This window comes from Phyllostomus hastatus, unplaced genomic scaffold (assembly GCF_019186645.2).
Source record: "Phyllostomus hastatus isolate PE091 unplaced genomic scaffold, TTU_PhHast_1.1 phas_scaffold_11, whole genome shotgun sequence".
Classification (NCBI taxonomy): domain Eukaryota; kingdom Metazoa; phylum Chordata; class Mammalia; order Chiroptera; family Phyllostomidae; genus Phyllostomus; species Phyllostomus hastatus.
In genome coordinates, this window is record NW_025334005.1 from 142235 (window position 1) to 663067 (window position 520833).

Below are 520833 nucleotides of genomic sequence, written 5' to 3' on the forward strand. Positions count from 1 at the left end.
GGCTAGAGGGTGTGGCAGAAATATTGAAAGTGATCAAATGAAGAGCTACCACCAAGACTGCCCTGCTCAGCAAAGCCACCATTTAAAGAGCAGATAATGAGCTTCTCAGAAAAGAAACAGCTAAAGGAGTTCACCACTACCCACCAATGTTACCTGAAATGTTAAAGGGTCCTCTTTAAGAAGAAGATCAAAACTAAGACCAATAAAATGGCAATAAAACCATATCAACAATTGGATGTAAAAAACAAAGTAAACAAGTTTCCCTTCTTACAGAGCAAGAGTAGAAAGTGCAGTGGAGAGGGTGGAACTGTGTCCCTCAGGAACATGGGGTCACATCCAACCCCCTGTGTCTGTGACTGTGGCCTCATGTGAAGTCAGTGCAGTTACTTATGTGAGGTCACATTGGACAGGGGAGCCCCCAGTCAGAGGCTGGTGTCCTCACAAGAAGGTGACAGACAGGGAAACCCCAGGAGCACAACTAGGGTTCAGACTGGATAATGTCCCACAAACCCAGAAACACCTGGAGCCCCCAGAAGCTGAAGGAGGCAGGGGGACGCTCCCCAGAGCCTCCAGAGGGAACACGGCCCTCACATCCCCTGGATTTCTGACTTCTGGGCTCCAGACAGGAGAAAATCGATTCTGCTGTTTAAGTGGCCAGTCTGTGGTTTTGATCATGGCCGGCACAGGAAACCAACAAAGCCACAGTGTCGTCAGAGAGCTCAGGGGAGGTAACCCAGGCCAAGGGCCAGAGGCAAAGACCAGTCCATGCTCCTGACTGATACTCTGAGTAAAGCAATGAAGACCCCACAGGAGCAGGTGTGGGAACACGCTGGTGCTCTTGGCCTTGGGGCTACAGATGCCCGGGGCCACAGCAGAGTGCTCACTTCTTACATGCAGGTGTGTGGGGGCCACAGAGGAGTCACGGAAACCTGCGGTTTCCACACAGGGTCCCCAGTGCCTCGTTCCCTTTCTCCTTGTACTGTTCAACCCAGAAAGGGGACTCGGTTCACTGGGCTCTATCCCACGTACGACACCTGACACACGAGTGCTGGGATCACGTGTGTGTGACAGAAGAGGGCCCAGAAACAGGCGCTGGGGTCAGTCCCAGCACGATCCATAACCAGGTGCAGATCCCAGTCCTGGAGGTGACACAGGTGCCTAGACAGCTGGGACCCCAGCCTGGGTGCCCCAGGTCCTCTTGTTTGGCCTCCAGTGGGGTGATGGGGGGCCCTGCGACACAGACGTGTTGAACTCACCTGGTTTTGCGTGCACACGGGTTAGAACAGCACTGAGATGCAGGGAACACGGGATAGACCAGTGCCTGCCATTGCACCTGCTGAGGTCACCACCACTGGGTCAGAGGCTTAGGACTGTGGGCTCTCTGGTGCCCCCATCGGGGCAGCCAGCAATTTTCCAGGGGAACAGGCTGGGAGTCTAAATGAGCCTCAGGCAGAAGGGAAGAGTGCTGGGTGCCCCCACCCTCAGCCCTCATTCCTCATGGGGTGGCCACCTGAGCAGTGACTCTCAGGACGTGGCCATGAGACCCTGTCCCAAGTTTGGGAGGTCAGGGACCCCACCTTATGACGCTCACACGCGACTCCAATGGACTAATCAGTGAACAAGGTACCAGGTGCTGAGCTGAGGTTCCCACCATGGTAACTATGGACGGGTGCCACGCACACCCCGGACATCCCTTGGGTGGATCCATCATTCTTCAGGCTGAGAGCAGCCCGGCTATGTGAGGCCGAGGTTCCCCGCTGCCTTCAGACCTGCCTCCCAGGGGAGAGGGGACGGACATGGGGAGAGTGGGGCAGGGCCCTCTTCACTGTGGGTAGTGACTGCCCCCCCGCAACCCACTTACCTAATTTACAAACCATCCCCAACTTCCGGCCAAGATGGAGGCAGAGGCAGACACACTGTGCCCCCTCACACAATTAAAAGAAGGACAACAACAAATTTAAAAAGAAAAACAATGAGGACAACAGAAAATCAAACTGTGTGGAATCCAACAACCAAGGCGTGAAAGGAGAAACATTCATTTGGACCTGTAGGAGGGGCAGAGACAGACAGAGGAGGGGAGAAGACTGGGGGCAAGGCAGCAGCTGGCAGAGCAGGTGATCCACCATTTGTGGGTGTAGATAAACTGGGAGGAACAACTGGGGAGCGAGACAGACCACACAACCCAGGTTCCCAGTGGGGAAATAAAGCCTCGAACCCCTGACTGAAACACCTGAGGGGGTATGTGGCAGCAGGATAAATTCCCAGCATCACAGGAGAGTTCACTGGAGACACCCAGAGGGTCCTAGAACATACACAAACCCACCCACTCGGGAATCAGCAGCAGAAGGGCCCAGTTTACTTGTGGGGAGTGAGGGAAGTGACTGAAAGCCACCGAGAGCCAAGGAAGCAGCACTGTTCCCTCTCACACCCTCCCCCACTACACAGCATCACATCACAGTGACATGGTTGCCCCCACTGGCGAACACCTGAGATCCCACTCCTTGCTACTAACAGGTGCACTGAGACCAAAAAATGGCCCAAATGAAAGTACAGATCAAAGCTCCAGGAAAAACACAACTAAGGGATGAAGAGATAGCTAGCCTATCAGATGCAAGAGTTCAAAACCCTGGTGATCAGGATGCTCTCGGAATTGGTTGCATTTGGTCAGAAAATAGAGGAGAGATTGAAGGTTATGAAAAGTGAAATAAAGGAAAATGCACAGGGAACCAACAATGACAGGAAGGAAACTGGGACTCAGATCAACAGTTTGGACTGGAAGGGGAAATAAACGTTCAACCAGAACAGAATGAAGAAACAAGAATTAAAAAAAAATGAGGAGCGGTTTAGGAGCCTTTAGGACAACTTTAAATGTTCCAACATCGAAATCATAGGGGTGTCAGAAAAAGAGAGGGAGAAGAAGAAATTGAAAACTTACTAGAAAAAATAATGAAGGAGAACTTCCCCAATCTGGCAAAGGAAATAGACTTTTAGGAAGCTCAGAGAGTCCCAAAGAAGCTGGACCCAAGGAAGCACACACCAAGGCACATCGTAATTACATTAGCCAAGATTAACGATAAGGAGACAATCTTTAAAGCAGCAGGAGAAAAGGGGACAGTTACCTACAAAGGAGTGCCCATAAGACTGTCAGCTGATTTCTCAAAAGAAACCCTGCAGGCAAGAAGGGGCTGGAAAGAAGTATTCCAAGTCATGAAAGGCAAGGACCTCCATCCCAGATGACTCTACCCAGCAAAGCGCTCATTTAGAATGGGAGGGCAGATGAAGTGCCTCCCAGATAAGGTCAAGTTAAAGGAGTTCATCATCACCAAGTCCTCATCATATGAAAAGCTGAAGAGACTTATCTAAGAAAAGGATGATAAAAAATATGAATGGTAAAATGACAACAAACTCACAACTATCAACAACCAACTTAAAAAACAAAAACAAAAACAAACAAAGCAAACAGCAAGAACAGGAACAGAATCACCAGAAATGGAGATCACATGGAGGGTTATCAGTGGGGAAGGGGAGGGAAGGAATGGGGGAACAGGTAAGGGAATAAGAAGCACAGATGGTAGGCAGAAGACAGACAGGGGAGGGTAAGAACAGTGGAGGAAATGGAGAAGCTGAAGAACTTGTATGTACGACCCGTGCACATGGACTAAGGGGGGGATGTGCAGGGCAGACGGAAATAAGGGATGGAGGAATGGGACAATGGTCATAGCATAATCAATGAAATACATTTTAAAAAATAGAAATAAATAAAAACCGTCCCCAAACAGGGAACTGAGACTCACCGAGAATGACGTACATAAGAGATAAACAAATATAGAAATTAAGCCATTAACTGGGAAAAAACAAGAAGCCAGCCCCAGAAGGTCAAGGTCAAACCTTGGGCACACAGGGAGCTCCAATACTACCTGTGACAAAATGATACAAGAGTTCCCAGCCGTGGGCACAGTCACAGGGTCCCCCACGGAGCCCCCAGGGGGAAGGTTGAGACCAGAAGCCCATTCCTGTGCTATCCAATCCAGGGACCCCCCGGTACACGGCGTGAGGGTTTCAATCCCAGGCACGCACATCCCTGGGTGAGACGGGGTGGAGGTGGGGAGGCAGGAAGACCTTTGCTCACACCCGGGAGGGCTTCTCGGACTGACCAGTCCTCCAGGCCAGTGCCCTGAGGAAGGTGACCCTCTCTGGAGTCGGGGAGTGCTCTAGCTGTTTCCGCTCTGAGCTGGGCGTCCTCATAAGGACTAATCCAGGTCCCCGTGTCCCTTGGGCCTTCCCAAGGTCAGGTCGGGGCGTGACCTCTTTAAGACATTATCTCCATTTCCCATCACTCCTAGAACCACCCCTCAGGGTGTGACCCACCCTGTGTGCCCACCCCTTGGCCTCTGCTCTCTTCCTTCGGCCACAGACAGTCCGTGGACACACTGGTCACCGGGAACAAGGACTCCTGGTGCAGGCTGCCTGTCAGCTGTTGACCCTGATGACATGAAGTGACTCCACACCCGGGGCCAGCGAAAGCCCCGGGACAGAGGACCTTTCACCAGGGGCGGTAATATGGACTAATGGGGCTCATGCAACATTAACCACCCGGAGCCGCCCCGTCACGCAGAAGCAGCTCTCTGAGTCCAAGTGCATCTGCCCTGCGTTCCCGAGTGGCCTTCAGGGCAGACACCACGCGGTTCTCCCCACGTGGCCTCCTGGGAGCCGCCTCCCCCAGCACCCAGTGCCATTAGGTGTCTCTGCCAAGGTGCAGCCTGTATAAAAGGGGGGCCGCACCCTGCGGGCTCCCGGGTCCCTCCTCAGCCCTACTCGGGGCCGTGGTCAGGATTTAGTCCCCGCCAGCCGGGGTGACTGCCACACGTTGTAGGGCCTGCACCCTTGTCCCCAGGTTGCTGCAGGGTCCCCGAGGCGACACGGGCTTCCCAGGAGGCGAGAAGGTGGGAAGGTAAGGAATGGGCATCACCCTGTCCGTGCTTTGCTGTCCCCTGCCTGTCCTGCACGCCCTCCCTTCCTGCCCAGGGGACCCTCTCTCCCTAGCTGCTCCCTAGCCTGGGCCTCACGTTCTGAGGACAGACGGCCATGACCATGGACATGAAGGCTCTGGGGCAGGGGGCTGCCCAGGCCCCGGGGTGACGGCTGAGGGGTGAGTGCTCCGGGCCTTCCTGGGTCAGAGACCTGGTCTCGTTGGTTTCAGAATGAAGACCCGGGGGGTCCTGCCAGTGACACCTGGGAGGGTGACTGAGTAACCTTAGCTCCGCCCCCTAGGTCTGCTTAATTCAAGAGGGTTCTTCATGCTCCCCCAAGGGCATGTTTCATATTTCTTTTTAGAGGGAGGGGGACAGACGGAGGAACGTCGATGTGAGAGAGAAACACTGACTGGCTGCCTCCTGTCTCACCCGGACCCGGGACCCGGAATCTCACACACCCGGACCGGGATCCAACCCGCAGCCCAGGTAGGTGCCCCGACCGGGGATCCCACGTGCAACCTGTTGGGTTGGGGACCACACCCCAGCAGCTGAGCTGCACCAGCCAGGCCACGCCCTCCTCACTGATGGGGTCTGACGCTGCCCCTCCCGCTCCTGCGGGACCTGCCCCGCTGGGAGTCGGTGCTGTTCTCGCCCTGCTGCCTGCCTGCCCGCTGTCCACGCACCCGGCTCTGTGACTCTGACTGTCACCCTGTGAGTGCCGGCTGTCTCTCGTCCTTACAGACGTGAGGCTTCGGGATGTTGAAATATAATCGCTGGGGGACGTAGAAACGATGTGGTGTATTTCTGATGCACATTCTCCATGGGTGGTGTCACACCCAAAGGGGCAAAACCTGGTTTTGGAGGTGGGGCAAAAAAGACTCTTTTCTCTACGTGGAACACAAAATACACATGAAATGCAAACACAGCCCATGTCTGGTGTTCACGTGTCCAATGAGAACAGTTGAAAGAGCATCTAGAAAGGTTTCCTGGGTGGGCCGCCACCACCTCCACCTCCACCATCATCATCATCACCACTATCATCCTCATCACCACCACCATCATCATCACCACTAACATCACCACCTCCTCCATCATCATCTTCATCAGCAGCATCACCACCACCATCATTGCAACTAAAAAGGGGAAGTAACATGCCTCAGACTTAATTCCCAAGAGATCATCACCACAGGGTGACGCTCTGCATCTATGACCACCCCCCCCCAGGGTCCCTCAGGGTCCACTGGGTTGTATCTGTTGGCTACCCCCAGGGACTTGTGCTGAGACAGCCTGCCGAAGAAGGTTCCAGAGGTCCCAGGGCCATCTCTGTCTCTGTTGGAGCCGTAAAACTGCCATCCCCGCCAGGTGAGTCGGGTGCCTCCCGTCCTCCCATGTCTGTGTGTCACTGGGAGCCACCATGCACCCACAGGGAAAAGGACCCTTCAGTGATGAAAGCAGGAGCTGCGTCACTCGGCTCCGTCAGTGAGCAGACTTGTGCAGCGGCTGCTGCAACCTGAGTCCCTCCTGGGCTCACTGCCCATGTCACCCGCCTCGAGGCCCCTCAGTCCCCCGAGGGGCCACCTGGGGGCTACGTGCTGACCGATCACCTCCCCAGCGCGGGGGACGCTTCCACTGCGTGTACTTTCTCGTCACTGAGAGTGAGGATGGGCTCCCCGCCCAGTGTGTCCATCTCATGGCCCCGATGGTCCCAGGTCCACCCAGGGGCGTGTGTGCCCCAACCCGGTCCTGGCCCCAGGGAGGGGCTGGGACGGGGGCCGCCTCTCTGCTCAGCCCCGATGGGACGTCACTGTCATCGCCTCATTGTGCGAATCCCTGCACCTTGGGAATCGCTTTCTTTCTCCTGGTCTTGTATCCAGAGACAGAGCCCTGTTCTTCCTGTTTCCAGGTCAATCCCTCACAGCTGTGTGCGGCCCCACCCAATGGCATCCCTGTCCCTGTCACGTGCCTGTGGAGGCCGCCCAGGAGGTTGTGATCAGGGGTCGTTAAAGCCCCTGCACTCACCAGGGCCTCCTCCCCTGCCCCCTTGCGTGTCCCCCTGTTCGCCCGTTCCATCGCCTGGGACCCGGGAAACTGTGGTCTGTGACCGTGTGGGGTGTCAGCTTGTCTGCTCTGGGCCCCGTCGTGGGCTCCACGCCTGTCACGTAAAGGTCCTCACGACTCAGTTTCAGAGTGAGCACACAGCGCATGGAGGGAGGGCGGCAGGACGAGCCGGGGCCACGCTCCCGTCTTCTCACAGTCCTGTGTGTGTGAATCGTTTCTTCACAGGAGGTCCTCGCTCTGCGCTGGTCCTCGGGGCGCAGCCGTGGGCGCCATGGGCAACTCTTCCACACATGACCAGGCCTCCAACAGCACTTTCAATCCTGAGACACCCCAGCCTCTGGAGGTCGTCACTGCCCTCAGCATCGTCATCTGCTTCGGGGGGCTGGTGAGCAACGGCCTCGTTCTCAGCGTCCTTGGGTTCTCGGTCAAGTGGGGGGACTTCACCGTCTTGGTCTTCCATTTGTCGTTGGCTGACTTCCTCTACCTTTCCAGTCAGACGGTGTGGTTCTTACAGGATTTTCTAGACATCCGGTTTTATATGAACTACACACTTCTGCTCACGATCGTCTCCTACTGGGTGGGGCTGTGTGTGCTGACGGCCATCAGCGTCTGGCGCTGTCTGTCCGTCCTGCGCCCCATCTGGTGCAGGCTGCACGCGCCCCGGCACGCGCCCGCCGTGGTGTGCTCCCTGATCTGGGTCCTCTCCGTCTCGGTGAACGTGCACCTTTTCCTCGTCTGTCTGACGGAGAAGTTCTTTAACAAGAATTCTTGTGATCTGTACATATTAACATGGTCTGTGTTTTTCTGTGTTCTTTTTTCCGTCACGCTGACGTGCACTCTGATTATGCTGTTCAAGGTCAGGTGCGGCACCCGGCGCCGACCTCCCCTCACGTTTTACATCACCGTGCTGGTGACGGTCCTGTTTCTGCTGTTCACCTCCCCCCTCGGCATGCATGTGGTCCTCCTGCTCGATTCGTCTGAGTTCAGTTTGCCCAACATCCTGCTGCTGCTCTCCTGTGTGAACAGCAGCGCCAACCCTCTCGTCTACTACTTTGTAGGCAGGATCGGGGGGCGCAGGCGTGGGGAAAACTTACAGGAGGTTTTCCAGAAGGCTCTCGGGGAGGAGTCAGGTCTGACAAGGGACAGTTCCAGCGGGGCCGTCAACCGTTCGGGGTGAGGAAGGAGGAGGGACGAGGTCAGGGTCTGCGCTGTGACCGACTCTGCTCACAGGGGCCCCCTCGTCCCCATCCCAGCACGGGAACCGCCTTCACTCACCTGCGACCCGCGCTGGGGCTCTCTGTCCCCGGTGAGCCTGTCCCATCTGGTGGCCTTGCACTCTGCCCCTCCATCCTTGGGTGCTGTCTGGTCTGTACAATGAGGGCCACCTAACCCCTGACAAGGAGACAGCATCCCCATCCACGGGTGGAAAGAACGTGGGCACTGAACCCAGATGCTCGCATGCTGCTTTGCTAAATCACCCCAGGCCCTCGCATAACAACCCCCCCCCCCACGCCCACGGAGCTGAGGCTCTGCCCGGCACATAAAGACTCTCACAGGAGTCCTCGTCCCCTCTGTTGGGCGTCACATCTGAGGGGACCGGGAGGGAGAGGAGCAGATTAAAATGAGCAAGTGCTGACCATCGGGGGCGGATCCCGGCGCCCCTCCCCACTCAGTCCTTCTGCTGGGAGTCACGGACGCGTCTCCCACGTCGCCGTGGAGCCGTGGAACCGCAGTGACGGCCCCAGGGGCAGAGGACGTGGGAGGTGCCGGCTGTGCGCGGAACTGGGGACAACGCAAACTTGTCTTTGTGCGTGTGAAACGAGGTCGGACCGTCGGGTAACTCCCTCCCCTCTGATGCATCGGGCACGGCTGTGGGTCCGCGCGGGTCGTCCAGAGGAGGTGGGGGAGGGGGAGGGTGTTTGCCATGTGACAACTGTAAACGTTTGAATGTAGAGTCCCTCTGTCTAAGGTGACAGAGTCCCCTGATGTGTCTGCTCCCTGGAACCCTTTCTGAAATAAAGTCTGGAAATGATCAACCTTCTAACATGCTGTCTGCCCTTCCTGGTCCGTGTGCTTTGCCCGAGCCCCCACATTCATGAGTGTGGGGCGGGGCTGGGGGAGGGGCCGGAGCCAGAGGGGTCTGCTCTCAGGGAGGCCTGGTGAATGAAGGGCCCATAAAGGACGGTCGTCATGTAAAGCCCTTGGGGACCTGCACACTTGTCATGTGGGCCCATCTCAGGGGCTGGTGTCCTCTCCATGAGCTCAGTGTAGCGCCCCTGTGGGAGTCTGCTGGAAACACCACAGCAGGGGCCTCAGTGACAGACCCTCACTGTCCCCATCCTGGGGCTGGAGTGGGAGGTCAGGAGTCACAGGGCTGGTGCCCCCGAGGCCCCTCTCCTGGGTGTGCAGATGGCCGTCCCCTCCCTGTGTTTCCACGCAGCTGTCCCTGTGAGTGTCTGTGTCCTGATCTCTTCCTACTAGGACCAGCCAGTCTGGACTGGGCCCCACCCTGGTGACCTCATGTCCACTGGTCACCCGCAGAGGCCCTGGGCCCTGACCAGGCTGTGCTCACAGGCACTGAGCACTCGGGACCAGTCTCAGGCAGGTTCCCCCTGTGAGAACGTCAGACTCTGTGATCGGCGGTGGAGTGAGGGTCGTGTATCCAGAAACCTTCCAGGGATGGACTAAAGTCCCCAGAGTGCCTGCTTGTGACAAAAGCAGTCAGCTGGCAACACATGGCTCACATCCCTGAGTCCCCTTTGGAGCCCACCTGAAGGAACTGGACACCTAACAGCCGACCCGACCTTGAACCTCATGGCTGTGTCCAACCACTTTAGAGGACCACGTCCCTCAGGCAGGAAGTGGAGGAGGATGTCTCAGCGCCAGGAGTCCCAGGATGCACTGTGTGCACCACATTTCCAGTAAATGCCCCCCCACCCGGGAAGACTCCCAGCCCTCCCTGCAGTGAGTCCGTGTCTGCCCATCTCCAGCCGGAGGGAAGTGAGGGTGCGGCTGTCCCGATGGGCCCAGTAATGGGTTGGTGAGAACAGGGGCCTCGACCGTGAGGGAGAAGGACAGGCTGACCATGCCCTGTGCCTCATGGTCACTCCCCCAGGACGCAAGCTGCAGGGGAGGGTGAAGACCGCTTCTCCTCCTCATTGTGCCCGTCCCCCTGGGCGGTCACAGCCCTGGGCTGTCGCAGCTGCTCCAGTGGCCTGTCCTTCCTCAACCGGTGTTAATAAAGAATATTTGAGTCCCACGATGCAGTGGGAGCCCTCATGGAGGTCATGGGTCCCCGATCACGAAGCCTGTCTGTGCCCATTGGGACACGTCTGTCCCTAGAGGGAGCCCTCTGCCCCCCCGGCCCTGCACCGCAGCCCCACGCTTGTCCCACGAGCTCAGGGACGGGGACCCCAGACTGGCGTGTGTCGGCACGCACTCCCCGGAGCCTGCTGCTCCCTGGTGACTTCTGAAGACACGGCAGCTTCATGGCACGTGTCAGTGATAGGAAACCTTCCACTCATGTGCGCTCAGCGGTGACTGTGATTCCGGCTGGCCTGTCTGTCCCGTGGCAGCGGGAGGCGGAGGCGGTGCTGACGTGGGCACGGCACACAGGGGTCCCTGTGGCTGCAAACAGAGCCCGCCCGCGGCGTCCAGCCATGACGAAACTGCTCGTACCCGACAGCGGGTGACCACGGAGGTGGCCGCGTCCTGTGGTTCGACCTGGCAGCCGGCACGGCGCTGGCACCTGGTGGCGTCTGGAGTGACGAAGAGGGCATCTGCCATCGCAACAGCCCTTGGTGGCCCACTTCACGATCACTGTCCTCACGCAGGCCGGGAGCGTGGCACCACCACAGCGGGGGGGGGCCTCCCCCCGGGGATGGGAAAGCCGCCCCTCCCTCGGCACACCCTCCGGGGCCACAGGGAGACCAGCAGAACCGACGGGGTGGGCGGGGGCAGGGTGCGGCCCGGGCGGAGAGAGGCTCCCACAGGCTCCCGGGCAGTGGAGGCGGGGGCTGCTCGTCTGCTGCAGGCCGGCCTCCGGTCGGGGGCAGGATGAGGGTGGGGGGCATCAGGTGCGTCGGTGTCAGACCAGCGTGGATGTGCCGGGTCCTGAGGAGGGCCGTGCCGTGCAGGCAGCCCAGGGCCCTGGCCGGCAGGCAGGCGTCCCCGGAGCCCCAGGAACCGTGAAGGACCAGTCTGTGCTGCGCCCCGATCCACACGCCTGTGCCCACAGAGACCCTGGGGGACCCCACTGCCGCCGCGTCCCGGGCCACCTGAGGGCACTCCCCTGGCCTCGGCCCCGTGCCCGTCCTCACTCTCACTTGAGAACGTATTTGCCCGTCGAACACCCCTACTTTTCCCATCCAGCAGTTTCGCCTCCCCTGTGTCATCGTCGTGGGGTTTTCGGGGTGCTTTTTGTGTCATGTTCGTGGACCACCCGCCTACCCCTCGAGCTGCTGTGCGAGTCCCGACGGGCAGGCTGAACAGGCATTTTCATTCACGGCGGGCCGACCGGAGGCGGGTGCACTGGCTCCGGGCACGCCGTGGCTGGACGTCCGCCCTGGTGGCATGGGACGGAGGGAAACCAAGGTCCCTGCAGGGTTAGGTCCTCAGGTGGACGACGACAGGGACGGGGAAACAAGGCGGGGGGAGGAGCCAGTGTGGGGAGGGGGACAGTGACGGGAGCCCTAAACAAGGGCGGAGGAAGGACAGGGGGAAGGCCACGTTGCAGACTGTCCACGACAGGCCCCGCCCTGTCCCCTCCCGGTCCTGGGCCGCATGGGCCTCGGGGACCCTCGGGAGCACGTGGGCGGAGGGGCCGGGGAAAGCACTCGCTTCAACAGTGAGTTAAAAAAAAATCACATTCTCTTGATTTCAACTTTTTTCTTTTTTGAAGAACCAGCTTCAGAGGTCCCTCCCCTTTGACACGTGCGTGAAACAGGACTTGCTGAGGCCCTGCCTGCTCATGGCAGGGGTGGCTGAGCTGTGCCCGAGGTCCCCGGCGGGGCCCACGTCGCCCACGGGATCCCGGCGGGCGGGGAGCCCTCCGCACGGCCGACGTCAGTCCGCGCCGTCCAGGTGCTGCCGCTCCCTCCTCTCCAGCTGGAGCACCTGGCGGGAGAAGCCCCGTGAGGACGCAGCGACCCCTGGCCGACCCCAGCGTCACGCCGTCGAAGTGCGTGCACGAGTCCCCCCAGGAGAGCGTGGCAGCCACGGACCGGACCGGGAAACCAGGCGATCGGACGGCATCGCCCAGGCACCCAGGGTGGTCCCTGTGCAGGGACCAGTCTGCATGGACGGCCACCACCCTCCCGCGGTGACTGCGGATGACAGGCCTGCAGGGGACTCTACCGTTCCCTGGTGTGGCTTCTGGGGCGTCCGCACCTGTCCATCTCTGGGCGCACAGCCTCCAAACCCCTTTCCTGCTCTGGGGGGACCCTTGCTGACACACCCTGGTGGGGACCCAGCCGCATCTCTTGCTGACTCCTTGTTGCGGGCGGGGCCACGGGGCATGGTGTTACCTGGCTCCCGCCTCAGTTCTCACCTCAGTCCCTCAGAGACGCCTCCCGTCACCAGGTATGACACGGGCTCCTCCAGCGCCCGAGTCCCTAGCTCAGCCGTGCGCCCCACGGGGCTCATCACGTCCAAGGCATCCTGGGCTCACCCTCAGCCGCCCTCCCCCTCCCGTCAGATTATCACGAGCGGGGGGCGGGGTCTAACTCACTGACCCTCGTGGAAAAGGGAAGGAGGCAAGGGCCTATACCTGCTTCTTGCCTTGATTCATCAAATCAGCGCCCCCTTGACTCACTCGGAATTAGTCAGAGAACAAAGGACACGGGGTGCCCTGGGAGCTGAGAGGCCGTCTGCCTGAGCCCGCGGCCCAGGCGTGGCTGTGGCGGACACTGCACTCACAGTGTGATGTACAGCTTCTCGTTTCGGGGTACAGAACCCCCACAACCACAGCGCGGCCCAAAGCAGCCCACACCGAACTCTGACCGCACGCCACGGGTCCCCGTGCAGAGCGAGGGGCGACCAAACAGGACCCCCCATCTGCAGACAAAGCCCACCCGCCCGTGCCGCGAGGCTGCCTCGGCGGTGGGTGCCGAGCACCGCGCAGCCGCCCGCCCTGGGCCCGCTCACCTGGCCTTCGATGCACCGGAACTGCCAGGGCCAGCCGGCGCGGTAGAGAAAGGGCCGCAGGTCGAACCTGTTGTCGTCGGGGCTGTAGCTCTCGGCGTGGTAGGCGGGCGTGAGCGTGGTCATTTTGTGTCTGTTCGTGGCATACTTGGAGAAAAACCGCTCCACTTTGTCAGCCACCTGGTGGGGGCGGGGAGGATGCCAGGGGCGTCACGGTCTGATGGGAGGCCGTGGTTCTTGCCCGTGTCTCACAGGGCGGCGCCAGCGGGCAGGTTCCCCGCAGCACCGGAACGTCCCGGAGGCGGCAGGGACAGAGCTGGAGCTCGGGCCAGGGGGCAGGCTGAGCTGCAGCCACGTGGGCCCCACACCCGCGCCCCGGAGAGGACCTGCGCCAGTCCCGGGGGGATCTCTGCCGCCAGGCCTCCTGGCGGTTCTCTGGCTGCAGCCCTCGCGGGTGTGATGACCAGCAGACAAGCAGCGATGCGCTGACCTCCGCGTCACGCTCTGCCCCCCCAAGGAAGGGCGCAGTGTGCTCCCGGAGGCGTGGCCGAGACCCGCTCCCCCGGACTTGGCCGGCCCTCGGGAAGGCCCGAGCCGGTGAAAGCTCGGAACTGCGCCGACGTGTCGTGAGACGGCGCGCAGGGGCCTCGGGCTGTGCCTCCTGGGCCCGCGAGTCCAGCCCACTCCGCCAGGGCGCCCCCCACTGCAGCCATCCCCGTGGCACGTCCGGCGCGGCGCACCTGTCTCGGGGTGAAGGTGTCCCTCCACATGTGCAGGAGCTTGCAGAACATGCTATAGGGTCCGGCCTTGGCCATCTTCCGGAGCCTCCCGAAGACGGACAGCTCCGCGTAGGTCATGCCCATGTCTTCCTGCGGCGCGGAGGGGGCGGCCGGTCAGGGCGGGAAGGACGCACGCGTACAGCTCCGGCGTGGGCGGGAACCGGGGCCCGGGGGCGGGGCTTCCCAAAGGGCCGGGGGCGGGGCTTCCCAAAGGGCCGGGGGCTGACGCTGAGGCCTCATCCGCCCCCAACACGGACTGGCCAGTAAGAAAGAGGCTTTCGGAGAACATGATGACCACACATCCGGTTTTGAGGACTGCGGTAGGCTGAACTGTGGCCCCTCAAAAGATATATCCCCAGCCTAAGCCCTGGAAACCACACACTGGCCTCATTGGGGAAAAGGGTCTTCGCAGACGTAATTAAGGATCTCAAGGTAAGGTGACCCTGGATTTGAGGCGGGCCCGAAGCCAACGGCAGGTGTCCCCAGCGGGGACAGAGGGGAGAAGATGGAGCAGAGGCTGTGTGAAGACGGGGACAGTGGTTTCAGCGATATGGCCACCAGCCTGGGGACGCCCAGAGCCCCAGGAGCTGGAGGAGGCAGGAGGGGCCTGCCCCCCAAATCTTCAGGGGGAGCTCGGCCCCGCTGACACCTTGATCTCGGACTCTGGGCCTCCAAATCTGGGAGAAGGCAGGTGCGTTGTTGACACTGGCCAGCATAGAGTTCTGTTACAGCCACCCAGGGCACCCACACGAGGGCCCACGTCAGGCCCGGGCCCACCCCAGGGAGCCCGCCTTCCTCAGGGACAGCTGACTCAGAGAAGGGGAGGGGGGCTCACGGAAATCGGGGCCACACTCGGGGCCATGGGGGCCTGAAGCCCTGGCGTGCGCCTGACCCTTTTGCAATGTTGGCTCCGATTCTCCCTCAATTCCTGCTCCCCCCAGAATGTACAGTCAGAGGGAGACGGTGGCACTGGTGCTTTGTGACACAGCAGGGCAGCCCTCACCTCTGCCCGGGGTCTGTGGGGCCCCCGGTGACGGGCTCTGACTCCTGCTCCCGCCACCCACCCTGCCTTCCCTCAGGCCTCAGCGCCGCCGTCACCTCCTTGGGAGGCCTGGCCTGACCCCCATCCGAGGGACACTGCCACCCTCAGGTCACCAAGGTTGATTTGGGGGGCAGACTCAGAGCCATGGGGGTCATCACGGTCACTTCCTGCTGGTCTGTCCCCTCCAGGGTCCTGACAGCATTTTGGGGAAAGTGACCGTGTCTGCCTCGTTCCCCTCGGGTCCCCAAGCACCAGTGGGCTCTGGCGAGGACCGCCCTCATCGCTGCCCCCGTGAAGGAGTCCTGTCCCGTGTGACATCTCGGTCCCTGAAGTCCAACAACAGGCGGAGGCCTCAAGCCCCCACTTCCAACAAATGGTAGAACCAGACGAGAAAGTCGCCGAGGCGATGGGAGACCTGGACGCCGGAAACCAGCCGGACCTCACGGGCGCCCTGGACGCCGGAAACCAGCCGGACCTCACGGGTGCCCGCAGAGCCTCGGCCGACGGCTGCCGCACTCTCCCCAGGGTGGCCCCGGGACGGACCCTGCACAGCGCCCCCCGGCGGGGCCGCGGAACTGGCCTCGGCCAGTGGGAGGACCTCGAAGCCCCACAGACCACGACAGAACAGAATCCCAAGGTCAGCAACAGAAAGGAAGCTGGGGAACTGGCGAGGGCAAAAGATATGAAAAATAAAATTCACTCCCAAATAGCCGACGGGTCAAAGGAGAAAGCCGAGGAAAACTGGAGCACGTTCTGAGACGAACGAGGAGGAGGACCCAGGACGCCGAAACGGAGAGGCCACCGTGAGGCCGGTCTGAGAGAGGCCACGGCTGCACACGCCTGTGTGTACAAAGACGACACCCCAGTCCACGACCTGACCTCCCACCTCCGGCACCAGTACCCCGATCCCGACACCAACCCCCGCACCGGCACCGGCACCGGCACCGGCACCGGGGGAGAGCAGAGCAAACCTGAAGCGCGAGAGAAAGGACATCCCTCCGGCCGGAGGGGGAATCTGAGAAGCCGAGAACCGAAATGCAGCCGACACAGCCCAGCGACGAGACACCGGCTCAGTGAGCCCCCAGAGGAGCTCGGAAAACAATTCCACTTACAGCAGCACCAAAAGTCAGTCACCTAACCCGCAAATTTAACAGAACGAGTGCACTCTTGCACTCTGGAAAGCGCAGCCGGCGCCGGAAGATGTTAGCAGAGGTCAGGGCACCTGGAAAGACACCCGAGTTCGGGGCTCGGAAGACTCACGGTTCCCGGGGTGGCCACGCCCACCCGAGGCAGCCCCGGAGCCAGCGCAGCCGCCGCTGCCGCCAGCACTCAGCTGGGTTTCCTTTCTTCGGGCGGAAACTGACAGGCGGATCTCAGGATCCGTGGGGAAATTCGAGGGACCCGGAATTTCCAAAATCGCCTTCAAAACCAGGGACCAAGGGGCAGGGCCCGCACGTCCAGGTCTACGAACTCGCCACACCGCTCCGCGGGAACACGGGTGGTCCTGGCGCGAACACAGCCCGCGGACCCGTGGAGCAGAAGCCAGAATTAAAACACGCGTCTACGCAGTCAGCTGATTTTCCACCACAGTGCGGAGGCAATTCAGCAGGAGAAACAACAGTCCCGGCAACAACCCAGGCTGGGACAGCCGGACGTCCCCGTGCGGAGGGACGGCCCCGCCTCCCTTCCTCCCGCGGCTCACACGGAAACTGACTAGACGAGGTCGCAGCCCACACAGCTCCTAGGGGAAGATCCAGGAGCGGATCTTTGTGACCGAAGGGGCCGGAAGCAGGAAGGCCAGTTGTCACGGATCTTACGGCAGTCCACGGTCCCTCCCACGAGTGTCCACTGCAGCCGCGAGCCACAGCCTGTGACCCCAACCGGCCAGAATCGGTAAAGGCCAGCCCGAGGCACATGCATCTGTGGGGTCGCCCACAGCACATGCTGACACCCCTCGCCCACGCTCTCCCTCCCCCCGGCCCAGCCTCCAGATGGCCGAGTCAAAATGTCAACGGCCAGTAGCGGACCGACCCCGAGCCCGGGCTCCAGGCCAGACACCCAGCGCTGGTGCGCGGTTCCCTGGGACAGAAAGGAGGCCGTGAGGGAGCCCAGCCCAGACACGCCGGGAGCAGGGAGGCAGGGCAGAAGCGTGGTGACAGAGCCACCGCTGTTACCTCGTCCGTCTGGGACACCTGTCCCTCGGCCAAGGGCTCCAGCTCTGCGGTGGCTGGCGCATCCAGGATGCTGCGGACAAGACACGCAGGTAAGTCACGGCCGCTGGATGCTCATTAGCTCAACAGACACCGTGAAAGCACCAGGCTCTGCCCTCCACGCGGCCACGGGAGCTGCATCAGAACCCCCAGGCTCATGGTGGCAGGGGGAGGGGGACCCGGGGACGAGGGAGGTGGCGGCCGCCTGCCCTGGCCTGAGCCAAGGGGACTGGGGCACAGGAAGGAAGGGAGAGGGTGTCCCGGTCGGGGGCTCCCGAGAGCCAGTGGCAGGCAAGGCTGTGTCATCAGGCAGTGGGGACTGAGGAGCACGGGTGGAGCAGGTGAGGGTGGTGGCCCGTGCTGCGCAGGGACTGGACAGGCACCGGCTTAGGGCCATGGCCACAGCCGCGGCCCCAGCCTCCGGGGCGGGCGGGCGGCCCTCACCGCTGCAGGGCGGGAAGCTGGAAGCGCTCGAGGCAGAACTGGACGAAGGTCCGCAGGTCGGTCTTGCTGATCCCGCCGATGGGGTTGATGTCCGCGCTGGAACAGTCGTACTTGGTCAGGTAGCCCAGGAGGCTGCAGCGAGGGAGGACACGGGGTTCCATGCAGCTGACCTTGGGATCTGCAGATGCCGGGAATGGGGGGCCTGGGACCCCGAGGCTGGCTTCCCCCAGGGGCCCGTGGAGCCTGAGCTTGGCACTTGGGATGGGAGTCTGCTCGGGCTGGGGCAGACTGTGTGTGGGGGGAGGAGCTCGGGGCCTCGGCGCACAGGGGGGCTGAGCCGGGGGCAGCAGGGCCACCTGCTGTGGTGGACAAAGAGTGGCCCCGAAGAGGCCCACGTCCCAATCCCTGGGGCCCGTGGATGCCGGACGCCACAGAGCAAAGGGGCCCTGCAGCAGTGACGAAGGTGGGGACCAGAGAGGAGGCTTTGATCCTGGATTCCTGGGCGGCCCCAGTGCGACCACAGCATCCGAGAGGCGGAACAGGGAGGCGGGGTCAGCGCCGGAGGGAGCTGTGACCGCGGAGGAAAGTGCTGGCCCGGCAGGGCAGGCAGGGCAGGCAGGGCAGGCAGGGCGCACGGGCCAAGGGGCGAGGGCGCCTGCAGAGGCTGGAGGCACAGCCCGAAAAGCCCGGAGCCAGGTCGGGGGGTGGGCTGAGGAGGAGCAGTGTCCTCACCTGCCATATCTTGAGATGCTGGAGCACTGATGCCACCAAAGGAGCCACACGTGCCCTGAGTGACACCGGATGACGTGACACCCCCACTGTGCCTCGGGGAGCACTCCCCCTGGGAGATGCGGCGTGCTCGGGACCCCCCACCGCACCCACGGGACCTACACACCTCTCGTCCACGTTGGCAGACCCGAGCACCAGGAGCCCGCCCCGCGCGTCCCGGGACCAGAGGCTCAGCTGAGCGAACAGGTAGGCGATGACCATCCTCAGCCGAGCCTGGACGACAGGAGGGGGAACGTGACCCTGTGCGGGGCACATGCATGGGGGCGCGGGGCGAACACCACGGCCCGTCCCAGCTCGAGAGAGAGGCTGTCCCCGAGCACCCTCTGGAAAACAGGAGAGGCAGAGGCATCCGGCTTTCCAGCGCGCAGAGAGGTCGGCCAGCAGCCCCACGCGGGCGTCCGGGGTGGGCGCGTCTCCACGCGCCCCTGTGCTCCGCGGCGGCCCGGGCAAAGACGGGAGAGCCCGGGCCTGGGGCCGGGTGCTGGGGGCGGGACTGGGCTGCCGAGGCAGCCAGGGGGCATCTCGGCCCCTCGGCCCACTCCCACCACCCCTGGCGCTTCTGGAGGAGAGGAAGGACACCGATGTCCAGCAGGAAGGGGACCGAGAGGACAGCACCAAGCAGCTGGAGCCCAGGACCCCCCTCTGCCTCCAGCAGCCCCCAGCATCCAGCCCAGCGCCCCGAGGCAGGCCAGTGGGGGGCAGCGGCTGAGCCGCTCAGCAAAGGTGCAGACCCCACACACACGCATGCATTCTTGTGCACACTCACACTCCTTCCCACCAACGCACAGATTCTCACCCACTCATCCATGCACACACATTCTTACACACTCATGCACTCACCAATGCTCACAACCCACACGCACAATCACAATGACAGCCGCATCTCACTCTGAAACTTTCAGTCCTGCTCACACGTACTTTCACACACGCCACACACATGCTCAGACACCTCACACCCTCACACACACCCTTGTGCACAGGCGTGTACTCCTGCTCCCACCACACTCACCGCCACACAGCCCCTCACAGACACCCTACTCTTGCACACTTACACACGCTCATGCTGCCTCGCACGCTCACACGCACACACGCAGACACATAGACCCGGGCCCCCACGGGGACCGAGGCCGGCGGGCCCACCTGCACGTTCTGCAGGGCCAGGTCCTCCCTGCCGCTTCCCCCGTGGGCCGCGAAGCGCGGCCTCCTCCCCGTCACCAGGCTGAAGATGCCCAGGACGGCCTTCACGGCGGGGTCGATGCCGAGGCCGATGTGGTGGCTGGGAGGCGAGAGGGCGGGCGGGGCGGGCGTGAGCACACCGCAGCACGCGCGTGCCCCGGAACTCGTCGTGGTGGCCATCCCCGAGCGCAGGACTCAGCGGCACCTGGTGCGCCCACACGGCTGTGCACCCACCGCCTCTGTCTCACTGCGGAACGCTCTGTCACCCCGGGAGGAGACCCGCGGGCTGCCACCACCCGCTCTCCTCGTCCAGCCCCCGACGACGAGGAGCCCGCTCCCTCTCTCTGTGGCCTTGCCTGTGCCGGGCGGGCACAGAGATGACCCACACTGCGTCCACCCTTTGGGTCTGGCCCGTTCTCGCAGCCCAGTGTCCTCGAGGGACCTCCGCGCCGCCGCGGGGGTCAGGCCTGCGCACGTCAGCCCAGGCCGCCCACGCCTGGGACGCTGGGATGGGAAGGAGGGGGAGAGCAGACAGCTTGGGTTCGGGGTGAAACGGGTACACGGGCTCCCTAGAACCTGGCTCGAGCCCAGAGGCAGCGAAACCACAAACGTGGTCGCAGGCGCGGCTTCCCGCGGTCACAGCCACCGGCCTGTGCCGCCGCTGGCGGCGACACCTGTACCTTCCGATCTGCTGGGCCAGGTCTCTGGCCCTGTCGCTGGTCTCCCGGGAGGAGTTCTCGCTGGCCATGTAGCAGGTCGTGAGGACGCGCCCGCAGAGCTCGCGGGGGTCCTCGGGGGTGTAGCTGGCCTGGTTCACGACGGCCCGGACGTCCGCCAGCACCTCCTGGTCTGCAAACGGCCACGCGGAAGGTCAGCGGCCCCTCGCTGTGCACGAGTGTCCCTCTGCATCGCCCCAGGAGCCTCGTCACATGAGTAGAGTCACCCCACTTTTTGGATGTGTCACTAGGGGACGTCCAATGCCAAGACACATGGCGGTGGATTTGAACTTGGCCTGATGCTCAAAGCTCACATTCTTTGCACCAGGCCATGCCGGCGAGAGCAGCAGCAGACACCGGCCCAAAGCCCTGGGAAGGGACATGGAAGGCCTCGCTGTGCCCGGGCCCCAGGCCCCGGGCGCGATGGGGACATCTCGGCAGGGCCCACAGAGCCTCCCCTGCCCGAGCCGCCCACACCCCGGGTCCGTCCCCTGCTCCCCCCACGGGCAGTCCGAGCCCCCGACACCACCTACTTCCGTTCTTCACGGCCTCGCAGACCTGGCAGCACATGGAGTACACGAGGCAGGCGGTGGCCGCGCTGTCCACCCCGCCACTCAGGGGCAGGAAAAACCCTCCCTGGAGCGGGCCAACCAAACGCAAGGGTGAGCACAGCCTCGGCCAGAGCTCAGCCCCCGCTACGCCCACAAAACTGGTGAGCGCCCACAGAAAGGCTCGCTGGCGTCCGAGCTCCCGCTGGGGGAGGGAGGAGGAGCCTGGGGCACCCCACTGTGCATTTCTAGAGGGCAGAGGCCTCCCATCGAGACAGCGCATGCTCCATGGTGAGTACAGATGGGCAGGAGCCGCCAGGCCACACACAGAGCCAGACCTCGGGGCCCTTCGGCCCCCAGCTGGGGTAGACCAGGCCCCCGAGGAAGTCAGAGGAAGACATGCTTTGGGTTGCTTACATTTTAAAACAAAACCACTATAAAACCCGCCATAGAACCAACGCAAACCCACCGGCAAAGGAGCGGTCGGCTGGTGAGACCCTGCGTTCTTACCTGTTGGCTGCGTCTTAAAAAGTCCCAGAGCCAGCAGGCGGGTCCGAGGCTGGGGAGAAATGGTGGGGGGCGGGGGGCGTTGGGTGCGGGAAGTGCCGCTCTGGCCGCAGCTCCCGTGGGGCAGGCGCCTGGGGACTGGGCCGCTGAGAGCCGCCGGCAGCACCGGGCTCTCGGCACGCCGGCCCCTTTAAGCACCGAACCGAATGAACGGATGCATTTTAAGTCTCAAAACAGCCCTGACAGGCGGGTCCTGCCTTTGGTCCCGTTTTGAAACAGAGAAACTGAGTGAGACGCAGAAAGGACCGGACAGAGCGTTTGTCTCGAGGTCTCAGTGTGAGGAAGCGTCCGAGCTGGGGGCGGCACAGGGTGGTGTGGCCGCAGCGCCCACGCCCTCGGCCCCGGGAGGCACGGCAGCCTCCTAACCACGCGGCTCCCCAGGCGGGTTCTGAAAACCAGCCACGGCGTTTGCTCCGTGCGGCCCCTGGCGCAGAGCAGGGTGGAGGGGGCAGCCCACGGGGCCCCGTCCTGCGTGGGAAGGCCGCCCACCTGATCTCCTCGCCGACGCTGTGGTACTTCCACTCCACGGGCTCGGACAGCGGCTCCAGCAGGTCCTCGTGGCACGAGAGGGCAAAGTCCACCTTCACGCGGGGGTAGGGGCTCACCCTGCTGGCCTGTCGATGGGGAGTCGCGACCAATGACGTCCCCTCGGCACCGAGACCGTCACAGGGCCCAGACAGGGACTGAGAGCCGGCCTCTGTCAGCCAGTGGGATGTGCCCAGCACAGCCGCAGCGGGAGACCCTCCACCCGCCGGGACGGCTGCGGTCAGAAAGACAGACGGTCACAGTGTGGGTGGGGACGTGGGGGGGTCGGAGCCCTCGAATTAATGTCGCTGGTCAGAACGCAGGACGGGGCAGAAAGTGATCAAAGCATAGAAGGAGCACGTGGCCCAGCAATCCCACCCCCGGGTATGTGCTCCGGAGCAGTGGGAGCTGAGCCCGCACCCAAATGTGGGCGCGTCTTCCCAGCAGCATATCCACCGTGCGTGAGGGTGGCAAACCCCCGTGGCTGTCCACGGGTGAGGGGACACGCACAGCGTGGCCTGCCCCTCGGTGGAATGTTACCCGGCCACCAAAAGCAATGACGCCCCGACTCTGGCCACGGCAGGGGCGGGCCCCCCTGGGCACACTCTGCTCAGTGGGAAGCCAGCCGCAGCAGACCGCGCGTGGTGTGAGTCCCTGTACAGAGCGGCCAGATGCACAGAGACAGGCAGCAGAGCGGTGGCTGCCGGGGCCGGCGGGGGCGAGCGGACAGGGTTCCTTTCTGGGGTGCTGGAGTGTGCTGACACTGACGGTGGTGACGGCTGCCTGGGGTGCGTGTGAACGCACTAACCCCCCCCCCCGCCCCCCGAGTCAAGGGCTTAACCCAGCGACTCTGTGGCACAGACATGGTACCTCGAAGACGCTGTCATTTAAAAAATAAAAAGGTTTCCGGGTCTGCGGCCGGCATCCTACCGGGGCGTCTGTCCACGTACCGCCAGGTTTCGAGAGGAAATCTCCGCCCTGTAGCTTCTGACGTCCTCCAAGTCCAACGTGGCGGTGAGGACTTCCTGGGGGAGGGGTTTCAAAGAGAAAGCGTGATTTCCTGGCTTTTCCACTCACACGTGTGATTGGACCACTTCAGTGGGTGTGCCAGAGTGCACAGGGATGGGTCACGGCTTCCGTGGCTGGGGCAGGGGCCTCGTGGAGTCTAGGGGCCCAGGGAGAGGGGAGGACTGGTGCCGTTGCCTCCCCAAAGCTGTGCCCTCTTGTTGCCACTAGAACCTCCGTACAGGACATGATTCTGTCGATAAATGTCTGCTGCGGGCTTGTGAGACAGCTTAAAAGGGCACACGGGAGCAAGGGCCCCTTTTGTGCCTTTGAACTCAGCTGTGTGGAGATGCAATGGCTGGAGCTGCTGCAGCTATTTTGTGACCAGGAGGAGAGGAACTCCGAGAATAAAGTTCACACAGAGGATGGCTGAGCTGGGGAGTGGCAGACAGGTGGAGCCAGAGTCCTGTGACCCATGCCAGGGTCCTGGCCCCCAATGAGCCACCTGTGTTACAAGAGGTGATGCTTCCGTGCTTTTGACCTCAGATAAACTTGGGAGGGCGGGGTAGGGAATCTCTCACTTGCAATATATGGCAGAAAAAAACAAAGGTTTTAACTTGCAAATGTATTCCTTCCTTTACAAAAAAAAAAAGCCTAATCAAATTACTTTACTACAATGCTGTCTCATTACACATAAGGGTGGGACACCTATGGGTGACACTGGATGGCTGTGGCCACCCCGCTCCTGCCACTAGGCCTGTGGACAGCTGCCTCTGTCAACCCTGGGCCCGACTCAAGCTGCAGACACCCACTAAGAGAAAGAGAATAAGGCGCTCACGCATTCTTCGCTTCTCCTGTCATTTCCCAAGAGGTGGGTCACCGAAGCCACCGTGCTTCTGACATGACAAAGCCCAAGAAAGCGTGAAGCCACTCGAAAACAAAGAGACCCTGGAGGGTGTGACCGTCCTCACGAGAAGAAGGCCCCATCCCACTTCTCCCCACAACGAGGTTGGTTTGCAGATGGACGTGAGATGCGTGTGTCCTGGCACAGCTTCGCGCTCGGCGCAGGGTAGCCGGTGGGACAGCCGCGCCGACCCCACACGCCGGTTTCCCTGGTCACCTTAGGCAGAGCATGGAGGAGGTGGCACGATGGCACTGCCTTTGGCCTGAGGACAGGGACGCCACCTCCATCCCTGAACACTGGGGCAGAGTCAGGGAAGTCCAGCTCGCAAGGCCCCCGGGGAACGTGAGGCAAAGGTCCCCCGATGCTGGCGTGCGTAAGAAGCACGTGGGTTGTTGCTGTGAGTCAGGACCCCTGGGCGCCGATGTGGAGGCCTGGGTGCGACCTGCACACCTGCGTACCCTGGCACGGGGGACCCCGCCCCACCTGCCAGTCAAGTCCATGCCAAGGCGCCTGCAGCTTTGACATGAGGCCGAGTGGCCGGTCCAAACCGACCTGGACGGAAAGAAACGCAGCCACGCGCGAGGACTTGACCCATCCGTTCAAACCCCTTCCTCTTTGTTGCGGTTAATCCTGAACACCGGGGTCCTCTGAGGGTGCTGTCACTCGGACAGCAGAGCCCAGGGGACAGCTAGGAGGCCTTCCTCGGGGGACCAGTGTGCCTGCTGCTGGAACCCAGGTCCAACACTGCTCCCCAAAGTACGAGTGCCGAAGGTAGCTGGGTCCAGAGACCGGGAGGGGACTCTGTCACCCGGACGGATGGCCCCAGCCCAGGCCCAGCCCCCCCACCGGGGCCCAGGGACCCCCTGTCGTGTGTGCACAATCGGAACCCACGTCCGTTTGGGGCGATGGCCACTGTTTTCCTTTGTTCTGGCTCCACAAAAGCAGAGGTGAGAGCGACCCAGTGTCTACAAGGACCTTCTCGTCTGTCTGCTCAGCCCGTGTCGTGGCTTCCAGTGGCCACCAGCCGTGGAATGATCCAACATGCCCCTCACGGGTTCGGGGGCGGGGGGGGGACCAGGGTTGCCCACCCTCGTGCTCCTATGACGCCTCCCCCGCCCACCCTGCAGGGAGACCGTGCGTGGGGCGGGGTCCCGCTCCCTGGGTGGCGCGCAGGTGCGGCTGATAAACTGCCGTGGACTTCATCTGCCCCGTGTTGGGGGCGTGTGCAGCGTGGGGACTGTCCCTGTAAACACGGGTGGGGGCTCCTCTCCCACTGAGCAGGTACAAGGAAGCAAGCAGGAAGGACACCCCCGGGGGCCCGCACCAGACCCCCCGGCTGTTGGTGGGGGGATGAGAAGACAGGCTCTGGACCAGCCCCGGCTGGGAGGGGACCGCCCCCCGCCCCCCAACGTGTGCGCAGGTGCCTCACCACGTCGTCCAGGGAGAACTGGGAGCCCTGAGCGAACACGCTGCCGTTCATGGCGATCATGGCGCAGCCGTCGTAGTACAGCCGGTCCCCATCACAGCCCTTCTGGTTGGCCAGCAGGTAGATCCCTCCGTTCTGGAAAACGCGGAGCCGCCGGCGCGCGTCACCTGGGCCTCCGCCGGCCCCTGCGGCCCGCAGACCCCTTCCCACCAGCTCACGAGCAGTGTCCCCAGCAGGAAAGACACGCACACGCTCGGGGAGGCACACAGCCGTGCGGCGACCGTGCCCTTGGCCTTCTGGGGCCCCAGGCGTGACGAGCACGTCTACGTCCCCCCCGAACAGCCCCCCAAGGCAGGCGCTGGCACCTCCGTCAGACAGGAGGGGTGAGTGGGTGCAGAGAGGACGGATCTACACCCGAGAGTGACTGCTGAGGCAAACCTGTTCCGTGAGTGACCGCACAACATGGTTCTCACGGCGTCACCAACAAGAGTGGTGGGCACGAGGGGGGGCGCTCCCTGAGCTCCCCCAAGATGCCAACGGGCAGGCGGCACGGCCCAGCTCCCGGTCACCGTGTCACTCGCTTGTCCCGGACACAGTGTGGTGGTCGAAGACCCGGGAGCCTGGAGGCCACCTGTCCGCTATGTGCCTGCAGCCTGCTCTGGGGGGAAATGACCACAGCGCCTCCCTTGGGGGTGGGGGAGTGGCTGCGAGGGCTGGACGGGGTCGGGCAGGCGCACTCCAGGAGAGGAGAGCATGCCTGTGGGGCCCGGGCCACAGCCACAGCACCGAGTGGCCGTCACACACAGGCCACACCCTGTGCTACGTGCAGGGACTCTCACTCATGTGAGACGCAAAGCGCCAGCCTAGGTACCCGAAGGCTCCCGTGCCCTAGCCCGTGCCCACCTTGGTGGTAGCCATGGTCACCAGGTCCACCCTGGCGTGGGCTTTGCGCAGCACGTGGTGGCTGCCGGAGGCGTTGGTGAAGATCTCCACGCCGTCCAGGCCCATGTCGATGTGCGGACTGCGGGCAGAGGGGGCAAAGAATCAGACGGGCAGCATCCCCAGGCTGCCCCCCGAGCCTCAGCAGCTCCCGGGCGTCTCCAGAGCCCCAGGCCGGGACCCCGGGACATCTGCCAGTCCCCAGCGCTCCTGGCTGGCCTCGCGAGGGCGGGGGGAGGGCGGGGTAGGGGGGCCTACCTGTGGGGCATCCAGAGCTCCTCGCAGATCTCACTGCCGATGCAGGTGTCCCGGGTGGCCAGCACTGCGTCCCCGAAGGGCACGGTCTCCTGCAGGCAGGGGGCAAGTCCACACGGCACTCCTCAGCCATCGCCGTCTGGGCTGCCTACCAGCCCAGGACCCTGGGCGTCTCTCAGACTTTCATGAAGGTCGGTGATTTGCTCTGTGCTCCGATGTGTCCTGTACCTGCAGTGCGCCCCGCCCAGGTGGCCCGGCGGCAGCTGGCACCGCCCTGCTGACCCCAAGGGCCTGGGGCCACACATTCACAAGCCAGGAGCCGGACTCGGAGGTGCCACGGAGCTTACGTGGCTGAGGGGCCCTGGCTCAGCTCCGGACGTGTCCACGAGCACGCATGGCCACCATGATTGTGGCTGTTCACGACGGCTGCCCCCACTACCAGGGGCCCCTCCCGGCTCGGCGTGGCACTGAGCACTTTCTCGGCGTTGTCTGCACACCTGACGGTGTCGCTAGGACATAGCCCTGTCCCCGTGTCACAAATGACCCAGCTGAGGCCTGCGAAGTCCCAGAAACCTGACAAAGGCCGCCCAGCTCCTGCGCGGCAGGCCCGGACGCAGCATGCAGGCGCGTCCGTCCTCAAGAGCCACCTCCATGAACCACGAGGGGCGGCCACGTCCAGTGCAGGGTGGCACCTCGAACCCACGGCTGCCGGGGCCAGTTCCTGCAACCCGTCCTCAGCCAGGGGCCACACATACACACACACACACAGACATGCACAACACCCACATACTGCGCTCTGGGTCCCGATGACTTTACAACATGCCCAAGGCGTTCCAATTCCCTTGGGAGGTGACGGGTCCTGGCTGAGAACACCCCCCCCAGCCTGAGCCACGCCATCCCCGACTGCTAGTTCAGAAGGGCCTGGGTGGGAGCAGCAGGCGTGACGTAGGAGAGAGGGGACCCACCACTGTCTGGGGTCCTGGGACTCCTCCCCACTGAGAGGGGATGCCCTGCTCTGTTGGCTACCCACACACGCCGTGGGGGTCCTGTGACGTTGACCCGAAGGCTCCCGCCCCACACGGTCTGCCGTCGGCCCCGAACAGCGACGTTGGAGTGAAAAGTGCATTTCAGTCCCCGAGACCCACCTGCTTTGTCAGGTCCTGGAGCATCCGGGGCAGGAAGTACTCCTCCGTTTGCCTGCGGGGGGAGGGCGCGGGCTGAGGGCCATGTTGGGCCCGGGGGCCTCAGCCGCGAATCCGCGCCGCCCCCTCTGTCTCGGCCTCCCCACCTGGGACCCACGGGGAGGTCACAGTTCCCCATCAGGGAATCCAGGGGAAACCCAGAAAGATCACCCTGCATTCATCCGACACACGTTACAAGCCTGTATCATCCCTGAAATAACAACAATGGTCCAAGGTCTACGAGACCGACAGGAGGCCGCGCACACACAGAGGCGCAGGCACCTGAGGGCCCCCGCCCCTACCCCAAAAGGCAGCACCGCCAAAACATAGGGCTCAGGGACATGACCTCACACAGGCTGTTGTTACAGGTGCATCACGGAGACACCGCGTTCACGCTGCTGCTTTCTGAGAACCCGCAGGAGCTTCCGGATGACTTCCGCGCCCGCTCTGACTTAAGTCATCTTAAAAAGAGGGGCTGGCTTCTGTCCCTCACTAAGGAAGGGAGCGGGACACCCAGACCCCGCTGGCTCGGTGCCACCCTGTCGCCCAACGCAGAGCGTCCGTAGGTTTGCTGATGGTGACAGTCGCTTCTTTCATTCTGACATCATCTTCTGGAGGTTTCCCCGGGTTCACGCAGGGTGCTGGCTTTCGCCTGCCCTGGGTGATGCCGGCCCACGTCCCCGGGTCCCAGCCGGCCGTGGATGGCGGTGGCAGGGGGGCACCTGCCCCTCCTCAGTTTTCTGAAGAGTTTCTCCCAGCGAGGTGGGGGAGGGCTCCTTTGCCGGCAGCCTTGCGTGTTCTACCACTTCACCTCATTAGCCCCGCGGGCCACACGGGTACCTCACTGCGATCCCAGTGCACCTGGTCCCACGGCCACGGTGCCGTCTCTCCGCGTAGTCACGGGTTTTCCCCTCTGCGACCTGTGTACTGGTCTGTTTCTTTCTTTCTTCTTCTTGTGCTTCATTGATTGGATTTCTTTCCTTTGGCTTTTTCTTACTGATTCACGGATCCTTGTCCATCCCGGACAGTGATCTTCACGAACACACGCTCATGCGGCATGTACTGCAGGCTGCGGTCCTCAGAACGGAGGAACATGACTACAGACTCCTTTCCGGCCCCAAGGTCACAAAAACACGACCTGGTATCGTCTCAAAGATCGACACTCGGATCTTTCACTGTAGTGTTTGACCCTTCTGGAGGTGTTCTGGGCCAATGATTTAATAACCAACCGTGCCTGTGGCGTGAAGCCTCCACAAAACGCACAGCACGGCGTTTGGGGGGCTTCCGGGTCGGGAACACGCAAAGGTGTGGGGACAGTGGCCCCTGGAGACGGCGTGGAGGCTCCGCCCTGCACCCCACACCTTGCCCCAGCGTCCCTTCCACCCGGCTGTTCCCGAGTCACGCCCTTTCAGAACAAACCGGTGACCTAGCGAGTAAATGTTTCCCTGAGTCCTGTGCGCTGCTCTAGCGAATTAATCGAACCCAAGGCGGGGGTCGTGGGAAACTCCACTCTACAGCCAGCTGACCAGAAGCCCAGGTGACCCCTGGACTAGCAACTGGTGTCAGAAGCTGGGGCGGGGGCAAGCTCGTGGGACCGGGCCCTGCAGCTGGGGGGGGTGGGCGCGGGGTCTGACGCTCTCGCAGAACTGAGTGCACTGCCCGGTGGCGCCACCCTCACAGATCAGGGGAAGCCGGGCTCCCACGAGCGAGCGGCCGACAAGGGAAGGACCAGACACGGGAGCTGATCACGCGCAGGGAGAAGCAGGCCCCGGAACGGTGACAGGAAGGGGGTGACCACTGTGCAGCAGGCCCGGAGCCCTGGAAGGCTGGGGTTGGAGGGCACAGTGGGCCCCGACAGCCGAGATGGAAGGTGACAGGGACGGGACAGCTGGCAGGAGGAGCGGGCATGCCAGGCACACTCAGAGCACAGCCTGCAGCTCAGCCGTGAACTTGCACAGAAGCGAGTCCACAAACACCCAGCTGCGACTCCACCTGAAAACTCTGAGGGTCCACGTCAGGAAGACGGGGCGCAGAGACTAAAGGGGGGCTCTCTGGGCCAAGCCCTGTTCTTCCGGAGCTGGAAGGCCCCAGGGGGCAGCGTGTGCGCATCCTCCAAATACGAGGTGAGACCCCGAGGGTCCGGGAGAAGGGAGCAGATGAAATCGGGTGGGAGCAGGGCTGGGGACCAGGCGGAGCGAGTGGCTGTCTGGTTCGCTATCAAGTTCATGGAACTATTTACAAGGTTCAAAACCGAATTTTACATTCAAAAAAGCAGAATATCTGCACTATACAAAGGAACAGACCACTGGGGGAATCTCAAAGCATCAGGTTAGCACGAGGAACCAGCTGGGACAGAACACACCACACGCGTGACTCCGCCTGATGCCCAAACCAGGAGGCGCTCCTGTTGGGGGGGGGGGGTTGGCTGCAGGGGGCGGAGGTGGGGCAGGGCCAGGGGCGGGGCAGGGTCGCCACAACTCACGCAGCTGCCAGACACAAAGCACTGAAAACCCGTACTTGATGATACGCTATTTGTACCTTGATAAAAATAATTTACAGTGGCCTTGCTGGCATAGCTCAGTGGATTGAGCTCAGTGGGCTGCGAACCAAAGTGTCGCAGGTTCGATTCCCAGTCAGGGTACATGCCCAGTCAGGGCCATGACCCCCAGCAACTGCACATGGATGTTTCTCTCTCTCTCTCTATCTCCCTCCCTTCCCTCTCTAAAAATAAATAAATAAAATCTTTAAAAAATAATTTACAGTGGACAGTTTTGATATAATATTCCTGAATTTGGACTTCTAAAGAGAATTTTAGTCACCTTATTCCCTGATATGCCATAATTTGTAATAATTTCCCATAATTTGTAAAGTGTTCAGAGCACGGAAAACAATTAAAAAAATTTTTTTAACCTAGCACAATGCTGGCACCCAGAGCTAGCAAAAGAGGAAGATCCGGAGTAGACATTAGCAACCCGAAACAGAGTTTAACCTGCCACATCCATCGGGAGTTTTTCCCAGAACCGCAGAGAGTTACTTCATAGCCGTCCCAGCAGATGCTGGGATGACAGGTGACACACCCAACGTCCTCGCCCGGTCCTTAAACCCCAAAGTGAGGAGAGCCAGAGGTGGGTGCAAATCTGGAACCCAAGCAGAAACGGGGCGGACTTTCCAAGTCAAGTCGGCAGAAAAACACAAACACCCACCACCATCAAAGACGGCTGCTCTGGAAAGTTTCTAGATACTCGTTCCAGAAATGCCAGCCAGCAAGCGCTGTGACGGAAATGGGCCGAGAGGCGTCCGTATGGGAAAGGAGAAGCAAAATCAGTTGTTCGGAGCCAGCGGAGTGACTACCAGACACGGTAAGGGAACGCACAACGGTGGCCAGTTAGTTACAAAAGCAACACAGAGGATCCCAGCTTCCTCTCTAAAAATACAGACCGCTGAACGGCGTCGCGCAAAGCTTCTGTTTACGGCAGGGGTAACAATATATACATAAACAGGACTGGCGGTACGGAGAACACAGGGCCCAGCTTCTCCACCAGGGGTGACTGGGCGCCCGGGGACACGTGACAATGTCTGGAGGCATTCTGGGTTGTCACAAATGGACAGAAGTCAGGTGGAGGCCAGGGCCACGGTGGGACAGCCGGCAGGAGAAGGACCGCCCCACGGACGAGGGGCTGGAGCGGAGAAACACCGACAGACAAGCGAAGTGAGCGGCCATCCCCATGGATGCTCGAGTTTTATGCCGGTGACGAATTGTCTACAGTCTAATCAGCAGCGGCACAACGGCCACACCTAAATGACAGGTAGGGGGCTTTGCCATGCCCCTCCCCCACGACCTGGATCACACCGCCACCCACGGCGCAGATGCGTCGCACACTCCCGAGGAGCGGTCACCAGGCCGCTCCCGTGCCCCAGGAACCCGCACTCACCGGCTCCGGGACCACGGGGTGAACCAGCGCAGCTCGCGGTAGTTCCCTTCGTTGGCCAAGGCCATCTTGGGTCTGATGAGCAGGATCTTCCTACAGGCAGGGGACGAGAGTGTCCCTGAGACGGACACTCCGGGTAACGGGGAACAGCCCACGGACTAACGCAGCCCTGACTTGGACCCCGAGCCCCGGCAGGTATCACTCCGCGGGTCTGCGAGGGGCCGGGTAGAAACCGACGCTCCCACGACGGACCCGGCAACAGGGTCGTGTGTCGCCAAACCCCACCCTGTGGTCTCTCTCTTTCTAGCACCTTAAAGGTGCCCACGTGGTCGTGGCAGGGACCGGGGGAAATAATGTCACTTCTGCCTGGCGCCCCGAAGACACCTCCCAGGGACCACGTCTCAGCCCCCAGAGCACTCGGAGAGCACTCGGGTCCCCGCAGTCCTGGCGACCGCCTACCTGTTGAGAAATATCACCCTGCAGTTGTAGCGCACGTTCCGGTGCATCACGGGCCTGCGGAGAGAGGGGGCGCATGCGTGCGTCAGCAAACGCATGGATCTTTCTCTGCTTCCATCAGAGGCGCTCTGGGCCCCTTGCAGAGAATCCGAGGCTGCGGGGCGGCTTCCTCAAACCCAAGTTAAAAATGGGCGGCAGGTTCTGCCAAGGCGCAGACTCCAAGATGGGACACAGCCTCCTAAGCCCACAGAGACTCCGTCCCCTCAGGGGTCCTTCCAGGGGCTACCTCCCTGAGGCCAGGGCAGCCTTGGATATATCGCACCCTTGAACTTCCCTCTTTTCTGAGCTTTCTTGTCATCCCTCGGGTGGGCACTTACATTCCCACGTCACAGATGATGTCTTGGGTGACTGGAGACTCCAAGAGGGCAGCCAGGACTTGCAGCGAATGCAAGAGGGTGTCCGACTCGTAGTAGTGATCCCAGCATCCATAGCCGCTGCGGAGGGAGGGAGGGAGGGAGGGGACAGACGGTGAGCCCCAGGGACACACGGTCACATGGCAACTAATTGGTTATTTCTGAATAAGGGCGGGGAAAGGGCCCAGGGGCCAATCGGTGAGATGCGCCAGGTGCGACCCAGCAAGGGACCTTCTGGAAGCCCCCCGGGTGACTCTAGCCTGCAGCCCAAGTCGGAATCGCTGCTACAGAAAATGGTGCGTGTTATTGGGTATTAAGACTCGGGGGGGCCTCCCCTACAACCCTGGAAGGAAGGTCTTTGAGAGAACAAACCTGTCTGTTTTAGAACACCCAGCTTGTGGGCCTTTGCTTGGCAACCCAAAACTAATACAAGGCCCCAGGGTACCAGCAAGCCCGGGGCAAGGAGGAGCGAAGGCTCCACGGCCGGGCCGGACCCCGGAGACCAACGGGAACCTGGGGAAGCCCAGGGGGCAGCGGACACCCACATTAGGGAAGAAACCTGGGGTTGTAGGAGCCTTAGTGTGGCAACTCCTCTGTTATTTCTGAAGAAGGGGCTAGGAGGAAACCAAGGAGCCGCCAACTGCGCACAAAGGCAGCACACAGCGGTCACTACACTCACTTACGGAAAGGGGCCGAGACCACCGACCGCAAACTGTCTGTGGCCAAACAGGGAACGGACGCCCTGGGACGGGTGTTGGTTCTGAGAAGCAGCCCTGCCTTTACCGGCCAGGCAGGGAGAATCAGCTCCCTGAGCTGTGGGTGGGCACAGGCCCCTCACCAGTTTCTGAGGGTCTCCTCCGGGCCGCCCCTCCTTCCGCACCCCGAGGGCTGAGGGCAGCTGATGCAGAGACCTCCCTGCCCAGCCTGGGGCGCCCCAGAGTTCTGCTCTCACCATATTTCCAGTTCTGGTCCAAGCCTGTATTTTGCTCCCTTCTGTTTGGCAATTTCGATGCCTATGTGGAGAGAGAGAGAGAGAGAGAGAGAGGCCCGTTCAGCACCCACTGTACGTTCAAAAGCAGATAAACGCTCTGCTGCAGAAGGGGCGATAAAAAGGGAACAAACACACAGAAGCACTCGGGACCTCCCTGCCCTGATGCCACCGAGGATGGCGTCTCCCAGGGGACCGCTGACCCCTGCAAGGAGCGAGAACCTGGCTGACCACCGCACCATGGAGGGAGGAGGAAGTCACTCCCTGGTAGTTCATTAACAAGCAAACGCGGAAGGTGCAACACAGGGAGAAGGCAGGGCTTGGAGGCACCAGCCAGGGGCAGGCACAGTGACCCTCTGGGTTGGGCCAGCAGCCCCCCAGGGCAGCGTGGGAGAGGCCGGCTGAGCGGCCACCGGAGTACACCTCTCTTCCCCCAACCAGATCTGCTCTGAGTTCTGACGGGATGACAGCCCATTGATATTGACAAAACAAAACAAAAAACGGATGCAGGTTCCAGGCACCTGGCTGATAAGACGTCGCCGCCAGAATCTTTCCACTTTTGCTGTTCTTGGCAAGCCTCCTTGCAGTAAGCAGCTGAGGACCCGACTCCCTGGGCGGCCACCCCTGCAGGGCCGCCCGGGGGTAGGCAGAAGCGGTGAAAGCGTTTACTCGCAATGGTGAGCCAGCTCCCTCGACAACTCTCTGTCGATCCCACTACATGAAGACCACACCTGGCCTCTCGGCTTGCCGGCTCACCTTCATTCCACCCCACTCTTGGGGCTGCTTCTCCCATGGCCCCCCAGGCAGGAAGGTCCTCAGGCACCAGAGACCACCCACTGTCGGACATTTCACAACATCCTCTCCAGTGATTGGACACCGTCTCCCCTTACCCACCTCCGAGGACGGGCAGCTTAACTCAGATACGGCACATGCGACCCCGGAGATACCAGAGGACAGGTATGCACCAACCCTCTCATCTGCACTCCACGACCAGGCTTTTCTTACCAGGTACACGCACCACGTGTCCCCAGGCACTGTAAACGTCTCCTCCACCCTTCGAGGAGGGCCTGGGCACTCACACGAGCGTGGTCATTATCCATGATCTGTCCCCACGCCCACTCCGAGAGCTTCTCCAGGTCAAGGCAATGAGCGCCAAAAGCAAGCCAGTCGGGCCCTTTGCTCCGCCCACTGTCCCAGACTCACTCTTTAATATCCTTTGCAAATTGCCCTCGAAGTCCAGGGCCCACTGGTTGAGCGCGCAGGTAGCCACGGTCACCTTCCGGCCCATCCTGGCCACAGTCGCCTGGGTACTGTGGGTCCTTCTGTCCCACAAAGACCGGCTGCGCCCGCGCAAGCCCTTCCCGGCGGCCCCGCCCCGCAGGGCGGACCTGGCGGAGATTGGACCGCAGAGCCAGGACGTCAGGCTCCACCCCTTGGCCGCCCCGCCCCTCCCATGCTAGCCCCGCCCCACGCCTTGAGCGCTCCTCCCGCGTCTCGCCCCGCCTCCAGACCGCCGCGCTCCGCCCCGCCCCTTTGGTGCTCGCCCGGTCCCCTGCTTAGATCTCTCCGTCCACGCTCGTGCGTAGCCCAGCCCCGCCCCGCCCGTCGCCTAGCAGGGCTTCCCAGACCGTCCAGCCCCGCCCGCGGAACCAGGCCGCGCCTGCGCAATGTGGGAGACCCGTCAGTGTCCGGTTGCTAGGGGGTGGGCTGCACCGGAACCCTCTGCACCCGCGCCCTGCACCCCAACAGGCGGAGGGGTTGGTCGCCAGGTCCCGGAGCGCTGGTGTAGGGGCAGGCCTGGCCCCTGTCCCCACCCCTCTATTGTATTCCACACTTCCCCATAAATTGCACCTTAATGTGCTTCCGCAACTCGATGTTTTTTCCTGTAGTGTTGTTACCCTCGGGGCCTGCCTGGGGCTGGGCTGGTAGTGTGTGCGTTCTTGACTTCCGCAGGGAAGGTGTCACAGCACCAGTCCGGGTGATTTGGGGTGTGTTTATTAAGGGCGGGCACAGTGAAACAAGGACGGGTTTAGGGTAGAAGAAGCAAGAGGACAGAGCATAGGCTGGGCTGCTTTTGTTGCAGAGCGATTTGATCTGATCACCGGGGAGGAGTAGGGAGGGGCCGTAGGAGGAGCTCGCGAGGCCAAGGTGTAAGGTAAGTGGAGGCAGTCTGGCTTCCTCGCCCGGGTGTCTGGGTAATTAAGAGGGGCAGCGTTCCCGTAACCTTGGAGGAGCCTGATAACCAGTGTTCTCATAGCCTTGAGACTGGGTCGGATAAACTAACTGTTCCCATAACATGAAGTGAGCTCGCATCCGCAGAGCTACGGTAGTCTGTTATGTAAGGGTCTGGCTGTTTTCCTGCTTTGTTCCCCTCTAGCACTTAAACAGGTAGGGGCTTTTCACTAGGGAGGCGCGCAGCTTGTGGCTTGCGCGGTCGCCCACTCGCCGATTAAAGAAACGTCAGGGATCCCTACGCATTTTCCTCCTCTCCCGGAGGCAAGAGTGGGGCTGCCAGGCCTTGATGGGTTGCAACACACGAAGGAAGCAGCCTGGGGCGCGATCTGCTGAGATAAAGAGAGGGCTGGCTCACCGCTCTCTGGCTCCTGGGCGGGCTCTCTCCCGCTCTTGGGCTCTTCCTCAAGGATGCCTGCGCTTCCCAACCAGCAGTATGGGAAGGAGCTCTGGGCACAGCCTAGGGGCGGGCTGGCCTGGCAGGAGGAGGTGGCAGGTTTATTCTTCAGGTGTCCTAGAGGGAACAGGCTCTGAGGCAGATGCCTGCCATTCCTCCAAAGTTGGGTAGCTTTTGTATCTTATGCTGCTTTAGTTTGTAAACTAACCCTACAGAAATAAGATCATTAAAACAGGGACAAGCTAAGAGAACCCAGGTGTTAGAGCTTAGCCTTAATTGACAGGTTTCAGTGTTTAAAGCGGTGACTTTATAGGCTTAAGTGACTGCTTTTGAATAAAGATGCCTTTCCTTTATCACCAAACCTTTGCCTCTGGAATTTTGCCCAGAGGGTGGCAGCGGGACCCCAGCTGCTGCTCGGTAACCCTCGGGCTCTCTCAAAGTGTTACAGGGAAGAAACGAGCCTAGGTGGGCTGCTTTGGCTCACTGAGAAGTCAGGGAGAAGGGGGCCTTGGAGACGGGTTCAGGGGATGAGCCCAGGATGAGCTGCTCCTGCCCACTGCTCCCCCAGCTGCAAGTCTCGTGGGGACCCTTAGAGTTTACAAGAAAGAAAAGAACAAGTTCATGCTGGAGAAAAAGCGAGGGCGTGCTACAGGGAGAGCCCAGTCTGGGTCCTTCGTCTTGAGGCTTTTATCCCTCTTCTGAGGGTGGGCAGCCTAGGGGAGGAGGTCCCAGGGGAGGGTCTTAACTGTATATTCATTCGTTTTCCAGGTGTGTCCTTTGGCATGTTGATTCCTCACAATGGGTGTCTAGAGGGGTCAGGGTTATTCTCTGGTCAGCGCGATCCGTCTTTAAAGAGTGTCATTGAAAGGAAACTGGACCAGCACGGTCTGCCCAGCACAGTCTGGAATGTGTAAATCCTTTGCTCCTGGGTGTCCTTGGTTCAGGAAGATGAGACCGGTGATCCACTAGCTGATTGCAAACTGCGCAAATTGCTTGGCCTTGTGTAGTTATTTTGTCTGCTTCCCTCATTCCTTTTGCCAAGGAATTTCCCTAGCTTCTTACTATCCTGCCTCAGTATCAGCTACATTCTTTACATCATTTTTCTGCAGCTCTCCATTTATCGGGTCAATAAGAGGCAGGCATTTAAATGACTGGCAGCGTTGTGCCAACACGCAGGGGCTTGCACACACGCGTGCTGCTGCTGTTTTCATTCCCACAGGTGTCCCCTCGGGGGGCCTCCGATGTTTCCTCTACACCTGTAGCCAGCAGGGTCTCCAGGGTCTGTGCCCACCTGAGCAGCACTGTGCACGCGTTTAATATGCTAACGTCGCCTGGTGCCCCTCCGAACGTCTGCGCCTGTTCACCACCTGCAGTTTCCCTTTTCCTGTTTCACTCTTTAGTCCAGTAAGAATCTCTCCTTTCTTGTATGCGTTAGAACCGCAGCACCGCTGCTGACGGAATAGTCCACCCTTTCCTCCTGATTGGCAAAGCTATACCTCTGCTGTGCAAATATGTGCTTTCGAGTTTTAAACACCGTATTTTGCCGTGTACCGTGCGCGCGCACTGTTTTTTGCGCATTATACACGGGGTCATTATATCTGTGGCGCGTAATCATTATCCCCATGTATAGAGCACACCCTTAGTGTCCCCCCCAAAAGGCGGGCAAAAACCATGCGCATTATCCGTGGCAAAATATGGTAGCTGTTTCCTCTGTTTACAAAGTAGTGCTTGCTCATGACAAGCTGCAACCCCCAGAAAAGCACAAAAATGTGTATCTGATAATTGACTGAATCCTTATGTCAAACCTGTGGGGTTAGTTTTCATTCCCAGAAACCTCTCGATTCTTCTGGTCAACAATGGCTGATTCTAGGCCTGGGGCTAGGAAGAGGAGGACCCTCTGACGGCTGGCTGTAGCAGAAAATAAGCAAATTCTCAAAGAATGAGGGGGGCGTGGTACCTGAAAAAGAGAAGTGGCTTGAAGGGACTCCCACTGGCCAAATATAGGACAATTTGGGTATGCAAAAGATAACTTTTTTTTTCAAAAAATGAATGAGCGTACAGGATCATAAGTCAGTGAGTAGAAAACCTATTAATCAATACTGACCAAAAAATTAAATAGGAGAGGAAAATTCTTCACAGAGAAAGTGCCAACGAATACATTTTGAAGGAATGATGAAATGAGAAAAGCACCCGTTTGCACCGAGAGGTCAGCGATGCAGGCCGAAGTCTTCGTTGAATGAATGCCAGGTGCCTGGATGAAAGGTCGTTGGAGAACAGCGTACGTAGGGACACAGTCTCAAAGTGTCACTCCACGGGTTACTTATTAACCAGGTGAGGAAAAGTGGAGACATCTGGCGGAAACCACCTGACCGCACGGTCAGACTTCCCTCCGACCGTGGGACAGAGTGACATCGCGCTGCCTCCTGATATGATCACTGAAACCACGACATCATCTAGGTCGCGTGTCATCCTGCCCCTAAGCGCCCAGGCTGAATGTGAGGGCGAGGAAACCAGCCAACCCAAACAGTGGGATGGCAGAAAGGTAGCCTGGGTTCTTCAAAACTGTCATGTTATGGGAAACCAAAAAGATACACTGTAACACGTCACAAAGGCTGGCCCCTGCTCCAGACTCAGGAAGGATAAGGGGGCTGTGGCAGCTAAATGCACGGCGTGGTTTCCTGATTCGATCCTGGGTTTTCCAAAAGAGCTCTGAAGGGCATTTCTGGGACACTGGGCACACAGATCAGGTAAGAGCAATGCACTGATGCCAAATTTCCAGAGCATGGCCATTTTATTTTAGTAACATGAAAGAAGATCCTTGTTTTTAGGAGGTGGATACTGATGTACTTAGGAGGGAGGTCTGGAGGTCTCATCTGTAGCGAATGAATGGTCCGGGCTGGGGGAACGGAGGGGGATGACACACGCACAGAGAGAGAGAGAGGAAAGTTATCTGGGGAATCTAGGCATATGGGTGTCACTTCACTATATACCCAACTGGTTTGTTTGACATCTTTGAAAATAAAAAAAAAAACTGCAAGGAAAATAAATGTCTCCGTGAGCCACACAGACATGTGCCAAGCAGATCCTCCGGCCAGGAAGCCTGACGCCCCATGAGCAGAAAGTGGGGTCCACGGACGCCTTCAGCTGCCCTCCTCCCCAGGGGCTGCCTGACTGTTCAGCTGCCCCGCCCAAGGTCATGCCCTTGCTAGGGTGGCTCCTGATGGCGGCAGGAGTATGTGGTTGGACCCTTCCTGTCCAGTGGGACAACTCTGGGCGGCTGTCTAATCACCGCAGCTTGCCCGTGTCTTTTGCCAAGGCCGAGAGCGTGCTTTGTGACTCAGCTTCTCCCTCTGCCCAGCGCTGCCGCTCCCTCCCTTCCCGCCTCTGCGCGGGTGTGATCCCTAGTAAGCATTCCACCCTGAGCCCCATGTCCCCGCCGCTTTCTGGGGAACTGGGCTGTGATGGCCTCCTAGCAGAGCGCCCTGTCTGCCACCCCTAAATAACACTGCTCCTCACACACTCAATCTGTTACCCTGCTTTAACCTCACCATCTGACGCCCTATATACCTACTTGATTGTTTCGTGTTACGGCCTCCCGTCCTAAAAGCAGGGATTTGGTCTGTTTTGCGGATCCCGCACCTGGCCCCCAGGTGCTCTGTATTTGCTGCGCGCCTTGGAAGCCCCGCTAGCAGTAGAGGAAACTGAGGCACGGAGTAAGAAGCTTGCCCACGACCACGCGGTTGACGAGCAGCCGAGCCTCGCGCGTGCCTTGCTCCAGGGTGCCCGGCTTCCCGCCCCGCGCCGGGGAGGGCATCCTCCGAGCAGGTTCCCGGGAGTCAATCTCGCGCCCCGCCGCCGCAGAGTGGCGCGCCCCGTGGTCCGACTCAGCTCAGGGGGCGGGGCTGGCCGCTGCGGCCAATCGCAGGACGCAAAGGGGCTCGGAGCGCAAGGGCCGTCTCCGGTTGGTCGACCACCGCAACACGTTAGTGTGGGGGCGGGGCCACGGCTGGTTGGATCGCGCGGGTCTCGGGGGGCGCCGAACAGAGGGCGCGGGTCGGTGTGCGCAGGTGAGGCGGCCGCGTGTGCGGGGTGGGGCGCGCTCAGGTGTGGCTGGGGTCGCGCGCAGGTGAGGTAGGGGGGCAGGTGCGCGGGCGAGGAGGGGCTGCGTGCGCACAGGTGAGAATGGGCGGGGTGTTCTGGAGCCGCGCGCAGGTGGGGAGGGGGTCGTGCGTGTTGTGAGGGGCGGCCACTTGGCCCAGGCCGAGACGGCCCTTCGGGGGGACGCTGTGTGCCCGGGTGTTCGGGAGCTCTCCCCGGGGAGTCGGGGCGGAGCCTGGTGCCCAATGCTACCCCGGGTGCCCCACGGGAGCGGATGCACCTTCCTTTTTGAGCAAATAACGGAGCAGAGCAAGCAGGACGGAGACGCCCAGCCGCTCCACCGGGGCGGGGGTTGACCGGGGCGGGGGGGGGGGTGTCAGTGGAGCCCCGGAAACTGCGCACACCGGCCGCTCTCCTTTTCCAGCCATCCCTGCTTCCCTCCCTTAGTGACTTATCGCCTCTTTCCTGGGCACTGGGTAGTTTTACTGAAAAGGCTTATACTGGTAGGAACTGCTCGGGGAGATTACTGACACAAGCGAAAACAGGGGAGGCGAAAGCTGGAAGGGAGGAACGATACTGTCCAAAGCACCGTGTGCCTGGCCGCCTGTCACTTCCTGTGCGTTTCCTGTGAGCAAGGCACGGTTCTTACTCAGTGCACCCTACGTATCTAGCGTCACCCCGCTTTCCCGAATCGGGAAGTGACCTGGAGAGTCACACACTTAGAGGGCGGCAGGGCGGAGGCTCAGACCCACACCCCGGCGACATTGCTCTGGTTTGGGGGAACAGCTCCCCCATGCCGGGCCTGCCTTTGGGGCCTGGGAGTGGGGGCAGAACACGGTCCCTGGCACCCTCAGCCCCGTCCCCCACGTTGACGGCCGGTGTTGACCGCAGAGCAAGGACTCCTTCTGCGCCGACTGTCTGGCTTGTGTTGCCTGAAAGTCTGTGTTTTCAGCTGCGACTTTCTGCCCAGAGCGGAGGAAGGAGCTGGGTGGTCTGTGGCCTCAGGTGCACCTGGTCTTAGAGCAAGGCGCCCTTCTCGTGCCCACGGGAGCTCTTCCTACAGCCTCGAGGTCAAGGAGCAGGAGCCGGGCCCCACAGCACACCACGTCGGGTACCCCGATTTAAGACAGGGGACCCAGGGGCTGCACGGTGGAGAGAAAGGGACGTGCTTGTTGTGAGCACGTTTGGGCGAATCCCTTTTTAATAGGGTTCTGAAGGGTCCTGTTCATCCTGTCAAACGTGTGGGAGGCTGGGCAGAGGGAGCTGAGAAGCTTGGGGGGCCGCAGAAGCCAGGGCAGGTCTGGGGCGGGGTGGAGCCTCCCACCTGTGGGACACTGGTCCACCAGCATGGTGTGCGAGTGGCACTCGGAAACATCCGAGCGCAATCGGACTGCTTCTAACACGGTGCCCCTCCGTGTTAGACAAACTAGGACAAATTTAAAAAGTGGCCGGCTTGATCGTGGGTGTGCACCGTGGGACACTGCATCCCCAGACAGGACAAAGCGAAGGTGCCAAAGACTTTGGAAGACAGGAAGGACCTGTGGGTGTGTGCGCTGTGTAGTAACTCCGGCAGTCACCTGGGTGAGGACACGCCCAAGTCAGTGACTCCTGGGCATGGGCTGGAGGCAGGACTAGGCGAGGGATTTGGACATTCGACTTTTGAACTTGGGTTATCAGATTTTTGAGCTTCCCCAAAGCAGAGTCCTGTAGCTGCTGTCAAAGCCAGGGCACACGCCTGTCCCCGGAGGCCTCCCGCAGGGCCCCATCCGGAACATCGGCCCGGCAAGGTGAGCCAGGTGGAGCTCCCAGGTGCCAGGAGCTTGAGGAGCTGCCCACCTGTGGGTGGCCCCGAGTCTGGCACCAGAGGCTTGTGCCTCAGTGACGTGAGTAGAGGCTGGGACTGCAGGGTGGGGCGGGGGCAGGTGGGGGTGCAGGGAAGCGTCAGGTAAACCCCAAGGATCACCTCCACAGTCACTGTCCGCTGGGGACAGATGACCTCCCCGATCCCAGTTAGAGCCACAGGTGTTCCCGGAACTGGGTGTCTCACGGCTCCCAGAGCTGGTCAGGAACTCCTTTTGTTGTTAAATTGTTTTATTAGACAAGTACATTTCTACCAGAAAAATTAGGAGAAGAGGGAAAAAAATCCCAGTTTTTCCAGTTTAAGCTGTCGGTGCTTAGCTTTTGAAACAGTCTTTTTGATTGACTGTCTCGCAACGCGTCCTGTGCCGTGACACGCCGGGGACTGTACCTGCCTGTCCAGCTCATTCTCTCGGGAAGTCAGTGACTGTCCCCGTGGAGGGCGTGCCGGCGCTCCACGGTCCCGCTGCCGGTGTCTGTGAGTCAGGACAGCCGCCTCCAGTGGGGGTTCCCACGTCTGTGCGCTTACTCAGCCGCCTGCACGTGGCTCCGGAGAGCATGCTGCAGGGAGATGCTGGTCCGCTTGGCCTCCCGGAGCGCAGCTGCCCGCCCCCTCGCTGACCCTGAGTGTTGTCATTTGTGCCCGTCTGAAGGCCAGTTCGGGGCATGTCTGCGTTTTTCAGTCTCTACCCGCCTTCACCGAAGGTTCCGGAACAGGCCCCTGCCGCTCTGGCGTTATTCCGACACAGTGTGGTTCTCCGTGTGTGTCGGGGTAGTGCCCGGCGCTCAGAGCCACCTCGGGGGTCTCCACACTCGTGTTCTGAAGTTCACCCATGGCCTCCCACATGTGGCGGAGCGAGGGGACGTCCCGAGGGCCCGGCCCTGGCCCTCTGGGTCTGTCAGCAGGGACAAGAGCGGAGCAAGGGGACGTCCCGAGGGCCCGGCCCTGTCCCCCCAGGTCTGCCAGCAGGGACAACTCGCTCCGCCGTCCTGCCGCACCCCGTCCGTCCGCGACGTGGGCCTGATCGTGCCGGCTCCCCAAGGCCCCTGTGGGAGCTCGGCGAGGCAACTGGTGGCCAGACCTCGCAGGTGCTCAGAACTGAGGTCTAGCAAGTGCAAAGAGCTACCCGAGGTCACACAACTTGAACTCTCAGTGGGGACATGGTGGCACTAGGAGCTGGTCCTGCTGAGAACTGGCGACCTTGATGGTGACCATTGGGCCGCTTGGGCATTCACAGTGCCAGCCCCCGGCGCTTCCCTGCCATGGCCCTGGCTCCAGCGTGTCCCTGAATTACAAAGTCCTTGAGATGCCAGAAAGCTGCCACAGTGCCTAAGCCATCGGTCTCCGCTGTCCCAGCTTCTCGGTGGTGACAGGGGCACATGGCGTGCTGGGACCGCACAGCAAGGTCACAGGGGTGGGGTTTGGGGAGAGACAGTGACCCGGGGTTCCGCCTACATTAGGGCTGAGCTCGGGAAGTCTGGGGCTTCCCGGGCTCTCTGGTGGCTAACTGACAGCCTGAGGGTGGTGATCAGGCCCCGGAAGGGGGAGGCTGGGTCAGGGAAGCGGCCGTTATCCCATTATCCCGGCTGCCCGGCTTCGATCCAGGGCTCTCCCTGGTAGCTGCAGCCCCAGGTCGGTCAGGATGGGTGTGTCTGAAATGGATGCTTCTCATCAGGCACAGTCACGACACCCAAAAACCTAACCCCAGCCACTTCCGCTGTGTCATCCCCAAGCCCTCAGGGACTGCGTCCCTCTGGCTGTTGCCATGGAACCCAGGTACCTGTTTGGGGAGCTGGTCGGGTACCAGGCAGCTTACTGGTTCCCTGTTTCCCAGGGGCGGGACGCTAACCCTCCTCCACCCAGCTTTCATAGCAACCACAGATCCTCGTGTGCATGGGTGTGCATGTCCCCCACACCCACGAGGGTCACCGGTTCACGAGTGTGCAGAGAGCCAGGCTCCGAGCCCACGTGGCGCCCTGCCGCTCTGTGCTGTGGCACCTCCCCGGCCCCTCGCACGTGCCGGGGGGAGCGAGCACACTCTGGGGGCCTGATGCGGGCCCACGGCACAGCGAGCTTCTGGAGCGTTTCAGGTGTGCGTGCATGCGCGCTCGCAGCTGCCAGGGTAGATGTACAAAGAGAACGCCTTTCGGTCTAGAGCTGCTCTCCGGGGCCGCACCACGCTGTGTCGAGGCCTCACGTCCGTGGACCTCCACCCAGGCCCTCCTCGTTACAAAGTGGCCACTATTGTCTGGACACCGCGTGGGCCCAGCAGAGAGGCTGGGTGATCAGATCGCCTCCCGCGGGTGACGCCCCTCCGGGGGCCTCTTGCATCTTCCAGCTCCTGAGCCCCTCACTTGGCTCCGGCAGTGCGCCGTGAATAAGTCTCACCCGGGCTCTTACCTGCCTTGGGTCCTGCAGCGCCAGGTCCCTGAGTGTCCTCGCATCTTTGTGTCCCTGCAGGACTCCATTCGGTGGGTCACGAAGAACAAAGCAGGCTTTTTGGAGTTCTGAGAGTCTAGCGATTTGGGGGGACCCTCCATTCTGCTGTGGGCCTGCCTGACCAGACGCTGGAGGCGGGCCCTGGTTCGTGGGCCCGGAGCGACCTTCCGGCTGTGAGGACGTCAGGACAGCAGGTACCTCCCCCTCCGCGTCCGTCCTGTGTGTGAGCCTCAGGGGCCTCCCTGTCCCTCCGTGGTGGCCATGCGTAGGCAGGGATGTTACACGTCGTAACGTCGTGTGATGCTGTTCCGCGCTGTGCCAGAGAGGCGACTCCAGCTGATGAGCTCTGCACCAGGTTCCGGGAGACCCGGCACGATGCTCTCTTCCCCGCCGGACTCTGCTGTCCAGGACGAGGTCGGGTGGGGACCGGCCCCACGGGGCCCGCGATCCTGGTGTCTGTCCCCCACGGGACAGTCTGAGCCCAGCGTCTGTCTCTCCTTCCTGCAGGGCCTCATGGCTGCAAAACTCCAGCCCAGCGCTCCCAAATCCAGGAATCTGGGCGGCACCGCCCTCGATGGGGACGGCCCCCGGGGACAGTGGGGCCGCGCCTGGTAAGGCTCCCGCCCGTCTCCTGGCTGGGGGACGAGGCGGGTCTTAGTGACAGGGCGCTGGCCTTTGGGGGTGGGGGGGTGGTTTATGGCCCTGGGACAGACACTTTGTCCGGAGTCGCAGAAGGTAAGCGGCTTCCCATTGTATACAATAAGGCATTAGAGAAGAAACAGAAAACCCATTCTCAGGCCCGCTGGTGTCCCCGCTCTGACGCTGCTGTCGTGGTTGTTTTGGGGGACAGGAACGGGGGTGGGTGCGCGTCCCCCACGGCCCGTTCAGACGCTGGGCCGGGGGCTGTCACCGGGTGCCCTGGGGGGTGGCGGGAGGGCCCCCAGGGTGAGGGCAGAGCGGTGAGGGGGAGCCGGGGGGCCCGCCGCCCACCGTGCCTGTCCGCGCCCCGCAGGGAGGTGGACTGGTTCTCCCTGGCGAGCGTGCTGTTCCTGCTGCTGTTCGCCCCTTTCATCGTGTACTTCTTCGTCATGGCGTGCGACCAGTATGGCTGCTCGCTCACGGCCCCGCTGTGGGACCTCGCCGCCGGCCGCGTGCGGCTGTCCGACATCTGGGCCAGGACGCCGTCCCTGACGAAGGAGGCGGCCCAGATCTACGCCCTGTGGGTCTCGTTCCAGGTGAGCCCCCCTCCCCCCTGCTGTGAGGTCAGGGTGCACAGGGTGCCGGGTGGCCCCTCTGCCGGGACGGTCGAGGCCACTTCTCCTGGTGCAGATTGGCCTTCTCGTTCCGGGGACCCGGCAGGACACCCCCTGCGGGCAGGAGTGCACGGTCCCCCGGTCAGACAGCAGGTGTCCGGCACACCGCGGTGTGAGCCCCCTGTGGTGCAGCAGCAGCCAGCTGTGCACTGGGGAGCCAGACCCCGCGGGCTCACAGGAGGGCCCGGGAGACCCCGTATGTGACAGGGATCTGACCTTACGGTGGCCGGTGAGAAGGGGCAGCCACCCCCAGAGGGACACTTGGCTGCAAAGCCACGGCCCGTGTTCCCACTGGGGTCGGCCCTGGCCAAGGACGTCCTCAGCCGTGCCGGGACCCCCCGGCCTCCCAGGCCAGCAGGTGGTCCCCAGGAAGACGCCGTTTGCCCAGTGCATCTAGGTGGGCGTTGTTTCTCTCCGGGACCCGGATGTTTCCAGGGAGCCACTGAGAGCGAGTGGCCTTGGGGCTGTCCTGCCCGGGAGGACAGCAAAAGCCGGCGGGAGCAGCTGCCTCTCCCCAAGGTCCCCCCTGTGGGTTTACGTCCCCACGCACGCCAGTCCCTGTGGGCAGCACGAAGCGATGCGGGCAGCCTGAGTCAGTGGCCTGGACGTCGGACAACCTAGTGTCCGTCCGGGGCCGAGCAGACAAACACGTGTGGCCTGTCCACGCGGTAGGGTGTCACTTAGCCACACGCATACGGCAAGTCCAGGGCCGGCGAATCCGTGAGACGGAAAGCAGAGTCCAGCTCGTCGGGCGCTGGGAGGAGGGGCGGGGAGCGCTGAGGGGTGGTGAGGGGTGGTTCTGGAATCGGAGAGGGCTGATGGCCGCACAGCCCTGTGGGTGCGCTGGCACCGCTGACCTGTGCTCCTCGAAAAGGCGCCTTTCATGGCCTGGGGCCGCTATCTTGATTTTCTCTGGTGTCTCCCAACGTGAGAGGGACAGACACTGGCTGTTCTGCTGAGGGGGCCGAGCGAGCCCACGGGGGCAGGGCATGGGGGCTGCTAAGGCAGTAACGACCTCTGCTGCTGGGACACGCGGCCAGAGCTCCCAGAGCTGTAGACCCTTCTGGAACGAATGACTGCCCTGAGTCTGGCTTCTCGCATGTGCACGGCACCTTCCCGTCCGCCCCCGGGCCGGGCCCCTCCCGGGGACCTCAGCCTGAAACCTCCGTTCCAGGTGCTCCTGTACGTGGCGCTCCCTGACGTCTGCCACAAGTTTGTGCCTGGCTACGTGGGAGGCGTCCAGGAGGGCGCCGTGACTCCTGCAGGTAACCGCCGGGCGCAGCCCACGCGTGTCCCTGCCCCTGTCCTCGTGTGGGGCCCCCTCCCCGGCGAAGTCTTCTCCCTGACAAAGCGAACGTGCCGGGGGTGCCCTCCACACCTGGACTCGGGACAGCTGAGGGCAGCCGGGACTGACGTGAGGTGAAGGTCACGGTCTTCAGTGCCCCACGGCCGGCTGCTGTCGGGACGGAGCCCCTCCTGCCAAGAACACCGTGTGCCCGCCCGCCCGCCTGCCTGCGGCGCCGCAGGGCTGGCGCTGAGCCCTGACTGCCGCGGTGGGGAGTTCGGGCGGCTTACTGGCAGGGCGCCAGGCCGGCGCTGTATCAGCGGCCTTATCTTCAAAGCAGAGCCCAGAAACGGCTCCTCCTCTGACCCTTGTTACCTGTGAGCCGTCAGAGCTCCGCGCTTCCCTAGCCGTGTTTTTCTGTCGTGTTGGGCAAAGCGCCCTTCTCAACACCTGCTGGAGCTGGCTTCGCACGCAGACGGGCCTCCGGGCCATGCGCACGTGCCGCACAAGCCCTGGCCGTCGGCCCACAACCGCCAGAGCACCTGCGCGCTTAGTCGAGCCTGCCCCTGCTCCCCTGTGCTCTCACCTGCCGCCCACCCTGACTGCTGTCAGCTGCCGGCCTCGCGGCCACACAGCCACGCAGGGCGCTCGGAGCCAGAGGCCTCCCCGGGGCCCTGCCCTCTCCCCAGACCCGCAGGCAGGAGCAGTCGGCCCCGAGCGGCAGCGTGAGGGGCGCCCCGGCAGCGACCTGGGCCCGGAGGGGCCGCAGCAGCAGGGGGCAGCCTGGGCACCCTAGACCGTCGCGGGCAGGAACAGGCTCTCATTCCACGCTTCGGTCTTCCCCGCACAGGGGTCATCAACAAGTACCAGGTCAACGGCCTGCAGGCGTGGCTCATCACGCACCTGCTCTGGTTCGCCAACTCCCACCTCCTCGGCTGGTTCTCTCCCACCGTCATCTTCGACAACTGGATCCCGCTGCTGTGGTGCGCCAACATCCTGGGCTACGCCGTGTCCACCTTCGCCATGGTCAAGGGCTACCTCTTCCCCACCAGCGCCCGAGACCGGTACGCCTTGCGCAGCCAGTCACGCCGGAGGGAGTGTCTGTGACCTCGGGCGGGAGCTGGTGCAGCCCTGCGGGAAGGGGGAGCTTCGTGCAGCTCGTTGCAGCCTTTCCGCATGTCCGGTGGCTTCTCCTGCCTGCGGAAGGCCGTGGTGACGGTGGCCAGGTCTGCCTTCGGTGGCTGCGTCATGGGGGCGGGGAGGTGCGAAAGGTGACTTCTGTCCAAGGGGCAAAGAGAGCATATTGCCTCTGTCTCTGGGGTGTCCGCGTGGCCCACGACAGTTTTAGTGAGGGGACCTGTTATTTCTGTGGCTTTAACGTAGCAGCTTCCCAGGAGAGTGCTTCTGTCCTCGGGGAAGCCTTGGGTTAGACGGTTGTCATCCACCAATCCATCTATCTCTTCATCCACCCACCATCCATTCATCCATCCATCCATTTCTCCATCTACTCATCCACCCCCCTACCCATCCACCATCCATCCTCTATCCATCTGTTCGTCCCTTTATCCACCACCCATCCGCCCCCCCTTCACCCTTCCCCCCTCCCCCACTCACCACCAACAGGTGTTGCCGGCTCCTCCTGCAGACAGGTGTAGGCAGTGGGGCTTTAGGCATGAATTAGACTCTCGTTCTTGGGGTGCTGTCATTTTGCCCAGGGGCCCAAATAAACCAAAGTGTGTTTCCTTTCCCTGGGACACCCAGGCTCCCGGGAAGTGTCCCAGCGCCAGCACCGAGCACCGTCCGCGGCCGTCAGACTTGGGGCTGGGCGGCGAGGGCTTTGTCGTCGCGCCACCCGTTGTAGAGGTTGCGGGTTTTGCAGCTTTCTGCTTGTCTTGAGGGACACGGATGAGGTTGTTTTTCTAACCGACACAAATCTCTGTGCATCCGCAGTGGGGTCTGCCTCATAGGGGCCTTCACCGGGGTGGCCCGGGCTGGTCTCCGGTCAGCCCGGGAGAGGGCTGTGGGGTCAGGGGACCAGGGCAGCCCATGGTGAACAGGCTCGTCCCGCGAGAGACGCAGGCCTGGAGCCAGGCGCCCGGCTCTGAGCGTGGCACCGTCTTTCCTCCCCGTCTTCGCATAACCCATGCCGCTCGCTCCTGGGAGGCCTGAGTGTGCCCGTGAGCGCACTGCCGACCCGCGAGTGGCTGAGTGGCTGAGTGGCTGCAGAAGCTTGCCCCGGTCCATCTGAGCCAGGCGTGCCCTGCCCTGCGCCGTGCCTCACGGGGGCCGGTGGGAGGGGGCGAGTGGCCTGGGTGCCGGGCCTGGAAGCACTAAGCCCAGGGACCACACCCCCCCTCTTCCCCGGACCCCGGTGTGCAGCCCTGAGGCCTCCTTCCAGGGGCGGCCGTGCTGAGCGGCGCTGGACGCAGGAGGTGGGCAGGGCGCTGGGTGGTGGTGCGTGCTTTCCACAGCCCCCGCCAGCCCCTGCCCGGGTCACCTGGCGCCTTCGGCCCTGTGGGTGGGCTTCTTGACAAATCACGTCTTTTCTTTGTTGTTGTTGTTTTTTCCAGCAAATTCACAGGCAACTTCTTTTACAACTACATGATGGGCATCGAGTTTAACCCCCGAATTGGGAAGTGGTTTGACTTCAAGCTTTTCTTCAACGGACGCCCCGGGATCGTCGCCTGGACCCTCATCAACCTGTCCTTTGCCGCCAAGCAGCGGGAGCTCTACGGCCACGTGACCAACTCCATGATCCTGGTCAACGTGCTGCAGGTGGGCTGCGCGTGGCCGTGGGCGGGGCCGGGGGCTCTGACGCCCGCTGCGCGCTGGGGAAACGGGAGAGCCTGGGGTGGGGGGTTGCAAGGCCTTAATCCGCCACTTTTAGAAGGGGGACAGCCCCTTCCCGTGTTGTCTCCGGGGCGCAGGCTGGTGAGCCCGTAGTGGGAGAATTCTGTCACCGCATGCCGGGTGCCACACAGGCCGTGGGGACTCTCCCAGCCTGTCACTGGCTCCGGCATGTCAGTGACGCTGGCATCGGAGTTCTGACTTCTCAGGACGCGAGTGGTCCAGGCCACGGGTCACACTCTGTGGCCTCCGGAGTGGTTTCCCACGAGGTGCCCCCACGTGGTCCCCGTGGGTCTCCGGTGTCCCCTTCAAGGTGGGGAATGGAGGAGGGTGGCCTACCTTTGTCCCATCTGTAATGGACATCATTCTCCTTGCCTTGGTGCCACCTCCCAGGACATGGTGGGGTACCGTCTGCCGTCACCATTTTTGGGGCCTGCTTGTCCTCAGACCACAGACTCCAGGACGAGGACTCCCTGCCCACCCCTCACCCCCAAGTCCCGGCCAGGGTGGGAAGTGCAGGATCAGCCCTGAGCAGGCCCAGTGCCAGCCCCGCCCCCACGGAGGCCCTGCCCCCACAGAGGCCCCGCCCCCACAGAGGCCCCGCCCCATGGGTGGTCCATAGCTGCCCTTGCTTTGCAGGCCATATACGTGCTGGACTTTTTCTGGAACGAGACCTGGTACCTGAAAACCATCGACATCTGCCACGACCACTTCGGGTGGTACCTGGGCTGGGGCGACTGCGTGTGGCTGCCGTACCTGTACACGCTGCAGGTGAGGAGCGGGGTGCGGCCGCCCAGGGCCCCCCAGAAGGCAGACACGCCGAGCACTGGCGGAGCTTTGCTGCGGCGTGTGTCCGTGGTTGGGGGGGGGCCCCCTGTTCCCAGGAAGAGGGGAGGTGAGTGTGGGACTCGGCTCGGGCCGCCGTGGCAAAGCCCCACACACACTCCTGTCCCCGCCCCGGAGGCGGGAGTCCGAGACCAGGTGTCACAGGGCCGGTGCCTCCTGAGGCCTCTCTCCGGGGTGTGCAGACGGCCGTCCCCTCCCTGCGTCCCATGCGGCCATTCTTCTGTGCGTGTCTGCGTCCTGGTCTCCTGATCTGATGGGGACACAGGTCCTGTGGGACAAGGACCCACTGCAGTGACTTCCTTCTGCCCTGGTCACCTGTGCAACAGCCCTTTCTCTGCGTCTGGTCACCTTCTGAGGTGCGGGGCGTCAGGACGCCCACACTTGGATTTGGGGGCACAGCTTGGCCACGCGTGAAGAAGGAGGTGCTCAGTAGCCTTTGGGTGAAAGGAGTGGCTTGGGCGAACCGAGTGGGCGGAGGGGCGTTTTATGTTCTCATTCACTCAAATCTTAACGCCTAACAGCCCAGAGGGCACCTTTCCTACGCTTTTTGTTCCGTGACTAGTTCCTCAGGGTCTGGGAGGCCCCGGGCCCGTGCTGGGCGCAGGAGTGCAGGGGGCAGCCCCTGTGTCTCCCCGCTGCTGGGAAAGGCAGCCTGGTGCGGGAGGGGTGCTGCCCGGCAGGGGGAGCTCCCCATTAGCATGGGGGTCGGCCTGTGCATCCAGAGGCAGCTGCTGAAAAGCAGAGTGAAGGAGGCTCAGCTGAGAACATTCCAGAAGAGGGAGGGGCATGTGCAGAGTCCTAATGGCACAAGCTCAGATCAGGGAGGGGGCCATGGAGGCCCCCAGCGGTTCCGTGCGGCCGGGACGGCGGACGTGAGGGCGGCGGGAAGAACTGCCAGGCTGCAGAGGCGAGTGGGGCTGGCACCGGCGAGCAGGAGTTGATGCAGGGGGCGGAGGAGGGGTGTGCGGCGGTTGAGAGGGTGCTGGCCCAGCCGTGGGAACAGAGCAGGCACGGTCCCCAGGAGACGGCAGGAGTGTCATGTGGGCCGTGGGAACGCTGGCCTGGGGAACCAGAGGCCACCTGGGATGGCACCTCAGCAGGGCCACCAGCCAGGGGACGGGCTGAGCCTGCACCCGGCTGGACATTGAGGGTGGACGCCGCCTCGGTGGGGGTTGGGGCTGGGAAGCTGTGCGGTGCGGTGACCTGCAGGTGGACCCCGGCTCCTCCTCTCTGCCCCTGCCCCTGCCCTGCCCTGCGCACAGCTGCCCTGAGGCTCGTGAGGCCATCGGGGGACACGGGAGCAGCTCGGCGTCGGCCTCCCACACCCCTCCCGGCTCTCAGCCGTGTGGGGATTGGCTCCTGGGTAAGGGGGCAGCTCGGAAGGCCTGGCCGCCTGCCGCCTGCTGGTGTCCTCAGTGAGTAAGTGAGGAGGCCCAGGGACAGGCAACATACTTGTTCTCACGCAGCTGTTTGGTTAGAGCAAGGGGGCGGGATGGGGGGCCTGCCTTCGCAGGCTGGGCAAGCCCGGAGAGAGCCCGTGGGGGGGCCTGGGAGGCGGTGCAAACACGGGCCGGGCCAGCGTCCGGCGTCCACGGCCCAGCCTGCGGTGCTGACCGAGGCTGACGTCAGCCACTGACCGCTGTCAGCCTCCCGGGGCAGCAAGGGGGCGGGGGGCCGGGCGTCCTGGATTCTGGTCCCTGTGCTGTGCCCCCCAGGTGGGTCCTGTGTGCTCGTTTCCCAGCCCGGCTGCTGGCAGGCTCACTGGCCCCCGATCCCGTGGACTGCGTTTTCCAGGCGTGCGAACCGTCAGAATAGAGTTGCTGTGTATTCACATGCACAGGAGAGGGTGTACAGCGTGTGTGTGTGTGTGTGTGTGTGCAGCTGTGATCCTGGCACGTCCAGGATCTCCCAGCAGCCAGCGTCCAGGGCGGAGGGGGGGAGGCGGCGGTCCGGGGAAGAGCTGATGCCGCAGCTGGTCCCAAGGCCAAGGCCGTCTGCTGGGAACCCTTCCCGGGTGGCCGGTCTGTTCCTCTGAAGCCTGCAGCTGCGGGGGTGAGGCCCCCGCACAGCGGAGGGCGACCTGCTTCGGTCCAGGTCCCCTGACTGCAAACGTCAGCGACGTGGGCCAGCACCTTCGTGACGCGACTGGTGTTCGACCGAGTCCCTGGGCACCTCGGCCTAGCCGAGGACACGTGAAACTCACCATCACAGGATTGTGTTCAAGTGGTATTTCTGTACCACCTGTCGTGTATTTCCAGTGTACATAGCATGTGTGTGTGGTACACATGTATGCACTGGCACGTGCACAGGTGGGGAGCCAGGGCCAGCCCGGGCCCAGGCCGCGCTGATGCCCCCCTGTCGCCGGCAGGGCCTGTACCTGGTGTACCACCCCGTGCAGCTGTCCGGGCCCCACGCCGCGGGCATCCTGCTGCTGGGCCTGCTGGGCTACTACGTCTTCCGGATGGCCAACCACCAGAAGGACCTGTTCCGGCGCACGGACGGCCGCTGCCTCATCTGGGGCGCGAAGCCCAAGGTCATCGAGTGCATGTACACGTCGGCCGACGGGCGGAGGCACCACAGCAAGCTGCTGGTGTCGGGCTTCTGGGGCCTGGCCCGCCACCTCAACTACACGGGCGACCTCCTGGGCAGCCTGGCCTACTGCCTGGCCTGCGGCGGCGGCCACCTGCTGCCCTACTTCTACGTCATCTACATGACCATCCTGCTGACCCACCGCTGCCTGCGGGACGAGCACCGCTGCGCCAGCAAGTACGGCGGCGACTGGGCGCGCTACACCGCCGCCGTGCCGTACCGCCTGCTGCCTGGAATCTTCTAGACGGCCGCCGCCCAGGGAGAGCCCTGCCCCCGCGCCCGGGGCTGTAGGAGCGTTCGGAGCCGGTCTGTGGGGGCTGACGTCCCGGCTCCCCCCTCCGGAAGCCCTCGTCTCCTCCTCTGCAAACTGGAAAGCGCCCGGCACTGGGCGGGCGTCTTGTGACTGTCCGTGCGTGTCCCTTCCCCGAGTCCCGAGGGGACCGCAGGGGTCACCGCAGCGGCCTCCTCACCAGCAGACGTGACCCGTGTTCTCTGTTCGGTGTTCCGAGCGCAGGAGGACGACTGTGCCCCTCCCGCCGGCCCGTCGAGGGCAGTGTCTCTCCCTTCGGGGACGCCAGGCGGGATGGCTTCCAGCCCCTGGGTCAGGAGAAGCGGGACAGGAGGCATGTGCCGGGTCCCGGCCTCCAGCCCACAGCCGCCCGCCCTTACCACCTGCTCTTGACCATGGGCTGCTCCGTCGGCGTCTGTCCGCACCGCACACACACGACGCTGAACTTGTCGGCAGAGAGGGCTGCTTCTCCTTCTGGGCCCGGGACGCCCTTTTGTTTCCTGTGGCTCATGGGTGCCGGGGCTGGGGTGACGCCAGCCAGGACACTGCACCGGGCCGGCCAAACTCCCCACGCCGGCCGAGGTCCCTGAGCCGACCCCCTCTGGCATCCGGCCACCCGGCCGCCCGTCTTAGAGGGCGTTTTCTGCCCGGCCCAGTCACTGCGCACAAACCAGCCCACCATTCGGGGGCCCCCCAGTGCCTTCTCCAATGAGGCCTGTGCCCCGGCCTTGGGAAGGGGCCCCCTTTCCAGTGCTCCCTTAACCTTGGCCGCTCCCTCCGTTCTCGGGGATTCTTGAAACTCTGTTGACATCACTGCCCTAGCAGACAACAGTTCTTTATATTAAACTTCCCAGTCCAGACTCCTGCGTGGTTTCTGTCTCTGCCTGGGCTCCATTCCCGGTACGTAGAGGTGATGCCCAGGAACGCCGGCCCTGGCGCTGGGACGCTGCGTCAGAGCGCCGGGTGTCCGAGGGAGGGGCCTGGGGAGCGGCGTGCGTGCCCTCCCCCCAGGGCGGCGGCCCTCTGTTGCAGCCACTCCTGTGCGGGGTGTGGGAGTCCATCTGTCCGTCCGCCCCTGGAAGAAATCCCGGCTCGGCCTCCTGTCCCCCCCAGCAAGTGCAAGAAGATGCCAGAAGGTGGGTGCAGACCTGCGTCACACCTGGAGAGACGGGAGCCCGCGCCCGGGACAGGGAGGGGACGGGCAGGGGACAGGCAGGGTGGTGCCCCCATTCTTCAAGTCACAACAGGCCAAGCAAAGACAGGTGGCCTCCTGAACAGCCCGCAGGGGTCAGGGCCGGGGTCCCACCTGCCTGACTGGACGCGTTTCCCAGTGCCACTGCCCCGCCCTGCCCTCTCCGGCTCAGGGATGATGGGTCCCAGGCGTTTGTCCCAGGCGTTTGTCACAAGCCACCCGAGTGATGCAGATACCAGCGGGGGCGGGCAGCATGGCCCTGGGTGGCCGTGAGCAATGTGGATGGCGCCTCTTCCTTCTCCGGACGCTGAGCGAGTTCGTTGGAAGGAGGCTGGAGTGGGGTGGTTGTGAGCTCGGAGATTGGATTTCCCCGACCTGCAGCGCTGTGACCCTGGGCCGGTGGCCTGGCTGCACAGGGCGTCTCCGCCTGCTTTGAGGGAGGGGTCTAGGACCCGCCTGTCTCAGCTAGCTAGGTCTGTGTGCACTGGCACCTCTCTCTCTGCTCTGTCTCCGGCGCAGCTCGCCCGGCAAACGCCTGGCCGGCCGTGCCACCTCCCTTGCTCGCTCCCCTGTGTACGCGCTGCGTGGACGAGGCCCGCCCCTTCTCAGTCAAGGGCAGGGCGACCCAGGCCCCCCCACCTGTGTGCTCGGTGAGACGAGACCAGGCTGGCCCACGCCCTTACAAAGCACATCCTGTTCTCAGTGCAGCCACAGCCCCTGGGCCTCTGGGAGGACGGCCTGGCCTCCTGCGTCCTCCTCAGGGAAGGGCTGTGGGACTGTGCCCTGGGGCCAGTACCCCAGGGGCCGGTACCAGAGAGGGTACCAGAGAGCCGGGCCAAGGTGGGTGGAGGTGGTGCCCCCCAGGAAGAGGGCTCTGCCCTCTGGGCCGCACGAGGTGTGGACGCCCCCCAGAACAGGGCAGGTGCTGGAACCCCAGCAGGCACATTCAGAGCGGCCGCTGCCTGGAAGGTTAGAGCCTCCCGCCTCCTGCATGTGAGTCAGGGCCCCGCGTTCCGGCTCCCAGGCCCCTCCCTGCGGGAGGTTCCCGGGCACCGAGTCTGGGTCTCCGCCATGGAAGACTGGCTTTTCCAGTGTGCAACCAGCCAGGTGAACTGGGACCAGCTCCCACGGCCCCGCCAGTCCTGGCCCCAGCCTTGAGCGAGCTGCCTCGCACCCCCAGCTCCCCGTGGGCAGGAGGCACGCGCTCCCCGTGAGTTTCAGCCTGGGCAGCTTGCTCTGTGGGCAGCGGGTGTTAGTTAGGGTCAGCCTCCACTATCCATGCGGCGGGAACCAGAAGTGGGCGGGGACTGGGGCAGAGCAGGAGAGACCCCGCCCTTCCTGCTCCAGTCATTTCACTGCTACCTGGCAGCTGCTGCCTGGCGGGATGTTGTATCAAAGGAGACATGTCACCATCCCCCACCATCTAGCTCCCCGCCCGGCAGGCGCACAGCTCACACACCAGTCCCGCCGCCCTCTCCTCTCCGGGAAGCTCTGCAGGGAGGTGGGGCCGGCAGCCGTGGGCGTGGGACCCTGAGCGGCGGCTCCGCCTCTCCTGGAGCGCTCGGGAGGCGGAGGGACACAGAGGAGAGACGAGCGCTGATTGAGTAAAGCAGCTAAACCCCGGGCAGTGTGTCTGAGACGCGGTGTCCACACCCCGAGCAGGAGCAGACGTCGGGGTTCCAGAGACCAGGGGACCAGGGGAGCTGTCGCGGGGTGTGGGGGGGGGGGCAGTCCCAGCCCCCTGCCAGTCCTTCTGGTGACTCGGATGGAATGAGAACCAACCCTCATTTGAGAAACGGACTTTGCCAACATGGACTGAAGAAGAAACCGAAATCTCGAATAGCTCTCTATCAGTTAAAGAAATTGGATTCTTTGTTTTAAAACATTCCAAATCAGACACCACCGGACCCAGGTGCCCTGGCCTGTGGATTCCATCAGCGTTTCCAAGGAAATGACGCCCACAAAGTGGCACACCTCGGGGCACGACAGGGCGTCCCACGGCCCACGTCAGGAGGCCAGCACAGCCCTCGGCAGAGAACTTGGCAAGGGCATCATGAAAAAACAAAGCTACCCTCCGATGCCTGGTCCCAAATCCCCCCAGGCATCCTATCAGCACGCTGAACCCGCCGCATTCCCCAAGTCCAACGCGCCACCAGGAACCCCGGGCTGCCCTGGGGTCGCCACCTCGCTTCAACGTCGCCGAGAGACCCGTCATCGTGCTTCACCGCGTGAACAGAACGGAGAAGCCACAGGGCCCTGGCCCGGTGGCTCGATGGGAGGGGCATCCTGGGCACCAAGAGGTCGCAGGTTCGATTCCCAGGCAGGGCGCGGACTTTGGGTTGCGGGTTCGACCCCGGGTCGAGGCGGGTGCAGGGGGCAGCGGATCGGTGTCTGTCCCTCTCCCTCGGACAACAGTGGGTGCTGGGTGAGGGTTCAAAACAGTTTCCCAGGAAAACCGTTTGCTCACAGAAAGAGAAACATGTTGCGCAAACGGAGACGCTGGCTCAGGAGGGAAACTCGGCAAACCGGGACCGAAGCAGAATGTTCTGTGCCTGGCACAGGTTCTTTATCACCAAACAACCTGCAGCTGGCGTCGTAGCTCCTGGGGAGGCGCCAACTTCCGAGTCTCCCCGTGAGACAAGGGGCAACACAAGGGAGGCCTCCCTCACGTCCTGTTTACTTGGACTGGCGACCTTAGGGAGGACGAGGGGGCGAGGACATCAGCAGAAAGGCGTAGTAGACTGGAAAAACCAATTAAGTAAATTAGCTCACAAGACTGGTGTGCCGAGAGAGCTAACTCAGCAGTCCGGCCTCTCCAGAAGAGCCCGTCTGAGGGGAGGACCCCGAGTGGGCTCTGGGGGCGGGACTCAGCAGGGTGCCCAGCCGCTGTGACAGCTGTGCCTGAACGGTGGCACTGTAGGAACGACATGGTCTCGGCCGGACACCTGCCTTCCTTCTGCGTCTGGGCCCTGACGATGGGTAACAGGGCTGCGTAGTGACCGGGCTGCGTATGGGACCAGCCTTCAGAAAAGCCCTGGGCGCCAAGTCTCTGCTGAGCTGCCCCAGGCGCCTCCTGCACCGCGTGGTCCGGGGACCACGGCCTCCTCTCTGGCCTGCACCTCTGGGGGCCACCCACACGCCCGCTCCTTCAGCCGACTTTGATTCGTTCCTTATGCTGCAACATGCTGGTCCCCTAAGTCCTCCCATATGTCACCGAGCCTGAGGGTGGCCTCGGGGACCCTCTGGCACAACAGTGGGTGTAGGAAATCCAAAGGTGTCTGTGAATCATGATGAGGGAATTTATCCAGTTTGCAGGATCCAAGGTCAATGTTTCATTCCTACCCTAGCACAGAAATAAGTGGGGACATAAAGATTTTGGGGGAAAGCTCTTACTAGAGCATCCCAAACCAAGAAACTCTGAGAACGAAATTCAGTGTTGGAAACTAGAGACCCAGGATGCCCTGAGGTCTAAGAAGTGTTTGGGAGAGGACGTGAGGGGACCCTTGCAGGGAAGGGACGTCCCGTGCTTGCGCACTGCAGACAGGGCCAAGTGCCAAGGAGCCTCGCAAGTCTCGGGGGAAAGAGGGCTTTGAAATAGCAAATTTAAAAAAAATTTATTTTTAGAGAGGGAAGGGAGGGAGAAAGAGAGAGAGAAACATCAATGTGCGGTTGCTGGGGGTCATGGCCTGCAACCCAGGCATGTGCCCTGACTGGGAATCGAACCTGCGACACTTTGGTTCGCAGCCCGCACTCAATCCACTGAGCTATGCCAGCCAGGGCTGAAATAGCAAATTTTTAATGAAAAAATAATAAATACAGGCTTTTTGGTCCCATGGATACCCACAGGAGAAAAATAAAGTCACATCATAAAAAAATATTGAGATCGATCACTGACCTACACGTAAAAGGGAAACCAAGAAAATCTTAAGAAGTGAGAGACTGATCTTGGTTAGGCCAAGACTCATCAGCAGGACGATGGGAGCACTAGCCACTCAAGAAAAAGAACCTGGATTTGGGCAAAGCTAAGAACAAGGTCTCATCAGAAGACACCGGTGAGGGAGTGCAAAGGCGGTTCCGGAGGCATTCGCAATGACGCTTGTGGCCACCAGAGGGAGCTCGCGTGCAGCGTCGGTGAGGGCTTAGGAAGAAAATGCCGCACAAATGACTTTTCTTTTTTGTAATTTTTCAGCTGATTTTTAGAGAGAGAGGAAGGGAGAGGAAACGTCGGTTCACCGTCACACTGACTTATGCCCTCATGGGTTGATTCGTGTATGCGCCCTGGCTGCAGATCAAGCCCACAACGGTGGCATATTGAGACAATGCTCTAACCCACTGAGCTAGGGGGCCCGGGCCAGGCAAGTGACTTTTTCCCAATGAGAAAGTGACTTGGACAAAGTGACTGATGAACGTGAAGACACACCCAGTGCCATCTGCCACCGGGAAAATGCAAATGAGACATGCAGAGAAGGCAGAGGATGGTCCGGGGCGGGGTGGGGAGGGGGGCGGCGCTGGGCAGTGGAAGGGGACAGACCCACCTCCTGGGGACCAGACACAGTTCATGTCTTGATGCTCTTACACGGGGCAGGCAGGTGAGGCAAGTGCCCCACAGTCACCTTAAATGCACGCGCTGTGTCTCCTGCCCCAGTCTATCTCTGTGCAAGGAAGGCGCCAGGCCGGCCGGCATGCACACAGAGGAGCAGAAGCCCTGGCTCTCTCCGGCTCCACCCCCCACCCCAGAAGGCCCCGGGGAGGTGGTGCTGGGGCTGGCGTCCCTGCGGTCCTGGGCGGGACTCATCCCTGGAGGGCCGCACGCTCGAAGCCACGGAAAGCACGCACAGAAACAGTGGGAAGCAAACGTAACTCCTGACGGGAGGCAGGTGGGGCCCTGTCAGGCAGGCATTGCCCCCTGAGGTCACCGCTGTTACAGCACAGTGTGATTGTTGTGCGGGCTGCTGGCCCCCGCCCCCAGGAGGGGCTCCCCGCACCCAGGCCCGGCTTTAAGGAGGCAGAGAGGCCGTGGCTTCTGGAGAGGTGCGTGTGTGTGGACAGACGGGCACTCTGCGGGGCTCAGATCCCCGGACACTCGGTCGCAGGGAGCAGTCCGCCCCCCGGGGGCAGGGAGGGGCTGGCAGGCACCCGGCGGCTGCCCGCACACAACCGCTCTCCTGCGGCTCCTCGTTCCCGCAGCTCTGCTTTGGCCTGGGTGTTTCCACAGTTGCATCAAACTCTTTCGGAATCTTCTTCTTCTTCGTTTTACTAGGAAGAGGAAATGTCACTGAGCAAGACCAACAACTGCTGAATAACCAGAAACCCCCTTGAGAGTCAGACCCACAGGGGCCGTGCCCCGTGGTGGGCGCTCACGGTGAGAGGGAGGGGCAGCGGCGGGGACCTGGGCCTGGAGCGGGGGGCACCTCGGGGCTGCTGGGTGTGTTAGCGGGGGGCACCTCGGGGCTGCTGGGTGTGTTAGCGAGGTAGTGTTTTCTCTTGACACTTCTTCTATGCTGGCCAGCGCGGCTCAGCAGGCTGGAGCATCGTCCCATAACTGAACAGTTGTGGGTTCGATCCCTGGTCAGGGCACCTACAGGGGGCAGCTGATCGATGTTTCTCTCTCACATCAAAGTTTCTCTCTCCCTTTCTCTCTGTCATCAATAAACACATGCTCGGGTGGGGACTGAAAAAGAAAAAAGTGCTAGGGGAGCTCCCCACGGCCCTTCTCCTCCGGGGCCACCCCGTGTCAGGGGCACCGAAAGCCCGCCCTTCCCGAGGAGCGGCCACAGCATGCAGACAGGGGCTTGCCCCCCAGGAGGGCCCGCCCTGGGTGTGGGAAGCCTCCTGCAAGGCCACGCGGGGCGCCCCGTGCATCCCGTGGGCTCCGAGCCCGAGGCCACGCCTGGCAGAGCCTGGCCCGGGCGGGGCGAGCACCTTGCAAACCGCAGGAATCACCGTCCCGTCCCCGCAGCCCCGCCCTGGTCACAGCCAGCACCATGAAGGTGCCCCTTGTCGGCGACTTCGGCTCCGGCTTCAGCAAGGTGGGCTTCTCGGGGATGGGGACGCCCCTCGCCGTGTTCCCGACCATCCTCGGGAAACTTAAGCACGACGTGAGTGATCGGGGGTCCTCCCCAGGGTGGCGCTCGGCCCGGGGGTGGCCGCCGGGATGGTAGCCCCGACCCCTCCCATGGGCTGGCGCAGTCAAACACTCAGAGCAGGCAGGGGCCTGGGGCAGCGGCAGCAGAGGTATGCTGGGTGCTCGGCCGGCGAACCCAGAGGACCGGCGGTGCGCCCCACTCCCACCCCCGGCTCTGCCTCAGCAGGCTGGGGGCCAAGGGCTCGTGTCTCCAAGCTGAGTGCCAGGCTGGTCTGCGAGGACCACAGACTTGGACGGGGCCGGCCGGTGACGCAAGTTGGAAAAGCAGACAGTTGCGCAGAAGGAACCACAGTGCCCGTCTGGGTGCTTTTTGCCTTTCTCCCTTTAAAAAAAAAAAAGATTTTATTTAATTTTAGAGAGAGGGGAAAGGAGAGAGGAAGAGGGAGAGAAACATCAATCTGTGGTTGCCTCTCATACGCCCCCTACTGGGGACCTGGCCCACAACCCAGGTACATTCCCATATTGGGAATTGAACCAGTGACCCTTTGGTTTGCAGGCTGGCGCTCAATCCACTGAGCCACACCAGCCAGGGCTGCCTTTCTCCCTTATAAGAGCGGTGTGGGCACTGAGAAGCAGCTGTACCTTTAAGACACACAGGGGCCCACTACTGCCCAGGGGCAGCAGACACGGTGGGGACTGCGGGGGACTGGGCAGGGCCATGTCTGTCGGGCATTCTGTCCTGCCTTTTCACTGACACGTGAGAGTGGGTGGGGTGGGCGACTCCACCTAATCCTGATCCCCCGAACGGCACTGCCCGAGGAGCCGTCTGGATGTCGTTGTCCCGCGTGACCGGCACCAGGGTAGGGGCTCCCAGAGGGCCCGCAGCTTCCGGGGCTTGCCGCCGGGGGATCTCGCCCCACGCCCACAGCGCTCCACCTAAACGACGGCCCCTGAGATGCGAAGCTCCGTGCCGACCTGCTGTGGCGGCCTCCACAGCGGGCCTGTCCCTGGAACCCCCGGCACCGTCATGGCGTGTCACTGCCGCTGCCCCGCACCCTGCAGCCCAGGCCCTGGGGCCCAGGACACTGCAGCGGCATTGTGCCGTGACACCAAGGCCACCGACCGAGCAGGGCAGGGACACCCAGGCAGACCCCTGGGAGACACGGGGCTGCCCTGATAGTGACTTTGGCTCCGGAACTCCCGACGGCCGGGCCCAGCCTTCCCTCAACGGCAGAGCGCCCCGGGCCCCCTGCCCAGCCCTCTCTGCGGCGCCTGGGCCCAGACCGGGACAGCGGCCAGAGGTCTCTCCTGGGTGGCCGGCACCCTCTGTGGGTTCTCTCACGCCCGCATCCTGTCTTGGTGTCTGCTTGAAGGTGGGCCCAGGTCAGCCCAGGGCCAGCCACAGGGCCCCTCTGAGTGACAGAACACACGGTCCAGTCCGAGAGGAGCTAGGTCCCTCTTCCTAAAAGTGGCAGAAATGAAGTCAAACTGCAGACCCTCTCCCCGCCGACGTCCCGGAGTGAATGTGGAAGCTGGTGCCTCCCTGCCCACGGCCCCTCCATCCCCCGCCTGCTCCGTGGTCACCCCCGGGTCCTCGCGTCACTGTGGGCCCCACGGGCATCCCAGCAGGGGTCCCTTGGGAGCGCCTGACCCTCGCAGGGCCTTTGCGGAGACCTCCCTGGGCGTTTGTCCGGCCGGAGAGGGACACGGAGGCCGGCACAGGGACCGGAGCTGCCCGACAGCAGGCCGCAGCCCGTGGGGCCGCACACACAGGCTGAGTGCAGGCGGCCGGCCCCCGAGACCTGTCCCGCCCGCGTTTTCCAGGGCCTGCTGGTGGGCCTGGACGAGAAGGACTGGTTCCTGGGGGACGAGGTGCAGAGCCGACTGGCGGAGCTCAACCTGCTGCGCCCCATCTGCCGGGCCAGAGTCACCAACTGGGACCACATGGAGAAGGTGGGCTGCCGCTCTGCTGGGGGGAAGGGGGTGCCGGTCACGGGGCCCCTGCTGCCTCGGCACCTGCCCAGGGACGGCCCGCGGCACCCAGGGCTCCCGCAGTGGCCCGGCTCCCCGTCCCTGCCGCCGCCTTAGTCTTGGGCTTCCAGCCTCCAGAGTGGGGGACGTGAGCGTCCGTGGTTTCAGCTACCGTCTGGGGGGCTTGGCCCCGTGGCCCCAGGGGACGCGCCCTCTGGGCTTTCCAGCAAGGTCCTCTTCCCCGTCCTCCTCAGCTGTGAGGCAGGGACGCCATCCGCTTTCCAGCAGAGGGACTGGGCCCTGGAAGGTTTAGCCGCTTGCCCGGCACCTGGCAGGCCGGGCGGGGCGGGGCGGGTCGGGACCTTGGCCCGGTCTGCGCCCCATGCCCTCTCAGGGCGCCCACGCCCCTCCCTGAGGCACAGGCTTGCCGGTCATCTTGGGGCTGAGGTCTGTCCCCCGGGAGACCACGAGGCCCTTTCCACCCCTGTCCTGTGGAGGCCACACACACACACACACACACAGGGATGGGGGCCGTGACCTCTGCAAAGCCATCCTGTCTTCCCTGCTGAGCCGAGTTGCGTACGCCGCCGAAGAAGCTACTGCCGTGTAGACGGTCTGCCCGCTCGCCGGTACACCGAGCGCTTGGGCGTACCTCACGGCGTCCCCCGCCCGCCCCCAGATCTGGCACTACTCCTTCTACCGGGTGCTGTGCGCCGCGCCGGAGCAGCACCCTCTGCTGCTCACCGAACCGCCCTCCTCCACCCCGTCCGCCAAAGAGAAAGTGTCGCAGGTAAGCGGCCAGGGGGCAGGGGGCAGGGTGGAGCCGGGGCTGGCCTGCCTTGGGTGTCCTCTTCGCTTTGCTCGACGAGATCGCCCCCTAGGAGTGCCCAGGAGGCCCGTCTTGACCCTGCCGCGCTGGGACCAGGCGTCTGGCCTGCAGTTGACACTCGGCCACCAGCTCTTGTGGGCTCTTTGTTGCCGTGAAACAAGCAGTTGCCCCGGGCCCTGGTGCCCCATGGAGCTGACGTGTCCAGCTCCCTGGCCCCGTCGCTGCACCCCTCTAGGGGTGGGGGGCAGGTGCCTCCTGCCCGCCGGCCTGGCTGCCAGCCTCCCCAATGCTGCCCCGCAGATCCTGTTCGAGACCTTCAGCGTGCCTGCCCTGTATCTAGCCAACCAAGGAGTCCTTTCTCTCTACGCCTCCGGCCTCACCTCTGGTGAGTGACCTGACCTGGGGCGGAAGCCCCGCCCCCTCACTTCGGCTGCCCATTCCCTGCTCCCTCCCCGCACCTGTGAAAGGAAACAACACTCCACCGAATGCACCCCTGCCAGCCCTGTCCCAGCCTCCTCCCCTCCTCCCCCTCCTGGGCTGACAGCTCGCTCCCACTTCACTCGCGTGTCCCCCCTCCCTGTGGCAGCAGCATCGAGGTGTGACGGACGCACAGTCTCGTGCCCACGGTTAGCATGCACCCTTGGCTCAGCTGTGACACAGGGACACACTCATGACACCATCAGTGCAGCCAAGAGGAGGAACGCACCCGTCACCTCTGCACGTCTCTCTGCCACCCCCACGCTGCCCCCTGTCCAGCCTGCCCCCAACCCCCAGTCTGTCCCAACAGATGAGTCTGCGTTTCCTGGAATCCTGTATAAATGCAATCAGTCAGTATGTGTGCATTTTATATGGCTAACCCCCCGCAGCATACTTGTTTGCAGACTGTCGTTTGTATCAATAGTTCGTTTCTTCCTGTTGCCGAGTTGTATTTCACTGCTCGACTCACCACACTTTGCTTCTCTACCGAGCTCTGAGTGGACATTCATTGGGTTGTCCCTAGCTCCGGGCTGTTGTAAATCAAGCCGGGCAAACATTTGTGTGGAGGGCTTTATGTGGACACCTTCATTTCCTGCGGGTAAATGTCTAGACATGAGGCAGCTGGGTTGTGGGGCAGGCGGATGCTCAACTTTTCAAAAAACCACCAAGTTTGTTGCCAAAGCCCGGCATTCCTCCGGCCCTGTGTGAGCGCTCCAGTTCCTCCATGTCCTCGTCAGCACTTGGAATGGTCGGTCTTTGAATTTTAGCCACTCTGATAGGTGTGCAGTGGCAACATAACATGATTTGCTTTGCATTTCCCTAGCAACCAGTGACGTGGAGTGCGTCTTCGTGAGTTTATTTACCGCCCGCCCATCTCCCGCAGCCAAGTGCGTTGAAACGCTTCGCCCGGTCTCTCACTAGGCTGTGCAGGTGGAGGAGTCTTGCGGCTGCGGCCTCGGGTCCTGGCTGCGTCCACCGGCAGGCGTGTTTGCGGCTGTCGGCTCCCAGTCTGTGGCCCGACTTCCCGCCTCCTGCCGTGTCTCTGGCCAGCAGCGGGAGTTTCCCACTCTAATGCATTGTCCAGCTCATCAGTTCGGTTTTCTGTGGGCCCTTGTTCTGGTGTCATGTCTCAGAAATCCGTGCCGAACCCGCAGGCCTCCTGCCGTGTTTTATTCTGACAGTTTCACGGTCTGTGGTTTCGCCTCCTGCGCTGGGCCCGTTTCTAATACACTTTCACTCCGTATGAGGTGCGAGCGAAGCATTTTTATGCAAATGGCCCATTGTTCCCCCGTTATTGGTTGGAAAGACGCCACCGTCTTCCTTGAATTCCCTCTGCACGGTGGTCGGAAAGTCACTTGTCAGCGTGTGTGACCTGCTGGCATATTTCTGTCCTTCTTCTCCTGTCCTACCGGTCTGCTTGTGGGCTAATGATGCACCTTCTCTTGACTGACCACTGCGGCTTTCTAAGTCTCCAAACAAGACAATGTTAGCGTGTAATGCACAGCCTCAGTCTCTTCTCTTTGGGGATGTGTCGGCCATGCCGAGTTCCTTACATTCCCACTTTAGAGCTAGTCTGTCGACCTCAAACCCGAAGGCTTCTTTGGGGTTCGGTCGGGATTGCACTGCATCTACAGACTAATTTGGGGAGAGCTCATGTCTTAGCAACACCGATTCTTCCAACCGATGACTACGGCGGGTGAGTCCTAGTGCAAGCGGCGTCTGCATTTCAGCTTCGGGTTGTTTCTGATTTTTGTGCATTGATACTGTGTCTGGTCCCCTAATTAGACTCCTGTATGGTCCTGGTAGCTCTTTTTGTAGATTTCACAGAATTTTCTACGTAGGTAATCCCGGTGTCTACAGGGAGTTTTAATTCTTCATTTCCAAACGGGATGCTTCTCACGGCTTTTTCTCGCCTGGCTGCTCTGGCGAGAACCTCCAGCATGAAATGTGTCTCGTTCCTGATTTTAGAGGGAGATCGTTGTCTCACCGGGGGGTTCAGTGTCAGCTGGAGGCTTCCCGTAGGCAGGCTTTATCGAGGTGAGGGAGTTCTTCAGGATGAGAGTGAGGCTTTTTTAATGAATGGAGGGACGTTGAATGTCATCAGATGCATCTCCTGCACCTGCTGATACGACGCTACGGATTTCCCCTTAGTTCTCTCACGTGGTGAATTACCTGGGCTGACCTTGGATACACTGTCGGATTCAGTTTGCTGAGCTTGTGCTCAGGAGTCTAGTGTCTGCGAGTGTCAGGGCTGACGGTCTCTCCTTGTCCGTCAGGTGGTGTGCGGCCTCTCAGGGACCACTGTCCTCCGTCACCCGACATCTAGTATCTTGGAACTGGTTCTCTGTACTGTGCCCTCTTTTTCACGTGTTTCTGGCAGAAAGCGGGGTTCACCCCTTTTCCCCATTGTGGCCAGTGGTGCTCATCTTGACTCATTTTGCTGCCTTTAAACTTGAAGTTTTTAAATATTTGTGTTTTTTTTGTTTTTATTTTTTAATTTTTAAAAAAATTTAAATTTATTTTTAGAGAGGGAAGGGAGGAAGGTAGAGAGAGAGAAAGAAACATCAATGTGTGGTTGCTGGGGGCCATGGCCTGCAACCCAGGCATATGCCCTGACTGGGAATCGAACCTGCGACACTTTGGTTCACAGCCCGCACTCAATCCACTGAGCTACGCCAGCTGGGGCTTAAACTTGAAGTTTTTGGTTACTAGGCTTAGCAGGTGAAAGCAGCCAACCCCCCAGGCCCTGGTCAGCTGTGGGCAGCCCCAGAAGGAGCTGCCTCACACAACATGAGGCCACGTGTCCTCGTCACCATGTCACACCCTCTCTGACCAGCACAGAGCGCGCTGAAACCCACGCCTCCTCCAGGCATCCGGACACCCGACACTCCAGTGCCTGCCGAGGGGTGCCGGTCCGTTCGGTGCTCGGGCTGTCCTCCTCTTCAGCAGCTGCTGCTGCTGCGCGTGCGTGTCTGGGTCAGTAGGCGCGTCTGCGAACTTCTGTCCAGAGCGGTCAGCCCCAAGTCTGACCAGAGGCCCTCCGACCAGCGCACTGGCTGCGGGGAAGATGGCGCGGTCCCAGGCCCGAGGCATCCCCGCCAGACTGCGCCACCCCCGCCGGCTCGCCAGTGGGTGAGGGCGGCCGCGCCCTGCGTGCTCGCTGCCAGGTGCTCTCTCGTGCAGGAACAGCCATCGAGTCCGGAGAAGGGATGACGCACTTCGTGCCCGTCAGTGAAGGCTGCCCCCTGCACCAGTCCACCATGAAGATGGAGGTGGCCGGTCAAGACATAACCCTGTACCTGATGCAGCTCCTGTCGGCCCAGGGGAACTCCTTGATAAGCACAGGTGGGACGTTGCTGTGTTGGCGGGAGACACCAGTCCCTGGGGGCATAGTTTTTTGGCTTCTTCACCCTACAGCCCTCAGTGTAAAGCTAAGGCTGCTTGACCAGCATCCAAGTTCTAATGATGACCCATCTGTGTCTGCGGACACTTAGTTGTTGATGATGACAGTGAGGATGACGATGGTAGTGGTGATGGTGGTGATGGTAGTGATAATGGTGATGCTGGTGATGGTGATGATGGTGATAGTGGTGGTTGTGATGGTGATGGTGGTGATGGCGATGATGGTGATAATGATGATGATGGTGGTGGTGATGGTGGTGATGACAGTGATGGTGGTGATGGTGCTAATGGTGATAATGATGGTGGTTGACGATGGTGGTGGTAGTGATAATGATGGTGATGGTGGTGATGCTGATGGTGATGATGGTGATGACAGTGGTAATGGTGATAATGATGGTGATGGCAGTGATAACGGTGATGGTGACGGTGGTGGCGGCAATGCTGGTGACGGTGTGAAATGACGACACTGACGATCAGCCACACAGGACGTGTCCTGTACCAGGCACTGAGCTCGGTAAACACTCCCCACACATTCCTTCGCTGCTTCCTGCCATGATGACGACCAAGGATCTCCACTGCAGGAGGAAGAGGCTGAGGAAGTTTAGGTGACTCCCACCTCCCTTGACTAGTAGTAGGTACAGCTGCCGCAATGTGAACCAAGGACTTCAGGTGCAGAAGTGCCTGTCCCCCTGCTCACCCCGTCCCTGGACTGGACGCCACCCCCCACACAAGCCTACAGCCCAGTGTCGCACCACGTGGGCTTCTCGGTCACGAGGCCTGCGTCCACGCCAAGTGAGGGGTGGGGCCCTTGGCACAGCAGGGGTCAGAGCAGAAGCACGGGAGAGCGGGGGGCTCGGCTGGGGCGGAGCCGGGTGTCCAACGGGGTCTGTACGGCATTGCCCCCTCTCGTCCCCTCAACAGTTCTGTGGGTGGCGGTGAGTCCTGTCCTCGCGGGTGAGGAAAAGGGAGGTTTTTTAAGTGGAGGATGAACTTGCATAACACCGGGCGCTTGGTAAACGGCAGAGGCGGGATTCGAATGTAGATTCGTCTCACCGAAACCCGAAGTAGGCGAGGAAGGGGCAATGCAGGGGGTGTGCAGCGTCCCAGAGGCGAAGAGCAGAGGCGGGCGTGGCTGAGCCTGGGTTGTGGGAGGGAAAGAGTCGAGAAGGAGCCGACGAGTGTGGCAGGTGGGAGCTAGAAGACCAGGGCAAGGCCAGGTTAGGGTGGGGGGCGGCGAGGGGGAAGCCAGATGTCCGTGGGCCGAAGCATCGGTGTGATTCCCAGGAGAGCTGGTGCAGGGGTGCCCGCTGACCCACACCCAAAAGCAGCGGTAAGAGAAATCTAAAACTGTGGCACCAGAAGGCGTAGCTGGGCCCCAAACCTGCCGTGTGTCGCCCAGAGGGGTCGGAGTGTGCCCTTCCAGACACTGCCGGGGGAGGGGCTCGGCACGGCCTGGGCGGAGGAGGGGTCGCTGTGAGCGGCTCGTGGTGGGGTTGGGACACCCACCTACTTCAGTGGGTGATCGCAGTGACTTGGAGGTTCTGACCCCCCAGACGCACATAGGGAGTGGGTTCACCCACGACCTTCAAATGAGGACGTTGTCAAACGCTCGCACCTCCTTGCCCACGCCGCGGTTCTCCCTCCTCCCCCACACACCCGGGCCCCAGGGCAGCCTGCAGGTCAAGAGGCGGAAGTAGAAACGGCAGCATCGGTGCCGCCCGTCCCCGCTGCGAGCAGCTGTGTCTCCGGGGAGACGCTCCCTCCCTGGGGGGCAACGCGTGTGTGAGCCCTGTCTCACGCCGCTTCCCACTTCCACCTGGCCCTCTTCCTCGTCCCCAGGGGACCGGGAGTGCGTCCGGCACCTGAAGGAGAAGCACTGCTATGTGGCTGTGGACTTTGACAAGGCGAGAACGGAAGCCCCCACGCCTCCCCCCACAGAGAAGTGCCTCCTGCCCGACGGCCGCGAGGTGACGCTCGGCCAGGAGAGGTTCTTCGGCCCGGAAGTGCTTTTCCAGACCGACCTCATAGGTGAGCCCCAGGGGAGGCGGCGCAGGGGCGGGCACAGACATGGGCGGGGGGCGGGGGGTGGCACGGTGTCGGAGAAAAGGAGGTGGGTGGGCGGGAGCGGACGCTCCTTTGAGGAGCAAATAGTAGCAAGTCAGTGCCCCACTGCAGAAGTTCCTCTGATGTCCACGGTCACTTATGAAGCACCTACTGTGTGCCTGTCCCTTAGCTGGTGGTCGTTCGGAGGTCGTAGCCTGTCACCCTCCCCCTACTCTCCTATTATGCCCTTTCACAGCCCAGGAGTCCCAGAGGGAGTGTGAGCTATCTGTCCAGTGGGGCCAGGCTGGGCGGCACGCCTCTCCTGGTGCATTATTTATACGCCAGCCACTTACAAAATGTCCTGAATTTAAGACAATTAAAGCAGAAATGCGGAACCACAGGCTGGGAGGGAGCTTGAAAAGTGTGGCTGGTGCAGAGATTTCAGACGAGTGTTGGGTCGGCCCAGCGCTGGGCAGGGCAGACAGAAACGGTGGGGCCCGCCACTCCCACTCAGGCCCCGCCCCCTCCTGCCCGCCCCGCCCCCGCGCAGGGAGGCACACCCTGGGCGCCCACATGATCGCCTTCCGCTGCGTCAGTTCCTGCGACCCCGCCCTCTGGAAGATTCTCTTCGACAACATCGTGCTGTCTGGCGGCACCGGCTCCTGCTTGGGCCTGAGGTCCCGGATGCAGAGGGAGCTGTGCGCGCTGGTGTCGCCTACGATCGCCGTGGAGGTGCGTCCCCCCAGGCACCCAGGGCAGACAGCGGATGGCTCGCTTCCCTGTCCTGCCTGTGCGGCACCGTGGGCCATCCCCAGTCGGTGTCGGCCCCCCTTCCCACCCCTTCCCCTCCTCGCGCACTTGTCCCGTGTGCTGGGGCCCGTGGGCAAGTCCGCGAACCTGGAGCGAGTGCCCTGAACCTTCCAGAGCCTCTGGCGTCCTGTGGGCCAGGGCAGGTGGAGACGGCCCCACCGCAGCACTGCGCCCTGAGTGCGGGGTGGGGAGGACCGGCATCGGTCAGTGTGGGAGCGCGGGGACGCGAGAGCCGGGCCCGAGGGGCTAGACAGCAGTGCTGGGCGTAGGGGGAGATCACTCCGCCTTGCAGTGCTTGGGAATTTTTTTCTTACCTGCATTTTAAAATGTTTTCTCAAAATACACAAGGCTTACACGTAGACGTTATATACGTATAAACGTGCCATGCGTTTGAGCGTGAACCCGAGGAGGCCACGGGAGGTGGGAGGTGGACTCAACACCTTTAAAGGTGGAAGGGGCTGCGTTTTCCGGGGGAAGAGGTTGGTGCAGGGCTTGGACTGTGTGGCCGCAGTTTAGAGGAGTATTTTGACTCCCGTTTCTCCTGCTCTATCTCCCTCCCCTCCCCTCCCCTCCCCTCCCCTCCCCCATCCCCCCCTTTCTGCTCTTCCTCGACCCCATCCAGGTATCCACCTGCCCCTTTTCCAAATACGGTGCCTGGGTGGGCGGCTCCATGCTGTGCTCCCTCTCCACCTTCAAGGACATGTGGGTCACCAGCAAGGAGTACCAGGACATGGGGTCCTCCATGGTCTGCAGGCGGTCCTTCTGACTGGCAGCTCCTGGAACCCTGTTGCCCGTCCCAGCAGCGCCACCCCTGGCCAAGCCTCACGGTGGCTGGGAACAGAACAAGCAGATGTCCCAGAAATAAAATTCCCGCAAAATCATAAGTCCAAGAGATATTTCACTCCCCCGGGGGTGGGGGGCAGCCAGCAGGAACACAGGCCACGGATCTTTTCGCCCCGTGGGTGCATGCGGCTCCGGACCCCACCGCGCGGAGGAAATCGGGTCTAGAGCGGGCGAGAGCTTCACGTCACGATTCACACGCCCGAGCCAGCTGTCATGTCTGACCCAGTGAGTGACAGCACCACCCCGGCACTGCTCAGCCAGGGTCCTCAAAACGGTTCCCGGCTTTTCTCTTTGATAGCCACGTAGAGCACCAGTCAATTCACTGATTCCTCCCGCAGACTCTGTAGAACCCGCCCCTTCTCCGCACTCCACCAGTCTCCCGAGCGGCCCGGCCCCTCTGTTGCCTGTCTCTGGGGTTCTGCCACTGCCCCCTCCCGCCCAGAGGTCCCCACGTCCTGGCACCCAGCAGCCAGGGCGATCTGAGACACACAGGTGTGACCACAGCTGTCCTTGGAGCCACAGGGAGACGGCACCGCACCCCCACGGGAAGGGTGGCCGTCAGAACACAGGAAACAAGCGCTGGCGACCAGGTGGAGCAGGGGGAAGCCGGTGCCCTGCCCGTGGGACATAAAGCCGGGCGGCCACCGCGGGAAGCCGTGTGGAGGCTCCGTGCGGAGTCACCATGTGACCCAGCAGTCCTGCCTCTGGGGACAGACCCCAGAGCCGGAAGCAGGGGCTGGAACGATGGCGCACCTGAGTTCCCAACAGCGCTGCTCACAGCAGCCGGAGGTGGGAGCCGCCCAGGCCGACTGGACAAGGAAAGCGTGGCCCGCTCACCCCAAGGGCGTCATTCGGCCTCCAAACAAGGCCGTTCTGATGCCCGCTCCGGCCTGGATGGACCTCGGGGACCATCTCGTGCTGGATGAGACCGGCCAGACCCAGAAGGACGGAACTGTGTGCCCCACTCACGGGAGGTCCCCGGGGTGGGGGTCAGATCGCGGAGACGGAGAAGGAGCCGGTGGCGCCAGGGGCTGGGGGAGGGGCGGGGGCCGGGGGTAATGGGGACAGGTGCCCGTTTGGGCAGGTGAGGAGGTCCTGGTGGGACACAGCGTGAACGTGCCCGATGCCACGGTGTGCACGCCCGAGGGGGTTCGAGCGTTGGCCGTGTGGCTCTGGCGGGTTTCACGTTGAGTGTGTTTCAGCACAGTAACGAGCGTTAGCGCCCTCGGCGGCCTGTCTCCCCTGGAGGGAGCGGCAAGGCTTCACCTGGGTCTCCGGCTGCGTCACCTGCATGCTGCCGCCTTTGGAATGCCACCTCCCCCACCTGCCCTGGCTCGTCCCACCCGATCCCGCTGCCCACGCTGCATCCTGCTCATAGCTGAAACACCTTCGCCGGGAGGCCTTTCCTGACCACGATGCCCGGCCCCTCCTTGTTGAACGAACAAGTGAGCGAGCGAATGAATGAAAGAAGGACACGAACAAGAACATACGAAAGGCTGAACAGAAAGTGGGCAAAGGGTGGGACCCAGCAACCCCCGCAGAGAGAACCCAAGCAGCCGACAAACCTGTGAACTGGTTGGTGCTCACCCCCCAGGACGGGTTCCCTGGACCGTGCTCGGTGGAACGGAGGCTCTCACAGGCCAGCAAGAACGCACCCTGAGACAGGAGCGGGGTTCTCCTTGACACCTGCGCAGGCAGGCGCCAGGACGGCAGAGGACCCCAAGTTCACAGGCAGCTTGTAGGGAGGCGGGAGCCCCCACTCGCTGTCACAGGTGCTCTGGACAGTGCAGGCCGGGCCCTGAGCTTTGCCTCAGCGGCTCTCACCCACCCACGGGACACATTCCCCTGACACCCACCGCAGTGTCTGCACAGACACGGGGACAGACCGGGACAGAGCGTGGTGGATGCACACCCTCTGTCCTGCGTTGTAGTTAGCAGTGGTGACATCGATCCACACAGACGGGGTGAAGCATCGTAAAGGTCTGTGTTGGGTTTTCCTTTTAATCTTCACCTGAGGATGTTTTTATTGATCTGAGAGAGACAGGGGGAGAGAGAGAAATCAATGTGGGAGAGCAACATCGATCAGTTGCCTCTCGTGCACGCCCCGACTGGGGATTGAACCTGCAACCTCAGCGTGTGCCCTGGCCAGAACTCGGACCCAGCACCGTGTGGTGCCTGGAGCGACGCTCCAAGCCACTGAACTCCCGGCCAGGGCCGGGCTGAGTTTTCAGCGGGAACAGAAGAAAGTCTGCAGCCCAGCGCCGCTCTTCCATTTCCCATTCACGTCGCCGTCCTTGGTGCGCAGAACCGAACAGTCAGACACGCCCAACCTGGGTCAGGACGCTTTCTGAGCAGCGCCCGGCAGGGCCACTGTCGGCTCGGTGGCCACATGGCTGCCCGCAGAGAGATGGCCCGGGGACAGCGCCTGAGTCACTATCGACGTCAGGGACGACGGTGGACACAGTCTGACGCATTTCCAACTTCCTGCCCCGGTGCCCTTCTGTCTGCACTGCCCTCCGGGGCTGCTTCCCCTCTCATCTGCCCTCGGTGGGGTCAGCTCCGTTCTCTTCGCTCTGCGGGTCTCTCTGCTCCGGACGTTGCCTGTAAGTGGGACCACAGGGCCTGGTCTTCTGTGCCTGGCTTACTTCCCACGCTGGAGTGTTTTCAGGGGGCTCCCATGTTGCAGCGGGCATCAGTCACTCCTTTGTATTGCTGAGTAGTGTTCCATTGTATGGGTGGACCACCCACCCATCCGTCTGTCCATCCCTGTACCCACCCACCCATCCATCCGTCTGTCCATCCCTGCACCCACCCATCCATCTGTCCATCCCTGCACCCACCCACCCATCCATCCGTCTGTCCACCTACCCACCCACCCACCCATCCATCCCTGCACCCACCCACCCACCCATCTGTGCCCCCTACTTGGTGGAAGGCAAGGCTGGGACAGTCGGGGGCACTGCAGGCGAAAGGCCTCGCATCAGACATGACGCTAACATTTTAAAACAAACAGGACCAAGTCGCAGAAAAGCTGGCACTGGCTCGGCCCTGAGGACGGCCTGGCTCGCCCTCTGTGAGCCTGCCCCAAGCGCGGCCACGCGTGACGCCCCTCGGCGGCGATGTCACGGGGGAAGAAGCAGGTGCCGGGGTCACCCCCACTTCGGGGAACAGGAACAGAAGCACCAAGTCACACCGCTGAGGCCCCCACCCTGGGGGGGTCGGCCGGCCCTGCGCTCCTCTGCACGACGACCAGACGCACCTGAACCCGTGGAGTGGGGCGTGTGGCCCCTCGGGGAACGTGCCGCTCTGGGGACAGGGCAGGAGTGAGCGGGCCTGACAGCGCGGCCGGAAGCAGGTGCGAGGAGAACAACCTGTATTTACACCCCGAGAGTTAGGCGTCCCCCACGACGTGTCCCGCACGCCCGTGCCCAGAAGGCTGGCTTGCCCCCTCTCTGAAGCAGCGGGATCCCTGCATCCGGCAGGTGATGTGCGTTAGCTGCTGGAGAGCGAGTTCCTCCCGTGAAGTGCATGCCAATTAGCGGTCCTGATAGCCCGTTACAGCTTAATTAGATGCCGGGAATTGCTTTGTTAGAAGCCAACTGAGAGACTGAGGTAAATAACTGAGAACTCAGCCCCCAGATGACTCTCCCGTTCCTGGAGAGTCGGTCCCCCGCCCCCGCTCCCCCACTGGGCTGGGTTCCCGATCCGCCGGGGCTGTCCCGTGCACGTGCACCGCCAGCTCAAACCCCGCCGTCGTCTGCCTCAGGTCAAGTCAGGTCAGGTCTGCAGGTCGGACTGCAGGTCTCGGGTTAAGGCGCCCTTGCGCTCCAGCCTGGGCGACAGCAGCGAGGGAGGGCGGTGGGAAGGCTCAGCGGGGCCGCCCGTCACTCCGGGGCGTCCTGACCATCTGCTGTGTTACCTGCAGCGCCCCTCCCCCACTCGAGCAGGGGTGGCCGAGGCTCTGGGTGCCGTCCCTGGTCCCTGCCCAGCCTGCACCTGCGCACTTCACTGCTGGCTGCTCGGGAGTGCAGAGGCCAGGCTAGCGAGGACCGCAGGGCACTGCCGCCTGTTCATTCTCATCCGTTTATCTGCCCATCCACCTACCCATCCATCCCTCCTCCATCCTCCACCCACTCATCCATGCATCCACCCACCCACCCACCCATGTATCCACCCACCCATTCGTTTATCCATGATCCATCCACCCACCCACCCACCCATGTATCCACCCACCCATTCGTTTATCCATGATCCATCCATCCGCCCATCACCCATCCATCCACCCATTCTTCCCTCCCTCCCTCCCTCCCTCCCTCGCTCGCTCACTCAACACTGAGGTCACGCCACGGAAGTGCCCAGGTTTGCCGTCGAGCCGCCCGCATCGGAAGTCCGGTTCAAACGGGCTGTGTGGCCCCAGGCAAGCTGCCCGGTTTGCTGTGCGGCACCGTCCCCTCATCTGTAAGTGGGGAGAGTAACGGAACGGCCGCGGGGTCAGCGGGTCAGTCCACATACGGGGCTTCGAGAGGTGCCTGACGGGCGGTGTGCCCTGTGGTTGGCGTCACCGTTGTTGTTAAATATTTACTGAGTCGTTCTGAGCCAGGCGCTGTGGTTCTAAAGAGATCCAGAGAAAGTTCTGGAGTTCAGGGAGGGCCTTGGGGAGGGCTCTGTGGAGCTGGTAGCATGATGGGAGGTCACCTACTACTCGGGTCTGTTCACACTTCGGGAGAAAAGGAGCTTTTCTTAGGGACCCGGTAACCAAACACCCCAGAGCGGCCTTTCCCGCTGCTTTGAAGTGAGGGCAGCACTGTAACTGCATTCCAGTGCCGCTGTTCTGTTGCGGCCATCGCTGAGACGGGGTGACGACTTCACATGGAGCGAGACCCCATGTTCAGCTGCCGAGGGCCTGGGCACGCAGACGGGCTCGTGCTCAGAGGAGGTAGTTCGGTGCCGCAGCAGCCGGTTCCCTGCGTGTCGGCAAATGCAGGGACCCCGGTGTCTGTCCCGCAAACAGCCAGACCCCGGTGGCCACGGGGGGCCCCCCACCTCTGGCCTAAGTCAGTGTGCACGTGGGATCTCCAGCACAAGGCGACTTGTTCACACAGGACACAGAACCCACGCCTCGCGCCTGTGGGGAGAGGGGCGGGACTAGGCGGAAAACGTACGACTCAGAACAGAAAATCCGGGCCCACGGCCGTGGTGGGTGTGACTGGAGCTGGCTTGGTGGTCAGGGGGTGGGAGCAGGAGGCGGGCACGGCCACCACAGTCACCGTGGTCATCAGGCTCACGGGGCTCCTGTCGCCGCCCTGGAGGTGGGTGGAAACCTGCGCTTTAGGAAAAGTCTACACAACACAGAGCCGCCATTGGCCCCTCCCCTCTGCAGGGGACCCCGCCATGTGACCTGTGACCTCTCGGCGCCTGGTGGGCTCCTCAGCCAGTCCCTGGGACTATCTGCTCCGTCCCCGTCTCTCTCCGCCATCTCCGTCTCTCCTCTTAGCTCCATCCTCTTCCTCCTCTGGGCCTCTGTTTCTCCACCTCCCCGTTGTCTCTCTCCGTCCCTGTCCCCGCCTTCCCCTGCCGGCAGCCTTGCCATCGGGATGAGTGTGACACAGGTGTGAGGCCCTGGTCCCCGGCAGGGCTCTCCGCAGCCCGGGGAGCGGCACGGGCGGGCAGCTCTCACACTGAACCTGCCCCGGAACCACCTGGAGGGGGGGGCTTCTTACACCCCGGCGGCCCCGCCCAGTGCTGCTGGGTCGGCAGGAATTCTGCAAGGTTCCCGAGGCCCCGTGGACGCCGCTGGTCCCAGGCCCGCACTCCGGGAGCCTTTGCCCTTAGAGGGGCGACACTTCCTGCCTGTCTCCCCGGCGAGGTGGGGGATATTTTGCCAAGACTTAGAGTGTTTTTTTTTTAAGTGTGTCTCCGGATCATCCTCATGCTGCGAACAAAGAGGAGTCTCATTAGCTGTACTTAGCAGGTGGGCATAAGTTGACTTAGAAGTACTCTTAAGGTACTCAGAGAGAGTGCAAAGTTCTAGAGTTGGAGTTCAAAGCCTGACCCTTCCCAAGAACCGGCCCAGGTGAGGTCCCTCAGTGGGGGGGGGTGTGCCCCATCCCTGTTCGGACCCCAGCAGAGGACCCTCGTCCCTGGCTGGCCGGCCGCCAGCCTCAGCAGCTCCCTGCCCGCAAAGGCCCGTGTCTGCACCCTGGTTCCCACTGGCCACTGTCTGCAGTCGGGCCCCGGGCCCCTCTTCCCACCTCCCCTTCCCAGCCCGGGTAAACTGAGGCAGGTGCACACACCTGCTTGGACCGCCCCTGGGTGCCGCCTTCTTCCAGAAGGCTGTGAGCGGGAGGCTGGGCAGCAAGGAGGGGGTTCTCCGTGGGAAGACGAGTATAAACATAATTTGTCTCTCACCCCCATATTTACAACACTGTCTCTTTAATGCACGCAGATTCGGAAACCCACACCCACCGTACTGCCTGCCTTACCCTCGGGAGCGACTCCACTCTGGCCTCTGACCCGAAGGCCTGCCGCCTGCTGCAGTGGTGGGCGTGAGCGGGGCCTGTCTGCTGCGGCAGAGCCGTGAGGACCCCCGCTGTTCGGGGAAACCGTGAGAGAGGGGACATCGGGCCGTCCCAGGTTCCAGCCTTGTGACCTCCTGGCCCGCACTTCCCAGAGCCCCTCGGGGCGAGCGAGCCGAGCGGTTTGACTCAGGTGCCCGCAAGGAGCGCGCCGCGTCCCACCGCAGCAGGCGCGCGGAAGGCGGAGGCGCGGCCCCGCCGCTTGGCGTTCTGGGAGGCAGCGCCCCAGCCGCGGGGTCTGCCTTCCCGGCGGGAGTTTCCCTGTCCCAGGGGCTTCTGGAAAGGGCTGTCTCCCGGTGTTCTGATGGGGCGGCGGCGGCGTGGTGACCGGGGCTGGAGAGAGAGGCAGCAGCCTCCCCGCGGAGCAGGCGGCCCCGCTGAGCACAGCGCCCTTCGTTGGCTCCGAGTCGCTCCTGCAAGTGCCGATCGGCACCTGGCTCTTCAGCCCCTGGAAGCTCCCACTTGCCCGTCATGTCCACGATGAACTCCTGTCTCTGCGCACTGGCCGGACCCGGGTCTGTGCTGGGGGGCCTCGCCCCGCCCCCGCGTGCGGCTGCGCGTTTTCCGGGTGAGGAGGGCCCAGGGTTTCCACTGCCTTCCCGGCGGGGCGAGGACTCGGGAGAGGCCGGGCCTCGCCCTCGTGATTTAGGGGAAGCTCAGCTGGGTCACGGCAGGTGCTCCGGACACCTGAGGGGAACCGAACCGCCGCGGGCTGGCGGTTTCAGGAAACGCTTTCAAGAAGCGTGCTCGTTGGTTCTCGGCCCGCCTGCAGTCTCAGGCCCTCCGTCTCCTGACTGCGTTGCCCGCCCACAGCCGTGTTCGCCTGCGTTCAATTCAGTAGATGCAGTGGCTCGTGGATACACGGTCACGGAGTGTGCAGCCCCCAGACCCTCTGCAGGGGGCTGGGGAATCAGACACCCATCATCATCCCTGCCCCGGGGGAGCTCAGCCATCACCCAGGACGAGGCACCCCCTGGGGACAGCACAGAGGACGAGGGGACAGCACAGGACGAGGGGACAGCACAGAAGACAAGACAACAACCACCCGTGTGTTGGGAGCACCTGCTGGGGCTGACGGCTGAAGTGGCCACGAATCCTCCCCCCCACACCCGTCAAGGGCGGAGTCTGCGGCTCCATCCCTGGAATGGGGTTGGTCGTGTGACTAGCGTGGGACGTGGGACCGTGGTGAGCCTGAGAAGCAGGGGCTTGAAAAGGGCTGTGCGTTGGGCTTGCCCTTGCAGATGCTGCAGCCACCGCCGTGCGGAGCGGTGGATGCCCCTGGGATGATGGGAGACACAGGTCCCGGTGACCAGCCCCGTTGACTCCAGCGGACCAGCAGCCAGTCAGCAGCCAGCTGGCAGCGTGGGCGCGAACCAGCAGACCACACACAGCCAGTGAACCCACGGAGACCAGCGCAAGGACTGCCCAGCCCAAGTCCCCGGGGACCTTAACCCCGAGCCAATCCGTGGGTGTCACCTTGGGCCCCCGGCTGCGCGGCCACGGCGCCTACCCTGGGCCTGGGTTCCCGCCGGGCCTCCAGCGCAGTGACGGAAGAAGCGGGGGGAGTGTCCCCGGCCTTGGGGGAACGAAGTCCTCACGCCCGAAGCATTGTCTGGAATGAGGGCCTGACCACCCGCGTGGCGTGAGCCTCCAGGAACCTTCTGAGTCCGAGAGAGGCCAGCAGCTGCTGCCGTGGGCCCCCGTGCCGGGCAGCTCTGGTCCTTTGGTGTGAGAAGCCCCACCGCCAGGCTGAGTGGCAGCCTTGTCTGACACGTGCCCATCGCGGCCCAGGACGGGGTGGGGGCAGGGGCACGGGCGAGGCCAGCGGCAGGGGTCCCCCACTGGCCAGTGCGGCCCAGAGGCTGTGGGTCTGAAAGGGTGCCGGCACTTCACCAGGGGAGTCTGGGTTGGAGTTGCAGGCCCACTGCTGGGTGTGGACATGACCCTGGGCAAGCCACGTCCCCTGTCCGTGCCCCCGCTTCCTCGCTGGCCCCCTGGGTACGCAGCAGTGTCCTCTGCTTTCTCTCGCTGGCTCTGGATGGACGCACAGAGGGTGACCCAGAGTCTGTAAGGGTCGTGGCCATTCGTGCCCAACAGCCTGGGGGACCACCAGATGGACTCAGAGGTCTCTGTGCTCAGTGCACTAAAGCCGGACACAGAAGGACAAAGGCGCAACCTCACTGTGCGTGGAATCTAAAAAGAGTGGACTTTGTCGGAGCAGGGACCAGACCGCGGTGGGGGGAGGGGCAGTGGGGAGATGCCAGTCAGAGCACCACACCCCAGTGCAGGCTGTGGTCCTGCAGTTCAGAGCCCGCCAGTAGGGGTCGCCCTGACACAAGGCTGGCAGCTGCTGCCCTCCAGCAGGACTTGGTGGCTGTGGGCCCTGACATTTTCTGCTGGGAGGGTCGGCTGTGTGCTGGGCGTGGCTGCCCTGGGAGTCAGCCTGACCCCCCCGGGAGCAGGCTGTGCGTGTGACTTTGTGTCCGTGTGTCCGTGCATTGCAGAGGGAGTGGGCTTCACAAACACGTCCCACCAACACCCCAAGGTCCGAGCTCCGGGGCGCTCGGGCCTGCCCTGCACCCACCCCTCCCCTCGGGTGGCACAGCTGTGCTGGGACTCAGCTTCCCCGGGCTTTGCAGGGCGCAGGGCAGGCCTCCAGAGTGTGGGGGAGCCAGCTGCAGTCACCCCTGGTGGCCTTGCAGCTCTTTCATGAGGGGGGACTGTTGGAGAGCCCGCCCAGGTGCTGTACCCTGCCCTCTGCCTGCTGGGGGAGCCTCCTGGAGGACCCTAGGCCTCCCCTGCCCCACGGTGGACGAAGGTGGGGCGCTGAGTGAGGGCAGCATGATTAATGGGCGAGCCCAGCCTGTCCCAGAACTGGAGAGGAAGTGGGTCACTCTCCGAGGAGGACCTGGGAGAGATTGAGAGCAGGCCCATGTTTCTGGCCAATGGGAGAAACTTCTGGAAGGTGTCAGGAGGGATGGTGGCCAGTGGTGGAAGAAACCAGCAGGTGTCAGAGCCGAAGATGGGGTGCTCTCCTTTGTTTACTGTGTCCGCGGGCACCCACCCCCTGAGCGAGGTTTGGGCTCGTCTAAATGTGTGCGTAGATTCAGATTATACACAGAGAGGTTCAACCCAGACTGCACAAAGGTTCTGGGGACCCTGAGGCTGCCAGGCTGACAGGGGGGACGGGGGGAGGGGGAAGGGCCCCGGCTGTGGGCTTGTTCCTTGAAAGGAGCCTAAGCCCGCCCAAACCAGGATGAGGCTGCGGTTCTGAAGAGAGTCCCGGAGCTGCCCGTCCCTGGTTTGACTGGGTCACATCCTCACCTCCGAACAGACTGGGTGTCGGAGGGCCGTGCTGCTCTGGAGGCCTCCCGCAGCGACCGGGGGAGACCCTGCTCCCCCCACTGCGTGCACAGAGGAAGGCAGTGCGGTGTCCCCCAAGAAAACCAGGGGCCGACACCCCCCCTCCCCAGGGAATCGAAGCAAACCTCCCCAGGGGGGCCAGCGGAGAGAGCCGGCGTTCGGGGTGGGGTCCGCCTTCAGCGCGGGAGGAAAGCTCGCTCTGGCTTCCTGCGTGTGCCCATATGTATTTCTGCATTCTGCATCCTCCACGTCATTCAAGGGGCCGCTCAGGGGAGCCCACCAGTCTCTTCCTTCTGAGATCCTGGATGCACTCGCCTCGCCCGGCCCCTGGGGTTTGTGTCTGCTGGCGGCGTCCCGCCCCTCGCCCGGGTCTGAGCAAAGCCCGGGAGCGTGTGCCTCAGACCCCAGGCCCGGTGGGCGATCTGGGCCGGCGAGCCTGCTTGCACACTACCTATTTTGAGAAACGGGGACATCAGAAAATAGAAAGGCCCTAATTCCATAGCCTGGAACGCTCATCTAGCGAGCTGGTAATGAGCTAAGACAATACCCGCGCATCCTGTGACATTTTCACAATGGGACCTTTTTTAAGTACTTCAAAATCTTGCAGGAAAAAAAAATGGCTAAATTGTCTTCAAAGACAGAGCAGGAGTTGCCAGCAGCTTTGGGGGCGGAGGGCTCTGGTGGGGCCACAGAGGACGGTTCTGTCTGCACCACGTCCAGCACGTGGCCGGCCTTCATCGGCCCCCGGCGGCCTCGGCCCCGACTGGACGCGGCGGCCTGTGAACTTGTTAGCAGGAGAAAGGGCCGTTTGGGGAAATTCTGGTAGACACAAGCGAGACGAAGTCGGCTCCTACTAGCGCTTGGTCGATAATGCCTCACACCCGATGAGCCTCAAACCCAGACGAGTCTCTTGCTTGAGACAAGCAATAAATATCCCCAGACAGAAGCCCACCAGTCCCAGCACTCACGGCGTGTTAGTGCTGGTGTTTCCTCCCCCCAGCCACTCCCGGGGGTGGGGGAGGCCTGGTCTTGGCCGGGATCCATGCGCCCAGACATCACACCGGCAGAACGTCCGCCCCGGCCCGCCAGGTGAGGGGCCTCCCTGCTGCTTCCTCCCGGTTTCCCCAGGGCGCTGCCTGCTGCAGGGTGGCTCCGAGCATCCCTCCCCAGGACACGCAGAGATGTCAGAGTCATTGCTCGTGACGTGTGTACGGAGCACGGGCTTTGGGCGAAGAAGTGTGGTGGGTGCTGCCCGGTGAGCGGCAGCCCAAGTTCGGGAGGGGAAAGATGACACCCGAGGGTGGCTGGAGCAGGGGTGCAGGGCTGGGGGGACAGAGTCCGCAGGCCGGGAGGGGGCCAGTCCTCCAGGAGGGAGGAGGCAGAGCCGCCTCCGCGCGAGGCACTGCGGTGTCAGTGGCAGAGATGGGAGGAGGGCAGTCCCGTAGCAGTGAGGGGTGGGGGTCAGGGTGACAAGTGTGTGTGGGTGTGGCCAGGCACAAGGGGGCGTCAGGAGCAGCGTCCCGGGAAGCACGCAGGGATACTTACATCAGCCCGAGTTGCACGTGGCCTGTGGGTACATTGTGGCCAAAGGAAAGGCGTGGTGGGGTGAGGAGGGCTCTGAGTGCCGTGTCTGCAGGGACCGAGCACTGAATGGGGACTGTCCCCGGACCTCTGTCCGTGTGGCTAGTCCTCAGGCCCACAGAGCAAAGTCCAGACTAAAGCAAGAGGGTGGAGGGACCCCAGAGGAAAGGCTGCAAGGGGAATGGAGCTGGAGGTGACCAGATGAACTTGACCCCAGGGAAACCTGCCTGACGAGGCTGCTGGAGGGGTTGGGAGACAGCCCCGTAGGTCTGATACAGAACGACGTGAGGATTAATCCCAGGAAAGACGAAACGTTGTAGAAGCAATGAAAAAGAGGCTTCATCCGCCTTGAGGCCGAGGCCGAGGATGTTTACCCCGGGCGGTCACGCAAATGGCAGTCTGACCGCACTGGGGTGTGGCTGCTCTGAGAGGGCAGGAGGGCAGAGCAGCGGCTGCCTGGGGCTGGCCGGGCAGCAGGGGCGGCGGGAGACGGCAGTGAGAGCAGCGAGTGTCTGAAGTGCCAGGACGTGAAGGGACGTGCGTCCTCAGGGACTTAACTAACAGCTGAAAGCGAAGGGCTTTCAGGAGGTGGCCTGGGGCCGGGACAGTGCTTTGTTTGACCACATGTACACACCTGTGCATGTGTCCTGCCTTGGTTTACGGAAAGACAACAGAGAGAGGGGACGAAGGTCACAGAGGGTGACAAGGAGACCAGACACTCTCAGGACTGGCTCGTCCTGGGGACATGCCGCGGTGGCCTCCACCTCTCCTGTAGGCTTTCCAGCCCGGGAGGGAACCCAGGCCCCGGACGGGCGCCGGGAGCCCCAAGAGCTGCTGGGTGTTGGGGGTCCCCTGACTGTCTACCACGTGTTGCCTGCTTAGCTGGGAAGCAGGGTCAGCACCTTTGACCCCTGACACTTCACTGCCACCGCGTGCCACCAGGGTGGGTCCCACAGGCGAAGGGGGTGCACTGGACCATTTGGGCTGTGTCAGCATCCCTGGGTGCCCACCGCACCCTGACACCCATCGCCGACTGGGGAGTCAGCTGCCCCGCCTCCCCTGCCGTCTGGTTGGAGTGTCCTCAGCCTCAGCCCTCTTCCCCGGCCGCCGTGAGCTGTGGTAACCTACAGCCACCGCACCCGTCACAGGAGGCGACTCTGGGTCCTTGTTTCGGAGAAAGGGTGTGCTCTGGGCATCCACCTCCTTCCCATTCTGGATTCCCTGACCCCTCAGCCCCCTGGGGCCTGGGCCCCTCATCCTGACAGCGCGCTGTCTGGCTGTCATAGGAATGCGTCTGGGTGACTGGCCTTGCTTCGGTCTCCTGGTCACAGCTGGGGCGCAGCTGCTGTGTCCTTGGGTGGTGGAGCTCTGCTGGGACTTGTAAGTCCAGGAATGGGGACCAAAGGCCCCCAGAGTGGACGGGGGGCCGGACAAGGGTGACCACGGCCTCCGTCACAGCTACACCCGGTACATTGTCCTTGCTCCAGCACAGGCGACCAGGGTCCCCACTGCCGGACAGCACGGGGGGCCCCCGTCCCTCTCCCCCGATGCTGTGCATTTTCTGAAAACAAAACAACGCTCATTTCCCCAAATGAGCCTCTCTCTGGTCTCTCTTTCCCCAAAATCCGGCTCTGCTCCAGGTTCAAAGGCAGCCCCACCAGGCTCAGGACTGGGAGCGGGGATTCTGTCATTAGCCAGACCGGTCCGTTCCTGACCCTGACCCTGACCCCACTCAGCACCTGGCCTGACGCCAGGGCCTCGCTTCCTCCGTGTGCTAGGAAGAACCTTGAACTCCCCGTGGCCTGTGGGGAGAGGCTTGGAAGGGGAGACGCTCAGAGCTCTGGAACTGATACTCGGGCTCCGGAAGCAGCCCCCCTCCGCAACCTCCCCGCACCCCCAGATACCTTCCCACACCTCCCGCTGCCTGCCCACACCACCCCTGCCACCTCCCGCACCCCAGCCACGGCTCTCCGTTCCCAGGGCGGCCTCCACTCTCGCTTCCTCTCGCAGGTTCTCTCGGCCTCCCCTCTCCCCCTCGGAGGCACCCCTCCATGTGACAGTGCACTCTCCTCCGAGGTGAATGAACAGACAAAGCCGCACGGTGACCAAACACCACGTTCCCCCGGGCCGGCACCGCGGCGTTTTCTAGCACGCCTTCCTCCTGGCACAGCGCAGGCGGCGCCGCGAGGCTGAAGAGCGAAGGCCTGGGGCCCAGGTGGCGGAGCGCCGCTCCCGCTGAGCCCCTAATAGCTGCGAGTCCTGGTGACTGTTCCAAGCCAGCGGAGCGGGACCGGCCAGCTCTGGGAGGAGGGAGCGGGTGGGCGGGGGCGAGAGATCTGGAAGGCAGAGGCGGTGGGCGGTGGTGGTGAGGGGGCAGTGAGCTACGGTGATGACTAACCGAACTCTGGCTCGGAGACCCCCTCACGCTGGCCACACCCCCTGGACACGTGGCTGTGGTCCCTTCCGGGCAGCAGGAAGCGCATGAGCTGCTCCCCCAGGAGCCCCAGGAAGGGGACACGGATTCCCTGAAGCTCCGATAGGTGCTCCATGCACGTCTAACGTCACTGTTAGGAATCCTCGAGTCAACAGCCCGGTGGCCTCAGGAGGAAGCGCCCAGGCGGGGGCCGTGTCCCACTCTCAGACGGCGCAGCCCTCGTTTTCCACTTGGGTACAGTTGCCTGGGTGACAGCCACCGTCTCTCTTCCCGGGCGGCGTCCGACCCTCTCGGCAGGACGCCTTGGAACTAAGAAGCAGCCCTGGCTGGTGTGGCTCCGCGGACTGAGCGCCGGCCTGCGAACCAAAGGGTCACCAGTTCAATTCCCTGCCAGGGCACATGCCTGGGTTGCGGGCCAGGTCCTCCTGGGGCGCTCAAGAGGCAACTGATCCATGTTTCTCTCTGTCTCTTTCTCCCTCCCTTCGCTTCTCTAAATAAATGAAATCTTTAAAAAAGGAGAGAAAGAAAGAAAGAAACAGCTCCCGCGTCCAGGGAGACCAGGCTGTGAAGCCTCAGCAAGCCCTTGCGCCCCCTCTTCACAACGTGCCCCTCCTGGCGGCAACCTGCGCGGACCAGGAGGAGCACGCAGGGGCCGGCGCTGGGCGGGGATGCGAACGCCGGGAGGGGAGGGCCAGACGCGCCGAGAGACAGGCTTTTCGGCAGCTGAAAATGAGCCATAATGACCCAGAAAGGAGTTGATGTCTGGCTCCTAGCGGGGACAAGCGTGAGAACGCATGCAATTTTGTTATCAAGAGCCCGCAGACGCCGGAACACGGCGGCGTGCACGCCCCCCACCGCTGTGAGCGCGCCCGGGCTTAGGAAGCTCCGAGCGAAGGCAGCGGGCGTGCGGGGACAGGCTGCGCGAGAGCCATTGGGTTGCCACAGAGCCCCGCCCACCCCCCATTCCCGCCAAAGCAAACGCAGGCTAAGGGGTTCAGGAGAGGGAGCTGCAGCGGAGGGCGAGGTGCAGGGTGGCGAACAGATCACGGGGCACCCAGGTACCCCGGACTCTCAGGTGAAAGGCCGCCCCTTTGTAGTATAAGCATGTCTTGAACCCTGCGTGAGACAAGCTTTAAAAAATGATTGTTTAATGGAAATTCCAATGTATTTTACCTGCAACCCTACCGGGGGCAAAGCTCTTCGTCGGGGATCTTACGTGGGTTTGACATGTTGCCTCTGAAGGCTGACTTTTTGTTTCTGAAAATTGTAACCTCCTGACAGGAAGGAGGAGGTGAGTGTAACAAGCAGCCTCACACGCCGCCGTTTAGCCAACAGTCTTCCGCTCCGTGCGCCTGCCCACGCTGCACGCACGCACAGCTCCTCCGGGCCGCGCGGGGGCGCGCCGGGCCGCGCGTAAAGCCCAGTCCTAACCAGACGCCGCAGTTTCGGATTCTCGTCCCATCCCGCATAGGCTCAGAGACGGCCAGGGGTTACCGGGCTCACAGCACATCGGCCGGGCTTTAGTTGTGAGCGGGAGAAACATGGATTCTGACTAGCATAAGCAGGATAGAAACTGTTTAGGAAAATGAAGGGCAGCCCCCCACCCCCATTGCCAAGAGGAAGGGGAAACGCTGCTCCAAAGTGTACGGGGGTGCAGGGCGGGACCCCGAGTGCCAGATGTCTCAGCCAGGTTACCTGCAGGCTGGCCCTTTATCAAGACAGTCACACCTGATTGGTAAAGTAATTCAGGGCAACGAATCTGATTGGCTGAGAAGTTTAAGAGAAGACTATCAGATTGACTAAAAAGTTCAGGACAGTCACACCCAATTGGCCAAGTAATTTGGGGCAAGGGCATCTGATTGGTTGAGAGGACAGGATGGGCTCATCTGATTGGCTAGGTCAGGCCACGCCCTGCTCCCCCAAAGGCGGGGCAGACAAGGTCTGGTGCTCTCAGCTTCCACAGCGCAAGGGCGGGGTCTTCCCACCAAGACTCAGAGGGCAGGAGGAGAAAAATTCGTATCACCAGCAAATGTCTTCTGTGCTCAGTAGGGAGCCGCGGGGCGGGGAACGGAAGTGAACCCCGGCTGTCCTAGATCGAAGCCCCAGTCTCTCCAAGTCAGCCGCTAGCAGCCCCTGCTCGGACCTGGCTCCCGGTGGGCCTGCCCCTCTCCCTGTGACCCCACCCCCAGCCCAGTGCTGGAGCTCACGTTGCACAGCGTGTCCCCAGAGGCCGCTGCCCGCGGGATGAGGTGGTGTCAACCCCTCTCCCGCCCCTTGGCAACCTCGTACATCTTGCTGGGCGGAGCTACTCCAAGTGACAACACCTCGTCCAATGTGGTGTCACCCCTGCAAGTCGGTGGATGGCACAGGTGCCGCGGCAGCCACGCGCCCCCATGCGCCTCCACATCCTTCCGACACCTGTCACCCCATCATCATTAGCAACACTCCCTCCTTCCCCAAACCGTCCGTTGTGGTCGGCCAATGGCCACCTCTCGGGTGAAACCCTGCGTACCTGCAGGCGTACCTTGCCCGTGATTGTTTTTCCCGTCGTATACCCCGTGTGGTTTTTGCTGTTTTTCCCGGAAACATAGGTCGAGGTGAACGAGAAAGACGTTTTGGCCCTGGCTCCCCTTACCCCACCTTCTCAGCCCGCTGTCGTGATTCAGCGCGTCCCGATTTCCCTGCGGGTTCGCGCACACACTCCTTCCCGTTCCCTGCACGGCGGGGGAAAGGCCCGGACGCTGCTGAATCTGCGCAATAGCAAGACTGCATTTTCCTCGGAGCCGCCCTTAGGCGGCCTGCAGTGGCCTAGAGAAGAAGCTTCCGGGCCTGTCCTCCGGCTTCTGGGTGCGGCTTCGGGTGTGGAACAGCAGACTTTGCAATGTCCACCCTTAAAGCCAACAGCCTCCCCCTCCCAAGGCCTGGGTCTCCGGCTCCCAGAGGGCGCTGTAGTGCCAGGTGCATTCCTCACCCCACCCCGTCCCCCCTCCCACTCCCTGCCTCTGCTTCTGTGGACCCTGGCCAGAAGCCCCTGCTCAGCTCAGGCCAAGCCACTCGAGAGAGCCAGCTGACCTGGGTGGGGGCTCGGCCAGCCAGAGGCCCTCAGCTCTGACCAGGCTGTCACAGACCTGGCTGAGTGGTTGCTTCTCTTGCACGGTGATGGCAAGCTCTGGGCCATCAACCACGGCCCGAGGCTGCCCCAAACCTGGGTCTCATTAATAGATGTCTTATGTCTGGGACAAAGGAGGTGAGAGCCCAGCTGGGCCGCAATCCCCAACTCTGGGGTGGTACACAGTTTGCTCCTCAGCCCTAAACTGTGGAAGGGAGGCAGCATGGTGGGAAGGGGCCAGGAAGAGGGGTCCCCAGAGCCACAAAAGGCAGGACCCTGGAGCCCAGAGAAGGGTCACCTCAGGGGGCTGTGGATGCTGCCTTCTCCTTTGCTAAGGGGTGCTCGGTCACTGTGAGGGGACAGGCCTGTCCAGTACACCCCACAGGCTGGAACAGCCCCTCCTGTAGACCAAGCACGTCCAGAGCCTGGCTCCGAGGGGACCGTGGCGCACCCCTCGTCTTTTGAAGGCTGGCGACCTTCCTGGCGCAGTGCGTCGTCCAGCTTGGGCGCTGCCTCTCCATGGGACTCACCGGGGGGCTGACGGGGCTGTGCTGCTCACCTACCACGTGTGCACAGGTGTGGTCCCAGCTGGCCGAGGAGATGGCCAGGGGGACCCGCCTGTCCTTGCTTCATGGAGCTTCCGGGTTGGCCACAGAATGAAGGGTCTGGGGAAGCAAGGAGTCCCCGCTGGGCCGATGTTCCAGCCCCACAAGTGATGGTGGCCGGACACGGGGATCTGTGACCCCTGCTGGACTTTGGCGTGGGTGGCTTCTCAGAGCCACGTCCATGTGGAGCTTCCAAAGAACTGTGGATGGCTCCTGACCTTCTCTGAGACCTGCCCGCACTCTCCTCCAGGACTGGGCAGGGAGGAGGAGAGGGGGCCAGGACCTGGGTGAGGACTAGCTAATGGGCACGGCACAGAGACGGGTGGCTGCAGGGGACATCCAGGGCCACTGCCCAGCCTGCAGGCAGGAGATAATTCGTGCTGGGCCCAGCTAGAGCCACTCAGAACGGCCCTGCTGAGATGCATGGGGCGCTCCAGGACTGGCTTGGGCTCCCAGTCCTCAGGCTGCCTTGCTGGGAAGGCTTTTAGCCGCCAGGCCCCAGCGGGCAGCGGGAAAGCAGGGAAGAAGTTTCTTCCAGGAGGAAGCTTAAAGGCCAAGCCCCAGGCCTTCTGATTCTGGACCAGCCCTTGGTCCAGCAGCACGCTGACCCCTCCCAGCTCCCCTCTCCCTCTGCCCACCGTGGTCAGCATTCACGGAGCACTTACTGCGTGCCCCGCACTGGGCGAGGTCTGCAAGCCCTCTGTGTACCCCAGACTCTACCCCACCCCCTGCATCCCGGGGAGGACACCGAGGCTTGGAGGGTTCTGAGTCTTGCTCCAGGCAGCAGAGCCAGGCAAAGTGGGGTCCCCACTCGAGCCCCGGTCTGACTGCAGAGCTGGGCTCCCTGTCGCCCTGTGTGAGGTCGCTCCCCTGTCCAAGAACGGTCACAATGCAAAGAAATGCCGTGTCACCGCATGAGCTCAGCAGTGCATTGGCCTGGTGGTTCCAGCCGCCTTCTGGGGGGCCTTCCTGAGTTGCAGAGGCTGGGAAGATAGAAAGTGCGTCCCAGGCGCCCTTGCTGCTGGGCCTGAGTGCAAACTGGGTGTCGTGTGTGAACCAGGTTGTGTGAGCTGCGGACGCCCGTGTTTCTGCTGATGGGCTCAGCCATGGGGGTGCCGGTCCCTGCCGACTGGCCACCAGCTTCATTGCTGTCCAGCAGTGGCTGTGCAGGTGGTAACAGGCGACCATTGAGGAATGTTCTAGAACTCAGCACTTCCAAGGGCAGCCTCCTGATTGGGCAGCTCCTGTGGGCTCTCCCCGAAGCCTTTCCCGGAGACCCAGCCCAGGCTTTGCCACCGTGGCTGGTCCCAGATCCCTCCTCTGAAAACCTAGATCCAGAGTGGCGGTAGTCTCCTGCAGCTGAAACTTGACCGACGGCCCTGGTAATTCCCGCAGCCCACCGAGACGCAGGGAGGAAGCAGACGTGGAAACTGTCCATTTCACAGATGCGGTCGTTGAGGGCCTGAGAGGACAGTCAAGCCAGAGTCCCTCAAGGCAGTGAGACCGCTCACCCCGCCCTCACCTCCGGGCGAGAAAGGGGTGCGGAGCAGAGTAAAATGCACTGTAACAGGGCTTGGACCCCAGCCCGCCTGGCACCCCAAACTCTCTCCTCCCCGAAGGACCTCTGGCTCCCAGTCTGGTCCCCGGCGTAACCTCACGGAGCTGCCAGGTGGTGGGATCTGTGCCATTTGGAGGAAACGAATAAGAGGAAGCAGCGAGGCAAGCACGGGACTGCTGTGAGTTGAATACGCGATTTACGATCAGTTGTAATAGATGCATATGATATGCAAATTTATGCACACACTGTCCATGCGCCGCCGCCTACTCTCCAGCCTTGCCCTTCTGAACCTCTCTGGCAAAATGCCGGGCTTGCGCCGGAGTGTGCAGACACCAAATTGAGCTTGAATAAGAAGATTAGAGGCAAGGGAGCCGCCGGCCCATCTTTCCCATCTCATTTTGGCTGCAATTTCGCGGCTCTCTCTTCAGGATCAAGCCTCGGTGCTTTTAATGCCCTTAATGTGGGAGGAGAGGCGACAGGCACTCTGACTGCTGCTGTCTGCTGCTGTGGCCGCAGTGGGGGCCCAACGACCGGCGACCAGGGTGCCCATCAGGCCCGGCCCCCGTGCAGGGCCCAGTGGGGCAGGGAAGCCGGGAAAGAGGGGAGCCTCTTCTGTGCCAGTGCTTCAGCGGGCCTCCTGTTGGGGGGCAAGGAGCAGGCGTTCCGGTTGGAGGGGAGCCCACTGAATCCGGTGCCTGCTGGGACCCCAGGGTGCAGCGGGGGAGGGGCAGCTCTCTGCTCTCTGGCCCCAGAGGCAGGAGTGACTAGTGCCCCGTGAGCTAGGGACAGTCACTTGGCACCTTACACTTGGTACACTGAGATGCTCAGAACCGTGGTCCAAGTGCCCCCCCGAGAGGTGGGGTCTGTGCCCTCAGTGGGGCCGGGGCCTGGTCATAGGGTGTCCAGGCCCAGACGGCAAAGGGTCCCAGGCTGAGAGCAGGGACAGGGACAGGGACAGGGTCCCAGGCAGTTGCACCGTTCACAGTGGGTGAGATGGACATCCAGGTCCCAGCAGGGCCCCACCCTCCCAGTCAGGAGTCGGAGCTCACGGGCCGATCCCACTAATGCTTCCCGGGCACGGGATTCTTGATGCCTGGCCGGGACCCTTGGGCCGGAGACACGGGGGCAGGGTGTGCCCAGCCTGCTCTGTTAAGTGGGGTGTGGAAACAGCCCTGGGGTGGGGAGCCAGCGCCTCTGTGAAGTTCTGTGAGGCGTCCTCTGCCCCGGGTGGAAAGGTGGGGGTCTTTGAGGCCGCTTGAAGCTTCCCGCGGGCACCCGCTCTGCCTGGGAGCTGAGGCCAACCCAGCTGTCCAAAGGCGGGGGGCAAAGGACCCAAAGGGCCGGGCTTGGCAGCCAGAGGCCCCACTGACACTGCAAACCCACTTTGCAGAGGGAAGCGCGGCTGCTCCGTGTGGTTCCCTGTGTCGTTCCCTGTGTGACAGGGCAGCAGCCGAGATACGGGGTCGGGACGGCAGCACATCCGGGCCCCCGTCCCAGAAGTGGGCGTCCCACCCGCCCCCAAGCGCCAGCGCTGGGGCGAGGAGAGCAGCATGCCGTCCTCCTGTGGCACATGCGTGTCCACGTGCCCACGCCCACATCCACCCCAGGGACTCCCAGACTTGTGTCGTGAGATCCGAGAGGTCACCACACCTGCAACCCTGAGTTTTCTGAGCCCCCCCGTGCATGCCTCCCGTGCTGGGAAGCTCACTGCTTGGGGGCATCCTTGATGTCACCAGCTGTAAGCATAAAGAGCTCCAGCAAAGTCTCCACGGGGGGGGTGTCACGCAGCCCCCAAACCCCCCTCCCCGTCATTGCCTCCTGCATGCCAAGCACCTGCCACCCACAGACACGGGGAAAGGCCAGACAAAAGAGCGGCTGTGTTGCCGGGCACCCCGGGAGGAGGACACACGTGGCCTTGAGTGTCCCGACAAACTGGTCTGCAGGAAGTCACAGCCCACTTTCTCAGGGGCACGGCGGTTCACGGGGGAGTGGGCTGTGCTCTGACTGGTCCTCGGGCGGGCTGTCGCCTCTGACGTGTCACTGAATGGCGCTGAACCGGACTGCACTGAAGGTACGGGACCTCGTGTGAGGGGCGCTCTCTGACCACGGCGGGGTGCACCCAGCTCCCCACAGCCGCAGGGGTGGCGAGGCTGGGGAGCAGCCGGAGCTGTGGGCGCTGCCGGCGGGAAGGTGAATGGCACGGCTGCTGTGGGAGGTGGTCTGGAGGCTCCTCCATCTCGCCCAGCAGTCCACCTTTGGGTGTTCTTCCAAAAGAATGACATTTGGGACCTCGAAGAGACAGCTGTCCCTGCATAATGCTGCCTGCTCATAACAGCACTATTCCCCGTGGCCAGGATGTGGACACAGACTGTGGGGCCAGCTGCGAATGAATGGACAGAGAAAATGCGGTCCGTGCCTGCGGCAGAATGTCACTCAGCCGCGTGGGACAACGCGGACGGACCGCGAGAACATTCCGGCGAGAAGAGAGATCTCGTGCTCTCTGTTCAGGATTTAAAGCGAAGGAACAAATACGGGCCGTCTGCCACCCCGGTGGGTTTTTTTTTAAGGAGCCCTGAAGTGCTCTGCAGTTTTCTCTCCTCGCTCGACTCAGCCACTGAGAGGCTGGCTGGAGACCCGGTCCCACGGGGGTCCCCCAGCTCTTGGAGGGGCCTGGGGACATTGAAGATGGGGATGGCTGGAGTCCAGCATCGCCCCGAACGGCCTGGGCTTCTGTCCATCTGGGCGCTGCTGGGTGGAGGCCAGTTCCCAGGACAACGCGGGCGATTTGTGCAGAAGAGAGTGGCTCCCGGCCAGCTCTGCATTCCAGAAGCATCTTCTCATAATGCAAACTGGAGGGAAGTTTAGGGCGCTCCCTTCCCCCAGCCGCCCTGCCAGCCTGAGGACAGACAGATCCCCGGGCAGGGGGACAGGACACCACACAGCCCAATGGCTGGAGCTGAGCGAGGGACCAGCCTGCGGAGGGCTGGGGCCGGGGAGTCCCGGTCACCTCTCCACACGAGCGTCGCAGGCACTGGGCGCCGTGTCCCAGGGACCCCTTCCATGTGCCTGGCGAGGTGCAAGTGCGGGACGCACACCTGACTTCGGAAAAGCACACACAGCCACGTGTGACGCCATCGGTCGGGTGTCCCTTGTCTTCGTGACGACCTTTTCACACACAGTGACCGTGACGATCGCAGTAAAGCCACCGAGTGTCTGTATCCCCATTAGCAAAACACAAGGCTCAGAACATTCTGGAACATTGCCGCGGAGGTCTGGGATGCCAGGCGGTTCCTGCCATTCCTCAGGCAGCAGCGGTTCTCACCTGGGGGGGGTGGGAATCTGCCCCCCACCACCCCGGGGCGTTCGGCCATGTGTGCCGACACTTTAAATGGTCACGGTTGGGGGTGCTCCGGGCGTCTAGTGGGCCAAGACCGGGGGTGCTGCTGAGCCCCCTCCAGTGGGGGGTGACCCCATGTGCCAGGAGGGCCGAGTTGGGGAGCCAGTGTGTGGACTCGCCTCTGCACAGCGGCCACCCCCCAGAGCCCGGGTGGGGAGCAGCGTGGACAAAGGAAGGAGGAAAGAAGCCTTGCTGAGCGGGGCGGCAGCCCTCAGAAAGCACAGGACCCCCAACCCCCACGTCTGATTGGACAGACTGTGCATGGCCGTTCCTGCCATCCCCCAGAAGCCTTGCATCCTGGCGATGAAGGCCCAGCTCGTCCCGGCCTGGCGACAAACCCGCCAGCTGCCGGGCCACAGTGGGTTTGGGGCGTGGGGCTGAGTCCCCCTCACTGGGTTTCTGCGAGTGTCCGTCGGCGAGAACTGCCCCGAGGGCCTGCTTGCGCCCGGGGCCCCCTCCAGGAAGTGAGCTGAATGGCCCGGTGGAAAGTCGTCCCCCCAAAAGATATGTCCACGCCCCATCCCGTTGTCCGGGGAGGGTCTTTGGAGACCAGATTCAGTGAAGGCTCTGGAGATGAGGTTGTCGGCCTCACCCGGTGGACCAGTGTCCTGGTACCGGCCAGCGAGGACAGCAGACACAGACATGGAGAAGCTGTGCGAAGGGAAGGCGCAGACAGAGCCTGGAGGGGCAGGGCCACAGCCCGGGGACGCCTGGAGGCCCCGGAGGGATCGCAGCCCTCGCCAGAGGGATCTCGGACTTCCGGTCCAGACGGTGAGGGGATGCGGGCCTGTTGCCTAAGGGCCCGGGGTTGTGGGGGGTCACGACAGCCCCAGAAACCCGATAGCACCATGGTCTTTGCCTTCCGGTTTCATGTCCTTGGAAGGCTGCGGAGGGGGGCATGAGGTCAGAGATGTTATCCGGATTCCAGTCCCAGCCCTGGGGCCAGACCCCGGGGCTCCCTGCAGAGCCCCAGCCGGCCGGCGCTGCGGGGGCAAGTAGGATGATCCCCGGTGGGGCTGGGACGGGTGATCCCTGGGTGCGAGGGGTTGTTTGGGTGCCCGTCTCCGCTCATTTCTAACACGGTCGCAGCGGTGCCAGGAGGCGGCAGATGAGCCCGGGGACCAGCTCAGTCCTCCGGACGCACCGCCCTGTCAGGGGCAGGAGACGGAACTCCGCGAGCTGCCGAGGAAGGGGCTCTCGTGGCTGGAAGCTCAGAGCCAGGGCGCGCCGCCACGGACCCGTGGCAGCGTGGTGCCTGACGTGGGCTCCATTCCCACCCCTGCTCCTCCTCTGGGCGACTCTGCCAGCCGGCTTCCTCCGCATGGCAAACAAGCGTGCCAGCCCCCCCACACTGCGGGCCTCGGCTTCTGCCGCCTGGCCTGGCGGGAGGCCCAGGCCCAGGGCGGCAGGCGCTCGGAGGCCAACGGACGCCGAGCCATGGCTGAAAGTGGCCCCGGAGCTGTGGCAGCCTAACCGGCGGATGCGTCGGATGCGCACGAGATCATTGAGTCCTTGGACAACGCCGCTCCAGAAATCAGGCGGTAATCGTCAAAAATGACTCAGATGGAGGCTGCCGGGCCGGCGCCTGGCGGGGAGGGGCTGGCGGCCGGCACACTGCTCACTTTTCCTCGTTTGTCTTAGAGACAGAGGAAGGGAGAGGAACGTCGGGGTGAGAGAGGAACACTGATGGTGGCCTCCCGCAGGCACCCGGACCAGGGATTGAACCTGCAACCTAGGCACGTGCCCTGACCGGGAATCGGACCTGAAACATTCCGGTTACAGGACGACGCTCCAACTGGCTGAGCCACCCGGCCAGGGCAGCACGCTGAGTGTCGTCACCGGGTCACAAGCCACAGACGAGGGGCGGGGGAGGGGCTGTGGAAGAAGGATTCCGCCCATTAGGCTTCCCAGAGGAGGGGGCTCAGGGCACGTGGGGCAGGGGGGCTGTTGGAGGTGGCCATCATCCCGCCACCCCAAACACACAGGTCGTCCCTCAGAGCCGGCCCCTCCCTGTGGAGGCTGTTCTGGAAATTTCCGCCCCAGGCTCACCGTGGGCTGTGTCCTGGAGCCGCTGGGGAAACTCAGGATGGCCCGGGACCCAGGTCACACCAGCTCAAACCCGGTGCCTGGGGCGTGGAGGCCTTGGTCACCCCGGTGCAGAGCGGAGCCCTGGGGACCCTCGGGTGCTGCCAGGGCAGGGGGCCGAGGAACGGACCTTCTGACAGGCCGAGACGTGTTCCTCACGGCCCTTAGGAACAGGCGGCTCCCAAGAAGGCTTTTCCGCAGCAAAGGCCACCGAGGCCGGTAAATTCTAAATCTGGCGTGGGCCTCCCGCCGGCGTTTCCTCCAGAACTTTCCACGAACTGGCCCATCAGGACCTGTGTGTGTGTGTGTGTGTGTGTGTGTGTGTGTGTGTTGCGTGTTCCCGGTGGCAGCCGAGCCCGCCACCCCCACTGCCCGCCCTGGGTTAGGAGCCGTCGGGCACCGGTGGGGTTTCGCTGCTGCCCTCTGGGATGTGGGGGCCGCTGGCTGCACTGACTGGGGAGGGTGGAGACGCTGTTTCTCTGTTTGTCTGGGCTCCCCGGACACCTGAGCTCATGCGACATGTTCTTTCCCCACGCGTCACGGAGTCTGGGTGGCAGAGCAGACGAAACCGGGCAATGACAGCATCGTCCCCGCCCCCAGCTGTGCCGGGGCCCGCTCCCGCCAGCTCCGGAGCCTTCCTGCCGCGGTGGACGGCACAGCACCAGCCTTCCAGGGACGGTCCGGGGCCCGCTGCGTCGGGGCCCGCGGCACCCGCACGATCCCTGCCTATTCCTGTATCTGCCTCACAGCCTGTGCCGCCGTCGCCGATGACCCTGCCGGTCACGGGGAGGCCACAGTGTGAGGTGAAGGTGTGGACCGGGGTCCGGGGGAGGGGCTCGGGGGACTCTGCCTGCCTCTCCCCTAGACTCTGGGCACGGCCAGCGACCCTCGGCGTCCTTGGCTTGTGGCTGCACCCGTCCAGTCTCCGCCTTCGTCCTCTTGTCCCCTTCTCCTCTCTGTCACCTCGACATTCCTCATAAGGACACAGGTCACTGGATTCGGGGCCCAGCCTAACCCGGGTGGGGACATGCCATTACGTATTTGTCCACGTCCCCAGAAAGAACAACACTCAGAGGGCACCTGTGGGCTCCGGTGACAATGACGTGTCTGCGGAGGTTCAGGGATTGTGACAGATGTCCCGCTCGGTGGGGGGTGGGCGTCGAGGGGGAAACTGGGGCGGGAGGGGGGAGAACAGAGGGGACGTGGGATGTGGGGGCGCCTGGTACTGTGTGTTGTTTTTTGTGTGGCCCCAAAGCTGCCTTCCAGGAAGACAGACTTAGAGACGGAATTCCAGAAAGACAGGGTGCGCAGTTGAATCTGCGCCTCGGAGAGGCCACACCTCGTGCGTCAGGGAACTTCCTGGGGGACCCACTTCCACGGCCAGCTGGGGGACAGAGGGACGAGAGTCAGCTGCTCAGAGGGCTGGCGTGGTGGTTTCCTGTTGGACGAGAGGCCGAGGGGGGTCCGATGGCTCCCTGGCCCCCGGGGGGGGGCGCTGCCACCCACCTTGCCTTCTGCTTCCTGTCCCCGACAGAAGCCACAGGTGTCTGTCCGCACGAGCGCGAGGCGGGAGCCCTGGGCCTCGGTGTCACGCAGTCTCGGGGACCGACAGGCCTGCTGTGTGACCCACTGCGGGGGCCCCGTCACGCCCGCAGTGGATGGGGACATTCCCACCCAAGTGGGCGGGGGCGGGGGGATGGGACTAGGGGGCTAGGGTTCAATGGGGACAGAGTGTCCGTTTGGGAGGTGGGCAAGTCTCAGCCGGCCCGACGAGGCCCCCCCCACTGTGGGCGACAGTCCCTCCTCGGCTCCGTCCCTCCGTTCACCTGGACGCACCCTCACCCCCACACCCTGCACAACGCGGACCCCAATCCGGGCCTGCACTGGCCGGGCCACGCTGGCGTGAGACTGACCACGGCCCCGGTCACGTCACTGACCACGGAGCGGGGACCACGCCCTCACCGGTGCCCCCACCCCGGTTCCGGTCTCCGCCTCCCAGGCTCCCCGCATTCCAGAGCAGGCCTAGCGCTCCGGTGGGGTCTGTCTCACGGCGCCCCGGGCCTCTGCGGACAATGCCGCCCTGTTTCACTGTTTGTTGGGTAAACAAGCGGATGATGAAGACCGCCCTCCTCCCGGAGCCTGGCCCCGCACAACCCACCCAACCAGCCCGGCCTGTTCTGCACCGGGGCGCTGGCGCCCGGTCAGCTTCCACGGCACCTCTGGTCCAGAAAGGGCCTCGGACCCTGACCGTGAGGGGAGCCCCGGGAATCGGGCGTGTCCCTTCCCCACAAGCACTGACCCCCTGATGCTCCCCCCCACTTCTGCTGGACACGCTCCCTCCAGCCCTCACGGAGCACCTGTGTGCCACGGAGCAGCTGTGGGGACGCTGTGTGGGGGGCCCGCACCCGGCCCGGGGGTCCAGAAAGGACCGATCTCCGGCCCCTTTCTGTCCAGCTGGGGAGAGGGACCGGCTGGGTAGGGCGGCCCCTGCGGTCAGGGCTGCGCTGAGAGGAGTCGGGCGCATGTGCTGCCCTCGGACGTCACCCGGCCCGTCGTCCTGGAGGGGACACTCTCCCAGGAGAGCCCCGAGGACTCCGCAGGGTGGGCATCGCCCAGGAGACATAGGAGCGGCCAGCTCAGCCAAGACGGGGGCCTGCTGGGTGTGCCCGGCTCCCGGAGCCTCGGGTGAGGGTGGGGGGCCGTGCACCCCAGCGGCGGGCCAGCTGGCGGCCTTCTCCCCACGCCGGGCACCTGAGGGTTCCTTACTCTGCAGACGGGCACGGGCGTGGTCAGTGGTGAGAGCCTCCCTCCCCGCCCTGCAGGACTGGAGCGAGCGGCCTCTGTGAGCCAGCCGTGGGGGGTGTCCCGGAGCTCTCCCGGGGGCCTCTGGGTCCACTCCCGTCCCTGCTGCCCCCTCTGGGTCACACCCAGGGGCTCCCGCAGGGATGCGGGGAAGGTGAGAGCATCGTGGAGACCGGCTGCCCGTGCTCCCACTCCCCAGGACAGGCAGCCATTCCTCAGAGCGCTGGAGCCCCGGGGGCCCGGAGACACCCGGCGGTCACTGCGGGGAGGCAGCCCTGGCCTCCCCGGCCAGCCGCCAGATTCCGGAAGGTCCCGGCGCGGCGCGAAGACAAAGGTGTTGTGTCCTGCTGCCAAGCCACCTCGCTCCCTCCCCGGCTTCCTCCCCAGTGAACAAAGGGCCATTGAGGCTCCCCAAGGGGGCTCCCTCCCCCCTATTGTCTCCCCCAAGGTTGTGGGGGGGGCAGTGCCGGGATTAGGGCTCTCGGGCTAAACCGCGAAGGTGAGCACGCTCACCCCCTCCGCCTCTCCGGCACAGGGCGCAGGGCCGGAGCCGCGGGTGGCCCCGGGGGCGTGGGCTGCACCTCGAGACCCTCGAACCCCTTCAATCTTCTTGAGTGTTTTGGTGGCCGACACCCAGCGAATACCTTTGGCCAAAAACGAAATTTTTGTATCTTTACATAAATCCCATCAAAGTCATCGTTGCTGCTGGGGTCAGCCTGAAAGCCAGGCCCCCCCCCACCCCCCACCCACCCGTCCTCCCCAGGCCTTACCACCTGCTAGGGCGGGACTTCAGTCACTGTGGGACGTTCGTCCCCAGCCCAGCCCCTGCGTCCCCCGTCCCACCGGCCTGGAGCCCTTACCCCAAAACTCAGAGGTCGTTTGCCTGGGTCCCCTGGTTGTGTAGGGACGTGTGAGTCCAGCTGAAGTGTCTTCTCCGTGGACGGTGGGCCACATTCCCTGCCTGGGAGCTGTGGCCAGTTCCACGGGGCCTGAGACGAGCAACGGTTCACACCCCCGGTCCCGTCTCTTGCTCAACAGTGCCGGGGTGCGAACGCGACCATCCCCATAGTCTCAGAGCGGGAACAGGTGGCAACGTGAAATGACCACTGCCGTGCAGCCGGCCAGCGGCCGGGCCGGGGTCGCACCGCTCCACAGCTTTATGAGTGTCTGCAGCCCACGCGTGAAGCACGCACAAGCTGGTAACCTTCGCCCTGGCGACGCACCACGCTTCCAGCCTCGGCCCCGGGACAGCGGCGGCCTGCAGACTTCGCTGTCACCGGGCGGAGGGAGGTTGTCCTGGGCATCACAGGACAGATGTGATCCGGGCTGGGTCCGGGTGGGGGTGGACGAGCTGCAGGTCAGGCCCCCTGCACGTGGGTCCCGTTCTGGGACTGAGGCTGCGGGGCAGGTCTCTGGGGCCTGCTCTCCCTCCCGGTGGACAGATGGCAGCAGCGGAGGTGGCGGGCCCCGGCCCAGCTCTGAATGCTTGGGCCCCCCCAGGCCCAGTGGACACAGCGAGCCAGGCCAGCGGGGCGGACACGGGCGCTGCACCCAAGGGTGGGCGGTGGCCTGGGGGATAGGGAGAGGAACCCCTTGCTGAACCATAATGCCCTCTGCTGCCCTGGGTGCGAAGAGAGAGAACATCAGAGTCGGGTTCTGCTGCATATGTGACTCAGGAGTGTTAGACAGCCAGGAATTGGGGGGCGGGGTATTATTATTATCATTTTTTTCATTGCTTTTTAGAGAGAGACAGAAACACTGACTGGTTGCCTTCCCGTACACGCCCCGACCGGGGATCGAACCTGCAACCTGGGTGTGTGCCCCGACTGGGAATCTACGGAGACGATCGGAACACCCCCCACCCCACCAGCCAGGGCTGGGCAGGCGCTGTGGTGCTGGCGCGCGATTGGTCAGGGCTCGCTCCCGGCTGACTTCCCGGTGAACCGCGCTTGCGCAGGAGCGGCGTGTAGCCGGTACCGCCGGTCACAGCGGCCGCAGCAGCCAAGAACGGCTCGCCTCTCCAGCACTTCCAGGGGCCACTCAACGTGAGTCATCCGACTGAACTCTCCCACGGCGGGGTGAGACGGGTATCGCCGCCGTTCCCATTGGGCAGATGAGAAAACCGAGGCTCAGGTTAATGGCCTTGTCCAGACTCACCCGGCGGGGGCGGGTGGGAACAGACAGGAATCCTGTCCGGGCCTGTCGGACTCCCGGACCCAGCTGTTCAACGCCGCAGACGCAGACGCCACGTGTCGGGAGAGTGCATGCGTGCGCACCTGTGATTCCCACACCCCCCTCCTTGTTGACTCAGGAGGGGTGGACCGAGTGCTCGGAGGGAGAGGAGGAGTTCGGCCGGCGGGCGAGGGCTCAGTCCCTATAACGTGGCCCTTGGGTTTCTGTGTGAGTCACGGCCTCGCCGCCAACGCACTGGTGCGGGCCACTCCTATCCCGCCGTCCTGCCCTCCCTAAACACAGAGGGATTTCCCGTCCCGTCCTGTCCACTCTCGGTCAGGCAAGCCCACCCAGGGTTCCTCGGTCACTGCGGCAGGAGCGGACGGGGCATGGAGGCGCCAGGGGCTGGGTGGAGGGGGGCGTGCTCCTCGCTCTGACTTCCTGCAGCGGCAATTTGGGGGGCCCGTGGAGGACAGCCGAACGGAGTCACCGAGACGCACTGCGGTGGGTGGCAGGAAGCAGTGATGGGCTCCCTGGGGGACGTTTGTCACGGCCGTGTGACGTGGCCCCGCCGCTGGTGGGCCCAGCCCCCTTCAGCCGCCTCCAGTGCCCACCCTGTCTCCCCGTTCCCAGGTCCGCCCCCGAGGCTCACGGCTGCCCTGCAGGCCGTCCGGCCCAGCTGGCGGGTGCCTTGCTCGGCCGCGGTGCCCTGGGCTCACGTGTCCCGTCCTGCGTTAGACCGGTGTGAGGCGTCCCGGCTCTGAGGGGCCGCCGCCAGCCTGTCCATCAGGGCGCAGCATCCGCCACCTCCCCGCTGCCCGTGCCGACCTGTGGCCCAGCTCCAGCCACACGGCACCCACCTCGCTCTTCCGATGGCGTGGCGCGGAGACCCTCGGCCGGACAGAGAGCCCGCTGCACCCAGCTGCCTTGGATTTTAATTGTGCTGCCTTCTGCTTAATTTGGTATTTTTAAGAACCCGTGTGGCAACAAGACACTCCTTCCTGCACGAGCCTAGAGAGCTATCCGAGCTCTCAGTGCACAATCTGTATTTGGTTGTTATTAAAACAATGGGCTGCATCTCCCCCAGTAGCTTTGGGTCTTTCCTGCGTCTGTGTGAAGGTGCTGCTTGCCTTTCCCTTTGTGCCTTTTGCAGCGGCCAGCTGTGGGCACCTCTGGGCTCTCCCCCCTCAATCTTCACCCAAGGACATGTGTATTGATTTTAGAGGGAGAGGAAGGGAGGAGGCAGAGAGAGAGAAAGAGAGCAACATCGATATGAGAGAGCAACATCGATCGTTTGCCTCCTATGCACGCCCTGGCCAAGGATCGAACTTGCAACCCAGGCGTGTGCCCTGACCGGGGTGGGGGGGGGGATTAAACCAGCGACCTCCTGGTCCAGGGACGACGCTGCAACCCACGGAGCAACCCGGCCAGGGCTCTTGGCTCTGAGTGTGAGCTCTCTGCGGCTTGGGCTTTAAAGGCACTCGGGGAAGGGGGCTGAGGAGGAGCCATCGCAGGAGAGACGCTGGTTGTAATTCTTCGTAACGAGCCTTCTGTAATTACGTTATTACTGGGCCAATTACCCGTCGTCCCCGCCGAGGTGTAGGACACAAAGGCTGGCTCAGTAAGAGCTCGATCGTTGCTGATGAAGGAGGGGAGACAACCTCTCGGTGGGCCGCGCGTTGAGCTGAAACCCCCTTTTCTGTTCTCAGGCAGCCACCCTGTATGGGTGGGAAGACCCCTGGCTGCCCCCTGCGCAGGCTGCAGCCAGCACAGGTTCCCCGCCGTGGTCCCCACACCGTCCCTTTTCACCTCCGCCTAACACGTCCTGCAGCCGGGCACGGTCCCCGTGAGACAGCCCAGTGATTCAGGGTGTGCCAGACTCGGGGTCGCCAGGGGTGTGCCCAGCTGGTGCGGACCGTGAGCGTGGGGGTGCAGCCCCCTGAGTGACCAGGGCGTCTGGTCCGGGCAGAGACAGCAGCCAGAGGCGTAGAGGAGTCTTTTGCTATCGTTGAAAGAAATCCACGTTATTTGAAAATTTAATTTAAAAATCAAGTCATTTTGCTACTATAAAAACCGTCTGTATTCTCAGAATCCTGGAACTTGCTTCGAAATCCGTCCTCAGGGTATGCACAGGTGCCGCCCGCGTTCCTGAGTCCGGAGGTGGGCTCCGGACGTCTCCGCCAGTTCTCCGTGCTGGGCCCAGGTCGCCGCCCGGCAGCCCCCTGCCCCCCAGGGCTGCACGGGGTCGGGGTCTGACTCAGCTCCCACGCGCTGCCTCCTTGGCAGCTGGGCGCAGCCCGAGTGCCATCTCAGGTCTCCTGTTTCGAGGTTAAACGGCTTTCATCGTCTCCACGGTGACAAGAGCTGACATCACGGAGCACTCGTTATTCGGCCGGCTCTGTGCTGAGCCCCGTCCGCACTCTGCACATGGTTTTATCTGCTCTCATGACCCCCCTGAAATGCACACTGTCATCGCCCCTGGTTCACAGACAAGGACTCTGGGGCGCGGTGCGCCCAGGGCAGCATCGTCCGGCTGGTGCGGGGGGAACAGGGCCCCGGGGGCCCGGATCCCACAGCGGTGCTGGCCCCGGGCCCAGCCCACCCACCTGGCTGCCTGCCCGCCTGACTGGCTGGCGGTGGGGGGTCCCGATCTCTGTGTTCCGGCTCCTGATGTGTGTTCCTCCGTCGGCTGTCTGACTGGACACAGGACAGCCATTCAGTGTTATTTGTTGGCGGGGGGTGGGGGGGGCAGTGTGGAGGCAGTGTTGAGGTCCAGAGAGTTTCGGGGGCCCGGCAGGCACGGGCTGACACTGTCCCTAACTCAGCGGGGCACAGTCTGGGGTCAGGAAGCTGCTCAGCCGTCTCCCTCTCCCCAAACCCAGGCCCCCCCCGGCCCCACACCTCGGAGGTGTGCCGGCGATAAACGGGGATTTGGGGGTGGGAAGGACATGCCGACAGCGGGACGCAGGTCTTCCCCGGGGGCTGGGGCTTTTCACCTTCAGCGCCGGCCCCGACGGTGCACACAGACAATGCCGGAACGATGCGTTCATGCGTGTCAGTGAGAGTCAGCCGGACACTGGGCATCACCCGCGCAGCCCTGTTCCGTGTCCGATGGTCCCTGCGGCAGGCGGGGCAGATGCGGGGCCTTTGTCACCTGCTGCCGTGGGTGGCGAAGGGGCGCTCGGTGATGGGGAGTGTGCCCTCTCCTGTCCCCTCCTGTCTGCCGGCTTCCGCCACCATCAGAATCACCGACGGCCCACCCCCTCTCGTCGCTCCACTTGTTGGAGGCGTTTCGCAGAGAGGAAGCCGCGGTGGTCCTGGAGCAGCGTCCCACCCTGGACCCCCGGACACAGCAGGGCGGGGACGGGCCACCATGTGACGGCAGCAGCCGGGAGGAGGGGCAGACTGGACAGTGGTGGGAGACTGCCTCCTGTCTGCCGGCCACTGGTAGATCTACGTGTCCGCCCTGGAGTCCCCCGCTTTATCCACTACAGCCGGGCCTCCAGGCCCCGGCGTGTCCTGAGTGTGTGGTGGGGGGTTCCAGTCACCTGGGACGGGGCCCAGACCCCTCGGCCAGGACCCCAGGGCTCCCCGGGGAACAGCCCACGCAGCCCCTGGACCGGCCTCCTGTCTTAGGGCCCCGCACCCAGCCCCAGCCCGAGGGGCGAGCTCAGGGCAGACGCCCGTGTGGCATTTAAACTCTCGAACCCTCTACTCCTGGCTGTCAGCCGAGAGGGAGAGAAGGCGTTCAGGGTCCTGTCGGAGAAAGTCCGATAATTGACGTTTGACATTTTCCTTTGACTTTTCGATGACCTCTTGGCTCTGGAATTCATTTCCTCGACTCCGGCCCAGGCAGAGGCCTCTTCAGACGTGGGCAGCCGACCGAAGGGGCCCATCCCTGTCCCGGACAGCGGCGACAGGCCGGACGCGTTGCTGTCGCTCGTCGTCAACTTCTTTCAGATGCGAAAACCCCACCGTCTTCAAGTCCATTGCCGCAGAGCAGTGGACGGCCGGAGGTCGGCTCTTCTCACGGAAACCACTCTGCGTGCTTGCGAGGGGGCTGTGACCCGTCGTCACGGCCCCTCGTGGCCCACGTGCCTGCCAGCACCCGTGGCCCCTGCTCTGCTGCACTCCCACATGTAACCCGTCCCCTTTGTCCGGCAAGTCGGCCTTTTCCAGCCTTCGGCCCTGAGCTCCTCGAGCCGGAGCGTGTGTCTGACCCCCGGCGGTGCGCCCGGCACACTGGGGTCCCCGCAGCAGCGAGGCCACGTGCCTGCGTGGAGTTAATTCAGAGACCTGGTGCCGGAAGAGGTCACCCCGGGACCTCAACATCCTTGACCTTCAAGCCAGCGGAGAGCCGCCCCGGGCCATTGGAGGCTCCTCCCCGCTCCCTGTCCTTGGACGTGGGAGCTGGTCCAAGGTCACGGACGTGGGGAAGTGGGCGGCGTTGAGGACGTCGGGATGGGGTTTGTGACTGAATGCCACTTGGGCCTCTGGGCACATTTTAGGGTACGGGAGGGTGGGGCGGAGACCTCCTCTTGCCTCGGAAGTTCCTGGGCTTCATAAACCTGCACCTCCGCCCCCCTCCACCCCCCAGGACCAGCCTGCCTCTTTCCTCTGCCTGCTCCTGCCCTCTGAGCTTGGGGGCCGGTATGTGGACCCACATTTGGAGCAGGCCCAACCCTCGCTGACCGCACGGCAACACGAGGGGGCAGGGGCCACAGGGAAGACCACCTGTCCCAGAGGGCCTGGCCCCATGTCGGGGTTTGGGGGGGCAGGCTCTCCAGGGACCCGAGGGTCATTCAGCCTGGTGGGTGAGAGCGCAGGCAGAAGCCCCACAGTCAGGTACCCTGAAGGGGGGCCCATGGGAGCCGCTCTTGTGAGGGGCTGAGGACCGAGGTTGGGGGAGAAGGCCGGGACTCTGAGGACCTTGGGAGGCCCTTGGATCTGACCCAGGAGGGTGGGCACCCGGTGACTCCAGATGGAAGGACAGGGTTCAGGCACCAGCTGGGAATGGGCGGGGGGTGGGGTCACACGGGCCACGGGACTTGGGAAGGAAGAAGACCTGAAGCATTTGGAGAAGTGAGGGGCTCGGGGGCTGGGGGGGCAGGCATCTGGCCGCTTCCAGGTCCCTGGCTGAGGGCGCTGAAGCTGCTACAAGCATTCATAACAGGTTTTACTGTGAGCACAGCTTTTTGTTTCTCTTGGATAAATGCCGGGTCAAATATCTTCCGAGATGCATGCTTGACTTCATGAGCAATTGCCACGCTGTTTTTCCAAAGGACACGGTCACCTGCGTCCTTTCACGCTGCCACCGAGACGTGGCAGAGTTCCCGTGGCTCCCCAGCCCGCCCAGCACCGTTTCCAAGGGGCGTGCGGTTCACTCGGCGGCCCTCCGGTGACGCCCGGCGTGGAGCCGCCTGGCCTGCGCTCCTCGACCGTCTCCACCATGGCTTTGGCGTGCAGGCTCCACGCCTTTCCCCCGCGTGGTCCCCAGGCTGCTTGTCTTATTCTTGCCGAGTTCGGAGACCTCTCGGTGACTCCGGGTCCGACTGCTTTGTCAGGCGGGGGATCCGCGAGCACCTTCTCCCAGCGCCTGTCCTTCCCCTCTCTCTAGAGCGAGTTCTTAGAAGAGCCAGCGTGTCCGACCTCGAGCGAGTCCAGCTCATCCGCTTCCACTTCTTCCTCGGACCATGCTTTCTCGTCGTGGCTCAAGACCGGAAAGCTTTCCTGCGACGTGTTTCTCTAGAAGGTGTCTAGTGTTTGTCTTGTAAACGCACCCCCGGCCCACGGGGAGGTCGTTTCTGTACCCCACACAGGTGCTCGCTGAATCCAGCGGCGCCTTTCCTTGAAGTGACTCACCACGCTTTAATTCCTTAAAGTAATGTTCCCGTCGTTTACTCCTGTTTCTGTTCGGGTTTTTGATGATGTTCACTACGTCCTAAATAGCGGTGTACTTGGTGGAGGTCCTCTGTACATTTACAGCACGCACGAACTCTTTGATACGAGGGTTTGAACATGTCCTCTGACCCCTCGCCCCTCCCTTTCTGGCCACGCCCCCCCCACCGACAGGCCCCGCCCCAGCCGGGGCCCGATGCCAGCCACTCTACAACATCCAGCACCTCCAGAAAGTCCCCGCAACAGCCCTCTGCACCCCGAGGCCCCGAGGATAGTCATGGGTGGCTCTTCTCTACTCTTTTTTATTTTGCATTTAATGGCTAAGTCCTTCCTCCACCTGAAACTTATTCTGTGATGAGGCGTGGGTGAGGGTTTAGCTATAGTTTCCCACGTTTGCTGAGGCCTGTGCTACAGAGCATTCATGGACAGTCCTCTCTCTGTTTTTTTTAATACATTTTTTAAAAGCACATTTATGATAGACGAAATCCCCCCTAGACCCTCTCCCTCCCTGCCCCTCCGTCTCTCCTTCCTTTCCTCCTTCATCCACTGGAAGCAGCTGAGGTCCTACTGTGCACCAGACGCCAGGGAAGAGCTGCGGGCCGGCCAGGCGAGCCCGGCAGAGTGAGCACTCGGTCATTGCAGAGAGCCCCGGGCCGTCTGGGGTCCACAGCACGAGATCACACTGTAGCTGAGAGGTGACGGTGAAAGACAGGTAGTCGATGTGAGGTGTCCCAACGCGCAGGCGACAGGGAGGGAGGGAGAGTCGGGCGCGCTGAGTGCTCCGGGGAAGGTGGGGCCCCTTGTTATGTGGTCTCTCTGGGCCCATCTCCCACCTGGTGACTAACGCAGCTTTTCCGTACGACTGATCTGCGGTCCCTTTCGCCTGTCCCGTCTCTGTAGTCTGCCTGTGCTCTTGGGAAGCCCGTGTTTACTGCCCACGAGTCTGTCTACAGGAAACAAGGGAATCACAAGAGCGGCGCGCAGCCAGTTTCCCTGCAGGGGCAGCACCCACGTAAACAGCTCCCCGAGGAGAAGCAGAAGGTCCCCAGCGTCCAGAGGTCTCCTTGTGGCCCCTCCAGGGCCCGGCGCCCAGCACGGCCAGTGCCGCCCGGCACGCTTGCCGGGTTCCCTCCCGGCCGCAGTGGAATCAGTGTGTATACCTGTCACCCCGATTGGCAACGGGGAACTTCATCTGTGCTTCCGCCCGCGGCGCCGAGCATCCACTTTTGTTTCCGACGGGTTTTCCCCCCCGCACGGGCGTGGCCTGAGTCCTCCATTCCCCTCGCCGTGGACCGGCCTCCGGGAGGGGGCGGGGGTACCAGTGTCGTGAGGACCTCTCGAGCCCTGGGGGGCACAGAGGCGCTCGCTCCCCCGGAGCAGCGTGGCCGGGACGCGGAGGATCCTGCCGGACGGACGGTTCTCCCAGGCGGGCGTATCCATCCGCCGTCCCACCGGCTGCGCACAGACAGGTGCGGCTGGCTCCAGTGTCGGGCGGTTTGCTTTTCCGTTTCAGGCACTGGGTGCGGCTGCACGGTTGCTTTCGCACGTCCCTGTTGACCAATAAAACCGAGCACTTTCTCGCAGGCCCGCAGGCCGCTCTGGCTGCCCTTTCTGTGAGGTCCGTCCGAGTGTGTGGCCCGTTCTTTGTACTGGTTTGTCTTTTTTACCGAGTCTCTTCTGTGGTCTAGATACAAGTCTCTGTACTGTTTACTTATTTATTTTTTTTTGCACGCTTACTCCTTCGGATGCATGCCAGGTTTAAGAAAACCCTGTCCTGGTCTGGTTCGGGATTGCATGCAGTGGAATGAACGGGGTTCGTTCAAGGGTCCTGGGGGTGGCCAACGGGGACGCGCTGGGCGAACCCCAGAAGGGTTCCAGCGAAGAAAGGACAGTGAAAAGGTCGTGCAGTAAACGGCACCTTCTTGAGAAGGACGGGTCCTGCGTTCTGAGCCCTGGGATCGGCCCAGGACGGCCGTTCGCGGGTGTCAGGCGGTCCGGGTGAGGGCTGCCAGGCGCTCTGGTCATATCCCAGTCGCAGCTGGACAATGGGTGTCCGGCGGGTGTCTGAGCAGGTCCCTCAGAGGGTTACCTGAAGGTCCCCGTGCGTAACCAGGCACTGATTGAGCCCGGAATGTTCACAGAAGTTTAATTCCCAGGCCGGTTAGAACACGAGTGGAGTCTCGGCTCCTGCCCCCGCCCCCCTGCAGTGACTGGTGTGAGCAGCCTGGTTCCAACGGCTCCGTCTGGAGTTTTGCCCTCCCCCACTCCGTCCTCTGTTAGAACGGGCCCTTCCGATGTGTGTAACGTTCTGACTATGGCGTCCAACTGCTGGGTTGTTTCGCATCAGCGGAGCCCTCCTGGCCCTGAGCGTGGCTGCACTGTGGCCCAAGTTCATGTCCTCCCTGGGGCGGGTGCCACGGTCCGATCGTGGCTGCCTCTTCGTGGCAGGCTCACCAGACACGCACTTACTTCAGTCTGGGTTTCCCCGGAGAGCTCTGCCTGCAACGGGACTTGGAGGTGGGGCATTGTATGTGAGAGCTGACTCCCGGAGGCAGGTGTGAGGGACCTGAAAAGGGAGATGCAGAGGAGGAAGTCCTCCTCCCCCATGCAGGAGCTCCCCAAGGTCCCTGCTGTGAGCCAGGGAGGGACAATGGCACTTCTTAGAAGCCAGGGACTGGTCACCTCCCAACCTGCAGGCTCTGCTGCACAGGGACCGAGTGCCACCCCGAACACTGATGCCTCCGACCCCTGGCTGCACGGGCACCACGGGAGGCCTGGGAGGGAGACGCTTCCTGGGTGGGCCTGGGGAAGAGCCTGCAGCCCCGGGCCTCTCTGCAGCCCCGGGCCTCTCTGCAGCCCCGGGCCCCTCTGCAGCCCCTGTGCCCCCGCGCCCCCAGCCCCTCCGGTCCTGCAGGACCAGCTCCTGTCCCCCGATCACGGTCACGGTGGCTTCCAGTGGGAGCAAGCGCACCCTCGGCACTCCCAGCCCTCAGGCTCAGACACCGTTCCCAGGAGCCTTTGCAAAACCAATCCATGCAAAATAAATCTGTGGACAATGAATGGAGGGTCGTACAATGCTCTGTCGGCCTGCAGGCTGGCGACAGGGGAGGCACTTCGTGGAGGAGCGGAGGGGTTGCTGAGAGCCTCAGGCATTCCCACCACGGGCTCGTGGGACCCCGCTAGAAGCTGTCCTGACATCATGGGGAGATGAGTGACTTGCCCAGGATTCAGTGTGTTGGGGGTGGGGTGGGGGGCGGGGCTTGAGGGCAGTAGAGCCCTGGCTGTGGTGGGAAATCTGTAGGAAAGAATTGCAAAAGCAGGAGGGTCTGGCAGGGGCGGCACATGGGGCAGACTGTTGGCTGGAGCACCTACCTTTACCCGCACTTGCCTGTGCACGCCTCTGCACCCCTGCCTTCCCCGGTTGCCCCTGTGCCCCCCTGCCTCCCCCAGCTGCCCCTGTGCCCCCCTGCCTCCCCCAGCTCCCCCTGTGCCCCCTGCCTTCCCCAGCTCCCCCTGGGCACCCCTGCTCTTCCTGGCTCCCCCTGTGCACCCCTGCCCTTCCTGGCCCCCCCTGTGCACCCTTGCCCTTCCTGGCTCCCCTAGGCACTCCTGCCTTCTCTGGCTCTGGCCTCATGGCCTTGGCTAGGTCCTATCCCCTTTAGCACCTCAGTCTCCCCGCTGTGAGCTGAAGGGATGGGTCAGGTCATCCCACCCGGGCAGCCTAAGAAGCCTTTTCCCAAACAGTGTGGCCTGCGAGGTCCCAGACCCGGGCCTGCTCCTGGGAGAGACAGACAGGGACCACACTGCACGCAGCGAGCGTCTGGGTTAATCTAAGCCACAAAATATTTATTCCGTCTTTCCCGGGACAGGGGAGACGGTTCTTTTTCGCATCCCTTAATGGTAGGATGTCCCAGTTTCTAGTTCTCTGTAGAGCAGTTCCTCCCAGGGCAGTCCCAGGGTGCCCCGTGCTCAGCGGGCACCCCATCCGCATCGTGACGGACGGTGGACTGCCTCCGGCTTCGCAGGAGAGAGAGAGCAGCTCTTCGGCTGGAGGCCGGTCTGTCCGTCCGCAGGCTCACTCATCCTCCGCGGGCACGCCGGGAGTGGAAGGCAGTCTGCAGGGCCACAGCAGGCAGCCCTGGGATCCCGGGGCCACAAGCAGAAGCTCCCTTTTCCTAAGTGGAAACTAACCTGGGGTGCTCCGGGCCTCGGGCCGCCCTGGGCCCCTAGAAATTAGGCTGCTGAGGGAAGTCCGCTGATGATAGAGGCTCAGTGCTGGTCCAGGGCCGGTGCCCCAGCAGGGACAGGATGGGGAGGGTGGAGACTCCCGGAACCGGAACGAACAGCATTTCTCTGGGCAGCTGGACCTAGCAAAGGCACGGTGGCCCCCCTCCCCAGCCCCTGCCCCCGGAGGTGTTTAAAGACCAACTGGGAGGATGCTACTTCACCAGCGCACGCGGCTGAACTGGACACCTCTAAACGGGTGCAGGGAAACTGGGACAGAAGCAGGACACCTGCTGTCCTTGAAATGCAGAAAGATGGGGCTCTCCCGGGTTGCTGCTGTTGGGCCTCCAACAGATGGGAGGGACCGTGGGGTGGTCTCGAAGGGGGCGGCCACTGGGTGGACAGGCGGGCGGAGGCCTGGGTCCCCAGGGGAGTACTGCTGGGAGTACTGGCTGGCAGCGTGGCTCTGACCTTTGAGCCCTCTGCGGGGCAGCCAGAATGTGCTCTGAGCTGAGCTCTGGGCCGCCGCCTCCTTGACTATCTGTGAGGATGTTTCTAGAAATCTGGGAAGGGGTGTTCGGGGGAGGGGAGTGGGAATCTGGGAGAAGGCAAGTGATACCTTGGGGCCTTGCCTTTGAAGTTGGGGTCGAGGGCCCCAACACCCTGAACACACCGCTTTAGTTGAGACGACGTTTTATGTGGGGTTACGGGGAGGGGCTGACGGCAGCCAAGGAATGGGAAGCTCCCCGCCCCCCGCACCCCCCTCCCCATCGTATCTGGGATCAGGATCTGGATCTGCCCCTGATGAACCCCGAATCTCCGGGTCCCTGCCAAAGGGGTTATGCCTGCAGGATCCTGCCAGGGCATCCTTCCTCGTCCCAGGGATTATTAGGACTTGATTAATTGCCTCCTTTATTCGTTCAATAAATATTTTATTACGTCTCCTGCGTAAGGGCGCAGAGGGGAGAAAGTTCGCTCCTGGAAGCTGCCCCTGGGAGCCGGGGTGCTCCCACTCCATGCGCGCGAGCTGAAACACTCAGGCCCCAAACACAACTTTCTTTTTTTTTTTTTAACCTAAGTGCTTTTAAATGTGGGACAATTATGCAAGTAGGGAAAAAAAGTATCTAGAGCAAATATTTAACTTTGCCTTTGGTATGTCGAAGTCCTAGGCCCTTGCAACTCTCTCAGGCGTGCCCCATAAAATTGACTTAAAATATCTGTGAAGTATATATTAAAATTATGTATATAATACATAAAATAGTATACACCATGTATTATCTATACAGTTTCTTTTCAGGGGGAGCCGCGTGGGGGGTGTGTCGGGGAGGCTCCCCGACCTGGGTGCTGCTGGCGCCCCTCCCCCACTACAGAGGGCAGATCCTGGAGGCAGGAGAAACTCCCCATCCAGAGTATTGGCACACTCGGGACCAGAGCCCTCCGTGGCTGACTCGGAGACACTCAGCACGCGCAGGCTGCAGCCCCCAGGGCATTGTTGCTGGGGCCTGCAGGGAAGTTCTCGGCCGGCTGCTCCCGCGCGGGGCTGGGAGGAGTGAGTCCGCCGGCCTCCGCTCAGGACAGGCTCCTTTCGGTTCCGGCAAACTCAGCGATCCCCGAGTCCTGGATGTTACCGGGTTCCGGGCGTCTCTGGAGAGCGCTTTTGGCCTCTTGGGTTCACCTGAGTGGCTGGCGTTTATTCCCCGGGCCCCATCCCCCACCTTTCTTGGAAGGAGGCGCCCAGGCGGAAGGCGGCCTGAGAACCGCCGGCGGCGCAGTAACCCGGCACAAAGTTTTCTGGGCTCTGCGCACCTCGCGATGTGCCGGGGCCTCAGTATTCCCAAACCCTGTGAACGTGAAATACTCCAGGGCCGGCGGCGGCCGCGTCCTCTAATCGCACAGACGAGGCAGGCTTTACAAAATAGGGGACTTTCTGGCCCGCCCGGTTTCTTCGCGGGGGGGGGGGCGGCCGCCGCGCAGCGAGGGCGGGGCGGGGCGGGGCAGCCTTGGGCGCCCGGCCCGCCGGCGTTGCTACAACAGACCGGCGCGCGGCTCCTGGGCCGGCGACGACCGCCCGAGCAGGTGGGGCAGGTGGGACGGGCCCACGGTCTCGCTGGGGCAGACGTCCGCGCAGGTCGCCCGCGCGGATCCGGGCCGCGCGCGCCCTTGTTGGCAATAGGACCCCTCCCCCATCCTCCTCAGTCACCACCGCCCGCGCAGGGCAGAGGGGAGGGACAGCCGAGTCGCCCGGGAGAGGAGCTCCCGGCCTCCTGCAGCAGCGTGGGGCGGGGCCGCAGCGTCCCCTCCCCCACCCCGGACACCTGAGCGGCGGAGCGGCTAGGGCTCCCGCGCTACAGCCGGGCTGGGCGCGGCGCCGCGCGGGTCCCCGCGGCCGAGCCAGGTGCGAGCGGACGCCGGCCCTCCCCAGGGGGCTCCGACCTGCCCGGACTCCCTGAGACCTGGCTGAGGCCCGGCTCCAGGTAAGGCGGTGGCCCGGGACGCGGGGCGGGGGTGGCAGGGGCAGCCAGCGCGGGCTGGGAACGACTGTAGGTGGCCCCCGGGCGCCGGACCGGGCACGCCGGCTGCATTTTGGGTGCCTTTGGACTCCGGGAGCACCAACTATCGGGTAAGCGCCGTTCTGGACTCCTGGAGTCTGGGGATAGGGCGTCGCGTCTCTGTGGAGAACGCCCCCCCTCCCACGCAACCCCCGCCCCTCCCCGCCCGCGCTTTCTTCTGGTTTAGGGCTGGTTCAAAATAATTTGGAAGTGGCTTGGGCTCAGAGCTCGGACCACCCCCTTTGTCCTTCTCGCTGGTGAACACCCTCACCCCTAGCACTCCCGCCGTTCCCCCCTGGGGCAACGCAGGTGGATCTATCTTCATCCCCTCCCCCCCACCCGGGGGTCTCTTTGCTCTAGGTCGCCCCTCGCCGACCAGCGTGCGGGGCCGAGGACCCGGCGCGGGGCCGCCAGGGGGCGCGCGGGGGGCGGGGACTCGCGCTGCGGCCGCAAGGTCCCTGGAGACCCTGCTACGGTCATCTTGTCCTGTACTAGCGCCCAGACCCACTATCCAGGTTCCCGCGACTGGTGCATCGGGCCCTGGAAGGTCAGGGTCGACGGTACCTGCTGCAGGCCCTGGGGTCACAGGTCGGGCACCCGGGTCCCCGGGGTCACGCAGAGTCCCCGCCAACTGCTCGACTTTGCCCGCCCCGCGCCCCTCCGGGGTGGGAGTGCAGGCCGGTGCAGGTAGCGGCCCCCGCGTCCCGCCGCCGCCGCCCGTGAATTATGCAGGAGGCTGGCACCGGCGCGCCGGAGTTGCTCAAGTTTCCCTTGGCAACTTTGGCCCGGGCATCCCTTCTCCCGGCGGCCCGGCAGCTCCGCCCGCGCAGCCTGCGGGCTCAGGAGCTTCCGCAGGGTGGCCGCGGCGCGGGGCGCGTGCCGGGAGACGCCCACCACTCACTTGCACCCGAGCTGGGCGCCGCTGGGTCGCGCGAGCAGGTGCGACCCAGCGGAGGGCCTCGCCGCGGGGTTCGGAGGGTGCGGAGCTGCCCTGCCGATGGGCCTGCGCGCCGGCTGTCTGCGCGGGATGGGAGGGCGGGCGGGCGGGCGGCCGGCGCGAGGTTTGCGTTTCCGTGGGGCTAGGGGCATCCGAAGCGGGTTTGGGAGCGAGGCCAGTGCTCCTGACCCTGGCTTTCTCGGCTGCGCTCTGAAAGCGACCCTGGGCAGCGAGATCTGAGAATACGCAGCCCGGCTCTCAGCTGGGAGCTCAGGCCCCAGGACCTGGGGGGCTCCAGGCGGCTGCCGCGGGCCCCCTGGAAATCAGAGGTAGTAAATTGAATAGTTCCGTGACCTCTTTTTGTTGGAAACTCAAGTTGGAATTAATGAGGTCAATCGCTAATTAAAGTAAGCGCCAAGAAGCAGAGAGGTAATTTCGGAAGTCCTCCGTAGGGGCAGGGGGCTGGGGCTCTCTGCCTGGGACGACTTTGCTGACCCCCAGGGCGAGCCCCTGCGTCCTCAGAAAGCAGTAGTGGGGGAGGCCTGCTACCGCCAGCCTCGCCCTGGCCCTTCCTGCGGGGTGGGGGTGGGGGGAGTGGGGACAGACCCTGGGGCACCTGTCCCAGGGACCCGAGTTTCCACGCTGCTGTCGGTGACAGCCTGGCTGCCTTTGGTAAGAGGGTCACAGCCTGGCTGCCTTTGGTAAGAGGGTCGGGCCTTGTCTGCCTGGGGCCTTGAGCCCACGGGGGTGCTGCTGTGATTAAGGAGGGGTAGCCCATGTGGCCACTGTGGGAGGCGTTCGCTGGTGGAGCCCGGAAGTCAGCATCCTTCAGGGGTCCTGCAGAGGACCCCAACTTCATATAGTAGGTGTCTCCCTGGTGGCCGGGTGGGGAACCGGCTGGGGATCGGCGTTCTGAAGGCCCCTGGCCCCGCTACCGTGCTGCAGTTTTGCCGGTTTTCCTAGAAGGAAGAGTTGGGTGGGAAGGTGGCATTTTAGGGGTCCCTTGGAAGGAGGCTGTAACTCCTCAACGACGGAACGGCCCCAAAAGGCGGGCCCCAGGGGGCACCAGGCCGCTCTGAGCACAGTGGACCCCATTTGGGTGGGGGTAGGGTGGGGCACCCTGGCGTCCTCCGGCCCCACGCACCGTTCGCTTCAGAAAGCCCAGCTCAGGCTCCAGTGAGTTCCCGAGAGCTGTTCTTTCCCTCGTTCATTTGACAGGTGCTCGGGCTGCGTTCAAGGGCCCCCCCCCACTGGTGTCGAGGGGTCACCCTGTGAAGGTGACTTGGTCCAGGCCTGGTGGGGACCCTCCCTGCCCAGGAGGAGCCGGGCCCCGGAGGCCGGGGTCCGGTGAGAGGAGGACCGCCACGGGGAAGAGGAGGGCGCTCGGACCCGGCCTTGCACTTTCTGTTGCGTCGGCGGTGGGAACCTGTGGCGGTGGAGCTGGGAACGGGGAGAAGGAGGCCAGGAGCTGGCCGGCCGGTGCGCAGGGAAGCACCAGCAAACCTGCTTTTCTAGAGAAATCTTCCTTTATCTCACACGCTTTGTTTCCAAATACGTAACCGAGGCCTAAGGGACACAGTCCCGGGAGGCCCTTCACCTGTCGGTGAGCAAGGGGGACTTCTCCAAAGTGGGGTTCGGTGTGGGGGCTGCCGAGGGGGCCTCCTGCTTCAGAGGACCCTAGGGGAGGCTCCTGTCTGAGCCCCGAACTCTCTCCCCCCTCCACCCCAAACTCCAGCCTCCTGCCTGCTCACCGCAAGGCCCGGCGTCCCCTGAGGCTGTGGGTCTGGAGCCGGCAGCCCCCAGCCCTCAAAGCCTGCAGAAACGGGCCTGTACCTTGCCCCACGCCCCAGGGAGGGGACCAGTGGCCTCGGGCCAGTCTACTCAGTCCTCTTCTTTGACGAAGGGGAGCTGGCACGGGGTGGGGAGGAAAGCACCCCAAACAAATGCCGGTTGTTTCCCTCTTCGGAGCCCAGCCCCCCACCGTGAGAGACCGTGGAGCGCGTGGGTGCAGGGCTCGGAGCCTGGGGACCCCAGGCTGGGACCCCCTTGTGACCACGCCCCGGACCCACCATCCGTCCCAAGTGAGGGGCCTGCCCTTCTCTGCCGGTCAGAGGTCAGAGGTCATCTAGGGAATGTGGGGTTTTCCTGCACCTTGAAGAAAATGATCTCAACAGGAGGAGCTGGCGGGAGAGGGGGGCGGTGCTGCAGGTGCCCCAGAACTTCCAGGCCAGTGGGGAGGGGAGACGGGATTGGCCAGTCAGCATGTAGTGGGACAGGGCTGTGACAGAGGTGACCCCTGGGTGCTGTGGGGCACAGCGAGGGTCCCCACCCCAGTCTGGGCAGGAGGGGGTTTGGGGACACAAAACCCCGGGAAGAGGCGGGGCCGCCTGAGCGAACTGGCAGGAGTGGTCTGCGTCCTCTCCCGAGGCGGGGTCCTCGGTCGCAGTCACGAGTGACCGCAGCTGCCCCCGGGCCCCCGCCCCGCCCCACCCCACGGGCGCCAAGAGTCGCTGGTTAGAAAGTGCTGGTCTCGCTCCTGAGGCGTGAAAAAGAGCTACCTGCAGTCAGGGGAGGAGAACCAACGTTTCCCATTGGCCTTCTTGATGGGAAATACCCATTTTTTTTTTCTCTGAAAGCAATTTTGAGACACATTTTGGGGCAGCTCATGAATGCTAATGTCCCGGGCTGCAGTGGCATCGAGGTCCGTCTTTGGGGACAGAGACGTGTATGGTGTGAGCCTCCCGCCACCCCAGAGGCCTCCGGTCCTGGCAGGGCCGAGTACCTGCCCAGACCCGGGGACAGCCACAGGGTCACTCTTGCTGGGTGGGTGGGGCCGGGCCAGCTGGGTCCCAAGTCACCTCCTAGGAGAGCAAGACCCTGGAAGCCCTGGGCTGCAGGGTGGGGGGGTGGGAAATTGAGGTGACAGCAGGCTCCCTGGGATTGGCTGCTGTGGGAGGGGGCGGGACCAGTGTTGGTGACAGACCAGGACAGTTGTCCTGGGGGGTTTCCCAGGGGCCTCAGCGGTGGCTCATTGAGTGAGCCCACGCACTCCTGACGGCAAAGCTGCGTGTTTCAACCGCTGGGCCTCGGGTGAGGGGCTCCTGACCACCCTCCCCCCAAGTTCTGACTGAGGCTGGACTGGAGCCTCCTGGAGGGACCTGCCCCCCAGAGGTCTAGGGGCGCCCTTCGAGACGTGCTCAGGGTTTCAGGGGGAAGGCCGGCTGGCCCGCATCCTGGGAGGCCCACAGGAGGCACCCAGTAGGTGGGTGGTCCTTGCATGCCTGCAGGGGGCCCACAGGAGGCATCCAGTAGGTGGGTAATACTTGCACGACTGCAGGGGCCGCGCCTGGCTGGGGCAGCCTTTACCAAAGTTTCTTTTGGCCCCTCAGCTCCCTAAAAGGGTGGTTTTTCAAAAATCCTATGTCCTCCTGGAGGCTTCTTGCCCCATGTCATACGAAGAATCCAAATGCCCACCCCCCTCCTGGCCGTCACTGTCATATTCGAGCTCCCATGCAGGCTTTGGCCAACGGCTAAAGTTGTCCCTCACCGGTTTAAATATTTGCACAGGATGTCGAGCCCCGTTTGCGAGGTCAATATTGACATTTAAAGTAACTGTTGCCTAAAAAAGAAAAGGCCTCGTGGACACGCACCCCAGTATGGGGGCTGGCGGTGGGGGGGTGGGGGTGGAAGGGGGCGGGCGTAAGGGGGATAAACAGTGATGGGAAAAACACAATAAAAACAAACTACTCACAAAATAAAGTAAGTGTTGCCTCGCCTCAGTGTATCCGCTGGCCTGCAGACGGGGTGGGACCTGCCACCCGCGGTCCCCGACAGACACCGCGGGGCGAGGGGCCGGGAGGGCTGCCCGCTGCTCCTCCCGCCCGCCCTCAGATTTATAGGTGGGCCCTCCCGTTAGTGCTCTCGTATTAATCTTCTTTTATTCATCAGCCTAACGCTGTTCTGCAAGGAAGATGCACACGTATGAACGTTTACAAACGTTTCCCGTGACCTCAGGTCGCGTGGCGTTTAAACACGGTGCCGTGCCTCCAGAAAGCAGGGAGCTCGGGCCCGGAGAGACCGAGGGGGTTTCAGAGACTCAGAGATGGGAAAGGAAGAGTTGCTGGGTGTTAGCGTTACAGCCGGCGGTGAACGAGCCCCCTCCAATGGGTACGATCTGGGAGCCCGTCCTGGGGGCTCACTTCGGTGTGTGACGTGCGGGAGGGGCTGCTGGGGAAGGGGTGCCCGGGGCTTTTCCAGCTGAGCTGTTGTGAAGGGCCAGGCCCCCAGCGCAGCACCTGGCGGGGGGAGAGGGAGAAACGGGCGGGGGCGGGGTTCTGCTGCGCCCCGGGGTCCCCCCCCAGGCCTGCAGCCCTGGAGGCGGGGCGTCCCACGCCAGCTGTCCTCGATCGGTTCCGGCCCGTGAGTCCTCCCCAAGCTTCAAGCAGGACAAGTGGGAACCAGGTGGATTCCTGAGCTGGGCGGGGAGTGGCCGGCAGCCAGGACACCGGGGCTGGCACGGTGCTTTCCGGGGGCTCTGATGGCCCCGTGGTCCCTCTGTCTGAGGGCAGGACGGGGCAGCGGGGACCGACCGCGGAGACCCGGGGTCCAGGGTGAGGGTCATGCCTCCTGAGCTGAGCTGAAGGCCGGCCTGGGATTGGGGAGTGAGTCTTTGAACCTTCCTGAAAATTCAGCTTGGGACCCCTTCCCGGGGGAGCAGGAACTGGTGTGGGGCGGGGGGGGGCCCCTTCTGGTGTCAGAGGGCACAGCCACTCCTGCCTGGGGCTTTCCCTGCCCCTCCCCCTCTCCCCACCACGCCCACACAAACCATCTTCCTGATTTCCACGAATTGTTCAGCATTCCCGTCGTCCTGTGCCAGGGCCTGGCCGACCCGGCCCCCTGCAGGCATGGGCTCTGCTGCCCACGGGGTCCAGGGTGCCCCATCCCTCCAGCAGCAGATGGGTCCCCAAGAAAAGAGTGGGTCCTGCTCCTCCCCCTATCTCAGGGTCCTGGTGGGCACCCGGTGCCCAGTGGGCCCCGGGGATGTTTGTGGGGTGCAGCGTGTGGCGGGAGAGCGTCCCTGGGGCAGTTGCAGCACGAGCCGGCCTCTGCCAGTAACTCCCCCTCCCGCAAGCACTGGGCGCCACCAGTGAGTCACAGAACCAGTCGGGCCACCAGCCTGCTGGTTCTCAGCAGCTCAGTGTCACAGGCCTCAGGTGGCCCGGGGACTTCCGCCCACCGAGCCTGCCCTGGGCGTGTTTGCCGAAGCTGCACGCTTGGGCACTGGCCGGGAGAACCAACAGCCATGGGTGGACGGCGGTTTTCCTGTGGACACGATGGAGTCCAGGCAGAGCTCGGGCCGGAGTTCCTGAGGACGGCCCTGAAGCTGGGCCCGGGCCGTCCTAGATGTGACCCGGCCCACGGTGGACAGAAATGCCTGTTACCCAAACACACGGTGCACAGATGCTTCTGGTGACCCCACATCTGATGAAGGGGTGTCCCCGGTCCCCCACCTGCGGTGGGGGAGGCCACGACCTCGGTGTCCAGCCTGCTGTCCTAGGGCAGCGCTGCGGCCCCAAGTCCCCGCAGTTAGGGGACCCCGCCGGCCTTAGGCCGGAGGCAGCGGTCGGCAACCTTTGCCCTCGTCTCTCGGCCCGGGAACTGAAGTTCTGCGGCACACCAAAAATAGATATTTTTCGCCGTCCTGAAAAAAATAGGTAAACATTGTATTTGTTCCCACTGGGTGGCTGTTGTCGTTTTTTATCTGACAGCCTAAGGAGGGGAGGTCGGGGCCCCCCGAGTGAGGGGTGGGGGTTGCATGCTGGACTCGTCCTTACGGTTGGAAATCGCCGGCTGAAAGGATCGGAAGACTCTGTCCGTGGCCACCTGGTTTTCGTGTGTTCTGACCCTTTGGGCTCCCTTCCAGGGCTGTCCCCAGCCAGGTGAGGGGCTCACTCAGGCCTGGGGACTGGGGTGCCTGCGTGGCCTTGGGCAGTGTCCCCCCCATGCCCACCCCCGCCCCTCCCCGACTCTGTCCTGTCTCTTTGCCTTGCGGCCGGGTGACAGTTTCCAACAACTCTTGTCCCTTGTCTTGTCACTGAGGGTGCGTCGTCTGTGAGGTTTAGTTGCGGGTTTCCGAGGGCCCCTGGGCGGTCCCCGCTCTGCGGGACGGAGGGACGGGCTGGCTGGCGGCAGAGTCTAGGGCGGCAGGGTGTGGGCTCAGGGGCAGCGGCTGGGGTTTGACGGAGCTGGGACGCTTCCCTGCTGAAGGTGCAGCTTGGGTGTCTGATGTCACCCAGGGCGCATCTCTGCGGCGATGACAGTCGGGACCCGGACCGTCCCTCTGTGGCACTGGAAGGGCAAGAAGGCCTTTTCACGTGCCGGGGGTGGGGGTGTGCACAGGTGGGGCTCAGCCGCCGAGGAGGGGGCACAGCCACGTCACGGAAGACAGGCCTGTCCGCGGCCCCCGACGCAGCCATGGTGTGGGTGTCCTCGCAGAGACGGGGCTGTGGGTGGTGGGAAGAGGGGCCGATGACAGACGGGTGGCCTCCAGCCCTGCCAGTCGTTTAGCCATTGTTCCCCCGCCGCCGGCTGGCTTGCATCTCAGCGCGCCGGGCGCTGTGCTGGGTCGGCTGGCACCGGCCCCGACTGCCGACTGTCGTTGGGGGGAAGATTGCTTCCGGGAGCTGGAGGAGAGGACCGTGGGGAAAGGGCCGGACGCCCCAAAAACCCCAGGCCGGTCCGTCCCCCAGCCGCCTGCGTCGCCCCCGCAGGGGGAGGAGCTTCCGTACTGGCCTGGCCTCTCCCTGCCCCATGCTGCGGGGGCAGGGAGCAGGGGACCTCGGTCGAGGGGCAGCTGGAGTGCTCAGCAGAGGGCCCCCGGAAGTTCCGAAGTGACCCGTGGGGCCACCTGACTGTTGGGGATCAAGGACACAGAAGTCAGCTTCGTCCGAACGCTCGGATTTGCAGGGGACGCAGGCAGAGGAGCCGGCACGCTCTGGGCGGGGCCGTGTCCAGCGTCTGCCCGGGGCCCAGGAGAGGGCCCGGTACTTGGCTCAGCGGCCAGGCCCTGCGACATCCCCGATGCCTCGGCAGGTGGGGTGGGGACGGCCAAGGCGGCGACTTTTTACAGTGAGAGCGAACACACTCTGGCCGGGTGGCCCAGTTGGTGGGAGCGTCGTCCTGTGCACCGGAAGGCTGTGGGTTCAGTTCCCGGTTGGGGTGTGTACGGGATGCAACCAACGTCTCTCTTTCTCTGTCTCTCTCTCTCTCTAAAAAAACATCAACAAGCGTATCCTCGGGTGAGGATTAAATGCATAAAACCAGACTGCACGCTTCACAGACCCTGCGGTTACCTGCCCCACCCCCACCCCCCATCCCCCTGCAGCTGGGATCCGCCTTTGTTGACCGAGTCTGTCCCTGGAGTGGGCGGCCGTCACCAAGTGCGTAACCGCGCTGCCTCCTGGGTGTGTGTTGTCCTTCGGCCACACCGACCGCTGTGCCGGGAGCGGGGCCCGGCCGTCCAAGTGCCCCACGGGGGTCCTGACTTACGCCCGAGTCCGAGGGAGGAGGCAGGGCGCAGCAGCTCTGCGGTTGTTGTTTGCGTGTCGGGGTTCAGCGTGGCTCGACTTCCGTTTGCGATTGTGGTTTGTTCTGGGTCGGACCCTTAGTGACCGAGCAGCCCGGGGCCACGCCAGGGTTCCAGGGGCCTCGTCCCCGCTGTCCCAAAGTCAGTGACGTCTCGTCTCCCCTCTCGATGACGGGGAGACCTTTCCAGGGGAGCGTGGGACGGCGCTGGGGGGACGCCTCGACCGTTCAGGGAGGCGCTGAACCCGCTTCTACTGCCTGGGCCCCCTGGGGTGCTTTCTGCTGCCCTCCCCCGCCCACGCCGTGCAGGTTGGAGGGAAGGGCACCCCGTGGACACCGTCCCCTGGGTTGCTTATTCGTCATTTGGGGCAGTGGTGCTGCGTGAGTAACACGCGTGTGTGGGGCCCTCCAGTGGGGGACCACGTCTGGACGTGCCCACGGCCCCTCGTTCTGCCCCCGGGCACCCGCCCCTTTGCTTCCCGTCTCTGTGAACTTGACTCTGGATTTAGAGTCTTTTTGTGAGTGGTGTCTCTCACTTTTCCCGGCATCCTCGGGGTCCAGCCACGTGGCGGCAGGCGGCAGAACGTCCTGGCTTCCCAAGGCCGAGTGACGCCGCATCCCGTGGGTGCACCGTGGCCTGCGTGGCCATCCTCTGTCCGAGCGCACGGGCCCCTCCCGCCGTCCGGCTGCTGCCAGCGGGACTCCCGCCCGCCCACGTGGGTGCGCACGTATCTCCCCGAGCCCCTGCTCTCCGGAAGCACGTGGGAAGCAGTGAGCTTCCCACACCCGGCCTTGGGGGTCTGAAGCAGAGGTTCCCGCCCTTGCTGGCCGACCCACGGAGAGAGGCCCGCCTGCCTCTGGGATCCTGGGACAGAACAGGGTGGCCCCTGTTTGTCGGGAGTCTGTGGAGTAGGACTCCCTCGCCATGTCCAGAGTCCCCCCCGCCCCAGGAGGACACGCACTCCTTCCTGGGGGCCCCCAGGGGTGTTCCGTGCCGGTGGGCTTCGCCAGGGCTGGGGCAGGACTGAGGCGGGCGCCGGGCGGGAGAGACGAGCAGGGGAGGGAGTGCTTCTGGCAGAGCGTAGCTCCTGAAGCGCCTGGGCTGTCTGATGGCCTCGCAGCCTGAAACCTGGGCTGGCTGTGCGGCGTGCTGGCCCCGTGGGGCCCCGGGTCCCCCTGTGAGGTGTGGGGACGGGCGTCAGGACACCCCCTGCTTCCTGAAGGCTTTGCCCTGGGGGCACCCTGATGAAGAACTACGTAAGAAATCGGTGTTGGTCCTGTTGCTCGCCTGGTGCGTTGGCACCGTCCTGTAGTGTTTCAGGGAAGGGCTTCCGTCCTCCCCACCCCGGGCTTTCGGGCTGGTGTCCGCGTTTCTCTCTCCGTCTGTGCCGTGGGGCCGTCCTTGGGCGGGGCAGCCCTTCCCAGGGTGTCGTTAGACACCGCTGGGTCTGCCATTTGGGGGGCAGAGGTCCGACTTTCACGAGTTTCTCCGATGACTGTCCCCAAGCGGGTGGCGCTGCACTGTGATCCCCCAGCCTGGCGCGAGAGCTCCCCGCGCCCCCATCCTGGTGCGTCTGGTTCACGCCAACCCGGCGGGCGGGCGGGCGGGCGGGCGGGGTCTCTCCCCTGAACCGCAGTTTCTCCTCCGGTTCCGAGACCACCCTTCAGCGCATCAGCCCCCCTTGGCTTTCCGTTTCCCGAAACTTTCGGGTTTCCATGTTTGTTCTTCACCACGGGTCGCCGGTCGGCTCCGAATGTTTAATGCTCGGATGTGGTCAAGTTCATCGCTGTATTCCCCAAACGATGTTGGCTTCTCAGATTACCCCAGTTGTCACAGGTCATTCCTCCGGCCTCTTCTGTCATTCAATATTTTTTTTCATTGGTTTTTTTTTTTTAACTCCAGGTCTAGTGTGAGGTAGGGGTCTGTCTCTTTCCGCACAGAAGGACCTGCCCCGGCCCGTTTTTTGGCACCGCCCCGCCCTCTGCGGTCAGTCCTGGGCCCAGCTCCCAGGTTCGCCCCGGGGGTTGGTTGTGGGCCGGGCTGCCCCTTGACCCCGGCGCGAAGTCCACGCTGCGTGTTTGCTGTCCCCCGGAAACAAGGTTTGATCCTGGCTGTGTCACCTGCGTTAGACCCCCCGCAGCCACGTTGCAAATCACCCCACTTTGTGGTCGAGCGCAGGAACCGGTTCAGAGGGGCTGGTGTGCCCGAGGCACCCGGGCGGGGGGCAGCCCGTGGGTCTGACTCAGACCCGGGGACCCCGCTGCTGGGGCCCAGCGACACCGCGGTGCTGACTGGGGCATCTCGGGTTCGGCGTCGGGGGCGGCTGCTGCCCCTGACGAGGGCCCCCCGCCAGCGCCGGCGGCTCTGTCTGTGGTTGTGGCCTGCGGTGCGGCGGCCGCCAGCCACACACACGTGGCTACTGGGCCTGGAAACGGAGCAAGCGCCCCAGGTCGAAATGATGGCGTTTTGCATATAAAATGGCGAGCTAAATAAAATATGAGTATTCATTTCAACGGCTTCTTTCTCTTTTCTTTTTAAAAGCGTGGCTCCTGGGAAATTCAAAATTGCCTCTGTGCCAGAATCCCGCCACTGTCAGAGGTCACCGGTTTGCCGCATGGCTCCCTGAGTGCCGGCCTCTGCCTCCCAGCTTCTTGTCCCCCGGCCCCCCGCTTCTCCCTTGTCACCCCCTCTGCCATCTTCCCCGACAGGCCCCTTCCTGCAGACGCCCCCGTCACTCATCTCCAAGACCCTTCTTTGTAGGAGCGGGAGGGAGGGGTCATAACCTCCCTGTCACGGCTGATGACGCCCCACAGTGGGGCGCAGTCCTCATGGCAGAGAGACCCGAGGCCGGCGGGGACATCGGGGCTCGTGTGGGTACTGGTGGGGGGGCCGGGTCCAGCTCTTGGAGAGGACGTGGAGCCTCAGGAAGGCACGAGGCCCTGGCCAGGGCCCCCCACCCCCCGCCCTGGGCTAGGCCATCTCTCTCATCCCCCGGGGCCACATGGTGAGTGTAGCCGTCCAAGCCCAGGGCAGCGGCTCCTGGGCTTAGCCCGAGGGAGGGCTCCGTCTCCGAGGGAGTGTCCGGGGGCGGGGGGTGTTGTCACTGTCAGCCAGCACCCCCCGGGCCCTGGGCGGGCAGGCGGGTCCTAGGGCCGCTGGGCGTCTGGGCCTGGAACACCTGGTGGGCTCCCGGTGAAATGGAACACCTGGTGGGAGCCGGGTCAGTGGCCTGGGGTGGAGCCTCTGCTCTCCCCAGGGAAAGGAAATACCTCTGAGGTGACGGAGCGCCCTGCCGACCCCACCCCGCCCCCCCTGTCGGGGCCAAAGGGACTTCCCGGGAAGGGTCACCTGTTGACGCCACAATGAGTAAACGCTGGTTACATGCTCCCTGTGGACAGTGCTGTCGCGGGAAGCGGAGATCCTGTGTGTCTCTGCAGCTGGCTGGCTCACTCGCTCCTGCTGCTTCTGTGTGCGTGTTCTCTCCGGGTTTGTTGGGGCGCGCTCATCCCCCCGCCCCGGGGACCTGCGCCCCCTCTCTGGGAGGAAGCACTTGACGCCCACTTCCCGGGACGGGGCCCGAGGCCTGGGGCGCCCCTGGTGCGCCGTGTGTTTTAACCGGGCCCTAGAATCGGGGGGGGACGGGAGCGCCCAGCCCGCTCCCCTCGCGGTGTGCGGGTGGCTCCCAGCATGCCTGGCGGCCTCCGAGGGTCCCCCATGGACGGTCGTCTCCGAAGGACCTGAGGTGTGACCTCCAGCTGGCGCATCCCCAACTCACAAGATCTGCGCCCTGTAAGCGTGTGACTGGATCGCCCCCGTCCCGGGGCGTCTGGCGGGGAGGAGGGTGCGGGCGGGGGCGGGGTTCAGGACGGGACCTGAACGGGGCGTCTGTCTGTCCGTCTGTCTGTCTATCCAGGCAGAAATGGCTTGTGGTTTGGCGCCCTGCTCTCCAAGGCTGCGGTGCTGGTCCTGCCAGGACGGGTGGGTGGGGGGGTCTTGCCCCCGAATCTTGGGGGCTTTGGGGCGTGTCTGCACTGCCCCCAGGCGCCCACCTGCGAGTCCCCTTGGTCAGTGGTGCCTTGTGGTGCTGGGGCACGCTGCCCTGGGCCAGCTCTGCCCGGTGACTGCTGTGTGACCTCAGGCGAGCCAGTCGACCTCTCTGAGCCTTAGCCTGCCCACCCGTACCAGGCAGCAACGACACAGCCGAGGCGGCTGAGAGCATCAGACGAGACGAAGGACTCAGAGTCGAGACCCACACGTGTCCGTGCACTGTGCTCTGCTCTCGTCGCTGCGCATGCCGGCTGCGCCTGCCTCGTCTGTCTGGACATTACTCGTGCCTCACGCAGGTGTTTGAGTTTGTCCCCTCCCTCCCCTCCTCTGTCCTGCCGGGGTCTCGGGGTCAGGCACGGGCCCCGAGTGACTTCCTGCCCCTGCCTGTCCTCCGCAGCGCCTCTGGCTTGGGCTGCGGGAACGCCCCGAGTTCACGCAGGGGCTCAGGGTGGGGGCGCCCGGCAGCCCCCCACCCCAGGTCACCTGCCGCCGTGGTGGGGACGTCGGCCGCCTTGGGGGCCGCCAGGGCTGCTTCCTCACCCCGTGAGCGCCGGGAGTGGGGAGGGAGGGTGCGTGTCCCATGGCCGGGCTCCGGCGGGCCGACCGCCCCCCTCCCCGGGGCTCCAGGTGGCCGCCGGGGGCAGTGGAGCGTGCGGCTCCGTGGGGCCTTCTTGGCCCTCGGTGGATTCTCTGACATGGATGTGCTTTTGTTCGTTTGAAAGTGTATCCTGCCATCTTTTATTGAAGAGGGAGAAGGGGAGGTGGAGTATTCGTTCGTAGTCCAGCCAGGGGCCCTCTCTGGAAAGCTAGAGCTGCGGCGGGGTGGGGACTTGGGGGCGGGACCCAGCAGGGTAAAATCCGATGCACCTGTGCGTGCCGCCCGCACGCGCCCCCCGCCCCCAGCCGTGGCTGCACCCTTCCCCGCTCTGACCCCCGGTGTCGGGAGCTGGGGAGTAGAGATAACGACACCCACCTCCCAAGGACCTATTAAATCCAGGGTGCACCACGTCACCTGTTCTGCGTGACAAACCGCTCCAACACAGGGCTCATTCAGGGTCAATCACTGAGTGTTTTGTGCCTGCCTGCCATGAAGTCCGTCTTCAGCTCGGTCTCAGCATTGCGAACGCAACCACGTTCCAATAAAACTTTATTTACAAAAACAAGCTGTGGGCCGGATTTGGCCTTTGGACAACATTTGACAGTTCTTGGGGGCTGCTGAGCTCACCTGTGGTCAGCTTTGGGGCAGGTCTCACGCAGGTGTCTGGGGTGGCGACGGCGGCGGCGGAGGGGGGCTGTACCATCTGTGTCTCGTCGCCTGACAGGCCAGCCCAGCCCGGCCCCATGGTGGTTGCAGGGTTCCCAGGAACAGCAAGGGAGAGCAAGCTCCCGTGTTCTGGCTGGTCTTAGGGCTCCCTAACGCGGCCAAGTCCAGGGTCGCTGGGAGAGGACTTGCCCGGATGGGAGACCCAGGGAGGCACGGACTGAGTGGGCCGTTGCCGGGACACCCACCGTGGCCGAGCCCGAGAGAGGACACCCGTCTCTCCCCTCCCAGGGTCTCCCTTGGCACTCACGGCCACCACGGAGACGCCGGGGTGGGCCTCCGTCTTCCATCTGCCCCAGGGCCCTGTGGCTCGGCCCGTGGGCATCGTTCATGGTTTGACTTTGTCGCCAAATGGTTTTACACGGGAACTGGGACACGGTCGTGGAGCTGCGGACCGAGGAGCCCCACTGTCCGGGAGACGATGGGCCCTCAGCCCCCTGCCCGGCCTGCTTTGTGGACAAGCGACTTCCCATGGGGGCGGGGAGGGGCAGAGGCGGGGTCTGGGCCCCCTGTGGTTCTGGCTGTGCTGCCCAGCACCCACGGGGGAGTCAGACGGAGTCCCACTGCTGCCGGCACAGACCGCGGCAGACCGCACGATGGGCAAGCGGCGTCCACCCACCGGCCACCCTGCAGGCAGCGTGCACTTGGCTGGGGGACATGGCCTGTGCCCAAAGCTGGCCGTGAGCGATGATGTCCTTCCCTCCCGTCCTCCTCCCTGAAGAGGTGAATGTCTCGCCCTGTGTTCAGTAACCACCGCCCCCCTCCCCGCAGGAAGTGGATTCCAGACCTCCGTGAGCTGGTCAGAGGTCAGAGGTCAGAGGGTCCTTTTGTTGTTGTTGAGCTGAGACGCACACCACCTCACCCGGCTAGAGGGTGGGCTTCGCCGGCATCTTGTCCGTCCACGCTGCGGGGCGGCCCCACCTCTGTCTGGGTCCCACAGTTCTGGTTTCCCGCACCCGCGAGGAAACCGCACACCCGTTGGCAGCCACGCCCCACGTCCCCTCCCTGCAGCCCCCCGCACCCCCCAGTCCACTCTCCAGATTCACAAACGGGGACGTTTCACGTGAGCTGACCGCATGGCCCGCGGCCTGTGTGTCCGGCTGCTCTCGTCCGGCGGGACGTCTTCCAGGTGCCTCCACAGACGGCGTGTCCGGCCCCGGTCCTTTCTCGCGGCTGAGTCACATTCCGCAGCGCCCGTCCCCTGTCCGAGGACCTTGGTTGTCACCACCGTGTGACCATCGGGACGAGGCTGCCGTGGACATCCAGGCACTGACTTTGGTTTGAACGCCTGTTCCCTCTTGGGCAGGAGCGGGCTCCTAGCTCTCGGAAGGCCCTTCTGTGGGCGGGAGGAGGGTGTTGGCATTCCTTCCTCCGTGTGGGGCGCCTGTGTCCCCCCTGTGCCCCTCGGCGAGTCCCCAGGGTGCCTCCTCCTTCCTTCCAGTTCCATAGAATCAGCTGGAACGCAGGCAGCCGGAGGGCAGTGGGCAGCGGGGGCCAGGCAGCGACCCCCACGTCCCCCCGGGAGCCCAGCTGCTACCTCGGGGCGCCGCCCAGGAGAGCCCCCCGCACCCCCTCACCCCCGGCTGGGGCAGGCTGGCCCTGCACAGGCACAGCCTCGGGGGCCCTGGCTGCCAGCCCGGGGCCGGGGCCGCTCTGTGCCTGGGGCGTTTCCTGAGGGGGACGAAGCCGGTTCAGAGCCCTTCACAAACCTGAGTTCAGCCTCCGGGGGAGGAGGCGCCGTTCCAAAAATAGAGGCAGGCCGCGGGGAGGGCCGGCCTTTTCAGAAGCTCGGTGATTTACTTGTTCTCTGTGGGGGCAACGAAGATCCCTCGAACAGGGAGGCCGTTCGCATTTCCTAGAAGCCAGTCACTGCCTTTTTTTTCTTTTTAAACTGTTGAGATGTGTTTCACCTGCCATAGGTCTTACCCATCAACCGGGCGCCACCCGGGGTGTTTCTGTTCTGGCGTGTCCGCAGGGTCAGGCAGCCAGCTTGGGGGGGACGAGTGCGTCTCAGAACCCCAGCCCCCAGCCCCTGCCGCTCAGCGGGGCTGTCCGGGTGGTGGGGGCGGACGCCCTCGCTTTGCTCCCCATCCCAGCGCAGAAGCACCCGGACCTCGCCTCTTTGGGACGGTGTCGGCGGACACTTCTTTGTTAACACACTTTGTCCGGTTGGGGAAGTCCCCCCTTCCTGTTTTTGCAAGATTTTTGTCCTGGGCCGGGGGGGCGGGGAGGGGGGGTGATGAATTCTGGGAAATGCTGTTTCGGCACGGAGCAGTAGGATGCGTGGATGCCCCTTGGGCCTGGCGCTGTTGCCGTCGTGTGTTGCTAAACACGGACTGCCTTTCGATGTTAAATACTGAACCTGCTCGCGTCCCTGGAATAGCTCCCACCGGTCGTGGGGCATCGTTGTGTCCGTGTGTGGTGCCACTCGACGCGCTACCCCTTCGTACACCCCTTGTCCGGGCCGTCCTCGCTGCACACCGTGGGGCGGGCAGCGTCCCCTCCCGTTCTGCCTGTGGCAGGCGGCGTGTGGAATTGGTGTTCGTTCTTCGTTCCGCGTTTCCCGGAATCTCCAGTGAAAGCATTTGGGTCTGGAGCTCCCTTTCTTGTCAAACTGGGAGTTTTAAAACGATGCCATCTCCTTCTTAGTTTTAGGGCTGTTCCAGCGACCCCTGTTGTGTGGGAGGGGCTGGGACGGTCGGGGTCTCCGGAGGAGTCGGTTTGCTTCGTCCCTCCTGTCCCGCTGTCCTCGGTGCTCCGTCATTCCCCGCCCGGCGGTGGCAGGGGCGTGAGGACGTCCCCACGTCACTCCTGGCGCTGTTCGCGTAATCTCCTCTCGCTGGTCTGTGTCGGTTTGCTAGAATTCTGTCGATTTTGTTTGACACAGAAGCAGCTATCGTCTCATTGATTTTTCTCTGTGGTTTTGGTCGTCTTCCTGTGTTCAGTGTCTTCTTTCCTCTCCGTGACCCTCCCTCCCTCTCTTCCTTCCTCCCTCCCTCCCTCCCTTCCTCCTTCCCTCCCTCCCTTCCTCCCTCCCTTCCTCCTTCCCTCCCTCCCTCCCTCCCTCCCTCTCTTCCTTCCTCCCTCCCTCCCTCCCTTCCTCCTTCCCTCCCTCCCTTCCTTCCTCCCTTCCTTCCTTCCTTCCTTGATCTCAGCCTTGTAAGGGGTGCATGCACATGTGCGCATCCATGTGTATGTGTGCATGTGGGCTCACACTGCACCCGTGTGTACACGCCTGTGTGAGTGTACATGTGTGTATCCACGGGCACACATCTGTGTGAGCACGGGTGTGTCTCTGTGTGCTCATGTGTGCACACGTGTGCGTGCACCTTGGCCTCTGGTCACTTGATGTTTTCGAGTTTACTGCCACGGACGCCCTCACTGGCACCGACGTCGGGCTCCTGCCGAGGGTCTTACCAGACCCTCTGTCTCCTGAACCCCCTCAGCCTTCCCAGGAGGCATGGCATGAAGCCCCTTTGAAGGTGAGGAGGCCGAGGTTCCAGAACAGCCGTCTCCCTGGTCCCCAGGCGGGGAGGGGCAGTGCCAGCCATGCTGGTCCCGTGATGCCTGTGGCCCCGTTGCTGTCCCCAGCTCGCTGTCCCACGACTCCTCTCTCAAAGCAGGCAGCTGGTACCCGCCCGGGAAGTCCCTGGCACCCGGCCCAGGGAGGGTGGGGGCGGCCCGCACGGCCGGCCCACACGGGCGGCCACTTGTGCTGGAGCTACTGGAATTTGCCAGGCAGCCTGGGGCGGGGCTACGGGCGGGATTCCGTTCCTGCCCTCAGAGCCCCGCCTCGCCCAGCCCACCTCTGCGCCCTCTGCCGCTCGCCCACCCCTGCTGGGGCCCCTGCTTCCTCCAGGGGCCGCTTGCTGCTCAGCTGGAGCACCCCCGCTCCCACCTGGACCTGTCCGAGTGGCGCCGTGTTTGCTTTCTGTCCCGTCCACCCGGCGGTATCGGACAGCTGCGCCCACAGGCAGCTTCCTCACGTCTGGACTTTGGGCTCGTTAAGCACCGCCCCCCCCAGTGTTTCTGGGGACCCTTCAGGCTGCCCAGCCCGGCCTGTCTCCAGGCCTCCATCTCTCTCTCTCGCTCGCTCTGTAACGGAAGTCACCGAGGTTCAGGGAAAGGGGCCTCCAGGCCACCCAGGATGGACGCGGAGGAGTCTCTTCCTGGCCCCTCAGCCCTGGAGGTGGACATGCGCCTCCCAGGCCTCCCTGGGGCTGGTGCCCTCGGGGCTGGCTTCGGGGGACACCGGGCTGCGGACCGGCGAGGAGCGCTCAGATTCGGAGACAAGGGCACGTGCAAGGCGAGTCAGCCGAGGGAGCGGGACGGGGCCACCTGGGCCGCTGGTTCTGGCCTCTGTCACCCTCCCGTTCTGTGCGGCCCGTTTTGGCTCCGGAATAAAACCGCCACCTGCATTTCTGCAGAGCACTGCAAGTCCGTCTGCCACGCACTCGCTCACCTCTGCTCGCAGGGAGCGGGGAGAGATGGGAGGACACACACGGCCGTGACCTTCTGACAGAGGGCGCCGTGCGTGTCTCGGACTGGTGGGAGAGAACTCAGGGCCTTTGGTCTGAATTGTTCTTTGCTCCCCCCTCCTCCTTTCCCTCCCTTCCTTTCTTGTGACGTTTTTCCTCTGTGACAGCGCCTTACCTGTCCGCCCAGGTAGCCACCGCTCCTCAAGGGCGTCGGGAGAAAGGCGCTGTGATTTTGCTCTGGTGCTGTCACCGCGGAGACGAAACTTCTGTCGCTTTCCTGCGTGTCAGGGTGCAGGCCGGGCGGCCGGTCCCCGCTCCCCGCTCCCCTAAACACTCCCGCCGGCGTTTCCTTGTCGAGGTTCCTCTGTCCACTCGGCCGCATCCCCGAAGCCCTTTGTCAATCGGGAAACGGGCTCCGTGTCCCACTGCATTAAAGGCACACAGAGCCTCCCGTCACTACAAGTGAAGTGTCTTATGAAGCGAGTGCCCCTCTCTGGGCTTTTCTGTCTCCTTCTGTCTTCAGGGCCTGTGACACTGTCCCCAATGATGTCAGCGTAGGCAGCCCGTGGCCCCGGGGTCTGCCTGTCCCGGGTGGGTCGCCACTGTCCCTGCAGCAGCAGCAGTTGGTTAGGGTCCCCCAGCGGAAGGGGTGGCGTCCACACGTGTGGGCTGCCTTTCCTGCCTGGTCCCTGGCCACCCGCCTGCAGGGCCCGCCCTGGGGACATCGCCAGCAGCCCGTCTGTCCTCGCCGTCCCCCGGCCACGGCAGGAGTGCATCTCCCAGAAAAGGCCGGGGGAGCCTGTGACCCCCTTCTTCCACGAGGGGCTCCCTCATCTGCCGCCCCCCACCCCGGGGTCCTGGCCTGGCCTTTCTTCTTCGTCCTTGTGTGCAGGTGCATTAGAAATAAAATCTCCTGGCTGCTTTTCCTGTGGGGCCGTGGGGGGGCGGGGCAGGGGACAGGGACGTGGTCAGTCCTCCCGGTGGAAACGGCCGGTCGTTTTGTAGCGAAATACCAGGCATCCAGCATGGGACTGTGCCCGGGTTGGGGGGTGTCCCCTAGAGGGGGGCGGCCAGGTGATGTTCTGTCTTCATCCCATGCTTTTCTGCGCACGCCGCAGTGGTCTGCCTCAGGGTTCCGGGGCGGCCGGAGATGGCGCCCGCCCTGTCGGATCGGGGGCCCAGCACATCTACCTCCCTGCTCCTCTGCGCCTGGCGCTGCAGGGCCGAGATGAGGCGGGCCCACCTGGGCACGTGGGCTGGTGCAGTGGTGTGTCCCTGCGATTGGCAAGCTTCTCCAGACGTGCCATCTGTGGGTGTTTTCCAGAAGCCTGCGTCTGTTTTAATTAGGGGCCGAACGCCGCTTCTGTCTGTCTGTCGTGCGCCCTGGACCCGCGCCCTGGGCTCCGTGTCCGCAGCGTGGTTTGGTGGGCTTCCGTGGACCCGTGCCGTGGGCTCCGTGTCCGCAGCGTCGTTTGGTGGGCTTCCGTGAGGAGCTCGGGGCTCCCTCTCGTTTCTTGGCTCCGACCCTGGTAGGAAAAGCTGTCCTGACGGCCCAGACCCTGAAGCACAAACCTCGTCGCTGCCCCCGCCCCTTTCCTGCGTGGAAACCGCCCCCCGGCTCTCCTCCCTCCCACCTGCACCCGCTGGCCCCCGAGCGCAGCGTCTGGGTTCCTGGTCGGTGAAGGGCAGCCCGAATTCTGTGCTCGGGGCTCCTGCTGGCAGACGCCAGGGTGCGGAGGGGCGTGGCGGGGGGCTGGTCACGGACTCCCGGAGCTCTCTGCTTCTGGGTGACTTCCTTCTTCAAGTGAGGAACGGAAACATGACCCTTGTCCCCAGGAAAGTCGGCAGAACGCCGGGTCCCTCCTGGGAAGTGGGAAGCCCACGCCGCCATCGGCTCTGGCGGAGCTCTCGCCTCCTCCGGGCTGCTAGCCGGCCAGCGGGGGTTTTCGAGGACTCGGACCTCGGGGGGGCTGCCTTCCAGAGGTGGTCTCTCCGTCGTCGAGATCCGTCCTCTGTCCCGGCTCCGTGTTGTCCTTGCCCGCGGACAGGTCTCTCCCGCACTCTGTCGGGTGATGCCTAGACGTGTCCTGGTTTTGTGACTGTGGCGCCTGCGCTGTTTTAAGTTCGTTTCCCATCGTTCGCGGCAACTGCGGAGAAAGCTCGGGGAATTGTTTCTGGGTTCATCTTGCGGCTCTAACCTCGCTTGTGTCGCTTGTTGTTTCTGGTCGTGGCGGAGTCACGGGTGCGGAGTCACGCGGGTTCTGATACTGTCCAAGGCCTCTCGGACGCCGCATGCGCCCTGAGAGCTTCCAGAACGGGGGCCTGGAAAGTCGGGTGTGCAGCGCAGCCCCTGGACACCAAGGGGTGTGGCGTTGTGGTCGGGGACTCTCTGCGTTCGCGCCGCCTGGACCGAGGGTCCCCGTGGGCCCGTCTCGCACAGGCACGTCCCTGCTCACATTCTCTCCACGCCCAGGCGTCTGTCTGTCCGTTTGTCCAGCGTCCGCGCAGCCTTGGGGGAGCTGGAGGAGTGATCTTTCCGCTGACGTCGGCAGAGGCGGGTGCTCACGGGAGATGCTCCGTGGACGTGGCCTGGGCTGGACCTGGAGAACTGGGCGGGGCTGGACGGCTGGGTCAGCCAGGGGAAGGCCTTCTGGGGGGGCTGCTCCCCAGACAGCGCTGGGGGACGGTGACACATCACCGGCTCCCAGCCCTGGGCAAGCGTCTGCGCCCCTGGATCCCGGAGCGGCCCTGGCATCCTGATCTCCGGTGGGCCAGGACCCCCCGACAGACAGACTGATGTGGGTGTTCGAGGAGGGGGTCCTCGGGCCCGTGTGACCTCGTTGGGGTCTGTCCGGCCCACTCGGCAGGGCGGCAGACCGACGTCCAGGCTCAGAGTGTGGGTGCGTGGTTCTCGGAGCTGCGAGCCGGCCGTGGGGCGGCCTGGTGTGGCCCAGGGTCGTCCCCGACGCAGCCTGCCAGTGTCTCACTGGAGGCGGCGGCTCGGTCACTCTAACCTCCCCAGAGGGGAGGGTGTTTCCTCCAGAGCCTTAGGGACACAGGAGGTGGAAAGGGAAGTCATGGGGTGGGGTGGGCAGGTTTCCACAGCTGTCTGAATAATAGGAATTAAGGAAAACCCACCCTCAGCTTAAACACCATCATTAAGGATGATGGCAGGGCTGGGGCCACTGCAGTCCCACCCAAGGTGGGGTCCAAGCTGTCGCCTGTGAGTGGCCGCACAGGCTCCTGCAGAGGTGGGGACATGGCCCCAGACGGAGCCACCGCCTCCTCCCGCAGGGCCCGGCGCCCGGGAGCCACAGGAAGCTGCCTGGAGCCCCAGCGCCCGGCGGGATGTGTTTGAAGCCTCCGGGGACCCGCGTGTGTTAGTTCTCACGTGTGGGTGACACTGCGTCTCCCCGGCAGTCTCCCGGGGCTGTGTAATTAATTGTGTGTGATGCGGCCGGTTCCCAGACCCCGCTGCTGGTGAGCCCCGGTTGAGGAGCTGCGTCAGCCCCGGAGGCAGCTGCTGTCTGAGCCGGAGGCGCCGAGGCAGGTGACCTTCCCGCTGGCCCTCGGCGCGGGCACTGGGCCCGTGGCGCTTCCGTGGCTTGTGGGGCGCTGGCGTGTGCGGGGAGCGGGAGGCCAGGTCTCCGCCTCTTCCTCCTCCTCCCTCTCCTCCTCCACAGCGGGCCAGGGCACGGAGTCTGTTTACCACCAACCCCGCCACCCAGCCAGACGCCGCTCGCATCGGCAGCGTGTGGTGCTTCATGTTGAGAGGACCCACCCAGCGCCCTGCACCTCCGTGTGCAGATTCTGAGGGTGGGCGTGCTGTTGGGGTCCCTTCTCTGGGCAGATGTCACCTCCTCTGGCACCCATGGTTGTCTGGCGGCGGGGGTGGGGGAGGGTGGTGGCGACCTGGGCCTGGACTCCACACCCCCTCTTCAGTCACTGCCCAGGGCCAGCACTCACCGGAGGGACCCGAACTCCCCGAGCATGGCCAGCCAGCACACCCCAGTATTCAGGGGGTGCTGAGCATGGGGCTGCACAGCCCTGGTTTCAGAACACACTTTAATTTGGAGCCTCGTCGGCGTGGGCGCACCGAGAGCCGGGTGGATGCGGGCTCCGGTTCTGGCATCTTCCGCCCGCTGCGTCCTGTGCCGATTGGCTCCTCTCCCTGGGACGCAGGGCCGGTGCCGGGCGTCTCTGCGGCATCCGCTGGTCCCCGGCCTGTCTCCGTGTCAGGGTCACACGGTCTGCCCGTTGTGTCTGTCTAGGCAGCCGTGGCACCGGGCGGTTCCCGGCGCTGCCCCGGTGCTGCGGGCTCCGTCCCCTCAGCCGTGAGCCTCAAGGTCAGAGCGTGAAGTTTCGTGAACATTCCTACCAAGGTGTTTCGTTGGCAGTTGCGTCAAATTTGTATTTGGCGGTGATGTTCTGTCTTTAAGATATTAACTCCTGAAGGGGGGTGGGGAGAGAGACATCAGTGTGAGAGAGAAATGTCAGTCGGATGCCGCCTGTCCCCACCCCCGACTGGGGGTGGAACCCACAGCCCAGGCATGTGCCCTGACCGGGAATCGAACCTGTGACCGTTTGGTGCACAGGACCACGCTCCAACCCGCGGAGCCACCCGGCCAGGGCTGAGTGTTGTCCATCTGAATGCCCAGGATGAATGGGCAGTCACAAAAGCTTGCTTCTAAGCACATCGGGTGTCCGTCTGAGATTCCACTTGCATTTTAAAAAAAAAGTATTTGTGAATATTTTAAACTAGAGCTGACGGAGCCTCCGCGTTTTCAGGAGCCGCCTTCTCGGGCCGTGTGCTCCAGCCTCCATTGAGTTGGCTCTGCCGGGAGGTTCTCTGTGGGCGCCGCGGCACAGGCGGCCCCGAGCCGAGCGTGGGCCTGGCCCTCCGCCAGACAGCCGACGTCCGAGGGCCTCTCGGCCCCCGTGAGACTCCGGTTCCCTCTTCCCTCGAACGCTTCGGCCGCCAGTCAGGAGTCTTTGTGAAGATCGCTTTCCCTGCCATCCTCCTCTCCCCCACCCCCCACCGTGTTAACAGGTACCTTGGCAGGGCCGCTGAGACCGAAACACGTTCTCAGAGTCATCGAACTTGATCGACCGGTGTTTTTATAGCTCGAGATCCTCCCCACCCGGCCCCATGTGTGCGCGCCCGCGGGCAGCATTCACCTTCCCGAGCCGAGCTGTGCAGCTCGCTGGGGGTTCGCACTTTCCTGCCCTCCCTTCTCCGCCCCCATCCCGCTGGGTCCCAGGGTCGGAGAGCCCGTCGGTGGAGCCCCTCCGTTCCCCCACGGCGCTGCCTGATGGGACGCGGCGCCCAGTTCCCGAGAATTTCAGAGGAGTCGCTGTCGCGTGCCTTCCTCGGGCAGCCAGCTGCTGGGAATCGGGGAGAGGAGGAGGGATCCGTCGTTGATCCGACCTGCAGAGGGCGCCCTGTGCGCCCCCGCGGTCCGGCCCCGAGTTAATCATTAGGTGTTTCCCCAGGTGTTTGCTTTTCCCAGGGACCTGCTGATGCAGGCACTCGGCCCCTGGCTAAGGTCAGGACCCTCCCGCTCGCTGGGGTCTCTGGCCTCGTGTGTCCAGGAGGGTGCTGGGAAGAACTGGTGTGTGGGTGGCTGCCTTCTCTGTGCCCGGAGACACCCTGGCACCTCGGGCCCGTCCGGCAGGGCCTGCTGCACCCGTGGGACTGGGTACCAGCTGTGTCCACGTGTGACTGTCACCCCTGAGCCAGTGGGAGCAGCAAGGGCAGGTGTCCCTGTGGTGGGGCCACCTGCCGGTCGGTTGAGAAGGTCCGAGGGCAGCAGGACGCAGGGGACACAGGGCCCCTATTCTGGGTTGTCAGTTTTGTTTCTGGAGTTGAGTTTGAAGGCCCCCCATGACCACCCGCCCCCCACCCCCACTGGTTTTCTGCAAAGAAGACTCCACGGCTGTGCTGGCCCCGCTACTCGGGCCATGGCTCACGGCCGCAGCTGTGCTGCGCGGGGCCTGCGAGTGCCCCGTGAACACGCCCAGTCCCCACGTTTGCCCGCTCCAAGTGCTTGCCGGTCACACGGGGCCGTGCCCACGCTGGGCCGGTCGCCCCCAGGACATGGCCCTCACCCCCAGGACGGGACCTCTCATCTGCAGTTCAGGCCCAGTTCACGACCCCTGCCCCCCTTTCCCCGCCACTCCCCGGGGGCAGTGGGTGGACGGCCGGCTGCATCTCCGTGCCTCTGCTGCCCCCGGAGTTCTTCCAGGTTACAGCCACAGACTCAGCTCCGAGGAACCGCTGCTGAGGTTGTCGTGATAGTTACAGTCACCGGGGGCTTTTAAAGACAATGTTGGTGCTGGGGCCCCGTCCAGACCCCCGGTCGGACTTTGTGACACTGGACTTTGAGGAAGCCCCCAGCACCTCGCCGGGGCCGCCCGGGGGGGAGAGCCGGTGTCCCTGCTTCCGTGGGGCATCGTGGGGAGTACTCGCCTGCGTGTAATGGCGTGATATGCGTGTGCAATTCATGTTCACATCACGTGTTGTGCCACGTTGCCACGACTCACACAGAAGTGCGTGTACTACCTCACAACACCGTCATACCACGTGGTCACATGTGTGTGTTGTAATCACCGCCGTGTCACCCCACGTGTGCGTGGCACACCGCCACCTCCAGCTGTGTTACCGCGTCGGGCATGGGCATCTTCCTGCCTGCCTGGTGGGTGAGCGGGCTCATGGCACAAGTGTTACCGGACGGTGTGGCCAGCGGGTGGGTCCGAGGTCCGACGGAACCGGACTCGGAGCCCGGCCTCGGACTCCACCGCTCTCTGCCCTCCCCCGGCCTCGCGCGTCCACGGCTGGGGGGCACAGGGGGCTGGGAGGACAGAGGCCTTTGGCCGGTGCAGACGGGATTTCCCGTTTGCTCTGACATTTTAAGTCAGAACCAGGCCAGGGTGAACTTTGGAGTTTTTATTTTAAAGAAGAAAGGTGTCCTGGGTGGTTGGGGTGATCCACTGTGTGAGAGGGTTGCCTGGCCGGTGGCCCCCATGGCTGGCCTGAAGGACAGTCTGGGGACCGAGAAGGGAGCAGCTGGAGGGCAGCGACGGGTCTGTCTCCTGGCAAAGGGGCGGCAGGGTCACACCAGTGCACCCGGGTGGGGGGTGCTGAGTCTGGGAGGTTCCGGGAACACTGCTAAGGAAGGGCGTGCCGGGCCGGAGGTCCCTGCGGGGCTCTCACGCCCCCAGCGGCCATGCGGCAGTCCCCGGCATTGCCGCATCCTCCCGACTGCCGGGATGATCCAGAAACCCGTGTTTGCGCGGGGAGCCTGCAGACTGCCACACGCTGCAGACCCGGGCGGGCCCAGCAGAGCAGTGTCCGTGGGCCACGGTCCCAGCCGCTTCTCCCGGCCCAGCCCGGGACCACTCAGCCGTAGGGGGGCCCCTCCCCTCCCCCCGCTCCGCCCCTGTCCTGGTCTCTGGACGCCCTCAGCAGGGCACACCTCTGGACGGGCTCCTTTGTGGTCCCGTGGCTGAGTGTTGCTTGTGCCCGTGTGTCTGGGGAGTCCCCATGAAAGTTGGGGGGACAGTGGACGCACACCTGGTCCCAGGACCCACTGGGCAGGCTACACAGGGGACACTGTCCGGGATGTCTGCTGGCCTTCAGTGAGCTCTGGAAACAGACAGTGGGCGGTGGTCTCCCCAGACTGGGGCACGGCCAGCTGCGTCCGGCCCAGGCGGGTCCGAGCCTCCCTGACAGGCAGGGCCAGCGGCAGGCAGAGCGTCTTCCCGCCCCCGCGCCCTCCTACTGAGACGTTTCCAGCGCAGAGGGAAGAAGCATGGAGGTGATGTGGCTGCAGCCTTATCAGAGTCCCACCTCCTGTCACAGCTGCTGGCACCGCGCGAAGGAGATAGAACGTTGCAAGTGGTTAGTTAGCAGCCCTCCCGAGAGACGGCCGTCCCCGAGTGGGGCACCTGTCTCTGCCACAGATGTCCACCCCGTTGGTGGTCCAAGCTGCGTCTTCCTGCTGGCCCGCCTGCACACGTGCCCGGCGCTGGCCTCCTCCTGGGAGACACTTTCCTTGAGCTCGGGCATGTGATGTGTGGGGTCCCCCCCTCCCACGCGGAGCTGGGCCCGGTCCCTGCCACGGCTGGGCGGTCGTGGGACCAGAGCGCACGCCTTACCCAGCCAGGCCCTGGACGCTCGGGCGGCCGGCATCTGCCCCTAACCAAGGGCGGGATCCTGTGTGTCTTTCCTCCGTGTGTGGCCTGGACCTCTCTTGCAGCGCCCTCGGAGAGAGGCGTTCTTGCTGGTGTGGCCCGTCCCCCACCCACTCCGGGCACCCCCCCCAGTTCTCATTGGCTGTTACCCTCCCCTGACCCCTGCCTGGCGTGGGGGCCTCACGGTGTCCTTCTGCGTGTTCGCTGCCAGCCCGGCCCAGCGGAGCCAGCACCCTGACCTGACTCATTGCTGGGGAGCGTTCACCGCTCTGGACCGGGGCGGGGGCTGCCCCCCAGCTCCCACGGACTGTCAGGGGGCTCCGAGGCCCTGGCTTCAGCTGGCTCACGACCTTGGGCTCTGCTCACCGCCGGGCCTGGAGACGAGGTCACTTCTGAGCCCGGCCCCGCCTCTTGGTTCGTTTTTCGCACGTTTTCCTGTCGCTGCTCGGTGTGTGTGAGGCCGGGCGGGTCACTGCGGCGCGAACGTGGGCCCTCGGGGACCTGACGCTGCCCTTCGTCCCTGCCTGCGGCTCCCTCCTCAAAGACAGACAAAAAGGAGCTGTTGTCCTTATCTCGGAAAGTTTCTAGCTGCCCCAGCGGCCCTTGGGTTAGTCCCTGTGAACTGTGGTCAGGGCTGCGCTAGTGCGGCTCCTTCCGAGGCCGCTTTCCCAGCGCCGGGCGGAGCCTCAGGCCCCGCCCAGTGGAGCCTCAGGGCCCCGCCCAGGGGAGCCTCAGGGCCCCGCCCAGTGGAGCCTCAGGCCCCGCCCAGGGGAGCCTCAGGCCCCGCCCAGTGGAGCCTCAGGGCCCCGCCCAGTGCTCGCTGTGCCTGGCGCCGGCTCACGCTCGGGCCCAGATTTGGTTTCAGATTCAGGCTCGGACTCTGGCTCGGATTCGGGCTTGGACTCGGGCTCGGACTCAGGCTCGGACTCTGGCCCAGGCTCAGGCTCATGCTCGGGCTTGGGCTCCGCTGGTGGAGGGGTGCCGTGTTCCCACTGCCTGTAAGATCTGTGCGCTGCACGGGCAGGTGGCTCGGCCGGCGGTCACAGCGACAAATGCAGGCCGAGACACTGAGCGCACACCCATTCCAGTGTTAGTCGCCCCCTCCCCTCTGCCCCCTCCCCCCTCCCTGCTCGCTCTCTCACGTTCACGCCCCCCCTTCCCACAGGCGCTGGGCAGCCATGCCGCGCAGCCCCACGTCCAGCGAGGACGAGATGGCCCAGAGCTTCTCCGACGACTCCGTGGGCTCCGAGTCGGACAGCTCCAAGGAGGAGACCATCTACGACACCATCCGGGCCACGGCGCAGAAGCCCGGCAGCGCCAGGACGGGGGAGAGCCAGGGCAACACGCTGGTCATCCGCATCCTCATCCAGGACCTGCAGCAGACGGTGGGCCCCGCCCTCCTCCCGGGTCGGTCGCCGGGGCGACCCTCAGACGCTCCTGTGGGGGGCGGTGCTGCTCCGGGGTGCCAGGTGGTTCTCGGGGGTGTGTCTGTGATGCTGCCCGGCTGTCCTCTGGACTTCCATCTGCTCAGCGCTTGAGCAGGGGGTGAGCAGGTTCTGTTCCAGGTGCGGGGTGGACCGCCCCGATGGTGACGAGGGAGGTTTCCGTATGGTCTAGGGCGGGTGTGAAGGGGGTGATCTGGGTGAGGGGCGATGGGGTAGTGGGTGGGGTGTGAGTGACGGGGTGATGGGTGTTGGGTGGGGTGTGAGTGACGGGGTGATGGGTGTTGGGTGGGGTGTGAGTGACGGGGTGATGGGTGTTGGGTGGGGTGTGAGTGACGGGGTGATGGGTGTTAGGTGGGGTGTGAGTGATGGGGTGATGGGTGTTGGGTGTTGGGTGTGAGTGACGGGGTGATGGGTGTTGGGTGTTGGGTGGGGTGTGAGTGATGGGGTGATGGGTGTTGGTGGGGTATGAGTGATGGGGTGATGATGTACAGGTGGAAATCCAGACACAAACCACACATGCCGCCCTCACACCCACAGTGAGACCCGCTGTTTGATTGTGCGAGGAGAAGCAGACGGGGAAGGAAAGGCCGATTTGCTACTAGGCAGATGGCTTCTTAATGAATCTGTGAGTTAAAGGAAACAATCCCGGAACCCGGAGGGCGAAGGCTCAGTTCGTGTTTGTTCCCCTCCCCCCACCTCCCGGCGATGGGCACTTGGTGCTCTCCCTGAGCCTTCTGCAGTGCGTGGAGCTGTCGGCTGTAACAGACGGACCTCCGACCTCTGACCTCCAACCCTTCACACACAGGTGTTCCATCCATCCTCTCGGCCCTGGGGACCGGCCGGGAAGAAGTGGGGGAGGCTCTGCTATACGTGGACCTGGGGACCCACGGAATTCCAGGCAGGAGCCGGGCCCTCCCCTGGCACCCTGGGGTGCTCCTCAGGGTCCCTTGTGTGTCCAGCGGGTGAGGGGCGGAGGGAAACCCTGGGGACCAGTCCCTGCCCCCTCCACCCTGGCTTCCCTCGGGGCTGCACCTGCTACACGGCGGCCCCTAAATGCCGAAGTCACCAACGAGAAGCATGGGCAGGGACAGAGGGGCCTGAGGTAGACAGCAGCAAGGGCGCCGTTCTGTTTTTGCTTTGCAGAGGCATGCATCTTCAGCTGTTATATTTTTTTAATCTTCACCCAAGGATACACTTTTTTATTGCTTTAGAGAGGTGGAAGGGGGAGAGAGACAGCGGAAAGGAGAGAGAGAGAGAGAGAGAGAGAGAGAGAGAGATTGATTGGCAGCCTCCTGTATGTGCCCCAATGGGGAATTGAACCTGTGACCTCGCGGTGCAGGAGACCACGCTCCAACCTGCTGAGCTCACCGGCCAGGGCAGGACGCAGAGGTAGCCTCGGGCAGCGTGCGTGTCGGTGATGCACGCCTGGTGCTGCTCTGCATCTCTCAGTGAGGTCAGCGGCGTCACGTGGGTTGATTTGGCGTCACACGTGCATTGTAGCAAGCAGGCCAGTCCCCCAGCACGGCGTCCACGAAGGAGGAGAGCTGGGTGCCTCGCCGTGTACTCTCGTCCCCCGGGCTCGCGAGTCCTTTCCGTCTGCAGGGCGAGTTCGAGGGATCGTCCCCAAGCCCTCCTCCCTCAGTCCTCAGGGTGCTGCTCCTGGTATTCTTACTCCTTTGGGTGCATTTATCGGTGCCTTGATTCATTATTATTTTTTTACTGTATTCCTGAAGAATTGGCCTTCTTTTTTTTAAATAGGTTTTATTTATTTATTTTTAGACAGAGGGGAAGGGAGGAAGAAAGAGAAGGAGAGAAACATCAACGTGTGGCTGCCTCTTGTGTGTCCTCCAACTGAGGACCCAGCCCTCAACCCAGGCATGTGCCCTGACTGGGAATCGAACCGGCGACCCTTTGGTTTGTAGGCCGACACTCAGTCCCCTGGGCCACACCAGCCAGGGCCGGCTTCAGCTTCTGCAGCAGGATGTGTTCGGTGCCGGCCGTTCCGACCTCCTGATCTGTAGGTTCTGCGGGTCTCTTGTTTCAGGGGGTCCCTTCTGATCCTCAGCTCCGGGTCTGGCTGCCGGCTGGGCTCACGACTCAGGGACGGACAGCCGTTCCTCCGCGGCGTCTCCTTCTCTCACCCGCTGGCCTTTCCCCGATGGCTTTCCCCTCCCGGCAGTGCCCCCCCAGGGCGGCCCCCCCACCCCAGTTCTCCCGGACTGCGTTCTCCGGCGGGCCCACCGCACGCTGCCGCTCCTCATCACTCCTGCCTCGTTGTGGCGGCGTTATTTCCGCTTCCCATTTGCTGCCGCAGCCCCGTGCTCATTCTTTTGGAAAATTATTCTTTTGAATTGTTTGTGGAGGAGGCTTTGTGTCTTCCTGTTTTCCATCACCGTCACTCTCGGAGATCTCTCTCCCTGTAATTGGGGCGAATCTCCACCCGGAACGGAGGAGGCAGACGTCTGGGTGCTACGTGCCTCGCCGCCACCGCGTCCTCTCTCCCCCACCAGCGTCTCCGTGGTGGCCTCCGCGCCGCCTCTCCCCGCCGCGCCCCAGCCGTGTGTCCGCAGCTGGGCGTCTTTCCGTGACTCTGACCGTGTGGGGGGACTTTCCCCGTGTCCCGCGCCAAGTCGGCCTTGGCGGTCCGTCAGCCTTTCAGACGCGAGGGCCCAGGGGCGGGAGTGCTGGGTCCTCTAGGGGGCCCGGGCTCCCCGCTCTCTGCGGAGATGGTCTTGAATGCCGTGGGCTGGGGCCTGGTGCAGGGGGCCTGTCCCATTCTCCATTCTCGGGTGGGACCCCCGCCGCAGCCTGTGGAGCAGCCCCCTGCCCCCCGCAAGCAGGGGGGCCTCTGCGCACGGTGAGCCCCGTGTCTCCTAAAAGGCCCTTGTGGGCGGAGTCCTGTAGCTGGGCAGGGAGCCGGGTGCTGGAGTCCTGTGCCAAGGGGGTCCTCACCCCGGTGCCCCTTCACCTGCGGGAGGACAGGGTCTGGAGAACCTCCCTTCTGCCCCAGGTGTGGCCCCTCGAGTCAGCCTCGCTGAGTGACTTCTCTTTCCCAGGCTCCATGTCCGGTGGGGTGAAGCTGGAAACCTTGCAGCGAGAGCAGTGGTGTAGGGCTGGCTGCTGGTGCGGGGAGGGGCGGGCGGGGCGGCCCCGGGGACGTGGCGACCGCCTTCCTTCTGCCCTCTGGGTCATCGCCGAAGCACAAAGGGCTTCCTGGGCAGCGAGTGCTGACACCGGTCCATGCTCTTGGCCTTTTGAGCAAGTGGCATGTGCCAAAATGAATGGAAACTGGTTCTTGTGTTGTTTGTCTTTCTGGGGACTGTGAGTGAGGAAGTGGGGGCGAGGCTGGCCCCGGGACACAGCAGTCCGGTCCCTGACCCACGGCAGTGCTGCGTCCCAAGTAGAGCCCGGAAGAGGACGTGGTGGGACAGCCACATGCTTGCAGGGGTCTTCCCTGGGCGTGTCCAGCGCTGGCCTGTGCGCACCCACGTCCACCCGCACCCACGTCCACCCATGGGGGGCTCCAAGCTGGCTCCGCTGAAGCTGGCAGCCACGTGCGTGTCCCTGCTGTGCGTCCTGACCGGTTAGCGGAGGTCCAGGGCCCTGGCCCGCCTCCTAGCAGGAGCTCCAGGAAAGTGAGTTTCCCTGTGCTTGATTTACTACATGCTTGCATTTATTAAGTAAACGCACCTCAAGTTTGATATCGCATTTAGGAAAAGCAGTTCAGCCGCTGGCCTGACCTTTCAAGGTCAACTTATTGCCATTCACACACCCTCCCCCCACACTCAAACTCTCCCGCAAAGCAGCAGGCTCCCCGGTCCCTGCTGGCCCTGCAGTCCCCATGGCCCCGCCCCCTGGTGTCAGCTGACCCAGACGCTCCCTCATCCATCACTCGCTTCCACGTGGACTGTCAGATGTGCTTTGTTTGCAGGTGACCTTGGCGTCCCGCGTATCAGAATAGAACTCCTGGGGCAGGCGGTTCGCTCTCCTCCTTCAGGTCGTTGACCCCGTCTTGCTCTTGGCGCAGACACACCTCCGAGCTCGCGATCGGACCCGAGGCTTCCTGGGTCTTTGCCGTTGGAGGGTCTCGCCCGTCGGGCCCTGCAGGAGCCCGTGTCCCCGCGCGGTAGCGAGAGCCAAGTCCTACGGCTGTTCTCTTCTCTTGCACAGACCGGGGGGCCCTCCGCTGGGGGAGAAGGTTCCAGAAGGCCCGGGCAGGAGGTGCTCATTCCCTTGGAGCGCTCCACCTGGGCGCCTTGCTGGGGACACATCTAACATGCTGCTCTCGGCCGCTGGAGCTGAGAGCTGCGCGTGCTCCCCCGGGCGAGAGCAGAGTCGGGGTGAGCGGCCTCAGTGCGGCCTCTTCGTTGTACTCCTGGGGCTGTGCTTGGTCCCCTCGGGGGCCTCTTTCCAGAGGGGAGGCCGTGGGTCAGGGGACCCTCTCCCTCTACCTTGCCCCCGTGACATCCCAGCTCTGGGTGAGTGGAATATCGTTCACATGCCGTGCGTTTTCCCGTTGAAAGTTTACCAACCAGTGGGGTTCGGCAAATTCACGGCTGAGAGAACCGTCACCCAGTCTTAGGGCATTTTCACCGCCCGGCGGGGAGCCCATGGCCCCCGGCAGCCAGTCCTCGGTCCCCGCTCAGCCCCCAGGCCGTCTACCCACCCATCCACCCATCCGTCCACCTATCCATCCATCCACCCATCCATCCTCCTTACATCCATCCACCCATCCACCCATCTGTCCGCCCATCCTCCAATCCTTCTATCCGTCCATTATTCATCCATCTACGCATCCATCTATCCATCCTCCAATCCTTCCATCCTTCCATCCATCCTTTTGTGTTACAGAGACACATGGTTTGGATCTGTGACTCTGCTCTGTCCTTCACAGCATGCGCCTGGGTCACCGTTTTGGGCGGCGGGGGGAAGGCAGGGACCTGGTTTCTCTGTGGCTTTACTGACTGGATGCCCAGGCCAGAGGGAGCCTCCTTCCCCCAGCGCCCAGCTCCCCCTGCCTCTGTCCCCCTTGGCGACGTGGTGAGGATGATCAGCCGCCCTGCCCTGAAACGGGGGTCACACTCGACAGTGTTGGTCAGGACATCAGCGAGTCACAGATTTCGTAGAGCCGGGGCGGGGGAGGGGGACACTGGAGCCAGTCGGGGCTCGACCACGTGGGTCCTCCTTCCTCCCGTCCGCCAGCTCGTTAAACGGGCGAGAGGCTTTATTTTCATGTGAATAATTAGAAACAGTGCGACCGGCATCAGTGTTGTGTGCTGGGAGGGTTCTGTGCGGCCCCCCCGTTAGATGTTACTCGGGGTAACGCGTCACGTGTGGGGGAGGTGGACCCCGCTCACCGGGGTCCCTTCAGCCCACGGGACGGAGGTCTGACTGACTCCGTGACTCCGTGTTCCCTTCCGCTCACACCGAGAGCTAATACCCACGTAAACCTCTGTGAGAAAACGGTGTCTGGGGACAGGGCTAGAGCCCTGGCACACTCTGTGGAAGGCTTTGGCGCTGCCCCGGTGTGGCCAGCCGGCTGTGGCCCAGAGGCCACGCCGGCGCGAGCAGACGGCCCCTCCTGCACCTCTGCCCCAGGCTGGTGAGGGTCACCCAGAACGCGGCAGTGTCGCCGGGGCCCCGATTCAGCAGTGTTTAGTTTTCTGCCTGAAACCACCCAGGAGCGAGGCTCCTGGCCAGCGCCGTGGCCCGGCGGTGGGTTTCTGCGACTCCTCACGCGGGCTCCGGCTCCGGCTCTCCTTCCCTGCGGCTCTGCCCCCCCATGGACCAACCCCTGCTGGGTGGGCGGGGCTCTGTTCCGCAGCGCCTGAAGCAGTCGTGGTCTCCCCCTCCCACCTCGGATCCACTCTGCGACCCCTTGCCCTGTCCGCCTTCCTGATTCCTGGCTTCGCCCGTGATGGTGGGATGGGCCGAAGCTCGTTGGCTCGGCCTTGAGGACCCCGTGATCCCAGCTCTGCGACTCGGTGCGGCCCTGAGACTGGTCCCTGAGCCGCGCCCCCCGTGAGGCTGGGGACACCGCCGTTGCCTGGAACGCTGCGTCTCAGCGGGTACAGAGACGCCTTCTGTCTGTGCTCAGGACTAATGTCCCCCCAGCCGTCCCCCCCAACCCAACGCCTGCCGGGTTCTCCTGCCCCTCCTGCTCCAGGCAGTCGGCTCCGGCAGCAGCCGGTCCTCCGCTTGCTGAGGGCCTGCCGGCACCGTGGGACCCAGGGAGGGGAATGAACTCTGCCCCAGGGGGCCCTGCCTCTCATTTCACCGTCACCTTGGCGACCACAGGGGAGCGTTAGTTAGCGATTACAAACCTCGGGGACCCACGGTCTGCCCGCCGCGTTGCCGTGGCGCTGGGCGGCTGCAGTGTGGCTCTGACTGTCGGGAAGTTGGTGTGCCGACCGCAGGGCCCTGTGCTGGTGCTGCAGCTCGGAGGGCCCGGCTCGCTCCCGGATGGCGGGGCCCCCGGTCGGGCTGCCTTCCGGTCAAGGTCACGGCGTTTCTGTTCTACACCGACCTCTGGTTTCAAGCTTCGTGTGTCATCGTTGACAGAGTTTCAGGGTTCACCGCTGGGTCCCAGCCCGGGGGGTCTCTGTCCGCCGCAGAACGCGTCCCTTCATGTGGACAGTGGCCCCCGGGACCGCCCAGCTGTGGTCCGGGCTGCCCTCCGTGTGGCCGGTTCCACAGTGGGCAGCGAGGGAGGGCCTGCTCCAGGCCCCCTCCCAGGGTCCCTCCCCGTCCCTGGCTGGTGGAGCCCCACCCACTCCCACCTTCACGACATCCTGTGTTGCCTGTCCCATCTTCCCCTCGCAAGGACACAGTGACATTGAGTTCGGGCCTCCTCTAGTGCCCTCACCTTAACTGATCACACCCACGAAGCTCTGTTTCCACGGAAGTCACATGCCCAGGTTCAAGGACGTGGGGCTCACCCCCCCTGGGGACACAGTGCTGCCCACCCAGCATGGCTCCCCTCTGCCCCCTGGGTCCTCACACCCACCCTGCAGGCCCAGGGGAGGCCCCGATGCCCCTCGAGGAGACCGCGCCTGTGGGCGGGTCGACCTGCTTAGAACCATGAGGCTGGCAATGTGATTGGGAGGCAAACCTGAGCCCACTGGCCTGGGAGCTCCTGGTCCTTCTAGAAGTTTCTCAAGGCAGCCCCCTGAGTGTTTTTGGAGCAGGACGTGTCTCCATTGTGCAGGGTGGCCCGTGAGCCACCCAGACTCCGTCCCCAGTCCGGCCACTACGGGGCAGCGGCACCGGTGTCTGGGACCCCTACAGTGAGTGCCACATGTGCGCCCCGCTCCCCATCCCCCTCCCCCCGCTCACGGGGCCCTGCCTGCCGCTGCCGGCCACCAGCGGGGAGCCTCGGGCCTCGCTCAGGCCTGGTTTCCAGGGGGACCTGACCCGGGTGTCCGTGTGGTTGGACACAGAGGCCGACGGGGACGGGCGTGTCACCACTGGCCCCAGGTGGTCCCAGCACACAGGGCTCCCGTGTGGCACGTCCCGTGTTCTTACTCAGCCGGGGACGGCAGTCGCCCGCGTGTGACCCTGGACTCAGGCCTTGACATCGGAGAGGGGCAGCGGGAGTGTTCACAGGAAAGGGGTCGAGTTTCCCCGTTGGGGGGGGTGGTAGGGCCTGGCCGCCCGCTGAACCCAGCTCCTTCGAGGGCATCGGGAAGTCGTACCCAGCAGGGCGGAGCCCACCTGGGCTGGGAGGACAGTGGGGGGCCCTTTGCCCCGCCCCCCCACCCTGGGGGCTGCAGAAACCCCCGTGGACAATGGGTCCTGGCCTCGTAGTCAGCCCATCTCCGTGCAGTTCTGAGGGCTCTCGCGGGGACAGAGCGAGTCCTGAGCCCCTGCTGGTTTCGGGAGAGCGTCCCAGCCTGCGGCGGATGGGCCCTGGCGTGTGCGGTCCCGGCCTACGGGGGCGTCCTGCAGAAGGGACCTGGGCACGGGAGTCACCCCAGCTGGGTGGCGCTGCTCCAGTTTGGGAGTGTTCCCGGTTGGCCTGTGTCAGAAACCAGCTCTGGCGGTGAGATCTGCGCTTCCCACAATCCCTTCCTCTGTGGTTTGGGGGCGCTGGCGTGCGGCCAGCAGTGTGCCCTGGACTTCCCCACCCGCGAGGTGACCCGTCGGGACCTCCACCTGCACCTGAAATTGATGTAAAGACGGTCACGCTCTCATTTGCTCGAGTCTCGGTTCTCCAAGCGGGTTCCCGGGCCAGTGGCAGCGGCAGCGGCAGCGCCGCCGGGAGACTCGTGAGGCGTGCGGCTCTGGGCGCCAGCTGGACCCGCTGGCCCCCATGCTCTGCCGGGCAGGCGGCGGGGGTCAGCCGTCGGAGCTGTAACAGGCACTGGGGTGTGAGATGCTCCCTGCAGGTGGGAGGGGTGCCCAGGGTGGACTGGACAGGGGTATAACTAATGCCTGGAGACGTGAGTCCATGGCAAGGTCAGGGCCGCACAAACCTGTGGCAGGTTTTACATCTGCCAGAGGCAAGAGGGCCTCCTTCTCCACCCTGAAAGGCCTCAGGGTCCAGGACGGAAAGGCCTTGGCCGTCTCTGGCCACGTGCCCCGCCCGCAGGGCTGCTCAGGGGGCGCCCGGGCCGCTCATCGGGTGTCTGTGTCCTTCCCTGCAGAAGTGCATCCGGTTTAACCCCGACGCCACGGTGTGGGTGGCCAAGCAGCGGATCCTGTGCTCGCTGAACCAGAGCCTGAAGGACGTGCTGAACTACGGGCTGTTCCAGCCGGCCAGCAACGGGCGGGACGGCAAGTTCCTGGACGAGGAGCGGCTGCTGCGGGAGTACCCGCAGCCCGCGGGCCAGGGCGTGCCCTCGCTGGAGGTACTGCGCCCGGGGCCCCGTGGGAACCTTCGTCTGGGGTCTGGGGTCTGGGGGTCGTGCCCCTGTGGGCTGGGCATTGCCGGCCGTTGTGCGTCGCTTAGGCGTCTGTTAGCTGGCTCCAGATGGGACGGGTTGGCGGGGCCGGCGTCTCGCTGTGAGCCCGTCACGGGTCCCACTCAGGTGCACGTTGTCAGGACCTGTGAGTCCCGGGGATGCAAGTGGGTCTCGCCACTGCCGCCCGAGTCCGTCTTCCTGCCCTCAGGCCCGGGGTGGCCGGTGGCAGCCAGTGGCCTTCCCGTGGTTAGCAGAAGCCTGACCTCCCTTCTGGTTCCTGCCCCTGGAACGGCCAGCGGGCTCTCTGAGCGGCCCTCGGGCCTCCGTGGCGGCCGGCCTGGCGCGGACACGCGAGTTGGCAGCCTCATCCGTGTCCCCGTGAGGTGTGACCCCAGCCCCCACCTTTCTGACCCCTGGGTGCTGCACCCCAAGGTGACATGTCGCCTTTCCACATGATGTGATGGGACAGTCACACGAGTAGCCAGCAGTGGTCATGTCTCCTCTCGCAGAACACGTCACTGGTGTTAGTGACCGTGTTTGTTTTTGCCTAAGTGGGGACGGCGGCAGGCATGGGAGCCCCCTCCGTGGGGTCTGCGGCCTCCGCGATGGGAGGTGACTCTGTAGTCAGAGATGTCGTGGGCACAAAAGCAAAGCCAAGGTCAACCTCCCGGCGAGAGCCATGGGCCCTGGCATACCCTTTTGTCACTGGAGGAAGAGCCCACCCACTGGAATTCCCTCCGACCGTCTAGGCGTAGGCCCATGGCAGCGACCTCTGTGACATCTCCTGACGTCACTCGCAGGGACCAGAGGCACGCAGCCGCAGGATGTGGGGCGCAGCACCCCTGTCCCGGCTGAGTCTGGGGTCAGGAGGCGGGCGGAGGGACCCTGCAGAGGTCCCGCCCCCCGCCAGGCCGGGTCCGGGAGGTGGGCGCCTGCCTCCAGGAACCCACCGGCCGTCCACAGAACTTCCTCGTCTCGCCGCTGGTTTACTTTGGCACGCACAAATCAAGTTTCGGTCCGTGCGGCAAAGGAATTTTTCCTGTGGTTGAATTGCTGTGTTGTTTGGAGCAGAGGAGAATGCGGTTGTCCCTCTGGAAACTTTATACGGGATTAGACTTTCGGTTTCAGGATTAGCTCACCGGCTGCCAACACCTCGGCCTCAGGCGGGGGGCTGTCGCCTCCCCTGTTCTTGTTGAAGCTCCTCGGACTGTGACGGGGTCCGGGGACTGGAGGGGTGAGGGGGGTGGAGGGGTAAAACAGCATTTGCCCAGTGCCAGTTCTGTTCCTGGAAACTCACGCCCAGTTCTTGGGCCTGAACGGAATGGACTATCTCCACGTGGCGGATGAGGGGACTGCACCTGAGCCGGGGGAGGTGTCCAGCCGGAGGCATTCCACCGGCAGGCCCGTGGTGGGGCTGGCATCGGAACACGGGTCTCAGCTCAGAACCTCGGGGACTCCCACACCGTCGTGAGCGTCCTTCCGGAGCCTTCCGCAGCGTGCCCGGCACCTCCCCCTCCAGAAGGGGTCAGGGTGCCTGGGAGAGGCCACAGGGGAAGGTGCCGGGGCATCAGGAGGTGGCCGCGAGGCCATGCCTTCTTCTGGGGCACAGTCACTCGATCTGAGCAAACGGGACCCCCGGTTCCTGGGACTCGCAGTTCACAGGAGAGGCTGCTGGTCAAGGGTGTGAACCGTGGCCCCCCAGTCCCCGGCAGAGGCCGCAGTGCGGCAGGAGGTGGTTTCACCAGGCCGGGGCTTTCTCACGCCGCCTTAACTCAGGCTGACAATGCAGAAGAAGCCTGGGTGTGTGTGGTGGTGCCAAGGCCACCCCAAGGGCAGGCAGACGGCCATGGAGGCTCGGTGAGCCCCGGTGATGCCGCGGGCGGCCAGCAGGCGGGCGGGCCAGCTCCTCAGCGGAGGACACGGAAGCCTTCGTTTCTTTTCACGGCTTCCTGGCCCAGGGGCCGCAGGATCTCCGCAGAGGTTGCCCCTCGCGTGTCCCGGGCCCCGTGGGCCGACACAGCTCACAGTTCCTGTCACCCCAGCGGGTCTGTGGTGGAGCCTGGCCCCGGGGACGGGCCCGGGGAGGGCTGCGTGTCCTCTGAGGGGCTGGGTGGCATTCTCACGTGTCCTTTCCGCCTGTCCCCGTGCCAGTTCCGATACAAGAAGCGGGTGTACAAACAGGCCCATCTGGACGAGAAGCAGCTGGCCAAGCTCCACAGCAAGGTACGCGGGCGTCGCCCACACGGCTGGCGCTCTGTCTGTCCGTCCGTCCGTCCATCTGTCCATCCTCCCCTGAGATCGGGGCAGCTCTCCGGGCAGAGGGTTCTTCTTCCCGCCCGACGTGACCACACAGATGGCCCCACGGGGTGTCCGTCAGAGCCCCCCCTTAAACACCGCCGTCCTCTCCTGTGTCACGAGGGGCTGCCAGAGGACAACGTGGGAGGGGGATACTGTCACTCCGTAGAGGGGGACCCACTTCATGCTCGTCCCCTCCGGATGCCCCCCTACTTCTGGGAGGAGGGGTGTCCCTTGCTGGCCAACTAGGCGCCGGCCCCAAAGCAGGTCTCAGCGGCCGTCCTTTGTGCAATGACTGCGCCACCTGCGTGAGCTGCCGAGGGAAGACACGCACAGGGACAGCTGGGGACGTGTCCCTGCCCCTCAGGGACCTACGGTCATTTCGAGCCCATGAGGTGGTAATGCCTCCCGTCACCTTGAATCGCTTGGTGACCAGGCCCCCCTGTTCCTGGCCACGTGGTCACGGGGTTCACCCGAAGGTGGATCGGCCTGAGGGAGCAGCTGCCCCGCGGGTCCTCCGTCGAGGCTGCTGCCAGGCAAGGGATGAGACAGCGCAGACTCAGGTCCAGGGGCCTCATTCGTCAGGGGCGGAGTCAGAGGGTCTGGGCGGCCCCTGGACACCGTCCCCTTTCACAGTGTCCACGGGACTCACCCCTGAGAGAGCAGAGGACCGTCCCGGGGCTCTCGGCAGGGACGGGGAACGGTGAGGCTTCTCCCAGGACAGGCCGGCCGTGCTTGCCACGGGCCGGGCTCCGTGCTCCCCCTGGGGACCCCGGGGCAGGGCCCCGCTGCTCCGCCAGCCCCGGGGTCGGCGGTGCACCCGCCAGGGGCGGCTCCCCTCCGCGGAGGAGGCCTGGGGGCACCCTGCAAGGAACCTCCCCGTGGCCTCCGAAAGGCATCTCTCGTGGGGACAGCCTTGTTTCTTATTTTCCTCCTTAGACCAACCTGAAGAAATGCATGGACTACATTCAGCACCGCTCGGTGGAGAAGATCGTGAAGATGCTGGACCGAGGCCTGGACCCGAATTTCCACGACCTGGACACTGGAGGTGAGAGCGGATGTGGGGCCTCCCCTGGACTGGGCCGGGCGAGGCCGGGCGGTTCTGTGTTCCGATCACCCGCGTGTGTGTGTGTGTGTGTGTGGGCGGCACCCACGCTCCTGGGTTCTTAAAGGGCCTTCTCGCTGCTCCGTGAGCTCTGGAGGAGGCCGTGTTTGCTCCCGCGGCGTCCCCAGCGGCCTGCCCGTGCCCGGCAGGTGCTCTGTACTTACCTCTGGACTAAGTGAGTGAATGAGTGAACGAATGAATGAATGAAGGAGTGAATGGTAGCATGCGTGGAGCTGTTGCCAGCCAGCCTGGGGAGACAGGCATCCACACGCAAAGGTCTTGCGCCCCCTGCTGGAAGCCAAGTCCCTCTGTTCGTGCGGGAGGCAGCGGCGAGAGACTCAGAGTCCCACTGCTGAAGTTCCCGACTGGACCTCCCTCCCTCCCTCCCTCCCTTTCTTCTCTTTCCCTCCCTCCCTTCCTTCTCTCTCCCTCCCTCCCTCTCTTTCTTCTCCCTTTCTAACAATTCCAAGTGAGCACTACCTTTCCTCGAATCTCGTGTTTTCTCTCTCCCCGGGTGTCACTGCGGCAGGGTTGACTGACAGGTGACGTGGTGTGAGTGTCAGGCACACGACGTCATGAGTCGCCATCCGTGTGTACTGCGGAGTGGCCGACCCCCCGTGAGTCGGCTTGTCATCCCTCCCCTCGCAGGGTCACGGTTCACTTTCTCAGGAGGCGACCTTTGTTTGGGATCTGCTCGCCTAGCCACTTTCACAGGCGCAGGGCAGCGCTAGCTGGTACACCCCCGGACTCCTCCGTCCTAGAGCCGAAGTCTGTGCTTTTTGACCTCTTCACCTGTCCCCCACCCCCGCCCCGCCTGTGGCAACCCGCTGCCAGTCCTGTCTGTGTGTGTGTGTGTGTGTGTGTGTGTGTGAGTTCCGTGCATTCAGATTCCATCCACCAGCGGGATCGCACAGGGTTCGTCTCGGTGTGTCTGACTCACCTCACAGAGCACGGTGCCCTCGAGGTCCATCCCCGTTGTCACCGACGGCAGGGTTCCCTTTCCTGTGTCTGGGTAAGACCCCTCTGGGGGGCTGGGCCGTTCTATATGCTGGGTGCTGTCCGCTGCACCGTAGAACATTCCCAGTCCCCACCCACAGATGCCAGTAGCCCCGCCCCTCTGCTGTGACAGTCACAAATCTCACATCACCAGCAGCGTCCCCTGAGGCTGGAGGCACAGTCCTGAGAGCCCTGTGCGGGAGGGCCAGGCTGGGGCTGTCGTGCAGAGCCCCGACAGCCTGTGACTCTCAGACACCCTCGCTGGGCCGCGCCTCTGTCGCCCTGTCGGTGTTCTCTGTGCAGGAAACGTCCCCACCCCTGTCCCCACAGTCCCTTTCTCATCCCGGAAGATCCCCACTTTTCTCTAAACCCCCGGCCCGAGGTGGCTGCTCCCCTAGGAATCCGACAGACCCGTGCTCAGCGGCAGTGGCGAGCAGCGGTGTCACTGGGGACGTGGGGCGTGTGTGGTCCCCGTCAGAGACGAGGCATGAACTGCGTGTCGCACACGAGGGCCGGGCCGGGCTCCACACCACAGGCCAGCGGCAGGGAGTGGGCTGAGTCCCCACTTCTCCCCACGCACACCCGAGAGGCAGGGAGGCTTCCACGGCGCATTTGAACGCCCTGGGTTAATAAAGCCCAGTACAGGGAGACCAGGGAATGCGGGGACTAAGAACAGAGGGGGGTCTCCGTCTAAACTCAGGGCGGGGGCGCCTCTCCTGAGGATGTGGCCGCGGCGGGTGGTCGGAGGGGGGTCCGGCTGCTGTCGGGGGGCCCAGCCTGCTCTGAGAACGCGCTCGACGACAGAGGGACTCCTCTCTGACGGTCCCCGTTTCTGGTCCCGGGGCCTCGCACGCTGTCCGGTTGGCCAGGAGCCTGTCTGTGACGGCACTCCTCTCCGGCCGACCACGTCACAGGATCGCGCCTGCCTTGGCAGTGACGGTGGGGGGCCCGTGACGGAGACCGAGCGGGAGGAAGGATACATTGTAACGGATGTTGGCATCCTCCGTGGCAGCCAGTGGCACGCTGGTCCGGGGTCACCTGCCCAGGGGGCGGGCCCTTCTTACCCCGCTCCCCTCAAAGGCGGCTTCCGTCCCACCGGGTGTGTGGGTCCTTCATCTCACCCTGTCACCAGGGCGGTTCGGGCCTCTGCCCGGCCAGACCGAGAGCTCCCGGGGCACGACTCCGTGTCTCTCTGGGTCCCGGCCGCCGCAGGCCCGCATCTTCCGAGATGCCCGGGGACATCCGGCAGTCAGCTCTCTGGCTCCTGCTGGGTGGGGCGCTGGGATGACCCATGGGGTGACAATATGGAAACCCAGCCTCCGCCCCCGTTTCCATCTGCACGTGACCCCGGGCATGGCTGCCAGCACCACAGCGAGGCCTGAGCCCCGCTGGCTGACTGCGTGGACTGTGGGGGTCACGGGCGGGTGGGGGCGGTGGCACTCCAGGGCCCCTTTTCAAGTGAGTCCTGTGACCTGGCTGCTGTCCCCCGAGTGCCGGTCCCCAAGGGTGTGTGTGTGTTTGCATCCGTCAGAGACGCCCCTGACCTTGGCGGCCCAGCTGGACGACCCCGCGGAGGTGATCAAGGCCCTGAGGAACGGCGGGGCGCACCTGGACTTCCGTGCCAAAGACGGGATGACGGCCCTGCACCGAGCCGCCCGAGCCAGGAACCAGGTGGCCCTGAAGGTACCGTCTCAGCCCGTCTGCGCGGTCACACCCCCTCCGTCCCGTCCTCCGGGCCTCACTGCAGTCACCCCCAGCGACCCCGGATTATTCCACCTGGAGCTCGGGAGTGCGGCCTGGATCCCCTCCCCTGTCTGCGGGGTGCTCTTGCTTTTAGCACCGGCTGGTCACGGGGTCAGTCTTCCAGTGTCATTCACGGGCTGACGACAGCCAGCTAGGCCAGTGCTGACCCCTCCCTGGTGGGAGGCTGCAGGCCCAGCCCGTGGGCATCGAGCCCACCTTGCTCCCCCACAGCCCTCGGGTCTTGGGGAGCCAAGGCTGGGGTGCGGATTTCCCACTCCGCTTCCTGCCCACCCTCCTGCGTGCCCTCGACCTGGCCTGGCGCCCTGTCTGTGGATAAAAGTTTGATGTCCCAACCCCCTCCCATCAGAGCCCCAGGATGGGGGAGGGGGCCCCCAGCTGAGGGCCCACCCCGAGGTGGTGCTTCTCACCAAGGTCACGGGTTTCTCTGCTTCCGTCAGCCGTACCTTGCCAGGGTCATCTTCAGAAGTCATGTGTTCAGAACGACCCTGCTTGTCCCCCTCCCCCAGGACGCACACGGAGACACAGGGCACCGTGTTTGCAGGTCCAATAGCTCCTTTCCTTCTTTGCCTACCAATGACGTCTTTGTCGTGCGGCTCTCCGCGGGTGCACAGGGGTCAGAGGGCACAGGCAGGTGACCCTGGTTCATGTCAGTGAGGTCTCCTTATCTCCCAGACGTAGGAGCTCGCCCTGTGTGCCTGGCGCCATGTGCTTGCGGGGCTGGAAACCTTGTTGTTAGAGCTGGGACATCGCTCTCGCTGGACAGCCCAGGGAAAGCCCCAGGACCAAGGCGCTGGGTGGCCTGGGGGGCGTGGCCCGTGAGCCTCATCCTGGATGGCTTCCCTGCCTGCCCGAGGGGCTGTGAGAGCCGTGACCGCACTTCCGGTGTGTTTCTCCAGACTCTCTTGGAGCTGGGCGCCTCCCCGGACTACAAGGACAGCTACGGCCTCACGCCGCTGTACCACACGGCCATCGTCGGGGGCGACCCCTACTGCTGCGAGCTGCTGCTGCACGAGCGCGCGGCCGTCTGCTGCGAGGACGAGAACGGCTGGCACGAGATCCACCAGGTAGCGGCCGGCCCGGCGCCCCGTGGGCCTGGCGCCCGGTCCCCGAGACACTCGGGTCTGTTGCCGGCGTTTCCATAGCTGGGGATATTTACCCAGAAGTACACGTTTCTGACTCCTCTGGGGGAAATGGGAGGTCAGGCAGGACTGTCGCATTTCTGCACGGCAAGGTGACTGGCGTCGTGAGCCCTGCAGGTGCGCACTGCCCTGGGCGCCCCTGAGAGCGAGGTGCCAGGCATGTTCGGGGTGCAGGTGACCCAGGGCCAGGCCCCACTTCTACGCACTCAGGAGGCCTGTTTCCCAGGCCCCTCCTGGCCACAGTGGGGTTGAGGGGTGTCAGCTGCCGTCCTGGCAAGAAGCGAAATCCACCCGATGCCTCAGGTGGACCGACTTTCAGGGACCGAGGTCACGGAGTGGAAATTGTGTCCCCAGGTTCCGGGGAGCCGGGCGGAGGAGGAGGGAGGTGTGTGCTGGAGGGACCCCGGGAAATACCCCAGCCTTGCCCTTCTCCCGCCCTCCTATTGGCTGAGGCCTGCCAGAGCCAGCCAGCTGGGGAGCCCAGGGGTGCAGGCCCCAAGGTCAAGGTCTCTGGGTGGAGGAGGGTGGACAGTAGGTCTGGGGGAGCACACTGGAAACACCCAGCTGGGGGCCGAGGGGACAGGCTGGGACAGGAAGGGGGCTGACCACTCTCTGTGTTTCTCTGTTGGCAATGACAGTCATTGATCCCCAGTCTGTTTCCCTCCACCACCATCACCTTATGGTCCTGCCCCCCCGGGAGGGTCACGCACCCCCCCACACACACACAGTGGTCAGAGGGCCGAGGGGTGCCGAGGTGCAGCAGGTGGGCTGTGGGGTGCAGAGGTCCACGCTGCCTGGCCTTTCTCATGCTTGGCCAGTCCTGGTTCATCAGCACCCCGAGGCCTGTGGGGCAAGTGGGGTTTCTGCTGGAGGTGGTGCCCAGGGGCATGGGCCGTGACGCCTGCCCCCTGGGTCTCAGGGTGCTCATCTGTGAGGTGGGCGCCAGCAGGGCCTCCCATACTCTCTGGCCACAGACCTGGGTGCTCAGCCCCTGCGTGCTCAACGGCAGAGCCCGTAGTTTCTGCCACCCAGGTGGGCACCCAGTTCCTGCTCTGGGGCGATTGGGGCAGGGACGGTGGTCCCCAATGTCAGCATCCGATACGGGGCGAGGTGGTCGTGGCCCGTGCTCTGGGTGGTTGGTTTGTACCTGGGAAGCGTCCTGGGGGGCAAGGTCCTCACTATCCCCAGGACTGACTCACCACAGGAGGGGTCGTCCCTGCAGGAGAGCGAGCTCCCCCCCTCCCGCCCCCAGCGTCAGAGCACCAGGGACACAGGAAAGGGGGCCGACAAACGCAGCCCAGGCCCAGCCGCATCGCCCCCAGGCTCCTGCGTCCCAACCTCGGAGAGTTCCCGGAGCTCTGGCCTCAGCTCCCGGCCTCGGCCAGCCGAGCCCCGCCTCTCTGCCCACGGAGGCCTCGCTCTCGAAAATCTCACTTTCCTCGTCTAATGCACGGGACAGTGGCGGCCACCGCCCTGGTCTTTAGGGGCGGCCACCCGCTGGCTGTCCTTCTCTGAGGTGCTGGCTCCTGCGCGGGGTTCTGCTCCTGGGCCGGTGGCGTGGATCACGGCGCCCAATACCGAGGCCGCCCAGCCTCTTGGCCCCAGGCTGCCCTTCCCCGCCTTCCCCCCCTTCTCCCCAGCTCTGCATTTGGGGTCCTTGACTTCCCGTTTCGCTTCCTGTTGGCGCCTCCCCCTCGGAGATGGCCCACTGCCCTCTAGTGGTGGGTCTCTTTCCCCAGTCTGGGAAAGCCCGTTGTCCTGTGCAAGCACCTGGCGATCCAAGGGAGGCGACCACAGGGACCGCAGGCAAGTCGCTGCCTCCCGAGCCTGGCTGTCCTCACCTGCGGTGACTGTCAGTGACGTGAGGGACGCCAGGTGCCCACAGAGACCGGAGGCTGGTCGGCCGTGCTGCTCCTCCTAGATTTTCGCCCTCCCCCCTCCCCGCTAGGGCCCCAGACACTGCGTGTGCACCGCCCTTCACACCTGGGAGCCACCCTAGCAGAGGTGTGTGCCGTTCCCCTTCTCAGATGTTAACAGGCCGGGCGGGGGCCGTGAGTGGCTTGCCCAAGGCCACAGGGCCAGTGGGGGGTGGGGGGGCTGAGCCTGCTCCCTCCCCCTCCCGCTCCGCCAACACCCGGGGGGTTCTTTATCCGGCCTGCAGGCTTTCAGCCAGAAGCCGCCCCTAACTCGGCAGCGCCCGAGGGGCAGCCGGGCTTTGCTTGCAGACAGAGGGCTGGTTCTGGCTCCGCCCTTTCAGGCAGAGCACCTCGGAGTCCTGGGGTGTCCAGGTTCTGCTTTTCAAGTCTGTCCCTCTGTCTGTCCAGCACCCTGGGGTGTGGATAGCTCCTCCCAGCTGTCTGGCTCCTCTTCCTGTGCAGGCATCCCAGGCGCCCACAGCCAGGCCTGCCCGCAGGTGTTACAGGCAGCTGGTCTACTCTCCCCGTCTGCTGGGCCCAGGCCCAGCGTTTCCCTGCATCACGGCTGGGGTGCTGCGCCCCCTGCAGGCTGACTTGGGAAGAGCGCTTTCTTGAGCTCACATCTGCAAAAGATCTTACCCGTCGTTACTCCCATCAATCACCCTGGTATTTTTCCTGATTACAAGAGAAACACCTGTTCGACACGGAAACCTTTCAGCAACAAAGGAGTATAAAGAAGGGAGTGGAAAATACCCAAATGCTTCCTCACAACTTGAGAACTTTGAGGATTCACTTTGTAGTTTTGCTAAGTAGCTTCAGGTCCACCAACACACCTTCCCTGCCCCCAGCTCCCACCGGAATGAGTGCGTGAAGAATGAGTGAAGGAATGAGTGATGAGTGAGTGAGTGAGTGAATGAATGAGTGATGAGTGAGTGAGTGATGAGTGAGTGAGTGATGAGTGAATGAATGAGTGAACAAGTGATCAGTGAATGAATGAACAAGTGATGAGTGAATGAGTGATGAATGAGTAAATGAGTGGATGAATGAGTGAACAAGTGAGTGAATGAATGAGTGAACAAATGATGAGTGAACAAGCGATGAGTGAACAAGTGATGAGTGAACAAGTGATGAGTGAGTGAGTGAATGAGGGAACAAGCGACGAATGAGTGAATGAGTGGCGAATGAGTGAATGAGTGAATGAGTGGCGAATGGGTGAATGAGTGGCGAATGGGTGAATGAGTGGCGAATGGGTGAATGAGTGGCGAATGGGTGAATGAGTGGCGAATGGGTGAATGAGTGGCGAATGGGTGAATGAGTGAGTGGTGAATGAGTGGTGAATGAGTGGCGAATGAGTGGTGAATGAGTGGCGAATGAGTGGCGAATGAGAGGCGAATGGGTGAATGAGAGGCGAATGGGTGAATGAGTGGTGAATGAGTGGCGAATGGGTGAATGAGTGAATGAGTGAGTGGTGAATGAGTGAATGGATGAGTGATGGATGAGTGATGGATGAGTGAGTGAATGACAAGTGAGTGAATGACAAGTGAGTGAATGAGTGACGAGTGAGTGAATGAGTGAATGAGATGAATGAGTGAATGAGATGAATGAGTGAATGAGATGAATGAGTGAATGAGATGAATGAGGGAGTGATGAATGGGTGAATGATGAGTGAATGAATGGACTGATAACTGCATGAATGAATTAATGAGTGAATGGATGAGTGAGTGAGTGATTGGATGAGTGAGTGAGTGATTGGATGAGTGAGTGGGTGATTGGGTGAGTGAGTGAGTGAGTGAATGGATGAGTGAGTGAGTGATTGGATGAGTGAGTGAACGGGTGAATTGCTCACTGGGCATTTTGCCTGCGGCCTTTTCTTCTTCACCGGCTAGCCGGCTTCCCATTCTCAGGAAGAGCTTTCTCTTCCTGGCGACTCACTTATCAGCAACAGTTTACTCAGCAGGTCATGCTCTGTCACGGTGGTCTGCGTCGGCCAAGGGGAGCCCCTCGGGATGGCTGCTTTGTCCTTGGGACATGTCCCCACTGGGTTTCGAGCACTGTCCTTGTGGCTCTCCTTCTTTTCCAGCCCGAAACCGGCCGCTTGTCCAGGGAGCCTGGCTCTCTCAAGCAGAGAGTGGTGCTTAGAGCCCAAAGCTGGGCCTCAGGTGTGCTCACTGCCCCCGGGCTGGTGCTGGGCCCAGGCGTGCTCAGGAGCGGGAGTTCCGGACGTGTGCCCCCGTGTACACGTGTGTCCACAGACTTTCATTGTTACGCCTCTGTGTGTTGAAAGCCCTGTGTCTGCCCTGGTTGTCTCCTGCGTCGTATTGGTCACGAGAAGCTGGCTTCGTGGTCCTTCATTTACTTACTCAGCAGCCAGTCTACTGGCCCCTCTGGTCACCACCCCTGGGTGCCCCCCACCCCTCCCGCCGCGGCTGCTCCCCCTGAGAGCACCGCCTCCATCAGGTGACAGTGGCCGTGCACAGAATCAGCATGGGGGCGGATGTGCTTTGAGCAAGTGGGCGGGGTTTAGGTTGCGGATGGTGGGAGAGTGTTGTGTTCTAGAACCTGTGTGAACCTCCTGCTGGAGAGAGTGTGGAAGGGGAAGGAAGCCCCCCAGCCCGCCGGTCCTCGGACCCTCCGCTCGGAGTGAGGGGCTCTGCTTCCCCCCTGGGCACCAATCCCACTGTGACCCTGGGTGAGGAGGGAGGGGCGCCGTGCACCGACCCCATGTGAAACCTCACACAGCTGGTTTGGGGGGTGACGGGGAGCAGTGAGTCTGCACCCAGCGCTCCTTGTTTTTACGCTGATGCAGTGCCCTTCCTCCTGGCGGCGGGACAATCAGATTACGCTGTAGCCAGGGCTTGCCCCCGAGCAGCCGCTGGGACCGTGCGACAGCTGAGGCTCCTTGACTTAAGGAACAAGGATCCCAATTCAAACTGCTGAAGGAACAATAAAAATGATGCTCAGTCTCCATGTCCGGAAAAGTCCCAGCATTGTTGTAGCCGAGAGGGGCTCGGACAGTGTCCCCTTGGCTGCCTCAATCTCTCTCTCTCTCTCTCTCCCCCCCTTCCTTTGCTCCCATGTGGTCCCCCTTCTGCAGTGACAGCCCCCAGCAGCTCTGGGGTTCTCAATTTTCCTTCTGGCCATTCTGGAAGAGAGGACTTTGCTTTCTTAATTCTTCTGACAAACGTTCTAGCCTCTGGCCCTCCCGGTCCTCCTGGGGTGGTGCGTGCTCACTGCCCCAGCTGTGGGTCCCCGAGCAGCAGCGGGGTGGGGGGTGCCCCCCGGCTTCTGAGAGAGGCTCAGGGGGCCCCGAAGGAAAATGCAGACACTGCTGCCCCAGGAGGGGCCCGTGGGGACTGGGCAGGTACAAACCATGTTATCCGCAGCAACCATCTGCTCCATAAATTAATGAGATCATTTTTCTGGAGACATAACGATTATAAGTGGATGTTTCTCAGGTTGTTTTTCTTTAAGTAATCCAATTAATAGTTCCAATATCTCCCATGTCATCTGTCCTCACTATTAATTGGCGAGATGTAGCTCTTTCCCGGAGGCCAGGCAAAGGGGAACCCCCCTCCATCTGTCTCAGCGATCGGAGCACGTGGCCACTGGGCCTCCCGCCACCCACCGCCTGCCCCTGCACGGCGGTCTCCCTCCCACCGGGGCCTTCGTCCCTGTCCACCTGGGAAACGTTGGGTCAGGACCCCCTTTCCTGGCCTTTCCTGTCTCCCCATCCAGGTTGTCACCCCGATGACAAGCTGGTGGGACCGTGGGGGTCACGCCTGTGGTGCAGCCCATCGCTGGCTGGCCTTACCTGAGGTGCCCGGGACGTGCGGGGGGATGGGGCCAGGGGTCCGTTGGTGGCGGACCCTGCTGCCCAGGGCCACGCATCGTCCTGCGCCCTCTGCCGGAGCTGGACAGCGGCCTGCCACCTCCCGGGCCTCCCTGCTCCCTGTGAACCGGGTGGGGGTGCTGGCCTGGCGCTGAGCTTCACTCGAGCCCCGTGGGGCCCGTTGCCCCCCCACCATGATTCTCATGAGAATGAGGAGTAGGGCCTCCACTTACACGTGAGGACACAGGCTCAGAAGGAAAGTTCTGGAAAAGGGTCCAGATCACACTCTCCCCTGTGGAAGGGCTCCGGGAGGGGTGGGCCGCACTGTGGGGCTGCCCCTCCCGCCTGCGGTGGGTGGGTTGCATTTTAAAGCACTGGGGGCTGCCGCTTGCCCAGAGGCAGGCAGGTGGGGGTCTCTTTCCTGGACACAGCAGCCGTGCATGCCCACCCTAACTGTTCCATACCTGCCCCCCGCCCCCAGGATGGGGATGGGGGAGCTTGGATAAGCCCGGCCAGGGCTGGCTGCCGAGGCTGTGGGAGAGACAGGTCGTACCTCTGAGTGGTGGGACGATGGAAAGAACGGTGGGGGCCCCTTCCCAGACCCCCGTAGAATCGCCAAGCACGACCCATCAGTGCACAGCCCGGGCTCCCGCTGCCCCCCTGAGGCTCTGGGTGTGGTGGGGGCCGGCGTGTTTTTGGGGCCCTGGTCCAGAATGGCAGGGGGGGAGGGGACGGGAGGGCTGGTCGGCCACCCCGTTGGGGGGCCCTGAGGGAGGGGCCGAGCGCCAGGTCGAGCCGGGCGCCGGGTGCGTGCCGCGCGGTTCCGGGTTCACAGCGCGCGCTGTCGTTGCAGGCCTGCAGGTACGGCCACGTGCAGCACCTGGAGCACCTGCTCTTCTACGGCGCGGACATGGGGGCCCAGAACGCCTCGGGGAACACCGCCCTGCACATCTGCGCGCTCTACAACCAGGTCAGTGCTGTGCGGCGCTGGTCAGGCCCCGCCCCCACGTCCGCACAGATGCCCCGCCCCACGTCCGCACAGATGCCCCGCCCCACGTCCACACAGATGCCCCGCCCCACGTCCGCACAGATGCCCCGCCCCACGACAGCGCGGGCCGAGGGGGGCGGGTCACGGCTTCGCGGGTGCTCGGGGTCCCGTTGAGGCCTGGTCGTGGCCGTGGACGTTCCCCTCTGCCCCTTCTCCCTTCCAGTCTCCTTCCCTGATTTCACGGACCTCGAGTCTGGACCGAAGTTGGTGCGGACGCTGCACTGGGCAGACCGGGGTCGGGGCTCTACCACCTGGAGGGGGCGGGTTAAGGGGCAGATCACTGGTCAGGGTGGCTGCTGGGGGCCCCCGAGGTTCACTCACGCCGCTCATCCCCTCCGCTGTCCCAGTTCCAAGCAAGAAGTCCGTCTTCCTGGGCGATGTCCCCGGCCTTTGCCTAAACCCAAGTCCGTCCCTGCCCCCTCCACGGCCGCACCCGGCCCGGGCCCCTCTGGCCACTCTGAAACCCCACTGTGCTTCTAGCTATTACACCCCGGAAAACTCCCACACACCCTTCAAGACCCAACTCAGACAGCCCGCCCTGAGTTGAGCCTCCCTTGACGAGCCCGTCCTGGAGTTGGTGGGGTCTTCGCTGTGCTGAGCCGAGCTTTGCAAGACCGCCAGGGCCGCCCCCCGCCGGAGCAGGCCGCTGTATGACCAGCCTGTTAACTCCTGCCGGCGCCCCCTCCGCCCTGGGCCACCCCCCCTCGCGGCCATGAGCCACCGCTGCTCGTGGTCCCCACACTCTGCCGGCCTCGAGTGCGGCTCGGCCCGGTGGGGCTGGGGTGGCGCTGGCCCGGCTGCTGGCTTCCTGCTTGTGGAGCCGAGCCCGTGGGCGTGGCAGGCAGGCAGCCGGGCGGCCGCTCGTGCAGACTCGGCACGTGCACCGGAGAGCTTTGGCGGAGGGGAGGTACCCAGCTGCAGTAAAACACACGTCACAGAGCTCGGCGGTGGCGGGCGAGACGTCTGGGCCCACGTGCGCTGCTTAACTGCGCTGCCTCGGAGAAGGGGAGAAGGGGAGAAGGGGGACGTTCCTTCCCTCTCCCCAGTGGGTTTCAAGCCTATTTTGTCGTGAAGGAAAAACACCCAGAACAGACATGTTTTCTGCCACTTGAAATGACATGGGCAAGGTGGCCTTCGAACGCGCAGGTGGTGATTCGAGGTGACGCCGGGGTGGCGGTCCGTATACTGTGTTATCGATGGGGCTGGGCTGGACGGCGGTCACTCGGCTGATGGCTCCACAGGGACCCCGCACTGGCCAGGCTCTCGGGACAACCCCTGGCCCGGCGAGAAGAGGGGTCAGCAGACTCCTGCTGGAGAGGGGCACTCGGCTCTGCCGTTTGGGGTGAACACGGCCGCGGACGTCACTGGGGGAGCGTGAGGCTGTGCGCCCACAACACTTGATCTGCACACGGGCTGCCGGCCGCTGGAGCCTGTGGGCCACAGTTCGCTCAGCCTGGGCTGAGCTTCGGGCCCCCTCGCAGCCCCGGGGCTGAGCCGCTTCCTGTCAACACGCCAGGGACCCTCTGCAGGTGCACGTGCACTGTCCCCTCTCCGGGGGCCCTGGGGCCCTGGGGCAGCCTGCCTATGTTACCCTTCTCTGCAGCACAGGCAGGGATGCCTTGGGCGGCCTCGCCCGTGTTGGACCCCTGCCTTGCCTAGCCTCCCAGGGGCCACCGTGGAGAGTCACAGGCTCAGGGTGTGGTGGCTCTGTGGGCCCCAGATACCCCGGCCAGTTGGGAACTCAGCGAGTGTTCTGAGATCCAGCCTCACGGTCCCTCGTGCCGTCCCTGGGATGTTGGTGTGGTTGCCATTCTCTGTCCTCGGGGGGGCCCCCCGCCCTGACCGTTGGGGTGTCTCACTGATGCAGTGCGAGAAGGCAGCCCGGGGCATCATGGTGTGACTTGGAGAGGCGCCCGTGACGGCTGTCCTAGACGGAGGGAGGTCCCCAGCCTCTGCCCGGTGGGACCTGCCCCCGTGCCCAAGCCGGGCCCTGTCCTACCCGCGTCACCACTGCACGGAGGCCCCATTCCCTCTTCCCCACGCACGGGGGATGCACGCGGCCACCTCAGGCCTGGTGCCGGCGGGAGAGACCACCCGACTTGAAGTGCAAAGGGGCACCACCCAGAGCCCGCTGGGGAGGGGAGTGATGCTGAGCGGTAGGTGGGCCCAGGGCGGGGCCCAGGGGCGCTTCTCTTGGGCCCTGAACTCCGTCCTCTCTGATGTGGGCGTGTTGACACCGAACTCACCCTGAAGCTGAAAACAGAAGACAAGCACGGGTGTGCCCGGCACGCAGCAGCCGCTCGGTGAACGGTGGCTGTAACGGTGGTGGTGGCGGTGGTGACGATGGTGCTGCTGCTGCTGCTGCTGCTGCTGCTGTGCGTGATCAGGCCTCTCTCCTTGTCAAATCGAAAAGCATCCAGGTCTGCGGGTGGGTGGGGGCGGCCTCCTCTGCACGCCCCCCGACCAGGGTGTTTCTCCTCTTCTCCCGTGCAGTCGGCCCATCGGGGCTCCGCGTGTGAGCAGCACGCAGTGCCTGGTCTGCCACCACCCCCACAGCCCCCGGCTGGCTTTCCCGGAGCCCTCGGGGGGCGGGGGGGGGCCTGGAGTTTGGTCCCACCCCCGCCCCGGATAATGAAGGCAGGGAGTGCGCCCTAAACACCACAGGTTCCCAGGCTGGGCCAGATCGTCCGGAAGGTAAAACATCAGCCCTGCCTTCCTGCAGCCCCGAGCAGAGCCGGGCTGCGTTCTGTCCGTGTCTCTGTGCCCACGGAGCACCGGCCAGCTCAGTGGCTGCCTCCCCGGGGCCACCACCGGGGACCGTCTCTGGAACATCAAAGGCACACATCTCACTGGACAGGAGGGGTCCCCCCTGCCTTTCCCCCGGGACCCCCTGCCGGGCCTTTGGGCGCCCATTGTTGGCGGTCCCACGTCACTCGGGCCCGAAGGCCAGGGTGTGTCCTGGGGGGCTCAGCCAGTGAGTGGGGGGCTGGGCTTCCAGCCTCGCCCCCTGTGTCTTCTCCCCGAGACTGTGGGTCACACTCCGGAACCCTCGATCGGGGTGGGGACGGCCTCCTCGGGCACGGGTCAGGCAAAGTCGTCGTCGGCCCCGGCGTGGGCAGGCCGTGGTCTGCGGGTGCAGCTCCTCAGACGGAGCGCCGGTCCTGGGGCCGGGAGCCGGCCCCACGCCGGTGACAGCGGTTCTGCGAGTGACTGTCGTTTCTAACGTCGTCCGTCTTAGCTCTTCTTAGATTCCCATCTACCTGACAGGCTTGTCTGAGAGGGCGGCTCAGCTGGAAATGGATCGCTGACTTAGAGGAGTTTGGAGGGCGGAGCCTTCGCGTCGGTGACATTTAAGCAGAGACCGAGTGGGTGCAGTGGGAGTAAGGAAGCTGGAGAGTTCGTTAAAACCCGGGCTGCAGTGCGTGCACTGGTGGTTTGGGGCTCACCAGCAGCCGGCGTCTGTCCCCTCCCGCTCCCCAGCGGCGTCATCACTGGGTGTCTCTGGGCCACGCTCCTGTTGTCCAGACAGTGACCTCGGGCAGGCCTGTGCCCCGTGGCACCTTCTAGAAAACGTGGGTGGAGCGAACTCCCCCTGAGCTGGGGCGGTGACATCGGAGCCCGGCCCTTCCCCACGGTGCAGACCGACCAGCTGTCTGCCGCTCCGGCCCGCACCCTGGGCCGCCCTCCTGTTCCTCACGATCCCCCTCACCCCAGGTCTTGTCACGTCCCTTCTGTCCCCTCCACCCGGGGGGGACGGGGCTGCCCGTCCCTGCCCAGCCCCGGCATTGTCCCTGGACAGCTGTATTCAGTGCCCAGCAGTCCCCTTCCTTCCGCACTGTGTCCCCTCCAAGCCACTTCCCACTGCACATGCCAGACTGTGCCCCTGACGGAGAGCCCTTCACATGTCCCCGACCGCCCTTGCCCCCCAGCCGGCGTGTCTGCTGCTGCCCTGCACCTCAGCTTCCTGCAGCCTGGCCCCAGGGCCTTGGCACGTGCCACCTTCAGCCGGGAAGCCTCCCTGGACGGACACAGGGCTCTTTTCTGGTTGCTGAGGGCACCTCCTCCGAGAGGGCTTCCCTGACCACCTCCCCCACTCTCTCCAACGCCCGACCCTCTTCTGTTGTCTGCGGGGGCCCCCTGGGGCTCGGACGGCGCCTGGTGTGGCCCGCACCCAAGACTGACTCCTCGCGTGCACGAAGGAACAGGCTTTCTGGCCTGAGTGTTGGTGTGTAAGAGGGAAATGGCGGTGGCGGCCCCGCAGGGCTGGTGCCCGGAGGGAGGGAGCGCGGAGGTGGGGAGGGCGGTGCTTTTGCTAAGGGAGGTGTCTCTGAAGTCACGCCCAGAGGGGCGCCGGCACTGAACTGATGTCCTGCCCGGGGTTTGGTCCTCACAGAATCACAGGGCATGTCACCTCAGTGTCTCTGCTCAGCTGGCCTTTGTAAAAGAGCACAGTTACCTCTGGTGTCCTCAGCAAGGGCTGTAGGAAGGACTCGGCAGCCAGCAGCAGCTGCCTCAGAGTCATTCAGCCCCATCGGGAACCACCCCCCCGGGTCACAGTGTCTCCCCGTCACCCCGCTCCCCTCTGGAAGCCTCGGTTCATCGCTCAGCATTCCTGGGCGCAGCCTCCCGCTCTGGGAAGTAGCCCCCGTGGGCCCCGGCAGGGGGCCCGAGGCTGCATCAGAGTGACAGGCAGGTCTGTTTGCTGAGCTGCAGAGCACACATGGGCGTGCACACACGAGAGCACAGACACGCACATGCCTGCATGCACTGACATGTGTGCATATATGCAAACACGTGCACACAGACACATGGGAGCACACAGCTCCAGACACACACACACGCACGAGTACACACATGTGCAAACACATGGGCACATGCATGCACACAACTCAGACATGCATGTGCCCATGCACTGGATACACATGTGCACAGTGCACAAACATATATACCCATGCACACCCCTGTACACATCCCCACACCCCCGAAGCGTAATGGTCACTGAGCCATGTGAAGCACTTGTCTCTTCTTTTTGACTCAGAGTAAAGCCTTTAAGGTGTGTGATGGTTTTTCTGGGGTCCTGGCTGGGTCCCCCCTGGGAGGGTGTGAACGGCTGGCTGCGCCTGGCGCCTGGCGAGGACCCATTCTCGCGTTCGCAGGAAGTGCGTGTCCTTTGGGGTGGGGTGTGCGTGGAGTCTGAGCGAAGCGCTCCTGGGCAGGAGGGGGCATTTGCAAGGGTTTGAGTCAGGGTCCCAGGCACCTCCCCTCCCCCTCAGGGCTCTTGTGTTCTGGGTTCTGATTGGCTGGTGGCCCCCACCCGCCACCCCTCACTGGCCCCCCAGGTTGCCCACTGCCCCCTGAGCCTGGCGGGCACACGGAGGCCCCCCCTTCCCTGGGTGCAAACTCAGTTCAAGGTGAGGCCCGGGGGCAGCCTCCACGGCCCCTGAGTCCCCCTGCTTGCCTCCCCAGGTGGGTGGCGCTCCCTTCTCTCTTGCCTGTCCCCCCACATGGTGACCTGCCGAGACCCCCCCACCCCCGTGCCCTGCGCCCCCACCCGCCTGCACCTCTCCACTTTCTCTCCTTTCCCCTCTCTTCTCGCCACTGTCTGTGCACTGAGCGTGATGAGGGCTTTTTAATTAGCTCGGTTAATTTACGTTGGGTGGTGAGAAACAGGTCCCAAGGAGGAGTAACCTGAGGGGAGAGGGGGGATCTGGGGCGGGCTCTGGGGGCTGGGGCAGAGTCGGGGGGCCAGAGTCCTCCTAAGACTTTATTTTCAAAGCCAGCTGGGCGGGCGGGGTCTGGCCCCAGGCTGCAGTCTCCACCTGGGTCCCAGGTGTGTGGCCTCAGGCAGGGTTTCCCGCTTGTCACCGCTTGAACTGATGCTTGGACTAACGCCAGGGCTCTTAAAACACCGAACGCACGAACCCCCGGGTTCATTGTCCCCCAAATCCCCGGATGAGGAGAGCCGTGTTTGCCCAGCAGTTTTGTCCTCTTCACTGTTCTCGTTCCTCAAAGCATCACATGAACGCAGCTCGCGGGAACAATGCGGGCGGTGTAGGTGGGGGTCTCAGGCGGCCCTGCTCGCAAGCCCCGGGGGGTGCTGTGGTCCTGTCCCGGCTGCGGGGCACTGGGGCGATGGGGGCGCCATCTGCCTGCTCTTTCGCACCCAGCCTGGGTGCCTGCGAGATCCTCATGCCTTCTTGCTGCTGGGGTCCCACCAGTCCTCATTCCTCTGCCCTCCTGACGGGTGGGCCCCCACGTCGTGGTCCCAGACCCCCTCTTCCCCCACGGCCACCCCGGTCTCAGACCGGCCTGAAGCCGTGCGCACCCTGGGTGCACGGGTGACTTTTCACAGACGGCGACCTCAGTCCACCGCCTGGTGCAGCTGAGTCCCGGGCCGGCAGCCCGAGGACACAGAGGCAGGTGGACCTAGGTCTGCGGAGCTCAGAAGCACTCCGCCCGTGGCCATGGGGCGTGCAAGCAGCCACCCCTCTCAGGCTCCGAGCCGCAGCTCAGAGGACAGGGGCCCTGGGCCTCCATGTCCCTCTGCTCCCTCTAGGAGGGGTTCCCTCCTTCATCTCCTCTCCAGGCGCAGACCCCTATCCCAGGGTGCAGGGACGGAGCGGCCTCTGCTGGCTGCTGCGAACTTGCTTGCCCACCCTTGGTTTGGGGTCCCAGGGAAGGGCACCCTCGGTGTGGCTCCGCCGCTGTCTCTCGCTCCTTCTTCTCTCATCTCGGACACCGTCCTGAGCAGGGGCCTCGCACGCCGTGTGGTGAGCCCGGCTGACACGCACCGAGCGGTTCGGTCCGTCCCCATGGCCCCGCGACCCTCAGCGCAGTCGGCCTTGCTGCGTCGTCATCCCCCCCCAGACAGGAACCCACGGGTCACCCCATGCCCCCCCGCCCTCCCGGCCCTAGGCAGCCTCTCGTCCACCGTCTGTCTCTCTGTCCAGCTTTCGTCCTAGCCCCGCCGTTCTTCCGGGCCCTGTGGCCCCTGCGGTGTGGGCTGGCCTTGCCCCCTGCCTTTCCTCAGGATGGCAGGTCCCCTCTGGCCTGCGGAGGGGACACGGGCCTCCCATCCTCCGCAGCCCCCCCGGGTGTGGTAGGTTCTCCATGCAGCAGCTCCTTCCCAGGCGCGGGGCTGGGTGCCGTGCCCGCTGCCCCTGCCCCGCACCCTGTTGGCGAAGGCGGGAAAGCCCAGATGGCCCAGTGCAGGGGTGGGGCGGTGACTCCCACAGGCAGGCGGTGGCCAGGGTGGGGGGGGTGTCCTCTGTGCCGCTGCCCTGCCTCCCCACCCTGGACGCGGGGACACCAGCAGGCACGCAGTCTTTTAAAGGCTCTTTGAAAAGCGGCCAGGTGTTCTTAGCGCGTGATTCTGCCTCCGCGTGCCCCGGACTGTCTCCTCACTGTCTCGTCCCGCCCTCCCCGTGGTGGTGAGTTTCAGTGGGGTGGGCGGGGGGCGGCCGTTCTGTGCTGGCCGCCCTGGGCACAGAGTAGGTGCTCAGTTAAAGGGACAGGACTAGAGTTCTTCTCGCTGTAAAACCACACACGAAACGAGTACCATCAGCCTTTAAAGAACACGGAGGCACTCAGTGCAGAACGTGGTCCAATGAGAAGGTCGCTCTGATTGCCCCCTGACCCCTCCTGCTTCCCGCGGAGGGAGGCCCCGCCCACGGGCCACGTGGTGCACACTGTGTTTCTCCGCAGGAAAACTGCGGGGGCCGAGAAGCTGAGTCACCGTTCTGAGACCTGCGTTTCCCGCCCAGACGTGCTTGGAAACATTTCTCGTGGGTTGTTAGCAACCCACCTGTTTTGTCCCACTGCTGCCTTGGGGAGGAATGTTCTAGAAGGCACTCCCAGTTTCCCCGATTCTCGAACACCGAGGCCGCGGCCCGGTTGTCTGTTCCTGTTTTTGTTTTCGGGTTTCGCGCACGGCCTTTCGCTGGCGGTGCGTTCTCCCACGTGCGCCGGGCTGCGGGGTGCGGACTTAAGAAGCGCCACGGTTTGGCACGCGGAGCACGTTTCACGTTGTTATGGACTCTGCCACGTTGTCCAAAGTGTTTGCAGCAGTTAAACGTTATCACCTGACGCCAGGTGCGGGCGGGGGTCGCCCGATCCTGGCGGGGGGAGGGGAGTGAACTTTGCCCTCCCTCTGAAGTCTGCACTCGCGTCCTGGAGTCCGCATGCGCGAGAGCCCACCCCCCGCCCCCGCCCGGCCCCGCCGGCTCGGGCAACGCTCTGCCGCCCTCTCACCCGCGGTTTCTTGTGTCCCGTGCAGGACAGCTGTGCGCGGGTGCTGCTGTTCCGGGGCGGCGACAAGGAGCTGAAGAACTTCAACAGCCAGACTCCGTTTCAGGTGAGGAGGGCTCTGGGAGACACAGAGACGCTGACCGCCCGCCCGGGCGTGGCGGAGGAGGGGCGGCTGCTGGCTTCCGCGCGCCCGACCGCGTGTTAGTCCCGAGGTGGGCCCGTGCGGCGGCGGACGTTGTCTGTGTTTGGGGGCCGCGCCCCTGGGCCTCTGTGTCCCAGTGCCGGGGCAGCTGACATGTGTCTGGCCTGTCACCCGACGTCCTCCCGTCAGAGCCCACGGTGCGTGTGGGGGACACTTGGATGCCTCCAGGGCGCCTCACGGACCGGCTGCCTTCGCCCCCCGCGCCCCCCCCCCCCCGTGCACTTGCTGTGATGTGCTGGCTCTGCTGCCCGGCCTTCCCTCGGGGGCTGATTTGTGACAGTCTCGTGGGAGGTGGCTGGTCGTCCATCTGGCCCCCCCCCCGCTGGGGCTGCCCCCCCCACCCCCCGGAGCCGAGGGCGAACCCGGGCGCTCCGCAGCAGAGCGCCCCAGCCCGGGTTCCGGTGGATTTTACTTGCGGTGAAATGTGTGTGACATAAATGAACCATTTCAACCGCGTGGGAGCGGCCACTTCCGCGGCCATGAGCACATTCACGGCGCGGTGGTAGCTGCAGGGCTGTGCGGTTAAGTCTCGTGCGTCGCTCCCCACGAGCCCCAGATCCGCGCCCCCCCGCCCCGCCTCTCTGCGTCCCGCCCCGCCCCCTGCGCCCCGCCCCCTCCGGGCCCCGCCCCTCCGCGCCCCGCCCCCTCTGGGCCCGCCCCGCCCCCTCCGGGCCCCGCCCCCTCTGGGCCCCCACCCTGCCCCTCTGCGTCCCGCCCCCTCCAGGCCGCGCCCCACCCCCTCTCTGGGCCCCGCCCCCAGACAGCTGCTAACCCGCTTCCTGTCTCTGCGGACTGGCTGTTCTGCACGTTCAGTCCGGGCGGAAACACGCCCTGCGCGGCCGCCCGTGTCTGGCCGGAAACACGCCCTGCGCGGCCGCCCGTGTCTGGCCACCAACGTCACGCAGCGGGATGTCTTCAAGGCCATCCGTGTCGCAGCGTGTGTCAGTGGGCACTGCCCCGTGTAACGGCGTGGGGCCCCTCTCGTGGCAATGCAGCTGACCAGGTGAACATGGAAGCTTCAGCTCTGGGCTCCATGTCGCAGACACGCGTGTGGGTCCCGGCGAACACGGGCAGGCACCGACTTCACGTGGGACGGCCCCGGCCCCTTGGGGCGGAGCGCCCGGTGGCGGTCCCAGCTTCAAGACCGTGAAACAGTGTATTCGATGAGCCCTTTCTTCTGAAAGTCGGGGTGCTGCTTTGGTTGCTTGGAGACCGCCGCAGCGCCCTTTGCTCCGAGGGCAGCGAGCTGGGCTAACAGGAGGGCGCTGTTTCTAATTCGCTGTCACGAGTTCTGGGCAGTGGCTCGTGACCGCCACGTGGCGCCCCCGGGAGTGAGTGCATGTGGCAGTCAGCAGGAAAGGTCACGTGGGAGGCCACCCTGTCAGTCCCCATTCCTGTCTCCCGCCACGGGGACGGGGTCCGGGACCCCCCTCTTTATGGGCCTTCTGGCAACAGGCTCGCACCCCCGCCGCCACCCAGGGCCATCTGTCCCCGCTTCTCTAGTGAGGGTCAGTCAGTCACGTGCCACCGCTGGCTCTGGAAGGCAGTCGCGTAAAACACACTTGAGTAAGGAGACCGAGCGCCCTGCCGACAGGGAGAGTGTGGCGACCAGCGGGGTTGAAAGCCGGGCTGCGAGCTCTCTGGGGAGGCCCGGGAAGGACGGGTCCGGCTGTGTGTCCGGCTGGTGTCCCTCCTCGGGCCTCCTGCCTTGTCGGGTCTGAGTGACCTGAAGGGGCTTCGTCCAGTCTGCGGTGTCTCCCGCCTCGGGTGCAGACACCCCAGCTCTGGTTTCTGGCTCACGGTTCCTCTCTCTGACGACGACAAGGGAATCCCGGCTGTGTCTGTGGGGAAGACGGCTCGCCGCGTCCTTGACCGGGATCAGCCGCGTTCGCCCGGCGACGCCATGCTGCTCAGCAGCCACGGCGAGTGTGGGCCTCTGAGAAACCTCCGGGTGTCCGGCGGAGTTTGTCCGGCTGAGCTTTTGCCTCAGGATGGATGTGAGGCCGAGGCTGAGCCGGCAGCATCGGCGGGAGTGAGGAGCCTGGGACACGGCCCGCCCTCAGGTCCCCCACCCCTGGCTCCCCCGGCTCGGGTGTGAGACGGGGTGAGTTTTTTAAGGAGGAGAGCGTTGCCACACGACTTGGGTGCACCGTCACAACGAGGGTGGTGGGCCCAGACGGCCCTTGCCAAGTGCCCCCTGTGGGGCGGGTTCGACCACAGACGTCTGTTTCTCGCAGCTCTGGCTGGAGGCCGGGAGTCAGGTCACGGTGCCGGCAGAGCTAGTCCAGGGGTCGGCTTGTCGGCAGCCGCTCACTCGAGGCCTTTCTTCTGCGCGCACACGTGGGGGGAGGGGGTGGGGGAGAGACTGGGCAGAGCTTCCTCCTCCTCTCGTAGGAACCACAGTCTCACCTCCTCAGGGCCCCACCCCATGACCGCTTTTAACTTCATGAGCTTCCTGAAGGTCCCTCCCCAGACGGACACCGTCACAGCGGGAGTTAGGGCTCCCCCGTGTGGGTTTGGAGAGGGCGCTCTTAGCGATGCGGATGGAGGTGGTGATGATGGTGGTGATGGTGTCAGTGATGATGATGCTGGTGATGGTGATGGTGATGATGGTGGTGATGGTGATGATGGTGGTGATGATGGTGATGGTGATGAAGGTGGTGGTGATGGTGATGATGGTGGTGATAGTGATGATGGTGGTGATGAAGGTGGTGGTGATGAAGGTGGTGGTGATGGTGATGAAGGTGGTGGTGGTAATGGTGATGAAGGTGGTGGTGGTAATGGTGATGAAGGTGGTGGTGGTGATGATGATGGTGGTGGTGGTGGTGGTGATGTTGGCAGTGGTGATATCATGGTGGTGACCGTGTTGGTGTGGTGATGATGTTGGATTTGGTGGTGTTGATGGTGGTGGTGATGGCAATGTTGGTGGTGATGATGATGGTGATGGTGGTGGTGATGTTGGTGATGTTGGTGGTGATGGTGGTGATGGTGGTGGTGGTGATGGTGGTGGTGGTGATGGCAATGTTGGTGGTGATGATGATGGTGATGGTGGTGGCAATGTTGGTGGTGATGGTGGTGGTGGTGATGGTGGTGGTGGTGATGATGGTGGTGGTGATGGTGGTGGCAATGTTGGTGGTGGTGGTGATGGTGGTGGTGGTGGTGATGATGTTGACAGTGGTGATATCACGGTGGTGATGGTGTTGGTGTGGTGATGATGTTGGATTTGGTGGTGATGAGAACAATGATGATGAATCCGCTTGCACAGAAGATGAAAGCTCACAAACTCTCTTCCTGTATGTTTATTTAATGAATAACAACCAGATGAGGTTGGCGTTTTCATCCCAGTTGACAGGAGGCGTGGACTTAGGGAGATGGGCGCCAGGATTTCAGAAGCACTCAGTGGCCGAGACTGGGGTCCGGGCCCCTCACTTGCAGGCTGGCGCCCCAGGGTGTGGGGCGCGGGTGGAGGCAGGGGGCAGTCCCGTCTTGCTTCCTGGTGTGGAGTGAACCTCGGGGTCCTTTACTTCTCGAATGGCTCAGCCCACGGGCGCAAACACACCCTGATTCTGAAGATGAAGAGACACAGAAGCCCGTGGAAGAATCCCGAAGCCATGGAAGCCCTAGGCGAAGGGGAGGGCGGTGAGGGAGAGAGGCAGGAGCGGCTGCTGGAACTCGTCATCCCACCAGCACCTACCGAGTCCCAGCCAGAGCCTCCCTGTCTCCCGGGCGCTGGGGAAACGCCAGTGACCACGGCGCCCCTGCTCTCGTGGACTGAACGCCAGTCAGACTGATCACGAGCAGGGACACAGACAGACGTCTGAGGTGTCGGGGCTGGTAGGCGACGGGAAGGGAAATACGGTGGGCTGAGAAGAGTGGACCGGAATCGGGGGGGGGGTGGTGCTGTGGCAGGAGGATCTTCCGACATGTGAGCGGAGACCAGGGAGTGGGCCGTGCAGGTGCCTGGGGGAAAGCATTCTGGGAAAGGGACTGGCATGTGCCAAGGGCCTGGGGTCAGGGTGCGCCTGGTGTGTGTGAGGAGCGGTGAGGGGGGCAGCTGGCCGGGGGAGCAGGGTGGGGGCGGCCAGGGGCCGTGTGATAAGGCACGGCCTTAGGGTTCAGTCTGCGTGAGACGGGAAGAATCCACAGGGCAGAAGAAAACTCTGAAACGGAAGTGAACCCGTCCCTGCAGCCGACCCCGGTCACGATCCCGCGTGAGAGCAGCTGGTGCTGTTGGCGGGTGAGGAATGCGACGGAAACCGGTGGAGATCACGACCGGGGCCTCTGGAGCCAGCACAGTGTCCGCGGCTGCGCTCTGCAGCCCGGAGGCCACAGGACTCACCGGGTCCCCAAGTGAAATGATCACTGAGTGAAACTTCAAGTTCAGTCCCTCGGTCACATGACCTGTATTTCAGGTGATGGGTGCCCCCCCACCCTCCCGCATTGGCCCTCGCTGCCCTGGAAGCCCCCGGGGTTCTCCCGTCCCTTGCACCGCAGTTCCGGTGGCGAGGCCCTTCAACGAGTTTCAACTACTCAGTGTGTCCCCCTGAGCAAACAGCGTCCAGCCACCCCTGAAACTGTCCTCCCGCCAGGGCACGTGGGCGAGGCCGGGGCTGGTGCCCGAGGGGCCCCCCTGCAGGCGCCACCGTCCGAGCGCACGCTCCCTGCCGGGCTGTGCGGAGGTCGCGGGCGGGGGCGGGTGGGGGCATGGGGAACCGGCCCGTCGTGCGCAAGGAAGGAGAGTCAGGGAACCGGAGGCAGCGTGTCAAGAACTAAGACTTAACGGAATGAAATCAAGACGGAGCCCCAGGATCGTGCTACTTAGAAACAGGAGATGCAGCCCCGAGAAGCCGCTGAGTGTGGGCCGTGGTTGGGGTGTGGACGGGGCTGGGCAGAGCGGCAGCTGCAATCCAGATGTACGGCGTTCGGAAGAGCAGAACTGACCTCATCCTTTTAACGAAAACCGTCCGTGGTACCCCTCCCCCTTCTCACGATCTCACCTTTGCCCGGTGAACTCCTATGCATCCTTCAAAACCCATGGTCTTTCTCCGCAGGAGGCGTGCCTGCAGCCTTGTGGTGCCCGTGTACTTTAATCTGTATCTTTTACATATTGTCTTAGGGTGGATGGTTTCTGCCTCAGTTTCCCCAGATACACGGGACAGTTGTTGGAGGAGAGGCAGTAGCGTCTCACGGGTCTTTGTGGTCCAGTCCTGGGCCACTGCTGACCGCTGCAAAGGTGGGGCTGGGCGGAGGCCATGGCCCCAAGTTCCCTGTAATTCCTCACTACGACCACTAGGTGGCAGTGTTCACGCGGGGTGGGCGTGCTGAAGGTGGGGAGTCCAGGGCGCCGACCACGCTGGACATTGGATGTTTGCAGATCAGCTGTGTTTCCGTCCCCAGGAAATGCTTGTCCTTGAACGCAAGCCCTCGAATGGTTCCTCCATCAGAGGTGAAGGGGGAAGGCCCCTGCGTTCATTGACGGGGTGTCCAAACGGGGCCCCGCAGACCCAGGGCTTAACCCGCAGACCTTCGCTGACCACGGTTCTGGGGCGGGCGGCCTGAGGTCAGGGGCCGGCCAGGTCCGAGTCTGCCGAGGACCGTCCTCACCAGGCGGCTGGTCCGGGCCGTCTGCTGCGCGGCCCGGGGCCTCACACGGGCATTTCACCGGCGCGTGCGCAGGGAGGCCGAGAGAGGTGGTGGGGGTGGGGAGGGCGGGAGAGACCACGCGGGCGTCTCCTTCCCGGCGTCTCGGAGGTGGAGCTGCCGTGGCAGGATTGGGAGTTCAGGCGTAATACGGGCGATCTGTGCGTTTGTGCGTTTTGCAGAACGGCTGGCTGCACGGCGAGGTCGCCGAAGCCCGGCCGCACCCCTTGCACACTTACCGTGTGTGTGTGTGTGTGTGTGTGTGTGTGTGTGTGGTGAGAACTCGCGAGTCCCACTCTCAGCAGCTTCCAAGTGCGCGGTGCAGCGTTGCTCACCGCCGCTACCGACTTGTGCGCAGATCCTGGGACTTACTGACCGGGGACCTGGAAGTGGGGACATGGACCAGCGCCGCCCACTTCCCCGGCCCCGCCCCCAGCCGCCCCCTTCCCCCGCTGTTCCTGCAAGTTGGTCCTTTTCAGGTGTCACGTGTGAGTGAGGTCCCACAGTCACTGCAGGCGCGGGGGCTGCCCTGCCCCTGGCCGGTGCGGCCCTGTGGTCGCTGCTGGGCTGGGCTTCTCTGCCGGGCTCCAGACTCCCGTCCACAGTCTGAGTCACTGTGACCCTGTCTCACCGACGGAGCTGAGCCGGGAGCAGGCGTGTGCGTGCGCACACCTGTGTCTGGCTCTGTGCCTGGGCCGTGCGTGCGGGTGGATGTCTATCTCGTTTATCACGAAATGCTCCGGAGCTTTCTAGAAAGATGGAGGAGAGAACTGATGCTTACTGAGGGCCCACTATGGCCCCCGGGGGCGGGCCACCAGATGATCTGAGGTGGAGGTGAGGAAGGCTTTATGTTTTTAAGATTATTTATTTATTTATTTATTTATTTTTAGAGAGAGGGGAAGGGAAGGAGAAAGAGGGAGAGAAACATCAATGTGTGGTTGCCTCTCACACGCCCCCTACTGGGGACCCTGCGCGCAACCCAGGCATGGGCCCTGACTGGGAATCGAACCAGTGACCCTTTGGTTCGCAGGCCCGTGCTTAATCCACTGAGCTACACCCGCCAAGGCAGGGGTGAGGGAGAATTTGTAATTCTCGTCTGCAGAGGCCCTTTTTGTGCTGTGTAAGTTCACCTGTTCATAAGTGTCAGAGACCATTTGGGGTCATTGTTTTGTCCACCCCAAGGGGAACACAGTAACCAGTCAGAGTAATGGGCACAAGGGCTGGGGACCCACACCTTACGGACGCCTTCCCAGACTGGGGCAGGGCAAGGACCCCGAGGCTGGGTGCTGTGTAGGGCCCAGGAGACCAGGCAGCTGGGTCAGCAAAACCCAAAGGCCTGGAGCACGGAGACCCGAGGGCAGGGTGTGGCCCTCAGTGGCAGGTGACCTGGACACGCCTGGGTCCTGAGAGTCTCCAGCAAACCCCACAGCCAGGCGTGGGGAGTGAAGAGGAGCGGCCGGGCCCCGTCCCCTTACTTAGGATCTAGGAGATTGCCCCCGGGTTCCGTGGGTGTCTGCCCTTCACCTTCGGAGCCTGTCCTGTCCCTGCCTCCCTCTGTCCTTGCTGCCCCCCTGCCCCCACGCAGCCCGGCCCTGAGCGTCTCTCCCGGACCAGCCCCCAGCCCTCCCTGCTCCTGGCCCCGGTCCTCCGCCGTGTGGCCGGTGCCTGTCCACAGGGCCCCTTGCGTGGCTGTCCTCAGGTCTTCCCCGTGTCTCCTGTCCCTCTCCTGCGTCCTGTGCTGCCACCATGCGGAACGGTGTCCACCGGCCCGACTGGACCTCCAGAGCCTTGGGCCAGCGTCACCCATGACACGCAAAGCTGACCCTGCTCCTGGGCCCCAAGGAGGTTGTGAGCCTGGGAGACACCAAGGGACTGACGATGACCTGGCCCCCGTCTGCAGCTCCTCTGGGAGAGGGTCTCACTCAGGGGCCGGTGCACCGGGCAGGGCCCCTCAGCAGAGCCAAGACCTCAGGGAGCGGCTTTGGGTCCGTTGTCCTGGTGGCCACACGACTTTGGACTTTCATGGGATTTTTGCTCTTCGTCACGGGTTCCGTTCAAGGGACCGTGTCTTCCTCCTCCTCCTCTCGGTTCCAAAAGCCTCGGGGCACATGCTGGCTGGTGACCCTCTAATGTCCCTCCCAGACGGAGTGTTGCTGACCAAGGATTTCGTTCAGAGCCCAGGGTCCTGCCACCTGCTGTCCTGGCGGGTCCCGGGCGGGCAGGCGTCCAGTGAGGAGGCCCAGGGTCTGGGTGGGGCGGGAGAGCCGGTGCGACAGACCTCGGGCTGCCCCGTGGACAGCTGCAGCTGAACGCGACATTCCCAAAAAGGTCACACGGATCAGCGTCCCTGGGAAGGAGAGGGACAGCGAGAAGTTGGGGCCAGTGAGTGAAGAGTGACGACCCTAGAGGAGGTTCAGGGCTGGCCCCATGGTATCAGGGACCGACGTGGGTGACCGTGTACCCCACCCACCGTGTGGGGTGTTCGGTCCGTTTCCTCCGGCCCGCAGCCCCAGCCCACTCTTCGCTGGGTCCATGCCCTCCCCCGGCCCCCCTGGCGGTCCCCCTCCCCATCCCCCACGCCGGCAGACCCCTGGGTGGCCTCGGGGTGCTGGGGTGCTGATGTGGTCATCGGAAACCAGAAGCGCCGCCCACACACAGGGAAGTAAATCAACAGGCAGGCGGCGGCCCTCCTGGCGCTGTCGTCGGCAGGTATTTATAAACTCTCAGGTGGGTTGCAGTTCACAACTCTCCCTCGTTTGTTTTTTTTAACGTGTGGAGAGCCGGCTCCGGAGAGCTGGCATTTAAGGGATGATCCTTATTCGAGACAGAGAGCTCGCAGCCAGCTGGGGTGTGCGTTCAGCCAAACCGATCTGTTCTGCGGAGGGGGGAGGGAGCTGCCGGCTCGGGTGCGGGCGTGGGTCGGTCCCTTTCAGAAGTGACCCCCAAGCTGTCTGTCATGGACCCCTCCAGACCCAGGAACCGCCCACTGTACGGGTCGCAGGGTGGTGGGGGGAGGCCCGGCGTCAGGGGCTGGAAGCGTTGGCTGCGGCGGACGACGTGGCTGTGAACCTGTGGGGGTGCAGACACGTCTTCCGGACCCAGTGTCCGTTCCTTCGGGTCCGCGGTGCTCTGTTTTTCGGAAGAACCTCCGCGCCGCCCCCACAGCGGCTGCCCCTCGTTGCACTCCCGCCAGCAGTGCCCAAGGCTCCAGCGGCTGCCGTTCCCGTTTCTGTTCTGGTTATACAGGAGCCGTCCTCGTGGGTGCGCTGTGCTGTTACATAGCGTCGTTTCTGTGGCCGCCGCTGGGCGGCGCTGTGCGGAGGGCCCTGGGCGGGGGCGTGGTCGGGAGATGCCACGCCCCTCAGGGGGCGGGCTCACTCCATCCCGCCGCTGTGGACCTTGGCGGCAGTGAACCGACAGGAGACTGACCGTTCGGAGAGGATGCGGCTCCCACCCTGGAGGCCCCGGGCAGGCGTGGCCGCCAGCCTGACTTTGAAAAGCAGCCGAAACCCGTGGGACCCACAGCTGGTTTCCTGGGAGTCTGCCCAAAGCCAGAGACATGGGTCCTGCCTGTGACGTGGCCTGGTCCTCTGTCCCCACTGCCTCCAAGGCTGGGGACAGCAGACAGGGGACCCAGCGGGTTGTTGCTTCTGCTGCCAGTGGGGTTTGAAGAGCCCTACCCAGCCCATGCCCGGAGGGGCTACGGAAGGGCCGCACTGGTACAGGCTGGGGCTGGAGACCCAGACGGTTGTGTGGGTGGCTCCTGGGCCGGAGCGCCGTCCTGTTCTGCACAGGAAGGTTACAGGGTTGATCCCCGGTCAGGTGCGCACAGGAGGCCACCGATCGGTGTCTCTCTCTCTCCCAGCATTGTGTGTCTCTCTCGCCTGCTCTCTTTCTCTCAGAATCAGTAAAAACATATCCTTGGGTGAGGGTTAAAAAAAAAAAACAACACAAACAAAGCTGGTGCATCTGGCATTCAGGGTCTCCCGGGGCCCCTGTTGGAGACCGCGGCCTTGTTTCCGCTGGGAGCGTTTGTGCAGCCAAGGCAGAGCCAGCTGTCCTCGGGACGTCCCCTGGTTTTCCAAGAACATCGGTGTTTTGGCTTGAGAAAGACGTTTCCGTGGGAGGCACGGTGTCTCAGACATCCAGGTCGGTGTAGGGAGTCTCAAGGGGGCTTATGGAAATAGGTCGTAAATATTGCATACGGAGACTCTTCCAGAGCTCTCTAAAGAGACAATATTTGTGATGCTAATTTTGAATCTGCAGCCAGCGTGTCCGCGGGCTTGACAAGGGGTGGTGTTCTCATTCTTTCTCTGAAATGCCGGGAGGAGGAGGGCAGTCACCTCGGCAAAACGATCAGGGTAGTGCAGACGGTGGCTTTCTCGACAGGCCGTGGCCACGGAGGCCGACTGCGGGGCCCCTTTCCTCTCTGTCCCAACCAACCCAGCCCCACCGGCTGTCGCCTTGTGTTTGTAAATAAAGTTTTATGGGAATGCAGTGGCCCCTGTGTGTTTACACACCGTCTGCGCAGAGAGGAGCAGCCGCGGAGGTCATGTGGCCGGAGCCGGAGACAGAGGGACTGGTGCGCCGCGGCGGGAAGCGAGGGCTGACGTCAGACGGGTCAGCAGGCCCCTCTGTGCTGTCCGCCTGCCCCCTGATTCGCGGAGTCTGCCTTTGCAAATTCGCCTGCTCCCCCAAAATTCACATGCAACCCAAATAAAAACGTGTAGCGTTTCCCACCTCCGAGTGCTTTCTCCGGGCGTGCGTGGTTCTTCCGAACCTCCCTGACCCTGTGCATCTGTGCGGGCTGCGCTCAGGGGCCTCGGCGCTCAGTCAGCCACGCCACTCCCCGGCTCGTCCCACCGCGCGCACCCGAAACCCCCACTGGTGCCGGTGCCGGTGCCGCCCCCAGAAGCGTGAGGCTCCGAGGGCTGACGGGTTCCGCCTGCAGGTGTGCTTTGCCGGTGAGCAGGTCCCCTCACGGGCGTGTGGGCACTGCGTCCGAGGGCCACTTCGAGGGACTTTCTTACGTGTCTCCGCCACCAGCCACGTGTCCCTGGAGGTCCACTGGTTTACTCCTATTTCTGATTTGCAATGGTGGTTTTCACGTTTCTGATTTTATTTATAAGGATTTAGAACATCTGCCTCATTCTCAAAGTCAGACCTGTCAAGCGAGGTAGATACTGGGAAGCCCAGGGCTCCTCCTTCTCCCTCCGAGTCTCGTCTGCTTCCTCCCCTCACGTGGCAGCTCCTCGGCCTCTCGCTGTTTGCACAGACGCCCCCCGGCGGCCTCGCCGAGACACACGCTCTGCCGTGCAGGCGGCGGGGAGACGCGGGCGGTGTGCCAGCCGCGTGGAGGGCAGGGGCACTTCCGCCGTTTGAGGGACGCAGGCGGAGAATTCCGTCACCGCCCCTTCCCGTGAATCGTGCCCCGCCAGAGCTCCGGAGAGGAGTCCTGTGCGGCCTCGTGAACGCTGGCGGGCGGGGCGGCGTGTTGTGGTGTGTGCGAACACGTGTGTGCGGGATTTAGCCCTTCTGCTCTCTGCTGCGTTCGCATTCGGGATTCTCATAATCGCCGAGGGATTTCCGTGCCCCCATCCGCCCTGCAGCCACGGGACAGCGCGGCGAGGCGGACATGGAGGGTGTCCCCTATTCCAGCGCCCACCCTGTCCTTTCCAGGTTGTTCCCATGTCCTCTGACCTTCCCCACGCAGCCCCTGTGCGTGCCACACCCAGCGGGGGCCCAGTTCGGGCCTGCCCCCCTTCCCCGGAGTGTGCTGGGTGGCCGAGGGGGTCATCTGTCCCGCAGGATTAAGGCTCCTGATCCAGCTTACAGTGGCTTTGGGCCAGCCACGGGCAGAGGGGATTACTGTCCTTCTTTCTTCTTTAACCCTTCCTGCAGAGAATGGGGGGGCCTCCCTGGGTGCGCCTGGCTCCAGAAAGGAGGGACGCTTCCGCCTGGCGGAGAGCGTGGTGGAGAGCGTGGCGGATAGTGTGGTGGTGGGTGTGGCGGTGAGCGTGGCGGCGAGTGTGGCGGTGAGGAAGGACCTGGTGAACACACGGAAACACACAGAGGCGTCGGCAGGTTCAGGGGTGGTTCAGAAAGAGAGGCGGTACAAGAAAACACACTGGACTTTCTTTTTAAAAGGTGGCGATTTGCTTCAGTGTAATTAGGTCAATAGTCCAGAAGACTCTGGTGGGACCGGGATGTGGCATCTCTCTGGCTGCCCCTAGGTGGCGCCCTTCTCGTGGCTCCTCCACACACACACACACACTCACACACGCATACCCTGCGGGCCCATGTGGCAGACCTGTGCGGGGCGAGCGCCTCCTGTGTGTCCTTGCTTCTTCCCGAGACCCGGGGCCCCGCTCCAGGTGTGCTCCGGGGAGCAGCGATGTCACAGGTGGGGGCCTCCCGGGGCTGTTATCGGGCCAGGGCCTGCTGCCCGACGCCCATAGGAGGCAAAAGTGCAGGCCTGGCTCTGAGATATGACAGAAGCGTCCACGTGCAGGTCGGCCAGCAAGGAGACGGGAGGCCCGGGGGCTGGACTCTGTCCCCTGGTCCAGGGTTGGGGGCAGGGTTTATGGGGTTTCCACACCGGCTCTTCCTGGACCGTCTCTTCCTCTGGTTCCCCGGGGGGGGTGGGGGGGAGTGGTGAAGAGGTCACAGGGTCGCTGGTGGGTGTCGGTCCCGGGTCTTGTGAGAAGCCGGCTGGCACCAGCCTGAGCTGCCCCTGCAGCCGCGGCACCCCGGCGTGGCGCCCGGTCCCTCCCGGCGGGGACTCTGCCCTCTGGTGCCCGACGGCTGGGTTTGTGGGTCGCTGTCTCAGTATGTGTCTGCAGACGGCACCACGCGTCGCAGCTGGAGGAGCAACAACGCTGGGCGCCGGGGTGCCGTGGCTAGGGGACTGTGGCGGCGGTGACAGCCGGCCAGCACGTGCCGGCAGCTCTGGGGACAGAGCCAGGCACGTCTGCGATTTCAGGGGATTGACGGGTCTGGAAGGGACCGAGGTCTGCGTTCAGAGGAGGAAGGGCATCGGCCTGTCGACGGGCAACCTCAAGACCAAGGGCGGGCTTGTCACGCCAGCAGGAAACCCCAGACGCCGCCGAAGTCAGCTGCAGAGCGGCCAGCCGCCCCACACGGTGGGAGACCGAGGTGCGGCCTGCGGGCACCGCCGTGCTGGTGCCCGGGACCTTCCAGCCGGCGAGGTTAAACGCCCCTAACAAGCGGGTTTCCGCCTCTTCACACCCAGCCTCTCCGATGTGCCCGCGGGATCCTCGGGGGTTTTTGTGGGGCTTTTCTGTGCTGGCCCGAGCTTCTCGTCTTCCCCTGGGTTCTCTCCTGGGCCCGGGGCGGGTGGCTTCCCTCTCCCAGTGGTCTGGGGGCCGCCTGGCCGTCAGAAGCCTGGAGTCGCTCGTTGTCCTGGTGACAGGCGGGTGGTGTCGAAAGGGACGCAGAGGCAGGCAGAATGGGTGTCACGGCGGAAGGCGTCAGAGCCGAGTCCATGCGGCCGCATGCCGGGCCCCACATCTGAGGTCAGACACGGCTGTTGAGTGCCTTCTCAGGGTCCTGGGCAGTCGGCGTGGCCCCGGGGGGCTCTGTCACCGCTCGGAGGCCCTGGCAGCCCCCAGGTGAGTCCTGGGCAGCCCGCGGTTCCTCGGCCGGCTGCTCCAGCGTGATCCGAGGCTCCCCACGTGCGTGCACGTAAACGCAGCAAACGCTTGCGTGGCTGCTCTGGTGACGAGGTCCCCGTGCCAGCTGCGCCCCTAACTCGGAATTGAACCAGCAACCTTCTGGTGCACCGGACGATGGGCCAACAAAACAGGGCGGGAAACTGCCCCTTGTTCTTTGCTGTCTTCCCCACCCCCCTTCCCCTCCACCCCCGTTTTCTTCTTTCTCCCCAACTTTACCCGCTGGGCCCAAGGGACTGAATTCATTCCCGGGTTTTTCCTCACAAAGGAAGTGCCTCCTGATCTGTTTTTAAAAATCCCCGAAGGCATTAAAATGCAATTTCACGTTGTTGAATCGTGTCGGATGTGATTCACGTCCACCGCACACCCTCGAGCGGTCGGGCCCGCCAGGTGCTGGCGCTCCCGGAGTGGCCGGGGCGGTGGGCACGGCTGTGCCCCGGCAGCGGGTGGGCGGGCACCGAGGGGTTCCTGTGGTGTGATGACCTCCTTTGTACAACGAGTCCCTCCCGTGGGGTGCGGAGCAGTGCACAGTGGACGTCTCTGTCTCCTGGAGGACGCAGCCTGGCCTGTGTTGGCTCACACACCCTCGTGGGGGTGGGGGGCGGGGAGGACTGGAGTCTGCCCTCCCTCCCCTCGCTGCGGAGGGGCAGACGGATGACCCCTCATGTGTTGGGCAGGAGGCCCCCCCCCTTTGCTCTGTTGAGACCCCTCCTCGGTCATTGTATTCAGGTCTCCGACTGATCGGGCAAGTCCCCACCCCCCCCGCCCCCACACGAGAGGCAGCCTGCTTTGCCCGGGGTCCAGAGTCCAGTGTCGGCGGCATCCGGAAACACGCGTGCAGACTCGCCGGAGTGCCACTGGGCCGGACGTCCGTCCAGGGGACACGCCGGGTCAGCCGTCCTGCGCGCCCTCTGCCCCGCTGGGGCTCTGTCCAGGGTTGGGCTTGTCGGGTGAAATGGCCGCTCTGCGTTCAGCTTGTGGGGGAAGCTCCGCCCGGTTTTCCCCAGCGGCTGCGGCGCCCACACACGCCCGTCTCCCCACGGCCTCGCCGGCGCTGGGGGTCCCCTGGTTTTCTGTTCCGTCGTCCTCACCCTGCTGAGCGGGAGGGAGCCGTTCGGCCGAGAACACAAGGCGTGAGTCTCGTGTTCCAGGGGCCCGTGGGTGTGCGTGTCGGCGGCCCGGTGCCCGACCGCCTGGCTCGTCCGAGGGGGCAGGCGGCTGCCCCTGAGCCCCCGTCTCCCCGTCCGGGGCTCTGTGAGCCCTCCGACCCCTGCCCACGGGGCTGTGGCTCAGGCCTCTTGGGGGGGCGGGGAGAGCCACCGGCTTCCCCCGCCTGGCTGCCCCGCCTGTCCACAGTCACACGGCGTGTCCACTGGCGTCAGCGGGTCTGCGGAGCTGGAGCCGGAGCCCTCGGCTGCAGGTGTCAGCCCCAAGGCCACCCCCACTGGGCCGTGCACACGTGTGGGGGTGCCATTGTCCCCCAACCTAAACTCTGACGACGGGCTTCGAACCCACACTTCAGGTCTCCCCGTCTGCAGTTCCGGGGACTGGCTCCCGTGGAATGGAGATGTGCACTCTGGGGCGTCAGTGTCGGGACCAGCGGGCCTGGTGGGACCGCGGGACAGTCCACGGGGCCCCGGGCCCCGGCGTCGAGGGGCTCCCGCCGCGGTCCGCTGGGTGCCGGCGCCACTCGCACCGATCCTGGCGGAACCGCAGCCTCGCCGCCCATCAGATGGCCGGGGGCCCTGAGGGGGCGCGCCATGGCGTTTGGCGAAGTGGCTCTGAGGGCGCAGGGTGTCGTGGCGGCCATTTGAAGGGTTCTGAGTGGCCCTGCCGCCGGCGACGACGTGGAGGGGCCTGGGGGACGCCGTGCCGACAAGGACAGACTTTGTGTGAGCTCAGTTGCACGTGGGACCTAAAAACACAGACTCACAGAAAAAGAAACCGGATTTGTGGCGACGAGGGCGGGTCGTCGGCGGGTGGGCCTGGGGAGGGGTCAGAGGCCCGAGCCTCCAGTTAGAAGGTGGGGGGATGGGTCCCGGGGTGCGGCGCGCTGGGGCCGGCGCTGCGGCTGGCGCACCTGAAAGGGGCTGAGAGAGCAGGTGCCGAGGGTCTCGTCACGAGGGAACGTGGACCCCCCCACCTGTCTGAGGTGGTGAATGTTAACCGGACTCGGGGTGACCGCTGCGCGGTGCCCGTGAGTCAGGCCCCCGTGCGCTCTCACACCGTGAGCGGCGTGGTGGCTTCCCGCCATCTGAAACATCCATCGTTCTTGCCGACAGGAGCCGCGGCGGGGCTCGGGGGGCTGCGGCGGCACGCAGAGCCGTGGGCCGTGCGCCGGTAACCCGTGTCCTGTCTTGCAGGTGGCCATCATAGCGGGCAACTTCGAGCTGGCGGAGTACATCAAGAACCACAAGGAAACGGACATCGGTACGTAGGCGTGTGTGCGCGGACCCCGGTGGGCGCGGTGGGCACCGCGCCAGATGTTCCCTACGCTCTGTCACCCTCATCAGATGGGTTCAGGGTCTGCGTTTAGTGAGACTGGGCAGGAAGCAGAGGAGTAACGTCTTTTCTGTCCCTGTTCCTGGGTCTTTTACACTCGTCCCGGGGCCGGAGCTCAGGAAACCCTTAGCAGCTAGGGCGGGGGACGGGCGAAGTGGCCGCATGGGTGTGGGGCGTGGCTGTGCCGCCACCGGTGAGCCCGTTCCTCTGAGACCAACCTGAACGGGTTTTCCGGGAGATTCCGTCACACACCCCACCTCCCCTGAAACACGGAGACTAAACGAGGTGCGAGCACGGGGAGGGGGGGTGGGGGGGGCACCACCCTCTCCGTCCTCCTCCCCGCCCCCGCCCCACGGCGCCCCACGAGGGTGCTGACCACCATTCCCCTTTCCAGTGCCCCTCGCGCCAGCCAGGAGGGCTGTCCCCGGGGCTCCTCCTCTCTCCCACCGCCCCGCCGGCGGCTGGGCCCAGTCTTGCATCTTGGAAGAGCCTGCCGGCCTGTGTCCCCCGGCCCCGGGCTGGCACCGGAGCTGCAGCGGGGAGCAGCCCCACTGGACCGGCAGCGGTGAGCTTGCGCCGACGGTGCCATCCCGTCGAGCGGCTGCACGGCGCCCGAGAGGTAGCCGATGGCGCCCGTGTCTCCCTGCCTGCGCCCCTCGCCCCGTGTCCGGTGTTGGGGGTGAGCCGGACCCCGCCGGTCTGGCTGTCGAGTCTGTACCTTGTGGCGCGTGTGGCTGGCACCCGCCCTGCCCCTGGGAACCCGCCAGGCTGCAGAGCCAGAGGCTGCGCTTGCATCGCGGGGCGCCCCGTGCTGAGCGCCGGGCCTGCCCCAGGCTGCGCGATGCTGACGGGGACCCCCCCCCCACCCCCAGCCCAAGAGCCGGGGCAAATCGCTTAATTGCTCCGAGATGCGGCCTGTGCCTGGGCCGCATCAGCACCCCCCCCTCCCCGCCCGTGAGCGCGTTATAGAGATGGATGAGCGAGTGTCTGCACAGCGATTTAGAAAATGAAGTGTGCTCTCGGGGTCCCCCCTGCCCCGCTAATCCGAGGGCAGTGCAATCAGATACGGCCGCCTGGAGGCCGAACACGCCGCTGCTGGGAAGGGAACTGGGGTCCTATTAAGCAGGTGCGCAGCACACGGGAGAGAGGCGAGGGGAGGGAGGGGGAGGGAGGGGGAGGGAGGGGGAGGGAGGGGACCCCTCACGACGGGGAGACTGTTCACGGGCCCCACGGGCTCCGTGGATCTCAGTTGTCTGAGATGCCGACAAGCTCGGGGCTCCCCTCATTACCCTCGTTAGGCATTCACCTTGATGGGGCGCCTGTGGCAGAGGGAGGCAGGAAGGGGCAAACACCGGGGACTGTGACCCCCCCCCCCCCCGCCTCCAGCCCTGCCCTGCAGCTCCGCAGCCCTGCCGGCCCACCACACACGGCCCACCGCGAATCTGCCGACCTGCCCTCCTCAAAAACTGCCTCAGAACCCGCCAAGCCCTGGACGCACAGGGCTGATTTCGCAACCCGGGTTGGGGAGGTTCCTGGCTCCTCCCCCCCCATCCTGCGATATAATTAGCTTCCTTGTCTGAGAGGCAAACGCCTCTTTAGAAACAGCAGGGATCTTTTTTATTGCCGAAGCGATGCTGTTTGTTGGGTGAATACGTTTTAGTTACTGGTAATACATTTACAATGTCGGGTGAATACATTTTAGTTACTAGTAATGCACTTGTAGTGTTGGGTGAATACATTTTAGTTACTTAGTAACATGTTTACAATGTCGGGTGAATACATTTAGTTACTAGTAATGCACTTGTAGTGTTGGGTGAATACATTTTAGTTACTTAGTAATATGTTTACAATGTGGGTGAATACATTTTACGAGGGTGGGTGAATACATTTTAGTTACCGGTAATACATTTACAATGTTGGGTGAATACATTTTGGTTACTTGACACATTTACGGAGGTGGGTGAATACATTTTAGTTACTGCTCACCCGTTCCGACCAATGACTTAGTGAGAGGGCAAAGGGCACGCTCTCTGGAGGTTTGGGGGCTCCCCCACCGGCTCCTGTGACTTCTGTGTGTCCCGGTCCTGGGCCGGAGGTGGGAGGCACCTCCATAAACCGCCTGGGCCCCGTGGAGATGCGGGGCCGGCTTTCCCAAGGACCCGAGGCAGGGAGTCCGAGCGCCCGGGGCCCTGTGGTCTGGGTGGGCTCGCCCAGAGGGTACCCCAATGGGAAGGACAGCGCAGAAGTGCCACGCTGTCCACCGGCCCCTCAGGTCTCGGAGGAGGAGCAGAGAGGCCTCCTCTGTCCCCCGAGTCGTCTGGTGAGGGTCTGCGATGGTGACCCAGGAGCCTGGCACCGTGCAAACTGCTCCATCTCAGTCCACTCTGCGGACCACGCCCCACAGGGGACGAGGGACGAGAGTCTGTGGGCTCCTCGTGGTTCGGACGTCACTCAGTGCGCTGGCCCATCGACGCACCGCGAACCTGTTGTAAAGTCCCGACTCGAGGCCATGCTGGCCGGACCCCGAGGCTTGAGCCCAGGCGTGTGCCCCTAGCACCCCCAGCACCCCCGGCTCCGCGTCCCCTGCGTCACTGGTGGGATGTGTGTGTGGTGGGCGAACCCCCTGCTGGCCCTGCCCTTGGCCCATGTGGGTCACTTGTCACTCTTGTCACTCCTGCGTGCGGGTCCAAGGGAGCTGCCCTGCCCGCGGGTGACGGAGTCGCCGCAGCGAAACCGCGACCGGCTGCTGGCGGCTGCGTGCCCAGCGTTTCACGGCAGCTCACACTCCTTTTCCGCCCCCACGTGGCGACGCAGCGGTGTTCCGGGCGCCGCCGAGGCAGGAACTGGCGTAGGACACGGCCTGGGGGTTGAGTCCCCCGAGTCAGACCGGGGCAAGGACTGGACTGCAGGTGGTTGAGTGGGGGCGCGGGGGTGACACCTGGAGGCTCAGTGGGAGCGCGGGGGAGTGAGTCGGGAAAGGACGGCCGCTCAGGTGTGCCGACGGGCGGGGGACAGCGCAGGCGCCCAAGGCTGAGTCCCACGGGGGACCCAGGGGGCTGTGAGAGTGAGCCTGGGCGCCGTCCCACCCGAGGGGGGCTGGAGCCCACTGGGCTGGGGTCCGCGGAGGGCGGGGGCCTACAGGGGGCCCGGGCAGCAGGACCCTCCCCCCTCCCACGGCAGCCACCGTGCTGGGCGTCCCCCCTCTCCCGGCGCCGTCTCTACGTGGCACCCCCCCCCCCCCGTGTCCTCGTCTCCAGTCCCTCTCCCTTCTGTGACGAGGACACCAGCCCGCCGTGTGCTTGGGGCCCGCCCTAAACCCAGGATGCCCTCGCCTTGAGATCCTTCCATGAATTGTGTCGGTGAGACAGGTTTCCAAGTGACGTCACGATGCCAAGATCCAGGGATTGGGATGTGGGCGTGGCTTCCGGGCCCGTCAGCCCGCACGCCAAAGGGCACCCGTTGCTGGGGGGTTGTGTCTCTGCGCTGGTACCCCTGTAACAGGGCGGTGTCTGCCTTCCCCACAGGGCCTGGCACGTAGCAGGGCCTCAGTGCAATAGTCGCTGAATGAGTGGCTCCTCCCCCTGCCAGTGTCCCCTTCCAAGGTCGGTTCTGCCTCTTCCCGCCCTTCTTGACACGAACGCCCAGCTACCCCCCTCCCCCTCCCAGTCGAGGGTGTCAGGGGTGGGGCCCGGTGCGCTGGCCAGGGTGTGATGTCGTCTCTCTGCCCAGCAGGGTCTGTCCGGGGACAAAGCTCACGGGGGCTCTGGAGTGTGGAGGCAGGGGGCCGGGGTTGGGGGGGGCGGGTTCTCCGTCTTCGCACCAGGTGGCTCCGGGGCCGTGTTCGATGGGGGGCTCCAGGCGGCAGAGCGTGAGGCTCCGTGGCCTTCCAGCCTCAGTGGCTTGGCTCCGCCGACCCTGCACCATCGGGGGCCGGTGAGGGGGCTGCCCCCGCCTGTCTCGGTCAAGGCTGGTTCATCTTCTGTCTGCTCCCGGCCTCCTGGGCGGCAGGAGGTAGTCGGGCACGGTCGCTGGAGAACTTTGACGTGTCCGCCCCGGGCTGTTCACGGTGGAAAGGGCTGCAGGCTGTGTCTCTAGGTCACGGTCGTCTGCAGACCTTGACCCGTGAGCTGCACCCCGGCAGGGAAGGACCGCGGAGCACCGGGCCTCGTGTCCTCAGCCGGAGGCCGTGGGCCTTGCCCGTGTCAGGACGAGCCCGTGACGAGTTCCACGTGTCGGACACGCAGCGAGGCCGGAGTGCCCGTGGGGCAGCCGGCCTCCCGGGCCCGGGTTCTGAGCTCGGAGGGGGTGGAGGTCAGGGCCCCCTCTGCCTACGTCGTGTGGGGTCGGGTTTCTGAGCACAGCCACGGTGCTGGGCTCCCCAGGTAGGGGCGCACGGGGGCCCCTCGGATGCTTCCGCGTGAGTGAATTAAACGCCCGACGTGTGGCAGGTCCCCACGTGCCGCCCGCTCCCCGGGTGCCCGCCTGCAGGAGTCCCTTCCAGAGCCCCAGCAGCCTCTGCCGGGCGGGACGGGCCCCTTGCTCTGCAGTGCGCGGCGGGACATCGGGGCAATTCAGGGCCTGTGATGGGGCTTCAGGGGGCACAGTGAACCCACCGGCGCCAGGCAAGGGGACTAGCAGGCACCCCCAGGGCCTCAGGATCCGGCAGAGGGGGCTGGAGCACCCCGTGGACGCGCCTCTGTCCTTTTAAAGGGAGAGCACGTCCTGGCACGCCCCGGGCGGCTCGCGGTTCGTCCGGCGTGTGTGTGTGTGTGTGTGTGTGTGTGTGTGTGTGTGTGTCTGCCCCCGATGCCGTGGGTCCGCCGTGCATTTTCCACTCTCTACCTCTTTAAAAAAAAAAAAAAAAGCCGGACGCGACCTGCACTCGGTTGTTTATTCGCCAGCCGGGAGAAAGTGGTGGCTTAAAAGCCACGGTGAAACCCAAGTTAATCCTTGCGTGTCGTCGCCCAGCGCCCAGCGGCGGCGGCGGAGGCCATGAGCCCGGCGGGGGGTGAGCGCTCTGCCGCGGGGGCTTCGCCACGGCCCCCGGAGGACGGGGGTCCCCCCGAGCCAGGCTGCCGGGGGCCCGGGGAGCGCGCGGCCGCGAGGGCCGTGCGAACGCCGAGCAGGCGGCCCGCTGAGGAGCGTTGTGCCGGGACCACCTATCCCTGGCGGGCTCCGTTGCTTCTGTTTCTGCCCGGCTTTCCGGGGAGGCGTGCGGGCAGCCGGCGTGGATGACATGGGTTGTTCGTCTTCCGCCGAACAAGGTGCGTCCTCCCGCGTGTGGTCCTCCCGCCGCCCCGGCGGCGAGGGCGCGGGCGGTCCGGGCTTCTGGAAGCGAAAGGCGCTCTGGGCTGCTGCGCGAGCCGGGCCGGCTGCCGCGCGGACTGAGGGTACTTGGTTACTGTTGCTAGGTTGAGGGGCCGGGAGCCTGGATAAGGACGCTGGGGAGATGCAGAGGTGGTGGTGGGTGCAGGGAGGGTGGCGTTGCCACGCGGATTTCTCCTCCACGCGGTGTTCGGGGAGGGGGCGTGGACGCGTGCGGGGGGTGTGTTTGCGTGTGAGGGTGTGACGTGCACGCCGCACCGAGGAGTGTTGCTTCTGAACACCTGTTTGGCGGGCAGCCCCCCCCCCCCACCGTGAAACGAAATGGATCCGACTGGACGGCGCGCTGGGTGCCCCTGGCACCCCCCTGCCTCGCGCTCCTCGCCGCGGGACCTGGGCGAGGGTGTTTGGCCAACACGGCACCCTCCGAGTTTGCAGGTGCGGCCCGCAGCCGGTCCCGGGGAAGCCCCGAGCCCTGAGCTCTTTCCTCTGGTCGGCTCCGGCCCATCTGGGTCAGCCCTGCCCAGCCTCCCGCCACGGGCGTTGGGAGTGCGCCTGCCCGGGGACGGCGGGCTGGCGTGTGATGTCGTCCGCCTTCCCAGAGATGATTGTCGAAGCGCGTGGCAGGGGAAGGAGATGCCGTCGTGCCCGGGAGACGCGGAAGCCTGCGCGGGTGCGAGGGACCTGTCACAGCCGACGCTGCTGGGTCTTGCCTCCTGCCTCGCACCATCTCGCACCTCGGCCGGAGGCAGTGGGCGGTGCGTGGCCCTTCCTGCCGGGGCCCGTCCTGCCAGCACCGACCCTCCGTCCACGGGGCCGCTTGCCACCCGGGTGCTGCCAGCCCCGCTCCAGGGTCTCGGTGGTCCTCCGTGGCGTGTCTGCTGAGGGGCTGGCCACGTGCCGGCTGCTGCCGCCCCGTCCGCTCCACATCCGCCCGGAGGTTCTCTGCCCCGAGGCCCAGTCTGCAGCCGAGTGGCTGCGTCGAGAGCTAAGGTCGCGCCGTTTGTGACGGCCACGAGGTGCACGCCTGTTCTGTCGGGGGGCGTTTTTCCCCAGGGTGGACTTTCCTCACCGGGGCCGGGACTGTTGACGTGCACGTCTGCCGTGGTCCTCAGTGTGTCCCAGGTGCCGTGCTGACTGTCGTCCGGGGCTCGGCGGCGACCACGAGGCCGCGAGGCCTTCTGTCAAGTATGTTTGCACGTGCCTGGTCCTCACCGCCTGCCTTCCGTCTCTGGGGCCCCCGCCCGTCTGTGCCCGCACCCCACGCAGCCCCCTCGCGGCTCACCCGTGGCCTCAGCACCCTGCCCAGGGCGGGGGAGGAGGCCCAGGCAGGGCACAGGCCCTGCTGTGCCCGCTTCTCACGGAGCCCCGGCCGCCTGACCACGTCTTGTGGACCCAGGTGGCTGCTGCCGCCGCGGCGCACACCCCACGGGAGACCCTGGGGAGCCCGCCCACCTCCCCACACACATCCACGCCCCCCGCCCTCCGGGTGGAGCCAGTCCCCGCGCCTGAGCCTTTCTGGTGGCTGGCTTCCTGGTCCCGGGCAGGGCCGGCCCTTCGGGGAGACCCCGCCCCGGCCCTGGGACCCGCCGTCACCCCAGGCCCCCCTCCCCGTGAGTCCTCCACAGGCTGCCCTTGTCCACTGGCTCCGTGTTCCCCTTCATCATCCTCGGGTGACATCCACGGATGACACCACAAAGGCATGTAGTTTGTTAGGCCGACGTCACGTCCGAACGGAGCCACAGAGGAACGGGGCGCAGAGAGGCGGGGACCGTGCAGCGAGAGCGGCCTCCGTGGGGCCAGCCGAGGGCAGGGGCCCGCTGCCCACCTGCACGCGCACCACCGGTGTCCTGGGCACCTCGGCTGCTGGGCTCCGGGGCTCGGCGGTCGGCGCCCCGGTCCTCCGCCCGCCGTGGGGAGCGCCTCTCGGTCAGGCTCCGACCCCACGTGACACACATGTTCTGTGGTTACGTGGCGTCGCTCGCCCGGGAGCTTCCGTGAGTGCCCGGCCGTGCCAGAGTGCGCGTGTCTGGGAGGCGGGCGGGGGAGGTCGTGCGCTCAGATGAGCGGGCTCTGCCTCCCCGGGAGTGTCCTCGGGCCGTCCCCAGCTCCCTCGGACTGCCCCCGCACTGCTGGACATTCAGTGTGTCTGGGGGAGAAGGTACGCCCCCACCCACCATATCCACGTGACCCCCGAAGCCCCCTCGGGCAGGTGCACACCCGCCCAGGTGAGCAGGCTGCTTCCGGTAGAAATTGGGGTCGGTGCTCCCAGGCGGGAGGCAGGCCGGACGCTGCCCCTGGGCTCAGGCCGCCCCCCGTGGCCAGGCCGACCCTTGCCCATCCCCCATGGTCCGGCCCACCCCGCCCTCCATCTCCAGCTCATTTACAGGACCCCCCTTTCCCATTCAGAGCAGCAGCTAATTTCCTAGACATGGGAGTGCATGTCTCATATGCTGGGCTGGATGGGGAGCTCCCAACACCAGCCTGTGGGGTGTCGCCGCCCCCAGCGCTCCCAGCCCCTGGCACACCCAGTGCCCGGACCCCCTTTGTGCGGGAATGCCGCCCAGCAGTCACGTGCTGAACGAGCAACGGAGCAGGTGGGAGGCGGGCCTTGAGACTTGGAGGGGCCACTTCGCTGTCACCCGGCTGCCCGCGGAGGCCAGGGGTTCCTCAGGGTCCCAGGGAGGTGCTGGGACCCGCAAACATCCCTGCCGTGTGTGTCCCCGACTTGTCAGGCGGGGGAGCCACTGCAGGCCCCCGGTTGGGCCTGGGTCAGCCAGTGCCCTGGCGCTGGCAGGGGGTCCCGCCCCGGTGTCCTGGGAGGACTGTGGTCCCCCAGCGAGTCCGGCGGAGCCCCGTGTGGCCCTCAGGAAGCGTGCACACCCCAGGGTGTCTGGGCTTTGCTGTGCGCTGCCCCGAGCCTTGTGTGCGTGATGGGAGGCGGGTCTTGCAGAAACCCCCATTTCCGCGGACGGGTGAAGGCTGCTGGGGTGGGGAGCCGGACAAAAGCACGGGCCGAGTGCAGGAAGGAGGTGGGTTCTCTCTGGAATCTTCCACGGGCTCTGGGCGGCCCAGCGTCTCAAGATATCTCGGCCACTACAGGTGAGCACAGGCTCCGCCCACCTGCCATGGCGGCACTCGGGCCCGTGCTGGTCAGGGCAGAGCCCAACTCCAGCAGAGACCTGAGCATCTTTCCCAGTGGCTCCCCGTGGGTCTGCGGGGGACTGGGGCCGGCCGGGGCGGGAAGAGTGCAGTGCAGAAGGCCGCCCAGGGCAGGGCCGTGGCCCGGGCGGTCTGAGGAGCAGGACGCGAGGAGTCCCACACGGTTGCAGAGACAGAGGCGCCGTCCTCCCGTGCACGTGCGGGGCGCCGACCGGTTTGGGCGGAGGCGGGAGGGACACGCCGAGAAGCACGCGAGTGGTGGTCAGACACGAGGCTGCGAGGAGGAACCCCCCTCCCCCGAGCTGGCTGCGGGGTGCACGTGTCTCGGGGCCGTGATCAGCCGGGTCCAGGCAGAAAACACGTGTGTCACCGGCACCCGTGCCCCCCAGGCCATCGGCCTCCTGCGACCCCTGGCCACCCGGGGGTGGGGGGGGCGTCTCCAGGAAACGGGCCACGTAGCCCCCAGAAAATGTTCTCCTTTCCCTGGTCCGACCCTGGAAGGTCCGTCCGCGTCTTATCCTGAGGGCCGTCTGGGGTGGGGGCCTGGGGGCCGAGGCTGAGGGCGGGAACCAGGACCCTCCCCCTTGTCCGCCTAAGAACCCTTCAGACCCGCGGAGGATTGTTGGCGGGTTTATTTGGGCCAAAACGACGACGGTTGCCGGAAGCAGCATCTCAACGGACTGGGAAAGGCTCCGGAGACGGGCCGTCTGGGGCCTCGTCTTTCGCATCCGAATCCGAGGAGGAGCCATCGGGGACTCTGTGGAGTCCACGGGTGCTGGGTCCTGGGTCGGGGGAAGCCAGGCGGGATGGGGGGAGCCTCTGGGGTGGGGCGAAAGGGACGACAATAGACACGTGCTTCTTACACAGGCGGGCGAGGGTTCGTTAACAGCCAGCAATGAACTCTCCCTGGAATCCTCCATGGGCTCTGGTGAGGGGATTGTGGTCTCAGCGTGTGCCCAAAGGGTTTGGGGAAAAAAGGGAAGTTTCTCGGACCTTCCCGAGGTCTGTCACCCGAGCCGCAAGGAGACAGCAGAGGGGCTCAGTTAGGACTGGCCTTTGTCGGGGGGAAGCGCTGGCCGGGGACAGGGCCGCCCGCCGGGACCGGCTTTTAGTCCACAAGGTGTCGTTTCAGGCCACCCGGGGCTGTCCCCCCCGGGGTCTCTGAGTGCGCCAGGCCGCCCCGCAGGCCTCCCTCCAGGTGCGTCCGGTTGGTGTGTGGCCCTTCTCCTCCCCCACCTTAAATCAGGCCGCGGCCAGCGGTCTGCCCGGGCAGGTTCCAGGTCACGTGGTCACCCAGCGGGACCGGGGCAGGGTGCTGCCCCAGGAGGGACGGATGCAGGGGACACAGTGGACAGTTACTGTGGGGTCTCGGCTCGGGAACCTTGGTGACATCCAGGATCCCACACGGGTCATCGGTGAGACGTCGGGGGTCGCCCCCGGGGCCTCTGGGCTCTGCCTCTTTTCCCCCTGGTCCCCCACGTCCTTGGGGAGCTGTCCAGCCCGTCCGTGGAAGGTGAAGTCCGTCCATGGGGGTGGGCTCCCGGAGGGGAAGAGAGGACTCCATTTCTGCTCCTTCTGTTACAAAGTGCCGATATCCTGCGTTGGCGCCCAGAACAGAAATAAAGTATCCATGAGGGAGAGACGGGACTGCTGTGGCTTGAAGGGGGGGGCAGGCTGTGGAACTGGTCCCCTCTTCCCTGGGCCACGCGGCGTCCCACCTATGAGAATCTCACCGAGCCTCTGCCCCGGGGCGGCCCGTAGACACGGCCCCCCTGCCGGCCCCACAGCTGCTGTGGCCCCTCCGGAACTCTCCGGGGCCCGGGGGCAGCCCTCTGTCAGTGTCCAGATGGACCCGGCGGAGCGGCCGTCAGGGCATGGGGGCGGCCATGCCTGTGGCGCGCCCTGCCTCAAGGGGCCCGCTCAGCTGGCTGGTCTCAGCTCCAAGTCCACGCTGCCCTCCCGAGCTGGAGATGCTGGGGCTGGGGACAAGGTCACGGCTGGGGAGCGTCCAGCGGTCCCCGGCCTAGAGTGGGCGTCCAGTCGGGGTGGGCCTGTTCTTCACTCCGTGGAAAATGTGCCTGTGTGGGACCCTGTCATCTGTGGTCACCATGCACCGTCGTCAGGCTTCTGCCCGGTGTCACGGAAGGTCGTTTGCCTGCGTGCTGGCGACAGGGGCTGGGGGCAAACCCGATTCGGTCTCCTCGTGGGTGTTCAGCCGCCGCTGCCTGTGCAACAGCCACAGACGACACAAGGCTTCTGTGAGCCGGGACGCAGCTGGGGAACCGCGAGAGCGGCGGTGGCAGCGGGCACGCCGTGCGTCTGGTCTCCTCCTTCACGAGGAGCGAGGGGGTGGCCGTGGGAGGTGTCGTGGGCGCAGCCCTCTGGCGGGATCTCTGCAGAGACTCTGAGGGAGAGAAACGTCCCGGGCGGCTCTGCCCGGGGTCGCTCTCGTGAAACAGACCCGGAGGGTGGTGGCTGTGTCTCTGGCCCCCCGTGCCGGTGGCGGAAGGGTCACAGATCCTGTCCCGACCTGGCCACTTCCGTTTCCTGGTTGTGCCCACGAGAGACGTCCCGGCTGTGGCATCCGTGGTCCTAGGAGCAGGTGGCCCTGGGAGCCCTGGGTCAGCCGTGGCGGCATGCCCCTCCTCCGGTGCGCACCGGTTTCGTCAGAGAACGTTCACGTTTCCAGAGCCAGCCGCCTCGAATTCATTGAAAAGTGAAGGTCAGACTAGTCCCTGAGTCCCGTGGTTGTCATGGCAACACGGCACTGGTTCTTTGTTTGGGGGACGCAGGGGCGTTCATCCTGTGAAGAACCTCAGTCCGGAAGGCAGGCGTCCCTCCCGGGGGCCCCGTGCAGCCAGGCAGAGGTGCCCAGGGGACTTGGGGCCTGTCCCCGGCCCTCCCGCTTCCGCAGGCGCCTGCGGTGGTCCTCACCCTCCTGTCAGGCTTTGGGCCGAGTGGGGGCTGTAGTGGGACTTCACGGGCATGCGGAGGGGGTGAAGGGTAGACAGGCGCCTGTCCTGTCCCGAGCAGCTGGCTCCTGTGGGCCGTCCCCTCCGCCGTTTTAGTGACTCAGGGCATCCCAGACGCTTTGCCGGGTTCCCGTGTGACCTCGGCGTCCGGCGCCAGGCACGGGCGCCTGTGACTGAATGCAAGTCGTTTTCAAGTGTCCAAACTGGGAATCCCAAGGGACCAGTGGGGCCCTGGGCGGTGTGACTCGGTTGGGGTGCTGTCCCGTACACTGAAAGGTCGTGGGTTCGATTCCCGGTCAGGGCACATGCCTGGGTTGCGGGTTCGGTCCCCGGTCAGGGTGCGTGAAAGAGGCAACCGATCAATGTGTCCTTCTCTCTCTCTCTTTCTGTCTCCCTCTCCCTCCCTCTCCCCTCTCTCTAAAATTCACGAGCACGTCCTTGGGTGAGGATTAAAAAAGGAAAGAAAAAGGGTGCGTGGGTGTTGGCGTGGAGGAGACACCCCACAAGCTGGTGTGACTGTGGTCCAGGCTCAGACCAGCCGTCCACGCGGCCCCTGAGGGCTGTGGCCGTGGTCTGCGGGGGCACCTGCCCTGCTGTGGGCTCACGGCCTGCCCCGCCCTTCCAGAAGGATCCTCGTCCTTCCCCAGTCCCCGCCCCTCCGAGCCCCCGCCTCACAGCCTCTCCTGCTTGTCCTCGCTCCTCAAGAACCTGTTTCTGTTCCCTTTCCGCTGGGCCCCCCACCCCCCACCCCGCCCCGCCCCCACGGGCCGAGCACGGCAGCCGACCCGAGAGCCCCCAGACGCTCATGGGACGGACCCACACCCTTCTTGCGGGGAGAACGGATCTCAGAGCCCGAACTGTTTCGTGCCTGGTTGTCCACCAGACTCCCCCGGACTGGTTCCAGGCTGTTCGTCGTCTCTGTTCACCCTCTGTGGAGGGGTCGCTCGCCCATCCTCTGCGGGGGTCCTGTGGCCGATGGTGGGGGTCTGCCCCCCACCCCACCGGTGCCGTGCGGGAGCCGGGCGCCTCCAGCACAGCAGCGCTGGTCTGGGGGGCCGGGAGCAGGGGGCCCGGGTGGGGAGTGCCGGCGCCTCTTGCCCGCGGTTCCTCAGTTAGTTCGTGAGGGCAGCTGTGGCCAAGAGCTCTGGAGGCTGGAAGTCCAAGGTCAAGGGGTCGGCAGGGCTGGTTGCTCCTGGAGCCGGGAGGGGGCATCTCGGCGTGCAGACCCGGTCTCCGTGCGGCCTTCTCTGTGTGCGTCCATCCGTGCATCTGCGTCCGAATCAGCGAGTCTTGTCAGGACCTGGGTCCCACACCCTCACGGCCACCTTTCACCTCTGTTTCCCAATGACGTCTCCCCCCCGAGCCCCTGGGGGTCAGTTTTGTGTGGATTTGGGCAGCAGGGGGCATGGTTTAGCCCCCAACACTCCTGCTCGTTGGTGTCACAGGTCACAGAGGGTGCCCGGTGCCTCCTCCCCGTGCCTCCGGCCCGGGGTCCCAGAGGAAAACGTCCAGCTGTGTGAAGGGAGTCGCCAGGGCGGGCCACGGCATGCCTCCAGCCACGCCACCGGAGACCCACAGCCGCACCCCGCTGGGCTCTGGAACAGACGTGCTGGTGTCGGCCAGGTGGACACACCTGCTCTGAAGAAAGGACCCTGCCCCCTCCCCCCAGCTCCTGTCCCCACAGCACGTGCCTGGGGTTCACCGGCGTCTAGGGGGCCCAAGCAGGGGACCCTCAGGGTGCGTCCAGGACCTCCGGGTGCTCCGTGGCCCAGGCTGAGGCCCGGCTGTGTGCCTGGGCACCTGGGCAGGTACTGTCTGCGCCAGGCAGCGGGGACACATCAGCGGGGACAGTGACAGGGCAGAGGTCGCCAACGGAGCATCCCCTCGGGCAGCTGACCGATTCCACCCCCCCTATCCAAGGCCGCCCTCACCTCGTGTCGGGCCCCTCAGATCTCCGTGCTTTTCATCTCCACTTCGCGTGCCCCAGAGTGGGGTGCGTTCGGGGTTCCCCCGGGGTTGCCCCGTGCTGCCCCCCCCCCCCGCCTCCTCTAACTAGATGTCCCCTCCTTCGGGGACTCCTGAGGGGCAGCCTCGCCCTGCTCACCAGGTGTGGGGGGGGGGCTCGTCCACCTGTGTCTTGGTCCCAGGCTGGTGGTGGCTTGTCACCTGCTGAGACCAGCACCTGAGAGTCAGCTCTGTGTCCCTGTTTCTCCGCTGGGCAGCTCACCCGGAACTGGCCCCGGCCCTGTTGTCCTTGGTCCGTAAAGACTAGTGTCCAGCTGCCGTTTCAGCCACTCCCGTGGGGTCCTAGGGACCTGCCCTGCTGCGGCGTAGCACCAGGCTTCCCGCCCCAACACCCCCAATCACGTGGCTTTGTCCCCGTGACTGGCCCGGTGTCCAGGCTGGAAACCTGAGTCTCATATGGGGCGTTCCTGTTCTATCTTGCGGGTACCGCCGTCGGCCCGGGCTGTTCTAACCCCAGCCTCCAGAACCCCCGACACACTCCCCCACTGCTCTCGTTTCCACCGGCCCCCCCTCAGGCCCAGGGGCCGGCACCCCTGTGCACGCCCCTGCAGCGGCCCCCAGCTGGGGGCTCCGCTCCCACCCCTCCCCCCAGCGCTCGGCCTCCACCCCACAGCCGCGGGAGAGACCTTCCGGAAAACACCGAGTCAGATTGTGTCACCCCTAATCCCAACTCCGTCACCCTCACCGTGGGTGTGACACCCACTCCAGACTCCTTCGGGCCCCGGAGGCCCTGTGCGACCCGCCCTCTGGCCCCTCTGAGCTTCCACGGCGCCCGGGTCCCTTCTGCTGCTCGGCCGCCTCACCGAGACCCGGCTCTGCCCTGTGCATCGTGGCCACCGAGGCCTGCGGATCTCACCGTTCCCGTCCCAGTTAGGCCGCGCCTCTTCCTGCGCCATTTGTCATCTGGTGAATGACAGGGGCCGGGTCTGGTTCATTCCCGGCCGTGACCCCGGGCCTGGCGCACAGTGGGCCCGCCGCCGAGCTTCTGAGCTGCCACTCGCGGACGCCTTTGGCCTTGGGTTTGCACCGGCCAGGTCGTCGCGGCCCCGGCCCCTGCAGCTGTGACCGTGGGCTCTGTGCTTGTACACGGCCGGGAGGCCCGGAGCCCCGCCCCCTCGCTCCGAGCTCCGGAGAGGGGCCTGGTGCGCAAGAGGCTGACTCAGTGTAGTCACGTCTGCGATGGGGGTCGCGTGGGTCTTTTTTTTTTTTTTTTAAGACTAATTTTAATCTGAAAAAGCTGCTTTCCACCAACTGAGATTTTGGGTAAGAATTTGATTGAAACCGTCCTGACACGGGTTCGGGCTCGGGCTGGGCTGGGAGCTTTCTCTCCGTCGGGAGGCGCGACGACACGGCCTCCCCACTCAGAGCCTGCTCGGTCTCACGCTCCCCGTGTGGGAACCCCCACCCCGACAGGCGTGGGATAGAGCCACGACCGTCCAGACGCTGTCTTGCGCAGTTTGAAGCGTCAGTCTTCCGTGACCCGTTCTGAAGGAGAGCTGAGCAGTGGACCCAGCGGTAGAGGTTGGACCTACTTATTCTAAGTGCGAGGAAAGGCACAGCTGGCGCCTTGTTCTCAGCGTGAGGCTTCCGCGGCAGGGCGAGCCCGGGGCTGGCGGCACCCGCCGCCTCGGGCCCGCAGGGTTTGTGTTCTGAGTGTGTCCGCGCTCTCCATGTGCACGGCGGGACCTGGTGGGGCCGCCCGGCCCGCGGCATGGCCAGCAGCAGCTTGGGGGGCGGCTCGCAGGTCTCCCCCTGAGTTCTGGGGGGACAGCCGCCCCTGAGCTGCCCTGGGGACTCCTGGGGAAACGGAAGGCCTCAACGGAGAGGAATTGTGGAGTGAGCCCCACGCCCCTTTTCTGTGTTAGCTCCCCCTCCCCCACTAGAGTACATAAACCCGCGCCTCGAAGGCTGTTTCTCATTCGTGACTTTATCCCGAGTGGCCGGGCTGCACGTCTGTACGTGGTGGCGGGACGCAGGCGGTGGGCAGTTCCGCTCCGAGAGGCGCTGCGCACGGGGCGTCAGAAAAAGGACAGAGAGACAGAGGCGGGCGGAGCCCGTGGTCCGGCCCGGGCGCCTTTACGTGACGCCACGCTTCCCGGTGGTGGGCTGAGTCGGGGCGACCGCAACACCGGGGAGGCGGGCGTGGGGTTTCTGAAAGAAACGGCGCCGGGGTGTCGGGGTGCATGGGGGAGGGGCCAGTTCCTTGCTTGCCTGGGCTGGAGCCGCAGAGTTCCGGGACGCTGGCGGGGATCGTGGGTCGGGGGAAGGGCTGGGCTGTTCCTGGGGACAGGAGGGTCCCGCTGACCACCGGCGCTACGGCTGCCGCCCGATGTCTACTGTGCGTGGTGGGAGAGTTTTCCGGCAGCCGCGGGCCATCAGGGGCCTCGGGACGACTGAGTCACGGGCAGTCCAGTGGGCTGGGAGCTGGCCTGACCCCTTCGCCCGGCAGGGTGCAGCGCAGGGCTGGAGTCCCCGCCTCCCAGGCGCCCAGAGGCCTCGGACGCCCAGTTGTCAGCACACGCGCCCGGTGCACCGCGGTGCTCCGTGGGAGGCGCTGGTGTCGTTGCCGTCCCCGGGCGTGCGGGTCTGGAGCTGGAGACGGGGGAGGGTGGGCGCGCGCACAGGGGCACTGGTGGCAGCAGGTGGCGATCTCGGTGTGGGGGCCGGTGTAGGAGGGACGGCACCGGGGCCAGGCTCGGTGGGGCCCCGAGTCCCCGCAGCCAGCAGTGCCGTGGCCGTCGGGCCAGGGAAGGAGGGGCCGGCTGGAGGGAGAGCCGTCCGGACGCTGGGGGTTTGTCGGGGGCAGGACCTGCGTGAGGGGTCTCGGGGGCACAGAGTGGAGGGGCCCGCAGCCCTCTGTCGCCGACGAGGCCGGAGCTGTGAGGCGTTGCCCCAGCCCCGGCACCAGCACCGGCAGCCTCCGGATCCAGAGGCCCCGAGTCCCTGGTTTGTTTCCTCCCAGCTCTCGCTTCCTGCCACCAGACTGGGTTAGGGAGGAGGGGACCTCGCAATGCAGTCAGTGACAAGCCGTGGAACCTTCTGTGCCAACAGCCAGGGCCGCAGGGGCACCGTCAGCATCTGGCCAGGCGGCCGTCCTTTCTCTGTAGTGGGTCAGCCAAGGTGTGCGGGTCCCTGGGCCGGCGGGGCCAGCCCCAGACCGCCTGGCCGGGTGCGCTGGGCAGGAAGGTCCTGGCCGGGGCGTCTGAGAGCCGTGGGTGAAATGTGTGTCCGCGCTTTCGTGAGAATGGAACCCGGCGAGGCCTCTGCGGTCCCCGGGCCATTGGGGCGGGGAGGCGACCATATGCAGGAAGACGAGAGTCTGGTCCCTCCGTGTGGCGACCAGGCGGGGGGTGGGATGCTGCCGCTGCCCCCGAGGCTCTGCTGCCCCTGACTCCTCCCCCGGCCGAGGGCTAGTCTCTCTCGCCTGTCCACGTGCGGAGGACGGGGCTTTCCAGCCTGACCCTTCCCAGGTGACCGCAGGCGGCGGACCTGCCGGCGGGTGAGTCTTTGTCCCCGGGTTCCCGCGAGAGGCAGGGTCTGGGCCCCTGGGAGCTGACCCCTGGCTGCTGGCCAGTCCAGCCCGCTCCCTCGGGCTGTCCGCTGGCTCTGTGTGTGCCAGGGTCTCCTCTGGGTGGCGCCGGCGACCCCATGACGAGGTGCCAAGCTTTCCTGAACTGGACGCAGTTGCCTCCTTCTGGGTAGGGCCCCCCACCCCGGGATTTTCATCAGTGTTCTTGGGGGTGGTGACTTCCCTGCTCCCGAGAGTCAGTCGCTTTCCGTAACGGAGAGGTGATAAGGGCTCTTGCTAGAAACCGCACCAGGCGGTTGGGCTGCCGCAGGAGCCTCGCCCCCACCCCTCCCGCCGCCCATGGGTGCTCACTGTTCACGTGACGTCTCCTTCCCAGGGGACCCCACTGGGCTGAGCGGTATCCCCACCCCCCACAAAGTCATATGCACCCAGACCCGAGCGTGGCCTTATTTGGGATGGAGCTGGTGGCAGATCTAATTAATTAGCTCAGGTGGAAACTAGGCCATCCCAGGTGAGGACGGCCCCGAACCCGGGGAGAGGGGAGCAAGCCTCCCACACCGAGACCCCCAGGTCCGCACAGGGAGGGAGGCCGGGCGGGACCAAGGCGGCGGTGGGGACAGCAGAGCGCCCCTGACGCTGGAGGAGGCCGGGTGGGTCCTGCCCCGGGGCCCCCAGGGCGAGCGTGGCCTTGACTTTGCTCCTCTGGCCCACCACCGTGAGCAGGTCATTCCTGCCACTCGAGGCCACCAGGGCGTGGACCTTTGTCCGGCAGCCCCAGGACGCCCCTTTGGAGGTCACGCCCATATTTAGGGTGACCTCCCTCTGGTAGCTGGAGAGGGCGCTGCTGCCTGGAAGTCACGCCCTCGAGGCACGCTTCGGGGCGACGGGCCCTCCGGAGGGGATGTCTGCCTTTGCCCCGCTGCTGAGAGGCAGCCGCGGGGAGCCCTGTGGCCCACAGGGAGACCGGGGAGACGCCGGAGGGCGCCGCCTGGGGGTCCCATCCGGAGGTGACGGAAGGCCCTGCGCTGGGCTGTGACTGCCCCGCCCCGCCGTACTCCGTCTCCCCCGGGAAGCGACGCTCCCAACACCAGGCCAGTGGGAGGTGCTGGTGCCCCAGCAGCCCCCTCCCCAGAAAGTCCGGCTCCTCCGTTTCTGGAGGCCTGTGGGTCTTGCTCTGAAAAGCAAGGGGATGGGTAGGAACTGGGACTGGCTGCTGGCAGGTGCCTGTGGGTTGGTGGTTCTTATTAGTCTCCCCCGTTTTATTGTCAATTATCTGTTTTTGCGTCTGTCTCTCCACCAGACTGGGGGCCGGGGGCTCCGACCCTCGCGCCCACTCAGTACGGTGTGGGAGGGCTGGACCTTGCCCTCTGTCTGGCTGACCCCAGAGCTCTGCTGTCCCTCTCCTGGGTCCTGGAGAACTGGTGCCGCCAACCTCAGTGGTCATGGTGAGGTTTGGGCCAGGAGGAACCAGTCACTCCGAATCTTCAAAAGGTTTGTCTTTCCAAAACAGTCCGCCGTGGCGTCCCAGCACTGAGCCAGTATCCCGTGGTGTCCGAGCTCCAGGTCCTTCTCTCTCATGGCCCCACCAGGTGTGACTTCATTCCCAGTTCCCCTCATAGTCCAAGGTGGCTGCTTCAGCTCCACCCATCACATCACCGTCCTCATCAGCGGGAAGGAAAAAGGAACGGGAGACAGGCAGACCCCCCCACCTTGTGGAGACACTTTTCTTAGGGGAAACATTGCTTTTATTTGCATCCCATTGGCTAAGACCTTATCACATGGCTCCCTTCTAGAAGGGAGATGCCATCTTCTTCCCAGGCAGCCAGGGGCCCCGCTGGAGGGCCAGGCTCTGTTACAGAGAAGGACAGGAGCACAGAAAGTGGGGGACAGACAGAAGCCAGGTCACACCAGCCCATCCTTTTGCCTTTGATGGGGAGGAGGCCTTTTGCAGAGGAAAATCTCTCCTTTTCAAACCCTGCAGCTCTGGGCTTGGGTCTGCCGGTTGGAGCTAAGTGAGCCAGAGAGAGTCCGGCGTTTCTGTGCCACAGCCGACAGTCCCCGGGCGGCGCGGCCCCGCCTTCCTCCCAGAGCCCCCTGGAGAACCTCAGCCACACCTCACCTCTCTTGGTCCCTGCCGCAGGCGGAGCCAGCGGCCGTGTGCCGTTTTACAGACGGAGGATGCCCTGGGGCTCAGGGACCCCTACCCGGAGCCCGGTTGGGGGGCTGGCCTTGCAGTCCTTTTTCTCCCCCTCTCCCCACTCACGGGCAGCCCCCTCAGGTCCCTCTGGGCGGCGCCTGGAGCCCTGTGTTCCTGTCCCTGGGAACGGACAGAGCCGCAGACGGTTGTCCCAGGCGCTGGCGGGGACCCTGAGCATGCAGTTCAGGCCGCGGCTCGGGCCCCTCGGGACTCATTTGCTCCTTTAGGGAGAAGGGTTTAGGCGAACCTGAACCCTCCGCGTGGGTCACCGGGTCAGAGGCCAGAGTGGCCCCGTGGCACCAGCCCCCCCCACCCCCACCCCCACCCCCAGCGCTGGACTGCCCGCTCGGAGTCACGTCCCACTTTGCCACCCTGGCGGTGTCCGCGGTCAGGCTCCCCGGGGCCCGGATCCTGAACAGGTTGTGCCCTGGGGTGTACCCGTGTCCCGGTGCATGGCACCTCCCTCAGCCCCGCGGTGCTGTGTCCGGGGCTGCACGTGCCTCTCACGGGCCCCGTGGCCAACTCTGCTGGACACCCGCCCGCTCTGTTCCCTTCTCCCGCCGTCCGGGTGCTCTGGACTTCCGGCCCAGTGAGGCCTGTGCTGGGGGAGCCCCCCAGTCCCTTTGGCCTGGACCGAGGAACCTGTTTTGTGCAGTTGTCTCCAGGTCCCAAGTGCTGTGGCACTCGCTCTGGGAGAAAGGCCGCATCAATGCCGGGGCCGCCGTAGGACCGCACGGCCTGGCGGGGGGCCCGGGGCCGGCCGGGGACGTTGCTCGCCCCTGTAGGCGCGCTCGGAGAGGGTGCCGGCTGTCGTTCAAACCCGCAGCCCCCAAATCCCTGGCAGCTCACAGGCAGATTCGTCAAGCCAAAGTGTAAGACACATTTTCATAAAAGAGTAACTAGACACCGGCATTTAAAGTCAGATTCCATGTCGACGCCTGGGGTTCCGGCTGCTTTCGCAGGAAGGAGCGGTCATACTGCCGAAGAGGCTGGGGGGAAAGGTGTCCGGGACGCCCCCTCCTCCTGCTTCGTGGGCCGGAAGGTGAGGAGCGGGGACCCCAGGCTCTCCAGCCGCTGCAGGCGATAAGTAGCCATCCATACCCCAGGCCGTGCCGGGCCTCCCCGCGCTGTAAGGAAGCCGTACCTCCCACTGGCCGGCTCCCTGAGCCCATCACCCCATCCCACGGCCCTTGAGGCACCCACGGGGCCCATCGCCGGGTCCTGTCCACACCATCCTGGGCCGGCTGACCCCTGAGCCCACGATGAGGGTTCAGGGGTTTCGGTGGGTAGGGGTGCCCCCAGGCTAAGCCGAGTAGGTTCAAGCGTCTGCAGACTGTGGACGCAGTTGAGTGGCAAGTTCATCCGGCATAGGGACCTGGAGCCCAGAGCCGAATTAACTGGGAACCCCAGGAGGGAGCCGGACCTTGGGGGCCGAGACCGGCCACCTGGGGGCGCTGTTGCTAAGTGCGGAGAAAGCCCAGGCAGGCTCCCGGGTCCAGTCCCCTTCCCAGAGCGACTTAAAAGTGAGTTAAAGTGCCTCAGTCAGGGTGGGGTGGGCGATCTAGAAGCCAGGCGCGTCCCCCTGGGTTTGACACGGACACCAGCTTCTGGGCTGGACAGCTGCGCTTCTGGCTGGCGGAGGCGTGGACCGGGCCACGCCGCGCCATGCTGGCCGTCCTTCTGGGCAGCACCGCCCAGCTGGGGCCTGACGCAGAGGCCTGGGCCGCCTCGGTCTCCCCAGGGTTCCCACAGCGCCCTGCACCGGGGCCCGGGCCCTCCTCCTGGGTGGGCCTGCCTCCCGCCGTCTCGTGTGTGGGTCCCACAGACCTCGCCGAGGTCACACCCCCTCCTCAGAGCAGAGGACGGGGAGCTGGCCCCTTGGGGGGTGGTCATTTGGGAGCACAGAAGATTCCTAAATAACACGTGCGTCGGCCACCCCTCTGTGCCAGGGCCACCCCCAAGGCCCCACATGTGGGCTCGCAGCGGCCCCTGGGGCGGGGCCCCCAGCAGGGGGCGCTGTGCTGGTTCAAAGGAGAGCACAGGCTCCCGGGCCTGGGCCTGCGTCCTGCTGTGTGGCCTGGGGCGGGTCGCTGCACCTCTCTGTGCCTAAGCCGTTCCTTCGCGTCACCGGACGGTAGCACCGCTCCCTGTAGCGCCGAGACACGCGGGCACCTCGTGAATGCCGCTCCCATCAGCCGGCGTGGTCGCCGCCACCTGCTGTATTCCCCTCCTCCCTTTGAGGATGTACAGCCTGAGGCAGTGCCTCAGGGAGCCCGCAGGGGGTGGGGCTCAGTCTGCTGCCCAGCCAACCAGACATGCCCCCGCTCCCTTCCCTGACTTCCCGGTGGCAGCGGGCGGCGGTAGTCTTCCTGACCCTCCGCTGCTCCCCTGCCTCTCTTCCCAAAGGACGGGACACCCAGGCCTGGCCTGAGGGGGCCTCCATGCCCTGGAGTGTCCCGAGGTGCCCAGGGGTGCCGGGACCTCGGGCGCTTCCCCTGCATGGGCCCCCTCTGCCCCACTGCGCGCTGCCCTGCCGGCCCACCGCAGGGCGCTGGAGCCTGCGCCGTGAGTGGCACCCAGCCCCACCCGCGGGGTCTATTTTCGGCCTGTGCTGCAAACCGGTTGGCAGGGTGCTGCCTCTCCCCTTTGTTTGCTCCCTCCCCTGTCTCTCTGTAATTACAGGGAGAGTCGGCTCATTCACGGGGCCCTCCGTCGGCTTCCGCGTCGCTCTGGGCCCCTCCTCTCTCTTCCTCGCCGAGACCCTGTCCCTCTGCGGCGCTGCATCCCCCACAGTGGGCCCCAGATCTCTGGGAGCCTTCTTGGTGGGTGATGCGGGGGCACCCCCGTGTCCTCGGTGTCTGGGCGCCCCTCCGGCTCACGGCCGGCGTTGTCGGCTTCCGGGGACTCTGCCTCCCGCGGCGCTGGCCTGGTGGCTGACCCGCACCTCTCCTGGAGCGCACACAGCCGCGTGGGCGCAGTGTCTCAGCCACCTCGGCAACCTGGAAGGGGCCGATGTATCCCTGTCCGTCCCCCGGTGGGGGGGCCAGCCTGTGGCTTCGGCAGCGCCCCCCCTCCCACCCCTGTGTGCACTCAGAACTCGGGGGCTCCCACCTTTCCGAACCTGTGGCTCCCTGGCCGAAACGCCCTTCCTCTATTTCTCCAGAAGAGAGCCATTTGCATTTCAGACAAAGTGCCGTTGCGATTGCCTGGTCACAGAAAGTGGACTAGCTCTCTGGGCGGGAGGCAAGGGGCCAGGGTGTCTCCAGAGCCACAGACACGGCCTGAGGGCTCGCCCGGCCGTCCCACCCCGGCACGTGGTCCGGGGAGCGGAGTCAAAAAGGGCAGGCGCCCCGTGTGGGGAGGCGCTCACGGCGGTGGTCTTCATCAGATGTGAGAAGCCGAGAACCACCTCAGCCCGGCCCAAGGAGGTCGTCCCGTGAAATCGTGGCACGTGGACGCTAAGAGTTCTGGCACAGGGAGCAGAGACGCCGAGAACGCGGTGGCCTTGGGGGCAGACCCTTCGGAAGGGCAGCGTGCGGACCCAGAGCTGCGCTGCCTCCGGGTGCTGCCGCCGTCTGAGTGACGGTCAAACGAGCGCTCCCCGCCCCCCCCCGGTGTTTTGCCGGGCCCCTCGTGGACAGCCGTGGCCGTGGGGGTCGGGCTAGGAGGTCAGGGGAGGAGTCCTCGTGCCCCTGACACGGAAAACGCAGCGCAGTGTCAGATGCAGAAACTCAGCAGCCCGAGCGGCTTGCGTCTCACTCAAGGGGGTGCCCCGCTGACCCCATTAGGAAAGTGGGGCATCGCGTGGACTTTTTTAGGCAGAATATTAATGAGCTGGAGGAGTGCCGTGGGGGGCACCTGCGGCCGGGACGAGGGTGCTGGGAGATGCTTTCCGTCCAGAGCCAGGGGCACTGGCCGGCCGCGTGCGGGGCATGCGGCGGGGGCCGAGCGCCTCGGGCCTTTCCCTTCCGCAGTGCCGATGGCGGCGGGCGGCCAGGGCATGAGGCCCCTCCCCCGGGGGCTTGTCCGAGCCGAGGAGGGAGAGGGCAGTGGTGCTGCCATTCATTGCGGTCCTGCTGCTTCGGGGCAGGTTGGTGTCCCGGACCTCGGAGTCATCTGGCCCTCCTCTGCGCGACCTGTCATGCCACAGGAGACATGTGACAGCACGGCCGGGCCTGGGGGCCTCTGAGCACGTCCCACGGGGTGTCCCGGTGTGCTGTCCCCCCCCCTCGCCTGGGGGGCTGGGTTCTTCCTGGATCAGGGTTTTCCTGAGGGGGCCGGCTAATAAAAACGCCCCGGGCAGCCGGGCCCTCCCTGGGAGGAATCCGTGTGAAGGTTACATCGGTCACCAAGGCTTAATTAGTTCCCGAATACGGGTCTGCGCGAGGACCTGCTAACGAGGCGCGGCGCCCGTGCCGCGTCCTGGGCTGGCTGTCCCGTGTCCTGGGGCACCTGCGCAGGGTTCGTGGGCTGGCACCTTGACCTGAGAGGCGGGGGCATCCCTGGTACCCACCCTGGCTCCCAGCCTCCTTGGGGCGCCGGACATGTGTGAGGGTGGGATTCTTGTGTGGAAATGAACCCCCTCCGTGCCTGGGACCCTTCCCAGCCCGGCTGCAGAGAGGCCCGCGGGGCTCGGAGTGGTCGTCTGCCCCGGGCTCACCTCGGGCACCCCCAGGCCGCCTCGCCCTGCCACGCTCGGCTCCGACAGACCCGTGGTCTCCACGCCAGGCACACTGCTGCCTCTGGGCCTGGTGGCCGGGAGGAAGCTCGCTGCTAGCTGCTGTGTGTGCGGGTGTGCGACCAGGGGCGGGGCGCTGTTTGCTCCCTGTGTGTGTGTGTGTGTGTGTGTGCACCCGTGACTTGAGCCTGTGGGTGACGGCTGCCTTGCCCACGTTGGGTGGACCCAGCCCTCCTCCTGCTGGTGACGGGCTCTGCACAAAATACACAGAAAGAGCAGCAGTAACTGCCAGAAGGCACTGGCAGGCAGCCGAAGGTGGACCGCACCGGCTGGCGGGGGCCCCGACAGGAGGGGAGCCCACCAGGAGTGACCCTCGTTCATGAGGGGGTCCCCTGGCCGGAAGCAAGCTCCACGGGGCTGCAGGTTCAGTGACTGGGGGGCAGGGAAGCCTGAGGGGTTGGGAATAGATTCGGGAAGTCCTGCAGAGGCAGGACCCCCAGATCTGCACGTGAACCCCTTCCAGGCCCTTGACAGACTCCTGAGCTGGCGTGGGCAGGGGGAGAGTCCGGGGGTCCTGGTGGAACGCAGCAGCTCAGAGAGCCGAGGGGAGGGGAGAGGCCCGCAGCGCCCTCATGGGGGAACAGCCCGTCAAGTACCACGATATTTGAGGAGCTTGGCAAACACTGGTTTTTTATTTTTGCCCTGGGATCCAGGGGGGCCCCAGGAAGGCAGGACCCCGCCCCAGGACCAGACCAACAGCGACCCCCACCCCCGACCCTAAAACCCTAAAACCTCCCCTTCCCAGGAGAGGGTGTTTTATTGCTGTTTCCTTCCCTGCTAGAAAAGCTCAGCGCTCCTCAGAGGAGGACAACAGAATCCAGGGTTGCTACAATGTATCAAAGACAGTGGCTGATACAGAATCAGAAATTACTAGACATGCACAGAAGCAAGGAAAGGTGGCATCTAATCCCAGGACACCGGATCCCGGGAGCTGGCCCGCGGAACACCCCAAGGTGGCCTCGGGCACACAGGGAGGGACGTGCGGTAACTAGGACTCACGTTGATAAGCAGCCGGCGTGTGCCAGGTGTTGTGTTGCACAACAGACAGGTGTGCGAGCCCCCCTGAGACCGGTGTGTTCCGTGGGGGTGCAGGCCGCGTCGTCAGGTGGGCTCGTGCCGTTGAGGGGTCACCCACGGCTGCAGGTGCATGGGCGCCCTCTCTGTGGTGGGAGCCCAAGCAGAGCCCCTGCCTAACTCTGGGGGGCGCCTCCTCCACCTTGCTGGGCCCCCCCTGTGTAGGAGGGAACTTGACGGGCAGCCCGTAGCTGCGGGCTCAAGGCCACCCGGGAGCCCCGGGGGTCAGGAAGAGGCGCTGGACTGTGCAGGTGGGGTGTGTGTGGGGTCCCCCTCCCCAGATTCTGGTAAGGTCACTCAGTGCACCTCTGGGTCGTAGAGCCGACCCCAGGTGTCCTTGCCCTCGGGACCCTCCCTGACAGGGCCTCGCAGTCCAGGGGCGGGGGCTGGCCTGCTGATGGAGGGGCGAGGACTCTGAGTGGGAGGCTTGCCCGGCGCCCGTCTCCCATGGCACCCGTTTGGAACGTGCTAGAAAAGGCCCCGTCGGGGCGGGCTCGGCAGAAGGGGCGGGCAGCCCGCATCCGGCCCCTGAGGCTGGAGGGACCTTGGGTTCTCATCGGGGTTGTCGGGGACTCGAGAGTCTGTGTGGAGCCTCCGGGGGGCCCGCCCCTCCTTGGGGGTCCTGGCAGTCCATCTCAGGGGTCGGGCTGGATCTGAGGGATGGGGACGTGGCAGCAAACGCTCGGGGGGCCGCTTGTCAGAGACACAGGGCCGGGTACCCCATTCGGGCTGTCCGGCAGCTGCCCAGCCTGCTGAGCCCCGGGGCCGGGGCCCCGACTCAGTCCTGAGACGGTGGCCTGGGGAGCCCCAGTTCAGGGGGCGTGCCCCCAGAGAGCCAGGGGCGGGGTGTCCCGTGGCTGGCCCTGTGGGCTGAGAGGGAGTCCGTGGGGCAGTCGGGGTGGGCGCTCCGAGCCTCAGTTTCCCCTGTGGGAGGTCCAGGGTCCCCAGCGTCCTGGCTCTCAGATGGGCCGGCCACCCCAGGGGTGGCTCGTGCTGTCCTTAAGCCACACCTCCTGACCAGGACAGCGTGCCGGACCCCCAGCGACTCTGGAGTGGGGAGCAGCTGGCAGAGGCTGAGGCCGCTCGGAGGGGGCGGCGAGAAGGGCGGTGCTCGGGGTCTGTGATCCTCCTAGAGTGCGCCCCGGGGCCCCCACCCTACCTGTGGTCAGCCCCAGTTCCACCCCCAAAGCACCCCCTACCCTCCCCGCCCTGACCTTGGCCTCGGAGCTGGAGTCCAGTGACTGTGTCAGGACCCCGGTGACAAACGCCGGCGTGTTCCGAAGCTCCCGCCGCGGGGCCCCGGCCCCCATCCTCCCTGGGGCTGCCCAGGTCCCCCAGGAGCTGTACTACCCCCCGGCGGGGGCCCCCGCGACGGAACACTCCACACGCCGCAGACGCCCACGGCTCTGCTCACAGATAACCCCGCATTGTTGCCGCGACGCCTTTTTATATCCCGTGTTATTTATAAAGCGTGATTCATTGAGCAGTTACCGGGAGATGGAGGGGCAGCGCCTGCTAATATCGAAATGGACGCAGCCCGAAGCCACGCGGGAGGGCGGCGGGTGGGCTGTGGGCAGGCAGGGCCCGGGCCCGGGTACCCCCGCCCCAGGCTGCCTGCCGCCTCCCCGCTCCCCACGGGGCCAGCGGGCCGGGCTCCGGCCCTCTCACTTTCTCCCCGGGTGTCTGGTTTTCAGCTCGGTGAGAGGAGGAGCGGGGTGTGGCTGGTGGGACCATGGAGACCCACAGGAGCTTTGCTGCTGCCGGTCAGGTCCCCGCGGACCCCTGTCTGGCAGAAGCTAGAGCCTCCCCGGGAGTCTGTGCTCAGCCCTGCCCGGCTCACCCTCCGGCCCGCGCTGCCCCTCACCCTTGCCTGTGGGCCCCTTCTCCACCCACGCTGGGAGCTGGGGCCCGAGTCGACCCCCAGGACCCTGGGAAAGGGAAGGAAAACGCTGCCCATCAGGGACTCCAGGGTCCCCGAGACACTCCTGCCCGACCCCAGCCCCGTCGCGCCTTCGGCCGGGGTCTCAGCGGCAGCAAGAGCTCGCTGTCTCGCCGACGCAGGAAGGAAGGGCCTGAAGGACTGGGGGGGTTCACGGCACACAAGGGCCCAGAGAGCCCGGCCTGGGGCGGCCAGCCTGGTGCCCTGCCACCTGCGGCTGCTCCACGCAGCTGGCACCGCGCTGCCAGGAGGACCCGCCGGGCCTCTTGGGCTTCTGCGGGGCAGGCGGGTCCCTGGGTGGAAGTGGAGGGAGGTGGCAGTAATGGGGCAGGGAAGTGAGGTGGCTTCAGGCCCCAGGCGGCAGTGCTGTGGCTTAAGGACGGCACGAGCCACCCCTGGGGTGGCCGGCCCATCTGAGAGCCAGGACGCTGGGGACCCTGGACCTCCCACAGGGGAAACTGAGGCTCGGAGTGCCCACCCCGACTGCCCCACGGACTCCCTCTCAGCCCACAGGGCCAGCCACGGGACCCCCCTCCCCTGGCTCGGTGGCATGTCCCATATGAACTGGGGTTCTCCAGGCCACCATCTCAGGACGGAGTCGGGGCCGCCTGCTCTGGGGCTCCAGGAGGGCCCAGGCACATGCACCAGAGCCTCAGGGAGCACCTCAAGTTTACAGGGTGATGGAGGGGGGATTGAACCCGCCTTTGAGGAGCTGGAAGGCTCCTGGAACGAGGCAACGCCACAAGGGCCCTGGGAAGAGGCCTCTCCAATGACTGGGTCAGTCAGGGGGACTGGAGGAGGCGGCCCTGGAAAACACAATGTAAATGCATTTGCAGGACTGGGAGGGTTTATTGTAGGCGTGGGGTCAGGGCAGGACGGGGAGATGGCCTTGTCACCACTCACTGATTTTTTTGAGTTACGTGTGTGTGTTCAGTGGTTGCTAACAGCTCTGAAGGCCAGGGATCTTTCCAGACTGAAGGACTTCGTGCCCGAGACCCTCCCAGCAGGCAGCACCCTTCAGTCCCCCCCGGACCGACGAGGAATCTGAGGCTGGAGAGATGGCGGGACTTCCCCGGGGCCACGGGGCTGGCAGGGCCGGGGCCAGACCCGGAAGGTCAGCGCGCCACCCCCGTGCGCCTCGAACATGGGCTCAGGTGCCCCCACCTCACGGACGGGGAGGGGACCGAGGGCTGGGGCGCCTGACCGCCGCCGGGGGCCACGGCCAGGGCAGCTGGGTGTGTGGCGGCCACGTGCCCGGCGACGTCCCGAGACCCCACGCGCGGCGGCACCTGGACCCTCCTGAGGCCTGTTTCTGACACCTGACGCTTCCCCCCCTCCAGGACTCGGAGAGTCTTGAAATTATTCCGATGTGCGAAGAGCCTTTTTTTGTGCGAGAGATGAAATTATTTTCAGCCTGTTGTCAGGCAGTTGTCAAAAGATGTAGCAAATAAGGGGCGGGGAGAGTCGGGGTGTGGGGGAGGGTGGAGCCGGGTGCCAGAGGTTCTGTGGGCCGCAGAGGGGACCCCGGGCGGGGCCGGGGCCCGGGGCTGGGGAGGCAGGGTGCTGCAGACGTGTTTTATTCTTACTGTTCATTCATGTCTTTGCTCTCCGGTATTTGTTCCCCAGGGGCTGGCACTGGGGCTGGGCGCCGGCCAGGGGGCTGAGAAGTGGGGGTTTGGTCTGGGGCTGCCCCTCCTCCCCTGCAAACGTCTCATGTGGGGGCCTCCACCAAATCTTTCCCCTTGCTTCTCGGCCTTCCGCCCAACCCCCAGCACAGCAGGTGCTGGCGTGTCCTTTGGGGCGGGGGTGGGGGATGTAGGTGAGCGAGCAGGTGGGTGGGTGTCCCGCTTGGCGTCTGATTCCCTCTCCCTGCACCCGCCCCCCCCCGCCCCCGTCTCGGCCGGAATGAAATCCAAGCTCATCCACACTCGGTCCGCGGGACTGTGGCTGGCACCGCACCTGGAGGTCACGTCCACCCTCCGTGAAGGGCCCTGTGGGCCAACAGGGCATGTCTGCAAGCCCCTGGGAGGCCGAGCTGTTCCGGGCACCTGGGCCTCGGGCACCTGCAAACCCATGGTCGGGGGCCCGGCACACCCCCACGGCCTTGCGGACGGACGGTCCTGGGAGCTCACGGGACGCAGGGAAGGGGTGTCTGGGAGCTGGGGGGACAAGGGTCTTCAGTGTCATCTTCCCTGTCTCAGTTCTCACTGTGGGGTCTCACCTCTGTCGTGCTGATACCCTCGTCTTGGGGGTGGAGCTGGTGTTAGCTGCTTCCCGGGGCACTGCTGCTGGACGGTGGGGGAAGGGAGAGAGCAAGGCCGGCCTGCGTCGGCATTCCTGGGTGTCCGTGGCTTGATAGTTGGAGGGCTCGGAGCCCGTCTGGGCCTTTGACACCACGCTTTTCCTTCCGACGGGCCTGGGGCAGGTGCAGGCACTGCGTCCGTCTGTGCGCAGGGAAGCGGCCTGGCCCACCCCGGCCCAGAGCGCCTTCTCGGCCCTTGTCTGGCAGCGGGGACTGCCGCACACAGGGGGTGAGCTCCCCGTCGCTGGACGTGTTGGAGGAGAGCGTGCCTGCGTGGGGCGAGGAAGCCTTCGGTGGGCACGGCGGGCGGGGCCGGGAGTGGCCCGCCTCCCATGACCGGGCTTCTGCGGGCGCACAGTAGGTCCTGGCACAGTGAGTCCGCCAGGGCTACCACCCCTAATTGCTGAAGTTTTCGCCCAGACTCCTGGAGGCGTGGACCGGGAAGGTTGTCCCTTGTGGAAAGGGGCGAAGGGGTCTGGGAGAGGAGGTCGGGCGTTTCCTGGGTCCCTCCAATCCCACTGTGCCCACAGCCGGGCCTCACTCCCGGCCCCGCGCCATCCACGTGGGGAACCAGGGGTCCCTTCTGTCCTGCTCGCTGCTGGGTCCCCAGGGCCCACACAGCACCCGCTCTCCACGAACGCAGTGGGGTGTGGGGGTGGGAGTGGGGGACCAAGCCTTCCCCTCTGCCCCGCCCGGTTCCTGGCTGCTGGGCCTCCTCTCAGAACGGCCCCTGTGTTTCCGACTCTGCTCCGGCCTGGGTGCCGTTTGGGGACCTGGTCCCGTTCCCTGGGGATTCTCAGTGACGTCGGCGACGCTGCTTCCCCCCGCACCTCCCACCCACCGGCAGCAGCAGGGCCGCCTGTGATGGGGGGGGGACCCGGTGGCCTTTGGCGAGGTCCCCACCCCAGTCTACCCTGCACCACACTCACCCCCCACCCCCCCCCCCGCCCCCCACGGCCAAGGCCCGGCGGCGAGGGAGCTCGGCCAGGCGGGAGGCGCCGCGGTTTGGGAGCGCGTCCATCGCAGACAGATGGAGGCAGGGTTGAGCATCGCGAGCCTCCCACGCCCCCAGAGGGTTCCCTGAGCTTTGGCGTGTTCTTGGGGCTCACGTGGCCGAGCCCCCGCCTCTGGAGGTGCTCCCTGGGCCCGCCCGCTCCGTGGCACCGGGTCCCAGCCAGGCGGGCACCGGGCCCGGGACCGGCACGGCGCCGATGAGCCAGACGCGGCCAGGGCACCGTCACATGAACCTGCCGAGTCCGCCCAGGGAAGGAAAGCAGCTACGGTGCCCCCAGTGCAGCACCTCAGTCCTTGCGGGTGACACTCCCCGCCTGTGAGGGAGATGCTTCCGGAAGCTACTCGGCCGGGTCCCAAACACGCAGGGACGCCGGCCTCTGCCAGCGCCACCCCTGTCCCCGAGAAGGCAGTGGGTGCGGGACAGGTCGTGGGGCCCAGGATCACAAATGCACCAGCGGCGGCATCGGTGTCCAGGGCACATCTTAGAGCTGCCCGGGGCTCCGGTCTGGGGTGTGCTTGTTGGGTAAGGGAGTCACCGGGGCCCGCTGGGGACGGCCCTGTCATTCGGGGAGGGCGGGAGCGAAATGGCTGGCATTTCAACGTGCAGCTCCTGCCAGGCGCCTGCTGGATGCACCCCTGGTGGGCTTCCTCCTCCTCCTCCCTGACCTGAGGGGCTCCGGGACGTGTCGTGCCAGCCCAGGCCTCCGGTCCCGCCTCAAGCCGCCATTCTTGTCACCACAAGTGTGTCACCCATACGGACCTGGGCTCACATGTCCCCATTGCTTCCCCCCCTCATCTTGCTTCCTCTCTCTTTTTCTCTCTCTCTCTCTTTAATTTGGGAAGCAGCTCTCTTAGCAACGGGAAAACTGCACACTTAATTACAGCCCAGCGGCAGACACGGCAGGTGGCGGCAGAGCCGGGGCCCAGGCGCCCCCGTTTCGTGTTGGGGAGGTGACCCTCCCACCTGGCGGGAGCAGTGCCGGTGTCCCGCCCTCCCGTGTGTGTCCTGCACAAAGAACTTTTCCACTGTCCCCTCTCCTCTCACCCCTGCAGTCTGTCAGGCGGACACGCTGAGGAGCTCCGTGGCTCAAAGCCGCCCTTTGTGCCGGCCGCCCGGAATCAGGGCCAGCCGCGCTGCTAATTGTTCCACCGCCCTTCGAGCAGTGGGGGGGGCGGGGGGTCTGATTCCTCCGGGGTAACCACTGCGGCGGCGGGTGGGGCGGCGGAGGCATGGGTGCCGCCGCCTGATGCCTTTCCACGGAAATCTGGGTCACGGGCAGAGATTCCGGAACGCTGGCGAGGGCTGCCCAGGGAGCGCGGGTCCGGGCTGAGGCTTCTGGAACCGGCGGGGTGGGGGGGGGACGCGCTAGCCTCCCGACCTGCCCGCCGCGTCTGTGAGCTGCCGCCGGGCCCGGCAGCATTCAAGGAAACTTGGCTTTTTCTTCCCCAAGAACACCAGGGAAGCACCGTGCGTCCTATTTAGCCCTGGGCGCCTCGCGGCAGGAGTGGCCCGAGCTCCCGGGTTTCCGGGGGGCTCCAGCCCCGGCGGGCAGATGCCTCCGGGGCTCCCCGGAGCCCAGCCCGGCCGGAGGACGCTGGGCGCCCGCCCTCCCGCCCCTCCCCGTGCCTGCCGCTCCGATCACAAAAGCAGAGGAGCGCTCGCTGCTGCCGCCGCCGCTGCTGCTCACATGACGGGCGCGGGGAGAGGCCGCGGGGCTTGAGCGCGGCCCCAGTCTGCGCGCGGTCGGCTCCCAGCTGACGGGCGGACTATGGGGTGGGCTCCGTCACCGGCACGCCGGGTCTGGCACGCCCGGCGGCGCTCGGAGGCACGCCGTGCCCAGAGGCCCGCCGCCGCCGCCGCGCCCCGGGTCCACGCCGCTCCCGCTCCCGCGCCGAGGGGCTGGGCAGCCCGGCGCTCGCTTCCCCCATCGGAGAAGGTTATATAACGAGCGGCGGACGGCTGCCGAAGTCGGGGGGCAAAAATGAAGTCTTTGCTGAACGCCTTCACCAAGAAGGAAGGTAAGGCAGAGCCGCGGGGAGCGCGGTGCGTGGGGACCGCGGGCTCTCCGGGGCGGGAGCAGGGAGGGGGGGCCGGTTCCTCCGAAAATTGCCGGCGGCGGCTCTCAGCGTGCAGACGAGGGGATAATCGCCCCGGCAACACCCGGGCTTTGTTGGAGTTGCCAGGCATTGTCACCACTTGAAGGTGCCGCTGGGTTTTATTTTTGTCCCCGAGTCTCCAGTCCCTCTCGGAGCTGCATTCCAGGACGTGCCTCCGTGGAGACCCTGCCCGCCCGAGGGCACGTTCGGAACTAAGTGGAGGTGGGGGGGGGCAGCAGAGGAAGTTTTGGCTCCGTCTGTCCAGCAGCTGCAGGTGGCGGGCTCGGGCTAAGGGAGGTCAGGGAGGGTCGCCGGCCGTGGCGGCCGGGCGAGCAGTGTCCTCCGGACGCTGCCCCGGGTCCCGGCGGTATGGGGCGGGTGGGAAAGGCCTCGTGGCGGACTTGCATGGCGCGCACACGCCGTGTGCCAGACCCCGAGCCGCCGTCCCCGTGGACAGAATGCACACACGAGCGCCTGTAGCGCGGGGAAGGAAACACCCGCCCACTTGGAGTTAGTTTGCAGATTGCCTGAAAGGAGGAAGCAGTTGGGTGGAATATTAATCACTCCCAGGCAGGAAAAAGAGTTATTTTTAACCCTTTGCACACAGGCACGTAGAAATCCTGGGGAGGTTCCCGGCGGCCTGGCGGACGGAGAGAGTGCTCCGTGTCGCGGAGGGTCCAGGAGATGCGTAACTTCAGGGGGACGGGGCGGGTGCCTCCCGGCGCGAGTCACAAAATAAAGTGAGGAAAAAAAGTCCCCGTTCCATGGCACAGGGAACCCGTTTGAGGCGAGTGTTGGTGGTTGCGCGGGGTGGCTTTGATTAGGACGCTCACCAAACGAACGTCACCTGTGGGATTCCACCTGAAGTGACCCGCCCGGTGCCCAGGGCGCAGGGGCGGGGGGGGGGCGAGGCGTGTCTCCGCAGCTTCGCCCCCCACCTCCAGCGGCCGCCCCCCACACGCGTGCACCCGCCGTTCCGTGAGCCCCACGCGGGGAAGGCCCCGTCGGGGATCTGCACACGGACAGCCTCCGTCTGTGCCGGCTCCCCGCGCTGTTGGCGCATTTTCCCACTCTGGGGCTCCAGGCTCTGGCACCCACGGGTGGCAGGGATCTTGGCCGGGGTGTGCAGTGTTGGGCTCTCTCTCTGTGTCTGTCCTGCTGTCCCGTGGACGCACCTGCCCTTCCGGGTCCGTCTTAGCCGTGGGCAGGACGCCCCCCTGCCCCCCAGACCAGCCCGTCCTGCGTAGGGCATTAAAACCCTTCCCCGCCGAGCCGGTCGGACAGGACACCCGCGTTGCCCGGGAAGCTGGGCGGCGTGGCGCTGTGGGGCGCAGGCGTCTCCCCGTGTGGGAGGGTCCCCTGGAGCGGGGTGCCCCCTCCCCACAGTGAGCGTGAGCCCTGGCCTCTCCCGGGCCGAGGACGGTGAAGACGATTCTGGAAGCCGGGGGCTCCGGGGCCGCGTTCTGCTCGATGTGTCTGCTGGAGTCGTCAGCGCCCGCCGTGACCTCATTTGCAGCCAGCGATCTCTGAGTGACAGACGCTCACTCGTGTGCTTGCTGAGGTGGCGCGGTCAGCAGCCCCCAGCCCTGTGTCAGGCGGGTCTCAGGCCCGCAGAAACCACCCCCCCGGTGCACTCTGCAGCCCAGACAGTGAACACTGGGTCGTGCCAAGCCCTCCTGGCCTCCGTCTGCCCCGAGAGAGGGACACCCCCCTGGTCCTGCCACGTGACGAGCGAAACAAACTTTTCCCCAACATGAGATGTCCTCGTAGGCGGGCCGGGCCCTGGCCGACTGCCCTCTCCGGGGGAACCACCAGCCTGTCCCTCGTCCCTGCCCTTCGCGGCCCTGCTGGCGTCTGCGTCCTCCTGCTCTGGGGAGTCGGGAGTGGGCACAGGCCCTGGTGGGGAGCCCTGGTGGGGAGCCCCCTGGCAGGAGGAAGAAAGCACTGCTGCCTGATGGGAAGGGTGTGACCCCCCCCCCCCCACCACGCGTCACTGCCCAAGTCTCGGCGGCCGCGCCGACCCAGAAAGTGGGTTCCAAGAGTGCGTCCTCAGGGAGCCCGTGCCGACCCTGTGCGGCTTCCCCGGGCGGCCCTGTCTCTGCGTCCCCAGGACCGCCGCCCCGTGTCCCGGGCAGGTGGCCGGGGCTGCTCTGGGTCACAGCTGTCTCCCTGCCGCTCTGCCAGGCCACTCCGTCCCCTGTGACAGCTGCCAGCACCGCTCTGTCTCCCGCGAGCTCTGGCGTCCGGCACGGGTGTGGGCTGGGGGCAGGGCTGAGGTCACTCAGGGGCTCTGGGAAGGGTGCCACGGTCCTCAGTGCCCGTGGCGTGTCCTCGGCATCCTGGGACCTGGGCGGCCAGGCAGTGGTGGCCCGGGACTCCGTGTGGTCCTCCTGGGAGAGGCCGAGATTCCCGCGTCCAGCCCCGGGGAGGGCAGCCCAGGCCGCGGAGTGCAGGTGGTGTGGCGCAGGTGGGAACGCCGCTCGGGTCACGGAGCACTCCAGGAGCTGTGCCCTCAGCAGCCCGGGTCACGGGCGTCTCACACGCCCCTCAGCCTGGACAGCTGCTTTCCTTTAGACGGGAGGGACCCTTTCCGTTTCCGCTCCTGCCCTGGGGGGCAGCCCCAGAGGGCTCAGGGCCCACCCTCCCCCGCCCTCTGGTCCCCCGGGGGCTGCAGCAGGGAGACAGCTTTGAGTCCCTGAGCAGGGAAGGCCTGGCCTCTGGTCTGGAACTTGGTGAGAAGCCAGGCGAGGCTTGCCCCCTGCCCGTCTCCCCCGCTGGGCCGCAGGCTGATGCTGGGGGAAGGAGGGAGCTTGGGGGGAAGCCGGCTGATCCCACCCAACAGCTCTGAGGGCCTTCTCAGGGACCTGGGGCCACCGACGGCAGCTTAAACCACAGACATTCACTTCTTGCTATCCTGGGGGCTGGCATCCAAGACCAGGTGTCTGTCCCAGGGCTGGGTCCCCCGAGGCCTCTCTCCTTCCTGGGTGTGCGGATGGCCGTCCCCTCCCTGTGTCCCCCCATGGCGGTCCCTCCGTGCGTGTCTGCGTCTGAATTTCACGGTGGCCCCGGGCCCGCCCCGGTGACCTCTGATGTCAGCGCCCTGTCTGAAGACCCCGTCTCCACACACGGTCACACCCTGAGGTCCCCACAGTCGGGGCTCCAACACGGACGGATGGGGGTGGGTGCCCGGGCCGCACTTGGCGAGGGGGGGCAGCAGCTGCCTGGGCGTGCACACCGCGCTGTGAGAGGGGCGCCGGCCCGGATGGAAGTCGGACTCCCCGCGTCCCTTCCATCTCCAGCGTTCGCTTGAGCCTCGGTCTCCGCCCGCCTGCGCTGCTGTGCGGGGTGGGTGCTGCGCCCAGCGGGGGCCTGCGGGGGCCTCGGCACAGAACCCACGGTGCCTTCGCCCTTGCCCTCGGCTCTGCTCGGCTCCGCTGGCCCCTGTCCCGCCGACACCGGCATCGCCCCGAGTGTGCACTCACCGCCTCTCCCGTTCTCTCCGCCGCAGTGCCCTTCCGCGAGGCCCCGGCGTACTCCAACCGCAGGCGGCGGGCCCCCAACACGCTGGCCGCGCCCCGGGTCCTGCTGCGTTCCAACAGCGACAACAACCTCAACTCCGGCGCGCCCAGCTGGGCCGTCTGCAACGCCGCCGCCGCCGCCGCCGCCCACCGCAGCCTCTCGCCCCAGCTGCTGCAGCAGACGACCGGCCCCGCCGACGGGGCCCTGCGGACCATCGGCAGCTACATCCCCGGGCCCCGCAGCCGGTCCCCGTCGCTCAACAGGCTCGGCGGTGCCGGCGAGGATGGCAAGAGGCCCCAGCAGGCCTGGCACGTGGGGTAAGGAGCGGCCGGGCAGGGGGGGACCGGCGTGGAGCCGGGGCAGCTGCCGAGGGGACCAGCAGGGGGAAGACCCTCGTGCACCGCGCTGCTGGTTCGGGAACCGGGGGTTTGCCCCGGGGGCTGAGCGCAGGGCCTGCCTCGCTCCGCCGTCCCGCGTGGGAGAGCCCCGTAAACCCAGAGTCCTGCCAACCGCCGGGCGCAGGCTGTCTCGGGAGACCGGAGAGGGCCCAGGAGCACTTGAGCCCGCCAGGGCCGCTGGGGGCAGGTGCAGGCCTGGTGGGGCGGGGAGGGGGGCTCCAGGCCACGTTTCCTGTCCTTTGACATTGGCTGCTGAGTCCTCGAGGTGACTTGCGAGCCCAGAGACAGCTGAGAGTTCTGCGGCTGCCCTGTTCGCGCACCTGCACACGTTTGCACTGCAGGTGCGCCGCACCTGGCGCACACAGGTGAGCAGTCTCGGGCTCTGCGGGGCCCGGGCAGGCCCGGGACACCCCAGTGACAGCTGTGTTGGCCCCGCTGCGCCCATCTCCGGAGCGGCCCTGGGTGGCCGGGGCCCGGCGTTGTCCCTTTTGTAGGCGAGGCCAGCACGGAGCCAGGGCCGGACAGTGGCCGGGTCCCTGAGTGGGGTGGGCGGTGGCGGCGGCCCTGGAGGGTTTCTCCCCCGGAACGCTGTCCTCCCCCTCGGTGCCCGGCAGGGGGGGTTTCCCGGCTGGCACGGCGTTTCTGGCGCTGCCCGCTCTGGCCTGGCACTCGGCGCCTGCCCCCGATTCCACACCCGCCTTTCATGTTCTCTCCCTGGTCTCTGCAAGGCACTGGGCTCTCCAGCTCTGCCGGTGGCAACCCCTGCAGCTGAGAAGGGGGATGTGGGGAGGGCTGTGGGCTGGTGGGGAGCCCGGGGGTAGGGGGAGGGGAGAGGGCTCAGTGCTTCCCACGTGGGGGGTGGGGCTGACCACCGTGACCCTGAATGTGCGTGGAAGCCGTCTCTTGCCCCTCCGCGAGCCGCGGGCCCACCCTCTCAATGCCGCGCCGCCCCCAGCCCACCTCAGGGCTGGAGCCACCCCTCCTGCCTGGGGCCCACTCTCTGACCGGAGAGACCCAGTTAGTTCCGGGCTCTGGTCTAGATTCTCACTCGGAGCCGCCCCGAGGGAGAAGTCCCAGGTGCTGAGAGCAGTTTAAAGCGAAATTACAGGGTTCCCCCAGGGCAGAAAACTCCACTTCCCGCCGCGCGCCAGAGTTATTATGACTGTAATTTCAAGAAGAGTGTGTCCCCTTCCTCCAGCGTGAAATCTATTAAGATGCGGATGGCGGGGTGGCCGGGGACTCGCAAAGGCTGCGGGGCGATACTGGGAGGAGAGAACGACTCCGGGGCACCTGCCGGGGCCGGTCCGATGCTCCCCGGCTCCCAGTGCGTGTGTGTGTGTGTGTGTGTGTGTGTGCAGTCGCGTGTGTGTGTGTATTTGTGTCTGTGAGTGCATTTCTCTGTGTGTGTGTGTGTGCACGCCCTGTGTGCACCTTTCCGAGTACTGCATGCACTCATGTGTGTGCGCGTTTGTGTTGTGTGTGGGTGCGTGTTCATATGTTGTGTGCACACGTGTGCATGCATTGCGTGTGTGCCGCCTGACCATTCTGTGCCTCAGTTTCCTCATATGTAAGATGGAGCCGACGGCTTGGTGGTGAGGACTCTGTTTACCTGGTTGCCCGTCCCGGGCAGGGAGCCCGTGTCCAGCTCACAGGAAGACCCGCAGCCGTGTTTGGTGTCCCTGGTGGTCGTGACCGCCAGGGACCCTGTAGGAGGGCCCTCTGGCCGCCGAGGGGCCAGCACAAGAGGGTGTCGGGGCCGCTGTCCAGGCGACGACTCCCAGCTCGGCTCAGGGACAGGGCGAGAAAGTCAGGGCCGCGGGGTCTTGGGCAGCACCCTGTGGCTCCCCACCCCCACCTCGTCCGCTCCTTTCTCCGCTGCTGCCCGTGGGGAAGGCTGGCCCCCAGCGCCCTCTCCCGGGCAGACCCCTTTGCCCTGGCACTGGCCTGAGGCCCCCGGATCCTCGGCCAGGAATGTGACCGCACATCAGTGTAGCTGGAACCAAGCCTTCGGGGGCAGACTTGGAGGGGAGGAGCCCAAGCTGGCCAAGCCCTGCCCACTGACCGCCGCCCTCCCCACCGGGGCTCTGTGGGTACTCAGGGCCACGGAGCCCAATCCGGGTCAGAGGGGCAGCTGACCAGAGTGCAGGGCACAAGGGAGAAGCCCGCCCAGAGCCTTTGGGGACCACGGTACCTGTTGAACCTTCTTTGCACCCCGGTCCTCCCCTCCACCCCAGAGGCTCCGCACACACCTACCTGGACACGCCCTCTAGTGGCGCCAACCGGCACGGCTGGCCCGTGTCCCTGACAACCGGCTGGGACTGGGTGTGGCTGCACCCACCTGCCCCATCACTCACCACCGAGTGTGGAGAGGAGTGGGGTCCTCCCAAGGCCCCTCCCAGCCCCCCAGGGGATGCCTGGCTCTCGCCGGGTTCGGAACAGCTCTTGATGTACTTCTGCAAAATCGGGGCAGCTGGCCCCTGGCATCGAGCGAGCCTGTCCTGGGTGCCCACGGGCAGGGGCCGGGCTGGAAATCTCCTGTTCCCGGGCGGCGCCGGGCAGAGGCTCGGGAAGGTCTGTCTTTTACCCAAGCCGCTTGCGAGTCCTTGAACTCAGGGCAGTGGGAAGCTGAGGCCAGGCGGGCAGCTGGGCGTGGGATGGAGAATGCTGGCAGAGGGGCCAGCCCCGTGCGGGGGTCAAGGCCAGGTGTGGGGGGGCACGGGGCCAGCCTCGGGCTGGTGCCCCCAGCCCCTCTGGGAGAAGGTGCCGTGGCTACAGCCAGTATTTCCCCCCCACCCCTCCCCGAGTAGGGGCCGTGTATCCGGGGCGCTGGGGGGGCGGGGAACACCAGCCTGAGACAGCGCCTCACATTCAGGGGCCGGCCTGCGCGGAGAGCAGGGCCTTCCACGTGGAGCCTGGGGCCCCAGAAATCACTGCCCCTCTTCCTGCGCAAGTGGCATCAGGAGTTCTGGAAGGTTCTGGGGTCGTGGGACCCCTTCTGCAAGCCCGCTCCTGCCTCTCATGGACATGGGGACCAGGGGCCTGGTTTCCTTGGTGACAGTGGTATCTGCTGCTCCCTCCCCTGTGTCCCCTCTGACCCAGAAAGGGGGGTGGGCCTTGCTGGCAGGACAGGGCGGGGACAGGGCAGGAGCCTGGCCGGCTGTGGAGTTAGACTGCCCTACCGCCCTGCCTGCCCCCCGGAGGCCAGGGCTAGGGATCCACGAGGAGCTGGGCTCCTGGGCTCCTGTTGGCCACCTGGACGGGGAGGTGCGGCCCGGTGAAGGGGACCCGCCCCGGGGGAGCAGGTGCATCTTGGTTGCTGAGGAATCGGGGTCCTGGCACCCCATGGGCCGCCCCTCACCTGTCACTTTCTCTCCTTCCGAGTTTGGGGATGTTCCGTGTTTGCTCTCCCAGTTGGTTTCCATGGGGGCGTCCCCATGCAGAGGGGAATTCCACGTCCCCACCCCGGACACAAGGGCTGGGACGGATCGGCCCCGGGGCTGCTGTGGTTGAAGATGCAGAGCCACAGACACCCCCCCGCCCTGAGCTCCCCGGACTCAGTGCCTACGAGTCCGGCTCCACCCTCTGTGGGGACGGGAGGCTCTCAGGGGGAGGGCGACCCCCAGACGGATGGAGAAAGGGGCTGGCTGGGCGTTAGGGAGGGTCCGAGGGTCCTGCGTGGCTGGGGCAGACAGCGGGCAGGCACCAGGCAGGAGGCCCGCTCAGAACTGCCCCCATCTCAGGGGCTCGTGACGCCCTCCCCGTTTCCCCGGAAGGGGTGTGCAGGGCAAGGGAGATTCCCACCACCCCGGAACCCTCTAGAACCCCTGTTTCTGCCTCTAAGCCAGAGTGGCCTTGGGCTTGCAGATGCGCAGAGCGAAACCCCAGTGGCCCGGGCTCGCCATGCAGAGTGTGGGGACCGCAGGACCAAGGGGTACTCGGCGGTGTGTGCACCGCGGTCCTCGGATCCCAATGCGCCCACTGCGCCCCGAGAAAGCCCCCGAACCCCGTGCACACTGGGTGCCCTGGCCAGCACCCCCCTGCAGCCAGCGAGTGGGACATCCTGGTGACTGTGTGTCCCCATTGTGGGTCCTCGGGACCTAAAGGGGAGGGTGGGGAGTGTGGGGTGCTGCCACCGGGACAGCAGAGGTGCAGCGACTCCCGGGAGCCCAGGGCGGTGTGCCCGCTGAGGGTGCTTACACTCCTCCCCAGCCCCAGGGCACAGGAAGGTGACGCTGACAGCAGTGGTGACCCGGGGCTGGGCTCCTAATGCTGAAGACACAGCTGTCAGCGGATGGTCAGGACTTGGGACACTCGTGTTGGGTGTGCCATGCTTTGCCAGAGCCCAAGCTGGCATCTCTCAGCATCCCTCCCGCCCCTGGGAGACACCCGATTTCGAGTAGGTCCCCAGTCCCGGCGCATCTGCTCCTTGAGCGTTCTCCTGTCGCTCGCTGCACCCCAGCCCTGCCCACAGGGGCTCCCCGCCCCCAGCCTTCCTCTCTCTAGTCCAGCCGTCCCACCGAGATGGGGCCCCTCCAGTCACGCCCCTGGTCTCTGGGGTGTCCGTTCCACCCCAAACACCCCTGCAGAGACATCCCTGCAGCCCACAGCCTTTCCCCGGTGCGCCCCGTCCTCTGTGCCGGCCCATCAGACATCAAGGAGAGGGTCTTCCTCACTCGTCCTTCGGCCCGTGAGGTCCAGGTTGTCTCATGTCCACCGGTGTCTGCAGACCCGCAAACACTTGCCCAGTGAATGGATGGATGGATGGATGGATGTGTAAGTGACTGGTGAATGAATGAATGGAGAAAGTCAACCCAATGAATGAATGAATGAATGAGTAGATGGATGTGTAAGTGACTGGGAGTGAATGAACAGAGAAAGTCAACCCAATGAATGGATGGTGGATGAATGGATGGATGGATGAATGGATGGATGGGTGGGTGGATGGATGGGTGTATGGGTGGGTGGGTGGATGTGTAGTGACCGGGAATGAAAGACGGAGGAAGTCCACGTCCAGGCAGGGCCCTGTCCCCCGGGATGGCTGCGAAATGGCTCAGTCCACTCATCCACGGTGGCCCCTGGCTCTGCTCCTGAGAATTTGGTGACCTAACCCTCACACCCAAACGCCGAGGTCGGGATCCCATCCAGCTGTGTGTGGCCACCTCGCCCACGCCTAGGTGCACCGCTCAGCGGCATTAAGTACACTCGCAGGGTCACCACCATCGTCTCCAGAACTTTCTCATCTTCCCGAACCGAAGCTCTGTCCCCATTAAACACCAACTCTCCTGCCCCTCCCCCGGCCCCGGCCCGCTTCCTGCTACGAATCCCCCTGTGCGTGGGGTCACACAGCATCTGCCCTTCTGCGTCTGGCTCACCCGCTCAGCACGGCGCCCTCCAGGCCCAGCCACGCTGCAGCGGGGGTCAGCACGCCCCTCCCCTTTAAGGCCGAGTCGCCGACCACTGTGTGGACGGGCCGTGTATCTTGTGTCCATCATCCGCCCACGGGCACTCGGTGTCTCCGCGTCTCGGCCGTTGTGACCGACGCCGCTGCCAACGTGGGTGTGCGTGCAGACACCTGTCGGAGCCGCTGCCCTCGCTTCTTTGGGGACACGCCCAGGATGAAATCGCCCAGTCTACCTGGCGCCGGGGCCCTGTCTCGTCTTCGGCCCCATCCGGATTCGGGAGCTCCGACGTGACCGCTCTCAACGCGGCGCAGTCGGGAGCCAACTGGCCGCAGGTCCGCCGCGGGGCCTCCCCTGTCTCAGCCGTGACCCCTTCTGTCCCCCCCCCACCCCGCCCCCCGCAGGCCGACCTTCCCGCCCGTGGCCAGCAAGGAGGCCTTCTCCGCCGTCGAGTACCCGGGGCCCAAGCGGAAGCTGTACAGCGCGGTGCCTGGGAGACTCTTCGTCGTCGTCAAGCCATACCAACCCCAGGTCGACGGCGAGATCCCCCTGCACCGGGGCGACAGGGTCAAAGGTCAGTTCCACGCACGCCCTCCGCTTCTGGGGCAAGGTCGGACCCGGGCCCCCGCGGAAAACGTGGGACCCCGGGAGCAGGTGGCAGACAGAGGAAACTTGCCAGACACTTCCCCGGGGACGCAGCCTCAGTGTCCCGGCTGCCTGTTCGGGAGGGTTCGGGAGGGCGGCGCAGGTGTGGGGCGGGGTCCCGTTGCAGAGGAGAGTGCGGGGAGGGACGGGCCAGGGCCTCGTCACCAGCTCTCCTCCCACCAGGAAACCCCGAGGGCCGCCCGAGGAAGCGGCGCTGGCCCTGGTCCTAGCAGGGTCGGGTCTGGGTGCATCTCGTCAGGAGTCCGCGTTCCGGGGGCAGTGGGGGGCCAGCGGCGGTTTCCGAGCAGGAAGATCCGGAACCTCAGGCCCTCGTGAGGGGCGGGTCCCGGGGGAGGCCGGCAAGTGGCTGCGGCCAAAGCCTGTGGCACCGAAGGCCGTGGGAGGGGCATGGAGATGGGGCTGGCTTCACGCCCCGACGTCCAGGGTCGAGGGTCGGCATCAGGAGGTGGCTGGCTCGGGTGGGACTCGGGCCCCTGGAGGTGGGAAGGCCAGGCTCACATCCTGCCGGCCCTTCGGTCTCTGTCTGGGCCCGAGCCCCTCAAGAACCCAGCTCTCCCCGCCCCTCCGGGCCCCTCACGCTAACCGGGCCAGCCTCCTCCGCGGGCCAACGAGTGTCCGGAGGCAGGTGGGGCCCACCCTCTCCTGGCCCCTTCTGCTCCTGAGGCCGCGCACCGCCCAGCCCTCTGGTCGCCTCAGCGTGCCCCCGGGGGCCGCGTCTCCTTCTCTACCTGTATCCTCTTGGTCGACCCGAGTTCAGGCTCATGTGCCCGCCCGCCCCCCCACCCCCCAGAAGGTCCCTTTAGCCGTCAAGCCCCCCCCGGTGAATTTCTTAATTGCAAAAACAACACGTCCAAGCCCCAGCGTTTCCGAGTGTGTTTTTAATCGTTTCTTTTTATTTCCCGAGCCTCTTCATTGCCCCGTTGAGGGTCTTCGAGCCCCGGCAGCGCGTGCTGTTTTACGGCAGCGCGGGTGGGACGATCGTCCCTTTACAGTCCCTGTCCTTCTGTCCCGCCTCCCGGGCCGTCCCCCCCCGGGGCCGGCTCGCCTGGGGGCGGGCCCCCTGCTCCCAGGGCTCGGGGTCCGGGCCGGTGACCCCCTTTGGGGGCCGAGCACCGCGGTCGTGCGGAGTCCGGCTTCGCTTGGGGGGCGCTCGGGCAGGCTCAGGTCTCGGACTCGAGCCGCTCTGTGCCTGTCCCGCACCTGCACACGCGTTTCCTGGGGTCGGTGGGAGACGTCGGGGGCTGCGGTTCCCGGCCCTCTCTGGCTCTTTCCCTGGGGCGGGGGGATGCCCGCCCTCGTCTCTCCGTTCCTGACTCGTCTGTCTGGTTCTCCAGGCCACGGAGGCTGCCGGCCTCGCCCCTGGGTCCCTCGGCAGGCCTGCTGTGCGTGGACTCCAGTTAGTCCAGGCCCGAGCCGAGGACGGGGCGCGGGCAGAATACGGCAGGTGTGTGCCCGGGACCGAGCCTGCCGTGGCCCTCAGGTCCACTGGGAAGTCGTGGGGCACGGCCCGGTCGGCTGGGCGGCGCGGAACGTCCGGGGCCAGCGTGGAGTTTTGGAGCAAATGCTCCGCGTGGGCGTGGCTGTCCCCACCCGCCGGGAGGGTGCTTGTCTGTTTCCTTCAGGTCGTTTCCTTGCGTGTCAGGCAAAGACGCACAAAGCCAGGTTTCTCCGTTTGGCTGACCTTCCAAAGTCAAGGTTCTAGCTGCTCTTTGTCTGGCCTCTGAGATGCCCGTGAGGGGCGGAGGGGAGCACTGGCAGCCCCGGTGCTGGTCCGGACGGTGCCTGGGGTGCGCCTGCGGGTTCCTGACGCCGGCCCCCGCCCCATGCGCCCTGGTCTCCAAGCAGGTGTGGGCCCACTCTCGGCGGTGCTGGGCCGGGTGACAAACACTTCGCTCTCTGGCGGGGGGTTACTGAGGCCCTTCCGTGCGCCCAGTGTGGAAGGCCAGCCGGGAAGGCCAGCTCTGTGGGCGGGCGCTGTGTCGGTGGCGTCCGCACGGGGCAGAGCCACCCCACCCCGCCACCCCTTCCCCACGGGGACGGCAAACCCCTGCTCCTCGCCGGGACCCACCTGGTCAGCAGGGGCTCTTCCTGGCTACACTCCAGCACGCCACAGGGCCGGCACTCCGTGGCGCGAGCATGGGCCAAGTGCGTCTTTCACTCCCGCCCTTTCCTCCCGTCCGGCCGGCCCGGGCTCGCCGCACAGCCGCCATGGCTTCCCCGTCTCCTGCCGCGACCGTTCTTTCCTCAAACTAAAAGGTCCTGGGGACCCCGACCCTTGGGGCCCTCCCTGGCTTGGGGGGGGCAGAAACCACCTCAGCCTCCTGCTCCCCTTGGGGGCGGCCTGCCTGCCCCCCCGCCCGCTTCCCACTGTCCCGTGTCGGTGGGACAGAGTGGCCATGGGATGTGGTGTGGGCTGTGAAGAGGCTCTCAGTCTGTCCTGAGGCCTGCCAGGCAGAGGGGACACTGGGGCTGCAGTGCTAACACCCTCGGCACTGTCCTCCCCCGGGACGCTGCCTGGTCCCCTCGTCCACGGCCAAAGGAAGAGTGGTCGGTGGCAAAGGGACCGGAGCCTGGCCAATGACATTTTGGCCTCACTGCTGTGGCCAGCGCCCTCCTCCCGCTCACCCCCAGGCCCTCCTGCCCTGCCCCCCTCCCCCCGCACTAACTCCACCCTGTCCCCTTGTCTCTAGTTCTGAGCATCGGCGAAGGGGGCTTCTGGGAAGGCAGTGCCCGCGGCCACATCGGGTGGTTCCCGGCCGAGTGCGTGGAGGAGGTGCAGTACCGGCCCCAGGACAGCCAGGCAGGTGAGGCGGCCTCGGCGAGGCCCGGGCGGCGGTGGCGGGCCCGGGGTGCGTGCGGGGCGGGGGTGGTGGTGATGGGGGGTCGGCTGGTGCCTCGGTCCGGGATCCGGCCGGGTTTCGGAGCAACCGAAACCAGTGCAGGGCGGCGCGGAAGCTTCCGGGGAAGGGGCTGCTCCGCACAGGTCTGGGAACACCTGGGTCGCACGGTCCAGCCGTCAGAGAAAAGGCTCTTGGGCTGACGAAGTGCCCGAGGCCTCCTCGCCGGTCTCGTAGACAGGCGGCTCCGAGCCACGGCGGGCCTTGCCCAGGCCCTCCCCGGGAACTGCGCCCTGCCGCATCCCCGTGAAAACCGCTCAGGGCGGTCGGTGTTCACGCGGCAAAACCGACCTGGGCCCTGGGAGTCACGGTGTAGCCTTGTGGAAGACCGTTTTAACACTGGTTGCCGAGAGACTGAGTCTAAATCTCTTGAGAATCGTGGAAGGCAGATCCTGGTCTGCGTGTCCCTCTGCTGGCTTTGGGTGGCACCCCAGCTCAGGCCACGCGTGGGGAGTGGCCACGCTCGCCGTGGCTGGTGGCGCTGCTGCATGCACCTGTGCGGGCGCCGGCCGGCAGGTGCAGGGCCGGTGTGAGCAGGGACCCTGCCCCCTGGGAGGGCGCTGGCTCCCCACTCACGTCGTCCAGGCCCAGTCGCGTCACCTGGGTGCCACAGGTGGGCACCGAGAGGCGGGCGTCCGGGGGCGACTTCTCGTGGTCAGGCTCCTCACTCCGTGACCCATGACCGGCCTCTGCCTTCGCTGCCTCCGCTTCCCGTCTGCTGCGTGGATGGGACAGTTCAGTGCGGCGCTCGTGAGAGTGTTGTGTTCTTGTTTGTTTGCGCAAAGCACCACGAACACACAGAAACATTCCCGCCCCATCCATGTGTCCCTCAGTGAGTGGTTGTGAAACAGCCCCCCGCTCTGTGTAACCGGCACCCCAAGTCCCCGTGTGCCCCTTCTCCCATCGCCAAACTGTGTCGGGCTCTGTCCTGGCCTCTCCCAACACCCACGAGTGCATCTGGGCTGTGGGTGGGGCTCCGGGTCATCCTTTTGGGGGTGAGGCCCTCTGTCCCTCCGGTCCTCTTGGCCTGGGGCTGTCGCAGCAGGGTTCCAGGGTCCTCACTTGTCCCCTAGTGGGAACGTGGGCACCCCACTGTTGTCCAGCCCCCAGGAGAGACCTGTGGTCATGGCAGGAGTGTCCTCTGCTTTTCTGGAGGTGCAGGCCCGGGGTGGGAATCTGAGTCACCTGACCCCAGGGACCTCTGGATCCGTAGCCCTCGGGCAGGGACCCAGTGCAGACACTGCCCAGAGAAGGGGAGCACGGGGGGGAGAGGGTGACAACCCTTAGTTCATAGAAACCTGCCCTGGACCCCTGGCCCAGGGCCTCTGTGTGCTTCCCCCCTGCCCACAGCTCAGGGGCTGTCCCGGTCTTGGTCATTCCTTTCATTGGAGATGACAAAACCTCCAGGCTCCCTACAGCACTCCTGGCCCCCAAAAGGGAATTGATCAGCTTGCATAATTAAAGAGGCCAGAATACTGGCTTCAGGTATAGCTGGATCCAGGTGTGTCGTGTCTCCAGGGAGCTTTCTCTCCGTCTCCAGGCGCTGGTCCCCCCGTGACAGCTTTGTTCCCTGGCCAGCTCCGCTCTCGGGGTGGTCGTGCAGCAGCTGGGCTTCTAGTGTCCGAGGTCCAAGCGCACCAGAGAGAGAGCGGCTCCTTCCTGCCCGCTTAGCAAACGCCCAGGGTGGGCCCCGGCCCAGTGGCCTCGAGTCACGCCCAGACCCACCCAGAACCAGTCGCTGCGGCTAAGGAATGCGTGTGCCTAGGAAGTGTGGCTGGCCGGGTCCGGGTGCCGGGGGGGGACGGCCTGCCTAGGACAGTGGGGTGCCACGGCCAGCAGAGGAAAGGGGACAGCGGCTGCGGGTGTCCCTCCAGCAGGGAGGCCAGCAGCCTGCTTTCGCCCAGCCCGGAGCCCTCCCCTGGGAGTCAGGGAAGTCGGGGGTGGGGTGGGCCCATCAGCCTCGTTTCTGGGCGTCTCTGGGCGGCCCCTTCGGGGCAGGGGCTCGCCGAGCCCCGCTCCTGAACCCAAGTCCCATTAGTCACGGTGGGCACAAACCTCTGCCAGACGTCACCACAGGCGTGGCTGGTTCCAAAATAGCCTGTTTTCCTGTTATCTTTAGGACATTTGAAAATACAGGCCAGCGCTGCTGTGAGCACGGTTGCAATCTGAAATATTAATCAGCCGCCAAAGGGCTGGCCTCGGAGGGAGTGACTGGCTGTCCCCGAACAAAGGAGGCCTCGTCCCGGCTGCGAGGGACGGCGCTTTTGTCCACCGCCCCGGGCAGAGCCCCACCCGCCCCCCTCCCTCCTTCTACGCCATTTTATTAAAAGGCGCTCGCAGCCTCGCCTCCTGGGTGCCCCCACCCCGGGCCTCCAAGCAGCTGCTGTGCGTTTTAGGTGCCGCTTTCCACGCTCGGGCCCACCCCCAGACTAGAGTTCCGTGGGGGCCCTCAGGAGGGTCCAGTCCTTGGTGGTGACGCTCTGGGAGCCAGGCCCTCCCCTCCCGCCCCTCCCAGCTGGGGGCCTAGGGGATGGTCAGCCCTGGTTACCACAGCAACCTGGGATGCTGGGGCCGGCCCTGCCCTGCTTCCCCACGGACCCTCCTGCCGCTACAGCACGTGGGGCTCTGTCTGTCGGGAAGTCGCCCTGCGCAGCCCACGCTCCGGCCCTGCATTCTGCGCCGACGGGGGTGCCGGGGCTCAGACTCAGGGGCGTGGGGGAGGCCTCACTCCTGCACCGGGCGGTGGCTGTGGACAGGAGAGAGTGTCTCAGTGGCCTGGCAGGGCCCCCAGGGTAAATGTGACAGCCCGGAGGGCAAGCAACAGTCCAGGAGGCTGCGGGTCCCAGGTCCGGGGTGGGCAGCGGACAGCTGTCCTCTCCCTGCGTCCTCCTGTGGCCTGTCCCTTTCTATAAGGACGCCAACCCTACAGGAAAGGCCCCACCCTATGACCTCGCTGAACCCTCATCACCCCCCTCAAGGCCCCTCTCCAAGCAGCCACAGTGGGGGCTGCAGCGTCAGCCTATGGATCTGGGGCACACGGTTCAGTCCCTAACTGGGGTGAAGAGGTGGGGCCGCAACCTGACATGCTCCTGCGGACACCTTCCCTTCTGTCCTTCCTGCGCAGTCCCCTCCCGGGGTGGGGGGGCATTCTGTCATCTGAGTCCAGGGCAGTGACTGTCCTGCAGCCTGAGCAGGCTGCACGCTGACCCTCCAGCATTCGGGGGGCCCGTGGGTCAGCTGCAGGGCCCGGCCGCTGCTCAGGAGAGCAGGCCCGCAGCCCCAGGCCAAGGGACACGCTGACACTGGACTCCTTGCGAGGTCACCGGCCTGGAGCGGGGCTTCGAGGACGCCTTGCTCTGTGGCCGTGGACGCGCTGCTCCACCGGCGTGAGCCACGGGCTCCTGCCCTGGGGGCCGGCAGTGTCAAGGGGGGTGGGTCCACGGCAGGGCCGCTGGGGGCTGGGGGCATCCGTCGTGGAAGGCTGCCGGAACGGAGCAGGCTGGCTGTCAGACCCGCTCACGGGAGGGACGCTGGCTGTCGGCCCTTGCCATCCGAGGTGCCACCTCTGAGCCTACGAGCTTTTGTTCGAACGCCCCTGTTCAGTTTGGGGGCAGACACCCTCGGGGGGGGGGGGCGCTCGGGGAGATGCTGAGTCCCGTGGCCGCTCGCTGTTCAGCCCGTGGAGGACCCGCCCGCCTGTTCCCCCGGCCGCTGCACCGTCGGACGCCCCGCCGGCAGCACAGAAAGTTCCGCCTTCCCCACATCCTCCCGTCCCGGCGGGCGGGGGTGGTGCGAGCTCCCCGCGGCACGGTCTGCGTTTCCCCGGGAACCTTTCCTGTACTCGCCGGCTCCTCGCGCGTCTTCTTTGGGGCGGCGCTGGCTCTGTGCTTTGTGAACCGCCGCGTGGCTGTGCACGTCGAGTCCGGCCCCATAGGGAACCGGGCCGGTGCAGGGAGGTAGAAAGAGGACAGTATAAACCAGTCCGGAGGGGTCTCCTCGGCCACCGGGGCCTGCCTCGACCTTTAAGCTGGACACCAACCTGCAGGCGCCCAACCCTGACCGATGGGCTCAGAGGGGACCCGCCGGGCAGGTCAGCAGGGACGCCCGGTGGCCGTCCTGAGCCTGGGTGCGCACTGCGGGCTTTCTGTCGGCGGGGACAGGGCTGGGCTGGCTCCGTTTCCCAGGAGGGCTCCCCGGGAGAGGAGGGGCGGTAGCCTGGCTCTAAGTCGCACAACTGGTGTCCCGGAGCGGAGACTGGAACCTGCCCTCGGCCCGCGATGGGGGCTTGGTCTGACCCCGGTACCTGGCTGAGGAGGGTCCATCTCCACCCACCCACCCCCGGCCCCCGCCACACACCAGCCCGGCGGGGGAGGCCCAGGTCGTGCCGCCCAGCTGCCATCGCCCCACAGCCAGAGCCGGCGTGGAGACGGAGGCGGAGGAAGGGGAGGAGGAGGAGGAGCCCACTCCAGCTGCAGGCACCCGGCCTGCTGCGCCTGCAGGGCCCCAAGGTGCTGGCGCATCTCCCCCTGGCACTCGGAGCGCTTGTGCGGTCACGAGCCGCACCGCAGCAGCACGGGAGTTGCACACACGTGCACGTGTGCTTTGCACGCACCGGTATGCTTGTGTGTGGACATGCATGCAGGCACACGTGGGCACACGTGTCATTCCACGGGTCCTCGAGGGGGCTGGAGGGGCCCCGCGTGTGCCCGGGTGTGCAGTGCATGTGCCGTGCGTGCGCCCAGTGCCAGCCCCGGGGAGTGTGCGGCCCCCACGCGGCACGGGGCCATGCTCTGCCCCGTGCGCTGGAGCAGGCACAGTTCCCGGTGACGACCTGACCTAGTTCTTGTCCCCGGGGTGCCAGCTTCGCTCTCGGACAGTCCTCGGAGGAGTCTCACTGCCGGGACACTCGCGTGTGTCGTTCATCATCCCAACGGGGACACGTCTGAGCAGCGCCGGGTGGGCGGGTGGCGGTGGCACCAGCGGGGCTGCGAGGGAATCGGGGCCACCCTCCTCCCGCCAGGAGCGGAGGCCTGGGGTTCTGTCACCCGGAGCTGCTGCGTTCTCCAGCCTCGGGGCCGGGGTGCGCTGTGCGTCTCATGTGTCCTCCTCCCCCCGCCCCCCACCCGTGAGCCGGCAAACCCCGAGGGGCCGGCCCTGGATGGCAGGGGGCAGAGCCACCCTTGCGTCACAGCTGGGGAAGGAGAAGGGACGCCTCGGCCTGACCCTTGCCCCGTGAGGCGAGCCCCGGGTGTCCGAGGCACTCGGCTGCCTGCCGTGACGGGGTTTGGGGGAGGTCAGAGGCGGCAGCTCTGTGTCTGGTGCGGGCACCCTGGCCGCACCTTGATCTGCTGGGTGCTCAGCCTGGTGCCCTGAGGTCCGACGCTGACGGAGGAAGGGTAGCCCCTCGGAGACCCGCCTGTGTCTGCGGCCCAGCCGGGCTCCCGGCCCTGCACTGCCCTGGCAGGTCTGGAGTCTGGGGCGGGGCGGGGCTGAGCAGGCCCGTCCCCGCCTTGTGTCCCCCTCCCCTGACCGGGCTCCCCATGACCTGACCCGGCACGCAGTAGGCCCGCCGCAAACGCCTGCCGGGCTGGAGTCAGTGGGATGGACTCGGACTTAAGATGGCTCATTACTCCCTAATGAGTGTTAACCGTCGAGAAACAGATTTAGAATTCCGCATGGTTAAAAATCATCCGTCTTCTGCTGTTTAAAAATTGCTTGTCACTCTGCGTGCCAAGCCGCTCTTTCAGCAGTCTGGCTTTCCAAAATGATCGCTGATTGGAACAAAAACATTTGCCGCTAAAATTAGAGCGACAAAACGCAGTTGTTATGGAACAACAAGAAAACCGCAGGTCCCCTTCACCGGGGAGGAGCGGTCCCCGCGAGCGAGGGCGGCATGCCCGGGGCTCCCGAGCACCACGCAGAAGGCTGCCCCGCCGTCAATCCAGCCGTCGGTGGGAACCCAGCTCGGAGAGAGAGAGAGGCTGCTCCGGGGCGGAAACTAGCGTCTTCGAAAAGCCTTGCTGCAAAGCCCTAATAGACAGACTGCTCTCAAGTGTGCATGAGCACGCAGACCTCCACTCCTCTCCTGAAGGAGGAAGATACCGGCCTCCCCTTTGCCATCACTCACCCTCGGCTGGAGCGTCCTAGATGCATTGCTTTTTTTCTCCACAACGCCTGCGTCAGCTGAGATTCGGTTCAGCAGCATATGACAGGGAAAATACAAAAGAGCCATGGCTTACATGGGATAGAGGTTTGTTTCTGTGTCGTATTAAAGAAAACAGAGGGAGGAAGTCCGGAGCTGGGGTGGGGGCTTCCGGCTCATGGGGACCTAGACACTGCCATTCTTCCTGTTCCGCCATTCTTCACAGGCTGCCTCATGACTCAAGGTGGCTGCTTCGATTCCACCCATCACATCTGCATTCCAGTTCAGGAAAAAGCAAGCCACACTCATTGTAAGGACACGCAGTGTCCACGGTGTTTCCAACTATGGATTATTGGCCATAACATAGTCTCTAGGGAGGCTGAGAGCCTTTATTCCGGAAACCTGCTGTTTTAAGTCGACAGCAGATGTGGGGGTAGGCAGCTGGCCGCGTCCTCACAGTGTGTCCTAAGGAACAGCCTCCTTCGTGTTTCCATAGTGCCCACCCATCTGAACAACACCGCCCCCCCCCCCCCGGCGCCTCCATGGCTCAGCCGGAGCAGCTCAGCATGTAAACTATAAGCCATCATCTGAGTGAAGGTTTGGGATGTTTGGAGGAAGAACCAAAATTTATGACGACTTTGGAGTGGACAGGATTTGCCCAAGGCCACTGATTCTCAACGCACAATTAGGCGTAACTGTGCAGTATATACCGGCCACCCTGGGGTCCCTGGCCGGGGTTCCAGCCTGCCCTCAGAGCACTCTTCCCCTTCTGAGCTCCCAGAACTCGTACCAGGTCCAAGCTGAGTCAGCGAGGAATGTTACCTCTTGTACCCGTGAGGCCTCTTGGTTACAAAGGACAAAAATCAAGCTCAACTTGGCTGAGGCCTGAGGAATGGCACCAGGCTGTGGGTGCCTGTCCCTTGCACCGTGCTGACCCGAAAGCCTACACCGCCACCGCCCCCTTGTGGCTGACTGACCTCTGGGGTGCAGGGCCGAGGGCGGGACGGACGTCCTTTTACTGCGTGAGCCGGGCCAGGCCTGCGTGGCCCCCGGGCGCTGGGAGGGGCGCGGAGTCTGGAACGCCCGACTTCCGCCACCTGTGCCAGGACCTGGGTGGGCACGTAACCAGCATCCCCTCACCCGGCCACTGGGCTCTTTTCCAGCCCTTTCACTCTCTCCCGACCTTCCGTGCCTCGGTTTCCCCTCCTGTGCCGTGTGGGCAACCGCAGTCTGCTGGCACAACCCTGCCTGGGGGAGGAGTAGACGACTCGGCGATTGCAAGGCTCCTGCGGCCGCCGCACGGAGTAGGTGCTGGCCAGACGGTGCATGACTGACTGTAGCTTGGACCCGCCCTCGAAGGTCTCCGGTTGTCTCCTTGTTGGCGTGAAGAGAGGTGGCTCAGAGAGGCTGAGGGACTGGCTCCGGGTCACAGAGCCAGCGAGCAGCGGGGGCGGGGCTTGGTCCAGGGCTCTGGCTCCCTGCTGAGCAGTGCAGGGGGGCTGGGGGGCTGGGGTGGGATGTGCCCAGGGCCTCGCATCTGACCCCGGAGCGGTCTCTCGTTCCCCGGGGGCACGCAGCCTGGCCGGGCCTCCTGGTGGTTCCAGGTGGCCGTCACGGGGCCTGGCCTCTGGCCGTGACTTCAGAAAGATGCTCCATTTCTCCCAGCTCCTCCTGCGCTCCTCAAACAAGGCCACCATCTGCCCGTCCGACCTTTCTTCCTCCTTCCGGGCAAAATGAGGGCTCTCGTTTCCAGCAGCCGCTGCGGAGGGCCCGGGTCATCTCCGTTGCCCTTGCCTGGGGCATGAGTGGCTGACCGGCAGGACCCAGGGCATCTGCCCTCCATGGAGACAGAGCCCCAGGCCACCCAGACGAGAGGCGCCCAGGAAAATCTTCACTCTGCACTGCTTGTTTGGCCCACGGACCAGCGCCAGGGGCTCTGTGGTGGACCCCCGGCCTGACCGTACAGGGACTGAGCCTGGACAGATGCAGGGCGCCCCGGGGGTGGTCCCCGTGCACCCCCTCACCCAGACACTTGGCTCACCCCCAAAGCCCAGCACAGACCCCTCGGTGGCCCTCAGCTCAGCGGCCGTGACCTCTGTCACACAGATGCAGCAAACCGTCCTCCGACGTGACTGCCTGGACTTCCGGCGCTCGGCTCGCCCGGGGCCCCGATGGCGAGGACGCCCGCGGCACCGCTGGCTCCCACTGGGGACCACACCCGGCGAGGCAGTGCCGCTCCTGGCCACGTTCTTGGGGCTGCAGAGGGCGCGTGGCTGGCCCGGCGGCTCAGGTCTGCTGCGTTGGGGTTCTGCCCTGTTCTGTCTGCTGAGACGGTGGAAACACCGTGAGACCCGCGTGGGCAGACCGGGAGGAGGAGGCAGGGGGGCAGTCGGGGGTCTCAGAATGACCCGGGGGCCGGGGCTCTACGACACCCGCCCTGGATTCCGAGTGAGCCGGCCTGAGTGGGGGCAGGGGTCCCCCAGACGTGCTGCCCCAGCCAGCAGCGGCGTCACCTGGGAACTCGTCAGGAATGCAGGTGCTCGGGCCCCGCCCGGGAGCCAGGAGCTCTGTGTTCTCTGGAGCCTTCTCTGGGGGTGCGGGGATGTGGCTGCAGCTGGAGCTCGAGAACTTGACCCCCAGGAAGGGCATGCTGCCCAGAGTGTGGCCCACGGAGCAGCTGCATCGGAGTGGCCCCCTGGCACTTGTTAGGAATGCAGAGTCCCAGGTGCCCAGGAGCACCTGCGTGTCGGTGGTCCCGCTGACCCCTGGGCGTGGGGAGATGGGAGGCCCCACGTTGAGCAGGTTTGACCCTCTCCTCTGCGTGCGAGGGGCACGCCCGTGGGCCCAGGAGGCCCAGGGAGGCCCAGGGGGGCCTCGGCCTGGCCAGCTTGTCTTTCCTGGCTGGCTGCCAGCCCTTCGGGCTGGTCCTCAGCTACTCTCCCCCCACTCCTGTCCCATCCAGGCGAATCCCCCCTGTGCTCCAACAACCTCCCCCCCCGCCCCCACTGCTCAAGGGGACAGGGCCGGGCAGGCTCTGGTTCCGACGATCTCAGCCCCCCTCCCTGAGGTAGTGCCTGGCAGGCCTGAGCTCAGAGGGGCTGGGCCACTTTCCCCCGGTCACACAGGCCCGCGGCCCCAGCCAAGTCAGTTGGGGCCAGAAGGACACCCCCAGCGGACTAGACCAGCACTTCCGTGCAGCAGCCGTCCCATTACAACCCCCTCCAGCGTCTGCCTGGGCCCCGTCAGGGAGCCCTGATGTCAGAGGACCCCTGTCCTTGCAGGAGGGTCCCGGCCTGCGATGCCCGCCTCAGCCACTAGGTGGCAGCCACTGGGCACAGGAGCCTGGGAGGGGGCACCTGGGCAGGATGCAAATCCCCACCCAGTCCTGCTCCAGGGACGGGAGACCACTTCCTCTGACGAGGCGGTGGGGGGAGCCAGGGACGAGTTTGCCATGTCCACAGTCCGAGCAGGGCCAGGTCGGGGCTGGGACCCACCGGGAGAGCCGCCTGCTCCGCCCGGGGCCTCCCAGTGCGCCCAGGGGGCCCACGGGTGCACAGAGAGCCACCGAGTTCAGGGAGGTGGGGCTCAGGGCAGCCCCCCTACACACACTCATCCTCACGGGCGCCCGTGGGGGGCTGGGCGACCCCGCGCGGGAGGCCACAGGCGGGCTTTTCTCCGGGGCAGTGGGCACGGGAGGGTCTCGCCCCTCGGGCGTAACTGACCGTGAGTTTTCACCTCCGACGGTCGGCGTGGGCGAGGGGCCGGCGGAGGCCCAGGGCTTGCGCCCAAACCCCAGCCTCACCAGGATGTACGTGGGCCGGTTACGTGGCCCTGTTACGTGGCCCCGCTGCGCCTCGGTTTCCTCACTTGTTAAACAGGGGGCGGGGTCGTAGTGCACGCCCCAGCCAGGGGTCACGATTGGCTGGTTTTCCAAGCGTGAAGTGGTCGGCGCGGTGGTGCCTGGCACAGGCAGGCGGGGACCGGCGGGGACTGGCGTTACTGCTGCCGTCATCCGTGGCATGGCGAGCTTCTGACTGTGCGCTGTGTGCGCACAGTGTGCGCCGTGCCCTTGTCCACCGGGGTGTTGGGAACGCCGGGTCGTTTGGGGCCTGCCCTCTGACGCAACGGCGTGTTCCGGGCTAGTGGCACCGATGACCGAGAGCAGATGCGACGGCTTGTTCACCGTCTCTGGGGCCAGCTGCCCACTCACTCGCTCGGGGCCGTGGATGGACCCCTGCGTCACTCACCAGTGTCCCTGTTTACCCCTGGCCGTCCCCGTTGGCGGCCGGATCTTTTCCCGCCCTCCTTTTGACCTGCCCGCCACTGGGCGGCTGTGGGAAAATCTGTTCTGACGGTCCCTTTCATGTGACGTGGACACTATTTAGATTTAATGTGACGATTAGTACGTTTGTTTCTTGTTTTCTGGGGGTTGTCGCTGCACTCTGTCATCTTCTGGTGGTTTGATTGTTAGAATATTTTACATTCCCGTTGAAACGGACTGGTGTGGAGGCCCTGGGTTGGCGACGTGCTGGGATCGGCACAGCGCCCCTAACAGCAACGTTTACCGCCGCGGGCGGACGGTCAGGCTCTGCCCACATGTGTGTCACATGTATGATGTCTGCATGTGCTGGGAACCGGTCGTGCAGCATGACCACCCTTCCTTCCAGCCGTCGTGGGTCTTCTGAACGTTGTCCCCCTGAGAATGGGACACCCCTGGGCTGGGTTTTCGTCCGGACCCGTCTCCGGTCTTTCTCCACGTCCGTGCCGACCGCTGGGGGCTGGGGAGGGAGCCGCCTGCCTCTCCTGCGTGCGGGCGGCACGTCTGCGGCGCCCCCATGTGCCGCCGAAGCAGGCTGCCGTGTAACGCAGAGACAATGCAGCACCTACGCGGGCAGAAGCGCTTCACGCTGACACGCAGACACCGTGAATCGCCCCCTCCGTCCGACCTGCCGGCATCTCGCCGTCGGAAGGCGGCAGGCTGGGGCCGGGTGTCCGGGAAGGCTGGCCGGTTTCTCTGTGGGAACCGCGCTGGCAGCCCAGGGCACTGTCTCCCCACAGGTCTCCGTGGGGTCTGTGAGGAGGGACAGATGGGCCAGGTGCCCCCGCACCCCCTCTGGGCACCAGCCCCCCGGGCACCAGCCCCTCAGACCCCAGGCCATGTCTCCCGCCTGCCCCCGGCAGCCCCACGGGCAGCCCCAGGGAGCAGCAGGCCACCTGTGGCTGGGGGGCGGGGCCGGGGCAGCCGTCCTCTGCCGGACAGGTGCCTGCCCTTGCTCAGCTCCCGCTCGCCCGGAGGACCTGGTGTTTCAAGGGTCGCGTCGGTGGGGACCTGCTTCAGCAGCAGCTGGAGGACCTGCAGGGCCTCGGGGGGTGTCCCCTTGCTTCTCTGAGCAGGGCTGTGTCAGCCGGCGGGAGGCGTCCAGGAGCGGCTTGGCATGCCTGAGGTCGGAGTCTCCAGGTGTGTCAGGGGCAGGCTCAGAGCCTTCTCTCCGCCACGTGACCTCGGAAAACCTGGCGTTTTCCTGACCGTAACGTGGGCGTCTGGGCAAGGCGGCCTCCGGGTCATGTTCACCGCCGGGGTCTGCCTAGGGCTCTCCGCCTCCCCTCTTCCTCACCGGCGGTTGCCGTGTGCACCTGTGTGTTGCCGGCTCCTGTGCTGTCCACCTGGGTGCCCGTGTTCTGTGTGTGTGTGTGTGCACACATGTGTGTGTCCCTGAGCGTGTGGGTGCCGCCCACAGCACCTTCCACCCGCATGCTGCAGGCCCGGGTCCCCGAGCTTGCTCCCCTGGCCGGTGCTGTCATCTGTCACTCTGAGACGCGCCCCCACCTGCTCGCTGCCTGAGGGGCACCCCGGTCCTCGGCCTCCTCCGCCCTTCCCCAGGTTCCAGCTCCCTTTCCACCTTGACCGGCTCCTCGGCCACGCGTGCGCATCCGGGCAAAACGGACATGAAGCCCCTGGGGCATCTCGGGCGCCCGGCGTCCCGGGACCCGGAGCGTGGAGCTCACACAGCACACGCACACGCACACGCCACACGAGCTCACTTCCCGCCGCAGCCCGTGCCGGCCTTTCCCTGTGCTCGCGCCTGTGCGGGGGCCTCCACGCGCCCCGTCCGCCCTCTCCTGGCGCAGAGCGGTCACAAGCCAGCGTCCTTCCTCCCCTCGCTCCTCCTCGCCGGCGGCCGTGGCTGGACCGCTCCGAGTCTGCGTCCTTTCGAGCCAAAGCGGGTCGGCGCTGCCAAGAGTCTCCGGTGCAGGCCTGCCCGTCTGTCGCGCAGGGGCCTCTGGGACACGGGAGGATGAAGCCAGTGGGTGGCCGGCCGGGCAGGGCGATTCCTGGGCTCGGGGTCCCCGGCCCCCCTCCCCTCCTCTCTCTCGGCACCTTCAGTGGGGACCACGGGCACCCGGCGGTGCGCTGGCCCCCCCACCTCGCTCCCCTTGCGCTGAAGGTCGGCGGTCTCTCATGCACTCCCCCCTAACCCTAACCCTAACCCCCCGCACGCCCCGCCCCAGGACCCGGCCACGGCGTGTCGTCTGCTTTGCTTCTGTGGGTGCGGCTTTACGTTCGGGCTCCACGCGTGTGAGTGACGACACCCGGTGCTCCTTGCTCTGCCCTGTTTCCCCCGGCGTCCTGCTGGCCACGCGCACTGAGTTCTCGCAGGTGGCGGGACTCCCTGAGGCCGAGTCACCTCCCCGCGGGTGGGCACACACCCCTTCCTCACCTGTCCCCGCACTCACCTGTCCCCAGCGCTCACCTGTCTGCAGAGGTGAACAGGGGCTGCAGCTGTCTCTTCAAGACCCCGGTCCCAGCTCCCAGAGTGCACCCCCGCGGCGGGGTGGTGGGCCGTAAGCTGGTCTTCGTTGCGGTTTCTCCAGGAGCCTCCGTGCCTGTCCCCACGGTGTCTGTGCCGCTTGGCATCCCCACCAGCGGGGCCCGGGGTGGAACGGTGGGCTCTGTGTGGACGCTGGGGACCAGCGGCGGGGCGGGAACACCAGAGCCTCTGATGTCACAGGCCTGGCTTTGCAGAGCCGGCGCCCCGCGTCCAGGTTCCCGTCCACACGGGTTGGGGGGGGGTGATCGTGCTGCTTTGGAAGGCGGTCAGAAAGCGTGAAGGGTGCTCGCACGGTGACTGCTACCTGGGGTGTGCAGATAAGCCGTCATGCTGATAGCTTAGAATAAAGCTGAACAAATGGGCTCCCGGCACGAGTGGCTTTATCAGAATCACCGGCTGGAGGTGAGTGGGGCCCCGTGTCAGCCCTGGCTGCTGTAGCTAAATGCCACCGACCCTCACTGTCCCTGTCCTGGAAGCTGAGAGTCCGGGACCCAGGTGAGGGCAGGGCTGGCTGCCCCGGGGCCCCGCTCTCTGGTGTGCGGACGGCCGTCTTCTGCCCGTGTCCCCACACGGTTGTCCCTCGGTGCACCTCCCTCCCTGCTGTGCCTCTCTGTGTGTCCGAACTTCCCCTTCTCGTGACACGGGTCGCACGGGAGTAGGGCCCCTCTGCTGGCCTCGTGGAACCTGAATCCCCTCTTTAAAGATCCAGTCTCCAGATACTGTCACCTCCTGAGGTGCTGGGGTTGGGGCTTCGGCATGTGACCTTGGGGACAGCTCAGCTCGGGCCAGCCTCCTTGGGACCCCTGTGACAGCAGTTTCTCCCGGGGGGACGAGCCAATGGAGAGAGAAGTCCTTGCTGTGGACAGACACCCGCTTTCTCTGGAATGCGGCCAGAAGGGAGGGAGAGCGCCCAGGGGCCGGCCTGGGGTTTGCCTGCACCCCGAGTGCACACGTCCTGAGGCCCAGCCACGGCTCAAAACCGAGGCGGCAGAGAAGCCAGGGCCTCGGCTGGAGAAGCCCAACAGCCTGGCTCACGGGAACCTCGTGGGGAGGGGGGGCGGTCTGGGCACTGTGGGGCGTCCTCCTGGCCCTGGACGCCCCCCGTCAGTCCACAGGGCCCTTCCCCACCTCGGAAAGTGCAGCCCAGGAACCTCCTTCCGCGTCTCCTGGGTCCTGGATCACCACCAGGGGGCAGCAGAGTCCCAGGGGGAGGGGGGCTGGGCCAGCGGGTGGGCCGTTCACAGACTGTGGAGCCCCCTGCAGCGGTGCGACCTTGGGGGGTAGTGGTCACCTTACTGCTTTCCCTGTAACCTTCCGCGTCCCTCCAGAGAACAGCGAGCAAGTGGCCCCTGGCCGGTCTGTCATCCCCACTGTCCCCGACACAGTCTGGAGGTGGTGTGTGCGGCCAGGGCCGGCGGGGCCACGAGCAGCCCCCTGCGGCGGACGGGAGGGCGAGGCCCTGCAGCTGTCCCTCGCGGCCCCTGGTCTGTTGAAACAGGAGAGCGGGCTTGGGCCTGAACGGACCGGCATCGCGGGGGGCGGGCGGTTTTCAGCCTCCGGGGGCTCCCGGGGTGAGCCTGGATGAAAGTCCGCAGTTACCCCCTCCAGACGCCCCAGAGGGTTCCCTTCCCCTAGGCTCCCACTCTCCGCGAGCGCTGGGAATTGGGGTGCAGGGGACCCCAGTCTCCCCGGTGGCTTCCAGAATCCTAGAATTGAGTTCCGACACGCACTGCTCTTGGCCTTTATTCCTTATTCCAGGGAATCTCAGGCAGATCATTTGCCCCGTAGGAGTTTGTGGCTTTATTCTGCAGGAAGATCCGGCTCTTCTGGGTGGGGGGTGGAGGGGGAGACCGGCCCGCCCGCCCCCCCGTGGGAAGTCCGGAACAAGAACTCCCCGCTCAGACGCAGCTGCTCCTCCCGCCGGGGACCCGGGCCGGCTGGCTCCCGAGGGTCCCCCGCCCCCGTCTGGCCGTTCCATGCGGAAGGGAGCCCGGCCGCGGCTCTGGGTGGGGTGTCAGCCCAGCACCAGCAGGGGCTTCCTCGCTGGGCGGCTGCGTGACCTTGGGCAGGTCAGTCCCCTCTCTGGACCTCAGCGTCCTGTCCCAGCAGGTGGCGCTGTGCCGTCCTCACAGGGCTTGGCCCTGGCGCGTGGCCGGGACTGGCCTGAGCCCACCCCCTCCGTGCCCTGGAGGAGGGCCGGGCACTCAGCTCGCCGTGGGGCCCCCGCACACACTGTGCGGTGCCCGTCCACCGTGGGGCCCCACCCACAAGTGCATTTTGTTTCTCCATGACGTGCAGCTTCTGTCACTGCGGAGGCTCAATCGCCACCTGCGTGCGGGAAAACCAGCCCCGTGGAGCCCGTGTTCTAGAACCGTCAGCGCCCCGAACATGTTTGCGGTGTCAGAGGGCGCGGGTGCGCGTGGCCACGCCTTCCTGGACTGGGCGCCGCAGCACCAGCGGGGGGGGCGGGGGGCCCGCCCCGCACAGGCCCCGAGGCGAGACCTGTTGGCACAAAGCGGCGTCTGCCGGGGGTCCCCGGGGAATCCCCGCGGCCCTGTGTGTTGGCCGCGCCGGCCCGAGCTGGCCCGCCCTTGTCAGGGGTGTGGGGGCCACGCGGAGCTCCTCTCCCTGCCAGTCCCGGCGCGTGCCCCCACCCAGAGCAGCCGTGCCCCGGGGGTGTGGTCTGGGAAGGAAGGCTCCGCCCCTCGGACGTCACTCTGTCCCCGAGACGCCTGTCGACCAGCGTGGGGGTGTGAGTCCTCCAGCGCAGGGTCCGGTGTGAGTCCCGGCGCCAAGCTCACGCCTCGCCCGTGGGCACGGCTCGGAGTCACACTCCTGGTCTCCTTCTTCGAGGGGCGTGTCCTTGGCCCTGGACCCCCAAGGCCCCGGGTCTTCGTCTGCACCACGGGCTCAGTGCCGGGCGTGCCCCTGGGCATGGCGGCCGTCCAGGGCTCCGCCTGCCTGGGAAGTGCTCTGAGTGGACCTTCTGAACAGACCGGCTCGCGGTGTCAAGCTGGGGCGTGCTGGGGCTGCGTGACCAGGGATGCCCCACGGGGCGGCTTAAAGCCCAGACACGTTTGCCCTCCCCGTTCTGAAGGGCAAACATCCCGGCCTCGGCAGCTGCGGAGGGTCCTTCCTGCCTCCTCCGGCTCCCGGGGCTCCAGGGGTCCCCGGGCTGGTGGCCGCGTCCCTCCACACCTTCTCCCCTGCCGTCTCCACCGGCCCTGTCGTCACACGGCCTCCTCACTGTGCGTGTGTCCCTGTCCTGTCCTCTGTCTCCGATGAGGATGGCTGCCGCAGATCAGGGCCCACCCGGGTCACCCGGGACGTTCTCCACTCAAGACCCTGAATTTAGTCACATCCACAAAGTCTCCTTTTCAGATGCGCCCCCGTTCACAGGCTCCCGGGTCGGGGTGGGGTGACATCTTTGCGAGGCCACCGTGCGGCCCGGTTACCGGTGTCCTCGCCGTGGGGGTCACTCAGTCACTATCCCGGGACGGGTGAGCAGATTTCCTGCCCGCCGCGGCCACCACCTGGCACACTCGGCCTGAACGTGAGCGCCGGCGGGAGGCTCAGGGGCCCCCCGTCCCGGGCACGGGCCTCATCCGCTCCTCTGCCAGCGAGGTCCTGACCCCTGAGCCTCAGACCGGGCCAGGCCTGGGCCCGGCTCGGCCATCCCTCCGGTGCCCTGCCGAGGTGGCGGCTACCATGTGACGGAGGTGAAGGCCACCCCGGTGACTGAGGCAGGGGAATGGCCAGGGCCAGACAAACTGGAGGGCTGCAGAGCCTGAGGCCACATCACAAGGAGCATGTGTCCAGGGCAAGGGAGGTGAGGAGGCGGCATTGCACCCCGCCCTCTGCACAGCCTCCTGTCACCTCTGGCAAGGGCTGGCACAAGGACCCCTCGAGGCCGTGAGTGCCCTCATGGGGCAGGACAGGGGCTCATAAAGCCGCCCACCCCAGGGGCAGCCCCGGCCACTTCCATCTTTGCACTCGGACCCCCGCCGCAGCGAGGTCCCCTTCGCCCCCGTGCAGGCCCCTTGCTGAGCACAGATGTGCCTCGGCCACCCATGCCTGCAGCCGCCCCGTCTCCAGGGCAACGCCGAATTCCCCCATGTGCTGCTTAAAATATCCTGCCGTTCCCAGCCCCACGGCTGTGCGTGCGGTTCTCCGCGGGCCCCCTCCCTCCCGAGCCGGGGGTGGGGGTGAGTGGCAGGAGAAAGGCCGTCCCCAAGGACCCGCCTCTCCCGGGCCCTCCCGAGGCCGGCAGCTCCCTCCTTGGCTGTCTGACCCGCGCTGGCCACTGGAAGGGGAGGGGGCAGCGGCCGCCTTGGCCTCCGGGACGCGGGCCACGGCCTCTGGCTGGTGGGAGGCTGGCTGGACGTCGGCCCCCCTCCCTCACCCAGGAGCACCCTGCCAGCCTGCCCCTCGGCCCCGGTCTCCGGATCCTCAGCCAAGATTCCGCGGCCCTTTTTGCTCCCTGTCCCCTCTCACCGGTCCCCAGGTGGGTTCTGGGCACATCTTCTACGTGTGACCTTCACACTCATTCCTTTCACACCTCCCGGGCGTTCCTCGCTCTGATTCCGCGAGGCCTGCCTAGACGCCCCCTCCAAGTGCCCCCGGGAAGTCAGCTCCTGTGCCGCCGCCGCGGCGGTGCCCTGGGCGGGGCGGGCCTCCGGGCCTGTGCCCGCGGGGCTCGGCTGCCGCAGCCTCCTCCGCTGCTCAGGGCCCGCCCCACCCGCCCCTCTCCCGGCGCTGCCCTGGGAACTGTTCTTCCCACCTCTCGCCTCTCACCTCTCGCCTCGCTCCTTCCGCTTTCCCCCGTGAACCTGTCCACGGCGGGGACACTGCCCTGCTCTGCTTCCCAGCCCCCCCTCTGGCCGGGCGCCAGCTGGACCCCGCAAAGTGTAACAAGCATTGGGGGGTCACCCTCCCTGCCTGCGAGCACTGGTGTCCCCCTCTGACCTCTGCCCTCCCTGCTCCAGCCCCGGGGGAGCACCACTGACCACCCCCCCGCCCCCTCCCCCACCTGTCCGGCCTCATCTCCGCCCCCAGGCCGGGGACCGCAGCATGATGCACGGGGAAGCCGAGAGGAAGCACTCGGTCTGGGCCAGGCCACACGCTGCCCGGCGCGGCTGCCCCCCTGAGCTGCAACTCGGCACGCACAGCCCCCGAGCGTGTCCAGGTGAGAGGGGCCAGCTGCACCCAGCACTGGTAGCAGCCCCAGTTTGCAGACCCATCCGGGCCCCCACACACCCGCCGCTCCCCAGGAGCCCGGGGTGGCCGAGGTCAGACCCCAGGTTCCCGCCGTAGCTCGGCCTCACGTGTTTGTGACGCTTCTGGAAAGGGACGGATGCTCTCAAATCACCTTAAAATGAAGATGGCCATCACCCCCTCCTCCCAGCACCTGAGTGAGCACCCAGTGAGACTTCTCCAAGGCGAGCGTTCCCGGTTCCTAGGAGCTGTCGGCAACACCAGCCCTCAGCTCACAGCCTCTCGCCCCCACCCCCACCCCAGGGCCTCTGCTGGTGCTGTCCCCCCGCCCGCGACGCCCGTCTCCCCACCCCCCATCTGCCCAACTCCTACTCAGCCCGCAAGGCCCGGCCGAGAGAGCCCCTGCTCCGCGCCCCCACCCTGCGCTCTCCAGTGCCTGGCACATCTCCCTGCCGCCCCGATCCCGCTCTGCGACCGTGTGCTCCGCCCTGCGCCCTCCTCGGCCATCTCTCCGTCCGCAGCGTCTGACACGCACGAACCGCTCAGGTTCACTCGTGTTCGGCACGGACACGCCGTGTGTCTGTCGGACACTGTCCCGGGAGCCGGGTCACGGCGGCACAGGGGGCGTCCCCGCCCGCGCCCGGGGCACCGGCAGTGCCGGGAGGGTGGGCTGTGTGTCGAGGAGGGGCGCTGGGGGAGCGGGGCGCGCTGCGGATGCTGGGGGCAGGCAGCGCCCTGCAGCGGGGCAGCTCGCTCAGAGGAAGGGGGGGCGGCGCGCGGACACGGGGCAGGGCGACGGGGACGGGCTTGCGTTCCAGGACCCGCACGGAGAGCGTCGTGGCTGCAGCGTGGTGGGGCGGGGAGCTCGGGGGGGGGGGTCAGGGGTCAGGGAGGCCGGTGGCCCCGGGAGGACTCCGGGCTTCGTTCCGAGGGTTTGAGCAGAGAAGCGAGGTGAGGCATCACATCAGGCCGCCTGGGGGCAGCTCTGGGGTGCCCAGGGCAGTAGGTGCCAGGGCGCCCCGGGCAAGCGCCGGTGGGTGTGTCCAGGAGGGAGTGGGACGGGGTCAGCAGAGGCGGCACAGGGACCCCATCGCCCCTGCAGCGTGGTCACCGCAGGGTGCGTTGTCGAGAGCTGCAGGACGTCTCGAGTTGAAGGTCCGGGAGAGAAGAGGCCCCAGGAAAATGCGAAGCAGGTGTTCAGACAGGTGCGGGCACACCCGTCTCCGTGGCAGCCACAGGCAGGACCGTGACATGGTGGATGCGTGGAGCGTGTGGTCTCTGTGGCCAGCGGGTGCTGTTACTCGGCCGTGAACAGGCACGAAGCCCCGACGTGCGCCCCGGAGTGGACGAGCCTTCGAAACGTCAGGCTGAGCGGCAGGAGCCGGGACCGGGAGGCGGCAGCCTGTTGGACTGGTTGTGCAACACACTCAGAGTAGGGGCGTGTCCAGAGGCAGGAGGCAGGGGAACCGCTGCTGGTGCTGAGGGCGACCCGGACGGCCTTGGCAAAGCCAGCTGGTGGGGCGGCCGTAAGGAACCACCACACGCCGGGGCTTCGACAGCCGCTCCGGGCTCTCGAGGTGCCGGAGGCTGAAAGCCAAGGTCTGGGTGTCAGCAAATTCACTCCCTGGTGGGGTCTGGCCTCCCGGGGACTGGTCAGCCGCCTCCTCCCTGTCACCCCAAGGCCACCTCTGTGCTGCAGGGGGACAGAGCCAGCTCTGGTGTCCGTTTCCGGTCACTTGGGGGGGCGGGGCTTCCACGTGTGAACAGGGGTCCCGGGTCTCCTTCGGGAGAGACAGAAACGTTCTGGAACGCGACAGGCGGTGGTTGCGTGGCCGCTGCGAAGGCACCAAGTAGCCCTAAGCGGCGCTCGTTAAAACGTCGAGTCTGTACGTGAGCTTCACCCCAGTGAGCGCCCAGAGGAGCGAGGGTCCAGGGCAGAGGTGGGGCGGGGAGCAGGGGCCGCCCTCCGAAGGCGGGGGGGCGGGGGGGGCACTGCTGAAATGGGGCGTGTGAGTCTAGTCGTGGGGATGAGGTCGTGTGTCTTGAGCCAGGGGAGCGGCTGGCCCCGCCGCTGCAGCCGCGGCCCGGAGGTGAGCAGGCAGGAAGCCGTCTGCAGGGATGGAGGGTGTGGCGGGCTGTCCTGACCGTGAGGCCCATGGCTTCAGGGGGTCGGGGGGTGGGGAGGGTCTGGACAGGGAAGGGACCACTGTGCAGCAGAGGGTCTGTCGACGCAGGCGTGCACTGTGCCCACGGCGCCCACGGCCTCGGAGCGGCCTCCCTGCCTGTGGCCCAGGTCCGGGGCCTCGTGCCACACGGAGCGTTCACAGGACCACTCCACGTCGTGGTGGCGCCGCGAGCAGTCACGCCTGCTCGCCAGTGCGGCCCCCACGTCTGCACGGGGTGGTGCCGTGACAGACCAGAAGTCACGCCACGGGGTGGCAGGCCCGGCGGCCCAGAGTGGCAGGCCCGTGCACGGCAGGCGGGGCTGGCAGCGGGTCCCCTGGCCCACGTGCCACGTGCCTTGTTTCACAGTCCCTCCTGAGTGGAACCCGAGAGCGCACAGCCCGGGCATCTAGGGCGTTCCCAGTCTTCTCGCCGTCCCCAAAGGAAGCCCCGCCCCCACCAGCAGGCACTCCCTGTGCCCCGCCCTCCGTCCCCGCAACCGCCCACCTGCTGCCTGCCCCGGCGTGTCTGGGCTTCTCAGGCACTTGGGCCCACACGCCACCGGGAGGTCATCGGTGAGGTCACCTCTCCCGCGGTGTCCCAGGGGGGCTCATCCTCGCGGCCCCGGGTAGCAGCCCTTGACCCCTCTTTACGGTCCAGCACGCTGACCCTCTCCCACCCCCGGGGTCAGCTTCCCAAGGCCCCGGTGGACCCTCACGTGACCAGCGGTGGTGGGGGGCCGTGCGAGCGTGTACTTAACGGTGTCGGCCACTCTTGTTCAGAGGGAGCCTGAGCAGCGTGCTGCCCCCCGCCCCCCTCACCCGCCCTGCGTGTTTCCGGGCAGATGTGCGGGCTCAGTAGCGTCTACTCTCTCCGCCCTTCAGGGTGGAGGCCCCGCCCCCTCGCCCCCAGACGGCCGAAGCCTCGGTTCTCAGGTCGGGCTCCTCGGAGCCCCGGAATCCGCCCTCCTTTCGCCGACCGCGTGTCCCAGGTCTGAGTGGAGGAAGGGCAAGGGGACGGAGGGCACTCCGTCTGGAGTGAAAGGAGACGCCAGGGAGGGCCGCCTTCCACCCGAGGGACCCGGCGCGGTTGGTTGCTCGCCCCTGGAGCAGGAGGGGCGTCCCCTCCCCCCAGGGCCAGGCCAGGCCAGGCTGTGTGAGGCGTCTGCGGGTGCGGCCAGGCCCCCTCTGCGCCCCTGCAGCTGCGCGCCCCGCTCCCCGGCCCCGGCGAGCAGGCGGAGCGCCCCAGGCGTCCGCTGGGTGCCAGACCAGGGGCATCTTCCCGTGTCCATCACCAGTCGGTTCGGTGGACGCCCAGTCTCCATGGTGATGGTCAATGGGGAGCAGGCCGGAAGTGCCACTCCACGCACACCTGTGGGTGCTCACCTCGGTGCCGGGTGCCCGCGTCTCATTTGTTCTCCCGACGCAGCGGCCTCCGGCGCGAACAGCCCGCCCACCCGCCCCTGCCTTTGTCCGGCCCTTCAGTGACTTCGGGAACGTGCCAACCAACCGGTGACACTGTCAGAAGGCCTCTCCGCCGCCCCTCCACGGGCACCCCGGTCCTCTGTGGGCGTCCTTTGTTCATGCGAGCGAACAAAAGCGCACATGCCCAGAAATGCAGAACTGCCCACGGCCCCCCCTGGCAGGCCCGGGGTGGGGGGGTGGTTCGGTGGGGGGGTCCCTGGCCTGGGCCGTCTCATTGCCACCTCCCGCCTGCCCCTTTGGGCTGCTGAGCTGGCGGGGCGGCGTCTAGCGTACAGGGGAGGAACCAGGTCGTCAAGAGGGTGGGCCTGGCCCCAGGGTGCAACCAGGAGGTGACGGTGAACCTGCCCCGAGAGGCAGCAGCCCCCGCCCTCGTCTCCGCCTCCAGCCCTTAGGAGGAGGCTTGCTCCCCTTCCCGGCTGCTTCCTGTGTCCCGAAGCAGGTGACCCGGCGCCTTGGCAACGAGAACGCCTTGGAGACGAGGCAGAAGTCAGCGGGCCCTCAGCGCCCCCCCCGCGGCAGGCCCAGCAGGGGCTCTGCCGCTCTGGGAAAAGATGCCGAATGGAGCAGCTCATCCGTGAAGCCTCGGCCAGCCCCCCGCCCCCGCCCCCGTTGCCAGACTTCTCTCGCTCCTGTTTCTGCCCAGGAGCCTCGCACTTTGCCTTCTCGATACATTTTTACAGGGCCACCCACTGTGGCTCTCCCAAGTGCTCCGTGACGGGCTGACACTTACCCTCTCCATTGTACGGATATTTTACAGATGGTGAAACAGTTGCGCCGAGTCACGAGTCACGCTAACAGTTGCAGCAGAACCGCCAGGAAATGTGGCGACTTGAAACAGTAGCCATTTATCTCAGGGTAGCGTAAACCAGCAGCTCGGGCTGGGCTCTGCGGGGAGGTTCTGCCGTCCTCGGCTGGGGTCCGCCTGGCGTCTCTAGTGGCAGCTGAGTTACGGGTCCTCAGTGGACTCCACACCGCCCTGGCTGGTGTGGCTGAGTGGACTCAGTGGGCTGAGCGCCAGCCTGCGAACCAGAGGGTCGCCGGTTCCCTTCTCAGCCAGCGAGGCGGGCGGGGCGTCTGGGCCATCCAGCAGCCGGGCCTCTGCTGGCACTGCCTCTGAGACACCGAGGCAGTCCAGGCCCCTCCGGGGTGCTGACGGGAGGTGAGTGGTGAGCGCCTGCTGCAGGCTGCTTTCTGAGTCAGGGTCTGGGCACCCTGCGCACAGGGGTGGGGTGGAGAAAGAGGCTTAAAAGCCCTCCAGATGCTGCCCTGGCTGGTGTGGCTCAGTGGACTCAGTGGACTCAGTGGACTGAGCGCCAGCCTGCGAACCAAAGGGTTGCCGGTTCAATTCCCAGTCAGGGCACAGGCCTGGGTTTCGGGCCAGGTCCCCAGTTGGGGGTATACGAAAGGCAGCCACACGCTGATGTTTTTCTCCCTCTCTTTCTACCTCCCTTCCCCTCTCTTTAAAGATAAATAAGTAAAATCTTTTAACAAATAAAAAAGGGGAGCCCTCCATATGCTGGAACCATGTACAGCACAGCACAGCCCTGGAGGCCGGACTGACCGGGCCGAGCAACTTGAGGGGCTGAGACCAGTGCCCCGAGAGGGACGCCCAGCCCGGCCACGGCCGTGGGACCTCCCAGGCCCACGAGGGCACTCGGCCCCGGAGACGCCGCTTGGACCGTCTGAGGGGCCCGCCTGGGAGCCTGTGTGGATGGGGGCAGACGTAGCAGCGGGGGGCGGGGGCCCCCCCATTCTTCCCCTCGAGTCGCAGGGGTCATTCCCTTCACGGCGCGTCTCCTCCCGGCTGCCTGCAGGAGGCACTGGTGACCTCGGCGACGGGACAGGAACACACAGAGCGCCCGCCCCGCGCTGGCGGAAAGCGGGCCCAGACCACCCGGACCCAGGGACGGCTCTCAGGTCACCGGGATGTGACGTGTCTCTGCCGCCGTAGTCACACCTCTCCTCCCCACACGCCCCCCTGGACGGTGGCCCTCGTCCGGCCAGGCTGTGTGCACGCTGCCCCCGGTCAGAGGAGCCCCTTCGGGCATCAGGCCCTCGCTCCGACCCGTTAGCGGGGCGGCGGCGGCGGCGGCGGGGGGCGAGCCCCAGGAGGACGGCGGTCCAGGCCCCCGCGCGCCCACAAGCCCCTGCCCTCTGCCTCCCTGCCCCGCTATCTGTGAGATTCCTCCCGCCACACACAGCTTTTAATAGTCCCCCAAATGTTGCAAAGTGATTCACTTTAAATATGACACAGAACCAGCTGCAAATAAGTTAAATGCGGCGGGCTTGGGGTGTTAGTGGCATTTACGGATATTGTAGGGAAACATTTACTCACTGAAATTCCACACAGTGGAAAGAATCACCCCCTTCCGTACGCGCCTGGGCACTTATCTCTGCCTGTGTGCTTCGGGCTAATGGCAGACTCACGACGGTCTCGGGCGAGGGACTTTTCCCCCAAAGCATCGAGCTTGGGAGCGCCGTTTGCCGAAGACGTGAACGTTTTTTTTGCGTTTTTCTCATCTGAGACAGCCCGTGACGCGCGGGTGCGTTCAGCTCCCTGCGGTTCCTTTCCCCCTCGGACCGGGGTTTGGGGTTTTGCTGTCGTCAAGGCTGTTCCTCGAACCCGCGCCCGCCCCGCGGGGTCCGTGGGCACAGACGCACAGGCCGCCTCCCCCAACGGACGTTCGCCGCCGCCTCAGCCCGTGTGTCCCCTGGAGAGAGGCGTGTGTCTCTGGGTCGCTCTGGGCCGGGTGGCCTCGACCTCTCGGAGGGAGCCCGCACCTCTCCCCTCCTCTGACCCTGTGACAGTTCCGAGAGGATGACAGGTGAGAGGTGGGAGAGGGGGACAGCCCAGGGAAGACCCTGACGGGGTCGGGGTGCCCGGTCTCGGGGTTCTCTGGCAGCCGGAGGCAGTTCTTGGAAAATTCGTACTGTCATGAACACGCGTGCGTACCCCCCGCCCCCCAAAACCTCCCCGACGGACGTGGCTCTTCCTTCACCGGGCAGGTGCGTCGAGGGGGCTCAGGACACGCCCCCTGACGCGCCGTCCAGGGTTTGACGTGAATCTGGGTTTTTCCCCCGTTTGCGCAGTGATGGGGCTGAGGCCTGAGCCGTGAGACGGCCCCGCGTCCTGTGTCTGTCCCCGGGGTGCTCAGGGCCCACCGTCACGGAGCAGGAGGTCCCTGTCTCGGGAGTCTAAAGAGAACAAGTGACAGTCTTACCTCGGACTTGGTGGCTCTGGCGTGCGCTCTGACCGCAGTTTCCATGGGTTCCGCGTGGTCCAGGGGTGGGAGGGGACCTGCCTCGCTCCGCTCCCTCCCCCTCTGCCAGGGCCCTGATCCACACCCCGCCCCTCAACCTCGTCTGACCCCTCCTCCCAGAGGCCCCGCCTCCAAACGCTTCCACAGAAGAATCTGGGGGTGGGGGGGTGAGAGGTCGGAGAGGAAGACAGGCCCAGGGAAGACCCTAGCGGGGTCTGAGAGGGGCGCAATCCACAGACGGGTCCGCAGTGCAGCACCGAGGAGTTTCGGAGACGGTCCCCTGTCCCGCCACCGTCAGGGAGGGCGCACACCTGACCCTGGGACAGGGCGCCAGCTCTTTGCTGTCTCTGGAAGTGACGACAGAGAGACAGAAAGATGAGTGTCCGTGTGTGTGACACCAGGGGACACGCCCACTTTCGGACCGACCGTCCGACAGGCGGTGGCCCCACTCTGCGTGTGGTGCTTGCACAGAGGTTTCTGCGTGGCGCAGCGAGTGTCCGTGCGTTCGGCGGGTGTGGGGCTCCTGCCAAGGGCAGGCCCGGGGTCCCCCTGGTCCCCTGCCTGCAGGGAGCCGCCTGCCACCTTCTCCGGGCCTCAGGCAGCCAGCTGCCCCCGCCCCCCCGCCCCCCCGCTGAGAGGGTGTGTTCTGGAGTGCCCGTTTCCCTGATGAAGGCGAAGCTGAACCCCAGGAATGGCGAGGAGCCCGCCGAGGTCACAGGTCAGGAGGGCCAGGTTTCACCTTGGCATTCACCCGCGACCGGCTTCCCTAGCCTGCGGTGTGGGTGCGGCGACTCGGAGGACGGTGGAAATGCCGCCGTCGTGCGCAGCCCGGAGCCCCGCGCCCCCCGGGAGACGCAGGTGCTCCGGGGACACCCGGCTCCGCAGCGCCCCGGGCAGTGTGGGGCTGGGGGCTGGGCGCAGCTGGGGCGCTGTGCCGTGCGCTATTTTTGCCTCCTGTCTCTCTGCTCTGCCTCCCACGGAAACCTCTCCCCAGAGCCGTGGCAGTGGCCCCCGGGCCTCTGGCGTGCCAGGCCCGGCTGTTTTGGTGACCCCTGACTTGCTCAGGGGTTGGCCAGGCCGCAGGCGGGAGGAAGGGGCTCTGAGACTTAGGAACCCACTGAGGCCCCAGGGCCTGCCCCCGCCGCTGCTGTGCTGGCGGGCAGGATCGGGGACGGTCCGGGATCTGCCAGGATGCCCACCGGAGACCCCCGAGGGCACCCGCCGAGTGCCATGCCTGCGGCCCCGGGGTTGGAGGCGGCCGGCAGACGGGCCTGGGTTCACGTTTACTTGGCTGTGTGGCCCTGGGTGAGTCGTTGAACGTCTCTGGGCCCAGTTTTCTCATCTTCAGACCTTCACGGGGCATTTGTGCCGAGGTGGGCGGGTCAACAGGGACGGAAGGCCGAGTTACAGCCCGAGCCACGCCCGTCCCCCCCGGGCTGACATTGCTGGAGCCCCGGAGGAAGCTCGAGCTCACAGGCAGCAACCGTGGGGACAACGGGGCTTCCTCCTCCTTCTGAGGGCACCGCGCGCCGGGCACCCGCCTCCCATCCCACTTCTCCGGCGATTCACCGCTGCCCCGTCTGACGGAAGGGACCCGGGGTGCGGGCAGCACTCACGGAGCACCTCCAGCTTCCTGCCCCGGCTCCAGCCACAAGCCCCGAGGGGCGAGGGGTCTGGTCTGAGGCCACAGGCCGAGCTCACGGCAGCCACTTAGGAAAGTGAGGAGAAGGGCAAAAAGGGGGGAGAGCCCCTGCCCTGCCAGTAGGTTTCTTCTGCGGTGGGGACTGAGTGTGTGGGGGGGCGCTTCGAAAGCAGAGGAGCGAGGACCCTGTTTGGAAGGAGGCCGGCTCGGCCCCCCCGCCCCAGACCGAGCCCTGGCCCCACTCCGGCTGCAGACGCCCGTTGCCGGCGTCCCACCGAGGGGACGGAGGGGCCCTGGCTTTCCCACCACATCCCTCCGTGCCCCCTGAAGTCCCAAGCCTCCTGGCCCTCTGCCAGGGACACACGGCCCGGCAGAAGGCACCTGCGTCCAGGACTGGTGGGCTTGAGGCGCAGCCCCTTCCTGTGGTGCTGGCTCGGGGGGCGGGGCGGGGCGGGGCGGGGCGGCCGGAATGGACTTGGCTGTCCGGGCCACGGCGCGGGGCTCTGAATCGGCCTCGACCGAGGAGCACCGAGGGTCCCCCGACGAGAAAGCCCCTCGCGGGACGGGACGAGGGTGCCCGCAGCCCCCCAGCGCTGCCTGGGGCCCGTGCTCGCAGCCGGGTTGAATCATTCTCCACTCCCCGCGAGTGCATAATTGCGCTGGTTTTTCAGGCGTCCTTCACCCGTACTTATTTAGACTAGTGACTGATGCATCGCCATGGAAACGGCGCTAGGAAAGAAAAAAAAACGGTCCCTGGTACAGTGGGAAGGATACGGGCTCCAATCTGGAGCTTACAACTTGAGTCGAAACCCCGAATTTTCCGCCGATCCCGGCGTGCGGTCTCCACAAGTCGCCTCTGGGAGCTGCCCGTGGACGGCCCTCCGGAACCACCTGGTCTTCCTCGCCTGCTCCTCCCCCTCCCCCTTGGCCTCTGCGATCCCGGCCGGCCCCGGAGGGCTGCAACTTTGTTGCGCCTGCACCGGCAGACAGACAATACTAGATGAGGCGTTCGCCCGGCCACGGCCTCCGCATGGACCTGGACGCGCGGCGGGCTCAGCCCGACTGAGATGGTCACGCCCAGGCTGCAGACGATGGCTGAGCAGTCGCGGTTCAAGAAGAAAGTTCATTTCGGAGGTACGCGGCCCCCTCCCGAGCCTGCACCTGCGGCGGGCGGGCGGGCGGGCGGGCGGGCGGGCTGAGCCTTTGTTCGTAGGAGCGCGCGGGGACTGGCGGCGGCGCGGGGCACCGGCGGTGCTGTCGGTGCAGGGCGAGGCGGCGGCTGGCCGGGTAGGCAATCGCCCAGTGCCCCCCGGTGCGCTCGGGAGCCGCTGCAGCGCTGGCTGCGTGCCCCAGCGTGGAAGGCTGTCGTCTGCCTGCCGGGCCCGGCGTCTCAGTTCCCCTGGGGCCCCGGGGGCCTCTCTGTAGCGTGGAGAGTCCCCTTTGAGCGGCCGGTGGGTCTCTAAGACCACCTCGAGCATCTGTTCCTAGTAAGCACTGCTGTTGCCCTCGAAGGGGCCGACGGGGGGTGGGGTGGGCCGGGGTGGGGGGCCCGTGCGTTCTGAGTTGCTGTGACTTGAGGATGTGCCTTCTCCGGTCTGTCCTGCCTGGCAAACCGGACAGTCTCCCAAGCTGGAGCAGGGCAGGCTGTTCCCTACCCGGTCCGGCCCACCACCCTCCTGCAAAGGAAGCATGGCCGGTCTGGTCTCCGGCTCAGAGCTCTTTTACATCTGAGGGGCCGTGCGCCCCCGGGCATCGCAGCAGTGGAGCCGGGGAAGCACCACGTGTGTTTTCAGGTGCTTTATCCACCGTCTGTGGTGGGACGTGGCCGGCCTCTCCCCGGGGCTCAGACAGAGCAGGAGGCGCCGGCGGCATGGCTGGGGCTGGGGGCTCGGGGCCGGCGACCCGAGCAGAGGAGAGCCCTCCCAGGTGTCGCTGGGCGGTGCGCCGAGAGAAACTGGGCTGTGAATTGTAGAGACTCAGGTGACCTGGTTTCTCCCCACTGGTCCTCGCCCACCTGCCACCCCTGGTGCCTGTCAGTGACGTGTGGCACCTTTCTGGGGGGCCGGAGCCTGCCCTCCCGCAGGTGCAGAGCAGGGCTGGGTGACAGGGAGTGGGTGTCCTGGGCGGTCAGCCGCCATCGTAAGCAAGGTCATTGCCATGTAGGTTCTTACGGGATCTGTTAGTGCCCCCGGGATCTGCCGGAGCTGCCCCCCGCCCCCAGCCCACCCTGGCCCTCGCAGGAGGCACCCCCGATCCCGCGCCTCGGTGTCAGCCCCAGACGAGAGGGAGGCTGGACTCCCGAGACGCCCGCTCGCCGCCGCCCCCCCCCCCAGCGATCGGGGCGGCGTCCTTGAGCTCAACAAGTCCCCTCTCTCTCCTCGTGTGTCCTATTTCCCAAGCCGCAGCTGCCAGCGTCCCGAAAAAGATCCTCAAACACTAAAAGGAGTGCTCCCGCCCTCGATTCATTCCCGGGCAGAGATCCAGCTCTGCCTCTCCGGGTGGCGTGCCCTTGGGCACCGCTCCTCACTTGGGGGGCCGGTCTGGGGGGGGTGGGGATGCCTGCCTGCCGGGCGGGGGCTCCCTAAAGACAGAGGAGAGGTGCTGGGGGCCGCCGCGCCGCCACCCCGGGCTCTGATTGCCGTCGGCTTCGTGTGAGGCGCTCTGGCCAGGGAGCCCGGCCGGCGGGGACGTGGGCCGGGACCCGGCGTCCCCCGGGGTTGGGCCGTGGGTGTGGGCGGGGCAGGAAGGGGCTGGAGGCGACCGGCTGGGGAGGCAGAGGCGTGGGTCCCGGTGCTGGGGCCGGGGTCAGGGAGGTCTTTTCGAGATCCTTGTGTGTCGGCTTCCCCGGCAGCCCCGGCCGCCGAGTGTCCCTGCTCAGAGGTGGCACGGGAGGAGGAGAGACAGTTCCGGGAAGCGGGACCGTCCCGGCGTGGACGCCCCTGCCAGCTCGGCGGCCACGTGTGCCGCAGGCACGGGCTGCACACTCGCCGATTCTTACTCCAGCTGCCAGCCTGGCACCGCGGATCGGCAGAAAGGCTCCACCGAGCCGCTGGGCTGGTTTTTTTTTAAAGCATTCTAATTACTGTAGAGTAGGAGCCGACTCATTGACAGCCAGCGGCTTTATTCCCTGGCCCAGTTTGGGAGGGTGGGGACTGGGAAACGGGGCCAGGACCGGAGCTAATGAGCCCCCGCCGCCGCAGACTCCCCGCCGGGCCCCCGCCGGCCGAGAGCGGCATGTCAGGGAGGGGGTGAGGGCGGCCGGGCTGCGGGCCACCCACCACGCGCCTCCGGTGCCCGGGGCGGCCTTGCATGGCTGAGGGACGGGGCAGGCGGCTGTTAGGAGTGGGGTGCCGGGCAGCGGGCCCCCGCCGCGTGACCTCGGGCAAGTCCCTGCTCGTCTCAGATGGAGGTTTCCGACCGGGGAGCCTGGGACCCCAGGCTTGTCCCGCGTCCCCTGGGGACCTCACATGCGGCGCTGTGAGAGCGTTATTTGCAGGGAACTGCTCCCCTAAAGCGTGCCCACTCACAAGCGCCACGTGCTGGGTGCACTCAAGTCCAGGGTGACCTTGAGTTGCGGAGCTGTGCTTTGGCTGTCCTGCCACCCGGGAGCGGGCGGCTCTGGGCTGCCGCACGGGCGCCCCGCGTCCTCCCGGGTGGGGCAGACGCACCCCGCGGGCCCACCGGGCGGCCACAGCAGAGGTGTGACGAGAACAGCCAAGAACCCAGTTCCGGCACTCGGCACGCTTGACTCGGGCACGGCGTCTGAACCCTCCGCCCTCCGTCTCCTCCTCTGACGTGGGGGCTATGACGGTGCCCGTCTCGTGGGGCCGTTGGCGACTGAACCCGATGAGACGTGGCTTTGCAGGTGGGGCCCCTGCCTCTCTCCCTGCCCCACGTCCTCAGCCCCCCCGAGGCGGCTTTGCGGCTGCTGGGCCAGCGCCACATGCCACACGGGAAAGGGGACGTGGTCCAGGGGGCCCGGTGTGCAGGGGGAGGCGCCGCCCAGCAGAGGCCAGCTCCCACGTCAGTGGCTGCGACCGAGTCACATGGCCACCCCCGGAGGGAGGCCGGGCACCTGGTGTCTCCCCCCGTGGGAGAGGAAGGAGCGGGTGCCCCGAGGTAGCTGTCGAGCGAGCCAGCACCACCCAGCGCGTCGGCAGGAAGAGGGCGCCAGCACACGGCGGTGGGAGAGGCGGTGCCGGGCAGTGGTTAGGACCGCCAGCGCCGGAGCTGGCCCCCGTGGGCTGGAATCCCAGCTGCTACTCCACCTCGCGGCTCTGGCCCCTCCCCTGCACGGGGGAGGGTGACGCTGCTGGTCACGTGAGGTTGCTGGGAGCATCACAGCTGTCACACCGTGTGTTTCGCACTTAGAGTAGCACTCGGTGGGTGCTGAGGACCAGCTAAGTGTCACCTATGATGCTGGTGATGGGAGACCGATACATGGGGACCCCGGCGTGATGGTGGCGGCAACCCGCCCACCCCCGGGGTCGCCCGCCTCGCCCCCTCCTCTCCCGCCAGCCCTACCTCGGGAGGGACGCCGTCCGCTGTCTCCCTCCGGGTCCCCCCCACTTTCCGACCACGTGCCGAGCTTCCTGGCCGGGGCTGCCGCCCACAGCCCTGGCACGCGGCACCCTCGGCTCCCCGGTGGGCGCTCACCCCTCCTGTGGCTGAGTACTCGGACCTGGTGCCTCGTCTGGCGGCGCCCACACCCGCTGCCCGGGCCCCGCGAGAAGGGCCGCTCTGTGAGAGGACGGCCTCAGAGGCAGCTCCCGCAAACTCGGGGGCACAGAGCAGCCGCTCACCCTTCAGGTGTGTTCTGTCCTCGTACAACACAGCCGGCAGCTTCCTGGGGCGGCCACCTGCCGGGGGCCCCGCCGGCCGCCTGAGCGACTTCCGTTGACCGAGGCCCGAAAAGCAGCCTGTGGTGTCCGAGTCTGTGAACTTGGCTGTTGAGTGGGGCCAGAGTGTTTGGGTGCTGCAGGGCCGGCGCCGGCTGGCCAACATGCACCTGTGCCCACTGGCCCTTTGCCGCTGGGTCCTCACCCAGCTGTGTGGCACCACGCTGGTTTTTCCGGCGGTGGGCAGGAGGGAAGACCGGGGCAGGTGACACACCCTGGGGAGGAGGGAGCTGGGACCAAACAGAAACCAGTGACTCGGGCGTCTGTAGGGGCCGCGGGCTGCCATCGAGGCGGCTGCAGCGACCTCGGGGGGAAGAGAGTGGGGCCCCAGGGTGCAAGCCCCTGCAGACGTCCGGGTGAAGGACGGTCCTTTGTGCAGGGGCAGGGGGCTCGCTGCGTCACGCACGGGGCTGCCACGCTCAGAGCGAGCCCCTCACGCTGAGACGAGGGCCGTGTCCCCCGGTGCTCAGAGGGCACAGCGTGTCAGAGGGGCTGAGTCTGGCAGACCCTGAGCTTGAACTGAGCTTGGAGCCACACCTGCGAGCCGGACGTGCATTTCCTAGAAGACCGCTTCCCTCTCAGGAGGTGGTCTCCGCCCTGAATGCCGGGTCCCGGACTCCTTAGCCAGCACGGGTTTGAGGAACTTTCCGAGCGAGTGTCGCCCCGCCGTGTCAGCCCACAGGGGTGGGTGTGGTGTGGTGGAGGAACCCCGCCCCCCGTCCCTGGGCCTGCGAGTGTGCTTGGATGCACAGCAGAGGCCAGTGAGGCCACGGACGGGGTCGGAGCCACTCAGGAGCTGGCTCTGAGACAGGGACTTGTCCGGGGTCATCCGGGAGGGTCCGGTGGCGTCCCACCGGCACTCGCGTGGACGAGGGCGCCGGAGTTCAGAATCGGTGACGGGACTTGAGCGCTCAACCAGCCGGGGCCGGATCTGCAGACCAGCGATGGGGCCCGGAACTGAGGAGCGCGGGCCCCTCTGGAAGCCAGAGACGGCCAGGGACGGTTCTCCGTGGAGCCTGGGGGACCCCAGCCCGCCCTCACCACGACTGCGGCCCCGTGAGCCCCGGGTGAGTGTTCTACGACAGAGCTGGGCGGTGATACCGGGGCGTTTCTGTCGTTGGAGGCCACTGGGTCGGGGTAACCCGTTACAGCAGCCGCGAAAGCCTAAGACGCCTCTACCGGGGGGTCGGCACCGTGCGAACCCCGTCTGGGCCACTGGAGAGCAGGATCCCGGTTCTCCACTGCCCTCCGGCTGTGCGCCGACCCCCGGCACCCAGATGCTGCCCGATAACCCATACGTAGCATACAAACGAGGGACCCCAGCCGCAGTGATAAGTTCTGTGCTACTCCGTGACTTCCTCCGAGGGGGTGTCTCTGACCTTGACCTCCTGGCCGTGGGTCCGCGCCCCGGCGGCAGAGGACGGTGGCCCAAGCTCCGCTGTGACTCTCGAGCCGCGCCCACCACTGCCCCCACCCCGTCCTGGTCCTGTCCCCACCACGGCTGTGCCGACCCAGCCGCACAAACCGGTGTCCGGCCCGCCTGGCTCGGCGCCGCCCCCCTGCCAGCCTCTCCCCGCGTGCTGTGTGTCCCTCCCCTGCGCAAGGATCCCGTCCGCACGTCTGGTTTTAAAAAAGAAAAGTTATTTCTGTCTCCATCCCGTCGGTGATGCTTTCCTCCCTGCGGCTCCCATCCTGCGTTTGGCTCGCCAGCCCCGGGGTGCGGCCCGAGCGGCGTCTGGTGTAAAACCCGCCGGAGATCTCAGAGCCCGTGCGGAGGGCGCGGCTGGACGCCAGGCCCGGCGGGTGGGGGGTGCAGCTGGGCAGCCTGTCCACGTCGCACAGCGGGGGGCCCTCAGCCCCGTGCCGTGGCGGGAAGATCACCGCCTCGCGGAGCTGTGTGGGCATCTTGACCCAACCACCGCTGTGGTGAGGGCCGGGGGCTCCCCAGCCTGCCCGTGTCCACTCCCGTGACTGTCGCCTCTTTGGGGTTAGGAGCCAAGAACGAAGGTCGAGAGAGGGCAAGGGAGGGAGAGGGGCTGAGGGTGACGGAGGGCTGTCCGGGGACTCCACTCCCCCCGCCCCTCACCCCGTCTCTGTGTGTCTCTCTGTCTTCCTTCCTGTCTTTCCCCCCGCTCTCCCTCCCCTTCCTTGCGGTGGGATTGAACTGAGTCCTCGAGGGGCAGGCGAGCAGAGCTCTGTGGAAGCGTGTCCCTCGGCGCCGTTCTCCGTGCAGCGTGAAAGGGGCCGCGGCTCCCAGCTCCGACACCAGCCCCTTCCTGGCTCAGGGCCGGTGGGTGGGCAGCCGGGGGAGGGGCTCGCCGGGGGCTGTGCTCCAGGCCTGGGGAGGCGCAGGTCGGGGCGCCGTGCCCAGCCGGGTTGTCGGCGGTGACGTCGGGGCCTCGCTCCGCGCTGTGGTTGAGGAGGCGAGAGCCGGGAGCGGCGCAGGGAGGAGGTCACTGTGTCGCCCCCAGGGTGGGACTGGCACTGAGCGTCTCCGTTTGTAGGCGGGGCCGCTTCCTGGCCTCGGGCAGTCCCCAGGAGGAAAGGACAACCGGCTTCTGTGCTTCGTCCTCCCGGAACCTGAGGAGTTGAAATTGCCCGCGGTGGACCGGAGCGTAGGGTCCAGGGGCAGGTCCAGGGGCAGGTCCAGGGGTGTGCGGCCTCACCCCTCCGCTCCGCTCTCCCACAGTTCTCGAGCTCCGCCTGCGCCCCATTCTGTGTGGCGGAAGCTGGATGGAGCCGTGCAGTAGAATTCGAGCTGGAGAAAGAATGTTCTAGAGAGAGTCTAGCAAGTGCAAAGGCCCCAGCTGCAGACAAGCTGGTCATGGTCAAGGAACAAAGAGGAGGCCAAAGTGGAGGGAGCGGTGCCCTCGCGGAGGGCGGAGCAGTTGGAGTCGGGGCGAGGAGCGGGCAGGGCCCCCTAATGTCAGGCCGGTGTCATTGGAGGGCACTGGGACGCGACTCCCTTTCCACCGGGACGCTGTTGGGACAGGTTACCCAGCAAGGTGGCGTCACCTGATTCTCACACTGTGTGAAGCTCCTTCTGGTGGCCCCGCACAGTGGACCGCTAAGGGGTGGGCCGGTGTGGAGGCAGGACATGGGAGGGGGCTACTGCCACAGCCCAGGCACCAGCTGATGCTCGCTCAGACTAGAGTGATGGTGACTGCTGGCCTCCGGGCACGTGGGGCGCCTGCTATAGGAAGCACGGAGCCAGGCCCTGGCCCAGGCCCTGGCCCAGGAGGGGGCCTGTTTGCAAACAACTTGGTTCTTGCCTTCAAGAAGCGTCTGCACGTTAAGGAAACGGGCAGGTAACTAGCTCCCCCCCGCCCTTGGCCGATGGCCTCCTCCTCCATCGTGAGCAGAGCGGCCTCGCGCCCTGAAACCCCAGGAGGTGTGTGCTGCCGGGCCTCGGGCTGCGCTGGCCACGTTTCGTGGCCACGTCTCTGCTGTCTGTGGTGGGTTTCTCCCCGACAGGGGGCCAAACGCAGCGTTGGCCTTGACACTGTCCGGTCTTCCTGTCTGTGCTCGGCGGGACTCGGGGCTGCAGAGGACAGACACCGGCTCGGCCGGGCTTGCAAAGACGGGGGACGCGCCAGCCCACGCACGGGACCGAGAAGGCCGGGCACGGCCGGCGCCCGTCCACGGAGGCGGGCACGGCCCCGTCTCGATGGCTGCAGGTGGAGCCCCCGTCCGGCCTGGGTCCCAGGAGCTCGCCAGGGGACCCGCACCGAGAGAGCAGCCACCAGGCATCTGGTCGCCGTGCCCCAGGGCAAAGACAGGAAAGGGGGGGGTGTCCAGGGGGCATGGGTGTCTTCCTTGGGGATTAAATGTTCCATCGTCCAGAAAGTGGCAAATCGCCACGTCTCTAACTCAGCGTCCGAAACTAAGGTCAGGGACCCACCGGCCACAGGCCTGTGGGCTGGCTCCCTCTGTGGCGGGGGTGACGGCCACCAGCCGCCCACAGCCCGGTCCCTGGACCTCGTGCCCCCTCAGAGACCCCAGAGACCCTCTGAGGACAGAGACCCAGAGATCTCCGTCCCCAGAGAAGGGCAGCCGGCGCTGCGTGAGCCGTGGGTCCCTCCGCTCGAAGCTGCCTGGCGTGGCCCCGGCCACAGCTGCTGTGCGTGCGGGGGCGGGCCCCGGCTCGTGCGTGCCCGCCCCACGTGGTGAGGGGAGCAGGCCCGTCCCCACAGGGCGGACACGGCGCACTATCACTGAGTGGGCTGCACCTCGGCGGCTGTTTCCTGGCCACCGGGTGCAGCGTCACAGAGGGGCGACTGCCTTGCCGTGTTGCCCGGAGCTCTCTCAGCTGTAAACCACAGAAGCTGCGTCATCTTAACCCAAAACAGAAACGAGTCTGGTCGTAGGACTGAAGAGTTGAACTGGCTGGGTGCTGGACTCTGACCGTGTCACGGGGCTGGCGGGCACCGGGTCCCTCCCCACCCCCCCTCCCCGCCCTTCCCCCAGCTTCCCTGCTGTCCTCCTGTGCCTCACGGCCAGGCAGCCTGGCCCCCCTCCGCCCCACCCCTGCTGTGGCCTCAGGAGCTGGAGTCCCAGAACAGGGCCGGGGCCTCCTTGTCCAGCCTGGGCCCTGTGCCCAGCTTCTGAGGGGTGGCCGACCGGGCTCCCATGACAACTATTGTGGCCGAGGCCCGAAGGTAGGGGCGGGGAGGGGAAGGGCTGGTGCCTCAAAGGACAGGGCGGCACAGCCCCAGGAGACCGGGGATGTCTCCTCCACAGGGCCTGGGAAGAGTGTGTCCCGCTGGTCACTCTGATGCACCTGGAGGACAGAAAGTGGCCGTGCAGGGTGGACGGTGGAGTCAGGCATGAGCCCTGAAGTTGTCTGCGGGGACGTTGGAGTGTTTGCTGTGTCCCAGGGTCCGAGTCGGGACCCACTGGGTGTGTAAGAGACCCGGCTGGCTGCCCGGCTCTCCTGGGCACACCCAATACGTGGGTCCGCAGCCCCAGAATGAGGGCTGTGCGCCCCGTGTCCCTTGTCACCACAGGTCCCCGAGGCCCCAGTTTTCCAGGTCTGTGCCATGGGTGACCTCAAAGAACAGAACCCCTATTCTTGGCCCGATGTGGAGATGGGCAGCAGCCCCCCATGTCTGCCCTTGACTTTGCCCTGGAACTGAGGGGCTTGAAGGCAAACCTCCCTTACCCACTGTCCTGCAGGACTGAGGCATTCTGGGAGACTTGTCACAGTGGCACTGTGGCCTTCTCCATCCCGCTGGGCCAGGGCAGGACAGGCCCAGAGGTGCACGGTGGGGCTGCTCCTCTCGCACTGTCACTGCCGGGCCGGTGGGCTGGGCGGAGCGGCTGCAGCACACAGCCTCCTGTGGCGGAGACCCCGGCCCCACCCCCTGCCCAGTTATGCGGCGGGGGAAGGGGCCTGGGGGGTTGCCGCAACAGCAGGTGAGGGGCCCGGTGTCCCTTGCTGTCACTGACCCACGCGTGCTGGCCTGGCCCCGGCCTCCCCTCTGCCCAGTCCACGGCTTCCTGTTTGCGACCCACGCTTGCACCGGGGCCTTGCCAAGGGCTCAGCCCAGGCAGCCGGCAGCCCCACCTCCCTGTCGGAGACCGCAGGTCTCAGAGAGCCTGCAGGGGCCAAGCCTGGGTGTGGCATGAGACACACACCGCACCGGTGGGCCAGGCGACAGCCAGGCCGCACGACAGGGAGGGTGTGCAGGCCACCTGGCTCCGGGCATGCTGCCCGTGAGGGTGCCTCCTCCCCGATGCTAGTGTGGAAGCTGACCTAGGCGGTGGCGTTCTAGGTCCTGGCTCCGCCCCTTCCCGCTGGGCCAAGGCAGACCACTCACTCGACCCCTCCGAACGAGCCGCCCCTGTAATCCGGGGACGGTCACAGCACCGAGCTCCTGTAGGTAAAGCAGGTGGAACACTCGAGACCCCTGGTGAACGTTCCAGAACACACAGCTGTCGGCTGCTGTCGGTCCAGGCTGTGGAAGCTCACAGTCCAGGGTCAGAGGCCACAGTGCCCTGTGGGCCACGTGACCTCTGAGGTTGATGATGGTGGTGGTGATGGCGGTGATGGTGATGATGATGAGGGTCTGGGGTGTGAAGGTGATGATGGTGGTGATGGTGATGATGATGAGGGTCTGGGCTGTGGTGGTGATGATGGTGGTGATGGTGATGATGATGAGGGTCTGGGGTGTGATGGCGATGATGGCAGGGATGGCGGGGGCATCTCTCAGGACCCCCTCCCTGTCCCTGAGGCCCTGTCCCAGAGCAGAAGTGCGGCTGTGTCTGGCAGCCAGAGGACAAGGAGGGCCTGTGCAGTGGGAGTTGTTCACAGAATAACCGGAGACAATACCCCTGCCAAGGGTCCCCTTCCTCTTACGCAGAGCGGTGGTCGCGGAGGGGAGTTCCTTGTGTTACGTGCCCACCGGGGCAGGTTGCAAACTCGGTGAGCCCCGTGCTGGCCGGCACCCGCCCCTCCCCTCCGCTGTGCGAAATTTCATCGGTCTCATCCCACCATCTGAGAACCGCTGGCTAAGTGGCGGAGCCTAGAAGCGGCCCCCTTCCGGAAACATTGTTTTGCCTGGTAAACGGGCGTTTGTACACACGCACGTTCCCTGCCCACTCTCTCTACTCCCGGAACCGGGAGCCTCTGACCCCGGCCAGGACCTGCACCAATCAGCTCTCAGCACCAGCAGTTCCCTAGACAACCGGCGCAGAGCTGCCACATGGGGCTTCAGCAACAAAAGCAGTTAAGAGTAATAATAACCCTGAACAGCCAGTTCCCAGGGCCCTTCAGTGGCTTCGCGAGGTATTCTGCTTAACGCCGCAAAGAGTTCCCAATCCCATGTACTCTTCCAGGGCCTGGCACGTGTGTGGCCCCACACGGGTGCCCCAGGGTGGGCCCGGCCCGGCCCATGTGCTCCCTCCTCGCAGGTGGGTGACCGCCGGGGCCCCTGGTGGAGGTCAGCGGTCCCTGGTTCCATCCTCATCCCGGCCCCAGGGGTTCTGAGCCCCGGGGGCATCTGCCCCGTCCCCTCTGACTGCCCTCCTGTGCCCACACGTGGGGCATGTGGCCGGGCTGCCAGGCAGGCTCGGTCAGCGACGACTGCAGGTCAGCACACCTGCAGGACGCAGCTTCCGGGGTGCGGCCGGAGGAGGAGGACACGGCACATCTGGGCTCGCTCGGTGCGGGTGCCAAGCACGGGGCAGGGCGTGACCTTGGGCTGGTCCCCGAGCTGGCCGGGTGAGGGCCCGGTGCCCACAGCCCATGCCAACGGTGTGCGGTGCGCACCGGTGAGCTGACTGCACAACAGGTCGTTTAGATGAGGCCAGCAAGCGTGTGCGGCGGGTGTCCTGCAGGAGTTAGACGGCAGGGCCGACAGAGAGAAACCAGGCCAGTCCCCAGCCTGGAGCCCCGTAGGGGGCAGGGGGACTCAGACCCGTCTGCCCCCTGGGTCCGGCAGTGTGGTTAGGCAGTTCTAAGCCGGGACAGGGGGAAGGGGGGTCGCCACTGGCCCGGATGCTCCTCCTGGCCCTGCCACTGAGCAGGTGTGAGGTGGCCTGGGCGGTCCTCACCGTCACCACCCACAGACTCGCTCAGTCGGCCCACCTCCGCCGTGGAGCCGGAGGAGCCCAGACGGCCAGGCGTGGTGGCCCAGGGGAAGGACTCAGTAGATGTCAGTGCAGATGAGGCTGCGATGCCCCGCAAAGACGCCAAGGCCTCAGGGTGGACGGACACCCGAGGTCCTGAGCAGGGTCTGGGGGTGCTGCCTGAAGGGGGGCAGGTATCAGAGGGGCCCATCCCCCGGCTGGACGCAGCCGGCCTGCAGACGGGCAGGTGCACCCTCCCCCGGGGGCCTGAGGGCCCGGCGGGTGCATGTTGGCGAGGGGTGGGGGTGCTTAGACCAGGGCCCGGCGCAGGCACTGTGAACACTCGGTGTCGGCGACGACAGCGGCGCCCCAATGGCACTGTCCTCAGGAGCGAGCGGCGGAAGAGGGTGGAGGGGCAGGTGGGAGCCGGGTCTCAGGGGCCCCAGCCCCGGAGTCTTTGGGGCGGTGTTAGTGCCATGACGAGTGAATCCCTCTGGTGCAGGTAACGTCGTGCCTCAGGAGTTTAACCCCCACTAACTTCAGGGGCTCCATCCTCTGGGGCTGGGGGCCCCCAGCATTGCACAGGGAGAAGCAGAAACGCAGGGTAGGGTGGGCACAGTGGCCTCCATCAAAGCCAAGCTTGGAAGGGACCCCCGCCCCCTCCCAGGAAATGTGCTCACATTCCATTGGTGGGAAACAGTCACATGGCCATGCTTGAGTGCAAGGGGTGCTGGGAAATGTAGTCCTGGATGGAACCTCTGTTCCTCCCAACCCTCCCAGGCAACTCCACTCTGCTTAGAAAGGGAACATGTGTTTTTTGCTGAACTCGCTGCTTCTGGGCATACAAGCAGCCACAGGGCCGTTCCCCCTGGAAGGTGGGGCCAAGGGTTTGAGCCGCAGAGCGGGTGCGGGAGTGTCAGGGAGACTTCAGGCCGTTTTCCCCGAGGCCAATCCTCTCCCTTGTCTGCATTTTTCCCAGGGCTCGGGAGGACGTTGTCTGGGAGGCTCTGCTCAGGAGGGAAGTAGCTGCACAGTAAACCCTGCTCCGCCGCCGCCGCCGCCGCCGGGTGTCGTCTGGGGTTTGTTCCCGGCAGCGCTGAGCTATCCGTTAGGTCTAATTACATCGCTCATATCACTTCCCGGGAAATTTACATCTAAATCTGCTGAATCAGGGAAGCAAGCAGAGAACTTAATTAGCAACGTTAATCATGGTTGTTTGGTGGTGGCTGTTGTGTTTTTTGTTTTTTTTTTTTTTAGGAGAAAGCAACCATGATCAGGAAAATAACAATGAACATTTTTCTTCCCGAAGGCCTTCATCCGCAGGCGCCCGGATCCGCGGCCGGGCTCGGCGGCGTCCGTGGAGGACGGCCCTGCCCTGGCGGCTCCCGCACGCCTGCGGGCGGCTGCCGCGCCGTCCAGCTGGAACTTGGGTGGTCCCATCGTCTTTGCAGGCCACTTCCTCCTGCATCCCCCGAGCTGCCGACCCCAGGGCTCTGCCTCCGTTTGGGACCAGCGCTCCCGAACCCCCTCAGCCTCAGGGTTCATAGGCATTCCCCGAATTCTGCAAAGGTGGACCCCAGAACGAGGCCTCTCGCCGTCCTCCCGGATCTGTCCCCCGGAGAGTGGGTCTCCCACGGCCTAGGTCCGAGCCACATGCAGCCCGGCCAGCCTCGCGGGGGCCGGCGTGCGGGGACCCTGGCTTCTCTAAGTGATGCTTCTCCTCCCTCTCTGCGCAGAAACCCGGGCGGACCGCAGCAAGAAGCTCTTCCGGCACTACACCGTGGGCTCCTACGACAGCTTCGATGCCTCCAGGTAGGATGCACCTCCTTCTCGGCCAGGCCCCCTGCGGTGAAAGGGGCGTGGGTGTTGCCGAGGCCCTGGGCCATCTTGCGTGGCGCGCTGGGGCCCCTTGCTGGTTCCCCCTGTGTGTCCACCGAATCCCCCTCACCGTCGGCCGGGGTGAGGGAGGCTACCGTGTTCCCCAGAGGACCTGCCCGAGGGGCGGTGTCTGTGGGTCTGTGTCGGGGTCCGGTGGGAGCACCCCTTGGGGCAGCCCGAGGGCCGTGTTTCCAGGGGGAGAAGGCCTGGCTGTGTTTTCAGGGAGCAGTACGGGTGTCCCGGAGGGCGGCCCTTGGCCACAGGAACTCGGGTGGCACCAGGCAGGCACTGTGGCCCCCCCCGGGAATGTTGAGGCGCCACAGCTCTGGGTTTCCACCTCGTCTGCATTTTCCGTGGTCATCCCCGCCGCTGAGTGGATGGTTTTGTGCGAACGAGGGTGACTCATCCCCTTGCCGGGCAGGACACCGGCAGGCGGAGCCTTTGAGCACTGGGAGGGGTCGAGTTCCGGCTGGTTCCGGCAGAGAACCCGTGAGGCTGGGGCTGGGGAGGCAGGCGTGTGTCCCACCGGCAGGGATGGTGCCCTGTTCCGGGGCAGTGGCCCCAGGAGCCGCTGGGAAGCAGGCAGTGTTCCTGGCCAGCGTTCCCGCGGCCACTTGAGCTTCTCCGGCTCTCATCGTCCCCACGCACAAAGTTTCTCCGTTCCCTCGTTTCACTCCCAAACACCAGGGCGCCTACCTTGGGCGCCGGATGGGCGTGGACAAGACCAGACAGACAGCGGGTTCTCAGTGGGTGGCGGCCTGTGCGGGGAAGGGAGGGACAGGCGGGCTCTGCTCCCCGCCCTGCTGGACGGGTCCTGGGGCAGGGGGGTCCCCGTCCGAGCATCCCACCAACCCCGTCTTCCCCAGAGCGTGTCGAGGCTGGAGAAGGGTCCGGACACCCTCCGCTGGGTGCTGCCTCGGCGTCGGATCTGGTTTGGTTTGTGTTACTGAGTCGGAGTTCACGTGACCTGAAGTTACCGTCTCCAAGTGCACGGTTCAGCCGCACTGAGTGCCGTAGCCTCTGCCTGTTCCCCTGGTTTCACCGTCCCCAACAGAGACCCCACACCCGTCGGCGGTCCCTGCCCGCCCTCCCCCAGCCCCGGCGGCCCCCAGTCTGCCCTCTGGACTGTCCCCACAGACGGAGTCCTGCTCAGAGTAACATTCTTAGGGCTCGTCCGTGCTGTGGCAGGTATGAGGGCTTCGCTCCTTTTGTTTCTAATGTTTTCTTGTGGCAAAGCATGGGTGACATGAAACGTGCCGTTTGTTGTACGTGCCCAGCGCAGTGGCACTGAGTACGCCGCCACCGTCTTCCGGAACGGGCGCCCGCCCCTCCCCCAGCCCCGGGCACCCGCGGCCCTACTCTCCGCGCCTGGGGCTCTGACTCCTCCAGGGACCTTGGACGAGTGGCGTCGCGCAGGGTCTGTCCTTCCGTGTCTGGCTTGTTCACGCAGCACCGTGTCCCCGAGGCCCGTCCACGTGCAGTGGGCGGGGGGGGTCGGCACAGCCTCCCTCGTCCAGGCGGAGTGACCGTCCGCTGCGTGGATGGGCGCTTCTGTCTGTTTATCGCCCTCCGTGGGCACGGGGGCTGCTGGGGTGCCGCTGCGGCAGACATCCGTGTACAAGTGTGCGTTGGAACGCCGGCTCACTTCGGGGCATGCGCCTGGGAGTGGACGTGCTGGGCACACCTGGTCTGGGTGCCGCCGGCCCCGCCCCCGTCTCTCACGAACGGGGTGTGTGAGAGCAGGTGCGCCACGGCCAGCGGAGGGCCTGCGGGCCGTCCCAGGCACTTTGCGGACTTCTGGGACGTCGCCCAGGTTGCCCACGCGTCGACCTTGAAGGGACGGGCTGTGGTGTGCGGCCCCGCCTGCGGCACAGCCCCCCAGGCTCTGAGGGGGTCAGAGCCTGGTGGCTCCCAGGGGGCCGGGGCTGCCTCCGCCCCTTCCCCCCCCGCCCTGAAGAGCCTTCCTCTGGGTCAGCTGACTTGCTTCTGCTGCAGCAGGAGGCTGCTGGCCAGCGCGGACCCTGGGCACATGGTCACGGTCATGCCCAGCATCCGTTCTAGCAGGGAGGGTGCCTGAGACTCGGGGAGTGCTTGGGTGCTGTTGCCATGGTTACCTCGAGGGCTGCCCAGACTGGGAGCGGGGCTTCAGGCAAAAGGGGCCTCTGAAAGCCAGAAGGGCCCGGGCAGCAGCTCGCCCGCAGGCTGCAGCTTAGGCAGAGCCGTGTCACCCCCCCACACGAGAGAGCGGAGGACAGCAGGCTGGCCACCCGGGATGCACACACGGGCACGAGGGGTGTAGGGGGGTGGCTCCATGTTCAGGCGGCTCCCCCACAGACGGGGCCGGAGGGCCGGACTCGACGGTGCTGGGACGAGACAGGACCGTGGGGCCAGGCGGGGCCGTGCAGGACAGCAGGACCAGGGCGGGGGAGGACACGGCCGGCCACTCGGCCGACAGGGACGCTCGGGAGGCGGAAGCCGTGCAGGGACAGAGCAGAGCCGCCCAAGGGGGGGTGAGCCCCCAGCCACCGCAGGGAGGCACATGGGCAGGCGGGCGGCCTCTCTCCAGAAAGCCGTGGAAGGCTGGCCGAGAGGACCTCCCTGCTCCCTGGCGGCTCTGGCTGCCCAGACTGACCGTGAACTTAGCGGAGGTGCTCGAGGGCGGGCAGCGAGGTGGCCAGCGGACCCCACGTGCTGCAGTAGCCCAGGTGCCGGGCACGTGTGGCTGTTGCTCGGGGACCAGAGGGAGAGGCTGGCCGCCAGTGGCTGTGACCGAGCAGCAAGAGGCCACTGTGCGGTGTGCTGCCCGGCGGCAGGTCGTCGGCCGACTCAGGACTCGCGGAGCAGAGGTCGGGGTGTCGCGCCAGCCCCCCGGGGACAATTATCCCACATAGGCAGCAGCCGGGGTAGGCGGTGGGGTTGCACCTGGGCGGGCTGCTGCTGGGGGCCGCGGCCACCCCACTGAGGTGCAGATGTCGTTGAGGAAACGGCAGTGGGGAGCTGGGCTCCACGGAGACTGTTTCTGAGACAGGGGGTCCCTCCCCCTCCCACCCTCTTTCTGTCCAAAAACTTCGCTCAGGGACTCGGAGCTGAAGAGCTGAGTGGCCAGGACGCAGCCGGGCATTGCGGGGGGTGTCCATCTGCTCCGGTCCCTTCCCCCCTCTGAACACCCCTCCCCCACCCAGCATGCCCGGGGTAGAAGGGTCTGGAACCATGGGTCAGGCAGCAGAGAACAGGGGGCCGTCTCTGCGCAGAACCTTACAGGTGTTTCATTCTTCAAACACCTCCTGACACAGGAGTCGGGGCTCAGGTTCCCGCCGCCCCGAAGTCGGGACCCTGCCTCCTTAGTGTGGGGCCTCCGGGAGTCTCCTGGGACAGGCGGGGACGACCTGGAGCCCCTCCCTGCACTGAGCAGACCGCATCCATCTACCTGCCCCTCTCGTTCACTGACCCACCCTCCCGTCCACACATCTACCTACCCACGTGCCCACCGTCCACCCCTTCTTCTGTACATATCCACCCACCACCCCTCCAGCCACCCACCTGTCCACCCATCTCCATCCATCCACCCATCCATCCACCCATCCACTCACCCACCCATTTATCCATCCACCCATCTCCATCCATCCATCCATGCATCATCCATCCACCCATCCACCCACCCATCATCCACCCACCCATCCACCCATCCATCCATCTATCCACCCATCCATCCATCCATCCACCCATCCATCCACCCACCCACCCATCCATCCACCCACCCATCTATCCATCCACCCATCCACCCACCCACCCACCCATCCATCCACCCATCCACCCATCTATCCATCCACCCATCCACCCACCCACCCATCCATCCATCCATCCACCCATCTATCCATCCACCCATCCACCCGTCTATCCATCCACCCATCCACCCACCCACCCATCCACCCATCCACCCACCCATCTATCCATCCACCCATTCACCCACCCACCCCTCCAGCCATCCATCCACCCACCCACCCACCCATCCATCCATCCATCCATCCACCCATCCATGCATCATCCATCCACCCATCCATCCACCCATCCATCCATCCATCCATCCAATCATTCAGCTTGTGTCCAGCCAGCCAACCAACCAGCCCTACTAGCCAGCAGTCTACCCAATCATCCATCCATCCATGCACCCATTTATTCACCCATCTATCTGCCCCTATACCCATTTATCTGTCCACACAGCCCTCCACGTGCCCACCCACCCACCCACCCATGTAGCCATCCACACCCACCATCCGCCCACCCACCCCTGCTCCCAGCCATCCGTTCGCTCACCCACCCACTGCCCACCCGGCCGCCCACTCCCCTAACCACCTGTTACTGCACCCGCCTATCCATCCACCTGTGTAACCAAAATCCGTCACAGCCTGACTGCCCAGGGCGCTGAGGACGGGGAGGGACACCAGACAAGCGCAGGCTCCGACTTCCTGCAGATTAGAGTCGATTTAGTGACAGTAACGACGAGGTTAACCAGTAAACAACCCAGAGGGTCCCCGCTGCGGTCGGTGCTACTCGGCAAGTCCTTGGGGCTGAGCTGCGGTCCTCGGGCGGGCGGGGGCAGGGGCAGGGGGCGGGCCAGCGTTACACCAAGCACCAGGGCAGGTCTCTGCAGCTGGGGCTCGTCCGTGGGGGGGCAGGAGGTCCAGCCAGTGCAGAGGCATGGAGGGGAACCGGGGACCCGGTGCAGGGCAGCGAGAGCGGGAAGACCGTCGCGAGGAAGACCTTGTGCTCCGTGCGAGGTGTCCACGTGCCTTTCTCACACTTGGGGTGCGGGGGATGGGCGGCTTGGAGCAGGAGAGTGACGTTATTGGACGCCCCTTGCCAGAGGAAAACAGACGGATGGACACGTGGACACTCATTATGAGACAGACCGTCGCTGCATCCTGTCCTGGGGGCGGCCAGGGGCGATGGCGGTGCGGCCGGAGGAGAGGTGGGCATGGCAGGCAGGTGGGCTCCAGGCGCAGGGAGAGCCCTGGACACAAGGGGGAGGGAGAGCCAGCAAGGAGGGTCCTCAGCTCAGGCGCCCGGAAGTGAGTGGGGTCACACCAACCCCTGCTGTTCGGAGTTTCTCTGGGTACCCGCCCCCCTCCCTCCACCATCCCAGCCTCCCGGGCAGCGTCTCCTCTTGGCGCAGAACCGACTTCATCAACCCGCAGTGGGGGGAAGGGTCGGGGGAGGTGGCGAGGCTTCGTTACCCCTCCCTCGGGGTGGGGCTGGGGTGGGGGGGGCGTTCTCTTAGAGACTGGACCCGAGGGAGGGCCCGGGGTACCTGGGCGCCAGCTGGATGCTCCCTACGCGTTGCTGCTGATTTTCGTGGGTTTCCAGCACGTGGTCCGTTTTTTGTGCGTTTTAAACCGGTGGTTGGAGACATTCACACGTGGTTCTGCACTTCAGGGCGCGCGGCCAGCAGGGAACCCAAGAAGCAGCCTCCTCCCCTTGCAGCCCCCGAGTCTCTCTCCCCAAGAGAAGCTGGGGGGGGGGTGCTTTCCTGGGGGTCTTTCCAGAGCCGGACCCCCCGACTGCTCAGACCCACATGCATGCCCCCCGAAGCCTTTTAAACCCCTCGACCGTACGGCGTTGTAAGGATTTGACCTAACCTCCCAGCCGCGTCGCTGGGTGTCCCCGGGGCCACCCGCGGGCCCTCCCAGTGCTTCGGCCCCTGCCCTCCGGTTCCGTTTGGAGGTCGCGCCTCCCACGCCCCCCCCCCCAGCGGCGTCCATGGAGCAATGAATGAGAAAGCGTGGGCCGGGCGCCCGCAGCCCCCCGGGGCACGTGCTCCGCAAACCCGCGGGCGCTGGATTGTGAGCGCGCGCGTGGGCGGCTGCTTCCCCTCGGAGCCCCGGCTTTGTGTCTCAGGAGCCCGCCGCGGCGTGTGGGCAGCAGGCACTGAATGGCAGGAAACACGATCGCGCCCCGTCCTCCCCGGCCTGCGTTCCTCGTTCCTCCGACTTGGGAACGGGGGCGCCCTCTCTGCGTCCATTCACCAGGCGGGTTCAGGACACGCACCCCTGCCTCCTCTCTCCGCATCGACGGCAGGGTCCAGGGGTCAACGCCAAAGCCCCGGGGCGGCTTCTTTGCGGGGGGGTGGGGGGGTCGTAATTCCACTCTTCGTTCCACGCATACCTGTGTTCTTAATCTTGACAAGTCTGCATTGCTTCTGTGATATTTTTTGAGCCCCAAACAGAGCGAGGTGGACCTCTGGGCAGGGGCAGAGAAAGGTGTCTGCTGCCCCAGGCCTCCCCGCCGGCTCCCCAACTGCGGCCCTGGGCGTGTGTCACGGCTGGGCACCGGGTCTCCATCTGGGCGGGCCGCACCCCAGGGGGCGTGCCCCGGTCCGCCTCCTGCGGCCCCCCCGGCCCCCCTCCCTGTGGCCCTTCTCCGCAGCCTCCATCGTGATGGACAGCACGCCCGGTGCCCAAGTGGGAGACCTGGTGTCCCCGCCACCTGCCCTCCTCGCCCCTGACTGGGCCACGATGGGGAGCCTCGTCCCCACCCTCTTTCCGCTTCCCGGGTCTTGTGCGTATTGCCCGTCCCCCCAGGATCTGGCCGCCCAGGGGACCCCCTCCTCGGCCACCCCCACATCACGTTTCTGCCCCCTGCACACACCCAATCCAGGGACCACACGCCTGTAGTAAGATGAGTAACCAACTCATGTATCCAAACCGCAGACGGGGCGAGGAGTGGAAAGGAGCCCCATCTCTCCTCCTGCCCCGCCCCTTCCCCGCTACCCCTGTTTCTGCTCCAACTGCCCCAACTCTACGGTCAGCCCCCCCCCTTTCCTCGAGGGCAGTGGGCAGCACCGTTGATTCCCTGCTGCCCGAGAGGGGCCTTCCCGCCCCCGGCTGTGCAGGGTCGTCGCCGCCAACCTGCTAGAGACCCTCCCAAACGCCTCTTTAGTTCGGTGCGTGTTAGACCGTAGCCCTTGACCCTCCGGTGCATCCGCGTCCGTATCCGAGGAGACTTCCAGGTTCCGTCCGTGAGCGGGACGGAGAAGGGGAAGGCCAGCGGGAAGCCCGGCATTTCTGCGGCATCAGTGATGGTGATGTCAGCGCCCCCCCCCCCCAGGGCCTGGCTGGGCTGCGTCCCCGTGCGGAGAAAGGGCTCCTCGTGTCGCAGCGATGACCCCTCTTCCCTCCGTGGGTGCGAGCACATGCCTCATTTGAGCCCGGCGTCAGGGCCGTGGTTTTCCCAGGGAGTCTTGTTTTTCCTGGAGTTTCCGCCGGCCTTTGTTTCCCCCCTGGCGCCCCCTGATGGAGGCGTATTCCAGTTCTCCAGCGGGGCACCGAAACGTCCCCCTGCTCCTCACGTGCCGCTGGGCCCCGGTCCCCTCTCACTGGGCCCGTCCCCGGGCTCGCCCACGCCCGTGGGGGGTTCCCGCCAGTGTTGGCCTCTCGCCCTGAGGGTCCCTTCACTGCGTGCCCGAGAAGGGAGTCGTTTCCTGCCCCTGCTCTGCCGGGACACAGGCCGGAGTCTAAGCCGTGGATGGGAACGCTCCGGTTGTGGGCACAGGCCGGCACCCAGCGTGTGTCCTGAGTGGGGACGCTGGTTCCAAGCCCCGCCGCCGGAGGCCAGGGGGTGTGGCTGGGCCAGGCACGGGCGCCTTTCCTCCTATCCGCTGATTGGACAGTAAGTGAGCTCTGGCCTCGCCACAGCTGGTGCCATCCATCCGTCCATCCGTTCATCCCTCCGTCCGTCCAGCAGCACGCTCCTTGTGGGAGGGGCTTGCCTCTGGAGCTGGCACCTTCTGGGTGTCCCCAGACCACAGCGAGGGGGGGTGGTTCTTCTGGCTGAGGGTTGGCTCAGAGACTCTAAAACAGCAGAACTTTCCTCGAGACCCCCCCGCCGCCCCCCGCCACAGCTGGATACTTCAGAAGCTGCTCTGTGTGGGGGTGGGGCGCCTTCCCAGTTGGGGGAGGGGCCCTTTACCAGAGCTGCCGAGTGTGGCTTGGGAGGCACCCAGAGAAGGAGGCGCAGAGAAGCTGAAGCTCTCCGAGGCCCAGGACGCTGGCCCTGGAGACAGCCCCTGGGGGCAGGGGGGCAGCCAGGCAGGACACCCCAGCCCCTTTCTTCCGGGCCCGCTGGCCCCGGCGTGGGGGCTGGGAGCTCAGCCCCTCGCCGCAGGGAGGCCCCTGGCTCACCGCCCCTCGGACCGCATTTATACATTCCCAGGTGGCGAGTGGGTGTGCGGGTGCGGACGCCGAGAAGCCGTGGAGGAGAGCTGGGGAGGCTGGGATCTGGGCACCCCTCCAGGCTGGGCCCTGTGGGGCCCACTGGGCCCTCAGCGGACGCGGGTGCGGGCCGGAGCCGGTGTCCCCTCGCCCATCCCGCGGGCAGGACTGCGAGCCCCTCAGACTGCAGAGGAAGGTGTCACCGGTCCTCTCCCGTGTGCTCCGTGGTCACAGGTGCCACAGCAGCCTCTGGCTCTGCACCCCCCCCCACACTGACTGGCCTCTGTCCCCTCTGTCTGTCTCATCTCCGCCCTGGCTGGTGGCCTTGGCCAGGGTCCACAGTGTGGCCGAGTTTTCCTCCCACGGTCAATGTCAAGCAGCCAGCAGGCGGTCACTAAATGCAGAGCGGGGAGAGAGGCCTTCAGCTGGGCCAATGCCCACCCTCCGCCCACCTTCCCCAGCCCCGGAGGCCTGGCTCAGGGTTCGACCGGGCCAGCCCTCAAACACGTGACTTGGTGTATTCACCAAAGCACGGGGACAGCGTCCAGGCTGACGAGTCTGAGTCCCGGCTCTGACACCCCCTGCCTGCCTGCCTGGGCCTCAGTTTCCTCATCTACACAACGGCCACGTCATCCCCACGTCCTCTCCTGGTTATTGGATTCTGTGCGTTCTGCCTGAAGCCGCCGTGACCACCGGCCGGTGGGCCCCTGGGTGGGAACAGGCTCCGGAACAATAGGCTCTGAAATTCAGGGTTCGGGCTCCCGCTGCTGGTGGGGGCGCCAAGCCAAGGAGAGGATGACGAGGCCCGTTCTGAAAGTGTCCCCAAGGCCGTGTCTGGCACCCCGTGGGCTCTCAGAGATGCTTGTGCTGCTCCGTTCCCCCGGACAGAGGCCGGGCCCTCCCCCACGGAAGCAGGAGGGTCCCTGGCGTCTGACTTGGGTCCCAAGGGAGGAGCGGGCAGACCTCGGACTCTGTCACCTGGGCCGGGGGGCGGCTGGGAGGGCGCTCTGCCTCTGCCTTTCCCGCCGCGGCGCCTCCTGTGTCTGTCGGACCCCGGATGGATGATGCTGACATGTGTCTTCTTCTCCCACGTCTGGCAGAGGGCCTGGCGAGTGGTCCGTCCTCAGAGAACGGGGCAGGGCGACGGGAAGTGGTTGGATGAGGATGGATGGGTGGGTGGATGGATGGAGATGGATGGGTGGATGGGTGGATGGATGGATAAGTGGATGGATGGGTGGATGATAGATGGATGATGGATGGGTGGATGGTTGGATGATGGATGGGTGGATGGATGACAGACGGATGGATGGATGGATGGATGGAGATGGATGAGTGGGTAGGTAGGTGGATGGATGGATGGATGATGGATGATGGACGGATGAGTGGATGGATGATGGATGGGTGGGTGGATGGATGGATGGTGGATGGATGGATGATGGGTACATGGATGGATGGTGGATGGATGGTGGATGGATGATGGACGGATGATGGATGGGGGGACAATGATGGATGGATGGGCAATGGATGACAGGTGGGTGGGCTGCTGCCGCCATTCCCTCCTGGAAGGAAGAAGTGCCAGGCACCTGCCGTGGCCCCAGTAGCACCCAGGGAGAGACCTCCTCCTTCTCACACCCACTTAGGGTGTGGGCCCAGGGTCCCAGCCAGCCTCCTCCCCCCAGCGGGCAGCTCAGTGTCTTTGGCTGTGGTGACGAGAATGTCGCCAGCGCCGCACACACCTGGCAGTGCCCCTGGGGTGTTTTCCCATCACAGCAGCTCCCACAGCCGCTGGGTCGGGTGCAGTGTCACCGCTCACCTGCAACAGGTGTGGGCTAGCTCGCCGTCCCCAGGCTTGCTGAGGCCTGTCCCCCTCTCAGCTGGCAGAGGCCTGTCGTGCCCTGGACATGCCCCGCCCCCCGCCCCGCCGTTGCTGCGGAAGCCCACCCAGGTCCCGTCTTATAAACCCCGGTGGTGCTCAGCCCTTAGTGCCCTCACCCCACAGCCACGGGTGCAGGCAGCGAGGGAGGTCTCTGTCCAAGAGCCGGGGCTGACGGGCCAAGGAAGAACGGCTCTTCTCCTCGGGGCAGTGGGCCCCCCGCCTCCTGCCCCCACCCCGGGTCACCCTGTTAGGGCACGGGGCTGGGACCGCTGCTGAAACCGGAAGGAAGGAGCAGACAGGGAACTGAGTGACCGGAGCCCTAGCATGCTCCAAGCCCCTCCCCCGCTCCCCCAGGGGGCCGAGGAGCGTGTCCCCCACGGAGGCAGGACGGGGGGCCACGTAGGAGCCCGAGACATGGCAGGGTCACCGAGGCAGTTGCCCCCGGCAGATCCAGTTTCACGGCGTGGCTGGGCTGGACACGGAGGGACGTGTGGGGATAATTCCCCGGGGCGGGGGGGGCTCAGTTTCATCTTTATCTGATCAGTTTCTTCACTGGGACACCCTTGGCCTCTTTCTTTTTAAGATGTATTTATTTTTAGAGAGGGGGGAAGGAGGGAGAAAGAGAGGGGGAGAAACTTCCATGTGTGGTTGCCTCTCATGCGCCCCCCATCCTGGGGACCAGGCCCTCGACCCAGGCCTGTGCCCTGACTGGGAATCGAACTGGTGATCCTTTGCTTCACAGTCCGGCGCTCAATCCGCTGAGCCACCCCAGCCAGGGCTGCCTGGGAGTCTTCAGCCTCGCAAGGGGAGGTGGCTGCGGGCCCTGGCTGGGGTTTGTGGGCGCCACGCATTGGGAGTGGGTTGGGCCTTACGAGGAGCTCCCTCCTGGGTCCCCCTCTGCCGAGGGCCGGAGTCCTGGGGAAGCAGGTCTGTGGGGGGGCCACCCTCGGGCGCCGTCCCGGGAGGGGCAGGAGCCAGAGCGCCGGGGTCGGGGTGGGGGCAGTGCCGACTCCTGCTTCAAGGGCCTGGCCCCTCCCGGGGGCCCGTGGGTGCCGGTGGCTCCCAGGGAGAGAACCCAAAATGCCCCTGAGCGGCTCACGTCAGGTCTCTCTCCGATCGGGGCGCCGGGGCGCAGGGCTGCCTGCGCGTGGCAGCGGTGGACATTCCTGTGGGGGACCGACCACGCGGGGTGCCGCTCCTGACGTGGCTCTGTCCCTCCCAGCCGGGGAGAGTGTCACGTGGGGGACTGAATGCGTGTTTCCGCTGCCGTGTGTGTCCGCTCGCACCCTGGCCCCCAGGCCCACGGGCTCCTCCGCTGCCCCGTGCGTCTCTGGGGCCGCGCCTGGGCTGGGGTGAGTCGGCCCTGGAACCCGCAAGGCTTTGTGACCGCGCCCCAGCCTGCGTGACCGACCCGGGTTGTCTCGCCGTGTCCCCGGGGGAGGGGAGGGGCGGGTAGGGTGGGGTAGGGGGCCCAATAATGCTCCCCAGAGACGGCCATGCCGTAATAATCCCCAGCATTTGTGAATAGGTCCCGTGGCCACCAGGATTAAGGGAATCAGCTGGCCGTGACATTGGCAGGTGGCCCTGGAGTACCTCGTGGGCCCGATGTGATCGAAAGCGTCCGAGTTACAGGCACCTGTGTGTGGGGGGCGGGGGGCGGAACAGAGGGCGGGAGGCAGGACAGCCCAGCTGAGGCGGAAGGGGCTCGGGGAAGGCAGGCGGGGCCTCTGGAAGCCGGGAAAGGCAGGCCGCCTTGTCTGTCCCCTGGAGCCTCCCCAGGAGCCGGCTGCGGGGCACCCTGACTCTAGGACCTGACGTGCTGGCTGTGGGCGCCCGCGGCGCCAGAACTCGGACCCGTGAGAGCAGACAGTGCAGGCAGTTCAGTGAGGGTCCGCCCGCCGTCTGTCACTCCCCCAGACAGGGAGAGAGGCCACCGGACAGATGGGTAGACTGAGGCCACACAAAGACCAGGCTATTCCTCCTGTCTGTGCCAGCTGTACCCTCCCCCCCCGCCCCCACACCGCACCCCAGCCTCTGACCAGCCCTAGTCATGTCCAGAGGCCGAGGTACCGGAGCTGCGGGCTGGGCCCCTGTGCCTGCTGGGAAAACCCACTACGTGCCCCGGCTATGGGTCAGGTGGCCAGCCCCGGAGGAGGGGTGCTGCTTTCTACTGAGAAGGCCTGCAGCCCGGAGCCCACGCTGCACCCAAGAACCGGGGCTCTGACCCAGGGGTGCAGCACACAGGGCAGGGCTGGACTCAGGACACCTGGAGCAGGGCCACCCTTCACCAGCAATGTGACAGGCCCCCCCCCAACCTAGGCTCTCACTCCAGCCCACGTCAGGATCTGGCCATGCCACGCCAGGGCCTGGCTCATCCCGGGGCCTCAGAAGACCCGTGGGGACAGGCCATGGTGGGCAGTGTCCTGCAGGCCCGTCCCACTGGGAGGGGGCGATTCTCTGTGCACGGGACCCTGAGGGGCCTTCCCCCGCACAGAGGCCTCAGTGGTTCATGCAGACAGCGACCTGTCCTCCTGGCTGTGAGGAGGCAGCGGGGGGCCCCAGACCTCCAAGTACTACAGGGGGGCCAGGGAGGGGCCGGCCCCGTGCTGGGCGCTGAGGGCCCGAGACTGAAGACAGGCCTGCCCTGCTCAGGGAAGGGCTGGTGCCTTGCAGGTGGCCGCAGGGCACGCCAGCCGTGAGGCCCTGACCAAGGCCCTGAGTCTGCCTGCGCCGCCACCTCCCATCTGTGAAGTGGGGGGGAAACTGGTGCCTCCACCCAGGCCTGTGGGGTGAGGGAGGGGAGGGGCGTGGGGGCGTCACTCCACGCCTGGTGCCTTGTGGTTGTGAGCGCGGGCGGTGGTTGCCAGCGGGGCCGCTTGTCTTACCTACAGTCGCATTCAGGCATCCGTGCCCTCTGTTGCTGCCTGTCAACCTGCTCTTCTCGGTGACGTGGGAGGGAGGAGGGAAGGGGAGAGATAAGGGAGGAGAGCGGGGGGAGTTCTGGGGGCTCTCTTTCAGCTCCAATTTGTGTTGAGCCACGCAGACATCCTGAGACTGTCTGATTAATGAGAGGGAGTGTTTCGGAGTTCAGGGGCGAGGGGGGGTGAGTCCTGGAGACTGGGACGGAGCTGATTATCTTCCTGAAGATAAGGTTTCTTTCTGAAGGCAGGAAGCAAGGGAAACGCACGCAGTTGTCGACAAGGGGCGGGCGCCCGGAGCCGCGCGCACTGCAGCTAGGGAACCGTCTGTTTGGGGGAGACCGGGAACAAGCACATCGTCACCGGAGCCCTGGGGGCGGGCCCCGCCCCGGCGCAGGGACAGGCGAGGCGCAGGGCCTGGCCGGCCGGCCAGCCCTGTGGGGGGCGCTCGGGCGTTAGTAAAGAATAGTGACAATAAGCGGAGAATGGGGAAATCCTGAAGGACACGGGACGTTCAGACCGTGCACAGCCTGGCACCTGGCCGACTTACGTGGGGGTGACATGATAGCCCAAGTGGCGACGTGGAAAGGGAGACCTCCTGCGCAGAGGAGGGGCACACGGCAGGGGACGAGCGTCTCCATCGTGAGGCGTCGTCTTCCTTAGGGAGATACAAGCAGCAGCCCGGTCTAGGGGGCGGGGCGGGGCGCCTCCCCTCCAGGAGCACCGAGCCAGGGTGTGTGTGTCTCCCCGGCTCCGAAGGAACCTGGTCCCTGGGGCCCTGCCTGCACCAGCCCTGAGGGTCGGGGGACGTGTGGGGCTAGGAGCAAGGTGAGCGTCCCCTGTCGTGGGTAGCCGTGGAGTGGGCAGCCCAGCCCCAGCATCCTGGGACACCCGGAGGAGAGGGAAGACTCGGTGCCACGCTGGCTGCCAGAGCAGAAGGTACGCTGCTCGCCGAACCAGAAGACGCTACAGAATGGGAGGCCCACCTGCTGCTGAGCTCACTGGCTCGTGGAGGCGGCGGGATGCCTCGGAAGACCAGAGATGCCAGGTCCAGACCCAGGCCCCCAGCTGCCCGAGCGTACAGGTCCCCAGGTCCCCAGCGTACAACCGAGGGGCCGGTCCGCCCCACTGTCAACGAAAGTTCCCAACCTGAGGTGCAGAAAGACGAGAAACACTACTCCAGTACACACACCTGGCACACCAGGTGTGCAGCCTCTGGAGGACACCAAGAGGGCGCCCCACCAAGACAAAGGGGCAGGCCGCCTTTTATAAAGAAAGTCCCTGCTCCCGTATTCCTGATTGGTCCACTTCTATGCAAATGAAGAATCCAAATCACAGAGTTCTGATTGGTCCAAATAGCACAGTCATGATTGGTCAGAATGATGCATTCTGACTGATTGTTCTGGAGCAACTCTGATTGGTCAGTGTGTATGCAAATGAAGATATAGCTGCATAGCCCCGGGGCAGGCCTCAGCCCATTGGTGGATATACGATAACAGGAACTTCCTTATAAGGGTTGACTCAGAGGGCAGGGACACAGTGCAGGAGGCTGGCAGCTTGGTCTGTGGCTTTACCCTGAAGTGCAGACTGTGACAGGTCTCTGCCAGCCTCTGCCATTAGACTCTGACTATGAACTTGGCCTCGGCTAACCACGAGGAGCCCTTCTTGGCAGACATTTTCCTCTTTGAGGTTCACACCGTCGACATCTAAAACCTATCATTCTTTCCTGCAGTTGGCTTTTTGGACACTTCCTGGCGGTGGAGTGTCCTTTGTCCCCAACCACGGGATGGGGACCCCTGTGGCCACTGTACTCTGGATTAGCCGGTGGCTTGGGGAGTCCGTGTTGTGGTGAGCAGGAAACTGGTCTTGGCTGGGACCAAGGCTTTTATTTAGCTCTTAACTTCCTGGACTGGATCGACTTGAGACCAGGGGCCGTAGTCAAACCTTCCTTGGGAAAGTGAACCGTGTGCCGAACCACAGATCTGCGTCACCTGGTCCTCCCTGCCGACGAGAACTCGTCGGGAGAATAAGGGTCTGGATGATTCTCTCCCAGCCCAGAGGTAGCTCGGCGGCTGCTTAATTTATCAGAAAGTCCCAGCATCCTCCGCTCTGGTCACGTTCCAATGCCTTTTGATCTGTAATCCGCCTGCCCACCTTCCCTGCTACGGCCTCCAAATGTCCATCGGGAAACTCCCAGCTGCAAATGATAAACACCCCGCTAACGGAGGCTGAGCCCACAAAGGCGAGCCCAGAGGGGCACCTCCAGGGTTTGTTCCAGGAGGTCAGTGGTCTCCCTGCGGGCCTCTTGGTCACGAAAGGGTGGCCACATCACCAACGTCACATCTGCAGTGCAGATCTTCCGCGGGAATCCCGGGGAAGAAAGAGCACCAGGAAGCACTCCTCCAAGTCTCTCCTCACATAAACTCTCCCCCCCAAGGGCCCAGGAGACTTGCTCTCATGTCTCATTTGGCAAAACCGTGTCCTAGGACCACCCACCCACTGCAAGGCAGGCTGGGAAAGCAAACATACGACGTTTCCAGACTCTGTAGTGGGAAGCCAGCAGCGGGGAAGGACCGGGAGTTGGGTATGCGAGAGGGACGAGGAAGGCTCAGTGTCATGAATGTAAGCACCCAGTCACGTGAGAGACAGAAACAAGGGCCTCCCAGCAGTGGCGGCTGTTGAAACGGGCGTTGAAGGATGAATAGGAGTTCAGCACACAGGGATAGCAAGCCTAGAGCCCACGTTCAAGGTAAAGGTGAAAGTGTGGGCTCAAGAACAGCACACGGCTGCTGTGCCAGGGAGAGGCCCTCTCGTCGGGCCCGTTAACGGGACCGGGAACCATAAATCGGGGCGCACGCCCGGCTAAACAGGCTCTCTCCAGGGTGCCCATGCGCACAGGTGCTCCTGCGCCTGCTCTCAGGTGTCGGCCTCTCTCTGCTGGTGTCTCTGTTGGTCCCACGGCGTTCCTCCTTCCCGGCGTTAACCGGCCCACAGCGCGTGGCCCTTCCTCTCCGGTCCTGGCTGTGTGACGCGGAGCAGGACCTCCTTGGGCACCTGGGGTACAGTCTGAGGCGGACAGGAAGTCGGCGATCCGTTCCCCAGAATGGGCCACTGCAGCCACCGCGCCCTTCCGAGGGTCCGTCCTCCCTCTGGGTTGCTGTCCAGGGCGGGGAGTCCGGGCGCACCGAGGGACCCCTCCCCAGCCGGCCAGCCACGGACAGGTCCTGGGACGCGGCTTGCAGCCCCAGGCAGCCCGGCTGTGCCTCCCGCTGTGTGCCCTTGTGCGAATCACTCAACCCCTCTGTGCCCCGGTTCCCCGCCCCTGAAGTGGGGGCAGGGAACAGTGCCTGCCCCCTGCAAGCGCCCCAGGACTGAGCCGCACAGAGGACTTCTTACTCCTGTCCCCGAGCAAGCCCGAGTTCAGCTCTACCCGCCTCCCCCGGAGCCAACCCGGCCCGGAAACCCAGACCCGGGAGTGGGGGTGGGGGGGGGTGGGCATTTCTTCCTCCTTCTGAAAGGGTTCTCCACGGGATCCTCCTGAATCTTTCTAGGGCACTCGCGGACGACCCTGTTTCTGGAACGTGTTTTCCTGGGGCCTTTCTGCGGCTCCGGCGTTACGTGAACAAGTAACGTCTGACTTGTGTGGGAGGATTCAGACTTTTCTTAGCTTTCATTGTATGTACCTACAATGTGGTTTATTTTGAGACACTCACGTAGATAGAGGTATTATTTGTATCTGTTCCAGCGTCCGTAGACCATTTAAAACACATTTTTAGAAACGGTGGCCACCGGCCCCACCTGACCCACCGCCTGCTTGTATCAGTCAAGTTTTATGGGCACGCAGCCACGCCCACTCATGTCCACGGTGTCCAGGCCGCCCCCGGGCCACAACCAGCAGGGGGAGCGGTTGCGGCCCGGACGGTGGGCGCATTACACTCCGGCCCTTCCCGGAGAGAGCTTGTCAGCCCCGAGGGACAGCAGTGGCCCCGTGAAGATGTGCCTCCTTCACACGCCGAGTGACTTTTCAAACTGCCCCTTCTGTGCGGGTGGCCTCCTACCTTAGCCTTGGAACGGAGACAAGACGTGCCGTGGGGGGAGGCGGGGGGTCTCGCGGTGGACGGGAGTGGAGGCAGGGCCAGCGGGGCCCGCGAGCCTGCGGGGTGGGGTGGGTTCGGGGCGGGCTCTCTGGCGCTCACCCAGCTGGGGCCCAGCCTCCGCTCCAAAGCTGGGCTCCATGCGGCAGCCGTGCTCAGCCCGATTCCCGAGAACGGGACGGCCCGGTCTGAGAGCCGCGGGTGACGTCCGCCTCCCCGGAGGGCCTGGGGCACCGGCCTCTCGGGACGAGCTCTGTGACCTGCCCCCGAGCCGGCTCAGCACGGTCTCTGGGACAGGTTCCGAGGCCCCTCACGTCACCCTCCGAAGGAAGAGCAGTCGCAAACTGCCCCTGCTGTCTCCCGGCGGTGCTCCTGTCCCCGCAACCTCTTGTTTTTCTGTTTTAAAGAACGTTCAGTTCACAAGCCGTGGCTGGCGTAGCTCAGTGGATTGAGCGCGGGCTGCGAACCAAAGCATCGCAGGTTCGATTCCCAGTCAGGGCACATGCCTGGGTTGCAGGCCACGGCCCCCAGCAACTGCACATGGATGTTTCTCTCTCTCTCTCTCTCTCTCTCCCTCCCTTCCCTCTCTAAAAATAAATAAATAAAATCTTAAAAAAAGAAAGAACATTCAGACCGGGATCAAAGGCCAAGGTTTATAAGGTGGCGAGCCGTGTGAGCTTGGACAAAACCTTCCCCGCTGGCCCCAGCTGCAGGACTGTCCGTGAACGTGACCCACGGACCGTGGAGGGAGGCCATGTGGAAGGGTGGCTCTGACTCAGGGCTGGGGGCAGGGGGCTCCCTTTGCAGGAGGTGAGGAGGCAGGGCCACCGGCTCGTCCCGGTTTTCCCCAGATTGTGTCCCAGGAAGCCCCTCCGTCCCAGGCAGCCCAGGGCAGTGGGTCACACCCTCTGCGTCACAGACGGTGCACAGAGTCCAGCTTGGGTTTCATGCTCTAGGTCTAGGGAGCCCTGGCTCAGAGCCGGTGAGGGGCCTGTCCTGGTCCCTCTGACAGGCGGGGGGCAGACCCAGCCCGGCCCTGGGGGGCACACTCGCGTGTTCCCAGGAGAGTCAGACAGGACATGGCCGAGCAAGTCCCAAGTGCAAACCCAGTGACTGAGGAGGAAAACACAGCGGAGGTGAGGGCGGCGAGCCCGGGGCCCCGGAAGGCCCCTCGGTGGCAGTGACCCTGGGAACCTGCACAGCGGTGGCCGTGTGGCTCCTGACACCCAGAGTGGCACTGCGGGGAGAGCGCAGGCAGAGGAAAGGCACTGAGGCAGAGAGAGAGGCCGGCCCGCGGCAGGAAGAGGAGACCCAGGAGGAGACGGGGCCGGGCAGGTCAGGCGGGGGCTCCCTTCGCCGGGGTGGGCAGGGGTCTGGATTCTATCTGATACTGGCAGGTGTCAGTGTGTTTTAAGCGGGACGGTACCTAGGATGTATTTTATATTTAAAGGAATGCAATGTTTATGACGGAAGTCGGATGTGTTGCAGATGAGGAGGTGGGCGCCCAGGTCACAGAGCTGTTTGGGGGGGGAGGGGGGCGGGGCCGCCTTCAGCCTCCAGGGCGGCCCTCTGCTCTCGACGAGACCGCATTTCCGAGGAGCGCCCCGATCCCCGCGCCCTTGCCCCAAACACACCGGAGCTGCATCTTCGTCTTCCCCGCCTGCCGTTCTTGGCAGGTAACGTGCCTGGTTGTGTTTGCGAAACGCTTTTGGGTGATTTATTACCAAATAACGAGGCGATTTAATTTCCATCAAGTCTTCGCACGTGACGGCTTCTATTAGGAAAGCCTCGTGTCACCGGCCGTGTCAGCGACGGGGAAGAAACCGGGCGTGGGAGGCACTGGGCCCCGCGTCGTCGTAACCGCCAGGGTGAGAGGCGGCTCCCGGAAGACCTGGGGCGTGTGGCGCCGTGGGGACGGGGCCCGGTGCCCTCACCAATGCGACGAGAAAGGACACCGCTCCCCTGCTCTCGGGGCAAGGCGGGCTCCCGGGAGCCGGGCGCGGCGGCACTTATGAATGAATCTGGGGCGTTCATCAGCCCCCCCCACCCACCCCATGACCCGTGAGCGCCCTGCTACGGGCTCTCGGAGCCCAGGGGCGGCCCCCGGCCCGGGCGTCACCAAGGCAGAGGGCGAGAGGGCCGCACCGAGGCCTCGGCCGACCGGGAAGCGGGAAGCAGAGAGCGGCGGCGTGCGCGGCCGAGGGCTGAGCGGTGCCCTGTGCGCCGCCGTGGATGACAGATGACTCGGGGAACCCCTTCTGCTTGCTCCCAGCTGCCAGGCCTTCCCGAGGACAGGGCTGGCCCCGTCCCCACCACCCGTGGAGCCGCCCTCTGTTCCACTGAGCGGCCAGCGCTGCCCTGGTGACCGGGGCCACCTGCCCGGCGGGGCCACCTGCAGGGGGGCCCCCCCCCGGGGACCCCCCCAGAGGAGCTGACGGGCTCTGTGTTGAGCGGCACCGTCGTGATTGGCAGGGCCGGGGAATTTCTAGGACAGCCACCGCCGTCCCTGTCCCCGGAGCTGCCTCTTTCTAACAGTGTCCCAGTTCCTGCCTCCGTCGGCTGTCACCGAGACGCTGCTCCGCGGCGAGTGACTGGGACGAGGCCTCTCCCGGGCGTCACCCTCCCTGCGCCGGAGAGGGCGGGGGCCCCGCAGCTGCCCTGGGAAGGAGCTTTCCGGGGCGATTAATGCCCCGGTCTCCCTGGTGGGGGCCCTCCTGTGTCTCCCAAGGAACGGCACCCCGAGTCCGCGGGCCCCGCACCCCTGAGCTCCACACCCAAGCAGCCGTATCCAGCAGGCCCAGAGCCCACACTCAACACACCTTTCTTTTTGCCATATGTGATTCTAAGGTGGTTATGGGAGTTCTGCCTTTGAACCTGGTTGCCTGTAACTCATAGCACTGGCTTCTCTGTAGGATTAGGTTAATCCTAACCCTAACTCCTAACCCTAACCCCTGAACCTAACCCTAACCCTAACTCCTAACTTTAACACCTAATCCTAACCCTTGATCCTAACCCTGACTTCTGATCCCTAACCCCTGACCCTAACCCCTGACCCTAACCCTAACCCCTGACCCTAACCCTAACCTCTGACCCTAACCCTAATCCCTGACCCTAACTCATGGCACTGGCTCACCCTTGGCCTCTGCTAACTCTAACCCCTGACCCTAACCCTAACCCCTGACCCTAACCCTAACTCCTAACCCTAATCCCTGAATCTAACCCTAACCCCAACCCCTGACCCCTAACCCTAACTTCTGACCCCTAACCCTAACCCCAACCCCTGACCCCCAACCCTGACCCGGGAACTCTCTCAGGGGAGAAAACCCGGCCAGCGAGGACGTGCTCACAGAGACAGAAGTCCGTCAGCAGCGGTGCCGACCCCGCGCCAGAGTTCAGATGAGTGAGCGCTGACCAGTCTCCCCACCGTGGTCACCGTTCGGGCTGGAGCCCGCGCATTCTGCTTTCCGGTCGCAGACACGGCGGTGGGTTCCCCCCCAAGCCTGAGGGGGTCAGCACATCTGAGTGTCTTCCCCGAGCCCGCGCCCCAGCCCCGCCTGACACCGACTCCCGCCCCAGGGACCGGCCCTCCCGACCCCCTGCGGGTTCGCCACAGACTTCCGCGTGCGGCGGTTCAGATGGAAACAGGGCCGTGGGGCCGAGTTCTCGCCCGTGTGCAAGTCAGCCTTGGGGCAGGCCTGGCGGGGAAGGGCCGGGGGAGACAGACGCCGGACGGCTGCTGGTCTCTCCCGTGGCCGTGGTGAGCGATCCGGGGAAAGCGCGGCGGTCGCCGGCCCGGCGGAAGCTGCATGGCAGCCTCCTGCCACCTCGCACCTTGCCCCGGGGATGCGGGCACCTGGGGCCCTGGGGTGACCGGCCCCCCCCCCGCCTCTCCGTGATGCCTCAGAACCGTCATCCATGGGGGTCCGCCTCTGTCTGCAGTGTTCTCCTCTGCCTCTTCCCCGTCCAGCCTCCCCACCCGCTCACTCCCACTCACACACCAGTCCTCCTCCTACAGGAAGTCCTCCGGGCCTTCTAGTTCTCACAGCCTTGTAGTGTTTTCTGTCTTCTTTTTAATTGGTTTATATTCACAGAGAGGGAGGAAGGGAGGGAGAAAGAAAGGGAGAGAAGCAAGTGTATGGTTGCCTCTCGTGTGACTCCTACTGGGGCCCTGGCCCACAACCCAGGCCTGTGCCCTGACCGGGAATCGAACCCGCGGCCCTGTGGTTCGCAGGCTGGCACTCAAGCCACACCAGCCAGGGCCCACAGCACTGCATGGTGACAGATCGTGGCAGACTGGGGGTCTTCAGACTGTGGAGGGCTCCGCTCCCTCCAAGGGCCCTAGGGGAGGGTCCCTCCTCACCCCCTCCGCGTCCGGTGTCTGCCGGCCGTCCTCGGTGCACCTTGGCCTGTGGCCGCTGTGCCTCCGCATCTCAGGCCGCCCGCTGTGTCTCTTACGAGGACCGGTCGTTGGTCTTAGGGCTCCCGGGGGATCCAGGTGGGTCTCCCTCGATCCCCCACTGACCGCATCTGCACAGCCCCAGTTTCCAGACGAGGTCCACTCACCGGTTCGGGGGTGGCAGGACTCGTCAGGTCTCCCCGGGGACAACACTCAGCCCGCAACCACTGGTGTCTCTGAATAACGGATGATGGGGCCTGGCGCCTCCTCTCCGTGCGCCTGGCGGCCAGTCCGCCGCCGGACACTCAGTAGGGCTCAGCAAGGGAGACACTCAGCAGGGCTTGGTGAGGAATGACACTCAGTAGGGCTCGGTGAGGAAGACACTCAGTAGGGCTCAGTAAGGAAGGCACTCAGTAGGACTTGGTGAGGAATGACACTCAGTAGGGCTGGGTGAGGAAGACACTCAGTAGGGCTGGGTGAGGAAGACACTCAGTAGGGCTCGGTGAGGAAGGCACTCAGTAGGGCTCAGTAAGGGACGACACTCAGTAGGGCTGGGTGAGGAAGACACTCAGTAGGGCTCAGTAAGGAAGACACTCAGTAGGGCTCGGTGAGGAAGGCACTCAGTAGGGCTCAGTGAGGAAGGCACTCAGTAGGGCTCGGTGAGGAAGGCACTCAGTAGGGCTCGGTGAGGAAGGCACTCAGTAGGGCTCAGTGAGGAAGGCACTCAGTAGGGCTGGGTGAGGAAGGCACTCAGTAGGGCTGGGTGAGGAAGGCACTCAGTAGGGCTCGGTGAGGAAGGCACTCAGTAGGGCTCGGTGAGGAAGGCACTCAGTAGGGCTCAGTGAGGAAGACACTCAGTAGGGCTGGGTGAGGAAGGCACTCAGTAGGGCTCAGTAAGGAACGACACTCAGTAGGGCTCGGTGAGGAAGACACTCAGTAGGGCTCAGTAAGGAAGGCACTCAGTAGGGCTTGGTGAGGAACGACACTCAGTAGGGCTCGGTGAGGAACGACCGCTCCGATTCACGCCCTCTCCTGGCAGCGGTGCCGTTGGCCTTTTCCGACCACTCCCAAACCCGAGTGCTCATGCACCGCGGCCACGCGGGCCGGGCGCCCAGCAGCTCCGTGTCCACGTCTCCTCCAGGGCCGGCCCCGCTGCCCAGACAGCCTGTTCAGTGACTGACGATCCCTGAACACCAGCCGCCATCGCTGGTGCCTGCGGCCTCCTGGACCCGCGTGGCCCGTGGCCCTCCCTGCAGGGCCGCCGTGCAAACCCACGGCTAAAAGCCACCTGCAGCTGGGCCTCCCGTGGCCTCACAACGAGGGCAGACCCCAGGGGCGTCTGCGTCCGGCCAGTGGGGAGGGGACGCCGCCGTGTCACTCCAGGCTGTGCAGGACGCGCCGCTGTGGCGCCCAGTGGGGCGGTTGGGTGGGCGAGACACGGGGACCTTGAACGGTCTCTGCCGTGCGGCCCCCGGGGAGTTTCGTGGCCCGTGCTCCTGTTTGAAGCGACCGACGCTTCCATTCAAGTTCCCCGTCACTTTTCGTGGGTCGCTGCAGAGGCTGTGGGTTCTCAGCCTGGGATGGCCTCCCCCTGTGTCGCAGGCTTCCGGGGCCGAGGCAGCTGCAGGCCAGTGGCGCTCCGCGGCATGTGGCTGGAGATCCAGTCGTCCCGACCCTGCTCCCCGCCAGGCCCTCCCGCCCTGTGGCCTTCCTCCAGCGACCTCCCCGACGGCCGGGTCCCCCAGTGGACTCCTGCTGGTGTCCACGCTTGTTTCACCCCGTCCCACACACACAGTGGGCGCGTGGCCCTGCGCTGGGTGCCGAGGGCGTCGGGTGACCCGCAAGTGAAGGGTCTGCTGTCCGGGGCCCCACGTCCCTGGGGGGACTCAGCATGATGGGGCACGAGGGGGGCCGCCGAGGGCAGCTCCCCTGTGTCGGGAAGCCTGCCCTCCCGTGGGCGTCTGGGGGGTCTTGTCTCGCCTGCCTCCCCCAAGCCCCACGCGGCACGAGCAGCAATGTGCTGCACCACAACATGCTCTGCAGGTGGGGAAACTGAGGCTCCGGGAAGCGGAGCTGGGCGGCGGCTGAGTCAGGATTCAGACCGGGTCTGGCGAAGGGAGGGGGGCAGGTCCAGATGGGCAGGGCCGGGGGGCTGTTCCGATCCCGGGGTCCTTCACTGACTCCCCCTGAGGCACAGGCCGTGGTTTCTGTTCCCGTTCTGCAGAGCTGGACCCTGAGGCCCCCAGCGTCCGGGTGCCCTTGGGGTCTGAGCTGAGCTGGATTTGAGCTGATGCCACGCCCACCAGGACAGAAGGCCCCGCCCCATGCGCTCCCTGGTGGGGGAGCCAGCCAGCCCCCAGCTGCACTGCCCTGCCCTGACCCGTCCCTGCGATGGGGTGGGCGGGGGGACAGCTGGTGGGAGACGTGCGGGTGGTCTGCGAGCACTCGAAGCCCCTGGCGGGGCCAGGCAGCATCTGGTCCTGTGGGTGGAGCTGGCCGGGCGCCTGGAGCCCGGGATAAGTTCACCGGAGTGCCGGGCGGAGGCGGGTGCTGGGGGCGTGTCCGCGGGGAGAACAGGACCTGGGACCCTCTGAGCAGCCTCGTGTTTCCAGGGGGGCCAGGGCCACTTGCCGGCGGCCACTCCTGCAGGGACTCTAGGAGCAGACGGCCGTGGCTTCCGTGGCCAGGGCCCTGGAAGTCTTCCCCAGACAAGGGGCAGGGCCGGTGTGGGGTCTGCACCTGCCCAGCACCGAGCCGGCCGTGGGGGCCAGGGGTGGACGCAGGAGGCAGTTCTCATCTGCGTCCCAGCTGGTGAGGCCATGGAGAGGGAAAGGCGGAGGGGCCTGGCGGGGGGGGTCCACTCACCCCTGAGCCCCTGGCCGCCCCAGCCCCCCAGCGCCTGTGGTTCTGGGTCTGGCTCTCCACCAGGCCGCTGAGGCTCCCGGTGGTGGTTACGGGAACGACTCCCCGGGGCTCACCGGTCCACCACACTGTCATGGGGATTGACCCCCTGCCCTCACGAGAATCCCGGGAGGCCTGTGGTCTGTTCTCGCCGCCTTGTAGTGCGAGAGGAGACTGAGGCTTGGAGAGCCCGCCCCGTACTCAGCGTGGGCGGGCTGGACCCCGCCCCCGGGCTCCTGGCTCCGGGCTGCTGGTCGTGCTTCAGGCTGAACCCCACTCCTGAGTTTTGAGGCCTCCCTGGGCCGGTCGTCGGGGATTGCATGGACCACCAGGTGTCAAGGCGTGTGCCCCACTCTGCTGGCCCTTCCCTGGAAGGCAGGACTCCCCTGGCCGGTGCTGGAGGGGGGGGCGTCGGGACAGGTCTGTGCTCTCCAGCCGTGCCTCCCACCTCTGCGAAGCGCCCCCGCCGCCCTGTGTGAGGGGAAGCTCTCGGCTGCCGCCCGTCCCCTGCCCTCCGGGGGCCACGGGTCCAGCTTGGCTGCACTGCTCCCCCAGGGGTGGCTGCGTACGGGGGCCGCGTGCTTCCTGCAGGCCGCACATCGAGTGCGGGGCAAGGCTGACCTTCAGCGGCCTGGGGCTCGACGCCCACCAGCATGTCGCTCCCTGCGCCCCGGCCACTCCCTCTGAGACGGGGGCCCCGGACCCTTCCGGGTTCACCGCAGCCTTTCCAGAGGGGCCCCTCCGGGCGGGCCCTTCCTCCTTGCACCCAGTGCTCCCACCCTGCCCCTGAGGACCCTGGAGGAGGCCTCCCCCCCTGCCCGTCCCCTCCACAGTGGCCCCGCTCCTGACTTACTCCAGGGGGGTTGTGCAGCCCCCGACGCCCGGGAGGGCCCTGGTCTCGCAGCCACCCCGCCGGGCAGCCCCCTCCCGCCCTGCACCCAGGGGTGGACGAGGTGGCGAAGTGCCCTTCCTGTCCCTGACGGGAGCCTCTGGCAGCTGAATCAAAGTTGGACCTTTGCGTTTCTCTCCTTTGAAAAGAAAAAAAAAAAAAAAAAAAACACCACGGTGCCAAGAGGCAGGACCCGTGGCTCTGCCTGCCTGTCAGGGGGGGACCCCGAGGCTGCTTCTCCGGGCCCCAAACTCCACGTCCCCCAGAGGAGGAGCCACCTGCCCCCCACAAGGAGCCCCCACGCGCCGCTGCGCCGAGCAGAGCCCGGCCGCCTCTCCGCCCGCCTGCGGTTTCCGTGCGCGGGGTGACGCGGTTGATTGTGGGGGCACCGCGTTCCCGTGGACGGAGAGGGAGGGGTCGGCGGCTGCGTCTCCCGGCGCCGGCTCACGCAGGGAGCACATAGAATCTGATTTGATTTTTTTTTTTTTAAACCCTTGAAGAAGAAGGGAGGAAGAAAGAGAAAAAAAACAAAACAAAACAACAGAACTGCTGCCTCATTTCTGGCCCGGCCGATTCCATTCGCTCCCCGGAAGGCGCAGCCCCGGCCCCGGGGCCCCTCCGCACGGCGGCCGAGGCGCTCGCTCGCTCGCTCCTCCCGGCCGCTCGCCGACCCTGCCCGCCGGCGCCCGGAGCCGCCGCCGCCCGCAGGCCTCCCCACCATGCGCGCCTCCTTCCTCCCGCTGGCTCCCGCGCTGCCTCTGCCCGGCCCCCCCTCCCAGCCCCGTCGAGCCGTGCCCGCCTATCCCGTTCGCCTGCCCCCCAGCCGCCTGGCTCCTCCTGCGCCCTGCGCCGCCTAGCTCCCTCCATGCTGCCCGGACCCGGCGAGCTGGGTGATTAATTGGCTATGATGATGAGCGTCCCCGGCGGAGGAGCGGCGGCGGTGATGATGACGGGTCACAATAATGGTCGCTATCCCCGGAATTCTGCCTACAGTGACTGCATCGTCGAGGAGAAGACGGTGGTCCTGCAGAAGAAGGACAATGAGGGCTTCGGGTTCGTCCTGCGCGGGGCGAAAGGTAAGAGCCGCCGCTCGCTCGCAGCCTCCCGGCTGCGTTCACATGTTGTGTGTGTGTGTGTGTGTGTGTGTGTGTGTGTGTGTGAGAGAGAGAGAGGGAGAGGGAGAGGGAGAGAGAGACGTTCCCCAGCTCCCAAAGAAGCCTTTTTCCTGAGGGCACTCGGTTGCTAGACAACCGTGTTCTTCTCCATGCCGCCTCACTCACACAGCGGCACCGGGGCCTCCTTCAGGAATGTGGCTAATTCTCTGTGCACAGCGTTGCCCCGGGCGAGCTCCCTCCCTCCCTCCCTCCCTCCCTCCCCCCACCCTTGTTCAGAATCCCCGGTCTGCTCTGTGTTTGCTGGCTGGGTCCAGCCCGCTCGGGGCTGCCTCCCGAGTGTCCGGCCTCAGGTGCCCAGAAGCACCTGGTCCCGAGTTCCGGGACCCAGAGCCCGCCGCCCCGGGGCCGGGAGGGGGCTCGGGCTCCGAGTGCGGCAGGCGGCCGCGTGCCTGCCCCTAAGGTGACTTTGCAAAGGAAGCGTGGCGAGATGGTCCCTTCCCCCGTGGCCCGAGCCGGCAGCTCACACCATCACGTGGCCCGGGGTGGGGGGCTCTGGGGGGCCACTCCGCGGTGGGGACTCGGGGGCTCCCCCCCTGAAAAGGAGCAAGATGGCATCGCCTCCCCGTGCGAGGAGGCGTCCGTCCACCTCGCGTGTGGGAAAGCCGTGGGGAAGTTTTCTCTCTGAGCCTCTGTGCCGAGGTGGGGGGCTCCTTCCCTCCCCCCCCCGGGGGGGGGTATCCCCAGCGGCCAAGGCCGAGGCTGCCCTGACAGCCGTCTGTCCAGAGAGAGAAGGAAACGGTGGCCATCCCCGTGTGTGTGTGTGTGTCCACCGCTGCCCGTGTGAGTCCCCTCCCCTCCCCCTGCAGGGCCGTCTCCGTCCCCCCACCCTCACCCCCGGCTGCTCCTGGCAGCCCCGGAAAGTCCGTCCCTCTCGTCTCTCGGCCCAGAGTTTCCCCCGGCCGCTGTGCGGGGCCCGGAAGCCCAGGCTGGCGGGGGCCCAGCCCCCCACCCCCGGGACGTTGGCCGCAGAGTGGGCGCAGAGACGGAGGAAGCAGACCCCACCGCGGCAGCCCCCCGCCCCGGGTCAGCGTCTCGCTCCGACCCAGCCCCGCGCTGGAGCCCCCGCGCTGCGGCCTGTGCAGCCCGAGACCCGGCGTGCGGCTTCGCCCGGGGCCTCTGGAGCTCCATGTGGCTACGGGGGGAACTTTTCCATTTTTAGCACCGAAAATGTTTAGTCACCGACGCTCTTAAAGAAAATGACAGGCACGCACACATGGGCACGGACTGCGGGGCACGCGCGTCCATGTGTGCGGCGGGGAGGCCCGGAGGTGTGACTTGGCCCCGGAACGCCGTGGGCGTCACGGCTCGGGTCGGCGTGGACCTGCGAGTCCGAGTGGCGGGCCCCGCCCGGGGAGAGCGGGCCTGGGCCGCCCACTTCCGGAGGGACGCCCGTGGGTCCCGGGGTCGGGGGTCCTGCGGGGGCCGGGGCTGCCGCCTGGCAGACGCCTCCCAGGCTTGTAAAGAGTGTCCTTGCCTCCCCAGCGGACACCCCCATTGAGGAGTTCACGCCCACGCCGGCGTTCCCGGCCCTGCAGTACCTGGAGTCCGTGGACGAAGGCGGGGTCGCGTGGCAAGCCGGACTGAGGACCGGGGACTTCTTGATTGAGGTAGGGTCACTGGTGTTTGTGTCTTTCTGCTTGGGGAGAGCGCCGGCTCTCCGCGTCCGTGGTCGGGACAGCGCGGCCGTTGGGCTCACACGGGGGCATCCGTGGATCCTGGCGTGGACTCGTGCTTGGCTACCTGCGCCCACTGGTGGATCCCAGTGGCTGTGGACACGTGTGTTGGTTGGGGTCACTTTGAGGCCTTGCCTAGAACTCTCTGGACGGCGGAAATGTCTGTGGACCTCGGCCACTGGTCGTGAAGTAGACGGGAGAGAAGTGTGGTCGCCGTGACATTGAGGCCCTTTGCGGGCGGTTTCAGGGCGACTGCATGCACAGACACCAAGAGGGGCCATCGCCCGTTCTGGTGCCGCGGGGGCAGGGGGCAAGGACAGCCCCGTGGCTCTGGCCCACACACGGCTTCACGTTGGTGGCCGGGACCCTGTTGACCTGTAAGCTGCTTCCAAAGACCAAGAAGCGCGGGTGGGAGGGCGGCGGACGTGGACGGACCAACAGGCACTTGAAATTCGGGGGCTCTGGAAGCCAGATGTTGCCGGCAGGGCAAGGAGGAGACCTCCTCACGGAAGGAACCGGCGAGACGCCAGCGCCTCACCCGGAGGGGCCGCGGCGGGCGGGGCGGGCGCCCTGGCGGCCAGCCCCCGGCGGAGCCCCGTGCCCGCTGCAGACTCGACTTCCCGTCTCGTTTGCGCACACGGAAGGGGCGTGCTCCTCTTTAGGGATATTGCGAATGAGAGAATGTGCTGCCCCTGGAAAAGGTATTTTTAGGCGGTTGGCTAGGTGCCTGTAGCCCTCGCCGGAGTTCACATTTCTTGGAAAAGCGTCTCTCCAGGCTGCCCTGGAGCCCTGTCTCATCCGGGCGGGGAGCCCTCCCGCAGGCGGAAGCCGTGGGTGCGTGGCACCGGGCCGGCCGCAGGGTGGTCCCGCCGCGGGGTCGGCCGCCCCCTGTTGGTTCTGTGCAGGGGGAGACCCAGGCCCTGCCGAGATGGTCACTGGAAGCCATTGCCCTTGGTCACACCTACGCTTCCGAGGGCGCTTCTCAAGCTGTGATGTAGCTCATCCCCTTCGTGTTTCTTAGAGTGACGGGGACCCGGGGGGGAAAGGGCACCCTGGGGAGAGCCGGGTGCCGTGGAGAAGGGGCTCCCCTCACCATCCCAGGTGTCCCGTGTGGAAGCCCGGGCGGGGACAGGCCCATCACAGCTCACCCGGACTCGGTCCGTTCCGTCTGCAGGGTGTGCACGCCCGCAGCGGCGCGGGTCTCACGGGCTCCCTCGGCGTGTGACCTCCCGGAAACGCGGAGACACTGGGTGGAACCGTCTTCTGTAGGACGCAGTCGTGACAGAGGTCCGAGGTGTGTGTGCGTGTGTGAGGGAGTGCGGGGTCGGGGCCCCGGGGCGTCCACGGAGCTGTGGCTGGTTTTCGGTCATCGATGGTGACCGCGGAGTCCAGCACACCCCCTGTCGCCGGGCTCCTTGGGGCACTTCCTTCGTAAACGAGTCCACAGAACAAATGCAGCGCTGCCGTGGGGCGGGCCTGGGGAGGCACCACTGGCCCGGGGAGGCAGAGCCGCCCGGGGCTGGCCGAGGTGGCCACGGCGCACCTGGGCCGGGCGGAGAAGGCACATCCCCCTGGTCGGACAGAAGCCCCCCGCCCCGTGGAAATTAGGGGCACTAAGAGTTTCCACACTTCTGTCGGAGCACCTTCTGTGACATTGTTTTTTTTCACCTCTGCTGTGCAAACATACGGGCCGTTTTGGAACAGGTTCTGTGTCCTAGGGAACCTCCGGACTCCGGGATTGTGGGACCGCTGGCCCCGAGACGCACAAAGGATCGTTGGTTATTACGTCCCAGATGCCGTGAAGGAGGGGCAGGCGCTCCTCCGAGGCCACAGGCCACGGGGACTGGGGCTGGACCCTTGGAGCCTGGCGCCCCCCGTTCATGTCCAAGGCCGCCGGGGCGGGGCGGGGTGCAGAAATTCTCCTCTCCGCGTCGGGCCACAGAGCCCGAGCGTCCTCCCTGAGTGAGTGGTTTCCCTAGCTACCAGGTTCCGCCTCTGGAATATTAAAACCGCTCCTAGCCTTATAGCTGCATTTTTCTTCCAACAGACAGTTCTTTATGTTTCTAGTGAAAAGCGTCAGCCTTGCAGGGATTATTTGAAACGGATCCGTGTGTCGCAGGTGAGTGCTTGGTTTGGTGAAGAGCTGCCCCCCTGGACGCCGTGGGCTTCTGAGCCCCTGGTGACGCGCGGGGTCCCGCGTGAAAACCGCCCCAAGGGCGGGCCAGCCGTCCTTGTCCCCCCACCCCCCTCCCCCAGCCACGGGGCCCCTGGCATGCCTCCCCTTTCTCTCTGCTGTGGGAAAGGGACTCCAAGGGGGTCAGATGGTACTTTCTCTGTAAAAGCGCGTGGTGGAGTTTGAACTGGGGGGGCCCAGGGCCACGTCTGCAGGGACTGTTTGCTCTTCAGGGTCTTCAGCGGCGGCAGAACGCTGTCTTTCCTTCTTGGGCCTTGTCGGAAGGCCTGGCGTCGTCCCCCCCCACCCGGCCGGCGCAGAGGGCCGGGCCGTGCAGCCCTTGCCCGGGCGCTGAGCCTCCGGCGCACCGGTCTCTCCGGCCCCGGCGTTCGGCTGGAGTTTGCTCTTTGCTGTCGGCGTTGTTTCTGGGTTGCCAGGCCCGGCCCCGACCCGCCGCCAAGAAGCAAAAACTTTGAGTGCAGCAGCCCCTTGTCAAAGGGTCTCTTCGGATCGGGAATTCCGGGAGAGGCGGGTCATCGGGATCTCAGGGGTGGGGACGGAGGGGGGACCCCCAGGAGGGTTGTTTGAACGTGGCGGCCTCACGGGGCGGCGAGTGCCTGCTGTATCAGATGCGTGAGGTGTGCCTGAGCCACCCCCCAGGGCTGATGGCACCACAGCGTCCCACAGAGCTCTGGGGGTGGTGGAGGGGCCCCGGCGGGGACGGGCAGAGAGAGACACGGGCTGGCAACCGGGACGGCGCCACGGCGGGAAAGAAGCAGGCGGCCGAGTCAGGGCGTCTGTCCCTCCCCTTGCGGTCGAGTGGAAGGATGGGGACGCCACAGCGAGGCGTGGCGGCAAAGGCCCGTGTCCCTTCTGGTCACAAGGGAAGCCGGTCCAGACCGGTTTCGGGAGAGGAGCTCGCCGAGAGACTCCTGCTCCTTGTGGGCGGTTCCCTTGGTTAGGTGTCCTTGGCCCCGCGAGCCGGGGCCGGCAAGCTCACCCCTGGCGCGTCCTAAGGAGGACGCTCGGCTCGAGGATGGCAGCCTTGCTCCGTGTCCTGCGGGGGAACGGGGGGTGGGAATGTCGTCTTGATGTCTTCCGGGGACTCGCTGACGGGGGGCCCGTCGGCCTCCTCCAGGGGAGCCCGGCTGGGCACAGAGTCCCACCCGTCTCTCAGAACCAGGGGGCCCAGTGGCCGGCCCACACCCGTGACGCGGGATCGCGCGGCAGGAGCTTGGGTGTCGGAGCTTCTGGAACAAAAGCTCGTGACGCCGCCAGGGGCTCCGACGGGCAGGCCCGAGGGCGGGCTGGCCGGACCCTGGTGGCGGGCATTTGGACCTCGGTGTCGGACCTTCTGACCCGAGAGTTGAAGCAGGCACTGCGTCCGCCGCCTTGGTTCCGAGGAGGGCGGTCCTTCTTCCACAAGCGCCCTTTTGCAGATGGAGCTCCGTGTCTTGCATTGCTGTCGTACGATGAAGTGTCCTTGATCTCACGAGTTGCTCAGCGTACAACTGACCGGTGACCATCACAAGGGCAAATAGCGATGAGGGGCCAGTCCTGCCCGGGTCCTCGCCGACGGGAATCGGGGCGGACAGGCCAGGCACCGTCCCGCACCCTGGCGTCCGCTCCCGTCCCCGGCGGTGTGTGGACGAGGAGACCGAGACGGGGCCGGTTAATGCCGCGGGTGGGCGGCAGACGGGCAGGGAAGCCGGGACGTGTGTGCCCCTGGCTATCTGGTTCCCCGACGATGCCACGGCTCCGAGACGCCGGAGGGAGGCTGTGATGTGCTGGGTGTGTGAGTGCGCGAAGCGTCAGAACGGACAGAAAGGACAAGGGGCCAGTTTTTGTTTTCAAATCAGCACATGCTTATTTAAAAAAAAAATTATTCCTGTACCCGTCGCTGGTGACAGCTCTCGTATGTCGCCACGTGGAAGAACGAACTGCCGTAAACCGTTCAGAAACCCACGGGACAGCGAGTGACGAGAGCCGGACCCAGGAGGCTCCCTCTAGGGGACACTTCCTGGGGGGGATCCCACGGGGCGGGCGGAGCTCACGGCAGCGCCGACACAAAGGGGGTGGGGTGGCCGGGAGGTGGTGAGGGGGCACAGTGCACCTGCCCTGGCTTCGTGGGAAAGCGTTTCGCATCGCGCCCGCGAGGAGCCCGCCGCACCTGCGGGGACTGGCCCCCTCGGGCCGGGCGAGAGGGAGGAACCGCACCCCACCATCAGAGTCCTGGGTCCCCCCACCAATATCGGCACGGAGAACAGAACGGGCACGGCCATGCCAGCTCCTGGGCGAGCAGATCCCGCGGGGTTGTTGTCTGGGCGCTCAGACGCGTCTCTTCTCCGCGGGCCGTCTCCAGCGACAGCACTCACTCCTTCCACAGGTGTTAGTCACGTGAGCAGAGCATCGTTCCTCCGGAGAAGGCCGCGTCACGTGGGCGAGCGGGGTCCCGGCCTCCGGGGGCCGGGGCGTCTCTGTGCGCTTTTGGCTCGCTCTCCGGGGTGTTTGTTAACCCGCCCGCGGCAGCGCCGGAAGCCCCTGCGGCCTTCCTGGTGGTTTTCGGAGCCCCGACGTGGCCAGCGTGGCTTTTGTGGAACTTCCCTGGGTCGGTTTCCCCTGGCAATCAACACAGGCCACGCTGTCTTTCATCCTCCCAAAGCGACGCCGGAGTTTGCGCACTCATTCCTTTCCCGTCCTATTAAATGCTGGCACCCGCAACGGCCCGGAGCTGTGCTCTCACCGCGGCTCGCACGGCGGTGCCAGGGCGTTCGGGGGCATCGCCCTGTTGTCTCCCCCAGAGACCGTGTGTTTGAGGGACTTAAGAAGCGTTTCTGGGGCTGCTGCTGGAGACAGGGTCTTGAAAAAGGTCGCACGGGCTCCGGGGTGCACTTACTTCGACCCTCACTGTCCACCCAGCTGGGACAGGCGGGGGGGGGGGGAGCAGCTGTCCCCGGCTGGCGGGGATCGGTCCGCCTGCCCAGCTTCCCAGGGAAACTGGTGCGCAGGAGAGCGACTGCGGGTCACTTCCGATCACCTGGTGTGTGTTCTGCATCACCGTGTGCGTCCGGGTCTCGGGGTCCCCACCGGTGAACTTGGCGGCCGTGAGAATTAAGTCCGTCGAGAGGAATCGGGTGGCGCCCAAGCTCTGGGAGCTGCCACGCGGGCTGCTGTTGGCCCTGGTCTTAAGAGAAAGAAGGTGGCGAGCTGGCGGTGCTGGGCGCAGAGTCTCCCGTTCCCTCAGTATTCGTCTTCCGTCACCATCTTGTTCTTCGTCACCGTTCACGAGGCCCGAGTGAGAAGGGGAAACCGACGACGGTTAGTTAAACAAGTCATAGCAACGTTGCAGCAAGCTGTAATGATGACAGGCGATGGTCACCACTGTCGTTTCGCGCATGGAGCTGTGACAGAGCCCTCCTGCCGCAGGCCCGGCACCGACCCCGGGGCACCTGCAGCCCGCAGAGGTCGGGCTTCCGGACGCCCCCGCGGAGGGGCGGTCTGCTGCAGCCGGCGCCGCCCGCCCCGGCATCCTGGCAGCTGGGCCTCCGGGCCTGGCTCTCATCCCCGCTCCAAGGGCACTCCCTGCCTTGCTCGACATTTTTTTTGGCACGCCTCTGGCTTTGAGGTAATCTCAGAATTTCTGTTCATGATTCCCAGTTTGCCCTCTAGTGACAAAGCCCAGGGCAGAGGCCGGGCCTTCCTGCGGTGCCCCGGCGCCAGCTTCCTCTCGGGCCACCTGTTCGGCCGCGGCGCGCAGCTCCCGTTTCTCCGTCTCGCCTTTCCGGACACCGTGAGAGGCTTTGTCTCACGTCTTGCCGGTGGCGGCCCGCAGGGACAGTCTAGGAACTCCCCGCAGAGATTCTTAGTGTTTTCTGTACGTCACTTTACATGGGCACTTTACTCAACAACTGAGGCAAAGACCAAACCCAGTGGAGGCGGGCTGGAGGTTAGGACAGTGGCACGTTCCCAACCTTCAGTCACGCCAGCACTCCGGTTGGTTGTCAAGTTTTGCCGGTTCCACAGCAAGGACAGCAGGACCCCGTGTCTGTCCTGGGTCCCTCCACACGTGGACTGCTTGTGTTCTGACGCTCTGTGGCTTCCCGCTGTGCCGGTGTTGGCAAAGGCCGGGGCGCCGGTCCGCTTCCCACTCCAGCTCCTCGGCCCCTGGGCCGCCGCCCCCCCCCCGCCCATCGGCCCGGGCGGAGGGGCTGCGGCCATGTCCACCTGCCTCTCTGTCCCCCGGCCCAGCCTTTGCCGAGGTCAGAGCGTCCAGCCAAATTGCGGGTGACGGTTGACAAACATTCCTCCAGCAGCAAATAAAAGTCAGCACAAATGAGCGCAGCTGCGTCTGCTGTCCGCCCTCAGATGACAATGCCGGCGCTCGGGGCAGAGCGCCGGCTACAGCCCTGGCCTTCCCGGGCCCGCGGCATTCGGTCCGCAAGGGTGCCACTGCTCAGGGGGAGCCGCCCCTGGCGGCTGGGAGGCTGGGCCCCTTACCTGCACAGAGCCCAAGCCCCTCGTGAGCCCCGGGTGGGGGGGGAGGGTTCGCCTCACCCTCCATAGAGCCTGGGAACAGGTGGTCCAGGCTGAGGAGCAGCTCAGAATCCTGCTGGGAAGGTGGAGACAGGCAGCTGAGCGACTGCGGATCTGAAACCTTGGCTGGTTCGTGTCGGGGTTCTAATTTGAAGCATCAGTGATTTCAATTTCAGGCTGAAAAAAAAAGTCCGAATCGCTTCAGGGGACCGTGGCTGCTGTGCTTACGGCTGCTCCGTCGTGGGGCTGGCAGATGGCAGGGCTCCGGCTTGGGGAGAGGCGGCGGGGGAGAGCCTCGGTCAAGGGCGCAGGCCATGTGCGGTGCGATCCGGGGTTGAGTCCGGGCTCTGCCGCTCCGTCGCTGCGTGAGCTTGGGAAAAGCCCTCGTCTCTCGGCCTCAGTTTCTTAAACTGTAAATAAAAGCATGTGTGATGCACGCAGCACAGTTCCTGGCAGAGGGGGTCTCGGCTGTCGGTAGCAATTGTACACACACGAGTCCTTCTCTTGCAGCTTCGCTCGCTCATGTCGGAAGCACACGGGCGGTGCTCACCGTGTGCGGGGCTGGGGTGTGCGTGAGTCGGACACACCTCCTCGGGCGGCACGCGGCCTGGGAGGGGGCGCAGAGCAGGGACTGCCCACGGCCCCGGGGTGAACCAGAGAGGGGGGCAGCATGTGGGCCCCACGCTTGGAGGACTAGAACCAGTCAGGTTTCTCCAGGCAGAACCGAGGAGGGGGAGCTCCAGGGACAGCTTAGTGGGTCGGGAAAGGTCTGGACGGATTTGGGGAGTGGTCAGGTGTTGGGGAGCTGGGGTAACGGGCCGGTCCAGGGAGGACCTGGAAGGTCAGTGTAAGTACATGCAACCTTGTGTGGCAGGGCCCCCTCAGTGGCAGGGGTCCGTGTGAGGGGGCCCTGTGTGGGGCTGGCCCTCTCCAGGGTGCTGATGGGGGGAGCGGGGTGTCTACACCCTATCCATGGTGCTGAAACCCGCTCTGGGCCAGAGCTCTCCGTGGTGCTGAAACTCTCCAGGAATCTGCCTGGTGCTGGCGCTCCCCAGGGTGTTGATCTCTTTCCGAGTCCGCGCTCCCTGTCCATGGTGCTAAATCCGGCTGTGCGTTAGAGCTGTCCGCGGTGCTGACGCTCGCCGGGCATCTGCGAGGTGCTGGCTCCCTCCGCTCTCGGGGACCTCTCCACGCCGCGGAGCCCGAGAGCTGGGAGAGGGGGCCTCCCCCACACCCCCCCACCCCCCGCCCCCACCCCCAGAGAAGGAGTCTTCAGCACTGCCCCTCTCTCATTGCCCTCACCTTCCACCCCTGTGCCCCGAGTCTGCGGCCTTCCTGGGCCAAAGGACACTCATGATTCAGGGAGTGCGTGTGTCTGCTTGGTGGAGACATCTCTTCTGCGAAGGCGGTCTCGTGCTCTCAGCCCACCTTTACTTCATCACGGGGGTGCCCACTCCCGTCACTGTCTCGGGGGGACCTCCCGAGGCCCCTTCACCCGGACACTCCGCCTGTGTGCTTCCTTCGGCTCCCCTGTTGCCTTAGCGCTTGTCTCCCTCACCAGAATGCCTGCCCCCAAAGTGCTGCAGAGTCTGCTCATCCGGTCCCGGGGCCTGGTCCATCATAACGGGAGCCCCAGAATGAACATGCGTGACGGGCAGTCCCGGGGAGTGTGTGTGTGTGTGTTTCACGCCCGTCTTTCACGTGGTGGAGCAGAGACTGGGTAGCCTCCCAGGGCTCTACAGGGGCATCTGAATCCAGGCTTCCTCCAAAGCTGGGGTCTGACGGATGCCCCGGGGTAAGTCCCAACTCGTTGAGATGTAACCTTTGAATTGACTTCTTCGACCCGAAAGAACGGTAGACCAGCCCCGGTCTACACAGGGTGAGGACTCAGAGAGGCGCGGCGAGCCAGGAGCCCCCCACTGGAAGCTTCTGCCCAGAGGTCTCCGGTGCGCCTGTTGGCTCCCCTGAAAGGAGCCCTCCTGGGTCCTCCGCACCTGCCTGCCTGCCTGCCTCCCTCCTTCCCAGCGCACGCGGCAGGCTCTCGTTAGCATTGATTTGTCTCTGTCTGCAGTGCCCTTCTGTGGGGAGTTGCATGATACAAGCGGTTAGGCTGGCAAATGAACTGGAGGGAGGCCTGTGCTGAATGCCCCGTAGGCTCTTTGAGTTGATGGAGTTTGTCAGAGCTGGTAATGAGGGCGTGCGTGTACCGGCAGTGAGTACAGTTGCAGTGAGAGGGGCGGGGGCGGGGGCGGGGAGGACCCCGGCACTGTCTGGGGCCGCGCGGTTCTGCGAATGCTCCCCTTGCTGCGGGACCAGGAGACCAAACAGCCACCGGCAAATGTCCCACTCCCCCTCACTGGGAAGAGTCGGTTTCACGTAACAAACGTCCGGTGCCCCTCCTCTGCGCCCGGCCCTCTGTGGGCGGGGCTGGGGGGTCACAGAGATGAACACGGGCTCACAGACCTCTGCTGGGACTCAGGTCTAGGACACGGAGGGAGGACCTGGTTATTTGGACCGGACAGGTGGGGGAAGAAGGCTGCGGGCCTGGCCTGGGAGGGGACAGATGGGCCTTGACCCTGGCCCCCTCTCCCTGGCCCTCTCTCCCTGGCCCTCTCTCCCTGGTCCCCTCTCCCTGGCCCCCTCTCCCTGGCCCCTTCTCCCTGGCCTCCTCTCCCTGGCCCCCTCTCCCTGGCCCCCTCCTCCCTGGCCTCCTCTCCCTGGCCCCCTCTCCCTGGCCCTCTCTCCCTGGCCCTCTCTCCCTGGCCCTCTCTCCCTGGTCCCCTCTCCCTGGCCCCCTCTCCCTGGCTCCCTCTCCCTGGCCCCCTCTCCCCGGCCCCCTCTCCCTGGCCCCCTGAATGTGCCCCACCCCCCCGGGGCCTGCCCACACCTCTCTCTCTCTCTCCCCCCGCCTCCTCCCCTGGAGTAGCTCCAGCTCACCCTCACATCTCTGCTCAGCGGCCCCTCTGCAGGGACGCCTGCTCCACAGTTCCCCGGGACACCCACTCACAGCGCCTGTCCCTGTCGCCACCTTTCCTGAAAGCTCTACGAGATAAGGGGCCAGCCAGAGCCCAGCGCATGACAGGCACTTTGCAAAGGATGGGAGGCGCCACAGGCACAGGGCACAGCCCAGATAAGGGCTCCGAGGCAGGGACGCGTGGAAAACACCAGGAGTGCGGGCAGGGTGAGGAGTCTGGGGCCTCCGGGTCGGGGGAGGGGGGAGGGCCTTGAATGCCGAGTTGAGTGGCGGGGCCTCGCTCTGTCTCTAATACCAGAGACAAGCCACCCCCGGTGTTTTAGCAGGGAGTTCCATGGCCTGCCCATCGACAGCCTGGGTCCTTGCTGGAGAGGGGAAGTGGAGGCAGAGACCAGGTTCAGCCACTGCCCTTGAGAAGCAGGTTAGAGCCAGGAACGGAGCTTAAAAGCACAGTCCCAGGTGGCAGCCCCCCTGGGTCCAGCCCAGCTCCCCCCACCCACATGCCGTGCGGCCCCGGGTGAGTTACACCGCCCCTCTGTGCCTCGCTCTCCTCGCCAGCAGAGCGGGAACGGGAAGAGCTGCTGTCACGCAGAGTTCCGTGAGGGCCGAGTGAGTCTCTGCGTAAGGCAGGTAGAGAGCGTCGGGCGTGACTAAGTAGTCATGCAAGAGGAAGCGTTCCTGTCATTGTCGCTGCGGTTATTAGCTCGTGGGGGGGATGGAGAGCCTTCCCAGCGAGGCCGGGCCACCCTCTCACCCGACGCAGGGTCTCCCTGCCCGGAGCCCTTTCTCCCTTGGGACCCTCCACAGTGAAGTCTGTCTGATGTGAGCCCCATGAGTCAGCCTCCCCTGCTCCCTGCACGAGCCAGGAGCGGGGGGTGCAGGCGGTGAGAGAGAAGGAAGTGGGGGGGTTGTGACCTGCCCGTGACCTAGCCAGGAAACCGCTGCCCCCCGTGGCCACCTCTCGGTGCAGGCTGCTGGACCTGGAGGTGCTCGCTGGGCCCGGGCAGGGCTGAGCCGGGACACAGCAGCCGGACTTCTCCCGAACAAGGCCGCTGGCCGGGCCGCCCTTCCCCACGCCGGCCTGCCGTGTTTCCAGCCCGGGCCTGGCCGTGTGGGCACCACCTGTTGTAACAAGCGCCCTGCATGCACTGACTCACCTCCGCCCCACCGGGGCCTGTGCGGCGGCGGGCTCTGCGGTCCCCACGTTTCTCAGGTGAGGAGACCGAGGCCCAGGGAGACCAAACAAGCAGGCGCAGGGGCGCAAAACTCCCGCGTGGCCCCGGCACCAGGCTCCAAGCACGCCGCCCTCCCGTCCCGTGCTCGCTCACGCCCGTCGTCGGATGAGGAGTCGCCGCTGCGTCTGGTGCCTGCCCGGGCCGTGTCCCAGGTTCCTCTCCTGCCTCCGAAGTCCGTCCTGCATTCGCAGCTCCAGGCACCCTTCCCCATTGTCACCCTCCTGTAGACCCCAGTCCTGGCTCCTGCAGGACGATAGGGCTCCGGCTCCGGGCTGACCCGGGCGGGTCTCGGCCGCCAGCCCTCCCTCCGCACGTCCTTCCGTCCACCCGGGGCCCTCGGCCTCGTGCTCCCACTGGCTCCCGACGTCAGGTCTCTGCTCCCCTTTTCCAGAGCCTTCCCTCGCCACCTCCCTGGACAGGGTCAACCTGCCCAGAGCGCAGGCCCCCACTGCCGGGCGCTTCTCCCCTCGGCGTGACCGCGGGTGGAGTTTGCAGAGAGCACAGGCGTTCGTCGGCTGAGAGTCTCCCGTGTTCCGGAACCCGAGCCCCCTTGTGCCCCGGTCGCCCCTGCGCCCAGAAGAGCAGAGTGCGGCCCAGGGCAGGCGCCCCGTTCGTGACTTTCGATCGAGGGTGAGCTGTGTTCGCCAGCCTGGCCCAGGGAGGCCCCGGGAGGCCCTGAGAGCGCACGCTGGAACCTTCCCACCTCCCACCGCGCCGTCAGGGCCGGGACGCGGAGGAGCTCGTCTGACTTGCTTCAGAGAGAGCACCCGTGGGAGCCAGCCCTTCCGTGTCAAGCTCTGGAATTGCCTTCCGATGCCCACTCGCATCTCAAGTGTATCGGGGCATGGGCACCCCTCCCCTCAGGAGGTCGCAGGGAGTGAACTCTGCCCCCGATGTGCCCACCGACCGGCCTCCACACTGGTGTTCCTTCACCGCGGCCGGGGCAGGTCGCGTCCGCGCAGGTGTGCTGGGGGGAGCGCGGAGCAACCGGAGGACCAGTCAGGGGCGCTGCCGGTGACGGGCCACCACGGGGCTCACGGTCTCGGGTGTTTATTCCTTTACCTGTGTCTGTTAGCGACCGGTTTGTCACCTGTGTGCATGTGTACACGTTTATCGCGGGTAGCTTTTTCGCCGTGGCAAAGCACATGCACCATAAAATGTACCGCTTTAAAGTGGGGGATCCGGGGCGTTTGGCATGTTCACAAGGCTGTGCCTCCACCCCCCACCCCACACCCCGGTCTACTTCCAGGGTCTTCCCCCCACCCAAAGAAAGTCCACTCTCTGGGTCCACCCAGTCGGGACACCTCGCGTCCGTGGGATCCCATCGCCGGCCTCCCGCCCCCCGCCCGGGCACCCCGTTCAGGGCGCATCCATGCGGCAGCCTGGGTGAGAGCGTCGCTCCTCCGGGGGCTGACCAGTCCCGCAGCAGGGACAGCCGCACGGCCTGTCCGTCCGTCCGTCCTTCATGGGAGGGGCCCGCTGGCTGTGTGTGGCTTCTGGCGAGTGTGAGCCGTGCCCTGGGAGCGTCGTGCACCGATCCCTGTCCAGGTCCCGCCTTCGGTCACTTCCGGGCGTGTGCCCCTGGGGGTGGGCCTGCTGGGCTGCGTGTCCTTCTGCGTGTGTGTCCGAACCGCCGGCCCGGCCTGGGGGCAGATCGGTAGGGGTCCACGGAGCCCTGGGCTGGTGGACGCCCGTCTCTGCGCTCGGCCTGGCGGAGGCAGGAGGAGTGCCGGGGAAGGGGCCAGCCCCGGGCGCGGAGACGGAGCTCAGACTCACCGGCGGCGCCTGTGCTGCTGCACACGGGCAGGGCCTGCAGACCACGCCGACCCGGCGGTGAGCGTGACCGCGGGAGACGCCGGCCTCCCCGAGCGCGTCCTGCTCACCAGGCACCGTTTCCAGGGTTCCACGGGCTGGAGCTGACTCCATGCCCAGCGGAGTTTGGGGTTTTCAGCCGGCTCCTTTTCCTCCAGGAGGAGACTGGGGCACAGGGTGGGGGGGCTCACTAGCTCACAGACACCAGTGAGGGGGTGGCAGAGCCAGCCCTGGGCTGCAGTCAGGCGGCCGCTTCGAAGCCCACGCTGTGAACCGTTCCACTGTGTGACCCGGAGTGAGGACGGGGTAAGGGGGCCCAGGGAGGGACCGTGGACCATGGAGAGCGGGCAGGTGGGAGGGCTGGGGAGGCTTCCGGCTGGGGGAGGCGGCGGACCCGTCCTCCAGGCTGGCGTGTGCGGGAAAGGGGGCACCCGAGGCAGGGCCTTGAGAAGTGTGGGGGGGTGGGGGGACATCTCCCAGGGCTGTGGCGTCGCCCGAGCTAGCTCACGAGAAGGGCTGCCCCTTCCCGAGCACACAGCAGGAGGCTGTGGCCCTGCAGGGGCCTCGGTGGTCCCGTCCGTGCGCCCCCCTCCTCAGGGCTGTGGGACTGCATGCTCCCGGCCCCAGCACGCTCCGAGATGGGCGTGGAACTCCCTGGCAGGTGGGCTGCGGGCACAGGGAGGGGAGGCAGGAACAGCACATCCGGGGATTGGCAGCAGAGGGAGGCAGGGCGGCCAGATGGGAACAGCGTCAGCTGGGTTTCCCGTAAGGGGCACTCGGGCCTGTGGACCCTGAACTTGAAGGGCTGTGGGAGGGGCTGAGACCGGAGACGATGGGACCAAGGAGGACCAGGGAGGGAGGACCCAGGGGGCCCGCTGGGGGAGGGGCGGTGAAGGTGGGACATGAGGACCGGCAGATGCCTGGGTTCTCGGTGGCTGACTTCTTGGAGGTCACTGGTGGGTCGCCTGCCAAGAGGGCCAGAACTGGGGGGGACCCTCAGATGAATGCGACCTGGGTCACAGCGCCCAGGAGGGCCTGTGGGGACTGTCCAGGGGGTGCCAAGAGCAGGGGGAGCCATCTACCCAAGCTCCAGGACTCACAGCCAGTTGGGCCTTTCAGCACCAAGGGGTAGTGGTTAAGGATGGAAGCAAAGCAAGGGTGCCCCATCTCCTCTGGGCTCCCCAACTGGGTTGTTGCAGAACTTTTTGTACAACCGACAAGTCAGTTCAAACTGGCTGAGCACGAAGAAGGAATTTACTGGTTGGGGTAACTGAAATCCCAGAGATGTTTGCCTTCAGGCCTGGCTGGATCCAGGTGCTCAACAATGTCCACAGGGTCTCACAGCGTGTTTCAGCTCTGGTTTCCTCTGTGTCAGCTTTGTTCTCAGGTAGCTTCCTCGCCCCCACCCCCAGCCCAGAGATGGAGGACAGTCTCCATCAGCTCCAGGTCCTCGTCCTGCCGATCGGGGAACCCCAGCCGGAAGAGGGCATCTTGTTGGCCTGCCTTGGGTGACACGTCCACCCCTGAGCCCATGAGTGGCCACACCAGTGGGAAGTGCTGGCTGGCCAGGCTGGGTCCTGGGCTCCCCAGAGGCCACAAGGACGGGGGGTGGGGTGGGCTGGCTCCCAGAGGCAGGCTGAGCATCGGTGGTGGGGGGACAACAGATGGCCGTGTGGGCACGTGCAGCAGACAGCCACGCCCTGCCAGCCACCCAGGGGCTCCGGGTTCTCTGATTCCCGCAGGCCTGGGGACCAGCCCAGGGATGGGCTGGGCAGGGACCCCCAGTTTCATGCTCTGCTGGGCCTCCAGACCTGGTCCCACGGACAGGCAGGGGCATGCGGTCACGTGGCTCCCTGTGGAGCCCTCCAGGGCCCTTCCCTTCCCCACCCCCGGGGCCTGGCTATAAGTGTCCAGTGTTCCGGGGCCGAGCTCTCCCTCCTCTGCCGCCCCCGAGTCTCTGGGCCACAGTTCACACCCAGGGCATCATCCCCAAGATGGAAGTCGGGCTCCTGGGTCCCTTGGGGGCTCAGGTGCCGCGGCATCTCCTGGGGGGGCTAAAGGCTCCCTTGGGTTTCACAGAAGGTCGAGGAGCCACCTGGAATCCAGGTGGTGGCCCTGAGCCGCCGCGCCACAGCTGTCCAGAGTGCTGTGCGGGGCACTTGCTCCTAGTGACGCGGGGAACGTCAGGCAGCCATCCGGGTGGCCCCCGTCCGTCCACCCATCCGTCCGTCCGTCCCTTCCCTCAGTCAGGCTGCTTCCCGCCTGCCTGCCCCCCCCTCTGGCTGCCTCCCAGTTCACGGGCCCAGCAGCGGGAGTCTTGCCCCTGCACCGTCGGTTGTGAAACAGACCCCAGAGAAAGGAGGGTTGGGCCGGAGACACTGAGGGGAGCGGCTCAGGCAGAGGTGGGGTGGGGGCGGGCGGAGGGGCAGAGGCCAGGTTGGAGGGACCCCGAGGCCCCCGTGGACACGGGCATGAAACTCGGGGCTCCCGGGTGAAGTCACTCGGTGCTTCAGGAGGGACCCCTTTCAACGGCGGCTGCATTCAGTCCCCCTTGCAGACGGGACAGGCCACGCAGCCTGCGGCGTCTGCACGGCGACACTTTCCGAAGTCCTTCAGGCGCGGCTGGGCCCCTCGGTGGGGGTGGAGGTGGAGGTGCGGCGGTTCCACACTTAGTTTGAGTCCCTGTGACGTCGGGCGAGGCCCTGAACTCTCGAGCGGCTGGGGAAACAGAGTCACAGCGGCTCCTTCCTCCCAGAGAGCGCGGCGGTGGCGCCCCCAGGCCCCGGGGCCCCGTGCTCAGAGGGGGGCCTGAGCAGCATCATGCGTGGCGTTGGCTCCAGCGGTGTTTGCAAAGGGAGGGGAGGAGAGGACGTGGGGGTGGGGGGGAACAGGTGGGGACCGCGCCCATGAGGAGACATACCCTGCGGTCACAGTACAGATTGTGAGGGTGTGGACGGAGTCTGATCGGGCGCCGTGGCTCACGGGGCCCACACTCGCCGTGGCTGCTGTGTGTCTTCGCCTCGCGCTGCTGTGAGAAATCAGCACAGACTGGGCCGGGGGGGGGGGGCGTGTGCTAACCACCAGACCTTGATCTCACACAGTCCTGGAGGCTGAGTCCGAGACTGTGGAGCCAGGGGCCTGGGGATACCCCCCCCCCCCCCCCCGCTCACGGCAGCTTCCTGCTGAGCCCCTCACAGGGCAGGGGGGAGGGAGCTCTGGCCTCCTCCTCTCGCAAGGGCACTAACCCATCTCGGGGGCCCCGCCCCCAGGACCTCATCCAACCCTGACAGCCTCCCCCCGGCCCCACCAACAGCCCACCGTCACGCCGCGGGGTTAGGGCTTCTACACGAGAACTGGGGGGAGACGCTAACACCCAGGCCACAGCAGAACGCTTGGGAGTGGAGCTCCCGGGACCTCGGACCTGTAGGGTGGGGCGTGGGCGTGAGACTTGCCCTTTCCCGCCGAGGGGACAGGTGGGGAGGGGACAGCCAGTCACGCTGACGGGCATCGGTTTGGGGCGGCCTGCAGCTCGGGAGAGCAGCTCCGCCGGCCCCCAGCGGGCGAGTTGCCGGGGGTCCGCCGAGGGCGGGGACAGTGAGGACAGCGCTGCCCCTCGCTGAGCGCCTGCGGTGTGCCAGGACCTCCTCCCGCCCTCACCGGTCCCACGGCGGGTGGCAGGCGTGCCCTTCCTCCCACGGGGCAGTCACGGCTCGGCGAGGGAGTGATGGCCTTGAGCGGGACGGTCAGGCTGGACTCCAACCCGAGTCTGAGCGGCTCCGGGGCCGCAGCTTCCGCACACGGTGTGTTCTCCCGGCGCGGGGCCGGCGGCCCTGAGGGCCGGCTGGGAGCCGGGCTGCCTGGTGCCGGGCCCAGCCCGGCCAGCTCCCCGGCCCCTACTGCCCCGGGGGCTCTGCGGCCTCTCCCTGGGGGAGGCGAGAGTGGGACTTGTCGGTCACCGAGCACGTGGTCACTCGGGCCGGGGGCTGGCGGCAGACGCACGCACCGTTTGGGCAGCATCCGGCCCCGCGGCCCCGGGCGAGGTCGGCCGTGACTGGTCTCCAGCCCCCTGTGTGGCCGAGCCTCATCTGCTCAGGAGAAATGTTATTTGTCAGTTAATTTTCCAGACGTGCTTTGTAATGAGCCCTCTGGACGCAGCTGCCTGTGTTGGTTTGGTGGTGTTTTCCGGGATGGAAGGCGGTATGGCCAGCAGTGCCTGGGGCCAGGCGTCCCCCAGCGCACTCTCCAAGTGCCCTGGCCTGAGCTGGCCAGTGCCACCGTCCCAGCGTCCAGCAGGACAGAGCTGGCCGGCCCCTGCAGGGTGCTGTCTCTGAGGCCTGGGGATTGGACTGCGCGCTTGTCCACCTCCCCCGCGGGGCTGGGGTCGCCTCAGAGAGTCACCTTCCCCATCTGTGTATCGGGATACGGGTGCAGGTCTGGTCTGGCGGATAAACGCACGACCAGGAGTCGAGTGATCGTGGCCCTCCCCCAGGGCACTCGGTGGCCAGCAGCCTGGGTGTGGCTCTGGTGCCATGCTGTCCAGTTTTGCTCCTTGCAAAGCGTGCCTCCTTCCCCGCCAGCAGCAGTGCGGGGAGCAGGAGTGACCTGGGGGAGGGGCTGCTGGCTCCGCCCTGGGATGGGCCCCCTAGGTTCTCCCCCCGGGCCCCCAGGTGTCCCAGGGGGGTGGGGCCAGCCACCAGGACGTGGGAAGCTGGGGGAGAGGGAAGCAACGCTGTGTGAGCCCACTCATAAGGGGTCCTTAGAGCTGCTAGACCCACAGACCAGAGGGGGGAGCTGTGGGAGCCAGGGGCTGGGGCGGGGGAGGGGGGCAGTGCTTCCTGGGAGCAGAGTGTCCGCTGGGGAAGACGGAGCGTTCTGGGGAGGACGGTGATGACGGCTGCACGGCCCCGTGAACGTGGCCAGCGCGCCGAGCGGTTCATGTGGACACAGTTAAGGTGGCCCACTCTGTGTTTCGTGTCTTGTCTGTCGCCGTGGCCTCGGTCCCCAGAGCCACACCCGCCAGGGCCGTGGCCGCGGCCTTTCAATGTTACAGTTTTAGAAAAAGGAAAGCAGTCGTGTTCTTGGAAACAATTGTTTTCATTCTTTAAAACGTTCTGGAAAAGAAGGCTCTGCCATCAGACTTCCTGCGCGTCGCCGCCCGGAAACAGGTCGAGGGCGCCCTGGGTGCCAGGGCCTGTCCCCGCGGCGACCTGCCCCGCGCACGCACGCACGGGCACATTTTCCGCATCGGTGGCCGACGTGGTGCAGAGATGGGGAGGCTTTCCTGGCGGACGCGTCCCTCGGGCTCGTGCCCGGCTCGGCAACCCCAGAGGCCTCCCCCCTCCCCCCCCCACCCACATGCCCATCTCCAGACTGCCCCCCCCTGCCCAGCTCCTTGTCCTCCGGAGCACTGGCCGGCGCGGGGCAGAGTTTGAGCTCCTCTCTCATCCCCGGCCAGCCCTCCCGCCGCAGGACCGCAAGTGACGCCGTCCCTCTTGTCCTTCTCACTCACCCGCGACAGAAGGCGCCTGGCCTGCAGCCGGCGCTGCGCCGGGCTTTACCCCATGAAGGCGAGACACGCAGACGCTGAAACAGAGTGGGGGGCGAGGGACAGGCACCTAGCCACCCGCAGTCGCGTCCCGAAGGGCAGGCCGGAGGTTGGGAGCCGTCGCCGCCATGTGGCGATGACGTGAGCGTTTCTTCTAAGTTCGGGGAAATGCCCTGTGCGTTCTTCGCCGTCTGAGCTGCCCCAGGAGCGCCCGCGTGCGTGGGGCTCGGCCGAGGGTCCCCCGGGAGGGCGCGGCAGGCGCGGGGCGGTGCGAAGGGACCTGCACCTTTTCTAAAACGATCGTTTGTCACCCAAACAACACAGAGCAGGTGGCGGGACGCAGGGTCACCCCCCCCCCGCCCCCCGGGAACGGCCTCACTCCTGGGTCCTGGGTCCTGCGGCGTCCTGAGCCACCCTCCCCCCAGGGCTCCGAGCGGACGGGCGTCTCCAGGAAAGGGGGCACCCCGTGTCTGTGGCTTCTGTTTCCCGAAACGTGAGGCGGCCTCAGCTGCCTCTGTCTGTCTTCCGCTGGCGTGGGGACAGGGGACACCTGGGCGTCACCTCGGTTGCTGTCAGAGGGGCAGAGCCGCCGTCCCCGCAGATCGGTGCACAGGAGCGGTTCACGGGTGGCCACCCAGGGCAGTGCGTCCCCTCCGCGGGGGGCGGCCGGCCGCCGCTCGGTGCTGCTTCTGTCCTCTCGCTGTCTCGCTCTCTCCCTCCGCCCTGCCCTGGACGGCGCCCCGCCGCCGCCACCCCCGCACCGCAGGGAGCGATTCGAATCTGCGTGGCCTGGGACATCAAAGTCACACTGCCGGGGCCTTTCCAGGCCAGAGCATCTCCCGGAAGCCGCCCGATTGCCAGGTGCTCCTCGGAGCCAGGCAGGAGGCAGCGGGGCTCCGGGTCTGGTTTCCTTTAAGAGACAACCCCCCCTCCTCTGCCCCCACCCCCCACCCCAGCCGCCCAGCTGGACGAGCCACACTCCAGCCGGCCTGCCCGCGGGCCAGCCCTCCCTGTTTCCTGCCTTTCTGATAGTGGCCAACCTAATAGGCGTGAGGTAATAGCTCATTAGGGTTCATTTGCATAATGACGAGTGATGCTGGGCATGGTGTCCGGTGCTCACGGGGCATTCGTGTAGAACCGTTGGAGGAGTGTCCAGGCTTTCGCCCGGTTTTCGTTGAATTAGTCGCCTTATTGTTGATGTGTAGGCGTTCTTTATGCATAAAACTCGCCGCCGTTTTCCCCGTCCGGTCCCACTTGTCCGTTCTTCCCGTGGCTGCCGTTGGCGTCAGAGCCAATGAACCGCTGCCTCCATCACGGTTTCCTCTTTTTCTCGGTGACCACCCCACCCCCCGCCCGGCGCAGAGTCCTCCCCTTTAACCCTCCCGTCCCCGAGTCTGGGGAGCATGGGTTGTCCGCCTCAGCCCCGCCTCGGCCTCCAGGGCGGCCCCTCCTCGGGCTCCGACCCGCCTCCACCCCCCGCCCCCGCCGTCCCAGCAGTGTCCTCCCACGGCGCGGCTCCGACGCTGTGTCCAGCCCAGCGCTGGGCAGATCTGTCTCTCCAGTTTCTCCCACCCTCACTCACCTGCCCTCCCTGTCCTGCCCGGGTCAGCTGGCCGGGGTGGCCCCGCACCCCAGATGGGACCGTCCTACCCCTTGTGGGGCCCTGCCCGGTTCTCCCGTCTCTTGTGCACAGAAGTGAGCCCGGCAGCCTCGGGACTTGGGGTTCGGCAGCACAGGGGGTGCCCTCTCCTTGGCAGGAGGCATGCAGACCTGGCCCCCGTAGGTGGGGACCGGGGGCTGGCCCCCTGGGGTTCGGAGGCCACAGCTGAACCTCCGAGTGAAGCCCCCTGCCAGCCTCCCCCTGAGGTCTCTCTCCCCGCGGGCTCTGCCGGCGTCGATGAGGTCACGACACTGATGGGTCAGACTCAGCCGGGACCTCGTGCGAGGGTGGCAGCCAGGGACCCCGCTCTGACCCCCTCCCACGGCGCTCCCCGGCCAGGACCAGGCCCCCTCATGGGACAAACTGCCTGCCGGTCTGCGCTGAAACCCAGGTCGTGCGAGAGGGCGGGGTGAGTGCTCACGGCGCCCCTCCCCCTGTCGGGTCGCTCTGGGAGGGGCGGGCGCGTCCCCAACCCCGACCCCACTGGTGGGCAGGGGCCCGGCGCTCCCTCACTCTGCCGGGGGCGGGTTCTCTCCCTGCATCTTGCTCCGACTTGCCTCTCTTCTTGGGCTCACGGGCTTTGCGCCAGCAGCCTGCCCGGGTCCACCGCGGACACTCTCCGCTCGGAAGCCCGGGTTGTCCCTGCTCTGCCCAGTGGCGGCCCCGTCCTGCTGGTGCCCAGGTTACGGGACCCCAGGGCCTCCCCTCAATGTGCACCAGGGACCGTCCCCATCCTGCCCCACCCCGCCCCCCACCACTCAGGCGCTCTGAGGGAGCCCCCCGGGATTACAGAGCCCAGATAGTCATGCGTCTCCGGGACCCGGGTCCCTGGGCCCCCTTTGGCTGACTGACGTCCTTCTCCTCTGCCTTCTTCCTGGTCGTGCCTGTCCCTTCCAGCTGCCTTCCAAATCAGCGTCACCATCCCAAAACTGGAAGAATTAATGGTCTTCCTCCTGAAACCCTGTTCTTCTCCTAGAGTCAGCCTCAGGTGCCGTCTGTGTCGAGGGCGCCCCGTGGGCTGGGACGGCACCTGCGTTGGCACGGGTTCGCCACGCCCCTGGGGGAGGCAAGGGTCCCCCGGCAGCGCCTGAGTCAGTGGGGGCGGGGGGGGGCGGTGTTTTCTTGTAAAAGGAGGTTCTTTAAAAGAATCGACGTTCAGGTTGTTACCGAGTGAAGGAAGGAGCCTCACCCGCGTGAGGTGTGCCCGAGGGGCCGGGAGCGTGGGGTGGGGGCCGCCCGCCCACCCCCACCCCCCCCCCACCCCCCACCCCCCCCCCACCCCCCCGCTCAGAGGGAGAGCCAGTCGCATCAGAAGGTGCCGCGTCCGAATGTGGCGTTTCCCGGAACAGGGTGAACCCGGCGTCTTCAACGCCACACGCTTTTCTTCTCAAACATCAGGAAATCCAATTAGTCCCCCGCCACGTGGGCTTCTGAGAAACGTTAATATAAAAAGTCACCTCTGGAAACCGCTTCCCTGTTCTCGCCGCGTGTCTTCCCGGCGGGGCCCAGACGGCCATCTGGGGAGAGCGGCAGGAGCCCGGGCGGGATCCGGTCACACCCCAGGTGGCAGCCCCGAGACCGGCTCGGGCGGCCTGGCGGTGAGGGCGCCCCGGGCGGCAGAGAGGCGGGCGAGATCCGAGGGCTCCACTGCGTCCCGCCTGGATGGGTCTATGTACCGCCCTGCCCGCTCACCCGGGAAGCGTCCCCCGCTCCCTGCCCCCAGGCCGGGGCAGCCCATACCCGCCGCACGGGGCACCTGCTCCGTCCCGTCCCCAGCCCCCTTTAGAACCCCGCCCCGCTCCATCCCGCCCTGGCACGGAGCTCCCAGGGTGCCCAGCCCCCACGCTCAGTGAGCCAGGGTGTGCCCCGCACCGTGGCCGAGCCCACCAGTGCGGCTCCCCGCTCACGGCTCTGGTCCAGAAGCCCCCAAAGTGCCAGCAAGGCCATGCCCCCTCCGACCTCTCCGCCGAGGTGCGCCTCCTGCCACCTCCAGACCCTCCCGGGCTGCTGGCCGCACCGCGCCAGCCTCTGCCCTCCCTTCCCGGGGCGGGTCCTCCATGTCCCTTCCCTTCTCACGGGGACACCGGGCCCTGGGTCACACCCCCTCCCGCACCGTCACCTCACCGTAACCACTCACCTCTGCAGGACCCTGTCTCCACACCAGGCCACCTCCTGAGGCTCAGGGTAGGCCTCGGCTGCAGGGACATAACTCGACGTGCTGCGTCCTCTTTGCGCAAACTTGCGGATTTCAGTATTTTCTTGACAGAGGAACTGGTGAGGTTTTTTATGAAATCCACAAAAGCAAAAAGAAACCCCATACCATGAGGGTCTGGGGCATGGGGCGGGGCCTCCAGGGAGTGGGAGCCGGGTCACCGGGCCGGGGACGGAGGGGGACAGTCACTGGACAGAGAGCACAGCCGGGCCAGCCGGGCCGAGGGGCCCTGAGACACCGGCTTTGGCCCCCGGTCCGGTCCGTTGCTGCTCCCACGGCCGTCTGAGCGGCCCAGGATACGGCCCCTCCCGTGCGCTGCCCGCTCCAGCCCTGGCCTTGGCCCTGGCCCCCGGGGCGCTGTCCGGGCCCAGCCTGCCCTCTGCCGCCGTCGTCCGACCTGAGGGCACCTGTGCGGTCAGGGTCAGCCCTCTGGGGTGGCCCCTCTTCCTCTTGCTCCCAGCCCAGGCCCCCACTCAGCCAGGTGGGGGCGGGAATGCATGGTGGCCACACGTCCAGGCTCAGGGCCCTCCCCGGTCCCATCCTGCTGGTCTCCTCGGGCCCCACCGTCACCTCCGGCCCAGTCGCGGATCAGCCGTCAGCCCCCACGCACCCCCCACCCCCGGGCCCCCAGTGAGGTCCTGGACTCCCGCCCCCTGAAGCACCCCACTGCCTGCAGAAGTGACCCCAGGGCCCACCACACACGGGGTGGGGACGACAGACCGGGCCCTGGTGCACCCCAGGCGGGGTGACCAGGAGGCCCTCCGCTCACAGCACCGCACAGGCGGGGGTGGCCACGGCCCTGCGGGTTCCAGGGCCCACCCTCTTCCCCGAGGGAGACCGGGACCCTGGAGCCACACCGCAGCACCAGCCCCACAGCCGCCGGCAGCCACCGCCTGCCGTCCTGACGGACACGGGACTTGGATGTAAATGGACCCTCGTAAATGAAACCCCAATATAAATGGAACTCTGATAAATGGAGCCCCAATATAAAGGAAACCCCGGTATAAAGGGAGCCCGGTATAAATGGAACCCCAATGTAAACGGAACCCCCACTCTGCGACCTTTGGCCTCTGGCTCGTTTCCCTCGGAACCGCTGCCCTTCACCCGGATACATGAAAGCCCCTCCCAAACTGGGGCGAGGTGCTCCCCATCTTTGAGTGCCGTCTCTAAAATGCACGCAGCAGCCAGCCTGGCCGCCAGGCCCCTCACGGGGAAGGTGACCGTGACGGACGAAGCCCCCGGCCCTGCCATTATCGCTGCCCCTCTCCGGAGCCCGGACCCCTTAGGAACTGCCCCAGCGGCCGGAACACACCTCAGCGGCCTCATCGTGGGGGGACCGCGTGGTTCTCGGGGGTCAGAAACCCGGGGGCGACACCGCGGCTCCGCGACGCCAGCAGGTGCTGGGATCCTCCTGGCTGTCGCCTGGCATCCTCAGCGTGGGGCCACCTCGGGGTCCCCCGGTTCCCGTTCTGCCCCGGCAGGTCAGGCAGGGGCAGGGCAGGGGCGGGCTGCACCCGTCTCCCAGGGAGCCTTCCGGAGCCCCTCAGGGAGCCCTCCCTGCACCTCATGAGCAGGCGAGGAGTCTCTGTGGCTGCGCCCAGCGGCGAGGACAGACTGGGAAAAGGGCTTTTCGGGCCGGTCCACTGCTCCCGCGCACCAAGGGACAGTCTGGGCGTCCATCGTGGGCAGGAGGAGGAAAGAGGAATGGGTGTCATGGACAGAGTCTGCCACGGAGCTGACCACCGGGACCCGCATCATACGGCTGGGGAAACTGAGGCCCAGGGACGGGGAGGGGCTTCCCAGCCAGGCGGGGTCAGTGGGGAGGCCTGTTCATCGCCGCCGGGATGGGCGGTCTCAGAGGGTGACGGGACACAGGGCCCCCCGCCCCAGACTGGAGCAGCAGCCCGTCTCCCCGCTTTGAGCTGGTGGTCGCGAGCAGCTGGCGTGGCCGGTGGGGGCGCTGGGGGAAGACGGGAGGCAGAGGGGCCTGGAGTGTGCGGGGGCCGGAGGACAGTGCCCTGGGGCCCCCGTGGCCCAGCTGGGACCCAGGAGCCCGCACGCCGGCCAGCTCAGCCCCCACCACCCGCACCGGCACGGCCCCCAGGCTGCTGTCAGGACGCAGGCTCCCCTGCGTGCAGGCCCCACCCCCGGCCAGCTCCCGACTCCCCTGGGGGGGCCAGCATCGCAGATCCGGGTCTCTCTTGACTTGATGCCCTGTCACCAAGCTCGGATGGAACGACAGAGGGTGGTCAAGGTGCCCGGGGTGGTTGTAAGGCTCCGTGTCTGCCCGGCGCCCACTGCCCCGCCCTACGCTGCCCCGCCCTGCCCCTTGCATCTGCTGTGCAGTGGGAGGTTCCCGTGGGAATGGCGGGGGAGGGGGCAGGGAGAGAGAAGACACGGCCAAGGCTTCCCCAGGGTGCCCATGGCGGCCAGGGAGGCTGTGCAACCCCAGGCGAGCCTGCTGGGCTGCATCTCCGGCCCAGGCCAAGTTCAGGCACCGTGCGTGCCTGAGACCAGCCCTCTCGGAGCGCCGGCCCTCCCCGCCTCCCCGGGCTGGAATCTGCTCCAGGACCGAAGTTCATTTCTCTTGCACGTCGCCACAATCGTGCAGCCCCCCAGATGCGTCCTGTGTCTGGTCGCACAGAGCCACTCTGCCTTGTTGCCCAGAGCCCCCCAAAACCGGGCCGTCCTCCCAGCTGGAGTCTCGAGGGCTCGGGAGACACTTCTGCAGCCCCTGGAGGCTCTGCGGTCCAGCGGCTCTCGCCAGAGTCCACGCCGGGTGCAGGGCGGAAGGGGCCCCCGCAGACCCTCAGCGGCCCGCGGCTGGGGCACCAGGGGACGGCAGGCAGCTGGGAGCCGGGTGTGGACGGAGCTCTGCCCTCGTTGGTCGGGGCGGCCTCTCCTCCCCGGTCAGCAGAGAGCAGTCAGACCCCCTCCTCTCAGGGCTGCCACCAGGCAGAGCGAGGTCCCGGCGGAAAACACACTTTTTCCGTCAAAGCGCCGCCCTGCTGGTGCGGCGCCTGCAGGACACACAGTCCCGCCGTGGGTGTCTCCCTCGGCCTCCCCGGGCTGCGTGCGAGGCCAGAGTGACCGGCCCGCTTTGCAGACAGAGGAGCTGAGGCCCAGGGCAGTAATGGGCAGGAGAGGGAGGGGCCTGGGTTGGACAGAGGGAAGGCTCGGGAAGGCTCACGTCTGCTGCCCCACCCCCTTTCCTTCTCCACCCTGAGCCCCTCCCAGAGCCTGCGGCGACCGCTCACTTCCCCACCGGCCGCCTCGGGCAGACGGTCCCTGTGCCTCCCGCCCCGAACGACTCCCGGCCCCGTCAGAGTGGCGCTTCCGAGTCCTGCTCCTCCGGGAGGTGCCCGCTCCACCCGGCCCCGCCAGGCGGAGGAGCCTTCCCGACGAGACCCGGGGCTGAGAAGTGTCCCCCTCGGCAGCAGCGAGGTGGCCGGTGTCTGCGAGGGCACTCCGGGGCTGCGGCCCCCGCCTGGCCTGCAGCCTGCAAGGACAGCCCTTGAGCCTGCTGGGTCCCCAGAGCGTGCTGGTGCCGCGCTCTCTGTCCCCCGCCGTCCTCACGGAGGACCTCGGGTACTGTGGCCCCACTCGCTGGCCGTCACCAACCCCCAGTGCCCGCACAGATCGAGGGGAACCGTGGGACTGTCGTGTGGGCTCTCGAAGCTTTGCCTGGAGAGACACCTGTCCCTTCTGCTGCTCCTCATTGGCCACATCCGGCGTCCCGGCTCGGGGAGTGTGACCCCGAGTAGGCCCGCAGGAGGGAAGTGGGGTTCTGGGGACCAGCCCTAAAGCAGGAACAGAGGCCCAAGCGGATGGACTCCCTGACCCGGTGGGGGGCTGGCGAGTGCTCGCCCGCCGCCCTGCCCGCTTCCCGCCACCCAGGCGCGTGTCTGACCCTCACGGCTGGGCCCCCCGGGCCCCGGAGTGGGGGCCGAGGAAACAGAAGTGGCGTGCAGAAGAGCTAGTGATGGGCAGCTTGCCCCTCGCTGACCCAGGCTCGGCCCTCCCTCCCTGCCGCCCGCTCTGGGCCTGGGGTCTCACAGTCCCCACCTCAGCGGCCGGGACCCCTGCCTGGCTCCAGAGCGGGAGCTGCTGGCGTCCCCTGCTCCGCCGGGAATCACGGGGCCCCTGGACTCGGGGGCATGAAGCCAGCCACCGGGCTCTGGGTTTGACCAGACGAGGCGAGGTCCGAAATCAGCTGAGAGCCCCAGGCGTGCCGGTGAGAGGGAGCGGGAATCTCCCCCTCGGGGTCCCCTCGCCTCTGGGTCCCAGGCTCCACGCCGCCACGGACACGGGGCCGACGCATCTGTTCGGTCACCGTGCCCCAGTGAGCTCATGGGGAAGGGAGCACTGGCGGTGTCTGCAGAGAGGCCGAGGCCCCGGGCGGACGAGCGGACGCATCCCTCCAAACGGGCCGGCACTCTGCGTCGCTGCGGGTGTTCTCCGTTGCCAGCTGAGTTGTGACTCTCGGCAACGGTCTCCTAGCAACCGTGGGTGCGGGGTACCGAGCTCCCCGGGATGGGAGCCTGGGACGAGCCCGCCGGGGAGGAGATCCAGGCAGGGGCAGCGGGAGGGGAGGCCCCAGGCGCCCGAAGCCCTCGGCCCCGTGAGCAGGCGGGGCGAGGGTCCCCTGGGACCCCAGGCCGCACGCCGCCTGGCATTCTCCGTGGGGGCAGACCAGTGGGGACTTCTCTTCCTCCATTACTTATCCATTCCCTTGTGTGCGTGTGCGTGTGCGTGCGGTACTCGGGCATGTCCTACTTTCCCGTTTGTACACGGAGGCCTTTTAGTCCACTTCCTGGCTTTGTCGGTGCGCAGCTGGGCTGCGGCGACCCCCGGCAGGGGCGCGGGGCCGCGGGGGCCCGGGTGTGTCCCCTGACCCGGGAGGCGGGGCGGGTCTGTGCAGCGACCGGGGACACTGGCCAGAGTCCGGCCTGGCCGCTGACCTCAGCATCTTTGCTTGCCTGGTGTCACGTGTGAGGGTGGCCTCGTGCGGGACCTGTTCTCACCGTAAGTGGGGGGAGGCCACCCTCAGCGAACGAGCTTTGTCCCACAAAGCGTGTGCCATGGAGACACGAGCCAGAGGGGCCTGGCAGGGGCCGGGGTGGGGGGGGCACGGTCAGGTCGCAGGAGCCGGGAGCTCGGGCCCCTCCCTGGCAGAGGGGGCCGCACAGGGGAAGCCCAGGGCTGGAGGCCGGCAGGACCTTGGGGGCAGGAACGGCCCAGCATGGGTACGGAGCGGGGGTGGGGGGGGAGGGGGGGAGGCATGCATGGGCCCCCTCCCCCACAGGACGACAAAGACGTGGTGAGGAATTCACTCGTGACCTCCCAGGGGACCCGGTTTGCGTTCGGCAGGGACACGGGGTTGGGGTGGGCGGTCCAGCTCATCCGGCTTGCAGGGGAAGAACAGGATGGAGGTCGGGGCGCGTTAGGCAGTTCCCCCAACTCCGGTCCACCAGGAGCCCCATTTGCAGACATGTCAGTTACGGGTCTCGCGATGAAGAGCCCCCGGGGTCAGGGTGGCCCGACCCCGGCCGTGGGCGTCCTCGCCGGCAGAGACGTGGTGAGGGGAGATGCCATGTTCAGGGGCTGGCGCCCCAGGACCGGGGAGGCGGGGGAGGGGTGGAGGGCAGGGCTCCCTCGGAGCCTCCAGAACCCCGAGAGAACAGAGTTCTGGTTCCGGAGCCAAGGGACCCTTCGTGGTCCCTTGTGGGGGCAGTGCCAGGACTCGCACAGCGGGGCAGGAGATGAGGGGCTGTCTCCACACCCAGACGCTGGGGTGAGAGGGGCGGACCGCAGGCCGGAGGGCGGGGTGCACCGACGAGGGGTCCCCTGTTGTTGTCCCACGGCTGGTGGCCGCGAGGCCCTTGGAGACCTGGGGTGGGCATCCCTGGGCCCCGTCCGTGCGGAGTCACACACCAGGGCCGGGGGTGCCAGGGAGCAGGCTGTGCCTGTTGGCTCCCCCGCTGCCCCAGCAGCACCCCTCCACCCTGTCCGACCCTCACCCTCTGCCCCACCTTGGGGACAGCCCCGCAGGAGGAGCTGCGGCCCTGCCCGGGGCCCAGGGCCCAGGGCCAGGGGGCGGGGGGACCAGGCTCAGCTCTGAAGCCCCCGGCACAGCGAGCCCAGAACCGGGACGCCTGTTTCCGCTCAGGGACACCCGAGCAGAGAGGCCAGGGCCCTGGGCTGGGGAAGGCCCAGCAGGTGGCCCTGGGCCTGGTGTCCCTCCCCTCCAGTCCCTCCCCTGCCCCCAGCGGACACCCACAGCCCCGCAGAAGGGCCCCGCACGCTCCTCAGGCCCGGGGACGACCGTGCCTCCTGTGGGTGATGCCCGCCACCCACTCTCTCTCCTCCTGCGTTGACGATAAACCACGTGTTTCCCGGACACTACTCGGGTGTCTCCAGGGAAGAGACTCGGTGGCCCCCGCCCATCACCAGCCACCCTTCCTCCTGAGTCCTCCTGAGTCACCCTCTCCTGTCCCGCTGTCCCAGCCACTTCTCCCCTGTCTGTGACGGCCCCCAGCCCGGGGTGTTTGGGGACACGGCCCTCTGGGCTGCACTGGGCTGGCGCCGGGTCTCTGGAGCCAGAAGGCCTGAGTTTGAGCCCCACTCCCCCACGTGTCCCGCTGGAAACTCGGGCGAGTCCCTGGCAGCTCCCGCCTCCGTTTCCCTCTCTGTAAAGTGGGGACCGGGACAGAGGGTGTTGTGAGCACAGAGTGTGAGCGGACCCCAAGACGCCTGCCAGACACGCAGAGGTCGCAGGGGCTCTGGGGGGGGGGACGGCTCGCACCAGCCGCTTTATCAGGACGTCCAGTCCCCTCGCAGCCTTGGGGGCAGGAGCTGTGGCCCTTTAAAGATGCAGAGGTCGAGGCCCAGTGGGTGTCACACCTGCCCCTCTGGGGGGGGCGGTGGTGCTCCGTCAGCACGGGTGCCATGACAAAGCCCCCCAGAAGGGAGATTACGCAGCAGACACCTATCCATCACAGTTCCAGAGGCTCAAGTCCAAGGTCAAGGTGTGGATCGGGCGGCTGGTGAGCGCTCTCTTCCCACTGGGCAGACGTCCGCCTTCCCGCGGCGCCCTCTCGTGGTAGAGAGAGGAAGTGCGCTCTGGTGTGTCTTCCGTGAGGGCACGAACCCTGCTGGACAGGCCCCCACCCTCACGACCTCCCTTACCCTTCACCTCCACCCTGAAGGGTCCGCCTCCACACGCAGTCCCACTGGGGGTGGGCTCTGCAGCGGGGGGAGGGCCCGTGGCCTGGGGCGACCGCAGTGACACTGGCCTGAGGCTGGCGCACACTGACTCGGTCACTGTGGGAGGAGCTCAGGTCGCATTCTCATCCTGACACCCCACAGCCACCCCCGTCACCCGGGGTGGGGAGACTGAGGCACAGAGCGGCGGGCACGGGCTGGGTGCACCTGGGACCCCCGAGGCTGGTCAGCGCCAGAGCTGTGGCCTGTTTCCGCCAAGCACGGAGACCGGTGCACAGGGCAGCGACGCCGGACACGAGGGACGCCCGGGGAAGACATTCTCCGCAGGGGCCTCAGCCGTGCTGAGTCCGGACGTCCGCACAAAAGTCCCCGTGGTCCAGAGGGTCTGCGACGTTGTCCCCTGCCTCGAGGGGGGAGGGGGCGTGAGGGGAGTGGGGACGGAGGTTCCGACGGGGCTGGGCGGGCCCCTGGTGCCTGTGCAGTCGGCTCCTGCAGACCTCAATGCTTCGGCCACTCCTTCTGCCCCCGGCCCCGAATCCCCGCATGCAGCCCAGCCCTCTCACCCACGGCAGTCTTCTCGCTTCTGCCGCTGGAAAAGATGCCCTGGGGTCAAGCAGTGCCCCAGGGCGGCTGTACAGGTGGACGCACCAGGTGACCCTACCAACACTGAGAACCTCATGGTTTCTGAAGTCCCTGGAGCAGGTGTGAGCTGTCACTCAGTCATTCACACTTGAGTATGAATGAGTGCCCACACCATTAGGGAGAGAGGCCTGCCTGGGAGAGAAGGCCATGCCCCAGGCTGATAAGAGGAGAGAGGGGCAGGCCACCCACCCCGGCACACTCTCCTGTGGCCGGTCCTGGCTGCCACTGTGTGGGGACAAGCCCTTGTTTGGGGCTGCACCCACTTTTCCGCTCTGTCACCTGAGGCCTAGGGTCTCAGGAGGGGCATGTTCTGCAAGAGGCACAAAATGAACAGAAGCTCACCGGGGTGTTTGGGGGTGGCGTGGAAGACAGGGGCAGGGTGTCCATAAAGGGTGACAGAGGAGATGTGGGTGGGGTGGGGGGCCGGCAGTGGCAGCCCTGAGGGGTCCCTGGGCTGTGGCCTCCCCTCGGTCAGCTGAATAAGAGTCCCCACGACATCCACGTCCTGTCCCCCCGTCTTTGAATTTCCGACCTTCCGTGACCCCAGGGCCTTGGCCTCCGTGACGAAGCCACGCCCCTTGAGGTGGGGCCCCAGCTGGGGTTGTCCGCGTGGACCCTCTGCGAGTCCTTCTGAGGGGGAGGCAGAGGGAGACGTGAGCTCGGGGGCCGGCAGGGCCTGGGGGGACGCGGCCGTGCGCCCAGGAACGGCCCCCGGCAGCCCCCAGACGCAGAGGCAGGCCGGAGGGGTCCTCCCCTGGAGCCTCGGGAAGGAGCCAGCCACGCCTGGCCCCCGCCCTGACTTCAGCCCGAGAGAGCCGTGTCGGGCCGTCAGAAACGTCAGATCATCGGTCTCTGTGGTTTCAAACCGCTGGTGCGTGTGATCTGTCAGAGCCGCGGTGAGAGTGGAACCCGCTCCCCTCTGGGTTTTAAAGCCTAAATGACTTCCTCAGAGGAAGTGCTCAGAGCAGCTGCGGCGCCAGGGGCTGCGGGCGGGGGTCTCCTGGGTGCCTCCCTCAGGCCTGGCCCCCGCGGGGAGCCCGAGGTCCGGGAAGGGGATCCCAGCCTCGGGCAGGAGAAAGGACGCAGGGTGGTGGGGGGCGTGGCCGCAGTGACTCTCCCCCAGCCGCCTCCTGGCTGGCCGCTGGGGTCAGCCAGTGCTGAGGTGTCTCCGGTCCCCAGGAAGCCCCCGCCCTGTCTAACTGTCAGGATTGGCCCACCGTTCCGCGTTAACCCGGAGAGCTGGCCTTCCCGAGGGTCGCCCTGCCCCGTGCTCCAGACCTGGGCTTGTTCCGAGCACACGCACTGCAGGACGGTCCGCGTGGTGTCCACGGGCAGTGAGGGCTGGTTGCACCCAGAAGTTGGGCTCCGCTCTGCGAGTCGGTGCTCGTGGACCTGGGCTCCTGTGTGCGTGACCTTAACCCACGCCCCTCGTGGTTCTCTGAGCAGCCACACCCCTGACCCCTGGCTTCCTCCCCAAGCCCGGGATCTGGCTGCAGCCCAGGGCCCGCTGCACCTCACCCTGGGAGGGCTAGGGGGGGCACTAGACTCGGGGTCTCCGGTCCCGAGGCCCAGCAACGCTTTTCCCTCTGAATGGGCCCCTTCTGGCCTCTTCCTCGTGGCCCCCGCCGCCCTCCCGCTCTGATCGGGCTCCGGGAGCCCAGGGGGCCACCACAGTTCCTCCGGTTTCAGCCTCGACTTGCCCCTGGGCCCTGGGGCGGCCTGGACCGTGGCGGCTGCACCTTAACCGGGGTGAGCGGGCGCGGGGTTCACCCCGACAGCCCCGGGGGGTGCCGCCGCTCCCACTGCGGGGGTTCTTGCTCCAACGTCTCTGGCTTTCTGCATGGTTTGGTGAACCCTGGCCCGCAGGCCGAATCTGACCGGCCCCGGAAGCTAAGAAGGTGTTTCCACACTCAGCCCGCGGCCTGCGGCACGCCCGTGGACGAGTCAGGTGGCCAGCTCCGCAGGGGCCTCCCCAGGCCCAGAACGGTGCCTGGACTCCGTCCCGTAGCCTCGGTCCCGCCCCTGAGCTGTGCCGTCTCCGCCCGGAGGACGTGCTGGGACCCCGAGCCGGCGCCTGGTGGCCAGGCCAGGACCTAGGACGCCGCTCGTGTTCGTGCCTCCGAGCGGCTGCGACAAAGGGGCCCGGACCGCGGGCTCACACACCAGACACGCGCCGTCCTTGTCCCGCATGTAAAATTCCGGGAGTTTTATGGTGTCCTCGGAGTGGAGCTCCCCCGGGGCTCTCGGGGGGGGTCCTTTCTGCGGTCACCAGCTTCCCATGGGGCCCACAGCCGCACCGCTCCGGCCTCTGCCACCATTGTCACATGTCACCTTCCCTCTGTCCGTCTGTGTCCACACGTCCTCACACGACCACAGTCGTGGGGGGCTGAGGGCCCCCCCTACGCCCGTGTGACCTCATCGCGACTCGCCTCTTCGCTACAGCAGCAAAGATCGCATTTCCAGTAGGGCCCCAGTCCCGGCTCCTGGGACCTAGGGCTCCAGTGTCTTTGGGGGGCCCATTTCAGCCCCGAACTCAGCCACCACAGAAAGCCTAACGGAGCTGGCAGGGTCGCCGTGGGGTCAGGGAGGCCACGGGGTCCCCTTGCCGTCCCAGCCGGACCGCACCGGCTAACTCGCAGCTGTCCAGGCTGGTCCCCCCTCCCCAGCAGCCGCTCGGCAGCCCCGGCTGGCCGTTACATCAGTAATCATTATGTTTAATTAACGTAGAACGGGCGATCACTTACTGCCTCGCACATGCAGCCTGCTTGGATGCGTCCTTGGGCTGGGAGGCCGGAGGACAATGGGGATCCACGGGGTTGGCAGGAGCTTCTGGGCTCGCCAGCGGGCAGGGACGGACCTGGGGTCACAGGGCGCGACTCCCGCCGCCGGGCAGAGTCCGGCCCGGCGCAGAGGGCCCTTGTGGAGTCGGCCTGGACAGGAGCCCATTCCTGGCGGCGGTGTGGCCGCAGGGCCTGGAGCCGAGCGTGTAAAGCCGCCCCCGTGAGAAGCGAACTCGGCCACCATCCCCCCGGCCCCTCGAGCACGGGCCTGCCGACCTGCCTGCAGGGCCCCTGCCGCCGCCGCCGCGCCCTTACTGGCTCTAAAGAGGGCGCGACTCAGTGGCAACAAGCACGTTCTCGGTGCTGTGCGCCCTTTGCCGGTCTCAGCCCCAGGCTGTGCTCAACCCAGGAGGGAACCCCAGGCCCGGGACCAGCACTCGGGTCCCTGTCCCTCCCCCTGCCCCGGCAGCCGCCGGGCAGCCGCCTTCTCTCTGCGGACTGACCTGTCCTGCACCTGCACGGGGCCTGTGCCTGCCAAGTCACGCCGTCTGGGACCGTCTGCGTCCGCTCTGGCGCTGAGCAGGTCTCCACGCCCATGCACACACATGGTCACAGGAGTCGGTGCTGCGTCTTTCCTTTTTTAAAAGGTTTTATTTATTTATGTTTTCACGGAGAGGGGAGGGAGGGAGAGAAACGTCAATATGTGGTTGCCTCTTGCGCGCCCCCTACTGGGGACCTGGCCCCCAACCCAGGCCTGTGCCCTGACTGGGAATCGAACCAGCGACCCTTTGGTTCCCAGGCTGGCACTCAGTCCACTGAGCCGCACCAGCCAGGGCTGTGCGTTGCCTTTGGGGGGCAGAATGACATCCTGCCGCACCGCACCCACAGACCACACCGTGCTGGCCATTCCGCCACGCAGGGCCTTCGGGCCGCGTCCACCTCTGGCTGAGGGCAGCAGAGCAGCCGTGGACGCGTGTGGGACGCGTGTGGGATGCGTGTGGAATGTATGTGGAATGTGTGTGGGACGTGTGTGGAATGCATGTGGGGTGCGTGTGGAATGTGTGTGGGACACGTGTGGGACGCGTGTGGAATGCGTGTGGGGTGCGTGCACGCAGCACGGGACCCTGTTGTCAGCTCTGCGGTGCACACACTCGTGACTGCCGTGGCTGTGCCGTGTGGTGGCTCTGGTCCGCTTCCTGAGAAGGGCCACCCTGTCCCGGGGGCCACCGAGGGGCGCTCACCCCCTGGTCCCCCCTCTCGTAGGGCCTCTGGCCCCAGCAGCTGGAGCCCCTTCCGGAACCCTCGCCCCCAGCGCAGCCCCCGGACGCCCCTCCTTCGCTGGGGAGCTCCCGCCCCGCCCGGCCGCGCGGTGGTGCCCTTTCACTTCTCCCCCTTCCGCTTGGCGAGCCCCTCGGGGCCCGGCCTCCGCCCGGCGCCGGCAGCAGGCTCAGGAGCGAGCAGGCAGCCGGGCCGCTCGGGCGGTTCCAGTTCCGGGGACACATCGCTGTGTCTCTGTGGCGTGGCCAGGCTGTGGCCCGACCCGGCCCCCGGCCCCCGGCCCCCACGAGCCTCCTGTGTGAGCTGGGCCGTGCCAGCCTCTCGTCGTTCGCAACCACGCGCATCGGTCCCAAGAACTCGTGGGGACTCCTCTGGGGGCGGGGGGCTATTTATAGCCGCGGGGGCGGTGTCCTGCGTCACCCAGCTGCCGGCTGTGGTTGGAGATCACGCTCTGTCAGCTGCCGTCCGCAGACCGGATCGGGCAGGAGCGACTGCCGGCTGCCAAGGGGGCTCCGGGAGCCCCGGCCAGGCCCGGTCGGTGGGAGCGGGGGTGCGGGGAGCTCAGTCCTGCCGACAGAGGACGGACGGAGCCCTCCCTGTCGCTGACCCAGGGGGCACGTGGCCAAGAGGCAGGGAGGGGCGGCCTTCCTTGGCCCGCTGCGCTCGGACCGGGCAGGCGCTGGCCCGTCGTCTGGGCCCCGGCGTCACCCCCATTCTGCAGGTGCAGAAACTGAGTCAGAGACGGGTCGGGTGGGTTCGAGATGCCCCAGAGCTGAGAGGTGTGGAGCTGGGATGGCTGAGGCCCCCGAAGATCCATGGAACGCCCCCCCACACACACACACACACGCAGCCACGAGAGAGGTGGTCACCTCCCCGGACGGTCTCCCGAGGCCCCCGGACGGTCTCCCGAGGCCCCTGCCCGTCCCTCTGAGCAGCCCGGCCAGTGGCTGCGAGACCAGCCCTCTCCGCAGGGAGCCAAGGAGAGGGCACGGCAGGGCGAGGCTTCCGGCCGAAGCGTCCGGGAGGCGTACCTGTGTGTCCGCGGACGGTGTGGCGGGAGGCGGTCGGGAGACCCGGCGCTGCCTGTCCCATGCGGCCCCGCGCTGGCCGCTCGGCCTCTCCGGGCACAGTTGGGGAGAGGACCCCGGGCCAGCGCCAGGTGGAAGGCGGTGGGAGCAGGCACGCGGGCCCTGGGCCGGGAGTCGGTGCGCCGGAAGGCCCTCACAGGGGCCCCAGCCTCCTCCAGGCGAGCCGCTCGGTGCCCACGGCCAGAGGCTCTTTCTGAGAGGTCCTCGGACCAGAGGGCCCAGCCGCGCACATGGGCCATCGGACACGTGTGTGCGGAGAGGAGGGCACGGCGGCCAGGTCCTCGGGACCTGACCATCGCCTAGACGGTCCCCTCTCCTCCAGGGAGGCCTGGCCCGGGAACCAGGTCGTCGATAAAGTGTCTCAGGGCCCAGTCACTTCTCTTCAGCTCAGGGGCGGGCGCCTGACCTACAGGTGCCGGGTTGGGGGGACACGTGGCGGGGGGGGAGGCTGGGTGTGTCCCAGCAAGTGGCTCCCTCTGAGGGGCTGAGGGGCCCAGTGTGGATACGCGGCTCCCGGGGACCCCGGCTCTGCGGAGAAGCCAGGGCGGGACCGTGGGCCCTCGAGGGTCCCACCCCCACCTGGCGCCGCATCTGCCGGCCCCGCACAGGCCCCTCCATGTGGCCGGAGCAGGTGTGGCTGGAGCTCGTGGGCAGAGGCAGAGCCGCCCCGTCTGCGAGGCCAAGCCCGGGAGGAGGACGGTTAGGGAACCAGGCCGCTGGGAAATGCCGCCCCCCTTCCTTCCTTCCTTCCTTCCTTCCTTCCTTCCTTCCTTCCTTCCTTCCTTCCAGCATGTTCCTGCTGCACCCTGACCCGGGAACAGGGATGGGTGGGGCTGGGGGTCCCGAGCGGCTGGGCACAGAGGAGGGCTACCCCACCTGACCCTGCACCTGGGCGCCTCCCAGCCCCGGGCGGGGGCCCCAGGGGTCAGAGACAGGGTCAGGCTCCGGGCGGGGCCCTCCAGGGTGGGGTCGTCCTGTGGGAGGGGCCGGGGGCCACCTGTGAGGTGTGGGACCCGGAGGCTGTTTGCGGGCAGGCCAGGGGAGGATGGAGCCTGGGACCCCAGCACCTCTGGGTCCAGGAGTGGCCCCCAGCCAGCAGCCTCCACGCCCCGCGGAGCCGATCCGAAGTGCGGGGGCCCCCCTAGTCTCGGCACTCCACCAGGCCCCGGGCGACTGGCCTGCACGGCGGGGCTGCAAAGGCATGCTACGGTTCTTACGGAGCAGGTGGTAGGAGTCTGAGGTGGCAGGGGTGGGGGAGGGGCGCTCAGGGGAGTCGGGGCAGCTCGCGTGAAGGTGCTGCGGCTGAGGCAGGAGGAGCCGGACGCCCTGAGGCCGGCCGCGGCCCCCCCCCGAGAAGCAGTGCCAACCCTCTGCCGTCCGTCCAGGGACCCCCGCCCCCCACACCCACCATCCATTTCCTCCCCCCAGAGTTCCTGAAGGATGATAGTTCACAGCATGTTTTTTAAAAAAATTTTTTAATCCTCACCTGAGGATAATGGCGTGGGTTTTTAAAAATTGATTTTAGAGAGAGGAGGGGAGAGAGAGAGAGAGAAACATCAGTGGGTCGCCTCCTGTACCCGCCCTGATTCGGTGCCTGGGACACCACCCCGACCCACGGAGCCACCCCCCGCCACGCACACAGAGCCACAGCACCCCTGGTCCCCCGGGGAGGACAAAGGTCACAGGTGGTTGCAGGGGGACTGTTGCTAGGAGTCGGGGAGGGGAGCCACAGCGGCAGCGGCAGCTCCGTTCCCATCCAGTCCAGCTCCGACCCGGAGCTCGCCTCCCGGGCCAGGACCCCGCCCCTGTGCCCCCCGCCCCGTGCCCCCCTGCTGCCTTGAGCCTGAGTGACTCCAGCGTCCCCGGTCCCCGCCACTCCGGCTCCAGGAGCACAGCACCAGGAAGGGGCTGCCACTGGCGTCTGCGGCTGGATGCCGCCGCACAGCGAATCCCGGGGACCGGGAGGCCCCCCGTGGGATCCCTCGCCTCCGTCCGCCTCTCGGGGAGGGAGGATGACAGGAAGGAGCCCCCAGTGCGTCCGAGAGCGCTCACTGAGCAGTAATTGGAGTGGAAATGGCTAAAAATAAGGTCAGTGCAGGCCGAGGGCCATTAGGAGCGCGGCGGGAGCCCGCGCCAGGCAGGGCCCTCCGGCCCCAGGGCGCTCGTCGCTGAGGGCCAGCGAACCGCCACGTTAGGGAATCTCGAGTGCTGAGTGTTTGACCTAAAATCGAGTGGTTTCCTGGGGGCCCCTTGCTGGCACCCCCGGAGCGTGGCGGGCACACAGACGCACCCCTCCCTGCGCTGTGCCGAGTCCCCGCTCGCTCCTGGCTGCCCCAGGCCTCGCGTCTGCCGCCTGCGTGCCCACCCCCGGCGCGGCCCGAGCAGGAGCCTCTCCTGCAGGAGGCGCTCTCGCGTTGGGTTGGAGCCGCTGGGACGGTGCTCTTGTGGCCCAGGTAAGGCGGCTGTGTGGGCCCGCGCCAGCAAAGCTGGGGTGCCACCCTTCACTCCCTGAGTGTCCCCTCCTTGGAGAGCCCACGCAGGTCCTGCCCTGACCGCTGCACCCCACCTGCAGGTCACCCCCAAACCACGGAGCCGGCCCGAAGCCCTCATGAACGTGTGTGTGTGGTCCCCATGCGTGTGTGGTCCCCCGCCCGTGCGCAGGGTGTGGGCAGGGATGAGACGAGGGGCCGGGGCCAGACCCGGGGGGTTCGGATGCCCCCCGCACCCAGGCCAGCACGTCCATTGCCCTCTCTGGGCCTCAGGCCGTTCTCTGTGCCACAGGGACGGTGGCGGTACGACCCGCCGCGCCACCGTCGGGGGGAGGCCGGTGTGGGAATTCAAAGGCCAGTGTATTCGGCACACGGACCCGCTTTGCACGTATGTTTGTGTGTCCTGTTTTGTGTCTGCGTCCATGTGCACGCGTGATAGTTAACGTGTCCTACGCGGCGTGGTCGTCATCTTCATCCTGACACAGGGACCGCTGCCCGCCCTGCCCACGGTGGGCGCGATCGCGCCGCCGAGGGGTCTCCCGACTCCCTGTCCAAACCACGCGGGGAGCCGAGGGGCCTGGGGCCCCCTGAGCAGCTGCCCGTGTGTCGGGGGTCCCCAGTCCCTGTGTGGGGACAGGACAGAGGTGGGGGGGGCAGGGCCTCGGGGACGGACCCCAGCCCACGCACCGTCTCGGGCTGTGCTCCAGCCGCCAGCTCCCTCACCAGGGCTCCCCGAGCCTCGCGAGGGCCTGCGCACCTCTGGGCAACAGCCCGGGGGCCCCCTCCTCTGGGAGGGACCGCTGCCCGTGGGTCAGGCAGAACAGCCCCGCCCCCACGACAGCCCAGAGCCCCCTGCCCCCACTGCCCCAAGCATGGAGTTGGCTGAGGTCCCAGTGCTGCACTTGCTCTGGCCTCAGGCTCGCTCCGCACCAAGCGCCCCCGTGCCTGGGGCACTGTGGGGGACCTTTACAAGGACGGGGCGAGGGAGGGGGGGTCGGCCTCTTCCTGGGCGCCAGACCCCTGCCCCTGGACTTTGTTCAAGTGTCCACAGCTGTATGTTTCAGTGAGTAGTTTTGGGGGGTTGTTCTGTGTCCCCAACCCTCTCTGCTGGGCGCCGGCCACCCCACCGTCTGCTCACCATTACTCCCGCCTCCAGGGTCCGCGTGGGTCGCTAGCTGTCCCCCGGGCGGGGCGGGCTCCCGCGATGCAGAGGGCTCGGTGGGTATCCCCCACCTGACGGTCGGCAACCCTCCCCCGGCCACCCAGGGCCTCGTGGGTTTTCCAAAAAGCACCAAAGCTTAGGGGGCAAGGTGGGGAGCAGGCTGGCCAGGAGGGGCTGCCCAGCATGGCGGGGGCGTCTTCCCTGGACCCCAGTTCTGCCGTGCTGGCTGTGTGACCTTAAGCAAGTTCCTCAGCCTCTCTGTTCCCCGATGTCACTGTCATCATCCCTCCTGGTTTATCTGCTGCACTCTGGGTCTACAGCAGCGACAACACGTGGAAATACCCCCCTGCCTAACGAGATTGCCGTGGGAGGAGGCAGAAAATAAACGGGGAAGGGACGCTGGTGACAAACTGTGAGGACGGCCCAGAGGCGGCCTGTTCCTCCTCGGGGTCGCCAGGGCAGAGCGAGCTGGTCGCGGCACCCCAGGGCGGGGCCCGCTGGGACGTCAGCACCTGAGCACCCTGCCTGCTGCGGCCCAGAGCGGCACCCGTGGCCTGAGCTCGGGGTCACCTGCCCAGGCTCTGGTGGGCCTGGGAGAATGTGGTGGCCATCGCCTCTCAGTGACAGGGTCTGCCCCCTGTTCCCGTGGCCTGCAGACAGCAGGAGGCGTGGCCTGAGCCTGGGGGCGCTTCGTGGGGGCTGCGAGGAGTCTCCCTGCCCCCACCCTGCAGGCTCCTGCCTGCGTTCCCGGCTCGCTGCTGCGGGGTGGGGGGCCTTGGCCGCCGCGGACCTCCGGGGGCCCTCGCCTTGGACACGTCGTTGTGCTTCTGTGGCCGATCCTCACGGCCGCGTGGGCCTGGTGGGGAGTTCCTTCGTGGCACCAGCCGGGCCCTGCGTCCCTCATCCCGAGCCCGTGGGGCCAGGTGCGTCCAGAGCGAAGGTGACTCGCCCACGTGTGTGTGTCCATTCCACACGGCGCGCTGAACTTCAGGGAACGCAGGATCCTGTGTGTCTTGTGCGAGCCCAGCCGTGCTCGCCGGCGGTCCTCCTGCATCTGTCGGGGTGGTTGCACCGCGTGGGGCGGACGCGGGGACCTGGCGCCCCCCAGTCTGCCCCGCTGGGGGTCGCCGCCTGTGTACGGGCCCGGTGGGGCTCCTCTCCTGTGAAACGCTCGTTCCCGTCTTTCTCCCAGGCTTCCGTGGGGGTGTCTGCCTTCCCTCACTGACCCGCGGCCCTCGTGGGCTCCTTGCACTGACCCTTGGCTGGCCTTCTCGGCTCTCTCTGGGACAAGCAGTTCTGACTTTAACGTGACGGGTTTGTCAGACTTTTACGGTGTCTGCCCTTTCGGGTCCCATTTGAGAAGTTCTCTTCTACCAAGAGGTCCCAGAGGTGTTTTCGAGTCTCCTTCCTAGGAATTCACCGATATGTCTGCCTCTTCCCACGTGGAGGGAGGGGAGTCCTCCATCCATCCAGGCAGGTCTCATCTGGTGTTTCGTGAGCCTGGGGTGCGCGGCAGGGACCCGGTTCCTCCTCGTTCCCCCAGCAGATGACCCGTCCCGCCGGCGTCGGGGTCTGGAGTGAGACAGCACCCCCTCTCCACGGTGCAGGCTCTGCCGTCAGCCGGGGGGACCTGCGGGCTCCCCGGGGCCGCCCACCAGGCGTGCCCAGCTCTGCGTCGTCTCCATGGCACCTGAGCAAGGCTCCCCTCCCCCGCCCCGCTCCCCTGCTGCCCCTCAGGGTCACGTCAGCTCTTCCTGGCTCTTGACTCTTCCTTAGGCGTCTCAAGACCAGCCGGTCAAGTCTCTCTCTCTCTCTCTCTCTCTCTCTCTCACACACACACACACACACACACACACGGCTGGGATTTTGATCAGACTCACATCCACCCATTGGGAGAGAATGGACACATCGCAGTGCTGTCTCCGCGCCCCCAAACACGACCCGTTCCGCCGTGTGTTTGAGGGTCCGTTGACGACTCTGTCCTTGTCTCTCCGCCGAGAGCTCCTGCAGCGCCTTGGGATTCACTCCTGGGCGGTTTGCTGTTCGTCGTTTCACGGTGCGTTTCCCAGGACCACATCCGCTGGCTGCTGCCGGAACGCAGAGACCAGCTGACTGGGGACTATTGATTTTTTTTTTTTTTGGTGGCCAGCCACCTCGCGACATTCCCTTATGAGTTGTCATCTTCTACGTGTCGTTCGTGTCTTTCCATCCCTTTGCTCTGCTGGCGAGGGCTCGCTCTCGATGAAACGACAACAGGAAGCGGTGGCCACGGGCGCCCTCGTCTCATCCTTGACCTTCAAATAAACTTTCCAGATGTCTCTCGACCCGGGTGGTCTGTCTTTCTGTCCGGGCGCTCCGTCGGGTTGGAGCGTGTCGGGGGGGGTTGGCTTCATCGTAAGCGGCTATGAAATTTTAAAAAGGGCTTTTTTTCTTCCGCACCACTTGAGAAGATTATGTGGCTTTCCTCCTCGGCGCATTAATTACCTTGATTGATTTTCTCGTAGATGCGCCTGAGGTTCCCGGGGTAGCCCAGCTGGTCACAATGTGGCCGTCTTTTCGACGCGTTGCTGGATTCCGCTTCGAATGTCTCGTGTAGCGTTTCTGCGTCTAAGTTTCACGGACGAGGTTCGCCTGCAATGTCCCTTCCTCGGGCTGCCCTCAGCCGGGGCCGCGCTCTCTCTCTCTCTCTCTCTCTCTCTCTCTCTCTTTCCTCTGGAAGCCGTTTTCTGGAGTTAGAGCTGTTCGTCCCTCCGCGAGGGGTCCTGGAGGCTCGGAAGGCCCCCCGGGCCTCCTGTGTTCCTCGTGGAAGAGCTGTACGTGCTGCCGTGACTGTCTTCATGGTTACAGGGCGGTTTAGGTGTGAATTTCTTCTCGAGTCCTTTGCGCTCACCGTGGGTTCATTCTGCACCCCTCCCGGTTATCCGGGGTCCCCGCCTACGTCTCCAGCCTCTGCCCCTGCCCTCCCCACCTTCAGACACCCTACGCTCCCCCTGGAAAACCTGCACCGAGGTCCACGCCCTCCACCGAACCCCGACTGTCCACCCCACACAGCTGGGCGAGGGCTCTGCGGGGGCCCCCCCGGGGACCCTGACCACAGGGCGTCTCCCAGCTGGCCGTGGACCCCACAGGGGCGGGGAGCGGGTGCTGGTGCGCCTGGGTCCTGGCCAGGCCCCGTCTGTGCCGGGCAGGGGACCAGAGGGCCGAGGGTCCAGTCTCGGGGCATCAGGTGGCGCGCTGTACAGGGGGCGCACTCGGGCTTCCAGTGCCAGGCCCCCCGGGTGGGGTGCCCGGAGGGGACGTTGCAGGTGGGGCCCACGGGGGCGGGGACTTTGTCAGGTAATGGAGAATCTCGAGGCTCCTCCCCCCTGTGCTGCACGGGCTGCCACCCGTGTGGCCCTCCCAGCAAGCCCTGAGCCACAGCGCGGCCAGGAGGAGACTCTCTCTCTCGGCCCCTTGCGGCCTCCTGTGCCGCCCGGGGGGGCGGGCCTCCTGTCCCCCGGCTCGCGTCCCTGGACTCACGGGGACCTGCGTGCCTGCCCTGCAAGAGGGAGCAAGCTCCAAGGAGGCAGAGGGGCGCAGAGGAGAGAGAACAGGGCGTGTCCAGAGCTGGAGACCTGCCCGCCTCCCCCCCCCCACCCCGGGGGGGCTGCCGCTGTCCACCTGAGCCTGCAGGGAGCCGGCCCAGCTGGGCCCCAGGTGTGCGTCCTGCTCCTCGTTCACCTCAGGGCCTGGGGTGTCCGTGCGGGGTCTTCAAAACGGACAAAAATGTAGACACAGCCCTGGCTGGGCGGCCCAGTGGGTTGGCGCATTGTCCCATACGCCACAAGGTGGTGGGTTCGATCCCCGGTCAGGACACACACAGGAGCCAACCAATCCATGTCTCTCTTTCACGTCGATGTTTCTCTCTCTCTCAAATCAATGGGCACATCCTCACGTGAGGATTTGAAAGTAGACACACAGACACACAGACAGATGATAGACAGACACAGGGCTCCATCCCGGGGGAAGGCGCCGTCCCTGGCCGCGGCCCCGGAAGTTCTGGACCGAAGGAGACCGGCACACGCACGCACAGGCTCACGTGGCTGCATGGCGGCCCCCACGCGTCCCATCCGCCAGAGCCCGTGCGTGTGAGCTCATGTGGAAAACCAGGCTGGGGGTCTCGAGGTGGGATCATCCCAGATGGCCTGGGTGGGCCGCACACCCAGGTCCTGGTAGGGGACAGGGGACACACAGAGAGAGGGCGGGGCGGGCGCGGAGGGCAAGTCTGGGGGTGCGGCCAGGAGCCGGGGCGCCTGGAGCGCAGACACGGGCCGGCCGGAGGGCACGCGGTGGTCGGGCGGCCCCACGGGACAGCGAACCGGCCCAACATGCACCCCTTCTCACGGCTGGGCACCCCGAGGCCACCTTGACCCAGGGCCCCACACCGGGCTGCCGAAATGGCGCAGGCTTACCCTCTCTCTCGGTCTAGAGGCCAGAACCCCAAAACCAAGTATCAGAAAGGGGGGCCCCTCCGGGGGAGGCTCCTTCCCTCCTCTTCCAGCTTCGGGGCTCCAGCGGTCCCCCGATGCTGACTGGCACCCCAGGCCCCTGCCCTGGAGTCTGTGTGCTGGCCCTCTCCGCAGGGGCAGCGCCGGCGGGCTGGGCCCCACCCCCTCCAGCTCGCTAACCACGTCTACAGGACCCTGTTTCCGAGGACGGCCGCATTCCAGGTTCTGGGGACCAGGGCCAGACTCCACTGACCCCGTGTGGGGAGGAGGGACCCCTGGCCTGGGGCGGCTGTGGTTCCCACTCTCCCCTCCCCTCCCCTCCCCCCCTCACTGGGGCCGTAGGCTGCGGGGGTCGCAGAGCTGTGGCTGGGGGCCGCTGGCCCGCGGAGCCAGCGGCCCCAGCAAGCACAGAGCAGGCCGCCTGGGCTGAGCGCCTCCCCAGGTGAACGCAACTCCCCCTGGGCCTCTGAAGCCCCATCTCGGAGATAAACAGTCTTGAAAACGAGCCTCAGTCGCATTATAAATAAATATATTGAATTACATGTAGCCACAGATGGTGCCGTGTATTTTTAACAAACGCCAGCAGCCTCAGCTGGGAGTGTGGGGCGGGCGGGCGTCAGGGGCGGCGGCTGCAGCGCTCCGCCCGCCCGCCCACAGGTGCCGGGGCCTGGAGAGGACCGGCCTGTGGCTCGGCCTGTGGCTCGGCCTGTGTCTGGGCAGAAAGCAGCCCTTGGCGGTGGGAGGGGCGTGAGATGGGGGGTGGGGCCGAGGGCTGCGGAAACCAGGGCTGCGGCGGCGGCCGCAGGGGAGGGTCCTGGGCTCTCCCGGGGGGCTGCCGGCCCCTTCCCGCCGCCGCCAGCGGGGAGCAGGGCGCGGCGGGCGTGATGTCCACCGGGAGGCGGGCCGGTGAACAGACCCCGCCTCCCCAGGCTGGAAGCCCTGGAGGCTCATCATTTGTTCAAGTTCCCTTTTTAAATCTTGATCGAAATGAAGATGAAGTCGGCGCGTGTACAGTTCCGTGGCATTTAGATCCGCGGAGCCGCGCACCCACCGCCGCCGTCTGGCTGGGAACATCCTCGCCGCCGCCCGCCGCGGGGGAGGGGGGGGCGTGCCTCTCAGAAGCCCCGCCCACTCCCTCCGGCCCAGCCCCGCTCCGCCGCGCTGCCTGCCCTGGGCGTCTCACGCCCGTGGAATCGCACGGTGGGCGGTCTTGTGAGTGGGTCCTCTCCCCGAGCCGGGAGTGAGGCTCATCCATGTTGTTGCGTGCGGCACTGTACTCCTTTTCACGGCTGAGTAGTATTCCGCTGCATGGATGGGCGAACATGTTCTGTTCGTCCATCCGTGGGCGTCCAGCTCGCTTTTTAAAGGGACCCGCTTGCTGCTCCACAAACCAGCGATAGTCCTGAAAATGTGCTTGTCTTGTTGGAAAGGGAGGCAGGGCCCGGCCTGGGAGGACTGGGAAATGCGGGGGCACCGTGTCATGGGGGTCTCCCTGGTCCTTACCCACGGGCCACAGGTGCCGGGGGTAACTGTGGGTGTCGGGCCTGTGGCCACGGCCAGAGCAGCCCGAGACGGCCACGGTGCGGCTGCCGTCTCCCTGGGAGCTCCGTGAAGGGTCCCTCGCCCTCGACTCTCCGTGTCTCCGGGCTGGGGGTGGGTGGGCACAAAGCAGCCCTTTCTTACTCCCCCCACCCACGCGGGTCCATGCCACACCTGCGCTGCAGGTCCCGGGTGTGGGCCACGCATCCTCTCACCAGGTGGGCCCAGAGCAGCGTCCAGCGGGTACTTGTTGGACAGTGAGTGAGTGGATGGATGGATGGACAGATGGTGGATGGATGGGTGGATGGATGGATAGACGGACAGATAGATGGATGGATGTGCGGACAGATGTGTGGACAGATCGCCGGATGGGTGGGCAGTAATAGCCGCACAGAGCCCTCCGGCCCCACCCTGCCCACACTTAAACCAGCTCTGAGCCAAAGACCTGTCTCTCTTCTGCGTGGGCAGTGGCCTTGGGCTGTGAGGCCCTGGGGGGCCCGCCCACGACCCGGGAGGCAGACGGGCCATCCGGAAGACGCCGGAGACGGTGGGGCTCGTGTACTTCCCCTTCCTGGTTCTCTCCTGCGCGCAGCAGGGGCCGGGGGAACGCCCCTCTCGTCCACCACAGACCCACCGGCTCCTGGCCGGTCGGGCACCTGAGAAAGGAGCACATGTTCAAACGGCCTTTCTGTCTGTGGAGGATCGAAGAGGGGACCCCGGTGGCCCCCACCGTCCCCACCTGCCTCCCCGGCATCCGTTCCCAGGCAATCGCCTGTGCAGCCACCTGGGTGCCTCCCAGCAGCCAGGAGCCTCCAGCCATCCCACTCGAGTCGGTTGAGGGACCAAGGTCTCCCCTTTGTCACAGGAGAAGGTGGACGCTCTTTGCTTGACCACAAAGTGACCCCGCCCCCACCCGGCTCCGTGGCACCGAACACCCCTCCGTGCGTCTGTTCCTTCCCTCGTCCAGCACAGCGGCACCTGCTCATGGTGGGAGGTGCCTCCCAGGCACGTTGGCGTGGCCAGCATCTGACTCAGGAATCCCCAGGGGGGGCACCACGGCTTCCCCCCAAGCCTCCAGGGCCCCTTCGGGTCAGCTGAGACCTCATTGTTAGCGGTGCTGGAACCAAAGAGACCGAGAAAAGACTTCCTAAGGCTCTCAGACTTCTTAAAGGGTGTTTTTAAGGAGTCACTTAAATTAGTAAATACTTCGTTGCGCCGCCCGAACTTGACACGCTGTCCGGCTGTGCTTGTTCCGAAATGACCCGCGGGTTTGGTGTCCTCCCTCGGCGGGAAGGCTCGGGGCTGCGCACGGCCCCCCGGGCAGCTCTGCCTGGCCAGCCCCCCCCACCCCTCCGCAGCCTCCGGGCCCAGGTGTCCTCATTGTCTTCCAGCCCAGACATCACACCTGCCGGATGCGTGGGTGCTCGCGTGGAATGGGGCCTCCCCCGAGCTTTGGGGCTCCCCACGTGGCCTTGGGCGGGAGCCGTCCGCAGTGTGGGGTGAGACCCCCAGGCCCCTCCCACCTGCCACCCCGAGAGCCACTGGCTTCCTCCCTTCCCAGCAGTCCCCAACCACGGCGAGCAGGTGGGGGAGGCCACCGTGGGTGCCACCCAGCAGCCTCAGCCAGGGCGCACCTAGCTTTCTGCTAGACAGCATGGGTCCCCTGCACAGGGCTGCCCCTCCCAGGTGCAGGTGGGGCGGTGTCCCCCCAGGTGTGGTTTCCCTCCGCCCAGCACAGCCCCGGGCTGCGTCGTCCAGCCCTGGCCCTGAGTGCTTCTTGGCCCTGGGGAGACCGAGGCCCCACGGCCCGGCTCCTCCCGCGCCATCCGAGCAGCTGCCGGGTGGAGTGCGGGCGACGGGGTGGCTGCCCGTCCGTGTCTCCAACAGGAGCTCCCCTGTGTGCTGTGGCTGGGCCTGTGCGCAGGGGTGACGGAGGGACAAGCCATGAGCCCGGGACAGTGTCTTGGGGGGAGGAACTGGGACGCGGCAGAGGCAGGTGAGCTGTGGGACGTGTGCCAGACCGATCGTGCACCCTAAATTCCTGTGTGGAGGCCCCATCCCCCAGCGTGAGGGCGCTCGGACGTAGGGTTGGATGAGGTCGTGGGGGCCGGCCCCCACGGGGGGACTCACGTCCGTATCCAAAGAAGAAGAGACCAGAGCATGTCTCTGCCTTGCCAGGGCACGGCGGGGAGCCGCCTGCAGGAAAGGGGCGCCAGCGGCCCCGGGCAGTGCCGGTTCCTGCCAGCCGTGAGACCGCAGGTGTGAGTGTCCCCTGCCCGGCCTACAGCCCGTGGTGTTTCGTCCCGGTGGCCTCGGTGGCCTCGAGCCTCCTGACACTGATTCGCTCCCAGCTCTGCCAGGCCCCGCGGGATGACGGGGCTGCCCCTCGTGCCCCGAGGCCCAGGGGGGCCCACGGAAGGAGAGGGTTCTGGGTGCCGAGGCCTGGAGTTGGGTGTGTGTTCAGAAAAGCTGGCGTCTTCGGAGCGCAGGGCCAGGCTCTGCCTGCGACTGGGCCCGCGCCGCCCGCCGTGGGCTTGCGCCGTTCTCCTCGCTGCCTCCTCCTCCTCCTCCAGCTCCCTCTTCTGCCCCACCAAGGCCCCGGGCTGGCTCCTCCCTCCCTCTCTGCGTCTTCTTGAAAACTACGGTCTGGCGGGGAAGCCGGGACGTCCTCAGAGGGCCACGGTCTTGCCCGAGAGGAGCCCCGCAGCCCCCAGGCGCCCCCGCCCGCCCCTGTCCGCTGTCCATCTCCCCCGTGCGCCCCGTCTGGCTGGAACTCGGCCTCCCCGCACCTGCCGCTCCCCCAAACCACACGCGGGGAGCGTCTTCCCACGTCGTCGCTGTCACGCGAGACCTGAGGGCTGCACGAGTTCCCCAAACCCGTTCCTCTCGCCCCGGCCCCACCGCCATGGAGGTCCCTACGAGGGTGACTCGGTGAACAGCCCCTCCCTGAGGTTTCCTGGGGCTCCGGCCGGTGGGCCCGCCCCCTTGGGTTCTCCTCGGCCAGTCCGCCTGGAGGGAGAGTTTAGAAGCGGGATGGGGCGGGGGGGGATACTGCTTTGTTTTCTCGGGGGCCAGTGCGGCGTGGCCCCCTTGGGCCCCGGGAGCGCTGCCTCCCTGAACCCCAGCACGGCGCCCCTCCGGGGACCGCGCGGCCGTGAGAGCCAACGCCAGAAGCCGGGCGTCCTGGCTGGGACAGCAAAGGGCGTGCGTCCTCGGAGAGGGGAGCGCGTGTCCTGCTTCCCCGCTCCTGCTCCTGCTCCAGCCAAGGCCCTAAGACGCCTGCAGAACGGCCCAATAGGAGCCCTGCTCGCCGTCGCCCCTGGCAACGGCGGGGGTGGGGGGAGGCTGGGGGAGGCAACAGGGGGGACTTTCACTTCTCCTCATGATTCATGTCGTCCTTCGCAATGCATTCTGGGACAGCGTTCTTGAAGCACCGCCCACTCGCGAAGGTGGGACTCGCACCTGCCCCAGGTAGCGGCCACCTGCAGGACACCCGCCCACGGTCAGCCCTGGCTGCAGGCTGGGCTTCCCCCGCCCGTCTCCTTGGAGACGGGGTCCGGAGACAGGAAGGCGAGGAAGGAAGTTCCTCTTTCGAATTTGTGGATGTCATGTGACTAGGCTTGCCAGTTGGTTTCCATGGAGATGTTGCTCCAGCCCGGCGGTAGATGCTAACAGCGCGCCACGTCCCCTCCACGTGCCCCTCGGCTGGCCACGCGGCGCCTCCACCGAGATCCCCATGGAGACCCTGCGCCCACGCTGCCCGGCCGGGGGCGACCGGCCAGCCCCGGGCCCTCCTGCGCCGCTGGTTCCGGCTGCGCCTGAAGGGAGGCAAGACCAAGAGGCGAGCACAGCGGCCTCCGTTATGAGGACATCCTGCCCCGGGGAACTGCGGCCCCCCCCCCGTCCCCCTGCGCCCCCACGCCTGCGGGAACCTCCTTCAGGTGCAAAGGTCACTGTGCCTCCCATTCAGAATACGCTCCATCCAGACGCTGCTGCCCAGGGCGAGCCCCGCCCCCAGCAGCTAGTTCTCTGGCCTCTGGCTCTTCCCTTCCTGGCTGACCGGGCACCGGCCAGGCCCGACGGCCGCCCGTTCCGAGGGGCCTTCCCTGAGCCCCCTCGAGGAGAACAGACCCCACCGCGCTGTGTGCCCCTAAGAACCGTCACCACTCCGGGTCACTGGTTCAGTCACTGTTGTCACAGGCCGGGAGCGCCACAGGGCACAGGTCGGATCCGTCCCATTTCTGCTGTCGCCCTGGGGGAGGGGGTGTAGTTCAAATAGCTGCTGGGTGGGTGGATGGATAGTGGATGGATGGTGGATGGATGGTGGATGGACGGATGGGTGAGTGGTGGATGGATGGATGGTGGATAGATGGCTGTAAGACTGGACAGACAGAGAAATGGAAGGATGGATGGACAGACATTTGAATGGATGGATGAAGAAATGGAGAGGCAGGTGAGTGAATGAAAGCCACCTTGTTTTATTAAGAACAGGGACAAATTCCACTCAGGTGTTTTGGAAGTGGCAGGTGGGGTCGGGGCGCACGGCAGGGCGGCGAGGCCCGGGCACCCAGCTGCAGGGACCTGCGGCTGCCCTGTCTGCCCTTCCCCCTGCCCTCCCAGCTCCTCTGTGCTGGTCGGTCCCCGTGATCACTGACCTTGAACTCCGCCCCCAAGGCAGCTGGGCCATCTGACTCTGCCAGTCACCCCGCCCCACCGGGCAGCGCTCTCCCCTGGAGGAGCCGCCCCTACGCCCGGGGCCGAGGTGCTCCGGGGCACACAGCTGCTGCTGCTGCTCCCCGAGCTGGGGTGGGTGGCTGTGGCTGGGCGGCCGCCCCTCAGGGGAGCTGTGAGGTGCTGCCCGCCACGCCTCCCCTTCCAGAGGCAGTGCAACCTGTGTGGCTCCCAGACAGAGCCCTAGGCACCAGTGTGGCCCCCAGGGCTGTCCCCGGGGAGCCCGGGGACTTGTCCTCCAGCCGCTGGTGACGTCTCCCGTGACCCCGCGGCCCGGCACCGGCTCTAGCAGGGAGACCCGAGTCGCTGACAGTGGGCAGAGGCAGGGAGTGAGCGTGCCAGGCTGTGAGCAGGCGGCGAGCCCTGTGGGAGGTAAAGGACAGCGGGGGGGAGGGGTGGCGGCAGATTGACTGCGTGGGGGACAGCCCTGCGAGGGGGTGGATCGTCACTCCCGGGCAGCGGGCCGCCGGCCGGTGTGCGCCGTGGGCGGTGAGGCCTTTTGCCGCTCGGTTGAGCAAGGCGGCCGAGGGGCAAGGGTGAGGGCAGCCTGGGGTAGCCGCTCGGAGGTCCCAACGGTAGTGTGTAGGGGGCACGCTCGGGGCGACCTGGAAGGCAGTGCCCAGTGCATCGCTCCTGTGGGGGGTGGGGGTGGGATCGGAGGACGGGGCCACCCCCCCCCCCAGGTCTCCATCCTGAGCGACTTTGAACAGAAGGCGCTGGACCCTGGGGCCTGGGGTTGTGGCGGGCCAGAGCGTGTGCCCCGGCACCGCAGGCGGGGTCTCCCGGCGCTGCCTCCGCTGCAGCCCCGTAGCCGCCTGGACCCTCGCAGTCCCGGGAGCTGCTCGCTCACCGAACACCCACTCGGTCGTGAGTGCAATACGTGCCTCCCGCACACCCAGCAGGCTGGGGGTGTTCTGAGGCGGACGGGTCTGTGTGAGCGAGGGGGCATTTGGAGGGGGCTCGCTGGTGGCCGTGTGGGTGCTGGGGTCCTTTCAGGGGTAAGTGGGGCACTGCCTCGTGCCCCCACCCCGAGGAATTCACGCACCGAAGGAAGCCAGCAATCCCGCCCCCACCTCCCCCCTGCCGGCCCCACCCCTGCTCCTTAGCAACCAGAAGGGGGAGGGCTGGGGTGTGAGGACCCCCGCTCGCAGCCCAGCCCGCGGCACAGTGGTCCTTCCCGGTGTGTGCAGGAGTCGCCGCTGGCGGCTTCCCGTGGAGGCCGCCGCAGGTTCACCCCGTGCTTAGTGGCGGGACGACGTGCGGGTACCGTCTCTGCGCCCAGGGGGTGGGAAGTCCAAACCGGGCCCCGCGGGGCTGAAGTCACGGCATCGGTGGGGCCGCCTCCCCCTCCCAGGAGCTCAGAGAGGTCGCGTGGCCTCCTGGGGGACACACGGCCTGGAGCGGGAGTTGAGACACTCCTGCCGCGGAGACTCCCGCGCCGTCCTGTCCCCGCGCAGACCCCAGGCTCGGTGTCCGCTCTCAGTCTAGGACAGAAGAAGCCGCCCTGGCTGTCTCCGCCTCCCTGAGGCCGCCGCGCTCCTTGGCTCGTGGCCCCGCCAGACCCCGGCTTCTGCCCCGTGGTCCCGTCTGCCTCTCAGACTCTGCCCCCCCACGCCCCCCCCCACAAGGAAACAAGGACACCGGTGATCGGAGTGAACGCACCGGGTCAGTCCGGGACCCCTGCCGCCCATCTCAGGGGCCTGCACTCACTCGGCCACGCCTGCACGGCCCCTCTGCCCCGTGAGGTCACGGTCACGGTCCCAGCGGGGTTAGGACAGGCACATCTGTCGGGGGGGGGATTATTGCGTGGCCTGCCGAAGACGGGGTCTGGGGTGCCCACGGGCCCCGTGGGTGCTGCCAGCCCCTTGGGGCCCCTGATGCCCGGCCCTCTGTCTGTCTTGAGTCTGCGCCCTGGCCCGGGCCTGGGCTCTGCAGTGCGGGGGCTTGGGGGGGGCGCGTGGGGTCCCAGCCTTTCCTGGCCGCCCTCGGGTTGGCCCCGGTCGCACCTGGGTTTTCATCCAGATGCTCACGGTCACGGGCCACGCGCTCCCCGGTTGGCAACGGTGCTCTGACAGCGTCCTCACACCGGGCCTGGGTGGGTGCGCAGGTCTGGGAGGGACCCGCTTGTAGTAAACCGGGGGGGCCGAGGGCATCTAGGCTTGCATGCACCCTCACCTGTGTCCGGCAAAGGACTCTCGCTCGGCTGTATGCGGCAGTTTCTCACACTCACCTGTGCGCAGGCTCACGCACACTGCATTCACACTCACCTGTGTTTATTCACTCTCACCTGTGTGCAGGCTCACACACAGTTTTCACACTCACCTGTATGCACACTCACCTGTGTGCAGGCTCACACGCACTGCATTCACACTCACCTGTGTTTATTCACACTCACCCGTGTGCAGGCTCACACACACTGCATTCACACTCACCCGTGTGCAGGCTCACACGCACTGCACTCACACTTGCCTGTATTTCAGCCCCCGTTTATGTTGCACCTGAGACTCCGGGGACGGGGGGACCTTCCTGAGCACAGCAGACTGCGGGGGGCTGAGCCAGGCCTCCCACAGGGACCGGGACAGTGGGGTCCCCCTCACCCCTCGTCTGCCCAGGTCACTCTCATGTCCACAGCTCATGCCGGTCCCTGGGGGGGAGCCTCGGGTCCGAGGCCTCTGCGTGGCAGGAGCAAGAGTGGTCTTAGGGGCGCCCTCAGTGTCCCCCCGGCGGCCCCAGGACCCGTGTGAGGGGAACAGCGCCCCTCGCCCCATGAGCTACACCCAGTCGCGTTGTTTCCTGGGCCTGGCCCTCCCTGGGCGCTCACAGGCCCCCAGCGTGACTCGGTGACTGCGCCTCGGTCCCTCCGGGTGGCAGCCCCTCTGCCCCATTTCCCAGGAGCGACTGGTGAGACGGAGGAGGCGCTGGCTCACAGCGGCGTCTGCAGGGACCTCCGCTGGGCCTCCCAGCGCCGTGGGCCTCCCCACTTACAACCAGGGAAACTGAGGCTCCGGGAGGCTTCTGCCTGGGACGGAGCTACGGCTGGGGGTGCGGCGTGGTTCCTTGAGTCCGAGGTGCCTGGGCCGATTTGGCCACCCTCTTCCCCGGCAGCCTGGGCTCCGCGCGGCCCCTCGGCCCACGCTCGCGATCTGCAGGCGGGGTCACTGGGCCCCTGAGGAGCACCGAGTCACAGGTGGGCTCTCGGCGGGCACCGCCGGCTCGCTGCCCAGGACCCGCTGGTCTGCCCCCCAGAACTTACAGCCCCAGAGACGTGCCGCCACGGAGGCACAGTGCCACCTGCTTCCCACGACGCCCGTGGGTTCTGTAAATGGACGATTCCTGAGGACGGACACGTGTGTGGAGCCCTGGGGACAGGGCAAGCGGGCAAGGTCAGCCCAGCTCCGGGGAGCCCGTGGGACCTCAGCCTCCCTCCCTCGGTCCGGCCCCGTCCCCGAGCCTCTCCGCCGGCTGCCCAGACGCAGGCCAGGGCTGCTGCGAACTCGGGCCAGGAGGCGCTGCAGGGTGTTAACGTGCACACGCGTGTGTGGAGCAGCCCTGACAGTTGTCACCCACTGTGTTCCCACCCCACTGCATTGTCCTGTGTCCTGGTGCAGCTGACCCTGCGGCCTTGGGCATGTCTGCTCTCCGGCCGGGGGCTTCTCAGTACTGACCGTCCCTCCGCCCACGAGAGGCCGTGGTCAGCAGAGTCTCCGTCCCTCCCCCAGCCCCGCACGCGGTCCTGGTCCCCGGCTCAGGGAGGGGCGTGCTGGGACCCTCATTCCGCTGGGGGCGTGTCTGGGGCCAGCGCCAGCGCCCCCTCAAAGCTTCAGGGTCGGCTGAGATGAGGGTTTCGAACGTGGCCCTGACGACATCAGGGTGTCACGGCCAACGGGAAAGAAAACAACAGAAAAGACAGGGAAGGCAGCTCAGTGGCTCATGAGGTTCGGGGGTCCGTGTGTCACCAGGCTGCCCCCCACCGTGATCTGGAGGGTGGCGACCGTTTTGGGGGGCCCCTGCACACCAGGCATTATGGTAGGTTCGTCACGTGGCTGCCCTGGGGTCTTTCCACCCAATTCACAGGCAAGCGAACTATGACCCTAAGGTGAAGCTTCGTGTCTACGGAACTCCCGTGTCCCAACACTTCCCACGGCACGGCCCCCTCAGACCCGCCCCACTCTCCCCGCCCCGGCCTGGGGCCGGGGCCACATCCACGTGAGGGGGGTGATGGAGACCCTTCAGGCCAAGGCCCCTTGTGGGCAGGAGGACGATGGTCACAGTGCAGATGTGGGGACATGGGAGGAGCCATGGGCCAAGAGTCAAATATTTAATGAATGAATGAGTTGAATGAATGAATGAGTTGAATGCATGAATGAGATGCATGAATGAGCTGAATGAATGAATGGATGGATGAATGAGACGGTTGAATGAGTGAGCACAGGAATGGAGACCTCAGGGCACCAGTCAGCAGTCCCCCTGCTGGGAGTGGGTTGGGGGTGCGCAGCAAGCTGGCCTGCCCTCCTCCCTCCGAAGGACCCCTGCCACGGTGGGGAGGCAGGGCCGACCACCTGTGACAGTACCTCCCCTGTGGGATGTGTGGGGCACCCAGGCCTGAACCCCAAGACCTCCCCAAGGGGCTGGACAGCCCGGGATGGCTGACCCCATACCGGCAGGGAGACCCAAACAAGATGTGCGTTGGGGGGTGATCAGGATGACACCGAGGGGTACACTGAGGCAGGACCTAGCAGGGATGGGACAGGGGCCTCTGCGAGTGCTGTGGACCCGGAGGTCCCAGACAGGAGGGGCTGGCGGAGTTCTGCGCCCGCGCCAGGCTGGGGGCAGGGCTGCGCCCGGGCCGTCACCCACAGAGAACAGACTTGGCCGAGTTCGGAGGCCTGGGCCCGGTGGGGCCGCTGCTGTGCTCGCCCCGCCCCACCGCATCTTCTAGAATTTGACGTATGTGAATCGCACTGTCCGCGTTCTCTCGGAGTGGGGTCTCTCTCCCTCGGGCGTCCGGCGCCCTCGTGTCCGGGCCTGCGGGAGCCTGTTGTTGGTGCGTCGGGATTTCCCCGCGGCTCTGGTTGTGGGACGCGCCGCCGCGTGGCTGCCCGGGGAGCTGCTCCCCGCCAGTGCAGGGGCCCGGCTGCCCGCCTGTGGTTCCCGTCCGCGTTTGCCTACTGCGCGCGGGACGCCGAGCCTCTATGCATGTGCGAGCGGCCGTCCGCGTGTCTTCCTCCGCGTCTTCCTCCGCGAAGCCAGACCCCGGAAGTCGTGGGGAACGCGGCGGGCGAGGGGCTCCCCCTGTCCTCCTCTCTCTTTCTCTCCTCCGCCGCGGCGTCCAGTCCTGCGACCTGCGTCTTTAGTTGGGTGACAAGCAGGGCCTGTGTCCCTGGAGCCCCACTGATCGTTCCGAAGAGACCTGCGTTTGATGCGCTCACTCGTGCGCCCAGGTTCCAGCCCTGCAAAGGCTGGAGCCCACCTTCCCCAGAAGATCCATTGGAAAACCCAGGGGGGGTTCTGATTGGCCAAACTCGGATCACATGACTGTCCTGAAGCCAATCCCTGCAGCCTGGGGTAGGGGAAGTTCTGATTGGTCTGTGTCACGTGGCTCTAGAACCGGAGAAGGGGGTCCTCCCATTGACCGTATCAGGCGACCTCGTAGGCTGCCCGCAGAAACCCGGGACCAGCGGAGAAAAACGCAGCCTCTTACCCCCACCGCCCAGGGAGCCCTGCAGACACTGACCCCGGGGGCAGCATCCTCAGCCCTGCCCCACACGGGCACCGCCATCCCCCAGAGCGCTGGCCTGGCTTTCCCCCGGGGCCGCCCCCCTGGGCTGAGAGGAGGGAACGGAGCCTGGGCCCTGGGTGTCCCCCGCTGGAGAAAGGGCAGGGTGGTGGCTGGGAGCTTCCTCAGGGAACGGGAGCCATCCCCGGCTGTGGCTGTCAGCCACCATCAGCCGGCTGCACTCTGAGCACATGGCCCAGCCTCCCGAGCGGCCCGGTCACCAGCCGCAGTGGGCGCCAGGGGCTCGAGCCCCTGGTGAGGAAGGCCGGGGGGGTGGGGCTCTCCAGCAAGGGGAGTAAGTGAAGGAGGGGGGCCCTGGAGGCCACACCTGCACGCCGAGGTGGGCGCTGCTTTCTCTTCGTGCCGCCAGAATCAGCTGCACCCAGACGGCCTGCCCGGGGTGCCCGCCTCCCCAAAAAGAACGAACCTCCCTCCCTCCGCTGGGGGCCACAGGCTGGGAGGCTGGCCCCCTCCCTGGCTGAGCGTGGCGGAGGTGCCGAGAAGTCACCCTCCAGGAGGGCCAGGGCCCAGTCTTCAAGGCCACGGGCTTGGGGGAGCCCCAGTGCTTTCTCTCAGCCCTCCAGCCCCAGGAGCCCTGCGGATGTCCACCGCCTCCAGGCGGCCATCACACACACTCTCCGGAGCCGTTTCTAGTACTTTCTCTAGGTTGTTAGGCTGCGAGCTCCCTACAAGGAGTGGGGGCGGGGGGACGAAAGGAGAGCAAACGGTGGCTTAGTGTCCTGGCTGCCTTCAGGACACCGCCTCTTCCGGAGTTTGCTTCTGAGGCTCCTGGCTGGTGGGGGCATTTTCCGAGAGGAAGTCAGACCCCAGAACCCACCCTGGGGGTGGAGACGGCCCCCCCCACCGGCCCCACCCCCAGGACAGAGTCTCCTGCGGGAGGCGGCAGCCGCAGTCCGCGGGAAGCTGATGTCGAGGCCCCTCCTGCAGTCAGGTCTCCTCTGCCCCCTCAGCAGAGCCCGTCCCGGCCGGATGGACACCACACGGGGCCCCACACCCCCTGGCCTCAGGGCCCTTTGGGAGCGCGCCCCCAGCCTGCAGTCCGCCCGGCCTGGACGCGTGTCACTCTGGTCTCCGCGTTCACTCCGGTGGCCTGGCTCCTCACTAGGCGTCGGTCAGATAGCCAGCCCCGTTTGTGTGAAGCGGCTTGGGTTGCAGGGGACATGCTCAGCGTCCACAGCCCCCGAGTGCGCTCGGACAGCCCCCAAACACCGAGGCCCGGGCGGCCTGAGCAGCGGGACCCAGGGCCTCGCAGCCTGGAGGCCTGGAGGGCTGGTTCCCTCCGGGGCACCCCTCCTGGGTTTGCAGACGGCCCTGTGGTCACAGAGCCACCTGTCTGACACCTTCACACCACCACCACCGTGCCCGGCGGCTCTCCTTGGGTGTCCGAACTTCCTCGCCTTCAGGGGTCACCCGTCAGACCGGAGGAGGGCCCACCGTGACAGTCCCACTGTCGGCTCGGTCACCTCTTTAAAACCCCGTCTCCACGCACAGCGTCATTCTGAGTTCGGGGGTCTGGACATGAGCGTGTGAATCCGGGGGCGCACATTTCGGCCCACACGCATCCAGCAGAAGGCGCCCTCCGGTCCAGCGTTCTGCCCGTTGCGACCACTGTGTTTGCCTTGGGGCGAAGGCCAGCACCCCTCGGAAATGGTAGTGGCACCCAGCAGCCACCCAGAGCATTCCCGAAGCGCCCTGCCATCCGTGCAGGCAACTGGCACCCCCCGCTGGTGGCCGGGCTGGCAGCTGGCGGGGCCGGGGTTGGGGGGCTGACTGAGCCGGGCGGGCGCTTCGATCGCAGTCAGCCGGTCGCGGCCAGCGGACGTGCGGCCGAGCGGGGCTTTCCGTCCGGGTAATTAACGAGGGGCCTCGGAGGCGTTGAGGCTCTCCTGCTCCGATCAATTATTCAGGCCGCCGCGCCGGGCGGCCTCCAGGCAGGCACCCGCGGGGGAAGACCGCCGCCCAGCGGTCAGGGCCGGGGTGAAGTGGACGCCGCGTTAACCGCCCGCTGGGGCTCACCGCTGAACCGCAGGGCGGGCAGGCGGGTGAGCGGGGTGAGGCCCGGCCGCTGGGAGCACCAGTCGCTTCTTCCTTTGCCAAGGTCAGCCACCGCCCGTGTCTTTGTCACGTGTCATGACGGACGTCGGGAGGTGGCTGGGAGGACAGTCCTGGCGTCCATGCTCGCACGCAGGCGCGGCAGCCACCTGGCCCCGGTGAGCCCGGGCGGGTGACCGTGTCTCATCCTCAGGCCGGGGGCGGGGTGGCCGGTCCCTGTCCGGCGTGGCTGCAGGAGAGCGAGGCCGTGCGTGCGTTCGGATGGGGGGGGGCGGGGACTCAGGGTTCTGTCTGCAGAAGGGCGGTGCTGCGGGACAGGGGGCTGCGGCCGTGTGTCCGGAAGGGCCGGCCCCCCTTTACTTCCGACTACGTGCAATCTTCCTTAACAGAGGATACAGGGTTATTTTTATTTTTATATTTTATTGATTATTCTATTGTAGTTGTCACAATTTCCCCCCCCGCCGCCCCCCTCCACCCAGCAGCCCCCGCTCCCTCGGGCAGCCCCCCCCACCGTCGTTCTCGTCCACGGGTCGTGCGTGTAAGTTCTTCGGCGGCTCCGTTTCCTACGCTGCACTTTACACCCCCGGGCTGTTCTGTGAGCACCTACTGGTGCTTCTTAATAATCCCCGCACCTCTTCGCCCGTTCTCCCCCACCCCTCCCCTCGGGCAACCATCACAACGCTCTCTGTATCCCTGATTCTGTCTCGTTCTTCTTGTCTGCTTGGTTTGTTTTTTAGGTTCAGTTGTTGATAGATATGTATCTATTGCCATTCTGTTGTTCATAGTTTTGATCTTCCTCTTTTTCCTTAAATAAGTCCCTTTAACATTTCATACAATAATGGTTTGGTGGTGATGAACTCCTTTAAAGGTTTCCTTGTCCGGGAAGCACTTTATCTGCCCTTCGATTATAAATGATAGCTCTGTGGGGTAGAGCAATCTTGGCTGTAGGTTATCTGCTTCTCATGACTTTGGATATTTCTCACCAGTCCCTCCTAGCCCGAAAAGTTTCTTTTGAACAATCAGCTGACAGTCTTATGGGGACTCCCCTTTAGGGAACTAACTGCTTTTCTCTTGCTGCTTTTAAGATTTTCTCTCTTTACCCTTAACCTTTGGCATTTTAATTATGACCTGTCTAGGGGTGGGCCTCTTTGGGTCCACCTCGTTTGGGCCTTAGTCTCTGTGCTTCCTGGACTTGCATGGCTGCTTCCTTCTCCAAATTAGGGAAGTTTGTTTCATTATTTTTTAAAGATTTTATTTATTTATTTTTAGAGAGGGAAGGGAGGGAGGGAGAGAGAGAGAGAAACATCCATATGCAGTTGCTGGGGGTCATGGCCCGCAACCCAGGCATGTACCCTGACTGGGAATCGAACCTGCGACACTTTGGTTCGCAGGCCGCTCTCAATCCACTGAGCTACGCCAGCCAGGGCTGTTTCATTATTTTTTCAAATAGATTTCCAACTTCTTGCTCTTTCTCTTCTCCTTCGCTTGCCCCTATGACGCAAACGTTGGATTACTTAAAGTTGTCCCAGAGGCTGCTTATACTATCTTCATTTTTTTTATTCTTATTGTTCTGATTGGTTGTTTTTTGCTTCCTTCTGTTCCAAATCATTGATTTGATTCCCAGCTTCATCCACTCTCCTGTTGTTTCCCTGTAAATTGTTCTGCTCCAATTAGTGTATCCCTCATTTCTGACCGGGTGTTTCTTATGCTGCTGAGGTCCTCACTAAGTTCCTTGAGCATCCTCATAACCAGTGTTTTGAACTCTCCGACAGATCGCCTATCTCCATTTCATTTAGCTCTTTTTCTGGAGTTTTGATCTGTTTGTTCATTCGGGCCGTGTTTCTTTATCTCCTCATTTTGGCAGCCTCCCTGTGTTTGTTTCTGTGTATTAGGCAGAGCTGCTTTGATTCCATGTCTTGGTGGTGTGGCCTAATGCAGTAGGAGTCCCGTAGGGTCCAGTGGCACAGCCTCCCCTAGCACCCAAGCCGGGCACTCGAGGTGCACCCTTCATGTGGGCTGAGTACACCCTCCTCTTGCAGTTGAGCCTTGGCTACTGTTGGCAGGTCAGTGGGAGGGATTTACCCAGGCCCGTCAGCTGCAAGGCCCGGCTGTGAGCACTGGCCGCCACCTTCTGACCTCTGTGCAGGGGCAGGGTGGTGGTGCTCTGATATGGCCTGTAGCTGTCCACTGGGTGCACGGGCTCTGGGGTTTTCTGGGTGGTGCAGGCCAAGGCCAGCCCCCACCTGTTTTGCCTGGGACCCCCTGCCTGAGCCGTAAAGCAGTCCAAGATGGCTGCTGCTCGTGCCGGGCTGGGAGCCGCTCAGGTGAGGCCAATCTGCAAATCTGGGCTGGCTGCTCCTGGAGCCGGGCCTGGGGCTCACTGAGGCCGGCTGGTGCTTGTTTGACAGGATTTAGGGGGTTGCGAAGTACAAGCCAACACCAGCCATTCCCATGGAAAAGTCCGTTAACAGTTTGGGTGGGCTTGTACGTTGTGTGGGATGCCGTCTCAGGGGATCCCGGGGCCGGGAAATGGTCAGCCAGGGTGATGGAATCTCAGACATGGTCCCCGTCGGCTAGCTCAGTGGTTCTGTTGGGGGAGGGGCTGGAAAAAGGGACAGCGGCCTCTGCCTGCCTTTCTGTCTGGGAGGAAGCTGTGCCCCAGCTCTTGCCTCGTTGCCAGACACTGCAGTTCCTCCCTGGCCGCCACTGGCGCCTCTCAAGCTGCTGCCCTGGTGCTGGTGCTGGAGCTCAGAGGGAGTGAGTCTGAGTCTAAGTTCGTGTGAGGGCCCTGTAAGGGGAACTACTGGGGGCTCCAGAAGTTTCTTCTATTGACTCAATCCCCGTTAGTCTTTTCAGGCAGAAGTTGTGGGGATTTATCTGCTTGGCACTGGAGCCCTGGGCGGGGGGCCTGGCGTGGGGCTGGGGCCCCTCCCTGCTGCAGCATCCCTCCAGAATCTGTACCCACCGCACGCCGGATGTCTGCTCTGGGTCTCCGCCTCTCCTACCAGGCTGCGGGGTGCGGTGTCTTTAATTCCGTAGTGGTCAGGCTCCCATTCAGCTCCATTTCTGACAGTTCTGAGTGATGGTTGCTCTGTAATGTAGTTGTGATTTTGACGCGGTTGTCCGAGGTGATCTGTGTATACCTGTGCCTCCATCTTGGCTGAAGTTCTTTTTTAAAGATATTTATTTCTTTTTTCAGACAGAGGAGAGGGAGAGAGAAAGAGAGGCAGAGAATCATCAGTGTGTGTTTGCCTTTCATGTGCCCCTACTGGGGACCTGGCCTGCAACCCAGGCATGTGCCCCGACTGGGAATCAAACCAGTGACCCTTTGGTTTGCAGGCCCACGCTCAATCCACTGAGCGACACCAGCGAGGGCCCTAGAAATCTTTTTTAAATGCCTACTTCTGCAGCTTCTCTTGTGGCCATTGATAACATGACAGAGGCTCCACAGGCAACAACCAAAGCTCAAGACGAAATCTATGAAACAACAGATTCTTAAAACTGGGCATCAGACCACAAATGACAGTGACCAGTGAAAGAGGAGAAGCACAGGCAGTGCTCCTGTGACCCCCCCAGCGTCCGGCACTGAGGGCTCCCGGGCTCAGCGCAGGGAGACAGACCCCGAGCAGAGGCTGGGCAGACACCCGAGTGGCAGGAGTGGTGCCGAGGGTGCAGGGGGGCCACGGTGGCTACAGCTTGCAGAAGGGAGGGCGGGAGGGCGCAGCTGCACAGAGAGGGCCGCCCCCCCCCCATGCACTCGGCAGTACTGACCAGTGAATGTGTGTGAGGACATCTCCCAGGCATTAGAGAGTGATGTCTGGAACCATCAGAGGATGGGAGGGAGTGCCTCTTCCCGCCCACTGGGCTGAAAACAAACAAGGACCCTCGTAACTGAGGGGGCACGGGGTGGGGTGGGGGTAAGAGCACTCACAAGGGCCTTGCCCTCCACACCGGACCCCGTCAGCCAGCCCCAGACCAGTCATGGCTCTGCTCTCACCCAACAAATCTGAAAACCAGGACCCGAAAGAATCGAATTCTCTCCAGGTAACTCAGCAGCGCCCAGAACAAAGCTCGGGGATATTTATAGGAGTACAAAAATAGCCGGCAATGTGTGGCATTCACTCAGGAATTTCTGGGCATGCAAAGGCACGGGTAAAGGCAACGCGCCATGGGGAAAAAAGGCCGTTGACCAGAACTGACCGGGAGCGGACACAGACTTCAGGCGCAGCGGACAAGGGCATCGAAGAGTCATTGTAACCGACTATAATGCATTCTGCAGCCCAGAAGGTGTATAGAGAGGAGGAAGACAGTTCAAACACTCCCTGATCCTCTTTGCTTAAAGGTGGCTACGATGTCACATTCTGTGTTGTGTATATTACCAGAATTAAAAATAAAATTTTTTAAAATTCAAGTCACCCTTCCAGGGGTGAACACTGCAACGTCTGAGATTAAAAAAAGGGGGGGGGGGGGAGGTTAATGGTGGATCGGACACTGCGGAAGAAAGAACTGTGGCCTTTAGAAATTACCCCAAAGGAAACACAGAGAAGAAGACGTGGCCTCGTGGTTTTCTTCAGTGAAGACAGAGCAGAGCCTCGGGGAGCCGCAGGACAACCCCGGGCAGCCTGACGCGTCCGTGTGCGGCCCCGAAGGAGTGGAGGTTGTGGTGGGGAGAAAGGCAGAAAAGACCTTTAAAGAAGTAATGACGGCGATCCCTCCACGCCTGAAGCAAACTGTGAACTCACAGGCCCAGGAACCTCGGTGAACCCCAAGCACGAGACACACGGTGGGGGGCGGGGGGGGGGGAGCACAACACATCCAGGCACGTGGCTCTGGGGCTGCTCAGAACCAGCGATAAAGGGAGAAACCTTACACGTCTGCAGAGAGGAAGAAAGATGCCTCGCAGCAGAAACACGAAGACAGGAGGACGGCAAGCTCATGCTCAGAAACGACACAAGTGAGGGGCCAGAGGGGGGATGTCTTGAAAGCAGGAAAGGGAAGGAAAACAGAGCATTGCAAAAACGAAGGTGAGGTAGAGACGTCTTCCCCGTACAGAGACGGTGAGGCTTCGTCACCAGCAGGCGGCGCCGCAGCCACGTTGAGCCACGTCTGTCGGGGAGCAGGGGAGCGACGCAAGCAAGGTGGGGGCACGCACAGGGACGGAGACCGGGAACGCTCACTCCCGGGCTGTGCACAGACAGGCTCCTATGGTCAGGTCCCTTTAAGAGTCGCCGGCTTAGCCGGAAGTAGGAAGGGCGTGGTCGGGGGGGGATGGGAACGCCGGAAGGTGACGTGCGTGCGGAAGGGAGCGGAAGGTGCGTGCGGGAGGGAGCGGAAGGCTGGGCTGAGAGCGGCGGAAGCACAGCGCCGCGAGAGTCGCACCCCGCGTCACGTGACTGCAAGGAAGGGCGAGACACCCAGGGGACCGCTGCAGTAACAACACGAAGAACAAGAGCTAAGAAGCTGACGGAGGAGAGAAAATGGAATCCTAAAAACACTCAACCCAAAGAAGAGGAAGGAAAGGGGGCGGGGGGGGGGGGACGAAACACACCCAGGACTCATAAAAAACATAAATGGGGCACCCAGCCCGAGCGAGCCACATCGATCACCACATGGGATGCAAGCGGGGTAAACACCCCCAGTTAAAGGGCGGGATTGTCACGTGGGAGGAAATCGCAGGGTGCTCGCCGCCTCGGGGCACAGCGGGAAAGACACAAATGCGCTGAAAGTGAGAGAGCAGACGGGATGTGCCCCGTTAACACTCTCCGGAAGAAGACTGGAGTGGCGGCGTTCGAGTCCAAGCAGACTGTGGACAGAGAACGTGGACAGTGAGAAGTTAGTGAGTGACGATACAAGGGGAGTTCTGTAGAGGGACAGAGCCCCGAACACTTATGCCCCTAATAACAGAGCCTCAAAATACAAAAGCAAAGCTGGTCGACCTGCAAGGAGAAACAGGTTCACAATTACAATCAGGTACTTCAACATCCTTCTTTCAGTAACTCGGAACAGACAGACAGAAAATCAGGACACGGACAATGGGAATAACACCATCAACCAGCCTAACCGAATTGACATTTACACAACTCGCTACGCGTTCTTTGGAAACTCACCCAAAACAGTCATCAAGATAAACCTTATTCTGCGTCCTAAAACACGCCCCAATAAACTCGAAATCATTCAAGTCACACAAATGTTTTCTCCAACCACAATGGAGTTATATTAGAAACCAGTGAGAGAAAGATCCCCGGAAACATCCCCAAATATTTGGAAACTGAATAACCTTGTACCAAATAATGGTCAAAGTAGAAATCAAATGGGAAATTAGAAAGTATCCGAGCTGAACAAAAATGAAAACTCAACACATCAAAATGTGCGGAGTGCCACCAAAGTAGCCCTTGAGGGAACTTCACGGCCCCAAATGCCTCTGTTAGAAAACAAGGAAGAGCTTAAATCAAAGCCTTTGGCCAACAGAAGCATAAATTAAACTCAAAGTAACCAAAGGAAAGGAAATTATAAGACTCACAGCAGTCGAAGAAGTAGAGAACGGAAAATCGCAGGGAAAAATGGTGACCCCAAAAGGTGGGTCTTTGAGAACACTAATAAAATGGGTGAACCCCCCTGGCTTGTGTGACTCAGTGGGTTGAGCTTCAGCCTGCAGACCCAAAGGTTACTGGTTTGATTCCCGGTCCCGGCACATGCCCACTTGGCGGGCCAGGTCCCCGGTTGGGGTGTATGAGAGGCAAATGATCAGTGTCTGTCTGTCTCTCTCTCCCCCCCCCTTCCCCTCTCCCTCTCTAGAAATAAATAAATAAATAAAATCTCTTTAAAAATGAATAAACTTCTCCCCAGGCTCACCCAAAGGATGGGGAAAAAAAAAAAAAAAGGCAGCATCCGCCAGCAGCAGAAATGCTGAGAGCAGAGACATCGCCTGGAACCCTTTCTCCACTGGCAGCGGCACTCGTTCGCAGCCGCGGGCCTGGGTCTGAGATCCCTTCCGTCCCGCTGCCGAGCTGTCCGTCCTGGCGCCACTGTCCGTGTCTCCATAAGGAGTCTTGACACCACGATGGGTTCATTCTCCAGCTTCATTGCCCTCTGTCAGTCATGTCTTGGCGATCCTAGGCATGGCGCCTTTCCATCTGAACCCAACACTGAGCTCCTCATTCTCGGCCAAGTTTGAGCGGACACGTTCTGACCCCGCATGTCTGAGGAGGACCCGCATCTCAGCCAGACGGCGCCGGGTCGCCCGCCTGCCTGGGCCGGGACTCTCTCCACGGCGCCGGGCCTCTCACGCTCTCAGCCGCGTTTTCAGTCTTGCAGATCTTTTGCACATTCCTCCCTAGCCATGTCGTACCTTTGCCCGTGTCGTGTGCGTTTAAGTTTACGTCTGCGGCTGTGTGCAGTGATTGCCCCCAATGACAAGTGATGCGGGGACCCTGGTCTCCGCAGGATCCCATTCAATCCAGGCCACCGGGCGTGCAGCCCTGGGCCGGGCAGCCCTGGGCTGGGCAGCCGGAGGCAGGGAGACACGGGGCCGCTGACCTTCCACCTTTCGGGCGGGAGCGGAGCAGGAGGGCGCTCTTACATTTCGGGACAGGGGACGGTGCTGTATCTTTGGAGGACCGCTCATCAGTTCCTACTAAAATCGTAAAGGCTAGTGCCCTTTGACCCGACCCTGCACTTCTAGGACGCTGTCCTGCGGCTCGGCTCGCGCAGGCGCATCCTTGCAAGGGCGGTGGACGCAGGGCGTGCGCAGCGTGCGCAGGCGCAGATGTCGTGGGAAGGAAGCGATCGGAAGTGAGGAAAGCGCGCGGCGGAGTGGCACGTGGGGGTGTCGTTCTCTGTGCAGGACTAGCGGCGTGGAGCGTGGGAACGCTGTCCCTTCTGCCTGTTTTTCTCTAAACTTAAAACTGATCTAAAACATGGAGTCTGTTAACATTGAAGAAAACCCCCGAGCCGCGTGTAGGCTCACGCGCCCGTCCGCCCTGAGATGCGCATGCGCGCTCCGGGGGCGAGTCCTGCCCTCCGGGAATCCAGAGGCTCTGCGTTGTCCCAGTCTCTCTGTCCGTCTCCCACTCGGGACACCGTGCACAGTCTCGTTCGGCTCGCTCGCCCCGGGCCTACCCCAGAACCTGGCTCTCCGCACGCCCCAGGGTCTCCAGGAGGGAGGCGGTGGTCCGGGGCGCCCGTCGGCGCCCAGGCCTGGGCGACGCACTTTCCAAAAGGTTCCCACAGGCCCACCCCCTGCCCCTGCGAGGGGGCACTGATGGTGTTGCCCTGTTACAGGGGAGGGAAGCAGGGCGCCCCACTGAGGGTGCAGACCCGGGTTTGAGCCCCGGCGGGCAGGCTCCCACCCCAGCTCTGTGCGGAGCCCCTGCCTGCGCCACCGTGCAGCGCTGGGCTCCCATACTGGGCGCGCCGACGCTGCACCTGCCACGGTGGAGAGCAGGAACGGGTGTCCCTCCCCCCGGACACTGAGCCAGCAAGGCCAGGCTGCAGGGGGCGGCCACTCTCAGGAGCCCAGACTGGGGCCCGGGGCTGCTCCACCGCCGTCCCCGGTGGAGGTGCCTCTCCGTGAACCCCCGGGAGACCCAGGTCGCGTCAGCGACGCGCGCCCCGCTCTGTGAGCGCCGGAGGGTGTGGGCCCGGGCTCCCAGCCGCGGCTGGGCCTCATTTCCCAGCTCCGTGTGCCATTTCTTTGTTTCAAAGATGAAGAATGATCCGAGTTGCTGGTGGCATTTAGTCTCAATTGGTATTTAACATATTTGCCAAGACTGTCATTTTGAAGGGGGAACGTGTTCAAATAGTAGCGGTGACTCAGACCGGGCTCGGCGCCCCTGTCAGCCGGCCTCCACCCCTCGGCTGCGGAAGGCGCATGCGCGGGGCGCCCTACCCCCAACCCCGGCGCGCCGGGCGCGTGGGCCCAGCTCCCCTCCAGACCCTGGGCAGCCGGGGGGCCCCCCGAAAAGCTGCCTGCCCCGCCTGGGCGTTCCCAGGCCCAGCCCCTCAGAGTCACTAGGGGTCTCGGCCGGGTGGGCCCCCGCTGGGGGGCGGGGGACTCTCTGCTTGTCTTTCAGGGCTGTGATGAGTGGGTGGCCGAGCTCATGGGACCGTGGCTCCGTGGCTGTGAAGGGGCTCTCCACTGCTCCCCTGCCCGCACCCCACAGGCCCCTCTCCCCCATCTGTGCCACCTGCCTGGGCTCTCCCCCCTGGAGAGCTCAGGAGACCAGGCCCCCCGCCTCCGGGGCCACCTCGGGCCTCAAAGCCGGGGCTGATCACTCAGTGCCCCCCACTGTTCCTCAAGAACTGCTTCCAGAACCTTTCACGGCAGGGTCTGCAGCAGGGACCATAGGGTGAACAGGCCTGAGATCAGCCCTTACTCGGGGATTCACTGTGTGCTAGTGGGTTTGTGAGCGTGTGTGCTTTCCGTCTGTAAGTCACTCGGGCCTGAGACCCGTCGGCCACCTGCCCCGGCCACCTCAGCCAAAATGGGGCGAAGGAACAGAGCTTTGCCCGCGCCCAGCCCGTGAGGAGCCCTCGAAGCGTGGAAGCTGTTCAGTCCGCGTGAGTCAGAGCGGCCGAGGAAGCCCCGCCAGGCCCCACACGGGTGTTCGCGGCGGCTTGCTCCGTGATCACCGACAGCTGGGAGCCTCCGGGGTGCCCGTCGGCAGGTGACGGATGAACACGCCTCGGCCCCTCCGGACCAGGCAGGGTTATCCGGTGACAGAAAGGAACGAACTGTGCAGCCGTAGAGAGACGTGGGGGAAACGTGGGCACGTGTCACCGGGCGGGAGACAAGGCCGCACACAGTGGTTCCAACCGCGTGACCCTCTGGGAAAGGCAGTGTGACCGCTCAGTGGGTGCCAGCGGTTGGGGGCGGGGCAGGGAGGGGAGGGAGGGGTGGGCAGGTGGAGCAGAGGATTTGGGGGCAGTGAGACTGCTCTGTACCGGGCCCTGACAATGCAGGGCGCTGTGCATACGTTCCGGGTTAACAGTGTAGCAGTGTGGGGCCACCAGCTGCAACAAATGTAACAATCAGGTGGTTGTAGTGCGGGGACCTGGTGGGTGGGGGTGAGGGGGACTGCTCTCTGCTCAGTTTTTCTGTAAACCTAAAAATGTTCCAAAATATAAAATCTGAATTAAAATAAAATGGGATCGGGTACACCCCCTCAAGTTCTTACCCTGACAGAGAGTAGGATTCTTAGGAAGCCCGTCACCCGAAGAGGGCAGATAGAAGTGGTTCTAGAACCTTCTGCAGAGCTCCGCCCGGACCTGTGGTCGGTGTGTCGCTGACCCCTGGGTGTGTCCGAGGGAGGACACCCATCGGATCCCATCGGAGCGGAGGCCCGGGGAGGACAGCAGGACGCATCGGAAGTGGCCGGCGGCCAGGGACGTGTGTGTGACCCAGGTCGTTTACACCATCTGCTGGTCCCCAACAAGGGACCCCGTGCAGGCTGTGGCCCACACCTCGGACTTCCTGCCACCAGCGGTCCCCAGGCCCTCTGGTTCTCTCCCACAACTTTATTCAGGTCGCAGCTCCCCCGCCCCCACCCCAGCCCGGCTTGCTGTCCCCTCGGCCCACGGCCCAGGTGCCCCTGCCCCCCGGAGGCTGGCCCATGTGCCCAGCTCTGGCCCCCAGGGGCCGTCCCCACACCCTTCACCCACCCGCCCCTGGGTGCAGACAGCCCAGCCCAGAGGCTCTGTGGCCGCCCGCAGCACCTGGGGCCCTGAACTGCCCCTTGGGAGCGAGCAGCCCCTTCTGGGGACTTTGCCTGGGTGCTCAACAACGTCCCGCGTGGCTCAGCTCTCGGTCACTGGGGTGTCGTCATCGGCTCCAGCAGCACGGTGTTAGCCAATAGGAAGCCACGTCACACATTCTGCCTGGGGACCCCACAGCACCGAGATGGCCACGGAACCCCGAGTCTGTGCAGGCAGGGGGCACCTCTCCAGCTGTCCGGTCCAACCCACCCGTGTCCCCGGGGAGGGGGCGCGTCTGTGAAAGGGGCCGGCTCACTGCCCTTCCCCGAACAGCGCGGGGCCTCGGCCTCCGGCGAGAAAGGAATCGGGAGGGGAGCTCGGGGGAGGTGAGCGGTCAGCGTAAGGGGACTGTTGGGGGTTGTCATCGACTGGACTGTGTCCCCGCCCCCAAGTCCATAGGCTGAAGGCGCAGCCCCAGTTCCTTGGAAAGTGGCCATGGTGGCAGACGGGGCCTGTAAAGACGGGAGCTGAAGCGAGGTCGCTGGGTGGGCCCTAATGCGGTGTGACTGGAGTCCTTATATAAAGAGGAGGCCAGGACACAGACACAGAGGGATGACCATCTGGGGACACAGGCAGGGGACGACCGTCCATCTACACGCCCGAGAGAGGCCTTGGGGGGGACCAGCCCGTGACACCCAGCTCTCGGACCCCAGCCTCCAGGACGGGGCCCGTGGGCGTCCGTGGGTTCCGCTGCCCCGTCTGCGGTACTGGTTTCGGCCACCTCCAGAAGCTCACCTGGATGTTGGCACAGGGCGTGGGGCAGGGGGCCTGGGTAGAGGTCAGGGGGACCCCAGGCTGTCCGGGGGACTCAGTCCCTTGTTCATGTGCCCTGTGAGCAAGGTCCGCTCTCTGGCCGCCCAGCCGGGGAGAACCCCGGGCCACAGGCATGGTGGACGCCCAGCTGTGAGCCCCGCAGCTGTGCAGAGTGGCCCGCTGCCCGGCTCCGGGGGGGTGACGAGTTGCCTTCTGGACGAGTGCCTGGGGACCGGGGCCGGGGCAATGAGGCGGCTCATCCCCGCTGAGAGCTAATCATTTGCTTTGGGGATTAATTTTTCAGTTGTCGCCGTCGAGTGGAAGCACTTGATGAATTGCTCGTCGTGACTGGGACGCGCAGGAGCTCAATCGGGCCATAAATCTCCCAAGCTGGCGCCGAAACCCGAGCCTCGGCCCACATTCGCTGGGAAGGGGGGGGCTCGCACGCTCCTGGCTCTTGGCAGGGAGACCCGCGTGGGGGCTGGCGCCTCCCCCGGGGTGCCACTGGCCGGGAACCCGGCGGGCTCCTCGGGCCGGGCCAGGCCGCACGCACTCCCCCGACCCCGCCAACCCCGGTCAGAACGGCCGCACCCCGGACGTGCCCTCCCCCACCGCACCCCACCCCCTGCTCGCCCAGGGCTCATTACTTCAAAAAGCCAAAGTCAAAGCCACCCTCCGGGCGAGCACCCTGTCCTCGGGCTCCCTTCCCCCACGAAACATGGCCCCGAACGCCGCCCGGGATCGCTCGCTGCGCTTGGGTTCGTCCGCCATCTCCGGCAAAGGTGCAAAGCCCAGGGGGCGGCCCCACCGTGCCTCGGGCTGGGGAGGACAGCGCACGCAGGTGTGCCGAGCAGGGGGCCCCGGGGCGGCCCTGACTCGGGTCCCCAGGCCGGTGCTGCGAGTACCTGGAGGCCGGCGGCCCCGCGCCAGCACTCAGCTTCCTGCGCACCGACGGCCAAGTGGGCGGGCATGGGTGACGTGTCCCCGGTGCGCCGTGTGCACCTGTGTCCGCAGGTGGCGCTGGGAGGTGCAGGCGGACCGCCGCCCTCCAAGGAGACGTGGTCACTGTCAAGGTCGCCACAGAGACGAGACCAGTGCCTGCATGGAGTGGACTCTGTTCGTGCTGCTGCTTAGGGGAGGCAAGGGGCTTTGAAGTTTTTGTTTTGTTTGTTAAAGAAAAAAAAAAAAACAGAATCAGCTGTGGCTGATGTGGCTTAATGGACTGAGTGCCGGCCTGTGAACTGAAAGGTCGTAGGTTTGATTCCCAGTCAGGGCACAGGCCTGGGTTGCAGGCCAGGTCCCCAGCAGGGGGCACGGGAGAGACAACCACACGTTGATGTTTCTCTTCCTCTTTTTCTCCCTCCCTCCCCCATCTCTAAAAATTTAAAAAAAAAAAAAAAAAACAGCATCAATCTAAAGAAATGGTAACACACATAGGACCCAGACCACAGGGCTGAAATCACGAGGGTGGAGCCCAAATGCGGCGACCCCGGGGGGAACACGGCCGCTCTCGACGCCAGGGGTTGCGGCCAGTGAGGTGCAGCTTTCCCACACGACTGTTGAGAACTCTGTCCACGAACTTAAAGTAAGAGGCCGAGCTCCCCCGGCCTCACCTGCGGTCCCAGCATCAGACTGGCCGTGTGGGGGCGGGGCCGAGGGTCCCCACGGGCCCCAGGCTGGCTGCGAGGCAGCCCTGGAGTGAGGGGACCACAGGCACGCCGTCCCCCGGCTCTGTCCGCCACGCGGCGGCATCCACAGTCCGCCCGGGGCCCGCGCCTCTGCCGCTCAGGACACCTGGGCGGGCGGCTCTCAGTCCCTCCAACAAGCACACGTGACGCCGGGAAACGCCCGAGTTAGCGCCAGGTGGAGGGAATGCCCACCCGGACTGCAGCTCCCGGGGGCCCGGGCTGGAGCCCCGCCACCCACCGCCCTGCTGCCCCGGCTGCTCGGGCAGGGGCAGACCCCTGCCACCCACAGGACGTCAGCCCCTCCTGGGCCCCTCCCAAGTCACGCAGGCACGCGGGCCCCGAAGGGGTGCGGCCTGAGACCCTCCCGCCCTGGGAGGGGGCCCGGGAGCAGGGTCAGTGCACAGCTGCCCACCGGCCGCAGCCCCCAGCAAGGGGGCTGGGGTCTGCCTTTGAGGGACACTGCCTTTGCCTTCAGGGACCCCGCCTCCCACACTGTCCCGCTCCTGTTTCCCACGGCCGGCCGGGGCAAATCCGTGAAGGTCCAGGCCCCACGGGGAGCCCCCTAACCTGGGGGAGGGAGGCAGGGCTAGTGGCCAACGGCGGGGGCATGGTTGCCGGCTCTGTCCGAGGCACTGTCCAGGAAGGTGTCCTTCGGGGGGCCGGCAGGGAGAGGCCGGCAGGGAGGGGCCGACCGCTCCCCGGGGAACCCGCGCAGGGTCCATGTGTCTCCGGGGCGGAGACCGTCTGCGCCTGGGGTGGGGCGGGGACACCGCCAGCACTCAGTCTTCTGAGGCAGTCGTGCACGCTGGGGGCACCCAGGAGTTGTTCTCCGCTTCCAGGCGCCCGCTCGTGCCGCCAGGCCGAGGAGCAGCGGCAGTGGGGTAGTGGGGTGTGGCACTAGGTCCGTGTGGGGCCGAGAGGAGGCGGGGCCCCGCCCACCCAGAAGGTTCCCCAGCTGCAGGGCAGGAGAGGTGCACCCCGAATTCCCTCGAGAGGACAGGGCGCTGCAGAGGCCAGCAGAGTGGCGGTTGCACCCCCTGGGCCCGCGGGGTCCCCTCCAGCCCGGCCCAGGCAGGAGCTCAGACGGGGTGGGCCATCGCAAGCACCCTGGGTGTGCACTGCTGGGAGGGGAGGGCAGGTGCCTGGGGGGGGGGCAGCTGTGGAGTGACAGGAGGTAAGTTCCTGGCACAGGGCTCCCACACCCTCGATGTGCCTTTCGGGTGCTAATGAGAGACTCCTGTGCCCTGAAGAGCTCTAGGGCAGGGCGGTCATCTAAGAAAACAATTAATTCTCACACTCATTTCCCATCTCCCTCTGGGAAGTGGGAACTTGCCCAGGGCAAGTCCTTGCCCTGGGCGGCTCCTTTGCTGGGCTCTTCCCCGGGTCATGTGTGTTAAAATAAGCCGATAATCGTAAGCAAAGCACTTTCTCGAGCAGCAAATTATGGAAACCAAGGGAGGATCGAGGGAACCCCGTCCACAGCGGGTGGGGCAGGAGCTGGGTCGTCTCTCGGGATGGAGCCCTTCACCCCGTGGGGTCCGTGTGCCCCCAGCTCTGCAGAGTCGGGCCCCCACCCGGTGGGGAGGGAGCCGGTGTGGGAATGACGTGTTCGGTGTCAGGAAAAGCCACGCCCCACCACCAGCCATTCGCCAAGCGGGGCATGGGGGTCGCGTTCGTCCTCCCGTCCTGGCCCGGCAGCCGCCGTGAGAGGCGGGAGGGACGGAGGCTCCGAGGTGAGGACTCTGGCTTCTGTGGAAGCGCCCCGGGCAGACGCCACACGTGGGAGAGGGCAGGGGCCTCCCAGCTGCGTCTGTGCGGGGACACCTGTGTGCCCACCCGTCCACAGGGCTGGTGAAGGGAGAAGTGGAGGCCGGGTGGCGGGAGCGGCCGGTGGCTTGGGTGGTGAGACGCACACACAAGGGCCGATGGGCCCCACGAGGCGGCCCCAGGCAGACCGCTCCCTGGTGCGGACAGCGAGTGCCTGCTCGGGCCCCGAGGGAGGGGCTCACTTCCCTCCCCAGCTCTGGCACAAAGAGTGGGGGCCCAGGGCCCGTCTAGTCACTGACCGGAAACCAGAGCACCCGCGGGCAGGGGGGCAGGCAGGCGGGCAGGCAGGTGGCCGGGATCCTCTGCAGGCTCCGCCCCCCCTTCGCCTGCCGACCCCCAGTCTGCAGCTGCGCTGGGCGTGTGCTGGAGAAGCTCCCCGGGCCTGGGGTCACCTCCCACCCACCCCCTCCCTGTGGCCATGCCGTGGCCTGCAGCCTGGCTTTCCCGGGGCTTCAGTGTGTGGCATGGAGGCCGAGGTGGGGTGCTGCCCCCTGAGCTCCAGCAGGAGCCGGCCCTGTGGACACCCTTATTTCTGACCTCCGGGCTCCAGACTGGGAGGCAGCTCCTTGCCGCTGTCCAAGTCCCCGAGGCCGTGAGCTGGGTGACGACCGGCCCAGAGGACACTCACGGTCACTGGAACCTGGGCTGGGGCTACGCGCCCTGGAGCCAGAACGAGGCAGGGATGGTGGAGGGCCCAGCCCCGTTGCCTTCCTGCTCCAGGTGCCCCGTCTCCTTTGTGGGGCTCTCTGTCCCCCACCCTCCCGACTTCCCGAGTCCTGGCCCGCGTGGGCAGGCTGCCGGAGCTGTGCGCCAGGTCCAAGTGCCGAGATGCCGGCGGGGGACGGTCGCCTGCAGAGTGGGCCTGCGGGCTTAGGGACACCATCCGGACAGCTCACGGGCCTTGCCAATGGACTCTTCTTGGCCGACACATTTGGGGGACGGGGTCCCAAGACAGCAGCAGGGTGGTGCCCCGGATGCAGGGGCACGGTCCCTGCCGCCCTGAGCTCTCTTCCTGCATGGCACTGGGCTTGTCCCCCCCAACCCCCGCGCCAAGGCTGGCTCTGCCCCTGGGGCCATGCTGGTGGGGGCTGTTGGTCCCCATCCCCGTGGGTCCCCTCCTCCCCTGGCTTCCTGCCCCCACCTCATTTGGTTCCTGATCTGGAAATGTCTGCCAGCTCCCTCCTCCTGGCCCAGCCCACACTGCCCGGGGCCAGGGCGCTGATGGCTGGGGGCCCCACCTCCCTCCGTCACCCCAGGGCCAGGACAGCTCCCCCAGGTCCCCGGGGCGGCTGTCCGCTGTGACCTCGCCCCATCCAGAGGCTGGCACACACAGGCTTCCCGTGTTTTCCGGAACGGGTCTCAGTGGGCAGCTCTGCCCCACGGGGCGCCCTGGGCCCAGCCCGTCGGGACAGAGGCTGCGCCGCGGACGCCCTGACGGCTCGGGCACAGCGGGGCCGCCCGTGGCGGTGGGGGGGGGCCTGCAGGACGTTTGCAGGACGGACACTCCCAGGGTCCCCGGGAGCCCAGTGGGCTGTGTCCCCAGGCGGAGCCACCAGGTCCCACGGGGCAGGGTGACACCGGACCCCAGCCTCAACCCTGCGGAGACACCTTGGCCCCAGCTCTCCCCTCACCCCCAGGGTCTCCCGGCCGTGGGCATGCTGGGCTTGCGCCAGAAGGCCACAGCCCCGCCCAATGGGAGTCGGCCGCCTGCAGCCAGCCTGCCAGGGGTCTTGGGGGCCCTGTGCGCTCCCTCCGATTCTAAACCCAGCCGGCAGCTACCTGGCCTGGGCCCCACGGGGCCAGTGCCCACGCCGGGCTCCTGGGCAAGCCTGTGGTCGGCGGCACCCGCTCTCCCCACCACCTCCAGCCCCCGCCACCGCCGAGGTGCCCCAGGGCTCCGGCCGGCTGCGTGAGCAGTGGTGCATCATGTCCTGGGGGTGCGGCACGGACGACCGCAGACCGGGCCGCTGAACGGCAGCGGTTTCTTCTGTCACCGTCCTGGTGGCCGCAAGTCCAGAACCAGCTTCCCTGGGCTGCCACCAAGGTGTCCGCAGGGCCGCGGGCCCTCCCGGGGCTCCAGGGGTGGGCCCTGGCACCTGTGTTAGGAGAGCCAGCTCTCTAGAAATCCCAGGCGACGGACGGCCCCCTGGTCTCATTGGCTGGGGCTGTGCCGCAGGGCCCCCCGTTCTCCAGGGAGGCCAGGAGAGGCTGCGTCTCAGAATCTGGGTGCGTCAGGAGGGTGGAGCGCTGCAGAAGAGCTGTGGGTGCACACAGGGCAGCGCCTGCCCCCTGGGCTCCTGGGTGACACTTTCGCACAGTGCGCCCCGGAGCCCCAGTGCCCAGGCGCTGCCGAGAGAGGGCGGGGACACCAGCAGGCCCCGCCCCAGCAGCCTCCCCGCCTCCTGGTTGGGGCCTCCTCTCCCAGCGGGGGTTCAGCACGGAGCCCGGCCCTCAGAGGCTCAGGAAGCACACAGTGTGTGTCTCTGCAGGAGGAAGCTTCCCGCTCTGTCCCGCCCGGGGCTCCCTGGTCCGAGAAGTTGGAGCCCAGTCGGGGTGCCTGACCCCAGGCCGCCTGGGATGCGTCAGCAGGCCCGGCCCCGACAGTCACTGGGAAGGTGGGACGGGCAGTCGTCCGTGTGTCCACCGGACACCGGGCTCCAGGTTTGGGACCGGCTTCTGTGCCCACTGGCTCCCAGGAAGTGGCAGCTGGGCTCCTGGGGGACAGCCCAGGGCCTGGGCGGTGGCCACACCTCGCCCCCAGCCCCTGCCCGCCACCCGCCGCAGAGCCCGCCTCCAGCCTGCGGAGCCCACCCACACGCCCGCGCGGCTGTGGTTTATTTCAGACCGAGCCTCGTGCTCAGCGCCGTCCAACGACTGAACTTTAAGGGGGAAAAAAAAAAGCAGCCACACCGGGAGCCCAGCCGCACCCGCCACTTCCGGCAGGCCTGCCCCCGGCTTCCGGCCGGATGGGGCCCGCTCGGCGCGAGCTGGGAGGCTGGGAGTCTCCTGGGACAGCGCCCTCCAGCGGCCGTGGTGGGCTTCAGCCCCAGTGACTGGACCAGGTGGCCAGGTGTGGTGACATCTCATGGCCTGCACCGGGGTGGGGGGGTGCAGGTCATGTCCCCATGGCCGAGGGAGGGGCTGTCGGCAGAGTCACTGACTTGTCACAGTCCAGCCTTCACGGACACCACCTCGGCCATGTGGCCTCGTGCGGGTCCGTGCCCCATAGAACGGTCACGGGAACCCACATGACAGGACGTTACCCGGTCAGGAGGAGGGAGGAAGCTGTGACACACGCCACCCCCAGGTCTCTGCTGTCCTTGTAAGTCAAACGCACAGACACGTATTTCAGTCTTTTTTAAAGATTTTATTTATTTATTTTTAGAGAGGGGGAAGGGAGGGAGAAAGAGAAGGAGGGAAACATCACTGTGTGGTTGCCTCTTGTGGGCCCCCTACTGGGGACCTGGCCCCCAACCCAGGCCTGTGCCCTGACTGGGAATCGAACCAGCGACCCTTCGGTTAGCAGGCCGGTGCTCAGTCCACTGAGCCATGCCAGCCAGAGCTTGGTCTTTCTTCTCAGTCCTTTCTGTAGTATCTGCTTGTTAGCTGGGGTTTCATCCCGTAACGTGTAATACAGTCAGGATGCCGTTCAGTGCAGGTCTGCCGGGCCACTGGCCTCCTGTTCCCCTCCTGCGCTCTTCCGCCGTCCCCTCTTCTGCTGCGTTCTGGGTTGTCTGACCAGTGTCAGAACTCCGGGGGATTTACCCGCGTTCGGCTGCGCCCCTCTACCACCCTCTGTCCCGCGGTGGCTCGGGGACTGGGCGGAACCCTTAGCCGCTCAGCCCACGCAGGACCCCGCTGTGTCCCCACGGGACCCTGGACTCCGCAGAGGCAGAGGGGTGCCTGCATCGCCCGCCTTCCTCTCGGCCACACTCGTCGCAGGCGTCAGGTGCTCACACCGTAAACCTCACAAACAGCCCTACGCGGCCTCACGCAGAGACACCTGTTTAGTGAGACAGGAAAGGCTCTTTCGCCCTTCCTGGCGTCACCCGCCCCGGCGCCCCCGGTCAGTCCCCTCCTCTCACGTCTCGTCGTGCCGGCCGGCCGCGCGTCCTCCCGGTGCTCACGTATCGTCCCCCTTGCCTCCGTCCTTTAAAGACACTTGTCCTGGGTGCAGCGTTCTGGGCTGCCTGCCCGTCCCGGCTGGAGATCGCCGTCCCAGGCCCTCCTCCCTGGCTCCACTGTTCGGGACGGGGAACCCAGAGCCGCTCTGACGTCCGCTCCCGGCCAGACGGCTCCCTCCGGCCGGGGACCTCGGTCTCTTCCCCTCGAGGGGCCGCGGTCGTCTTCAGGCTGGACCATCCCACTTGTCCCCTTGTCCTTAGGACTCGGCTCGCCTTTGAGAGTCTCTGTTCACCATGGCCGCGGGGCTCAGCTGGTTGGAGCGTCGTCCCAGAATCCAAAGTGTCACAGGTTCGGCTCCCGGTCGGGGCGCAAGCCGGGCCTGCAGGCTTGGCCCCCGGTCGGGGCGCGGGCGAGAAGCCACTGGCGGCTGCTCCTGTCCCACATCCAGGTTTCTCCCCCTCCCCGTCCCCCTCCCTTCCCCTCTCCCCGGAGTCAGTGAGCGCGCCCTCGCGGGAGGAGTAAGGAGGGAAGACAGCAAGTGCTTCCTCTCTCTCCTTCCCAGGGGCCGAGTCCCCTGCCTGTGCCCTCAGGCCCACCCTGCCCGTCACACCCGTCCTGCGGGAGGTCCGCCCAGGGCACGTTCAAATGTTAGGGGTCGTCTGTGTGTGTTCTCAAGTTTCCAGATTGTTCTACCTTTTCCCTTCTTGCTGAGACTTCGCATCTTTTGTGTGTCATGTGTTCCTTTACCTGATGGAGCGTTGATACAATCGCGGCGTCGCAGCCCTCGTCCGAGAGAACCCCGTCGTCACCGTGGCCACCCCGGGGCCAGCGGGCAGGTCTGTGCTGCGCCCGGGACACTGTGGACTCTGGGTCCGCCGCGTTCCTCGGGCGGGTTTGGACGCTTCGCCTTAGCCCCGGCACGGCCCCGGCCGCCTTGGAGGGCCGGCCGCGCCGCAAGGTCTGCAGCAGCCCGGCTCGCATTCCGGGGTGGGCGCTCTGCGTGGGCCCCGTGCACGTGTGACAGTTCAGACGCCCCCCCGAGATTCCAGATGAGGGGGGCGCTGCACACAGAACACCCAACTCCTCCCCGCCCCAGACCCCCTCCTGCGGGACTGTCCCCTCCCGTCGGCGGCTGTGGCCGCCCGGGCTCTGCCCTCTGCCGTCTCGGGGCAGACCGACTGCCAGCGCTCACCAGGACGCGCACCTCGCCGCGTGCACGGCCCAGAGCTTCCCACTGTGCGCTCCCATCCCAAACCTGCCTGCCTTTTTCCTTTTTTTTGTTTTAACTCCCCGGCGCTCTCGGGGAACCGTGTGTGTTTGAGTTTAGGGGTGGCAGGGCGCCCTCTGACCTGACTCTATGGTTGTCGCCTGCAGAAAAGTTAGGCCTGTGAGCTCACTTGACCTTGGAGTAATTTTAGGCAACCTCAAGTTTTATACCCCGTCCGACCACCGCTGGAGTGTGAGATAAAGCCATGTTCAAGTAGACAATGTCTGAGAAAGGACAAAGAAACGATCTCCCAAACTCCTTTTATTAAGAGAAGCTGCTAGAGAAAGTCTTTTGCCAAAAATGAGGTTTTTTGGAAAATAAATGCAGGGAGTGGAGGACTGAGGAGAGCCAGCCCGCAGGAAGGGTCGGAGGGATGGGGGGGGCGCGAGACAGCGAGGGGGCGGGGTCGAGGGACGGCTGAGCCACACTCTCCAGGGCGGTCGGTGTCTTCAGTAGTGGTGTCTTCAAGGAGACAAACAACAAAATGTTCGGTGTGTTTAAAGACTCCGAAAAGAGGTTTGCATCACTAGGACGTGTGTGGATTTCCGTCGGTTAAGTATATCGAAAATTAAGCCAACAAACGAACAACAGGAAGTTACTCCGCTCCGGGGAAACCAGGATGCAGAAGAAAAGGCAGGGTGATCGTGGTCCATGCCGTTTCGGGGACCCGTGAGCGGGCATTCTGACGCAGTCGTGACGCAAATCCTGAACCCGATCTCGTTAAAATTACCATGTGGCTACAACCGGCAGGCAAAAGCTATGGGGAGGGGGGTGGCAGGGGGGAGACGATGAAAGAAAAAAGCTAACTTAGTGGCTCTCGACTGCGGGTGACTGACCCCCCAGAGGGCACCTCGAAATACCTGAAACCACTCATGGCTGTCGGGTTTGGGGGGAAGGGGACGAGGCCGGCGTGCAGGGCAGAGCCCAGGCCTGCTGCTAAGCACCCTGCGAGTGCGTCCACAGCGAAGAGTTAATTGTCTAAACCGCCGTAACGCCACCGGTGGGAAACCGGAGCTAAGTGGCTTTCCGGCGTGGGGGCGCCAGCAGCCACACCTAGAAGACGGAGACCAGCAGCTGCAGCGTGAGTGAGTCTGGAGAGGCCGAGGCGGGTTCGGAAGGACGGGGCCGGGGCCTTGGGAGGGGCAGGGGGTGGTCTTCTTGGTGTCGGTGGGAGCTCACTTTGCGGAACTCGGCCCCTCGCACACGCGCAAGTTTGGTGTTGTAAGCGAGGAGTTAAGCGGAGGAGGAGAATCACCTGGGAAGCTGTGGCGCGTGCGGGGAAGGCCTGCCTTTCCGCTCTGCACGGAAGCTCCCTGAGCCGGGTGGCCGCCGGCCAGGGTTCCTGCCCTCTCCCGGACGCGGCCCGTCTCCGCTCCCCAGCCCTACCCACGTGCACGCAGGGACGGTGCGTGGGGTGCAGGACGGGCGCCCTCACAGCTGACGGGACCTGTGAGCGGTCTCTCTCTGCTGCAAGGCTGGAGCCCCGGCAGCCTCCGTACTTGACGGCCCCCCCTTCCACAGACTCGGGTTGGGGGGGGGAGATCGAGGCCCACGCCCTCCCGGCGGCGGTGTGCCGGCATCGCAGGTCCAGGTTTCCCGAGGGACGCCGGACGCCTGAGCGCGTCTCAGGAACCAGCGAGCATTGCGTCTCGTCAGCCTCCGGCGTCAGGCGCCGCACAAGCGACCTCGAGCCTCTGTTTTAGGGGCGGCACCTGGCCGCTGGGCCCCGAGCCCCGTCTGCAGGCCGAATCCTGGGTCAGGCCTGGGAAATCCAGAGCACGGCGGCCGTCCCCACCACTGGAGGAAGGGGACGCTGAGTGCGCCCTTCCCGGCTCGTCCCGTCTGGGTCCCGTCTGTCCCAAGTGGCCGTGTCAGCTGCGCCTCTGCATGGCCATCGTGGGAGGGTGTTGACAGACGCCCTGCACACGTCGGGGGGTATCTCTGCCCACCCCGTCCTGGCAGAGTGCTCGCCTGCGCCCGGGGAATGGGCCCACAACACCCCACGCAGCCCGCCGCAGCTCTGCGTGGGGCATGTCTTGCTCTGGGGGAAGGACTCTGCCCCAAGCTCATTTACGCTGCAAAGCAGGGTGCGAGTTACAGACAGGTGCGGCTGAGGGGTGAGGGAGGGGGGCGTGGGGCCCGGGGCAGTGCAGGCTCTGTGGCGGGCCGCTGTCCCCTCCGAGGGCTGCTGCCCAGAGAAGGGGGGCTGCAGGGGGCGGGGCCCCCTGCTGTGCGTGTGCGTGTGCAAGTGCGTCCGGCCGGGAGGAGCCTCGGGGACTCAGCCGGCTGCAGGTGGAGGAAGGCTCGGGCGTGGACCCGGTCCTGCAGGGCACCCCTCTTCCCACACCGGGGCTCCCCAGGCCCTCAGGAGAAGGGAGGCAGGGTTAGAGCCCAGAGACCTCAGGGACACCAGAATCCGGTGGCAGGAATGGGACCACCTAAAAGCCAGTGTCTACTTGGGGAGCGCAGTGGCCGCATTCCCGTGCCCAGTGAGGGCCCCTGCCTGTCCTGTGGTCCCTCGCCCCTCCCAGGGAGCTGTGACTCCATCCCGACCTCTCCCCCCCTCGGCCCCACTGCCCAGCGTCCAGCGCAGGGACGCTGCCCTGTCTGCTCTGCCCCCGACCCCTGGGTCCCCCGCTGCGCACCAGTCTCTGCCTGGAACAGACCCGTCCACCTGCGTGCCGCCGTCCACCATCGTCCACCACCGTCCACCACCGTCAGTGTGGGCGGCTGGCCACCTAGCACTAGTCACGGGGGGCCGGGGGGCCGTGTGTGAGGTTCGAGACAGCTCCCAAGCCCTATCCACCTTCACCCGCGGCTGCGCTGCACTGGCGAAGCTTCCGGGGGACTTGCGGCAGGAGAAGAATCACGGCAAAGCGGGGACGGGCCATCGCAGGGGCTGGCAGGGCTGCCACTGCGTCATGTTTGTTCCCTACCCTGCGCCACACTGTCCCCCACCCTGGGAGCTTCGGGGACTCGGGTGCCGGAGCCCACCTGGAGGAGGGGGAGGGGCCAGTCCGGCACCCGTGACCAGGAGAAGGTGCAGCTGGGGGTCCCCGAGCCCGTCCGACCTCACCGCCCAGGTGTATGACCACTGCGGTTCAAGTCCGGCTGCCTGCCTGCTGGGCGCCGCCCCTCAGGTCCGGTTCTGCTCCCGCGCCAGGCCTGCTCGCCGTGGCGGGGATCCAGGGAAGCAACTAACTCCGAAAGGGGCCGAGGCCAGCCAGCCCCGCTGTGGCCGACTTTGGGGGAGGCAGCGTGGGGTCCCCGAGATGCCGGAGCAGGGCCCGTGAGCAGGCTGGGGGGCCCATGCTGCTTGGTGAGTGGCCAGCGCAGCTTCATGGGGGCAGAGGAGGAAGGTGGCCGAGGGAGTGGCCATGCCATGTGACGCGTGTTCCCCGAGCACACGCAAAGCAAGGACGTGTCCATCTCCTCTGAACCACGGCAACGCACAGCGAGGCCAACGGCTCCACAGCTCACGCTGGCGGCGGGAACCGCTCTGGACCTGCCGGGTCAGGGGGCTGGGGGTGGGGGGAGGGGCCTGCGCACACGCATCAGGAAGAACCCCCGCCAGCGTGGGCTCCGGGGCGGTGCGGGGCCACGAGAAGCCGGCCCTCGCAGCTCCCCAGCCACCCAGCCCTGGGGGCGCTGCCAGCCCCGGCGCCTTCCCGGGGTCCCCAGAGCGCTTGTGGTTCCCAAACCACCACGCAGGCTCAGGGCGTCCGCCTGCCTTTGCCCCTGTGGGCGAGGCCCTGGCCCTGCCCTGAGGTTCCCCCCTCACGGCTGCCCTCTCCTGCCCGCAGGTGAACAGCGAGAACGTGGTGAAGGTCGGTCACCGGCAGGTGGTGGCCATGATCCGCCAGGGCGGGAACCACCTGGTCCTCAAGGTGGTCACGGTGACCAGGAGTCTCGACCCCGACGACACCGCCAGGAAGAAAGGTGGGTGCCCCTCAGCGCCCTGTCCCCGCGCTCCTCCACCCCTGGGAGGGGTGGGCCCTGTTGGGTGATCCCCATCTCCTCCCTGGGCGGCCCAGGCCCCCCACAAGGTCAGGCAAAGAAGCGGAGGGAGCTTAGGAGATGACCCCGGAGCCCAACCCGGGGGCAGAAGTGGCCTAGGGCAAGGGCTGTACTCGGCAGATGGGGTTCAGGGGCCCCGCCATGGGCAGAGCCTGCTGGCCCCCCACAGGGATGCAGGGTCACCCTCCTTCCCGAGGGAGGCCACCGCTGGGGGTCACCGGGGCGGAGTGCAGCCTGCAGAGAGGAGCCAAAGGCAGGACGGATGCACCCCCAGGTCCCCTTGGCAGGGAAGGAGCTGGGAGGGCACACTGGGTCCTTCCAGCCTCCCTGCGTTTCCCAAGAGCAGGGTGCACCCCTCCCACCCCCCCACACCCCCCCACTGAGCACCCCCAGCCAGGACTCTAGTGAGAACAGGCAGCAAGTGGCGGGGGCGCTGCCTGGAGGAGGCAGCGGTGAATGGCCAGGGAGCTTGCAGCCTGAGGTGACCGGGGAGGAGGCTGGGAGGGGGCGGGGCACACACCCGGGCCCCTGTCTGCACCTCTGCGGTCCCAGCCGGGCCCACACAGACGGGGGGGCAGGGCCGGTGCAGAGGGCCGGTGCCCGTGCATCCGTGCTCCCCGCGTGGTCCCGACCCTTGGAGGCGCAGGTGAAGCCGCAGAGGCCCCCAGCCCCGAGACTCCCCAAGAGCAGGGCGACTTCCCTAGCCTGGGAGGCGGCAGCGGAGTGGCCCTCACTCAGCCTTAACGACAGAAAATCGAAGGCTCCAGGCAGCCTGCCTCCTGGGTGGTTCCAGAAGGGGGGGCGACTGGGGCGACCAGGGTGGGTCTCAGGCCTGCTCGCTCTCCCGTCTGCCCCTCCAGCGCCCCCGCCTCCCAAGCGCGCACCGACCACGGCCCTCACGCTGCGCTCCAAGTCCATGACCTCGGAGCTGGAGGAGCTCGGTGAGTCTCAGCCGCTTGCCCGCCCCGGCATGCGCCTGCGGAAGCCTCCGCGAAGCCCCCGCCCGTGCATGGCCCTGGGCTTGCTGGCTGGCCCCTCCCAGGCTCCTGCGCTTCGGGTGGGGTTGCTGGTTCTGCCCCTTCCTCCTCTTGGCTCGTCTAACACTGCTCTGTTTTGACTTTCCGGGCCTCTCACTAGTGGACAAAGGTAAGCTGCCCCACGGCGTCCCCAGAACAGCTCCCCTGCGGGCCCGGAGGCCCCCGCGTGGTGGCTCAGACCAGCGAGCTCCGCCCTGGGGTCTGACGCAGGCGGCGGTGGGCGTGGCCGCGCCCAGGCGGCGGTGGGCGTGGCCGCGCGTGTGGGCTGCCCCCAGGGTGAGGGCACTGCTGGCACCCTCGCCCTCCGGGAAGGTCTGCGAGGAGCAGAGAGGGGCTCCCGCCCTCAGACCCATCGCACAGGCCAGCAGGGTGCACAGGGCAGCGTGTCCCTGGGTCCGGTGGGCCACAGTGGCCGCCGAAAGTGGGTGGTCCTGGAGCCGGCGGCAGGAGTCCCCAGACTCTGGTTAGGAGCCACCACACAGCCCAGGGGCGCCCCCGCGGGGCGGAGAGGGCAGGCTGAGATCTTGGCGTGGACAGGCCAGTTGGGCGGGGGGCAGAGGGGCGCCTGCGAGGACAAAAGCGAGCCCTGTGCCCAGCCCTCCCCAACCCCCGCAAGCCCAGCTGGATGGCGACTTCAACCAGCCACCACGCCCACCTGGCCGCAGCCTTGGTGGGACAACGCTGGTTCCTCTTCCCCAGCCCCACCCCCACCCCAGAACGCAGGGGTGGTTCCTCCTGGCAGCTCCACGGGGAGGGACCTCCCTCACTCCTTCCAAAGGGGGTGGGCACACACCGTCCTCCCGGGCCCAGGCTGCACGCCCCCACCAGTGCCCCTCACGGCCACCATGTTCCCAGTCTTCCAGGAAGGAGTGCCTCTGCTGGGTGCCACCCTCACCCAGGACCAGCGGTTCCTTCTCCTTCCGGCCTGTCCTGGGCCCCACCTTCACCCACTCGAGACTCGCCGGGGTTTCCCCCCGGGGCAGTGCCTGGTGGGTCTGACGTGCAGGATTCCCTGCCCCTCCTAAAGGAGGCGGCCTGCGCCCCGCCAGTTCCTGAGGGCCGGCGGCGGGCGTGCCCCAAGAGGGACCGCAGGCAGGCAGCCCACCTTCAAAGGGTCTGAGGCGGGGTCTGCTGAGACCACCGGGCGCTGCGCGGTCCCCGGAGCCCTCGGCCGCCCTGGGCTGTCTCCCCGTGCAGGGCCTCAGGTGCCCTGAGTAGTCGACAATCGCCCTCAGCTTGTACTTGCCCTGGGGGAGCTCGGCATCCCCGGGGGGCGGAGGGGGGGGGTGCCAGGAGGGGTGTCGCTCAGCAGGGAGGAAAGCCAGGGGCCCAGGGGTACCGGCGGGGCCAGGGGGCAGGTTCCTGGAGGGGTGCTCTCCAGACCCCCAGCCTGCCCACGTCCGGGCCCCTGAGCTGCCGGCCGGCAGGGCGGGCAGGGTGGGTCGGACCCTGGGGCCCCGGGTGAGCACGCCGCCGCCGGGGGACTCACGCTCCCTTTCTGTTCGCAAGCCTCCGTCCGGAAGAAGAAGGGTAAGGGGACGGCCACCGTCTGTCTGCAGCCCCTGCCCGCACGCCCCGCGGGAGGCAGCCCCCTGTGGCCGTCGGCGTGGCGTCTCGAGTGTGTGGTGGCTCGTCGTGTCTCTCCCTGTGCTGGCCCCTGCAGGGGTCCAGCCCCGGGACACGTCCCCCCTCAGTCTGTGCCGTCTGCTTCGCTTGTCCCGTCTGTGGCCCCATCGTGGTCTGCACCCCCCCACCCGAGCTGTGTCTGCATCGTCATGGCTGAGGCGGCTGAGGCCTGGGGCCCCTCGCTCGGCTGCCAGGGCTGGGCCCACCCCTCCGGTCAGGGTGCAGGCGCGCGGAGCCCCGGTCCGTAGGTGGAGGGCTGGACTGGACCGCTGGGCCCCTTTGCCGTGGGTGGGCGGCCTCCCTCCGACTCCCAGAAGGCCCCTCGCCCGTCGCCAGGCCTGCTCTGCGCCTGCAGAGGGAGGGACCGCCCTGGAGCTGGGGCGCAGGTCGGGTGGGGGCGCTGTAAGGCTGAGCTTCTCCCGGTCCCTCCCCAGGGCTGGCGTGGGTGGGAGGACATGAGCCCCACGTGCACCCCGACAGCAGGGGGGATCCCACCCCCCCCCACCGTGGGCACGGGCCCCGAGGCACAGGGAAACCAGGGGAGGTGGGTCTCGGGCCCTGCAAGGCAGCCCCTGGGGGCAGGCGTGCGGGTCCCGTACCGCCAAGGTGGGAGCGCCTCTCCCCCCTGCCAGCTGCCTCGAGGTGCCGGCCAATCCCAGCAGTCTTTCCAGGGGCTTCCCTGGGCCTCCGACCCCCAGGGGCTGCCTGGGAACCTCCCGGTAGGCTTCCCGGGACTGGCCAGTGTGCACCAGGCGGTGGAAGCCCAGGGCCCAGAAAGCTCCCTGGGCCTGACGTCTCCCTGAAGGCCCCTCCGCCCAGCACCCCGTGCTGAAGGCGCCCCACCACGGGGTCCCAGGAACCTGTCACTGCACAGAACTGACCCAGAAAGCCTGTCGTCAGACTTCAGTGGGAGCCTGTGGCCTGCCCCCCGGGCACACCAGCTCACCCTCCAGCCTGCGCCCCCAGGGACCCCTCTGCAACCAGACACCCAAACTTTGCCAGATGAGGACAGAGGTCACAGCCTGCAGGGCCCAAGTGGGCATGGGGCAGAATCCACAGGGGACAGGCAGTGCTGAGGGTGGACACCCGCCTTCCTCTGAATGGCAAGGAAAACTGGGTGCGGGTTTGCTATCAAATGCCCCCCTCCCCGGATCCCCTGACCCTATCTGGACCTGGAGGCGAGTTCATGGGCAAGAAGACGCCAAGGGGCCCACCAGTGTGGACCCCCCAGCTCCACTGGGGACACGTGCCCGGCCCTCACGCTGCCTGCCCACCCCCCGGAGGGTGGGCCTACCCCCAAGAGGCCTCGTCACACCCCAGGAAGGCCGTGGGGAGGAGGCGAGAAGCAGGCCTCTACGGGTGTTCTGGTTTGACAGTGTCCCCAAATCCATGTCCCCCTAGAATGGTGCAAGGGACACTACTTGCAAACGGGACTTTCCAGACTGGGCCCTGGACAGTGGCGATTGGCCTTACACGAAAGAGACAGAGGGATGGACAGTCGCACAGAGGAGGGACACAGGCCACAGGAAGACGGAGGCACAGGCTGGGGGACACGGCCACAGTCCAGGCTCGCCCGTAGCCCCCAAAGCTGGGAGGGGCCGGAGGACCCTCCCCAGGAGCCTCGGAAGGAGCCCACCTCCTGGCGGCCGGTTTCGGCGGCCGGCCCCAGGCTGTGTGAGGAGGAGCAGGCGCGGCCGTGGGCCGGCTGGTGAGCGACGCTCTGTCTCCATGGTCCTGGGGAGCCGAGGCAGCAGCGCCACAGCCTGCTCGGTCAGCCGGCAAGTGACCAGGACCCCTGAGGTTGCATCTCCTGGTCTCTCCAACCCCTTGTTTCGACCTCCAGTGTCCCTGCTCTGGTCCCCGGACCTGTGCTCTCGGGCCCGGGGGTGAACAGGACCCTGCAACGCCACCCTGGCCCAGGCCAGCCCTGGGAAGGCGGGACGCGTGTCGGGGCACGGCCTGACCCCGGAAGGAGGGTCCGCAGGCGACAGCGGCGCAGCTGCTCCCGACGCCTGTGCTGCCGGCGGCCCGAGCGAGGTCCGCCTTCCTCTCGGAGGGAGGTCTGCCCCGCACCCCTCGCCCAGCCAGTGCCCGGCGCACTGGGCTCGGGTTCTGCCGCAGCAGGGCTCGCCACGCATCGGGGGCCTGGTGTGGATGTCGGCCCCGGGGACGGGCTGGGGGCTCTGGCGACAGGCAGGCTGCCCGCCTGGCTCTGACTCCCAACCGTGTGGGACCCGGCCTTGCTGGACAAACCACCCACCTGCCCAGAGGCCGCTGGCCCGGGGCCCAGAAGCCCGAGATCTGTGGCGACGGACAGCACGTCCCCTAGGTGCGGGCCCCGGGCCCTGGCCGCCGGGCTGACTGCCGGGGCGGCGGGCCTGACGTCTGTCTGCGGGGGCTGCTTCCACTCGAAGGCACAGCGGTGCTCACACCGGGCGAGACCCGGAACCCACAGGCCCCTCGGGGGCGGGGCTGGCAGAGTGCCGGCCAGGCCCTCAGGCTCCCTGTGGACTGGCCGGTGGGAGCCCGGCCAGGCCCCAGGCAAAGCGACTGTCACTGTGGAGGCAGCGGAGCCCTGCCAGCACCCCCACAGACCGAACCTCGGGGCCCTCGTGTTCTCTGTTCACGGGGGCACCGGGGGCGGGGCAGGCAAGGGTGTGGACCAAAGACGAGGACGTCCACGTTCAAGGGCACCTGGCTCCAGGGACACACCTTCAGCTGTCCCCAGACCCAGTCCCCGCTTTTCCGTCGGCGGGCCTGGGGAGACCGTTCTGAGGGGAGCCGGAGGGCGGCAGCCACAGCTTGGGCCCAACCCACCTGGCCCAGCATTTCCACCTGCAGGACCTTAAGCATCTCCGAGCTGCTCTCCCTGCACGTGGGGCCGCCCCCGCCCCCGCCCCCGGCCCCGCCCCCGGCCAGGTTCTCCTTAGGACGAGAGGCGGGATGCAGGCCATCCCATTAGAGCTTCCACCTGGGGCAGGGCCACGTGATTACCCATGATGCCTTTGCCTCTCGTGGGTACGCCCCTAGTTCCAGGTGTGTTTTCGGGGTACCTGCCGCGTTCCCTGGGGTCCCACGTCGCAGTGCGCTGCCTGCTCTTTCCAGGTGGTTCTCCGGAGTGCTGGGCACGAACCCTGGTGAGCTAGGGGTGGGGTGAGCCAGCCCCGTCGGCTGGGGGAGGTTTCACACCACAGACCGGCTCCGGAGGCCCAGCGGGAAGCGAGCACCGCGCAGAGACCTGGCTGGCCGCACGGCTCCTGGGCCGGGCCCCTCGCCCCTGGGTGGGCCCGGGCGCAGCCACTGCACCTCGGAGCTGCCCACCGACCCGCAGGGCCCACCTCCACAGCCTGGGGCGCTGGGTTCCAGGCGCTCTGTCCCAACGCTGGGGACATCCCCCCAGGGCCCCCACCCCATGGGAGGCGTTCTTAGAGGCCCAGGGAGAGCCAGGAAATAGCTGCTGGCCCCGAAGCTGGGCTTGAACAGGGGGCGCACCCGTGAATGAAGCTCCCGGGGCCGGAGACCCGGCTCCCGTCCTTGTGGGAGAAATAGCCAGCACTCCGCTCCAGCCAGACCGCCGGCCACAGAGGGGCCCGGCTTCCAGACGTCCCGTGGGCTCACCAAGCAGGTTGACCGAGTGCCGCCTGAGCCGCAGCTGTAAGGGGCCCCGGGCCCCCTGGCACCGAGGCGCGAGAGGCCTGCCGACTGGGCAGGCTAGGGCAGCAGGGAGAGGCCTTCACAGAAGCCCGTTAGACCCCAGCCACCACGGGAACCCCGCCCCGAGCTGCAAGGAGACGGTTTCCTGGAGAAGGCAAATTGCTAGGGGGGCGGGGGGTGAGCGCGGCACATGTCCAGCTCAGTGGTGGGGACAAAGGGAACCACCTGGGAAGGGAGGCCGGCGGGCCAGGGGGGTGTGGGGCCTCCGATGCAGGTGAGGCCTGGACGCTCAGCGTGGGGCCGAGGGGGGAGGGTGCCGGGGGTGTCCCCACCGGCCCCGAGGGGCAACCATGAGGGGGCAGAAATGCCCCCAGGAGATGGCAAGGAGCTGGTGGAACTGCGGGTCCCAGAGCCTCGGGAGGAGCTCAGAGGGGAGGCGGTGCCCCTGCTGAGCGGCAGGCGTGGCGCCAGCAGGCAGCCTGGGGCCACGGGCCACTGCTGGTCGGCAGGTGCTGTCCTAAAGGCTTTGGTCGTCTTAGCCTCTGGGGTCTGCGGGGACTGTGTCCTCCCTCCTCTCCTTTCAGTGTCCCTTGAAAGGGCACACAGCACTGTCAGGCCCAGGGCAAACGGAGCAGGTGGCAAACCTGATCCTTGGGCCACAGGTCACTGACCCCTGGTCAGGACGCAGCCTGGGGTCAGGCTGTGTCAGGGGTGAGCCAGGAAAGCGCCTCCACGGATGTCGTGGGCCTGCCTGCCGGCCCCTGTGAGGCGGCGGGTGGCTGTGGTGGGTGCCTGCCTGTCCCCCAACTGGGCACTCCCTTCGTCCCAAAGTCCATCTGGCTGGGGCCTCTAGTTTGGGAGCTCTGTGGGGTTCATCCAGAGGGTTACAAGTAGCTGTCACGGTCCCTGAAACAACTCGGTGACTCACGCCAGCCTCGCAGCTGGGAGTCCGGGCCTCACTGGCCTGAGCTTGGCAGGGGCCACCAGCTCCCAGGGCAGGGCAGGGCTGCCTTGGAAACTCTCAGGCTTGAGGACTGAGTGGCCTGGCAGGGAGGGGAGTGAGCGCTGGACCTGGAGAGGTCCTGGGGGGCCGTTCACACCAGGCTCCGCCTCGCCGGGCTCCTGCGGACCCGGCAGCCCCTGGCGGAAGGGCAGTCGCGGCGTGCATGCGTGCGTGTGGAGGCGCCCTGGGGGCTCGCGCTCTGCGGGCCTGCCCCAGGCCCCTGCGCGGGGAGGGCCCTGGTCAGACTCCGGGGCCTGGGCCCCGACGAGCAACAGGTCCAGCGAGGGCCCGAGGGCAGTCGTAGGGGACGTTTCCGTTTTCAAGCAAATTTAACGTTTTCTGTTTCAACTTGTATTTTAATTTATAAGGATCGCTAATAACTAATCCTTGGTTTCGTTTGGCACAAGCAAATGAGAACACTCTACTCCTGGGGAGAAATGGGGACCTCCGCCGCCGCACGGGCTTGGACCTTGGACGAGGTCCTCGCAGGCCACTGGCGTCCTGTCCCCCACACTGAGCAGGTGGCCTCCAGCCTGGGGTGTTGGGGCCTCGGGCCCTGGCAGCTGTGTTCCGTCACAAGGGAACCACACTTCTGAGCCCTTTAAAAAGAAACAGCCCAAGCACTGGCTCAGCTGACACGGCCGGCAACGACCCCAGGGACAGGAAGGCAGGGACGCCGCAGCCGCAGGGGGTCCCAGGCCTCGCTGGCTGAGGGTCTCCTCCCCGCCTGTCCACATGCACCCCTCCCGCAGGGCACGGTGCACGCATGCAGCAGAGAGGCCCCGCACGCCCCGCGCAGCCGGTCGAGCCCCCGCTTGCATGGGTTTGGAGGTCGAACAGCCAAATGCCGTTGAAATGTGCAAGGCACTTGGTCGCTTTGCTGAGCGCATCCCCCCGACAGGGTTTTAGGGCCCTGGTCACGGACACCTCTGCCAACCACCGTGTTCACGCTGCAGATAAGCCGGACGAGATCGTCCCCGCCGCCAAGCCGTCCCGAGCTGCGGAGAACGTGGCCGTGGAGTCCCGGGTGGCCACCATCAAGCAGCGGCCCACCAGCCGGTGCTTCCCGTCCGTCTCCGACATGAACGTGAGTGGCCATCCCGGGCACCGGGGAGCGGGCAGGCCTCTGGGGAGCTGGCCCCGCAGGCCCCGCTCCCACAGTGGCAGGGCTCGGGGAGCGGGGCACTGGCCATCCCTACAGCTTCCGAGCACACTCCCCACGCCGCCCGGACACAGAGCCCAAACCCGAACCCCGCCAGAGGAGGACACGCGTCTGCGGGCCTCAGGCCTCACACAGCTGTCCTCCGGGGCCAGGAGCGCCAGCCGGTGGTGGGGCCTCAGCCACACACGTAGGGGCACCCAAAGCAGCCTCGAAGCCACGTGCCGGGCACCCACGGCCCAGGGCTCCCATGCCGCCCTCTGGGCCCGGGCGCTGTGGGGGAGGCCGGGCCACGCACACCTCACCAGGGCCCTCTGGTTTGCAGTCTGCGTACGAACGCCAGGGGATCGCCGTGATGACGCCCACTGTCCCCGGGAGCCCAAAAGGCCCGTTTCTGGGCCTCCCTCGAGGTACGATGCGAAGGCAGAAATCAATAGGTAAGCAGCACGGCCGCACCTGCAGAGGCTGCCCTGCACTCCCAGAGCCCCGCAGCCCCCTAGCACCCCCACCCTTGGTCAGACACCCGGTCTTACCCGCTGGACACAGAGCCACAGTGGCTGTCGTGACGCCACCAGGGGACACGTCTCACAGCAGGAGGCAGAGGGTCCGGGTGGGCCGGCGGGTGGGCCCCAGGTCCCTGCATCCCCGCCCCGCCAGCCACGGCCGCACTCTGCAGGGCAAGCTCACGGATACGCGTCTGAGGGTGGCTGCGCCAGGCTCGCGACTTCCAATAAAACTGTCCGCACTGTGTGTTGTAGACGACTCCTTCCCGCTCTTGCTCATGTCACGCTGGCTCCTACCGACTGTGGCAGGCAGGGTGACCGTGACCCTCAGGCAGCCCCTCGGTGAGGCAGCCCAGCACTGTCCCTGCCACGTAAACTCCGAGAGGCCTGGGCCGCTGCCGACGCCAGCTCGCCCTGCCGTGCAGGGAGCCCAGTGCGGGCAGCGCCCGGGCACACGGCTGTGCGTGGGGATGCGCCCAGCCCCCACCCCCGGCAATGCTGGCGGAGACACGGCACCCGCGTCCCTAGACTGAGGCCAGAACCGGCCCCGGCGATCGCAGAGGCGGCGTCTGCGCCCCTGAAGCGCGGTGCCGCGGTGGCGCGGGGTGCCCCGGCTCTGGCTGGCTAATGACAGTTGGTTTCCTCCCGTCAGACAGCAGGCTCTTTCTGTCAGGTTAGTGCACCCTCCGGTCTGGCACTGTCCTTGGAATGTACCCGGTCACCTCCATAAGGTGTGTTCTTAAATCGTTACTCCTTGGGCATGTGACCGGCAGGCCAGCACCGCGCAGCCCACGGTCGGTGACGGCCCTTAGCGGCCCGTCTTTGCGGCGCCGTGCGCCCTCCCCCAAGGAGTGTGGAATTTGGAATGCCCTTATCGAGCGGACACCTCCGCTGGAATAAGCTGCTGTAGTTTGCCATAGGAGCTCTGCTCTTTCTCTCGAAGTGACTCGTGCCGTCCCCTCCTCGGAAGACCCGCATGCCCCCGCCCTGACACGTGTGCCTCTCGTCTGTGTCCGTGTCTGCGTGTGGCTTCCTGCCGCCCGGAGTGCGTTCTGTTGACGTTCTCGTGGCTGGGACAGTGGGACACACCCTTGGAAAGTCTCACCAGGTGACACACACACACACACCACCCCCGTCGGGGCCAGAGAGACAGGTGTCCTGCCACACGCCGGCAGCGCACCCTTGCAGGCCCAGCCCCGGCATGAAACAGACCTCAGGCCCGCCCGCAGGCCCTGCCCCGGCTCGCCGTGGCGGCAGGAACCAGTGTGCCCGCAGTGCGGCCCACAGTGTCTCAGGTGGGCCAGTACCAGGGTTCCTGGGAGGAACCGAGAGCCTGCCCCTGGCTCCAGTCGGGATCTTGAGTTAAAGAGGGTCTGGGCCCCCTCCCCTCACCAAGCCCGGCACCCTCCCGAGGCCCAGGCAGCTCCAGCAGCCGGGACGGACGGCCCGGAACAGTCGGCAGGGCGGGCTCCACGGCAGGCCCCTCCCCACACACCCATGCCCTCACTCAGACAGGCCCCACCACCCTAATGACACCCCCCGGGGCCCGGATCAGCCCTAAAAGGGTGGACGCCCCCGACATGCTCTGAGGATGTCGGGCCAGCGCTCGGCGGCAGCGAGCACACTCGTCAGCAGCACGCACTCAGAGCCTCCCCGCTCTGCCTCCTTCCCTCCTCCCTCCTCTCTCCTCTTCCCGCTCGGGAAGGGCCGCGCACCCCTCCGCGCTGTGCCTCGTGCTGTGCCTCGTGCCGTGCCGTGCCGTGAGCTGTGCGCGCGCCGCGCTGCCGGGGAGCGTGCAGACCCACTGCACGGCCCCGGCGCCGCGGGCTGCCCGCCCTCCGACCGCAGACTGAGCCCGCCCTCTGCTTGCAGGGATAACGGAGGAAGAGCGGCAGTTCCTGGCCCCCCCGACACTGAAGTTCACCAGAAGCCTGTCCATGCCGGACACGTCCGAGGACATCCCCCCCCCACCCCAGTCCGTGCCCCCGTCCCCACCGCCACCCTCCCCCACCACCTACAACTGCCCCAAGTCCCCAACTCCGAGGGTCTACGGGACGATTAAGCCTGCGTTCAACCAGAACTCCGCCGCCAAGGTGTCGCCGGCGGCCCGCTCTGACACGGTGGCCACCATGATGAGGGAGAAGGGGCTGTACTACCGCAGGGAGCTGGACCGCTACTCGCTGGACTCCGACGACGTCTACAGCCGGGCCCCCGCCACCCAGGCCGCCCTCCGCGGCAAGAGGGGCCAGATGCCGGAGAACCCGTACTCGGAGGTGGGCCGGATCGCCAGCAAGGCCGTGTACGTGCCCGCCAAGCCCGCCCGGCGGAAGGGCATGCTGGTGAAGCAGTCCAACGTGGAGGACAGCCCCGAGAAGACGTGCTCCATCCCCATCCCCACCATCATCGTCAAGGAGCCGTCCACCAGCAGCAGTGGGAAGAGCAGCCAGGGCAGCAGCATGGAGATCGACCCTCAGGCCTCCGAGCAGCCGGGCCAGCTGCGGCCGGATGACAGCCTGACTGTCAGCAGCCCCTTCGCCGCCGCCATTGCCGGGGCCGTGCGCGACCGGGAGAAGCGGCTAGAAGCCAGGAGGAACTCGCCGGCCTTCCTCTCCACGGACCTGGGGGACGAGGACGTGGGTCTGGGGCCGCCCGCCCCCCGGGGGCCGCCCCCCGATTTCCCCGAGGAGGGTGACTTTGGGGACGAGGAGGGCGCCGAGCCGCTCCCGCTGCCCACAATGCCGGGGGCGGCGCCCAGGGAGCCTGAGAGCCGTTCTGTGGGTGGTGGCGAGGCTGCAGCTCAGGGTGAGGCCGGCAGGCCGCTGAATTCCGTGTCCAAAGCCAAGGGCCCCGAGAGCAGCCCCGCGGTGCCCCCCAAGAGTGGCGGCGCTGCCGGCCCCGAGAACTACGTCCACCCGCTCACGGGGCGGCTGCTGGACCCCAGCTCCCCGCTGGCGCTGGCGCTTTCCGCCCGGGACCGCGCCCTGAGGGAGTCCCAGCAGGGCCCCAAGGGGGAGGCCCCCAAGGCCGACCTCAACAAACCTCTTTACATCGATACCAAAATGCGGCCCGGCATGGAGGCAGGCTTCCCCACCGTCACCAGGCAGAACACGCGGGGGCCCCTGAGGCGGCAGGAGACGGAGAACAAGTACGAGAGCGACCCGGGCAAGGACCGGAAGGGCGACGACAAGAAGAACATGCTCATCAACATCGTGGACACGTCCCAGCAGAAGTCGGCCGGTCTGCTGATGGTGCACACTGTGGACGCCGCCAAGCCGGGCGACTTCCTGGAGGAAGAGGACGAGACAGCCGACGGGGAAACCGAGCCGGACAGCTCGCCGCCCGAGGTGCCAGAAGGTGTTCCCGAAACCGAAGGTGCTCTACAGATCTCCGCTGGCCCCGAGCCCGCCGCCACCACGCCCGGCAGGACCATGGTGGCGGCGGGCTCCGTGGAGGAGGCGGTGATCTTGCCATTCCGCATCCCTCCCCCACCTCTGGCTTCCGTGGACCTGGACGAGGACTTCGTTTTTGCAGAGCCATTGCCTCCTCCCCTGGAATTCGCAAACAGTTTTGACATCCCCGACGACCGTGCGGCCTCTGTCCCCCCTCTCGCGGACTCGGGGAAGCAGAAGAAAAACGACACCTCCCCGCCCCCGGCGCTGAACCCCAGCCAGCCGACCAACCCCGCAGACAGCAAGAAGCCGGCCAGCCTCTCGAACTGCCTGCCCGCCCCATTCCTGCCGCCCCCCGAGAGCTTCGACACCGTCACGGACTCGGGCATCGAGGAGGCGGACAGCCGCAGCAGCAGCGACCACCACCTCGAGACCACCAGCACCGTCTCCACGGTGTCCAGCATCTCCACCCTGTCCTCCGAGGGGGGCGAAGGCACGGACACCTGCACCGTCTACGCCGACGGGCAGGCGTTCGTGGCCGACAAGCCCCCCGTCCCTCCTAAGCCCAAAGTGAAGCCCGTGGTCCACAAGAGCAACGCGCTTTACCAGGACGCACTGGTGGAAGAGGACGTGGACAGCTTCGTCATCCCCCCGCCCGCGCCCCCGCCCCCGCCCGGCGGCGTCCCGCCCGGGACCCTGAAAGGGATCCAGCCAAGGACCTCCAAGTTGTGGGGTGACGTCCCGGAGGTCAGAAGCCCGATCCTCTCGGGCCCAAAGGCAAACGTGATCAGTGAATTGAACTCAATCCTGCAGCAAATGAACCGAGAGAAATCGGCCAAGCCGGGGGAAGGACTGGACATGCCCGCGGGGACCAAGCCGGCCGGCCTCGCTCCCAGGTAAGTCCCACGGACGACTCAGACACAGCTCTCCACACCAGGCGTTCCTCGGCCTCAGCCTCGTCCCGGCGGCGCGACCAGGAGATGCCCTGGGGAGCAGCCACAGCAGCCGTGAAGAGGGTCCCCCTCGTGCTCCTGAACTCCAGTGCAGCAGAGCACGGACCCCGCCCCCGGCAGGACGGGCTCTCCCGGTGCTGACCCATCACCCGCGGTGGCCGGGCAGAGCCGGCCACCTGGGCGTCCAGAGCGCAGCTCTGCTCTCGTTCCCTGTCCCAGTCTGTGCCAGGACCACCCGAAAGGCCATCTTAGAATCTTGCAGAAGCCAAAGCCTTGCTCCGCCGGGCTAGGGGAGGGGGGGCTATGCCAGGGTTCCAGGGGTGCGGGGAGGCGGCGGGTGTGTGTGAGCACCAGTGCGTGGCTCTCGTCTCTTCTCCTCGCTCAGGGGGTGGGCGGCGCTGGGTGCGGTCTCCCCAGTGAGTTCAGAGGGGCGGGCCTTCCCCACCCCGCCCCCAGCAGGCCGGGTCAGTAGTCCCCTTCTCGTTCGGAGTTTGAGCGAGTGCCCTGGGAACTGGAGGCTGACTGTGAGGGGTCGTTCCCAAACCGAACCGGAAGGCTCCGTGGAGGCGCCGAGCGGTAGAACAGGCCCCTCGACCCTCTGCCCATCACCTCTGGGTCACCGTCACCAGGCCGTGTGCCGCAAGTCCTCCTGGTTCTGCTTTCTGCCCTCCGCTCCCTGGCGGCAGCGTTCTTCCTCTGCTCCCGCCGATGTTCACGCTCGGGTTCCACCGCGGGGACTAGTGAAGTCTGTCTTCACACCCCTGCTGGGCGGGCGGGCGGTCAGAGCCTCACCCAGGGGCCCCGGGCACCCTCTGTGTGGAGGCAGAGCGGTCCCCCAGGCGGGCGGTCCCACCGCCCCTCTGAGGTGCTGCCTGGCCGGCCTCACAGAGAGGCCCTCCCGGCCCACCTTCCACCAGGACACCAGCGACTCCTGAGAGGGAGTCTGTGAGTGCCCGTTTCTGGTGGGCAAGTGGACACGCACACCCGCACCGCCTTGCTGTCTGGCCCGCCCGGCAGCCCGTCTCGGGAGGCGGTGACGCCTCGACATGGAAGTACAACCAGGACGCTCCATCTCGAGTGTCTCCCATTTCACAGATGCTCTCACGGGGTGACCAATCTTGGTGACAGGGGCGGGGGGGCGGTGCAGGGAGCAGGTGTCAGCGACACCCAGCTTCCAGGGGGCGTGCAGCCAGAGGCCCAGGGGCCGCCCACACGCACAGCCCTTGGAGGAGGCAGAGCTGGGGCCGGGCCTGAGGCTTCCTGGCTGGCTCCCCACACACGCAGCTGCATTGGACTAGGGACGATGCCCGGGGGACAGCTCCAGCTCCAGGGTGGGGGCACGCTCCCTGAGCACTCCCAGTGGGCCTGGGCCCCCCGCCCTGTGACTGGTGAATGGCACCCAGGAGTCTCTCCCTCTCCACCCCTCTCCCTAATGGACGAGCCCCAGGGGCTCCCCGCAAGCAGGTCTCGGCCCCCCTGCTCTGCACTCCCCGGTGGGCGGGGGGGTGCCTCAGAGCAGATGTTCCCGGCAGAGTCCCGTCTGATTTCTCGGGAGTAGCCACGGGACCCCCTCCGGCTGCTGCCCGGTGGCCCAGCACCACCGCCGCCCATCTGTCCTGCTATTTCTAACCCGGTTCGCTCACAGCAGAGCCCCAGCTGACTGACTTCCATGGGGCACCCACCGATGCTGGGCCTCGGGCTGCCTGGGTACCACTGGGTAGGGCCCTGAGCTAGGGTGCTCGGCGGGAAGGCACTGCCCATGACCTCCAGCCCTGGACACTGTCTCTGGCCCTTCCCCGGAGCTCCGGCTGGGACCAGCGATAAGCCTGCACGGGCGGCCACCTACCTTATTGCCAGGGGCACGACTGAGGCCCGTGAGGGTGGGGCTGCTCTCCAGCCCCCAGAACTCACCTGCAGCCTGGTCAGCGTCCAGGGTCTTGTCTTTGTTTACCTGGGGGCCGACACCAGGTGCTGAGCACCCAGAGGCTGCATCCCTTTCTGTCCAGCTCTCGGCCAGCGCTCACAGCTGGACTAGGAGAGGGGTTCCCAGCAGCCCAAGAGCAGAGAGGAAGTTCCTTGACTTGAGGCCAAACCGGGCGCCTGGCCGACGGCCACAGCAGACAAAGCCCGGAGTGGCCCTGGGCGGCAGCCGCGGAGCACACTGAGCAGGGAAGGCGGGCAGGGCTGCCGGGCAGGGCTGCCGGGCAGGGAAGGCGGGCAGGGCTGCCGACCGAGGGGCGACATAGCTTGCCCCCTTGCCCGGGCAGACAGGGCGACAGGCTGGGCACTGACCGTCCGGGGAGGGGACCGAGCCCCGAGGAGGCCGGGACGGGAGGGAGGCGCTCCTGTGGAGGGAGGGGGGAGGGAGGTCTTCCCAGGGAAGCAGGCGCTGCCTCTGCTCCGTGAGGCGGCAGACGGGCAGAGGGGCCGCAGCGCCGTCTCGATGGGGGGCTCTGACCGCCCGGCCCAGGGCCCGTCCGCAGAGCTGCTCACCGCCGTGCGCTCCCCGGGCTGCAGAGCCCGCGGCCGACCTGCCTTCCGCAGCTCCTTTCACCCTGGGGATCCATCCTAACGACTCTCGGGAGCCCGTTCCCAGCTGTGGCCGGAACGGGGCAGCGCAGGGAGGAAGGGCGAGGCACGGGGCCCTTGCCGACCTGGGGCCCTGGGACTGAGCTCGACCGCGGGTGGGTTCCGGCTGTGCGGGCGCTGCCCTCGGGGACACTCGGCCACACACGCTGACACGAGGGACAACGACGGAGTCGTTTCCTTCGTGCACTGTTGGGGGCACCCCTCCCAGGGCCTGGTCCGAGCCCCTGCTGAGAGCCTGGAGCTCCAGGCAGTCCCGGGGAGGCCGCGCCGGTGGCCAGGCCTGACTTTCCAGGGAGCGACCTCGCCTCAGAGGGGAGTGTCAGACTGGACACGGGTGAGGGCGGCTGTGGCCCAGGGGGAGCACAAGCCTCCGTGGCCCGAGGGCTGGTTTCCTGCTCAGCAGAACCCCGAGGGGAGCCCCTGGGGGTCCCTGCCCTGTCAGCCGCTGGCCGGAGGCCTTGCACACAGGGCCCGGCGCCCTGCAGACTCCGGCCCTTCGCCCAGGAGCTCAGAGCGGGCGCGCAACCGGGTGTCGGCGGGAGCCCGTCTGAACAGGCACAGGACAGTGCTGCGGGGCGGCAGGGGCGCCCCCGTGGGCCCCGGCCCCGCGCTCTCCGAAGCCCCCCGGGTGGCGATCCGCAGCCTCGGCAGCGTCGGGCACACGTGGCCGTCTCCTGTCTGAGGGCACGTGACATTCCCCCGTAAGTCACAGAGCCGGGAGGCTGAGCGGCCCCTCGGGGCCTGGCCGGCCGGAGGAGCAGAAGCAGGAGGCCTACGGCCGGTGGTCAGACCCCGGGCTGAGCCCCAGGGTTCACTGCTGAACACGAAAGCCTGCGAGGTCCCCCGCCCCCGTGGCTCACTGCACTGCTGAGGGGCACAAGGACGACAAACGACAAGACAAACCCTGCGTGTGCCGGCGCGGCAAAGGAGCAAGGACAGGCGGGGCTCGCCGTGTGCCGAAAGGAGGTGACCGTCCTTCAGTGACACCTGACCAGACCTGGAACCGGGAGGAGCCAGTGGCGCAGAAACCCAGGCGCAGGGACCGAGGGGCACAGGTGCGGGAGCGCCTCCTTGCTGAGGACACTGGCCCGGCAGGTGGCGGGGTCGGTTCCGAGCGCCTGCAGGGCGGGGACGCTGGGCTGTGCTCTGCACGCTGGCCGCTGAGGGCGTCGGCACAGCCTGGCACCGAGATGCCTCAGCCACGTCCGGCCACACGCAAGCGGGCTGCCTCGGAGCCAGGCACGAGACCAGGGCCGCGCTCCGGAGACGCGCCGGGAGCCCCCAGACACGGCGGTCTGCCTGACTCGCCCCGTGACGCACCCGCAGGGGCCTCGACCCAGGACACGAGGTGCCACTGCCAACGCTGGCAGGCGCACGCTGTGTCCGCACGGCGCAGAAGCTGTAAAGCAGCCTCCCGCTCCCTGTCGGGACAGAGCAGGGACAGCGAGCGTGGGGTCCCCCTTGGCTCCTGCCCAGGGGCCCCTCTAGACGACCTAGCCCTTCCTGGTGAGTCCAGAGCTGACTCGGGACTGGCTTTCTCCACGCAGAGGCGCAGGTGGGCGTGGGGGAGGCAGCCTCTCCCTGCCAAAACAAGCCAGTTCGGATATTTGGGAGGCTAAAAGGGCGGTCTCTGCCCCGCTGGCCCCAGAGCGCAGGCCTCAGAAGGGACCGGCGGCCTCCTGGGCTCCGTCACCACGCGTGGGCTCTGGCGTCTGAGGCACCACGGCCACGCGCAGGTCGCGTCGGGAGTCGGGTGAACAGCGGTTGGAGGGGCCGCCGTGCGGTCTGCTCTCGCCGTGTCTGCTCGCAGACGGGTGTCCGGGAGGCGCTTCCAGCCGGCGGAGCCCCTTCACGCCCGCTCATCCGACGGCCAGTGCAACGTCCAGTTCTTGGGCTCTCAATCACAAGTGCGTCGAGGTGGAGGGGCCAGGTCTCCCTGGAAAGCGAGCACCCTCCCAGCCCGCTGGGACCCGGGCACTCTGGCCGTGGCCCCCGGCGGACTCCCAAGTTCCCAATCAGGGAGCTGGGCTGAGCGGAGCCCATCCCCCACAGACCGCCGGGGCCGGGCCCTGGGGGCTGCGAACAGACTGAGCCCCTGGAGGTGCTCAGAGCCCGTGGTGGCTCGGAGGGCTGAGCCACAGACAGAAGCCCAGAGACACGGGGCAGGGGCGGGGGACACACCGCAGTGCCGGCAGGCCCTGGGCGGACGGCTGACGACAGTGCCGCCACCCCCCTACTCCTGTCTGGGAGTGCCCCGCCGCTCGAGACCCTGTGCGGGGAGTAACTCAGCAAGAGAGCAGCTTGGAAGTAGGTCCCTCTTTCGTGCAGGAACGGGAGGGGCTGTCCAGGGAGCCCCGCACTCACTGAGGTGCAGGGTGGGACAGGGGCAGGTGGGGGAGAGCCTTGTGCCGACGGGCCCACGGCCAGCCCAGCTCCACGGGGGACAGCAAGTGACGCGCCGTAGTGACCACACAGTCACTGGTCAAGGCCAAATGAGTCTGTAGATGCAACAGGGAGGCCACTTGAATACCCCCCCGCCCGGCTCCTGCACACTGACGGGCAGACAAGGCATCTGTGTGCCAAGGAGCCTTTTTCTGGTTCTCGCCCTCACGTTTCCACACAAGCTGGGTGTGAAAGGCAGGACAGACCGTGCCAATCAAGAGAGGGGTGTGCGTGAGCGTGTGTGCGTCTGTTTGAAATCAGGGCAGCAGTTCCTGCGTTTGCCACCCAGGAACCCGGGGGTTGCTTAGCAACCTGGCGGTCTCAGCAGCCAGCGGGCGCAGTGGAGAGCGTCCGTGCGGTGAACCGGAGTGAGTGGAGCAGCAGAGAGGGCAGGGCCGCCTGGCCCTGGGGCAGGACCCGCTCCGCGCCGCTGACTCACGACTGTCTCCCCCGGCGACACTCCCCTGCCCCGAGCGTGCGGCCAGACCAGGCGGCACCTAGTATCAGCTGCCAGGCTCTCGTCTCGAGGTGCAGATGGCAAACAAGCACCCTCACTGGTGGGGCCCTCGCCCCTAAGATGGAACGCACCCTTCCCACGCTGCAGACGGCCAGGCTGGCTTGGCCCCTGGTGGGGCTCAAGCTGCACCCCGGGCCGGGGACCCTCCAGCAGCTCTCTCCCGGGTGTGGCTGCCCCGTCTCAAGCGACCCCACACTGGAGAAGGCGGGGCCGTCAGCTCCCCGCTGTCAGCAGGACCGATGCCCACACGGGTCCCCGCCTGGGCCGTGCGGGCACTGCCCACCCTGCCGCCCCCCTGGGCCGGGAAGGGGCCGGCGGGCAGCTCCTCGGCCAGTGTCTGCACGACCACTTGGGTCTCGCCCACCGAAACCAGCGTCCTTCTAAACTGTACTTAATTTTGCAGTGCTGTCTCAAGCCCTCCCACTCTGTCATTTTCATTTGCTCCCGTGACGCGCGCGCACAGAAGAGGGTCGTGCTGAACGGAAGTAAGTGGCGCCTGCAGGCGCGAGCTGCCTCTGCTGTGTGCTGACTCTCTCCTCGAGCCCCCACGTCTCCGGGGGCCCCTCTCTGCTGCTGCAGACGCCCGCCCCCAGGCACGGGCAGGCAGGGCCCCAGCGAGGGCTCAGAGCTGTTCGCTGCCGCACGCTGCCCGTGCTGAGGGACCACTGTGCGGGGGCACCGTCAGGGAAAAGCCACCCGAGGGTCCCTCCAGGCGCTGCTCGCCCGGGCAGACGCGCTCCTATACGGCGTCTGCCCGCTGCCCGAACCCTCTCCTCCCCGCCAGGCCGGGCCCTGGCAAACGGCTGGAACCGCCTCCGGACGGAGCGGCTTTCCCGCCGCGGGACCCCCTCGCCTGCCCGGGCTCCCCTGGGTCAGAGTGCCGCAGGAGCCCCCAGACACCACCCCCTGCGCAGAGGCAGCGGGGGTCTTCCCAGCTCCCCCGCCGGCCCTCCCCAAGCACCTGAGAGGCGGGTCCCTTGTGCTCGCTGTGTCCACAGCCCACCCCTCACCAGCACTTGGGCCTCAATCCGGGGGGCAGGGAGGGCCCCTGGCTTTGGGCTCAGAGGGCCTGGGCCCGGCAGAGCGGAGCCTCATCCCCGGAGCCCTGCCGGGCTGTCTCTGTGCCTCCCCTGCCAGCGCGCCCCTGCCACAGCCCAGAGCCCAGCCAGAGCCCCGCCGGCCAGGACTGTCACTGCGACAGGTGTCCGCCTGGCCACCCGGCCCAGGTAGCCACCTGCTGCGGAGGCACTTCGCCTCGGGACCAGGCCGGAGCCCGAGTCCTGGCACAGGCCCCTCCTCCGCCCCGCTGCTGCTCCCACACCCAGAACACGCTGCTTGACGTGACAGGGGCTGCTGTCGCGTGGGGAGCTGTCGCGAGGCACAGAGGCACCGGGGTTTACTGCCGGGCGACGTGCAGCCCAGCAGCAGTCGGGGTCCCAGAACCCGACAGCAGACCCGGCAGACCCGGCAGACCCGAGCACAGGCGGACCAGGCCCAGCTCCAGCCCCGGCCACCAGCTCCCACGGCCCCTCCTCCCGTCCCCAGCCCCGTCCCGCAGACGCCGTAGCCCCCGCATGCCCCTCCGGCTGGAGCAGCCTGGTGCAGCCCGCCGTGCCCTCCCCAGCACCCACCCACCATCCCCCCTCTCGGGAGGGGGAGGGGCCCGCGGTGTCCACAGGGACACAAGACTCCGGGCTGCAGCACGCCCGTGCGGAGCGTGGCGGAGCCGGCACTGGGACGTGCACCTGCAGCCCAGCTCCTGGGCGGGGGCCCAGAGAGGGCGGCTCCTTCCAGACGGGGGCAGGCAGCCAGTCCACGTCCGCGCGGATGAGCCCCAGAGGCACGGGACACGCCCGGTCCCACCACCTCTGTTTGCAGAGGCCGTGGTCTGGGGCAGCAGCGCCTTCCGCCTGGGGGCAGACGGGCGTGAGCCAGGGCCCTGGGGGCGCGGCTGGAGCCTGGGGGGGCTGTATGTGACAGGGCCACCTCCACAGAGGTGGGCACGCAGCCAGGTCCGTCCCTGGTGTGACCAACCACCCCCTTAGAGGCCAGCCAGCCGTGTCACTGACGCCAGGAAGGGACGAGCCCCCGAGAGCGAGTCTGGCCCCCTCTGACCCCAGAGCAGGAAGGACACAGGCACCCCTTCCGTGTTCCGGAGGAGGGGGTGTCCGGCCGGCGAGCCTCCCTCGCTGCCTTCAGGCGGGGTTCGCGCACGAGCGTGCCCGCTGCCCCCCGCAGCGAAGCCGCACAGCCCGCACCGGGCAGCGCCTCCGCAGGCCGGCCCCCCGAGTGCCGGGCCGGCACAGACTGACCTCGACAGACCGCCCCTGCCCTCTGGTTCTGCGGGCATTTTCAAACCCTGAGTGTCCCCCAGCCCCGGGGGCGGTGGGGGCGGCTGCCTGTGTGTGTTGCTGTGTCCCCACTCCGCCTCCTGCTCCCGCCTCCCGCCCAGGCCTGGCATGGCCGATGGCGTGCTCACTGCCAGTGCGGCTCCTGGGAGACGCTCTCGTGTGATCTGGGTGTCTGCCGCCCCCCTCGGCCGCCTGCATCCTGCCGACCTGCTCCGTGACCTGGCTGGTGATGGTTTCTCTCTTGTTGCTGTTCCAGGAGCCCGGAGGCCTTGAGCGCCATCTCAGGTGCACGGAGCACGACCGTCACCTTCACTGTCCGCCCTGGGACCTCTCAGCCCATCACCCTGCAGAGCCGGCCCCCAGACTACGAAAGCAGGACCTCAGGGACCAGACGGGCCCCGAGCCCCGTGGTCTCGCCTACAGAGGCGAACAAGGAGATTCTCCCCGCCCCCCTCTCCGCGGCCGCCGCGGCCCCGTCCCCCACTCTGCCCGAGGTCTTCGGCCTTCCAAGCCAGCCCCCGTCCGGGGACCTGTTTGGCTTGAACCCAGCGGGACGCAGCAGGTCCCCTTCTCCCTCAATCCTGCAACAGCCCATCTCAAATAAGCCTTTTACAACTAAGCCCGTCCACCTGTGGACTAAGCCAGACGTGGCGGACTGGCTGGAAAGCCTGAACTTGGGGGAGCACAAAGAGACCTTCATGGACAACGAGATTGACGGCAGCCACCTGCCGAACCTCCAGAAGGAAGACCTGATAGACCTCGGGGTGACCCGGGTGGGACACAGGATGAACATAGAAAGGGCTCTGAGGCAGCTGCTGGACAGATAAGGACGGCTGCCCTCGGCCTCCGCGGACTTCGTGTTCTAAGTAGAGATGGGCTGACACTCAGACGTTTGCATGGCCGAGCGCGGTCTGTGAGCACCGACCCCATGTCGTGGGTTCGTCCCAGTACCCAAAGAAACGCGGAGTGTGTCTACGGCGTGGCTGAGCAGAGGCCTTGGAAGTCCCCAGCTCTCTACGTGGGTTCCTTGGGCTGTTTCTGTCCAACGAGGGACGAGGGGAGGGAGTTTTTCTAACCCAGAAGGGATTCACAGCTTGCCTCCCAGCATGCGGGTGACCTCACTTGGCCAGGTCCCAGAGACGCCCGTCGCTGAGCTCGGGGCCCGGCTCCCGCGGGCAGACACCAATGTACTCCAGATACCTCCTGAGGCCTCCCCCCCGCCCCGGGCAGCTGGCCCCGGCCCCGCGGCAGGCCCCCATGCTCACCGGCTCCTTTCCTCCCTGCACTCGCCCGCAGGGGGCGCCCCGGGCGCGTCTGTCCGGGGCCCCTTCTCGGGCCCGAAGGTAAAGAACCTTTGTGCTCGTAGACCCCTCACGCCCACTCCTGCAAGGCAGCTCCTCGGCCTCGAGGGTCCTGGCAGTGGGGGTGGCGTGGGGGCGTGCCCGGCTTTGCTCAGCTTTCTTTATTCCTGCAAGTCGGTCAGCACCTTTCCAGAGTGGCCGCACCGGCGTCCCGTGGGGTCGGTCAAAGCACAGTTGTGATTCCCAGGGCGTGGGACACCCGGCCACGGGAGGCGGCATGTGCCCCTGCCGGGGTCCGGAGTCCCCGCACTGATGACAGCCATCGTCTGCCGGGAGCATCGCCCCCGGCCTGGGAGAAGGGGTCCCCTGCCTTTCAGAGTCTGTTTCCAATGGAAAGCACGTTGCGTCCTGCCACGAGCAGAGCAGGTGAGCGTCCACTCTGGCGCAGGGTGAACGCTGGCCAGGTGCTGCCGCCAGGGCGGCTGGGTCCCAGCGCTGAGCCCGGCTGGGGGAAACCAGCGTCTCCACCAAGGCAGCCCTTCGCTCTCTGCAGCCGAGGGGAGGGGGGACTCCAGGCCTCTCCCTCTCTCTCCGAGTGTCCAGGGGCCTGCCCGCTCGTCTTAATAATAGTGCAACAAGCTGTTTGAGAGCCCAGAGGGACGGCGGGGTCGGGGTCAGGGACAGGTGGCCGCAGGCGAGGGTGCACAGCAGCTACGTGGAGAGGACGGGGAGGCCCGCCTGGCCCGCCTCCCTAGCCGGGCGCCTTGAGCCGCCGCCCCTGCGACAATACCTCTGATTTCCAAGGGAGGTCGCCACTTGCCCACGGGCCGAAAAACGTCCAGCCAGGCTTCCAGCACATTCTCCCGCGGTTGGAAGAAGCGCGAACGTCAGGTTTGGGGCTTTCATTATGATTTCAGAACTAGCCTCGCCCATCTCTAATTATAAGAACATGACTTTTTTTCCTTTTTTTCCTTTGTGCTCACAATCAAGCGTCTGACTAGGTCTGGAACAGCTCTAGAATGAACACGTAAATTTTAGCAATTTAAAATCTCTTTCTTTACTGCAAGTTTAACTAGTTGTACAGATAGTTTATAAGCACAACACTTTAGGAAAACAAGCGGCTGGTCCACGGCGGCCCCCGTGCTGCTCCAGTGCTAGGGAGTGGGGAACAGCGGCCTTCGTGGGGTGACGACACCTCTCCTGTGGGGTGGTCACAAAGGATGACCTTTCCAACCAACCTTACTTGGACGCCTCTGAACCAGCAGAGCTGTGTCACATTTTCTATCTTTGCTAGAACTCTGTCACTGAAAGGCAGCCACTCCTTTGGAAGTGGCTACAATTCGCAATGCACCAGTCTCTCAGCACACATGCACACGCACACACACACACCCCCCCCCGAGTTTTGCAGCCACGTGCCCCTGAGCTGGAACCCGAGCTGCACACCATCCCCTGCTCCCAAACCCTCTGCAGGTCTGTGTTTGTATCGGAGGGATCCGGTCCCTCCTGGAGCCCAATGGACAGTAAGGCACTCACTTCTGCGCCCTTCCCAGTTTCCCACCCAGAGAAATGTCAAGCCAAGACACACGGGGCGGCCTGCAGAGGCTGCCCGCCAGCCCAGAGAACATGCAGCCGGTGGCCTGGCCGTGCTCTCCCACACGGTAGCACTGAGGATCCCGCCAGCTCCCGCGCCACGGCAGCCCTCCTCTCCTCCCCCCACTGTCGGGGCCACCTCTGTGCTCAGTGCGACAGGCGAAAGGCAGTGGGACTGGAGGGAAGGGAAGGGAAGCACGGGCAGGGGGCGGGGAGCGGCCGGTCGGGAGAGCGGCTGCCCCCCCTTGCTAAAGGCACTGAAGCCGCGCGCAGCCGGCGGCAGCGGCACACGGAAGGAAAAAGCGCCGAGGAAGCCGCTCGCACGCACGCACGCACGCATGTGTCCCACTAGAGCAGAGGGGCAGGGCCCGCCGGAGCCCGCGCTCACTGACAAAAGACACACTCATTGCCAAAACGAGCCCGTCTCCCGCTCCGCCCGGTGACCCAGCTACAGAAAGCAATAGCTCCCCGTTCAGATGGCCGCCCCCCGCCCCCCCCGGGGACACACTAGGACCAGGCCCTGCTCCCCCGCCCCCCCCAACGGTGGCTGGGACGTCAGGTCAGATGGCTCACCCAAGGGTCATGTTAATACTACTCCAGGTTTTAAGATCAACTTTTGTTATAGACTGTAATTTGCACACACTGCTTTCACACGCCTAGTTTCTTCTGTAACATTGTGTACACGGAACCCGACGCTCCCGAGGTGTAAATCGCACACGCCCGCTGGGACGCCGGCCCGGGGTCTGCGCACTTCCGGCTGGGTCCCGGTGTAAAGACGGCTCGGTGTGACTGCTGGTTTGCCGGACCTTGCATATCACAAAGTGAATTACTTGTGGTGTTTAGTTAATAAAACGGTGATTTTTTTCTGAGTTACTGAGCAAGCATTACCCAGATGATCTGGCAATGACTTTTTTTGTGTGTGTGGGCCACAAATATTGATTTTTTTTTCCATTAACCAATTTTTTCTGTTTTTTAGAAACTGATCTGTTTCACACTATCGTTTGTGTGATGTGTTCGCATTATCTGTCACTGTTACTTTGTGCTTTTATTCTTTTTAGAGTTTATTAAAAACAAAAAAAACAAGCTCCTGTAATTTGCACTTTCTCCCAATCCTTAAATCTCTTGTACGGCAACCAAATTACTGTAAAGAAATAAACATACTATTGCACTACGGTCGTGGTTCTGATTGCAAACAGTCACAGCCGTCTGAACTGAACACAGAGCTGCCAAACTCGAGACCTCCCGCAGGTCACTGAACGCCGCAGCCGCTTCACCTCCACGAAGCCGACCGCAGCGAACCCCTCCCTGTGCTGAGCCCGCCCGCCTCGGCCCCTGCTCCTCGGAGGGCTCCCAGTGTGCGCGCTGGGCTGCGGCTGTCGGGTCCGACTGGGCGAGGGGTGCTGCAGACACCCGTGGGCGCAGCGGTTCCGGGGCTGCCGAGGCTGCTGCCCTTTGTTTTGGACGGAAGCGGGGGTGTCAGGGAGACCCGGACCCCTTCCTGGAGTACAGGTCACCCCCACGCCTGCAGCCTGTCTTCCTGCTGTCGGGCCATGGACGCTGCGGAACAGGGCAGCCTCTCTGGTCGACGGGAGCCGGGGAAGACTGGGTACCAAGCACGGCTGAGGCTCGGGCCCAAGAACTGAGCCAGGAAGACACAGGCCGCCCCTCCCGCGGCCGGGAAGAGTGACTTAGCAGTGAGCCTCTCCTCGGCCTCGCCAGTGACAGCTTGTCCTTGGCTCCCGCACGGCTGCTTCCACTCGGCACGTTCTCCTCGTGCACGGCAGCCGCTCACCACCTGTCTGCGCTCAGGCGGCGTCCTGCTCCCACCCACGGGGGCTCCCTCCCAGTGCGCCTGCCTCGCTGGTTCCCCGGATGTTGACCACCCGCCCCCACAACTTCACCATGGTTTTCTGCAGACCCCTCCTAGATAAATGTACCAGTTTGTCTCGTTAGGAAAAAGAATCATTGGAAGACTTTTTCTTTTAGCCGTGCTTTGATGCAGTTTAATAACCAGTGAACAGGAGCGTCTGTCCGTGTGCAGACCTCCACACGCACACGCGAGCAGGGGACAGTCCCACGGGGGCCGGGGCCATGGCCGCTGCACGCACACAGGACCGCCCGTGCTTTGTGGGAGCTGGGGAACATCCACGCCGGCTTCTCGGACTTCAGCAGATGTGGCCACTTCGAGTTTCAATCCCCGCTGTATCAGCGATTTCGTTTCCTTCTCCTCCTGTCACACGATCCTACTCCCACAGTCTCCACCGTTCTGTGTTTAAAATCACAGCAGTCACCGTTCACTGCTTCTACTCTGGAACTCTTTGTCTATAGCAATTCTGAAACTTTCCTATGAGCCTTCGAATAAACACAGAAACAAAAAAAAGGAAAAAAATAAAGTGTGTGCCTTGGGTGTCTCGAACCTGATCTGCATAAAACCATGTTGTATTCACATGCTGTATGTCTAACGGAAGGGTAAACGTACCCCGATGTACCGGTGTCGCTGGGACGATGGTTACAGTGCCTTGTTTTCCGAACTGAGAGCCCATATCAATGCACGACGTCACGGCAAAGCCGACTCCAGAAATGAAACGTTGAGAAGGCCCGGACGAGACTCCGGAGCCTTTCTCGTCACGAGACTGTGAGATGCGCACAGTCATTTCAGTCGAACAATAAAAAGAACGTTGAAATAAGACTGTGTTATCAGTTAATTTTCCATTGAAAGTGCTCTCTGCTCTATCACTTTCAGCATTTTCATTTAGTTAGAATACAAGACACGTCTGAGGATTTCCAGGGAGAAAGAGCAAGGTCATCTGGTCCCGCGTCCAGGGCGCTCGGACCTGCCTCCCTGGTGCTGTGTCGCCCCCCAGTGGTCCTTGTTGGTAATGCTGATGGAAGTTGGCAGTGTTGACCCTTTCCACACTTGGTTAAAATTAAAATATGTGTTTCCAGTGAGGTCACTCCTATTTCCATCATCATAAGCTGAACAAGCAGCAACACACTGCCTGTTTTCCTCTGAGGACAAGTCCGTGCGAGACGTCCAACAGTCCCGTTCTCACCCCCAGGATGCGGGGTCTCGGTTCTGAGAGCGAGGTGCTGGCTTCCCCGAGCAGCTGCTGGCGGCTGAGGCACGCCGGAGGAGTGCAGCGGGCGTGTCAGGAACCGCGGCTCGCCTGGGGGCCTAGGACGGCACCCCGGGCGGCAGTGACAGCCCTTCCTCTTGTTAAGCGGGCACTGGCGCCCCAGAGGCAGGGCGGGCCCCACAGCCACCCTGCGGGCATGTCTCCAGGCTCCTCTGCCACACCCGTCCGAAGGGAGCGAGCCGCAGCCCCGTGCCAGACGGCCTCCCAGGGCTCACCGGGCACCCTCTGAGGCCCGTGCGGAGGCCGCTGGGTACCAGGCCCTTTCCGTTCCGGCCAGTAAGTGTTGCTAACAACCCGAGAGGCTGCAGCAGACGGTCTGGGAGAGACGCTGGGGTCTCTTAGGGGGCCGCAATCCACATGCCGCCGCCTCCTCTGTTGGCAGTGTGTGCACCCCAGAGGCAGGGGCACGGGCCACAGCCCCTGGGCGAGACAGGCAGGCTGCCCAGCTCTGGACCCTGGGAGACGCAGACCAGGGGCCGGGCCAGCCGGACTGCAGGCCAGCCAGATCAGCAGGTGCGGGTGTGGCCATGGCACTCCCTCCCCTGCCGCTGGCGGCCCACACACCTGTGCCGGTGCCCCAGAGGACACGCCTCCTGCCACCGGCCGCTCCTCATCATCCCTGCCGAGGGACTTAGACATGCCCTCCAAACCCCAGCCCCAGGGCGCTGGGGAACAGCCCCAGGCTCCGGGAAGCGGCCGCAGCACAGGCCAGGCAGCCTGTCGTCCGGGCGCAGGGCCCCAGGAAAGTGTGGCAGCGGCCCCCAGTAAGCCTGTGGGGTGCCCTCGGGCCGGGCGCCAGTCAGAGCACACCACCGCGAGTGCCGGACAGCCCTTGAGGCCCCCACTCGACAGAGGAGAAAACCAGGTCTTGCAGAGGCCCACAGTGAGTGCGGGACCGGGATCTGCCGTGGAACTCCCAGGCCCGAGTCTGGTTGTGGCCAAGAACCCCCATGAGGCGCCCGTATGACAAGGACGCGTCCCTCTCTGCTCCGCTCCAGACACGTGGGCGCAGCACAGTGCAGGGTCCAGGACTGGGCACGGCAGGGCCTGCTCCCAGCGGCCCAGCTCAGGGGGTGGGAGAGGGTCGGCATCATGGCCTTACTTCCCCGGACCAGGGGCCCCAGGCGGTCGTCACAGAGCAGAGACTTACTGTTGTTACATGCTCCGTGGCTCAGAGACGTGGGGCCTGTACTTAATTCTCACAAGAACCCCGTGAGCTTAAGTGTCAGAGCTGAGTCCCCCCTTTGCTGATGAGGAAACAGGCTCAGAGAAGGCAGATGTGACTCCCTCGCCCTGGGCCAGGTCACCCTGCAGACCAAGGTGGCCTCGGCGACAGAGCAGAGTGGCGCTGGCCTGCCCCTCCCAGGCCATGCAGTGCCGCTCCCTCCCACAACTCTGAGCTGCCCGGAGCGCCCCCCCACCAACACACACACAGCTGGTCCCTCCGGCCTCTGGAGCCTGAGCCCGTGGCTGTTGTGACCGCAGCTCCGACCCCGACACCAGCAGGTTCTCCCCCACACCCTACGGCCCCTCCACAGCCAGAGTCGGGCAGCCCCTTCCTCTCCCTTCTCTGGCTCCCTCGGTGGCCAAGCACAGAGGCCAGCGAGCCAACCGTGAGGCAGGGAGCCGCACGGCCGGGAGCGAGTGCGAAGGTGAGTGGAACAGCCCACGCAGCGCCAAGGGCAGGCACAGCGGCAGCTTCCTTCCTTGGCCTTGCAGCCTGCCATCTGGGCGAACTAAAAATAAGAGCTCCCTTCCCGAGCAGGGGTTTATAAATGGGACTACAAAGGCCGACAGACAGGCCCGGGGAGCGGCACGTGGCCCCAGCCTTTCCGCAGGCCTGCCAGCCCCCGCAGGCCTGCCAGGAGCCCAGCCCCCCCCCCGCCCCCTTTCGGGCAGGCGGGGTGGTGGGGGGGGGCTCGGTGGAGGGGGTGGTGTTTCTTTAGGGAGGGCGGGGGAGTCCAGAGAGAGAGACAGCGGGATCCTGCCTGAGCCCAGACCACCGCGTCTTCACAGCAGCGACAGAGAAACGGCCGCGCTGACCGGCCTGCCACCGTCCCCGGCCCAGCGTGCCCGGAGCACTCCGACCCTCGCCCACCTGTCCACGCTTTTCCTCTGCTCGCCTCGCTCCAGCCACGTTCCCACCTCAGGGCCGCCCCTAGCCTGCTCCTCCTGCGACCCGCAATGTTCTTCCCCTGCGTCTGCCAGGCTTCCCGAGCCACTGGATCTACAGCGGAACTCACCCCAATCCCTCGCTCCCACCTCCCCACTTATTTCGTGTGTGGCACTCGTTAGCACTTCAGACTGGCCCACTGACGGGCTTACTGAGTGTCCCGGCACCTCAGGGAGAGGAACTGCAGGGGCGCAACAGGGATGCGCACCCCATGCACTGCCATTCCCCTAGCAGGGGCTCCGCCCACACAGGAGGCCCTCGGGGAGACTCTAACCGCCTGCAACCAAGGCCACGCCCCATGGTCGCCACGCCCCATGGTCGCCACGCCCCATGGTCGCCACGCCCCATGGTCGCCACGCCCCATGGTCGCCACGCCCCATGGTCGCCACGCCCCATGGTCGCCACGCCCCATGGTCGCCACGCCCCATGGTCGCCACGCCCCATGGTCGCCACGCCCCATGGTCGCCACGCCCCATGGTCGCCACGCCCCATGGTCGCCACGCCCCATGGTCGCCACGCCCCATGGTCGCCACGCCCCATGGTCGCCACGCCCCATGGTCGCCACGCCCCACCGCGGCCACGCCCCCTTCTGCAGCAGCCACCTGGTCCTCAGAGATTTAACAACGCAGACGCAGACGGACTGCCCAGCGCCTCCCGGGCTCTTCCCAGGCACTGCGTGCCCCCTGCGCTGACCCTCCTTGTCCCCGGTCCCCCCCCCCCCCGTTTATCTGCGGGCCCTGCCCCATCATGACACCAGGCACCCCTCCACCTAGAGCTGCACACCTCCCGGGTCCTGCCCCAGCAGACGCTACTGGGGCAGAAACCAGGCCACTCCCGGGTGCGGCCGCTCCCTAGCAGGGAGTGGTTCCCACGTCGGGACGACGCTCTTCCCTGGTGGCGGCTGGGGCGGGCCATGTTCTGGGCCAAAGCCTAGGCGCCACCCGCCCCATCCTCTCACTGTGGGGCGCTCGGGGGAACGGGGGCCGGCTCCCGCACATGGGGTACAGCGGTTCTGCCCGAGCAGGGTGTTCGGGGTAACTTACCTCCATTTCCCGCTTCTGCCGGCCGCCTGAGTGGACAACCCAGGCGCCCTCGGGCGCGTGAGGCCTCCGCCCTCCTTGTGGGCCCCCAGCTGCCCTGGCGCCTCTGCCAGGGTTCTGAGGGGACATAGGCCGGAGAATGGGGCACTGAGTTCACAGGGACCAGGCCGGCGTCGAGGGCCGTGAGGGGGCGCCACGGCAATGTCGCCTGACGCCATCTTGGCTGCGGCCCCGCCCACACCCACCAGTCGCAGAGCCGACGCCCGACGCCACGCCTGACGCACGCGGCTGTGCCCGGCTCAGCGAGGGAGTTCGCGGAGCACGCAGGACCCGCATGTCACGTGCCCATGTGGCCCAATCATGACTGGCAAAGGGATGCCGATCCATGGTTGGCCCAGCTGGAGAAGACGAGGTAGATTTTAGCCAATCGCTGGGGCCAGGAGGCGGGCCAAGGACCAGCCCTTCTGGAGCTGCAGCTCACCTGTGGGTGGGTGTGGCGGGTTTCTAAGCGGCTGGGGCCCCTCGCGAGTTCTCCCGGGAGCCAGCCACGGAGGAAACGGGGAGAGCTCCACCCTGAGTCCCTTTACGCACGGGAGCTGTGGTCTCACCTTGGACCTGGCCACATGGGCCATGGAAAGCGAGGTCCCTGAGTCTATGTCCGGCCCAGACCTGTCCTCACGCCCGTTCCACTGCTGTCCCACCAGGACGAGGGCCTCCCTGGGCCTGGCGCTTCCTTAGACCCCTCTGTCACGGGGCCTGGGAAGCAAAGCAACTTCGCTGTCCCGTTGGGAGTACACATTTAAGGCTCCTTGTCCTGACAGAGTCGTTGAGCTGGGTCTCAGCACCTCGCAACCAGTGCAGGGCGCACAGCAAGCAGCAGCGGGTGCCCCGCAGCCCCGACGCCGGCCTGTATCTGCATCTAGGCAGACATAACGCCCATCGTCGCCCGCCTTCCTTTGAATCACAGTGCACTTGTCCGTCTCTGGCTGTCTTCGCTTTCCCTGATGCCCTAAGCCCTCGTCACGCGACTGTGGTGACCCCGGCTCTTTACCGTAATGGTGGTGTGACACGCCATTGAGCGGGAACGCCATCACTCCCTTGACCTGGGGGCCTGTTCGTTGGCCATTAAGGGTAATTTCCAGTGTTCCCTATGACGGCGTTGCTGTACATGCTGGTGCAGCCGCGGTACCTGAGAGAGGTAGCAGGGCCACGTCCCAGTTCCGGCGCTGCTTAGCCACACCCACAGGGGAAGCGTGGGCAGCTGGGAACCTCTTCCCCCTGTCCCTGCACCATCAGAACAACAGCTGTGTCCACTTACATTGTGCTCGGCTGCCGATAACAAACTCTGTTTAAAAGCCCCCTGGACAAGTGGTGCTTTCCTTCTTTCCATGTGACACAAAGGTGCACGCTCCAGGAGGGCAGGAAGTGTGTCGGTGTTGCTCACTGCCCTGGCACCTTGGACAGCACGTTCTCGAGGAGGCTTGTGCTGGAGGAGCAGGCGCTGACAAGGCGCTAGGTGCGGGGCAGGGGGTGGGGGATGCACGTCCCTGGCTTTGGCCGGACAGCTCGACGTTGTCAAGGCTGGGATTCTCTCAGCCTTCCCCTCAGACTCCTCGGCCCCATGTGACAAAAGGCAGCTGCTGCGCCACCCATCACATTCTCCCCCAGGACGGGAGGAAGAGGCAAAGGGCATGTCAGTCGTGTCTGTCCCCCTTTACCAGGGAAGCCAACACTGTCCCTGAAGCACCTCCCACACGTCAGCAGCCGCCATGGTGTCTAGGGAAAGCCACCCCTGGAAGCGAGGCAGATGTGGAACAGGAGGGGTGAGCTTGGCACAGCACCACCAGGAGCAACACTGGGGCTGCTGCAAAGGGCACACAAATGGGGAGTGGGCAGGTGACAGGCGGCCACCAGAGAGTGTCCTCCGCTGCAGTGTCCTCACTGAGCAATTCAGAGTGTGAATTCCTTCACAGCGGTGCGCAACCATCACCCTTATCTCGACCCATCACCCCAAACGGAAACCCTGTCCATGGGAGCAGCCCCCCCACCACTTCCCCACTGTCCCCAGCTCCACGCTGCCACTAGCTGATTTCTGTGTGTATGGATTTGCTATTCTGGGCATTTCGTGTAACTACAACCGTATGATCTGGGGCCTTTCGGTCGGCGTTCTTTCACCTGGCAGAGTGTTTTCAAAGGTTACCCACGTGGCATCACGGGTCCGGGCTGCACCCCTTTCACGGCCGTTTCATGTCGGAGTCCAGTAACACTGTGCTTGTCTGTTGCCTGATGGACACGTGGGTTGTGCCCACCTTCTGGCTGTTGTAACGCTGCTGTGCACGTGGGCGTGCAAGTATTGAATTGGCCAAAAACTTTGGCGTTTTCCCTAAGAGGGTCCTCATAGCACTCAGTTGTCTTTAATGTCACTCAAAACAATTTTGTTAACATATGAATTATAGGGGTACCAGAAGGTACCATGCTCTCCAGCACGGCCACTCCATGTGACAGGCCCAGCAGCAGAGCACAGGGGCTCCTCCCCCGAGAACTTGGAGGTCCCCCACTTCTTGGGGCTGCACCCCTTGGAGGGGTTTATGTCTGAGCCTGGAAGCAGGGGGCAGGGGGGCGGGGGGCTCTCCCTCCTGCTTTTGTGGACAGCCCCGGTCCTGGGCACAGGTCCGGGGACAAAGACTCCATGTCCAACCAGCCCCAGGTGCTGCCGGTGACACAGGTCTGGACTGCCACCCTGAGGCCTACAGGGGGCGGAGTGGGGGGGGGAATATCCTTAAATGGGGACAATACCAGACCTCCCAGGGGGGATCCCGGCTTGGCAGGAAGTGTCCACATTCAGAGCGCTTCCCTTTTCTCCCCGGATACTTCATGAGGGAGAAACAAATTCTTCCGAACAAGGAGCCTTCCTGCCCGAGGGGGGGGTGCGGCCCAGGGCACCTGGTCCCAGCAGGGCTGCGGGAATGACTGCTCCGTGCAGGGGTCCCAGGCGACGGGAGACTGGGTGACCGGCGTTCACCTCACACCTTTTCGGGAAGACCCCTCAGGTCCCATTTACGGTCGTCAGAGACTTCGCTGGAAGTAACACTGGTTTCGCAGGAAGCCATGACCTCTCCTGGTGGGCACCCCGCTCCCCCCTTCCCCCCTAACTGCAGGTGGGACAGGCCTGGTGGTGACACGGGGCCTCCAGCCGGGCCCCCGTGCCTGGAGCTTGGGCCGCGCACCCCACTGCCGTGGGAGGAGTGGGTCCGTCTGAGGCAAAGGAGGGTGCCGTGTCCAGGGGACCCTGGGGAGTCTGCTTCCAAGAGTCTGGTGCGTGGGGGACAAGTCAGCACAGCCAGGAAACAGTGGGGGGCCCTGGCAGGCACAGACCGAGCCCAGAAAACTTAGGCCGGCCCGCCCTGCTCCCAGCTTCTGCAGGTGAGGCCGAGCGACCCCGCCAGAGAGCGCTCAGCCGCCACCGGGTCTCGGCACAGACAGGCACACGCAGGCCGCAGACCTGCAGGGCTGGTGGGCGCAGCCCGCGCCAACTTGGTTCCTGCGTTTCAAGGGACAGTGCCGCTGCGACTGGGTGAACCCGGGCTGGTTCACAGCGGACGGCCCTCAGTTTCGCCTGCCCGAGGGTGCAGGCAGCCCCCCGGTGGGGGCCGGGGCTGGGCCCATGGAGGGGTCTGGAGGCTGCGGAGGCCTCGGAGGACACGAGCCAGCAGGATGTCGGGAACCTGAGGCGGGGACACACCCAGAATGACAGCGCTGCGCGGAGCTGGCGGGTGCGAGGCCTGGGCCCCAGCACCTCCACCTGCTCGGGCACACGCCCGCTGGGCACACGGCCGAGGAGCGGCCCTCAAAGGCAGGGTGGCCAGCGGGATGTGGCAGGGACACCAAGGGACGGACAACTCCAGTAAACATCTGGGTGGCCCAGCGGAGGGCTCGCCACTCCTGCTCACGTAGGGGCTCTGCTCTGGAGACCCCACACGGTGGTGGACGGCCCACAGGCCTGGCTCCCAGTTTCCATGGCGACCGGCAGGCCTCTCCTCAGGGGCAGCTCGGGCGGAGCTCGGAAATGTTTAGCAAAGCTGCTCCCACTGTCCCTGGAGGGACTGGGGGACCATGGAGACCACAGGCCCCAAAGGCGTGTGACGCCTGCAGCAGCGGGGCAGCCCCCCAAAACGGGGTTCTGAGCACGGCAACTCGAAGGTGCCCGTGAAACAGAGCACCTTCTATTCCGCTGGGAGCCCTTGTCCAAAACACCGACACCCGGAGAGTGCACGCCTCTCGCCCGACGCGGACCGGCCTCTCCAGGAGCGCAGCCCTCGCCGAGGCCTCGCCGCTTCGCCCGGTCAGGGCTGACGGACGGCCGCCCGCCCGCCGGGGCGCCACCGCCCTCCGCCTCGGACATGGGGAGGGACGCCACAGTGAACCAGCAGCGAGTGGATCAAAAAAAGTTTATTCTGAGTATTTAATTTAAAAAAATCATCCCTATGAGGTGAGCTACAGAAATCCAGGTACAGTAATTGCATATAAACCCGACCTAACTGTGAAGCAGACGCTGCGGGAACGCCCCGAGGAAGGGGGCCTCGCCACCAGCCCCGACGCCCCGACACCGGGCTGCTCCCCGCGCGGGGGCCACGGCGCTGCCACGCGGGGCGGCCTGGGTCAGAGCACCGCCTGCCCATGTCTGATTTTTAGTCACGTCATTCCATCAAATTTTATTGTCACGTAAGTCGATACTTTGGCAAAAGACGACGGACCCCCCCCTTCAGGGGAGACCGCGGCGCCCGGCGGTTGGGAGAGAAGGCACGGCGCCCCACAGCGAAGGGGCCGCTTCTGTCCCGCACAACACACTCGCGTCTGAGCGGTCGGCCGAGCACAGGCCTTCCAACGCCGGGGGGCGTCCGGGGGGCCCGGGGCCGGAGCCTCGGGAGGGCAGCGTTTCAGGGGGGACCGGCAGTGCATCTCGGGGACAGGCGGGGGGGCTCAGCAGCCCTCCTGGGGCCGGCGCTCTGGGAGGCGAGGGACCAGGGGCGAGGCGGGGAGACACAGGACAGAGAGACCAGGGTCCTCGGCAAGCCCCAGCCCTGGGGGGTTTCACGCGCGGGAGGCTTTCTATCTAATGTTCAAACTCGCGTGCTTTGCAGCCACGACCCTCAGATCTGACTTCCCACCAGGCCCCTCCCTCGAGAGGGACGCCTTCCCGGGGACCCCCTGGGCATCGTCGGTGCAGCAGGCGACGCGAGGACAGGTCTCGGGTTCGTCCTGGGGCCTCGCCCGCTGACCGTGGGGGCGAGGACTCCGTGTGCTCGAGGGAGGGACTACAGGTCCCTGGCGTAGCTCCGGGTGACGGCCCACGTGGCGAAACGAGCCAACACCTCGAATGTGTGCAACCAGTCCCCCCGGCCCTCCCGAGGGGCACGATCACGGGACACCAGCGAGTTCCGTGGCGCGAGCGTCTTCGAAAGCATTGGCGGGAGCACTAAACGTGGAAGCGGCAGGGACCCTGACCCCGCACCCCGCGCGCCGAGGAGGAGGAGGAGGAGGGGGGGGGGGGGCGCCGCCGGCGGGGCGCGCGGGCCAGGGCCCTACTGCCGCAGCTCCACGTAGTTGGCCGGGAAGAGCCCGTACCTGCCCTTGCACAGCCCACGCCACCAGCCGTCGTCGATCATCTCGATGTTGGTGATGACGTCGTCGGGGTCGAAGGAGATCTCGTCGTCGCCCGCTGCGGGAGGGGCAGAGGGCGGCGGTGAGGCTCCCAGCTCCCCGGTGGCTGGCTGGCCACCCGCCGAGAAGGCGGCGGGGCCTCGGTCCGGGGCCATCATGGGGGGCACGGGCACCCGGCACCTGCAGCGGCAGACTGCGGGGGGTGCAGAGCAGACCGCAGGTGGCGGGGTGCGTGCGTGCACGTGTGTGGGCACGGCGTGTGTGGGCAGAGACACGAGACTCCTGCCGAGGCGTGTGGCGTGGGACCTGGTGGGGGGCCCGCCCCGCCCGGCCCCTCGGCGGCCACTCACCGGCCTGGTAGTCGTAGAGCGCGATGGCCGTGATGCCGGGGTCGTTCTCGTACTCGTCGTAGGCGCCCTCCTCTGCGGAGACGAGACGAGGCCTGAGGGGGGGCCCCCGAGCCCGCCGGCCCGCAGCACCAGGCGCGCGCCGGCAGCAGACAGAGCCTGGCTCCCTCCCCCCCCCCCGCCCCCCCGACACCGCCCAGGGAAGTGGTCTGCCAGCTGTGTGCGTCACACCCACGTTTCAGGGCCGAGCCCTTTCACAGGGCGGGGTCACGCGTGCAACGTGAAGGGACGTGGGGGACAGCGCACCGGGCACGCGTGAGGTCATCGCTAAAGACCCCAGAAGCGCCGCCGGCTCCTGGGGCCAGGCTGTAGGAGAGGCTCCCGGGCGTCCACTCCACGGGGGCCCCAGCAGAAGCCCCCTCCTTTCCGCCCACCCCTGCCCGGTGCCCCGGGACCCCCCGGGGGCCGGGCAGGCCCGTTCTGGAGACGGAGGCCGTTCGCCCCAAGGAGCAGAGCCAGCTGGGAAGGAGACAAGGAGCCCCCGCCCGGATCCAGGGGGCCCGGACCTCCTTGGTAGTGGCCGGGGGCCTCCGTGCTTTCGTAGACGGCCTCAGGGGCGTAGGCCAGGCCCTGGTGGCTGCCAGCCTCACGGTAGTCGGCGGCCTCCCTGCTGTACACGGGCTCCGGCTCGCTGGCGGGGCCCCTGCTGCTCGGCTCGGCCTTGAACGAGGCGGCGTCCTGGGGAGGGTCAGAGGGGTGTTTCTCCCGACCTGTCCCGGGTCCCTGACACACTGTCCAGCCCCCGAGGGACGGAGACACCAGCACAGGACCAGCCGCCCAGAGAGCGGCGCACGGTGGAGCATGTGGGGGTGCGCAAGGCCCCCCTCCGCTGGACGGCTGGCTGCGAGACCACACCCGGCCCGGGAGCTGGGGCCGGCGGCAGAGGGGCGGCCCCTGGGAGGGCCCAGGCCATGCCCCCTGCAGCTCTCCCCCAACCCGTCCCCTTCGTGCCTCCGGAGTCTAGTTAGTTTGTGTCCCCGCAGCCCCGGGGCCCCTGAGGGATGACAGAGGACAGGTGTGGGAGCCAGGAGAGTGGCCATGGGGACAGAGCGGATGGTTCGGGGCTCGGCCAGGCTCAGAGCTCGTGGGGACCCACGGTGGGGGGTGGAAAGGCAGCCGCCACTCAGCCATCGGGAGGGTACACGGGGAGCGGGGGGCCAGGGGCCTGTGACAGCCTGCCCCCGGGACGCAGGCGGTGGGCCCCCAGGCACCAACGACGGGACCCAGGGGAAAGGGCAGGAACGCTGCCCGGAGAACTGGGCGCTGAAGAGGGGCCGGGGGGGGGGCAGGGGGGGGAGACCGGAGGGGCCGGGGAGCAAGGCCACGTGCGAGAGCGGCAGCCGGAGCCGGGGCTCGGACTCCAGAGGGCAGCCCGGTCGGGGCCACAGCAGCACGGAACAATGGGGAGGGCGGGCAGCAGGCTGGGTGAGGAGGGGGCCCCGTCCAGCAAGGGCAGAGCTCGTGGAGGACAGAGGCTGGACGTGCACCCGGAGAGACCAGCCCTGGGGAGGGCTCCTGTCCACGCCACCCCCTCTGGATGGACACCCTGCAGAGCGGGAGCGGCCCCTCTCTGTCCCCAGCGGCGCCAGCTGGGGAGGGCATCCCTGGGGAGCCAGAGGCCCCTCCGCAAACTGACCACCAACCTCGTAGATGGGGCTGGACGGCGGCCTCTCCGGAGCCGGCTGCGGGGTCGGGGACGCCGGCGGACTTTGCTTCTGGGCTCTGGCTAGCTCCTGCAACCGAAGGCAGGAGCGATCAGAGCACCCCCAGTCACCCCCAGACACACGTGAGCGTTCCAGGGGGCTGCATCCGGCCTCACGGCCACTCCCCGCCAGAGGACGAGCAGAAAAGGGCCGGCCCCGGCCCCGGGCGATTCCCGAAGCCCGTGCACCAGGCGGCAGCGGCCACACTGTCGGGCGGGCCTCCCGGGGGAGGAGCCCGGGGCTCCGGCCCTCCCGCTGCCCCCACGCAGGCCTGGCCTGCACGGTGCGCAGGCAGGAAGACCACAGTGCCGTCGGCCAACGTCCCCCGGCGCAGGGGGTGCAGGGGGCGAGACGGGACTTGGAGCCAGCGGGCTGAGGTGGGGGGATCGTTAATGGGTGAGCACACAGGAGGGACGTGGGTCTCTGGGGGCCGGAGGGCGGGGGGGCTGGGGTGGACGGAGGGGTGGCCCCCCGAGATGTCGGTCCTGTGACTCCGACCGACCTCCTGTGGCAAAGGGGAAGGCAGACGAGGTGGAGGTCGGAGGGGAGGCCCTGCCAGGTGACGGGTGGGGCCGCACAGGACCTCACAGGTGGCGGCGGGCGGACGCCAGACACAGGAGGACGGGACGGGACAAGGGAGCCGGAAAAAGCCAGGGACAGGCAGAGTGTTCCCCCCACGGCCCCGTCAGGAGCCCGACACCTGTCAGAACTGCACGGTGACCAGAGCGTGTCCTTCCAAGCCCCCCAGTTCGCGGTCACTCGACGCAGCTGCCCCAGAACCAGTGCTGACCGCCGAGACACTGGACCTTTCCCGGGCGGCGGCCGAGGAAGCAGGCCCCGCGGCAGGCAGGTGGCGCTCCAGGGGCCCCAGGGAGCTCCGTCCCGCCAGGCCTCTCCAGCGGGAGGGTCTCCCGGACAGCTGGCCCCCAGACCCCTGAGCACGGCCCGTGGGGCTGGGCTGGCCTGCGCCCCCAACACAGGCACAGACGCCCCGTCACCCCGGGGCCACCACGGGCTTGGTCCCTGGGGCCGAGAGCAGGTTCTGCTCTTTTTCTCTCTGTTCCTGTCAATGAGCGGAACCACAGCTCCCTCCACACGCGAGCACCTCGGCCCCACAGCGCGGTCCGCCTGGCCACGGCTCTGAGCAGAGGGACCCCGGCTGGGGGGCTTCTGCCTCCCACCTGACCGAGGGCAGGGGGTGACAGAGCTGTGCTTTTCACAGGGGCCCGGCCGGGCGCAGGCCACCACAAGGGCCCGCACAGCCCCCCTCGGCCCGTGGGGCAGAGGGCGCTGCTTCTCCTCCGGGGGACCGCCCCACGGGGACCCCGCCCACACACGCACGCCTGTGTCCAGGCCTCCCCACCCCCCCGAGCGCCACCCCACTGAGTGGCAGTGTGCGGGGGGCTGAGACACACCCCAGGGGAGGGGAGACGAGGGGCGGCAGGGCTAGACACGGAGAGGGCACCCCCGGAGGGGGAGCAGGGAACCCCCAAGGAAGCAGCGGAGAGCGGTGGCCGGCAGCCTCCCCCCCCCCACGGCCCAGCCCGCGCCCGCTCACCCACCTCCAGCCGCCTCCGCGCCTCCTCCTGCTCCTGCCGCTCCTGGGCCATCCTCTGGGCCCGCTCGGCCTCCGCCCTCCGCCTGTCCTCCTGCGCCTTCTCCTTCGCCAGGTTTTCGAAGTTGGCTCTGATGTTGCTGGTCTTGCTGTTGGCTACGGGCGGGGGGTGAGGGGGGCAGGTGTTCCCTGGACGTCAGACACCACTGTCCTCCAGAGGGGACCCAAGTCCCACACGGGGCGACCAATCAACCCCACGGAACCAGGCAGCCCCAAACCACCCGAGAGCCGTCCCCGCGGCTGCCAGCTCGGCCCCCCACGCGAACCAGCTGGCGCCTTTGTGCCCACCGCACAGCCGGACAGACGGGCACCACGGGCCCGGCCTTGGGCGTGTCTCCTCTTCCGAACCGAACCTCACTGCCTCCTTTACCACACACTCGTGGGGAAAGACCCCGAGTCCCCGAGGGGCGATCCCTGGGGGTGCATCTCCCCACGCGGGGTGGTGGGGTGGCGGGCGCACACAGCGCGGCTGCACGGGGAGGCCCAGGGGCGTCTCCCTGAGCAGACGTGCGTGGGACTCTGAGCAGTGAGCGGTACCGACAGGGGCACGTTAGGGGCGTGGCGGGCACTTCCTCCCAACAAACTTCCTCGGGGTCGAGAAAACCAGCATCTGCTGCCGACAGGCAGAACCAGGCCGCTGGAAGCCGGTGCCTGCAGCTGGGAGCACGGCTGTTTCCCGGTGTGGCTGCGGGGCCACGGCCACACCGACGGCGGTGTGAGCAAGTGCAGTTTCTCGGGCACCGCGTGGCCACGTGGCCTTCAACACTGGGGGGTCTGCACGGCCCAGTGACGCAGCACCTTCCCAGCGACAGCGCAGGCCACACGCCATCCCACATAGGGGGCCGCCAGGGCCCTGCCTGTGGGCGCCAGGGGCGGGGCCCACAGAGGTGCTGGCTGCACCCGCCCTTCCAGGTGCCCGCCTGGGGGAGCCCAGGCCGCCCCCCACCAGACAACGGCCCGAATGCAGCGGTCGCCTGTGAAGAAGGTTGACAAAATGCAGAATGGCCCCCTCCTGCACTCTGTTCTGTAGTTACTTTTTATGTAGAAACTACTACCGGTTTGTGACGGTTTCATGGTCTTGAAACAAACTAACTACACACCCCCACAGAGGTTCTCTGGGACTGTCCTGCCTGTGTCCCCAGGTCCCGAGACCACCAGGCCCGTGAGCCGCCGGCCAGGGGCACGCACCCAACACCAGGGGGCGCCCCGCTCCCTGGTCCCAGCTCGCCACTTTCTACCTGGTGTAGCGTCTTCCCCGACTAAACCGCAGCCTTCGGGGCGCACCCTGGGGGACAGACCTGTGCGCCCCGAGACCCTGGACTGCAGGACGCCTCCCTCACAGCAGTCTCCGCCGAGGACGACCACGCACGCCCGGGCCAGGGCCCACGTGTGAGGGGAGGCTAGAGTGCCCGCCTGCTCGTGCCGGGCAGGCCTCAGCCGAGGCAGCAGGATGGGACCCGCCCAGAAACCGGCGCGGTGGCGGCGGTGGGAAGGCCCCCGCGGACGTGCCCCTCACCCCGCTCTGCTGTGGAAAGCACCCCCCCCACCCACGCAGAACCCCACCGTCGGGGGCCGCAGCAGGCCGCGTGTGGAACGTGCCCCGAATCTCCACGGATCTTCCACCGGAAGGGGACGGGATCTTTCCGGAAGACACGCAGGACAGCCGCGCTCTCGGCCCGCACCCAGCCCCTCCGGCCCCCCCCACCACCACCCCGGGAGCAGCGCGGCCCTGCCGGGCCTGCCGACGCTCACCAGCTTCCACGGGCACCGTCTTCTGGTAGGCGGAGGACACCCTGGAGACGTCGTCGAAGGTGGAAGCGTTCTATCGAGACGGGGGGGGGGGGGGGGTCAGGGGCGCGCTCCTCACACCCCGGACAGGGCCGCCCTGCACCCGGACTCGGCCCGCCCCAGGGCCCCTGGATTCACGGCCCTGGCGCCGGGCCCTCGAGTCTGAACGACCCCGTGGCGATGGCGGCCCAGCCTCTCACTGCCGGGCCTGCCTGGCGGGGACCCTGGGCTGTAACAGGACACGAGGTCAGCACGTGCCTCACGGCACAGCCGTGAGGGGCACAGGAGAGGTGACCGTGACACGCCAGACTCGGCCTGGCACACGTGTTAACGGTCCCCCCCCCAAGGCAATGGCACCCGCCCGACGTGAGCGTCTGCACGTCTGCCAACACGGGGCCGCGCCCGGCGGCACTGCGCCGACCCACCGACGGCAGACGGGAGCCTGGACGGGACACTCACCTTGTCCATGCGGTCCTTCTGCACGCCGTACTTCCCGCCGAAGCCTCTGGAGTAGTCTGCAAGGGGGCACGACACAGCGCTCACTCTCCGGGCGAGGACGGCGCGGGCGGGGCTGCGGCAGACGCACGCAAGCAGGCCCAGGGACAGCCCGAAAAGGCACCCGGCGCGGAAAGAAACCAGAGGCGCCCAGCCGTGCAGCTCCTCCCCGCGGTGTCGGGCGGTGGCAGGTAGGAGAGGCGTGAGCACGCTTCCAAGTTCTCCGGGGACGGTGGCCGAGGGGACGTGGCCGGCCCCGCCAGCGCAGCTCTCGGCTAGCACAGTCTCCCCGCCCGCCGCGCCCGCGGGCCCCGGGGAGGCCCAGCCGCAGGCTGGCTCCCGCGTGTTACAGGGACCCCACAGGGAAACCCTACCAGCCAAGTCCTCCATGTGACAGCCACACTGGCACGCGGCACCAGTGCCACGCAGAGCCACGGCCACCGCCCCGGGGTCGCAGAGTCAGCAAGAGTGTGTCCTCTGTCCCTGCCCGGGACGCTGTCGTCACCCGTCTCCCCACCGGGGCTCCCAGCCCCAGCACCACCCTGCCACTCGGGGCCCGACTTGCTTCCCGGTGCGGGTCCAGGCCCCACACCCCACGTCTGACGCTCGTGGCCCTTAACGTAACTACTCGAGAGGAAATGCACCCGCCTTTCCGACAGCGGCTGCGCACAGTGGGACGCCTCCTGCCTCCAGGTGGCCTGTGTGTGCTCCGCGGGGCCCTGCGCGCGGCTACGCAGATGGGGTCTTCCAGAAACAGAACTGACCGAGATCGAGGACACCTCCCCCTGGGAGCCAGAAGCCACTGCCACGGAGAGTCAGACACCCCACGGAGCACGCCTGCCACAGGCCCGGCTGCCACGGAGGCCAGGGGTCCTCATCGGGGCCCGGCTTCCGCAGGGACTCCCCCAAGTCACGGTCAATGGCAAGGGCTCCAGCAGAAGGTCCCGGGAGACCAGGCACCCCGTTCCAGGAACCAGCCACGTTGTGGGGTTGGGGCACAGTCACGCTTTACAGAACACGCGCCCAGAAGGCTGTGGTAGGGGAGTGAACGGGGAGGAGGGGGCAGCCTCCTGCAGACCCGGGGTCGGGGGGCCGCGCCTGGGCGGGCGGGCACGTCGTCCCACAGGCCGCACAGCAGGGGCTCCACTCCAGGTCCAGGCACGTGCGGGAGGCAACCAGCTGACGGCTGCCTCTCTGTTTCTGTTTCTGTCTCTCCCTCTCTCTCCCTCCCTCCCGCTTCCTCTTTCTCTAAAGACAATTAAAAAAAATTCTCAAGTGAGGTTTAAAAAATATATAATGAAAAGAAAGGTCTAAAACACCCAGTGGCCAGACACACGGCTGCGGTGACCGGGAGGGCTGAGCTCTGAGGTCTGTGCTAGCAGCCTGCACAGGCGGGGGGCAGGGGGGGCGTGGCACTGGCGGGGGGCAACTGTGCCTCGCTGGGACCCGCGCCTGGCCAGTCTCTCCTTGTAACCAAACCCCACAGCACAGGAGCCCCGCCTCTTGGTCTGAACCCCAAACCTGCCTCCGAAACCAGCCTTACAATCTGACGGCGGGGAGACACCAAGAGGAATAGCCCCGTGGGCACGCGCACGCCCCAGACACGGGTCCCAGAGGCAGCTCCGCGGGGCCCGGGGGCATACGAGCCCGCCCCCAGGCTGGCCAACTGCCGCACGTGCGCGCCCAAGGCTCATGGACAAGCCCCGCACCTGGACGCTCCGGCCCGCTCCGGCCCGCTCCGGCCCGCTCCCGCCCGCTCCCGGGGGCGGGCTGGGGGCTGGCTGCAGCGGGGCCACCCCGGGCCCGGGGGCTGCTCTAGGGTCCTGCCCGCGCCGCAGGCCGAAGCACACGCCCCTGCGTGCGTGGAGAGAGAGACACGTTACACCCAGCCCCAGGCGGGGCATCACCAGCCCCACTGCGGACCGAGGGCTGCAGCCGGGGCCCGTCTGGGGAGCGCTGCTTTGCCCGGGGAGGGATTCGTTCTGACGGAAGACACTGCGGGTGGAGGAAGCGTCCGCCTTCACGACCTGCGGCCCACTCTGCTGCCGAGAGGTCACAGGCCGGGGCTGCCATGGCCCTACGGCTGCACCCCAGGAACGCCCCAGCCGGGCCCCCTGAGTGTGTGCACCCTGCCTTCCCAGCGCCCACCCACACGGAGCGGAGGGGCGACAAGTTTCCTCAGAACCAGGAGGCAGAGGACCCCCGCCCCCACCCCCAGACAGCGAGGACGAAACCACACCGCCGCGGAGACCCGGCGAGAACGCGGCATTGCCGACCCCTCGGGGCCACCCCACGCGCGTGCCGGCCCGTGCCGCACCTCCCCGGGACTCACCTTTCTGGGACTCGTGCAGCTGCAGCTTCTCCTGGTGGTCCCAGCCCAGCGCGCACTTGTCCTGTCTGTCCGTCTGCACGCCGAACTTCCCCCCGAACCCTTTCACGTAGTCTGTGGGCACAGCGGGCGGCCGTGAGCCGGGGCGCGTGGACTGCTCGGGGGGGTGGGTGCGGAGGACGCCTGGTCTCGGGGCAGCCACCACACACACCCGCCCGAGCGGCCCTGGCACCCCAGGTGTCTGCTCCCACCTGGGGTGGCGTGGACGGGACCTGCGGTGGGGGGGGGGGTGTCCCGGACACCACCCACCCGCGAGTTCAGTCTGTGAGTGGACACAGACAGGACCCCCAGGAGAAGGCCCCAGGCCGGGACACCGCCACAGTTGTCACCACCTCTGGACACGTGCGGCACCCCAGGCGCCACAGCCCGGAGAGCGGAGATCGGGCCTATTTCACAGCTGCGTCTGGGCGCGAGGCTCCACGGCCCGGGGCTGGATGGGAGACGGACGCCTGCGGCGGCCGCTGAGCCCTGGGCCCCGCTGCCACTCCCGCCCGCCCGCCCGCCCGCTCGGGGGACCACCCATCGTGTCAGCGCCAGGGGCGGGACGAGGTAACGTGGAAGCCACCTTTCTGGGACTCGTGCTTCTCCGTTTTGCCTTGATACTCGAAGCCGACGGCGCTTTTGTCCACCTTGTCCTTGTCGACGCCATACTTGCCCCCGAACCCCCTGGAGTAATCTGGAAGCGGAGAAGCACCGTCTGCGCGCCAGCAAGGACGGCGGTGAGCGCGCGGCCTGCGAGACCTCCGTCGCTGGGACGGAGCGGAGGTCCGCGAGGCTCGAGCTCCGTGCAGCGGGAACGGGAAGAGCAGCGACACGGCGGGTCGGTACCAGCACCCTCCCGCCACCCCCCCAGCGACGCTCGGGGTGATCGGGCGCCACAGCGCTCCGTCGCCAGGCCCGGCCGGGGCAGCGGGCTCCTGCAGGTCCCCGGGCCTCGCACACAAAGAAGCGAGCAGACGTGTGGGGCGCTGAGGACGGCCCCCCGAGGCAGCCCCTCCTCCCCGTGGCCTTGCACTTCCGCTCCGCCCAGAGCCCCGTCCTCGTCCTTCCAGGGTCACTGCCCCGCAGAAGCACACGGCCGAGTGGACACACCAGTGGAGTGGACGCCAAGATCAAACCCCTTCCGAGGGGGCCAGCGCTGCTGCACACCCTGAGGCCCGTCCACCCAGCACGCCGGCCCGTGCTCCCCGACCTCCCAGACTCCGCAGGGCCGGCGTCTGAGCGCACCGGCCGGGAGCAGCGCACAGCCCATCCCAACCCACAGGGCCGGGGAGCACGGGCTCCGGTGCAGACAGTGAAGAGGGCGTGGGCAGCGGCTGCCAAGTGAGGGACGAGACCCCGGGGACACGCAGGGCCGTCTCCCACGCTGGTTGTTTTCTCTTTAAAGGAAACCTGGGTTTTTTAGACACGTGGGTGCTCCGTTCCTAAGTGCTGGCATTTATGTTAACACTGTCAAAGCGCAGGCCAACGGAACAGCAGCAGCCCAGGACCAAGGAGTAGGAGCCCCGCCTGGGGGGTGGGAAGCCTTGGGCTCCAGGACAGGGGTCCTCGGGAGAGTGACCGCTGACGGGCCTCAGGGCAGCCCGGCACATGGGCCGGCACGCTCGAGTCCACGTTCTGTGACCAGCAAGGCCGTGACCAGGACCGCATTCTTTAAAACCACCGCTTGCGCGTCTGAGATGCTGGCACAAGGACAGTCGCTGCAGTCGGTCCTCCCCGTCAGAAACCTGGACACCGCCGGGCCCCACGCTGCAGGAGGCGGGCGGATGGGCCACACAGACGCGAGAGGAGCGAGGATGCACGAGCGCTCACACTGCGGCCCCAGGGGGTGCGGCGCCCCGAGGCGGCCCGGGGACGGAGCCCCCCGGGCGTCTGTGTCCACGCTCGGGGGCCGCGGCGGGCGGCACGGACAAACCTCTCTGGGACTCGTGCTTCTCCGTCGTGCCCTGGTAGTCGAAGCCCACCGCGCTCTTGTCCACGCGGTCGGCCTGCACGCCGTACTTGCCGCCGAAGCCGCTCGAGTAGTCTGGGGAGACAGGGGGCCAAGGACAGGCACACGCCGCTCAGGGGGGGCCCGGCCCAGGCGCGACCCCCCCAGGGCTCGACCCCCCCAGAGGCCAAGCGCACACTGCAAGGCGCACAAGAAGCCCCTCTGCCACAGGAGCGACCCCGGACACCAGGCGGCCAGGCCCTTCTGTCCGAGGACGCCGCTTTCACGCCAGCAGGGGGAGCGGCCCCCCCCCCCGCACCCCACCTGGGAGACGGGACGTTCCGAGGAAGGACGGACGGCCCAGAGAGCTGCGCCCGGGCCGTTCCAGAACAGACCCTCCCGCCGCCCACGCCCAGAGCGCTCGCCCTGGCAGAGCGGTGCCTGCCGCCCCGGAGGTGGGAGTCTGCACAGACCCTCTCGGGCTCCGCGGGGGTGACGCTGAGGCCAGTGCGCCCTGACACAGGCCAGCGAGGCCGTGCCCAAGGCCGGGCACGCGTGGGGACAATGCCAAGGATGTGATGGCGCATTCCACACACAAAGTTGGACAGAAACCACCGTGGGGACCCCCACTGATGGCAGAGGCCGGCCTTGCGAGCGGCGTGGTGGGGACCACAAGCCACACCACGTGGGCCTCACTGTGCTGAGGACCGCCGCCCTCGGAGAAGAGGCGCCCGGCGCCACGAGACCCCCCACCCCACCCCCCCGCCCACAGGGCGCCCCTCGGCGGAGGCCCTACCTTTCTGGGAGGCGTGTTTCTCCGTCTTCCCCTGGTACTCGAAGCCCACGGCGGACTGCGAGGACGAGACACGGGGAGACAGCCCGTCTGAGCCCACGAGGCCCGGGGACGTTCCGGGACGCGCACCTCACTGCCCTCCACACTCCGGTCACCCAGGCCAGGCGCAGGGCTGGCCGGCGCCCCAGGCTCCGGGGTCTCGGATCCGCTCCCTCGCGTTGTTCATCCAGCCCCGCCGGCCAGTCCCCCTCCCCCCACAGCCGCACCCCCGCCGGCCAGTGCCCCCCTCCCGCCCCCCGGGGCTGGCTGCCGCGCAGCACGTTCCCCTCGCGGGTTCCAGCCCCTTGACGCCGCCCGGGAAGGGTCTCTGCCTCCCCAGACGAGCTCTGCTGAGAGCGACGGGGACGCCGACCCGGAGAGCAGGCCCCGTGGGGCCGTCTGCCGGACCGCGGCTGAGAAGCAGCCCGGCCAGGATGCAGACGGACACCTCGCTCCCAAGTGCCGCCGCAGGAGGCCAGGGGTGACCAAGTCGGAGAGTGGGACGGCGGGCCCGGGCCCGGCCGCCAGCACCTGCAGGCCGGTGCAGCGCCAGGAGGCTGGCGGCTGTCGTGGCGCCATCGCGGCAGTCACGGCAGTTCCGTGCAGCGAGGGTGGCGGAGAAGGCGCCCCCGGCACACTCCCAGGCACACCTGAGGTGCCCAGCCTGGCCGGCATGCAGACGGGAAGCCGGGGCTCCCGCTGCCAACACCGAGGACGGCCCGCACACTGGACCACTCTCCCGCCCAGCCCAGCCAGTCAGCTCGGGGCGGGGAGGCCCCTCCACGGCGCCTCCAGGGGCCGGCAGACCCATGTGCTCGCTGGCAGCGGGGCTGATCCACAGGGAGCTGCCCCCCCCGCCCCCCCCACCAGCCCCCAGCTCCCCAGCGCGTCACTCACCTGGTCCACTCGGTCCACCTGGACACCGAACTTGCCCCCGAACCCGCGGACGGAGTCCACCTGCGAGCAGTGCTTGGACAGCTTCGCCTGGTACTCGTGGCCCACGGCCGACTGCAATGGGAGCGAGCGCGGGGCCTCAGACGCCCGCCGGCCGCCGCGGACCCGCCTGGGGCGAGGGCGCGGGGGGGCAGCTCCCGCCGGGCCGGCTCAGGTCCCCCCGGGAAGAAGCCGCGTGAAAACAGTTCTAGAGACGTGGCCAGAGTGGCGGCATGCTGTGTGTCCAGCTTTCTGACTGACACCGAGTGTCCCCAACCTCCCCGTGACCGCAGGGTGACCGTCACCCTGAGCAGGCGCCCAACGCTCCCAGGTCTAGGATGTGGCCGAGACGTGGAACACAGCCGGCACCTCGGCTCCCGAACACGTGCCCCCGACGGGCCCCCCCAAGTCTGCCCGCCCCACGCCCCCCAGGGCACAACAGACACGTCGGGCTTCTCGTTTCCGTCCTTTCGGAAGAGGACAGGGCACAAGTGACGAGGCCGCACGGGTTTGGGGTCGAGTCTGAGTCGTCTGCACGGGGCAGACAGAGACCCTCCCCCAATACGCACGGGGGCGCGGGCCTGCAGCGCCCCCACCGGGGAGGCGAACGTGCCCGGAGCCGTCCAGGTGTGGCCGCCACATGAGCAGGAGGGGGCGCATCTGGCTCCCACAGGCGCCCACTCGGAGCCCTCCTGGCGCCAGGCCCGGCTCAAGGGGAGGATGCGTCTCGGCCCCCAAGAGCCTCTGTGGGCAGGACAGCGAGGTGGGGCGGCCGCGGGAGGCCGAGGGCGGCAGGAGGTCGCTCAGGGTGAGGCGGCCGCAGGCCCGGGGGCCGGCTCATCAGTAAAGTGTCCTGGACCAGAAAGGCCTGAGCCAGGCGCCAAGGAGAGGCGTCGCCCCAGCGGTGGCAGAGGAGCCGGAAGCGACCGCAGTGTGGCTGCTGCCAGCAGCTCCTCCCCGCAGACTGGCAGACTGTCACTGTTCCCCACAACTGTCCCCAGGGACCTGCGGGCCCAGGTTTCTGACACCCTCTCTGGGCCCTGTGAGCCCACGGCCCCGGGGCACAGGCCCTGCGGGGCAGAGGCTCCGCCCACCGCTCTCTCCCTGCCACAGACACTCGCGTCTCTCTGTCTCTCCGTCCGCACTGGCCAAAGCCGCTGGGCTCTGCTGTGGGAACCGGACGTGACTCCGCTCCTGCGTCCCCTGCTGCAGTGTCGAGCCACCTCCGGAGTGACAGTCACCCGGGTGACAGCCACGCTGCCACACGTCCCTGTCTCCTTCCTGCAGCCTGCAGCTCGCGCCGTCTCCGGGCTAATTCTGGACACGGCTCCGGGGGGGCCCCCGGCCCCGCGTATCTGCTCTGTGGTGACCCAGTGTGGGGACCGTGACGCAGCTCAGACGCTGAATCCGAGCCGCGCGCAGGGCCAGGCATGGAATTTCAGAGCAGAACCCGACACCGGCGGACACCGCCCACGGCAGGGGGGCCGGGGGGGGGGCCCCTGCTGGCTACGGGCAGGCTCTCGGGGCCCCGCTGCAGGTGCCCACCCCCGCTGCCCCGGGGAGCGGGACGGAGGGGGCTGCCCCGCTGCGGAGGGAAACCCGACAGCCTGCTCTGTCCTCTCCCCCGGGGGGACGGCCCGAGCTCCCCACGCCTGGCACTGTCCATGCAGGAACTCTCCGCCAGCACCTCCGTCACCGTGAACACACACCTGCCTGGCCCACGGCCCCGACGCAGGGCGAGTGCTCTCCCCCTCCCCCATGAGGAACAAGTCAGGCTGCCTGTGGGAATGGGGGGGGTGCTGACACCTGCAGCCGCACGCCTGGCCCCCGGGAGCCACCCCCGGGCCGGTGCCCGCCCCCTCCAGGTCGCTGGGCCCCCTGAAGGAGCCCCCGACGGCAGGGGCCCTGGATGATCCGGTGAACCAGCGGGTGGGGCTGTTGGCGAACCTCACCCTCAAGAAACCGACTCAAAACTGAACGTGACGAGGGGCTCTGAGGGCCTCCTCCGCTGACCTGGGGGCGGCCGCCTCAGGCCCGGACGCCGGCGCCGCCGCACCGCCCACTCACTTTGTCCATCCTGTCCTGCTCCACGCCGAACTTGCCCCCGTAGCCGTGTGAGGCCTTCGGCCCCGTTTCCAGCTCCTTCTCCTTGAGGGACTGGTGCTCCTGGTAGACGTTCTCCCTCAGCTTGTGGATGCTGCAAGGGAGGGCATGCGGCGGGGTCAGGGGTCAGACAGGTGTGCCCGGGGCCCGGGCTCGGCCTGCCCTGCCGTGCTCCCTCGGGGCCCTGCCCGCAGGCCCTGTGCTCCGGCAGCGCCGGGCCACGCGCGAGACCACCTGAGGGCGGCAGCTCTGCCTGCGTGCCGCGTGGCCCCGCACCCCCGCAGGGGGCTGCCCAAAACGCAAACTCTCATCGTTCACGACACAGGCAGAGCGCCGCTCGCCTCCCTGGCGATGGCTGAGCAAGGCAACAGCGTTCTGGGAACAGTGCGGGCGAGGTGTCCCTCCCGCAGGGTTCCCAGGACAACGGCCGAGGCCCAGCGACACCCACCGCTCCTCAGACGGCTCACGCTGCTGCCCGCCTGGCCCCGGCCTCCTGCACACCCAGAGGCGCAGGAAAGGCTTCCGGGACTCGCGGCCCAAAACCCAAAAACCATGCCTCCCCGTCAACACCGGGGGCAGGGAGGCGTCGCAGCTGTCACTGTCAGGAGACCCGAGGGCACAAAGCCACCTCACTCCGGCCCTTTCTGCCTGGGGGACACCGCGCTCACACCGTCAACACCTGGACGCCAATCCCACACCACCGACACCTTGCAAGCCGGGAGGGAGGGCACCCGCCTAGAATCCTGGAGGGACCGCAGGGCCCCTCAAGCTGTCCCCCCACCCCCCCAAAGTCTCTCTGAACTCCAGCCAACCCAGGGCTGCCTGCTCCCTTGTTCTCCGACCCGCCCCCCCACCAACGTTTCCCACCACAGGGAACAGAAGCAGGAAAAGGAACGGGAACCAGACCACCCAGAGGTCAGCCTGACCCCACCACCAAGGGCCCGACACAGTGACAGAGCTGAGCTGGCCCCTGGGCACCAGCCTCTCACCAGTCCCCGCCCCCAGACATTCGGAGGGCTGCGGCGCAGGTGCGGGCACAGCGGTGGGGGCAGGGCAGGATGCCCGCACTGCCGGCCACCCCTCCAGTGCGGGTGGCGGGCGTCCCCCCCACCGGACTGGATCGGCGTCCTGAGCTACCAGGACTGGAGGCCGGGCAGGGCGAGCCCTCCCCCCGCAAACGACCCAGCAGCCCCAGGGGCGCACTCCAAGCCCGAGCAGCTGGAACGGACGTCGGAGCACACTTAGAGGTTCCTGACCTCTCCGCTCCCTGTCCAGGACACAGACCACCCCGGGGCTGGCAGTGGAAGCCGGCGCCCGGTCAGGGACAATGACATGCTCCCCGGAGCTCCCGCGCTGAGCGCCTCACGAGCACACGGGGCCTGGGACTCAGGGCACGGCATCCGGCGGACGGGAAATGGCAGTGAAACGGCAACACTGCCTACAGCGTGGCAGGGGCAGGGCGTGAGGTGTGAGGTGTTCAGAGACCTCGCCCGTGTCGGGAGCCGGCCCCACGAGAAGAGCCTGGGCCAGTGTGGGCCTCGGTGACCACGACGCAAAGGAGCGAGCTCCCCACAGCTGTGTGTACACGTACATGTGTGTGCACAAGCACACGCAGGTACACGGTCCCGTCTCAGATTCGCCCACTCCAGACACGGCAGTCACGAGCCCGGCTGTGACAGTTCAAAAGGAGCACATACTTCCCTCTGCAGCTCAGGTGCCAACGTGAAAACAGTCTCGCCCTGGCCAGTGTGGCTCACTTGGTGGGAGCGCTGTTTCATACACCGGAAGGTCCCCGGTTCAATTCCCGGTCAGGGCCCAGGCCTGGGCCGCCGGATCGGTCCCCAGGGGGCACATTTGTACAGGAGGCAACCAGACGACGCTCCTCTCTCGCATCAGCGTCTCTCCCCCCTTCCTCCCCCGTCTCTCCCCTTCCTTCTCCTTCCTCCCCTCCTCTCTGAAGTCAGTAAGTGAGTCCCCAGGTGCGCGTCCCAAAGAATGACAAAAAGAAGGCCCCTTACTCGATGTGCTCCTGGTGCCCGGAGCCCCGCACGGTCTTGGCGCCCCACCGCTGCTCCTTCTCGCTCACGTCATTCTGGAAGAGACGCGGGGCGGCCCGCAGCCTGGGTGTGAGGCCAGCGCCCCAGACCCGCCCCGGCGAGCCCACGGCGGTCACTCCCAGGGGACGGAAGCGGGGACCCCAGCGACTCACCACGAAGTCGGGGTCGGTCTCCCAGTCGTCGGCGCCGCTGTCGTCCTGGGTGATGGACACGGTGTGGCCTGCCGAAGCCTTCCACATCTGCAAGGACAGACAGCGGTGACAGGGTGACGGGGCCTGGGAGCCCCCATGGGCCGGGCGCACCCTCTGGGCCCTCAGCGCCACAGCCCCGAGACGCGCCAGGAGGGCCACGGCCAGAGGGTCCTCATCACCCCCGGGCCGGACGACACGGCAGGAACGTGAGGACACACGGGGACGCGGCACCCCAGCCCGCCCTTCGGCCGAGTGGCATCAGGAAGACCCCAGAGCTGCTCTGGCCGCAGCTCCGGCGAGAAGGCGTCTGCGGGCTCCACGTGCCCCGCCCCGCCCCACAAAGACCCCCTCGGCGCCGCAGCAGGGCGGTGTGACGTCACGCGCGTCTCGCCAGAATTTCCACAAACACAAAGGGCACCACTAGCTCTCAGATGCTCTCCTGACCGAGACTCGGACCGGTTGGAACGTACTCCAGGTCCTCCGTGGGCGGGTCGCCCAGCTGCCTGCTCCTCTCCGGGGTCACGCAGCGTGGGAGATGGGCCCCCGCCACCGCCCGCCCTCCCCGGCACCTGCACTGTTAGGTTTCAGCTACAACAGCTGATTCTGTTCACAACCCCAAGGGTGGACTCCACATGCGTGTGAGCACAGATGCCCCTCCCTCGACAGCCCCCGTCCAGTCTCGCCTGGGCCGGGAAGCGAGGGCGGGTCGGTTCAGCTCGGTCCCCGGAGCCCCGCCCGGGTGTCTGAAGGCAGGACCTGCAGTTCAGGCCCCGGGGGAGCCTCCCTGGGGCTTTTGTGCGTGGCTGAAGGCAGGACAAAAGGCCCTCCTCACAGCCTGGAGAACTGACACTGGCCCCGGCCACGCCGCTGGGTCTCGAGCCCAAATTCAAGGTGGCAGCGAACGTGAATCAGGACACTGCTCTCAAATTCCCTGATAGGACTCCTGCCGCCGCCGCTGCAGCCTGGGCTGGAGCCACCCGCCGCCCGTGGGCAGGACCGAGGACGCCCTCCCCGCCCAGGCCCCTCCGACCTCGCCCCCCTGTGCTGGCGTGTCCCAGAGCCCTGCAGGGGTCTCCCAGGGGCGAGCAGCTCTGACACGAGTTTAGAGAGCACACGGACTGAAGTCTCCACTGGGGTGGGGGACACCTGAGGGGGCCCGTTCGCAAGGGAAGGAGCAGCTCCGAAAGCCCAGTGATGCGCCCATAGGGTCTGCCTCCCCAGGGGACATCTGCCCGTCTGCATGCAGGGACGCCGGCTCCTGGGTGTCATTCCAACCCCTAACTGAGGACACGGGACAAAAGGACCGGAGTCCCTGCAGAAAACAGGGGGACCCCTGCCCCCCGAGGCGAAGGTGAAAGCACACGTCTTTGCCTGATGCCTTTCGAGACTCACGGGGAGACCACGGGCAGGGCTGGGCCTGCGCTGCTCTCCCGGGAAGCCCACCCCGCTGGTGGTCGGGGGAGCAGGTCCCCAGGGCCACGCCTCTCACCTGCCACAGAGCAGGGAGAGGAGGCCAGAGGGCTTCCTGTCCCCGACCTGGGGGGGACAATTCCCCTCCTCTCCCTAAACCGCAGGCGACACCAGGCGGCTGGCTTCATTTCCCACACAAGGACCTTCTGGAAACCGGTGCTCCCGACCCCCGAGACCCCAGAGGGACAGGGGCGTACCCGACCACCCAGGGGCCGGCACAGGGACTGTTCGCAGCACACGCACCTTTCTTTCCGGCTGGAGACGAGAGGCCGTTCGCAGGGGTAAACAGAGGTCCGGTGAGGGCTCTCTGGGCACCGGGCGTCCGCCTGCGAACAGATTCCGAGAGAAGAGCTCAGGGGGTCTCTGCGGAGAGGTGCCCTGGGTGAACCCGCGGGTGTGGGGGTCCTCCTAGAAGCCCCCGAAACCCTCCCAAACGAGGAGGATTCATACAGGAATCTCGAAGGAGGCGGAGAAGATCCGGCCGTTACTACCCCAAGAGCTGCACGCTGCTCAGACACGCGGAGAAACCACCAGAAACACGGCGTTTCCGAAGGTCTCCAGCCGTGCGGCGGCGTCTCACCGCACTCGGAACGCCCGTCTCGGTCGCCAGCACCCACTGGTGTGTGCCGTCACCCCCAGGTTCCCCTGTTCTGTCCACCCGATGTGACATCACTAAAACCAGTGACTTCTCCCTGCGGGGGTCCCACGTACTGGGAGAGCCTGAGTGACCTGACAGCCACGGGGACACGGACGAGGGCCGGCTCGGGGAGCGGAGGGGCGCGGGCTGCGTTTCCAAGGCACGGATCTGGTGGCGCGGACACGGGCCGGCTGAGGGAGCGGGTCCGGTTACCGTGTGGAGATCCGAGCTCCGCCGCCCTCCTGCGGGGCCACTCACAGCCTCGGCGGCCCGCGCTGCTGGCCAGCACTGGCCCCTGGTTCCCAGGGGCAAGCCAGCCACAGGCAGCCGGTCATGAACCGGCCACCCCTCGGACGGCTCTGCCGGCCCTCCCCACGCTGCATTTCCTGCCCAGTTCCTGTGGAGCCTGCGATTCACTCCTTCTTCCACCCCGGCCCCCTCCAGAAACCCTGGCGTGTGCGTGGGTTGCTCAGTGCGCCCGGGCACCGCGTGAAGCTCCGTGTCAGCTGGGGCCACTGTGGGTAGGCTCACATCGACAGTAATTCATTACCCTCTCAATATTTAAACTTAAAAATGAAGTCACAAACAATAACTGAAAAATTAAAACCTCAAGTACTTTCTGGATCCAAAGATTATGCCTCCGGGCCCCTACCTCCGACCATACACAAAAATTCACTGAAAAACGTGCCAAGGACCCAAACGCCTGAGCTACAACTACTGAACCCTCACAAGAACACAAAGGCACAGATTCTCATAACCCCGACCCCGGGAGCCGGTCTCAGGAGTGACACCAAAAAGCACAAGCCAGAGGAAGAGCAAACTGGGCGGAACGTAGAACTCGGTGCTCCCGAGGGCACCGCCAAGAACGTGGAGACGAGTCACAGACGGAGGAAACTGTCTCCAAACCATCGTCGTCCAGAGCGCACGGAGGGTTCTTTCCAGCTCAGTAACAAAAGGGACAGGCAACCACCCTTTCCAGTGTCGAACACACATTTCTCCGCAGACAAATGGCCAGTAAGCTCCCGAGAAGATACTCGGTGTCATCAACCATCAGGAAGCGCCAAGGCAAAACCACCAGGGCCCGCAGCGCACACCCCCGACCCTGGGGGAGCCAGTGTGGTGAGCCTGTGCGTGATGAATCGGCACCCTCGGGCGTGGCTGGTGGGGGCGCAGACTGGAGAAGCCTGGCAGCTCCTCACGTGGTTCAGCGTGGGGCCGCCAGGGGACCCCAGAGGAAGGAAACGGGCGTCCATGTGAAAAAGTGCCCGGCGGGCTCACGGCAGCAGTACGCACAACAGCCCCGACGCCGCGTCAGGTCACAGACGCAACCCGTGCTCCGTCCGCACAACGGACTGCCCTCCGGCAATAACAGGGAGGGAGGCGCGGACGCCCGTGAGGACAAGGGCGACCTGGGAGACCCGGGAGAACGCGCCACGTGGAAGGAGCAGACGCAAAAGGCCACGAGTTCTACAGCCCCTTTCTGTGAAAGGTCCCCAAGGGGAAACCTGTGTAGAGGCAGGAAGCAGATTAGCGAGTGTTGGGGACGGGGGAGGGGGGCTTCACAGGCTTTCTCTTTGCAGCGATGACATTAACCTGAAATTGATTGGGGTGATGGTCCCACAACTCTGTGCATAGACTAAAAGCAGTTGAATTGCACCTTTTAAATGGGTAAATTATGTGGTATGTAAAACATATCTTGATAAAGTTACAAAAAAAAAAAAAAACCCTTCCAAAAGAATTCCTCTGTCCACCATTAACACGTGTTAATAGCAAACTTTCCCTGCAAATGCTCCCTCCTCCACCCCCCGCACAGGTCAAGTCTGCGCAAGTGTGAGGTGACCTTGCCCAGTCCCAGAAACAGAGTGGAAAATGTCCCCTGCAGGGGCATGGGTGCCTTCCATGCGGAATTAGCTTTCCATTAACCCCGCGGGCGCCAGAGGAGCAGAGAACCGGAGAAGGCACACAGCCACGCCCTCCCGCCGGGCACTCAGAGGACACCCTCCTGGCCTGCCTCGGGCACGTGCACCCAGTTCACTCCAAGGGCTGCCTGCACCCTGACACCAGGCAGGTAAGGCCTGGTGTGGGGCGGGGGAGGGGGGGAGTGCACAGGGGACAGAGGCAGCTCCTGCCGTCTGGGACCTAGGTTACTGCAACACGGGGGAGGCAGCCCCATCACCCCGCCCTGCTCAACTTGCTCCTCAGCACACTTTCCCAGAGTCCAAACCACCAATTATGTTCCCTTAAAAGTGTTCCAAAGATCCGTTCACAACTACAAGTCAGCTGTAGTCCCGGGGAACTCCGGTTAGTGGGGGATGAACCACCAAAAGCATCTCTGTGCCCTGGCTCTTGACTCTTCGGTCCTGGAGTCACTTTCAGGGCCCCTCCTGGCTCCTGGAATATCTGGGAATAGTTTCCTCACCAGGGGAGAGGGAAGCCGGAATGTCTCCATGCCTGGGGCGGGTGACTCACCGCGGTCGCACAGACACGGGACTACGGGTGGGGGTAGGAGGGGCCCCGGGATCCCACAGCCCTCTCTGGGCCTGGGCTGGGCGGGATCAGGCGATCAGGACCTGGGCGGTGAACCCTTGGCAAAGCACCGGGGCCCAGGCACTGCTGAGTCTGAGCCCAGACGCAGCGCGGGGAGGGAGCGCCCTTCAGGAAGGCTCCAGAGCTGCGTTCGGAAGATGGAATTCCCCCCGGGAGGCCGACACGTCCACAGGTTCCAGCGGAGGAAGCCCTGGCGCAGGGCTTCCCCTCCAGCGGGACCCTCCAGCGGAGATCAAGCTCCCGCTGGACTATTCAGGCGATCGAAAGAGGAAAAACAGAAACCCCAAAGCACCTTTCTGATGGGTTCCAGCGCCCAGTGGAGGGGCTGGCCCCGCGGAAGCGCAGCTCTGCCAAGCGCGCCGCCGCGTTCCCACTGACCTGATTGCCAAGCCTGCGGGCAAGTGCCGCCCTCCCGATCCGAAACCGACCCCCAGCCCCTCCCCCGCGGCCTTCCACCCCCTTCCGCTGAGCCCCCTGGTCCGGGGACCCTCCCCACGACCGCGGACTCCCTGTCCGTAGGGTCCCTTTCCTACCTCAAGGCCAGCCCCTCGGATCCCGGACCCCTTTCCCTCGGACCCCGGCCCTTCCCTCCGCCAGCCGCCAGGCGCCCACCCCCGGCCCGGGAAGCCTCGCCCGCGCTCCCCCCGCGCCCGAAACCGCGAGCGGAAGAGCGGCGAGACCGCGGCGGCCACAGCTTCCTTCCCGTTTCGGGGCTGGCTGCACCCCGGGGGCGAGCAGAGGGACCGGCTCTCCCGCCCGACGGACGCGGCGCTCACGCACCGCCGAGGGGTCGTCCGGCCGGGCTGGTCCCCAGCTGCCACCGCTCCCGCCGCTCCCAAAGCTCCAAAGGCTCCCAGGCGCCGCTCCACTTCCGGTTCCGCGGACAGGGGCGGGGCGGCATCCGGGTCCCGGCGGGGCCCCGCCCCCGCCCGGCACGCCTCGCCCAGCTTCGGACGGAGAGCTGCGGCGGCGGGGACCCTGCGGGGACCCTGCGGGGACTCTGCGTGGCGTGGCTCTGGGCAGCCTCCCTGCCCCTGCGGCGTGGGCAGCACCCGCCGCGGGCGCCGGCCGAGCTCTGCCCGGTGGGACCGTGCCCAGCACGCCTGGAAGTGAGGTGCCTCCACGTGCACAACTTCCGGGGCGCCCACCCTGCGCAGAGAATCCGAGACGAAGCTCCAGAATCATAGCGCTGCGCCCGCTGAGAATGGGAAAATGGGCCAGGCCTGGGGTCACTGTAAGTGCCCTGGGAGCGGAGGACTCACACAGTGATGGCGACCACCAGTTAGCCGAGGGGACGAGCGTGTTCATCACCCACCCTTCCACCTGTCCATGCACCAGCCACACATCCATCCGTCCACCTCCATTCCTCCAGCCAGCCATCACACCCATCCGGCCTCCATTCACCCACCATCCCTCCCATCCATTCCTCGTCCATCCCTCAGGAGAAGGCCAAATGTGTGTCAGGGAGAGACAGTACAACAGCCACCGACTTTGCCCTCCCGGCCCTTCCACCTTGCAGGGGACTCAGGTGTGGAGCACACAGATTGCATAATTAGGGGACAAGATAAATGCTGTGAGGAAGCCAAAGATGTCATGAGATGATACCGGGGAGAAGGCGGGACCTGAACTCGTTCGGGAGATCAGAGAAGGTTTCTTTGGGCAACTAAATGAACATTTGTGTCACGCTCAGAAGTCCAAACGCAAGTGCACGTAGTCAGGAGGGAAGCGTGTTCCAGGCAGGAAGGGTCTTGCTGCAGAGGAAGGTCTGTGTAGCCAAAGTGCAGGGGTGCTGGGCCGGGCGGTGCCAGGGCTGGCACTGCACAGCGAGGACGTGCCTTGGTGTTTATTATTGAAGAAATGGGGCCCTGGCTGGTGTGGCCCAGTGGACTGAGTGCCGCCAGGCTCTGAACCGAAAGGTCGCCGGTTGGATTCCAAATCAGGGAAGTCGGGGCACAGGCCTGGGTTGCGGGCCAGGTCCTCAGTGCGGGGGCGTGTGTGAGCGGCAACTGGCTGCTGTGTCTCTCACACATTGATGTTTCTCCCCCCTCTTCCTCCCTCCCTTCCCCTCTCTCTAAAAATAAACACATAAGATATTTTTAAAAATAAAACGAAGTGGGAAGTCCTGGGAGGAAGTTAAACAGAGGAGAGACACTGTAACGTGGCAGTGTTCAACCACGGTGCCCTGGGGATTTCTGAAACGAACCACACCTGACCACTCAGTCAGGGGCACTGAGCTCTTTTCCCTTAGGCTGTCAAATAAAAAACCAACAACAGCCAACACAACAAGAGCTGCCCCGTGTGAATGACTCAAAACCACACCTATTTTTTGGTCAGATTGGCAAAAAAAAGCAGAATGTATTTTTTGGTGTGCTGCAGAATTTTAGCAAATAGTTCCTGTGTGCCCGCAGATGGAAAAGGTTGAGAATCGCTGCCTTACAGCGTGTGTTGTAAAGAGAGCCCCCTGGCGGCTGTGCGGAGAATGGCCGCGAACAGGGCCCCGAGGAGCCTGGGACGAACTGAACTGGCAAACAGGTGGTAGCAGGTAAGGTGGAGAGAGGCTTGTGGACACAAGGCCTTTAGACAGTTAAGTGGTCACACTTCAGAACGGACTGGGGCCCTGGCTGGGCAGCTCAGGTGGTTGGAGCGTTGTCCTGATACGCCAAGGTTGTGGGTTCCATCCCTGGTCAGGGCACCTGCAAGACTCAACCAGTGGAGGCATCTGCAGTAAGTGGAACATCAAATCAGTGTCTCTCTCTCTACCTGCCTTCCTCTCTCTCTCTAAAAATCAATCAATAAAAAATTTTTTTAGCCCTGGCTGGTGTGGCTCAGTGGATTGAGTGCTGGCCTGCAGACCAAAGGGTCGACAGTTTGATTCCCGGTCAGGGCACATGCCTGGGTTGCAGGCTGGGTCCCCAGTAGGGGGCGCTGGAGAGGCAACCACACATTGATGTTTCTCTTCCTCTCTTTCTCCCTCCCTTCCCCTCTCTTTAAAAAAATAAATAAATATAATCTTTAAACAAAAAAATTTTTTGAACGAATGGACTGGGCTTTGGGGTGGGGAAGATGTCAGGTGTCAAAGGATCATTATTTTTAAGATAAAGTCACGATTTTCATACAAATATAAAATGAACACACGTCAAAAATTTGTTTAACTTAATGAATGCAGCAATAAGGTGTTACAACTCATTCAAAGGAGAAGTCAAGGAATGCTGAAGCAAATTTGCAAAAACTGGTCTGCCCATAGGGCGAGAGCCAATCGCATTGCACTGGACACAACTGATTTACATCTCCCGGGACTCCAGTTCTCTGCATTGCCATCTGTCTGCTGTAGGTTAACTGGCACCTCCACGGAGGTATGCATCAGTCCAGGCAGAAACAAAAGCACACCTCCAAGGGGGGCTGCTGATTACCAGAGGCCCAGGGTTCTGTGGCAAGAGTGTCCAGAAATCACTTACCATCCTAAAGTCTGACATGTTCCCTCCCAAAAGGATGGTCCCAGCATCTGAGCAGATGCGCAGACAAGGGCCTGGGGGTGGCACTCAGATGGAGGGGAGAGAGTTAGAGTAGAGTTTGGGGCATGGTCCCTTGGAGGGGCCTGTGGCACCTTCGGGTGAGGTCCCAGAAGTCCTGCTGGAGAGCAGGCTTTCCAGCTGGGGCGCTGAGCCCAGTGGGACAAGGACAGGAGGCAGGGCAGGGGTCCACATGCAAGACACGGAGATGGGGGGGGGCTGGAGTGTGCACCGGGAACAGGTCGCATTCGTCGTGGCTGCAGACAGCGGTGGCGTGCGCTGTCACCGAGCTGGCTGCTCCGTGGACCAAGGAAGCCTCCCTTTCCACGTCACCTCCCATAGGAGCCTTCAGGCACCGCTGGGGACAGGAACAAGGTGCCGGGTTTGCAGAGGCCCTGAAGGCGGAGGCCCTGACGGCAAACCCCAGCCACCGCCTAAGAGGTGTGTGACAGTCGACAGCCGCAGCGCCCTCCCCTGCTTCGGTCTTCCCCTCCGTGCAGCCAGCACCCGCATCCTGGGGGGCCGCGTGTGGCTGGAGTAGCCCAGGGCCTGGCACGCAGCAGGGCCCAACAAGGGCTGGCCCGTCCTTGGCGCTGACAGGAGGAGAAAGCCCACGAGGCAGGCAGCCCCGCAAGGTGTCGCCCTTGTACCTAAGTGCAGACGGAGTCGATCAGAGAGGCTGGGCGCCCCTCCCGAAGCCACATAGCAAGTGGGCAGGACCCCAGCCCTGACCCACACGTGTGGCCTGGGGTCAGTCATTCCGAGCACCTGCCTTCACTCAGTCCCGCCCCCTGGTGCCCCACCTCCCCATCCCCCACCTCCAGTCCTACCTTTGCAAGAGCCTCACCTCAGACCCCAAGGCGAAACCCGGAGCCTCAGCCAATCAGCACACTGCATTCCTCTAGCGCTGATTGGCTCAGGGGTGGGCACATGCTCTGACTCGGCCCAATGGGACGTGAGCTCGCAGAGATTGGAAGACCCACGCAGGCAAGCACCTGGCCACCTGCGCCAGATGGAGGACAGGAGAGAGCAAAACGGGTACTTCCCCCTTCAAAGGAGTCTCCAATCCCAAAGCAAATTTTAAAAATTGATATTAAGTTAAAAAGCCAATACCCTGGAGAGTGAGAACACGATTTATGAAAGTTGACTTTTATATTGCAGGACGACAATAGGAGTATGATTGTAAAATCCTTGTATGTTTTGACAAGGAACCTTTATAAACTAAGGTCCAAAATGAACAAAACCAGACATGAATTTTTTTTTAATCTCACACGTGTGCTTTGGGCTGAATTATGTGACACCCCGCCCCCCCCCCATTCATTTGTTGAAGCTCTAGTGCCAGAGTTTGGGGGGCGGGGCCTCTGAGTGGTGATCAGGTTCAGGTGAGGTCAGGAGGGCGGGGCCTTGCTGCTGGGATTTGTAACCTTGTGGAAACACGGGGGAGCTGGTGCCCCCCCCCTCCAGGGGCCAGCGCGGCAAGAAGGCAGCGGTCCGCAGCCAGAATAGCCCTCAGGAGGGAGCCAGGTTGGCCAGCCCCTTGGTCTGAGATCCCTCTCTCCCTCCAGACCGTGAGAAATAAATCCTTGTTGTTTAAGCCGCCTTGTCCATGGTACTGCATTGCGGCAGCCCGAGCTAATACAATACGAAAAATGTGGTTATTGCCCTGGCTGGCGAGGCTCAGCAGATTGAGCTCCAGCCTGAAAACTGAAAGGTTGCCAGTTCGATTCCCAGTCAGGGCACATCCCTGGGTTGCGGGCCAGGTCCCCAGTTGGGGGTGTGCGAGAGGTAACGAATCGATCTTTCTCACACTTATGTTTCTCTCCCTCTCCTTCTCCCTCCCGTCCCACTCTCTAAAGTAAAAAATAAAACATTTACAAAAAGAAAAATGTAGTTATTGAAATGGTAAACCACAGATGAGGTCCACTCTCGATGTACATGGTTTTAAGGAGGAACTTTCTTAAGGAGCACATGGGTGATTTGCAAGCTGTTGCCAGGGGACAGCGCAGAGTCAGAAACAGATTCGAAGCAATAAAAAAAACCCCAAATTGGACAGAGCCTGTACGTCACGTGGAAGACCAGCTGAGAGCCCCATCTGGACTTCCAAGAACAGAGATGAACGGGAGGGCAGACACCAGGCCCGCGGCCACGAAGGAGGAGAAGTTCCAACGGTCAGGGGCAGACGGCAGCGTGCAGACCGCACGTGCTCCCCTCCCCCCAGAACGACAAATGAGGTCGAAAATGCACCTGGAAACATTCCAGTGACACTGCAAACTCGCAAGGAGCGAGGAGCCATAAGACCTGCCAGAACCATGCCCGGGCTGGTGTGGCCCAGTGGATTGAGTGCCTCCCTGCAAACCAAAAGATCACCAGTTCGATTCCCAGTCAGAGCACAGGCCTGGGTGGTGGGCCAGGTCCCCAGTTGGGGGTGTAGAGGAGGCAACCAATCTATGTATCTCTCGCACATCAATGTTTCTCTCCCTTCCTCTCCCTTTCTCTAAAAGTAAATAGATAAGCCACTGAGACTTCCAGCGGAGATGGAGGCGTAGGTAGACACATTGTGCCTCCTCGCACAACCAAAAGAAGGACAGCAACAATTTAAAAACAAAACACAGCCAGAACTGACAGAAAATCGAACTGTATGGAGGTCCAACAACCGTGGAGTTCAAGAAGACACACTCATCCTGACTGCGTCACAACGAACCAACGTGGGTTGCCCCTACCGAGGGGACACCTAAGGCTCCACCCCTCATACATAACAGGCGCATCAAGACAAACAAAATGGCCCAAACGAAAGAACAGATCAAAGCTCCAGAAAAAATACAACTAAGCAATGAAGAGATAGCTAACCTATCAGATGCAGAGTTCAGAACACTAGTAATCAGGCTGCTCACAGAACTGGTTGAATGTGCTCCCAAATTAGATGAAAAAGTGAAGGCTACACTAAGTGAAATAAAGGAAAATGTACAGGGAACTAACAGTGATGGGAAGGAAACTGGGACTCAAAATAACAGTGTGGACCAGAAGGAAGAAAGAAACATCCAACCAGAACAGAATGAAGAAACAAGAATTCAAAAAAATGTGAGGCTTAAGAACCTCCAGGACAACTTGAAATGTTCCAACATCCGAATCATAGGGGTGCCAGAAGGAGAAGAGGAAGAGCAACAAGTGGAAAAGTTATTTGAACAAATAATAAAGAAGAACTTCCCCAATCTGGCAAAGGAAATAGACTTCTGGGAAGTCCAGGAAGCTCAGAGAGTCCCAAGGAATTTGGACCCAAGGAGGAACACACCAAGGCACATCATAATCACATTACCCAAGATTAAAATGAAGGAGCGAATCCTAGAAGCAGCAAGAGAAAAGGAGAGAGTTACCTACAAAGGAGTTCCCGTCAGACTGTCAGCTGATTTCTCAAAAGAGACCTTACAGGCAAGAAGGGGCTGAAAAGAAGTATTCCAAGTCATGAAAGGCAAGGGCCTACATCCAAGATTGCTCTATCCAGCAAAGCTTTCATTTAGAATGGAAAGGCAGGTAAAGCGCTTCTCAGATAAGGTCAAGTTAAAGGAGTTCATTATCACCAAGCCCTTACTGTATGAAGTGTTAAAGGGATTTATCTAAGAAAAAGAAGATAAAAAATATGAACAGTAAAATGACAGCACACTCACAATTATTAACAACCACACCTAAAACAAAAACAGTATCAAACTAAGCAAACAACTAGAACAGGAACAGAACCACAGAAATGGAGATCACATGGAGGGTTATCAGCAGGGGAGAGGGAGGAGGAGAGAGGGGGAAAAGGTACAGAGAACAAGTAGCACAGATGGTAGGCAGAAAATAGACAGGGGGAGGTAAGAATAGTATAGGAAATGTAGAAGCCAAAGAACTTATATGTACGACCCATGGACATGAACTAAGGGAAGGGAATGTGGGTGGGAGGGGGCATGCAGGGTGGAGGGGAGTGAAGGGGGGAAGTGGAACAACTGTAATAGCATAATCAATAAAGTATATTAAAACAATAAGCCCCCAGCAGGAAAAGACAGATGGTTTTCGAAAGGACAGTTAGGCTTCGTGAGTCTCCTTCCTGACCTGCTTCTTGCGGTGTTTGCGTCTCGGTGCCGCCGACAGCGAGCTGTCTTCAGGAAACGCTGACATCGGGCACCCTGCCCCCACCTTCAGAGCTCCAGCTGTGATGCCAGACGGTCCATTCAAAGACAGCAGCCTCCCTGACTGCAGAGGAAAATAGGTGGTGTTCCTCTCCTACCCTCCTGACTCGACCTTGGTGCGCCCACGGAGGTCCCTGCTTTCAGGGACAGGGTGGGAGAATTTAAGAAACTCCACTGCCCAGTGGGTGGTGCTGCTGTGGATATGCACTTCCGGCACCTGGCACGGGTCAGCACACCCAGGAAACAAGGAGGACTGGGACCCACAAACATTCCCTCCGTGTCAGACCCCAGGGCCCCATTGCCCAGGACTAGGGGGTCTTCAAGGCTGACGAAGGCATCTCATTCAGGGGCCTCTTTATCGCTGATGAAAAGGGTATCCTTCGCCAGATCACGGTAAACCACCCTCTCGTTGGCCACTCTGTGGACGGTGAGGCTTGGAGACGAGTTCCGGCTTTCCAGTTCCTGACAAACACGGGGAAGCATGCCCAGCTGGCAGAGGACCTGGCCATGGGACCACCGAGCCCGACGCCCAGAAGAGCAAGGGATATTTTCTCCGAGCAGAAGTGAGCACCGGGCCATTAGAGGGTCATGGAGACAGTGTGCGGCCATGAGAACAAAGCCTGTCTTTTACTATTGTCACGCTTAAAGCACAAGACCTTAGATTTAGGCCGGATGGGGTCTGGGACCAAACAGGCCTTTGCTGCAGGGTCTGGGGGGGCCAGCCTTTCTTCTTCTGGAGGAAATGACCTGAACGTACGAAGCAGGCCGCTGACCTGCACAGTCGCGGGGCATTGCCATTTTTTGTGTGGTTCCCATTAAACTTGAACTGAGAGAAAAAAAAAAAGAAGGACAATTAGCTACAATTAGCTGCAGACCTGCCCTCTGCCCACAGGCCACCAGAAGACAATGGACCAGTGTCACTGATGTGACGAGGGAAAGTAACCGTCAGCCTGCAATGCGGTGGACAGCGTTTCCAACAGCTTGTCGCGGGTCGTTATGGTAACGGCCCCGGTCATGCACTGTCTCATGGTAATGGCCCGGGTCATGCACTGTCTCAGAATGCGTCTGCGTGTGGAGCCGAGGCCTTCGCAGAGGTCATCAGGGCAAAGTCGGGTTGTGAGGGTGGGCCCTGGTCCGACAGCACTGGGCGTCCTTGTGAGAAGAGGAAGAGCGGCAGGGGTGTGTCCGGACAGAATAAAGGGCACGTGAGGACACATGAGGATACACGAGGGAGAAGACGGCCATCTGCGAGCCAGGAGCAGCGGCCTCAGGAGGACCTGGCCCTGTCCGAGCCTTGACCTTGGAAGGTCCAGCCTCCGGGACTATGAAGAAATGAACGTGGCGGTGCTTTGTTGTGGCCGAATGAGCCGTGGCCTTGCCTCCGGTACGTGGGCAGGTCAGGCTCCTGTAACAGAGCACGGCGGACCCAGTGGCTTTTTCTTTTTCTTTTTTTATTTATTTTTAGGGAGAGGGGAAGGGAGGGAGAAAGAGAGGGAGAGAAACGTCAGTGTGTGGTTGCCTGTCACACGCCCCCCAGCGGGGACAACCCAAGGCCCAGGCCTGTGCCCTTTGGTTTGCAGGCCAGCACTCGGTCCACGGAGCCACACCAGCCTGGGCCCAACCGGTTACTTTAAAGCAAATCCCAGCCCTGGCCATTGTGGTTCAGTTGGTTAGAGTGTTGTCCCATAACCCAAAAGGTCGCGGGTTCGAGTCCCGATCAGGGCACAAGCCTTGGTTGCGGGTTTGGTCCCCCATCCCGGCGCATGCGAGAGGCAACCAATGGATGTTTCTCTCATATCGATGTTTCTCTTCCCCTCTCTCTGTCCCCCTTCCCCTCTCTCTAAAATCAATGAGCACGACCTCGGGTGGGGATAAAAACAAGAAAGGCAAAGCAAATCCCCGAGGTGGCTTTGTTTCACAGTTCCCCATGTGCATGCCCTTTCTGTTGTGGCCATAGTGGTCGCCTCGGCCCATCAACGCACTGTCCACGGCCTTCCCCGGGAAGCGGCGGACGTGGGTTTATTTAACTGACAACGTTGACTTCCCTGCTGGGAGGACCGGAGAGGGAGACGGAGGGGCAGGAGTGCTAAAACTGTCCGCTGCGGAGAAGCCTGCAGGCTGTGGCCGAAGCGGAGGAACGGAGAGGCCACAATCAGCGTGATTGACATCATCAGGAAGCCAAGCAGAGAGAACCGGGAAAACTGCCCTGGGTGGACGGGGGAGGCCCCGCCCCGCCGGGAGGTCCCGCCCCGCCGGGAGGCCCCGCCCCGCCCCGCCCCGCAGGCGCAGGGCGGGGCCCTGGCGTCTCACGTCACGCGGTGCGCGCGTCGCCACTCTATTGGCGGATCCACGATGGCGTCCTTCAGCCGTATCGGGCATGCCAGGCTGCAATTCCAGTTACAGCGATTTCAATGAACTAAAAACATAATTTATTTACATTATTTTATTTTTCCATTAAACACATTGTTTTTAATTAACGAGAACATTTTGTCTTACCCGAGGACAAGGACGTTAAGCAGGGAAGTCACGGCTGCCAACTGTCCCTCGTGGAGAGTAAAGGACTGTGTTCCGTCGGCTGCAGACGACCAAGGGCCAGACCGTGTATCTGGCGGGCGCCCGTGCACGGGGGCGGACTCGCCCCAGTGCGCCCGACGCCGGCCACTCTTCATGGCGGACGCGCTGTCCACCGCGCAGGAACAAAGCCCTCAACCCCCAGGCTGGGGCGCAGGCCTCCGCAGAGCCAGTGCTCCCCGCTGCCCCGCGGCCTCCAGCGCAGTTTGGGGGCACAGAGGACATTCCTAGGGCAGCCTCGCTGGGCAGAATCAGCTTCCTGTCTCACCCGTCTCCGCGGCCCTCAAAGGGCTGGGTGTTCACTGAGTGATTGTGAGGTTGCTTCCTAGCCCAGAAGCCCCGCACGGATACCGCCAGCCAGTGATGCTCTGCACACTCACGTGTGACCAACTGTCCCCAAAGCCAAGCCTGTTGCCCGCCAAGGGGCACTTCACTTTAAAGCATCCTCCGCTTTCCCCTGGGTCGCCCTCTGCCCCACCCCACGGCGGCACTGCAGACAGGCCCGGGCCACGCCTGGTGCGAGAACTCGTTGGTTGCCTCCCTGTCCTGGGCTCAGTGCCCTTCGGGTGACATTGGGTGTCCTCCTCCCAGGAGAGGGTGGGTCCCTTGGAGACAGCACCTCTTCTACCCGTCCTGGCGTCTCCAGAAGAAGAGCGTGACAGTGCAGTGGCCTGAACGCTGACCCCACAAAGATGTCCCCGTCCAAATCCGTGGAACCGGGGATGTGACTTTATTTGGAAAGGGGGTCTTTGCAGATGCAATTAAAGACATTGAGATGCGACTGTCCCGGATGGCCTGGGTGGACCGATGCCAGGTGCTCTTGTACGAGACAAAAGACAAGACACACAGACAGACCCCACGAAGACAGGGGCACAGACTGCAGGCACGGAGCCACCATCTGAAGCTGGAGAAAGACACGGACAGCCCCTCCCCAGAGCTGCAGGGGGTGCCGACCCTACCTTCTCTCCATGGCAGCATGCGACTGCAGCGGGCGGGCCCAGGCGTGCTGACAACTGGCCTTGCAGCGGTGCACAGGGTCAAGGACACAACAGAGCAAAGTCACCGGCTGCTCAGTCTCACCGAGTTCAGCTAGGGAAACACGGGTCTGAGACACCCACGTGTTGGTAGTCCCAACAACAGCAACAGTTGCAGGCAGGCCTCTGCCCTCCTGTCTGCCAAGGACATGGGGACCCAGGCTTGGCCTATCCCTGGACGAGGACAGGATTTAGGGAGCAGGGGCCAAAGAACAGGACCCGAACCCCACAATTTCCCTAAGAGGGACGATGAGAAGCTAGAGCTGAGAACCCTTAGGACAGCAGCCCTGTGACTGAGGAGCCTGAACAAGGACTTTCACGGCAGGAGGGGCGACCCCAGCGTCACTGCACCAGCTCGAGGGCTGTCCCCGTCCCACTCCCTGCAGGCCCCGGACTTTGGGTTTTTCTCAATGGACTTTTTAAAAGTGTAAGCGGAATCACGAAATCAAGTTTTAAGGAGGCGCCTGCATGGTAGTGATGCAATGAGGGCATGTTTGATGGCATGTTTGTTTCCGGAAGCCATGGGACACCCCAGGCTGGCCTGGCGTTGGTGAGGCAAAGCCAAGCGCCAGGGCACGAGGCCGAAAGCACTCGTGGCTATCAGTCTCACCCCTGCCCTGGTCCCGAGACTGGGAGATGCCCCACGGGAGGCGCCCTACGTTGGACCGGAAGCCGGGCAAGCACGGGGGCCAGAGAGGAAAGCACTTGGTTCACTTGGGGCTGAGCCCCAGCAGAAACAGCCAGAATGTGTCAGTACGTAAAGCAGACCCACGTCATTGGGTAGGGGAGTCTGGCAGCTCTGGGGGGACAGATGGGAACGTGGAACCCAGGCGACCAGAGCAGCGCCCACCCGACACAGCCCCGGGGGGAGAGAATGTCAGCCACCAGCTCTGTGCATCCCCAGACCCGAAGATGCGCTGGGGAGGAGGGGACTCACTGCCCAGTCCGCTAAAGCATCAGGAGCCTCTGCACCGCCCACCCTGCCACCCACGGTGCTGGGCGCCCCACCCAGAGCCAGCCTACAGCCCTGCCGTGGGGGGTGCTCCCTCCCCGCTGCCACGCTGCATGGGCGCGGGCCTCGGGAACCGCTTTGCGCCGTCAGGGCAGCAGGCTCCCTGGTTCCTGAGGCCACACATTGGGAAGGACGCAGCCCAGGTGCCACGCGGGGATCGTGTAGGGGGAGCGAAGAAGAACGCACAGACACTCCCTCCCAAGTCTTCTCGGCCACCGAGAGCTGCCTATCTGTGGACGGGGGCCTGTTCGGGGCCAGGCTCCCGCTAGGACCGAAGGGACCACCTCTGGGCCTCCAGAGCCGGGGGCAGGGACCACCGGGCCTTCCTGTGGGCGACACTGACACTACCTCCACCCTCCGCCTTTCTTATCCCGTCAACTGGCTTCCGTCGAGAGGTCTCCTCCTGGGGACAGGGCGTCTGTGCATCGGCGCCAGCACCAGCCTGGAGCGGGTGGCCACCCGAGGCCCGGTGACAGCTGGCTGTGGCCGTTGAATGGCAGTGGGAAACTCCTGAGCACTTTATTGAGAGACAGCAATAAATAACACTGTGATAAAAAGGGTTCGAAAGTAGGCTGTACACGCTTGGTTACAGAATCAGGAGTTCACAAAAGGTCACAGAAAAACAGAGGTGGCGGTGAATCGCACAAGCCCCGGCAGCGGGACGTGCTTGTGAAGGCACGTGTCCGTCTGTCCCCGCCGTGGCTGCGTGGGGACGAAGGCGCCGCTGGCTGCATGCCGCCCTGCCGGCCGTCCGACTCAGCACGCAGAAAGGAAAGTGCCCCTGGCCGCTCGGACCGCCCGAGACGGCTGCATCACAGAATCTAAAAACACACGACTGGGTCCGTCCTTGAACACGTTTGCAAACACATGTAAAAAGATGATGTAAGAAAAGTAAGGCCTTTATTTTTCTCAGGATCTCGTGAGTCCTCTCCGCGCCCCGAGGCCGCTGCGCTGACCACGCGTCCCTCCGGGGCTGGTCCTCGCGCGGGGGTCTCGGGGGAGCGTGGAGGCCGCAGGCTCCCCTGCCTGCTGCTTGTCCTCTGGCTGAGCGCCGCCCCGGCTCGCGGCTTCAGCCGGGCCCCGCCACGGGCCCCGCTGGGCTGCAGAGACGGGCCGCGGGGCAGCGGGCCGGGCCTGGGGTTGGGCCCGGTGTCCTGGTGACGTGTCCACAGTCCAGAAGGGAAGCTGGTCTCTGGCACGAGGTGTGGTCTCGCTGCGGGGAGAGCACCCCCGACGGACAGAGGACCGTGAGGTCAATCTCGGAGCACAGCTCGCTGGGGCTGCCGGAGACCAGGGCTGCGCGCCTCAGGGTGACAGCTGGGCAGCGAGGCTGCGCTCCCAAAGGACGAAGCACTGGGTCGGGGTGACTTTACAAGCGCGGTGAAACCCTTCGCTCCGGCGCGGTTTATTATTAAAAAATTACACAATAATAATTACAGTAAATGCATAATTTACAAAAGCCCTATATTTGTCCATAGGATTTATACATACAAGCATTACAGTACATTCATCGGAAAGACTAAAATTAGACGTAGGAACATGGATTGATCTGAAAGGATATTTATAGCCTGGATATACATGAAAAAGTAAGTAACTATATAAATGAAGGCATAAGTTTACATAAATATAAGAAACATTAAATTCTAAAATATTTTCTTTAGGGGAGCCGTGAATTTCTCACTAGTTAAAAACTCTGTAATAAAATATCTCAGGGTCCATGTAACGAGTGTGAGCAGGCTGCAGGTCCGCGGAGCCCGGGGGCCGTCCCGGCGTCACCGGTAGAAGTAGTGCGGGTACACTGGAAGAGAGCAGGGAGCCCGTGAGCCCGCCCGCCCGCCCACCTGCGGGGAGCAGCGCCCCTGGCGCCCTCGGTGCCCGCCCCAGCGCGCAGGCTGCCGCTGCCGGCGCCGCCGCCACAGCCCCCCCGAGCAGGCTCACGGAACAGCAAGGGCTGCGCCTCAACGAGGGTGTTCCCTGACTGAGTTTGTTTTGTCTAAAAGTCGCCAATTAAAAAAAAAAGAGGACAAGCCCAACCCACTGCTCCGGCTGCGACAGGAGGGCAGCCCGGGGCAGCGCCCCTCCGGCCGGCAGGGCAGCGGGCTCGGGCTGGGCCCACCCCCCACCCCCGTGTCCCAGTGCCCCGCGACCGCAGCCTGGCGCTCCCCCGCCCCCAGAGGGCACCGGCAGGCGCGGAACGGAGCCAGCAGTCCCGGTTCCAGGACAAAGAGGGAGCGCGCTCTGCCCCCCGGAGATCGAGGACACGCGGGCCTATCCGGTGGCCTGGAAGCACACGACGCCGGAGTCACCCACCGCAGCAGGTGCGCAGCGGCCCGCGAGTCTGCGTGTCTCGGCTCCCTGGAGGAACCGAGGCCAGCAGCGCCGCCCGGCCGCCGGGCCAGGCCCCACACGGCCGCGGGGCGGCACCACGCTCTACTCACCCGCAGGGCCTCAGCAGGAGTAGGTCCTGACCGTCGCGGAGTCCAGCCGCTGCGTCCCCGACACACTGCCTGCTGCGACACCCGCGGGGGGAGCGTGCAAACACAGCATGCAGTTAGTACGGCCACCGCACGAGGCCCGGGCACGCGCGCGCACACCCACAGCAGCACCCGCCGAGGGCTCCGGGGCGCCTCGGAGCGGGGCTGGACAGGCCGGAGGAAGAGCACCCCGTGTCACCAAGCACAGCGTCCCTACACGGCGCTTCGCCTCCCGCGCAGCCCCGGGCGTCACACCAGCTAATTCCGAAAGGGCCACCAGGCGCCCCAAGATGTAAGACCACGTCACTGCGAGCATCTCTGCGAGTGGCAGCTGCTCATGGTGGCAGCCTGGTCTCCCCGGGACCGTCTGGGGAGCAGAGCAGCTGGGCCCTCCTCTCGGCCTTACGCACGGGCTCCGTCGGACCCGGGGGTGGCGTGAGCGCGGTCGGGAGGGGGGAGGGACCCCACCCAGCCCCCCTCCACACCTGCTCTCCCCGGGAGGCCCCACGGGCAGTCTAAGGGGCCCCTGGGCTGCAGTTTCGGGGTGAGGACTAGAGAACAATGGCGAATCCAGGGAGACTGAAGCCCAGTCCCAGTTTCTAGGGGAGACAGCGCACTCCCCGACTGACGGGCTGAGCCGCGGCCCAGGACTCCCTGCGGGCCGCATGGGGAGGCGGGGGCAGGGGCCCCAGCCACACCTGTCCTGCACACTGGGAACACCCCCCTCGCCGGTGCTCTGCCGTGCGTCTGGAAAGCACGTTGAGACGGCTGGGGCTGCTGGTGGGGTGGTCAACTGCCTGGCCCCCTCCAGCCCCAGGAGCCTGGGCGGCCTGCAGCAGTCACCCCGCACCCCTTTATTTAAAAGCCACGGACTGCGTCCGCTTTACCAGGCTCACGCCCCAGTCACCAGACGGGGCAGGAGGGCACCTCCACGCAACGTGCTCCCCACAGCTTTCCCTAGGAACGTGGGCACATCCCTGTCTCTGCCCGGGAGCGCCTCCTCGCTCTCAGACAGCACGGGGGAGAGGACAGAGACAGAGAGAGACGTGGGCGCGACAGGAGCGCTGACCGGCTGGCCCCTGGGCACCCCGCAGGGCGACAGAGCCCACGGTCGGGGCGTGCGCCGTGGCCAGGGGCCAGCCTGCACACTGTCAGCCACGGGACGGCGCTCCCACCCATGGAACCACGCTGGCCGGGACTCTGGAAACGCTGCAGCCGCCCTCCACGTGACTCCCAGCACTGCCGGTGCGACTGAGCGGGGGGCAGGGGGGGGCAGGGGCGGGGCTGTGGCGAGGAGGGCGGGACGAGGCGATGCGAGCAGACCGCACGAGCAGACCGCAGGTGGAAGGCTAAGGCTAAGTTTCAGATGACACTCCCGAGGGGTGAGCACCATCACTGCCCCTCGACAGGGAACAGTGGCTTTTTAAGGAAAAGCCGCCGCGCCCCCGCGTCACGCGCGGCCCTGAGCTCTGCCTGCCAGAGACGCCGCTTCTGCGTGAAGCCGCTGCCGCCCTGTGGGCCCTCGTCACAGGCGTCCGGGGCCACACGGGCGCCACGGACACGCGCTCCTCTCTGCGTTCCTGCGGACAAGTGAGGCCGACCCTCCGAACCGCTCACGGGAGGGGCCGATACCGTGACGCGCGGCAGAACCCCACCGGGGCCACTTGTGACCTTCTTGAGCCTGCTCCCGGGCGCGGAGTCCCTTGTGGCTGGCACGCGACCCCAGGGGCCGGGCCAGGCGCGGCTCAGGGGCGTGACGGGGTGGCCCATTGAAGCGCCGCTCCAGCCTGGCACCCCAAAGTGGCAGAGCGGGACCCTGCCTGCCGCCGAGTGGGGGTGGCCAGAGCCAAGAGGCCTGTGGGTAAACCGAGGCCAGCTCGCCACCGGCGCTGTCCCCGAAGCACCAAGCTGCCCGAGGCCGCAGGCCAGGCCGCCGCGCAGGGACGGCCGCCGGGGCTGCCGCGGTGCTCCTCTCTGCCCCTCCCCGTCCACGACACAAAGTGACCTGGGGGTCACGGGGGTCACGGGGGTGGGGGGGTGGTCACAGCGGGGGTGGGGCCGGGCGGAGCTCCCGGAGGGGTGTGGTGCTGCTGCTGCGCGGCCCCGCCACGGTCGGGGGAGGACCCGTGTGAGCTCCAGGAGGGCGGGGCCACTGGGTGCCCCGAGGACGTGCAGTGCGGCTGCATCATTCGGGAGAACAGGAATGTTCCACCAGACGGGAACTTAAAAAACCCTCTATCGTCATTACACTCTTCTAAACAGACGTTAGGGTTAGTTTCAAGGCATTTAAGCCCAGGCATGCAAGAGCACTCAGACACCTCGGAACTCGGTGAGCAGGTCATTCCGGACCGTGCCACGGGGCGCCGCCGGGGCGTGCGCGGCCCACCTACCGTCCAGCTGCATCTTCTTTGGCTGCACGGAGGGCGAGGACAGGGAGGAGGGGACCCGGAAGTTCGCGGGCAGCGTCTCCGCCGAGCCGGCCGCCAGGCCGCGCACGTCCTTTGGTCTGAACTTCTTCCTCCAGGAAGGGGCCCTCCTGAAGGCTTTGTCGTCCTCCTGGGACACCGGGGGGCAGAGGCCGGGAGGCCGCGTGACCAAGGACAGGAAGGGGCAGTCGGGCGACCAGCCCTTCGCTGACGGCCAGACTCACGGCCGCTTTTCCGGCCGCTTGTCCGTCAACACGCCCTAACGCCCCCGTGGCCTCCGGACCCCGTGGGGGCTCTGCCGCGGGGCACCCTCCTCCGCCCCGTCACCGCGCCTCACTCCCCGTCTGGCAAGAGCCGCCCTCCCTGCGCGAGGAGGCGGCGTGACTGCCGCACGAGCAGCCGCCCGGCCGTGCACAGCCGCCCTGTGCCGGGACAGAGCCCGTGGGCACTTCCCACGCACGTCCCCTTTGCCACAGCCGACGCCGAGGGGAGCGGTGAGCAGCAGTGCGGGAGTGGACCAAGGCGCCAGGGATTCGTGGGCGTTCCGGGTTCTACACGTGGACTCCTGCGACGGCCCCCCCCCGCCCCGCCGCTCAGGGCCCCGCACGGGGACAGGACAGCCCGCTGTCCCCAACACGTAACTGAGACAGGACTCCGTTCTCGGGCCACAGCCAATGTTTTGTGAAAAACATTTTTGAGGGGCATCAAAAGTTAAACAGCAAAAATAAAAAACAAAAACAAAAACAAAAACAAACCTGTCTTACTGAAAATACTTCCTTAACAGCTTATTTACTAGAAAGATTTCAAGACCCGAGCCCGGCCGGCACAGGAGAAGCCGCCCCGCTCCCCCCCCACCCCTGCCCCGCAGCGGCTCCCGCGGGGACAACGCAGGGGCGGACAGGGAGGGCGGACTCCAGCGGCGTCGGGCTGCAGACTCACCTCAGTGAGCCGCCGGTCGGTCCCCAGGACCAGGAGGTTGTTGAACTCTCTTTCCAGGACGGCACGGGCCTGCAACCACAGAACACCCCCCGGCTGCAGCCTGACCCGTGGGACGTCCAGGCGTCACCACCACTCTGCGGACCGGGACCCGGACGGCCCTGTGAGGGGCCCCGTGTGCTCGGGGCCGGGGCTCTGACGTGCGGTCCGAGGGCAGGGCGCTGCGTGGGCTAGTGCGGGCAGGGGCGCGGGGCGGACGGGCGAGGGTGAGGGACACACCATCTCCTGCCGAGGAGGACCCCTCCCTCCCGATGCTGAGGTGGGCCCGCGAGTCGGGACGCAGGAGCCTGGGAGCAGCCCCTCCCACGGGAGGGCCGGCCGACAGCGCCGGTGCGCGCGGGGAGCGGCGCGGGTCCCGCCGTCCCGTTAGCACGAGACTCTCACGCCTGCCCCAGGGGCCGGAGAGGGGCCGACGCAGACAGCGGGCACCCGGCCCTGCTGGTCCCAGCCGCCCCAGGGCGCGCCAGGCAGGCACGGGAGGCCTGACGACAGCGGGCGGTCTGCGGAGCTGGTCCGCGGGCGTTACCTGGGTGTTCTGCGTGGGGATCTGCAGCAGCAGGGCCAGCACGCTGAAGTCGAAGGTCTCGTCCAAGGCCATGAGCGCGCCGTGCACCCCGCTCTCCAGCAGATTGTTGGCGTACTCCTTCAGGCTGATGGACAGCACCCAGCGGACCACGCGGTCGTTGGTCCACACGAGCACGTCTGCGGGGCGGGGACAGCGGCACCGTGACCCCGGGGGCCGTCGCACCACGCATCCTGGAGCGCGGAGTGAGGGCTCCCGCTCGGAGGCGGCCCTTCAGACCCCGGCCTCGCACTGCACAATGTGGGCACCGGCCGCCTCCAGGCGCGGGAGGCCTCCCCTCCGCCCGCGACCTCCAGGGGCCCAAGGGCGCTGCCGTGTGCGTCTGACGCCCAGAGGACAGAGGAGGCGGCGGCTCCCTGGAGCAGACGCTGACCAGAGAGACGAGGGCTTGCACGCCCAGCGGGCGCCCACAGGGTTCACGGAGGACACGGACAGACCTCCTCCGTCCCCACAGGGCCGGCCCCAACACGCTCAGGGCAACACGAGCCCCCCCCTGGGGTCCTGAAGCCTTTTCCCTCGTCCCATTTTAAAAAGAGAGACGCTTAGGGATGTTCGCCAGCATACCAGAAATCTGGGGGGAAGGTCTTCTGCACAACAACAAATCACTAAGCTCACTCTAAAACCCGTCTAAAATACCCAGAGGCGATCGCCCATTACCTTCAAGGACAGCTTTCGCCGACCGCACAAACAGGGCAAGTGGGCAGAGAGAACGGGGGAGACAGGCTCCCCCGCTTGGTCTCCGAAGCCTTTTCCGGACGCAGGACACGCCCAGTGTGAACGCCAGCTCACGGCTGTGCTCGGGGTCCACGTGACCTCACACACGGCCAGACCGCCCCTTCCACGCCGTGCCCCCCCCGAACCCACTCTCACCCCCCACTTCGCTCTCAGGAAGGGCCGGGAACCACACCCACAGGCCCGCCCTACGGGGCTGTGACGAGGAGCGAACACATGAACCCAAATGGGGGGGAGCCCTGGTCTCCCCTCCCCGCCCACCCCGCCCACTTCCCTCAGGGAAATGCCTCTGTCTCCCCCACGCTGCCCTGCAGCCCTGCGGAGGGGCCGCTCCCTCCGCCCAGAGCACGTGGCCCCGCTAGGTTCTGTGCTTCGGTCCCTGGGTCTGAGGCTGGCGCGGCGCGCACCCTCGGTCTGGTGAGCGAGGGGGGCGGGCTCCTGCCCCCCTGCCCCGCACAGCAGACGAGCCGCGGGCCCACGCCTGAGGCCGGCATAGGGGTCGGCCCCAGCGCGCTGGCCGCCCGAGGATGCGAAAGGCCCCGTCTCGCCCACCCCCGAACGACACCCCCTTCACTCAGGGCCTTTCCCATTGGGTTTCAACCAGGGAACGGTGGGGGCCGTGACCCCCCCGGGAGCAGCGACGCTGGACCAGCGAGACGCAGCGCGCTACCTTTGATCTCGTTCTGGCTCTCTTCCCGTCTCCTCTCCAGTTCCTTCCGGTCGTAGTTCAACCTTCGCAGGCACATGATCCCGCACTGGAAACTGTTTCTGTGTGACACAGACGTAACGGCGACCGTTAGAAACCACCAGACGCGGCAACAGCCCGCAGGCCCCGCCGCGCAGGGGGCGGCGGCCGGGCGCACCGGTGGAAGCTGTCCACCATCTTGAGCTGGCCGCGCAGGTCCTTCTTGGTCAGGTGGTCCAGCATGCGCGCGTCCACCAGGCACTCCATGAAGTAGCTGCGGTACTGCGGGAGGCCCAGGCTGGGCAGCCACTCGTTGCCGATCCACTCGTGGTTCATGTCCCCGTAGGCCAGCGTCTGCGGTCAACGATGGGGGGCGGTCGTCAGTCCGGGGGCCGCGGGAGGGGTCGCGAGAGCAGCTCACATCCCCGGACCCGGTGGCTCGTCTGTGACTCAGTCCCGAAGCTCAACCAACTCACGGACGACACCCGTCTTTGTAACTTCCAAACAGTTCGCTCTCCCATCAACTAACTACCCTTCCAGTGTGTTAGTGAAATCTGACACAAGAAGAATTACACGATTAACAACCTACCACGCCTCGCTTGTGTGTGCAAATGTGACCTGCCCGCCGCAGCAGGACAGCACGGGACCACCCACCCGCCGCCTCTCCGGGGCCGTGCGCGACCGCAGGGCCCCGCCGGGGAGCAGCCGCGGCTCATGAACAAGTTTGAGGGGCCAGCCCAAGCCCTCGCTACACACAGCTCCAGCCGGTTTTAGTTCTAACATTTCGTTTTCTAAATTTCCTTAGTAAGACTTGTTATCTGTTCACTTCAAAACCAGTTAAAAAGGTGAACCACAGCAGCCTTAGGAGACAGAAGAGGGAGAAATCTGTGGGCTGAGAGGAGGGCGCACGCCTGGGCCCCGCAGGAGGGCCCGGCCCGAAGGGGGATGCCCCCCACCCCCCGGGGAGCCCGTGGGAGCCCCACGGCACCACCACCTGGCCGCCCGGACATCCGGCAGAGCCCCCACCACGACAAGGGCATGGGGGCTCCCGCCCAGACAGACAGTCTCTGCATGCGAGGAGAGTGAAATCATACAAATTACGTTCCTCGACCGCAAAAGAATTAAGTTAGAAATCAGCAGTGAAAATGTATCAACAACCAATTGTCAAAGAAGAAATTCTAGGGGGAATGAGGAAATTTATTCGACTGAATGACTGAAAATGCTCGAAAACTGTTAAAGATATTTAAAAGCTAAAGCAGTACCATGAGGGAAATTTACAGTATTAGACACTTACGAGGAAAGGCCCCAAACCAACAATCTAAAATTCTACCTTAAGAAACTTGAAAAAAGGGTGAATGGAACCCACAGAGCAGCAGCAGGAAGAGAAAATAAAAGAGCAGAAGCCAGCGGAGCAGAAACCAAGAAGACTGAACACGAGACCGAGACCTGGTTCTTCCCGGCCGCCCGCCCGGCCGCCCCCGGAGTCACGCAGAGGAGAGGGGGCCCGTGCCGACACTCAGGACGCCGGGGTGGGGCCGGGAGGGGGGGCGGTGTAGAGCGCCATCCCGACGCCCCAAGGCCATGACGAGGTGGCCGCCCAGGCAGGGACTGGGCAGGAACAGCCGGCCAGCGGACGAGCGCGTCGGGCAGTGGCACCGCCAGTCCACGTTCCCCTCCCTCCCCGCCCCTCTCTGCAGTCGGCTGTTAGAAGAGGAAGGGAAGGGGGCGAGGGGCGGACGCCACGGACCCCGGAGCGGGGGCGAGGGGAGACTGCGCCAGCGCCCGGGAGCGACTCAGGCGAGGCAGCCAGCGCCCCACGCCCCTCTGGCGAGAGCCCGCGGCTGCAAACCTCCCCGCTGACGACACCTCTGCCCCAAGGGCTTCGCGGCGACCCCGCCAAGGCCCCTGCGGAAGCCCAGCAGGGCCGCCGCAGCGTCCCGAGGGGGAAGGGGTGCCACACACGTGCCACACACGGCCGCGCGCGCGGTCCCGGAGTCGAGCCCGGTGCCGTGTCACAGGGAGCCCGTGGGCCGACACCCCGCACAGACCAGACGCACAGCTCCTTGCAGAGCGCGGGCCGGGCAGAGAAACGCCAGGAGAACAGGACGGGTCGGGGGAGCTTCCCTCGGGGACTCAGCGCGGGGTCGGCACCTGAGCGTCAGTACAACTCCCCGCACGAGTGCCCAGGAGACGGAGAGCGTGGCATCACCTCAGAGGCGTGGGCGGCGCTGGCGACACCGGCCCTTCCTATACGGACGCCTCGGCCTCCTCCGAGTGGCAGAGACCACCTTGTCTGATGGGGCTGGTCTCCCCGGACGCAGGGCGGTCACCACCCCAACACACTCCCTCCCCAGGAGCGGGAGCAGAGGAGGGTGTCTGTCGCTCCACCTGGCAAACTGCAGGGACAGGGGCCGGGCCTGTGGCGAGCGAGGAACCACCAGCTGGCCAACAGCGCAGACCGGAGGCTGCAGAGCCGCCGCCAGCAGCGCGGAGCTGCGTTCGGTCAGGCTGCAGGACCCAAGGTCAACACGAGAAATGAACTGGAAACCGACGTTTTCAAAACGCCACTTACGATGCCACGGAAGACCACGAGCGCCTCGGGGACGTATCGAACACAGCCCGTGCAGGCCCCGCCCGGGGGCGAGAAGAGCAGGTGGGCGCACGTGCGCACACAGGAAGATGAGTGGCGCCCAGTGGTGCCGGTCCTCGGAGACGGCCTCACGCGCAGGAAGCCGTGCGTGCCGAGCCGCGGAAACAGGACTCCGCCCACCGCCACGTCGGGCATGCCCTCCAACAAGGACCCCGGAGCCGCACAGGGAAAAGCGGTCTCCCCGTGGCCGCCCCACGCAGCCGCGGCCGAGGGACACAGCGCACACCTCGGGACGCCGCCACGGCGCGGGAGTGCCCGGCACTGCCTTCTCCGACGCACTGCGCCTTCTCGGACGGACACGGAACGCAGAGGCGCTTCTCAGCGGGGACTTCCCCGGGGGCGGAGCCCGCTCCACGCGCGTCTGCTCGCTCTCCTCTCCGCACGCCTCTCCGTGGTCGGCGACGGGAGCTCCGGGGCGGCCAGGCCGACCCGGGGAGACCGGGTCCCCGGGGCTGCGGCCCAGCTCCTGGGCAGCGCGCGTGGCAGGGCTCTCACGGTCAGAGGCCCACGGGCGACGGCGGACGGCTGCAGCCCGGGGCCTGCGCTTCCGCCGCGGAGGGACACGGCCTCGGTGCGGGCTGCCGAGCCCTGCAAACTGGGGGGTGTGGGCAGGGACCGCGGCTGTCCCGTCCACGGCCGCGCCTCTGGGGAGCGGCGGTCTCGCGGACACCCTCGGAAGTGCCCACTGACCGGCGCATCGGTGGCTCTGACTGCACCTGGCTGCCTTCCTCCCCCAGGGCCAAGGGCACCTCACACTTGCCCACCCCCGCCCCCCGCTCCACAGCTGGCCGCGGGGGGCCAGCAGAGAAGCACGGCTGCGCCCGGCGGGGTCACCGGCACCAGGAGGCCTCTCCACCTTCCTCTGCTCTGGAAGCCGAGCATCCCCCACGGGGGCCCAAGACCCCCTGCTGGCCGACCTGGCACCTGGGCTCGGGTCTCCCCCGCTCGGGCGTCCGAGGCACAGAGCGAGGGTCCGGCTGCTCTGCTGCACACGCCGGCACTCTGACGGGGGTCCGCGCTGCGGAAGGGGCCGGCGCTCCAGCGTCCGTGGAGCGCGCCTCTCTCGCTCACCGAGGGCCGCACCCGGCCCCGGGACGGCGCACTGACTGGGGCCGACGGCTGACAGGACATCTCTCTGGAGCGGCGGCACAGACTGGGGGTGGGGGTGGGTGGGGGGTACAGGGGCTCAGAGAGTCGCGTCCCCTCTCCTCCTCTGCTGACGAGAGGGTAGCAGGTGTTTCGGCCGACAGCTTGCACTCGGGAAGGTCCAAATTTAGCACGATCGCTCCTTCACACAGGCAAGGCGTCCCCAGACCTGCCCCCCAGGCCTTCGATGAGAGCCTCGGGAAAAACAGCCTGCCCACGGTGCAGGCAGCCGCGCCGCTGAAGTGGGCGGCTCGTCGCACACGGTGCCGGGGGCCCCACGGGAAGCCACGGCGCCAGCACGGCCCCCGACAGTGGGGACAGACCTTCCCGGGCTGAGGCGCTGGGCCGCCCAGTGTTCAGGAACACGCCGGGCGGAGGAGGCCTGGTTCCCTGGGCAGCCCGAGGAGGAGAGCTCACCGAACACGGCCGCAGACAGAGGGCGCCCCGGAGCCCCCGCCCGCGCCGGAAACGGGCCAGGACGAGGTTCTCGGAGCAGCAGCAGGCCGTGCAACTAGCACGGCCCCGGGACACATGAGCTCAGGGGCCGGGACCGAGCCACGGGACGGTGTGCGAAGGGGGGCCCGCCCTGGGGCGGGTGGTGGCCGCGTGCGTGAGCGGGCAGCGCGGGGACGGTCAAAGTTGTCCATGAGACGCGCCCTCGGCACTCCCGGGCCCTGCGCTCTGCTCTGACTGGTGCCCTCACCTCCCTGGCGACACTCCGAGAAGTTAAGGTGTTAAAAACGTCAAGAAAAGTAAATTACAAGTGGTCATACTCCAATTCTTTTTGCTGCTGTACATACAGTGAAGGATAGATTATAGAAAGTCTCCAACCTGAGCCCAGCTTCCCTCCTCATCCTCCTGGGTTACGTGGTTAGGATGCAAAAGAACACAACCGTTAGTGCTGGTGAGCGGGGGCACACGCACGTGCCGAGTGCCGGCGGCCGCGGCGCCCAAGCCTCATGCACGACCCATGCACAGTCCCAGCCCCGTCCCGCATGCAGGCGCAGGCGTCCCGTGGCCGCACGGCCGCGGGGGGAGCGTGCGGGGGTGGGGCCCTCACGGCGTGGGCTCCCCTCGGGGAGAGGGAGTCCCATCTACTCTACAGGGAGCCGGTCTGCCGGCTCTGACAAGCCTACCACAGGACGACACACAGACGCTGCTACTGCCCCCACCTAACTAACGCCCAAGGGCATGCTCATCCGGAACAGCCGATGCAAACGCTGTTCCTGGCGCGGCTGAGCGGGGAGGCCCGTGGGCGGCGCGCCGGCGGGACTGACCGTTTGCGGCGTGGCTGCGAGCGTCTCCATCTCCTCGTGCGTGAGCCAGACATTCCCCGTGGTCTGGGGCGACCCCAGCGACCAAGCGCATCCCAGGCAAGGGCAGCAGTGACAAGGAGGAAAGGCGGCAGACAGGTGAGCCGCGGGCACGCGGACGCAGCCGCTGGAGGCCGCCTTCCTTGCAGAGGCCCTCACCGGGACGGCACGCCGACCCCCGCTTCCCCCCCCCGAGGGCAGCCCCACCTCGGGGGCACTGCGCCGTCGGGGGCATGGGAAGAGGAGCCCACCGCTGCTGGTGTGACCGCCATGCTTACCTCCTGCGGCGTGCAGACGACACAGGGGGGACATGCATTTCGGCTCCTGAGCACTGACCAGCAGCTCGGTGCCCCTGACATGGCCTGAGCCAGCAGAGCGCCCCGAGGGCCCGGACAGAAGCTGACTGTGGGAGGGGGGCCGGCCCAGCGGGGGGGCCTCTTGGCCTGCACGGCCTCACCCGGGGCAAGGGGGGAGGCCTCGGCCCGGGCCTCACAGCACGCAGGGGCCCCCTTGGGAGGGCGGTGCTCTGCGTCGCTCTCCGTTAGGAGCTGCGGTCACCGAGGCGCTCTAGAGCCACCTGCATCTCTGGGAAGGCCGCTCGACCGGAGCCGGGGCACGGGGACTGGAGGAGCTTCTGGGACCACGGCCCCGGGGAAAGGGCCGTCTGCCCAGCAGGCGAGTGCGCGGGGCTGCCGGCCGGCACCGGGGGCCCTCCCCGAAGACGCACGTGGGGCAGACGCGGAGCAGCGGGGTCCGAGGCAGGCCCCGGCCGGCTCCGCAGACGGCCCGTCTGTGGGCTCGGGCTCCGGCCGAGGTCTCCCTTCCGAGTGCACTGAACTCACCTGGCAGGCGACCTCTTAGGTCAGCTCTCCACCGTGCCAACCCAGGGGACCCCCGTTAGGGACTTTCGTGGTCTCCCCACGCCTGCCCGCGTGGGGGCTGCTTCGCCCCGAGTGCCCAGCGGCTCCAGCCCCCCAGCGGGAAGCAGCGGCCGATGGGCGGCTCCGGCCAGCAGAGAAAAACTGGCCGCGACCCGAGCTCTCTCCCGTCACTTTTTTAAAACGTACGTCTAAACGTGACCACCGCTCTTCCGCGTGTCCGGGAACCCCTCCCTCGGAGTCTCAGAGCCGCCGCAGCGAGCCGGCTGGCGTCGCAGCACGTGGCAACGTCTCCCCCCTCCCGACCGTCACAGACCACAGGGCACCGCGCTTCGGAAGGCGGGCGTTTCACAAGGGAACCCTGGTGTGCAGGACGGAGCCCACGAAGCCACAGCCATGGGGCAGAGCGCCTCCCAGAGGGCGTGCCCAGCACGTACCGTCCGGGAGGTGGGCGGGGCCGAGGGGCTGGTCAGCGACATGATCTCCTGGATGGCCAGCCGCAGCTTCAGCCGGTGCAGCGGGTTGCTGATGCCGATCTCCCGCTGGATCTCCGTGTCCGACAGCGCCGACATGATGGCCCCGCTCTTGACATTGGCCCGGCACGCCGCCACGTACCAGGCCGGCATGCCCACCCAGAGCTGGGGACGGGAAGTGCCGAGGCCGGGTCAGGCCCCAAGTGGGGTGAGGACCACATACCTACGCACCCCGCACTCAGCCCTGGCGGGGAGAAGGGGTACCTCCAGCCCCCACGCCCTGCGCTCAGCCCCGGTGGGGAGAAGGGGTACCCCCAGCCCACGCACCCCGCACTCAGCCCCGGCGGGGGGGAGAAGGGGGTACCTCCAGCCAGACGACGACCGTTGGTCCGTCCCACTGCGCGAACGGCAGGCCTTGGCGCCGGGCCTCCTCCAGCAGCTCGTGCCTGCGTGCGACGAGACACTGAGGTTACGCTGAGGTCAGGGTCCCCGCCGCACGCAGGCAGACGCACGCCGTGGACCGGGGGCGGCCCCTCCCCACTTCTCCAGGGGAGGAGGGTGCACCCTGCGCCCCTTCCCTCTGACCTCTGCCCCTCCACCTCCTGCTGGTTTGCGCCGAGCCACGCCGTCTGGGCGGTGAGGCGCTGGGTGACGACTCGGCCTCCGAGGGGTGCTCCAGGGAGCGCCGCCCCGCTCCCCTTGGGGAGGAGGCGGGAGACGCAGCAGGAAGAGGAAAGGGCGCCCGTCTGACAAGGAGGCTCTCCCGGGAGACCCTCCCCGGCTCAAAGAACAGGAACAGGGCGGGACTCGGACTGCTGTGATGCGCGCCAGGCGGACGTGGCCATCAGGCCACGGACCAGAGTTGGGCTGTTTCTATTCCGTTCAGCTACTTATCTGACTGGTGCTTGCAAAACCATGACATCGAGTCATCCGTGCTTTCAGAAAACCTGTATCCCAACAACCTCTGTCCACGCGCCCGGGTCAGGCCGGGCCTGAGACGCCTCCGCAGTGCCCACTGCCCCAGGGCAGCAGGCCGGACGGGCCCTGGGGCCCCCGTGGGCGTGGCTGCAGCACCCCCAAACCCTCAGCGGACCATGGCCACGTCTCCGGAAGTCGTTCCGTCTAGGAAGGAGACTGGACTCGGGTGGTGCACACACCGTCCAGTCTACAGAACAAGTGTCACAGAGCTGCACGCCTGAAACCAGCGTGATTTCATCCCCCAGGGTCACCCCAGCACACTCAGCGAGAGCTGGGAACTTCCTGCTGCCAAACCCTCCCCGCCTTCCGAGGGGGAGAACCCAGCCGTCTCCTGAGCGGCACGGCCCTGGAGGCCCACGGAGAGCGCTGCACTGCCCCAGCACGGCGGCACGCGGGCGAGGACCGCACGGCAGATGCACACACGGAAACCCGGAGAGCTGGGGGGGAGAGGGTCCCTCGTTCTTCTCCACAGCGCCCACTCAAAAAAAAAAAAACTCTGTCTACCAGCAGCGCAGCCGCGCAAGAGATGACGCAAGCCCCACGGAGCCTCTGCCCCCGCCGTGCGGTGGTGCCCTGAAGACGCCGCCGAGTTCTCCACGTGAGGGGCCCGGGAGGGGCCGGGGACCGAGCGGGCACAGGTCCGATGACCCCAGCGCCGGGACAGCCCTCAGTCATCCTGAAGTTCCTGGGTCACTTCCAGTCGGTCGCTCCCTGTGGCCCTGTGCTACGCTCTGCAGGACACGGCACCGCACCCAGACTCTCAAAGATACGCGTCGGGTCTGTGACACACCTGAACGGCATCGGACCCGCCTCTGGGCTCTGAAGGCCACCCACAATTAAAGCTCAAAACATTCCACATAGCATCTCAAGAAAGCATTTCTCAAGTCAGCCTGAGGTTCCTGAGAATAAGAGATACTGTAACCATCTAGGATTAATTGCACCAGAAAATTAACAAATGTCTTACGAGCTCAAGCACCACGTTTTTTAAAAAGGCCAAACTTCAATCAGCACAAGCAAAGCGACCCACACAGAGAACAGAAAGCAACCCCCCTCCTGCCTGCTCCCTGGGACCATGCTGCTCTTCTGGGACCCGGGGCGGGGCCGGCCGGGGGGAGTGAGGTGAAGAACCACGGGCTGCCCGGGACACTGCTTTGTGGGTCCAGAGACAAACGCTCCTCGAAGACGGTGGCTGCACCTTCCAGTGACACTGTTGACCCCTGTGGGCCGCAGGGGCGACAGGGGGAAGGCCCTGCACCCCCACACCCCGGCGGCAGCACGCCCCAGCAGCACATCCCGGCACCGAGTCCCCGAGGGCCCACAGCCAGCCTGGCCGGGGGCGTGCAGGCCCCGCACCCGGAGGTGCACCAACTGGCAATGGAGCCAGAGGACCCTGTCCCGAGTCAGTGCCCAGCCCCTCCACGCAGTTCACGGCAGCGCCAGCAGGCCGGCCCGCTGCGCGGGGTTTCTGCACGCCCACCCTCGGCCCGGCGGCGGGGTGAGCAGGGCGGGGACGGCAGTGTCCCACTGGAGGTCTCACCTGCGTGCGGGGCACCAGGCAGGGCCCCCGTCCGGACTCCTGAGAGAACTACAACAGGCGGTCTCACAAGACAAAGTCAACTGGCGAGTCCAGCAGCCGACAGCCGATGGCCCATGGGCGTCAGCAACGAGGCCCCCTGGCCCAGGGCTGGCCTCTCAGCGCCCCATCCCAGGACCCCGCCCAGTCTCGCCCGCCTCGCCCACTCAGCACGCCTCGCCGCCAGAGTCCTGCCCACGCTCAGGTCCGGGCTCGCCTCCTGGGCCCCAGACCACCTGTCTCACTGCTGAAGCGGGTTCGGGGGACCGTCTCAGCCCGCCCCGCTCCCCTGCCCCGCTCTGGGCCTGGACAAGACCCAGCCCACACCCCTGCCCCGGGGTGGACAGGCCCAGAGAGTCAGCCCCCCAGCCCCCACTCGCGTGCGCCCTCCTCTGGGGTGTTGACGCCTGGGCGGCTCCGGGGAAAGCTGTCTCCACTGTTACCACTTCCTTCCGGATCCCAGACAGTTCAGGATTAAAACGTAAGAAACAAACTGAACACCAAGAGGCTGCGATTTAAAACTCAAAACCTGCTGAAGGAGGTAAGAGGGCCGCACAGCCCACCCCCTGCCAGACGGCCAGCAGGAACAGGCAGCGCCCCGCAGGTGCCCTGCAGCCAAGCCCCCCAGACCAACGACACCCCTGCCCGAGAGCTCTCCGAGGGGGGCTGGGCACCTACGTGGGGGCCCTGTGAAGCCCCACCGCGCCCCAGGCCCCGGAAGCCCAGTCTGACAGGGGCTCCAGGCTGAGCCGTCAGAGAACGGTGCGTCCACGCGGTTGGGTGGCGCGTGTGGTCGGTAACCACCAGGCACAGCCAGCACGGCCAGAGACTGCCCCGAAAAGAAACTTACTTCTTCTGAAGTTTGCGGTTCTTCTCAGCCTGTCCTCCCAGCTTGCTGAGTCCCAGGCCGTCCTGGGCCGCATTCTCTGTCTCCGAGATGCCAGCTACAGGGAAGCCGAGCGGGGGAAAGAGGGAGAGAAAACCAGCATGGCCCCGTCAGGAGGCGCTCCCCCGCCCCGGGCGGGCCGCGGGGGCTCCACGGGCTGCTGTCCCCGCGTCACGCAGGTGCTCGGGGACGTAAGCCCTTTCCGCCACGAGAGGCTGTGACTCTGGACAGAGGACCGTCACTGCGGCCCCCGGGCTCATACGGACTCGGGGGGGGGGACGACCCCCACAGCAGACCCGCCCCGACAGCGCGGGGACACCGACCTTGACCCAGCACATCCCTGCCGACGTGCCCCGGGCGCGCTTTTTCCTTCTTGCCGAACAGGCGGCCGATGGAGGACTTGATGCCCTTCTTCTTGGGGGCTTTGTGGAGCGAGTCCTGGCTGCTGTTGCTGCTGCTGGGGTTGCTCACGGGGCCGTCCTGGGGGCCTGTGGAGCTTCGGGGACAGAGGGTGGCCTTTAACAAGCATCCTCACCAACCACAAGACGCTCCGCTCCCATGAAGCAGAAACCGCACGGCTTCCACACCCCGCTCCAACTTCACGACAGACGTTTCGGTCTCTGCTTTGGCACCGTCTCCACAAGACGCACACGCACAGGACACGGGCCCCCGGTGACCCAGGGCGGAGGCTGAGGTCCTTGGAGGGGGAGCCTCCCCCTGAGGGAGGCTGGACTGACCCCACGCCACGCGCTGCAGGGGCACGGACGCCCCCACGCCCCCAGCCCCCACACCCGCCGCGGGCGCTGGTGCCCCCGGCTGTGAATGAGAGCAAGGGCAACTGAGGCAGGGCTGCCCCCCGGACGACTGCCTAGCGTAGAGCAGGGCCCCCAGGGGCCATCGGAGGGGGAGTCTCCGCAGCCTGGAAGGCACAGGGCTCCCGAGAGCCGCCGGCCGCCCACAGGGAGGGGACCGCCAGGAACCACGTGCCGTGTGCGGGGCGGCTGCTCCAGCAGGGGCAGAAACCTCTCCACACGGTGCACCTGCAGGGGCCTGGGAAACGAGGTTTCCCCAACAAGGGCGGCAACCTCTCCGCGCTCCAGCCCCCCCGCCTCCTCTGCCGGAACAGAACGCGCCCCGACACCGGCCCGCCGGCACCCCGAGAACGTCATCTGAGTCCGGTAACTGGAGCCACAGCAAGGCACTGCCTTAAAGCCACTGCGCCCACTTCTTTTTCAAGAAAAAGATAAACACAACTTGGCAACGCTGGAAGCGCAGACGCGAGCAAGCCCCCACCCCGGGCACAGCCCCCGCCCCGAGCACGGCCCCCCCCCCCCGGCCCGGCCCCCGCGCCCGCTCCTTACTTCCTGGCGTCCCTGATGTCCTCGTGGCTGACCGTGTGCAGGGCGCCTTTGTGCAGCCTGTCGGTGCGGAGGGACCGCGGGGAGGGCGGGGGGGACGTTTCACATTTTATCGTCGTCTTGTCGTCTCGTACCTCTTCTTGGGAAGCCGGCATCTGAGGGTGGGATGAGCGTCAGCCAGCCTTCACCACGCCCAGCCGGAAAACAGGCACATGGGCGCACGTCACGGGCGCACGTCACGCCCACACGCGTGTCCTCGGCCCTGCCCTGGGCCGGCTGCAGAAGCAAGGCTGCAAGCCCGGGCGCTTTTGGGGGCGGCCCAGCCCCCAGTCCTGTGACCCGGGGGGTTGTAGGGAGCCATCGAAGGGGCACAGAGACCTGACCCGCGACGTCCCCGACTAGACAGCGTTCGCGCTCCCCAGTGAGGAGCCAGGGCAAGTGTACGGGTCCGACGCCGTTCAAAGGAAAAGCCAGTGGGGGCGCACGCCTCTGGGGAGGAGGGAGCGGGGGCGTGGGGCACGGGGGGTGCGGGGCCCACGGGGACAGCCTGCATCACGAGCCGGTGCCCTGTGCAGCAGCGAGCGAAGCTCTGCAGCCTGAACGCCAGGCAGCCGAGTGCGAGGGCCGCTCACCCTCCAGCCCGGCCACGTGTCCGGCTGCGCGTCTCGGCGAGCCTCCCACCGCGTGTCACTACTGACACGCTATGTGCGGCCGACAGACAGTGTGCTCGCTCGAGCTTAGATGCAGCGACCCCGGTTTCTCATTAAAAGCTGGCGTCAGCGGACTCCCGGTCCCTCGGGCTGCAGGGAACAGGGTGTGGGGAGCAGGGAGGCCGCGACAGCAGGGGGGCCGGAGAGGCCCCCGGGGCTCCCTCGCACGGCCGGGGCGGGGCGGGGCCGGGGCCCCCAGCAGGAGCCCAGCACCCAGCCTGGGCCTCTTTCGGATGAGGCTGCACACAGAGTGCAACCCACGGTGTCCCCAGTGGCTCCATGACCACCAAGCGGCCTCCTGCAGGACGGGGCTGAGTTCGTTCAGCACCGAACCGTCGGCAGCAGCTGGGCAGTCCCGCACCCTCTCCCGGCCCCGGCCATCACCAGACCGCAGGTGACGAGAACCTGAACCTGGGGGGGTGGAGGAGTCTCAAGTGCAGGCTGAAACAGGGTCGTGAACAACCGAGGACACGGAGCAGGACGGAGCGGCCCACGCAGCCAGACTGACCACAAACTCGCTGGAAACCAACAGCTCCCTCGGCAAGGCCGCCACTCGCTCAGAGCCCAGCGGGCAGCACGCGCCCCTGCCCGCTCACCCCCAGCGGGCCCGGCCGGCCCTCGCCCCCGGTGCTCCCACAGGAGGGTGCACCCCATGGGGGACGAGACCCACGCGGGACTAGGCCCCCCGGGACCGCAGTCTATGCGCCATTCCAGACTCACTGACCGGGGAGGCTCCCTGGACGGGCACATGCCAGTGACGCCACGGGGCGGGGGTGGGGGGCACGGTGCCCGCACACACAGGCTGAGTCCGCCGGGCACTGGGCCCGCCGTGCACCCTGCTGGCCGCATCCCCACGACCGCCAGGAGGAGGCCCTCAGAGAAGCGTCTGCAAGCCCCAGGCGGAGCGCCGGGCTGGGCAGCCAGGGTGCACGCCGGCCCGCCACCTCCCTCCCTGCGCAGGTCTTGCCCGCAGGACAACGGGAGGGCGTGCCCTGGGCCCGACGCCGGTGCCAGCGCCTCGCCAGCTTACGGCTCGCACGCAGACGGATTCTGTCTGCGGCCACCAGAGGACCGTGGTTCCCGTACCCGACGTCTCCTGAAGCCGCCACGGGAGGGTCAAGCCAGGCACACGCAGGGTGGACCACAGCCAGGCCACACGCCTGCCAGGACAGAGCCGGGACCCGAGCCCCAGGGACGAACGCACGGCTGTCCGATGGCTGTCCTGTGAGTGAGTACGCCATCAGGCAGAGTGGGACAGTCGGAGGGGGAGGGCTTGGGGCCCTCCAGACCAGGGTCACGGCCGTCGTGAGGGGGAGGCCCGACCTCCCGCCGGGGCTGTGAGGAGCCGAGGGCGCCCGGGGAGGGGCCGCCGGAGGGCGGGGCCAGGTGTGCAGGCCGTGAAGGCAGGCGGGGCCACACGGGCTGCTCCCCGGCTGCGCGGCCCTGGGCACGGCGCGCGGCCTCGCAGAGCCTCGCCTCCCATGTCCGTGCAGCGGGGTCACAGCGGTGACCTGCGTCTCACACGGGTGCATGGGAGGGCTGGGTGGGAGGCCCGTGCCCACGGAGCCCAGTGCCCGGCAGGCAGCAGGAGCTTACTAAAGGCCACTGGCTTCAGTGGTCAGAGTGGCCCCGCTCCCGTGAACACGAACACCACGCCCGCTGTGAACAGAGGGGGGGAGACCAGGGGCGGGGCCGACGCTCCCACGTGTCCCGTGTTCTGTGAAGCCGCCAGCAGCTCTTTCCCCCACGCGAGTCAGCAGGGGGGAGTCCGGTGAGCCTCTGCACCACTGTGACCACGTCGGAACATGCCCCCCCCCGCCCCCCCAGCATGGATTCACGCAAAGGCACATAAGTCACGTGACACTTTACCTTTCTGCGATGCTTCCTTAAATCGCTAGGCTGACAGAGGCGTGCAAAGGAATGAAGAGAAACAGGTTTACTGCACACGCAGACGCTGGGGACGCAACGAGCAGCACGTGCGGGCGCACATGCGCGCCGGCCGGGGGCACAGGACGCGGGAGTGGGGCTGAGCAGAACGCGTACCTGGGCGGGGCGCGGGGCGTCCTCTCCCCCACACAGTGTAAAGGTGAGCTATTCAAAACTCACTCGGGCGACACCTCCCCAGGGACCCGGACCCCCCAGCACGTGCAGGGACATGAGCCGCTGCCGGCCCCTCGCTCTCCTCGGTGGGAAGCAGGCTGCAGGCGCCCAGACCACCAGTCTCCCCGACGAGGGGTCGCCGCGGTGCCGAGGACACGGCTGCGCAGACCTGCTGCCGGTCAATCCCCTGCTGGACGTTGGCGGGAACCCTCACCTAGAATCTTACTGGAAACCCCTCAGAAACAAGTGCACTGCTTGAGGGAGGGAGCCCTCCGGAGACAAGCTGGAGCAACAGCGGTCCCAGGAGCAGGGGGTCGTCCCCGCCCGCGACTCACGGCGCTTCGATGAGAAGCACCGTCTGCTCCGGCCGCCCACTGCGGGCCCCGCGGCCTGACGGTCTCAGGCCTGCCACCGCGACCCGCAGTGCGCCGTCTGCGGCAAGGTCCCATCGGCCCTGCGCTTAGTGGGGTGCTCCTCCTCGTCACGGTTTTACACTTGCTGACTTGAGAGGCGGGGAGAGAGGTCCATCATCCGGCTTATCCGCGCTCTCGCGGTCAGCCCCACCGTGTGCCCGGCCCACCGGGCGGACGCCCCGCCCAGCCCAGCTGCCCGGCCTGGGCCCTGTGGCTTCTGCACACGAGGAGCACGTCACTGTCAGTCACACACACACACGCCCTGCGTGGTTCTGAGTGACACTGTTCTGACCCAACTCTGCCCTGCCTGCACGCACACCTGCTGCACAGTGACACACGCACGGTGGTCGCTTAGGGGAAGAGCACCATGTAACGAGAGGTGGAGACGGAGCCGAAACCAGCCCCCGAGCCGAGACTGCGCGGGCACACTGCAGCCTGCACCGCCGGGACCTGGGCCTGTGGTGAAGGGGGGGGGACGGGGGGCGGGAGAAGGAGGAATAGACTCTGGAGAGTGGGAGGGGACTGACGTCTGGACTAACGATGACTAGACAGACAGACACACAGACAGGAAAACAGCACAGGGGATGAAAACTGGACAGCCAGCCGGCGTGCAGACCACAGACAGCACGACGGACACGCAGAGCTGTCTCTATGAAACCCCTGTAACAGCTACGAGCGGGAAACCGCTAACAAAACTGCCCGAGTTTAAAGCATTAGCTAAGCAGCTAACGATGTGAACTGTGAAGAGAGCAGGTCCAAACCCCTCAAGACGGACTGGGCGCTGCTGCATCCCAGGCCCCCAAGGTGGTTCCTGGTTGCCCCGCCCGCCCGCCGGCCAGCGAGGCAGCTGGAGCGAGCCCGGACGGGCAGGAAGAGTGGGGGCGCGGCGCACTGTCTGCTCGCCGTGGGCGGCGGCACTGACGCCACTGAGTCTCCAGGGGCTCCCCTAGGAAGCCCGAGGCACCCGGGCTCTTGCCCGCCTGGGGCTGCTGCCTCCCAGGCTCCGCGGGGAAGCACCCCACGGAAAAGGGCGTCGGCCTCCTGTGCGCCTTCCCCGTGCCACCGGGGGGCCTACTTCTGCTTCTGTTAAACTGTCCAATCCCAGAAAACGGAAACATTCCCCCTGGAAGCTGCTGTGCCCAACGTCACAATAAAAACCTCAGCCCCGGCTGGTGTGGCTCAGTGGGTTGAGAACCAAACCTGTGAGCCAAAAGGTCCCCGGTTCGATTCCCTGTCAGGGCACAGGCCTGGGCTGCGGGCCAGGTCCCTAGCAGGGGGTGTGGGAGAGGCAACCACACACTGACGTTTCTCTCCCTCTCTTTCTCCCTCCCTTCTCCTCTCTCTGAAAGTAAGTAAATAAAACCTTAACAGAAACCCCAAGAGAGTCGGTGACGACACGCTGAGTGATGCCCAAGGGTGAAAATGGGCCCGTCAGCGTGCCGTGACTGAGCAGGGACACGCCAGCTAGCACGCAGCGTCTTGACTTGGAAGACACGTGCAGAGCAACACGCCTGCGTTTCTTCCGGGCGAAACCCGGCGCCTCTCGGGGTGCCAAGACCCAGTGCGGCGGGTGGGCGGGCAGGCGGGCACACGGCGGGGGCAGGCTCCCACTCACCAGTGTCATGACACCCAGTCTGTCCACTTCCCGAGCCGGGCTGCGCGGGACCCGGTGTGGCGTGGAGCGGCCGCTGTTGGGCGGGGAGGAGCCCGCGAGCGAGGCGGCGGGGTACGGGGGGATGGAGCTCAGGGACCTGAAGCGCCCGAGGCTGTCCAGGCTGCCGCTGCCCACACGGCTCTCGATTTCCTCGGCCCGCTGCTCCGCGCTCTCCTTCTCCTCCTGGATCAGCCTGCAGCCAGACCACGGGCCACCCGCGTCAGCAAGCCCACCCGAGGCCGGGTGGGGACCCGCCGGGCACCAACCTCCAGGATGGCTGTGGTCACCGATTGTGGGGGCGGGGAGAGACATCCACCGGGTGCTTCCCGTACACGGGCCCCAACCGGGACCGGCCCCACCGCCCGGCCAGGCCGGGCGTACCTGATCTCCTTGTTGATGGCGTCGAGCTGCTCCTGGAGCATCATGGCCAGCGTCTGGGCATCGGCCTGCCCGCTGGGGGACAGCAGCGCGGAGGAGCCAAAGAGTGGGTCCCGGTCGTCCTCGCCGTCGGACAGGTCTGCGTCGCTCTCGAAGGCCTGCGCCACGTTGGCCAGGACGCTGGCCTGCTGGGCCCGCTCCCAGTCCTGCTCGTTCAGGGTCTGCACCTGTGCACCGGGAGCCACCGCTCAGCCACGGCCCCGGGCACGCCTGGCCCCGGCTGAAGCGCCCCAAGAGAAATCGACGCGAAGCTGCGCAACTCCCAGACGGAAGCCCAAGAATCCTGGACCAGTGGGTCGTGCTTCTGCGCTGCGGGCGCCTGTCCTGGGAGCAGTGCTGAAGGACGGGAGGACGGCCTGTGACACCCGCGCCCTCCCGCGGAGTGGGGGCGGGGCGTTCCCCACGACACCGAGGGGACCGAGCCGGAGAAGGCCGGACGGTAAAGCAATGCACCCAAGCCACGGCCGGCCGCTCACGGCGACGAGAGCGTGCGCCTGAGCCCCTGTAGCCGGGCCCCCCTCAGCTGCTCCAGCTCCCCACTCGGGTCACCCCTCCAGTTCCTGGCGCTTCCCCACCCCCCCAGGGGACACCCACCACACAGGTGGGAGCAGAGGGGTGGTAGCACCGCAGACAGGCATGGGCCCCCCAGGTGCGTCCGCTCGGTGCCCATGCGACTCCACGTTTCTGGGGCGCACCGCGTCACCCCCACCATGTTCACCAGTGGTGCGCGTGCACGGTGGCGGGGGACCTCTGTGAGCCCTGAGGACCCTTGCATGCCCTGCCCTCCCCTGACCTCCTACGGCACTCTCACCGGGGGTCTTGCCACCCACAGCTACCCCCGGAGGGAGCACTTCCAGACACCGTGGGCTCACCCACCCTCCTCCTGAGACCAGGCCAGCCCCTGCGGCTCACCCCACGGTCTCCACCCACCGTCCCTCCCTCTGTGGGTGACCCATTCCCCGTGGGCCCACTCCCACCACCCGAGGGCGCACCCCCCTCTCCCGGAAGCAACCGACACCACAGAGCGGGGCTGGCCCGCACCCCTGCGGCCACCACTGGCCTCGGTTCCCACTCCGAGTCACAGCTCCCCCGGAGCCCCCACTCACTTGGCGCAGGCCCCGCCCTGCGAACCCTGGCCGGCCCCCGGCCACAGCCTCCCCTCACCCACACGCGCCACGTGCTCCCTGTCCCGTCTCCCGCTGCAGCGCCGCCTGCGGGCTCCCGGCCTCCATCCGGACCTCCGCCTGAGATGGTGCCCGTGGGCCCACGCTGGCACCCAGCGGCCCATGTGACGCGTGCCCACGGACAACCCGAGCGGGCCGAGGCTCAGCTCCCGGTCCCTCTGCCTGCCCCCCGCGGTCTCGAGAGACAGACCCACCCACCCTGCAGCTGCCCCAGCCGCGGACCCGAGGTGCCCACGGGCCCCGGTGACAACACCTCACAGCAGCTCCAGACGGCTGCTTCTCTCCTCCTCCACACCGCTGCTCAAAAGTCACCCTCCTGGGGACACCTCGTGGGCCACCCCACCGAAAACGGTCACTCTCCTCCCACCACATCTGAGGCCCCCGACTTCCTGTCCCCGCTCATGACCAGCGGACACACCGTGGGGGTGCCCCCCCCGCCAAGCCGTGCGCCCAGGGCTCTGGGACACACTCCTGGCCCTGCCTGACAGGGAGTCCCAGGAGAGCCGCGGCCACGAGGTGTGGTCTGTCACGCAGCCCAGGACAGGTCCCCGGGACAGGACCCTCCTGCCCAGACCCGGAGGGGGAGCTGGTGAGCCTGCCCCCCAGCCCCAGCCCAGCCTTCTGTGGCCACAGCCTCGGCCTGCCTGAGCCAGGACCCGCCTGCCGACACACTGCCGAGTGCACAGGGCAGCGAACTAGTCACGGTCACCGGGAAGCTCTGTGGTCATGTTACCATGGCAACAGAGGGCCGAAGCACACACCACACTCTGCTGGCATTTACCGCCCGTCTCTCCCCGCTGGAACGTGCGCCCCAGCAGTGCAGGGGCCTCCCCTGTCCCCACTCACGGCCGGAGCCCCCAGGCGGTCGGGCAGCAGCGCCTGGCCCGGACCCGGCGCCCAATGTGGGCGGGCGCGCCGGAGACAGAGGGCACGCAAGAGTGTGTGCTGCCGGCCCGGCGAGGGTCTGCGGTGTGTCTGCGGCCGGCCCAGTGCGGGTCTGCAGTGTTCGAGCTCCCAGACTCGAATTCCCTTCACTGAGCGACGCACCCCGCTCGCCCCAGAACACCCCGAGCGGGGTGCCAGCGGCCGGCACAGCCAACACCCACGCGGGCGCTCCGACCGCACGAGAACTCGCCGCCGACAGCCTGCCGCTGAGCAGGGGCCCGGCCAGGAACGCCGCTGTCGACGCACGTGCTGTGCGTCCCGCGCCCTGCTCCCGCGATGAGGCCAGCCAGAGAAACGGTGCCCGCCTTCCCCTCCCTCCCTTCTAGAATCAACGAGCGTGCCCTCGGGGGGGGGGGGAACAGACGAGAAAGAAGCAGTGTCACCGAGGCAGCCGCAGGGGCAGGGAGGCGCACTCGCAGGGGCCGTGCGTCCCAAGTCCCCGCGGTCCGGTCACACGCGGAACAAGCCGAGCGTGAGCTGACCTGCGCAGTCCAGACCTCGGTGGTTCCGGGGTCCACTGCACGGCAGTCGCTTACCCCCGGTTACTGCTCCGAAACACGCGACTGGCGCTGTGTTGTCCCTAAGAGGGCCCGTTTATCACAACTTCCACTCTTCAAAAGGAAAGCGTACCTTTAGAGTAACCTTTTACCCAGGGAAAGGAAAACGGGGGAAGAGACAGCATGACCTGTTGACCCTGTCACCCTGCAATGTCTCGACGCCCTCGGAGCAGAGGTGACGTGTGCGGGGGGGCACCCAGGAGAGGAGGCAGGCCCTTGCCTTGGAAGGCTCGTCCCGCAGCGCGGCCAGACGGCCCTTCTGGGGGCGCCGCAGCACTGCGCCGCCGCTGCAGGAGTCCACGGGGCTGTCGGCCATGGGGAACCGGAAGTCCGGGACACTGCCCAGGTGGGGTCGGCTGGAACAGGAAGAACAAGCTGTTGTTAGAGGAAGGTGAGCCCCTCTGTCCGCTGAGCCCGAAGCTGTTGGTGCAGGAGGTCGGTGGGGTCAGATGGGGCTCCACGGAGGGCGCCGCCCCCGCTCGCTCCAAGGCAAGCTCCTGCCCACCTCTACGCTTCCAGCCCCTCCAGGACGGAACCTCGATGTCCAGGACACGCCCCCTTCTCCCAGCCAGCCGGGGGCGCACCTGCACACCACTGGCCCTCAGCTGCTCTGCGACCCGCCCGCCTGCCAAGCTCCAAGGGGGGCCCGATGGTCCTCACACCCCCTATCGGGGAGGTTGTCTCCGGTGTACCCCAAAAGGGCAGCTCAGGAGCCCCGGAACCCCTGCTGGTGCTTGCAGGGCCTGGAGCCCGCAGCAGCCCCAAGGGCCCGCCCACCTTCCCCGCGAGGCACCTGCCCCCAGTCCTGGCGCTCTCACCCGGGGAGGAAGGGCGGCCGCCTTCGTTTCCCACAGCCCCACACACGCAGGGAGCCCACACCCACGTGCGGGACTGCAGGGAGCCGACAGTGCCCCCACGCCTGGCCACGCAGCCTGCGGACAGGGCCCCTGCGACATGCCAACCCGTCCACTTTTGGTCCGCACGCCCGTCCACGTTCTTGCGGAATGCGTCTTTGAAACGGGGCCGGGAGCCCACTTCCTCCTCCCCTGTCCCCGGGGAAGCTGCCCGTCCTTCCTCCGCGGTGCCTGCTCTGGGGCTGCGGCACCCGTGGCGCCTGCTCTTCCTCCGCGGCACCCGCGGCGCCTGCTCTGGGGCTGCGGCTGGTTTCAGAAACCGCCGAGACCCGCGCACACGCAGCCCCGAGTGTGACTCCCAAGGACTCACAGCTTCTCCCAAGTCCGCAAGTGCCTCCTACACCTACCGTCCTCTTCCAGGCCGACCTGCCTCCGCCCTCACCGCCGCCGGGCGGCGAGTCCCTCTGGCACGAAGCCCCTTCCCCCTGCCCAGTGCCTGCGTGCAGGCCTGTGCCACAGCCTTCCTCCCAGCCCCGCGGCCCCAGCCGCCTGCGCCAACTGCAGAGGGTCCAGAGGACTGACCCCACTGTGAGGTCACGCCACGCAAGCCGAGCTCATGGCCTGCTTCTTTGCGTGCCCCTCGGCCGGGCTCAGCCCAGAGCTCAGGGACACGTCTCCCCGAGTTCCCAGGCCGGCCGAACACACGGTCCCCGGGCCTGCCTCCCTGCGGCAAGCCCCTCCCCATGCTGCGCCCAGCCTCGCCCGCCCGCCCGCCGCCTCCTGGCCACACAGCCCCGCGTGGCTGTGGCCGTCTCCCTCCGGCAGCCTCTGCACAGCTGGGGCACAGAGCCCCTCTCTGGTCGCCATGGGCTGGCGGACATGCCAAGGCCCCCACTGTCACAACTGACCCGCCACAGCCAGTCCTCGAGCTCCCACACTGCCCCGCCCCCACTCCGTTACTCAAACTTCCAAGAGCGACACCCACAGGGTCCACGTCTCCTGCACCCAATCACCCGCAGATCCCCTCAAACGCAAGCCTTCAGCCCCCCCGGCAGCAGCGGGCCTGCCCGGGCCACACAGGGACACTCTGACTGCTCACTGTGGCCTCTCACCGTTACAGACCCCGAGGACCTCACCGGGCAGGTCGAGCGCCCGCCCCGCCCCGCCCGCAGCGCCCTCTCCGCGGGCACACGCTCTCCTTCCCGAACCCGCCCTCCCGCGGCTGCGGGCACAGATGGCATCTCAGCCCTGCCTCCTCGCCGACTCCCCTCTCTTTCCCAGAAGGGGGTCCAGCAGGGAAGGCCGCAAGACACAGCGGCCCCCCTGAAGGGACTTCCCCACCCCTTCAGTGAGAGTGACCGCCCCGGTGAGGAGGAGGAAGGAAGCAGCGGGAGGGGGCCACCCGCCGGCTGCACCCACAGGCCGGGCCTCCCTCCCGCAGCAGCAGCCACTGGGAAGCACGTCCTCAACCTGGAGGCTCCGGGGAGCCGTCACAAAGGGCGTCGTGCAGCGCACACACGGCCGCCAACGGCCCCTCCTGCTCCCTGGGCTCCGCCCGCCCGTCCCCACACCGGGGGGACCGACTCTGCCAGCCCCTCAAGGGGACCCCCCACCCCCCGCCCACAGGAGCTGACCGACCCCGCAGTCACCCCCTCCCAGGACCGGCACCGAGCTCCGCCCTCCTGCCTGCTGCGCGGGGCCGGGCCAGGAGCTGCAGCCAGGGACGCTGCCCCCATGCAGACACAGCAGGGCGGGACGCAGTGGTGCCTGGGCACCGCCGTACCTGTGGTGAAGGGAGGCGCCTCTTAGCCGCACCTGGTCCAGCTCAGCCCTCAAGGCTTCAATGTTCAGTACCAGCTGGTCCTGCAAAACAGCAGACGACACACAGTGCAGCCACCCCGGGACGCAGAGCCCGGCCCGGCCGGCGTGCTCAGGGGTCACCCGGAAGCCACCAGGCAGGCAGACACTCAGACCACCACGGGGCTTCAGAGACGCGATCAGAAAGGAGACACGTCTCTGCACGGAGGCCTTCGGGGCGGAGACACCCCGCCAGTCACCGCGGCCGCGGCCACACAGAGCGGCGGAGCATCTTGCCGCGGGGCGGCCCCCCACACCGCTGTGCTCCGTGGCCGCCTTCCTTCAGGCAGGCCGCTGCACCCCCACCACTGGCGTGGTCATCCTCCTCCCCACATCCGGCGAAGCAGTAAGGAAAACCGAAAGTTCGAGCCCCTCAGCCAGCTCTGGTCCGTGCTGCCCGCCCGCCGACCACACCGCCACATGGGGCCACTCAGCCCCGGACGGGCCGGCCCAGCGGGGACACGCTGCGACACGCCCTGGGCTCCACAGTTGATGTGAGGAACAGCACGTGGCGTAGTTCGCCGACTTTGTATCACACGTCGGACTCCCGTTCCGACTACGTCAGGTTCCAATGCACTGATCCCGCCGCTGCTTCTCGGTGTGCTGAGCGCGGCCACCAGGACCTGCCGCTTACGCCCGCAGCTCACGGGGGCTTCCCGCCGGCCTGCCCTGCTCTGCACGGGAGGCCCCTGTGCGGCCCCGGCAGTCACACGAGGCCAGGCGGGAGGCACACCTGGGACCCCGCGCGCCGCCGGGCTCAAAGCCCCCACCCCCGGAGCAGCGGGCTCGCCAGGGAGCAGCGCAGCCCAGCCCCGCTCCCCCGGGTTCGAGGGACGGGGAGGCAGAGGTACCTTATCGTGCTGAGTTTCTTCTAGTTGCTTTTTTGTACTTTCAACTTCTCGTAACAGAGAATTCTGGAAAAGACAGCGACAGCGCCTCAGCGTCAGTTCTCGAAAACGTCCCAGGTCCCGCCGCACGGCTGCACTCCTGACCACAGTGGCGGTGCACCCCGGAAGGGAGCGGCCCTGTGGGCGCGCCGCGGAGCACAGTCGCTCCCGAGGGGCAGGCGACGGCGAGGCCCGAGCGGCCCGCGCCCGTGCACAGCGTGCTTCCTCGCCGACCAGTGCGCTGCGCGGCACGCGGTGCCCTCACCCCCTTTCGCCAGTCGTGCCGTTCGAGGGACTTCGGGCACTCGGGAAACCTGACCCAAGCCCCAGGGCACCGCCGACCACTGTAATTACTGATCAGCACGGGGCTCTCCTACCCAGCCGTAAGGAGCAGAGGCCTGAAGTGCTCATCACCTGACCTGACCTCTCGGGAACCGTCTGCCGACCCCTGCTCTGGGGTCAGAAGGGTGCCCGTTTCCCGGGAGCACAGACTGTGCAGCGGGGCCGTGGCCCACGACCGTGGGCTCGGGGGCGGGCGGCAGCCGGCACGGCCCCCACTGTGGACAGGTGCGCCCGCCTCCCGCGAGGCCGTGCAGCACCGCGGCACCCTGCGCCCCGGGAGCCGAGCACCACCCACGCCCCCGTCAGGTGTGGGACGCGCCCGTGACAGCTGACCTTGTCCTCCAGGGCGGCCATCCGCTCCTTCAGGTGCAGCTGAAGCCTCTCGTTGGACTCCGACAGCAGCTTGTCCACCGTGTCCGAGAGGCGCTTGTTGTGCTCCTCGTTCATCTTCTCCCTCTGCCGCGCCTGGGGCGGGAGGCAGGCGGGCGCTCAGCCGGCGAAGGTGCCATCTGCCCTGTGCAGGCGCCAAGGACCGGGGCGGGAGCGACACACGCCGCCGTGCCCTCCGTGTCCTTCCCGCTGCCACCTGCGGCGACTGTGCGACCCCAGGACCCCTCACAGGTGCAGGGGCCCCCAGGGAGAGACCCCTCGGGCCATGGGAGCGGGCCCCGTTACGAAGCGTCAGGTGGACTCGGGAGGCGGGTGGGCAGGCAGGCAGGCGGGTGGGCGCACACAGGGGGATGGTGCTCGGATGGGCACCAGCAGGCTGCACCGGGGGAGGGGAGCCTGGGCCTGCCCTCAGGGAGGGAAAGGAACGCAACCCACAGAGCAAAGGGAAAAAGATTCACGTGGAAAAAAGTTAGTAGAGACAGACTTTCACTCGTTTTTCTCTACAGTTCTATACCACTTGAACCTTTTGTAATAAAAATTTGTATTGAAAATTGCAGACTATTCTAAGTAGCCTGAAAACGCAATACCAAAGTAGGTAAGTCTGTCCACTGACAGTTCTATAAAACCGTCGTCCCTTGTTTCCACTGGGGGTCCAACTCCGGGCGTCTCCGGCCACACTGGACAGGGGAGAACTGCCAGGGACCACTCGTGAGACACACGAACGCGAGCCAGAACTGATGAGCGGAAAAAAAGGTTCTAATCCACAGCCATCCTGGGCCGCGTGCGACCCACGGGCCGTAGGTGGGACGCCCCTGGAAGCCTGCTGCCCCCCGCGTCCGGCGTGGCCACGACAGGGAAGTGGAGGGACAGGGGCTGCAGGCAGGCAGCCCACGTCCGGGCGGCCCAGAGGCAGTGCCTGCTGGGGATGCTCCCCCGGCTAGAGGGCAGCAGGGCCAAGGCTGAGAGGCACCTGAGCCACGCTGCCCAGGCAGGAGCGGCCCACCCGCAGGACTGTGCTCTGGGGCCCCCCTGTGAGCGGCAGGTGCCGGCGCCCCCTTTCCTCCTGTGGCCGTGGCAGATGTAGACAGCACCTGAAATCAGGCCCACCGGGCCTTGGCCACCATCTGCAGGAGACTGCGCACCACACAAGCATGAACATCCAAACGCTCGCCACGCAGGGCCCGCAAGTGGACTCTGAGTGGCCTGCGTTGTGAGCAGAACCCACTGTAACACGAGTCCTGCGAAACCATCTCTGCCGGCTCTCCAAGCGACGGAGCACGGCTTGAGCAGGCAGAGCGCCAGTTCTCCAAAAGGGGAGCCTGTGCACGAGCCCGTGTGCACTGTGCCTACATGCGCACGCGTGCACACGCCTGTGTATGTGTGTATGCACCTGTGTGCGTGTGTGGGGTGGTGTGCATACACCTGTGCACGAGCTTGTGTGTGCATGTTCACAAGCCCAGGTATGTGTGTGCATGTGTAAGCTTGTGTGCACGAGCCTGTGCAGAAGCTTGTGTATAGTGTGTACGCAGGGCTGTGCGTGCCCAAGTCTTTGTGTACATGTGCATGACCCCTTGGTGTGTGCGTGCTCGAGCCTGCACACATAAGCACGTATATGAGGCCGTGTGCCTGTGCGTGCACTGGGAGGCCGGAGACTGCCTGGCACGTCACCCCTCGACCAGAGTCAGATTGTCGCTGCGTGGAAGCTCGCATGTGGGCCTGGTGACCCACGGCCACGGACGCAGGCTCCGGGGGACACGGCGTGTGGCAGCTGCACACTGATGCCGCAGGGCTGGCGCCCGCCATCCTGGACCCCCTGACGTGCCACGCGGACACCTGACAGACTCCTCTGGAGGAACTCCCAGGACTCGCCTGACACGCCACCACTGCCGTGGTCTCCGGGCTGTTCTTTGTCAGCACAGCGCGGTCACGAGGACCCTCCTGCCCAGGCGCGTCTGCCCTGCTCTGAGCTTTGTGTCTGCAGTAACCATTTGGTGTTTTGGGACAGAGGCCCGGACCGCGACCTGACCTTGGGACTCAGTGCCACGTCCCAAGCTGGCAGGACTCTGGTCTAGCCCTCCTGGCCGTGGAGGCCCCCCGCCCCCTGCAGGACTGCCTGCGGGACCAGGTGCTTCCCTGCTGCCACCAGGAGAAGCGCACGGCAGGAGCGGAGAAGGGGGCAGAGCTGGGAGAAGAGAGCCGAGCCGCCCGTCCTCCACCACATCCCCGCCCGCCTGGCGCTGGAGCGCCTGCCGGTCACGTACCCGCTGCAGCTCCTGGTTCTTCTCCTCCAGCTGAGCCTCCATCTGGCGCAGCCGCTCCTCGATGTTGCCGTGTCTCTCTTCGGCCTGTCGGTAAGAGCAGCGTGACTCCCCGGCGGCGACGGGACGCTGGGGGCCGCACGCGCACACTGACCACAGCAGCAGCAGCAAGCACACCATGCGCCACGCAGACGCGTCCCTCGCGCGCCCTGGAAGCGTCTCCGCACGTCCACCGGCACGTCCAGGGCGCTGCGCGGGAGGCGGCCGACCCCTCCTGTGCGGCCCTGGGCACGGCTGGGGGACAAGCTGTGGGAGGGAACTGTGCCTCCCGCCCCGCGCCCCGTGCCCAGGCTCTCTCAGGCCCCCCGCCCCGAGCCTGTGCGGGGGTGTGCGTGGGCGGCGGTGCAGCGAGCACGGCCCGGCGGCGGCACGGCTACCTTCCTGAGCTGGGAAGTGAGTTCGCACAGTTTAGCGTCCTTAGCGGCAGAGCTCCCAGAAGACAAGAGGTCAGACTACAAGGCCGACCAGGGACAGGAGAGACGGCAAGGGAGAAGAGAGACCGAGACTTTACACGCAGATCACAACGGAAAGGGAGAGCTTCTGCCACGGCTGTCGGCAGGAAACACGCTCCACAGGAGGCCCGTGAGCGCCTGGCGGCACCCCACCAACCCAAGGCTGGCCGCACGACGACGGCAGCCTGCCTGTCCCCCACCCTCCTCGCCTGTCCCTCCCAGCAGCGTGTGCGCTGCAGCCAGCCAGACACCACCACCAGCCGCTGCTCCCACGGGGGCCGCCGGGCCGGGCCCCGGCACGCAGGCCCTCACCCTCCTCGGCCCGGGGGGACCGAGCTGAGCACTTGGCCACACGGCGGGCGCCCTGATCTGCCCTGTCACCTGCCTGCACCCCCCCCTCCCCCGCCAGGGGGACACCTGAGAGGGCGGGGCCACGTCTCGCACAGGCCTGGCCGGTAAGTGCTGAACTAACGGGTGAGTCACTTAGAACTCTCGGACGGACTCGTTCTGACTGTGTTCGGAAGAGCGTGGCCTCTCACCCCTCCCCCTTCCCAGGGAGCTGCCGTCCTCGGCTCTGCGCTGTGGGCGCACTCCCAGGAGCAGGGACCCCGTGACCGCCCACACGGGGACAGACACGCACGGCACACAAACTGCAGGGGAACTGACACGGGACAACAGAAAAGGGGGGCACTGTCTGGCACTTGGGAAGTGTCCCAGCCTCAGAGAAAACAGCACCAGAAGCCAGTCTGGCTGTCCCGGACAGCCCCGAAGCCCCAGGACCAACGGGGCCCAGGAGCGACCCACCCTCCCGGGCCCGCCCCCGCCGCGCAGGGGAAGGAGGCCCAGGGCGGCACCTTGGAGAGGGCGGCCACCCGCTGCGCCAGCTCGGCCTCCACCTCCGGCAGCGTCTCCGCCTTCCGCAGGGTCTGCTGCAGCTTCTGCTCCGCCAGCTCCAGGCGCTCCTGCAGCTGGCGGTTCTTGTCCTCGGTCTGCGGAGAGAGCAGGGCGCGCGTGGGAGGGGCCCTCCAGCCGCGTCCTGCGCTGTGGGCGAGTGCCGCCACCCACCCACCCACCCACCCAGTGCTCCGGCAGCTGCCGCCCACCGACACCCTCCCGCCCCAGAGGGGCTCCCCCCACCCCGCCCACTGTCTCGGGCCAGAGCGCTGGCCCCCCCCCCAGCATCGCTCCTCTGCGGGGAGGAAGCCTCCCCCCGTCCCGACAGCTGACCGCCGCGGCCTGGAGCCGCAGCATGGCTTTCATCTCCTCTGCAACGCCGGCCTCCCAAAAGTGTGCCTTGAAACGCCTCTCAGGTCACTTTTGTAAACGTGTGGCTTTTCTTTTCAAAAAACCCCCCTACTCTGAACAACTCCGACACAGAGAACCCAAAACGATCTTTGGAAAAGCGCACGCAGAAGGCGTCTGCAGGCGCGGGCTCCCTCGGGCGAGCGTCGGTGTCCCTCCAGCCCCTCCATCCCCCGCGGGCGAGTGTGCGGGCACGCGGCCCGTCTCGTGCTTTCCGACCCTCCGACTCACATCTGTGGGCACCGCGCCTGCTCTCCAGTGCCGCAACTCACAGCAGCTGCCTAACGGTCAGCCCTCGTTTTCATTTCTGGCCCTAACGACACACCCTACGGCACACCAGACACACCCCGACTGCCCGCAACTCTGAGGACGCACAGCGGGGCGGCGGCAGCTCGCGAGGCCACAGGAGCTCCCTGCGGGCTGCTCCCCGCCTCCGCCCTTCCCGCACTAGCACACCGACCCCAGTCTCGCACGAGCAGCGGGTGCTTTTGAGTTCTCTGCCCCCCCTGTCCCTTCGGTGAGGAGTGCCGGCCAACGGCAGGTTCACGTCCGTTTGAAACAAGGCAGGAGGAAGACCCACTGCTGCGCAGTGGAAACACTCGGCCGAGTGGCCGCCTCCCCGACGCGCAGCCGGAGGCCGAGCGCTCGCGTCGCGTCTGGACTGGACGGCAGCGGGGTCACAGGAGAAAGGCCCGCGGCCCCCGGTAGCGCGCCGGCAGAGGGCAGACCCGCGCCGGGGGAGCCGTACCTGCCGGCGCGCGGCCTCCTTGTTGGCGATCTCGTTCTCCAGCCGGTCGTTGAGGTCGTGCACGGAGGCGGCCTCGCGCTGCGCCGCCAGGTAGCGCTTCTCCAGCGTGGTGATCCTCTCCTCCATGTCCTCCTTCTGGGCTGCGGCCTGCGCGGGGCACGGGGACAGCACAGAGCACAGGGGCGTGCGTGAGGGGGAGAAACGGACCGACCCGGGCCTGCGGGTCAGACGTGAAGACCGCGTCCCCCGAACTGCGTGGACCCCGGGGTGACAGCGTGCTGCAGTGTGACTGAGAACGGGCCCGCCTCGAACGTCCCCAACGCCCGTCCCACTGCTGTGCCCGGGCACTCGCCAGCCGAGCCCAAGCGCGCACGTGATGCTGCGGGGAAGGTGTGACGGCCGCCCCCACGTGCACAGGTCCCGGGTGGGGCCCGGGATGAGGCTGTGGCCGCGCCTCCCGATGCAAGGGGGCGCACGCACAGAAGACAGGGTGTGGCCCCTCTGTGGGCACACTGGTGAGGCACCTGTGTCGTCTTCTCGGGTAAAAGTTGGATGAAATCCCATCCAGTGACCACAAAATGAAGGAGATGACACCAATGGAACTTTAAGTTAATTGGACACAACCTCCTACACCCTGATTCCGTAGCAAAACTGCACCACACAGCGTTAAACCCTGACCCTCGGGCCGGAACTTCCTTCTCGTGCACTTCCTGCTCCCCCACCGAAGTTCGTGCTCGGGCCCTTCCTGCTGACCGAGGAACTGACGACGGCAGAGTCTTAATGTCAAAAGTGACAGGCCTTGAAAGAATTTCCTTAGAGAATTTTCTTGACAGAATTTCCAACTTCTGTGCACACGACACTGCCACACAGAGAGTGCCCAGGGGCCACTCCCCACGTGCGCGCCCGCGGGCCTGGGAGAGGCAGCGCACCGACCTCCCTGCCTATCTGTCTGCCTGTCCTGCTGGCGAGCAGCAGGTTAAAGTGACGGAGGGCCCACGCCAGAGAAATTCTCTGGCTCTCACCCGTCTTTCATGACGATCAGTTTCCCGTGAACTCCGACCCAGAAATGAGTGCACATCCACGTGTCGTCAGAGGCGCCCCGACGGCCTGAGCCCCGGGACCCAGCACCATGGGTGCCTCTGAGGGCAGGATGTCAAAGGCGCGAGGCGCACCCACGCTCCCTGCTCGGTCCGGGCGACGCAGCCCCCCAGCACGTGGACGGGCGCGCGGCAGACGCCGACGTCCGCGCGCAGGAGTGCGCGTCGGCGGGAAACCTGAGCGCAGCGGAGGCGGCACTCAGCCCAGGCCCGGCAGGAACGAGGCGGCCGCCAACCGTGCTCTGCCCACGGAGACCTCAGGGAGAGGAGACTGGACCACCGGCTCCGGGAGGCCGCCTGCCAGCCACACGGCACCGCTCTGTCTGCTGCGTGCAGGCAACGGCCCGGAGGTCGCACGCGACAGGGGGTGTGAGGGACGAGGCGCGAGCCGGAACATCCGCACGCACCCCCGGCGCAGCGCCGGCCCCAGAGCTCCCCCGGGGGGGGGGGGGGGGGGGGGGGGCTCACCTCCCGCGCGTCCCGCTGCAGCTTGGTGTTCGCCTCCTCCGACTTGATGAGGTCCTTCCGGGCCGTGTCCAGGTCCTCCTCCAGCTCCGCCACGTGGGAGGACAGCGCGGCCAGGCGCTCCTTCATCTGCCCTTGCTCCCGCGACTGCTTATCGATGACCTCCTGCAGCTCCACGACCTTCGCGAGGTCCTCCTCGTGGCTCAGGGAGCCGTCCGAAGATCTCTGACGGGGAAAGCTCTCAGGTAGCTTGTTGGACGGGCTGGGAACCAAGCCCTTCCGGGAAACCGGTGGGGTCAAAACTGATTTATGGGCCCCAGCTCGTGTGGCTCAGTGGGCTGAGCACCGGCCTGCGAACCAAAGGGTCACAGGTTCGATGCCCAGTCAGGGCACACGCCTGGGTTGCGGCCCAGGTCCCCAGGAGGGGGCCTGTGAGAGGCAGCCACACACTGATGTTTCTCGCTTTCTTTCTCCCTCCCTCCCTGCCCCCCCCCCGAAAATAAATTAAAGATAGATGAAAGCATCTTGTAAAAAACCGATCTATGCCAGCTGCTGGACCGCAGAGCGTGCACGAGCACACGTGAGCGTGCGAGGCCTTGGCGGAGCCGCAGCCGCAGCCCTCCCGGCAGCCCTGCGCGCACGGCAGCCCCGGGAGCCCGGGGACCGGAGTGGGGGGGGCACAGAGCAGCCCCGAGACTTGCCTTCCCGTTCGTGCTCGGCGTGCTTTCTGGCTCGTGGTTCATGTCGAGCACCCCGTCCGCCAGTGTCTTCTTCTGATTGTTCTGCTCTTTGAGGATCATGAGCTAAAACCACAGGGCGGAACGTGAGGGCGAAGGAGTGAGCGAAGGCAGCAGGGCTCCTTTCGGAAAAACACAACTACGGACTGCGGACGCGAGAGAGAATCAGACACGCGGAGGTGTCGCTCATCCTGGGCGTAACCAGGTCATTAATAAAATCAGAATTCACCGTCTACTGGGCAAGCGAGTCCCAAAGAGACCCCGCAACTCGGAAACGAAACTCCAGTTCACGCGACGTTAACATGACCCAGCGGGGCTGGTCCTCACTCTGAAAGGCCAAGGCCCCCTGGTACCCGCTGCTCCAGTTCCCCTAATTCTTTTTCAAGTTCAGGTGAAAACGCAAGGCCCTCACGTCGAGCCACGCGACGGCTCATCAGGCTTACCTCCTTGTGCGTGGCACCCAGCTCTTCCTCTAACAGGCTGCACCTTTCCAGCGCCACCCGCAGGCGCTCTCTCACCTGCAAGTTCAAGGGGCGGACTTTGTGCGCGCGTGCTTGTTTAAGTCTTAACAAACAGCTACTCGAATGCCCTGTTACTGTAATACGACAGAATAGAATAACGTAGTGTCCTTCACCGACGTTGATATTTGCCGAACAGCTTAATAGCTTTAGGTTTTAGAAAAACGTTCCCCCTAAATATACTATCCAAATCTTAATAACCGATCAACAAACTGAACAGCATACATTTTAAGACATCAATGCCAACCGACACTTTTAACCACACAGAACTCTGTCTTCCCACGCCAACGGTTCAGGAGAGCCCGCGAGCTGCTCCACGGCGCATGCGCAAGCCCGCCTAGTGACACCGTGCGCGTCCAAGTCCAGAACCGCCCCCTCGCGGCTCGTGGTACCTTTTCGTCCAGAGCTTTGTGGTGCTCGAACAAGGACTTGAGCGCCTTGAGGACCTCCACCTCGCTGGACACGCCCGCCGGGGACTGGGCCTGCCTCTTCACCACGGTCATGCGCAGCGAGCGCTCGTGCCGGGAGACCAGGCACTCCAGGTGCTCCAGCAGCAGCTGCAGGACAGGCCAAGGCGGGCGGGTCACAGAGCACTCCGTACACCGCCCCCCCGAATCTGGGCAGACGACTCCCTCCGCTCTCGTGCCGGGACGAGCTGGACCCCCTGCACTCAGTGTGCCGTCAGACCCAGCCCCCTCCGACGTGCGCAAGCACCAGCCCTTCTCACCCGCGCGGGGAGCAAGCCCGAGCACACCGGCCAACCTGGCCCAGGGACCAACCCAGCCCGGGGTCACGGGGCGCCGAGCTGGAAGCGAGGCCCCGCCGGAGGGAGGATGGTCTTTGGAGGCGCCAGGCTCGGCCCCCGGCGGCGCCGGCGGCCCCGAGGCAAAGGCGCGCCCAGCGAGAGCCCCCTACTGACCCGGGTGTTGTTTCTCTCTGCCTTCAGCTCGGCGATCTCCTCCTCCCGCTCCAGGAGCTGCTCCCGGCACACGTTGAGCTCCTTCGTCAGCGCTGCAAACTCCTGGGGGACGAGGACAGGGGGGCGGACCCTTCAGGACGGACCCCGTCTGGCCCGCGGCCGGCCACAGGGACGCCAGTCACACTCCAGGGAAGGAGGGGTCCGACCACGAGCCGGGACCACACCGGCCCCCTGAACGCAGACCGCCTGCCAGGGTTCAGAGGAGCAGAACCCCTCCGGGATAATTAAAACGATGTGCCGACGTTCCTGTGTATTTTAAAATCTCTCTCTGAAGGACAAAGAAAGGATCAAGGTTCACTGCGTCACCTGACGTTCAAAATACGAAAAGTGGCTGATCTAGGTAACTCTACACAGTCTACGCACAAACAGGTGGCAGGCGGCAGTTCACCCACGAACCAATTCCTTGACGGCAGAGTGAACTTCGCCGCAGAAACCGCCCCTCCTCAGGACCCGACGGACAGGGCTAGCCCAGAAGCCCGTCTGACCCAGGACGCGCAAGCGAGGTACCTGAAAAGCCGGCGAGAATAGCATTACAGGGTTTACTGTTCCTCGAGCGCTCTTGTTCTGAGAGGAGCGAGCCGAAGGGTGAAGGGGCGGGAGGCCGACCATCCGGAGCCCTCGAAGGACCCGGGAACGCTGTCACGGCGGCGCCGTCTGGGGCTGCCTCGGCTGTGCGCTGCGTTTACCGACTGTGCCACCACCGCAGCCGCCCGATGCCCCCGCCGCCCCCACACCACTGCTGCTGCCCGGGGTGGTGCGTGCGGGCTCTCCGGCTGCTCCGCTTCCTTCCTGGGCTTCCCTCACACCGCCCTGGCCGTTCCACAGCCACCCACGCGTGCTCCTGGGTCCCCTCGCCTCTGCACCCACGCCCCCGGACACCGTCCGAACACCCTCCGCCCCGTGGCCCTGTCTCCGCTCTCCTGGTCGGCTCCGTCTGTTCCCAGACCCAGCTGCCGGCAGGCGTGCATCGGTGCCATCTCAGCGTTCGCAGCTGTGGTCTTCCTCCTCCCGCGCAAGTCCCCCAGCGTCGTGTGTAGCGACGGCCTGGCGGCGACGAGCTCCTTTCGCCTCTCCTCACCTGAGAAGCTTGTCGCCTGCCCTTCGACCCGAAATGACAGCGCTGCCGGGGAGCGTCACCTCGGCGGCAAGCCCCTGCTTTCAGTCACTTTTAGTGTTTCTGCCAACCCCTCCAGCCTGCAAAGTTTCTCTCGGTAACTCAGCCGACAATCCTACGGGGTCTTCCTTACAGGTAATTAACTGCGTTTCTATTTGTAATTTCAAGATTCTTTGTCTTCAGCCTTCAGTGTTCTATCTGTGGTCCTAGGAGGGGGCCTCTCCGTGCTTCCTGGACTTGCACGCCCATGCCCTTCACCACACTGGGAAGTTCTCTTTCACCACTTTTTCACATCTATTTCCAATTTCGTGCACCTTCTCTTCTCCCGGCACCCGTCTGAGCTGGCAGGTGGATGCCGCGTCTGAGACCCCATCAACCCGGCTAACACTGTGTGCCCCGCCCTGGAGGTCCCCTGAGGCCCTGCCCCACCCGACTCAGGGGCCCACACAGGAAGTCAGCAGTGGCATTTCCACGTGAATGGCTGTTCTGGGCTCGAGATTCACGACTTCCTAAATCCTATCAAACAAGCAACAGTGAGCCCCTAGACCCATTGACTCTTGGTAAGCGGCCCCAGGCCCGGCACTAGCAGAAACCAGCCTAGATTCACAGCTTGGCTTCGCCTTGGAATCTCCAAGCCCAGCACAAGTAGCAGCTATCTCAGACTGCTTTATAGCTCAGGCAGGGTGGTCCCAGGCAGAACACAGGTGGGGGCTGACCTTGGCCTGTCCCCTTGGCTGACCACCCAGGAAACCCAAGAGCCAGTGCACCCAGGGGACAGCCACAGACCACGCTGGGACACTGCCACCCTGCCCCTGCACAGCTGATCCCCCACAGAGGGCGAAGGTTGGTGGTCTGTGGTCACAGCCGGTCCTTGCAGCTGACAGGCCTGGGCAAACCCCTCCCACTGACCTGCCAACAGCAACCAAGGCTCGACTACAACAGGAGGGTGAACGGTGCTGTGCAGTGGTCAGAGCAGACTGAGTGGGGCCCTGGGGGGCGGGAGCCGTGCAGGACACAGTGCAAGGGTAGGGAGCGGCACAGTGGGGACGGCCAGGGACAGCCCCACCACACCCCCGGGGTGGGCGGGCGGGCAGTCTGGTGGGGCCGCAGCACACTGGGGCTCAAGAAGGGCACACAGGCTCCAGCTGCCACGAAGAGATGACGATGACAACTCAGGAGACCGGACCGAGGTGCTGCCGGGCGCACCGCAGGAGCAGCGTGGACGCCGGAGGGGAGGCCGGCCCAGGAGCGGGGAGCAGCAGGACGCAGGACCCAGGACAGAGCTCAGGCCCAGCCAGGAAGCAGGTCCCCCGGGCGGGGCTGAAGAGGCACCGTGGCGACCACCTGCACAGAGGGGCCCACAGGAGGCGCAGACCCCCAGAGGGGGGCCTCAGGAAGAGCGCAGGGGGCGGAGCTTCAAACGTCACCGGCGCGGGCACAGCACTGCCGCCGGGGGAGAGCAACTGTCCACGTGTCCTCGGACAGCAAGTGCTTCCTCCCCTCAGCCCCTCCGTGGAGGCTCCCCTAATTCGGACCCACCGCCTGCCCGCGGCCACAGCCACCACAGGGACAGGGACAGGGGCGGGGCACCAGCCACGGACGGACGCTCCCTCCTCCCGACGGGTGGGCGAGCCGGAGGTGAGTGCGGGGCCGAGGGGACGCAGCGGTGGCACAGCCCAGGGACCCCGTCAGCCCCCGGGCCGCCTCGCCCGCAGGCCCCGGCACACGGGCTCTCGTGTTCACACGTCAGGGCTCCGGCAACGGCCCTGCCTCCCGCATGGATGCGAGGCCGCACGGAGCCTCGGCGTGGACGGGAGGAGGGATATGCCGGAACTTCGGGTCTGCGCGCCGCACGCAGGACCCGCCGGCAGGACCCGCCGGCAGGGACGTGCTCGCAAGCAAGCTCCGGATTCACTGTTAAGCTTTGGGAGGAACAAGTATTTCCGTGGTTCGCACAAGAAAATGACCCTGGAATGCACATTCCTTCCAGCTTGAACCCTTTCTTCTGACCGCCCACGACTCCTTCCTGAATGGGCCTCTTCTACCGCTCACTCAGGTGACCGGCAGACACGCCCCGCCCCCCACCCCGCCCGACGTCAGAAAGGTCACGTTTCCAGTCTGTGACCCTCACACTCCTCCTTGAAACGCAGTGAAGAGCGCCAGGCACCACGCGGGGTCCCGGGGACAGTGCAGCCGGAGTGGCGGGTGGGCACTGGGGGGCCATGGACCCCCCCCCCCCACACAAGCTCCCTCCATGGCCCCCCCGTGGACACCAAGCGCAGCTGCTCCCGACACAGAAAGGGCCCGGTCCAAGGCGGAGGGTGTGTGCAGGGCCCGGGGAAGCTGCAAGCGACACAAAGGTTCTCGGCTCAAGAACCCAAATCCCGCATTTCTGGGACAGCGCCGGGCCTCCCTGAGGCTGAGTCTGGGGCCCTCCCTGCCCTGCGGAGCAGGGCTCTGGGCCCAGGCCCTGTCGCCCCGACGGGATTTATCGCCCCGGGGCTGTGCGGGAGCGCCCAGACCTCTCCGGGGCGCAGCACCCCCCGAAGAGCGGGCACGGAGCCGCCCCAGCCTCCCCGCGCTGCCCACAGACGGCGTGCCCGACGGTGCTGCCGTGGCCTCGGGGCGACCCTGCGCGCCACGGGGCACAAGGCAGCGGCTGCCAGCTGCTCGCTCGTTGAATCCCCAAACGGCTGAGTGTCCGGCCCTCGGCTGGTGGCTGACCCACGGCGGACGCTCAGCGAACAGCTGCTAAGGAAAGGGCCACTGCCCTGGCCGGCGTGGCTCTGCGGCCGGACCGTGGTCCCACGGGCTGAAAGGTCACAGGTCGCAGGTCAGGGCGTGCGTTCGAGGCGCCCGGTCAGTGCGTCTCTCCTTGCCCTCTCTCTGTACCAGCGCGAGTGTCCTCGGGTGAGGACTGGAAAGAGGAGACACAAATACCATACCGCCGTTACTGTCCTTACCTGCCCGAGGAGAGCGCCGGGGGCTCAGAGACAAGGCGAGGGCCAAGGAAAGGGGGGCGCAGGTCCCGTGGACAGCCTGCGTGGACCACTTTCCCGGCCGACTTACCCCCCTTGACCTACAGATGCCGGGGGGAGACAGGCTGGGGGAGTCTACCTGCAGACAGGTGGCGGCACACGGCCGGGTGCCTGCTCTCCGACCGCCCGCTGCAGGCAGCCTGGAGGGGCCGGTGCGCCTGCGGTGGGGCAACGGTCTACACAGGGGCTCCTCGGCCCTCTGCATCGACCGCATTCCACACTCGGTCTCAGATCAGACAGCCCAAGTCAGCAGACCACCCAAGATGCCGCTCTCCTGCCACTGGACACCGCTCTCCTGCCACAGGACACCTCGTGCACGGCTGTCGTTCACGGCTGCCCGAAACCGTCTTCGGGGGGGGGGGGAGGAGGAGCCCGCCCTAGCTGCTGCCGCTGCTTCCCAACAACGAACACCTCGGTCCCACAGGCCGGAGGGGCAGCTGCCGAGCCGCCCGCGCTGGGAGCCAGCCCCCTCTCTCCAGCTCCCGCCCGCGGCTCGGCCGCCCCAGGCCAGGCTCGGAGGACCCGCGTGCACAAGGCTGCCGCTCCTGGCCTTCTTCCCTTTCCACCACGGTTCCCGTGAGTCTGCTGCGGCCCGGTCTCCTCCTCCCCGGGAGTCAGCGGGTGCCCTGCGGCCCCGGCCGTGCCTGGTGGGGCTCATCCGCTGCGGGGCGGCCGCTAAGCACGATAGATGGGCAACCCAGTTCTTTGTTTTTCCTCTTTGGTCAACTTTATTCTCGCTGTCCCTGTCTAGTTCGGTGAACTATCTACAGTGCTAAGGTGCTTCCTGATTTTCCTTTGTTTTTAATGTATTTTATTAACTACACTATTACAGCTGTCCCATTTTTTCTCCCCCCTTTCCCCCTCAGCCCTGCATCCCCTCCCACCGGCATTCCCCCCCTTAGTTCATGTCCACGGGTCGTACATATAAGTTCTCCAGCTTCTCCAGTTCCTACACTGTTCTTAACCTCCTCCTCTTCTGCTTTCTGCCTACCATCTATCTATGATTCTTATTCTCTGTACCTTTCCCCCTCTCTCCCCCTTCCACACCTCGCTGATAACCTTCCATGTGATCTCCATTTCTGTGATTCTGTTCCTGTTCTGGTTGTTTGCTTAGTTTTTGTTTTTGTTTTTTAAGGTTCAGTTGTTGATAGTTGTCAGTCTGCTATAATTTTACTGGTCGTAGTTTTGATTTTCTTTTGCATAGATAAGACCCTTTAACATTTCATATAACGAGGGCTTGGTGATGACAAACTCCTTTAACTTGACCTTATCTGGGAAGCACTTTATCTGCCTTTCCATTCAAATGACAGCTTTGATGGATAGAGCAATCTTGGATGCATGTCCTTGCCTTTCATGACTTGGAATACTCCTTTCCAGCCCCTTCTTGCCTGCAAGGTTTCTTTTGAGAAATCAGCCAACAGTCTATGGGCACTCCTTTGTAGGTCACTGTCTTCTTTCTTCTTGCTGCTTTTAAGATTCTCTCCTTATATTTCATCTTGGGTAATTTAACTACGATGTGTCTTGGTGTGTTCCTCTTTGGGTCCAACTTCTTTGGGACTCTCTGAGCTCCCTGGACTTGTATGTCTATTTCCTTCGCCAGATTGGGGAAGTTCTCCTTCACTATTTGTTCAAGTACGTTTTCAGTTTCTTGCTCTTCCTCTTCTCCTTCTGGCACCCCTATGATTCGGGTGTTGGAACATCCCAGGGGTTCCTAAGCCTCTCCTCATTTTTTTTTTTCAATTCTTGTTTCTTCATTCTGTTCTGGTTGAATGTTTATTTCTTCCTGCTGCCCCAAACTGTTGATTTGAGTCCCGGTTTCCTTCCCGTCACTGCTGGTTCCCTGTGCGTTTTCCCTCACTGCCCTTTGTGCAGCCTTCACTGCTGCCTTTCCTTTGCAGCTGTGCTCACGCTTGTCTGCGAGCACCCTGCTCACCCGTGGTTTGAACTCCGCATCTGCTAGGCTGGCTATCTCCTCGCTTAGTTTTTTTTTTTTTTTTTTCCTGGAGCTTTAACCTGTTCTTTCACTTGGGCCATATTTCTTATTTTCAGTGCACCTCTTATGTTGTAAGGGGCGGAGCCTTAGGTGTTCACCAGGGCGGGGCACCCCCTCACCGCACTATGGTGCTGTATGTGGGGGAGGGGTCCGAGAGGGAACAATGCCACTTTTTCACCTCTCAGCTGGCTTTTAGTCACTCCCCCTGCTATCCATAAGCAAATTGAACCCTCTGAGGTGCTGATTCCTGGGTAGGTGGGCTTGTGTACATGCTAGGACCCTGTGGACCCCTCCAACAAACTCTCTGGTGAGACTGGGAGTTTCTCCCACGCCCACAACCTCCACAGTTTTTACAGCCAGAGGTTCTGAGGCTGTATTTGCCCGGTGCCGGAACCCTGGGTTGTGTGGCCTGTCTCGCTCCCCAGCTGTCCCTCCAGGCTCACCCCGCGTGAATGTGGGACCACCCGGTTCACCGCCACCATCTCACCAGCCAGGTCTACTGGCCGCCGCCTCGCCACGCCCTCTCTGCCCTTCCTGCCGGTCGGAATGACCGCTCCTTCTTCCACCCCTTGGTTGTTGGGCTGCCATACAGTTGGAGTTCCCGGCAGCTCTTCTGTTTTTAAATTGGTGGCTGTCCTTCTTTCGGTTGTGTGAGGAAAGTGATGCGCTTCTGCCCCTGCTCCGCCCTGGCCGGAGGCCACGAGGCAGCTCTGCAGCAGGGCCTCGGTGCAGTCGGCTCCCTGCCGGGCGCGTGGCAGACGTCGGTGGTCCCTGTCTGCGCGCGCGACACTCGGAGCCCACGACAAGCGGCCCACGTCCTGCCTCGAGGCTCGCGCTCCCCGGCACCTCCCGCAGCGCGCGGACCGGGGGTGGGCGACGGGCCGGTGTGGTGCCGGCTGCAGGGCGCCCCGGCGTGCACGTCCGCCTCCTGTGGGGGGCTGCTCGCGCCCCGGGTCTCGCGGCACCCGTGCCGGTTGTCCCCGGCGACGCCCCAGGCCCAGGGCGGGCTGCAAGGGCAGCGGCCCCAGCTCACCAGCACCGCGAGACTTCAAGAGGCAGCGGCTCGGAAACACCAGCTAGGCTCACGTAGAACTCCTCCAACTCTCACGTGCACGACCCCATAGCTTCAGCGCACCGCCTGTGAGATCAACCTTTATGTTACAGTTGGCAACAGTTTGACACTGCACAGGCAGCGCGGATCATTAGCCATTTGCAAAGCAGAAAAACCTGGAAATAAAAGATATGCTCCAAGCTCCCAGATTTATTTTCAGAGCAAAATGAAATTTCCTCCTCGGAACAGGAACGAGGTTCTGAGAGCCAGGAGCGAGAGCCCCGGGCGGGCGGGCGGCCTTCCTGCCGAGGGAGCCCCCATCCAAGTCCGGGGATGCGGCCAAGAGCTTACTTCCAGCCACAGGGAAAAACCTACAAAGTGGAAACATTTTGTCCACATCTTTAAATCAGCATTAGCCGTGCAACAAAAGCCCTGCCTTTGCTTCCTTTCCGAAACGGACACCATTACCAACTGCTCCAGGTGGCAGGCAAACCCAGGACACGTGGTCTCCCACCGACCCCAGGTGGGAGGGCAGGGGCGGGACCGCGAGACTTCTGAGTATGCTTAGTTCTATGGTCCTGATTTTTGAATCACATAAATGGTTGATGTGCTTTGAAAAACAATGAACCCCCCCCCAAAAAATGCAAACCCTAAAATTAAGAATAAACAAAAACAAATGAACCTAATTGTGTATCAAATTTTTATATGGTTATGTTATTTCACATTGCTTTAAAACCCGCTGTTCTGCCCTGGCTGGTGTGGCTCAGTGGATTGAACCAGTTCAATTCCCTGTCAGGGCACATGCCTGGGTTGTGGGCCAGGTCAGATGTTTCCCTCTGCTTCTCCCTCCCTTCCCTTCTCTCTGAAAATGAATAAACATATTTAAATCCCATCATTCTAACTACACCTGACCCTTGAACAATGGGAGGGGGTTTAGCGGCACCAACCCCGCACACACAGCAAAAATCTGTGTAAAACCCTGAGCGACTCACAACTACTCTTGACCGGAAGCCTCACCAATCACACACACAGTCAGCACACATTTGGCGTGTTACGTTACACACCGTGTTCTCACAAAAAGGAGCCAGAGACAGTAACACGGTATGAGAAAGCACAAGGAAGATACACTTGCGGTGCTGTAAGTGTTCACTGAAAACAGTCCCCACCCAAGTGGGCCCACACAGCCCAAACCCACGCTGTTCGAGGGTCGGTTTGCATGCATTCTTGAGCTATGTCATTCCAAAACACAAAAGAGCTGCAAAACAATTCTAAAACTTCGTTCAGTGAAACAACACAGTACTAAAATTCTGGAACTATTCTAAGTATACCACAGGGTAAAGAAAATAGCGCTAATATCACTGGAAGACAAGAGATATAAAGTAGCCCTGGCTGGTGTGGCTCAGAGGACTGAGTGCCGGCCTGCGAACCGAAGGGTCACCGGTTCGACTCCCAGTCAGGGCACAGGCCTGGGTCGTGGGCCAGGTCCCCAGAGGGGGGTGCTCAAGAGGCAGCCACACACTGATGTTTCTCTCTCTTTCTCCCTCCCTTCGCCTCTCTGTAAAAATAAATAACAAATTTTAAAAAACACCTGCAGAGTTTAAAAATTAAAAAAAGTGAAATAGAGAATAAATTGGGGTAAAGCTAAGGGTTACCTTGTACAGGAATGGTCTTGCTATGGACGTGCGTGTCTAGCTCTGTCCCCCAAATTGACCCGAGAGATGCTGACCCCGACCCTGAGCCAGTCTCGCCCCAGACACTGATTTCTAAACACCGCTCCCCCCGAGAGGAACCAAGGCTCCCGACAGGCACGCTTTCAGACGAGGCAGGAAAAACACCAAGTGGGCCCGGGACAGACTTCTGCGCCAGAAAACAATGGCACATTGAAAGGCTGACAGCGCCGTGGCCACAGGACGCGGGAGCCAGCCCGAGGGGACAGTGTGAGCACGCGCGGGACACTGCACGCGGTGCCCCGAAGGACCCCCAGGCAGTGTGCACAGCCCCCCCCCGCCCCCCGAGAGAGAACGAGGACGATGGGCCCGCGTCACATGGGGGTGTCGGCTCGTCCGGGAGGAGGGCCGGCAGCTGGGAGGTCACCGCTGGGCAGCTCGCAGCGTCAGCAATGGCTTGGGGACAGGGGCGCCATGGACCCCGACACGGCCGGGAAGCGCCCCAGCCACGAGGAGGCCGCCACGCCCAGGCTGCCGGGCGCCCCCGGGGTGCGGGGAAGAGCAGAGAAAGTCAAAGGGGGGGGTCTGCAGCCACCCCCTCCCGGCCCAAGGGAGGCCCTGGAACCCCTCAAAGCGACGCCAGCAACGGGGGCAAGGCAGCGAGGCTGGAGGCAGCGGGAGGCGCGAGCCCCTGCAGCACGGCAGTGACATATTATCCACACTCTGAAATGGCTTCTCACCGGCGCCTGTCACCCTCACGGCCGTTTTCTGACCAGCGAACACGCAGTGAGCACATTCTGCGTGGAGGTTCCTCCAGGCGGGAGCCCCTTTCCCGGGCAGAAGTGAAACTGCTGGGTCAGAAGACGAGCGTTTCTGAGGGCAGAAGCGGCTCCCCGACAGCGAGCCAGCCAATGGCGTGGGGTGGCGTTCTCCACGAGGACAGCGCCCACGCGGGCCCTCTGCGTGGGAGGAAGTGCCCACCGCCCGGCAGGGGGAGTGTGCTGCTGGAGTCCACCGGTGGAGGACAGGGTCCAGGCCTCCCCCGTGGACCGCAGGGGCGGGCGGGACCCGCGAGGGGCGCCCCACAGGACCTGGAGACGGGAGGAGCGGGCAGCGTGGGGAGGAGCAGAGGTGCATCCCTGGCTTCTGACCGCCGACCCACGGGCTAGCGGAACACTCGACGGTTCCGGCAGCAGGGGCTGAGGCGGGAGGAGATCGTTTAAGCCAATGCCGAGTTCAAGGAGCCCAAAGTGCACCCCCATGGAGGTCACCACGTGGAGGTCTCCCCCATGGAGGTCTCCCCCGTGGAGCTCAGGCCGGGCGTGAGACCGAGCGGGACGGGAGGAGCCCCGCGGCAGCCGGAACCGCGGAGCGAGCTGCCCCCCACAAGCAGGTGAAGACGGCCGGTGCTTCTGGCGGCGCGACACTTCGCTCGGCCGGGACCCACAGCCGCCCGGGCCTCCGCCTCCGCCTCCGCCTCCCCCACACAGACAGGAGCGTGTCTGGGCCGCGCCCTCGCTGCAGGGCGCGTGTGCTGTCCCCACAACAGCGGCTACCCCGCCACAGGCCCTCCGCGGCGGCCTGAGCACGGTGCTGTCTGCACGACGCGCGCACACGTGCACGTTACGTGTGCGTCATTAAAATACTGTGTGTCTCTGCGTGTAAGTTAGAACACGTGCCATTCTGTGCTTTACGGGGTGAGTGAGGTGGAGGGGTTTTCGATTTCTGCTGAAAGCACGAACTCCACAACCCAGCACGGGGTTAGAAGTGACGGCTCCGGCCCTGGCCGGTGGGGCTCAGTGGGTTGCGTGTCAGCCCGCAAGGTGTCACAGCACAGGCCTGGGCTGCGGGTTTGGCCCCCCGTCAGGGTGCGTGCGACAGGCGACCGATTGAGAAGAAGTGACCACTCTAACCCATGGTTTCTGCCCCGCGTCCCCTCCGGCCCCACCCCCAACCCACTCTCCAGCAGCATCGGCACGACCTGAAGGCCCCCACACCTTGTCGGCCCTCCAGCCTGGCCCCCTGCAGCTTTCATACAACGCGGACCCCACCTCTCAGCCGGCCAGGCTCTAGCCGACCCCTGGCCACCCCCGCCCGCTGCCCTCTCCTCCCCACCTTCTCTTCGGGAGCACCGGCCCCGCCTCCACAGCCTGAGCCCCAGCCAAGGTCTTGCTGGCCCCGGGCTGAGAAAGCGCTCACAGCTGGCTCTGCTCCACCTTGGGACCTCAGGCCAAAAGTGACCCTCTGAGGGACTTTCCAGGGTCGCTCCAGGGTCACAGGTGCCACGGGCAGCCTGCTTCGTGCCACCTGGGAAGGTGTCTCTCCTTCCCACTGCTTCCCCTGCCGGGGCACGTCTCACAGCCAGTGCTCCTGCGGAGACGGGTGCACTGTGTCTGCCCAGAGGACAGGGCCCTCTGCCCCTGCCTCCTGGGAGCACGGAAACCAGGACCCCAAGTGGCCCGCACTCCGAGAGTCAGCAGGAGCGGAAGGCTCGGTCCCACACGGACCCCTGAAGGTGCGGACGCACAGGAGGAGGAGGAGGAGGCAGGGCTGCCTCCGGAGACGGCAAGCTGTGCGGGCGAGCCAGTGCAGGCGAGCCAGCCGGTGCGCCTGTGGGGGGCATGTGGCCGTTCCCCAAGCCCGCAACGCTGCAGCAAGCACGCTCCATCCCACTGCTGCTCACTCGCATGACGGAACACTGTTCACTCACACGACGGACCACCACTCGGCAGAGAGAGAGAAGGCACGGAACACTGGCCACCTGGTTCTATGGGACCAGCACAGCCTGGCCACCAAGCCCAGCAAGCAGAAGGTGCTGTCTTTGATAAATCAGCACTTTCTTGACAGCGTGGACCGGCCGGAGGGCACTGGGCTGGGCGAAGCCAGCCAGGCGGGGAGAGACCAAGACCAGACGACCTCACCCCCGAGTGGAACCTCATCCACAAAACCAACCAACAAAACAGAACCCGAGGCAAGGAAATGAGGAGCAGACAGTGACCAGAGGAGAGGGGGGGAGGGAGGAAAGGGGCGGGAGAGGCTGGTCAAGGGAATGAATGGCCCACGCCGTGCACGGACAGCGGCCTGGGGCTGGGGTGGGGGCAGGGCAGGGGAGAGCAAGGGGGCAAATGGGGACAACTGTCATAGAACGACAATAAAAATTTTTTTAACAAAGATGTCATTACTCCCACACAAATTTATTCATTAAACGCAATCTCAGAATTCCAGCACATGGTCTGGGGAGACTGCGGAGCAGATCCTAAAAGGCATCTGGAAATACAGAGGGTGCACATTAGCCAGGTAACCCTGAGTCTCAGCGAAGTGGGGGAACCTGAATCCTGAGGTGCCAAGACCACATCCGCGGGGTTCACACGGGGTGGCCCTCGTGCAGAGGCAGCAGGAGGGTCGGGGCGCACAGGGGGGCCAGACGCAGACCCCCACACACACCCGGTGTGTGACGGAGACGACGGGGCCGCACGCCGGGAAGGGTCTTCTTGATCGATCGTGCGGGGTCGACGGGACCTCCATGTACCGCAGTGGGAAGCGGAACCTCAGCCCCTACCCGGCACACTACCAACAAAGCCAGTGTCGGCGGACTGCAGGTAAAACAAGGGAGCTCTCACGGGAAGGCATCCTCACGAACTTCATGGCACCTTCCAGTGAACGCAGGGCACCCGTCGGGCTTCATTAAAACAGAAACTTCTACGTATCAAATGACACCACCGAGTGCCCTGGCCGTGTGGCTCACTTGGCTGGAGAGTTGTCTTGCGAACCAAAGGTCGCCGGTTCAACCCCCAGTCAGGCACCCCCTGGGCTGCGGGCTGCGCCAGGACAGGGGCGTGCAAGGCACAACTGACCCAAGTCCCTCTCCCTCATCGATGTTCTCTCCCTCTCCCCCCTCCCGTCCCCCCCCTCCGAAACCTGTGAGTGTGCCCTCAGCCGAGGCAGACACCACAGGGGGAGTGAGGAGGCACCCGCACCCAAGGGTAAGAGAAGCCCTGTCGTGCTTACGGGGACTCAGCGCGTCTGAGAGCCCCTTGGGTTCAGTCAGAAACCACAGAGACAGCCCACTCGCAACACGGGCGGGAGACAGCCCCCTCGCGAGAAAGGGGCCGCCAGCCACAGAACACGCGCAGCGCGGCTCTGCCACACACGTGACGCCTGGTCGCCAGGGAAGAGCGTGTCCACTCCGCCCTCCGCGTCCTTCCACCCCTCACCCTCCAGACCTCGAGGACGAGCGAGCCGGCCGAACCCGGGTGAGAGGCCCCCGGGGGCTCCTGCGCTGCGGGCGGCGGGTGGCACGAACCGGCAGCACGGCTCCAGGCAGTGTCCTCTGCAGCCGACCACACGCGCGCCGTCACTCCTGGAACACGCCCGACAGGGACGCGCACGTGTGCACGTCCAAGAGACACCCGAGGTCTTCAGGGCAGCGCGGCACCAACAGAAACGGCCCGGGCGCCCACGACCGGCAGGAAAGGCGCGTCACGGTGCATCATCCGCACCCGAGCCAGCGGACAGCAGAGGCGGACGGGCAAAGCCACGGGAGACCGTGTGGATGGGTCTCACACACAGAAACAAAACCTCCACATCACTTGACATCCTTCGCATGAAGTCAGGACCACAGCAACGCAATCGACAGCGGGAGTCCGAACCGCGGGCAGCTCTGCAGCCCGGTCGCCGGGCACAGGCAGGAGGAGCCTCCGGGAAGCGTGGGAATGTCCTCTTCCTCCATGTAGCCGTTGGTGGACACAAGAGTGTGTCCACTTCACGGTTCGTGAGCTTCTCTGACGCGAGTGTAACGGATTTTTCAGGCCTGTGTGATGACTCGCCCACGCAATGCACCAGAGCACAGACGCCCGTCCCTCACCCTTAGGCTCCTCTCCAGCTACACCGCCAGCCGCCGCACGTGCGGAAATGCCAGCAAAGGGAGCGTCTGAGAAGCGTTCTGCTTAGCGGTCCCTGCGTTTCCGACACGCGGGACTCGGCGCGCAGGAGGGGAGGCGAGCGTGAGCCACCGTCGCACTCTGGGCTCAGGGAGCATTCCGGGTCTTGCACGGACACCCGGTGCCCGCCGTGTCCTCGTTTTCCTCCTCCCAAAACGGCCTCGCGTCTGAGCACTCAACGTGCGCTTCAGTGTGCGCGCCTCAAACTATGTTAAAACAGACACAATCACAAAAAAAACCCCAAAACAGACCAAACCAAGAAACTGACAAGATGTACAAATGCACGGAAATCCTGACAAAACGCAATCTGACCAATCCTTTGAAGTGTCTCATAATAAAATACGACCTAAAACGACTTGGTAATTCAGAAGATTGAAATGAGCAAAAACGTCACGATTCTCTCCTCCAAAAAAGGGAACATTATAGCGTTAACATCAAACTTCCGCTGCTAAAAAGAGAAACCCAAACGCTAGGCCCATCGACCCCCCAGGAGCGCCGCCTGCAGCCGCGGAGTGCATCGAGGCCCTCGCTGGCCCGGTCACGACTCGGCACCCGGACTGCCGGGACAGGCCGACCAAGCTCACTCGGGTCCACCGGGAAGCGCCACCGAGGCAGCCGTCCTGAGTCAGTAAACGGGTCGCAGACGCCCAAGCCACCTTCCTATCGCCTGTGACGCTCTGCACCTTTTACCTCGCGCTCCGGCGACGTCTCCTCCCTCCACCCATCACCAGGGCCCCACTGGGCTCCGTGAGAAAAGGCTGCGAAACCCGGGTCCAGACCTAACGGGCGCAGAGGGACAACTGCAGGGTGAGTCTGAGCGCCGTACTTCTCACCTGCCGAGGAGAGGATTCCAAAGGAATCGACGTCCGGTCTTCCAGTTTCTAGAACAAACGTCGCTGACAAAACACAGGTGTTCTCATGAAAATGGACTGCAAGAGCATTTTCCCTGTGAAATCAATCCTACGTTTCCCTTACATTTCATCAGGAAATGGAAATACAGGATACAACCCACGGGAAGCACACTTGGCAAGGAGTGGTGGGAGACACCGATGGAAAGGTGCCACGTGGCTCGGTGGCTCCGAGTCCCCTTTCAAAGCCTTTGAGCACGACCCCAGATCCGGGCAGTGCCTCCAGCTGCCCCGAGGGCCGTGAGCAGTGAGGTGCCTCCCACGACCGACTTTCGGGGCGCACAGCCCGTTCCTCCTGAGCAGGGTAACCCTCAGGAGCCTACTCTGCCTCTGCCTCACAGACACGAGAACCCCGGTTCACGAACAGCTCTGTGGAACGCATGTCTGAAACCACCACCACCACCACCATGGAGATGGCACTGCCGGGGAGAGGGAGAGGGAGAGGCAGAGGGAGAGGGAGAAGGAGAGGGAGACGGGGCGGGGGGGGGGGGAGGGGAGAGCGGGAGAGAGAGACCACCCAGTGGGAAGACACCACACCGAGCAGCCGCGTCCGTCCGTACCTGCGGCAGGGCGGTGTTCAGCTGCCTCTGCAGGGAGTCTCTCTCGTGGCTGACCTCGTGCAGCTTGCCCTGCGTGAGGGCCAGCGTCTCCTGAGTCTCCCGCAGGGTGTCCAGAAGGCGGTCCCTCTCCTCCAGCATGGAGACCATCAGCTGCTCGAAGTGCGCGTCGGCGTCCGGCGGCGCGGGGGAGCCGGGCCCGTGGCTCCCGCTCCCCCCCGGGGGGCCTTCCGCTTCGCTGATGGTGGGCATCACCTCGCACATCATCTCGAAAGAAAAGAGCCCAGGCTCCCGTTATTATGCGCACGGCAAAGGCTCCGACGCACCTGCCACTTTACAGCTACCTGCGGTTAATCAGTGACAGCTCCAACGGCTGCGCTCTGGGCACAGCGAGCGGGGGAACCGACACCCGCAGACCCTGAACCACAGGGAGACACCCGTTCGCAGGTGAGGATCCGGCGCAGGGGAAGGGAAGACCAAAGGCTGCCTCTCACTTAAAGAACAGACCCTGGGTGTGCGTTTGCAAAGCTGCACTTCCTAGACGTTGAAAACAAGTGTGCTTCTGTAGCTTTTTTTTTTTTTTTCTTTCTATTTCCCGGTCGGGGAGAGAACGTGGAAACGTGCGCCACCCAATCAGTCCTCGGGAAAAGCAGAGACGGAGCAGCCAGCCAGCCAGTAAAACTGGCGAGTGCAGAACCCATCAGGCCTCTTCCAGGAATGCGAGCAGTCAGCTCCTGGGGAGGACCGCCGGCCCCCTGGATCCTTGGGCAGGATTTGGGGAGTGCTGAATGGGCTGGGTTACTTAAGGGCTGGCGGATGTGTTTTCCAGGGCTGCAACAGTTGCCCCGACCATCTAACTTACGGAAGTTAACTGACCCCCCCTCCCCAAAAAAATTCCACAGTGGAAATATAGCTGGTCCAGACAGCCGTGGATGGCTGAGAAGGAAAAGTGAAAGGTGAGATATGAGAGGCTATTAGGTGTCTCAAATATAATGACAGGGGGAGGGGGGCCGGTTACCGTGGCTGCCGGCGCTACTCCGGAGTCGGCAGACCCCGGAGAGGGTGCCCACGCCCTCTGTCAGGCACACACGATCTCTGTCCCGCACACGTACGTACCAAGCGCTGCCAAATACCCAAAACCCAAAACGGGGAGAACCGTCTATAGCCAGAGACCAGCCTAGGTCCAGGCGTCCTGCAGCCACAGGTGTTCACCCTTCGCGCTCGACGCCGGGGTTACCGGGGCGCTGGGGTTACTAGGACGCTCAGGTTACCAGGGCGCTGGGGCAGGCGCGCGGCCCCCAGAGTTCGACCCGCCAGACGGGCGCGGGGTCGCGTTCTCCCGGGGTCCCGCCGGGGTCCCTGCGGGCGCTCCAGGGGCTCTCCCGGCCGGCCTCGGGCCGCAAGCCTCGCCCCCGGCGCCCGTCCGCCGCAGCGCGCCCTTCCCCCGAGGCTGACATTTACGGGAAGCGGGCGCCGTGGGCAGGGCCCGGCGCCTGGGGCCCCGCTCCGCCCCAGCCTGCCTCAGTCTCCCGCTCGCTCACCTTGCTCGCCGGCGGGAGCGGGCGAGGAGGCTCCGCGGCGGCTCGCGGGCGGCTGCTCGCTCCAGGCGAGCTCGGGGCCTGACGAAGGCAGCCTGCGCCCGCGCCCGCCCCGCGCCCGCGGCCCCGGGCCCGCTGCCCCCAGTCACTAAGGCCGGCCCGCGGCCGGACACTGGCGGAGCGCAGGAGGAGCGGGCCCGGCTGCGCGTCGCCGGCGTCAACGTGCCCGACGTCGGGCGCGTCGGCGTAGCGTCAGCGCTGAGCGCCGCCGGGCCGCCCCGCCCCCGGGAGGGGCGTTGGGGGAAAAAAAAGGACCACGGAGGCTGAGTGCGCAAGCGCCGCCTCCTCAGGTGGGACGGTCTGGGCTTCCCGGGTGCCGATTGGCTGGACGCTGGGAGGAGCCCCGCCCCCAGGCCCCGCCCTCACGGGGCAGCCCAGGTGGGGGTTGTCCCTGCTGAGCTGCGGTTCAGGGCTCCGAACTTGGTGTCCTGACAGCATCTTCCACCTCCAGGGTGCCCGCAAGTCCCCTTCTACAGCGCGAGGACGCCAAAGTCGTTATCGAGCGTCTATTCTGACCCTGACGCTTCCCAACGCCACGTCTCCACACCTTGCAGGAGAGTACGCACGGGCGGAAGTCACCTGCCGGCAGCAGGTTGGAGCCCGCGGTGTCGCCTCCCGAGCTTACCCGGGAGGACGCGGTTTCTACGCAAGAGCCGTTGCCCTAGCTTTACCTGCTGTGCTGGACGAGGCAGAGTTGCCCGGCGTTTGAAGTTGAGGCTCCTGGCGCCGGGTCGAGAGCGCAGGCTTTGGAGCCGGGCACGCCCGGTGCAGCTCCCAGCAGATACTTCTTGCAATGTGCGCCTGAGCCTCTCAGGAAAACCTGTCTGGGACTCAGTGCCTCATCTCGAGGATGGGAAAATGATGCAGCACTGCCCCGGGGCTTTCCTAATAAGTAGAACACATGCAAAGAGCAGCTGAGAACCCGGTTGGGAAGGACCTCTGCGAATGGCGATCATTTTCATCCGTATTCAATTTTGAATACGGATGAAGCAACATTGTATCAAACATTTTTGTCCGTATTCATATTCGTGCTCTGTCTGGACTCAAACCTTTTTAAACAGCAGCTCCGTGCCAAGCCCTGTGCTGGACCCTGTGGGCACAGTACCAATTGATACAACCACCTGCCTGCCATCCACGGTGCAAGCGCTGCCCCTCGGGGTCTGGCGGCTGGGGCACAGGCTTTTCACAACCAGAAGTGGCAGGGCACGGCTGCCAGGCGCCTCTAGCCACTGTCTGACTGTGTTGGTGAGGAGCCAGGAGCCCCTGCCTTAGCGAAGTAAGCAAAGGCTGTGTGAGGGGCTCTGAACCCCACCGAGGAGGACTCCTTGATTCCCCCTCGTGAGCCCGCCAAGGACAGGCGCTCCCTCAGGATGGCTTTCTTCACTCCCAGAGTCCAGGACCATAGCTATCTTTCTCTTTATAACGATTTATTGAGTGGTGGCACATCAACATGAATTTGCACCTGACCCAGGGTCTGGAACGGAGGAAAGTTTCCAGCTCTCCTTACATGTGCCAGTTTAATTCATTCAGCCCCGTACTGGCACCATGCTCGTAAAGTACTTGTCTCCCAGGAAAATAGCAAAACACCCAAACTTACTTCAACGAGGTGGAATGTTCATTTCATGAATATTTGCAGGGCCCCACGAGCCAGGCATGGGCTAGGTTTGGGGAACGCAGAGCCAGGAGCTCACTTCCTGCCAGTGCACAGCCTGGAGGGGAGACGAGAAACAGACTCCTGCAATATCTGTCCTATACACAGCGCGTGCCTGGTACCGCGGGGCCGCAGGAGAAGGGAGAACCAGCGCTCCAGCTGGCATCGCGGGGACTTCACGGAGGCGATAACGTCGGAGCTGCGCCTCGAAGAGTGAGCAGTTTTCCAAGAAGAGAAGGGAGAATCCCATTTGGGATGGCTCCAAGAGAATGAGATGCCTGATTTCACTCATTTTCATTCATTCATTTGTTCATTCATTCATTCGTCCATTTCATTCCCCTCCCCACTGATTGCAAAATCAGTAAGAGGAAATTGTCCACAACCTAAATGGCCAACAAAAAGAGCCTGGTTAAATCACTGCACTTCCAAACGACAGAAAACTGTGACACTCTCAGGCATATTTTGATAAGCATCTAATCGCAGGCAAAATTCCGTTTCCTGTTTGTGGTGGTAGTTACAAGACTGTACACATTTGTCAAAACTTACACAACTGTACACTAATAGGTAAAGTATGCCCTAATTTCTAAAAGAGGGAAATAACCGCCCTGGCGGGTGTGGCTCGGTGAACTGAGTGCGGGCCTGCAAACTGGGAGTTCACCAGTTCGATTCCTGGTCAGGGCACATGCCAGGGTTGCAGGCCAGGTCCCCAGTAGGGGGCACGTGAGAGGCAACCACACATTGATGTTTCTCTCCCCCTCTTTCTCCCTCCTTTCCCCTCTCTTAAATAAAAAAAAAATAAATATAATCTTTTAAAAAAATAACAGAGGGAGAAAACCTTCTTTTAAAAAAGCAAGTTAAAAACGAGCATACACAGTATAAGCCTGAATTTGAAGCAGAAAGCAACCTCTGTCTGGATGAAGCACATGCGATGTAAAATTTATCTTGTACGTGAAAAGCACGAGAGTGTCATTAATCAAGTGATAGACTTTTCACAAAATAAGTTTCACGTGAACTAAAAGAAAAGTGAAATTAAATTTTAAGTCTCAAATTTGTAAAAGAAAAACATACACGTCCCTGCCTGAAAGCACCGTTGCCGTGGCAATCGGTGTTTTATATATAAACATCACGTCTGGCCCTGCAAAGGGGCACATGGTGGGGGGGTGGCGGTGGCCGGGTGGGGCCGTGGGTAGTTTCCACGTCTTTCTTTGCGCTAGGCTGGACTTTCTACACACTTTATCGTGAATGTGCATTATTTTTATCATTGGAGGAGGAAAGCTCCACAAGTGGTCATTATTTATTTTTTTATTTCTCTTTTCTCGATTGATTTTAGAGAGAGGAAGGGGAGAGAGAGAGTGAGGCAGGCAGATTGGTTGTGTCCACTTGTCGATGCATTCATCCATCGGTTGCTTCTTGTACGTGCCCTGACCTGGGATCGAACCGAAAGCTTGGAGTATCGGGATGACACTCCATCCGACTGTGCTACTCGGCCAGGACCACCAATGCCACGTTCCTAGAAGCTGGGCAAGAAGGAACGGCAGAGAACTGCTTGGGAAGCCAACACGACTTTCAGATGCAGTTCTGTGAACCAGCCGACTGCTGCTTCCCGGGAGTGTTCATCCGGACAGCGCTGCCGGGACTGGGCTGACTTCAGCCTGATGGGCCTCGGCCAGGGAAACCACGAACACGGAAAATACCCTGACTCCCATTCTTCCGTTAAAGTTTTGATAAAGATAATAAGATAATAGGAGTCGGGGGGAGGGGGGAGGGAGTCTATTACTATGCCCTGGGCTGTGTCCTCACAAACGTGCCACCACCCTCGGCTCTGGGTGATGTAGTTCATTGCCAGCCTTGAGCAGGACACGGGGCCGCCTCTCCTTCCCAGGGACGGCAGCGATCCAAGGGGGAGGGCCCCTGTGAGACCAGAGCGAGTCTCAGAGACCTGGGTGTGGCTCACCTCCGTGGAGGGTGTGTGAGCACGTAATTAACGAACGGCCATGTGACGAGCAGCTGGAAGGGCCGGCTGGGAGTGCAGTGGGGGGGGGGGGCGGGGGGGGCGGGGGCAGATGCCGTCCTCCCAGTCGGAGGAGGAAACGAACGCCCAGAGAGGAGGCAAAGGGGTTCTGCCCGCAGCACCGCCCCCCAGTCTGAGGTGGGGATGGGACTGGATCCTTGAGTGACCCTGGGGCTCTCAGGTCCCGAGTCCACCCTGCTTGTATTTTCTGGGTCAGCCATTTCCCTTGTTCATCCAGTCGATGCTCAGAGGAACTCCCCACATGCGTTCCCATATCCTCCCATTTTGCAGGTGAGGAAACGGAAGTCCGAGCGGCCGCTGAGCAGGGAGACCCTCCACCCGGTGTCCCAGTTTCCATGGCGGGCCGGTGTCCCGGAGTCGGCCAACGGACTGAAACTGTGGCCCGTCGGTGAGCCAGCCCGTGAGGAGCGTGGCTGCTGCGCGTCGGTCCCAGAGAGCGCAGACGAGGAAACCACCTTTCAGAGCATTTCACAGAAAACCCTTCGCCCGCGTGGCCTCACTCAACCCCACGGCATCCTGCCGATGGCACTGAGACTCGGAGACCTTAGGTGACCTGCCCAACGCCCGTGATTTGGTCCAAGCTGCGCCTAAAACACAAGAATAGTTCCAGGGCCGGTATCCCTAATGCCTGGGGGACAGTAAAAGGTGTCCTCAGGCCCCCAAAGCTGGGGACAGAGGGGCTGGTCCCCGGTGTCCCCTGAGGGGCTGTGCTGCCTCCCGGCCGGCCACCGTGTCTGAAATGTGCCCCGCTGTCCCAGCACGAGGGCAAGGCGCTGCAGGGAGTCCCGGCTCTGACGGCATCTCACAGCCCCCCCCCCGACGCAGGGGGGAGGACTTCCGTCCCCTTCACCCATACAGTTAAGTTTTAAAAGCAAGTCACCAGCTTCCTCCAGCTTCCTTTTCTGGACTTCGCTGAGGTCCTCCGATGGAGCCACCTCATAAAAACGCCCAGCCATTGTAGAGAGGAGGGCCCACGGGCAGCTCAGAATCTCAGAGGACTAGGCTTCTCCTCCTTTTAACCCTGACCTTGGGCAAGGCGTGTAACCTAACCCATCCTAAGCCCCCATGTCCTCCTCCATCAGACGGGGACAGTAGAGGCTGGCCAGCACACTGGGACGTTGAAACGAGAGGTGAGGGCTGGGACCCCCCCTCCCCCACCCCTGCCGGCCCCCTGCCTGGCCCGGTCACCGCCCCTCTCTTTGAAAGTCACTTCCACACGTTAATTGTCAACACAGACCCCGGAGCTGGGCGCTCTGGCTCAGATGCCGAGTCCGCTTCTTCCTGTCACGGCTGTGCGCGCTCAGGGAAGCTTGTTGCCCTCTCTGGGCCTCAGTTTCCCCCTGCCTAAAGCAAGGATCATAGCGTGGCCACCCGGTGAGGGTTGAGTGAGTGGGGAAGAGGTCCCCGGTACAAGAGCCCTCTTATCGCCAGTGGAAGTCCCTCTTATGTGGGCCATGCCTGTCCCCCCCCCCGGGGAAAATCGGGGTTACGTGCCGGGCAGAGAGAGGGCCTGGGGCCCAGAAGGAACGGTGCATGGGGCCTTCCGAGGTTGTGGTGGCTGTGGAGAGAGAGCAGCGTGGGAGAGCCCGCAGGCTCCGCCCTTTCTTCCTCTCTGCGGCCTCCCCTCGCACGTGCGGCCGGCAGCAGCCGCGGGGTGGCTGTCGTCCGGAGGCCACGGGGAGACACACCACCCGCCCGGCAGGCCCCAGGCCAGGGCTGCTTCCCACTGCTGCTCGGCAGCGTGCCCCCGGTTCCAGAGGAAGCAGTCAGGAAGCCGAGAGAAAGGGGACAGTGCTACGCTCCCGCCGTGCTCGGACGAAAGGTGAGCACGCTGGCTCTCCCACGGTCCCCGCAGGGCTGCCCTGAGAGACCTCGCGCCCGCCCGGCCCCCTCCGTCGTCGTTGTGACGATGTCGTGGATCCTGCCGCCCACGCCTCACATCCGCAGGACTGTTCTCTCTGACAGCGTGGGTTTGTCCTTATGCTTTTTAAAAATGATTTTTATTTAGCATTTTCCCTATTATAATTCTTCAGAGAAGTAAACTTACCCACCGACACAAGTGGGTTACTGGTTGGAAGGAAGCTGCCAGTCCAGTCCAAAGCGAGGGCAGGAAGCGTGGGGTGGAAGGGCAAGGCCGGTGTTGCAGGAATTGGGATGGAGGCAGGCAGGGCAGGCGCGGCTGCTGCGGGCCGGTTGGTCTGGCAGTGGCCAAGGCACGTCCGTCGGAAGGGCCTGCGCTGGGCCCCGCCTAGGCCAGTGGCCACTCGCCCTTGCACGCACGGTAAATACGAATGAGTGTCTGCGCTCCGCACACTTCGCACCGGCCCCGGGACCGGCATTCTCGGAACGAGCGGCTGCTTGAACTGCGCCTCTGACGCGGGATTCCGCGAGTGATTCTGCGTGGAGGAGCCCTGAGGTTCGCTGACGGCGCGACGGTATTTGAATTCCACTCACTAATATTTGCTGGCACTTTCCAGTGGGGTTTTGTTTTTCTGGTTTTGTGTTTGGAAGTTCTGTCGACATTGTATTTTTTTTTTAGTTTCTGAATACAAATCAAAGTATGTTTCTGTCGCAAGCGCGGTAACAAGCTTTACATTCTTTCTGACCCTGGATGACATCACATAGGTGCCTTACAACTTTTCTTTTTTTTTTAAGATTTTATTTATTTATTTATTTTTAGAGAGGGAAGGGAGGGAGAAAGAGAGAGAGAGAGAAACATCAATGTGAGGTTGCTGGGGGTCATGGCCTGCAACTCAGGCATGTGCCCTGACTGGGAATCGAACCTGCGACAACTTCCTCCTTAAACACAGCACGCTTTATGGAGGGAAAGCGCTCGCTGAAATGGCACACGGGCACACAAACCATCATTTTTCATTATTTTAGTGCTTCTGAATGCCGAACTTGGAATGGCAGGTCCTCCAACTGAAAATTTAGCCCTCTAAAATATATAAGTATTCCTCCTAAAAAAAAAAGTACTGTGGAAAAAACAGAAATCTTTGGTATAGGCCCCTGAGGGAGCTTGAAAACAAGTTGGGATCTGTTTCAGCAGTGCAGAAGGAACATTCTAGAATCCACCTAAAAGCATTAGGCAGAACAACCGGCTCGAGGGTCCTGGGCCTGTTCCACCCTGGAGGGGGCAGGGGGTGGGTGGGAGGGGGCTAAAGTCTCACCATAGCCACAGAATCACTCGCTCAAAATTCACCAAAATTCTGCAGAGAACAGCAACGATGGCGGAACAACCCCAGCAGTTAGTCGATGCCTGGAAAGCAGCTCATAAGCTTACAACAAGGTCTCTGCAGGGGCAGGAGCCGACCCCTTTGTAAGACTTTGAGGGTGAAAGAAGCTCCATCGTTCCCCGACGACGTCTTGTGCGCGATGACACTGGTGTCCCGGACGCTGGGACGACCACGAAACACGCCGACTGAGGAGGAATCCAAGCTGCTCCACCCTCCACCAGTCCCCTGAGTGTGAGACTCGGGCCACCTCCGGCCGCCTGCGGGGGTGTCTTTTCTTCCTTGTTCTCCTCGTGCATCTTCGCTCCTGGGACAGCGGCAGTTTCGCCCCGTCCGCTCTCTCCCGGCCACAGGCTAAGTAAGCATCCTTGGCGGCCTCCCGCCCCGCTGCCGTAGCCTCGCAAAGGTCCCGGATCAGCGCGCCCTGCAGCAACAGCACGGCGAAGTCGTGTCCGCCTGTGGAATCTGCCCTGTGCAGGGGAGGACAGCCACCGTGACTGACAGCATTTGCTGGGGCACGTCTTCCCAGAAGGGTGGTGACAAGCTCCTGCAGCCAGCAGAAGCAGCACCAGGGGGAGGAGGCCAGACGGCGTCACCTTGACCCTCCAGCCACACTCTGAGTGGCAGCGAGACTTCAACAGCTTCTGTCTGTCTGGTCCAGCACACCCCGGGCCAGGCAGTCCTGCCATCCTGGGCGGCTCTGGGAGCCGGGGTGTCCTCCTGCAGCTCCTCCAGCTGCCCGCTGCAGGCCTGGCCGCAGACCGCTAGGTCCCCACAACCACCCCCTGCCCCTGCCCCACACCTCGCTGTCCCTGGGTCTCCGGGGCTAGCAGGACCTGCCAGGGCTTGAAGATTCGCTGAACCTTGAGGACACGATGCTACATGAAGTAAGCAGCCACAAAAGGACACATTCCGCTCACGGGAGGTTTCTCAAGTCGTCGAAATCTCAGAGAGAAAGGAGGATAGTAGGGCCAGGGGCTGGGGGAGGGGATGGTGCTGGTTTTCATGGGGACAGAGCTTCCGTTTCACCAGATGGAAAGTTCTGGAGTGGGCGGCGGCGAAGGTTGCACAACAGCCTGCACGTGCTGTGTGCCCTGAGCTGTGTGCACGGAGGGGTGGTTAAGACGGTCCATTTCATTACGTGTTTTCTACCACAGTGAAAAACACCGACCTGCACTCCCGTTCCCTGACCTCTGAGCCTGCTTATTACGGCCACCCGTTCTTCAAAGGCATGCGAACGCGGTGTTCCGGAAAACGCCAGAACACTGGGGCTGGCAGTGTCCTGACTTCTCGTTCCCAAGCCTCGAAGGTTAGCTTCTGCCAGGAACCGGGAGCCTGTGGCTGCCGACACGCCGAGGGAGGAAGGCCAGGCTGGGCGGCGGTGCCCGCCGGCACCCGCACCCACAACGGGCCGGGAAGGGGAACCACCCGTGAGTGGGCCGTCTCAGTACCTTCAGCTGAACAACCTCGGGCGCCGAGGCAATGGCAGTGCCCCCAGGAAAACTTCTTTCTTTCTTCCTTATACGTCCTTAAAAATCACGTTAGCCCTGGCTGGTGTGGCTCCGTGGGTGGCGTGTTGGCCCATGAACCGGAAGGTCGCCAGTTCGATTCCCAGTCAGGACACAGGCCTGGGTTGCAAGTCAGGCCCCTAGTGGGGGGCGCACGAGAGGCAACCGCACACTGTTGTTTCTCTCCCTCTCTTTCTCCCTCCCTTTCTCTAAAAATAAATAACTAAAATGTTTATAAAAAGTCACTTGAACGTTCACAGATGTTAGACAGCTGTTAAATGTTACAATATTTTCTGCATTTATGCTGTGAATAGTTCATCTATTTTCATTCATTTTGTCATCAGGCATTTTCTTGTTGAGCCACTTCGGCCAGGCGCCAGGCTGGGCACTGAAAATACATCAATAAATCGAGTCCACAGAACTCATCGTCCAGGCGGAGAAGCAGACGGACAGCGGAAGGTTCCCAGCTGGTTCGGAGGCTGCGTGCACTGCGGCCACCGACGACGGCTCTTCCCGTGGGCTCGCGTCGGCGGGATCCCCCGATGGCGGGAGGCAGCCTGGAGGCCGCCCGCCCGTGGCCTCGGGCCCCTCCTGTCCCTCGGGAAAGGAGCTGAGAGGATGGCAGGCGGGCCGGCGCTCGGGGCCCTTCGCTGATGGAGGCACGTGACCGGCGGGGCGTCCTGGTGTGC

At 65.2% G+C, this 520833-nt stretch overlaps 6 protein-coding genes across 22 annotated transcripts; 3 read left to right on the top strand and 3 right to left on the bottom strand.

Moving 5' to 3' along the window:
* Positions 1–11884: 11884 nt before the first annotated feature.
* On the bottom strand, positions 11885–34825 carry NADSYN1 (NAD synthetase 1). The gene is made up of 21 exons (XM_045854944.1): positions 34668–34825; positions 33429–33489; positions 32441–32557; positions 32067–32120; positions 31611–31700; positions 27643–27694; positions 26501–26589; positions 26207–26324; positions 25307–25438; positions 22919–22993; positions 21933–22057; positions 21387–21435; positions 20862–20964; positions 20293–20461; positions 19577–19712; positions 18543–18649; positions 17648–17779; positions 17168–17237; positions 13913–14041; positions 13176–13352; positions 11885–12146 (listed from the first exon to the last, which is right to left on the bottom strand). The coding sequence occupies exons 1-21, from the start codon at positions 34750–34752 to the stop codon at positions 12096–12098; spliced, it is 2121 nt and encodes a 706-aa protein (XP_045710900.1). The 5' UTR covers positions 34753–34825; the 3' UTR covers positions 11885–12095.
* A 645-nt stretch (positions 34826–35470) lies between these two features.
* DHCR7 (7-dehydrocholesterol reductase) lies at positions 35471–54517 on the top strand. 4 transcript variants are annotated; one of them, XM_045854945.1, is made up of 9 exons: positions 35471–35619; positions 44510–44682; positions 44996–45099; positions 45501–45723; positions 46976–47066; positions 47937–48150; positions 49657–49861; positions 50573–50704; positions 53148–54517. In XM_045854945.1, exons 3-9 carry the CDS (start codon positions 45002–45004, stop codon positions 53610–53612), a joined length of 1428 nt encoding a protein of 475 aa, XP_045710901.1. In that variant the 5' UTR covers positions 35471–35619; positions 44510–44682; positions 44996–45001; the 3' UTR covers positions 53613–54517. The 4 variants fall into 4 exon arrangements, with proteins under 4 accessions (XP_045710901.1, XP_045710902.1, XP_045710903.1 ...); XM_045854946.1 differs by lacking the exon at positions 35471–35619 and adding an exon at positions 40079–40160; XM_045854947.1 differs by lacking the exon at positions 35471–35619 and adding an exon at positions 41872–41978.
* A 218-nt stretch (positions 54518–54735) lies between these two features.
* Positions 54736–71316, top strand: LOC123829546 (actin-85C-like). Of its 4 annotated transcripts, XM_045855374.1 has the most exons (10): positions 55964–56059; positions 60110–60211; positions 60809–60947; positions 62759–62887; positions 63585–63695; positions 64035–64119; positions 67395–67556; positions 69453–69641; positions 70207–70388; positions 71089–71316. In XM_045855374.1, the coding sequence occupies exons 3-10, from the start codon at positions 60834–60836 to the stop codon at positions 71230–71232; spliced, it is 1116 nt and encodes a 371-aa protein (XP_045711330.1). In that variant the 5' UTR covers positions 55964–56059; positions 60110–60211; positions 60809–60833; the 3' UTR covers positions 71233–71316. The 4 variants fall into 4 exon arrangements, with proteins under 4 accessions (XP_045711333.1, XP_045711329.1, XP_045711330.1 ...); XM_045855373.1 differs by lacking the exons at positions 55964–56059; positions 71089–71316 and adding an exon at positions 55822–55842 and having other exon boundaries at positions 70207–70631; XM_045855377.1 differs by lacking the exons at positions 55964–56059; positions 60809–60947; positions 71089–71316 and adding an exon at positions 54736–54793 and having other exon boundaries at positions 70207–70631.
* A 41885-nt stretch (positions 71317–113201) lies between these two features.
* Positions 113202–410531, top strand: SHANK2 (SH3 and multiple ankyrin repeat domains 2). 2 transcript variants are annotated; one of them, XM_045854859.1, is made up of 25 exons: positions 113202–113586; positions 141388–141607; positions 150313–150516; positions 152722–152793; positions 153805–153913; positions 156498–156649; positions 157627–157794; positions 164468–164584; positions 172938–173015; positions 188806–188872; positions 224824–225151; positions 231036–231205; positions 233988–234101; positions 275133–275208; positions 301549–301631; positions 303213–303337; positions 385032–385167; positions 386106–386186; positions 386383–386391; positions 387792–387812; positions 393522–393652; positions 394050–394161; positions 394880–394900; positions 396100–398512; positions 406725–410531. In XM_045854859.1, exons 2-25 carry the CDS (start codon positions 141401–141403, stop codon positions 407293–407295), a joined length of 5565 nt encoding a protein of 1854 aa, XP_045710815.1. In that variant the 5' UTR covers positions 113202–113586; positions 141388–141400; the 3' UTR covers positions 407296–410531. The 2 variants fall into 2 exon arrangements, with proteins under 2 accessions (XP_045710815.1, XP_045710816.1); XM_045854860.1 differs by lacking the exons at positions 113202–113586; positions 141388–141607; positions 150313–150516; ... (5 more) ...; positions 172938–173015; positions 188806–188872 and adding an exon at positions 221141–221237.
* Positions 410532–420143: 9612 nt separating this feature from the next.
* On the bottom strand, positions 420144–443351 carry CTTN (cortactin). Of its 2 annotated transcripts, XM_045855303.1 has the most exons (17): positions 443248–443351; positions 439527–439609; positions 437775–437861; positions 437584–437657; positions 435530–435659; positions 433427–433537; positions 432494–432548; positions 431683–431793; positions 430333–430443; positions 429711–429821; positions 427343–427398; positions 426848–426917; positions 425043–425191; positions 423421–423510; positions 422284–422455; positions 421721–421792; positions 420144–421428 (listed from the first exon to the last, which is right to left on the bottom strand). In XM_045855303.1, the coding sequence occupies exons 3-17, from the start codon at positions 437859–437861 to the stop codon at positions 421292–421294; spliced, it is 1536 nt and encodes a 511-aa protein (XP_045711259.1). In that variant the 5' UTR covers positions 439527–439609; positions 443248–443351; the 3' UTR covers positions 420144–421291. The 2 variants fall into 2 exon arrangements, with proteins under 2 accessions (XP_045711259.1, XP_045711261.1); XM_045855305.1 differs by lacking the exon at positions 429711–429821.
* Positions 443352–455639: 12288 nt separating this feature from the next.
* Positions 455640–511881, bottom strand: PPFIA1 (PTPRF interacting protein alpha 1). Of its 9 annotated transcripts, none has more exons than XM_045854922.1 (30): positions 511664–511881; positions 510126–510389; positions 494795–494896; positions 494268–494432; positions 493801–493875; positions 493322–493423; positions 492624–492845; positions 491059–491205; positions 489863–489997; positions 488934–489008; positions 488500–488583; positions 486182–486313; positions 485471–485533; positions 484546–484625; positions 482129–482264; positions 479166–479389; positions 478746–478977; positions 473911–474062; positions 472873–473045; positions 472514–472607; positions 469477–469558; positions 469077–469277; positions 467726–467788; positions 462831–463006; positions 462638–462735; positions 461179–461354; positions 460596–460664; positions 459621–459786; positions 457195–457263; positions 455640–456554 (listed from the first exon to the last, which is right to left on the bottom strand). In XM_045854922.1, exons 2-29 carry the CDS (start codon positions 510387–510389, stop codon positions 457205–457207), a joined length of 3747 nt encoding a protein of 1248 aa, XP_045710878.1. In that variant the 5' UTR covers positions 511664–511881; the 3' UTR covers positions 455640–456554; positions 457195–457204. The 9 variants fall into 9 exon arrangements, with proteins under 9 accessions (XP_045710878.1, XP_045710877.1, XP_045710885.1 ...); XM_045854921.1 differs by having other exon boundaries at positions 457195–457266; XM_045854929.1 differs by lacking the exon at positions 488934–489008.
* Positions 511882–520833: the final 8952 nt, after the last annotated feature.

Bases quoted from the DNA above. Each gene is read 5' to 3' on its own strand.
- NADSYN1 (XM_045854944.1), bottom strand. From the start codon at position 34,752: ATGGGCCGGAAGGTGACCGTGGCTACCTGCGCGCTCAACCAGTGGGCC. The intron at 26,590-27,642 runs GTGGGTCTCGGG...CCCTGCCTGCAG, and splicing joins TCCAGGACCTGACAAAGCAG to GAGACCGTGCCCTTCGGGGA. The intron at 17,780-18,542 runs GTGTGTAGGTCC...CCCTCGCTGCAG, and splicing joins TCTGCCAACGTGGACGAGAG to CCTCCTGGGCTACCTGACCA.
- DHCR7 (XM_045854945.1), top strand. From the start codon at position 45,002: ATGGCTGCAAAACTCCAGCCCAGCGCTCCCAAATCCAGGAATCTGGGC. The intron at 45,100-45,500 runs GTAAGGCTCCCG...CGCGCCCCGCAG, and splicing joins GGACAGTGGGGCCGCGCCTG to GGAGGTGGACTGGTTCTCCC. The intron at 48,151-49,656 runs GTACGCCTTGCG...TGTTTTTTCCAG, and splicing joins CCCACCAGCGCCCGAGACCG to CAAATTCACAGGCAACTTCT.
- LOC123829546 (XM_045855373.1), top strand. From the start codon at position 60,834: ATGAAGGTGCCCCTTGTCGGCGACTTCGGCTCCGGCTTCAGCAAGGTG. The intron at 63,696-64,034 runs GTAAGCGGCCAG...GCTGCCCCGCAG, and splicing joins CCAAAGAGAAAGTGTCGCAG to ATCCTGTTCGAGACCTTCAG. The intron at 69,642-70,206 runs GTGAGCCCCAGG...GCCCCCGCGCAG, and splicing joins TTTCCAGACCGACCTCATAG to GGAGGCACACCCTGGGCGCC.
- SHANK2 (XM_045854859.1), top strand. From the start codon at position 141,401: ATGCCGCGCAGCCCCACGTCCAGCGAGGACGAGATGGCCCAGAGCTTC. The intron at 385,168-386,105 runs GTGGGTGCCCCT...CTGCCCCTCCAG, and splicing joins CGACACCGCCAGGAAGAAAG to CGCCCCCGCCTCCCAAGCGC. The intron at 393,653-394,049 runs GTGAGTGGCCAT...TCTGGTTTGCAG, and splicing joins CGTCCGTCTCCGACATGAAC to TCTGCGTACGAACGCCAGGG.
- CTTN (XM_045855303.1), bottom strand. From the start codon at position 437,861: ATGTGGAAGGCTTCGGCAGGCCACACCGTGTCCATCACCCAGGACGAC. The intron at 437,658-437,774 runs GTGAGTCGCTGG...CGTCTCTTCCAG, and splicing joins AGACCGACCCCGACTTCGTG to AATGACGTGAGCGAGAAGGA. The intron at 429,822-430,332 runs GTGGCTTCCACG...CTGTGCCCACAG, and splicing joins GAAGCACGAGTCCCAGAAAG to ACTACGTGAAAGGGTTCGGG.
- PPFIA1 (XM_045854921.1), bottom strand. From the start codon at position 510,389: ATGATGTGCGAGGTGATGCCCACCATCAGCGAAGCGGAAGGCCCCCCG. The intron at 494,433-494,794 runs GTCAGTAGGGGG...CCTGTCCTGCAG, and splicing joins CAGAGAGAAACAACACCCGG to CTGCTGCTGGAGCACCTGGA. The intron at 478,978-479,165 runs GTACGCCCGGCC...GTCTGGCTGCAG, and splicing joins GCCATCAACAAGGAGATCAG to GCTGATCCAGGAGGAGAAGG.